We start from the raw sequence: 573,387 nt of genomic DNA, 5'->3' as shown, positions 1-573,387 counted from the left end.
AAGTCTTTTGTGAAAATATTCTAGGTTGTAGGGTTTACTTTACTAGAAGCTACCAAATAACTTTCCAAGTGGTTATACCATTTTATACTTCCATCAACAATGTGTAAGGGTTGCATTTGCTGCACATCTTCATTGACACTTGGTATCGTCTTTTACGTTTTATCCATTCTAGTCGCTATCTATGGAGTAGTTACTCATTGTGGTTTTAAAAAAAATTTTTTTAATGTTTATTTATTTTTGAGAGAGAGAGTGAGACAGAGTGTGAGCAGGGCAGGGCCAGAGACAGGGAGACACAGAATCCGAAGCAGGCTCCAGGCTCTGAGCTGTCAGCACAGAGCCCAGTGCGGGGCTCGAACTACAAACTGAGAACATGACCTGAGCTGAAGTCGGATGCCCAACCTACTGAGCCACCCAGGCGCCCCACTCATTGTGGTTTTAATTTGAATTTCTCTGATTGTAATGATGCTAATCACCTTTTCTTCTTTAATTTTTTTTAAAAAGTTCATTTTTATTTATTTTGGGTGGGGAGAGAGAGGGAGAGAGAGAACGTGTGGGGGAGCGGCAAAGAGAGAGGGAGAGCCAGAGAATCCCAAGCGGGCTTTCTGCTGGCCGCGCAGAACCCAACTTGGGGCTAGAACCCACAAAACCATGAGATCATGACCTGAGCCAAAATCAAGAGTTGGATGCTTAACTGACTAAGCCATCCAGGCACCCCGCTAACCACCATTTTAAGCATTTGCCTGTTTTTAAATTGAGTTGTTTACCTTTTAATTATTGATTACAGAAATTGTATTTTACATCTAGAATTACATATTCTAGATGTAAGTCTTTTGTCAGATATGTGTTGTGAATATCTTCTGCCAGTCTGGCTTGCCTTTTTACTTTATTTATTTTTAAGTATTTATTTATTTTGAGAGAGAGAGAGTGTGCGCACATGAGCAGGGGAGGGGCAGAGAGAGAGTGGGAGACAGAGAATCCCAGGCAGGTTCCACGCTGCCAGCAAAGAGCCCCAGGCAGGGCTCAATCTCACAAATCATGAGATCATGACCTGAGCCGAAATCAAAAGTCAGATACTTAACTGACTGAGCCACCCAGGCACCCCTGCCTTTTTTCTTTCTTAATGGTGTCTCTTCATGACCATAAGTTTTCAATGTTGCTGAAATTCAGATTACTGATTTTTTTTCTTTTGTGGTTAATACAGTTTTTGTGCCCTTTCTAAGAAATCTTTGCCTATCCCAAGCTTGTGAAGATATTCTCTTATGTTTACTTCTAAAAAGTTTAGCTTTTGGGGCGCCTGGGTGGCGCAGTCGGTTGGGCGTCCGACTTCAGCCAGGTCACGATCTCGCGGTCCGTGGGTTCGAGCCCCGCGTCAGGCTCTGGGCTGATGGCTCAGAGCCTGGAGCCTGTTTCCGATTCTGTGTCTCCCTCTCTCTCTGCCCCTCCCCCGTTCATGCTCTGTCTCTCTCTGTCCCAAAAATAAATAAAAACGTTGAAAAAAAAATTTAAAAAAAATAAAAAATAAAAAGTTTAGCTTTTATGGTTGGATATCTACTGCATCTTGATTTGATTTTGTATGTGGTGTGATATAAGGATAAAGGTTCACTTTTTTTCTATATGGATATTTGTTCCAGCACCATTTGTTAAAAAGACTTTACTTTCCCCATGGAATTGCACTGGTGCCTTCACTGAAAATCAACTGACTGTATGTGGCCAATTTCTGTTTTCTCTATTTTGTTTCATTGTCTTTACTTCAATACCACATTGAATAATGTCTTCATTATTTTTTTTATGTTTATTTTTGAGAGAGAGAGACAGACAAACAGAAGGTGAGTGGGGGAGGGGCAGAGAGAGAGAGGAAGACACAGAATCTGAAGCAGGCTCCAGGCTCTGAGCTGTCAGCCCAAAGCCCCACGTGGGGTTCAAACTCAGGAACCGCAAGATCATGACCCGAGCAGAAGTCAGCTGCTCAACCGACTGAGCTACCCAGGCGCCCCTGTCTTCATTATTTTAGATTTATAGTACGAATTGAACTGAATCTATAGATCAGTTTGGGGAGAATTGATATTTTAATATTGATTCTTCTAATCTTGAACATCTATTTATTTAGATTTCCTTTAATTCCTCTCAATAGTGTTTTATAATTTTCAGTGTAGAAGCTTTGAACGTCTCTTGGTAAATTTTTTCCTAGGTAAATGTTTTTAATGATTTTTTTTTTAATGTTTATTTATTTGAGAGAGAGCACACACGTGAGCGAGAAGGGAAGAGATGGAGAGAGAGGGAGACAGAGGATCCAAAATGGGCTCTGTGCTGACAGCAGCAAGCCCAACGTGGGGCTCAGACCCACAAACTGTGAGATAATGACCTGAGCCGAAGTTGGACGCTTAACCAACTGAGCCACCCAGGCGACCCTTAATGATGTTATTATAAATGGTGCTTTTTACTCTATTATCAATTGTTTATTGCTTGTATATAGACATAAAATCATGTTTTCTATACTGACTTTGTTAAATTGTAGATTCTTTAGGATTTTCTATATACATCATCATGTTGATTGTAAATAAAAACAGTATTACCTCTTCTTTTTTCATCTTATGCTTTTTTTTTTTTTTTTTTTTGAACTGTCTTATTGCCCTAGCCAGGATCTCCAGTGCAATATGTAATAGGCATTTTCCATTCACTTGTGGCCTCTCTTTCTGTTTTTCTATGCTTCCATCCAAGTAGGTTTTGGTGTTTCTGACTGGAGTGGAGTTTTCCAATTCCATTATGTTGGGTGTGTTACTTTCTGGAGTGCAGCTGCTTCTTTCCTTAGGGAGAATATGGGGAATTTCACTAGGAAAATGAAATGATAATTCTGTTCTTTCGCAGGAACAGATGCCAAGTTTACCAAGAATCTTAGAGTGTTTAGTGGACTAGCCAGGGGCTCTTTCAGCTACTGTTTAAAAGTTTAGGGTGGAAGTACAATCTCTCTTTGCTCCCTAAGTCTAAATCTTAGGAATATTTGTACCCTTACCTGGAACTGGAGATCCTAGAAGTCTCATGTGAGACCTGTATAACTCTTAGAGGCTTGAGAAGTGGTAATGCCAACTATAAATAGAAGAGTGCATGTGGAGGCGAGTATAGTAACTGCTGATAGAATACTTTACTCTCAAGTTACTGCTCCTTCCTATGGTTTTGATCATTTGATCCTTATTTTAGGGCTCCCCCTTGAACGTAACATAAGAGTCCTCATTAATTCACTCTGCACAATCTCATTTCTTTTCTTCCTTTATCCCTTTGTTTCTACATCACTTACATGACACCTTTTACGTATAATCCTACCTCTGTGCCTTCTTCTCAAGCTGTGACTTTGGCTAGCAAGTCTCTGTTGTCTTTGCTATCTCTACTTGGTTTCTCCTTTACCAATGGCTCCTGAAATCCTGACCACATCAACTTGCATTCCAACCTAGAGCAGAGGCAGCAAAGCTAACCTATGGAGAAACATAGTAGACTACTAAATAGCCATTAAGATCAAAGTAAGACCTGAGCTAAGCCAAAATTTAGAACTGTCTGGTTGGGATCAACACGATCTTGTAGGAAAGGCAATAGAAATACATATAAACAGTTGAAGAAAGTGAAATAGTCTGAGAAGGCAGTTTGTTGGTGTTCACTAAGAGATGGCAAGTACCTCTCTAAAATAGGAAGTTGTACCCCCAGGCTGTGCCATGGTTTAAAAGCATTGCCCTATTGAACCAATTTATTTCTCTTACCCTGTGCCCACAAAGCAGCTTCCTAAACATTTGAGGACTCTTGGTCTGTTTTAAGTAAGATTTTAGGTAAGATAATATTCTCTTTGAGATTTGGGAGTTTATTAGCTTTTAGTTCTTTTATCTTTACCTATTTCCTCCAGATTGAGTTCCCCAAATATTACTGTGAGGTTATCCCACATGGCTTTTCTCAGACCGCAATAGTATGTTAGCTTTATCTGACTTTTTTGTTTAAATTTAATTTATAATTTTTTTCATTTACATTGCATTTGCTAAATATATTTTATATGTGGAAACTTCCATCACATCTGCATATTAGATATTGAAGCTGAACATCATATTTGCTATGTGTTTTTTCAACTAACAGACATATATTTCATTTGGCTTTATTCTTCTGGCACTGTTTTCTACCTCATTTTGCCTTATCTTATGCCACAATTTTTGCTGACTTACTGGCTTCTCGCTTTTTATTTCATCTGCCCACCCTCTTTCTCTGACTTACCAAGAGAGATTATTGGTTCATTCATTCTCCCACGCCATGGGTGAGTGAGCTCCATTCTTTTTTTTTAAATTTTTTTTTTTTTCAACGTTTATTTATTTTTCGGACAGAGAGAGACAGAGCATGAACGGGGGAGGGGCAGAGAGAGAGGGAGACACAGAATCGGAAACAGGCTCCAGGCTCTGAGCCATCAGCCCAGAGCCCGACGCGGGGCTCGAACTCCCGGACCGCGAGATCGTGACCTGGCTGAAGTCGGACGCTTAACCGACTGCGCCACCCAGGCGCCCCTGAGCTCCATTCTTATAGTTGGTGTTGATGACATGAAAATTCATAGATTTAAAAAAAAATTTTTTTAATGTTTATTTATTATTAAGAGACAGAGAGACACAGAGCATGAGCAGGGGAGGGGTAGAGAGAGGGGGAGACAACAGAATCCAAAGCAGGCTTCAGGCTCTGAGCTGTCAGCACAGAGCCCAACGCGGGGCTCGAGCTCACAAACTGTGAGATCATGACCTGAGCTGAAGTTGATCGCCTAACCAACTGAGCCACCCAGGCACCCCCTGAAAATTCTTAGATTTTAAATCTTCTTCACAATAATGTTTCATATTTGTTGATGGATGATTCGGTCTTATCTATGTCTGAACTCATTCAGTTAGCAAATATTTATTGAGAGTCAACTAATACTAATGATTATAATTGCTTAATTTATTAAATACCAATTATGGACCATAGTTTAAAAAATTTATTAGGGAAAACTTCAAATATGTACAAAAATAGAGCATTGTCAATGTATCTATTACATGGTTACATTGTCAATAGTTATTAACCCATGGCAAATCTCATTTCATCTATATCCCCACCTATCTTGCTCCCTCTCATGTTCTTTTAAAACAAATCTCAGACATCATATTATTTCATCTCTAAGCATTTCAGAATATACTACTAAGATGAGATCATTTTTTGAGAGCTCTTTAAAAAATGAAAAAACTAGGGAGCCTGAGTGGCTCAGTCAGCTAAGTGTCCAACTTTGACTCAAGTCATGATCTCATGGTTCATGAGTTCGAGCCCTGCATCGGGCTCTCTGCTGCCAGCGCAGAACCCTCTTCAGATTCTCTGTCCCCCTTTTTCTCTGCCCCTCTCCAGCTTGCATGCTTTCTCTCTCTCAAAAATAAACATTTAAAAATAAAGTAAAATAAGAATAAAACTATAATGCCATTATAATGCCTAAAAAAACAAACTGATAATTCTTTAGTATTGTCAAATATCCAATCAGTGTATGAGTTCTAGTTGCCTTATAAATATAACTTTAAAATATTTTTTAGTGTGTTTATTTAAATCAGGAGGCAAATAAGGCCTGTACATTACAATTGGTTGTAATGTCTCTTTTAATATATAAATTTTACCTCTATCTCTTTTTTCCCATTAATTTATTTGCTGGAGAAATTGGATCTTTTTCTTGTATATTTTCCCTCCCACAGTCTGCATTTTGTTGATTGCAACCATGTGGTGTTGTTTAATAAGTATCTCTATATATATTGGTGTTGGTATTGGTAGTTGGACCTAGAGGCTCCATTAAACTCAGGTTTTGAATTTTGGGGCAAGACTTTCATAGGTGGTGTTGTGTTCTTCTATCTGGAGGCACATATTTGCTGATTCTCTCTCTCTCTTTCTCTCTCTCTCTTTTAAGTAGGCTCCCCACCTAACATGGGGCTCAAATTCACAACCTTGAGATCAAGTTGCATGGTCTACCTACTAAGCTATCCATGCAGCCCAGATTGTCTTTTTGTGATGTGGTAGCGGTTAATGATCACTGCCACCAGGCCGTAGTCCTTGTCTCTCCAGGCATTTGGCTATCTGAAGCTTATTTCTAGTAGATTCCTTAAGAAGTCTTCATGATATCAATGCTTAGCAAATTATCTGCAGCCTTTATATTTCAAAGCTAATTTATATGGATATGAAATCCTTGACTCACATTTTTTTCTTAAATATCTTAAATTCTCTCATGGATTATGTTATATAATGTTGCTGTTCAAAAAAGTACAGGTGAAAAATCTTTCTTTCCCTTATGAGTGAGTTGGTCTTTTTGTCTGGATTTCCAAAAGCGTTTTTATTTATCTAATTTTTTAAAGATTTTATTTATGTATTTGTTTATGTTTATTTATTTATTTTTTGAGAGAGAGAGCAAGCTGGGGAGGGGCAGAAAGAGAGGGAGAGAGAGAGTATCCCAAGCAGGCTCTGCACTAGTGCAGAGTTCAATGCAGGGCTCACACTCAGGAACCATGAGATCATGACCTGAGCCAAAGTCAGATGCTTAACCGACTAAGCCACCCAGGCACCCCATTAAAGATTTTATTTCCCTTCATTTTATTTTTTTAAAGTTCATTTACTTATTTCGAGAGAGACGGAGACAGCACCAGTTGGGCAGGGGCAGAGAGAGAGAGGGAGAGAGAGTATCCCAAGCAGGTTCTGCACTGTCAGTCTAGAGCCTAACATGGGGCTCAGACTCATGAACATGTGAGATCATGACCTGAGCCGAAGTCAGATGCTTAACTGACTGAGCCACCCAGGCTCCCCAAGTGTATTTTTTTTTTTTTTCAAAAAAAAAATTTTTAACATTTATTTATTTTTGAGACAGAGAGAACATGAACAGGGGAGGGTCAGAGAAAGAGGGAGACACAGAATCTGAAACAGGCTCCAGGCTCCGAGCTGTCAGCACAGAGCCCGACGCGGGGCTCGAACCCACAGACCGCAAGATCATGACCTGAGCCGAAGTCGGACGCTTAACTGACTGAGCCACCCAGGCACCCCTCCCCAAGTGTATTTTTAAGATGGAAGCAGCTTGAACATTTTTATAAGAGAGCAAAAGGGCCAGTGGAGAGGTATAGAAGAAAGATAAATGATGAATGAGGTCCCCACAGAGACAAGAAGGAATGAAGGAGCAGCTTTGGGCAAGAGGAAGACTATATCTTCCACTGAAATGAGAAGAGGGGCGCCTGGGTGGCGCAGTCGGTTAAGCGTCCGACTTCAGCCAGGTCACGATCTCGCGGTCCGTGAGTTCGAGCCCCGCGTCGGGCTCTGGGCTGATGGCTCAGAGCCTGGAGCCTGTTTCCGATTCTGTGTCTCCCTCTCTCTCTGCCCCTCCCCCGTTCATGCTCTGTCTCTCTCTGTCCCAAAAATAAATAAACATTCAAAAAAAAAAAAAAAAGGAGAGATAGGAATTTAAAAAATTCACTCCTGAGGCCTCTGTATTCTTGATGAAGTAGGAGGTGCATTTGTCTGTTGAGAATGTGGAGAGAGAAACGTGATGGGATTGGGACCTGTGAGTAGTGAAGCTTTAGAATTGTCACTGGAAAATGGGAGAGAGCTGACTATGGACACTGAGAAGGAGACCTGAGCAGCATCAGGAGTATAGCTGGGGTTGAAGAATATAAATTATAATTACCACAATTAGTACAGTCGTGGTAATTTTTTTTTCTTGTTTTTCTGTCTTTTACTACTGCTCAGGTGTCTAGGTATAGAGGAGAAGACATGTTTGGATTGATCGGGGTTATGGGGAAGGTCAATATTTGTATCCACTGGAGAGGGAAAAATTGAGGCTAGGCAGAATAAGATTTGGCTAAGGACTTGATGGACAAAGGCCTTCCTTCTCTTCTTTCTGGCATGAGCTTAGCAAAAACTTTCCTTGCAGAGGCAGTCTCTCCAAATTGGAACTGAGTCCTGGTTAAGAGTTTTTATTCATTCCTCTTCTTGGGACAGTTAGTTTGCTTTCTTTTCTTGCATCATGTATAGTACTACAACGTCCATCCTTGCACCAGTTTCTTTGTGCTCTTGTTTTGAAGATAGACACCTAGGAGTGATGTGCGGATCATAAGGTATGTGCATTTCCAGCTTTACTAGATACTGGCAAATATGAATGCAGTCATATTAGTCTACATTCCCACCGGTAGTATGAATTAGAGTTCTGATTTCTGCCTGTCCTTATTAACAATTGGTATTCTCAAACTTAAATTTTCATTAATATGATGGGTGTGAAATGGTACCTCATTCTTGGTTTAATTTGCTTTTCCTTGATTATTTGTGAAATTGAGGCTTTGGGGGAGATTTTTTTTTTGCTAGGTATATTGGTCGTTTTCCTTTTCATTGAATTTCTCATATCCTTTGCCCATTTTGTGTTTGGGTTATCTTTCTTTCTTTCTTCTTTCTTTCTTTCTTTCTTTCTTTCTTTCTTTTTCTTTCTTTTCTTTCTTTTTCTTTCTTTCTTTCTTTTCTTTTCTTTCTTTCTTTTTCTTTCTTCTTTCTTTCTCTCTTTCTTTCTTCTTTCTTCTTCTTTCTTTCTTTCTTTTCTTAAATGTCTATTTATTTATTTTTGAGAGAGAGAGCACAAACAGGGAAGGGGTAGAGAGAGAGGGAGATAGAATCCCAAACAGACTCTGTGCTGTCAGCATAGAGGCCCATGCTGGGCTCAAACCCACCAATGACCTGAGCCAAAATCAAGAGTCGGATGCTCAACCAACTGAGCCTCCCAGGCATCCCATCTTTTTCTTACTTACACATATACTCTGTATATTCTGTATACTAATCCTTTAGTTATATGGTTACAAGTTTTCCCCCAGTCTGGAGCGCCTGCGTGGCTCAGTTGGTTAAGCTTTATGCCACTGACTTATCAAAGAAAACAGGTTATTTGTCATGTAGAATCTCTGACATCTGTCGTGTGTCTGGTTGCTCTCTACTGATGTCACTTAACTTGTTTTTCTTTCCCAGTATTTTCTTACAAATTGTAATTTGGATCTAAATGTTAGCTAGATTCAATTTCAACTTTTTTTGTAATAATGTTTCATATGTGTACTTCTTATTGCATTGTATCCAGCTCTGAAATCAGACATTTAAAAAAGTCCTGATTTTCTTATGTACAGCTTTTTACATGTCAATCATACCTCAACAAAGAGGTTTAAAAAAAAAAAAAAAAAGCCCTGGTTTCTTTTTGTGGAGAATGATGTTTATATACTGCAGTCTGAGATCTAGGAGAAATAGAAGATTTTAAATTTTAATGTAATTGATTTTTCATTCTTTTCCTTTATGGTTTGTGATTTCTGTCACAATTTAGAAATTCTTCCCTTTATGAGCTTTTTATATGTATATATAAAGTTCATTTATTTACTTATTTTTGAGAGAGAGAGAGCACAAGCAGGTGAGGGACAGAGAGATGAAACAGAATACCAAGCAGGCTTCATGCCAACAGCGCAGAACCCAGCACGGGGCTTGAACTCAAAAACCATATGATCAAAACTCAGACGCTTAACCACTGAGCCACCCAGGTGGCTTCCCTTCTGAGGTCTTAAAGATACTTTGCTTAAATTTTTAGTTTTGCTTTTCATAGTTTAGGCTCAAATTCACTTAGAATCTCTCCACTTATTTCAGGCTTTTAAAATATATCTCAGTAAAGTTTTATAATTTTCATCATAAAAATCTTACTTATCTTTTGTCAAATTTATTCCTAAATTGTGTTTTCACGTTCTCTCTTTAGTATGTACTTTGTAGATGTACATAATGTATACAACTTAATCAAATAGTTCTGTAAAACTTTGAGTGAAGGATAAAGGTCTCCTGCACTATCCTTCCTCATTCATGATTTTTTTTTTTTTCTAGAATGTTGCCTCATTCATTTCTTTTTTCAGCAAAAATGCTCATTCATGATTTTGCTCTTCAGAAGCAACTACTTTCAGCTCTTTTTCCTTCTGGTAATGTCCTCAGTATTTTTAAGTAACATATTTATACTACTATTTTTTTAGTTTTAGTTCTAGATGATCGATTGAATTTCTACTGTGAAAGATAAGGATTTGGTTCACTTACCAGCCCATCTGCCCTTCCGTGTATACACATACAAACTTCCCCTTTCTTAATCTCACAAATACAGGTATGTCATAATTTTTTATTAAATCAATCATGAGGGCTTATTTAGAGCTTAACCATGCAGTATACTAGTATTATACTTTCTTTTTTTTAAATCAATTTTATTATGATTTATATATGATATAAATATATGCCCATTTTAAATGTACAGTTCTATAATTTTTCTAAATCAGATTTATTGAGGTATAAATTATAGAGAGTAAAAAATTCACCCTTTTCAGTGTACTGAGTTTTGACAAATGTGTTATTGTTGTATAACTACTGCCTGAATCAAGATAAATGGTTCTGTCATCCCTTACAAGTTTTTACTTCTTCTATATGCAATGTTTTGTTTTCTTAGAGTTATCAATTGCCACACTTTCAAAGTTGCTTGGTTTTCTATGTTTCCATCATTAATTCATCCTCAGACTTTTTTTTTTCATCCTCAGTCTTCTAAAAGGAACATAAATGTATCAGTATATTTAAACATACCAATTTTTTGTTTTGTTTTTGTTTTTGTTTCCTTTGAGACAACCCTCTTAGGAGCCATCCATTCTCTCTTCAAATCTCTACTGTTTGCTCTTTAGGCCTGCTGCAGAGCTGTCATCCTGGGACTTTTCACCATCATTCTAGGAATTCCCTTCTCTCTCCTGGGCTGGATACCCTGGTTCCTAGGTCCCATGTTTCCTCTTTGGTTTACTCCCTCATTTCAAAGGAACCCAACCTTTATTGGCTTCTTAAAGAGAGAGCATGGAAGGTAAATATTTTGAGAACTTGAATGTTTGAAAATGTTTTATTCCATTCCGTACTCTTGAATGATACCTTACTTTTGTATAGATTTCTAGGTTAGAGATAATAGACCTTCAGAATTTTTTGTCCCAAGCCCAAGCAGAGACATACAGGTTTCCTTGATAACTCTCTATGCTGTAGGTAGATTCCGCCCCCCCCCCACCCCAAAGTTTACCCTTCCACTGAGTTTCCATTTATGCAGGGTCTCAGTTCAAACTCCCTACTTCATACCAGCATCCAGCCACATCTTTTGGCCCAATGTAGCCCTTAAAAACCCTAGTTAAGGCAGCCAGGGTTCCTGCTCAGTTTTCACTTCCTTCTTCAGTTCTCGCACTTGGTATTTTCCCTTTCTTTCTTGTAAGTTTGAATACACCTGGAATAATTTTTTGTTGAGTCTTCTCCAAAATTTTTAGGTGTTTGTAACACAATTTTGGTGTTCTTAGCTCACAGTTTTCTAATACCAGAAGCCTCCATGCTAAACACTTAATGTGCATTATTTCATTTAATCCTCCAGCTACTTGTGAGGTGGAAAGAAAGACTATGCATTAAGTACTTTAGTCTCAGTAAATGCATTAAGTAATCAGGGATTAATAGGATGATGTCTGCTAGGTATGGTCAAGTGGCACATGCCTCAGTGGATATTGAATGGTTATTTGAGTGCGTTAGTGGAGTGGATTAGGGACATAGTAAAGAAGAGTTAGAAGAGTACTATGTGCCCTCTGTAAGACTATCAACAAACACTGCTTGGATCTACTTATTGAAGAAAGACCACTTCTTGAATGTCACTTTTTAATTGAGTTTTGTAAGAAAAGTAGGAATTTGTGCTAGTGGGGTGATACATAGGGATAGATATTCTTAGTGTGAAGGGGATAGAACAACTCCAAGAAAAGCATAAAAATGTTGGTAGATCCTCTACTTTAACAGTTGAAGGAGTATTACAAAGCTGAGATTATGAGGGAATATTTTAGTTTCATGTTGTATGATTTGATGGCCTCACTCAGTGTAAATATACACCTTTAAAACTTTACCTAGGTCTACATATCTTTGAAATATACTAAAAAAGAAAACATATAAATTAAATAAGTGGTAGTCTTTTTTTCTTTCTGTGTGGCATCCTGAAGTATATACATTTAAGGTTTAATTTGATCTTTTTTTTAGAAATTGGACAACTTGGAAGGGAGGAGAATAGAAGGGCAGATGAAAAGTGAAATGGAGAAGCAGCAGAGACCTGCTTTGCAGTAACAGCTGATTATTCACACAAGATGTCTGTAACCAGTTAAACCCTTTTGAGGCTACTTAAATTTGCTAAAGCTTTATAAATGAGTACATTGGAAAAATTAATTTACTTCAGAACTTTAGTTTCTGTTCTTAGAGACGACCCTAAAGTAGGGAGTTAATTTATTAGCTGATTATGAGGGCGTAAATTTTATTTTCTTTGGAGTTACCCAGAATGTTTGCTCTGAAGATCACAAGGGAGATCTTTCAGGTATACTCTGGATTTCTAATCCCCACAGCCACCTTGAAAGGTAGATTTCTACAGATATCTAATCCCCATACCCACCTTGAAAGGTAGTTGGTATTCTATTTTGCAGTTGAGAAAACTGGTACTCAGAGAGCTTAAATAATCTCCCCCAGATCCCACATCTGGTTAGGTGCTGAGCCAGACTAGAACCCAGCCCTGGGTTTTGAGATACTGTATGTTTGTGCATCTCAAATGTCCATGCTTTTTTCACTCCTATTGCCTCCAAGAGACAAGCATCAGCAGTCCTTATAATCTACTCTAACTCTAGACCCTTGGCTTCAGAATAAATTATTAGGTAAGTGTTTTGAGAACAGGTTAGTGAGGTATCTTTAGGAGACCTCAGCAAACTACGTCTGTAATAGAGTTCTATAGCCTGTGTTTAAAACACTTAACCTTATATTGCAGGTCTCATGGCTTCTCTTAATTTAGAGATTGCAGAGTTGATAATTTTCTATTTAATCTAGACAAGAATCTTTCTTTAGCCTCAGGCAAGCCTCATTTGCCCTCTGCCTCAGTTTCACAACCCAGAAAATAAGGATAATGATACCAACACACTAGTTAGAGGTTTAGTTATGTAAATTCTTTGATGTAGAAAAAGGACTATTGTTACATGTCTTCTGAAACAGCTGACATGTTACAACAAAGAACAAACTATGCCAATGAAATCCCCATCCTAGGGACAGCTTATTAGAAAGATTGAGTATATGTGCTATTTTTAGATGTTCAAAAACTAAGTACAAGTTGTTTTCAGTTGAGTGTTTGATGTCTTTATCGAATTACAAATCTCTGTCATTCTTTTCTGGAACCTTTCATTTTGCCCAAGGATTTGTTTTTGGCAGATTTCTATCTGCTTGAAAAGAATGAGTACAGTTTGGTTAAGGGAAAATCTGAGAACTTGGTCCCAACTTGCTTGAAGTCTTTAAGTGGCAACTTTCCTTCTTGACTGCTTTGGTGGGCTGAGGTTGCATAGGAAGGCCTCAGGATATCCCCAGTGATGCCTTCTTTGAGCCCACTGGTGGAATAATGAAAAGCCCAGGAGCTATGGTGGAAGTAAGTTAAACAAGGACATTTTAAACCTTTTTTTTTTTCCTCTCCCTAGGAAATCTCAGTGGAGCTTTTCTCTTGACTGTACTAACCTAGTATATATATTCACAAGCTTCATGGAATGAACTAAGGACAGAAACATGATAGCTAGGAATTAGGATAGAACACCCAGGCTATCATTACATACTTTCTTTATCTTTGGGTGGTAAGGAGCCATATGGCTTACAATTCTTGGTAGGACCACCTATCCTGCTCTGAATCATAAGGTAACAAAGACTATAGCCTGACTGGTGGAATGGGCTAGTACCATTTGTGGGAAGTCAGTAAGCATTCTGTCCTCATGACCAGGAGTTCATTTGAAGTAGCCTATAGCTACCCATCCTTTTTTCAGCTCTTTTTTTTTTTTTTTAATGTTTTTAAATTTATTTTTGAGACAGAGAGAGACAGAGCATGAACAGGGGAGGGGCAGAGAGAGAAGGAGACACAGAATCCGAAGCAGGCTCCAGGCTCTGAGCTGTCAGCACAGATTTCAGCTCTTAATTTAAGCATTGTCTGCTTCAACAAGCCTTTGTTGGCTTTCTAATACTGAATTATGTTTCATTTTTCTGTACTTGCACAGAGAATTAAAATTACCTGTCATATTGTCATCTCCCTGCACTAGACTATGGGACAAGAACTGTTTCTGGGCCTGTCACAGAGAGGATGCTCAATATGTATTTATTGAATGAATGACAGATGGAGGCAAGCTCTATGTAAACATTTGGAACATGTTCCTTACTCCTTTGATATAGACATAGATGTTTATATGAGCCTAAAGATGAGTTTTAGTGATTGCAGATCAGAGGGATCATGGCATTGACTGGTGTTCATTTTATTTGCATCTGTAAATTTCCATCAAGCCTTAAGTTTGCTGACATGGCTGGTCCTCTACCCCAAGTAGGTTATTCCAGAGGGAGGAATTGTCTTGTCTTGTTTTGTCTTGTCTTGTCTTATCAAAGAAATATAGTGACATAGTGAAAAGAACATAGGCTTTCACAAATATAGGTAGATCTGGATTCTAATTCTAGTGCCACCATTTATTAGCATATGCTCTTCAATGAGGTTACTATCCCTTGTAAGCTTGCATTTAATTCATCTATAAAATAGTCATATTTTTCATTTATTCACAAGTATGTATCGAACACATGCTATATACCAAGCACTATTCTGGATGCTGGAAATACAGTGGTAAACCAGATAAACAAGATCTCTGTCCTCATAGAGCTATTCTATAAGGAGAAATATATAATAGGAAAACAAATAATTTCTGGTGATAAAAATGCTAAGAAGAAAAATAAAGCAGGATAAGGGGATAAAGAGTGGCACTGGAAAGAGAGAGCTCTTTCAGACAGGAGATAACATTTGAGAAGAAACCCTAATGATATGGGTAGTAAGCCTTAAGGAAGATCTTTCCTTGCAGAGAGAATAGCAAGTGCACATGCCCTGAGTTAGGAATGAATTTAACCTGTTTCAGAAGCAGTAAGAAGACCAATATGACTAGAGCACAGTAATTAAGTGGTAGAATGGTAGTATGGAAGGCCTGAGAGTTATGTGAGGACCAGATCATAAAGGATCTTCTAGATCATAGTAAGAATTAAAGTTTATATTTTGTTCTATTTTGGGAAACCTTTGGTGGGTTTTTGAGTGACATCATCTGATTTATGCTTTTAAAAGATCTCTACAGCTGCTGTATGGAAAGTAAAACTATAATGCAACAGGAATGAATCGGGCAGATCAGTTAGGAGATAGTTGCAATAGTCCACATGGAAGATAATGCTAAGATGAGAACAGTAGTGGTAGAAGTAGTTGCATTTAAGACATTTTTTAATTATTTTTTTAATGTTTATTTATTTTTGAGAGAGAGACAGACAGAGCATGAACAAGGGAGGGGCAGAGAGAGGGAGAAACAGAATTCGAAGCAGCTCCAGGCTCCCAGCTGTCAGCATAGAGCCTGACGCGGGGCTTGAACTCACGAATCATGAGATCATGACCTGAGCTGAAGTTGGATGCTTAACCGACTGAGCCACCCAGGCACCCTCATTCAAGACATATTTTGAAGGTAGAGTTAACAGGACTTTTTATGGATTGGATATATAGAATGAAGAAAAGAGAGAAATCAAACAATAGCTTCTGGATTTTTTACTTGAACAACTGGAGTGATAGTGATAGTAGTGTGGGAGACTGGAGGAAAAACAAGTTGGCAGTCAAGATAATTTTTGGATGTTGGGCACTTGGGTGGCTCAGTCGGTTAAGTGTCCACTCTTGACTTCAGCTAGAGTCATGATGTCACAGTTCATGGGTTTGAGCCCTGTGTTGGCTCTGCGCTGAGAGTGTGGGATTTTCTCCCTCCTTTCTCTCTGCCCCTCCCCTGTTCATGCTCTCTGTCTCACACATGCACGCTCTCAATAAATAAATTTAAAAAAAAATTTTTAAGATAATTTTTGGATGTTAATTTGTAACACTGGGTATTAGATGTCTACGTAGAGATATCAAGTAGGCAGTTTTACAATTCAGAATCTCAAAGGAGAGGTCAGGGCTGGACATACAAATCTGGAGATTATCAACAAAGTGAAATCATCTGGGGAGTGTGTGTAGCAGAAGAAGAGAAGAGGGCTAAAGGCTGAGCCTGGTATTTAGAGACCAAGAACCAGAGGAGGAGGAAACAAAGGTGATTAGGAAGGTACAGCCACTGAAGTAAAAAGAAAGATCAGGAAATTAAGGTATCATGGAAGCTGTGTGAGGAAAGTGAATCAAAGAGAGAGTGATCAGTTGTGCCAGATATTGCTATGGAAAGTTGAGTAAGATGAGAACCAAGAATTTATCATTGGATTTGGCAACATGGATTCATTGATGACTTAAACTCTTGCTGGAATAGTAGGGACAAAAACCAGATTAGACAGAAGAGGTGAGGGATTAAGAAATGGGATATGTTAGGGCACCTGGCTGGCTCAGTCAATGGAACATGTGACTCTTGAATGTGGGATTGTGAGTTCCAGCCCCACATTGGGTGTAGAGATTACTTTAAAAATAAACAAAAAAGAAAATGGGAGATGGTAAGACAGCTGGTTTTTTTTTTTACGTTTATTTATTTTTGATTATAACTGATTCTGTTCATGAATTTCTTAGACTGGCTCTCTAATTTTCTTATCTTTTCTTTCATATTTTCAATACGTCTATCTTTTTTCCTCAAGTTTTATATATGGATGGGGCATGTCAACTGTGAGCTTCACTTTATAGGGTGATATGGTGATAGGGTTGGGCTCTTTTTTTTGGTGGATCTCTTATATCTCTATTTTTAGGGTTTTTTCTCTTGGATTACTCAGATTCCCTGGAGAAAACTGTTATCCTGCCTGAAAAGTAAAGACCTGGCTGCTGGCATTCCAGGAAATGAGTTGGGGTCAGGGCTAGGGAGGATGTCTCAGAATCCTGTATGCATTTTTTTTTTTTTAATGTTTATTTTTGAGAGAGAGAGAGAGACAGAGTGCGAGCAGGGGAGGGGCAAAGAGAGAGGGAGACACAGAATCCGAAGCAGGCTCCAGGCTCTGAGCTGTCAGCACAGGGCCTGATGCGGGGCTCAAAACTCATGAACCATGAAATCATGACCTGAGCCGAAATTGGATGCTTGACCAACTGAACCATCCAGCACCCCTGTAGCATTCTTTTTTAAGACACCTTTTTTCAGTAAGATGCATCCTCTCTTCCTATCCCAACTGTGATCGTGCTTTCCCAGTCTAGATATCTTCTATTTACTCTCTTCAGCCCTCTGCCAGTGTGACACATGTGCAGTAGCTGGATTGCACTGAGTGGAAAAGAGAGATCTTTCAACCAGCATTCTTTATTTTAATTCCTCCCCTCCCCAGCTTTTTTATCCATATCAGTTCCTCAGCTTTTGGAGAATCTGCTGTAAGTTGAGTTTGTTCTCAGTTTTCCTATGATTAACATGGTCATTTTTTTTTAATTTTTTTTTTTTTTACATTTATTTATTTTTGATAGAGAGAGACAGAGCACAAGTGGGGGAGGGGCAGAGAGAGAGAGGGAGAGAAAGAATCCGAAGCAGGCTTCAGGCTCCGAGCTGTCAGCACAGAGCCCAACGTGGGGCTTGAACTCACAAACCGTGAGATCATGACCTGAGCCGAAGTCGGATGCTTAACCGACTGAGCCACCCAGGTGCCCCCAACATTGTCATTTTTTTAATGTTGTCTCCTTTCCATGCTTCTTACGTTGTGGGTTTAGGACCATTTTAAAAATCCTTTGTTACTTCAGTGATGTTTTGAGAAGGGCGAAACAGTTGTATGCCTTCAATTTACTGTCTTAAACTTATATAATAACTAAGGAGAAAGGGTGACAGGGAGTTCCGTAGTTGACTGCAACAAGGAGGAGTAGATGATTTCATCTGTTGTCATGCATTTCAAATGAGTATAGGTCATGGAGTGAGAGAAATGGCCTGAACATGATTGAGTGAAGAGTTCAACTTCTTCACCTTCTGGACTCTTTTGATTGGAAGACAGTGTGAAGAACAGAGAAAAATGTCCTGAGCAGTTTTCTTTGATGCTGTTAAAATTTAGAAAACTTAGAAAATATTTACAGGGGCAGCTGGGTGGGCTCGGTCAGTTAAGTATCTCACTTCAGCTCATGTCATGATCTCACGATTTGTGATTCTTTTTTAAATTTTTTTTTTAATGTTTATTTATTTTTGAGACAGAGAGAGACAGAGCATGAACGGGGGAGGGGCAGAGAGAGAGGGAGACACAGAATCCGAAACAGGCTCCAGGCTCTGAGCCATCAGCCCAGAGCCCGACGCGGGGGCTCGAACTCACGGACCGCGAGATCGTGACCTGGCTGAAGTCGGACGCTTAACCGACTGCGCCACCCAGGCGCCCCTCACGGTTTGTGATTTCAAGCCCCGTGTCTTACTCTCTGCTGACAGCTCAGAGCCTAGGGCCTGCTTCGGATTCTAGGTCTCCCTCTCTCTCTGCCCCTCCCCCACTCATTCTCTGTCTCCCTCTTCTCAAAATAAGTAGACATTAAAAAAAAGTAAGAAAAAAATATTATAAAGGGGGCACCTAGGTGGCTCAGTCAGTTAAGCGTCCAACTCAGCTCAGGTCATGATCTTGCAGTTTGTGAGTTCGAGCCCCACATCAGGCTTTGTTTTGACAGCTCAAAGCCTGGAGCCTGCTTTGGATTCTGTGTCTCCCTCTCTCTCTCTGCCTCTCCCTTGCTCGTGCTCTATCTCTCTCTCTCAAAAATAAATAAACATTTTTAAAAAAAGAAAAAAATATTTATAAGAAATATATTCTCGGGGCACCTGGGTGTTTTAGTCGGTTGAGCATCTATCTGACTCTTGATTTCAGCTCAGGTCATGATCTCACTGTTTGTGAGTTCGAACCCTGCATCAGTCTCTGCACTAACAGTGTGGAGCCTGCTTGGGATTCTCCCCCTCCCTCCCTCCCTCCCTTTCTCTCTCTTTCTCTTTTTCTCCCCCTACCCTGTCTACACTCTCTCTCTCAAAATAAATAAATAAACATTAAAAAAACCAAAAAGGCTTGTGGAGGCACCTGGATGGCTCAGTCGGTTAAGCGTCCAACTCTTGATTTTGGCTCTGATATTGATCTCACGGTTCTGAGTTCGAGCCCCACATCAGGCTCTGCGCTGACAGAGCTTCAGATTCTTTCTCTCCCTCTCTCTCTCTGCCCCTCCCCTGCTCATGCTCTGTTTCTCTCTCAAAAGAAATGAATAAAACTTAAAAAAAATATTTTTTAAAAGGCATATGGATAGTAATTATTCTCTTCTAAAAAAAAAAAAAAAAAGAATAGCTTGACCCTTGTAATCATACAATTTTATGCCATAAGGGACTTCAAAGATGGTACAGCCCTCTCATCTAATAGATCAAGAAACTGAGACCCATAGAGGGAGTGGCCCATTCAAAGTCACATTTGAAATTAATAAGAAAAGGGGCGCCTGGGTGGCGCAGTCGGTTAAGCGTCCGACTTCAGCCAGGTCACGATCTCGCGGTCCGTGAGTTCGAGCCCCGCGTCGGGCTCTGTGCTGACTGCTCAGAGCCTGGAGCCTGTTTCCGATTCTGTGTCTCCCCTCTCTCTGCCCCTCCCCCGTTCATGCTCTGTCTCTCTCTGTCCCAAAAATAAATAAACGTTGAAAAAAAAAAAAAAAAGAAATTAATAAGAAAAGAAAACCTGCCTAATGTTGAGAGTTGCTTTTTGAGAATGGTTTTAGTTTCTTTTTTTTTTTTTTTAAATGTTAGTTGTCTTTTTCTCATATTATGATAAACTTCCCTTTATCACAGTCCCTAACTACCCTCTGTGACCCTCTCCCAAGCTTTCTGGCTTCCAAGTAAACCGGACAATATTTCTACATATTTTATACTTCAGGACAAAATTAAAATTCAAGTTGCAGGTAGGAAATATGTAATGTAATTGTTTTGTTTTCAATTTTTTTTTTTAACATTTATTTATTTATGAGAGACAGAGAGAGACAGAGAGAAAGGGAGACACAGAATCCAAAGCAGACTCCAGGCTCTGAGCTGTCAGCACAGAGCCTGATGGGCTCGAACTCATGGACTGCGAGATTATGACCTGAGCCAAAGTCAGAGGCTTAACGGACTGAGCCACCAGGAGCCCTATAGAAAAAATGTAATGTAATTGTTAAGAGCATGTTTCATAGTCTTGAAATGGGGCAATTATATTTTATTCTGTGGACTATTTGTGTCTAACTGAAGAAAAAGAATTGATTTAAAATAAATTCAGAGTAACAAATTCTTTCAAAGTGAAGGTTTGATTTGAGAGAACAAAAAAGCCATGTAATGTCCATGCATTTGGTGATTAAGATTAAATTGCAGATACCAACAATTTCTGCATTTTCATAAACAACCTCTATGTCTTAATGTTACAAACTGAGTGACAATAATAAATATTTTTGCCTCAAAAAAAATTCTGGAAGAGAAGTGATTAACATTTAACTCATTTAATAATTCAGAAATTAACAGATTCTCAGTTACTTCTTAGCTTCACACAGAAAGATGAGTAAAATTCTTCTATTTGTTTGTAACCTGAAGAGGAGAACTTCTTTAGGAAGGTAATGTTGAGTCTCCATCTTAAAATTATAAATCTAGCATATCCCCTCCAGCCATACCCTCCAGGACAGCTGCATCTGGTAAGTTTTCAGACATTTCTGTTTTTTTTTTTCCTTTTTGGGGGGCAACAGGTTATTTCCTACCTTGTTGCTTTAGGGGGCTGCCAAGTTACCATTTTGGCCCCTCTCCTGTGAACGGTCACAGTCTCTTACAAAGGGGGCTCTCAGCTTTGTCAGAAAGTATGCTGTTTCTAAACACCTAAAATTGGATGTTTTCTTCTTTGAGTCAGTTTAACAAGGAGAAGGAGGTAACAGGAAGAGTGCTAATAACATTTACAGATGCTTGTTCCCCAGCACTAGGTTAAACTCTGGTGACACAAAGATAAAAGAGCTCCTTATGAAACTCAAAGTCTAGGGGCACCTGGGTGGCTCAGTCGGTTAAGTGTCTGACTTTGGCTCAGGTCATGATCTGGCAGTTCGTGGGTTCAAGCCCCGCGTTGGGGTTCTGTGCTGACAGCTCAGAGCATGGAGCCTGCTTCAGATTCTGTCTTTCTCTCGAGGAATAAATAAACATTAAATTTTTTTTTTTAAGTGAAGCTAAAATCCATAGATAATTCAATATGGGTGCAGTCATTCAAGAATAAAGGACTCCAGGGGCACCTAGGTGGCTCAGTCAGTTAAGCATCCAACTTCAGCTCAGTTCATGATCTCATGCATTGGGCTCTGTGCTGACAGCTCGGAGCCTGGAGCCTGCTTCAGATTCTGTGTCTCCCTCTCTCTCTGCCCCTCCCCTGCTCACACTCTGTCTCTCTCTATCTCTCTTTCAACATTTTAAAAATTTAAAACAAAAAAAATAGGGGCACTGGGTGGCTCAATCGGTTAAGCATCTGACTTTGGCTCAGGTCATGACCTCATGGTTCATGTGTTGGAGCTTCTGGCTCTGTGCTGACAGCTCAGCAAAGAGCCTGGAGCCTGCTTTGGATTCTGTGTCTCCCTCTCTCTCTCTCTGCCCCTCCCCTGCTCACACTCTGTCTGTCTGTCTCTCTCTCTCTCTCTCTCTCTCAAAATAAATAAACATTTTAAAAAAATTTTTTTAATTAAAAAAAAAAGTCTAGATGGGAAAAACCCGTTAATCCAATTTAGTTATTTTAAGGTCTGTAATGGAAGAGAAAAGACTTTCATTTCTAGCTGAGATATATATTGGGTACTGTCTTTTATAATAACTGTGACAGGACCTGCAACTTGATGGATGAATGTGTGGTGGATGGGAAAAGAGAATGGGGAATGCATTTTTGGCAGTTTACTCCAGCAAGTTAACATTAGCTATGTGGTAGGGGAATTGTGGCAGAGAAGGCTGAATTAGGTAGGTGGAGTCATATTTGAAAGACCTTTAGTGTCATACTAAGGAATTTAAACTCATCTTACAAAGCAGTGATATTCTAAATGGGGTGATCTCAAAGCCGGGAGTGTGTAGGATGGAGTACCAGAGGAAGATATTAGAATAGAATCTCTAGTTCTTTTAATTTTATCTCTTCACTTAAAAAAATATCAATTTTGTATATGTTGTCTGAAGAGCATATTATATCACTTATAGTGATTCGTGTATTTTAAATAAATTTTAAAGTAAGTGGGAATAGGGGCACCTGAGTGGTTCAGTTGGTTAAGTGTCAGGCTTCGGCTCAGGTCATGATCTCACGGTTCATGGGTTCAAGCCCTGTGTCAGGCTCTGTGCTGACAGCTTAGAGCCTGGAGCCTGCTTCAGATTCTGTCTCCCTCTTTTGCCGCCCCTCCCCCACTCACGCTTTGTCTGTCTCTCTCTCAAAAACATTTAAAAAAAATTCTTTTTTGGGCGGCTGGGTGGCTCAGCCATGACCCGACTTCAGCTCAGGTCATGATCTCACAATTCATGAGTTCGAGCCCTGCATCGGGCTCTATGCTGACATCTCAGAGCCTAGAGCCTGCTTCGGATTCTGCTTCTCCCCTCTCTCTTTCTGCCCCTTCCCTGCTCACGCTCTGTCCTCTGTCTCAAAAATAATAAACATTAAAAAAAATAAGAATAATAAAATAGATGAATAAAAATTCTTCTTAAAGTAAGTGGGAATAGTGAATAAATGTTCAACTTTTTTTTTTTTATGTTTGGAGAACATTATTTTAGGCTGTCTTTAAGCAGGGAAATGAAATAAGTAGTGGAAATTGAAGTGTGAATTAGAATAGGGGAAAAACTGGAATGAGAGAGACAGCTAAGAGACTGGAAGAATACTTTGAGACCTAAACTAAGGCAGTGCAGTGGAGACAAAAGAAAAGGACTTGGTGACCAGTAACATGTTGGGGTAGGGGACTGGGCAGAAAGAGAGAGGAATTCATTCTAGATTATGGCCAGATTTCCTCACTTCAGATCCTGGTGGTGGTGACATTATGATTAAGCTAAGGAACACAGGAAGGATGTTTAGCTCTAAGCCTAAGGATTATCACATTTCTTACAGACTGAGTTGGTCATTACTTCCTGCACCTAATGCCCCAGACTCATTAAAAACAAAATGGCAGTTGGCCCTTTGCCTTGCACTTTGGGAGCTGCAGACTGGGAGTGTTTTCCAAACATTTTCAATGGAAATCAAGCATGGTGAGGTCTCCATTGCAGTTGGACATTGGTGTTTATTAAACACCAACTACTCTTGACGGTTGGATTGGGATTGGACCACATAGGAAATGTAAATTGTAACCATTCATAGTAGCACCAAGTAGCTGAATTCATTAGTTCCATATGGGCAGGGGTGGAGTACAGGGTGGTGATTTGGATCATAGCCATTGTTTGTGGAAGTGCTGGGTGGGTAAAAGCGAGGTTACCTTGCCTTTACGGGTTTTCTTCAGTGGAATAAGTGTTTTTCTCTCTCCATGCATAGGAAATTGTTTGCCAGATTTGTGTTATTTATAACAATCTGTCATGGAGCAGCTGCCAGGAAAGAAGAAAGGCTTATTCCCAGTAGCTCTTACCACCTCCCACCATACCGCTACCACCTCACACACATATATACGGTTTTCTGATTTAACTTTTGTTTTTTCTTCTAGTTTTACTCAGTGGTTTTGGCTTGATTGAAAATGTTCTTGTAATGAGAGATTTCTGGGCCTTGCCATGGCTTTGTAATTGGGTTTTCTGAGCTTAATTTGTTTGCTTAGCCAAAACTAACTGGCAGCAGTTGGAATTTTGAATTCCTGGAGGTCTTGAGTTCTCCCCAAACACTAACATGCTGTTTTCACCTTCCCTTAAAGACCTTGTATTTGCCATACAGTTTGTCAAAAACTGGACACATTTGCGATCCTTTAGAGCCGTGCTTTTTGCGCTTGACATTGCCCTAACTCCTCTAAAGGAACAGACTTGGATAAAGGGATACTGAGGACTATTAGAACATGAGAGTAGGAGGTCTGAGGAGATTCCATTTGGTCTCTGCAAAAGAAGAGGCTTACTGTTGGCGTTAGAAAAGAACTGGTTACCTGAAACATGAAGCAGCGGGGGATTGGTGTGTCCAGGGAACTTTTCAAGTTAATTGCATTTCAGATATACAGTTCCTTCACAGTCCAAACAATCTATGTTTATTCATGGCTTGTGGTCACACGTGATCAGAAATGCCTCTGGCTCTTAACAGTTTCTCTGCTTTTTCTCTCTGGGTTCCAGTTAGTAGAAGAATATTTGCATTTCTAGAATGGGCTTTACATTTTTAGAATAAAAATTAAACAACAGTTATTTATTTTCTATTATAGCTTTTATAAAAATGTGAAGAGAAATAGGTGGTAGTATGAAGATACAAGGATGATTGTTTCCCTTTTAGACTTTTGTTTCTTTTCCAGATTTCCAGCTTTGGAAACAACGTACATTGATCAAAGAGCAAAGACTTCCCTTTGGAAGTGGTGGAGTGCAAAGAGGATGGGAATGTGTTTGGTTTGAGTGAGTTTTTAGATGGAGCGTTTTCTGGGGACAGAGGCAGGAGAGGGCCTGACGGAGTAGCACCTCCATCTGTATCCCAAGCCCTGCCCTTTCTGACTGACGCCTCTCTTTTCACACTGAGAGCAGATGGCAACCAAACAGTGGGGGGAGGGGTCTGTTTCTTGTGCTCCTTGGGGATTTTGCATTCAGCTTAGCAAAAAGTCATCTAAAAGCAAAGAGAAAAACGAAGCGGTAGACTGTTCACATTTACCCAGGACTTGTTTGGCATTCACTACACTGACAGATTTATTTTTGGCAAATACTCAATGATAACCGCACTTATTTTCCAAGATGACATTGTCACCACTTCAGAGGCATTTGCATTGGATCATTTCTTCACTTTGGAGTACACTTGATAATTAAATTTATTGTAGAACAGTCAGCTTGCAAAAATCAGCCATCTTATTAGAGAAAGAAAGTTCTTTTTTTCTCAGTAAACTGTCATTTTCATTATAATGAAATGGGACTTCTGTACTGCTGTCCTGACGTCTTTAATAATAGCCCATGTTCCCTGCCTTCCTATGCATTGTTACAAGAAGTAGGGTTCTGTATGCTATCTCTTCCTGAACTTTCATATACATAGGCTGATTTGCTAATATTTGGTGGTTCCTAGATGGTGACGTTAGGATTTTTTTCCTAAAAAAATTTTTTTTTTTTAGCTCCGTTAAAATCCAGAAGGAACTAAGATAGCTTTAAGCAAAAGAGTAGAAAAAATCCAAATTTGAACTTCTTTTTTTTTTTTTTTTTTTTTCAACGTTTATTTATTTTTGGGACAGAGAGAGACAGAGCATGAACGGGGGAGGGGCAGAGAGAGAGGGAGACACAGAATCGGAAACAGGCTCCAGGCTCTGAGCCATCAGCCCAGAGCCCGACGCGGGGCTCGAACTCACAGACCGCGAGATCGTGACCTGGCTGAAGTCGGACGCTTAACCGACTGCGCCACCCAGGCGCCCCCCAAATTTGAACTTCTTAACTTGAAGAGGCTCTCAAAAGGAATTGTTTAGGCTATAAATAATAAGTTATATGTGTAGAAAAAGAAATGATGGTTCTTGTATTTCAAGAAGTAAGCCAAGGCCTCAGTCAGTTAAGTGTCTGACTTCGGCTCAGGTCTTGATCTCAGTTTGTGAGTTCAAGCCCCAAATCGGGCTCTTTGCTGATGGCTCGGAGCCTGGAGCCTGCTTCAGATTCTGTCTCCTTCTCTCTCTGCCCCTCCCCGACTTGTGCTCTGTCTCTCAAAAATAAACAAATGTAAAAAAAAAAAAAAAAATTTAAAAGAAGCAAGCCAAGGCATTCTTATAGTTGAGCCTCAGTTTCTTTTCTTTTTTTAATATGGAATTTATTGTCAAATTAGTTTCCATACAACACCTAGTGCTCATCCCAACAGGTGCCCTCCTCAATACCCATCACCAACCCCTCCCTCCCTCCCACCCCACCCCATCACCCTCAGTTGTTCTCAGTTTTTTAAGAGTCTCTTATGTTTTGCTTCCTCCTGAGCCTCAATGTCTGAGGAAACATGGCTTTTTACTGTAGTAGAATGTGAGTTGAAATCATCCATTTTTCCCACCCAAAGCAGGAATCTTGATTTTAAATTAAAATCTTAGAAGAGCAGGAACCACGTACAAGAATGTCCATGTAGATACTCATTTTATTTATTCTTAAACCAGGAATAATTTAGTTCAGTGTTTTTCAGACTTTTTAAATAGCAAAACCTGTTTTCCAAGCCAAAGCTTGTACAGAAGCCTATCTAAGAAAATAAAATTAATAAAAGAGGAGTTTCCCTGGTTGACTCAGAAAGGGCAGTAGGAATCAGGCTTTACTTCAGGCCCCCCTCAGAAACTGCAGGTGTGCTATTGAGAAACATTTGTGTAGTTAATTTAAATTGCAATTTAAGGAATTCATTTTTCCATTGATTGTTTTGGGACTTCTGTTTTCTGCATTTATGATAAAGTGTAGTAGCAGAATGTATAGGTAGCAATTTGTTAAAAATATATTAAGTAGCCTTTCTTAGCCACTCACTTTAACACTTCCTAGTGCACTCTTTCAGAGTAGGGCCTGGGTGAGCATAGAGTAAGTGCTCAATAAATGTTAGGTAAGTGGGGCGCTGGGTGGCTCAGTCGGTTGAGTGTCCGAACTTTGGCTCAGGTCATGATCTCATGGTTCGTGGTTCGGGTCCCCGCATCGGACTCTGTGCTGACAGCTCAGAGCTTGGAGCCTGCTTCAGATTCTGTCTCTCTCTCTTTCTACCCCTCCCTGTTCACACTTTGTCTCTCTCTCTCAAAAATAAATAAATATTAAAAAATAATAAAAAAATAAACGTTAGGTAAGTGAATTGTTGCAAGTGATAATCCAGTTTCTGCTTGAGCACTTCTAATGATGGGAAATTCATTGCCTTACAAAATTACTCTTTTTGACTAGCTCTGACTGACAGATATAAGTTAATATGGAAACTAAAAATACTTTTCTTCCTGTGTTTCCTCTTTGTTCTTAGTTTTGCTCTTGGGCTATTCAGGTAAAATTCGGTTCTTCCTTAAGACTGCCAGGTATTGGGGTGCCTGGGTGGCTCAGTCGGTTAAGCATCAGACTTCAGCTCAAGTCATGATCTCACAGTTCATGGATTCGAGGCCTCTGTCAGGCTCTGTGCTGACCTCTCAGAGCCTGGAGCCTGCTTCAGATTCTGTGTCTCCCTCTGTCTCTGCCCCTTCCCTGCTTGCACTATCTCTCTCAAAAATAAACATTAAGAAGAAAAAAAAAAGGAGAAAAGACTGCCAGGTATTTAAAGAATGCTTTTAGGGGCACCTGGGTGGCTCAGTTGGTTAAGTGTCAGGCTTCAGCTCAGGTCATGATCTCACGGTTCGTGGGTTCAAGCCCTGCATCAGGCTCATGCTGACAGCTTGGAGCCTGGAGCCTGCTTTGGATTCTGTGTCTCCCTCTCTCTCTCTGCCCCTCCCCCACTCTCTCTCTCAAAACTAAATAAACATTAGAAATAAAGTTTTTAATAAAGAATGCTTTTATCTCTTTCTTTCTTAATCCCACCCCATAATCCTTGTCCTGCCCACTGTCTCCCCTACAGTCTTTTCCCTATTAAACAGCTTCTCTTCTTTCACTATTATGTTTCTAGCTCTTTCACCACCTTGATCATCTTCTTATTGATGCTTTTTTAGTTTATCAAGTATACTCCTAAAATATGATACTCCAGTTGATATCTAGTACCCATAGTGTTGGGTACTAGACAGACCAAAATTTAGAAGTATCTAAGATCTAAGTTTAGGTGTTTTGGGTGCCTAATACTGTGGACTAGAAACTCCCTTAAATTGGTTTTCAAACTACCAAAGCTATGTTTCTTCAAACACTATTCACTAGTACAGATTATTTATTTATATGAATAGTCATTATAAGTTGTTAGATCTTAGTTACCTAACTACTGTAAACCTGTTTCTTTGTCTGTAAAGTACAAATGCTAATAGTGCTTACTACATAGTGTTCTAAAGATTGGGAATGCATGCAAAGTTACCATGATTCCTGGCCAATAGTACACACTCAGTAAACGTTAATTACTATTATTCATTATTATTGTAATTAATCTGAATTACCAGACTTGCAATCAGAATACCCACCACATGAGAAAATCTTTTTTTTTTTTACTTCATTGGTTTATTCATTCATTCATCAAATAATTACTAAGTGCCTATTATGTGCCAGACACTGTGGTAGTTAGTTCTCATATTTCTTATCCATAAAAATGAGAACTAATAATATTAATAATAATCCCACACCATGGTGTTATTATAAGAATTAAATGAGTGCTTTTATACATACCTGAGGTTGTATTGTAATTATTTACTAATTAGATTGGTTTCCTTGAGAGATGGGCCGTATGTTATATTCACCCTTTTATTTTCTAGTACTATAGCAAAGTGACTGTTTCATAGTATTTCATAACCATATGGAATCATCAGACTATGTGAAAATGTTTTTCAAACTGTAAAGGGATATATAAATTTATGATCATTAATTACACATTCATGGAAATAGACAATGTGGTGGTTTTCAGACTCTGTTCCTTAAAGCCCAGGATTCCAGTGGTCCCTCAGATTCAGCAGCAATAAGGCTCACCCAAGGAGAGGCAGATATTCAGTTAGAACAGCCTATTTATGTTACTTATTCTGCTGCTATAAAAAAAGTTTGAAAACAAGTGTCCAGTTTGTGTGTGCTTCTAAGCCATTGTAAGTTTATCCTGTGATGATTTTTGTGATCCATTGCCTTTTGTGATATTGACTTTCCCCTTCTCCATTTGACAGACAGATGTTCTAGTCCTGAGCTGTGATCTCATAACAGATGTTGCCTTACACGAAGTTGTAGACCTGTTCAGAGCTCATGATGCATCCCTTGCGATGTTAATGAGAAAAGGCCAAGATGGCTTAGAACAAGTTCCAGGTCAAAAGGGGAAAAAAAAAACAGGTAAGGAGACTGGAGTTTGGTTTATTTGTATGTTAGGTTTTTATAATTATTATTGTCATTCATGTTTTCACTTAAGAAACATTTATTGAAAATTTAAAGGATGTGTTCAATTTGAGGCATCTGGCAAGCTTTGTTGGTAGAGCATGTGACTCTTGATCTTAGGGTTATGAGTTCAAGCCCCATGTTGGAAGGAAAGAAGGAAGGAAGGAAGGGAGGAAGGAAAAGAAAGGAAAGGAAAGGAAAGAAGGAAAGAAAGAAAAGAAGAAAGAAAGAAAAGAAAGAAAGAAAGAAAGAAAGAAAGAAAGAAAGAAAGAAAGAGAAAAATTGACTCATTTATTGACAGCTGATTGCACTGCAGGCACTGTGCTAGGGGTTGATGACATAAAGTTAGAAAAGACAGTTCCTGACTTGAAGAGGCTTAGAACTATTGATAAGATTCTGTAAAGTCCAGAGGATTTGTGTGCAGAGAGGAGCACTCAGAATTATTTGCATTGTGTTTAAGGCTCAAATAATTGAATGCATATATCTAAGAAACAAAAAATCTAATTTAAGATCAAATATTAAAAATAGTTAAACTAGGGATACCTGGATGACTCGGTTGAGCATCCAACTCTTGATTTTGGCTCAGGTCATGATCCCAGGGTCATGGGATTGAGACCCATGTCAGGCACTGCACTGAGCATGGAACCTGCTTAAGACTGTCTCTCCTTCTCCCTCTCCCTCTCCCCCCTCTCCCCCGCTTGCATTCTCTCTCTCCCTCTCCGTCTCCGTCTCTGTCTCCCTCTCCCTCTCCCTCTCCCTCTCCCTCTCCATCTCAAATAAAAAATAGAATAATTTTAGGGGCACCTGGGTGGTTCAGTCAGTTAAGCATCTGACTTCAGCTCAGGTCATAATCTCACGGTTGGTGAGTTCGAGCCCCATGTCGGGCTCTGTGCTGACAGCTCAGAGCCTGGAGCCTGCTTCAGATTCCGTGTCTCCCTCTCTCTCTGCCCCTCCCCCACTCATACTCTGTCTCTCTCTGCCTCTCAAAAATAAAGAAATGTAATAAGAAAAAAAATTAAAAAAAAAACAATTTTGATGCTTAAATTGTCACACCTGGCCATTGAAAGTTTGTTTAAGCTGACTCCTCTCTTTGAAAACGTATGATGTACACTGGTAACCTGCTTTTTAGCTGAAGTGTAATTACAGAAGACAGGGAAGCAGGGAATAGGACTGGAGAGATTACAGAGATCAGACTAAAGAGTTTGGACTTTATCCTCAAAACAGTGGGGAGTACCTGGGTGGTTCAGTTGGTTGAGCATCCGACTTTGGCTCAGGTCATGATCTCACAGTTCATGAGTTTAAGCCCCATATCGGACTCAGTCTGTTGAACGTCCAACTCTTGATTTCAGCTCAGGTCATGATCCCATGGTTCATGGGTTGCAGCCCCACCTCAGGCTCTACGCTGACAGTGCAGAGCCTGCTTGGATTCTCTTTCTCCCTCTCTCTCTCTCTGCCCCTCTCTGCACATGCTTTCTCTCTCTCTCTCTCTTCAAAATAAATAAACTAATAACAAATTAACATTAAAAAAAAAGAACATCTTAGAAAAAAAACAGTGGGGAGTTGTTGAGGAATTTTATTGTATGTGCTGCTGAAGTGAGCACAAGTTGTTGAGGAATTTTAAACGAGAATGTCTGATCAGATTTGTGTTATAGAAAGATTTTCTATTCTTAATATGAAATTTTGAATTTCTCTGTATCTGTATTTTATTATATTTGAAAGCTGAGTTTCACCTAAATAACTGAGTTTTAAATCCTCCTGTGGAAGGGCCCCTGGCTGGCTCAGTCATTTATGCATTCGACTTTGGCTTGGGTCATGTTCTCATGGTTTGTGGGTTCAAGCCCCACATGGGCTCTCTGCTGTCAGCACAGAGCCCACTTTGGATCTTCTGTCCCTTCTCTCTCTGCCCCTCCCCCACTCGTGCTCACACACACTCTCACGCTCTTCCAAAAATAAATAAACACTAAAAATAATAATACAAAAAATAAATTCCTCCTGTGGAATGCTATGCATTTCAATGATAAGAATTTTTTTTTTAAAGAACCCTAATATTCTCAGATTGTATATTTGGTCTGCCTCTTAGCTGTTATCATGTGCCAGAATAGGCTACAGTCCCCTTTTTCCCAGATATTGTTTAATAGAGTGGATCCGGTAGGTCCAAGTTTCCCAAATGGTGTTCTTACCAACTTAACAAGAAAATGACTAATGGCTAGATGTTTCAGCAGCCATCTTTCCCCCTCTTGCCATTTCTTTCCCAGAAGATTTGTAGATGGTAGATTCTGAGGAGGGCAAGATCAAATTCATGTTTGGATTTTTGGGACTTTTTTTTTCCTTACTCCAGGTCTTTACACATGTTGTTCTCTGCCCAAAATCCTCGCCATCCCCTCTCCCCACAACACACGTACTCTAAATTTAGCTTAGCCTTCAAGTTCTTTTCTGAGAGGGGCCTTTCTTGACCCTCTAATATGAAATCATACTCCTTTGTTTGTCTAAATATGGTAGCCCCGCTGTCTTATTTACTCTCTCCTCTACTCAACTGTAAGCTCTGTAAGAGCTGGGATCATTATATTCTATTTTGTTCATTTTGTCCCCAGCACTTGGCCTAGTTATGGCCCATAGCAGTCAATAGATGTTATCGAATGGTTGAGGAGCCTGCCTGTAAAGGCAATTCTTATTTTCCCCCACCCAGTAAGAGAAATTAGATTCAACTTTTATTTAGTCCATCCAGTTCACTGTAGTATTTCTTAAACTCCTCCCCACTTCTCAGAGTTATATAGCCTTGGTCCAGGCTAGATTCAATAAATATCAGTGTGCTTGAGAATCACACAAATGAAAGCTGTCACTTGGCTGTCACCTCTCAATCAGCTTAGCTCCCTCTGCACTAACAAATGTTGGCAGGCCTTCTGAGCCTGTTTGTTTTTTTGGGTTTTTTTGTTTTGTTTGTTTTTTTGCTTCAGCTTTCTTTATTTCTCAAAGCTGAACTGTTAGAAAACTCTCTGCTTGGGTTTCTGCTTTATCTCTTTTCTCTTCTCAATCCCCAACTCCCCCACTCTTTCTAATTATATTTAACAGAACTGACTTGAAATCCCAGCATATTGAAAATCGAAATTGTTGTGATTGAAGAAACAGCATGCAGAAGTAGGTTCAAATATGCTAGAATTTATAAGTCACAGTGTACAATAATAGGAGCATATGTAAAATACAGGGAGCAATTTAATGCCCCAGTTACAGGGAAATATATTTAAAAACATGGTATTTGAAAAGAAGGAGGAACAACTTACTAATATGCAGACAGGCTACTTGGAATGAGATCCCTGACTTATAAATGCATTAAGTTTTGATATAGTCATTGAATTTAGAACATACTATATGTAAAGTTTAGGCTAAGCCTCATATGGGAAACAAAGATAAGATTTGCTCTCAAACTAAAATCTAGTGAATTGCTGAAACTAATATTACATTATATCTTCACTAACTGGAACTTAAATAAAAACTTGAAACAATGAAATAAAATCCATTGAACGGGGCTAGGTAGTTTTGTTATTTACCAAGTTTTATATCCATGAATGGCCTACCAGCATTTTGTGGATAGTTGCTTAATATCAATCACATCAGTGGTAAGTGGTAGAATCAGAACTTGAACCCATGCTTTCTGACTCCATAGCCTGGACTTTCTTTTTCTTTCTTTTTTGAATTTAGTTTTTGTTTTTATCAAAGTTTTATATGCTCATAATTTAAAGACTGATGGAATTATCCAAGTTATATTATAATAAATAGCAGTCGTTAGCCCTGTCTATTCTCACCTTACTCAGAGGCAGCCACTTTCAACATTTTTAACTAACTTTTTTTCACATTTAATTCCACATCTCCAAATAACGTTGTTTGTTGTTTTTGGGGGGTTTTTTTGCTATGTCTTCGTATTTTTAGTTTTAGGAATTATTTACTTACTTCCTACTATGGAACTTAAAGCTGTAGTTCTGTTTTACCGTACCCTCTACCCCCACCACACACATGTAAACTTCTAGTCTCCCCATTTTTTGCAGTATTTATTAACTGAATATTTAATGTTTACTATAACTGTTTAAATGGCATTCACAGCTGAACCTTGTATATGATTTTCTCCTTCCTCCTTTTATTTTTCTAAAAATTGTCTTGTTTTTTCATTTGCTTATTTTTCTGTGTATTTATTACTAATTCAACATCAGCATCAGTTGTGTGAATTCCTCTCATTACTTTCCAACACATTCAGTGTTCTCTCAGTTTCAGATTCTTGAAGATATCTCTCTTAGAGCTTTTCTGGATTAGTTCTGCTGTGAAACTACCATTTTAGGTTCACCCTTCACTGTCATATTTTGAAAGTCATTATTTTCTTCTTTCCCAGTTTATTTCTTTTATTTATTTATTTTGAGAGAGAGAGAGAACAAGGGGAGAGAAACAGAGGATCTGAAGTGGGCTCTGTGCTGACAGCAGAGAGCCCAATGTGGGGCTCAGTCTCACGAACTGTGAGATCATGGCCTGAGCCAAAGTCAGACACTTAACTGACTGAGCCACCCAGGTGCCCCTTATTTTATTTTTTCCTCTTTTCTTAGTTTATACTCACTCTTTTGTGGAACATATCCTCTTGTAGCCTCCTGAGATGAGGTTTGTGAAAAATAAATTTTTGAGCTTTTGCATGTCTTTATTCTATCCTCATAGTTGTTTGATATTTTGGCTGGGTATAGTCTTCTCTTGGAAATCATGTTTCCTCAAAATGTTGAAGGTATTATTTCACTGTCTTCTAGCTTTTCTATTAAGTCTAACACCATTCTGATTCTTCATTCTCTGCATGAAACCTTCCCACCCACCCACCCCAACCTTTTGGGAAGTTTATACAATCTTTTTGTTTCCAAAATTATAAAATTTCACACTGATTATCCTCAGTATGATCTAATATCATCCCGTGTTAGATGATAACGGGCCTTTCGATCTGAATATTCAAGTCTTCAATTCTGAAAAATTTCTGAAACTAATCTCTTTTTTTTAACACACCACCAAACTCAAAATTTAAAATAACTTCTATCAATGTGATCTCCACGTGTCCCCAACTCATTATTGTCCCTATCTAATGTACCCTTGCTGAATCCTGTGTTTATTATTTTTCTTTTTTTTCTTTCTTTTTCATATAGTTATATCTCAGCTTTTTGTATTCCTAAAAGATATATGTATATATTTTACTTACTCTAATTTTATACAAAAGATAGCATGTATTCATTCAATTTATTCAATGTAATCCCTATCAAAATTGTAGTGTTGGGGCACCTGAGTGGCTCAGTCGATTGTATCCAGCTCTTGGTTTTGGCTCAGATCATGATGTCACAATTCATGAGTTCAAGCCCCACGTTGGGCTCCACGATGACAGTGCAGAACCTGCTTGGGAATCTCTCTCTCCCTCTCTGTCTGCCCCTCCCAGCTCACATGCATGCTCTCTCCTCTCTCAAAATAAATAAATAAACTTAAAATAAATTCCAATAGCATTTTCCTCAGAAACAGAACCAAAAAAAAAAAAAAAAAATCCTAAAATTTGTATGGAGCAGTAAAAGAACCCGAATAACCAAAGCAATCTTGAGAAAAAACAAAGTTGGAGGCATCATGCTCCCTGATTTCAAATATTTTAAAGCTATAACACTTAAAACAGTATTGTGTTGGCATAAAAACAGACACACAGATCAGTGGAACAGAATAAAGAGCACAGAATTAAACCCACACATATATGGTCAAATAGTTTATGACTAAGGAGCCAGTATACCATGGGGAAAGGATAAGCTCTTCAAGAAATGGTGCTAGGAAAATTGTACAGCCACATGCAAAAGAATGAAATGGGATCACTATCTTATACCATACACAAAAATTAACTCAGAATGAATTAAAGCCTTGAATGTAAGACCTGAAACTATACAGCTCCTAGAAGAAAACATAGGCAGTAAGCTTCTTGAGATAAGTCTCCTTGATTTTTGAGTCTGACACCAAAATCAAAAGCAACAAAAGCAAAAATAAACAAGTGGAACTATATCAAACTAGAAGTTTCCATGCAGTAAAGGAAACCATCAACAAAATGAAAAGGCAACCTACTGAATTGGAGAAAATATATGCAAACCATATATCTGATAAGGGGCTAAGAACTCACACAACTTAATTGCAAAAAGAAACAATCCAATTAAAAAATGGGCGGAAGATTTGAATAAACATTTTTCTTTTCTTTTTAAGTTTATTCATTTATTTTGAGAGAGAGAGAGAGCATGAGTATGAGAGGGGCAGAGAGAGAGGGAGGGAAAGAATCCCAAGCAGGTTCCATGCACTTAGCATGGAGCCTGATGCGGGGCTCGATCTCACAAACCATGAGATCATGACCTAAGCCAAAATCAAGTGTCAGATGCTTAAGCGACTGAGCCACCCAGGTGCCTCTGAATAGACATTTTTCTAAAGAAGACATGCAGAGGGCCAATAGGTACATTAAAAGATGCTTTACATCATTAATCATCAGGGAAATACAAACCACAATGTGCTACTACCTCATACCTGTTAGAATGGCTATTACCAAAAAGACTAGAAATAACAAGCGTTGGTGAGGATACGTAGAAAAAGAAACCCTCATGCACTGTTGGTAGGAATGTAAATTGATGCAGCCATTTTGGAAAACAGTATGGAGGTTCCTCAAAAAATTAAAAATAGAACTACAATATGATCCAGTAAGTCTATTTGAGTATTTTTCCAGAGAAAATAAAAACACTAATTCAAAAAGATATATGCACCCCTTGTTCCTTGCAATACTATTTACAGTAACCAAGATATGGAAACAAACCTAAGTGTCCTTCAGTACATGAGTGAATAAAGAAGTTGTAGTATATATACACAATGGAATATTATTCAGCCATAAAAAGAATGAAATTTTGGCATTTGCAACAACATGGATGGACCTCAAGGATATTATGTGAAGTGAAATAAATCAAACAGAAATACAGATACCATATGATCTCTTCTATATGTGGAATCTAAAAAAATAATTTTTTTTAACTAAACTCATAGATACAGAGAACAGATTGGTGCTTTCCAGAGGTAGATGGTAGAAATGGGTGAACTGCTTTTGTTTTGTTTTAGTTTAAATAAATTGAATTTTTTTTTTTTTAATGTAAAGTTAAACACTGCAAAAAAAAAAATGTAGCAAGATGTATGTAATCTGCTCATGATTCTTTAGGTTGGTAGTTTGGCCTGTTATAACTGAGTTGTCTCATCTCTGTTCAAGTGGTATTAGCTAGTGTATCAGTTTTCTGTTGCTGCTAGTGTATGTTATCTATTGCTATATAACAAATTACCATAAACTTAACATCTTGAAACAACAGAGTGGGTCAGGAGTCCAGGCATTTGCTTAGTTGGGTCCTCTGATTCTGAGTCTTTCAGAAAGCTGAAATCAAGTTGTCATTCAGGGTTGAGGTCTCATCTGAAGGCTCAGCTAGGAAAGAATTTGCTTCTAAGCTCTCTTGTTTGTCAGCAGAATTTCAGTTCCCTAAGGACTGTTGGACTGAGAGCCTCAGTTTCTAGCTGGCTGTTGGCCAGAGGCTGCCCTCATTTCTTTATCACTTGGGCCTCTTCAACATAACAATTTGCTTTGCCAAAGCCAGCAAGGAGAGAATCTTCTAACAAGACAGAAATTACAAAGTTATGTAACTGAATCACAGAAATAATATCTCATCACTTTTGCCACATTTTGTTGGTTAGAAGCAAATTGCTAGCCAGCCAGCTGTTCTCAGTGGGAGGGGATACAGAAATTGTGTGATTACCAAGAGGCAATTAACATTCTTAGAGGCTGCCTACCACAGTTGGGTACACTAATATGTCTAGGGCCTAAGCTGTGATAATTTTCTCTTTCATCCAGTCTGTTGCCATACTGGAGGCCCAAGCTGGTTTATATAACAGCAGCAGGTTCTAAAAGAGTAAGAGAAGATACACCTGGTTGGCTCAGTTGGTTGAGCATCTGACTCTTGACTTTGGCTCAGGTTATGATCCCAGGATCGTGGGATTAAACACCCCATCGGGCTCTACACTCAGCGCGGAGCCCGCTTCAGATTCTCTCTCTTCCTCTGCCCCCTCTCCCCCATTCATGTGCTCTCTCTATCTCCTTCTAAAAGAGGAGGAGAGAGTAGAAGAAGCTATACACAAGGTCTCCTGAAGCTAAGCATGGAATTCAGACTGTGTCATTCCATTGCACTCTGTTAAAGCTAGTTGCTAGGCTAGCTTAGATAATAAAGGATGGAGAACTAGATCTTACCTCTTTTTTTCTCCTGTGAGCACTTTTTTCCTTCACTTTTTTTATTGTAAAATACATATAAAATTTACCATCTTTTTTTAAGTGTACAGTCCGGTGGTATTTTTAAAGGGTTTATTTATTTTTAAGTAATCTCTACCCCCAATGTGGGGCTCAAACTCATGATTCTGAGATCAAGAGTTGCAAGCTCTACAAACAGCCATCCAGGTGACCCTACGGTTTAATGGTATTAAATACATGTGTAATGTTGTGCAACCATCACCACCATCTGTGTAACTTTTTTCATCTTGTGAAACTGAAACTCTATACCCATTAAACAATAACTCCCCATTCCCCTCCCCCCCCCCACAATCCCTGGAAACCACCATTATACTTTTTTTTTTTTAATGTTTATGTATTTTTGAGAGAGAGAGTGAGTGTGAGTAGGGGTGGAGGCAGAGAGAGAGACACAGAATCTGAAGCAGGCTCCAGGCTCTGAGCTGTCATGACCTGAGCCGAAGTGAGATGCTTAACCGACTGAGCCACCCACGTGCCCATCTTTTTATTTTTAATGTTTACTTTTTATTTTTAAGAGAGAGAGCACCAGCAGGAGAGGGACAGGGGGCGGGGGTGGACAGAGGGTCTGCAGCAGGCTCCATGCTGACATTAGCAGAGAGTCTGTTGCAGAGCTCAAACTTGTGAACAGTGAGATCATGACCTGAGCCGAAGTCAAACATTCAACCGATTGAGCCACCCAGGTGCCCCATATCCTTTCTGTCTCTATGATTTTTAACTACTTTAAGTACCATATGTAAGTGGAATCATACAGTATTTGTCCTTTTGTCACAGGCTTATTTCATAAAGTATAATGCCCTCAAGGTTCCTCCGTGTTTAGCATGAGGATTTCCTTCATTTTTAAGGCTGAATAATATTCTCTTGTATGTGTATATTACATTTTGCTTATCTATTACTCCATCAGTGGAAATTTGGGTTGTTTTCACATTTTTGCTATTGTGAATAATGCTGTTATGAACAAGGGTATGCACACTATCTCTGTGAGACCCTACTTTCTGTTCTTTTGGGTGGTATACCCAGAAGTGGAATTGCTGAATCATGTGGTAATTCTATTTTTTTAATTTTTTGAGGAACCGCCAAACAATTTTCCATGGTGGCTATACCATTGTACATTCTAGACCTTACCTCTTGAAGAAGTACAACAAATTTGTAACCCTTTTAACTCTACCATATACGTTTTTAGTTTTTATTTGCTAATATTTAAGATCCTTGTATTTATATAACAAATGAATATGCCTGTAATTTTTCTGTCTCATAATGTCTTTGTCTGGTCTTGGTATCAGGATCATGCTAGCCTCATAAAATGAGTTGGAATTCCCTACTATAAATGTAATGCCTATCACAAGGGAGGTGCACAAGTTTATTTATTAGTTGAATGAATGAATGGATAAGTAAATGACAATAGAGGAGACAGAAGTGTCAGATAAATAAAAATCAACTAGAAAAAAATATGAATAGTTGACAGAATTTTTTTAATGGTAATTCATAGTTTCTTTCTTAATCTGCTTGCTTAATCTTATTTTTGTAGCCTTCTTAGGATGGACATTTTGATGTTATCTTCTCTGCTCCCAAAGTAGAATTTACTTTGTTAAAGCAGAACACAAACAAGTTCCTATAATTTGTAGTGTATTCTGAGGTCCTGGTTACTATGGTAGCTTCAAGGAAGCAAATATAAGGAGGGGCCCCTGAGAGTGAGGAATGTGAGTAAAGAGCAACATAGCTGAAACATGGACTTGAAAATCACTGCTCCCAGGACATTCAATAATTTGAGGTTTTGTAGGCTGAAGGACTTGGATAGAGTAAGCACTCCAAATATATCCAAAAATAACATTTCTGTGTTTCTTTTTAAAATATTGGCTCATAATCAGACTGCTGCAAACCTTTATATTCTCAAGTTTCCATGTAATGGATGAACTGATATATGTCATATCTGCTGTGTGGCATTTGAAATTCTCTGCAAAATTTGCTTCAATTGAAATTCCCTGTAAAACTTACCCTCAAATTGGCACTATTTGCCCTTCCTTCTTTGGAGTTCGCTAATCTTGGTCATTGAGAAAAATAACATATAACTTATTTTTTTTAAGTTTATTTATTTATTTAAGTAATCTCTACACCCAACATGGGGCTCAAACTTACAACCCTGAGATCAAGAGTTACATGCTCTTCCAACTGAGCCAGCCAGGCACCCCAACGTAAGATTTTTTTTTTTTTAATTTTTTTTAACATTTATTTTTTGAGAGACTGAGAGGGACAGTGTGAGCAGGGGAGGGGCAGAGAGAGAGAGGGAGACACAGAATCTGAAGCAGGCTCCAGGCTCCGAGCTGTTAGCACAGAGCCTGATGCGGGGCTTGAACCCACAAACCCTGAGATCATGACCTGAGCCGAAGTTGGGCGCTTAACCAACTGAGCCACCCAAGCACCCCCCAGCATATGATTTTTTTATGATAGTTTCTCCCTATTTAGATTCAGACACTGCATGTGATAAGATGACCAGAAACCATCTCAAGGAATGAATGCTTTCAAGCACCTGAGCTAAAACACATTATACACTTGTAATACATTTGGTTCTAAGTATATAGGCAACTGCAGCCAACAGTGAATCACGTTCAGTTATTTGGTAGCTGTTGTCTGTCAGTAGGAGACAGACAAATTCACCTTTAGAAATACTATTTTTCGTGTCTCCCTCTCTCTCTGCCCCTCCCCCGTTCATGCTCTGTCTCTCTCTGTCCCAAGGGTGAATGAACGTTGAAAAAAAAAATTAAAAAAAAAAAAAAAAAAGGGGCGCCTGGGTGGCGCAGTCGGTTAAGCGTCCGACTTCAGCCAGGTCACGATCTCGCGGTCCGTGAGTTCGAGCCCCGCGTCGGGCTCTGGGCTGATGGCTCGGAGCCTGGAGCCTGTTTCCAATTCTGTGTCTCCCTCTCTCTCTGCCCCTCCCCCGTTCATGCTCTGTCTCTCTCTGTCCCAAGGGTGAATGAACGTTGAAAAAAAAAATTTAAAAAAAAAAAAAGAAATACTATTTTTCGGGGCGCCTGGGTGGCTCAGTCAGTTAAGCGTCCAACTTTGGCTCAGGTCATGATCTCGCTGTTTGTGAGTTTGAGCCCCGTGTCGGGTTCTGTGCTGACAGCTCAGAACCTGGAGTCTGCTTTGGATTCTGTGTCTCCTTCTCTCTCTGCCCCTCCCTCACTTGTGCTCCGTCTCTCTCCATCAAAAATAAATAAAATTTTTTTAAAAATTAAAAAAAAAGGAAAAACTATTTTTCTAGAGCTCAACTTTTTTCTTCTTTCAAGAAGGTATTAAATCATTGCTTTATTATTGTGAGGATCAAATGAGAGCATGCATTTTGTTTAATTTTTTTAACAAAACATTTTATTTAATGTTTGATTTAATAGCACTGTTATAAGAACTTTACAAATCTTAACTGATATAGTGCTCATAACAAGCCTGTGAGGTAGGCACTATTATGATACCCATTTTGCAGATGAAGCTGAAGAATAGAGAAGTTTAGTATCTTGTTTAGGACATACAGCTAGTAAGTGGGATTCATACCCAGGTAGTCAGGCCTCAGAGGCTCTCTTCTTAATCATTATGCTATGCTGCCTCTATGTGAAAATGCTTTTGTAAGCTATAGGTACTCCTCAGCTTCTCAGATGTTAGTAGGAGATTTTATTAAGTGCCTAACACTGTACTAGATGTTAAAGGAGATATAAAGGAATCATAAGCTTGCCTTTGAAGAATTTATAATCTGGTTGGCCGAAAGAAATCTAACACAGAAAACAGCAATAATATGACAGCCTGTAAAATCACTGTCTACCAAAGAACCCTCCACATCTAGTAAAAATGCACCTTATTTTCTTTGAATGCTGTGTCATACAGAATAAAATCTAATGCATAATAGACATACAGTTAATGTTGATTGAATGTACATGTCTGTAAATAATATTTTTCTCATTTCCACAGTGCACAGACCTAGGGTATTCTTTGCAGAGAAAGAATTCCTTGTTATACTTTCTGTGCCATGTAGTGAGTTTATGGTTTATCTACATAGTCAGCTTTTTATTATTAATTTTTATTTATTTTTGACAAAGAAAAATTACATGTATTTAAAGTGTACAGTGGTGTTTTGATATATGTAGACATGATTGTGAAATGATTACCACAGTCAGACTAACATATCTTTACTCCTTAACTCTGTTTTTGAGATAATTTCGCATTTACAGAATGATTAGAAGACTAGTACAGAGAACTTATATATCCTTTACCCAAATTCCCCAAATGTTAACATTTGTTCTATCATTTTCTCCCTCTAATGATATATATTCAGTGTATGATATGTATACACAATGTAGTACATACACTATTACTGTTTTTCTGAGCTGTTTGAGAATAAGTTGCAGACATGATTCCCTTTGCTTTTAAATCAGTGTGTATCCTGCCCCCCACCTGTCTAACATTGCTACAATACTTTAATCTATAGGCCTTATTCAAACTTCACTAGTTAACCTAATAATACCCTTTAGAACAATACAAAAATATTTTGACTACCCATGTTTTAAACACTGTGATAAACACTGTGATATAACACAGTATTTAAAACATATATATATATATATATATATATATATATATATATATATATATATATAAAATAATGCTGTATTTAGTTCCAAGAGAATTGTGAGCAGGTGCCCTGTCCCCCTGACTTAGTCATGCAGGCAGGGGCAAATGGCTTTGTTTGATTTTCTTTCTTTTGTATGATTCAGTGGAGCAGCGTGACTTCATTGGAGTGGACAGCACAGGAAAGAGGCTGCTCTTCATGGCTAATGAAGCAGACTTGGATGAAGAGCTGGTCATTAAGGGATCCATCCTGCAAAAGTAAGCCCTAGGGTTTTTCTTTCTGGCAATTCTCCTTGTCTTAAAACAAAATAAAACCACCCAGTGGATGGGAAAGAGGGAATGAAAACGAGATTATACTGTGTGAAATTGACAAAAGTATGTGACTATTTTCCCATGAGACAGGATGAAGGCTTTTCTTCCCCACATAAGCTTAGCTTTTCCCTGTGTTTTTTTCTTGCCAAGGTAGAGTCAAATCCTGCACAGCAGCTGTGGGGAGAACAGAGAACAGGACTGTCTTTCTAACAGTGTTATAGACCTTCTTTTTCTTTTTTTTAATTGTGGTAAACACACATTTTAACCACTTTTAAGCATACGGTTTAGTAATGTTAAACATATTCACATTGTTATGAAACAGATCTCTAAAACTTTTTCATCTTGCAAATCTGAAGTTCCATATCCATTAAACAACAGCTCTTCTCTTTTTCCTGTCCCCCAGCTCCAGGTAATCACCATTTGACTTTCTGTTCCTATGAACTTGACTACTTTAGATACCTCAGATAAGTGGAATTATATAGTACTTGTGTTTTGTCAACTGGCTTATTTCACTTAGTATAATATCCTCAGGGTTCCTTCATGTTGTAAGCATGTGTCAGAATTTCCTTCTTTTTTAAGGCTATATAATATTCCATTGCGTGTATATGCCACATTTTTAAAATGTATTCATTTGTCCATGGGCATTTGGTTTGCTTCCACCTCTTGACTATAGTGAACAATGCTGCAGTGAACATGTGTGCACATATCTCTTTGACATCCTGCTTTGAATTCTTCTGGATATACACCCAGAAGTGGGATTGCTAGATTATATGACAGTTCTAGTTTTAATTTTTAGAGAAACCTCCATACTATTTTCCATAGTGGCTGTACCATTTTACAATTGCACAAAGGTTCCAATTTCTCTGCATCCTCACCAACACTTGTTATTTTCTGTTTTTTGATAGTAGCCATCCTAATGGCTACAAATAAGCAAACCAGGCACATTTTCTTTAAATAGCATTTATTGAGTGCTTACCCAGCATGGACTTTTTCATCAGAAGCCACCATACTCAGAGCTTTACTGCCTCATACCAGTACATAGGAATGTTTAAAAACTGTTTGGAGCCTGGGTTGGACTTGTCTGTAGTTTTGCCATAGCCTGCTTGTCCCAGATTGTAATTCTCTGTTATTCTTGACTAAACCCATTTTTGCTGTTAAAAAACAAAACAAAACAAACAAACAAAAACATGTTTGGACCCTGGACAAAATGAATGTGAGAAGAGTAAATTGGGAAAGAAAAATGTCGTTGATTTTGCTATCCAGGACAACAGAGGTAGGAAACATATTTCAAACTATATATTTTAATGAAAATGAAATTAAATTCTAGCTTCAGCTAGCCCAGTTAACCCAATGTGTTAGAGTTCTATATTAGAGCCTTTGTTGTCTTATCTATAAAAATGTGTTTAATAATAATAGGGCTGCTATGGGGAATAAAACTGGCAGAAATTTCAACAGCGACAAAGTAGGATAATTAAATATAATAAAGTTTAAAAATTGAAGGTCAAAGAAAGAAACAAGATTCTGATGAAGAATAGAAAGGAATAAAGGTGGGTCCCAACTCCACCCTATCACTCCTCCCCGGAAGCCATACTGATGTGTTAATGAAATCCTGCAAATTCCCACTAAAAGCTCCAAAGCTGGAAAGAACCAAACCAAGCACATTTTATCTTCTTTTTTAAGTACTTTTATCTTCTTCTGACCGAGAAGTAGCAGGAACAACTACTTGCAAGTAAATGATGAAGCAGGGAAAATGAACAATGAGGCTGACTCTTTAACAGAAATGAAAGATCAAGGATAAAAATGAATAAGTGAAGTAATATGAAGCTGGAGACTATCCCTCTTTAGGAATGGAATATAACCCTTAATTATGTGGACTGAAAGAAGAATCTTTAACAGAATCTCAGGAAAGAAAAATGTGTTTTTTTAAAGATTATTTTTACTTATTTTGAGAGAGATATAGAGAACAAGGAGAGGAGGGGCAGAGAAAGAGAGCAGGAGACAGAATCCCAAGCAGACTCTGCACTACCATCACAGAGCACAACATGGGGCTCAGACTCACGAACCATGAGATCGTGACCTGTGCCGAAGTCAAGAGTTGGACACTTTATCAACTGAACCACCCAGGCCCCCCAAGAAGAATGTTTTAACAAAAGATTCTGTAGTACCTTAGCTCTGTTCCCTCTGCTCCTTCTATCCCTCTGGCTCCCATCATTCCCTGAAGCCATAGAAAAGTACACAGAATATAAAATAACCAGCACTACTGGGTATTTACCCAAAGAAACCAAAAATAGTAATTTGAAAAGATATATGCATTCGTATGTTTATTACAGCATTATTTACAGTAGCCAAGATATGGAAGCAACCTGTCTCCATCAATACATTGATGGATGAATGAATAAAGAAGATGTGGTAATATATACAATGAAATATTACTCAGCCATAACAAAGAATGAGATCTTGCCATTTGCAACATGAGGATGGACCTAGAAGGTATCATGCTAAGTGAAATAAGTCAGAGAAAGGTAAATAACCATATATATGATTTCACTTATTTTTTTTTTTTTTTAATCAGAAATAGGGGCACCTGGCTGGCTCAGTTGGTGGAGCATGCAACTCTTGATCTGGAGGTTGTGAGTTTGAGCCCCACATTGAGTATAGAGATTACTTCAAAATAAAATATTTTGGGGGCGCCTGGGCGGCTCAGTCAGTTAAGTGTCCAACTTCAGCTCAGGTCATGATCTCATGGTTCATGAGTTCGAGCCCCACATCGGGCTCTCTGCTGTCAGCTCAGAGCCTGCTTCACATCCTCTGTCCCCCCTCTCTGCCCCTCCCCAACTCGCATGTGCTCTCTTTCTCTCTCTCTCTCTCTCTCTCTCAAAAATAAACATTAAAAAAATTCTTTAATAAAATCTTTTTTTTTAAATATGAAAATTAAAATAAAAGCAGAAACAGGCCCATAAATAGAACAAACTGGTGGTTGCCACAGGAGAGGGGAGTAGGGGGTGAGTACAAAGAGGTGAAGGAGAGTAGGAGGTACTGGTTTCTAATTATGGGATGAATAAGTCACAGGAGTGAAAGGTTCGACATAGAGAATATAGCCAATGGTATTATAGTGTTGTATGGTGACAGATGGTAGCTACACTTGAGGTGAGCATTAACAGTATAGAGTTGTCAAATCACTGTATTGTACATATGAAACTAATGTAACGTTGTGTATCAACTATACTTCAGTAAAAAGAAAAAAAAAGAAAGGAAAAAAATAACCGCCACTCACGTAGTAGTTGGTCTCAGGTACAGGAGGATGAAAGATAAGAACTCACCCATATCATACCAAGACAAATAAATCAAGCATGAACAAGACCAAAAGAACTGGTATGTCAACTGGGCAAACATACAGCAAACAAAATAAAAGCAAGAAAAATGTTCTAAAAGAGACAAAAAAAGTACCCTGACAACATAACTCATTGTATAGAATTTCTTACAGCTGTAAAACAATTCATCAAAATGTGAATTTAATAAATAAAAGTTCAGTGATGAGATAGTAAAACAAAATGAGATAAAAGAGGATATTTTAGAACTAAGAAAATAAATTGAAGACAAAATAGCAAAGGACAGAACAGATACCATTGAAAATCAAATTATTGACATAAAGGAAAGGTTTGAGGTATTCAGTAATTTCAACAAAAATGATTAAAAATTATAGAGAATCTGATAGAAATAAAAGATAAAGATGACAATAAACTAATGTCTCTGAAATACAGAACTAAACATGGACCAAAAGATGTATTAAAAAATATAAGGACTTCTTGGTAAAGTAATTTTATTTGAGGATTTTAACATAAAATTAGAAGGGCTGATGACTTCTGAAGCCCCACTAAAACAGCAATACGGGGATTTTAGAGAGATGTAAATTCAGAAGACTAAAGAAGATGGAAAAGGAAAGAGCAACGTCAACAATTTGGAAGCAGGAAAGCAGGACAATTTAACATACCTGAGAAAGCTGAGCTGCAAACTGTTTTACCCTATGAAACTCTTTAAAGAGTCAAGATTCAACAGCACCAAATAGATCTACAAGTAAAGCTACAGGATTACTTGAAAATGTGTCCAAATTGTAGATCGATCCTCAGATTACCTCCTCCAAACCTCACAACCCTAGTAAGAGACTGGAAATTTATTCCCAGAAGAGGGTAAAATAGAAGATCTCTGGATTGGAGCACTAGGCGTAAATGAGGATGGAGATATGTTGCAAAAAAATGAGTAGGAAGTGTATGTCCTGAGGTCTTCAGCTTCTGTCTCCCACTTAGCTTCTAAATACTAGCAGCCAGGATTGCACCTGTCAAGCAAGGGCATTAGAAGATTCTTCTCTATGGTAGCAGACTTTCCAAGAGGAGCCCTAAAAGATGCAGACATCAGGGAATTCCTGACAGAAAACCCACTTCTTGGATCATCCTACATTGAATTTCAAAGTTGACAAAGCCCACCACGTGTTCAGTGCTCACAATGAGATTTTTGTGTGTGTGCCACTCTTAAATTTAGACAAAAAGAAACAGGGATTATGATCTAGAGGCCAGAACAAATAAACAGGGAAAAAAGCACAATAAGTTAGCAGAAAAAAAGACCAACAGAAATCTTCAGAAATGGGGAGCCTTGGTGGCTCAGTCAGCTGAGCGTCTGACTCTTGATTTCTGCTCAGGTCATAATCCCAAGGTTGTGGGCGTGGAGTCTACGTGGGATTCTCTCTCTCCCATTGTTCCTCTCCCCCACTGGTGCTGCTCTCTTGCATGTGCGCTTTCTCTCTCTCTCTCTCTCTCTCTTTCATAAATATATAGAGAGATGGATAGAGAGAGAAAGAGAGAGAGGATGCCTGACTCAGTAGGTTAAGTGTCCGACTCTTGATTTCAGCTCATGTCATGATCTTGCAGTTCATGAGTTTGAGTCCTGCATCGGGCTCTGGGCTAACAGTACAGAGTCTGCTTGGGATTCTCTCTCTCTCTCTCTCTCTCTCTCTCTCTCTCTCTCTCTCCCTCCCTCCCTCCCTCCCTCCCTCCTTCCCCTTTCCCTGCTTGCACTCTCTCTTTCAAAATAAATAAATAAACTTTAAAAAATTAAAATAAATAAACAAATTTTTTAGAGAGAAGAAAACTTCAAAAAAGATAACATTACTCAGAAAGATTTATTAATGTTTGACCATCTGAGTACCACTATTCTGGGAGCTAGGAATACAGCAGTGAACAAAACACACCAAAATCCTTGCCCTCACTGAGAGATAAGAATACTGTATTCATGCCCCCAAAAGCAGAATTCTGTATTAAAAAGTGAGCATTTAGTGGCACAAAAATAGAAACATAGATCAATGGAACAAAATAGCCCAGAAATAAGAACATGGTTTATATGGTCAATTAATCTATGACAGAGGAGGCAAGAATATACAATGGGCAAAAGACCGTCTCTTCAAAAACTGGTGCTAAGAAAACTGGACAGCTGCATACAAAAGAATGAAACTGGACCACTTGCTAACACCATACACAAAAATAAACTCAAAATGGATTAAAGACCTAAATGTGAAACCTGAAACCATAAAATTTCTAGAAGAGAACACAGGTAGTAATTTCTCTGACATTGGCCATAGCACCATTTTTCTATATCTGTCTTCTAAGGCAAGGGAAACAAAAGCAAAAATAAACTATTGGGACTACATTAAAATAAAAAACATTTGCACAACGAAGGAAACTATCAACAAAAAAAAAAGGCAACCCACTGAATTGGAGAAGGTATTTGCAAACAATATCACATAAGAGGTTGATATCCAAAATATATAAAGAACTTATATGACTCAATACCAAAAAAAAAAAAAAAAATCTGATTTGGGGTGCCTGGGTGGCTCAGTCAGTTAAGCCTCAGCTGAGGTCATGATCTCGTGGTTCATGTGTTCGAGCCCCAGATTGGGCTCTGTGCTGATAGCTTATAGACTAGAGCCTGCTTCAGATTCTGTGTCTCCCTCTCTGTCCCTCCCCCACTCGTGCTCGCTCTCTCTCTCTCTCTGAAAAATAAAATAACACATTTATTTACATAGATAGATAGAGGAAGAGGACCCGAATAGACATTTTTCCAAGGAAGACATACAGATAGCCAACAGACACATGAAAAGATGTTCAGCATCACCAGTGATCAGGAAAATACAAATCAAAACCACAGTGAGATACCACTTCATATCTGTGGGAATGGCTAAAATAAAAAAAAGACAAGAAACAAGTGTTGGTGAGGACGTGGAGAAAAAGGAACCCTCTTCCATTATTGGTGGGGATGTAAATTAGTGTAGCCATTGTGGAAAACAGTACAGAAGTTCCTCAAAAAATTAAAAATATCATATGATCCAATAATTCCACTATTGAGTATTTATCCAAAGAACATGAAAACACTAATTTGAAAAGATATATATACCCCTGTGTTTACTGCAGCATTGTTTATAGTAACCAAAATATAGAAGAAACCTAGGTGTCCATCGAGAGATCAATGGATAAAGAAATTCTGTACACACACACACACACACACACACACACACACACACACACACCATGGAATATTACACAGCTATAAAAAAGGCGAGATGTTGCCATTTGTGACATGAATGGACTTAGAGGGTATTATGCTAAGTGAAATAAGTCAGACTGAGAAAGACAAATACCATATGATTTCACTCACGTGTGGAATCAAAAAAACAACAAATGAATAAGCAAACAAAAAGCAGAATCAGACCTATAAATACAGAGAACAAACTGATGGTTGCCAGAGAGAAGAAAAGTGAGGGAATGGGCAAAATGGATGAAAGGGAGTGGGAGATACAGGCTTCCAGTTAATGGACTGAGTAAGTCACAGGAATAAAGGGCATGGCTTGGGGAATATAATCAATGATATTGTAATAGTGTTCTATTGTGACAGATGGTAGCCACACGCTTCTGATGAGAATAGCTTATCATATAGAGATGTTGAATCACTATATTGTGTACATGAAACTAACATAACATTGTGGTCATCTATATTCAAAATGATTTTTTCAAGGGGAACATTTAGGAGCACGTGGGTGGCTCAGTCGGTTAAGCGTCCAACTCTTGATTTCAGCTCAGGTTATGATCTCATATTTGTGAGTTCGAGCCCCACATCAGGCTCTGCGCTGACAGTGTGGAGCCTGCTTGGGATTTTCTCTCTCTGCCCTGCCCTCCCCCCAAAATAAATAAACTTAAAAAAAAAAAAAGAATAAAGGGAGCATTTAGAGAACAAGATGAAAAACTCAATTTTGAAAAATGTTTCACAAAGTAGAATAAAACAACATATTGATGAAAAATAAAGAAATGCTAAGTAAATTAAAGGAGCAACCAAGAACATTTGAATATTTGGAGTTCCAGAAAGAGAAAACAGAAAATGAAGGGGAAAGATTTTATCAATGAAGTAATGTAAAAAACATTTCTCAGAATGAAAGGGGCTGGGTTTCTAGACTAAAAGGAAACAGTGTCCAGCAAAATGCATGAAAAGAAACATACCAAGATTGTCATTATGAAATGCTATAACACTGACATCACAGAAAAGATCCAGCAAGCTTCCAGATAGGAGGGGGGATGTCACATGTAAAGGAATTAAAACAGCTTTGAACTTTTAACAGCAGCACTAGAAACTAAAACAGAGGACGGCTTTCAAAATTCTTAAATCTGTATGTAGTCAAACTATCAATCAGGTGTGAGAGTAGAATAAGAATTTTACAGACATTTGCTTTCCATGTATCTGTTTTCAGAAAGCTGCTAGAGAATATATAACACCAAAACCCTGGCATAAACTAAGAAAAGAGAAAGACATAGGATATAGGAAAAAGAATCCCTAGGATGATGATAAAGGGAGATTCCAGGATAACATCTGAGCCCCCAGTGTAAATGGCAACCAGACCAGATTAGAATAGGTCAGAAAGCTTTGGGAATAATTTCTTCAAGATCATCATATTTCTTCTGATGAAAATGGCAGAAGAGTTGATGTGTCTCAACATTTTGAGATGATTTTGAGTACTTGGTGATTAGGTTGGGGTTGAATTATTGATAAATATCTGGAAAACCAAGAAATGAGAGACAATAATGCCAAGGCAAGCAAAAATATGCAAGAAAAACATTAATCATTAGTTACTGAATGTCTCAGCTGTAACTAATGTTTATATTTGCATAGTAATGTAATCACTAACTTGATCTAACCAAAATTATGATATAATTACTTTGGAATGATGAGAGGGAGGGTTAGCGTGTTGGAGACGAGGGAAGACAAGAGAGATAAACTTCCTTTTTAATAGTTAATAGCTAATACCTAAAGCTGCAGTGGTAATAACTTAAACTTTGATTACTGAACTAACCAAAATTATAAAATTATATTGGGAAGGTAAAAGGTACAGAAGTATGGCTGTATGTTGGTAGGGGCAGAGCTGGTGATGAAAGAAACCTAAATCCTCATCTTCCATACTGGGAAGTCAACAGATGATGTCTGAAATGGGAAATGGGACACCTGGGTGGCTCAGTTAGTTAAGCTTCTGACTTGGGCTCAGGTTAGGAACTCACAGTTCATGAGTTCGAGCCCCGCGTCAGGCTCTGTGCGGACAGCTCAGAGCCTGGAGCCTGCTTCAGATTCTTTGTCTCCCTCTCTCTGTGTTCCTCCTCCACTTACAGTCTGTCTGTCTGTCTCTCTCTCTCTCTCTCTCAAAAATAAAGATTAAAGGGGCACCTGGGTGGCTCAGTCGGTTAAGCGTCCGACTTCGGCTCAGGTCATGATCTCATGGTCCATGAGTTCAAGCCCCGCGTCAGGCTCTGTGCTGACGGCTCAGAGCCTGGAGCCTGTTTCAGATTCTGTGTCTCCCTCTCTCTCTGACCCTCCCCCGTTCATGCTCTGTCTCTGTCTCAAAAATAAATAAACGTTTAAAAAAAATTTTTTTTAAATAGTAAAGATTAAAAAAATGTTTTTAAGAAATCTCAATATTAAAATGTTATTAGAAATACAGATATAAATACTAAATGGATCCACTAAAAGAATTGAAAGTGGGTGCTTCTGGGGAATAGAAAATGGGGTAGAAGAAGGAATAGAGGACTGAAATTTTTCCTTGTAAGCCTTGAGAAACTGCTTACCTCTTTATGTTCATACATAATTTCAATTTTTTAATTAAAAACAAGATAAAATATAATAAAATTTCTTGAATCAAGTAAAAATTTACAAATCTTAATCTGCAAATTTAGGGTGCCTGTGTGGCTCAGTCAGTTAAGCATCTGACTCTTGATTTTGGCTCAGGTCATGATCTCACGGTTTCGTAAGTTTGAGCCCCACATTAGGCTCTGCATTGACTGCATGGAGTCTACTTGGGATTCTCCCTCTCTCTCTCTGCCCCTCTCCCTGCTTGTGCTGTCTATGTCTGTCTCAAAAAAAAAAAAAAAAAAAAAGGAATCTGCAAATTTTAAGAGTGTAGTGTGTTCTAAGAAAATTTGGCCAGATGTATCCTAGTAAACCTGTTAAACTTTAGGGATAAAGAAAAAATTCTTCAAGTATCAAAGACAAAAAGCTTATCACTTACATGAGAGAAAAATTAAGCTTACTTCCAAGTTCATCACAACATTAAATACCAGAGGAACCATATGTGCAGAGTTCTCAGGGAAAGAAAGTGGAACTTGAGAATATTGTAAACAATAAAGATATCTTTTATATTTAAAAGCAATAGGAAGACATTCTCAAACATGAAAGAACTTATAGATACGGCACCTATGGGCCCTTCTTGGGGGATAAAAAAAGTTCTTGACAACTAGCTGCCATGTCATAAGGACATTCAGGCAGGCTATGGAGAAGTCCATGTCATGAGGAACTAAGGTCTGCCAGCAACCACGTTAGTGAGCTTGGAAGAGATACTCTGAGACTTGTCAACAGCCATGTCGAAAGCAGATTCTCCTCCAGTCAGCCTCGAGATGACTGCAGCTCTTGGCCAGCAGTTTGACTGCAACCTCATGAGAGAACCTGAGTCAGAACCACTAACCCACTCCTGGATTCCAAAAACTGTGAGATAATAGTTTGTTTTTTTAAGCCTCTGAGCTTGAAGTAATTTGTTATATAACATAGATGACCAATAAAATTCTAAATCTCTAGGCTTTGTTTTTAAGAAATAATGAAGTGGAAAGACATCTCAAAGCGGGGAAATGTGCTTATATGGCACAGTTCCTTTCCTTTCAGCCTCAGTTTGCTCCCCACATATCCTGGAAGTAGGGAAAGTCATGTGGCTATGTATATGGTATGTATCCTGTCTTAGCTGAATGCCTTTGCTAAGATCTTGGACAAATCATCAGCTCAATCCAAAACATCAAGGAAATGGGCAGTCATCCTATGGTCTTACTAAACTTCAAGGGTTTTTGTTGTTTAAACATTGGCAACAAATAGCCTCATAATTTTTCTTTTTTGTGCTTCCAGGGAGAGAGGCCTAGGTTAGAATGGATTCTTAAGAAAAGGAACCACCTCTTGACCCACAGTGTTCATTGTTACAGTGCCATATGATAGACATACAGGTAAAATGTCTAGGTCCCCCTTCAAGGAAGGACTTGCTGCTCATCTATAGGAAGTGTAATTAGCAGACAGCCTCTAGTCATCACAGACTTCAGGATCTACCTCATCTGTAAAGAGCCACATTGAGGTCATACCCTTGCTGGGGCAGCAAGAGTAAATGAGGGATGGATATAAAGGCCTGGTCACTCTGACAGGAAGTACTTCACAACTCCCTGCTGTGTTGGCTGAGGCTTTGTACAACCTGCATCTTGGTTCAGTTTTTCCTCTGCCCAGTCTTGCTTCCTCCTCTTCCCTTCATGGGTATTGATCCCTAATAAGTATCTTGCACCCCAAATACTGTCTCATCTCACTTCTTAAGAATTCAGCCCTGAACACAGAATAATCGTTTTCCCCATGGTTTGCTACTGCCTGATAAAGCAAACTTTCTCACTCTCGGGGTGATCCTTTTTGCAGTTGTAGAATTAAACTGCCTGGATGATTAAATTGTTTTCTTTCTCAGGAAGCAAGCCCTATGCATTGACGTATGCATGTATAAAAACTATGATGCAGGGTACCTGGGTGGCTCAGTCAGTTAAGTGTCTGACTTCTGCTCAGGTCATGATCTCGCGGCTTGTGGGTTCAAGCCCTGCATCGGGCTCTGCACTGGTGGTGTGGAGCCTACTTGGGATTCTCTCTCTCTCCCTCTCTCAGTGCCTTCCTGACTTGTGCACGTGTGTGCGCTCACTTTCTAAATAAACAAACAAACTTTTAAAAGAAAATAAAAACTATGTTGAATGTTAACTAATGACATGTATGCCTCTTAAAACTCCTGACTGAGCATGTACCAAAAAATATATGCCCATTCAATCAGAGTTTTTCCAGCTTCACTGCTGTAAGCATTGATTTCTTGTCTACCCTTTTCATAAGACCAATAGTTCTCAACTGTGGGGAGTATTTTCTAAATGCTGATGGCTGAGCCCCACTGCTAGTGATTCTTCTTTAATTGGTCTGGCATAGAACGGGCATTTTTAAAAAGCTTGTTGTTTGATTGTAATGTAATGCTGAAAACCTATTCCTGTTTGGCTTACTAGTTTGTGGCCTAATAGTATTGCTCTTTTCTCTATAAATATTTGATAAAGAGACAATCATTTGGTCTGTCAGAGTCTAAAGGAATTTTCCAGCACCCCAGGAGTAAGTGGAAGCATAATGAAAGTAGACCAAACACTAGAAATTGCTGCTTGGAGCTCTGATTCTCATTTTTCAGGGGCTGCAGGCCATGTCCATATCACAAGGAGAGGGCCCCAGCTAGTGTAGGCAGCATCTGTCTAACATTGTAGACATAAAAAAAACAAACAAAACAAAACAAAAAAAGCATTGTAGACCTGTTTACAGAGGCAAATATACCCTAGAGTATTCAAATGGCAGCCCGCTAGATTTGTGGTGTTGCAGTCAGACCCAATGATATGGCTGGCATTTGACCCTCTGGGCCAAGTGATTCTGGAGAATTAAATGACATATTAGGGGCACCAGGCTGGCTCAGTCAGTAGAGCATGCAACTCTTGATCTTGAGATTGTTGGTTCAAGCTCGATGTTAGGGTATAGCGATTACTTAAAAATAAAATCTTAAATAAATAGCACATCAGTTAAAAAGTACTTCGTCGGGGCGCCTGGGTGGCTCAGTTGGTTAAGCATCTGACTTCGGCTCAGGTCATGATCTCACAGTTCGTGAGTTCGAGCCCCTCATCGGGCTCTATGCTGACAGCTCAGAGCCTGGAGCCTGCTTCACATTCTGTGTCTCCCTCTCTCTCTGCCCTTTCCCTGCTCATGCTGTGTCTCTCTCTGTCTCAAAAATAAATAAATAAACATTATAAATAAATAAATAAATAAATAAATAAATAAATAAATAATTTAAAAAAAAAAAAGTACTTCGTCAACTATTTGTCTCCTTCTCATAAAGACCCTTGTAATTACATTGGACCCACCAGGATAATCTACCCATCTCAAGAACCTTAATTGCACCTGCAGAGTCCCTTTTGCCATGTAAGGTAATACTTTCACAGGTTCCCAAGTGGACATCTTTGAGGGCCCATTATCCTATCACACAGTCTTCTTAGTTTTTTAACATGGTTTTCAAGAGCTATATAATTATCTGTCATATGAATATATACCATCATTTATCTAACCATATCCAGTGTTGGGCATTGAGGTTGTTTCTAATTACTTGGCTCTTGATTTTTTTATTTTATTTATTTTTTAGTGTTTATTTTTGAGACAGAGAGACAGAGAATGAGTGGGGAAGGGGCAGAGAGAGAAGGAGACACAGAATCTGTAGCAGGTTCCAGGCTCTGAGGTGTCAGCACAGAGTCTGACATGGGGCTCGAACTCACAAACTGTGAGATCATGACCTGAGCCGAAGTCGGATGCTTAACCGACTGAGCCACCCAGGCACTCCACTTGATTTTTTTTTTTTTTTAAGTTCATTTCATTGAGGCATCATTCAATATGCAGTAAAATTTACTTTTTGCAGTATACAGTTTTGTGTATTTGAGAAAAATAGGTGCAAATACCTTATGTGTCTGTGATTCCTGGGATGATATCCTCTTATGCTAGCTCACATTCAACCTGTAGAAATTTATTGAGAATTTCGCTAAATCCTTCTTACCCACTTACATGGCAGCCCTATAACTTTTATGCTGTACTATAGGTGAGCTGACATTGATGTTTCCTCTCTCCTTGGAGGCTTTTGTCTTTCCTTAGAGTTCTGGCTGCTTAGAGTTCTGCCTGTGATGAGTTCAAGAAAAGTTACAATTTCGTGGATTATTCAATTTTTTCTTGTTAGGATGAGAGCAACTCTCCAGCTCTATAAATCTTAGATGGAAGATGGAAGTCCTAGCATTTGATTTTTCCTTTTAAAAATTTATTTTTTTTTATTTTTATTGAATAAATTTGACATGTAACATATAAGCTAAGGTGTGATTTTTCTTTTTTAAGATATAACAGCTTTGGCCTGCCTAGGTGACTCAGTTGGTTACGCATCCGACTTTAGCTCAGGCCATGATCTCACGGTTCATGAGTTCGAGCCCTGCACCAGGCTCTCTGCTGTCAGCACAGAGCCTGCTTCAGATCCTGTCTCCCTCTCTTTCTGCCCCTCCCCCACTCTCAAAAATAAACATTAAAAAAAATACATAAATAAAAAATAAAATACAACAGTTTTTTTGAGCTATAAATATGCAACATACAATTCACCCATTTAAAGTGAATAATTCAGTGGTTTTTAATATAGTCACAGAGTTGTACAACCATCACCACAATCAATTTTTACAGCATTTTTACTACCCCAGTAGGAAACCCAATACCCATTAAGTGATTCCTTATTTTTCTCTAATCCTCCCCTCCCACCCTAGACAACCAAAACTAATCTACTTTATATCTCTATGTATTTGCCTGTTCTGGACATTTCACATAAATATAATCATATCTTATGTGGCCTTTTACGGCTGGCTTCTTACACTTAGCATAGTGTCTCCAGGGTTTACTTGTCTTACAGCTTATGTCAGTACTTCATTCCTTTTTATTGTTGACCAGTATTCTGTTGTATGGATATATATCACATTTTAGATATCCATTATTTATCAATTGATATTGGCACTTGATTTTAAATCATCTGTTTTTTCCCACCAAAGAATTATTTACATTTCATTATTCAGCATTTTGAAGGATTCCCCCCCCCAAAAAAAAACATAAAACCTACTTGTTTCCTCAGACAACTATTATGCATATTAGAGAGGTATGACCAACACTATAAAAAAGAAAAAAGTAGGCACCCACCATTCACTTGTTGGATTGACTTAGAAAAAACTGTATAGGCTCTTAGGCTTTTTAAAAATTACAATTCTCGGGGCACCTGGGTGACTCAGTTGAGCATCCAACTTTGGCTCAGGTCATGATCTCACAGTTCATGAGTTCAAGCCCCACATTGGGAATGCTGCTGTCAGCACAAAGCCCACTTTGGATCCTCTGTCCCCCTCTCTCTGCCCCTCCCCAGCTCGCTCTCTCTGTCTCTCTCAAAAATAAACATATTTTTAAAAAATTATAGTTCTCAGAAGTGAGAAAATTTGTTACCAAATTTGAATAGATGGTTGATTTAGGAGGTAGTGATAAGTCAGTGGCATCATTTAATTTCACATTGTCTTACAGTGTTGTTGCTTAAGTTTGGGGCTGCAGGCAAGCTCTAATTTATCAAGAGAGGTATTCATAAATTAAAATCGGATTTATTTTCTTGATACACTCTGACAAAGATATTGAGTTCTAGATATATCTGATGTCAGAGGACTTGTGGAGTCAACTGCCATTTTGTATCAAAAGAACATTCCCTGTCTTCTTGTGGTTAATCTGAGTACTATCAAAATAAAGCTCTTCCCCAAGTATGAAGTCAAGAAGTCTAAGGGAGGCTAGAGTTCTCTCCTTTCACTGTTGGTCATGGCCATCAGAGAGAGCCTGCTTTTCTTTCCTAGGACATCGGGAAAGAAGATGGTGGTAGTGGTGGTGGTGATAATGATAATAGCTGCTGTCATTTTTCAGATTTTATGTCAGGCATTGTGTTAAAGGCTTTATGTAATCTTTACAATAACCCTATGAAGTGGACGTTATTATATGCCATTTTACAGATGAGGAAATTGAATGAAGATTTAGTTAGAAATAAGAAATTCCAGGGGCTCCTGGGTGGTTCAGTCAGTTAAGTGTCTGACTCTTGGTTCTGCCTCAGGTCATGATCTCACAGTTCATAGGTTCCAGCCCCACATTGGGCTCTGCACTGATAGCACAGAGTCTCCTTAGGATCCCTCTCTCTCCCTCTCTCTGCAACTCCCCTGCTTGCTTGTTCTCTCTCTCCCTCTCTCTCTCTCTCTCTCTCAAAATAAGAAATAAACATTTTAAAAAAGAAAGAAATCCCAATAAATATTTCTTAATTGAATGGGAAATCACCCAGTGACCAACTGTGATTTAAGTTTCTGTAATCAAGGGCTTTGGTATTTTCTGATGAATGTTGAGGTATAAAACAAGGATTGGCAGACTTTTTCTGTAGAGGGCAAATAGTAAATATTTTAGACTTTGCAGACCATATGGTGTTGCGTTTATTCAACTCTGCTGTTTTAGCACAAAGCATCCTAAGATATAACAAATAAGCATGGCAATGTTCCAATAAAACTTTATCTACAAAAACAAACATCAGGGCCATCCAACTGGCAGGCTGTAGTTTGCCAGCCCCACTGGAACTCTTTTTTTTCTCTACAGAGTAGCTATGATGGTACCTTGTAACACAGCTTGTTTCTTAGGATATAGCTGACTGAATTTGGAATTCTTTATATAAAAAAGAAGGGTTTTGTTATGAATTTTTTTGAGTCCATGTATCAAAATGAAATTTTAGGAAACGGGGGGTTCCTTGTATCTTAGAAAAGTTCACCATAAGATACAATTAAGTAATATCTTTCAATGCTCTGAAAATATGAACTTATTTGTAAGATCCTATCATAGACTGTAGCAGCTAGAATGTCATTTAGTCCAGTCACCTGTATTTCAGATAATGATGCTAAAAGCCAGAGGAAGAAGGATTTGTTCCATATCATTTATCTAATTAGGGACAGAGCTGGACCTTCTCCATTTACTCATCCTTTCTATTTTTCAGGAACACATTGTTCAACTGACAAATGTTTATGAAGTTTCCTTCTCTGGTCAAACCACTATTTTGGTATTTAAGGGTATCCCTGAGGCAGGAGACCATCTGAAAGAATTTATTTGCCTCAGTGGAAGATAAGACTATGCATATAAAAGGCTAACAAACAGTAGCAAACAGTATCAGATACTGAACAATTATGGCCAACAGTGTTCTAAGAATTTAGAGAAGGTAGCAGTCTCTAAGGACTGAGGTGGTCAGGACAATGTAAGAGAATAATTTGGCCTTGAAGGATGGATACAGATCAGGTATGGAAAAGGACATAAGCTGGATCCCGCATACAAAGAAGGCTGTGAACAAATACTTGGAGACAGGGTATGCAAGATTTGTTTAGGGACAGTTTGGCCCAAATTGAGGGTCCCTGTTGGAGAATATTAGGAGATAAGGCTGGAAAGTTAAGTTGGTACAATAACAGAGGGCCTTGAATACTGGGGAATTATTAAAGATTTTTTGAGAAGGGAAATGATTCAAATTCAGGATTCTGGAAAGATAACATGACAGCAGTATGCAAGAGAGATTTAAGGTAAAAGACCTAGAAAGTTAAGCAGTGTTGCACTGCTAAATTCACAAGACTCCAAAGAATAAAGGGATTGTTTCCTTTGGAATGCAGAAAGATCAATTGTGATTATCTATTATGTAAAACAAAGGACCTAGCTCATTTATGCATCCATCAAGTACTGATATTTATGCTTTCCTGTATATTAGAGTTGGCAAGCTTAGACATTAAATTCTTAGCAGCTAGTCATACGTTTCTTAATTACAACTAGAGGGTGGAGACTGTCTCCTGCTTTCTCTTTAACCTCCCTGGGAACTAGCTGATGGCTCCATATGGGGGACTGTTAGTAAATGCCTCGTCCTAGTGGTCTCTGCCAAAGAGAGCAAGGTTTGGGCATGATGGGAGCAAAGAAGAAGGAAATAGCCAGAGGTAAGGTGAAAATGAAAGCAGATGGTGATGTATTTTTCCCTCACAGCTGCTGAGTTTGGGACCTTGGGTCAGCACTGGTGTCATTAACACCATTAACACCAGTTTCTTAGAACTAGATTATATTTTTGGTTGTTGGCAGATTTTTTTCCCCCTCCATTCTTCTAACTTGTAATTACACTCCAATGATTAAGGATCTTTGGTTTATAGTTGTAATAGGGCAGCTGGCTGGATAAATGAGCAGTAAAAATGTTCTTGCCCCCATTCCTATGACTCTCAGGGGTATTGTGCTCCTCCTGGCCTAAGTGAGATGGTGGGTAAAAACTAATTAAATTCAGATTTTCAAGCACTTTTGAATATGAGAATATGATACTTCCTATCTTTTTTTTTTTTTAACTGAATTTCCAAAGATTGGGGCTAGGTCCTATTGGACAAACACCAAAGTTATCTTGGAAAAGGACTTTGTTTATATAGGAGAGCCGGAAACCTCTTGTTTTAAAGTTTTCTAACTTTTCATACTGCTTGTAGGAGAAAGAGATGATGATAGAATGTACATCTCCTTTGTTTTCTCCCTTTCTGAGAAAAGATGAAGTGTTTCCTTGATTGCAAAGAGAGTGTTCTGTTTTGAGGACCTCAGGCATGTTTGGTCCTAGAAAGGGAAATAGTATAAGACATTTGCTGGAGTAGGAGTCCTGCTATCCCTATAGGCAGGTACAGAGGCAGTCTCCCCAGCAAGCTGTTCCGTCACCAGACAGTACTAACTTCGCTCCAGTGGGCCCAGATTCTACAACCTCAGTAGATTTGAAGAAAGCACAACACCTTTCCTACATGTCAAACTGATGCATTAGTGATACAGAGGCATTACATGTGGTGGAAAAGAATGTTGCTGGTAGAAAGAGCATGTACTCGAAATTAAAGTCCAGAGATTTTGGAATTTAGTTTTGAGACAAACCAGCTATATGACCTTGAGCAAATCACTTTATTTCTCTAAACCTCAGTTTCCCTGAATGAAACTGGCTTAGTTGTCCTTTAAAGACACCACCACTGCGCCCCTCCCCCTAAAATTCCTGTTTTACTTCTAAACGACATGTGTTTTTAATAATTCATACGTAAAAGGTGTTTGTGCCAAATATTTAATAAGAAAATCATGTAGCTTTTCTCCAATGTTATGTTGTTTTCTTTTGAGTACTAGTGAAGGTTTTTCACTGTAAGTGTAATGATAATATTAAAACAAACTTCTAAAGGATTTCTTTTAAAATGGGATAAAATGTTTGCACATTCCTCTTGTTTAAGTTTAGACATTTATATCTGATAAGACAAGGACTTAAATCAAAACCTCAAAGATCATGCTTGGCCAAATCTGTGTTTCTGGGACTCCAGATGATGAGAAATAGGTTTATGCCCTTGATTGTTTTCCCAAAGATATGCAAAGTCTTGAAGTACTGTTTATCTAAATTAGTATCCCCAGTGCTACTAACCAACTATACTTCCTAAAGTATTTCTCTAATTTGCAGTATTTTGTGGGAAGGGTTGAGAGGGACTTGTGGACATCAGAATCAACAAACTTTCCCAAGGTATCTTGTCCAGCCTAGGCACTGAGACTTTTTTTTCTTACTCCTCTGTACTTTTAATTCTCACTTCTATAAAGTGATGTAGATAGGTTATTTGTAAAGAAACTCTCATGTTGGTATTCTTAAGCCTTTTCTTTTGGACTGGCTATATAGACTTCAGAGAAAAATCTTCCAATCTCCTTTCGATGTGGGTAAAAGCTGTGCTACCAATTCCTGATCATTTCTGGGCTTCTGCAGTCCAAATAGGTTGCTCCTTAGCTTTCCTTATGCCTGGTCTAGGATTCAGCTTTCTTAAATGTGCTAAATCTTCTACCACCATCCTGCTTTCCAGCTTCCAAAATTTTTTTTAATGTCCTCTCTTCTCCTAATCTTTGTCCTTGGAGTTTATACCCTTTAGAAAAACGATGAGGATAACAACAAAAACCCTTCCCTATCACTTTAATGAGCTTTCAAAAGGAATAGGGCTTAATACCTGTTTTTAATCTGCTGTCTTTACCTAGAAGCCTGTTTCCTTCATTTTAGTCACTCAATTCCCTCCCTCCCTCCCTCTTTCTCTTTTTCTTCTTTCTCTTGATTTCTTTCTTCAGTCTAGACCCTGTGGTCTGTTACTTCAGGCATTTCCCTCCATATCCTCACTCATTGTCCTTTTCCTTTTTCTGCCCTCATAAACCCTCTAATATCTATTTTGTCTGCTCCTACATCCTTTTTATTAAAGTCTTCAGGAAAAATATTATGCAGTGTTGTAAATTGGCACCACTATTAAGTTCATGGTTCCGATTGTAGCTGAACCCTTAGAACCACTCTGCAGCCTTACACTTCTCCTGGACCACCTTTCCACTTCTCTCAGCAGTAATTCTCAACCATCACCACCTCCCTTAGAAAATTACTTGGCCTCTTCCTTCTTAGCTCTTAGCTAAGGCTAAGCGAGAAAATCGGGCTAACGGATACTGATTTGCCCAGCATATACCCATACCCATAATTTATCTTTACTCAGACCCACCTTCAGTTCCTTTTCTCTAGCCTTAGAGGAAGAAGTTTCCTTCCTCCTGTTTAAGACTGATCCCTTCACTTATACCTTTTGCCCCATTTTCCTGTTTCCCTTGGAACCTTACTCTATGAGTTTTTCCAGCACTCTCCCAAATTTTCAACTTTGCTTTCTACTACTTTCCCCTACACCTATAAATACATTGCTTGTGGGGTGCCTATGTGGCTCAGTTGGTTGAGTGTCCAGCTCTTGATTTGGGCTCAGGTCATGATCTCACAGTCCATGCTGAACATGGATTCTGCTTAAGGTTCTCTCTCTCTCTGCCCCTCTCCCTCGCTCGCACTCTCTCTCTCAAATAAAAAGTAAAAAAAAAAAAGAAGAAGAAGAAGAAAAGAACACATTGCTTGTAAGATAAGGCACAAATTCCTAATGGCCCTCAGTCATCTAACCATACGTATTCCTTTCAGCCTAATCTCACCATTCCCCTCACTACAAGCCATACTCAACACTCTACCCTATAAACGATGGAGAGTTGCTTATAGTTCACTGACTTCTGCATTCTTGTTCATGCCTCTCTCCTTTTGTGGTCACCATTCCTAGTACTCCTTCAGCCAGTTACCCTTCTCTACCTGGCTTGTTTTATTATTATTATTTTTTTTTTTTTGACATCCAAACACACCGTGGCTTTATTATTTCAACAAACTCCAAAAGCACATTTCCTGCACCTGCACTAGAGGCAGGCGCCCAGAGGCAGCGAGGAAGGGATGCTCCTTCTTCCAGAGCAGGTGGGGACGCCTCCTCTATGATGGGGAGAGCATACGGGAAGTTTAGGATGACAATAGGGAGGCAGAGGACAGCGATGGTTATGGTGCAGGCGGTGCGAGAGGTATAGGCAAGTCCGCGAGGCCGCGAAGGCTCATTTGAGGTGATAGAGGGCCTTGCCCTGCATACGATGCTGGATTTCGCCCGTCAGAACATGAGCTGCAGGGCCTTGTGGATGGCGTGCTCCATGTATTTCTGCTTGGTGAAGTCCTGGATGATGATGCTGTGCTCTGACTCCCGGGAGCCGATGGTGAAGCAGCACTTGAGAAGCTTCTCAGTGCGACTCAGCATCTCCTGGTCCTCCTGGCTGGTAAAGCCCTCCACCCCTGACAGAGTGCTGGAGAAGGCAGAATCCAGCATGGACACCTGGGAGAGCCACAGAGCCTTCTCCACACTGGCCTCTGTGACAAAGGGCTGCAGCTTCATCTTGCTAAGGACCTCAGGGATACGCGCGATGGCCTCTAGCTGCCACATGGTGATGGGCACAGAGCCCGATGCAGGGCTCGAACTCACGAACTGCAAGATCATGACCTGAGCCGAAGTTGGACGCTTAACCAACTGAGCCACTCAGGTGCCCCGTGTTATTGTAGTTTCATCTTGTGCCTCTCCCCACCTTGGTTTCTGTGCTTTATCAGTGCTGGGCAATGTTAGTTCCTCACACTCACCAGTCTGCGTCAAGGTCTTGACATCTACTGTTTTCTCTGCCAGAGTGCCTGTTTTTCCACCCCTTTCTCCTGGTTAACTCCTGCTCTTCTTTCAAGTCTAAGCTTAAAGGGAAGTTTCCATCACCTTCCAACCTGGGCAAGGTCCCTCAGTATATGCTTCCATAGCATTCTTTGCTTACCATTCAGTTATTGCACACTTATAATAATTCATTTCCATCAAACTGTACACTTCATGCAACTTTCACGTCCATTTTCTTCACTGCTGTGTCCCAAATGTCTGGCACATAGTAGGTATTCAATGAATGTAAGCTAGAGACTGTTGCCTGGAAGAGCGAATTGATTACTTTTAACATGGACTAAAATAATTTATTTTGTTTTTCTGTCAGTACAATGAGGACCAGCACTTAGAACTCTCTGGGTCCCTGGGTGGCTCAGTTGGTTAAGTGTCTGACTTTGACTCAGGTCATGATCTCAAGCCCCGTGTCGGGCTCTGTGCTGACAACGCAGAGCCTGGAACCTGCTTCGGATTCCGTGTCTCCTTCTTTGCCCCTTCTCTCTCTCTCTCTCTCTCTCTCTCTCTCTCTCTCTCTCTCTCAATCTCTCTCTCTCAAATATAAATAAACATTAAAAGTTTAAAACAAAACAAAACAAAACAAAAGAACTCTTCCAACCCTGGAAGTCTCTGATGCACTTGAGTCCAGGGCTTTCACTTCAGTACAACTGCTTTTCTTGGATGGAGCCTGAGTACCAAGAGTGCCGTAGCCCACTCTGCTGCACAGGCAGACCTTTGGTTTGGAACTCCATGTGCACACCTGATGATCATCAGTCTGTCATTCCTGCCACTTACAGTGCCACCAAGATCTGACATTTGGGGTGGTGTGGCAAGTGTGTGCCTTCCTATTAAATAGCTACCAGGTAGCTATGCAACTGAATTCTTGCCCCAAAATCTGTCTCATTAGAATTATAGATAGAATTATAGATAGTTACTTCTAAGCAACCTTGGTCTCTAGTTTCTTTTAAACTCTAATGATTATGTGTGCAGCTGTGGTGGAGCAGCCCCCAGGTCTGTGCCCACTGTCTCCCCCTGCCCCGCTTCCTTCCTGCACTTCCCACTCCTTCCCCCACCCTCCCAGTGCTGCCTACCCCCAGGAGCTCAGGTGGTGAATACTTTTTCTGGGAAACAGAAAAGTACTTCTTGGGCAAAAAGTATGCCTCTTGGGGCGCCTGGGTGGCTCAGTTGGTTGAGTGTCTGACTTCGGCTCAGGTTGTGGTCTCATAATTCATAATGCAGAGTTCGAGCCCTGCACCAGGCTCTGTACTGACAGCTTGCTCAGAGCCTGGAGCCTGCTTCAGATTCTGTGTCTCCTTCTCTCTCTGCCACTCATGTACTGTCTCACTCTGTCTCTCAAAAATAAATAAATGTAAAATAAAAATAAAAAGTATGCCTCCCAAGTTCAAGTGCCACCTAAATGATGATGATGTCACCGGCTCCGTGAAAAGTGAAGGGAGAAATCTTTTGGAAGAGGATTCAGATGAAGAAGAGTACTTTTTTCTAAAGGGACCATCTGAACCAAGATTTAGACCTAGAAGTGATACAATTAAGTATATTCAGAATCAGGTGGCTGAAGTTATTGATGTCATGCAAGAAAATAGTACAAAGATTAAAGAATCCTGTTATATCATTTAATCCCTCTCTCCATCCTCTGTGTGATATAGAAAACTTATCAGGTAATGCAGTTGTTTTTAGCAGCATATCCACACAGTTTCAAAGGCAAATGTGATGGCGTGGATGCAGAATAAAAGCCATCATGGCGTTGGTTGCTGTTATCCTTTTGCTAATGAGTATCATTTTTTTAATGTTTATTTATTTTTGAGAGAGACAGAGTGCAAGCAGGGGTGGGGCAAAGAGAGAGGGAGATAGTCTGAAGCAGGCTCCAGGCTCTGAGCTGTCAGCATAGAGCCCGATGTGGAGCTCAAACCCATGAACCATGAGATCATGACTTGAGCCGAAGTCGGATGCTTAACTGACTGAGCCATCTACATGCCCCTAATTATCATTCTTATAGTCGTGAAATATCATACTTGATTTGGTGACAGAGATTTTCATTAAACAAAATCTGAATAGCAATAATAAAAGATTGCTGCATAATTTAAATGAAACCTATGTATATAACTTTCAAAACTTCTTTTTCAAGAAAATAAGAGGCAAGTATCACTTCAAATTGGATCACTGAGAATGTCCAGTTATCTTCTTCCCTTCTAACAGAAGGGAAGTTTTCAGTAATTATGGTTAAGGCAAAAATAACCAGCCTCTATTTTGCCATGTTTCAAGGATCTAGTTTGAAACTGGATACTTGCCAGTTGATTGTATATGTAATTAAACCATGATATTAATATTTCATCCTGTTATTATAAGGACTTACATTATCACATTGACATGAGGATCAGGCTGGTGGTCCAGAAGCCCCTGTAGAGTACCAGATCATCAGGCTAAAAAACATGTATTGCCATTCCATCAATATTTTCAAGATTCTTCTCACATTACAATTGCTTTGCCATTGCAATTGTAATTGCCACATGTTTATGGGTGTAACAAAAGCTAAATGTTGTTGGGGCACCTGGGTGGCTCCATTGGTTAAGCATCCAACTTTTGGTTTCAGCTCAGGTCATGATCTCATGTTTCCTGAGATTGAGCCCCACATCAGGCTCTGCACTGACAGGGCAGAGCCTGCTTGGGATTCTGTCTCTCACCCCCCCTTCCCCCCCCCCCCGTCTCTCTCTGCCCCTCCCCTGTTCATGCTTTCCCTCTCTCTAAAAATAAATAACTTTAAAAATTTATTTAATAAAAATAAAGCTAAACGTTGTAATGTCATCCACAACTAAAACATTCCAGTAAACATATTTTTTACTTTAAAACCAAAAAACAAAACAAAACAAAAATACGTAATGATTAAACAATAGGGAATTCGTTCTGACTCTTCTAGCCGGAGAAAAGACACTTCTTTATTGGAATATATTTAAGATTACCAAATAAAGTAGAAGGTGATTGTTTGAAGGTCTTTAAATAGAGTGGGAGGTTTTCACAATGTTGCATTGAACACTTAGAGATGGCTAAGTTATCGTAGGAGACTTTTATCCTCATTGGAAGTGTTGCTTCTGGTTCTTATGAGTCATTGTTTCAAGCTTTAGTTCCCCTGGCATCTGAATTCAGGAGCCATCCTTGACATTTCCTTTACCTGTTAACATTCATATTTATGCAAAGAGAAGCATATGTTAGAAATAAGTTTCTCTTGTATTTTAAATTTTTGTTTAACTGAGTCTTCTTCATTCTATTCCCATTCCTTGCTCTTCTCCTATTCGCAAACTTTGGAGTCGGAAAAAAGTCATTCTGTGCAGCCATGTAAACTGTTAGGACATACTCAGTTTAGATTGGTGGAAGCTTTCTTTCTTCACTGGGTCAGTGTGGAGTGTCTCATAGTAGACACCTGTTTTTCCAGTAGGCTGGAAGTCCTTCAGGTCCCATTCACAGCAATTCCGGAAGTCTAATAGTGTATCCACATGGAATGTCAAGATAAATTTCAATTTTTTAACACGCACCAACTATAAACTGCGCCTTTACCTGTCTATCAGCCTTTTTCTACTCTTCTATGTCAGGAAATAGAATGCCCAGTTGGCCTTTGCTAAAACTTAGGCAGTGAGCAAGATAAAAAAACAGCTTCTTTCCTCCTGTACACATAATGGTTCTATGGATGAGGAAGAAGGGAACAGGCCCCAAGAACTTTTGACATTACCCTGAGCCTAAGGACCTTTGCCCTCATTCTGTAGATTTAAAGGAAATGAGTGTTTGAAATCCCTTGAGATCTTTTAGAGGGAAATTACAGATCCTTTTATCAACTAAAGAGACTCGGGCCTTTTTTTAGAGTCATTAGGAGCTTTGGATATTTAAAATCTTAAGTTTATTCTGCTAGGGAGCAAATTGGTATGATTTTAATGACAGTAATTACTTGTTTTGTTAAGTATTTATTTCATCCTTCATGGAGTATTTCCTTCTTTCTGGACTGCCTTTCTGAACAGCTTTTTTATTTCCTAGCTTTTTAGTTCTCCAGATGTTCTGTACAGTGTTGGTGACACACATAGTTCTATGTTCAGTTTTCTTTCAATGAAAGTAAAGCTCAGAAAAATCTTAACCTGCATAATAATGACCAGTGTTTGCGTGGTAGTTTTCCTTAATAGTTTCCTTAGAGATCTTAAAGCTTTGTCCCTGACACACAGTACTTCCAAGTTGTTAATATTAGGAGAAATTTTGGGTAAATAAATATTGAAACACAGGTACACAGCTTGTATCTTCAACTCCTAGACATTTAAAAGTGATCTTACCAGGGGTACCTCGGTGGCTCAGTTGGTTAGGTATCTGACTTCAGCTCAGGTCATGATCTCACGGTTTGTGAGTTTGAGTCCCACGTTGGGCCCTGTGCTGACAGCTCAGAGCCTGGAGCCTGCTTCGGACTCTGTGTCTCCCTCTCTCTGCCTCTCCATTTGCACTCCGTTTTGCTCTCTCTCAAAAATAAATAAACATTAAAAAATAATTTTAAAAAATTAAATAAATATATATATATAATTTATCTTCCCAGATTATATATATATAATCTTCCCAGAGGAGGCAGCTGCTTCTTTGGAAGCATTTCTTAATATATGCTTTCCTGTTCTCCCAGAATGTATGAGAAAACTTGGAAGCAGGATGATAAAGAGGCTTGTCTTAGGTCAATGCTGAGAACCTCATTCCTTAACACATTTATTTTTGAATGGTACTAGTAGCTAATAAACTTCTAAGTAGGATATTCAGCAAGTACAAAAACAGGGATTTTTGATCCTAACAAAGCATTCTGCCTCTTTGCCCCAAATTTAAATGTGAAACTATTTGGAGCAGGACTTCATCTATATAGAATTCCTAGGATTATATATCTAGAAAAGAAAGAAGTTGGTAGACAGATGAGACTTATGAGATAGTACAAAAGTTTTAGAGTCACACATACCTAAGTTTTAATCGCAGTTCTTTTATTATCTACCTCTGTAACCTAGAAAAGTTTCTTTAATATAACATTGTCAACTATACTTTAATTTTTAAAAAGTTGAAGAAATAATACCAATCCTTCACAAAGTCTTCCAGAAACTAAAAGAAGAGGAAACAGTTTCCAACTTACTCTAAAATTTTTTTTTAGGGGCGCCTGAGTGGCTTAGTTGGTTAAGCATCTGACTTTGGCTCAGGTCACCATCTCACAGCTTGTGGGTTCGAGCCCTGCGTTGTTGGGCTCTGTGCTGACACCTCAAAGCCTGGAGCCTACTTCAGATTCTGTGTTCCCTTCCCTCTCTGCCCCTTCCTACTCGTTCTCTCTGTCCCCACCCCCTTTCTCAAAAATAAATCAAAAACATCTTAAAAAATAAAAAACTTTTAAGACCTAAAATTACAACTGTTTCTAAATGTCTTACTCATTTCCATTTATTGTTTTCTTACTTTATGTTATACAAATCCAAAGGATCTTCCTGACCTGGAGCATTCAGTCAATTACCCAGATTTTGCTGGTGCCTCTTTGAGGTTTTTAGCTTTATTTGTTTTGTTTTAAAATATCAATCCTTGGGGCGCCTGGGTGGCTCAGTCGGTTGAGCGTCTGACTTCGGCTCAGGTCACGAGCTCACAGTTCGTGAGTTCAAGCCCCGCGTCGGGCTCTGTACTGACGGCTCGGAGCCTGGAGCCTGGAGCCTGCTTTGGATTCTGTGTCTCCTCTCTCTGCCCCTCCGCCACTCATGCTCTGTCTCTCTCTTAAAAATAAAAAAAATATTAAAAAATTTAAAAAATAAAATATCAATCCTTATTTCTGCTATTATCAAAATAATAAAATGAAGTAAGGAAACCACCTTTTTGACAATTTAAATGTCATTAGTCTCCAAGATTTACATTCATTACAAATTCAATCTAAAAGAAAAATCTCTGCATCACCCATTTCTGTTCTTCATTATAGTCCAAATTTGTAAGTAAATCTCTAGCCTTAAGTATACCAGCTAAATTTTTGGAATTTTTTTTCTAAAAAATGGAAGAATTTTGTTTGTTTTACCTACTTTAAAGGGATGAGAGTAAAAAGCTGACAAACATTTATAAATTATAAAATGCTATATGAAATACTACCATATATGATAGGGATTGATAAGTTTAGATGATGGTTGTTCAGACTTTTATTTATTTGAATTTTTTTTTTTTTTTTTTTGGGACAGAGAGGGACAGAGCACAAACGGGGGAGGGGCAGAGAGAGAGGGAGACACAGAATCGGAAACAGGCTCCAGGCTCTGAGCCATCAGCCCAGAGCCCGACGCGGGGCTCGAACTCACGGACCGCGAGATCGTGACCTGGCTGAAGTCGGACGCTTAACCGACTGCGCCACCCAGGCGCCCCCGAACTTTTAAGTTATTCCTTTCCTGTCTGTATAATACAAGTTGACCTCAGCTATAAAAATGAGAGTAAGGGGCGCCTGGGTGGCTCAGTCGGTTAAGCGTCCGACTTCGGCTCAGGTCATATCTCGCGGTCCGTGAGCGTCGGGCTCTGTGCTGACAGCTCAGAGCCTGGAGCCTGTTTCAGATTCTGTGTCTCCCTCTCTCTCTGACCCTCCCCCGTTCATGCTCTGTCTCTCTCTGTCTCAAAAATAAATAAACATTTAAAAAAAAAAAAAAAAAGCCTCCAGTGGCTTCCCTTTGAAAAAAAAAAAAAATAAAATAAAATAAAAATGAGAGTAATATATCTACCTCATGAGGTGATTATGAGGATTAAATAATATAGATAGAGTGTATTAAATGATTCAAGGAATTTGTAAACCAAGGGACTAAACAGGAGAGTGCAACTTTCCAGATTGGTTAGATCAAGGGAAAGAATTATCAGGGTGTGGACTTCAAATGAAACCCTGGTACCATAAGGTAACCACATTCACATTTGTAAAGTTCTGTTTCCTCAGGAATTTCTTAGAACTCAAGAATCTCAAATTGGAAAGTACCTTCTACTTTCTTCAACCTCATTGTATACATTAATTGGCTTGTGGAGATGGGGAGGCAGGTTATGAGTATGGGGTCCTAAGTCTGACAACTTCTGTTGCTCTTTTAGAAGCATTTTGTTACCGCTTCTCCCAGTCTCCCAAAAGGGTGGAAGCCCGGGGTGGTGCACCTTAACTTATTTGATAAATTGCTTCTAGAGTATCTAGATCCCGTGAGAATAACTTTCCTTAAAAGTATAAGCCAGCTGGGGCACCTAGGTGACTCAGTCGGTTGAGTGTGTCCAACTTCGGCTCAGGTCACGATCTCACAGTGTGAGTTCGAGCCCTGCATCAGGCTCTGTGCTGACAGCTCAGAGCCTGGAGCCTGCTTCAGATTCTGTCTCCTCTCTCTGCCCCTCCCCACTTGTGCCCTGTCTCTCTCTCTCAAAAATAAATAAATGTAAAAAAAAAAAAAAAATTTTTTTTTTTAAGTATAAACCAGTCAAAGCACAGTAACACAATGTAGAAGAAAGGTAATAATCAGGTATCTGTGATTGGAATCTCAATTTTTCTACCCTGCTTCTTCCCTCCTGTCTTTCAGCTGTCTGTTGTTATTAAATAAAATGACCTTGGACATTATAAGCATGGCATTTCTTAAGGCTCAAACCAAAACGTCAAACTAAAATAGACAGCAACTAAACAAATACCTTAATCTGACCTAATTTATTCATTTGTTTATTCAACAGCTGTTTATTAAATACACTGTGTGAGGTACAATGCTAAATGGTAAGGGTATAAAGATAAATCTCTGGAAAAAAAAAAAAAAGATAAATCTCTGCCCTCAGGGAACTTCCAGTCTGTTGGGAGAGAGAGCCAAGTAAGGAAGCTGTTACCTTACTGGATGATAACTTAACTGATAGAGATGGGCACCAAGTGCTGTGGGAGCAGGAACTTGAGTTGTCAGTAAAGGTTTCCTGGAGGAAGTATATCTGGGGAAAGTCCTGATGAATACATAAGAGTAGGGAGTTAGGGAGTATTCACAGAATTTTACTTCATTTTCTGTGGAAATGGAATAATACATACCAGATCATGAAGAAAGCATGGCTGAAATATGGCCTGCAGAAAGTGGGGCAGTTGGAGTAAAAGCAAGAAAATGTTAATCATAAGAATTGTGAGTTGGAATTTGTGATAGAAGAAGGTGACTTGTCAGTGATTTGATAGTTCACCTAAAGGCCTCATAAAGTGTGAGATAGAGTTTCTATAAAGAGAAGACCTTTTCTATGGTAGGAGTAGAGCTAGTATTCACCATGTTGGCCAGAGTAGGGTGTGAGCAGCATGGCTCTGACCCTTATAAACTTTTAAAAATTTTTTTTTATATTTACTTATTTTTGAGAGACAGAGAGAGATAGAGTGTGAGCAGGGGTGGGGCAGAGAGGGAGGGAGACACAGAATCCGAAGCAGGCTCCAGGCTCCGAGCTGTCAGCACAGAGCCTGACGCGGGGCTTGAACCCACAAACTGTGAGATCATGACCTAAGCCAAAGTCGGACGCTTAACCGACTGAGCCACCCAGGTGCCCCTTTAAATTTTTTTTAAATGTTTATTTATTTTTGAGACAGAGAGAGACAGAGCATGAACGGGGGAGGGTCAGAGAGAGAGGGAGACACAGAATCCGAAGCAGGCTCCAGGCTCTGAGCTGTCAGCATAGAGCCCAACGCAGGGCTCGAACTCACGGACCGTGAGATCATGACCTGAGCTTAAGTCGGATGCTCAACAGACTGAGCCACCCAGGTGCCCCACGCTTATAAACTTTTTAATGCCTACTACCTAATAATAGGATAGAACCACGTTACTTGATTGTGAACCCTTTCTCTCTTATTGTTTTTGCAGGCACCCTAGAATACATTTCCACACAGGCCTTGTGGATGCCCATCTCTACTGCTTGAAAAAATACGTTGTGGACTTCCTAATGGAAAATAAGTAAGGAAGAGGGAGGTAGAGTCAAACTCACAGTGTGTAAACTACCTTGATTCTTAGTTAACAGTTTTAAACCCTGATAATGTTAGATAACTTGCTTATATAAATAATAGTTGATTCTCGCCTTTGTTTTAAAAATAAAATTGTGTTATTAGCATACTGTTATTTTTGTCTGTATCACAGAGTCCCTGCTTGTATTTGGGGGGCCAGTGTTACAATAAGCCAACAGAATATTTTTGTAAAACTAATCATAACATATGGTGCCTCTTTCTGCATAGTTCCGGGTTCTTCTTCCTTCTGCAAGATTGAGCTCCCTAGCTCTAGTGCTATTTGTCTCCAAGCAGGTATCCTTCCCCTAGGCAATTATCCTACAGATGGGCCCTCTTAGCAAAGTTTCAGAGACTTAGCTAAGAAGAGTGGAGAAAAAAACAAGTTTCCCTCCAATTTTGGAAAAGTCCATCTCACTGGGTGAATGTTTATGAATGAAGAAAAACCAAATTTGGTACTTTTTCTGATTTTCCTTTGAGTATAGAACTATGGTCCTTAAATACTCTCCACAGACTATATCTGGCAGATCACAGGACTTAGGTTTCCAGGGAAAAAAACTCCTCTGAGGTTGATCTCAAAGATTTTTTATAGTAAATGCACTTAGAGTCCTCAGAGGAACAGGTAGGAAAAGATTTAAGAGGAGGAGAGGAGCAGCTTGTCTCCCTTGATGGCTGCGGGATAAGTTTCTGCCTTGAATAGCACTGGTGGACTGGAAAGCAAGTGGGCTAGTACCACAGCACCAAGTTCCCTCAGACCAGCTGAGGAAGAAAGTCTGAGAACCTGAGTTTAAACACTAGCATGCTTTTGGCTGATAGACTTGGATATATATAGGAATATTAAGGGGAAGGGGAATTGTTCCTCCGTGCCCAGTATATTTCTTGCTTCCTAACCCTTACCCCCACAACACCTGGTAAACCTCTACAGGAATACCCATTTAGAACCAATGGTAAAAGAAATCATTTGGATTCCTAGAAAACTTTGTCAGGGATTGTCGTTTCTCTATTTCCCCACTTAGGACACTGTTGCCTTGCTCCCCTCTAACTTATTATTGTGTTTGATCATTCAATCAACAAATATTTATTAAGCACCTGTTATGAGGCAGGCATTGTGTTAGATCAACTGTGGGACCAATGGTAAATAAGCAGACATAGGCCCTGCCCTCAGGAAATTTACAGCCTAAGCTCCACAGTAGATTGCAGAGCTTTGTTTTTTAAATAGCAAAGAGACTTGGGGCACCTGAGTGGCTCAGTCAGTTAAGTGTCTGGCCCTTGGTTTCGGCTTAGATCATGATCTCACAGTTCATGGGTTTGAGTCCCACATCGGACTCCGCAATGACAGTGTGGACCCTGGTTGGGATTCTCTCTCTCCCTCTCTCTGTCCCTCCCCTGCACATGCTCACGCTCACATGCGCTCTCTCTTTCTCTCTCTCTCAAAATAAATAAAACTTTAAAAATAAATAAAAATAAAAATATTAAATAGCAAGGGACATGCTGCCAAAATTAGTCATTGATTATTGATTCAGGACCTGTTTTCCAGTCACCAGTCTGGGCTATATATATTACAAAAATGAAGTTAACTCTTGGCCTTTAAGGGCTTGGTTGTTTTTTTGGTTTTTTGTTTCTTTAATTTTTTAACCTTTATTTATTTTTGAGAGACAGAGCACAAGCAGGGGGGGTGCAGAGAGAGAGAGGGAAACACAGAATTCGAAGCAGGTTCCAGGCTCAGCTGTCAACACAGAGCCTGACGTGTGGCTCGAACCCACAAACGGTGAGCTCATGACTTGAGCCAAAGTCAGAAGCTTAACTGACTGAGCCACCCAGGCGCCCCTAAGGGCTTGTTTTTTATTCTCAAGTGAAAATGAGGCCCTGTCTTGAAGTAGGCCCTGGCCTTGATATGTTGAAAGAGGATGCACTAGTAGTGGAAATTATGATTTCTTTTTTAAATATTTACTATGGAGGGGCGCCTGGGTGGCGCAGTCGGTTAAGCGTCCGACTTCAGCCAGGTCACGATCTCGCGGTCCGTGAGTTCGAGCCCCGCGTCAGGCTCTGGGCTGATGGCTCGGAGCCTGGAGCCTGTTTCCGATTCTGTGTCTCCCTCTCTCTCTGCCCCTCCCCCGTTCATGCTCTGTCTCTCTCTGTCGCAAAAATAAATAAACGTTGAAAAAAAAATTTAAAAAAAAAAAATAAATATTTACTATGGAAAACTTCACAGGAATGCAGAAGTAGAGACAATAATGAAATGAAATCCCATGTGTCCATCACACAGCTTCAACAATTATCAATTCATGGCCAATGTTGTTTTATATATGTCACCACCCATCTCTCCACTGGCATGCCAGATTATTTTAAAGCAGGTCATTATGATTTTGTAATTTCATCTGTAATTATTTGAATTGTTATTATCTATAAATATCTGAACATGTATATGTAAAATATAAAGTCTTTATCTTTTAAACAAATACCTCAATACCATTATCACACCTTAAAACAATAACAACAACAACAACAAACAGTGCTCCTTAATACTACCAAATGGGATTTTAGCTTTTGATGTCTGGATATGCAGACAGTTTTGCACCAAAGTTAGCTTCACCCTAGCTGCAGTAGCTCCTTTGTAATTCATCTGGCCACCAGTTAGCTGTTCCCACACCTGGCAAGTGTACTCCAGTGGTATGTGCCCTGAGGACAAGCCTTAATTTGGTGATTCTGTGGCTCCTGGCCAGAAGCTCTGCCAAATGGGACTTTCCCAGAGCCCGTTCCAATAGAGCATGATACAGTCTCAGCTCAAACTGCCACCCCCATCTCAAGATCTGTTAAAACACCCTTATCTCTTTATCCCCATCATCTACCCTTCACCTGTCAGATTCGTTGGGATTAAAAGCATTATACTGAAAAGTGATATATTTCAATATATTAGGAAAAGTACAAAGGCACACAGGACAAATTAGAATGGTACTCGAGAGATTCTTTATTCCTGGCTGGAATAGTGGAGGCCTTATCTCAAAGGTGTGGGAGACGGGGTTGAATAGGTTGGTGGAAGCAGCATGTACAAGGCTTTGAAAGCTTAGCAGGGAGTTGGGAATGCAAGCTGGTGCAGCCACTCCGGAAAACAGTATGGAGGTTCCTCAAAAAACTAAAAATAGAACTACCCTACGACCCAGCAATTGCACTACTAGGCATTTATCCACGGGATACAGGTATGCTGTTTCGAGGGGACACATGCACCCCCATGTTTATAGCAGCACTATCAACAATAGCCAAAGTATGGAAAGAGCCCAAATGTCCATCGATGGATGAATGGATAAAGAAAAGTGGTATGTGTATATATATCTACAATGGCGTATTACTCGGCAATCAAAAAGAATGAAATCTTGCCATTTGCAATTACGTGGATGGAACTGGAGGGCATTATGCTAAGTGAAATTAGTCAGAGAAAGACGAAAATCATATGACTTCACTCATATGAGGACTTTAAGAGATAAAACAGTTGAACATAAGGGAAGGGAAACAAAAATAATATAAAAACAGGGAGGGGGACAAAGCAGAAGAGACTCATAAATATGGAGAAGAAACTGAGGGGTTGTAAGAAGGGGGATGGGCTAAATGGGTAAGGGGCACTAAAGAATCTACTCCTGAAATGATTGTTGCACTATATGCTAACTCATTTGGATGTAAATTTTTAAAAATTAAATTAAAAAAAAAAAAAGTTTAGCAGGGAGTTACAAATCTTCAAACAGAATAGTCCCTTTTGGAAGGAGCAACAGTACAACCTGGCAAGGGAACATAGACCGTGCTGGATGGGAAAGAGTCTCCTTCAAGGTAATTAAGAGGCGTTTATAATTATCTGGTTATGAAATGATGACTCCTTTAGGGATGGGAGGGTAGAAGTAAACCAGGTAGACACAACTTTCAGAAAGACACTTTGGCAATCTTCTGTCTTTCACCTATGAAAGTCAACATATTCTGCCCTGTGTTTTTTGTTCAGTTGTGTTTTTTTTAGCTGTTTACATGTTAATGTCTTCAATCCAAATTCTTTGGAGATTAGATACCTACCGGGATTGCTAACACATTCAGTATATGCTTGGTAAATGGGATGAAAAGAGATGTGATGATAGCTCACATCTCACATCATCAGCAGAAGTAATGTGATTTTTCAGTAGTGGAAGCAGAGATGAGGATTTCTATAGCTGACCAAGTAGAAAAGCTATAAGGTAAACTGGGGAGAAAAGAAAACCTGCACTCTCTTTGACAAGAGAAGTTTAGTAACTGAGCTGTGTGATCTTGATACGTGTTTACCTTTCTGAACCTTACTTTTCTCATCTAAAAATTGGGAATAATAGGGGCGCCTGGGTGGCGCAGTCGGTTAAGCGTCCGACTTCAGCCAGGTCACAATCTCGCGGTCCGTGAGTTCGAGCCCCGCGTCAGGCTCTGGGCTGATGGCTCGGAGCCTGGAGCCTGTTTCCGATTCTGTGTCTCCCTCTCTCTCTGCCCCTCTCCCGTTCATGCTCTGTCTCTCTCTGTCCCAAAAATAAATAAACGTTGAAAAAAAAAATTTTTTTTTTAAAATAAAAATTGGGAATAATAATACTTGACGTTTATGATTCTTGTGAAAAATACTTGTAAAGAGCTGAGAGCAATAGTTGGTGCACAGTAAGAACTCAAAAAAAATTTTTTATAGTTTGCATTCTACATTTTATTTACCTTTTTTATGCTATTACATGGTCCTTATACTATCTATTTTTTTCTTCTCAATTTTTATTTAAATTCCAGTCAGTTAACATACAGTGTAATACTGAACTCAGGAATAGAACCCAGTGATTCATCACTTACATACAACACCCAGTGCTAATCACAACAAGTGCCCTCTTTAATACCCATCACCCATTTAGCCCCTCCCCTACTCACCTCCTTCTGTCAACTCTGTTCTCTATTGTTAAGAGTCTCTTACGGTTTGCTTCCCTCTCTGTCTCTCTTTTTGCCTTCCCCTATGTTTTTGTTTCTTAAATTCCACCTATGAATGAAATCACACGGTATTTATCTTTCTCTGACTTATTTCACTTAGCATAATACACTCTGGCTCCATCCATATCATTGCAAATGGCAAGATTTAATTCTTTTTGATGGCTGAGTAACATTCCATTGTGTATATATACCACATCTTCTTTATCCATTCATCAATCCGTGGACACCTGGGCTCTTTCCATAGTTTGGCTACTGTTGATAATGCTGCTATAAACATCAGGGTGCAGGTATCCCTTTGAATCTGTATTTTTGTATCCTTTGGGTAAATATCTAATAGTGCAGTTGCTGAGTCATAGGGTAGTTCTGTTTTTAACTTTTTAAGGAACCTCCACACTGTTTTCCACAGTGGCTACAATCAGTTTGCATTCTCACCAACAGTGCAAGAGGGCTCCCATTTCTCCACATCCTCACCAACAGCTGCTATTTCCTGTGTTGTTAATTTTAGCCATTCTGACAGGTGTGAGGTGGTATCTCATCGTGATTTTGATTTGTATTTCCCTGATGATGAGTGATGTTGAGCATCTTTTCATGAGTCTGTTAGCCCTCTGGACGTCTTCTTTGGAAAAATGTATTCATGTCTTCTGCCTGTTTCTTAACTGGATTACTTGTGTTTGGGGTGTTGAGTTTAATAAGTTCTTTATAGATTTTAGATACTAACCCTTTATCAGCTATGTCATTTACAAATTTCTTCTCCCATTCTGTAGGCTGCCTTTTAGTTTTGTTGATTGTTTCCTTCACTGTGCAGAAGCTTTTTATCTTGATAAAGTCCCAATAGTTATTTTTGTTTTAGTTTCCCTTGCCTCTACCTATGTGTTTAGTAAGAATTCACTATGGCTAAGTCAAAGAGGTTGCTGCCTGTGTTCTACTCAAAGATTTTGATGTTTTCCTGTCTCACATTTAGGTCTTTCATCCATTTTGAGTTTATTTTGGTGCATAATATAAGAAAGTGGTCAGGTTTCATCCGCATGTTGCTGTCCAGTTTTCCCAACACCATTTATTGAGGGGACTATCCTTTCCCATTGGGTATTTTTCCCTGCTTTGTCAAAGATTAGTTGACCGTACAGTTGTGGGTCCATTTCTGGGTTTTCTGTTCTGTTCCATTGATCTATGTGTCTCTTTTTGTGCCAGTACCATACTGTCTTGATGACTATAGCTTTGTAATATACCTTCAAGTCTGGAATTTTTTTAATGTTTTTTTGTTTTCTTTTGTTTTTGAAAGAGAGAGAGCAGGGGAGGGGCAGAGAGAGAAGGAGAGAGAGAATCCCAAGCAGGCTTCATGCTGAGTGGAGCCCTCAACACAGAGCTCAATCTCATGACCGTGAGATTATGACCTGAGCCGAAATCAGGAGTCAGAGGCTTAACCTACTGAGCCACCCAGGTGCCCCCAAAAAGTTGTTTTTAAATTCTGAAACAGTGAGTTAGACTTACCATAATTATTTTTATTTTTTAAATATCTGTTTATTTTCAGATCATGACCTGAGCAAAAATCAAGAGTCAGATGCTTAGCCGACTGAGCCACCGAGGTGCTCCTTATCATAAGTTTTTCTTGAACTCAAACATTTAGTAAATACCCAAATATATTCTTTGAGTGTTTATTGGATTGACATAAGCCTAAACAGTCTTTCCAGCCTGTAGGATGTGAACATGTTTTTCTTTCTCAAGCCATAGCACCAACATTGAAAATTTACTCTCATAGAAGTTTTCAGTATTTTTGTTAAAAAGGAAAAGGGTAGTGGCACCTGGGTGGCTCAGGTCATGATCTCAGTTTGTGTGTTTGAACCCCACGTCGGCCTCTGCTCTGACAACTTGGAGCCTGCTTTGGATTCTCTTCCTCTCTCTCTGCCCCTCCTCTGAGCACTCGCTCGCTCTCTCTCTTTCTCAAAAATAAATCAACATTAAAAAAAAAAAAAGAGGAAAAGGGTATCACAGAATACTGTATGTATACCAAGTGCCTAGCTTTAACTAAAATCAGTACCTTTTAATCCAAAATAATGTCCTGTTTACTATTCCATATATATCTATTTACTTTGAAGGCAAAAAGAAAAAAAGAAAAAGAAGCCTGAGAAGAAAGCATGGGTTAACTTCGCAATCACCTTACCTTCCCAATTATAGCTCCTCTGCAAGAGATGAGAAAAGAGGCAAGAAAACCCAAGCCCTTAATATTCTGCCCTGCAAGGGTGCCTCCGTCGGTTAAGCATCTGACTTAGCTCAGTTCATGGTCTCACAGTTCAGGTGTTCGAGCCCTGCATCAGAGAGCCCCTCCCTCGCTCTCTCTCTCTCTCAAAAATAAATAAAAATATAAAAAAAAAAAAAATTCTGCTCTGCAAACTTGAGTTCCTGGCCCTATAAAAGTACGTTTCCTCTTCTACCTCTTTCCTAATTAATATTTTGAAGGACTGACTTGAGGTGGAGGACGCTTAGAGGATTTTAAGTCTCTTTTGATTTGCTTACAAAAACAAAATGCAAAAGTAGCTAAATATTTCCCTTTGCCATGGACATCATTTTTAGGCCTTCCCTGGAAGCTTGTAGCCACAAGGAGGACCCAATCAGAAATCAAGGCAAAAATGCTAAAAATATCAGACTTCATCAGAACTAATAATTATGTATTTTTTCAAATGTTGGATTTTTTAATTTTTTTTTTAACATTTATTCATTTTTGAGAGAGTGTGAGTAGGGGAGGGGGAGAGAGAGGGAGACACTGAATCCAAAGCAGGCTCCAGGCTCCAAGCTGTCAGCACAGAGCCCAATGTGGAGCCCATGAACTGTGAGATCATGACCTGAGCCAAAGTTGGACACTTAACCAACTGAGCCACTCAGGTGCCCCTCAAATGTTGGATTTTTACTGGTAGTAATATTAGTAATAGAGAAACATATTTAGAGTTTATTACAATTCCAAATCAGGAAAGCTCTACTTTCTATATCCAAAAATTAGAAGAAGAAATTATTCCCAGCTCTCTAGCCTAGGGGGTTGACACTCAGTTGTTTACACATTCATTCAGAAATATTTATTCAAATAAATATTTATTTAGCACTTACTATTTGTAAAGACAATGAGCAAAAAATTATAAATCCTGTGGAAAGTACTATGGTTGCAGGAAACAGAGTACTAGTTAATATAGTATAGTGGAAAGAGTCATGGGCTTTGGGATAGATATGGAGTAAGTTTCGGCTCTGCCAACTATAAAAGCTGTATTAACTTTAAAAAAGATCTTAGTCTTTCTAAGCCCTGATTATCTCACTTATAAAAATAAGGACAATAGTACCTACCATGAGAATTGCTGTAAGAATTTGAGATGATATGTATTAATTTCTTAGTATAACACTCCAAAGTGATAGGGATTTGGGGCGCCTGGGTGGCTCAGTTGGTTAACCATCTGACTCTTTTTTTTTTTTTTTTTTTTTTGAACGTTTTTATTTATTTTTGGGACAGAGAGAGACAGAGCATGAACGGGGGAGGGGCAGAGAGAGAGGGAGACACAGAATCGGAAACAGGCTCCAGGCTCCGAGCCATCAGCCCAGAGCCCGACGCGGGGCTCGAACCCACGGACCGCGAGATCGTGACCTGGCTGAAGTCGGACGCTTAACCGACTGCGCCACCCAGGCGCCCCAAGCATCTGACTCTTGATCTCAGCTCAGGTCATGATCTCACGGTACGTGAGTTTGAGCCCCACATTGGGCACTGTGCTGACAGTGCGGAGCCTGCTTGGGATTCTCTCTCTCTGCCCCCTTGCTCCCCACTTGCACGCACTCTTTCTCTCAAAAAAAAACTTAAAAAAAATTTTTAATGATATGGATTAAAAAATGTTATATAATTGTCTTTGCTGTGAGAGTATAGAAGCCTACAAGTGTTATGAAAGGCTTCCAAGAAGAGAGATTTGAGAGCGATCTTAAGGCTCAATAAATTTTCACAAAGTGAACACACCCTAAGGAGATAAGATCAGATCTGTACTTTAATAAAAACCACAATATCCAGGGGTGGATAGAAGGAAGAAGAGACATGATCAGATTATATTTTAGAGAGAGTATTCTGTCTACAATATGAAGGACAGAGTTCAAAAGGTAAGACCGGAGGGTGTAAGACCAATTAAAAGCATTGAAGGAATCCAAGTGAATAACAGTGGCTTAGGCTAGATGGTGGCAGTAGAGATGGAGAGGAGTTGACAGTTATTGAAAGAGATTTAGGGCATAAAAATCAGCAATGTTTGGTGAATGGTTATGTGAAGAAGGAAGAAGGAAAAGTCTGGTAACTAGATCTCTAGCTTGCGTGGCTAAATGAAGCTTCATGTCACTGAGCAAGATAAGCAGTGTCGGTGAGGGAGGTTTGGGATGATGATGGGTGCAGTTTTAGACATTGAGTTTAAGTTATCTGTGGGTCATCTAAATGGCATGGTCCATCAGACAGCTGGAAATGTGGGACTAAAGTAAAGGAGGGAGGTCTTGGCTATGGGTTCACATTTGGGAATGAGCAACAAAGAAGCCAGTAAGCGATAATCTGCCTCAGGGAGACGAATAGCATGAGAACAATCAGAGGGCAAAAAGAAAAATACCGAGAAACACCAAATATTTTAGGAGAAACCGAGAGAAATGGGAACAGATCAAGAGAGTGATAGCACAGAAAGTAAGGGAAGAAGACATAAGGAATGGCCTATGACTGTGGAATTTGGAAAATTCAAAAAATATAAAAAGAAAATATTACCCATAATTCTACTGTGTAATAACTGACAACATTTTAGTGTATTTCTTTCCATTATTTTGTTTATTTTTATATATACATATACGTACTTGAAATCATGCTGTAAAAATATCTTGTTTTTTCTTTATTCAGTATTATTCATGAGCATTTTCCTTTCATTAAAACATTCTTACAATCAGTTTTGCCTATATGATATTAGATTATTATTCATTTATTCAGCAAATATTTATTGAGCATAATGTGTTTTCCTTGGATAGATTTATAGAAATAGAACTACAGGGTGAAATAATATGAATGAAGTTTTGGGGGTGATGGTGGGTTGGTCTGGAGCCAATAGCCAAGAAAGAATTCTTGAAGACGTCTTTGGTGCAAAAAAGGTGATTTTATGAAAGGACAGGACCCGTGGCAGGAAATGCTGCACTGGGGTTGTGACAGGTAACTGAGTATATACCTCAGATTGGGAGGGGGTTAGGGATAGAGTGAGTCTCTAAGGTATTTTGGAAGCAAGGTTTCCAGGACCTTGAGAAATTAGGTGTTGTTAGGAAAATGCCATTTATTACCGTTTGGTAGAACCTCAGCCATGAGACCCTTCAGATGTATATCACGGGGCCATAAGTTTGGAGTATGATTGCCAGCATATATCTTGTGGTAGCTGAGATAAAGGAAGTTTCCAAAGGAATTTTTATATGTTAAGGTAGACTCAAAGGTTCCTGGGGGGTCAGGATAATGCTAAGCCAAGATTCTCTTTTGCCCCTAGCAAAGTGTCATCATTGAGGCAGCTGAGCTCCTAGAGGGAGGTCACTCTGCCGGTTTCAAGGACTTGTCAGTGGGCTATAGGGAGTAAGGGAATTTAATTTTTCATGTGCCGTAGTTTCCCATATCGCCATGGTAAGCACTTAAACCCCTTTCCTTTGTTCTTGGGTAGCCAGGAGTGTCCAAGGAGTATCACATATATCCCACCTGGGTGCTGTTAGCCTGTACTTTGCCCTCAGCTTGCTCCACACTCCCTCATTATCTTCAATACTTTTTCTATGTATTGCCACTTTTCAGAAAATATTTTACCAATTTATACTCTGATTCCCCTTGTATGAAAGTAACTGTCTCAAAGCACCCTTATCAGTAATGAGAATTATTTTAAATCTGATTTGATTCAGGGAGAAATTGCATCTTGTTTTAATTTTTATCTCTTTAAAAGTATTTTTGAACCCTTCTATCTATCTGTTAAGGATATTAATCTTTTGTCCTATTGGTAGCAACTATTTTTTGTCTTCTTAATTTGGTAGAGTTGTTTGCTTATAGCTAGTCAGAATCTGTTGTTCTCCTTTGTGATTTCTTATTTCTTGGAAGCTTATAATTCATGAGATGAGGCATCCTTCTAGGAAGGCTGTGTATAAGAGGGAATGGGAATTGTGAGGTTGCCCATGCCCAGGGCAGTAGATCCAGCCGCTTATCTTCAGCCCCAAGGACAGGATGTTCACAAAGGTTCACAGTGGCCTATCCCAGTTCTTGGCATAGCATTGAGCTGCCTCTACTTTGAGTAGGAAGCAGGAAGAGTAATTTTGTCCTCTGCAATGCTGCTGAGCTAACTGCATTATGGGGATTGACCTGATGCTGAGCGCCAGCAGAGGCAGGTGGGACCTGGCAGGACTGCTTCATGTCCTCTCTTTAAATCACTGTCTGATCTCCGTAAAGGGCTCTGCCCTAAGGGGCTGTGTGCCAAGGCTTGTTTACTTGCTTCTTGCCATGACGGTTCTGTTTGGCCCATAATGTAAATATCATGGCTCTGAAATCCCCCAGCTGTCCATGCTTTGTCATTTCTTCAAAGGGAACTGACTTGTTTTCCACCAGAGGGGGCCAAGGAACATTTGCTACCCACACTGGTTTGGTGCATTAAAGAGGGAGAAAAAGAGCTAAGAGTAAGTGTTGTTTCATTCTTTGTATTCATATGGAAATTTTTAATCTCCATCAAAGGATCAGGAGAAAAATCACATTGAAATTCAATACAAGAGCTTCCAGCTTACACAGAATTTTTCAAAGATGTCTGACTTGATCCTTTAAAAATGACAAAAACCATGAAGTGTGTAGCTCCAGGGTTCATAATTTTGCTTACCCTCCTCAGCCTCTGCCTCTGTCTTGCCTTCCTATCTGTACTCCATCTGTGTGGTCCCATGTCAGCCTGCAGAGCTTCTTTGAATGGGAGTGGGGGAAGGGCGTGAAGTATACAGCAGCAGTTTATTGGGCTGCTTATACATTAAACCACATTTTCATCTTTCAGAGTCTCCCTGTCTTCAGTCTCCTTATATCAGGCCTATTTCCACTGCTACCAGAATTATCTTACTAAGAAATAAAACTGATTATGTCACTTTCTTGCTTAAAAATCACCAGTAGCTTCTCAGTCCAGACTAGAGACTGCCACAAAAGGCTTCCATGATTTGGCGTCCTTGCCTACCTGATCAACCTCATCTCCCTCTACACTGTTCCTTTTAAATCCATGATCAGGCTGCTGTCCACTGGATTATGAATTCTTTGAAGTCAGAAACAGTATATTTCCAAGGCCTAGCGCAGTAAATGGCATATTAATAGATGCTTGTTAAATCCTAAATAAATCAGTGATTTCAAATTCTGACAAGTTTACCGCATGAGAGAGAAAACTAAAAATCATGTGCTGGTCTCTTACCCTTCTGTGCTCTTAATTCCTTTGCTAAGTATAAATCAAAAGCATACTTATTGTACTAAGGATCAGGTCCCTTCTTCCCTGTTCCAGATTACTGGTCATTTAGACCCAACATTCTGTCTCAGTACCCTCTAGGAATCACCATGTCTCCTGCGACCCAGGAAGGCCAAATAAAGGAGAGCTCCAAAGCTCTTGGCCAAGATTGCTTACTGCTTACAAAAATGTATAAAAATAGTGCTGGAATTTTTTTGGCGTTCTGAAAGTTCTTCTATACATTGATCTGTGATCTGATTTTCCATAAGTGCTGTCCTCGACTGATCTGATTACATGAAAGTAAATTGAAGTTAACTTTGTTGGAGGAATTCCTTGATAGCCATTGGTGAATAAGTACAACTGTCATAAGGAAACCTACTCTTTTTTTTTTTAATTTTTTTAATGTTTATTTATTTTTGAGAGAAAGAGACACAGAGTGTGAGCAGGGGAGAGGCAGAGAGAGGGGAGACACAGAATCTGAAGCAGGCTTCAAGCTCTGAGCTGTCAGCACAGAGCCTGATGCGGGGCTTAAACCCACGAACTGTGAGATCATGACGTGAGCCGAAGTCAGACACTCAACCAGCTGAGCCACCCAGGCGTCCTGAGGAAGCCTACTGTTAAGTAGATGGGAAGATGAAATCTGCATGGGAAGTACCTAGTCATTAAAGTGAATTTTATTTTTTTTTTATTTTTTATTTTTAAAAATTTTTTTTAACATTTATTTATTTTTGAGACAGAGAGAGACAGAGCATGAACAGGAGAGGGGCAGAGAGAGAGGGAGACACAGAATCTGAAACAGGCTCCAGGCTCTGAGCTGTCAGCACAAAGCCCGACGTGGGGCTTGAACTCATAGACCGTGAGATCATGACCTGAGCCGAAGTCGGACGCTTAACCAACCAAGCCACCCAGGCGCCCCTAGAGTGAATTTTAAATTTGCAGAGTCTGAATCCAACCAGGAGAGTAGTACCATAGAAGCTGAGAAAAAAATGAGAGGCAAGAAATTTAGGAATGTCCTAAAAATGTAAAATTTCATAATTTGCACAAATAATGAAAGAATCACCTGTAATTCCTCTACTCTAAGGGAGTACAGAGCAGAAATCATATATATAGTCTTTGAATAATACACCTGTTGATATTAGAAAAGTTTTTTTAAAAACTCATCATGATGGGGCACTTGGGCAGTTGAGAGGCTGACTGTTGATTTCATCTCAGGTCATGATCCCAGGGTCATGGGATGGAGCCCTGTTTTCTCAAAATAAATAAGTAAACTTTAAAAAAAAATTCTCTCTCTGCCTCTCTTCCCTGTTCACATGCTCTCTTTCTAAAATAAAATGAAAAATTAAAAACTCATCATCATAACAGATTAAAAGGGAAAAAATATGTTGAGCTCCATAGACATAAAACAAATTTTTTAAATAAAATTCAATTCCCAGTCATTGATGAAAGCTTTTAGCTAGTTAGAAATAAAAGAGAACTGGGGCGCCTGGGTGGCTCAGTCGGTTAAGCATCCGACTTCGACTCACGTCATGATATCACGGTCCGTGAGTTCAAGCCCCGCATCAGGCTCTGTGCTGACAGCTCAGAGCCTGGAGCCTGTTTCAAATTCTGTGTCTCCCTCTCTCTCTGACCCTCCCCCATTCATGCTGTCTCTCCCTGTCTCAAAAATAAACGTTAAAAAAATTTAAAAAAAAAAAAAAAGAAATAAAAGAGAACTTCCTTAACCTATGTACATAAAAGGTATGTGCAGAAAACCTATGACATGTGTGGACTGTTGGCTATAAAGCATGAAACCCAACATCTACATGCAGAAGACAATCAGTAAATAGTAGCTTTGATAATGAAAAAAAAATCATCAGTCTACATGATAAAATACTAGAATTTCCTTTAAAATCAAGAACAAGTAAAGATTACTACGATCAGTGCTTCCAGTCAGCATTATATTGGAGATTTTAGCTAATATAGTAAGACCATGAAAAATAAATGAAAGATCTACAGATTAGAAAGGAAGAAAAAAAGTGGTGTTCTCATAGTTGGTATGATTGTCAGAATCTACAGATAAATTATTAGAATTAGTAAGATTGTTAGTGAAGCAATTGGCTATAAGATTAAAATACAGAATAAATCAAATTTCTAAAACCAACAAGAAGAAGAAAATAACTGTTTAAAAGTCACCGTTTATAATATGAACCAAAAATATAAGATATTTAGGATTAACAGAAGACATGCAAGGCCTTTATGGAGAAAGTTTTTTAATGTTTTTTAAACAACTTTTTTCAAAAGACAAGAGCATTCTTCCTTCTCAAGGGTTATTGCCAATTAAGAGTCAAGGCCCTATGTTAAAGTACATGCACATACACAAACACATGTGCACACACACCAGGTAGATAGGACTTTGTAAAAGACTATTTTCTGAATAAATCAGGAAAGGGATTCTTAGATTTAGAATACTACCCTCCCCCCCCCCCCCCAGCCTGAAGCTGATAGAGAACTTAGATCTTCTGCTCCTCCAGAACTACCAAATCCAGGTCACTTTTGATCTCTGTCAGTCTCATGGTGGCATGACAGGAAGGAATTTGGCTTTTACTAGCATACACAGAGTTTCTGATCCCATAGGATCCAGACAGTCAGATTTCTCATATTTGACCCCTTTTTCTTCCTAGATCAATCACTTCCATCCGGAGTGAACTGATTCCATACCTAATAAGAAAACAGTTCTCCTCAGCTTCCTCACAGCAAGGACAAGAAGAAAAAGAAGAGGATCTAAAGAAAAAGGAGCTGAAATCCTTAGGTCAGTGTTTGGGTTGGTGCGGTAAGGTAGGGGTAGCAGCACCTTTGGAAAGAATAACTGGGCAGGATGCCTGTCTCAAGGCAACAGTTTCTTGTCTAACCACCAGGGAAGACAGGGTAGCTGACACCCTACCCTAAGGTCTGGGTAGGCTTGCTCAGTCAGACTCTGCCGCTTATGCTCTTCAGGGACAGGCTAATCATGCCTCAAGTCCGTTCTCTGGTTCCTAGCTCTGGTTTGACTATGTTCCTCACTAGACTGTTTTGAGTAAACTCTGCCCCCCACTTCTTAGTTCGTCTGTTCTCTAGGCTCTGGGCAGCCCTACTCCTGACTAAACTCAGTCTCTTCTGTCAAAGAAAGAAAGATGAAAGAGTATACAATTACAGTTCAACAAGAGGCCAACCAGGCTGTCTCCTTTCCAAGATGTAGGGGCAAGGTCTGTCTTGTTTGCTGTCATATCCCTGCCTAGTCCCTGGCCAGTCCTGGGCTCATAGTAAGAGTTCCAAAAACAAATTTATCAAATGAATAAATGGAGACAATATAGCACGATGGTTAAGATATCAGGATCTGGATTTGAAATCTGACTCTCCCTCTTATTAGCTCTATGACCTGAGATGAGCCCCAGTTTTCTTATCATAAAATAAAAGATCTTACATGGTTGTTTTATGAGCTGAAAAACTGGGGCCCAAATAACTCAGGTTCCAAGTCTTGTGCTATTTCTGTCATAGCACAACTACTAGATATGGTAATAGAGGCTAGCAGCACAAAGCCAATATGGCTGATCACTAAAGCCTGGACCCTTGCTTATGTTATGTCATGATTTACAAGAGCCCTCTATTGCATTTTTCCCTAGTAGTACTTGGTTATTGGTCAAACTTGCTTTTAGGACCTCTGTTTTGTTTTGTTTTGTTTTGTTTTAATTTACATCCAAATTAGTTAGCATATAGTGCAACAATGATTTCAGGAGTAGATTCCTTAGTGCCCCTTACCCATTTAGCCCATCCCCCCTCCTACAACCCCGCCAGTAACCCTCAGTTTGTTCTCCATATTTATGAGTCTCTTCTGCTTTGTTCCCCTCCCTGTTTTTACATTATTCTCATTTCCCTTCCCTTATGTTCATCTGTTTTGTCTCTTAAAGTCCTCCTATGAGTGAAGTCATATGATTTTCATCTTTCTCTGACTAATTTCACTTAGCATAATACCCTTCAGTTCCATCCACGTAGTTGCAAACGGCAAGATTTCATTCTTTTTGATTGCTGAGTAATACGCCATTGTAGATATATACCACATTCTCTTTATCCATTCATCCATCAGTAGACATTTGGGCTTTTTCCATACTTTGGCTATTGTTGATAGTGTTGCTATAAACATGGGGGTGCATGTGTCCCTTCGAAACAGCACACCCGTATCCCGTGGATACATGCCTAGTAGTGCAGTTGCTGGGTCGTAGGGTAGTTCTATTTTTAGTTTTTTGAGGAACCTCCATACTGTTTTCCAGAGTGGCTGCACCAGCTTGCATTCCCATTTTAGGATCTCTTTTTAAGGATTTTTGTAATCCTTTTTAAGGGTTTTCAGATGTTCAGGAAAGCATGTTGCCTCTTTTAATTTCACTTAGTCTTTCAGGTTGTAGTGGGACTTCAGGGTCCATGCTGCATAACTGAGTTCCAGGGAGAGAGATGTGAGTTGTATCTCTTTGAAAACATAACTTGAGCCTCTATTTTCTCTGTTTATTCTGAAGATATTTACAGCTTTATAAAAGAAGACAATACACTGACCTTTGCTCCCTATGATGCCTGCTGGAATGTCTGTCAAGGAGACAGGTGGGAAGATATGTCCAAATCACAGGTGCGCTGCTATGTCCACATCATGAAAGAGGGGCTCTGCTCTCGAGTAAGCACTCTGGGACTCTACATGGAAGCGAACAGACAGGTAAGAGGATGGGTTTAGAATAGAAATCATGGGGGGGCGCCTGGGTGGCTCAGTTGGTTAAGTGTCCCGACTTCAGCTCAGGTCATGATCTCATGGTTCGTGGGTTCAAGCCCCATGTCGGGCTCTGTGCAGACAGCTCAGAGCCTGGAGCCTGCTTCAGGTTCTGTGTCTCCCTCTCTCTGATCCTTCCCCAGCTCCCACTCTGACTCTCTCTTTCTCTCTCTCAAAAATAAATAAACATTAAAAAAAAAAAAAAAAAGAATAGAAATCGTGGGTGCCTCACTTCTTCATTAGTCCCAGTGACTTGTTCAGAATCCCTCTCATTCCCAAGGTTGAGCAAGACCTGTCATGTCAGGGGATAGCATTGGGGTACCCAGTTACAGCAAAAGGGGAAGCAGAGAGCCTAGTCCATAGCGGTAGAGCCTCTGGTTCCAAAGGAGGGCTGAGATTCTCAGAAAGGCTAACTTTGGCCTCTGGGTTCAGAAGTTTTCTTTTGTTCTGCTAGGCATGGGATATCTGCAGTACTTCATAAACAAGCTGATAAATACGGTGTAATCAGTACTGTGATGAAGTAAACATAGGCACAGAGAGGAGACGTTCCTAAGAAGGTAAAAGAATAGAATATCGAGTAGTCAGATGGTAGAGCCTCAGAGAAGGAATGTCTATGAGAGGGAAGTGTCTGGAAACAGCATTAGAGAACTAACTCCTCCTTTTAACCCTGAAGTTTGTGATATATGGAGAATGAGCAGCTTCTGTTGCAGAGGAAGCATTGCTTTAAAAGGTTAAAGCAAGGGGTGAAGTCATGAAACAATGAAGAGACCAAAGATGGGGGTGGGGGGTGGGAGACTCTTTGTTGTATACAGGTACAGGAAGAAGGTTTTAGGAGGGAGGGATGATGAGACCATGAAAAGGAAACATGAAAAGGAAAGGGTTGAAATGAGAAGAGGAAAAGATAGATGACTGAGGGAACTATACTGGGGTGGCATTCAAGGACAACGGAGATAAGATGATGAAAAGATTAGCTGTTGATGCAGTTTCTGGTAGAACTCTGTCAAAACTATCAGTGCAGGTATAAGCTGGGGGTGGGGGGAGGGGGGCGTGTCGAGTAGGATAATAAAAGATACTGTTGAAAATTGGGATTAGAATTTAGTCCCTATGGGGTGCCTGGGTGGCTCAGTCAGTTGAGCGTACAACTTCAGCTCTGGTCATGATCTCGCAGTCCGTGAGTTCAAGCCCCGCGTGAGGCCCTGTGCTGACAGCTCAGAGCCTGGAGCCTGCTTCGGATTCTGTGTCTCCCTCTCTCTCTGCCCCTCCCCCACTCATGCTCTGTCTCTCTCACTCTCAAAAATGAATAAATGTTAAAAATTAAAAAAAAAAAAAAAAAAAAAAGAATTTAGTCCCTAAAGAAAACTTGGCTCAGGAATCTTCAGGACCCACACTATATAATGTGTATAGTCCCAGCCCCAGGCCTCAAGCTGGCTTCACCCTGGATTGGTTGTAGATCCAGGAGAATCCAAGCCAGAGAGTTTATGAGAAATCATACCTAGTCCCATGTTTACCCAGGGCAGTCCTCAGTAAAGTCAGCCCCCACTTAGAATCAGAGCTATTAGAAACCTTCCTTAATTTGACTTTTAGTTCTCATTCTTCAGTTCTATGACTAGATTCTGTCAAGCTAGTCTGAAAGCAGGTCCATGGATAGCCTGAGACTAGGGAAGTGTCCTATGAAGTACCAACAGGAGCTGTGCAGTAGACAGGTCTGAACAGCCTTGGTTGAAGTATAATAGAAGAAGGAGATCCCGGGGATAGGGGCTGAGGTATTAGCCTTCACATTGCCGGTGTAGCCAGTCCTGGCAAGGTGTCCTTCAGCCACTGTGGCCACCACACATAGTGCTCTGACCAGCATTCTGCTCATGCCGGAGAATGACAGATAGACACACTACTTGCACGTTCCTAACAGGTCCAGAGTTAAAATTCATATTTGTAGCCTTCTCAGTTTTCTCATATTGAAGAGAGAATAGTGTGAACACCTTCAACATTTTATTTTGGCTGGTGAAGGCCATAGATGCCTTCTCAGGAACTGTCCTGATTATGGAATTGTCTAATATTAACTCTCACTTTATGCATGGCCACACTGGTCTAGGAGGGGAGCAGGAACCTGGGATGACTATGGTCAGGACTCAGAATCCTCCTTGCTCTCAGTAGGCCTCTCCCAAGTGCTTCTTGAAGGCTTGTCTTAGCACCTCCCAGTTGAGGGACATGGCATTACTTTTAAGGAGGAGATTCTCAGCTAGGAAACTAAGAATAAGACCATCTGAAATTTGCTGCATAAACAATCCTTGTCCTAGGGGAAATGAAGCAGCCTCCTGCTCTGCCTCACCCAAACAGGAAAGCTGTGGCTAAAAACTCCCTACATCTCTAACTGGGTGTTGAGTTCTACCTAAGGTGTTCTCAGGTATTTTCTGGTCTGTCTTTAGTAACCAAACCTCTTTCCTCAAGGTGCCCAAATTGCTATCAGTTCTCTGTCCAGAAGAATCACTGGTTCATTCATCAGCCCAGATTGTCAGCAAACACCTGGTAAGTGCTAGCTTGGGCAGGGCAGGTATGGGACAGTCTCTGTGTGTGCTGAATGAAGTATGTCCTTGAGACGATGGATTGGGCTTCTCAAGCCCTGAAACTCATTAGTCCCAGGAAAATCCCAGCTGGGTTCTGGTTCTCAAATATCATCATCTAGCCCAGACAATTCAAGACTACCTGGACAGGTGCTGACCTCAGCCATACAGATTCTGTAAGGAAGGTCCATTATGGGTCTTGGGACTCAGACACAAGAGCCTTCCATCTCTGTCCCTCTTCTTACACTGATTTGAGCACTCTCTTCAAGAGAACACATTTATATACACAAATGCCTGTGTGTAAGTTTGAGTTGATCTCAGAGGTATTATGTGACCTTGTGCCCTAAGAAATACTTACCCCTTGGCTGAGGTGTCTCTGGGGAAAGATTGCATTAGACCCCAACTCAAAGGATCTGAGGAGTTGATTTGCAGTTGGTTGAGATGGATGGACAAGGTTTTATATTTGCCTTTTGCAGGTTGGAGTTGACAGCCTCATTGGGCCAGATACGCAAGTTGGAGAGAAGTCATCCATTAAGCACTCAGTCATTGGTTCATCCTGTGTCCTAAGAGATAGAGTGACTATCACCAATTGCCTTCTCATGAACTCAGTCACTGTGGAGGAAGGGTATGTTTCCACTTGTGCCCACTTAAGGCAAAAGGCTCCTGGTATCCCTGGGAGGTTTTGGGGGCCAGTGCAGCCTAAAAAAGGGCTCAGCTTGAGGAAGGGAAGAAGAGGGAAAAGGCGAAGGAAAGAATAGTGCCTAGGCCCTTTGAGTCATTGCTTTTGGCTCAATAAAGACATGGTCTCTGAAAACGTTTCTGGCGACTTTTCCATACTTATTCCAATTGTGGTCCTGAGAGAGGCTGCCTTCCCTTGCTTTGATGTGCTACTTGATGGGATGGCCACAGTAGTGAGCCTCTGGCAGTACTAGAATGACACTGTACCAATGTGTAATAGTCATCTTCCCTTATCTCAGTGTCTCAGAGCAGCCCTGAAGAAGGCAGGGGACTAGGAGGAGTGGACATTTAAGCCATGCACCATTTTTAAAAGAGAGCTTCTTTGTTACAAGTTATGGAGAGTCTTCCCCCATTTTGAGACCCTTTAAAGTGTTCTAAAATCTTGGTTTACGAACAGCCTGAACTGCAGTAAGAAGACTTGAAATGATATATTTAGTAAGATTCTTCCTCTGTATGGTCCTCAGGTTTTTCCTGTATATAATGCGAACACAGGTGGTGGAAGAGAGGAGGGGTATTACCAAAGCAATGGCTTTCAGACTTTTTAGAAAGGGAATTTTTTGTTAAAATAAATCTTATGCAGGAGTACCTGGGTGGCTCAGTCGGTTAAGTGTCCAACTCTTGATTTTGGTCCAGGTCATGATCTCACGGTTGGTGAGATTGAACCCCATACTGGGCTCTGGGCTGACAACAAGGAGTCTGCTTGGGATGCTCATTCTCTCTCTTTCTCTCTCTCTCTCTCTCTCTCTCTCTCTGCCCACCCCCACTCATGCACGCACTCTCAAAAAAGAAACATTTTAAATAAATAAGTATTATGCAGAAACTCAATATTTATAACTGATAAAATCACAGGTGTTTGTAATACAGTGGGGAAGGTGCACTTGTCCTTCCTAGGGGATGTGAAGCAGATGTATAAAGCAAATTTTGAAAACCACAAGGCTGGATTAACCTAAAAGAGCTGATTCTAAAGCCTTGATTCTAGCTCCGACATCTGTTGATTTCTCTGTCCAGGAACTAATAGGAGAGAAGGATGAGGGAAGACCTCAATTTCAGTGAAAGCTGAAATACCTCTCATAGGTGCCAGTGAGAGGTTGGGGAAAGCATTTTGGAGAGAGAAGCTATGTAGGGACATAGCTAAAGGTTAAGCCTTTACTCTTTAGGAAGAGGGACTAATGGAAGTAATAGGATTGAGGGAGGAAGTACCATAATAAACCAGGAAAATTGGAGACCATAGGGATATTGGCCACTAAGATCTGTTCTCCCCCAAGCCCACTTCCCGACTTGACTCCCAAACCCTGGCAACCAGGCCTAACGCATCAGTCAGGAGTTTTGGAAGAATCTCCTCTGGAGATTCTGACTAGCCCCAAGAAGAAAAACTAAATTTATTTACATCAGGGATTTCTAACAGCCCAGTCAAATCACCCTGCAGTGAAAATTATGGATGACAAATTCCGTTCATGTGCTTAGAGCTTCCAGTCAGCTTTTTTACAATCCTCCCCTAAAGATGAAGAGATAACCAAAGATTACCAGAGATCTAAAGAAAGCCTATCATGAAAGATTCACAAATCAGTTACAAAAAAGCAACTTAGAAGAAACAGATTGCAGGGAGAGAAAAATACTTTCAAACAACCTGTCATTTCAAAGAACAAAAAAAGAACTCTAAGAAATTAAAACTATGATAACAAAAGGAAAACCCCAATAAAAGAATTAGAAGATAAAATTGACATTTCCCAGAAAGTAGAGCAAAAAGATAAAGAGATAGAACATAGAAGAGAAACGATAAGGAAATGAGAGGACCAGTTCAGGATGTTTAACATCTGAATACGAATTCTCTAAAAAAAAAGAGAGACAGAGAGAGAGTTCAGACATCAGAGGAGGAAATTATTTAAGAAATAATATAGGGGGGCGCCTGGGTGGCGCAGTCGGTTAGGCGTCCGACTTCAGCCAGGTCACGATCTCGCGGTCCGTGAGTTCGAGCCCTGCGTCAGGCTCTGGGCTGATGGCTCGGAGCCTGGAGCCTGTTTCCGATTCTGTGTCTCCCTCTCTCTCTGCCCCTCCCCGTTCATGCTCTGTCTCTCTCTGTCCCAAAAATAAATAAACGTTAAAAAAAAAAAAAAAATTTAAAAAAAAAAAAATATATAGGAAAATGCCCCACAGAGAGGTAAATTTACAGAATGAAAAGGCCTACCAAGTGCCCAGCACAATGGGTAAAAATCTAGGTCATTTTGAGTTTTCAAAACACTGGAGACAAAGCATGCTATAAAGTTACAAAGAGAAAGTAATAGGTGCTATATAACCAATCAGGAACCAGAATGGCTTTGGACTTATCCGTAGCAACATTGGAAACTAGAAGAAAATAGAACAATGCCTTCAAAATTCTGAAGGGAAACTAATTTCAACCTAGAATTCTACACCCAAGCAAAATGTTAAATGTGATTTTTCTTTTTTTCCTAGAAAAATTTTTTAATGTTTATTTATTTTTGAGAGAGAGAGAGTGAGTGGGGGAGGGATAGAGAGGGTGACAGAGGATCCCAAGAAGGCTGTGCTGACAGCAGAGGGCCCAGTGCGCTGCTTGAATTCACGAACCGTGAGATCATGACCTGAGCCGAAGTCAGACCCTTAACTGACTGAGCCACCCAGGTGCCCCAAGTGTGTTTTTTCTAGATGTGTTCCACCAAATGAAGAATAAACCAAAGATACAAAATACAAAAGATACAACTCTGAAAAAGCAAAAAGAATACATAGCATGATACTGAAGGCAGATCCAAAAATGACAACTATGCATGAAGCATAAAGGGAGCAGTTAGCCCAGAGTGGAATCCACAAAAAACTTAGGGAGATGAAAATGATAAAATACCAAATACATATAAACATCTTGAAAGATTTAGACAACTGGCTAAAAGTTTGGGTTGAATTAGTAATAGCATAGAAAACTATCTAACAAAAACAAAACAGTTATGAACTCTGTTTAAAAAGTTGTAGGGGGTGGCCACCTGGGTGGTTCAGTCAGTGAAGCATCAGACTTGGTTTCAGCTCAGGTCATGATCTCATGGTTTGTGAGTTCAAGCCCTACGTCAGCTCTGTGCTGACAGTGCAGAGCCTGCTTGAGATTCTCTCTCTCCCTCTCTCTCTGTCCCTCCCCCACTCACACTGTGTCTGTCTCTCTCAAAAATAAATAAATAAACTAAAAAAAAAAAACCGTTGTGGGGCGCCTGGGTGGCGCAGTCGGTTAAGCGTCCGACTTCAGCCAGGTCACGATCTCGCGGTCCGTGAGTTCGAGCCCCGCGTCAGGCTCTGGGCTGATGGCTCAGAGCCTGGAGCCTGTTTCCGATTCTGTGTCTCCCTCTCTCTCTGCCCCTCCCCCGTTCATGCTCTGTCTCTCTCTGTCCCAAAAATTTAAAAAAAAAAAAAAAATGTATATAAAAAAAAAAACCGTTGTACCTGAGGGACACCTGGGTGGCTCAGTCACTCAGTCAGTTAAGCATCCAGCTCTTGATTTCAGCTCAAGTCATGATCTTGAGTTCAAGCCCCGTGTTGGGCTCCATGCTGACAGCACAGAGCCTGCTTGGGATTCTCTCTCTCTCTCTCTCTCTCTCTCTCTGCCCCTCCCCCATTTGTGCACTCTCTCAAAATAAATACATAAACTTTAAAATAAATAAATAAAAATTTGCACATGAAAGGAAATGGCATCACAGCTCACTATGTACACAATATGAAATACAATTTATGTAATCGTAATAAACAGCTATTGACCAAAATCATGCTGTAACAATATAGAAAGGATGAGGGATAGGAAGGAAAAGAGGGAAGAGGGAGAGAAAGGAAAGCTAAATCCTCATCTTCCATTGTGGGAAATCTATTGATAATGACTAAAACTAAAAACTGAAGAAGTAGTAATATGCATGTTATTATGTATACACGGGGAGGTAAATGGCTGAACTACTCAAGGGGGTACCTGGATGGTTCAGTTGGTTGAAAGTCCGACCTGATTTCAGCTCAGGTCATGATCTCAGAGTTGAGAAATTGAGTCCCATGTCGGACTATGCTGGCTATGGAGCCTGCTTGAGATTCTCTCCCTCTACTGCTCATCCAGTCCCTCTTTCTCTCTTTAAAATACAAACAAACAAACAAAAAACTGAAATAACTCAGCAAAAAGACCAAAAGTTGTCTCCAGGAAAAAGGAAATGAGTAGGGGGAACAGAAGCCTGCTGTTTTTCATAGTAAAACCTTCAGAAAGATTTGTTTTAAGATATATACATGCATATATAAATTTAATTGCCAAAAAAAAAAAAAAAGGTCAGAATTTTGTGGTACACTGCTACCAGTGGTGTACTGATAAGTTGTTAACAACTAGCTTTCCAAAGGAAAAAAATAAGTGATCTGATCTGTAACATTTGCCAATTTCCATACTGTACATTCTCCCACTATGGCCAATGATATCAGCAAACACTTGAGTTGGGAAGAGATACCAACAATCAGCTCTCCCAAGCAGAACAGGCTGCCTCCAGCACACCACTGAGAGTAGAAACCTGTCTCAAATATTTTACTCATCAAACAAAAGACCCACTGGATACTGAAGACTGTGCATGAGTGCTGTGGTAGAAATCTGTATAGTCACAAAGGAGAAGAGGGTCAGGAAAGAATTAAGGAAATGACCCATGAGCTGAAAAATGAGTAGAGCTACCCAAGGTAGAGAAAGGAATGTTCTAGATACATCAAGAGTGTTAAGTGTGAGAGGTGCCTGGGTGGCTCAGTCAGTTAAGCATCTGACTCTTAGTTTTGGCTCAGGTCATTGTCCACGGTTTGTGAGTTCGAGCCCCACATCAGGCTCTGCACTGAAGTACAGAGCCTGCTTGGGATTCTCTCTCCCCTCTCTGTTTGCACTTACCCCACTCGCACATTCTCTCTAAGTAAATAAATAAACTTTAAAAAATATATTGTTTTAAAGGAGTGTGAAGTGTGAGAGAGCATGAGCATATCTTATTCCAGAAACATCTCTTCATTTTGATCTTAGCTTGAATTTCATCACTTAAGAAGAGGCTTCACTGACTGACTTACCCTATCAGAAGTAACCTGTCCCAGTACTCTCCATTACGTCAACCTGTTTTATTTCCTTCATAGCATTATTACTATCTGGACTTCTCTTATTTACCTGTCTCTCACAAGTAAATATTAATTTGAGAATGTAAGTACCTTATCTTTCTGTTTCACTATTATATCTTGAAGCAGAAAGCCTGCAGGAACTCAGTAAATACTTGTTATATGGAAGAATGGTAAACAATTCATAATAACCGAAATAACAGAATTCAAAAGAGGAATGGATAGAGAGGAGACAAGGCTATACAGATGGCCAAAGGCCAAATCATGGACTATCCCCTAAGAAGTTTAATAGGTAACAGTAATAATTTAAGAGTTTAAAGGAAAGGAATAACAATTAAATCTACATTTTATGAAGATCATTTTGGCTGCATTATGGAGAGTGATGTGAAGAGGATAAACACGGAGGGAGGAAGACTACTGAAAGAATCCTGGTAAAATAGAAGAGGCCCTAAACTAAAGCAGTAGCAGTAGTGATAGGGAGGAGAAATAGTATGATGATTACAAACTATAAAGCATGATGACTGCCTGGATATATAAGGTAAAAGAGAAATTAGGGAAAACTTCCAGATTTCTTGCTTGAACAATAAGATTTTTGGTGTGCTATTCACTAAGATAGAAATCAGCAGAGGATTTGCAGAGTGGGAGGCAGGGAAAAGGTAAGTTCCATTTGGGATAAGTTGAGTTAATGGCAAGCGGCCTTGACATGCAGGGACTTAATGTGCAGGACTGGAGTACAGGAAAGAAGCCTGTGCTTGAAGTACAGATTTGGGAGTGGTGGGCATAGAAGGGGTAACTGAAGCTGTGGGAGTAGAAGAGACATTCAGGGAGATTATGTGACCTTAAAAGAAAAGAAACCAAGGGGCACCTGGGTGGCTCAGTCGGCTAAGTGTCCAACTCTTGATATCGGCTCAGGTCATGGTCTCACAGTTAGTGAGTTCAAGCCCCATGCACTCCACACTGACACCCCAGAGCCTGCTTGGAATTCTCTCTCCCTCTCTCTCTGCCCTTTCCCCACTTATGGGCACTCACTCTCTCTTTCTCTCAAAATAAATAAATAAACTTAAAAAAAAATTTTAAAGAAAAGAAACCAAGATAAAACCTTGGAGAACATCAGCAATTTTGGACGTAAGAAAAAGAATCTAAAGAGACTGATAAGGAATGGGCAAGGAAGGGATTTAAAGGGTAAGAGAGACGACAGTTGAGGGGCACCTGGGTGGCTCAGTTGGTTAAGCGTCCGACTTTGGCTCAGGTCATGATCTCACAGTTCATGGGTTTGAGCCCCATGTCAGGCTGTGCTGACAGCTCAGCGCTTCAGATTCTGTGTCTTCCTCTCTCTCTGCCCCTTCCCTGCTTGCACTCGCTCACTCTCTCTGTCTCAAAAATGAACATTACGAGAGAGAGAGAGAGAGAGAGGACAGTTGGTAGGTGAAGCCCAGGTTTCTAGGTGGGGAAACAGGGTAGATGATGGTGTGCTCACTGAGATGAGGAAAGGTGAAGGAGGTACAGATTTGTGGGGAGAAAAGGCCTGTGTAGGGCATATGAAATTGTAAGTACCTACAGGACATCCAGTTATGTGAAGGTATCTAGTAGCCAGTTTGTGACTATAGGTTTTTTTTAAGTTTATTTATTTATTTTGAGAGAGAAAGCGAGCAGAGGAGGGGCAGAGAGAGAATCCTCGCTGGAGCGTGGAGCCTGATGCAGGGCTCAAACTCACAAACCACAAGATTATGACCTGACTTGATACCAAGTCGGACCACTTAACTGACTGAGCCACCCAGACGCCCCATGACTAGAGGTCAGAAGAAGAGGTCAGACCCAGAGACCTCTTCCTGAATCATTGTGGTGTTCTCTTATTTTTCTGTCTGTATTTGTCTTATTCTTCCAAATCTGCCTTTCTGTCATTCCTTCTATGGATTTAGAAATTGAACTTTGGAGTCAGACTGCCAGACTGAATCCTGGGTCTGTCACTTACTAGTCCCTTAGGGAATTGGCTTTACGTCTTTGTGCCTGATTTTTTTACTGTCAAATGAGGTAAAAACTCAACTACCTCAGGGCGCTGGGTGGCTCAGTCGGTTAAGCATCTGACTTTGGCTCAGGTCATGGTCTCACAGTTCGTGAGTTCAAGCCCCACATTGGGCTCTGTGTTGACAGCTCAGAGCCTGGAGCTTGTGTGTGGATTCTGTGTCTCCCTCTCTCTCTCTGCCCCTCCCCCACTCATGCTCTGTCTCTGTCTCTCAAAAAATAAATAAACATTAAAAAATAATAATAAAAAAAACTAAACTACCCCATAGATTTATTGGGAGTACTAAGTTAATAGACATAAAGCACTTAGAATAGAACTTGGACATAGAGTGTTAGCTCTCATTTGTTTATCGTCGTCGACATCATCATTACTGTATCTCATTTCAGAGGTGGCATGTTGCCAGTGTTGTCTTCCTTTTTTTTTTAATGTTTATTTATTTTTGAGAGAAAGACAAAGTGAAACTGGGGGCAGAGAGAGAGGGAGACACAGAATCTGAAGTGGGCTCCAGGCTCTGAGCTGTCAGCACAGAGCCTGATGTGGGGCTCGAACTCAGGAGCAGTGAGATCATGACCTGAGCCAAAGTCGGACACTCAACTGACTGAGCCGCTGAGGCACCTCCCCGCCAGTGTTGTCGTCCTAAAGGAGATCTCTGATTATGTCCCTGTTCTGTTCAAAAACTGTTTTTGAGGGGCGCCTGGGTGGCTCAGTTGGTTAAGCGCCAGACTCTTGATTTTGGCCCAAGTCCTGATCCCAGGGTCATGGGATCAGGCCCCATGTCAGGCTCTGCACTGGGCATGGAGCTTGTTTAAGATTCTCTCTCTCTGCTTCTACCCCACTCACACACACACTTTCACACACTCTTTCTCTCAAATAAATAACAATTTTAAAAAACTTTTTTTAAAGACTCCCCGTTACCTTTAGAATAAAGTTTGAATTTCCAGGTTTTTCATGATCTAGCTCCAACACTGAGTCCTGGAATGTTAGTGACATAGGCCCTTAGAAGTCACCCTGCTCAACTCCTGCATTTTTACAGATGGGCAAATTGTGGAATTCTAGATTTTCTTCTCATTGCACTCCTGCTACTCCATGTCTCATTCCAGATTCATGCATGAAACTGACAGGCATCACCATTCTCTCAAAAACGAGAACCACACTTGCCTTTATCCATTTGATCACCTAATTCCAGAGTAGCTCATGAGGCTTTGTAACTTCCACTCTGTCTCATCATGCCTCAGACCTTCCAGGGAAGACAGTGCCATAACTTTCCCATTTGCTCTAATTAGCACCCTCTCCCTCCCCTCCAGTGGGTGGGCAGACAAAGGAGCAGCTCTCTGGCACCTCTTTAAAGTCCAGTGTTGGTGTCCTGAATTGACATTAAGAGACTTGGTGAGGGAACCAAGGTTCCCTAAGAAACTCCAACTTGCATATATGAGAAAAATTCATAGAAAATACCTAGCATAATATCCTAGAGTCAGTTGCTATTTTGGAGGAGGTATCATCTTGAATAGCCTTATAAGCTAGGGAAACAATAAAGGTTTAGATGGTGGTGGCTGCTATTTTTTTTTTCAACTAAAAAAGTTGAGGCAGCCCACATGAAGCTAATGACTAGGGAGACCATTAGAGATTACCCAATCTGGTAAATTAGCTCCTGGTGATAAGATCAGACATCCTGCATCCCATATGAACCTTTTCCCATTATTTTCAGGTCATTTAGTTTTAATTAGTTATAGTAAATTTGGGAAAAGTAACTAAATTGCAGTTGCGTGAGACTGTTACCCTGCTGCTGTTACATCTGGACTGAGTGGCAAAGTAGGAGCATGAATTCGTCCAGAAGGCAGTTTCTGATATTCCTAGCTTGCTTGTCTCTGCCAGCAGTTGTGAGTTGCTGAGGCTTTCTGGACAGTGGCTTAGACATCTGCCCAAGGTCCTCAAGGCTTGAGAGATGCTAATAGGACCACCTTGGCGAAGGTGTAGGTGAGACTATGCAGAGAAGGCTCCTGTCTTTCTCATTTTCAGTTTCTGGTAGAAATTCCAAGTTCTATGACAGCTGATGCCCAGCAACCCAAAGTCGATAGTTAAAACTTCATTGTCCAGGCTTTGGTGTCAGTTCTGTGTTCTGTGTCTTGGCTCTCTGGTCCTGAGCAACATCTCCTGCATTTCCTCCTAGTCCAAGGTGAATGACCCACGCAACAGTGTAAGGTAGTTCCTTCACGTGCAGGCAGGCCAGGGAGCCAAATTTTCACCTAGGTATTCCATGCTTTCTGCAAGCAGCAAGTGCAGCCCTCAGAGCCAAACAATATATTATTGCTTCTCATTGTTACCCTGAGTGTCTTCTTCACCTGTACTCACTGACTACCCTGCTCACTGGGTCCCTTACTTTTCTTTTTTTTCTTTATTCCTGACATTCACTCTGCCTGAATTGCCTCTCTCTGAAGATCTTTACCTGTAGGAAATCCTCCTACTCATCTTTCAAGGTCCAATACATTTTCCAACTCCTCCATGCAGCCTTGAATTGTTCTAGCCAGAAATTGTTTCCTCTGCTTCCGTGTTCCCTGTGCACCCATACACTTCATTTATGTTCGTGTGCTGTTTAGTGCACCTTTCTTTTTTCCTCAACTAGACTGTAAATTCATTGAACACAGAAGTAGTTCTCATATACCTTTGTATCTCTTAATTTCTAATACTGTACTTTATATACCTTGTAAGTATTTACTGAATGAAAAATAGAAGTCCCTGATTTAACCTCCCCTACTATATAATTGGCTGAGTATATGTCCAGAGAGCCATGTCTACTTCTAGAAAAAAAAATGGAGTACTTCACTCCTTGAAATTCAACAAAATAAAAACAAACAAAACCAGAAAAGGAAGCTTCATCCGTAATAAAACTAGATAACACCACATACCTGTACACAGACTAAAGACTATCTGCCAGACACAATGGAATGTAGATCAGATCCAAAGAAAAGACCAAAATTCAACCAGCATAACAAATAGGGGCATGGGCAAACCAGAGGGAAATTGGCAAACACATCTTTTGCAAAATCTCAAGGCATATAGGAGGGAGAAAATCAAGCTGGCCTTGGACTTTTCTGTGACCACATTTAAGACAACATTTAAGTAAGACAACATTTAGAAAATTTGGAGGGAAGCTTTGCGCAGTGGCAGTATCGTAGCCAATGAGGTTTATCCGAGGCACGATTATTGCTAATAGAAAATTTGGAGGGAAACGATTATGACCTAAGAATCCTAGAGTTAGTCAAGTTATGGTTGAAATATAAAATCATCAGAAATACTCCAGGCCTCTGGAGATGTGTCACCCATGAACCCTCTGGAAAACTCTACTTGAAGAAATAATACAGCCAAGTAAGAAATGAAACAAAATATTAACAAATGGGTAGGAGGAGTGTAAAAGTGAACTCACTTAAACATAAAATTAAGTCTGCGGTAATTAGAGTTGCAAAAGGACCGTGACTGTTAGAAGAATTTTTTCCATGTTTCTTCAGTAACAGTCTTGAAAATACCAACTTACGAAACTTTGGGAAGATCCCCTGGACTTAAAGGGGCTCCTTAGGACTTTTGATTTCACTCTTTGCCTTTGGACTAAACCCATCTTCTTAGATCTTCTTAGATGGAGAATACTACAGCTTAATTCTTTGAGGTTGTTACTTTGTTAACCGTGATTCCCCCCCAAACCCTTCTTTTTCTTAGCCTCTGTTTAGGGAATATAAGGACTTAGATTTCTTAGGAGGGAGACATTTCTCACCACTAGACCTTTATATAGTAAAGCGACACACATAGAACTAAAGGGAGGAAATTTTCAGCTTGCTTGCTGGAGCCAATACAGTTTCATTTAGAGGAGCAAAAGCAAGATTGACCAGAGAAAGGAAGAAGGTGAGAGATTTCTTTAAGCATTATGTCTTATTACATGAATTAACCTGGATAAATCTCACAAATGTGATGTTGAAGGGGGAAAAAAGCAAGTTTGGCATTTATAAAAAATTTTAAAACATGAAAAAAATACTATATATTGTCTACTAATACAGACTTTTTTTCTGTGCCTGAAATAGTTCATTAAAAATAACACAGAGGTGCCTGGGTGACTCAGTCGGTTAAGCGTCTGACTTTGGCTCAGGTCACGATCTCACGGTTCATGGATTCAAGCCCCGAGTTAGACTCTGTGCTGACAGCTTGGAGCCTGGAGCCTGTTTCGGATTCTATGTCTCCCTCTCTCTCTACCCCTCCCCCACTCACACTCTGTCTCTCCCAAAAATAAACATTAATTTTTTTTTAAAATACAAAAAATAATTATACAAGATTCTTCATCTAGACAGATTCCTGGATGAGGGCCCCTTGGGCTAAGGTTAGGAGGCTCTTGCCTTTTGGGGGAATATGGGTGACTCAACCATAATCTTTGGACTAAAGTAGTGAACCTTTGGGTTTAGTCACATGCCTAGAAAAACTACATATATCTCCAGTTCCATACTCTTTTCTCACCCAAGGTTATGAGTAAGTTTAGAAAGCCTACCAGCTTATCTCCAGAGCAGAACCTGCCTGTCCTTAAAGTTACTGAAAAATTTCATGGCTTTTTACCAAATACTACCCAGTCACCAGCTGAGTCCGACAATGGAGTCACTTAATCACTGTGTAGGCTTGGGCACATTGCTATTATAACTTCTGTGAGCCTCAAGTTTCTCTGTAAAAATTAGAATAAACACCACTATCCCTGCAGGCTTGCTAAAAAGATTAAGTTACACAATGAACATAAAATGTTTTGTGTAATGACTGAGATATATTAGACAATAGAGTTATGTGTGTTCCCTTTCCTTCTGTAATAAAGTGAAGAAAGTTCTAACTAAAGCCAGAAGAGGAACTAGAATTTGGAGGCCTTCTTGCTTCCCAGACCAGGGCTTCTTCATTATGTCATATGCCACAACATGGTGTGGCACAGTGTACCTGGCCAAGCAGTGATCTACAGGTCTTACAAAGACCTCTGTTTTTCTCATGGTCTCTTTTCCACTGAAGCATTAGCGTTTTCAGGGTAATTTCCCAAAGCCTGCAGTTTTGCTTAAAATTTAACCCCACCAAGTAGAAATGAGAACCAAAACTCCATTAATATTAGCCATCTCTCAACAGCTTCTTAGAAAACACAACCAGGGGCTCCTAGATGGCTCAGTCAGTTGAACATTCGACTCTTGATTTCAGCCCAGGTTCATGAGTTCAAGCCCCACATGAGGCTCTGCACTAACAGCAGAGCCTGCTTGGGATTCTTTCTCCCTCTCTGCCTCTCTCAAAGTAAATACATTGTATTTTTAAAAAAAGATTCTTTCTGCCCCTCTCCCCCTCTCATGTTCTCTCCCTCTCTCTCTCTCTCAGTAGGTAGGTAGATAACCGGTAGGCAGATAGAAAGAGGGAAGGAAGGAAGGAAGGAAGGAAGGAAGGAAGGAAGGAAGGAAGGAAGGGGAAGAGGAGAGGACAGGAAGAAGGAGGGAGGGTGGGAGGGAGGGAGGGAGGGAGGGAGGAAGGAAGGAAGGAAGGAAGGAAGGAAGGAAATTAGACACAACCAGGTATTAGCACAGCAGAGTCTTCAGTACCAAGCTGAGACTTAAAACTAAGTTGCAAAAACTGTTGTTTCCATGTTGGGGCCAGTTCTTTTCTTCAGCTGTAGAGGAAGTCACCTCCACTCCACTTTATGCACCGAGCAGAAAAGGCAAAGCCTTTATTGTGGATTGGCAACATTTGATATAGTAGTATTAGTCCTTCCTCTCTGGCATGAGCACAATTCCAATAAAATCCTTAATCTTGGAATTTCTTTCTAGATGGGTGGAAAAGTCTGTCTGGACAAGCTATATTGGCTTGACATTTTTTTCCAGAGTACCTCAGCCTTGCTAATGGAAGTGACTTGTGACTGCAGCAGTGCTAATAGGAAACAGTTGAAGAAACAAATGACAGAAAAGAACTTTACACTCACCAAGCATTTTGTCACGTGTTCATCTCAAATCATTCCATAGATCCACTGACCAAGAGCTTCAGGAGAGCACCCAACTTCTTTATATAATCATCCCACTTTTCCCATCACATCTGCAGACTCTACAGTGGTAGTTTATGTGTCTCAGAGGGAGTTAAACACAAATTAGATGAGAAACGGTTCCTGAATACCTCAATCATACCTGTTAGACGTAAGGAGAACCCAGGCTATCCATTGCTGTGGAAATCTGACCTCAGTCAATCTAGCCTCTTCCTTCCAGGAATGGTTCCCACTTACATCCCAAATTCCAAAATAGCCATGTAGTAGTCTCTAATTATGGCTGCTTGAATTCCTCTTGGCTTTCTTGTCTGCTGACTATATTTACCCCTTGCCTACCTCCAGAGCATGCCTTCTCAGGATCTTACACTTCTGAGCAGAAGGCATCCGCCTACTCCCATTTTAGAGAAAAAAAAAAAAGACTTTTCAGTGGCAAACTAGTAGCCAATTGTAGCCTGCTTTGTCCCAGCAGCCTGTGTTTCTGAAGCTTTCTATACTTCCTTACTATGCTTTTTGGGGGAATTTTCATCAAGAAGCAGGAACCACCCTAACTGCTAACTGAACTGCTTTACCCAAAGCAGAAGGAAAGTAGGTTTTGGAAGGCCCCTTGATACATACCCACTGAGTGTATCCTGATTTTTTTTTTTTTTTTTTTTTTTAGTGTATCCTGAATTTGAGCCAAAAAAACAAACTAATACTGTCTGCCCATCTTTAGCCCATACCACAGAGGTGCTGTGGCTTTGGCCTTTTGCTGCTTTCTGACAGGCTTTAACCTTCCAAAAAAATAGAGATAAAGAAGACTCTGGAATGCCATAAACTGCTAGAATTCCTTTTTTGCATTTTACTAAAGTTTTGGCATTTGGCAAGAATTTTTTTTTTTTAATTTTTTTTTTTTCAACGTTTATTTATTTTTGGGACAGAGAGAGACAGAGCATGAACGGGGGAGGGGCAGAGAGAGAGGGAGACACAGAATCGGAAACAGGCTCCAGGCTCTGAGCCATCAGCCCAGAGCCCGACGCGGGGCTCGAACTCACGGACCGCGAGATCGTGACCTGGCTGAAGTCGGACGCTTAACCGACTGCGCCACCCAGGCGCCCCAGCAAGAATTTTTTTTAATGGCCTGTGCATTAATAGTTTCAGTCCTTGGAATGTCCTCCTCCCTAGCCTCAATGCTTCTTGGGTTGCGTGAGGATTTTTCCTTAGTTAGTGTTTTGTTTTGTCTTGTTTTGTTTTGTTTAAATAGATGCCCATACCCTTCCTCCTCACCTTCCTTCTCCCCTCCAGTTGCCCACTTCTGACTCTTTAGGGTACTGAATATTCAGTGCCCTGTTAGGGCAGAGCCCCTCCTTCCACAGAGACATTTGGCTCAGAAAAACAACTTGGCAGTTCGAAGCTTCCTCCAGTCTTTGCTCCCCTTAATGTTTTTGTATAGCGTTATGATTAAATGTATGGTTTCTGGAGTCAGGCAGATCTAGATTTGAATCTGCTACTTGGCAATTATGTGGTTTTGGGTAAATGGTTTAACTTCTCTAAATCTGTTACCTCATCTGAAAAATGTGGTTGTTATTTTTACTGCATCAGAGGTAAAAATGATACTCCCAGGATCATCTAGGAAGCTTTTTTTTTCTAATTAAATACATAAAGCCTGTATCCCAGACCTACCAAAAAGATTGATGGAGGCCAGGATGATGAGGGTGTTTTTGTTTGTTATTTTTTATGCTGCCCAGGTGATTAAATGACTAGATCTGTAAGTCACTCCTATAATGTACATAGAGTATTTAACACAGCAGCTAGCGTAGAGTAGGTATGCAACACATGCTAGTGAAGATTTTCAAAAGGACCTCTACTCCCACCCACTAGTCTTTAGGAGCCAGAAAGATGCTCTTTAAATACATTCAAATGCTACGAGCCAGAGGTACTACTCTTGAGAGTGGCTTTAGGATCTGGAGTAGTCTTTGATATGGCATGGAGCTAGTTTAAAAAAACAATGTTTTTTGGGTTCTTTTAAATGAGTATGGTTTTGATTAATCAGAGTCTGTAGTGAGAGCTGTGGGATACCTATTGTTTCCATAGCTGATCTCCTAGGAAGATTCATAGGATTTAAGCCTTAGATGAAATTTGGAATATATTCCCAGATGAGAAGCAAGAGTGATGGGTCAGCCCAGGCACTAGTGCCAGCTTCCACTCCCCAGAACAAATAAGGAGAGATCCGATAAAATTTAGACCTCCAGGTGTGGCATGTCTAAAGAAATCACAGTGTCTTCTGTTTTCAAGCCCTAGTGGGGAAGATCATTACAAGCATATCTGAACTCTGGACTTTGCTAAAGCCAGGTCCTCCCTTTGTCCAGCTGAGCATTCTCTCTTCGATTGACAACTTGAGGCATGTAGCCATTAAGTGAACAAACCGGCCATTCCTAGCCTATGAATGAGCCAGAACCCCCAACCCACAAGGGTAAGGATGGTGATGAGAGCCATGGGCACTCTTTAACTTGGCCGCTCTGTTACAGAAGCAGCATCCAGGGGAGCATCATCTGCAACAATGCTGTGATCGAGAAGGGAACGGACATCAAGAACTGCCTAATTGGAAGTGGCCAGAGGATTGAAGCCAAAGGTAAACCAAATTACAATCATAGATGCTATTTTTTACCTAGTGCTTAGTGCTGGTGACAATAAGGGAACAAGCACATGCATACTCTGCAGGTGAGAACATGAATCGATAAAGCCATCTTTGGAGAGGAATTGACATTGTTGTCAAACGTTTTAACTTTGATTTAACAGTTCTCTTTTTAGGAATTTATCTTACCAATAAGCTCATAAATGTATGCAGCCTTACTATCAAAAATTTTCAAACATACCAAAAAGACCTAATGGCCCAGATTAGCACCAATACTTTATGATGGCTCTTGAGGGACACCTGGATGGTGCAGTCAGTTAAGCATCCAACTCTTGGTTTCAGCTCAGGTCATGATCTCATGGTTCGTGAATTCATGCCCCACATCGGGCTGTATGCTGACAGTGTGGAGAGAGAGAGAGAAAGAAAAGTTGAAATTAACCCAAGGTATGTAGCTAGTAAGTGACAAAATTGGTTCTTCAACCTAAATTATTGCCAGATAGCCTCCAAAAAGACCAGAGAAAGAAGCCACTCCTGGCTTACCCAGCAGAATTTGATCAGTGATACACCTTTTCTCCCTTTAGTCCTTTTTCCATATTGGAAAAATATATTTGGCCTCCATATCCCAGCTCTTTCTGATCTGCAGGAGCCCCAGATCTTGATTTTTTCTCCTGCTCAACATACCAGCTCACTCAGGCCTACCCTTAGGTTACAGAGAAACTTCTTTCTTGAGCAGATGGGGCCTGTTGGTAATTTCTTTAAAATAGGATTCAGGGGAGCCTGGGTGGCTCAGTCGGTTAAGCCTCTGACTCTTAGTTTTGGCTCAGGTCATGATCTCTTGGTTTCAGGAGTTCGAGCTCGTGCGCTGGCAGCACGGAGCCTGCTTGGGATTCTCTCTCCCTCTGTCTCTCTGCCTCTCCCCCACTCGCAGTGTCTCTCTCTCTCAAATAAATTCATTAATTAAAAAATAATAATAATAAGATAAATAAAATAAAACAAGATTCAGAACACCCAGCCTTTTCTCTAACTCCATGGGAAGCCCTTGGAAATGGTCCCCAGAGTTTCAAAAGTGGCTTGTCTGTGGAGCTGCTTTTTTATCCTGTCCTCTCCCTGTCACCTCATTGCATTTCTCTGTGTGCTTTGTTCTGTTCTCTTTGGATTTGTAGCCCTGAACAATGTTTCTTCCACCTCCTTCCTACTTCTTTGTCTTTGTAAATTCTCCCCTGCTCAGCAAAAAGTAGAAGCATCCTCCAGTACTTTCTTCTTTCAGCCCCTCCTGGAGCCAGGAATTGCTTCCTTCTGTGGTTTTTAAGAGTTTAGATTCCATAGGCATATTTGAATGTATGAACTCCATTTGCCACCACCCTAGAGGATCCCTCCCTTCTTGTGTGCTGGAACCTGGAACCTCACAGTTTCTGCTGCTTCTCCTCCCCGTTTCCAACAAAGTAATGGGGCTCCTTTCTTTTACTCTGCAAGGACCCTTTCCATTCTGTGTTCATAATGTGTACATGACAACTGAATGCCAGATACTTAGGCTTTGAGTCATTGCATCTCCCATCAGGAAGCACAAGGCTGGGCTAGCCAAACTCCTAAGATGTCATGGGCTTTAGTGTCCCATGGACTTTTTGGCTCCAACACTGTGTGTTCCCATTTTAGCAAGGAAGCCCCTTAATGGTTGAAAGAGAGGTGGCCAGGGAAGTCATCTGGACTCTAAAATACAGAACCTCAACACTTCCCGCTCTGTTTTCTATGCTGGATGGACTGATGTATCCAGCACAATAGTCAGTGCCTTCCTGCCACAGGTACTCCTGGCCAGTCACCAATTCCCACTGTTACTTTTCTTTGCAGTTGAGCCATGTGGAGAAAGAAAATCCATAACCATTAGTGCAGCACTTGAGACCTGTTACTTTAGATGATGCAGGCAAACATCAACAACTCAGGTCCTCAGCAACAAACAGCTCAGTAGATGGCAGAGTCCCTAAGTCAGTCTTCCTCACCTGGAGGGATTTTAGAATAAAATATTCATCCTCAGAAGTAATGCTATCCTCTCTCCAGATTTCGATTGTTTTCATACCACAGAGTCACTACATCTATAATAGTCTTATACCCCCAAAATGTGACTTTTACAACCAGTATAGCCCTCTTCACTACCAGCAGAACAAGCCCTTTTCTAACAAAACTCTGGCTTTTCTTACCCCCACCCCAGCATACTCAGTTAATGAGATTATCTCTGGCAAAAATCCTGGCAGTCTACTTTGATCTCCTGCTCAAGCCAGTAGAAAAGCCACAGCCAACAAAGTCAAAACCTGGGAGACTAACTGGAGACTTCATCTGAGTCTCTTCTTATTGTCAGTAAGATAACTTGGATCTCTTCCCTGTGATCACAGTGATTTGTCCCCTAGCCATGAAAGTAAAACCTGATGGGTACATAGGTCAAGTCCTGGCTAGTGGGAATCCTTCCCAGCTTCCCAGCAGTGCAGCTTTTCATATTCAACTTGTCATTCCCTTCAGTCCCATTGGTTTCTCCTCAACTTGCCAGCCTTCCTTTGTACTCTCAGGGAAGGATCCTTAGGACCTTAGGATCTTTCCCAACCTGATTCCAGCCCAGAAGTTTTCCAGTGTGTTTACTGAAGTCAGCTTCCAACCCTGGCCAAGCATAACTAGTACTGCTTGTTGCTTCCCTCCAGGTTTCCTCTGCCTTACTGAATCCCTGTGAAAATTCAGCTGCCCCCAAAATGCCAGATCTAGTCTCTCTTCCCTGAATCCCAGTGAGCAAGACTTCTCCCACCCCCCGGCCACGAGCAGACCAAGGGTAGAGCTGAAAGTAGGGAGAGCAGGTCAAAGAAAACTCAGGTGTTTGTTTGGAGCCTGGCAGAGCAGAAGGCGTTGTGTTGTCTGCCCCATCCAGGCACTTCATTTGCCCTTCTTGTGTCAATTATGCTCTCTGCGACAAAGAGGTTGGGGGCCTTGTCCTGTATATGCTCCTTGTCCTACATCTGTACTTTCACATAACCCCCAAAACATACATGCATTCAACAACTACTACTGCCTCCTATATTCTAGGCTATGATAGGCTAGAGGTATAAAGATGAATAAGATTTGCCTCTTGCTGTCCAGCTGCCCCCAGTAGAGAAACAGACAAAGAAATAAGTATAGAAAAGTTTCACAGGTATGATGGTAAGAGACTATAAGGGTTAATTAAAGACATAAAAGAGAAATCGGTCAGTTCTTGACACAAGGAATTAAAACTAAATCTTGAAATTCTGGGCTATTTATCAAATACACAAAAGGGAAGAACCTCTCAAGCAAAGGGGAACCAGGTAGGCAAGCAAGCATTTGAAGGCAAAAAACAATCCAGTGTTGGAAACTGCAACTCATTTGGAAAATCTAGAACATAGGGTACAAGGGAGATATAGCAAGAAACAAAGCTGAAAAGGTGGGTGGATCAGAGGGCATGTCTGAATTCTTAAGGTCTCTAAAGCTCCAGTCAGAAACCCCCTTCAAGGCTCCAGGCTATGGGCAATATGAACAGACCCAAACAGGTCTCTACCAAGCTTAGTCCCATCATCAAGGGTCTTCATTTTGCTGCACCAAAGCCTTCTGAGACTGAAGGAGAGCCTCAGGAAAGCCAGTATTTCTGCCTTACCTATCAGGGTCACATTCAAGCTCCCAAGTGTTACAAGAAACATGTTGGACCTATAGAAGCCATGGGAAGCTTGCCCAGAAATAATCCATTTTCAGCCAACTGGTCAGCCTTTTCTGTCTGAGCCAACAGAGGACTGGAAAACTCCTGTGTCGTGCATCTGCCCCATACCTCTAGGAAATAAGAGATAGCATGACCCTGGTTCCCCTATCCCTTCCAGACTGTTGATTCACTCCCTCTGTTCTATAGCTCTTATTCCTTGAAAACTAACACTTTTCTTCCCTTTCACTCCATCACTGGTCAGCTTCTGTGATGCTCCCCTAAATATATTGAAAGTTCATAGTCTTCCTCTGTGCTCCTTCTCTTCTTCTAAATGTCTTATCTTGGACAACTTAAACTCACCTTTAAAATTCCTTGATCTTCTCTACTCTACTAGCCTTCATCTCCTTTCAATGTTAACTCTCCACTTAATAACAATACCCTATCCTTATCATTACCCAAAGCCTCTGAAATCTTTCCTGTGCAAGCAGCTGTGCTAGACACTGGGGTATGAAAACAAATACTGACCCTACCCTTGAGATTCTTAGAGTGAAGTAGAAAGAATGACATAATGATGTAGAGACAGAGATATGTATCAGGTAGTGTTTTCACAAAACAGGAAAAGGATAGTATGGAAGGGAAAGCATCAAATAGTGGAGGTGCTTGATTAGGGCATTTAGGGTGAGAATGTGATGGGATGAGGGGAAGAAAGGCATTCTAGACAGGGAACAGCCTATGTAGAGGTCTAGCCATACAAAACGTATGGCTTACAGGGATAAGTGGAGAATGGTGGAACATGAAGCTGGAGGGGTAGGCAAGGATCAGGTCATGGGTTTGGACTTTACAAAATAATGGCCACTGCTTAGCAAGCACTTGATGATTCTGTAAGTCATTGAATCTTCATAAAAACTCTATGGTGGTGGGGCATCTGGGTGGCTCAGTCGGTTAAGCATCCAACTTCGGCTCAGGTCATGATCTCACAGTTCGTGAGTTCAAGCCCCACATCAGGCTCTATGCTGACAGCTCGGAACCTGGAGCCTGCTTCAGATTCTATGTCTCTCTCTCTCTGTCTCTCTCTCTCTCTCTCTGCCCCTCCCTGGCTCGCACTGTCTCTGTCTCTCAAAAATAAGTAAACATTTAAAAAAATAATAAAAAAAACAAACTCTGTGGTGGTATTATTTCCATGCTACATGTGACGCGTCTCCCTTTCTCCTTTGGATATCTCCATTTATTTTTATTTATTTATTTTTTCAACATTTATTTTTGAGAGACAAAGACAGAGCACAAGTGGGGGAGGGGCAGAGAGAGAGAGATACAGAATCCGAAGCAGACTCCAGGCTCTGACCTGTCAGCACAGAGTCCGACGTGGGGCTTGAACCCACGAACCATGAGATCATGACCTGAGCCAAAGTCGGATGTTTAACTGACTGAGCCACCCAGGCGCCCCTGGATATCTCCGTTAACCATTCAACGTTATTTCTTCTCACCCTTTTCCCCCACTTCCTATCATCTGGCCACACCACAGGATTTCATATTCCCCTATCTTATATCTTTATACCTTTGCTCATGTTGTTCCAACAGCCTGGAATGCTTTTCCTTTGATACACTGCCTGAAAAAACTATATTCATCCTTTAAAACCCAACTCCAGGGGTACCTGGGTGGCTGTTGGTTAAGCATCCAACTCTTGATTTCAGCTCAGGTCATGGTCTCACAGTTTGTGAGTTCAAGCCCCCCGTGCACTGAAAGTGCAGAGCCTCCATGGGACTCTCTCTCTCCCTCTCTCTCTCTCTACCTCCCCTGCTTGCACTCTCTCTCTCTCTTTCTCTCACGCTCTCAAATAAATAAGCTTTACACACACACACACACACACACACACACAAAATGTTTTAAAAATAAAAAGACCCAACTCCAGTTCCCCTCCTATGTGAGGTCTCCCAGAAGCTAACTGTATAAAGAATCAGCCCCTTCTTCCTGTGTAGGAAGATGCTGCCTCTCCTATAATCCCTTTGGCAAGTTGTACTTCCAAGATCTTCTCAAGAGCAGAGCCACATAGGAGAGGAATACGTGTTTATGAACATAGAAATCAGAAATAATTTGGTTTGGTTTGGGGCGCCTGGGTGGCTTAGTCAGTTAAGCATCCGACTCTTGATCTTGGCTCAAGTCATGATCTCGGTTCATGAGATCAAGCCCTGCATCAGGCTCTACACTGAGTGTGGAGCCTGCTTGGGATTCTCTCTCTCTCTGTCTCTCTCTCTCTCTCTCTCTCTCTGTCTCTCTCTCTCTCTCTCTCTGCTTGCCCCACTCACATGTGCTCCCTCTCTCAAAAAAATAAATAATTTGGTTTGAAATGACACCTTTACTGCAAGTTCTCAAACAACATTTTTCTTTTCTTTTGTAGCCAAACGAATGAACGAAGTGATCGTGGGGAGTGACCAGCTCATGGAGATCTGAGTTCTGAAAAGTTGGACTCCTTTCTCTTGGCCCCCAGAACTACAGATGTTGGCTGGCCCACCTGTTTGACTCTGTATTTATTTCCCAATAAAGAAGTGCTCCCATGGGGCACTTGGCTGGCTTAGTCGGTAGAGCATGAGGCTCTTGTTCTCAAGGTTCCGAGTTTGAGCCCCACATTGGGTGTAGAGTTTACTTAAATAAACTTAAAAAAGAGAGAGAAGGGCCCCCAAAGGCATGGTGGAGACTTGTGGGGTAGTCCCAAGCTCCATATCAGGTGGGCTCCAGGGATACACAGTGTGTGTTCATGAGTCACATGGGAAAAAAAACATCTAGAGCCAGTGTGTGTAGCTAGCTCTTGTGTACTGTGGTTATCAAGGGTAAAGCTCCTAGAAGGACTGCTTTCTGACTGGCTGGCCCAGCCTCATCCATAAAAGTATCTGCTTACTGAAAGGACTTGGGAGTATTTCAGTTCCTGACCCTAATCAGGCTTTCTAGACCCATAGGCATAGCTGCTGACAGTGCCACCTCTGTACATCAAGCTCCTTCTACAGTTGCCGATTTGGGCAGCGTGGCCCCTAGTCCTCAGCCCATGACTTACTGCTGTGTTCCCATACCTGCCACACAGATTCCCAGCCCCTGCCACCACCCCACCCCCAGCCTCACCTGCCATTCACTCCCCACCTCCCAGTCTCTAGGCAGTTTCTCCACGTCAACTGTTACCTTTTGGAGACTCAGAATAAGCAGGAGACAGCCCTGGCCTAGCCGACAAGCCTAACTCCGCTGGTTTTAGTGGATGCAAGAGCAGTAAGAGAAAGCCATGGTCTGTGAAGCCAGACAGACTCCTTCTCACCTTCCCTCAGGAGAAGACTAAAGTCTGTCCAACCTGGAAAATAAGCGCCAGGAACCTATATCATGGTTGAAATTCTTCCTAATTCTTCTCCAGCTACACTCCTTTATATCCTAATTATACTGACTCTCCTGCTTCAGATAATTAAGAAGTGAGATTTCCATACTCACAGCCCTTCTGGAATTCTATCCACCTTCCCTTCACCACCCCCACTCCCAAACACACATACACTCTGCTCTTGCCTCTCCCTGCACTACTTTTACAACCTGCAGGTGTTTGGTGGAAGATAAAAGTGGTTCCTGGGGTGGATTTCACCTCCTAGAATTATCAAAGTAAAGGTTTCCCTTGATGTGCTCACTGTGGGTGGCAGTAATTATAAAGAATGATTTGAAATACTGGTTTCTACATCACTTCAAAAATCTGAAGTCTCTAAAGTTCATTTGAGTAATCTTGCCTGAATCTTAGTGCTGTTCTCATTGAACTTGTGAGAGACTAGATGAGCATTTCTACCCTAAAGGATCTCCACCTCCACCAGCCTTCTTGGGAGCTCTAGAGCTCCACATTCCTACCACTGGCCAGAACAAGGTTCCTGAAAATTTGCCCTAATCAGACAGGAGCTGAAATGGCCCAGTAGAAGTGGTTGAGATGGATAGGACTGTGGGGAGAGGTGGGGGTAAAGAGCTGTGGCAGTGCCCAGCTTCCCCTTTGGAAACGAAATCTGTAGAGTTCAGATGATGCTGGATGGAAGAAGACCTGCCCCCTGAAATGTTGTTTGGCTTTGGCCAAATCTTGCCTCTCCTCTGTCCCTGTGTTTCCACATCTGCAAAATGGGAAAGTGACTGGATAACTTTTAAAGGATCTTTCCATTCCCAGGTTCTGTCCCCTCTCTGAGCTTTCTGACCCTTGGGATCTGGGTGGCCCAAGAGGCCAGAAAACTGCTTCTTCTGAACAGCAAGGGGGTGAAACTAGATAGGTTTGGAAGGAAGGGAAGAGAAGGGATTGATTAAACTGTCCTAGAGCCTTCCCAAACCCCTTCCTCATCTTCCCCCACTGAGCCCTTGGAATCCCTGACAGTAAGGTAGAGGAAAGACTTCTCTGCTTTCCCTTGCACAAACCCATGAGCAGGACTTGGAAAGCGGAGCTGGAGAAAACAGGACAAGATAAGATTTCCCAGGGGAAGGCCTTGCTAACTTTAAGTCCCAGCTGGGAACAGCCCCCAGCCCAGGACAGTGCTGCTATTGTCTCCATCAACTCCAGGATTGGCTGAATGCCCAAGATGCTTTGATTTCTCTTCCCTTTGCTCTGTTTGTCTGCCAGAAGGCTGGGACCATTTTTGTTTCCTTTTGGCAGCAGCTTACAGAGAATTTGTATATATCTAAAATATAGTGAGCAACTGAATTTCCACTGCCAGCCACCTCTCTATGAGACAGAAGCCAGAAGAGGCAGGCAGGTAAGAGAGTTACCTGTTCTGCCTCTCCCAGTGATGCTCCAGGAGGGAAGTGGAAGAGAGAAGGAAGGACGCTTTCAGTGCCAATCAAGGAGGACTCTGGGGAAGTGTTGAGCAACAAGGGTTCTGGGAGCTTGTCAGGTCAGACAAAATCTGATGTCTACTACTCCAGGAACCCCTCCCCCAGTAACACCTCACCCCCACCTGCTGGCAAGAGTTCCTGAGCCTGTAAGGGGACGGACTGTCAGGACTGCCCTCCAAACTTGTTCCCAAGGCCAGAGGCTGAACTTCTTCCCAGTCCTTCATCACATTAATCTTCGTATCCCACTCCCATTTATGGAGGTGGGAGTGGGGGGGGGGTGGGGGGGCTGGGGAGGATATCTTTAGCCGGAGCCCCAAAAACAATCTGGGGGCCCACACAGGCCAGTTTATAAGCTGTTTCTATTTCCAGAGAATTGCAGAGAACATACTTTCTTTATCCACAGCTGTCCCTACCCCTAAAGAGGTAGTAAGCCAGGCCTTTGTATACTGCTTTCTAAATAGTTAAATGTGTCTGAGGAAGGGGGAGTGGGTATGGGAAGGACCACCCAGACACAAGGGCTAGAAAGCTTAGTTCTGATGGAGCTCACAGGGAAGGAAAGAGGCTGAGCAAGAGAACACCTTCTACTTGAAGCCAGGGTGACATCCTCAACCTGAGCCATCTGCCACCACCCAGAAGGATTGTATCAGGCTTTTCTGCCATGGATAAATGGGGAGATTCTGCTTTGATTTTCAGCCTCTCTTCTTACTCCACCTTCCAGGTAAAAGGCCATTCTCTGATCTCAGGTTGCAGCCTCTGACACTAGAGACTTGACAGGTGCTATTGGCCTAAAGCTGCCTACAGGGAAGGTATACATTCCCAAGTTTGGCCACTAAACATAATGGATGGCTGGGGGGGGGGGGGGGGGCACCAGGGATCCCTGCTTCCCTCCTCTACATCTCAGGGTCACTGACCCTGCCCAGCCCAGATAACAAAAGCCAGCCCAAAGCATGAGTGAGAAGCCTGGAAGAATGCCAAGGAAAGAAGGTCTAACCTAGTTCCTCCTACATGGACCCTATCTACACTGCTCATCAGCCACATATATTATTTAATTCTTATGTCAATGTCAGAGATTATGTGACTTGCCCAAGATCTCATAAGCAGTAAATGATAGATCCAGACCTTGAACCATGTCTTCTCCTTTTCAATTTGGTCATCTTCCCACCTCTCCCATCCAATCCAAGTTAAACCTCCCTGAGTATTCCAGCTCACAGTGTTTTCCCCTGTGGTCTCTGTGCTCCCTCTTAGACTATGAACTTCTAAAAAGCAGGTACCCTGCAACCCTAGAACTTAGCAAAGGGGTGGACACATAACAGACCTTAAAGGATGTTGTCTCAGTCAGTAATTAGATTTACTCCTTGGTGATAATGAATTTAATTAAATGGCTTTCCTCTTTTGTTATTCTTTGGGGAATTTCTCTGGTTTTAATCCAAAACACATTTCCAGGCCCAGTGGAAGTGACACTGAACCAGGCTGTTCCACAGTGAAGCAGGCTGCTTGTAGCGTAAAAAAGACGAGTTTCTACTTCCCTTCCTGTTCCCTGGGGTCTATGGCTTTAGGTTGCTCTGATTGAGCTCAGCTGCACTCAGGAAATCACTTTGTTGGGGAAAAGAAAGGTCATCTTGGAGCTTGGAGCAGCCAGAGGGCACTAGGCCCTGAGTTGGAATGGTTAGAACTGCAGACCAGTTTCTCCCCCATTGGTCTTTGGAGTTTGGCAAGAAATTTTCCCAGCAGGCAAGCCCTGCCCTGGAAGCATCCACAGAAATGCTGGACTTCACCACAGTTGTTAGCAATGGTGGGCCTGCGGTGGAAGCAGAGTCCCAAGGCCCAGGCAATTACAAATCTTTCTCTATGGACTTTATGTCTTGCGGAGTCTGGTAAGAAGGAAGGAAGTCTCAAGAGCTACTTACAACAGAGCCTTTCTGCTTGAGTACCCAGCCATACTCAGCTGTTGCCCCAAGAGCAATCCAGGGGCCCATACAGCTAGTTTAGAGACTATTTCTATATCCAGAGAATTCCTGAGGATACATTTTCTTGGATCCTCCTATTCCACCATCTTCCATACACTTTCTTTATCCACAAGAGGATAACAGGGAAGAAGAAAGTGCTATGCACATGTGCTGCTTTTTAATGCGTAGTTACTACTTGGCCAACAGCATCATACATGTATTGATTCCTCCACTGGCATTTTGCTGGAAGAATGGACCAACAGATGTGGCAAACCAGCTAGGTGATTCATCCCCTCAGTCTGAAATTTCCCTTTCCCCAGGACTGAGGCTCTGGAAATAATGTTAATTGACATGTTTTCAAAAAGCAGTTTGGCAATGTGTAGCAAGAGCCATAAAAATGTTCATGCTTTTTGACCCAACACCCTCACTTCTGGGAATCTGTCCTAAGGACATTCTCCAAATAATTGATACAAAGACTATGTAGTAACAATGTAATGTTAATGATGTAATGGTAAACAAGTCTGGAAGAACTGACCAAGAAATTGGCCGGAGAGAGTAGTGGTTGTGTTAGAGTAATGAGTTTATTGGAGATTATTTTTCTCTTTTCCAAACCTTACATGTTAGAATATCGATTTTACCCTCCTCTGCCACTCAGGGTTAAACATTCAGAAACCTGGCAGAAACGGTACTCAGGATAGTTGATGAAAGCTTAATAAAGGAACTATTCCGTTTCCAGTCCTTTCCACCCTGGTTTCTCCAACTCGCAGTGATTTACTCAACAATTGAGCACCTACTTATTGTCTAGTTATAAGGAGCACAATGAAAGAAGCAACTGCATCAGGCGGAAGTGCGAATCAAGGAAGGCTTCAAAGAGAGATGACCGATTCATGTTGTTTTGAAGGTTGTCTGCCAAGACAACAGGGCCACAACACGTACAAAGGCAGAAACGCCTGGAATAGCATGGTGCCTTTAGGAAATTACATGTAACTCTGTAGGGCTGGAAAGAACATCGGGTGGGTGTGAAGGAACTATGAGAGAGGCTTTAGTTAGATCATGCGGGGCTCCGCGCTCCAAAAGGGCTCTGTGTTCTAGAGCAATCATCAAATTTGCATTTTAGAGAGATAACTCTGGCTTCAGTGGAGAGTGGACTGAAAGGGGCAAGTGTGGAGGCAGAAAAGAACGAAAAGGAGTCTTTGGGTCTTGGCGGGTCAGTCAGCAGATACCCTTTCTCAGCACTGGCGTCTCCTAGCTCATACTTGGCCAGCGCCGTGCGTCCTCGGGATCTCCCTCCCTGCTTCTCCCCCAGGGCCCCGCAGGCGGCTGGGGAAGCAAGGCGTGGGGTGGCCCTGCCTGGGTGGTCTCCTGCCCCGCCCCCACCCGCGGCGCCGTTGCCTAGCAGCAGATCCGGCCGCGCGGCTCCGAGTAATTTACGGATCCCTCAGCCAATGGGAGGGCGTCGTCCCGGCCCTCTCCCTTTTTCTGGGGCTAAGGACGCCTCCTCCTCACTGCGTTCTCCACCTCTTACCGCGCAGCTTGTCGCGGGCCGGTAGCTCTGCCTGAACGCGGGACTGACTCCGGCACCCGCATCTCCTTGCGCTCTTCCCCCTCACAGCCGCCGCTGCTCACCAGCATCCCACCCCTCACCCACGCCGCGTCTAAGCGGCCCCACTGAGTCCCGACGCCGGGCCCCGCAGTACAGGGGTACCAGGCCAGCCTATGGAGAATCCCAGATAACGCGAGTTGGGGGCGCCCACGCCCCCCATCCCCGCCAGCATGGCTCGGCCGCCGCCACTCCAGGAGCTGCCCCCTGTCTATACACCCCCAGCTCGAGCCGCATCACCCCAGGTGAGTGGAGTGGAAACGGGTTAGAAAGATTGGGACCAGGTCTAGAGACCCCAGGTCTGTCACTCAGCAAGGTGTGATGCCTCTAAAGTGCAGGGTGTTATTGCCCACCCCTTAAGGGTGTGTGTGCCTTTCTGTGTCTCCTCAACATCTGGCCGGTGAGAGTGTGTCTGGGGTTCACCTCTGTCCACCTGAAAACAGATGTATGTATATGTATTCTACTCTCAGAAAAGGGGTCTGTGCGTTCCTTGGGTGTGTATTGGGTGGGTGGCAGGGAATAGAGTTAAATCTTTTCCAAGTTTGGGCCTGTGTCTCTGTAGGTCCTACCTGTCCTGCATCCAGAAAGCAAGAAGCTAGGGCTTGGGCAGAGGGTGTACATAAGGAGAAAAAGGAAGGATTTCATGCATTGTTGCAGTAATGCCTGGCTGACCCTTCTCTTTCCATCCCAGATCCTAGCTGGGAGCCTAAAGGCTCCACTCTGGCTTCGTGCTTACTTCCAGGGCCTGCTCTTCTCTCTGGGCTGCGGGATCCAGAGACACTGTGGCAAAGTGCTCTTCCTGGGCCTGTTGGCCTTTGGAGCCCTGGCACTGGGTCTCCGTGTGGCCATCATTGAGACAGACCTAGAACAGCTCTGGGTGGAAGGTGAGTTGTGGACACTAGTCATAGCTGCTTGGATATGGTGAGCCTAAGACAAGAACAGCGTGAGGAGCTGACTACTGAGTTCTAGTGGGCTTGGCTCTGGGTCTGGAAGGGGTACCTATCTGCCAAAGCCTGGGCGTCTGGGAGCAGTGCTCCCTCCCACACCTGTAAATGGACATCTGCAGATGATGGAGTCCTGTGGATAGGTATATAGAATAGTTATCTGTGAGCATGTGTGTGTTTATTTAGCAATTATTGCCAACTTTTCATGTGTATTTTTTATGGCATGGCAGGGTTTGTAAAGGCAACCAAACTAAGACCCATCTTTCAGTAGCAAGGAAAGTAAAATATGTGTTAGGATGCAATATAATGTAGAGCAGAATGTGATTACATTGAATAAGAGAAGGCAAGGAGAGATCACACCTAACCAGGAGAATCTGGAAAATTAGAACTGGGCTGGGGAAACCGAGTAAATCATCTGGCAAGCCCAGAGGTCCCATGCACCTAGGCCCCCTGCAATTAGTGGGGAAAAGCGGCACAGGGTCTGCACTTTGAGGCAACAGTGGAGTCAGATGCAACCAAATCCTCACTTCCTAATGGAAGCGTTAAAGATGGTTTCTTATTAATAATTTTGGCATAACTCTTCTTTCCTGAGGCCTGGTTTCATATGTTAGCCCTTCAATAGAGTCAAACTCTTACCTGGTCTTTCCTGGGAAATTTGCATTTGTGGCCTCCCCCAAACCTCCCCCAGCCCTGGCCCACACCCAAAGGCAGGGCCAGGTTAGAGTCTCACACCCTTGAGTTATTTCAAACACTGGCAAGCCCTAGGATGCACAGCAGATGTTTCTTGGAGCCTGCCCGCCTGCCTGTTGGGCTCCCACACCCCATCCCCACCCTGCCCCAGCCCTCTGCAGGCTCACACATACATATCCACTCTAGGCCAGCCCTGGGGTCCAGAGCAGATGTTTCTCTGTGCCTGCCTGCCTGCCCCCAGCCCCAGGACACACATGTGCATACACGCACATACACATACCCCCACCCACACACCACTGCTGCCTGGGTGGTCCCAAATGACTGTTGGATTTCCTGCTACAATAGAAGCTGTCTCTCCCCTCTTCCTCTTTCTCCATTTCCCAGAGCTTTCCCATCTAAACACTGCTTGAACCTCCATGTTTCTGTTCCTTATCTTCTCTCCTATTACTCCAGCACAGGACAAGGTAGATCCCACCAGATTTTTTCTGCTGTTTGTGGAAGGGTGATATTAGAGGGTGGTATCCAATTCCTAGGGCTTTTTCCTTTATTTCAGAATCCTGCTGTGTCCTATATCAGCTAGAGCTGGGGGTGAGGTCAAAGCAATGATCCTGACCTGATCTTGTCTCTGTACATCTATAGTTGAGGCTTCTCCCAGCAATGCCCTAGGCAATGAGGAGCTGATCAAGGTGAGGACTGAAGAGTATTTCTCTATTCCTTTCCTGTTTTGCTAATACAGGAAGCAAAGAAAGAAGCAGGACACTCACTGGCTATCAGAGTTCTGGACCAGAGTTCAGGGTCCCTTACAACTTTGCCATGGTGAGAGACTTGGAAAGTAACTTGTCCTTCCTGATCAACTTTAAAGCTAAAAGGCCCAGAGATAGATTGATCTCTAAAATAAAAAAACACAACACATAGCCCAACCAATACTTACAGGAACAGTGAGAGAGATGGTTTGAAATTGGAGCTATCCCTGAAAAGAAGGAACATGTAGCCATTCTATCTAGAAGGCAGGATGCAACATATCAATTGGTGGAACGACTATCCACTCAAAGACCCAAGGCTGAAACCTTGGGAGTCAGCCTCAGTTCTTCTTGCTTACCTAACTGGTTACTAAGCCAGCAAATTCTTCGTTAACCTTTCTCATAACAGACTCCTCCTTTCCACCCATGTGGCCATTGCTCTAGATGAGGCCTTTCTCAGTCTCTGGTAGTACACTCCTGATTGTATCATTTGATATGCTTTTAGCCACGTGAAAGAGAAAAAAAAGGAAAGGAGGGTGGAGGAAGGAAGGAAGAAGATTGATTTATTATCCCTGTAACAAGAAATCTGGTAGTACACAGTAGAGAAGTTCCAGGATGGTTAATTCAAAACCTAAGGACATCAGTAAGGACACAGGTTCTTCCTGTCTTCTCCTCTGCCTTGTTCAGCATGTTGGCCTTTTGTCCTCAGGCTTACCACCTCCTTGTCCCAAGTGGCTATTGCAGTGTCAGAAAAGGGACGTCATCCCGTCCTGTCTGGGGGAAATTTTGGAAGTGAGGGAAATTTTACCAGAAGCCCCCCAGCCGACTTCCCATTTGGTCACTTTGGCAAGAACTGTGTAGCTTCATATGCCTAAACCCTTCACTTGGCAAAGGCAATGGAATTACTGTGATTAACTAATCAAATTCCACCCCCCTGAGGCTGGGGAGGGATCCAGCTGCCCTGAATCACTGGGCCTTTCAGAGAATGGCCAACAAAATCAAAGTCTGTTAGAGAAGTGACCAATCTTCTGCAAGCCTCACCTTCAACTCTGCCTCTACACTGCCCTCCTGTGGTGTATATAAATCTGGCCAAGTCCATCCCCCGCTTAGAGTCCTTCCACCACTTTCTATTAGGGTCTGGGGAGACTCCAGAATCCAGTTCCTTAGCACACATTCTAGGCCCTCGCAACCTAACTTGATTTCTTCTCTAGCATTGTCTCTCTTTCACTCAGCAATGCTGAGTCTTTGACAGTTCCCTACACATAACTTGGCCCAGAATGCCCTTTCCTGACCTTCTTCCCTGGCCAATTCCTATTCATTCACAGTTTAGCTCCAGAATGTATTGTTCAGTGATGAAAAAGGTCATCTCACTTCTCTGCTCAAAAGCTACCATGGCTCCCAGTTCACTCCAAGAAAGCCTATGTCTTTGCTTATAGGCCCTTGCATGGAGAATTTCTGGACCAAGGATTACGAACATTTCTCAGGGTCTGATACATATTACAATATTGCTTTCCCCCAAATATCATACCAAATTACACTTTGGTGGTAGGAAGAGTCCACTCCTGTAAGCCAGCAATGAGTGCTATCAATTTTTTTTTTATTTTTGCTAGTTTGATAGACAGTAATTTACTGCTGTTTTAATTCACACTTACAGGATTACATATAAGGTGGGTTCTTTTTCCATGCTGGCTAACCAGTTATATTCTCTCTTTTGTAAAGGCACAAAAGCATTCAACAGACTTGATTTTAACATCTCCTTCTCCTTTTCTCCTACTTCCTCCCCATTCAATCTTTGTTACTCCAAGTTCTTTCTCGTTTTTCTGTCCCACAGTCTCTCTCCCAGCAGCTATTAAATAACAATTCTTGTCTGTACCTACTATGTGTTGGGCAGTTAGTGTTTTGCCTGCATTGATTCTAATTCTACCAAGGTAGGCATTGTCCCCACTTGACAGATGAGGAAACTGAGGGTCAGAGAGACTAAGTAATTTTCCCAAAGCACAGACTAAGTGTCAGAGCCAAGGCTCAAACCCAGGTCTGTACAGAGTTTCCAGGCTCTCCCTTCCACCTGCTGTCTCTTCTTGCCCGCACAATACATCCCAGTTCATCTGTCCTCATGTCTATCATCATCATTGTTGTCAGCAGAAGTTTACCTTTTGCTTTTCCTCATTTTTTCTTAGGATTCCTTATTTTCTTTGATGTTATGCTTTACATTGCCAGTATTTCTCTTGCTTTCTTGAGAGAGAGTAAGTGAGCAGGGTAGGGGCAGAGAGAGAGGGAGAGAGAGAGAGAGGGAGAGAGAGAGAATCCCAAGCAGGCTCCACGCTGTCAGCACAGAGTCCGATACAGGGCTAGAACTCACAAACTGTGAGATCATGACCTGGAGCCGAAACCAAAAGTTGGATGGACTGAGCCACCCAGGCACCCCTCTCTTGCTTTCTTGATAGCCCTCTCTGGGTTCCTTCCTTCTCCTGTGCCTCCCTCCCCTCAGCAAACTCACTTACTATGAAGAGCTTATTTTTGTCCCCTCCTGTCCCTCCTTGTAGCAGGTTTGGCCTAAGCCTGGTGAGATAAACACTGTAGTACAGTACAGGCCTGGGGAGGAAGGAGAGTCAGAAAAGGAAGAAAAATATGTGGAAGCAGGCAGCATGGCTATGGGGGGCTACATTCGTGAGAGAGGGCCAGGAATGTGATTTGAGTGGGAAAATGTGAGCAGATGGGCAAATCTGTGTTGGGGGGTTGCTACTAAGGGTTTGGGACTCTCATGAGTAAGGAGATTATATGGGCTTGAAAAAGAGATTGGGAGGGGCACCTGCGTGGCTCAGCGGGTTAAGCATCCAACTCAAATTCAGCTCAGGTCATGATCCCAGGGTGGTGGGATCCGTGCTGACAGGGCGAAGCCTGCTTGGGATTCTTTCTCTCCCTCTGCATGCCCCCACCCTGCCCCAGTGTGAGCACATAGGCACTCTCACACACTCTGTCTAAAATAAAGCAAAAAAAGAAAAAGAGATGGGGGACCACGATGATCACCGATGGGGCTGGAGCCTCAGAGAAGATATACATGTGGGCCCCAGGAATGGCAGTGACCAACAGGCAGAGGTCCTGGACAGGTGGAGGCAGAACTGGGCCTAAGCCCAGACCAAGTCCATAAAGCCTCAGGAGTGATTTGGCACTTGCCCTTGCCCTCCTCCAAACCACAGGCAGGCCATATCCCCTCACAGCACCCCTCCCCTGCTAGGCCCCAGTTAGAGACCATGACTCTGTGGCCAGTACAATGCTGGACTTGAGGGTTGCCAAGATCAAGGAGACTAAGGCAGGCCTGGCGCTGGGTCTCCCTGTTGCCTGGACAGTGAGACTGGTGAAAGGGATCTGGGAACGTTTTCTTCCCCTTGGTCCATGTTGCTGTCACCTCTGCCAGGGTACGTGAGCTGATTCCAGGTACTTCTTGCATGAGTGGAAGCAGTATGTTGACAGCGTCACACTGAAAGACTATCTGATCCTCCCTCTCACCTGTGCCACCACAGGGCCCATTATTACCAGGCACTTCCATCCCCACCCTCTTGGCAGAACAATTTGCAAAAAGATGTATGGCTATAAAGCATTGCCTGGGACAACCTGAACTAAGAACCAGTCCTAGCACTAGATCTGTTCTTTTAGAAGACCCTCCCAATGGCAACCTCTCTATTGGTCCCTTTTGTCCCTCCTTGTCTTCCTTACCAGAGCAGAGAGGGACTGAGTGAGGGCTCCTTTACCAGGATACCTCCAAAACCGCAGCCCCGACCCAACTCATACTGACCTGTCATTTTGAAGTTATTTGCTCCAAACCTAGCCAACCTGATTCATGCTTAAATCTTAGACAACACAAGAATTCTATAGAGCCATACAACTGAGGTCTCTCACTTCCCTGCAAAGCTCCAGATTCCAGCCAGAGGGCCAGGAGCCTGTGGAGTCAGAATGGCCATCAGGGGAAAAGTAGGGGCTCCTTTCAGAGCACTTCTCCCACTTTTCCTGGGAAGCCTCAGCAGGCTAGGGTCCCACATTCCCCAGAGCTCCAATCCACTAAAGCTCTTTTCCCCAGCTTTCTCTCTGTCTCTGGCAGCGGGCAGCCGGGTGAGCCAGGAGTTGCATTACACCAAGGAGAAGCTGGGGGAGGAGGCTGCGTACACCTCCCAGATGTTGATACAGACCCCACACCAGGAGGGGGAGAACATCCTCACGCCTGAGGCACTGGGCCTCCACCTCCAGGCAGCCCTTGCAGCCAGTAAAGTGCAAGTATCACTCTATGGAAAGTGAGTCTGGCTGAGTCCCTGAGCAGCTGGGAGTGAGGCATGCTGTGTGGCAGAGCTGGCATGGGAATCTGCCTCTTCTGCTGATCTCTTGTGCCCTGGCTATTCCAGGTCCTGGGATTTGAATAAAATCTGCTACAAGTCAGGAATTCCCCTAATTGAAAATGGAATGATTGAGCGGGTGAGTACCCTGAGCTGTTCTTTGAGATGGGGTCAAGGTGGAACCTTTTCTGCAGCAGGGGAAGGTTCTCGGAGATGGGGAGGCTAAAAGTCAGGAGGGGAGGGGAGGGGGTTGCAGAGGGCATTCTACAGAGGTTGTGGAGAAAGGAGCCCAGGGACAGGACTGATGTGGCCTGGGATGTCCCTGGCAGATGATTGAGAAGCTGTTTCCGTGCGTGATCCTCACCCCCCTCGACTGCTTCTGGGAGGGAGCCAAACTCCAAGGGGGCTCTGCCTACTTGCCGTGAGTGCCACCACAGCTGCTCCCAGGCCCTGCTTCCTAGGCCGGGACTTTCCCAGCAGAAGAGAGGGTGGGAGTAAAGATGATGATCAAAACCTTACTAAGGGCCTAAACTACCTGTCAGGCCAGGGCCAGACTGCCCCAGGGCTCTCTCCACATCCCCCTTCTCCTTTCCTCTGAAGGAAAGGCAAACTGGCCTTATTTAGACAAAACAGAACAAAGATCTGAATGAAAGAGAAAAAAAGATCCCCAGAAAGAGACTTTGCACGGGAGAGTTAACTAGGTATCAGCTAAGCTGTTGCCAGACTAAAAAGAAAACCTGTTACAGGCAGGTGCCCATATGGTTATGTATTAGAACCAAAGATAGATGCTTGGGAGGGGACTCAGTGGGGCTTTTTCTTGGCCTTGTCCATGTATTAAGTACTATCTGTCCTCCATCTCACTGCAGCAACCTGGTAAGCTGGTGTAGCCTGGGAGCTCTGGGAGGCTCAACATTGCACACCCTTCATATGGAGGGACAAATGAACAGCTAGGAGGAGGGTAGGGTACAGCAGGGGTCCCCTAGCAGCATTTTGGAGGGAGGGAATTGATCCTTTATCCTCACCAACCATGGGCTCTCCCCTCAGTGGTCGTCCTGACATCCAGTGGACCAACCTGGATCCAGAGCAGCTGCTCAAGGAGCTGGGCCCTTTTGCCTCCCTTGAGGGCTTCCGGGAGCTGTTAGACAAGGCACAGGTGGGCCAGGCCTATGTGGGGCGGCCCTGTCTGCACCCTGATGACCTCCACTGCCCACCTACTGCCCCTAACCATCACAGCAAGCAGGTGGGTTCCAGCCGGGTTTGCCAGGGAAAGGCTATTTTTCTTCCCTTTTCCCTCCTCATATGTTCTGAGAGAGCAGATTGTGCTCTGTCTCCCATTTTCTGGACATCGTTACCCTGCCCTCACTGTGCTAGATACCTGAATACCCTTTCTATTCGGTTCTCCTAAGGGACCTGCAAGTGGTATATGAATCCCTTGGTCCTTTTCTAAGCCCAGAAAACCTGGACTTCATCAAAATAGATTTGTACAGAGAAACTGAGGACCAATTAGCTAAGCACAAGTATCATACCTAGTTTCCTGAGTGTCTCTGTGGCCCTGTGAATGTGAACCTTTTTCCAAAACCCACCAAAGTTACTCCAGCGCTTCCCAGAAGCCTATTTCCAGGCCTCTTCTCCCTCTTGTGGCCTCCTCTCTGCAGGATAATAGCTGTTCACTATTAGGCAAGAGACTCAAAGTAGGCAAGAAACTGAGGAGAATACTTATCTACACTTCAGGCTATGGAACCCCATGGCAGGCATGGTTCCAGCCCAGGGACCCCGAGTTAACCCAGAGCCAGAGCCTTGAATAATAAACCCCCCTCCTGTCCCCCTCTAGGCTCCCAATGTGGCTCAGGAGTTGAACGGTGGCTGCCATGGCTTCTCCCACAAGTTCATGCACTGGCAGGAGGAACTGCTGCTGGGGGGCATGGCCAGAGACGCCCAAGGACAGCTGCTAAGGTAAGGCCTTCATGGGGCCTGGTAAGGGGGCCCCAGGCATGGGAATCCACACTCTGATTCTAGGCGGCTCTGGCAAAACCCCCCTGTACAGCTCCTGCTGGGCGTTCAGGCCAGCTCTGCCCCCCAACTCTCCTCTACCCCTCACCAGGGCAGAAGCCCTGCAGAGCACCTTCTTGCTGATGAGTCCCCGCCAGCTGTATGAGCACTTCCGAGGCGACTACCAGACACACGACATTGGCTGGAGCGAGGAGCAGGCTGGCACAGTGCTGAGGGCCTGGCAGCGGCGCTTTGTGCAGGTCAGTGTGCAGAAGGGCAAGGGCGGCGCCCTGAGGCCACTCCCTCCTCCTGCCCCTCAGATCCACCCTGTCTCTCCAGCTGGCCCAGGAGGCCCTGCCTCAGAATTCATCCCAGCAGATCCATGCCTTCTCCTCCACCACCCTGGATGACATCCTGCACGCTTTCTCTGAAGTCAGTGCTGCCCGTGTGGTGGGAGGCTATCTGCTCATGGTGGGTCCTGCTCCCGGCACCTTACCCCACCCTCTGCCCGGTGCTCAGCCAGGAAGCTGCTTTCCAAGACTGTGCCCTCCTTCCCCACAGCTAGCCTATGCCTGTGTGACGATGCTGCGCTGGGACTGTGCCCAGTCCCAGGGTGCTGTAGGCCTTGCAGGGGTGCTGCTGGTAGCCCTGGCAGTGGCCTCGGGCCTCGGGCTCTGTGCCCTGCTTGGCATCGCCTTCAACGCTGCCACTACCCAGGTACACCAGGACTACAGGGCACACTTGGGGTCCACAGTCCAGGCTCCTCAGTTCCTCCAGCTGCCCACCCCTGTGCCCCTCCAGGTGCTGCCCTTCTTGGCACTGGGCATCGGTGTGGATGACATATTCCTGCTGGCACATGCCTTCACAGAGGCTCCACCTGGCACCCCTCTCCAGGTGAGGCCTCGTTCTCCAGCCTGGGCTCATCTGAAGCGGTTTAGCATAGGGTTAAGAGCCTCTTGGCTTAGGTGGCCTTGGGCTGGTAATTAACCTGTCTGTGCCTTAGTTTTCCTCATCTGTAAACAGGGGTAATAATAGTGGTGTCGTGAGGGTTGTTGTAAGAATCGGTGATAACTCAGGTTGAGTGCTTAGAACAATGTGCATGACACGTGTACAGTACTCAATACCTGTTAGCTGCCGCGTGGTTATTGTCCCTCCTCTGCCATCCCAAGCTCCCAAGCTTCCCCTTCGCTCTACCTTGAAGACCCATGGCTCCTCCCCTGTCCTGGCAGGAGCGCACAGGCGAGTGTCTGCGGCGCACAGGTACCAGCGTCGCACTCACATCCATCAACCACATGGTTGCCTTCTTCATGGCTGCCCTAGTTCCCATCCCTGCACTGCGGGCCTTCTCCTTGCAGGTGAGGCCTCAGGAACAGGGCCCAGGCTCAGGGTGAGCATGAAACGGGGGGCATGCTTCATCAGCCTTTGTGTCCCTCTTGTCCATCCCCCAGGCGGCCATAGTGGTTGGCTGCAACTTTGCAGCCGTGATGCTTGTCTTCCCAGCGGTCCTCAGCCTGGACCTGCATCGGCGCCACTGCCAGCGCCTTGACGTGCTCTGCTGTTTCTCCAGGTACCGTCCCTGCATCCCCACCCCACCAGGCCTCATCTCCTCGGGCCCCATCACTTCCTGTCCCCTCACCAGCATTTCCACAGACCTGCCACCCCCACTCTCTGCCTCTTCCAGCCCCTGCTCTGCCCGTGTGATTCAGATTCTGCCCCAGGAACTAGGGGATAGGACAGTACCAGTGGGCATTGCCCACCTGACTGCCACAGTTCAAGCCTTTGCCCACTGTGAAGCCAGCAGCCAGCATGTCGTCACCATCCTGCCTCCCCGGGCCCACTTGGTGCCCCCACCTTCTGACCCACTGGGCTCTGAGCTCTTCAGCCCAGGAGGGTCCACACGGGACCTTCTAGGCCAAGAGGAGGGGACAAGGCAAAAGGCAACGTGCAATTCCCTGCCCTGTGCCCGCTGGAATCTTGCTCATTTCGCCCGCTATCATTTTGCACCCTTGCTGCTCCAGTCACACAGCAAGGTAAGACTCTAGGCCTGGAGAAGTTGGGGTGCACCAGGCAGAGACTTAAGTGTCTCTGGGGCCCAAGAAGGGTAGACGGCCCATGCCACCTCCTGAGGGCTGGGGCATATCCCTGGGCCTCCAGCTTAGTTGCCATTTCCCACAGGCCATGGTGCTGGTGCTCTTTGGGGCTCTTCTGGGCCTGAGCCTCTACGGAGCAACCTTGGTGCAGGATGGGCTGGCCCTGACAGATGTGGTGCCTCGGGGCACCAAGGAGCATGCCTTCCTGAGCGCCCAGCTCAGGTACTTCTCCCTGTACGAGGTGGCCCTGGTGACACAGGGTGGCTTTGACTACGCCCACTCCCAACGCGCCCTCTTTGATCTGCACCAGCACTTCAGTTCTCTCAAGGCCGTGCTGCCCCCGCCTGCCACCCAGGCGCCCCGCACCTGGCTGCACTATTACCGCAACTGGCTACAGGGTAAGAAGCAAGGAAACTGGCAGGGGGGGCTGTTGCGGGCAGAAGCCCCCAGGGCTGCAGGCTGACTGTACCCTACCTTGTTCTCCCCTAGGAATCCAGGCCGCGTTTGACCAGGACTGGGCTTCTGGGCGCATTACCCGCCACTCATGCCGCAATGGCTCTGAGGATGGGGCCCTGGCCTACAAGCTGCTCATCCAGACCGGGGATGCCCAAGAGCCTCTGGATTTCAGCCAGGTTGGAAGGGGGCTGGAAGGGTCAGGAAGCACAGAGAGGCTGTAGGCCTTACGGGCCCAGGCCTTCAGCTCTCTCTGCCTCTGCAGTTGACCACAAGGAAGCTAGTAAATAAGGAGGGGCTGATCCCACCCGAACTCTTCTACGTGGGGCTGACCATGTGGGTAAGCAGTGACCCACTGGGCCTGGCAGCCTCACAGGCCAACTTCTACCCCCCACCTCCCGAGTGGCTGCACGACAAATATGACACTACGGGGGAGAACCTTCGCAGTGAGTCTGGGGGGAAGCCCAACAAGAGCCTCAGCCTGGGCCCACACAGGCCCTATCCTAAGGCCCTGCCCTCTCCTCCTTGTGCTCACTGGCCACCCCTCCTCTCCCTGCTGCTCCCTACCCTCCACAGTCCCGGCGGCCCAGCCCCTGGAATTTGCCCAGTTCCCCTTCCTACTGCATGGCCTCCAGAAGACTGCGGACTTCGTGGAGGCCATTGAGGGGGCCCGAGCAGCGTGCACCGAGGCAGGCCGGGCCGGGGTGCGTGCCTACCCCAGTGGCTCCCCCTTCCTCTTCTGGGAGCAGTATCTGGGCCTGCGGCGCTACTTTTTGCTGGCTATCTGCATCCTGCTGGTATGCACTTTCCTCGTCTGTGCCCTGCTGCTGCTCAATCCCTGGACGGCTGGTCTCATAGTGAGTCCTTGCAGGGATGGGGCAAGAGAGACCCATGGCTCCCCACCCCTGTCCTGCCCAGCCTGTCATCCCTTCTCCCAGGAGCCTGAGTGAGCCCTGCCTTCCCCAGGTACTGGTCCTGGCGATGATGACTGTGGAGCTCTTTGGCATCATGGGTTTCCTGGGCATCAAACTGAGTGCCATCCCCGTGGTGATCCTTGTAGCCTCTGTAGGCATTGGTGTCGAGTTCACAGTCCATGTGGCTCTGGTGAGCACAGGCACTGGGGGATGGGTGGGCCAGCTGATTCAGTGTCAGGCAAATATTTGTCAAGCACCTACTATGTGCTAGGTACTATTTAAGGATTGGTTTCAAAGCCTTGTTTGGACGCAAAAAAAAAAAAAAAATGGGGGATACAGGGGCGCCTGGCTGCCTCAGTCCATACAGCATGGGACTCTTGATCTCAGGGATGTGAGTTTGAACCCCACACTGGGTATAGAGATTACATACATACATACATACATACACACACAAACCAACTTACAACAAGATTTGGGGATATAATACCAGTACAGACAGGCTTTACCTTCAAGGAGCTTATATTCTAGAGGGTAGAGATAAACAATAAACATGTAAACAACGAAATAAGCAGTCATTTCAGCAGAGAGGACGGGACAAAGGCCTGACCAAAGTGGGGACAGAATGGAAAGTGAGAAAACAGGAACCAACAATTCTTTTGGATGGCTTTACCGTGAAGGGATCAGAGAAATGGGGGGTGGTAGCTGGATGGCAATGTGGGGCAAATGAAGGATTCTTCCAAGAAAAAGATGGTAGAAGTGAGGTGGGCTCAGCCTCTCCCACAGCTCTGTGTTCTCTGGCAGAGGAGGAGTGGGAGCAGAGGTGGGGGCCACAGACCAGCTGTGGTTAGACCCCACAGACAGCTCCCTTTTTTCCACCATAATAGCCCTGTTATTATTCTGATTGTAAGAACAATATATAAGAACCTTGAAGGAGGGAAAAGTCAGCACGCAGAGAGGTACAAAGAAAGAATTAGAAATCCTCTGAAATCCCATCCAAACAAGTAACTGTGACCATTTGGTGTCCATCCTTCTGGACCCAGGATCAGCAAACTTTCTGTAAAGAGCCAGACAGGAAATATTTTAGGCTTGGTAGGTCACAGTGTCTCTGTAGAAGTTCTGCAGAGGTAGCACTAAAGCAGCCATAGATATATGTAAATGAGTGGGTGTGGCGGTGTTTCAACTAAACTTTATTTACAAAAACAGGTGACAGGCTCTGTTTGCCAACGATTTTAGACATCTCTGTGTCTCACCAGACATATGTATACAGTGTTACTTAAATAGACTCATGCAAAAATAAATAAATAGACCCATGCATACTTCCTGGATAGTTTCCAGGAGCTCAGTTTACCTGACCTGTGAGCCCTAGGGACAGATGAGAAGTTGAGGGCATGGCTGGCCAATGAGCAGCTATAGGGCCTCCTTTCTCCCCCAGGGCTTCCTGACCACCCAGGGTAGCCGGAACCTGCGGGCTGCCTGTGCCCTAGAGCACACATTTGCTCCGGTGACCGATGGGGCCGTCTCCACATTGCTGGGTCTGCTTATGCTTGCTGGTTCGAACTTTGACTTCATCATAAGGTAGGGGAGGCATGGGGCAAGGAGGTAGGGCCTGCCTGTACTGGCCACAGGGGCTACCCAGGCTGACCACTTACCTCCACACAGGTACTTTTTCGTGGTGCTGACAGTGCTCACACTCCTGGGCCTCCTCCATGGGCTCATGCTGCTGCCTGTGCTGCTGTCCATCCTGGGCCCCCCACCAGAGGTGACCATACCCTCCCCCTGCTTCCAGCCCAGGGGATGGGGTGGGACAGGCAAGGGAAGAGACAGAGCCAGGACAAAATCTCATTGGCCAAAAGACAGGGCTCAATTCACAAGGACCCTCCCCCTGAGGTCAACCGAGGGTGGCAGCCTCTCCCTTTGCCCAAACACCATGCCCCTGTCCCTCAACTTTCCTGGCTTCTTTATGGGACCCACCTTAGTGTTTAGGGTCAAGAGCAACATGCAGAGTTTGTCCCAGGCCTTGACATCCTGTCCCTTGTCAGCTCTTACTTGCTGCTGGAAGCCAACAAGGGCCACAACTTCCCAACAATCAGAGTGATGCACCAGTGAGCTGCTGAAGGGGACTGAGGTCCTGGTACCCCTGGGCTCACTGGGAGTGGTGTCTCCCCCAGGTGGTACAGATATACAAGGAGAGCCCAGAGGTCCTCAGCCCTCCAGCTCCACGGGAAGGAGGACTCAGGTGGGGGTTGTCCCCCACCCTGCCCCAGAGCTTTGCCAGAGTGACTACCTCCATGACAGTGGCCCTCCACCCACCCCCGCTGCCTGGTGCCTACATCCACCCAGCCTCTGATGAACCCACTTGGTCCCCTGTTGCCACACCAGCTGCCAGCGGCTCCAACAACCTCAGTTCTAGGGGACCATGCCCAGCCACTGGGTGATAGAGCACCTGAAGCATGGAGACCCTGCTTGGGTCACATGAAGTCACTGGGAAGCAGTGGGTGGGTTATTGAATGCAGGACAGACACCTGGAGAGCCCTGCTGCTGCTGCTGCTGTCTGCCTGCGTTCCCTTTCCTGCCTCAGCCATCACAGACCTCCCTGATACCCATGCAAAACCAGCACCCTCTGGGCTGGGAGAACAGCCTTGCACACCTGGTTCTGTGTTTGTGCCTTTCTGCGTGGGGGTAGAAGCCAGCACCTCAGGCTGCGGTTCATCCCTTTTCTCCCCGCCCTCCCATGTGCTACTGGCCCCTCGCAGGCCAAGCCTGGGGGATCCTCTAGCACCCTTTGCTAGTCCTGGCCCCCCACTGCTTGGTAACTCCCGAGTAGGCCGTCTGTATCTGCCCTCCTTCTACCACGTAAATTATTTATATGAAGATGTTTATTTTTGTAGTCTGTATAGATTTTAGCTATGCTGAAAGTTTTATTTTTAAAGAGTGAAATATATTCTATATGAACTCATCTCAAATGACTTTGGTGCTTTTCTTTCAAACAAACTTGGGAGTTTGCAACTAGAGGTATCATGGTCTAAGTTCCTGGGGCTACTCTAGTCCTGAAACGGAAGGGCCCCAGGTTCTAAATTTTTGTCACGTAATGTTGGTCTATTTATTCACCTGGCAAGTGAAGGTCATATTCAACAAATATACTGTGGTCATATAGTTGGTAACAGGACCTGGGGTAAGTGCTTAGTATACCAAATGATACAAATGTTTTTGGTGACACTGCTGTGTGGCTTTCAGAGCCATCATAATCCAGCCCTGCACACGTCTCTGTTTCAGCAGCATGGTGGAGGGTGGGGGGTGGGGGTGGGGGGATGGGCAGGGGCAGAGCCATGCAACAGGTAGAAGGTAAAATGGAAGCAGATAGAGAAAGTAGCCAACTGAAACAGATGGGAATAGCAAGATCTGGGGAGACATTTTAGGAGTTTATATCTAGACCATCTTCCAAGGCAAGAGGCCTCTGCAAATCAGCAGCCTGGTGCCCCAGAGGCACCTTTGGCCAGACAGCCAGGGGATCCACAGGGGGAACTGTCCAGAAACTGAGATTGTGCTAGTGGCCAGTGAGGTGCTATAGTTAAGCTATCTGTTCTGTTCTTATACAGAGGGCTAGAAGATTCTGGCCACACTTCTGGGCTAGATTACAGCACCTCGCCCTATGAGGTGAGGGAGGTCTTTTGTTATCTTCCCTCAAACTATTCCAGGTCTCAGTCTCAAGTGATACAAATATGCACAGTGGGTTCTAGCCACTCACTTACCAGGAACAACCACTGCCTTCTTATACCCCACCCACCAGGCTAAAGGCCAGAAAATCATGTTCTGACTAAATATAAAATAAATTCATTTAATTAAATACATGAACAAACCTATAGCAGTTGAATCAACACTAAAATAAATGCCTAAAAAGACCTTGAGTAGTTGGCTTTGAACCTAAAATAGGGGGTGCAAGGGATGGAGGCTGGATTTCAAGCCACTGGTGCCTGGGTGGAGGGGCTTTTGAGTGGAGCAGAAGAGCTCACCAAGCTGGACTAGTGCAAAAGATGTCAGTCTACTGTGCTGCTTAGCAGCAGAGGGACCCAGGAAAGTTAGTTAAACTCACTGTGCTTCAGTGTTTTCATCTGTGAAATGGGAAGATTAGAGCCTATCTCGTAGGGTGCTATTTCTTTTCCTCAGGATTTTCAATGAAATTATTTATGTAAGAAATGACCTGGTATCTCATTAAGTGCTCCCTAGTCTTGTAGTGTGTATAGATATTAACTGTGCTGAAAGTTTTTGCTCTGACTGCTCTGACTGGAAAGGTGTCCTGGTGTGGCAGCAATCAAACTGATTCCAGCCGATTGGAGTTCGACCACCCCAAGAATGCTCAATCCAGGGGTATGAATCACCTCCAGTCTCCGAGACAAGTCCCAGGCCTTGCGGGGCAGCCCACCCTGTGTGGTACCTCACACTACTCAGTCCTCTGACTTAAATTCCCTTTCGTGGCTCCCCATCATGGACAAGACGAAATCTAAGCCCTTCCCAGGCACAACTCACTCTAGCCTCTGCCATCATCCAGCTCTCTCCCAGACAGTGTCTAGCCGGACTCACACCCTCATTCAGACACACCACACTCTAGACAGGCTGAATTACTTTCAGTGTGCACCTTCCACAATTTCACAGACGTCATTCTCTCTGCCAAGGACACTTTTCTTCCTTGATGGAACCATCCTTTAATATTAGTTGGATGCCATCTCTTCCGGGAGGGGTAGTGATGTGCCTCCTACAGGTCCCAAGGGCCCCTGAGGACTCTGCTCAACCGTTTCTGCTTCGGTCCCAGCACTGGGGGCGGGGGGTGGAGGGCGTCCCTGCCGGTAAGGCTGTACTTCAATAACTGGGACTAACAATCCCAACCCCTTGGTAAAGAGCTCGGCACAGGCACCGGCGGGAAACGCCCTTACCTCTCTGGGCAAACGGGGCACGGGTTCTCGTGTGGACCGCAGAGCTACTACGGAGGCATCACCCCAGCGCCACCCCGCCGCCACAGCTGGTGTCTCCCACCCGCCCGGAGACGCCTGTGATTTGCATACCCATGGTGCACCACGAAAAACCAGTTTCACGCTGCTGGAGTTCCAGCCCCACCAAGATTTCTGCGCTGTTTAGGGCATACTACCTGTTAGAAATCTATGGTCTATAGAAATTCCAAGCAGGGAGCATGAACCGTGCAGACACTGAACAACCATAAGTGTGCTAAGTGTTGTCTTGCTCTAGGGAATTCCAAGAGAAGCTGGGAGAGTATGCTCTGGTTTCTCTTCAAATCGCATAAATCTTTCGCCTTTTACTAAAGATTTCCGTGGAGAGAAACAATTATGAGTCTTTACCCAAATTTTTTGAGGCCTCATTTTGAGGCTAGCTTTTATGGTTAAGAAAAGAAGTGATCCGGCCTTCATAGTACGTTGTGACTTTTATTTCTGGTTGGGTATAGTCCCTGCTTCCTAAAGGAAAGTGTGAGGTGCTTTTTAGGTTTTTGTGGGAAGGTATTTCAGAGCCGGTGTGGGTAACACTGTAGTAACTAGCTTGTTCGTTTATAAAGAGCTTCGTTTATTAGTGACGCCAAACGTTGAAAAGGCTGGATAGATAACATAGCCAGATAAGTAATTTATAATCTCAGTGGGGAGAGCCGTGGAGAAATGGATATACGGCTAGCCACCACATGAGTCCTTGGGTTTTAGACTCAGATTCTCCCATTTATCTGTATTTTCTCTGGCTTTTTTTTTTTTTTTTAAACGTTTACTTTTCAGTCAGAGTGTGAATGCGGGAGGGGCAGAGAGAGAAGGAGACAGAATCCCAAGCAGATTCCAGGCTCAGAACTGTCAGGCTCTGACTGGAACTCTTGAGCCACGAGATCATGACCCAAGCCAAAGTCAGATCAGATGTTCAACCTGAGTTCATGACCTGAGCTGAAGTCAGATGTTCAACCGACTGAGCCACCCAGGTACCCCAGCATCTTCTCTGGCTTTAACTACATACCATGTCATGGCTGGTGACCTCCATAAATTTACAGCTGGGATCAGTGATGGCCATATTCAAAGCATAAGCTTCAAGCAACCACATTTTACTCCACCCTGGTCCAAGAAGAGCTCTTGATGGATTCATACAAAACTCTCCTCTGTAACTATTCTTAGACTGTACCTCATTCCCTACCGCCCCTTTGTCCTAATCTTCCATACAACACACACAAATTGTTTTAATGTAAATCTGATCACACACTCCATTCTCCAGCCTGCACAAACCCCTCCAAATGCCTTTCTCCAGGACATGTGGTCTGTGCCCCTCGTCCTTTAGGTCTCCAGTCCTGAGTCTCCAGAGGTCCACCCTCACCACCCTGTATGAAACAACCCCACTCCCACCACATCACTCTTTATCCTTTTAATCTGTTTTATTTTTTTTCAGAGTACAAACTACTTCCTGAAATTATATCATACATTAATTTCTTTACTTGTCTGCTGTATGTTTCTCCTAGAATGTAAGTTCCTCGAGGCAGGGAATTTACCTGACTTATTCTCTGATGGATCCCATGACCCTAAATCAGTGCCTTTCACATGAGCACTCAATACTTCTGGAACAAATGAATGGATTCATATATATATATATATATATACACTAAATATTTTTAGATATTTAATTTATATATTATCTAAATGTTTAATATAGTTCTTAGGAAGGTTAGCACTTTACAAAATTAACCTTCCTAAGAACTCTATTCAATAGATTCTGTTTTTATCTCCATTTCAAAACAAGGAAACTGAGGCATAGAAAGTTTACCCTACTCAAGTCACAAAGCCAGAAAGTGGTGGAGCTAGGATTCAAACCCAGGCAGCCTAGATCCAGAAGAGACATACTCTTAATCACTGCTACTGATGGGGTTCAGGACATGCTACCCCAAAATATAGTATTTTGGCATATTGAATATTTTAAGCAATTTGAGAAATCAGAAGAGTCACTCTTACCGCCTCATCTCACCCTGGCCCCATCTCCCTTCTCCCTTGAAACAGGTCATAAAACCCTCAAGTGAGAGGTGCCCTCCTATACTGGAGGCAAGGAGTCATCCTTATCTCCAGAGTCAAAGGGACTCCAAGAAGAATCCAAACAGGTTTTGCTAAATTTCCCCATTTACTACACTTACCTCATACCCTTTAACCCATTATATCCTCCATCACTATCCACTCTTCATCAAACCCAGCATAAAAATACTCTGGTTTAGGGGTGCCTGGGTGGCTCAGTCGGTTAAGCGGCCGACTTTGGCTCAGGTCATGATTTCACACTCCGTGAGTTCGAGCCCTGTGTTGGGCTCTGTGCTGACAGCTCAGAGCCTGGAGCCTGCTTCAGATTCTGTGTCTCCCTCTCTCTCTGGCCCTCCCTCGTTCATGCTCTGTCTCTCTCTGTCTCAAAAATAAATAAACATTAAAAAAAAATTCTGGGGCGCCTGGGTGGCGCAGTCGGTTGAGCGTCCGACTTCAGCCAGGTCACGATCTCGCGGTCCGTGAGTTCGAGCCCCGCGTCGGGCTCTGTGCTGACAGCTCAGAGCCTGGAGCCTGTTTCCGATTCTGTGTCTCCCTCTCTCTCTGCCCCTCCCCCGTTCATGCTCTGTCTCTCTCTGTCTCAAAAATAAATAAACTTAAGAAAAAAAAAAATTAAAAAAAAAATTCTGGTTTAACCATTTCTTCTAGTCTTCATTTCCTTATGAAGGCTTTTGTATTGCTAAAACTTATATCAGTATATGTGCTGATGAAGTGAGCACACTAAAACCTAATATTGGAGTACCAGTCTGGCTCAGCCGGAGGACCATGTGACTCTTGATCCCAAGGTCGTGTGAGCCCCACGTTAGGTGTAGAGATTACAAACATACATACATACATAAATCATATTAAATAAATTTGTATGCTTTTGTCCTGTTAATCTATGTCAGTTTAATTTTCTTTTTAATTTTTTTAAAATTTATATCCAAATTAGCATATAGTGCAACACTGATTTCAGGAGTAGATTCCTTAGTGCCCCTTATCCATTTGGCCCATCCCCCTCTCCCACAACCCCTCCAGTAACCCTCTGTTCTCCATATTTAAGAGTCTCTTATGTTTTGTCCCCCTCCCTGTTTTTATATTATTTTCATTTCCCTTCCCTTATGTTCGTCTGTTTCGTCTCTTAAAGTCCTCATGAGTGAAGTCATAAGATTTTCATCTTTCTCTGACTAATTTCACTTAGCATAATACCCTCCAGTTCCATCCACGTAGTTGCAAATGGCAAGATTTCATTCTTTTTGATCGCTGAATAATACTCCGTTGTAGATATATACCACATCTTCTTTATCCATTCATCCGTCGATGGACATTTGGGCTCTTTCCATACTTTATTGTTGATAGTGCTGCTATAAACATGGGGGTGCCTGTGTCCCTTCGAAACAGCACACCTGTATCCCGTGGATAAATGCCTGGTAGTACAATTGCTGGGTCCTAGGGCAGTTCTATTTTTAGTTTTTTGAGGAAACTCCATACTCTTTTCCAGAGTGGCTGCACCAGCTTGCATTCCCAAGTTTAATTTTCAAACCCAACCAGGGACCCTAAGAGGGGCAAGGAGAACTTTTTCCTCCCTTACACTACCTTTTCTTTTAGCAAAAGGAATTGTGCTCTACTTGATCTGCACTGAGCTTTTTCCAAAGTCACAGATACCTTTCTATATCACTGTAATATACCATAGTTTAGCCAGTCTTCTAGATTAAACCAGGACATCTAGCTTGTTTTCAATTTTCATTATCCAAACAATGCTGTTATGAAGTGGTACTATGAGTAACCACATTTTCGGTCTTGAGAAGTAATGCCAAATAACTTTCTTTAATTCATGTGCAACATATTTTTGTATAAAATCCCTGAAACAGAAGTTTAACCTTATTTTCTACTAATCAACTGTCCCTCATTTTAGATTGATAGTATCTTGTTTTATAGCTCTTTTAAACTCTTTATGGAATAAAATAGCATTTAAATAAGGAAATAACGTCATCACTGAACATTTGCAGAGCACTGATTATGTGACAGAGACTGGAGAAACAAAAAATGAATAAGGCACCACTCCAATCCCAGGGATCTTTGTCTAGGGAGATTCAGATCCTCAGGAAGACAAAGGGTGTAATGAATGAAAAAGGTAGTGATGTGAGAAACAAAGGCAGAAGGAAATGTAGATAAAATTAAATTTCCTCATAACCTGCAGCCCTTTGACAAATTCTTGAGGCAGGTCAACTCTAACATTCCTCCAGGAACTCCCTACTGTCTTAATGTTAATGTTTTGCTAGAGGGAAAAAAACAACCTTAGCTTGACAAGAGCAAGGCCTCCAGGATCCTGTGTGTCTTCTTTTTTTAAAATTTTTTTTAATGTTTATTTATTTTTGAGACAGAGAGAGAGCATGAACAGGAGAGGGTGAGAGAGAGAGGGAGATACAGAATCCAAAGCAGGCTCCAGGCTCTGAGCTGTCAGCACAGAGCCCGATGCGTGGCTTGAACTCACAGACCATGAGATCATGACCTGAGCCCAAGTGGGAAGTTCAACCAACTGAGCCATCCAGGTGCCCCTGAGTCTTCTTTAGCATATGATTAGCATATGAAAGTCCTTCTGGAAACTTCCCCTGGCCTTTACTTCCCCCAACCCCTAAGTATATAATCAGTCACTCCTCACAACACCCCCCCCCCCCACACACACACACATACAGCTCTTCCTGCCCACTGGTCCTGTCCCCATGCTTTAAAATCACCTTTTTGCACTCAACCATTCTTTCTTGGCCATCGGCTCCAGACCCCACCATCACTCCAAAACTGCATCTGTAGCATGGGGAGTCATCAGTAACCAAGAGAATGACTGTGCAGCCAGAGGACTACTGCCTTCAGAACCAGTGACTTTATGCAAAGGTAGTTGTTGAGAGAAGAGTTGCTAACATTTGGAACCACTAGTAATTCGGAGTGTCCTGAAAGTGAAATAGAGTGTATTTTGTCTGAGCAATGGGGATGTTGGGGGCTTAATAAGGGTAGTACGGCTGATAATCTTAAGTCTGGCTGCAGTGTGGGAAATGGCACGAAGAGGGGCATGGCTGGTGTGGAGGCAGAAAGACCAGCAAGAGCCTGTTGCATTAATTCTTAACATGGTGCTGGGTGAACTAAAGTGAAGAGAACTGAACCAACTGGAAAGATCTCATAGGGGAGAAAAAATAATTTTCCTTCTACTCTATGAAGTCTTGGCTGAGACCCTTGTAATAAGAGACAGATTAACAAAAGAAAAACAAGTTTATTAATATGTATACCTCTTGTGTACATGGCAGATACCCAGGGAAAAATGAGTAACTCCCTGAGGTGGTCTAAAATACCTGCTGAAAGACCATCTTCAGTTAAGGATGAAAGAAAAGTGTAGGGAGGACAGTTAGGAGAATGCTACCAGGAAAAACACAGTACATAAGGTAAGGCTTGTTAAGCAGATTTCAGTGGGTGCCTTCTCCACTAAAATCTTGTGAGTTGATCATCCTTTTCCTGGTACAGAGGAGACGCACTTACTAATGGAGATTCCCTTTTTAATTACAAATTTCCCTTACAAAAGGGTAAATTCTATTCTGTTTCCAGAGCTTCCACTTTTTCTCAAAATAATCAGCTTAAAATAATCCTTAACTCAAAGAGGCGTATTTTGGATTGGCACATTTTACTACCCTTCAGTGTCTTAGAAGGCAGAAGTCACGGGAGGCAGATGTGAGGATGAAGAACAAGGCAAAGCTGAGATGCAGGTTTCTGGCTTAGACACTCACAGAGATGAGAAACACGATGGGGGCAGAACTGGGGAAAGATGAGGCAGCCCAATTTTGGATTGAGTCTGAGGTGTCTGTGGGGCATTTAGAGAGCGCTGTCTAGGAGGTAGCTCTGGAATTAAAGAGGGAGTTGAGCCGAAAAACGTGGGGATTATAAAAGTAAACGCGGCAGGCCTGCGCGGCCAGAGGGCCAGGGTAGAGTTAGGGTAAAGTGTAAGGGAAATCGCTTTTGGGCCCCGCCCAAGCCCACACCCACTCCCCACCCCCAGAGCCCCACCCACAGGGCGCAGAGCCGGGCGACAGTCGCCCTTCCAGCGCCCGGCTCGCAGGGCATGCTGGGGGCGGAAGTCGGCTCCGAGCACTAGGCACGTCGGGAGTTGTAGCTTGGGACAGGCCCAGAATTCCTTGCAAACCGCGGCCTTTGGTCACTTAAAGGGCAGGTCCAGAAAGCAGTGATGCTCCCGGGGCAGGGTTCCCCTCCGGCGGCGGCACGGGGCGCCCCGGGCCGCATCCCCTCTTCGCAGAGCGTGGCATTTCCACGCCTCTACGATCTGCTCCACCTGCAGGGGAAGGCCGGTCACGGCAGTCCTGCAATACCCCCTCACCCGGCAGACCCTGGGCCGAGCCCCCCACCCCCACCCTCGCGCTTTTCCCCCACGCTGCTGAGCGGATCTGAGCTTGGTTCCCCGCGTCCGCACCGGGATGAGCGGCTCCCGCTGGTTCTGCTCTTCCAGGGCACTCAGCTCCGCCGGGGCCAGCAAAGCCAGTCTCAGCTCCCGCACCACCGGGGCCGCCACCTCGGCCACCGGCCGCTCCAGCACAGCCTGCGAACGCCAGCCCTAAGCCTGGACAGGCAGGAGCACCTGCCCTGCCTCCGGCTTGCCGTGTTCCTGCGCCCCAAGCCTCCTTCCGCACGCCAACCCAGGGTCCCTTTAGTACCCCCGCTCACCGCACCCACGCGTGCCCAGCTCCTGGCCGCCAGAACGAGCTCAGCCTCGTCCACGCGGAGCTTGTCGCTGCGCAACAGGGACAGCAACGCTGGCGCCGACAGCTCCAGGAACCCGCGGGTCCGGAGCGCCTCCTGTGGGTCCACGAATGGGTCAGGGAGGAGCAGAATGAGGTCTGAGGGATTGAGACTATGAAGATGGGGAGCGATACCTGGCTGTGGGCCTCTATGAAGGCTATGCAACGCTCCTGCAGCAGTCCCAGGCCAAAGGTTACAGCAACCTAGGCACAGGATGAAGGCCATCAGGTTGGAGGCTGGAGAGACCATTGTAGTCCAGTCCTCCACACCGAGGACTAACTGCAAGCCTGTCTAGAACACCCACCTGCAAGGCCTCACAAACCAGTTCCACATCCAGCACCTTCACCACAAACTCCAGGCACAGCTGGGAACAGAAATGAAAGCGGGTTGTGCCAAGGTGTCTCCCCCTCCAAGACCCCATCCTCAGAAGCAGTGAGCCACCCGAGCTCCTAAGCAGCCACATGCCCAAGGTGACCTCCCAGACCAAGAGAGGCAAGAAATCACCAGGGTCTGAGATTTGGCAAGCCTGAAGGGACTGGACACTAGCAGCCTACTTTGGGTCCAGCAGTCTACCTTCTAGCACATTCCCCACAAATGAAACTAGATGAAAGCCACGTGAAAATCCACTCTCCTTCTCTGAGGACACTTATCTTGTGTCACTCCTGACTCAAAGACCTTTTTGTTTTAACCAGAAACTTGAATTTCACCCATGACCTCTCCTTCTCACTTTCACATCCAGAAAAGCACTGGGTCATGCCAGTTCCACTTCTCTTAAAGTCATGGGCTGCCACTGCTTCTCATCCCCATTGGACTGTGGAGCCCTTCCCATCTCTCCCAATCACTTATCCTCTTAGCTCCAAATCCTCCCTCCCTTACCTGAAACTTCCAATGAGTTTCCATGCCCTCTGAGTAAAAAAAAAGTCCAAATTTTTAAAGGTCCAGTATGATTTAGCCCCCGGCACTGTCTCCAGTCTCATCTGTCTCTCTCCTCTCACACTTAGTCCAGCCACACTAAATGGCTCACTAGCTCCTTTTGTGCCTCTGTGACTAGAATGCCACCTTTTCCACTCCCCCTCTGAGCAAACCTCTACCTATTCTACTTGATCTAACACAAATGTTTCCCCTTCCAAGAAGTCTTCCCTTCCTTTCTCCCCTATGGCAAGACTAGAGAGACCCTCTGTAGAGTCTCAGCACCATATACCCTCATTTATCACACTTCTTATGCCCCTGGGTTAAGAGTTTTCATGTGTCTATCTCTCTTTGAAGAACAAAGATCAAGGCTGATTTATCCTGGCATCTATGGCACCAGCCATAACCCCCGCCATATGCCCCCACAGCACACACAGGGCATGTACATATCCATTGCACATAGGCACACAGAATGCCTATTTACACAGAGAGATATCCATACTTCTGTATTGGAACACGTTCCTCTCCAGGCCAGAGTGTGTGTGAGGCAGGGTGTGATCTGAGCCCATAAGAAGCAAGAGAAATGAGACAAGGGCCTGCCACATAAACCTACCTCTCGCAGTTCCTCCAGCCCATATTCTATAGCCGCGGTCAGCACCTCCAGCACCTGCAAAGTAGAAGGGATGTGGAAGGGAGTGTCTCCTGCCCCTCCCCCTCCCTCTCTCATCCACACCCTTGCCCAACAGGCTCACAGAGTGGCGGTGCAGCCTGACGCTGTTGGTGTACAGGAACTCCAGCACTGCCAGGAAGGCCTCAGCTGGCACAGTGCTTAGCACCACGGGGCTAGGCATGCCAGAGCCCAGCTTCGGACCCAGAAGTCGTTGGAAGAAGTTGCATCTACAGGCCAACAAGCACCGGTGGGCAAACACCTCCTGCCGTTCTTGACCGACCACAAAGCAAACATCACTGTGGGAAGGGAAGGAGAGAGCCAGGGAAGAAGAGGCCAGAGTCTTGGATATAACTCTAGGCTTTGCCTTTGCCCACTCTGAGCTTTCATTTCCTTATCTGTCATATAAGGGACAGGGCTTAGTCCTTCCAGCCAATGGTCTGGAGTATACACACAGGCCTGGATTCTAGTCCTAGCTTCATCCCATGATGGTGCCTCAGGCAAGTGACTTATACCTTTGAATTTCAGGTTTCTCATCCATGAAATGGGATAGTAATCCCAAACCCTCAGGTCTTAGAGGAGGTGGCTATGCTTGATCACTGAGGGGACACTAAGGCTGATGCAAGATTGATCTTACATACCCCTCTTCTCCCCAGCCTGACTCTTGAGGTAAGGGAAGCTCTTCTTGGCTCCACCTCCACAGACTGCAAACTCAGCTTTTTTCAGCCTCCTCCAGGCAGGAGGGGGTGGGGGAGCGGGGGTGCAGAGTGCACTGGCTGCAGATAGACATGGCAGCGACGCACCATCATGAGACCAGACCACATTTTCCATCTTCACAACCACTTCCGGCCCCAGCCTCTGGGCCTCCCAACAGCATAGAGGGTAGGAGGCAGGAAATGAAGCTTGGGCTTCTGGAGCCTCCTAGTCCCAGGTCCAAGGCCAGGGGTTCCCACTACTCAGACCAGACTGTAATCCCCAAAGCAGTAGGGTCATGGGAGTCCTCAACCCTTAGGGAGGCAGTGGGGACAGAAAGCTACATTCTAGTTCTCCTGACCAGCCCTGCCCCCATATTCTATCCCTGGTTTCAGACACCACTAGCATCCTGTGCAGTGAGCCCTAGGCAGCACCCTTGAACTGCTTCCTGCCGGAAACTCTGGCTCAATCCCTTGAGTTTTGTTCCTCTTGTGAATCCCCAGTTCCCAGAACAGGGTCATCTGCTCCTCTGCCTCCCAGGGAGGGACTCAAGTCACATCCCATCTCTCAAGATCCAGGGGGCAAAGGGCTCCTCTCTGCCAGGAACCCAAATCCACAAAAGAAGGCCTTTGCCCAAAGTCATACCAGTTGCTCCGGGCTCCAGCCCCCACTGCCTCCCCCTCTTCTCCCCCCGCCCCCACTTCTGGCTCTCAAGACATCATGGACACTGAGTGTTGTAACCTGTAGCCATTCTCCACACTTGACTTCCCCAGACTGAGTTCACCAGGGAGGAGGGTCATCTCCACCTCTTCTGTACCCAAGGCTTCCTCAGAGTCATGGGACCCAGCAGAGCCAGCTAAGGAAATCCCACAGACAGGGCCCACCCCCTCACCTGTATTGGGGATTGTTGAGAAGGCTTCGGAGTGCTGTGGAAAAGGGTGCAGCCTCCCCGTGCACAACCAGTCCTGGGGTCTCCATGGGTGGGGTGGGGCAGGGGAGCAAGAGGACAGAATAGCCTAGGAGACCTGTTGTCTGTTGGTCTGTGGGAGGTGATAGGTGGGCAGGAGCAGGAGGCCTGGCTAGGCCTGGGAGCTGGTAAGGAGGCTAGAAAGGCCTGAGAGGGAGGGGCAGGAGCTTGGGAAGCCTGTTTGCTGAGAAGCTGAAGTTTAGGGATGGGGCAGGAGAGGCCCAGGTTCCTTAAGAAGGCATTAGAGCCCAATGGAAGAGGCCAGAGGCTGGGCTTGGGGATGGAGAGTCAGGGAAGGGGCCAAGACGGGCTGAGGGTGGAGCAGACTGGACTGGGGAGGAGAGGCTGGCAGAGCATGAGGCCCCAGCTGGGAGCCTGCCCAGGCAGCAGTGGGTGGGAAGCCTGTGGGTTTCCACGGAAACTGGAGCTCAGCTTGAGAGGCCCCACCCATCTTCCACAGGCCCAGGGAAAACTTCAGCCCTCAGAGGGGCAGGAAGCTTAGTAGAGGGTCTTAACACCCAGGCCCCTGCCTGGCTTGGATTCAGAGTTCAAACTCCCTGACCCTCCTACTCCTTCCCTCACATGCGCACAGGGTCAGGATCAGGTTAGCCAGGCCTGGGAAACCCCCCTCAATAGGGAAATTCCTCACCCTCATGGAGCTTTCAGGGCCCAGACTGGCTTGTCTGGGAGGGGGCAGTCCTGTCCCTCCCAGAAGGAGGTCAGGTGAGGAGGTGTCAGCTCTGACAGAGGCGTCATGGCCTCTGGCATCCCTAAAATGCAACCACAGTTAGGGGGTTGGCACTCTAGGCACTAGGGCACAGCAGAGGTGTGGCCAGCTGGAGACAAGCTCCAGAGCACTTGGGTCAGCAGGGGTCAGGAGGCTGGACTCTGGTTCACTGCCAAGTCTAGTCACCACTGTTGCATCAGGTCGGCTCCCACCAGCAGGGCTAATGGGTCTCCCCTCCCCCTGCACACAGCCCTGAGCTGAGGAAGTCATCCAAACCCCACCCCAGCTCTGCACAGAGAGCGGAAATGTTTGTCCTTGTTGAGGCTAATGGGGAGAGGATAGAGCCATGACGTTCTTCTTCCTGTGGGGGAAGATCCTGATTCCTGAACAGCCACCCCTACAGCCTCAAGGTCTCCCCATATACCAGCCTCTGCAACTTGCTCACAGCTTCAGAGCCAGCCTTCAGAAGGGGAGAAATGGACAGTGGCTCAAGAGCCCTGGTGTAGGGGAATACCTTTCTGACCAGAGCCCCTCTCTACATCTGCCCCCTCAGTACAGGGGTTCTAGGCCCCTGTTATCTCCTCTTGCCTGATGACCCAGGCACCCCGCACACAGCATGTACTGTGTAGTAACACTTCCAAGTTAAGCCAGAGCCAGGACTGGAAGGAGGAAACCAAAAAACAGGAGTGCCTTCCCAGTAACCCAGGGCAACTCCACAACACAAGGGGCCATTACCTTCCCGTCTGCCAGTCAGGCCAGCTGGGTGAGGAAGGGCTGTGGAGCTAGGAGAGAGTTTGGAGGCCAAAGGCTGCAGGTGACTCAGTTTCCTGTGGGAGTTTCGGGAGAAGAGGGCATTCATCCCAGAACTAATTCTGGAGGTAGGGCCAGAGGCCAACTGGAGAGGGTGGAAGGAGCTTCCTGAGTCACCTGCCTCCATCCAGCCTGAACCAATTGTAGGAGAGATCTTTGTGCCAGCCACCCTAGAAGCAGGTAGGGGTCGAAGGTGTCTGGATTCTAGACACAGGGCTAGAAGGATCTGTGGGGTTGAAGGAGTTGGTCTGTCTGTGTCTCCCTCTGGTTAGGGGTTTGAGGCACCACTATCTAGGCTGAGGAAAACAAAGGGGAGGTTCATCTCCCTTCTGCTGGAGAAGTCAGGTGGAAGAGAGAAAAGGAGGTGTATTTATTTAGAGCTCACTTAGCTAACCTCCATAGTGCCCAGGGGAAAGTGGAGCTCAAGGGGACAGGGGCAACCTCAAGATGATAGTCTGAGCAGCATCGCTTATGTCCCTAACAGCCCTTAATCCTCTAAGCACCTAGGAATCCACGCAGCTGGGGACAATTTGATTCACCTGTCCCAAAAACACAGGTAAGGAGGGGTTAGGGGGTAAAAACCCTTATCACGGAGTGAAAGACTGGATGTGGTACAGACGGCCAGTTTAGGCCATCCCGTCTATGTGTGGGTCTTCCAGCCGGCAGGTCCATGGCTGGCAGGTCTGTGCCCCCAGGACGCCAGGAGGAGGATACTACCAAAGACCCCGGGCTGAAACTATCACCGGTGAGGCCTCCAGGCCACCTGCCCAGTATTGAAGAGGCCCAACTAGCAAGTCTGGGCCCGGCCTCCCGCCGTGGCTCTGTGCTGGGCCCAGCCTCGTCCTTCTCACGCCGCAACTCGCTGGCCGGACCAGGCGTGGGGCCTGGGGGTCGGCGACCATCTCTGGGCCCAGTTCCTCTTTTGGGCTCAAGGGTTAGCTTCTCTGGGTTGCCCCTAGCGCCCGTGCGTCAGGTGGCACCCTCCTACCGCACAGAGCCAGCGCCAGGGGAGCGCTGGGAAGCCTCGCGCTTACAGTGCGCCCTGGAGGCAGCGCTGGCAGCGAGGCTGCACAATGCGTGCTACTCGGGTGCGGAGGCCGGGCCTCTGGCTCAGGAGCTGTGCGAGTTGGTACGCGTGCGCCTGCGTGAGATCAGTCCCCCGCGCTACAAGCTAGTGTGCAGTGTGGTGCTGGGGCCGCGCGCCGGCCAGGGCGTGCACGTGGTCAGCCGCGCGCTCTGGGACACCGAATGCGATGGTCTGGCCTCCGCCGCCTTCACCAACGCCTCGCTCTTCGCCGTGGCCGTGGTCCATGGGCTCTACTACGAGTGAAGAGGCCTCCAAGTTATGCAAAAACGGTTTATTATCCCAGGAGGAGGCCCTCCCTGGGGCTCAATCCCAATAAATAAATGTCTGTCAATAAATAAAAGTGGTCCATAAATAACGTCCCCTAGCTGGGGACTAAGGCTCAGGCTTTTCTTGGAGAAGGGGTAGGAGGCTGCTGAGACAGGCAGACTCCAACCGCAGTAAAGCTGGTCCCTGATTCCCTGGGGGATTCGGCCCACAGCCCCCAGTGAGGCACCGAAGGGACAGGGAGGCCCACAAAGGCAAAGGCCAGAGCCTTACAGGCACAGGCCTCAGCCCTGAGGCTTTAGGTCAAGGCCTGCTCTGCAGGTTGGGGCCTAGGCTGGGCAGCGGTCCCGGAGCAGACGCAGAGCATAGCGGAGCCGCTGCCGCAGGTCCGGAGAACAGCCCAGCTGCCGAAGGTGGGAAGCGAGGTAAGTGCAAGCACTGCGATTGCGGGCCACAAAAGTCACAAGCAGGGGCTCCCAGCCACTGAGGATCAGTTTGGTGTGGTCGCCATAGAAGTTCACCTATGCACAGAAGGGTAGCACTGATCAGGGCCTAGGCCCCAGGTCCAGTTTCTTTCCCCAGCATAGTGGGCCTCCTAGACCTTGCCCCCAACTCCAGGAGGGGTTCTTACCTGGACAGTACCATCACTAAACAGCATGAGTAGGGCCTGATCAGTCTTGACCCACTGCAGCAAGAGTGGGGGGACAGGCATCTCCACCTCTTCCACACTGGGCAGATCACCACCCTGGGAGCAGGAACAGGTTATTTGTCTGACACTAGTCAGGCCCCTCCCCATTAATGTCTCCCTTAGAGGTCCAGCCTCTAGCTCTTAGTCCCCCAGCCACTCCTGCCAAGGGGAATAGGAAGGGATCAGGTTGTGTTAGTCCTCGATGTGCCCCACTCCAGTCCACACACCTTCATGAGACGCTGCTCCATGTAGGAGGCAAAATATCGTAGGACACCAAGCTGAGGCTGCAGGGCCCGAGGCACAGCACCCACAGAGAAAGAGAAGTGTTTTGTGCTGGTAGGGTTGTAGTGCACAGTCCTAGAAGAGAGGAGACAAGAGGTCAGAGAGAACCCCGCACTGATGCCCCTCCCCGAGAGACCCCAGGACACCCAAGTGCAGAAGCACACAGCTGCTGGGCACAATGGCCTGGATACAAGACACTCCATAACAGCACTTACTTTCTGTTGGCTGAAAGGGCCATATGTGTGCCATTGTTGAAAAGCACAGCCACACGGCGGCTGGACAGTTGATACCCAAAGCCAAATTTGTTGGAGTAGTCAACCCACTTGCTGACCCATACCAGAGGCTCTGGCTGTGCAAGGGGAGCTGGGTTCTGTTCCGCTGTCATGGAAGAGGAAGGAGTGAGGATCTGTTCCCAACATGGCAGCCAAAGAACTCCCACCACCATTCACCCATACCATACCCCAATCTCACCTGGGGGCATGAAGGCCAGGCAGTTTCTCAGAGCACAGAGGGCTGACTCCACCACTGTGGCCACAGTCAGACCTTCTTCAAACCCTAAAGGAAACAGGGCACTGAGAATTAGGCATTAGTTCCCCAGGACACAGGCCATGACCACTGACCTCTGACCACTCCTTCCCTCTGGTCCCTGGTCTCAGCCCCAGAAACTTCTAACACTTCTCATCCTCCTGGCTCCTCACCATCTCCACTGCTTGCCAGTGTCCCACGGGGTGAGCTGTCCTCAGGTGCCGTCTCTACCAAGCTGAGGGGTGCTGGACCAGAAGCTGCTGGAGCCTGGATGGTTGGGTAGGAGAAGGAAGTGAGATAGGCCTCAAAATCCAAATTCTTGAGAGTCCATGGCCCAGCCTTGCCCTGGCAGCCAGGGCACTCCAGGTCAGCCCTGCCTGGCTAATGAGACACAGCCAATTAGGCTACCATGAGGCTAGATGCTTCACTAGCTTCTTTTATCCCAGGCTTCCTGCAGCTGCTAGGGTGAGAGTGAGTCAGGAAACACTACCCACGTGAGTACCTCACCTCAGGCCTGGCATCTTGATGGCCAATGGACGTCCGAGTGAGGCCATTCACCAAACCGGAGACCTCGTCCCGCTCCTCAGGATGGTTCTTACCTGGGTGGGGAAGATATAGCCCTCAGTATCCTGCCCACCCCGCAGGCTTCCTGTAGGGATGATACAAATGGGCACATGCTCTCTCCAGGGGTTCAAAGGCACTCACACTCAGGCCCCCACAATATATGTAACAAGCCCCCCTGCCACTTTATACCCTCAAACCCACTGATATCGCAGACTCACTCTTCTTCTTCCTGCCAAAGAGGCTCTTGGTAACTTTGACAAACAGAATCCTAGCTGGGTTAAGGGGTATCAGGTCTGGGACTGTCACACAGCTGCTGACAGGGAGCCGGTCGGGGGTGTAGCCCTGAGGAGGGAAGTCATGTGAGCAGAGAAGGGAGGTCCTAGGGGCCCTGTCACCTACCCCCCATTGAATCCCCTGGGAATATGCAGACTTGACTTCGGGGAGCCACAGACCTTGGTAAAGAAGTCATGGCGCAGGATCTGGTCAATTGAGGGGCGGTCTTGGGGCGAGGCTCGAAGGATGGCAGCCAGGAGCTGCCGGGCAGGCAGTGAGAGGCTGGCAGGCAGTGTGTAGTGAACCTGTTTGATGCAGCGATAGGTCTCCTTCAAGTCAACTGTCTCAAAGGGGGGACTCCCACATAGCAGTGTGTACCTGTGAGGTAGAGATAAGGGGGTCAGGAGTAAAGTGGAAGGTACACCCCATGCGTGCACCCACCAGTGTGTAGACGACCCTGGGACTCACATGACACAGCCCAGGGACCACACGTCTGCCTCGGGCCCGTGGCCCTGTCTTTGCAGCACTTCTGGAGCCACATAATTGGGGGTGCCACAGATGGTTCTGAAAAGGAGTAGGAAGAGAGGAGAAGGTTCAGACCCAGCCTGGCTAGCCACCCCCCACCCTCATCCCTGCCCCCACTGTGAGTCCAGACAAAGCAGCTGCCTGTCACCAAAGGCCAGAGAACTCCTGCTTGTCCTGGGACAATGGATGCTGGAGATGGCAGCTGAGTCCCCGCCCACCCGCCTGGCCCAGCTGCTCAGCTGCTCTGCAGGATGATGGGGGGCGGCGTGGGGGGCGGGGGGGAAGGCCCTGACCCCCAACCCAGCTCCCTCCTCCAAGGCCAGCAGAGTCCATCACTGATCCTTTCCTCCTTCCCCCACTCCCGTCTGTCAGACACCCACACAGGCTGTCACCCTCTATGGTCTGTGCCACACACACACCAACACCAGCTGTCATATTGCCCCAAAACACTCCTCTGTCACACATGCTATCTGTTGTCACTCACACCCAGTCATCATGGCCACAGCAGGGTCTTCTTACACAGGATGTCATGTCCTGCTATTCCCACACTCGGTCTGTCTCACACACACATTGCTTATGTCACCTTCCACCAGCCACACACAGGATCAAACATCTCCAAGAATCCTTACATCCCCGTCTGTCTCAGGTATTCAAACACCAACAGGACCCTCAGCCTTTCCACCAGTCGTGGCTGCCACCTCCACCTTCCCCCACACACAAACAACCGTCATCCCTCCCCATCTATCACACACACACATCAGTCAGTCATCATGCCTCCCACATACAAACTCACTGTCTGTCACGCACGTCATCTGTATCACACAGACTGTGGCCACCCCTCTCCTCAAACACTCACTTCTTCCTATGTTCCGGGGGTTCCAACCGGGTTGCCAGCCCAAAGTCCCCCATCTTCAGTTCCATGTTCTCAGTGATAAAAAAATTTCCTGAACAGGGGGAAAGAGGCGTGTCAGACTCCTTTCTCTCTGCGTCCTCAAACCCCAATCCTGCTGGCCCAGGATTCTCACCCAGCTTGAGGTCTCGATGCAGGATGCCCCGCTGGTGCAAGTACTTGAGTCCGGAAAGGATCTGGCGCAGGTAGTAGCGCACCTCTGGCTCCAACAGGGTGTGTCGGGCCTTCCAGATGTGGGCCAGGGACTGCAGAGAGCCACTGCTTCAGCCCCTGGCCCGCCCTCTTTGACCCTCCCTCCATCTGTGCTCGCTGAAGGAAGAGACAGGGCTCCAGTTTTGGGTCTCAAGGCCCCTTTCTCTCTCCCACTCCCATTGTCATCATTCACCTTTCGGCTGCAGAGCTCCAGGAAAATGTATATGTTGTCAGCATCCTCAAAGTGGTGTGAGAAACGCACGATGTGGCGGTGCTGCAGGCCGCGGTGCAGCTCAATCTCGTTTAGGATCTGCAATGGGGGCGCGGGGTGGTCATCCTTCAAGGGCTCCCTCACTATTGTCCCCACTCCACCCCTGATCCGCTGGGCCTGGGGCCCACCTTCTCGCGTTGATGCGGCTTGGTGATGCGGCTCTGTGAGATGACTTTGACAGCGTAGGCGTTGCCGGTCTCCGTGTCAGTGGCCTCGTAGCAGCGGGCAAAGCCCCCCTGTTGGGAAGGGGGCATCAGGCAGAGCGCTCCAGGATAGCCAAGTCTGGCCCGCAGACGTCCCCGCACTGAGGGCAAGCGTCCCCGCGCCGAGGACAAGCGTCCCCGCGCTGAGGACAAGCGCCCCCGCCCCAGCAGGCGCCGTCCAGAAGGTCGGCAAGAACCCCCGCCCCTCGCTAGCACTCCACCCCACCAGTTCACCTTGCCCAACAGGCGGCCTTTGAAGTAGGTGCGGCCGCTGCGCGGGTCGGTGATGAGGCGCCCTGAGTCCGGCGCCGGTGGTCCGGCCAGCATCTCCAGATCAGGTCCCGGCGAGGCATTCTCAGGCGGCCCGGGCCCGGCAGGGGGCGCGGGCGGGGCGGCAGCACGCGGGAAGGGACGCGGGGATAGGAAGCCGGCGGCGGGCTCCATGCAGGCGGTGCGTCGCAGCGCGGGCCCGGCTTGTTTCTGTTCCGCCAGGCCCGGGCCGCGCGTGGCACTGCCTGGATTTGCTACGCTGCGCTCGCGCCCGAGGGAGCCCGGCGTTTTTATCAATGAACGCCTGTCTCCTCCCCGGAGTTTCGTCATTAAGAGCCCGCCCCCTTCCAGGCGACGAGTCACTCAGAAGGCACGCCCCTCCTCAGGTCTTACGTCACCAAGAAGCTCGTCCTCCCACCCAACGCAAGTTCAGACCCAGCCTCCTACCCAAGCCTTAAAGAGGCAATTCTGCTGGTAGACACCAAGCATGTAGGGAGCAGCCGTTTCTCCGTACCCCGAGCCCCACGCCCTGGTGACCGAGAGTCCCTTTAATGGAGGTCTCTTTCTTTCCCCATCCTTCGGGGCTTATGCTGAAGTCCGAAGGGGGCTGGGTATCCGGAGTCTCCGCCAGACAACTAGATGGACAAGCAATCCTGGCGGGAAGGGAGAGGCAGGGGCGGCGCTCGTTTTCGCCAGCGGGAGTCACCAAAACTTCCCTTTAAGGGCGCCAGCCCTTCCGCTGGTCCCTTGCCCTCGGCCAGAGCCCGCGGGCGCAGCCCGGTGCCACCCCCTTTAGGGCTTGGGAAGAATTGCACACTCCGAAGCCTGGCTTGGGACGGGGAGGGGTGGGTAGGAGACTGCCACGCCAAGTTTTGTGGTCAAACAGAGACCAGCATTCAAGGTTTTTATTATGTGCCAGGCCGCATCTTCTACAACCCTCTTCCACATTCTTTTTTTTTTTTTTTTTTTTTTTTTAATGTTTAGTTTTGAGAAAGAGAGGGCGCCCGCGCACAAGCTGGGAGGGGCAGAGAGAGAGGGGGACAGAGGATACAATGCGGGCTCTGCGCTGACAGTAGAGAGCCCAATGTGGGGCTGGAACTCATGAACTGTGAGATCATGACCTGAGCCGAAGTCCCACGCTAACCGACTGAGCCAACCAGGCTACCCTCTCTTACACATTCTTGAGGAACAGGTCTCCAGTTCTGGTAGGGTCCCCTATTACCCTTCCCTGAAAACTCCCACTGCCTGGAGTCAGCAGCCAGAGGCCAGAAAGTGAAGAATGAGAATTGGATTTTCTCAAATCTAGCTATGGACAATTGGGCAGGTGGTTCTGGAGCCAACTGGACTGCTGGACCCCTAGTTCATGCCTGCCCTTTCCAGGGCCAGAGACAGAGAGAGGTGGGGTCTTAACCCCTCTCGAGTGTTTGTTCCAGTTTCACAGGCTTCCCCTGGCCTTTCCCTGTCATTTCTCTGCCCTCACTCTGTACTATTCAGTCAATTATTAAGCCATTCAATCCTCAAAGATTTATTGAGAGCAACTGCTAAGTGCCAAGCACTGGATGAATAAGACTGGTCAAGGTTGCAGCCCTCATTTAGTTTACATTCTGCTTGATGGAAACAGACAATTGGCAAGTATGCCAACAAGGTAATCGCAGGCTTTGAAAAGTTATGAAGGAGGTAAACAGAAAAGTAATCAAAGAGCTTGCTTTAGAAAGAGTAGCCAGGAAACTCAATAAATACTTATTGAGTACCCAGTTCCTGTCAGTTTTATCTCCCCAAAGATAAAAATCTCTGAAAAGTACCCACTTCCCATGTTCCCCTCACAGCCTAATCTGAGTTGCAGTCTCTGGTTCGGATTATTGCCACAGCATCTTGCTGGTCTCCTTACCCTTGGTGTCATCTCCATTTTATCCTCCTTCCATGTCACCAGCCCACCCAATCCTTCATCAGGCCCACAAAGTCCTACTTCTCTACCCTTGCCCTTCATGGCCACTGATGGAAGAAACCAAACATCCTGAAATGTGGAGAATTTCTAGTTACTCTCAGGGGGAGTGAGGGGTGAGGGGTGGGCCTTAAGTACCATACTCAGGAGTTTGACTTTTATCCTACAAGTTGACAATTTTCCAGTGGGGAGATGGTAGCAGTGGGCCAGAAAGGACAGATCTGTGGGGAAAATGGAGCTGAAGCATGTGTAGTTTGAAAAGGCATATTTGATTTTGCAATTTTATATTTCGAAAATGAAGTAAAATGTCTTTGTATTAGTTTGGTAGGGTTGCCATAAAAAAATACTACACACTAGGTGGCTTAACCAATAGAAATTTATTTTCTCATAATTCTGGAGGCTGGAGGTCCAAGTTCAAGGTATTGACAGGTTGATTCTGTTAAAAAGAAAACCACAGACCTCAAATGGTGTCACTTGAGCCAGGCAAAGTCGCTAAGCCAGAGCTTAGTACCTAACCTAATTGCAGTTTCAATCTCCCCCAGAAATATAAATTTTAACCTGTCAGGAATTTTCTGATAGGTGCCAATAAATCTTGCATAGGACCCTCTCCATCTCCCAAAGAAAGATGAGGTGATCTGCATGATAAGACCCCCTGCTCTTCCTCCTAAGAGAAAGTGACCTTGCAAGAAACAATTCTTTATTTTCTTTTGCTTCTTTCTTGCCCCACACTGCTTCCTATAACAACTTTCCATGTTGTACAACTCCTCAGAGACCCCTCAACTTCCTAGATGGGATGCTGCCTGATTCATGTTTTGTTTAATAAAGCCAATTAGATCTTCAAATTTACTTAGTTGAATTTTAAAATTTTTATTATTTAAAAAAATTTTTATTTTGAGAGAGAGCAAGAGCACACGGTGGGGGTTGGGGGGGGGGGGCAGAGAGAGAGGTAGAGAGAATCCCAAGCAGACTCTGTGCTGTTAGTGCAGAGCCCAATGTAGGGCTTGATCCCAGGAATTGTGAAATCATAACCTGAGCTGAAATAAGAGTTGTTCACTTAACCGACTGAGCCACGTAGGTGCCCCAGTTGAATTTTGTTTAACAATTTCTTCTGAGGACTCTCTCTTAGTTTGTAGGTGATAGTCTTCTCCCTCTGACTTAATAGTCTTTCTTCTTTTTCTTCTTCCTTTTTTTTTTAGTGGGTTCCATGCCAAGTTGGAGTTTGAACTTACAACCCTGAAATCAAGAGTCACATGCTCTACTGACTGAACCAGCCAGGTACCCCAGTCTTTTTTTTTTTTTTTAACTTAAGTATAATTGACATACATGTTATATTAGTTTCAGGTATACAACATATGGATTTGCCAATTCTACACATTACTCAGTGCTCACCACCATAACTGTAGTCACCATGTGTCACCATACAACATTTTTGTAATATTGACTATTTCCCTATGCTATACTTTTCATTTCTGTGTTACTTACATATTTAATAACTGAAAATGTATACCTCTTAATCCCCTTTATCGACATGATCTTCTTTTCTGTGTGTCCTAATCTCTTCTTCTCATAAAAACACCTAATCTCTTCTTCTTCTCAAATCAGATTAGGGCCCACCTAATAGCCTCCTTTTAATTTAACTTCTTCTTGAAAGGTTCAGTCTCCAAATACAGTCACATTCTAAGGTACTGGGGTTAGGACTTTGTATAGGAGTCAAAATTTTACCTCCATCCATCTTAGTCTTCAGATTAAACTCTCCAACAAAAACATTAACAAAAGAAAAACAAACAGAAGTTTATTAACATGTATAACTTATGCATGCAGGGGAGAATGGGAGATACTGAGGGAAAAATGAGTAAGTCTCTCATGTTGTTTAGAATTAAGGCTTACATACCATCTTTTTTCTTTAATGTTTTTATTTTTTATTTTTTTTATTTTTGAGAGAGACAGAGCATGAGCAGGGGAGGGACAGAGAGAGAGGGAGACACAGAATCCAAAGCAGGCTCCAGGCTCTGAGCTGTCAGCACACAGCCTGACACAGGGCTCGGACTAAGAAACGGTGAGATCACGACCTGAGCTGAAGTCAGATGCTTAAGCAACTGAGCTACCCAGGTGCCCCTTAAATACCATCTTAATAGGGAAAAGGGAAGGGAAATATAGACCTCTTGGGGAAGAGTAAATGATTTCTGGAAAAACTGAATGGGTCCTTAGAAGAATGGTTGGGAGATATCATTTGTGACAAAGTTTGTCTGGATATGGTATACACTTCTAGTCTCCTCTCCTGTGATATAAGAAGAAACTCCCAGGAAGGGGATTCATTCCCATTGAGTCCTTTTAGAGATCCATCTTTAGGCAGATAAGGGGAGTTCAGAGAAAGCTTCTCCCTGCACTTGCTCTTTTGCATGTAGCTACAGTTCAAAATAGTCAATATGCCTAAGTGGCGTATTGGGTGCCACATTCTGTTACTCTTCACCGTCTTCTCCCCCTCAGAGGTTATCAAGGTTTTTGAGCCCTCCTCCAGAGGCCAGCACACAAGGAGGAGATCCTGCTGGATGTTGTAACTGAAAGGCCTGGAAGTTTCCTCTGCCTCCTCCCTCAGTGCAATATATGCTACCATGAATAAATCTTATGCACCTACCATGCACTAGGAACTGGGCTAAGAATTTATGTTACTGACTGCTCACAGTAGCCTTATGATATGCATGTGATTATTACCCCCATTTCCCAGATGAAGAAACTGAGACTCAAGGGGTTAAGCTGCTTACTCAAGGTCATATACAGCTACCAAGGGGTAGAACTAAGATCTGAATCCAAGATGTCTGACTTCACTATTCACCATTGCCTGACTTTTCTGGGGATCATTGGTTCTCTGTCCTTGTACCTGTCCTCCTTCTACACTGCTCCATGTCTCCATGTCCCTCTTATTAGTGCTCTTTCTCCTTCCCCCAAGACTCTCACAATCTCTGCCCAAGCTGAGGTTTTTCTGAATTCTCTGGGTCCTCATCCCCCAGAGGATTCTGTCAGGCTCCTCTGCCCCTAGTTGAGCACATGTCCCACACTCCTTGCTCCCTTGGCAGCTCAGAGTCAGAATCTCTTCACAGTGTCAGGTCACAGAGATCAAGGGAGTCTTTCAAGAATGAGAGCTGCCAAGTAAGGTTAGAACTGGGAGGGGGCTGTTGGAATAAGCAGTAAGATCACAGGTGTCTTTGGTGGGTGCAAAGGTAGAAGTGCTAAAGCCAAACCAGACAGATGCTAATAGCTACAGTAGTGTTTCATACTTACCATGTGCTATTCTGAGCACTTTCTAAATATTAATTCATTTGATATTCACAACTCTATGAGAAAGGTATTATCATCCCTATTTCCCCATGGGGAAATTAAACACAGAAAGGTAAAACAGCTTGCTCAAGGTCACAAAGGTAGTTCACAGTGGAGTTCAGATTTGAAAATCTGGGCAGTCTGGCTCCAAACTCCATGCTGTAAACTGTCAAGCCATATATCCAACTCTGGGCTGTGAAGAGGGGAGAGGGTCATTGGTGGGTAGGACCAGAAGAGGGTGAGAGGCAAGAACTAGAGGAATGATAAAGACAGGTGGAGTAAATGATTTACAGGTGGAATGGTTCCCTCTCCTGGACCATAAACCAAAGGGATTTGTCAGCAGCTGGGAAGGGAGATAAGGTGACTCAGGAGGGAGGGGCTGGGTGGGGATTGGGAACTGCCCCTTCCTGGAGCAAGTCTTCTAGTCCTGTACCTTTATCCATGGCTCTGTGGGAAATTTCACAGCCCAGTGATCCAGAGTGTTGGTAACAGTCAGGAAGGTGAGGGCCACAGAAGTGAATGAGGGCAATGATTGAAATGCAGCTGCCTGGGATGCCCTAAAGGAGTACTGACAGAAGCTCCCAGGACCTCAGAGCCTGAGTTCCTTCAGTCCCAGGGCCTGGGTGCCTAGATAGCAGCCCAGAATGCTCTAGGAAAGCCACAGATCAGAGCTTGGGAAGGGATGCATGGCCATGATGGCTGAGTCCCCAGAGCTGGTATCTCACCCTCCCTGGGAAAGATCCTTGGTATTCCAGACCTCTGGGACACACACACACACACACACACACACACACACACACACACAGCCTGAGTCCAGTTCTTTCCTCATATCTCATATCTCACCTGGCTCACCTGGGCCCTGGAAAGAGAACATAACTCTTCTGGCCATGAGTAGGTTTCCAAACCTTGTTCATCCAGGAAGGTTGTTACAGAAAAAGGAGAAGGAAGGCCAGATGTCTTTCAGGTTAAAAATGAAAAAAAAAAAAAAAAAAAAAAAAAGATAAAGAAAAGAAAAGCCTGCTTGGGCTCAAGGACTCCCCAGCTCTATCGAGATGAATCAAATACAATCCTGTCCTTGGGTGCCTGGGTGCCTCAGTCAGTTAAGTGTCTGACTCTCGATTTTGGCTCAGGTCACGATATCACTGATTATGAGATTGAGCCCCGGGTTGGGCTCTGAGCTGACAGCGCAGAGCCTGCTTGGGATTCTCTCTCTCCCTCTCTCTCTGCCCCTCTCCCTGCTTGCACTCTCTCTCTCTCTCAAAATATATAAACTAAAAAAAAAAAAAAAAAAAAAAAGGTACAATCTTGTCCTCAAGGGCCACACAGGCTGGAAGGAGATGACCCCTGCGGACAGGTCACACAGCCCAGTGTGATTTGCTGCTGACAGAGGAAACCTAGAGTGCGTTGGGGAGTGATCTGGGGAAGATCATGGACAGCTTCCCTGAGGATGCTCTGAGCTGGACCTTGCAGAAGCAGTGAAAAGGAGCTAGACCAGAGGCTGATGATGGGAGCAGAGATGGGGTCATCTCAAAAGGCCTTGTATATCCAGTTTAAAAGCCAGGACCTGGCACTGTTTGGCTTGGGGACAGGCTGGCAGGGCTTCAGGTGAAACGTCTCTGCCTCTTCATCTCTGAAGGATTGCCTGGTTCTGGGACACAACAGAGGACTAATAGGTAGAAACCAAAGAGAACAGATTTGGCTTTTCATGGTAATAGCAGCCCAGGCTCAATGCCTGCAGTGCTCCAGGCTCTGGATATTGTTTTTTTGAATAATCCCAATTGCCCTATGTGGAAGGTGTTATTGATCTTGTTTTATAGAGGAGGAAACAGAAGTTCAGAGAGATTAGGTAACTCTTACAAGGCTACAGAGAACTAGAATTCAAACCCAGGTTTGTCTGACTCCTAAGCTTGTGCTCCTAATCACCTCTCCATGTTCCTCTCTTTCAGAAATGCTTGTAAGAATCAGCTCACAATGTGGGGGAAGGAGCTTCTCAATACAGGTCAGAGTGGGACCACCACTCCTGGGTTTTCGTGGATGACCTCACCACTGGGTGGGTAATCAAATATTATTTCCTTTGTTTAACAGATGAAGAAATTGAGGCCTAGAAGTACAAATGGCCACTCAGGGGGCGCCTGGGTGGCTCAGTCGGTTAAGCGTCCGACTTCGGCTCAGGTCATGATCTCGCGGTCTGTGAGTTCGAGCCCCGCGTCGGGCTCTGTGCTGACAGCCCAGAGCCTGGAGCCTGTTTCAGATTCTGTGTCTCCCTCTCTCTGACCCTCCCCCGTTCATGCTCTCTCTCTGTCTCAAAAATAGATAAATGTTAAAAAAAAAACAAAACAAAACAAAAACAAATGGCCACTCAGGATGCTAGGCACCCTTAGGAGTCAAGATGCTGGACACAGGGCTGAGGGAGGTCTGCATCGCTAGGCGTGAGTCCCAGGCCTGTGGCCTTGTCAACTCTATGGGATAGGGATGGGGGATGGTTAAGCCAAGTCTCAGAGCCTGGACTAGAAGCCTGGCAGTGTGGCCAGTGCACAGGACTATGGTCCTAGGGCTCAAGCCCTTGTTTAGGCCCAAGTAGGCCACTTCCAGCCTTTGAGGTTGTGAAACTGAATACAGGAAAACCATGTAAAATAGAGTCTGGGGGCACCTGAGTGGCTCAGCCAGTTAAGCATCTCTCTCTCTCTCTCTCTCTCTCTCTCTTTTTAATGTTTATTTTGAGAGAGTGTAAGCGGGGCGGTGGCGGGGGGGCAGAGAGAGGGGGACAGAGGATCTGAAATGGACTCTGCACTGACAGCAGTGAGCCTGATGACCTGAGCCAAAGTTGGAAGCTCAACCGACTGAGCCACCCAGGTGCCCCAAGCATCTGACTCTTGATTTCGCTTCAGGTCATGCTCTCACAGTCATGAGATCGAGCCCCAAGCTGGGCTCCGTACTGAGCATAGAGCCTGCTTAAGATTCTCTCTCCCCTTCTTCCCCTGCCCCTCCCCCTTCAAAAATAAAATAAGATAAAAAAAAATAAAATAGTCTGTAGGCCAGAAGGAGGGTAGTTCTCACACCCTACCAATTTGTCCTCAATTGCAGACCCCAAAAGGAAGAAGCATACCTTGCATTTTCCAACAACACAGAACCTACCTTACTACCCCTGCAAGAGGGAGAAAGACTTTTTCTTTGAATAGCAACAGCCCAGCCAATGAGAAGATGCCACAACTCAGCCAGTGAGAAAAAAATCACCAGCCTCCAGTGGACTTTTGTTCAAAGTAGCCCCTCTCAACATCCTCCTTTTTCTCTATGAAATAGCATTCCTTTCCTTTGTTTTCTAGACTTGCCTATGGTTTGCTATAGCTTGCATGCCCTGAATTGCAATTCCTCTATTTTTTAAATAAACCCATTTTGCTGGTAAAATAACTGGATGTTTTATTTTCAAGCTCAACAAAGTCCACCAACTCAGGCTTTGAATCCTGCCTCCAATGCATCCCAGCTATATGACCTTGGGCAAGACATTTACCTCTTGGAGCCTCATCTATAAATGGGGATGAGTCCTGCCTCATGGGGTTGTGATGAGGACTCCACGAGAGGATGATATAGTAGTGCCTTTGGCACAGTGCCTGTCAGTCAGTGCTCTGTGATCAGCAGCTGTTGTAACAATTGATCATCATGCATCTGTCTTCTCACCTGGAGCCTGGGACAGCAATCCCTGTCATCCTGGTTTCAAGGACATGGTGTTATTTGTGGGTGCTGTGGGGTCAGTGCAGATGGCATTTCTGCCACCCAAAGGCCAGCCCAGCCCTGCAGGAGTAGGGGGACAAATCTAGTTCCCAGGACCAGGAGAAGCTGGGTGACAGCCTCAATCCATCAATGATAACCACAGTCCAGTTAAGCTTTATGGGCCTGGCAGATATTTAAGTGTGTTTCATGTGGGGGCTAGCCCAGTTCTCCTTCCTCAACACATGCTGCTGCTCAGAGCAGGTAGGCAGGTGTGGAGTGGGGGGTGACAGTACCTTGGGCCTCGGGAGACCAGCTATCAACAAGACCCCAAGGGATAGTTGTGGGTCTAGGCTAGAGTTGGATCTCCTGTCCTTAGCAGTTTATGATCTGGTTACTTTTAGCCCTGCAAATGGAAGAGGATCCCAGGGAAGCCTCTTGCAGGAGAGGTTATAGATCTCAGCTCCCCTAGGCCCATGCCATCCTGGCTTGACCCACGTACACTGAGTTCTGGAGGGGATGGGGATGTGCTCTGTCTGCTCTGCAGCTTCCTCCCCCATGACTACTGACACAGGGTGAAGGCTGGATGTATGTGACCAGAATTGAAGGGAGGTTGCCCGGGGAACTAAGCTTGGTGATAAGAAGGAAAGCTAAGGAGAAGGTTTGCTGGGAAAGAGGGACACTCTGGGGGCAGCTCTTGTGACCTCCTGCTCAGGCCCCCAGCACCATGACGGTTTCATACACCCTCAAAGTGGCGGAGGCTCGCTTCGGAGGCTTCTCTGGCTTGCTTCTCCGTTGGAGGGGAAGCATCTACAAGCTCCTCTACAAAGAGTTCCTCCTCTTCATCGCCCTGTATGCTCTGCTCAGCATCACTTACCGGTGAGGGTGAGGTCTCAGGGCTGGCCTGTGGGGGACAGGGCTGCCCACTTCCCTCTAACCCAGGCTTACAACTGACCTTACCCAGGTTGCTGCTGACCCAGGAGCAGAGGCATGTATATGCTCAGGTGGCCCGATACTGTAATCGTTCGGCAGATCTCATCCCCTTATCCTTTGTACTGGGTAAGGCTCCCTCTAGTTCTCCCTGGTATCCTTCTTACCATCTTCCCTGACCTTTGGGTTGAGTTGATAGCGCTGAGAGTCAGAATTACCCCAACAGCACAGCCTAGAGGTTAACCAGAGCAGGCTCAGCAGACATGGGAGTTGTATCCTGGGTCCAGGATTTCCAGAGGGCTAGACCCTGCCTATCACTTGCTGGACCCTCACTCCACAAACAAGGGACAAAACACCTGCTGGCTTCAAACCCCCGCTCTGGGGGGAGGGGAGCTGCAGAGAGGTGACATCCCCTTCCCACCTTCATGGGAAGAGGGGCTCAGAGTTAACTACTACTAGTGGCCTTGAGCCACCACTTCTCTACCAGAGGTTTGGACTCCTCCATCCTCCGGGCCTGGCTTAGCAAGGAAGAGGCTTTAGGAAGAGGCACTTCCCCTGACATCAAGGCAGGACACTGGAGCCAGATGTGTCCTTCCCCCTGCTTCAGTTCAACCTAGCCTGAACCAGGCGCTCCAGCTGGGGGGCAGGGCACGCTAACTGCCAGATGCTCCCTCTTCCCTTCCTGTCCCCACTTGTGGGGCGGCTGACCAGGTTTCTACGTGACCCTGGTGGTGAACCGCTGGTGGGCCCAGTATACAAGCATCCCGCTGCCAGACCAGCTGATGTGCGTCATCTCGGCCAGCGTGCACGGCGTAGACCAGCATGGCCGCCTGCTGCGCCGTACCCTCATCCGCTATGCCAACCTGGCGTCTGTGCTGGTGCTGCGCTCAGTCAGCACCCGCGTGCTCAAGCGTTTCCCCACTATGGAGCACGTGGTGGATGCAGGTGCGGACAGGGGCCCCTGGGGCTCGGCCGGGCCGATGCAGGTGCCACGCTGGGGAGCCCTGGCACAGCCCACCAGAGCCCGAAGGTGGGCCTCCTAGGAGGAGAGGTCTGACCCCCAAGGGGCAAGTCCTAGGCACAGGGGCTGAGTCTGCGCCCCACTCACTTTATCCCCTCAGGTTTCATGTCCCAGGAAGAGAGGAAAAAGTTTGAGAGCCTGAAATCCGACTTCAACAAGTACTGGATCCCATGTGTCTGGTTTACTAACCTGGCGGCCCAGGCCCGGAGGGATGGGAGAATCCGTGATGACATTGCTCTCTGCCTGCTCCTGGAAGTGAGTCTGCTCAGACCAGGCCCATTTATCCTCCTCCTCCTAGCTTTGCAAACCAGAACAATAATTTTAGTAATGAGCACTTAGATGGTGCCAACTTTGTACTGCACACTGTTGGAAGCACTGTACGTACATTAACTCATTAGCCATCACAACAACCCTTGAGACATTATCGGCATCCCTCTTTCACAGGTGAGAAAACTGAGGCAGAGCGGAAAAGAAACTTGCCGAAATCACACAGATAGTTAGTGGAGCTGGGACTCATACATTCTGGGGCCATGCTTGGAACTACATTGCTAAACTGCTTCCCATCACAAGCACTCCCACATTGGTAACACCTCCAACAGCCAACTGGGCCTCTAGGCCTGGTTTGTGTTGGGCTCCCAGTTCTTTCCCCATTCTTCCTTCCTCACCTCCACTGACTTCCTCTTCTTGCTCTTCCACCAGGAGCTGAACAAGTACCGGGCCAAGTGCAGCATGCTATTCCACTATGACTGGATCAGCATACCTCTCGTCTACACCCAAGTAACTGCCTCTCACCTCCCCAGTCCCAGTGCCTACTGCATGTCCTGTGCTGTGTGTGACACTGAGAACTAGAGATGGCACCTGCCCTGGGGCAGTTCAGTCCAGTGAGACACCGAACAACTAAGGGCTCATCCTCAAAGCATCCCCGGACCCCCACTAATAGGACCCCATCCCCTCTGATGCTGCCACACCTTGCTACACATTTAGTTCCTTGTCAGAGTCCCTCACTGGCCCTCAGGGGCGGGGAGGGCATTTTTCCCTGTCTTACTCGGCCCGGCTTCCTTCTCCAGGTGGTGACCATAGCCGTATACTCCTACTTTGCCCTCTCCCTGGTCGGCCGCCAGTTTGTGGAGCCAGAGGCAGGGCCTGCCAAACCTCGGGAGCCATTAGAGCCAGGCCAGGAGCCAGCGTCTACTCTGGGGGACCTGGACATGTATGTGCCTCTCACCACTCTGCTGCAGTTCTTCTTCTATGCTGGCTGGCTCAAGGTGGGCACATAGCAGCTTGTTCTGTAGACATGTGGGTCCACCTCAACTTTGGGGATGGAGAATGGGGCTCTGAGCCCTGAAAACACTGTCTTACAACCTGCAGGTGGCTGAACAGATTATCAACCCCTTTGGGGAGGATGATGATGACTTTGAGACTAACCAGCTCATAGACCGCAACTTACAGGTGCGCCCTGTCCCGGGGCAACTCCCTGTGCTCCCCTCCTTGCCAGCTCTCCGCCTAAGTGTGGAGAGGACAGGAGGATCCTTATGACTTGCTGCCTGCCTCAGGTGTCCCTGCTCTCCGTAGACGACATGTACCAGAACCTGCCTCCCGCCGAGAAGGACCTGTACTGGGACGAAGACTCAGCGCAGCCGCCTTACACGGTGGCCACGGCAGCAGAGGCTCTGCGGCCTTCCTTCCTGGGCTCCACCTTCAACCTTCGGTGAGTGACCCAAGCTGGTGGAGGCAGGGGTTGACCTGGCACTCTGGGGCGCCAATGGATCGGTCCTTCCTGTTCCCCGCCTTCTCGGGAGAGTCAGTGCCAGGGCGGCTCGGCGCCAAGATCGCTCAGACCTCCCTCCCGTCCACAGCGTGAGCGACGACCCCGAGCAGAACGTGCAGGTGGACACGTCCCCAGTGTCCGCTAGGCCGCTCCCGGCCGCGCAGACCCCGTTGCTCGGCCACTTGTTTGCCGCAGGAGCACCCTCGCCCGCGATCAGCCTCCGGACCTTTGGCCGCGTACGCGGAGCTCCCCGGACCCCTCATCTACTGCGCTTGCGAGCGGAGGAGGGCGGCGACCCCGAGGCCGCGGACCGCATTGAGGAGGCGTCGGTGGGGTCAGGGGACGAGGCCGGGGAGCCCTGAGAAAAGGCTGCCAGGGCCGGGCCCTCTTGCCTGCCTCCCCCAAGCCTGCCTCTGCTCGCTTTCCGCCCCCCGCTGCCCTCCAGACGGCGCTGGTCCTGCCCTCGGACGCCATAAGAACACTTGCTGTGTGCCCTGAGCCAGAGCGTTTAGGGACGGATCTTGAAAGAGAAAGATGGCGGGGCCAGTGTCAGGGCTGGGAATGCGTCCACTTTGGCGGGAGAAGGTAGGATGGCTTGCTTGGGGACGGTGTAGCTAGAAGGATACACGTGCGAGGCCTAGAGGACAAGAACCCAGGTGCACGGTTAATTTCCCGGGGAGCTGGGCCTGTTCTCAAACTTGGAGCATCAGCGTCACTGACGGGCCTGTTCGGAACAGTTATGGGTGCCCCTTCCAGCATTTCTGATTCATTAGATCTGGGACGGAACCCAAGAAGTTGCATTTCTAGTAAATTCCCAGGTGCTGTTGCTGCTGCTGGTCCAAACATTACAATTTGTGTGAGACATAAAAAGATATTGAGGGTATACCTTATCTTGATAATCTTACTCTGAAGAGGGATCAAAGTGTGTGTGCTGGGGGACTTTTGCTTTTCCTATAATATTCTTTGTTTTTGTTTACAATGAGAATATAATCATTACTTGTGCAGTTATGGTTGCTTAAAACTAAATTGGCCTGCTGTGCAGTGGGATAGTGAGATAAAGATGATATGGAAGGGCTTGGGAATCTGTACTGGAGGCTGATTGAACTCATATGTGAAGGCAGTCTTTTTTTTTTTTTTTTTAAATTTTTTTTAACGTTTATTTATTTTTTGAGACAGAGAGAGACAAAGCATGAACGGGGGAGGGTCAGAGAGAGAGGGAGACACAGAATCCGAAACAGGCTCCAGGCTCCGAGCTGTCGGCACAGAGCCCGACACGGGGCTCAAACCCACAGACCGCGAGATCATGACCTGAGCCAAAGTCGGCTCCTTAACCGACTGAGCCACCCAGGCGCCCCTGAAGGCAGTCTTACGCCACCCAGCCTAGACCTTGGGCATTTGAACTTCTGAGTACCACATCCTTCTCTGTACCCACCAACCAACAGAAGAGACGATGTAAGGGGTGAAGCTGGGGTTCCATCTCTGTGGTGGGCCTACAGTGCTGGGGGGAAACCAGACTCAGACAACACTAGATGGAGTTGCCTGAACTGAGCTCCTCTAAGATTCCTGGCCTATAAATTCAGCCTCCATTAAAGAACTTGGTGAATGCTAAAACTGAATCTTAAGATCAAAGAATTACAGAGGACAGAAGTCAAAGGAGGGCAGACACAAGAGTATAGAGGTTGAGTGCATGCTCTGGCATTGTAGACTGACTAGATAATGCTGGTTTTGCTACTTTCGTACTGCTGGGTGACCATAGGTTACTGGATACCTAAGCATAGGTCTCCAAATGTATGGAAACAATAGCACCCCCAGGACAGCCATTCACCCGTAAGGTATTTAAGTTTTTTTCACAGGGTTAATAGGAAGTAGCCTTGCTCAGAGCAAGAATGGTCATCTGAAGGCTGTGGACATGAATACTGCCTGGATCCAAGACTTTTTAAAAAATATTCTATTCATAAATTATAAGTAGAAGGGGAAGTATAGTTTTTTGGAACTCAAATTAGGAAATAAAGGCAAAGTGTTTAGTGTGGCTTTGCTGACCCATACCAATTCCTGACTCATACCTCTCAGTCAACAATAGCTAAAATTAAGGTGTTGCATGAAGATAATCACTGGATGGAAAGGTGGGGCACAGGCCTCCCCAGAGCAACGGTAAGGTTTCAGAAGGTTGGGTTGATCTGTGTCCTGAAGTTTTTGTACTCAAAAGTGGTGGCTGTCATCTTTCCCTATTGTCTCTTCACAGAAGTCTGCAATTTTGCCAAGCTAATGAACCAGTTGGGTGTTCACTTCTTTAACTTTTAAAAGTTACATACTTACACTTTCCATCAACTTCAACTTCGATAAAATCTTGTTTTTTAAAAAATTAATTTAGGGGCGCCTGGGTGGCGCAGTCGGTTGAGCGTCCGACTTCAGCCAGGTCACGATCTCGCGGTCCGTGAGTTCGAGCCCCGCGTCAGGCTCTGGGCTGATGGCTCGGAGCCTGGAGTCTGTTTCCGATTCTGTGTCTCCCTCTCTCTCTGCCCCTCCCCTGTTCATGCTCTGTCTCTCTCTGTCCCAAAAATAAATAAACGTTGAAAAAAAAAATAAAAAATAAATAAAATAAAAAAAAATAAAAAAATTAATTTAGGGGCACCTGAGTGGCTCAGTCGGTTGAGTCCGACTTCGGCTCAGGTCATGATCTCACGGTTCATGAGTTTGAGCCCTACACCGGGCTCTGGGCTGACAGCTCAGAGCCTGGAGCCTGCTTCGGATTCTGGGTCTCCCTGTCTGCCCCTCCGCTGCTTGCACTAGGGTCTCTCGCATGGTCTCAAAAATAAACATTAAAAAAATTTTTAATAAAAAATTAATTTAGCACACTGGAGTGCTTGCTATGTTGCCCTGTACTTCCAGGTACTGGAGACAGAGCAGGCTACAAACATACTGGTTCCCCGGAATTATATTCTAGTAGGACAAGACAAAATGAGCAAAATTTATGCCCAACTAAGGGATAAGGAGAAAAAGGAGGAAAAGATACAGCATTGAAGGGACTAACTTAAAAAACAGTGATCAGGGGCGCCTGGGTGGCTCAATCAGTTGAGCGGCCAACTTCGGCTCAGGTCATGATCTCGTGGTCCGTGAGTTCGAGCCCTGCGTCGGGCTCTGTGCTGACAGCTTGGAGCCTGGAGCCTGCTTCGGATTCTGTGTCTCCCTCTCTCTGACCCTCCCCCGTTCATGCTGTCTCAAAAATAAACATTAAAAAAAAAAAAAATGTGATCAGAGGGCAAAAACGAGGGTCTAAGTAAGACCTGGAGAGTAAGCCATGTGGGTATTTGAAAGAAATTGTTTCCAACAAAAGAATAGCAAATGAACATACATTATTTACTCAGTAAGGCCAGGATCATAGGCACTATAGAAAAAGGGAGCAGGTCATGTAGAGTTCCATAGTGTTTGGTTAGGCTTTTGAGATGGTAAGTTGTCCTGTCAAAAACCTGATATATTTTTTTAAGTTTGAGAGGGGGTGCCTGGGTGGCTCAGTTGGTTCAGCATCCTACTTAATTTTGGCTCTGGTCAAGATCTCAAGATTCGTTGAGTTTGAGCCCTATGTCGTCAGGCTCCGAGCTAACAGCACAGAGCCTGCTTGGATGCTCTCTCCCTTCCTCTCTGCTCCTCTACTGCTCACATAGTCTTTCTCAAAAGAAATAAAAAGTTCAGACTGCATGCGCGAGGGATGAGCAGAATGAGAATCCTATGCTAGCTCTGCGCAGAGCCCTACATATGTCTTGATCTCATGAACTGACTGAACCACCCAGGTGGCCCCCAAAAACTGATTTTTTTTTAAAGCTTATTTTGAGAGACAGAGAGAGCATGAGTGGGGGAGGGGCAGAGAGAATCCCAAGCAGGGTCTGCACTGCCAGCAAGACCCCAGTGCAGGACTTGAACCCATGAAGCTCCAAGATCATGACCTGAGCTGAAACCAAGAGTCGGGACCCTTAACTGACTGAACCACCCAGATGCCCCAAAAACCTGATCTTAAAACTGATCAACAGGGGCGCCTGGGTGGCTCAGTCCGTTGAGCATCCAACTTCGGCTCAGGTCACGATTTCATGGCTCAGGAGTTCGAGCCCCGCATCGGGCTCTGCACTGATAGGATAGCTCAGAGCCTGGAGCCTGCTTCAGATTCTGTGTCTCCCTCTCTCTGTCCCTCCCCTGCTCGCACTCTCTCTCTCTCTCTCAAAAGTAAATAAACCTTAAAAAATTAAAAAAAAAACAACAACAAAAAAAAACCAAACTTATCAACATTGCTAGGATTGTGTTGGGGACAATAGAAGCATTGAGTGCTACTTATAAAAAAGTGACTGGAAGGTGGATGGTTTTAAAGGTTGAAGCAATTGGGGCGCCTGGGTGGCGTAGTTGGTTAAGCGTCCGACTTCAGCCAGGTCACGATCTCGCGGTCCGGGAGTTCGAGCCCCGTGTCAGGCTCTGGGCTGATGGCTCAGAGCCTGGAGCCTGTTTCCGATTCTGTGTCTCCCTCTCTCTCTGCCCCTCCCCCGTTCATGCTGTCTCTCTCTGTCCCAAAAATATTAAATAAACGTTGAAAAAATAAATAAATAATAAATAAATAAAAATAAAGGTTGAAGCAATTAAGACCTGGGATTATTAGATGTTAGCATATAAGGGTCAGAATGACCCAAGATTTTGATTTAAGCAGCTGTATAAAGACAACTGTTTGCTATAATCAAATAGCTGAGAAACTATTTGAAAAGGAAAAGCTGAAGAATGTTATCCATTTTTAACATGTTCACCTTTGAGAGTCCAATTATGATATACAAATGCAGGTGTTAAGTAGGTTTGGGTTAAAGTTAGAAAAATGCATCATATGGGGCACCTGGGTGGCTTGAGCCAGTTGAGTGCCCAACTCTTGATATAGGCTCAGGTGATCTTGGTGGTCACGAGATGGAGCCCTGAGTCAGGTCCGCACTGAGCATGGAGCCTGCCTAGATTCTCTCTGCCCCTCCTCTGCTCTCAAAATAAACATTAAAAAAAAAATGCATCATAAACCACATTCAATACCTACAACAGACAATGTACAGCCAAGCTGGAGACAAAGAATTGAACTTTGCAGATTTAGCAATGCAGAAACCACTGGTTATCTTGCACACTTTAGTAAGAGGGGAAGGGGGATTAGGTTTCAAAAGAAAATTAACTTCAGAAAGACATTAAAAAACTGAAAGATACAGATACGTAAGTGTGCTCAACTTCCTCAACAATGTACAAAAGAAATTTGGAATACAATTTCCAGGTTTATAGGCTATTCACAAACCCAGGCTGAAAACTTCCAAGCTAAAACCTTAAGACCAAGGTGCACATAGGGAAAGGGTACAGGACCTCTAAAAGAGCCAAATTTACAGAGGCAGCATGGTTTCAGGTACCAGTCATGGTCAACACAGTAATATTGGGGGCCCAGTGCTGAGATACCTCCCTTATACTGTTTCTGCTTGGCCTGCATGCCACATCCCTGTTCCCACTAAACGCTAGCCTTTGGGGGGTGAGAAATGCTCCCCGTTACCGACATAGCCCACACCTAAGGTTGGCCTTCAGGCAGAGTGAGCTGGGGCACTCTACGGTTTCCCAAGCAATCAGATATTCACACATGAATACAGGGCAGAATAAACACCTTTTATTACATGACCGAAGATAGGAAGATTTATTTGCCTTTCCGGGCTTTGATTTTCCTCAGATAGAACTCTAGCTCCTTGCCCTCCAGTACATAGCCATCTGCTCGGCCACACTGGCCTGGTCTTGAAGCGATGCATGCTGCAAGAGAGTATGCATTCATTAGCAAAATGACAATGTGGCCCTATCCAAACCTAGGTATTGCCTTAGAAGTCCATGTTGGTTTAGGTATCCTGGGGGGGTGGGGGGGTGGTGGTGGTGGTGAGGGCAAGCTTGAAGCCCACTGTCTCCTCAGATAAGACTTCATCGTCACTTAAAAGTCAGTAGCAGAACTGGACAAAGTTTTCATCACTGAGACAGCCCCCTCAGCCCACACATGCATGGACTTCTCAAAATACTTCTGGGAGTTAGAGGCAGAGGGCAAACTTAGGCCTATGGACTCCTGCCCACTATTTCCCATTTGAGCTTCATACTAAATGGGATGACCACACGTTCTGAGTTTTGCTTGTATTCTGTTATCATTTAACTCTCCTGGTGAAGCCTCTACCACAAGGCTGGCCAGTAAAAAGAACAAAAGAGGCAAGAATAAAATGCAGAGGATATACAGTTATCCGGACACCCCCTCCCCCGAGGCAACAGCTATCTCACCAAGAAGTTTGCCCTGCTGGAACTGCTCCTCCAGAAGACTGCTTATTTTGGCATTCTTTTTCCTCTCATCATATTTCTTCTGAATTTTCTTTGATCGTTTTTTGTTTAAAATCTCTTCCTCCTCGGGAGTCTAAATAAAGGAGACAGATGACTTAGCTGGAGCTCCCCAAGCACTGGCTCAGGGAAGGAATGTCCTCACAGCTTTGGGCCCAGTACATCCCAATCCCTGCTGCCTTCCTCAGCACTAAAAGCTTTCATCTCTTTCCCTTCAGCAGCAGAACTGGACGCAGTTTTCATCATAAGAAGGCTGCAATGAGGCTGGCCTCCCCCGCCCAACAGGGAAGTTGGCACCCCAAAAACGCACCAGCTTGGCCCCCTTCTTGCGGCCCAGGGGCAGTGCATAGTGGGACTCGTACCACTGCCGGTACGGTGTGCTGTCAATGAGCACGATACAGTTCTTCACCAAGGTCTTGGTGCGGACCAGTTCGTTGTTGGATGCATTGTAGACAACATCAATAATCCTTGTTTTGCGCGTACAACCTGCTCACAGGAGAAATTCAGAATCAAGTCCTGTAAACAATTGGCTTTGTTGTTCCCTGCACATCCTACCCCATAGTGCCTAAGGAAAAGGGAACTCTAAGCCGTTACCCAGCCACAGGGTGTCAGCTCATCTTCCACAAAGCCACCTTTCCAGAGATGGCTGGCAACCACACATAAATAAGGTCTAGATTCAGCCCCAATCCCTGAGGCTATAGGACTTAAGAGACAAAACAGGATAGAGGGAATTCTCCAGCTACCACAACCTTCAGATCTTTCAAACAAAGAGAAACTTCAGTATCTTGATGGAGGCCAAGGACTTCCTGTTAAAAAGTACCTACTGAAGCTTAGGAAATTTTAGGGATTGAGTTCCCACCCAATCCTAGAGGGCCTCACTCACACTCAGAGCCCCAGGAGAAGTTCCCCACGTCCAGCCTCAAGGCACGGTACTTCTTATTGCCTCCCCGAACCCGGACTGTGTGTATACGGCGGGGGCCAATCTGGAAAACACAAGGAGACAGGAACTAGGTTATCCAAGAGAGCAAGACAACAAAGGGAAGGATACCCAGGCTGGACGGAGGCAACACAGTCAGTGTAACTATGACAAGTCCTAGCATTGGCAAGTGGCACACAGGTGACCAAGACGGCCACAACCACGCCTAAGGATACTTTTTCATCACTCTAGTTACCTCCAAGAGGAAAAACCTAACTCCAAACACTGAAAACTAAGTCTCTATTCAACAAAAATACTAGGTTTCTGACTATCATTTGAGGAGCCCATCCCCTCCAAGTGCCCTTTAAGTCCTAGTACACAGCATCTGTCTCCATGCAATCTCTTTAGTCTCAACCAACAGGTAAAGGTGAGGAGGCCGCCCAGTCCCCTAGACAGATCACAGAGCCCTGCAAAGATTCAACCACCACAAGCAGAGGCCAGACCACGCCGGAGACTAGGGGGACGCGAACGCCCCGCACGCACCTTAGTGTTGGCAGCGGGGCGTCCCAGCTCATACTTCCGCTTCTTGTGGTAGGGCTTTCTCTTGCCCCCGGTCTTGCGGCGCTTGTGCCAGTTGTCCCGAGAGATGCCTACATGCCGGAGCGGGGACGGAAGCTTTAGCCATTGGGCCTCGGGCCGGCACCTCGCAAGCCCCAAACCCCCGCGCCGGACGGGCCGCACGCTCAGCTCTCCAAGGTTGGTTCCCCCACTGCGCACTCGGGAGTTTACAGCATTATCAAGGTGTCATCATCCACATGCGGCCCAGCCCGGGCTCCTTCCCATGGCAGCCATGTTGGTATGCCTGCAACCCCAAGCTCCTACAGCCCCTGGAGGGGGCCTCGGCGGCCAGAACCCGAGCACCACCCTCCTCGTGGCTGCTCCGTGCTAGGGGTCGGGGCGCCCGCACTCCTGACTTGACTGCGAGGCAGGATGGCGCCGGATCGAGCTCGTCCCCCTTCCCGGGCCCCGAAGCAGAGCGACACTCACCCATCACTCTCGGCGCTGGCTGAGAAAGGGAAAACGCAAAGCCTCACGGTCCGGTTTGTAAAACGCAGTCCCGCCCCTTTAACGTGGTTTCTGCGCGCCGCTGTGAGGATCCCGGAGTCTGAGTGCGACGTCACTGACGTTTCTGCGACAGTACCGCGGACCTCCCGCTGCGAGAGGGGCCTCTGCGCTCCTAACTCGTGGACAGCGCTGGACCCGCGTTTGCAGCCGCTCGCTAGAGGTTGAGGACTTTAGGGTACATCCGAGGTGGAGTCACCTGGCTTTACGCTTTGAAAAGACTCGTTTTAGAAGCTGGGCGCAGCTGCGATGGGAAAAGGTGGAAGGCAGCAGGGAGGGAAACGAGTGGTGGACTTAGGTTTGATTCTGAAGGGTTTGGTGATACATTGGACTTGGGGGGAGGGGGTTAGGGAAAGGGGTGTGTGTCGAGGATTACTAATTCCTCACTTGATGAGTTGGATGAAAATCGGTGCCTTTTACTGAGATGGGGTAAACTAAGGTAGGAGCGGTTCTGGTCATGTTCATTTTGAGATCTTGGTGACCTCTAAGTGGGAATGACGGGCAGCTGGATGTTCATGTCTTGGTCATCCTTATGGAAGAAATTTGGACAGAAGATGTTACTTTGGGAATCATTACTATGCAAATGTAATTAAAGTTTCCAGAATGAATGGCATCTAGGGAGAGAGCATAAAGCACACTTTTCTTGTAAAATGTACTAAATAAATACTTTAGGCTTGTGAGATACAGAGTCTGTGTCACAACTACTCGACTTCGCTAGTGTGGTGTGAGAGTAATCCTAGACAATAGTAAACAAATGTGTGTGGCAGTGTTCCAAAACTTACGATACTGAGATTCATCTCTCATGAACCATTACGCTTTTGATTTTTTACAAACATTTAAAAACGTAACAACAACTCTTGGCGCACGGGCTCAATCAGCATACTGTGATGTGCCAACCCTTAGCATAAAGAAATACAGGAAAATGTTCTAGGTCCAAGGCTTGAGGAATATGAACATTTAAGGCCAGGTAAAGAAAAACTGGCAGAGGAGACAAGGAGCAGTTAGACTGACAGGAAGAAAGCTAGCATAGTATATCATGGTCTAATGCTACTGTAAAGGGTAGTGAAGGTCTAAAAAGGGATTCTTGGATTTAGTAACTTGAAAACCTTTTTTTTTTAAATTTTTAATGTTTTATTTTTGAGAGAGAGAAAGAGCAAGCGAGCAAGCAGGTGAAGGGCAGAGAGAAAGGGAGAAACAGAATGCAAAGCAGGTTCCAGGCTCTGAGCTGTCAATACAGAGCCCGATGTGGGGCTTGAACTCACAAACCTTGAGATCATGACCTGAGCCGAAGTTGGACACTTAACTGACTGAGCCACCCAGGCATCCCTCCCCACAGCAATGAAATTTTTAAAAAATAATAAGAGAGGAGACTGGCTGGTGGCTGGAGGGGAAACGGATCAAAGGACAGTATTTAAAGGAGTAAATTGCCTAAAGGAGTCCTTTACACTCTGCTCCCAATCCTATCACAGCCCTTTGAAGGGATTCTCTCATTGTCTCTGCTCAAAATCTCACCTCCATGTACAAACACACGTGGGAGGACTTTTCTGAGCCTGCTGCTTTCTAAAGTAACAATGCTTGGGGTGCCTGGCTGGTTCAGTCAGTAGAGCATGTGACTCTTGATCTCTGGGTTATGAGTTCAAGCCCCATGTTGGGGGTAGAGCTTACTTTAAAAAAAACAACAATCAAGGGGTGCCTCGGTGGCTCAGTCAGGTAAAGGTCCTACTTTTTTTTTTTTTTAAATATTTATTTATTTATTTTGAGAGAGAGCAAGGCTGAATGTGGGAGGGGCAGAGAGAGAGAGAGAAAGAATCCCAAGCAGGCTCTGCACTGCCAGCACAGGGCCCAACTTGGGGCCTCTCAGGTCATGAACCCTGAGATCATGACTGGAGCCAAAACCAAGAGTCTGATGCTTAACTGGCTGAGCCACCCATGTGCCCCAAGCACCCTACTTTTGATTTCTGCTCAGGTCGTGATCTCACAATTTGTGAAGTTGCCCCATATTGGGCTATGTGCTGATGGCACTGGGCCTGCTTGGGATTCTGTCTCTCGTTCTCTCTGCCCCTCCCCTGCTTGTGCGTGCTCTCTCTCTCTCAAAATAAATAAATAAACTTAAAAAGTAAATAAAATAAATGGGAAAAAAACATGGTCACTTCAAAACACACAAAAAAAGCATTTGACAAAATCTAATGCCTTTCATGATAAAAATACTTAAACTAGAAACAGAATTGAACTTCCACGTGAGAAAGACTATCTATAAAAACCCATAGGTAGAATCAAACTTAATGATCAGGAACAAGACAAGGACATTAACTCTCACCACCTTTTTTTTTTTTTTTTTTTTTTTAATTTCTGGGAGGAGGGCGCAAGTGAGCGAGGAGCAGAGAGAGAGGGAGGGAGAATTCCAGGAGGGGCAGGGAGAGAAATTATTATTACACTATATGTTACCTAACTTAGATTTAAATTAAAATAAAAAATAAAAAAAGGCGGCACTTGGGTGGCTCAGTTGGTTAAGCATCCGACTTCAGCTCAGGTCATGATCTCATGGTTCATGGGTTCGAGCCCCGCATGGGCTCTCTGCTGACAGCTCAGAGCCTGGAGCCTGCTTCAGATTCTGTGTCTCCCTCTCTCTCTGCCCCTCCCCTGTTCACACTGTCTCTCAAAAATAAATAAATGTAAAAAAATTTTTTTTTAATGTGTTAAAAGTGACAGTGCAAAAATGAAGAGAGAAAGTTATAGAGGACTTGATGAATCTTATTTCATGATTTAATTTTTCCAAGTAATCTGTACACCATACATGGGACTTGAACTCAGGACCCTGCGATCAAGAGTCACATACTCTACCAACTGAGCCAGTCAGGCACCCCAACATGGATCTTAAATGCTAAGACCTCATATTGTATGATTCCATTTATATGAAATGTCCAGAATAGCAAGTCCATAGAGAAAGTAGATTAGTGGTTGCCAGGGGCTGGGGGAAGAGGAGATTGGGGGATGACTGCTAATGCGTATTGGGTTTCTTTTTGGGTGAAAATGTTCTTGAATTGGGGCACCTGGGTGGTTCAGTTGGTTAAGCGTCCAACTTTGGCTCAGGTCATGATCTCACGTTTCTGAGTTTGAGCCCTGCATCGGGCTCTTTGCTGTCAGCGTGGAGCCTGCTTCAGATCCTGTCTCCCTCGCTGTCTGTCCCTCCCCCACTTGTGCACATGCTGCGTGCTCTCTCAAAAAGAAACATTAAAAAAAAAAAAAAAGAAATAATGTTCTGGAATCAGTGGTGATGGTTGCCTGATTAAATCAATATACCAAAACCACTGAATTCATAGTATGTGAATTTTAAAAGGGTGACTTTTATAGTATGTGGATTGTATCTCAATAAAGCTGTTATTTAAAAAAAAAAAGCCCTGGTATATTCAAGAAATAAAGGTCAGTGTAGTTGGAGCGGTAGGAGATGCAGTGTATTCATTCATTTAAAAATATGAATTGTGTGCTTACCATATGTTCCAGACGTTATGGATACAGTATTAAATAAAACAAAAATCTTTGTCCTTATGCGCTTAGCTAGCTAGCACTTATTTTTTTATTTTTTAATTTACATCCAAGTTAGCATATAGTACAAAAATGATTTCAGGAGTAGATTCCAGTGATTCATCCCCTACATTTAACACCCAGTGCTCAGCCCAGCAGGTGTCTTCCTTAATGCCTCTTACCCTTTTAGCCCATCCCCCCTCCCACAGCCCCTCCAGCAACCCTATGTTTGTTCTCTATATTTAAGAGTCTCTTATGTTTTGACCCCTCCCTGTTTTTATATTATTTTTGCCTCCCTTCCCTTATGTTCATCTGTTCCGTGTCTTAAAGTCCTCATATGAGTGAAGTGATATGATATTTGTCTTTCTCTAATTTCGCTTAGCATAATACCCTCTAGTTCCTTCCACATAGTTGCAAATGGCAAGATTTCATTCTTTTTGATTGCCGAGTAATACTCCATTGCGTATATATATACCACGTCTTCTTTATCCATTCATCCGTCAGTGGGCATTTGGGCTCTTTCCATACTTTGGCTATGGTCGATAAGCTAGCTACAACTTATATAGCACTTATTAAATGTTAGACATTGTCCTTACTACCGTGTGTATATTAACACCTCTATACCAGTATTATCCTCATTTCACAAATAGCACAAAGAGGTTAAACAACCCACTTAAGGTGGCCTCAGGAGCCAGGCTTTTAACCTCCTAAGTGTTCTGCCCAAACTGCATTCCAACTGGACCAATAGAGGAAGGAGCTGACCAGGCCACAGCAGGACATTCAGAATTTATCTTTTGTGCGAAGGGACATTATTAAAGGGTTTGAGGGCACGTGGATGGCTCAGTCTGTTAAGCATCTGATTCGTGGTTTTGGCTCAGATCATGATCTCATGGTTTGTGAGATCAGGCCCCATATCGGGCTCTGTGCTGCCAGTGTGGAGCTTGCTTGGGATTCTTTGTCCCTCTCTCTGTACCTCTCAAAGTAAATAAATATTTTAAAAATTTTAAAAAGAAAAGAGTTTGAAGCAGGTGATGACTTATAAGGATTCCCCTGGCTGGTCCCATGAGGGACTCATATGCCATTCCAAGTGAGAAGATGGGTCAGGTCTGGTCAGGTCTTCATTTAACCGACTGAGCCACCTAGGTGCCCCTTCTTCCTGAGGTCTTTCTAAAATGTGCATTCGGTTGTGTGGCACTTAGGCTAAAAATCTTTTAATACCTTATTACTATTTAGATAATTAATGTTATTTTTTATTTTTTTAATGTTTATTTATTTTTTAGAGAGACAGAGACAGAATGCGAGTGGGTTAGGGGCAGAGAGAGAGGGAGACACAGAATCCGAATCAGGCTCCAGGCTCTGAGCTGTCAGCACAGAACCCGAGGCGGGGCTTGAACCCATGAGATCATGACCTGAGCTGAAGTCAGACGCTCAATCGACTGAGCCACCCAGGCGCCCCTGATAATTCATATTCCAGGGCAAGGAATCTGGAATCTTCCAGTTCCCAACTGTCCATGCTCTATGACTGGTTCCTCAGTTCACCTGGCAAACTTCTAATTTTTCAAGACCAAACTGGTATTGCTCATTAGATCCTTTCCCACCTAGCAAGCCAAGTGCTTTCTTGTCAGTGTTGCCACAGAATCCTGTAATGTGTCTTGAGCAAAGACTGTAACTGACAAAGCACCATCTTTCTGCTTATGGCTCCTGTTCCCAGAAGACCTGGGACCTAGTAAGCACAGAACAAGGCAGAGATTGGAAGCTTTACCACATCATTGAAACTGCTGGTATGGATTTGGCCTCCTAGGTAGAGTACAGAATCAGCACTATGGAAAGGTGCAGTAATATCTGTCCTTAGTCCGAGAAGGTTCATACAGGTCTCAGCCCTTCCCACACACCAGTCAACAGGTTGACTTTTTCCTCTTTCTTTATTGTTAGACACAATGTATAAACACGTAAAACAGGAAACAGCAGGGATCCTCTTGGGCCTCAAAAAACAGCAAGGAAGAGATCCCAGAAACTTTTTTAGAGTACAAGACATGGTGCCTGAACCAAGGGCATGGAAGGCAGGCCAGAGCCAGCAGAGAGCTGGACTAAAGGCTCCTTTCCTCTCCCCAGCACCAGGATAACCCCAGGGAGCCCTTTACCAGCAGCCAGTCCTCAGAGGCAGAAGGACACCCAAGGAAACTCTTTACCAGAGAGTCTTCCCCTCCTGGAGAGAAAGGCAACACCCAGAGTAACTAAAAGCTCTATCTTCCCACCCTTGCTCCCTGGAGAGCTGTAACCGAAGAAAAGGAGAGAAGTGTCCCTCGTCACTCTGACCCTCTCCCCAGCTGCCTCCATACTTGGCGTTTACCAAAGCCTTTTCCAGCTCAGACCCTGACTAGACCCACCAGATGCCCAAAGTTTGCTGGGGAGGTTGGGGAGGGGAAGAGGCTGGGTGTGACACCAAACAGATCTTTTATTCGCAGTCGTCAGTGGGGCCGTTTCTTGTTGCTTATTTGTTTGCTGGCCTGCTCTTCCAGCTGCATGGCCAGGCGCAAGGCCTTGATGACATCTGGAGGGAAGGAGTGGTGGTGCACTGGGGGTTAGTGGGTGTCTCAGAAGCCCCGTTCCCTCAGGGCAGAGGCCCCATCCTCCAGCCACACCCACCTCGCAGGGCTGAGAAGTGCTTGGCTTGCTGGACCAGGGCAGACTCTGTCTTGTTCACAAAGGTCTCCAGGTCATAGTCTGGCTGCTCGGTCATCTCGGAGAGCTCAAGCCAGCCTGGCCCTTGCTGCAATGACATGGGGGGGGGGGGGACCTTGTCAGTTCAAAAATGACCAAATAAACTTAGCAAATTATTCCTGGGCCCCTACCATCTGCAATGCAGACAACCTAGGCAAGATGCCCACTCCTTAAGCCATAGCTTGTGCTCTGCTTCTTGACCTGCTCCTGTAGAAATCTTCATCTTGAATTCATCCTCTTCCCTACCCCAAACTTGTCCCTCTCCCCAGGTCAGATGAATGTCACAATCTGTCTTGATGCCAAGCAGGAAATGGGAATAATAACTTTTTCTTTCACCCTGCTGGTCCCTAAATCCTACCAATTCTGCTTCTTAAATGGCACCTGAGTCTCATGTCCTCACTCCAGTCTCATGGTGACCATGACCACACTCTGTCTAGGCTCCAACATCTCTCTTGAACTTTTTTTTTTTTAATGTTTATTTTTGAGACAGAGAGAGACAGAACATGAGTGGGGGAGGAGCAGAGAGAGAGGTGGACACAGAATCTGAGGCAAGTTCCAGGCTCTGAGCTGTCAGCACAGAGTGCAATGTGGGGCTCAAAGCCACAAAGTGTGAGATCATAACCTGAGCCAAAGTCAGGCACTTAACCGACTGAGCCACCCAGGTGTCCAGAACTTTTTTTCTTTTTTTAATGTTTATTTTTGAGAGAGAGAGAGAGAGAGAGAGAGAGAGAGAGAGAGAGAGAGAAGAGTGACAGAGAAAACATGGGGGAGGGGCAAAGAGAGGGAGACACAGGATATGAAGTGGGCTCTGTGCTGACAGCAGCAAACCTGACGCAGGGCTCAAACTCACGAATCATGAGATCACGACCTGAGCCCAAGTCAGACACTTAACTGACTGAACCATCCAGGTACCCCTCTTGAACTCTTTATTACAATCTCCTAATTTCTCGTAACTCCTAAGTGCCTCTACTCATGCTCTCCCTCATTCCCAAACCAGACTCCACATTGCAGCCACAGTGATGTACCTAAAGCTGTGATAAGACCACGTCATCTGATCTGACCATACTCTACTCCCTTCAAAGGTATCCACTGCCCTCATAACCAAGTCCAGGCCTTTGGAGTGAGCCATAGGTCTTTTAGCATCAGGTTACCTGTTGACCTAGACACATATTTAATCAATGTCCCTTGCTTACATCTTTTGCTTTGAGTAGAGTGAACCTCTCATTCTTTCTGAAAATACCATGTCCTTTCACACATTTGTACCCTGAGCACTCCAGGGAGGGAGGACATGCCTAAGCGCTTACTCTTCATGTTCCCTTCTCATTTCTGAGTGGCCCAAGGTCCTTCTTTCTGCACTGCACCATGCCCTGAATACCCCACTGGCAGAGTGCACTCTTGGGCCTCCCCTCCCCTCTCCCTGTTCTCCCACAGCGGGAGTCACAGCAGCACCAGCATCTACCACTTACTATACACTAACCATGTGCTGGGCACTGTTTTAAAAGCATATCTCTTAATCTTCAGATGCAATCATCCTATCTTGCCCACTTCAGAGATGAAGAAACTGAGGCCCAGTGATGCTAAATGACTTTCCTAAAGAAATCAGCTTATAAATAGAAGAGTCAGGGGAGAAAAAAACAACTCAGAAGAGTCAGGATTGAGCAAGTCTTACTTTAGGGCATGCTATCCATACTTGATGTTTTTGGTCCTTGGTTTTAGCACAGGAGTTGGCATATAGAAAGTACTCACCAAACATTCACTGAGTAAACAAGCCAAGATCTCTGCAAAGAAGTCACTCTCCAAAACCTCGATCAGGAACACAGAGGGGAGAGACTAGCTCTGGCTAGGAGGATGGAGGAAAGCCTGTGTAGGCCAGGCTGGAGAAAAGGGTATGGTAATTCATTGTTCTAGAACAGCTAGATGAATAGGTGGACAATTGAGGAATACTAGGTAAAGGTCTGCCTCTTGCCATCCCTACCTGAAGACCTGTGGGAGCAAAGCCCAGGTCATGCTCAAGGAATGGTTCTGAGCACTGCTGAGGGCCTGTGCTGGGGTGGATATCCAGTCCATCCCTAACCAGGACCAGCTCATCACCTGTATTATCTCCTTGAGCTCTTCCATGGCCCTCTCCTCCAACTCCCTGATCTGAGACATGGCTTCATTAAAGCTGGACATCTGCGAAGACAGTTCCTCCTCTTCTTTGGAGAACTGAGGGGCCAAAAGGAGAGGTACAACAGTATGGCCTAGTTTCCCTCGATAGGCCACGTTTCCATCCTGCCTGGCCCCACCCTACACCTTACATTGCTTGTGATCAGGGACCCATGGGAGCTGGCTTCCATCTCTTCTGTTTCCATTTGAGTTGGTTGCTCACCACTGGATCCACTGTGGGGGCTCAGCTCCTTGACCCTGAGGAACAAGAAGGTCTCAGATCCCACAGGAACCTCTTTGGCACTCACAGGACTGCAGCATCACTCAGACCATGAGGCTCGGCAGCTTTTACATTGGCCAAGCTGCCATGCTGGCTTCACATTAAGGCTTGAAGGGGACTGGGACATGTCTGAACTCAGATTCACTGAGTCACAGAAGAATATACAGGAGGCACTGAGGCTCCAGACTTCCTCCCTCTTCCTTTCCCCCCTCCTGCACCCATCTCCCCATCCCACTGGTCATGGGTACTAGTACCTGTCTGCATATCTCAGTGTGTTTAAAGTATATTCGCAGGAGCTTATGCCTGGTGAGATCATGGCAATCTGCAAAACGGGGAAATAGGCAGTTAAGGGTTGAGGATCACAGGGTAGGGTAAAGGCGCTGGACTGCCTAGTACTGGATACTGCCAGGAGTCGTCTCTTTGAGCTGCTGACACCCACACAGTATTGGGGCGGAGAGCTAACTAAGCGCCTAGTCTGTGCCAGGCAATTTGCCCCAGGCACTGAAAACTAAGGCACCTTAAAAATTGGTTCCCTGCCTTTAAAGGTGCATCTGGATACCCCTGTTGTTTTATCTCTTTATGGACTCTTTCACCAAGGTCACATCTCAAGGCTCTGTGGCTTAGTCAGAAATTCCTACCTTCCCTAGTAGACAGGGAAGAGGAAGGAAGGAGGAAGGAATCTCCAGTAGGAAGAGGAGATTCCTTAGAGGGGAAGAAGGCAGATCCTAGCTAGCAGGCTTGTAGATAAAATAAGGAAAGGAACAAAAAGTCATTTGAGGCCATACCCCTTTCCTGTGTACTTAATTAGGAGCCAGTGAACCTGAGGGAAACCATAGAAGGGGAGAATTTTGCTTTCCTGCTTTCCCACAGGCCATCCTTCTGAATTCTGGGGCCCCTTTTCATCAGGTAAGGCCCTTTTGGACCCCAAACCAAGAGCTGCACAGACATATAGTAAAGGGAGCAGATCCTCTCCTTCCCTCTTGAATAGGCAAAGAGGAACCTGGTACTAAAAAGCAGTGGGGGGTGCCCAGTAAAGTTTGAGCCTGGAAACCCAGGTAGCCAAGGGCACCAAGCCTTCTGCCCAGAGACAGGACTCAACGTCTTCCTATACCACCTCCAAAGTGACCCTACTCACCATGCAGGTCCTTGAGTTCTCCCCGATAAAGGAGTCCCTCAGCACCTGTGTCAGCTTGCTCTCTCGAAATGGGGTGTGAGCCTTGTTCTGTCCCAGGGCCCTGATGCACTCCTGTGGGGCAGCAGGAGCCACTGAGGTCCCTTTCTTCCTCTTGAGTTGCCCATTCCCTCCCTCTCTCCCTCCCTCCACCAGCAGTCCTCCAGGCCAACCACCTGTTTAGGCCCTGCTACCTTCAGAGCCAGGAGACTCTTGTTGATTTCTGCACCCTCCATGCGAGTCTGCCGGTCAGCACTGGAAGTGTCCGCACCTCTCTCATTCCCTGCCAGATCCACCAAAGAGAACTTGCCATGCACTCTCCCTTTGGCCCGAAGAAGAATCTGGAAGCAGGCATGGGAGCGGGAAGAGTTGGAGTTGGCAAATGTCTGCCCAGAAGTCCTGTGGCAAAGGAGGGCAAAGAAAGGTTATGAGCCACTGTGGCTCCCCAGAGTTCAAGCCACCCCACTCCACAGCACTGAGTTCTCTGTACAAAGGACACAGGTCAAGACTCTAAGCAGTCCTGTGTTTTCTTATCCCAGATTTCTGTTTTGCCCTTCCTGGGCAGCAGCTTTCCCTCTACCTCCAGATCTGGCAAGTTTTCCTGCAGTGAAAGTACTAGATTCTGTGCTAGGCCTTAGCCAGCCCAGAGGGCCCAAAAGCACATGGGGAAGGGGAGTTGCCTGTGTTGCAGGGCACATGAGGAGGAGGGGTTGTCATGAACCACTTGTGAAAGCTTGAGAGGCTTGGAGAGGGCAACCCCCTCCCTGGGCCTCCATAAGCCACCCAGCATTCCACTGCACCATGCCTGGTGGAAGAGCACTTCCCTACCTCTGTATAGAAGCTATGACCCCATCCCTTCCAGCCCAGACTAGATCCAGAGCTTGTCTCCTACCACAGAGGGAGGGGACAGCAAGAAGAAACCTAGAGAAGTCAGGAAGGATGATTTGGGGTAAGGACCTGGAAATAAAGTCTACCTTGGTTAGATTTAAGACACTTGCTCCTGATGAGCCTCTTGCCCTGGGTCATCTGCCCTATTGAGAGTCCTTACGGCAGAGGCCCTCACAGCCCTCACCAAGCTGCAGAGAGTGGCGCTCTGTGGAAACAGCAATGGGCTCAGAGCGGGGGTCTATCACCTGAACCGGGCATTAGGTGGCCCCTTCCCCTCACCAGAACTCTGACCTGCAGGCACTGCCTATGTCGATCATCTTGATGACATCGTCAGCACAGCTAACCAGATGCTCCTGTAGCCCCACCACCTGCACCTGCTGCTTGCCGTCCTCCAGCACGCGCAGCTTAGCTTTCTTGTTGAGCAGATCAAACAGCTGTGCCAAGCAGGGGAACAAGGATAAGGCCATTAGGTCCTGGACACCCTACCTACACCCCCTCCTTCAGGGCCTGTCCCAGCTTAGATAAGAGCTGGCAGCAGAGAAGGCAGAGAGAAGCTAAGCTGGGTGGCGGGCAGTACACTTGAAAGCTGAATCAGGCTGCCTCAGTTTGATATGACCCTGCTACTTTGCCAGCTATGGGAGCCTCGACCAGTACTTAACTACTCCAGGCTTATTCCTCATCTGCAGAATAATGATGGGAATACCTCCTCATAGGTTATAACGATTGAATGAGTTGAGACAAGTGCTTAGCACATGATACTACACCAATAATCAACATTAGCCATTATTATTATCAAGATCCTGCTCTGAGGAAGGCAACTCTGCAAAAGCAGAGTACAGAGGTAGAGGTAGAAGGTATGGAGTATAAGGGGTAGGGGAGAGAGTGAGAGAAAGAGAGTATGAACATGAAAATGAATGTACACAATCAGGGGAAGAGTAGAAAGGTTATAAGGAGGTGGGTCGAGGGAGGACAGGGCACACACAAGGCAAACCTCCCATGTGAGACATGTGAGAAGGAGCCCCGAGGAGTGTTCCTGCCATACTTGCCGAGCTTGGGCACCATCCCACCATCAGATGAAACCTCCCACAATGATAGGACAGAGCAGCCCATTAAAGGCTTGACAGCCCACAGGCTGCTTGGTTTCTACAATTTCTGGCCAACCTCAAGGTTTTAGAAAGTTCAGTGGCCCCAACAGTAGAGACGGGCTCCCTGCCAGCTAGCTACCTTCCCATTATAGATCTCAAAGAAGGTCACATAGACTTCCAGGCCCAGGTTCCGGTAGCGAGGCTGATTCTTCAGGAGGAAGACATCTCGGGCTATGAGAGAGAGCCTGGATTAAGTAAGCAACCTGCCTTTCTGTGCCCAACCCAAGTGGGGCAGAACACACTACTTACAGGCCATGGCATAGATCCCTTTGGATGCATTCTGGGCTTTCCCAGAGAGGTCTCCGCCCATAGTCTGCAAACGGAAGGGGCAGAAGACTGTGGTAAAGGACCCTGGGCCTAGGCCAGAGCACTAGTGGCTCCATTACCACAGTGGGCCACCACATCAAAGCTGAGAAGCTGTACCTGCTAAGGCATCTGGCACAACAAGAGTGTCTGGTGATAGGGCATCTGTACCAAGGGGACTTTCTGCAAGCAACTTACCTGCTTCCTTTACAGGGACCCAGTGTGACACCATGGGCTGGTTTGCTCCCTGCCCGGGCTGAATACTCACATGTGTCTTGCCACTTCCTGTCTGGCCATATGCAAAACAGGTTGCCTTTCCCCCTTCAAAGATTGTCTGGACCAGTGGCCTTGCTGTGAACCTGGGAGAAAGGACAGGAAAAAGTATACATCTCTCCCCAAAATGTGCTCCCTAGAATGTGGTCCTACTGCCCTTCCACTGCAGAACTACTGCAGTCTTCAATTCCTCCTTCCAAACAATAGCACTCCTCTTCTGCAAAGTGGTCCCACTGGACCCCAGCCCCACTTACAAATCTGAAATTCTCCCAGCCAACTGGGGAGGGCTGGACTGACCTGCCAAGAGTAAGCTGGTGGCCTACACTCTAACTGAGCCATCAGCCCTTTGTCTGACTCTGGAGACCCAAGATGAAACCCTGAGCTTAGTAGCTGACTGCCAGCATAAGAAACACTACAAAGATCAGAGGAAACCCTCTATTTATTTATTTATTTATTTATTTATTTTTTAATTTTTTTTTTCAATGTTTATTTATTTTTGGGACAGAGAGAGACAGAGCATGAACGGGCGAGGGGCAGAGAGAGAGGGAGACACAGAATCGGAAACAGGCTCCAGGCTCCGAGCCATCAGCCCAGAGCCCGACGCGGGGCTTGAACTCACGGACCGCGAGATCGTGACCTGGCTGAAGTCGGACGCTTAACCGACTGCGCCACCCAGGCGCCCCAGAGGAAACCCTCTAAAGTAGGAGTCTAAAACATTTTAGGCCACATAGGTCTCTGTCACCTTTTTTTTTTTAAAGATTTTATTTTTAAGTAATCTCTGCACCCAAATGGGGCTAGAACTCACAACACTGAGATCAAGAGTTGCACCTTCCACTGACTGAGCCAGTCAGGCACCCCACTACCACATTAAAAAAAAAAAAAAAATGTTTATTTATATGCTAACTAAATTGGATGTAAATTTAAAAAATAAATTTAAAAAAAATTTTTGAGAGAGAAAGACAGCAAGCATGCACCCACGTCAGGGAGGGGCAGAGAAAGAGCGGGGACAAAGGATCCAAAGCAGGCTCCACGCTGACAGCAGAGAGCCCAACATGGGGCTTGAACCCAGAAACTGTGAGATCGTGACCTGAGCTGAGCTCAGATGCTTAACTGACTGAGGTATCCAGGTGCCCCTTACTGTCACATGTTTTTAAAAACGATCCTTTAAAAACACAGAAACCATTCATTCTTATTTTGAGAACCATATAAAAAGGAATTGCAGGGGCGCCTGGGTGGCTCAGTCAGTCAGTTAAGTCACTGACTTTGGCTCAAGTCATGATCTCATGGTTCGTGGGTTCGAGCCCAACATCAGGCTCTGTGCTGAACACTTGCTTGGAGCCTGGAGCCTGCTTCAGATTTTGTGTCTCCTTATCTCTCTGCCCCTCCCCAACTTGTGCTCTGTCTCATGCTGTCTCTCAAAAATAAATAAATAAATAGATAGATAGATAAATAAATAAAGGAATTGCAAACCAAATTTGGCCCATGGGCTATAGTTTGTCAACCTCTGGTCTAGAGCAGTGTTGTTTATAGAACTTTCTGTGGTGGTGGACATGTTCTTTACTGTGCTAATAGCAGCCACTACCACAGGTGGCTGTCAAGCTCTTAAAATGTGGCTAGTGTGACTAATGAATTGAATTCTGGGACACCTGGGCAGCTCAGCCAGCTAAGCATCTGATTTCAGCTCAGGTCATGATCTCACTGTGAGTTCAAGCCCTGCGTCGGGCTCTGTGCTGACAGCTCAGAGCCTGGAGCCTGCTTCAGATTCTGTGTTTTCCTCTGTCTCTGCCCCTCTCCTGCTTGTGCACATGCTCTCTCTCTCAAAAATAAATAAACATTAAAAAAAAATTTTTTTAAATGAATTCTGAGACACCTGGCTGGCTCAGTTGGTAGAGAAAGCAATTCTTGATCTCAGAGTTGTGAGTTCAAGCCAAAAAAAAAGGAAAAAAAAAAAAAAAAAAAAGAATTGACTTCTTAATTTTATTTAACTTTCATTTGAATAGCCACATGAGGCTGGTGGTGCTGTATTAGATAGAGCAGTCCTAGTCTTTGCTGAGTCTGCTAAGCTCAGTGGGTAATGGAGTGGCTGTATAAGACACTGGAAGAATCGACCTGCCCAACCCAGCCTCAGAGAGTACAATGGGTAATACCTCACTTGTAATCCATTTGAGGATGCACTGCTAAAGATGCAAAATGGGATGTGACAAGCCCAAACTGGGCCTTCCTGGTGCCAGGAGACAGAGCCAGAACCAGCTCTGTAATGGCTGATCCAAAGAAAATATGAGGAGGCCAAGAAAGGCCTCAGAGATCAGTGTGGCGGTGAATAGTACAATATCCCACATTGACAAGAGGAAGGCTGGGAAAGGGAAATAAAAGAGGCCAAGAAACTAACCTGTAGACAACTTCATTTGAAGCTGTTTCATCAAATGCAAAGTCAAAGCAGAAGGCTTGGTTCTCCAGATACTTTGTTAAGTCCACTTTTAACTTGGGCTCATGGACCAAGAGGAGGCCTTTGCTGGGAACAGAAATCACATCAACTTCTTTCTTGGCCAATTCTGCAGAAGAAGAGTATTTCAGGGGATGATTCCTGGACATGGAGAAGGTCAGTCAGTCAAAAGCCTCCTTCTGACTGATCAGGGCTTACCTTGTTTATTTAGCGGGCGTTTCCTCACACAGACACATATCCTGTGCTCTTCGATCTTCAAAAGGATGAAAGAAGACAACCAACCACCAAAAGGTCAGAGCAATACTGAAAGAACTCCTCCTCTTCCAATCCCATCTCTGGCTCATTCAAGGGCCAAGACCTAATACTGGGACCCCAGCTCCACCATTAGTTACTCTCAAAAACAGTCAGGCAGCTTTGAATTTCCTTCCCAGTTTTCTCACCCTGCTGCCTACAGGTTTCAGTGCTACTTACACGATTATTAGTAAGGATCTAGCCAAACTATGGAAGTGAAGAGGGTGACACTTTATGCAGCTGACTCTCCCATCCAGCCTTGCTAGCTCCAGCCCATTAAAGTTATTAAAAATATCCTCAAGGGTAAGTGGAGATTCTTGCAAGCTCTCACATCCTTAAAGAGGAGATTTGTCTCTCAATTGTACACACACTCAGGAAGGAGAGATAGAAGCCTTTTAGGTTTACTTACAGGATCTGTCATAGTAAGTGGATGACATTCCAAAGTAGCCCGAAATTCTTTAATCATCCGGGCAAATTCCCAGTTTGGAAAGCTGCTGTCATACTCCTGTTTGGGACAAGGGCAAAAAAAGGACTGACTGCTGACATGTAAATGCTCTCAGAGCTTAGTGCTGAAGCATCAGCAACAGCTCTTTATATACACACAGCCCTTCAGTTGACAAAGCCCTCCCACATCTTACCTTCCTCCCACCCTGGCTCTAGGCTGAGAACTCAGAAGCAAAGGCCCTGGGAACAGAGATTGGTGGTGGGGGATGGTAGGTTTTAGGCATGCATTCAACCACTCTAGGAACTAGGGCGAGGGCCACTGTCCCCTTCTTAGGAGACCAGCAGGTTGAGATTCCCTGGAGCAATTAATCCAACTGAGGGGAAGTGCTCCAAACTGGGACTTTATTGCAACCCCAAACCCCTGCCCCATATACACAATTAGGAGGTGGAGGTGGGGGTCGGGGGGAAAACAGGCAACTCTGCCCAGCAGCTCTGTTGGCCACTGCACTGTGATGGGTGTGCCTACTGGATGATCAGCATGAAATATTCCCCACCCAAAGGGCTTCAGAAAAATATCTGATTTATTTTTTCTCTGAATCCAGATGAAAAACCAGTTAAATTTCCTGGATATCAGAACTGGAGGGGCGCCTGGGTGGCTCAGTCGGTTAAGCGTCCGACTTCGGCTCAGGTCACGATCTCGCGGTCCGTGAGTTCGAGCCCCGCGTCGGGCTCTGGGCTGATGGCTCAGAGCCTGGAGCCTGCTTCCGGTTCTGTGTTTCCCTCTCTCTCTCTGCCCCTCCCCCATTCATGCTGTGTCTCTCTCTGTCTCAAAAATAAATAAATAAACGCTAAAAAAAATTTAAAAAAAAAAAAAAAAAAAAAAACAGAACTGGAGCCTCAGAAACGCTGGGGCCCAGCTGTATCTCTGCTGCTGGTGAGGTTGCAATTAAGAATGCCTGTCCAAAAACCCTTGACCTAAGAAAGGTACCTGAGCTCGCTTTATTCTTGTTTCAGAGTTCTGGGCCCTCTTCTCTTCTCGCTTGTTCTTCATTTTTTCCATTTCCTTCACAATACATGATTTCCTCCGAACTGGGGAAGAAGGAAGCCCACTTTTACCTGTCTAGGCCAGCCAGCCTACTCTTTTCCAGCTGTTCTATTGAGTCAAGGGCCATTCCCAGGCCTAGGCCTTCCTTAGACCCTTGCTCTTAAACCACTATATGCAAGGAGAGGAAGCAACGGATATGACTCTACCCGTTGTAGGCTAAGCCTGCAAAGTAAAGACCTGCACAAGCGCTCTAGGCCTAACCCAAGCTCTCTCCGTGTCTCTGTGGCATTTTCTCAACAACCACAAGAGGTGATACCATCCCTGATTGATTTTGATGGGCATTCTGGGCTGTTTTTCAGGTGTTGGCCAAGACTTGAGCTATGGCAACACCTCAACTACATTAGAGGGCTCCTGACAGCTGGTGGGAACAAGGTCACCTCTTGTGAAAGACTGATGCGATGGCCACAGGAAATATGCCCCCACATGATAAACATGGTTTGAAGTCAGGTGCCAAAGCAGGCCAGGTTTGGGAGAGGATATAACAACCTGTCCTGCACTAGGAGCAGGGCAGCAGACAGCTCAGTGTGTCTACCTGAGTTCACAGGGTTTGCAGAAGAGCTGCCTCGGATGGAATGGACTTGCTCTTCCGCCTCCTCACTGACCATCGTCAATGGTATTTCAGCCACTGCAGGGCAGGAGGGCCTAGGGGGTCCAGCTGTGGGGGAACAAGAGTCATTGGAGAAGCAGGCAGGCATACCAGAGCTGTGCTCCTCTGAGCCCTAACAGGTCGTGGGTCAGGAGGAGTGCAACTGACCGCCAGCTCAGCAAAACCTTGGGCTCCCACCGTGTGAGCAGAGCTTGGGCTTTTCCCCTCACTTCAGCCCAAACCCTGAACCCAACCAGTCTCTACAGGGGCTGACTCCTGGGATCAAAAGTCTTAGAGGGTAGGGTGTCTGGCTGGCTCAGTCGGTAGAGCATGCAACTCTTCATCTCAGGGTTGTAAGTTTGGTGTAGAGATTACTTAAAAATAAAATCTTTAAATAAAAAAGAATATATATCTTTGAAGGTATGTGAGTAGCTCAGCATGGACTTCACCACAAAGGGAAAGCCTCTAAAGGCCTAAAGACTTTAGGCTTCATCCAAGCTTGGGTTCTCAGGCCAGGGCGTATTTGGAAGAAAAAGCCAGACTTCTCCAAGTCTTGGAACCTGGGTTAAGAGGGACAAAGACTGAAAAGCCAGGAGTAACAGAAACCTGAGCAACAACATATTGATTCAACCCCAGAAAGCCCATGACAACTTGCTACTTCCCATACCTGGTTGTGACCCTCTTGTTTACATTCATTTTATTAGAGCTGAATTTGATACATGTAAGATGTAATGACTGTCTATCTTACACAATCTGTACCTTCTTTATCTAATAAAAGTTAACAATTAAAAATATTTTTCAAATTCTATTTATATAAAGTCCAAAAAGGGAAAAATCTAATTTATGGTATCAGAAGGCAAGATTATAGGTACTTAATATAGGGGCTTATGAACTGGAAGGGAACTTGAGGGGGATTTTTGGGTTGCTCATAATGCTTTGATTGAGTTATGTGAGTACGTTCGGTTTGTGAACTAAATGATATGGTCGCTTTTCTTTGTGTGTGTGTGTGTGTGATGTTTCAATAAAATTAAAGAGTAAAATTATTAAACGATTTCCAAATAAGGGAGCAGAATAGAACTGAAGACAGGGGAATGTAGAAATCTCAGGGTATTTCAGAACAGGGACAGGGCAATATATGAGCAGCTGCTGCAGAGCCTCAAACAGGAAAAACAAATTCATTACTCACTGGGAACTGAAAACTGCTTGCGGGAATTTGTAGACGCTGGTAGCTCCACCTCCATATCATTCTCCTGAGTGGTAATTCGAACCTCCGAGACAGTGGACATTCGGGTGGAGCGGCCTCGGAGACCTGAAACACCAAGGGCAGCAGCAGCCAATCAGTGGGGCATGATCAGGAGGGCTGATGGGGGCCACTAGGGGGCAACCCTCCAAGATTCTGTATAGGGTGGGATGGGTCCAGATCACCAGGAAAAAGAGCCCAACTTCCCACTCCTTCCACCCAAGGAAAGGAAAAATTAGAAAGGCCAAGTACTAGTGACCCCAAAACTAATCTATTCACATTCTGCCAATCTGAGAGCTCCCAAGGGCAAGGATATCTCCCACAAGAGCAACTGTCCTGAGTAAATGGAGGGACCTACAGCCAATCCGAAATCCTTTCTGAAGAGACAGACCTAATCCCTGGAAAAAAGCATTATTAACCTTAACAGCAGCAACACCTATCATTGTACAATCTTCCCATACTTCAAAACAACATTGTAAGGTAAATATCAGTCTTCCCATCTGATGGAAGGGGACAATAAGGCTCAGAGAAATTAAGGAACTTCCACACTGTAGTAAGTGTTGGAGCCAGGATGTTAACCCAAAACTGTTAGATTCCAAAGTCTGGGATTTGGATTTTGGATTTTTCCACTGCTTCAGGATGCTTTACAGAGCCAGACCTGGGGCACATCATCAGAAACCCATGGGTCAGCTACACTGATTTTCTGGAATCTTATAAGAATGCTTAACTGAGAGAAACAACTGAGTTATATTTGAATTCTTATTAATTTCTACCCATTTATATAGTTTACCTCCATAAGAGAGAAACAATTCATCACCTATAAAGTCAGTCAGAAATTTGGAAATAGAACACATGGTATAGGGGCACGTGAGTGGCTCAGTCAGTTAAGTGTCTGACTTCAGTTCAGGTCATGATCTCACAATTTGAGTTTGAGCCCCCCACATCGAACTCTGCTGTCAGCACAGCACCTGCTTCGGATCCTCTGTCTCCTCCTCTCTCTGCCCCTCCCCCACTCATTCTCTTGCTCATTTTCTTTCTTTCTTCCTTCCTTCCTCTTTCTTTCTTTCTTTCTCTCTCCCCCCTCCCTCCCTCTCTCTGCCCCTCCCCTGCTCACACTCTCTCTCAAAATAAATACACTTAAAAATAAAAAAAAAAAAAAGCACTTCTTGAAGTATGATTGAAATACCAAAAACTGTAGATATCTAATGTGTTTAACTCGATATTTTGGAGATAAATAAACACCCATGAAACTATCATTATAATCAATGCTATAAACTTACCCATCTCTTCCTAAGGTTTGCTCCCACTCTCTTTGCTTTGTATTTTGTTTATTTTTGTTTTGTGGTTAGGGTATTTATTATAAGATCCACCCTCATAGTAAAATTTCAAGTATATAATACAGTGTTGTTAATCACAGGCCAAATGTACATTAGATCTCGAGGACTTATTTCTCATAACTGAAACTTTGTACCTTTTGACCAAAACCTCCCTGTAGGTTCGATTCTTCTTCACTAAGATGCTTAGAAGACAGGGTAGGACTCAGCCCACATAGAGCCACCTGCTAAAGTGGAGCAATGAGTCTATTTCACAGCTTCCTGTGCCCCAGGAATATTATCCTGGGCTCAAACCCCATGACGATAAGCCAGTAAAAATCTATTTACCTTCCTTAGGAGCAGGAATTTTGGAGTTGACTGATCTGCGTTTTTGTTTCTGTAAAATAAAAACAAAAACATCACAATATGTGGTTCCTATCAATTTTCAAGGACTTATCTTAGATCCATGTGTTATGCTGAAGTCCTAGGCAGTTCCAGAAAATCAGCAAAAGCCAGCAAGCCAAGCAAATCATCTGGGGCACTGGTTCAGCCAGATGACAAGCACCTACCTGGACTGTTACATTTTCCTGCAGGGGCAGATTGTCTTTTGGGTGTAAGGGAAGAAGTTGTAAAAGCTCTGGGTTTATTGCGGCCACATCATCAAAATCAATCTGCAAAGAGCAAGTAAAAAATTTCAGTGGAACAACATAGCTTCTTCAACCCAATTGCATCTCTACAACCAATGCTAGTACTCCTAGATTCAGACATTATCAACTTTTAAGTTCCACCAGGTACCAACAACTATAAACAAATAGCCCTTAGTCACGGTTTACCATCTAGATGAATACTGGTTTCTGATTGCCAAGCCAATGGTAGATGTTGGTGATGAGAACGAGGTAAAGAGGAGGGCAGACAGACAGGTAACCAGTCAGGTAGTCCACAGTAGATGTAGGCCACTTGGTTTCCCTACTGTTCTGCTGGGCAGTGAGGTCCTGCTGGGCACAGTCCCCTGAGCACCTCTTGCTAGATGACACGGAGGAGGAAACAAGTTCTAACTGTCCCGGCAATAGTCAAACTGGAGGGCCCTTCAGGATCTTATGGGCGGGGACAAATTCCCAAGAGCTGCTACCTAACCCTAAGTCTACCTACATTTTCTACTGGGCCCAGAAACTTCTTCCCCAATAACAACTTCCTGCACATGCCTGCAGTTGAGGTCACAATTCTAGGTTTACATCACCAGAGCCCTGCCACCCTCCAGGAGCAACTCAAACTTCATCAGCATACTTCACAGCAGTTCAAACACACCAAAATAGTACCAACCAATCTTTTTTTTTTTTTTAAGTTTTTTTTTTTTTAATGTTTTTATTTATTTTTGAGACAGAGAGAGACAGAGCATGAGCAGGGGAGGGGCAGAGAGAGAGGGAGACACAGAATCTGAAGCAGGCTCCAGGCTCTGAGCTGTCAGCACAGAGCCCAACGCGGGGCTCGAACTCACAGACTGTGAGATCATGACCTGAGCTGAAGTTGGATGCTAACCGGCTGAGCCACCCAGGTGCCCCAGTACCAACCAATCTTGAAATGTTTCAGAGCTGAAGCATGTACTCCAGGGTGAAAGCTTTAACTCCTACAATGCAACCTATATTTATTAATTAGCTTATTCAAACATTTATTAGGCACAATTAAGGCAATAGGGGGAAGATATTCAAAGATGAATTAACACATATATTGCCCTGACCTTCAGTTAGCTCCTATTCTTTTTTCTTTTTTAAGTTTATTTATTTAAGAGAGAGAGAGAGAGAGAGAGAGAGAGAGAGAGAGAGAGAGAGAGAGCATGCTCACATAAAGGGCAGAGAGAGAGAATCCCAAGCAGGCTCTGCACCATCAGTGCGGAGCCAGACATGGGGGTTGAACTCATAAACAGTGAGATCATGACCTGAGCTGAAGTTGGATGCTTAAACGACTGAGTCACCCAGGTGCCCCTAATTAGCTCATATTCTAATGGAAAAATCATATGCACAGAAGGCAAGAAACCAAAGCAGCACAGGATAAACAGGGACAGAGTACTGTTTAAAAGCAAAAGCTCACGGGTACTTTAATAACCACACTTTTGTCCCCAATTCTTGGACAGCTATAGACCCTTACTACACATTCCTCCCATTTCCAACACTTAAACCATAGAAAACAGACAATATAGGAGATCAATGTTTTAACCCTAGTTCTGACATTAACTCTCACACTGATGATTCAGGATGAGCATCCCAGGAGGAAGGAGTAAGAGTGACTGTGTGAAGGCAGCAAGGCACTAGGCATGGACACAAAGTGGGGACCTGATGCATTTGACCCTGACACAGCATACTTTGGAAGAGTGTGTGGTACAAAGAAAAAAGTTTTTATCCTGAAAAAGCTTTGAATGCCTCACTAAGAAGTTTAGACCTTATTCCAAAGGCAGTATCTGAGCTGTTGTGAGACCCAACAAGAGGTATATTTCTAAACAAACAACAAAAATAAGCAAACAAAAATCACAAGGAACTTCTAATAGCTGGTTGAAAAGAATTTTAGGAACCTCTTGATTTAAGAGCAGATATTGTAAAGTATTCAATCCTTTTATTTCTAAAATATACCACTAAGTATCTGCTTACCTACCATAAGGCACTATGCTAGACAAGTCCTTTACATGTGTTATCTCATTAAGTTCCATGAAGAGGGTCCAGGTCTGTCTTATTCACTTCAGTATTCCATCTGGCATTTTGGAACCAGTACAAAAGTATCTGTTGAACAAATCCTCACAATAACCTTATTAAGTAGATATTATTATCATCCTCATTTTTTTGGTAAGGAAACTGATTTTCTAAGAGAGGTGGAAGCATGTCTGAGAACACAAAATAGTGGCAGAGCCAGACTAGAATCCAGGTTTCCATACTCCTAGCCCAGTGAAATTTTTACCACACCACAATGCCTCTAAAACATAAATGCCTTAGTCACATCTCTCCTCTTCTCAAAATCTTCCCAAGGCTCCCAAGTCCATACAGAATAAAACCTTAAACATCTTAGTGCCAGAGATGATAACCCTCTGGTCCCCCCTTTCAACTGTCCAGCATCCTGAGCCTTCCCACTGCCTGGAGCAAGCTTCTTCACTAGTCTCGATGAAGGCCATCTATCTCACTATTGTTTCTGCTACACCTTCCCACCACACCCCCACCAGTCAAGCTCATCCTCAGTGAGTTACTACCTCTGAGCTGCTCAAGCAGTATTCATCTGTGCCATTTATCACAAGTTGCCTTCTGTTACTTGGGGTTTCAGAAACATACTTTTGTCTCAACTGGGTTATCAGTTTTGCTCCCCAAACCGATATTGTAGGTAGTTTGCACTCAGAAGCTAGCGTAGGTAAGCAAGGTTTTAGGATTCTGTGCAGTTTGTCTTCTTCAAACACACCAGAAACTGTTGATTGCTTCAATTTAGATCAGGCCCAACTAAATAAAATCCTAATAGGTCCAAAGAGGACCATGTTCAAGATTAGGGAGGACAAGGCAGGATCAGAAATAAGGTTCTCACAAGTTCCATTTCCACAGAAAGCTTTTTGTTTGTCTTTAAAGTAATCTCTCTGTCCAATGCGAAGCTCGAAATCAGGACCCCGAGTCGCATGCACTACCAACTGAGCCAGCCAGATGCCCCTTCACACAGATCTTATAGGGAGTAAGGTGTTAAATGTGGCAGAGGCATTTTCACAGAACTTACCTCTTTGCCCTTTGTGGCACCTCCTTCTGTCCATTCCACTGAAACACAGGATTTCTCCAAGTTCACAGTCCTTACATTAGCACTGTGAATTATGCCTACAGTATAAAAAGTCCAGAATTTACCCATCTTTTTCACTTTTAGGATCCCACAGAGATTCTCAACGTGGAGTTGGCCTGAAGGAAGGAACAGCTGCCTTTTTCTTTCTTTTTAACACTAGGAAACAAATACAACCCCTGGCTTTTAACATTCAACTCCTCACCTTTAGAACATCCCACGGTGAGGTAGGCAGGGAACAGGTCTTAAAACTGAGCTGCAGGGAATAAGGATCCATTCCCACTCAAAAGAGGGCCTACAGTGAATGAAGGTATGTCTGGGCAGGGGAGTCACTCTAGTTCTTGGGTACTGTTCCTCAACTCCCACTGACGCTCTGGCGCCCTCGGGTTGCCCTACGAGACGGTTATGTCTGACCATTCTCCTAATGACAGGGTATTACACCTGCCAGAGATTTGGTAGCTGCTTAACCAAAAAAAAGAGGGCAGAACTTCAAGCTCCTGAAAAGCAGGGATCTTTTCTACTGATTAACCCTGAATCCCAGTGCCTGACATACTGCAAGCGCGGAATATTTAGAGGAGAGTAAAGGGTCCAGGAAGCCGAGGTCCCTACAAGGGCATAGCAATTTCAGCGAAGTCTGGAAGTGAAGTGAATCTAGCAACCCTAATTTTCCTGGGAGGTCCTCTGACAGGGAGGAGCCCCGCCCACTGCCGAGGATGGGAAGGGGACCCACAGCCAGGGCAGAGGCCCCTGCACCTGGGTAGAAGAGACGCAACGCTAGTGCAGAGACCCAGACCGGGTGGAAGCGGGGGAATCCCTAACAGCATCTCGGCCCTGCCGTTTGGGGAGGGGCAGTAATTTCAGCCATCTCACAGCCCACAGGTCCCCTTGGCCTCGCGACCCAGCCCCTCACCATTACTGCGTTGGATCTTGATGGTGAGACCGGGAAACAGGCGAGCCTGAAGCGACGAGTCCATGGGCAGTCGCGGGGAAAAGAAACGCGAAATACAAACAACCACAGCTCCGCTAACCCTACGAAAGCTTAACGCCGCGCAAACCGCCGCAGTTTAAATCCCGCGCGCCAGCGTCCCTGAGAACGTCATCACGCTGTCGCCGGCCTCGCTACCGCCAGTCCGCGGCGCCCTCCGTAGCCTTTTGGGATATGTAGTCTACGGTCGGTTTTCCGGCGCGTAAGACCGCCCATCCGTCTGGTCACACCCCTGCGCGCTGGGGCTCCCGGGAGCTTGGCCCGCACGCCGGGCTGCAGGTAGCCTGTTCCGGGCGTCTTACTGAGAGCCTGCTGCGCGACTGACCTCCCCAAAACTGAGAAACTCCAGTATGGTGTTTGAGACCGAGTGCGATTGGGCCCCTACAGACATGGGTTCCAATCCCGACTTCTTCAGTTACTAGCTCAGTGATTTTGAGCAGGTTAGAAACTGGACTCGGTTTCCTTTGCCCAGTGAGGAGCATGCTTTTTCCCTCACGGAGTTACTGCGAAGTTTAAATGAGGAACTATGTTTCAAGTGCCTGGGAGACACAGATTACCTGGATATTTATTGTCTACCACGTGGTAGGCATGGTACCTGAGTGCTAAAGACAGTAATAGTGAACAAGGCATAATTCTTGCCGTCTTTGACCTAACATTTCTAATATGAACAGGGGATACAAAGAAGTAACAAATTAGCAGTGGTAGGTGCTCTCAGGGAAACTAAGAGCTGAGATAGAAAATAATGGAGGAACTTTAGATAACTTTAGATAAAGTGCCCAGGGAGGAAATCTGTGAAGTGATATTTACCTGGGTCTAGAGAACAAAAAGGAACAAACTGTCAAAATGGAGGGCAGGAAGGGTGGGGAGCCTCCCAGGCTAAGATCTAAGGATGGTGTGTGCAAAGGCCCTGCGGCAGTAAAGAATTTGACCTTGTTTGAAGAACTGAAAGAAGCTAGTGTGGCTGGAAAGCAAGAGAAGAGGGGCAGTGGGGTGAGAACATGTAGCATATTCTAGCCAATAGTAATAATTTTGGCTTTTATTCGGATGAGAAGTCATTGAATAATTTTAAGCAGAGGAGTGACAAGATCTGAGTTACATTTGATTTGATTGATATTATCAGACTTGCTGATGTATGGAGAACTGATCTGATGGGGGAAGATGAAGTGAGACTATTTAGTGGGCAAGGATGATGCTGCCCTAGCCTGGGGTAGCGATAATGGAAATGTAACTAAGAGAATGACTTAAAGTTTGGGAGATGGAATGAATGGGTTTTGCCGGAGAGTTGGAGATGGGGGTGAAGGAAAAGGGGTAATCATGCCTGACTTCTGGTTTCTGGCCAGAGCAATTGGGTAGGTAGATGATGAACTATTTCCTGAAATAGGAGAGTCAGGTTGTGAAAGAAACAGGTGTGTTTATGGGGAGTAAGTCAAGGGTTTCATTTTGGTCATGTTGAGTCTGAGATGTCTGCAAGACTTTAGAGTGTAGGTGTCAAGTGAGCAGTGAATATGCAAGCTAGGAGCTCAGGGAGAGATCAAGGCCAGAGATAGAGATTGGGTAGCCATTTTATGTGGATGTATTTCTGTATATGTATTTGCTGTCCTGGAACTGAATGAGATCTAAAAGAACATAATTAAACCATGGGACACACCAACATTTTGAGGTAGGGCAGAGGAGGAGCAGCAGCAAAGATGAGATTAGGGTGGTTTGAGGGGTGAGGAAAACCAGGGAGTAGAAGCCTAGGAAGGACTGAAGAAGGAGGAAGTATCAGGAGAGCTGTGGAAAGGGTAGGTAAGAAGAGGACGTAGAAATATCTTTTCAGTATCCTTTGAATTTGCTAGCACTTAAGTCATTGGTGACTTTGAACAGTCTTGGTGAAGTAGTGAGGGTGAGAGTCAGACTAGAGAGTAGAAGTGGGATATTGCTTAGGGATACATGCGTATGTAAAAAAAAAAAAAAAGATATATTCAGTGATAAATACTAAGATTTAGGAGAGCATTTGCCTCTGGCAGAGCGGGTAATGCAATTGGAGAGGGTACAGCAACAAATAAAAATTTTTTTTTTTTTACATGAGTCATGCATATACATGAGTGGTCATTATGTTATTTTCTGTACTTCCTGTGTTAGGAAGCTGATGTAAATTTGGACCCATCCCTACCTTTTTTATTTTTCTACATGTGGGTCCAGGTAGTTGCAAACTTCCTGGCTGCTTCTCAAGGCCTATGTGGAACCCTTGGGGCACATGGGTTTTTTCAGGAGGGTTTATTTCCAATTCCTCAACCTTGGGCAGATCCAGTGAATTTTTCCTGGCCTCACATGGGTAATAAAACTCCTCCCCTCCTGTTGTACAAAGGGAAAGTCAAGAAATTAACACGGAGTGGTCCAAAAATAGTAAAACCCACAGGAAACTCAAAGTCCCCAAAGTCAAAAATTTCTTTTGTGCCAAAAAGGAAGAGAGATGTCAGAGCAGCAAGAGCAGCTGACCCTGGAGAGGCCCATGTTCTGAGAATAATGAAACTTCTAGGACCTTAGAAAATACAAAGATTAGGGACACATATGTCAGGGAATCTAGCATATTACCACAGACACATTACTAAGATAGAAAAAAAAAAAAAAGCCCTCCCCTCCTTGAACTAGTAATAAAACAGTCAGAGTCTATAAAATTGGTATGCTTAATATCAAAAAGAAAGAAAATTAACAAATCATTGTGGGGGTGCCGGCTGGCTCAGTTGGTAGGGCACACAACTCTTGGTCTCGGGGTCATGAGTTCCAGCCCCATGTTTGGTGTGGAGATTACTTAAAAAAAAATCTTTTTTTAAAAAAAAAATTTTTTTTTCAACGTTTATTTATTTTTTGGGACAGAGAGAGACAGAGCATGAACGGGGGAGGGGCAGAGAGAGGGAGACACAGAATCGGAAACATGCTCCAGGCTCTGAGCCATCAGCCCAGAGCCCGACGCGGGGCTCGAACTCACGGACCGCGAGATCGTGACCTGGCTGAAGTCGGACGCTTAACCGACTGCGCCACCCAGGCACCCCAAAAAAAATCTTTAAAAAAATAAATAAATCATTGTGAAAGCATAGAGCAATATATAAAAAGAAACAGAACAGAAAACTTTTTAAAATATGGCCACTGAATTAAAAAACAACAACTCTGGAACTATGTTGCAACTCCCAATGAGATAAATGGTTTAGTGGACCATAGGTGAAAGGTTACTGAGTATGTAGGATGTTTGCAGGATGCCAGAGTATTGCTCCACAGATAATTTGAATTAACAGTTTGCAAAGGCAAAGCATACCTTTGAGTGGAAGATGTGACAGTCACTACTGCACCCAAGTGATCAAACTTAGCATCACTAGTCATGGGGTGACCTGACATTATGTGTCTTCTCATTGGATATAATATGAAGTATATAACATTATCCAGGAGACAATAATGCCAAAAATGTGTAACCTAAATCCAGTCTAGCCCCTAGACTTAACTTCCTGCTTCCAGGAAATGCAGGGGATGAGGGAACAGATTGAACAATACCAGGAGGAATAATGAGGCACATTTAGAATGCAGGATATTTTACAAGGTACTTGACCTGGGGGTCTCTTTAAAAAGTTCCTACGGAGAAAAAAAGTACAAAGACTGTTCTAGATTAAAAGATAATCCAAACAACAGCCAAATGTAAAGCATGAATCTTGAGTGCATCATGGTTAAAAAGAAATTGGGAGGGAGCACCTGGTTAGCTCAATAGGTTATGTGTCTGATTCTTGGTTTTGGCTCAGGTCGTGATCTCATGGTTTCATGAGTTCAAGCCCCATGTTGGGGTCTGTACTGACAAGGTGGAGCCTGCTTGGGATTCTCTGTCTCTGTCTCTGTCTCTCTCTCTCTCTGCCCCTCTCCCACTTGTGCTGTCTCTGTCTCTCTCAAAATAAATAAACACACTTAAAAAAAAATTGGGAGTAACTGGGGAAATTTGAATATGGAATAGGTAAGAAAGATTTTAGGGAATTATTTCTAATTTACTTACGCATAATAATGATACCATGATTATGTGCGAGAATGTTCTTATTTGTGGGAGATGCATGCTGAAATACTTAGAGCTAAAGAGTCATGATGTTTGCAACTTTCACAGGGTTCAGAAAAAATAATGAAGAAAACCAGGATATGTCACCTTAAAATATGCCTGTTTGACATAAGAATTCTTTTGAGTTGAAGCCAATTATGAAGCAGCATATACAGGAAAAGTTCTCTACCCTCCCCCTTTCTGCCTACAGGCAGAATATAAATTTTCCTTTACTGGAGAGGACTCTAGACTCTTATCCACCCAGTGATGGCATCAGAGGAATCTGCAAACAAACCTTACCCCATTAATCTGCTCCCATATATTTATCTTCCCACAGTTTCCTGTCCTTGGAGCCCAAAGCCATTTTCCTTTGTCCTATTATTTCTCTACAAATGTATCATTCTTTGCTGAAGATACTATATAAGCCCAAGTTCAGGCCACCTCTTTGAGTTATTCATCCCTACAATCTCCCAGGTATTCAGGAGACACACATGTTAATGAACTTCTGTGTGCTTTTCTCTTGTTAATCTTTTGTTACAGAGCCCCAATTGAGAACCCAGAAGGGTAGAGGGAAAAAAATATTTTTCTTCCCCTACAGTAACATACAAACAAGCTAAAGATGAGATACCACAATGTTAAAAGATGTTGAATCAGGTTGGTGGGTATACAAGTGGTTGCTGTACTAGTCCTTCAACTTTATTGTCTGTATGTAATTTTTCATAATAAAGGTGGGGGAAATTATTAAATGGGGCAGATAAGATGCTGAAATAATCTAGACTGATAGTGGTAGCTCCTTCTGCCAAAACTTGAAGATGCCTCAGAAGTGAAAGTCTGAGATTTGTTTTGAAATAATCCAATAATCCAGCAGGCCAGCAGTGAGGGGTGGAGATGTAGAAAATAATAGTGGCCATGAATTGATGATCATGGGTGCTGGGTGATGGAAATGGTGTCCTTGCACTTAACTTGTGTTTGCTCAAAAATTTCTATTTAACAGCAACAAAGAAGAAGAAGAAGATACAGAAGTGAAAAGGGGTTGAGTATTTGAGAAACTAAGGTAAAAACTGAGAAATTCAGGGTGCCTGGGTGGCTCACTTGGTTAAGTGTCCAACTTTGGCTCGGTTCATGATCTCACAATCATGAGTTCCAGCCCTGCGTTGGGCTCTCTGCTGTCAGCCCAGAGCCCACTTTGGATCCTCTGTCCACCCCCCTCTGCTCCCCCCTCAAAAATAAATAAATAAAAACATTAAAAACAATAGCAACAACAACTGAGAAAGCATCCATGAGGAGACAGAGGGTGGTTGGGGCCAGTTGTGGAGAGATTGTGACTGGCAGCCAGAGTGGAAGAGGGTCAGGTGCTTTGAGATGAGGGTGCAGCCAAGGGAGAGTTTTCAGTTGTGCTCTCCACTGCCCTTCCCTCTGTGCCCCACTCTCCAGGGCCCTGAGTGAATCTTTACCTGCCTCATTACTGTGCATGAGGCAGGAAGCCAGCAGCCCTATCAACTACTCCATCCTGGCTAGGGCTAGACCAGTGAACCTGAAATATTACTTCTCCCCTTCTTCTTCATATCCTACAGTCTGGACGTTGGCCTTCCCCTGCCAAGTTCACTGACATACCCAAAGTAATAGGAACTCAAAGGGGAACACATTTGCAATAAAAGAAAAACAAACTGAGAAACTAATAATAGATGAGGCCGACTTACTAGACCTGATTGAGTTTAAAATAAGCTTAATAAATATCCTCAAAAGATAAGAGAGGATATTATTAACCTAAGGCAGGAACTAACAGGAAGAATCAGATGGAAATACTGGTTATGAAAACTTTAATAGCTGAAATCCATACATGGATTGAAGAGCAGAATGGTTATAGCCAAAATGAAACAATGAGCAACAACATCAGGGTGAGGATTCACCCCAAAGGCATCAGGAAGGGTTAAAGAAAACAAGGAAGACTGAAAACAGATGAGCCAGTTGTTTGTGACACACACACTCTTGGTGGCTAATCCAACAGCTATTCCCAGCTTCCTTATTCATGTCTACATTAGAGCCTGGAAAATACCTGCTTTCCTAGATTCCCAGGCAATTGGAACTGGCCATGTGACACGGTCCTGGCCAATGAGATATAAGCAGGCATGTTCTGGGGGCTTCTGGGCAGGAAATGTTGTTTTCTAATAGAAAGGAATGAGATGACATGAAGGATGCTTTGCTTGTAACATCTCATCCCCCTTTTTCTTGCCTTTGACATTGATACTCTGTCTGGAGTTGTGACAGTTGCCTTGTGATCATGAAGTAGTTTGACAGTCATGAGATCAAAAATCCAACACAGGGTAGCCAGGTAGGAAAGAGACAAGAGCCCAAACCCATGTTCCTGATGGCTGAGCTGTTGAATCAAAGCCAGCCACCACCTACACCAAGACTCCTTGTGTAAATACAAAACAAAACAAAGCCTACTTGTTTGTTTAAGCCATCTTTATTCACGTTCTTTAACCTGCAGCTGAAAACATTCCTAACAAATACTTTGTTCAATAATTTGGGAAAGAGTTGCAAAGTTGAGATTCAAAGAAATAAGAGATGGAGGAAAAAGGCAGAAATCTGTGAAAAAGAGATTTAAAAAAGAAATTTATTCATTCAGAGATAAGTTGTTATATGTAAGCCCTCCCCCAGCCTCCCCTTTTATAAACAGTTTTAAAAATGTGTATTTATTTTTCAGAGACAGAGACAGAGCATGAGCAGGGGAAGGGCAGAGACAGAGGGAGACACAGAATCTGAAGCAGGCTCCAGGCTCCAAGCTGTCAGCACAGAGCCCTACACAGAGCTTGAACCCATGAACCTTGAGATGATCTGAGCCGAAGTGGGACTTTTAATCCACTGAGCCACCCAGGCACCCCTCCTCTTGCTCTTTTTAAATACAGGAGAACAGATCCACACTTTACTTGTCAATAAGTTAAAAAAAATTTTGTTTAATGTTTATTTTTGAGAGAGAGAGAGAGGACAGAGTGTGAGTGGGGGAGGGGCAGAGAGAGAGGGAGACAGAATCCGAAGCAGGCTCCAGGCTCTGAGCTGTCAGCACAGAGCCCGATGCGGGGCTCGAACTCATGAACTGTGAGATCATGACCTGAGCCAAAGTCGGCCGCTTAACCGACTGAGCCACCCAGGCCCCCCCCCCCATTTTTTTAAATGTTTATTTATTTTTGAGAGTGAGAGAGAGACAGAGTGTGAGATGGGGAGGGGCAGAGAGAGAGGGAGACATAGAATCTGGAGCAGGCTGCAGGCTCTGTCAGCACAGAGCCCGATGCAGGGCTTGAACTCACGGACCATGAGATCATGACCTGAGCTGAAGACGGACGACCAACTGACTGAGCAACCTAGGCACCCCGCTTCTCAATAAGTTTAAATCCTTAAAGAGTAAAGCATCACCTGGATTCTGTGTCCAATGGCCATAGCAGGAATATTGCTTTGGAATTTGGCATGAACTATGCCACTGTTTCCACAGGCGCAAATTATCCTTTCCCTAGATTATTCAGATTTTGTTTTGTTTGCCACCAGGAGTCACTGTGTCCTTCTTTGCTTTGTACACATAATCTTGCCCAGATAGAATTTAATTTTGTCTCTAGCATAAATGCTTTTGATTTTCAGAAGAGCTGTGTGCTCACTCAGTTCCAGAGACCCTACTTATAGCCAGCAAAAAATGGCCCTGGCCCACAGCCTTCCAGACATAGTTGTCATTTTAGAAGTCCTGTCCACAGCAGGCCTCCACGGGCTCCAACATGGAGGAAAGAAATTAAGGTTTTCCTTTTCAAGCATATCTAAAGCACATATGAAGAAATGTTTTATCTATTAAATTGGAGTATCAAGTGTGGGTTTTTTTTTTTTTGTCTTCTATACTTTTCTGTGGAGTTAGAAATAATTTAAGACAAACTTAAAAAGAAAATTTTCTTTTACCTTTATTTATTTTTGAGAGAGCATGAGCCGGGAACAGGCAGAGAGAGAGGGAGACATAGAATCAGAAGCAGGCTCCAGGCTCCGAGCTGTCAGCATAGAGCCCAACATGGGGCTCGAACCCATGAATCCGTGAGATCATGACCTGAGCCAAAGTCGGACTCTTAACTGACTGAGCCACCTAGGCGCCCCTAAGACAAACTTTTTAAATTATTTATTTATTCACTTATTTAGAGTGTGTACACATGCATGTGTGCACATGAGCCCCCGTGAGTGGGGGGAGGGGCAAAGAGAGAGGAGAGAGAGAGAGAGTCCCAAGCAGGCTCCATACTGTCAATGCAGAGCTGGAAGCCGGGCTTGAATTCATGAACCATGAGATAATGTCCTGAACCAAAATCAGGAGTCTGAGGCTTAACCAACTGAGCCATCCAGGCACACCCCCATGATAAATTTTTAAAATAAAAATGAGAAATGAGGAAGTAGAGACAAGGAGAAAACTAAGAACTCTGTTTTACTGTAGAAATTACTTCACCTAGTAAAAACTTGATGTTTGAATCAATTTCAAGATTTGTGAAGCATTATTTAGGTAATTACATGAGTCATTTAAACAAGTCTAGTGTGAAGGGGTGCCTGGGGCTCAGTCCATTAAGTGTGGGCTCTTGGTTCCTGCTCAGGTCATGATCTCAGGGTTCATGGGTTCAAGCCCCACATCTGGCTCTGCATTGACCCTGTGGAGCCTGCTTGGAATTCTCCCTCTCTGCCTCTCCCACACTTGTGCTCTCTCTCTTTCTAAGTAAACAAACTTAAAAAGTCTAGCGTGAAAATTAATTCAAAATTGTACCAGTTGATGTAAATGCATCCATAGTGGAAGTTCTTTAAAGTGAAAATCAATGGAAACTAGTCCCATATGTTCTCTTGTGGCTGCAGGAACTTTTTTTAAAAAATTAAAGAAAAAAAAAGTTTAAGTAATCTCTACACCCAATGTGGGGCTGGAATATACCACCCCAAGAACAAGAGTTTCATGCTCCTCCAACTGAGCCAGCCAGGCACCTGTTTTTTTACTCTTCCAATGCAATTTTATTACATATATATTTTTACATTATTTTCAGTGCATTGTTTAACAAATTTTTTAGGGGTGCCTGGGTGGCTAGTAGGTAAAGTGTCTAATTTCAGCTCAGATCATGATCCTGAGTTGGAGCCCCATGTTGGGCTCTGTGCTGACAGCTCAGAGCCCAGAGCCTGGAGCCTGCTTCTGATTCTGTATCTCCCCCCACCCCTCTCTGCCCCTCACTGCTCACGCTTTGTCTCTCAAAAATAAATATGCATTTAAAAAAATTAAAAAAAAATTTTTTCTGAAACAAAACACAAGATAAATTAAAAAAAGATTTTTTTAAAGCGTATTTAAGAGAGACAGAGACAGCGTGAGTACAGGAGGGGCAGAGAGAGAGAGAGAGGAGAGAAAGAGAGAGAGAGAGAAAGCGAGCCCCAAGCAGGCCCCACACCGGCAGCTCAGAGCCCAATGCCGCGGGGCTCGAACTCACCAAAACTGTGAGATCATGACCCGAACCGAAACTGAGAGTCGTGCACTTTTAACGGACTGAGCCACCCAGGCGCCCCGGAATAAATTTGTTTTGTTGTGGTTCTCACTACATTCCAAAAGGAGAATGCGGTTGGAGGGTGATGTAGGTCTACCTCCCTCTCTCCCTCCTTCTCCCTTTCTTTTTCAGCTGAGAGAAAATGGAACCTACTGGATCTGCACGGAGGACCCGGGAGAGAGGAGAGACGTCTGTCCGCTAACGGGCTGGTGGAGGTCCCGCAGTCCTCGCAGTCCTCGCAGTCCTCGTGGGTTTGGAGGAGGGCCCCAAGCCCTGGTGGAGGATGGGCCTTTGGTAGGAGGAGGGGCTGATGCCAGGGGAGAGATGCTCGGTTGGGGGGTGGGGGGACGGAGAGAAGGCAAAAGGCTTCTTTCTGCCTTCTCAGGGAGTTCTTTTGTGAGGTTGTCTCCTGAGAGAGATTGGGGGAAAGTGTGGGACGGTTCCCATGAGAGAAGAGGGTATAAAGTGGGGGCCTCGGGCTTGGGGAAACCGAGCCAAGAGACCTGGCAAGTAGGAGTGGGGCCTTCATCAGGGCTGTGGCTCAGTTGTCTGATTTTCCCAGCCGCTCCAGGGGAGATGCTGAGCGGTGGAAGGTTGGGGCTGGACCAGATGCCAAAAGGTGGAAGAAGGTGGAGAGCAAGAGCAGAGGAGAAGCGCTGGGGAGCACTCGGCTCCAGGGACCTTAGTCATTGTGGTGTTTACCTGCATGCCTCCTCCCCCCTGCCGCTGGGGTGACACAGTCAGGGGTCCGGGTCCTTCCTCTCACTTAAGGGGGACCACCATCCTCACCCCTCCCCACAATGTTTAATTCCAGTCTTCTGGACAGGCACTCTGTCCCTGTACCGGCGCCTTCAGCGAGGAAATGTGTTCAACACGGTGCTCACCTTCCCGAGGGAGGCTGAGAGCTAGCCTTCGATCTGCTGCCCTTCCAGAAACAGCCTCTCTTTAATTTTTCAGGGTCAATCTTCTCAGTAGAGTTGCCTGTACCATCTGCCCTGTCTGCCCGTATCCTCCACCTCCACCTCCACCTCCCCACCCCTCACCACCTCCCCGCAGTCCTGCTGCCACTGTGCCCCACTCCCTGGAAATAGCTCTGGCCAGGTCACCAGCAAGTGCCCTGACTGTTGAAGCCCATGGAGTTTGCAGCCCCCATCTCACTCACTGGACAGAACTGACCACTCCCTTCCTGAAACTTCTTTCCTGCCCTTGGTTTCTGTGCTGTCTCACTCCTGGTTTTCAGCCAACCTTCCTAATTGCGCCAGCTGCTCCGCTCCTCTAGGCCACTGTTCTCCAGGGTCCTCTCCCGGTTGTTTTCTTCTCCTCACCGGAGGCTCATCCCTTGGGTACTCTGGGCCATCATTTATTTATCTCCGCTTTACTGCTCAACGTCCTAAATTGGCTCTTAACTTTTTTTAAAATTTAATTTTTTAGTTTACTTATTTTGAGTGAGAGAGGGGGAGAGAGAGAATCCCAAGTAGGCTCTGTACTGTCAGTGTAGCACCCGATACAGGGCTCAAACCCATAAACCTGGAGATCATGACCTGAGCTGAAATCAAGAGTTGGACCCTTAACCAACTTACCCACCCAGGCACCCTATCTCTCAACTTCTTGCTCACTATAATCTCCAAACTTTAGAGAGCTGCTGTCCCGTGTTTCTCAATTTAGCCTGCATCAAAATCATCCTTAGATTGTTAAGCTCAGACGTCTGGGTCCCACCCCTAGTTTCTGACTTGGTAGGTCTGGGGTGGGGGCCTGATCTTTTGTGGTTCTAATAGGGACACAGGTGTTTCTAGAGTTCCATAACAAAGCACCACAGACTGGGTATCTTAACAGAAATTATTGTCTCAGTTCTGGAAGCTTCATCTTAACTAATTATGCCTGGGATGACCCTATTTCCAAATAAAGTCACATTCTGAGATACTGGGGGTTAAGACTTCAACAAATGAATTTGGGGAGGCACAATTCAACTAATAAACACCAATAACACCAGGTGATGCTGATGCTCCTTCAAACACTCATCTGATCCTATTCTCTTTTAAAGAGTTTAAGTTGCTCCCTTTGCCCTCAAAGGTAAGTCCAAGCTCTTAGCTTGGCATTGAAGACCCATCAAAATCTGGCCCTGGCTACTTAGCCACTTGCCCTTTCCAGGCTCTTAGAGCTTATGGTACTGCCTAGAATGCCCTCACCACCCTACTTTGATGAATCCTTTTATGATCCGCCCATGTGTCACTGAACATTCTGTTATCAGTACTCACCACACATACTTGTCTCCTAAGGCCCAGAACAGGGTTTGACACAATGTTTAATACATTTTTGTTCAATGAATGTATTGAAGACACTCCTTTTCAAGACAAAAAAATTCAATTTTAATTTTTAAAAATTTTTTAAAAAAATATTTATTTTTGATAGAAAGAGAGAGACAGAGACAGAGAGAGAGAGAGACAGAGCATGAGTGGGGGAGGGTCAGAGAGAGAGGGAGACACAGAATCTGAAACAGGCTCCAGGCTCTGAGCTGTCAGCACAGAGCCGGATGTGGGGCTCGAACTCACACACCGCGAGATCATGACCTGAGCCGATGTCGGACGCTCAACCGACTCAACCACCCAGGCGCCCCTCAATTTTAATTTTAATTCAAGAGAAATTCTACCTTGGCGTGCCAATTCTAAAACAAAATGAAAAAAAAAGAGAGAGAGAGAGGGGGGGGGGAGAGAGAGAGAGAGAGGGAGAGAGAGGGGGAGAGAGAGAGAGAGAGAGAGAGAGAGAGAGAGACTTTCTGGCTAAACCTGGAACCTATTTTCTTGACAATCTGGCTTCCCCCTGGTGGTGGCTGTAGGCTTAGCAGGTAAAAGAACTAAAAGAATTTCCGGAAACTGGAGACTGGTGACTAAGCTTATTTACATACCCACAATGCACTGCACCCGGGGCATCTCTTATTTTAAAACGGCTAGATTTTTTTTTTTCTTTCAACTTTTTTTTCCTCCTAAAAATGAGACCGCCTTCACAGGATTGACTGAGATAGAGTTAGAAGCCACTAGATCTTTTGGATAAATAACTACCATTGCTGTTCTAGGAGTTACAGTTACCCGAGAACTGTGTGAACAGTATCTGGAGTATACTCTGGTTTCTCTTCAGATCGTATAAATCTTTCGCCTTTTACTAAAGATTTCCGTGGAGAGGAACAATTCTGAGTGTTTACCCAATTTTTTGAGGCCTTGCGCTTGCAGGGCTTACTAATACGTGTTAAAAAATAGAGCTGACATGAGGACACGATTCTGTTATTTTCTTCAGAAGTTTAGTTTTGCAGTTTTTTTTTCTCCTTTTGCTGCTTCACGGTCGTGGAAACCTTTTTTTGTGGTTATTGGTGTTCTTTTATGTTGGTTTTAATTCAGAGAGTGAAGTTAAAGTTTTCCTGTCATTGGTCACTTTTGTTACCAAGCTGAACTATCCATCGTATGTTAGTTAACGTAAAACTTGGACTGTTTTGTATTAGCTGCACTTGAAGTATGTTCCTCATCAAATTTTCTATCTGGACTTAGGAGAGACCAAGTTCTAAAGGCAGCGTGGGACCATCTGAGCTAGTCACTCTTGCACCTGTGCAGTAACCCAGTTTCACGTGGTTCTGTGAAATCTCCACTTTTTCCTGCAGGGTTTCTCACCCGTACGCATTTTGAGGAAATTGCCATTTTCACCTGCTCCACTAGCGCGACCGATTTCTTCACTTGGGTAAACTGAAGAACGAGTTGGGTGTATGGATCTACCTCCGCTGTTCAAAGGGTCAATCTAGGCATAAGGAAGGTCACTCCCATGGTGGGTTGTGTTACTACTCTGCCTGCTAGGTTCTCTTTAGAAAAATGTTTATGTCTCAGGCGTGGCTTGGATGGTGCAGCTGGTTCTCACGGAGTTGTGTGGCGTTTACGTTGTAGAGGCAATGCTGACCGCCCATGGAGGAAGGAGAGGATGAAAGCCTTAACCCGGTAGAACCGGGAAGGAAGGGGCCATCTTGGGTGGGGTGGTGCCAAGGGCAGCCTAACCCTCTAGCAGGGGTGGGGCCAAGGGCAGCCTAACCCTCTAGCAATGGCAGTGCTAAGAACCTCAAGTACATTAGCAGAGATGGCTGATACACTTCATCCCTAAGGCTTTGAATTTGCAATGTTTACAGGTTGGAGACCACCAAGCTTTACCTTGAACTGCCTTCTGTGCCTAGGGTCTGGCACAGAGCAGTCGTCCAATAGATGTTTGCTATCTATAGAATAAACCTTTAAAGTTCAAGCTTGGGCGTAACTGTTCAACATTTTTCAAGGCAACACTTTTGTACCTCAGGCAAGGCTCGTCTCTCTGGGGCTCTCACTCTAAGTGTTGCACTTACATAAATTTGGTTTCAAGAAACATTTTAAAAATTAAAGTATAATTAGTTCAAGCTTTTTGTGTGACATTTATACTTTTTTCCCCGATGAGTTAATTTAGCCTCTTCAGAAGTGGGTCATTTGAAATTGTAAGGAAATTCTCAGTTTTGTAAGTGATTTCAAATTTTTATGTAGATCAAGACAGCAAGTAAGTGTTAAAATTTGTACTTAAAAATTTTATACTATAGGGGCGCCTGGGTGGCTCAGTCGGTTAAACGACTGACTTCTCAAGTCACGATCTCACGCTTGTTGAGTTGGAGCCCTGCATGGGGCTGTCTGCTGTGATCACTGAGCACACTGAGCTCTGAGCACTGTCTGCTGTGATCACTCTATCCCTGCCCCTCCCCCGCTGGGTTCCATGCTCTCTCAAAATCAAACATTAAAAAATTTATACTACAATGACAATCAAATGCAACATACAACATTAACTGAATGCTAAACAAAAAACAACAAACAAAAACAAAAAAAGGAAAGAAGAAAACAGAAGGTACATTTTGGGGACAATTGTGGAAATTTTAGTATGTATTCTATTTTAGATATTATTGAATTAATACCTGTACAGGTTTTCTTGTTGCTGCTGTACCGAGTAACTACAAACTGTGACTTAACACAAACGTTTTCTCTTATACTTCTGGAGGCCAGCAGTCCAAAATCAGGGTGTTGGCAGGGCTGCCTTTTTTCTAGAGGCTGTTAGGGGAGAATGTTTCCTTGCCTCTTCCAGGTTCTTTTTTTTTTTTTTTTTAACGTTTATTTATTTTTGAGACAGAGAATGAACGGGGGAGGGTCAGAGAGAGGGAGACACAGAATCTGAAACAGGCTCCAGGCTCTGAGCTGTCAGCACAGAGCCCGACGCAGGGCTCGAACTCACGGACCGCAAGATCGTGACCTGAGCTGAACTCGGACGCTTAACCGACTGAGCCACCCAGGCGCCCTGCCTCTTCCAGGTTCTAGAAGTTGCTTGTATTGCTTGGCTTGTGACCCCTTCACTGCATCACTCCAACTCTCTTGCTTCTGTCCTGTCATCTCCTAGTTCTAACTCTGGATCCTCCTGCCTCCTTCTTATAAGGACTCTTGTGATTACCTCAGGCCCACCTGGCTAATCCAGAATAACCTCCCCAGAATAACCTCCCAACATATTCACAGGAATTAGGATGTGGACATATTTGGGGGCCATTACTAAGACCAACAAAATAATAATTATGTAGGAGACTGTCCTTATTCGTAGTAGAAACATCATGTGAAGTATTTAATGGTGAAATGTCATGATACCTGAAACTTTATTGTTTTTTGAAACTTTATTTTTTGGGGGGAACCTGGCTGGCTCAGTTGGTTGGGGATCCTGACTTGATTTTGGCTCAGGTCATGATCTCACAGTTCTGAGTTCCAGCCCCTCATCAGGCTCTGTGGTGACAGCCTTGGGATTCTCTGTCTCCCTCTCTGCCCCTCCCCTGTTAGCTCTCTCTCTCTCTTTCTCTCTCAAAATAAATAAACATTAAAAAAAAAAAACTTTATTATTATTTTTTAAAGAAATCTCTACCTCCAACGTGGGACTTGAACTTATGACCCTGAAATCAAGAGTTGCATGCTCTACCAACTGAGCCAGTCAGGCGCCCCAATAACTGAAACTTTCAAATGGGTCAGTAAACACAGAGAGAGAAAGCAAACGTGTCTAAGAGTGATAGATATATAGGTATTAATTGTATTTTTCTTTCAACTTTTCTTATAGCTTTTAACTTATAAAAATAAGAAGGGAAATATGTATTAATGTATTGATGTATGTATTAATAAATTCCATGTAATGTGTATGTTTTAGATATTTGTCTTATACTTAAGATTCAATTTTATTTATTAAAAAAAATTTTTTTTACATTTATTTATTTTTGAGAGACAGAGACACAGAGCACAACTAGGGGAGGGGCAGAGATAGAAGGAGGCACAGAATCCGAAGCAGGCTCCAGGCTCTGAGCTGTCAGCACAGAGCCCGATGCGCGGCTTGAACTCACAGAGTGTGAGATCATGACCTGAGCCGAAGTCGGACGCTCAACCGACTGAGCCACCCAGGCGCCCCAAGATTCATTTTAAAAGTTCCATTGCTTTTGGAGTGCCTGGTGGCTCAGTCGGTTAAGCCTCTGACTTTTTTTTTAATGTTTATTTATTTTTGAGAGAGAGAGAGAGAGTGAGCAGGGGAGGGGTAGAGAGAGAGGGAGGCAGAATCTGAAGCAGGCTCCAGGCTCTGTGCTGTCAGCACAGAGCCCAATGTGGGGTTCGAACTCACGAACCACGAGATCATGACCTGAGCCCAAGTCGGACGCTCAACCAACTGAGCCACCCAGGCACCCCATCCTGATTTTGGCTCAGGTCATGATCCCGGAGTTGGTGAGTTCAAGCCCCTGGTCAGGCTCTGCACTGACAGTGTGGAGCCTGCTTGGGACTTTTTCTTCCCCCGCTCCTCAAAATAAATAAACTTAAAAAAAAGTTCCATAGTTTTTATCAAACTATGGTCACCTTAGACCAGTGGCTTTCAGAGTTTTGGATTTTCTGACTATTAAAATTTCCAGGGATGCCTGGCTGGCTCAGTCAGTAGAGCATGTGACTGGATCTGAGTTGTAAATTCGACCCCACATTGGGTATAGTGAACACTTAAAAATAAAACTCTTTTGGGCACCTGGGTGGCTCAGTCAGTTAAGCGTCCGACTTTGGCTCAGGTCATGATCTCAGTTCATGAGTTCAAGCCCTGCATCAGGCTCTGTGCTTACAGCTCAGAGCCTGGAGCCTGCTTTGGATTCTGTGTCTCCTTCTCTCTCTGACCCTGCCCTGCTCCTGCTCTCTCTCAAAAAAACAAAACAAAACAAAACAAAAAAACCACCAAAAACTTAAAAAAATTTTTTTTCCAAAAGATTTTTGAAGTACTTTTTTACCATCATTCTACAAAACAAAGGGCATTTCAAGACTAAGAACAGGGGCACCTGGGTGGCTCAGTCAGTTCCGCGTCTGACTTCAGCTCATGTCATGATCTCATGGTTAGTGAGTTCAAGCCCCCTGCATCAGATCCTCTGTCCTCTCTCTGCACCCCCCCACCCCCCCACACATGCTCTCTCTCAAAAATAAAGATAAAACAAAACAAAACAGAACTAAGAACAGACACTTCTTTAAAACAGGAAATCCATTTAGCTTTATGGACAGCATAACTATATTTTGTTAACTTTTCTTTCCTCCTTCAACCCAAATGGAGGAAAGCTGAAACTCAGTTTGAGGGAAGGCTGGGCCGCTTCAGACTGACAATATCAGAGCTGGTGATGCCCTCTTGTGGCCGCCTGGAGAGTTACTGCCATCTGACTTCATTTCCTCTGATTTGATGGACAATTTCCTCCCAATACTTAAGTCATTAATTCTTGTATGCCAGACATTGTTTGGGAAATATTAGTAAAGAACAAAAACACCCCTGACCTAGTTGAATTTATATTCAGGGGGAGAGACAGACAATACACAAAGTATTAAGTGTCGTGGAAAAAAATAGAGGCCTAAGGGGCTTGAGGGCCAGAGTATAGGGGGTAGTAACATAGTGACAACTTTAAGAGTAGCCCTCATTGAGAAGGTGACTTTTGGAGAGTTGCAAGGAGGTGAGGGAGTTCGCCTATGTAGCTACATATCTGAGGTGAAAGGTTCTAAGACAGAACCTCTCTCACTGTTCAGCAGAAAAGTCAGTACAAAACCCTAAGGCAAGAGTTTGTCCATTTCAAGAAACACAGAACCAGTGTGGATCCAGTAAAGGAGAAAGAGAGGAGGAGACAGTTTAGAGGTAATAGGAGACTAGGTTGCCTACGGTCCTCCCTGCAGGCCATTATAAGGGCTTTAGCTTTACTTAAGTGGAGAGCCCTGCAAGAAGATAGAAACTGAAGTTTAAAAGGACTACGCTGGCTGCTGTATTTAAATGGGAATGGAAGGGCAGAAAGCCCTCTAGAGTAAATCAGAGGGAAGAGGATGGTGGATTGGACTTGGACCATTAGCAACAGAGGTAATGAGATATGGTTGGATTCTGGATATATTTGTAAGGTAGAATCAACAGAAAGAATGGATACAGATGTTGAAGAGAGACATTAAGGAGAACACTTTTGTTCTGAGTGACAAAAAGGATGAACTGCTATCACTTGAGTTGGGGGAGGTGACACAGGATCAGGAGTCCAGTTTTGGACACAAAGAGGTGGAAATGTTTAGCCAGAGATATAAATGTGTGAATCAATGGAATATGAACAGCATTTAAAGTTCTGAGACTGGATGAGATCACCAGGGTGAAAAAGTAGATGGAGAAGAGGCTCAAGGTCACTCTAGTTAGAAAGAAGCTGGTTTGGGCGCCTGCATGGCTCGGTCAGTTGAGCGTCCGACTTCAGCTCACAGTTTGTGAGATCAAGCCCCACACTGAGCTCTGCGCTGAGCCAGCTTGGGTCCTCTCTCTCTTCCTGTCTCTGCCTCTCCCCTGCTTGTGTTCCCCCACCCTTTCTCTAAAAAATAAACATTTAAAAAAGAAATAAAGAAGCTGGATTGAAGAGGACAAATCAGCAAAAGAGTAAACGAGGAAGCAACCAGAGAGATAGGAGAAAACCAGGTGAGTGTGGTCTCCTGGAGGAGGGAGTGCAGGGGCCAGTAAGGAGCTGAAGTGAGGGTCTCTCCTCAGGCTATGCTCTTGAACCTTAAAGGATGTTGATGTTCCTTCACTCAGAACCAGCTTTTCTCTGGCGAGCAGAGGCACCCCAACCCACCATGGAAGCTCTCATTTAATCCTCCCTCCCCCTTGCAGAGAGAACAAACAGACAGCAAGACTATTTATTGAAATTTCCCAGACAGCAGCCCTTCCTCTCCCCTACTGGCATGAACCCCGCAGCCTCCCACCTAGGGCTAACGGAGGGAGTCACCCTGAGCTTGACCCTAGGCTCCTTCTGCCAGGTAAAACACAGCCTTGGCCTTTCCGGGTTGCCTCAGAGGCTCCGTTACTCCTTTCCTTCCGAACCCTCCTTCTGGAAGTATGTGGTGTAAGCCAGTTGATCCTCACCACAAGGGCCAAGGTAAAAGCTCATGTTGCTGTAGGAGACGCCACTGATGGATAACGCTGGAAGCAGGGGAGGCGAGCCTGAGTCTGGGTGCCCATTGCACCTCTGCTCCAGGTCCCCTCACTCCCCACTCACCTTTGGAAACATTGACTTTGTTGGCCGCCAAGATGTCCGCCTGAATGCTATCTATTTTCATGTACAAGTCCTCGGCATTGCTCTGAGGACAGGAGCAAGGGGAACCCGCTGAGGTGCAAGGGCAGTCTGCACTTGGAGGTGGGCTCGGGCAGAGGACTGTCGCAGGATCCAGTGCTTGACCGGAAGGGCAGTAAAGAGAACGGAAGGACACGGGGCGGGGAAGGGGAGGGGAGAGGGGGAGAGCGCAAGCCAGGGCAGTCCTTCCTGCAGCGGGCCACCAGGTCCAATCTGTGTAGGGGGTGTGTCCCAGGGGAGGGACGCTGTGGAGGCGGCACCGTACTGTCGGGGTCACTGCTTTTTGGGGCGGGGCGGGGCGGGAGCACTCACGAGGAAGAGCTCGTAGAGTTCCTCTCCCATGGACCTGCGCACGTGCTCCTCCACCACTGGGAACATCTGCACGAAGTACTGCGGCGGCGGACGGGGCGGCGGCGGGGTGACCGCGGTGGAGTCGCCCGGGGCCCGCCGCGCCGCTCGCCAGCCCTTCCGCCGCTCACCTCCAGCGTGAGGCTGGCCTGCCGTTGGCTGTTGCTGTGGTCCGTGTTGCCCATGGCGGCCATCAGGCTGTGTACCACGCGCAGGTGCAGCATCTCCTCGGCGATGCTCGTGTTGCTGCGCGCCAGGACCCTGCGCCAGGAGTTCCGGCTGCGGCGACCCCTTGGAACCCCCCAGGCGGCGCGAGCGCTCCGGGGCCTGCAGGCAGCGCCAGCCCGTTTTGCGGCCCCCCCCCCCCAACTACCCCTGCCCGCTTACCCGATGGCCTTGGCCGCCGCGGCCTGCTGCAAGAACACCGGCAGGTTGGCGGTGAGCTGGAGAACCGCGGAGTCTGGAGGAGGGGCGGCCGTGAGGCGGAAGGCCCTGCTTCGCAAGCCCAGGAGCCCCTCCCGCAGCCCCAGTCTGAGCGGCTCCCTACCGTTGAGGATCTTGGGCTGCAGTTTGCTGGTCTCCTTGACTGATGGTATCAGCAGCGCCACGAGGCCCTTGAGCAGCGCCTGACACACGTCATAGTTGACCAGGTCCTTGATCAGCTCGATGGCTGGAGAAGGGCAGAGGCTCTGGGGAGGCCTGACCTCCAACACTACCCATCCCCATCCAACAAGCAAAGATCCCCCCTTGAACCAAGTCGCTTCCCTTTACCCTCATCCCCTTCATGGACCTCTCCTAGCACCTTTTACTCGTCAGCACTGTGCAAGGTGTGTGTGGGGCAAGCTGGGCAGGCAAAACCTCACTCCTGTCCTTTCTGGATCTGTGGTTAAAGAGGAGGAGGGGGCTGAGCCTCATCTCCCAACCTCACCCCTCACCCCTCACATAACTAGCCATAGAGGGAAGAGGAGGGTTGGATGGTGAGCCTATCCATCAAGGAGGCTTAGATGCTGTCAGGGCTGGAGGCCCCACAGAGGTGGGTCCACCTTGGGCTTGGAGGAATCCGGGTGTCCGTGTGGGAGGGGCTAGGGCTTGAAAGGGAGACAAAGATGGACAAAGACAAGGGGTGAGAGGGAGACAGAGCAAGTGGGTGGAGGATATGTGGCAGAAAGTGAGAAGGGTGGAAGCAAGGTAGATTGTGGTTTGGGGAAACTTTAGTTTCTGACAACCCATTTATGGAGCCCTTCTTTGCCTAGGCTTTCCACACAGTATTGCGCTGAAGCAAGCTTACCATAACCAAATGAGATTTGCTTTGCAATATTTTACATTTGCCCATTTTACATTTCAGGGAATGAGGCCCAGGGGTAAAGCACTCTGCCTAAGGTACCATAGCTAGGAAGTGGTAGAAGCAAAAGGAAAGACTTGGCTAGGAAGAAAGAAGGAACTAGAATTTATTGAGGGGTTTTCCTGTAGATACTTTCCAGCCACCCATTCATTCCAGCATTCACTCAGCCCTTGGGCACATCTGCACTAAACACCTGGCACAGGTGCACTGTATGGTGACAAGTGCTTTAAAAGGGGTTCATAGGCCATGGCGTGCCTGGGAGTGCACTGGGGAAAACTGAATCTTTTTGTAAAGGGAAAGGAACCACGGAGAGGCAGAGCTGGAAGGGGGCACGGTGAGATGGTAATGTGACAGAACACTGGGGTAAATGTTATTTGAAACACATATACTTGCCACACAGAAGACAGAGCGCATGGTCCCCCAGCATAGGAGTCAGGTCCCCCCTATTTCTCCACTTACTCCTAGGGGAGCCAAGATTTGGGAAACCACCCATCCCTGGCTAGCTCATTTGCATACCAGGCTGCATTTATATACATGGGAACTATTATCAGTGTTATCTCTTTGAATAACGGAAGTTAACCCTTTATTTCCTTGAGAGGAAATTTTTACCTAGTAAGGATATACTTGAGATAATTCTCTGCACTGGAAGAAAAACTTTTGTCTGCAAATGCAAAGGCACCACAAGTGCAGGGGCATCAGCCAGTATCCAGGATGATGGGCACAGAAAGAGCACCAATATTTCGTTTCTCTCCTTCTTAAGTGAATCTTTGGCTTAGATGCTAAAGGTTTTGTGGGATGAAACATTAGAAAATTGGTAGTGAAACTTTCAGAGGCCTTGCTTAGGAAAGGATAAATGTTGAGCATGTCAAAGATAGTCCCTTGACATTGTACGGGCCTGAATGGGCTCTTAACTTAGTAATAAGAAACTAAGACTAAGTTATATTGCTAAAGATTATTTTAGTGAGCTTCTTTTTGTCCTGGGGCGTGTACTCCTTCACAAGGTTGAGAACTTAAGATTGTTAAGATTGGGTCGCTGGGTTTCCACGCTCCCCCTACCCCCCATCATAGCTACAAGTGAGACTCCAGTTTGGTCCTATCCCGTCGCCACCTGCGCTCCTTAGGGCCCCAAGGCCTAGGCTTGGGCAACATCTCAACAAATGTTTTGGGTGCCTTCCCTTCCCCTGAGCCATGGGTGGTGGGGCAGGTTGCAGACTCGTGCTCTACTTTGTGCCAACCCTGGCATCTCACCCAGAGGACTCATTTGCATATACCCATTGGTGCTGCCCTTAGTACTACAGGTCGGTTTAAAACTGGGCGTTTCTCTGTTTGCATGGATCAATTTATGTCTTTTCTAAAAATCCCCTTCACAAATTTTTCTAGCAGAGTGACTGCAGCACAGGAATAGACCTCAGGCTTGGAGAATTGCAATCAGTTACAGAAAGAGGGGCAAACATAGCTACATATACTCTAGTTTCTCTTCAGATTGCTCACCTTTTGCTAACGATTTCCGTGGAGAGAAACGTTTGCAAGTTTGCCTTATTTCTGAGCTCAAAGGAAAAGTTTCCAGCGTTTCATCTGTTAGGTATATGGTATTTGCTATAGTTTCTTGTAGATGCCTCTTATTGAACAGAGATTTTTTCAAACTTTTTTTCCTGTTAAAATGATATATGTGCATTCCTGGATTGATATATTATCCTTGGCATATTCTGCTAGATTCAATTTGCTAATATTTTACGTAGTTTTTGAGTTATGTTCATGAATAAGAGTGGTGTATGATTTCTCTTTTGCATGCTGTTATTCATGGATTTTGATACTAAGATCAGGCTAACCTTACAAGATGAGTTGGGGGTATATGTACTTTATTTTTCTAATCTTGGGAAGAGTTTGTGTAAGACTAGAATTTTATCTTCAATGTTTGTTAGAATTCTCTTAAGCTGATTTTATAGGGAAAAAATTACTGATTCATTTTCTTTAATGGTTAGGGGACTATTTGTGTTTTCTATTTCTTCCCAAGTCTATTTCAGTAGGTTATCTTTTCTAGCAGTTTTCATTTACATTTTCAAACATATTGAAAAACGTTCATTTTATCATCTTTTAAAAAATCATTTTAGGGGCGCCTGGGTGGCTCAGTCGGTTGGGCATCCGACTTCAGCTCAGGTCATGATCTTGCGGTCTGTGGGTTCGGGCCCCGCGTCAGGCTCTGTGCTGACAGCTCAGAGCCTGGAGCCTGTTTCGGATTCTGTGTCTCCCTCTTCCTCTGACCCTCCCCTGTTCATGCTCTCTCTCTCTCTCTCTGTCTCAAAAATAAATAAATGTTAAAATTAAAAAAAATCATTTTAATGAGTGTAGCATCCATAGTGATGTATCCTTTTATATTCTCCATATTAATTACATGACTTTTCTCTTTTTGCATCAGTTCCCTTTGCCCCTAGGTCCCATGGGTGTAATGCCATGGATACTTGCTTATGCAGGAGTGTGCACTACAAAGAGAAACCCTGATCTCAGAGAACCTGAATGTTATAGTCAGTAAGCATGCCTGGCTTTTGCTTGAAACGGAGAAATATATTTTCCAAAGCTTGTTTGCTAACCAACATCCTTGAAAAGATAGTCTGGAACAAAGAGCAATTAGCATCTCACTTAAAAGACCTGCAGAGGGAGCTTGGGTGGCTCAGTCAGTTAAGCATCTGACTTCAGCTCAGGTCGTGATTTCACAGTCTGTGAGTTCAAGCCCCACGTTGGGCTCTGTGCTGACAGCTCCGAGCCTAGAGCCTGCTTCTGGATTTTGTGTTTCCCCCTTTCTCTGCTCCTCCCCTGCTCATGCTCTCTCTCTCAAAAATAAATAAACATTAAAAAAAAAATTAAAAAGACCTGCAGAAATGTGACAGACCTGTAGAGAATTGTCTCCTAGGATTATTTTTCTTTTGCTAGAAGTAATCCTTCAGCAGACATCCTTGCCTTGCTCCTGAACTTAGGGGCAAAGCATTCAGTGTTTCACTATTAAGTATGTTAGCTGTAGATTTTTTTCTTTTTAATTAAGTTGGGGAAGTTCTTCTCTAGTCTTATTTTCCTGAGAGTTTTTATCATGGGTGCTGACTTTGTCAAATGCACATTCTGTACTGATTGATATAATAATGTGATTTTTCTTCTTTAAAGAGCCTATTTATTTGGAATATAAAATTGATTGATTTTTGGATACTGAACCAGCCTTGCATTCCTGGAATTAACCCTAATTGGTCATGGCGTATAATTCTTTTTACATGTTGCTGAATCCTAACTGGTAATATGTTGTTAAGGATTTTTGCATCTATATTGATGGATGGATATTGATCTGTACTTTTCTTGTACTGCCACTGTGTGTTTTGGTATTAGGGTAATACTAACCTCATAAAATCAATTAGGACTTACTCCCTCCCTTTCTGTGTTCTAGGAATACAGAACTGTGTTCTATAAATATCAGTATACACTGATGGTTTTCTTTTTTCTTTTTTTTAATTTTTATTTATTTTTGAGAGAGAGACAGAGCGTGAGCAGGGGAGGGGAGGGGAGAGAGGGAGACACAGAATCTGAAGCAGGCTTTAGGCTCTAGGCCTGATGTGGGGCTCGAATTCATGAATAGTGAGATCATGACCTGAGCTGAAGTTGGACGCTTAACCGACTGAGCCACCCAGGCGCCCCTATACACTGCTGGTTGATGGTGTTATTGAGTTCTTTATACTTGCTGATTTTTCTAGTTATTCTATACATTGTTGAGAGGGGGGTGTTGAGGTCTCCAACTATGATTGTAGAGCTCTCTTTTCAATGCTATCATTTTGCTTTACATATTTTGGTAGGTCTCTTTTTCAGTGCATATACATAAATGTATACGTCCATATACTATGTTTATGGATTACTATGCCTTCTTCGTGGATTTACCCTTTCGTCATTATATAATATCCCTCTCCATCTCTGGTAACTTTCTTTGCTCTGAACTCTACTTCATCTGATATTAATAGAGCTATTCCTGCTTTCCTTTGATTAGTACTTTCATGAAGTATCTTTTTCTTTTTCTTTTCGACCTGCTTATACTGTTTTATTTGAAGTGAAGGTCTTGGAGACAGTACATAGTTGAGTCATAGTGTATGGATTTATTTTTATTTAACCTGTTTAGCTTTTATTGTGGATTGGAGTCTTTCATCATTTCTTGACAATTCTCAGTCATTGTCTCTTTAATGGTGCTGCCCTGTTCTTTCTCTTTTCTCTTTGCCCCTATTAGATAATCTCGCTCTATCCTTAGTCTTACTCTTCTTCCCCTCTTCCAGGTTACTAATTTTCTCTTCTAACTAATTTTCTAACTAATTCTAACTAATTTTCTCTGTCTGAGTTAGACACTCATCTCTGTGTCTACTCTACTGTTAAATGTGTACATTGAGTAATTACTTTTAGCTATTGTATTTTTTAAAAAATATTTATTTATTTTGTGGAGACCACAAACAGGGGAGGGACAAAGAGAGGGGGACAGAGGATCCGAAGCAGGCTCTGTGCTGACAGGCTGAGAGTAGTGAGCCCGATATGGGGCTCAAACTCACAAATCATGAGATCATGACCTAAGCGGGAGTCGGCTCTCAACCAAGTGAGCCACCGAGGTGCCCCAGCTATTGTATTTTTAAATTTGAGAAATTCCATCTGGTTGTTTCTCAAATCTATTATGTCACTTTTTATAACTTCCTGTACCCTAAAGTTATTTGACAGATTTTTTTAACTGAGTTTTTGATAGGCTGAAGTCTTTGTGAGTCATTTTCTAGTCTACTCATCACTTATAGTGACTTCTTTGTGTGTATGGTTGTCTTATAGTTTGGGTTGGTCTTGTATTTGCAAAATTAATTGTAGGAAAAAAACTTCAGAGCTAGGAAGGAGATACTTTTTCCAGAGAGCATTTTCCTTTCTTTCTATCAGCCACCTGGGCACTAACAATTCTGAACCATCTTTATACAAGTTCAAGACTTGAGGGTTTCTGGACCACACAGGTGGTTGCACAATCTATGCAAGGTCATTTGAAGGCTGACTTACCTCTGGCTCATCCTTATCTTGAACACATTGTCTTCTGGGGTCCTGGCTTAATGTATTTATACTTGAGGTATCATATTCCTACTGGGGGAAGGCCTTGAGTGCCTTTTCTCTCTCTTGCCATCTGATATTGCTTAGTTTCTTCAGGATCATAAAATGGCCTCAGTTTTGATTGCTGGTCTTATCTTTCTGGGTTCTCACCTTCCCCTAGGTTTTGGTCTGGTAATTGCTCATTGTACTGCTCTTCATTGTTGTTTGGTTTTTTTGAGTAGACTCCATGCCCAATGTGGGACTTGAACTTACAACCCTGAGATCAAGAGTCACATGCTCTACTGACTGAGCCAACCAGGCTCCCTGCTCTTCATTGTTATTAAGAAGATTACAATTTTTTTTTCCTTTTGATATTTACGGTATGATGGGAAATAGATATTTGATTTTTGCCCCTGGTTACTAGCCCACAGCTTGTAAAATCCTTGGAATCTCCAGAGTGTACTTTATGTGTTAAATGAAATAATTGGTGACTGAGAGCCTCTAGATGGCATCAGGATGGGGGCTGATCAGTAGAAAGGCCAAGGCATGACTACAGGATTGGAATTTTCAGCTCAATCCCCTGACCTCTGGGGAGGGGAGAGGGCCTGGAAAGTGAGTTAATCACCAAGAACCAATCTAGTAACCGTGCCTATGTAATGAAACTTCCATAAGAACCCTAAGTGATAGGTTCAGAGAACTTCTGAATTGGTGAATGCGTTGAGGTGTGTGGGGGTGTGTAACCGGAGCAGTCCCCCAACCCATACTTTGCCCTATACCTCTCTTCCATTCTCCTGTTCCTGAATTGTATCTTTTATAATACACTACTGGGGTGCCTGGGTGGCTCAGTTGGTTGGGCGTCCAACTCTTAATTTCGGCTCAGGTCATGATTTCATGGTCATGAGATGGAGCCCTGCCTTGAGCCCCGTGTCGAGCCCTGCATCGGGTTCTGCACTGGGCATGCAGCTTGCTTAAGATTCTCTCTCTCCCTCTCCCTCTGCTGCTACCCCATTTGCATGCACTCTCTCTCTCTCTCTCTCTGTCTCTCAAAAAAAAAAAAAAAGAAAAAAAAAGAAAAAAGAATATAATAGACTGCTAATAGTAAGCAAAATGCTTTCCTGAGTTTTGTGAATTGTTCCAGCAAATGATTGAACCTGCAAAGGAGGAAGGGTGTGGGAGCCCCCTGGCTTTATAGCCAAGTTGGACAGAAGTATGGATAACCTGGGACCTAATACTTGTGACTGGCATTTGAAGTGAGGGCAATCTTGTGGGGCTGAGCCCTTAAACCTGGGGAGTCTGAAGCTAACTCTACTCCAGATAGTTAACTACTCCAGATAGTGTCAGAATGGAATTGAATTGAAATGTAGGGTACCCAATTGATGTCTGCAGAGGACAGGAGAATTGCTTAATGTGGAAACTCCCGTCCCCCCATTTGGTATCAGAAGTGTTGTAGTAAAAACAACTCAACATCAATCCCCCCAGAAGGGGAATTGATCCACATTTCCTAGCCTACAATTATCAGAAAAAAAGAGTCTTCTTCATCTGACTACTGCTACTTATTCTTCCAGACTCACCTCAGAAATTAGCTTTCAAGTATCTTTCTCTGGCCTGTTCTCCCCCTGCCTCCACCCTGGACCACTCAGGAGTAGATGTCCTGTGTCTCTGGTCCTACAGCACCATTTTCTCACTGTGGAATACTGGCGTCATCCAGTAACAGTCTTTCCACTACTGTGAACTCCAGTGAACATATCTGAGGCATCTCTGCCTACCCAGAACCTCAAACCCATCCAGTCCGTGAATGTTGAAAAGAATTGACTGGATCCTGCATTCCTATGGCCTAATGACCACTCAGGTAATGGCAGCCTAGGACTGTGCTGGGAAACTGCCATTACCTGGTGGGAGATGGCCTCAGAGGAGGCTCTGCACTGGTCACTATGGCCCTTGTCCACCCTGAGCCATGGAAGTGTTCTTCGCTCTGCTTCTTCGTAGGCTGGAGAGCCATGGAGCCATCCACCACGGCACCATCCCTCTACCCCCATGGCCAACCAAGAGAGCTCTTTGAAGCCAGGACCTTATACTTGCTGGTGAGCCCAGAACTGAGCCACACATGCCATGAACACTCACTTCATACGAGACAGGTGTATGGAAAGGTGAAGGGATTGCGGCCCCTCCCACATAGTGGGGGACGAGGGGCAGCAGGTGAAGTAGCCAGGGACAGGGACTGCATGGATCTGCAGAGCACACAGAGTGGGTGTCTACACAGGCTGCTTGCAGCTCTTGGAAGCTTTATTTGCTTAACTCCAAACATATGTTGCCTAACCATGAGCATGTGCTGGTGATTTATAATCTTGTCAGAAAACTCTCAGGGAGTCACCAACAGCACAGTGGCCTATTTACCCAGAAGCAGAGGCTGGGGAGGCAGCCAGCAGTCCCATGCTGTGTTTCATATGCCACACACTCTACTCTCCTGCCTGGTGCTGAGCATTTTCAGCTGCCAGTACCCCCAGAAGGAGGGGGCTGACCCCTGCACTCCAGGCCTCAGAGTGTCCTTGGGCAGGAAGGAGAACCAGTTTTGGCTGGTGGGTTAATCTAAAGAAAGGCATCAGTAAGGCATCTTCCACGCTGCCCTCATCTCAGATCCTGGGGGGGCCTCCCATCCATTTACATTGCAGAGCCGTGGGGCACACAGAGGCCCAGTCCTGAAGCCCCACGCAAAGCCAGTGTTGTCTTGGCCTGTTTTTCCCAATCACAGAACCAACGATTCACTCGCTAGCAGAAGACCTCTTAAGAACATCCCTGCTACCCCTTCTAGTGCAAAGCATTCTGAGGACAGACCTTCTGCAGTAGCCCCTTCTCTCTGGACCAGCCTGACTCAGAAATAGCTGCTTCATTCAGAAACACTTCCAAGGACTGTCTAGCTTCTGCTTGCTTCTGGGCTTTCTCCTTCCTCCAGGTCTTCCAGGGTAGCCCTCACAATCCCATGGGCCCCCACTCTAGCCTCTGGTACTCAGATATGGTTCTAATTCAAAATCACAGAGACAGCAACACTATAGAGGGAGCGGGACCAGCGCACTGACCCTCCCTGGCTTCCCCCACCCCACTCTCCCACTTGGACAAAAAATGTAGCCTGGGATGCCTCAGGCTGCTTGGCTAGTGCCTGAACACACCACCCCCCAAGTAGTTTTTACTTGTTCTCTTAGGGTTTGGTCCTGAAACGTTCTTCCTTCTTTTTGAATCAGTGGGGTTTGGGATCTGCATGGTTGGCTCCCCCCATACCTGACTCTGCTGGGCTCTGTCAGCCGCAGCACACCTTGCCTTAGTAGCTGTGCTCTTTCCAGGCCCATGTGGGCAGCATCTTAGTGCCAGGACACCTGGGCAGAACACTTGCCTGTGTCTGAGAGAGTTCTACGTGCAGCAAGAAATGACTTGGCGAACATTCAGGGTGGCAATGAATGGATGAACATATTTTTATGAAATGTTTCTGCCCACGCAGGACCAAGTGCTCCAGGAGATAAATATCTGGTTCTGCCTATTCACTTTACCCTGAATTCTGAATCCTTCATTGCCAGTATATCTGCAATACTTGGAACTCTTTTGGAAAAAGGAAGATTTATTCACTGAATCATTTTTGATTGAGTTTTAAAATTCACAGCTGTCAATGTTTACACCTAAAGCAAAAGCGCCAGTCTCTGCCCAAATGTCTTCACAAGAACCACAGCCAGTTACAATTCTTTACACATGGGGCTAGTTCCTAAGCATGGCAGAGTCATTCAGAAAGCAAAGGGCAACAGGGGATTACTGTCTTTGGCAGCTTTGCCTGAAGCCTGTGGTTCTGACAACATTCAACTGTCCTAAATTGGCTCAGTCACTGATTTATTGATTCATTCATTCATCTAACAAAATATTCATTGAGCATCTTCTGTGTGCCAGCCCCCCTGTGCTAGGGCTAAGAGGAGGACTAAGACAGCATCCTTGCCCTCAGAGATGACACAGTCTAAGGTTGGGGGGCGGGGGGGATACCAGTAAGGAAACTGGCATGTATGATGTAGTTTTTTAAAAAAAAAATTTAATGTTTATTTATTTATGAGAGAGAGAGAGAGACAGAGCATGAGCAGGGGAGGGGTAGAGAAAGAATATGAAGCAGGTTCCAGACTCTGAGCTGTCAGCACAGAGCCTAACGTGGGACTTGAACTCACGAACCGTGAGATCATGACCTGAGCTGAAGTCAGATGCTTAACCCACTGAGCCACCCAGGCGCCCCTATGATGTAGTTTTATAAGAGCCATGGGAACACAAAGGAAGCCAGGTTGGTGTGAGGGTATGTTGAGGAACTGGGGGCTAGAGAATCGGGAAAAGGCTTTCTTGGAGAAGGTGACATGTGAGCTGACAAAGTCTTGGGGTGAAGGGAGGGACTAGAATTATGAACGTGGCAAAGCGCATGCCCCTATTGTGGCCAGGCAAGCAGGGAGGTCTGCCTGACATGAAATGACGGCCCATGGAGTGAGAGCTAAGCCTGAGGAGGCAGGCTGGATTCCGAGGGCTTTGCATGGGCCAACCGCCCTATAGGACAAGTATTTTCTTGTCTTTCATGTCAGAGGAAACTGACTTAAAAAGATTGAGTAGCTTGCCCAAGGCCCAACAGCTAATAAGTAGCAGAATGACTCTTTCGGATTCCAAAGCTCATATTCTTCACCACTAAGCTCCGCTACCTTGGCTCGGTGGAGGACTAGGAGAAAAGACTGTGTAGACACTGTGCTGGAAAGATGGAGATTGGTTTAGAGGTGAGACATATAAAGATATGAGTTACACCAGTGGAGACAGAATGAAGAAGAGGGAGATTTGAACAATATTAAGGAGTTAAGAGTTGACTGGTCTTGTTAGAAGTTGGTTACAGGTGGGAAGCAGGAAGAAATGTTGATGACCTACATTTCCAGCCTTGGGTGCTTTTCACTGAGATTGAGGCCTTGGAGCTGGAATCTCAGGAGTCCAATTCTGAACTTGGTCAGTGACATCCAAGGGGAGATGTTCAGAAGGCAAATGGGAACAATGGGGTGGAGCTCAGGAGAGCAGTGTGAGCTGGAGAGAGGTCACTCAACTGCTCTGCCCGTCTGCCACAAAATGGGAATAATAATTGTGTCTACCTCATCAGCTTGTTGTGAGGATTAATGAGTAGAGAGCTGGAGCAGTACCTAACACGGAGTAAATACCTTGTAAAGGCTAGCCATTAGTGCGTCTATCATTATAGGCAGTAATTAAAACTGTGGGAGTAGATGAGGTACCGCAGACAGAAAGAGAAGAGCAGGGGACCTGGGACTGAATCCTGAGAGAAATAGAAGGGAAGTTGCACCTAAGGGACTGGTGGAGGGATAGGAATATGCAAAGGAAGGACTGAGCAGCAGTCCCAGAAAGATAGGAGGGAACCAGGAGAGTGTTGGGAGGGCGGGTGTCAGGGAAGGAAGAGATCAGAGTTTTCCGGGAGGAGGGTGGTGATCAGGAGCCATTGAGAGGTCATGCCCAGTGAGGCTGAGAAGCAGCTCTGCAGGGCCCAAGCTTTCATTTGACAAACCGGTTGGGTACACGTCAGCTACAGTGCTAGTGCTGACTGGAACAGCAGGAAACAAAACAGATGCAAGGGCCGGCCCACTGACACTCAAAGGAGACTTCAGTGCAAAACGAGGGATTCCTCCAATCCAAGGAAGAACCACAGAACCCACGGCCTGTCAGCCCAGGAAGAAAGTTCCTGGATCACCTGTCTGATAGCTGAAGGAAGCCGGAACAAAATGACTTGCCCTGGAAGTCACAATGAGTAGGAGACAAGGTTGTAGCAGCGGGCTCAGTATTCTTTGGGCAGACGGAACCTTAGAAATGAATGGCATTGCACCTGGGAGCTGTGGAGATGGTGCGCAACTACTTCTAAGGCACTCAGCACTGAGGAAGTTTGTTTTACAATCCTTTGCTCCTAGAGCCCTGGGAAACCCAGGTCTCAGTTCTTTGTTTTCACTTTCATACGAGACTGCCACCTACTGGCCACATATGAGAAGTGTGCTTCAGTGGGCGTCCGAAAACAAGTAGGCTTCATTTCCCAGGAAGTAAGTGTGAATACATTCGGCAAGTTGCTGTTGTGAGGAACTTATAACTCATAAGAAGCCACTGTCAGGCATCTTCCTGACCAACCGCATTCTATCTCTTACTCCTATACATCTCACCACCTCTTTCACCACATCTTGTTCAAAACCCATTGTTGAAACACAGAAAACATATTTTACACACTATTTTCTTTTAAAAAACTCAGGCGAGGGCACCTGGGTGGCTCAGTCGGTTGAGAGACTGACTACGGGACTCTGGTTTCAGGTCAGGTCATGATCTGGCAGTTTGTGGGATTGAGACCCTCGTCAGGCTCTGTGCTGCCAGTGCGGCCTGCTTGGGATTCTCTCTTTTTCCCTCTCTCTGCCACCCCCAGCCCCCTGCGTACGTACGCTCTCTCTCAAAAATAAATAAACATTAAAAAAATGAAAAAGTCAGGCGAGAAAGCAGTTAATGTCATGTACTCTGGTGGTGTATGTACTGCCAAATTAAGAATTACTGTAGTGTGTCTTCTTTAGGCATCTGCTATTCTGGGAAAGGCTCACCAAGTCCAACCAGCCCATGCGCTGGTGCTTTGAACTGGCCCTGACACCCGAGTGGAGCACCACTGCCCGAGGTGCACAAGGGGAGACAGCGCCAGGCCAGGGCAGACACAGAGGCTTTGAGGGCTAGGCAAATCGGGCAAGTAGAAACAAGTTTTCCCAAGAACTTATTAAAAACAACAACAACAACAACAAACTATGGGAAACTATATAATAAAACTTAGGAACACTGAATAAAGTGTGGCAGTTGAAGTGCTCATATAATTTGGGGGAAATAATGCATCTTTTAAGAATATTCAGCAGATTTTTATGGTAAACTATCCATTAGTGTCAGAGCCTTGTGACTGTTCAGTGAAGCTGCACAGGACGGGTGGCCTCTTACACAGCAGGAAAGGGTGAAACTCCTGCTACTGTGGGTTAGCTCAGAAAAGGAGAACAAAGGCACAAGGTTCTATGGGGCAAAAAGTGTAGTTTTAAAAATGAGACCTTATAGTATTTGCATGACCCTGTGAAGGGCATGAAGCTAAGAAAACATAATTATGTTTTATGGTAGTAATAATATTGTCTGTCCTCAGGTTTTTGACTATTTCTCAAAGTGGTAAAAATTTTACAAGTCTTTTTTCATAACACTGGAAGGACAGCATAGTGTGGTGGTGAGGATTTGGGCTCAGGGGTCATTCTGCCTGGGTGTGACCCACAACCTTCCCACTTATTATCTCTGAGACTTTGGGTGGGTTATTCAGTTGCTCTGTGCCTCAGTTTCTTCATGTAAATGGGGGATGATAATAGTACCTACTTCTCAGAATTGTTCTGAGGACTGTGTGACTTGATTGAAGAGCTTAAAACAGTGCCTGGCACACAGTCCTCACCAGTCCCTGGTAGCAATTACTAGTTACTATTATTGTTGTTATTACTCTTGTATCAGAGCTCTACCAGGGCAGGGACTTTGTTTCGTTGGTCACTAAACACTCAGTACCCAGCCTAGTGCCTGCTCTTTTGAATAAGTAAATGATTGAACAAAAAACTTAAATAATTTAAAAGTAAACCAACAAGGGGTAACTGGGTGGCTCAGTTGATTGAGCATACACCTCTTGATTTTGGCTCAAGTCAAGATCCCAGGGTCCTGGTATCGAGCCCCGTGTTGGGATCTGCACTGAGCATGGAGCCTGCTTGAGATCTCTCTCTCTCTCTCTCTCTCTCTCTCTGCCCCTTTCTCCCTGATTCCCATCTCTAAAATAAAATAAAATAAAATAAAATAAAATAAAATAAAATAAAAGTGAATCAATAAAGGACACTATCAAAAAAATGATAAGACAGCCATTCTAGTGGGAGAAACCATTCTAGTATCCAGAATATATAAAGAACTCTTACAACTCAACAGCAAAAAGACAAACAACCCGATTTTAAAAATGGGCAAAAGACTTGAGTAGATATTTCTCCAAGGAAGAAATATAAATGGCCAACAGGCACTTGAAAAGATGTTCAATATCTTTAGTCATTAGGAAACTGCGAACCCAAACCACAAACCCAAACCACTCCACATGCACTAGGTTGACTATTAAAAAAAAAAAAAAAAAAAGGAAAATGACAAGTGTTGGCAAAGATGTGGAGAAATTGGAACCTTCATACGTTGATGGTGGGAATTTAAACTGGTCTAGCTGCTGTGGAGAACAGTTTGACAGTTTCTTAAAAGGTTCAACAGAATTACCATATGACTTAGCAATTCTACCAGATATACACCCCAAAGAATTGAAAACAGGCACCAAAAACGTACATGTACATGCATGTTCATGGCAGCAGTATTCACAATAGCCAAAAGGGGGAGACAGCCCAGATGTCCATCAGTGGATGACTGGATAGACAAACTGTGGTATATACACACAATGGAATATCATTCAGCCATAAGAAAGAATGAAGTACTGATACATGTTTCCACATAGATGAGTCTTGAAAACATTATGCTAAGTGAAAGTAGCCAGATGCAAAAAGTCCCATGTTACATGATTCTGTTTATATGAAATATCTAGAACAGGCAAATCCATGGAGACAGAATGAAGAGTGGTGGTTTCCAGGGGCTGAGGGGAAGGATTGGGGAGCAAATACCTAATGGTACAGAGTGTCCTTTTGGGGGGATGAAAATATCTCAGAGCTAAATAGAGGTGGTGGTCACACAACAATGTGAATATACTAAAGACTCCTGAATTGTTCATTTTAAATCGGTTAATTTTATGTTATGGGAATCTTACCTCAATTTTAAAAATGCCTTTATGGGGACACCTGGGTGGCTCAGTATGTTAAGCGTTTGACTCTTGATTTCAGCTTAGGTCATGATCTCCTGGTCATGAGATCAAGCCCTGCATCAGGCCCCATGCTGATTGTGAAACTTGCTTGGGATTCTCTCTCTCCCTCTATGCTCCTCCCCACCCCACCTCAAATAAATAAACATTTAAAAAAATGTCTTAATGAAGAAAAATGAAGTAAACCAAATCTGTGATTGATTTCTTTCTTTAAAAAAAAATTTTTTTTTAATGTTTATTTATTTTTGAAGGAAAAAGAGACAGAGCATGAGCAGGGGAGGGGCAGAGAGAGAGAAGAGGGAGACACAGAATCCGAAACGGGCTCCAGGCTCCGAGCTGTCAGCACAGTCTGGTGCAGGGCCTGAACTCACAAACCGTGAGATCATGACCTGACCCAAAGTCAGTCACTCAACTGACTGAGCCACCCAAGTGCCCCTGTGATTGATTTCTAAATAAACCATTCTCCTTAGTATTAGGAATCTTTGTAACTTCACAAAACCTAAGAAAAATTAACAATGAAGTTCTTGTCCACTGCCAGTCTTTCTCCAGGTCTCTGAGGGGCAGGGAAAGAGATTCAAAGACTTGTCTATGTCTGTCCTTTCACTTAGGCACTGTTTCTCTGAACTACATTTCTAGAAGATTCTACTTTGTTAGTGCAGTACAGTTTGCTCAGCCATTAACCCTGCTTTTGCATTTTGTGGCTGATAAGCTACACTTTAAACTTCACTACATGAAATACTATCATTTATTAGAAAGTCAAATTAATCCTAGGTTCTAGGTCAATTAGGCAAAAATGTTATTCCCCAAGTAACCATTTTTCCAAATTCACAAACATTTCCATTTTACCATGAACTTGTTTCTTATGCCTGTGTTTGTTTTTCAGCAATTTTTACGAGATGGTATAGTGGTTTTAAAATATGTCCACAAAAGTTTTAGTACGTTTCCTCTCAAGGGGTGGAGCCCATTTCTCCTCCCCAGCTTCTAGTGAACAGGGTGAAACAGAAGGGACGGTGTACGACTTCTGAGGTTAGATTATAAAAGGTAGTGGGGCCTCCTCCTTGCACGCCCTCAGATCACTCACTCTGGGAGAAGCCAGCTGCCATGCTGTGAGGACATTAAAGCAGCTCAATGGAGAGGCCCACATGGCGAAGACTTGAGGCTTCCTGTCAACAACCAGCTTTAACTTGCCAGGTCTGTGAGTGAGCCATGACGGAAGGGGGTCCTCTAGGCCCCGTGGCGCCTTTGGATGACCATGGTTCCAGCTAACTGCTTGACTGCAACCTCATGAGATACCTGGAGCCAAAACCACTCAGTTCAGCTGTTCCCAGATTCCTGACCCACAAAAACTGTGTGAGATAATAAATGTTTTTTTTATTTTTTATTTTTTTTTCAACGTTTTATTTATTTTTGGGACAGAGAGAGACAGAGCATGAACGGGGGAGGGGCAGAGAGAGAGGGAGACACAGAATCGGAAACAGGCTCCAGGCTCTGAGCCATCAGCCCAGAGCCCGACGCGGGGCTCGAACTCCCGGACCGCGAGATCGTGACCTGGCTGAAGTCAGACGCTTAACCGACTGCGCCACCCAGGCGCCCCTATAAATGTTTATTTTTTAGCCACTAAGTTTTGAGATAATTTGTTATATAGCAATGGGTAATGGATAGAGATGGATGGATTTAGCAGTTTTCATAGATTTCTGCAAAGTGTGAATATAATGGCTTTCATTTTGTCTTCATAGTGGCATTTTATGGAATTCTCATTTGTCTCTGCCCAAGCTCTGTAGCTGCAGTGGCAGGGAGCGGGGGCAGGGAAGGGGGACCCGGTGGAGGAGCCTGCTGGAGGTCACCATACCGCATAGCCTACACTGCCCACCCTTGAGAAGAGAGGATGGGGAGAGGTGGGACAAAGAAAGGGAGACCAAGGGCCAACAAAGGGCAGATGGGGGAACTGAGGGACAGAGAGAGTGTAAAATCTCTGAGAACTCTGAAGTTCCGGCCTCTCTCAGCTCTCTTAGGTCCCATTAATACAACCAATGCTCTAAACTTCACAAATATTTAAAGGAAACATGTCAGTAAATTGGGAATTTGGTGAACTGGGCACTCAGCAAATTGGTCATTCGGCCAATTGATTTTTGGCAAGCATATATTTGGCAAATTAATTTACAATGAATGGTCTGCTTCTAATTAAGTCATACATAGTGATGTTCCTAAGGTAATAATTTATTTGTAAAAGATGCTAATATATTTACACATACATATATTTCAAATTCCCAACAGAACTCATTAATTTATTCTTCTGCAAAACTTTCTATGACTTTGAAATTTCTCTTCTCTAGGAAGAGAGGCCAGTGAGAGAGTACTTCTGTGGCTTTAGACTGCTCGTCATGATTAAGTCCCTGCCTGCCACCAATTCCTGGAATAGCAATCCTCCCTGGGAGGAAACTGCCATTTTTCACTTCACAGAAGTCATAAATGGAGATAAATTCCAGGCAGGACCACTTTGAAGAAGGCCTCCCTTAATTTTAATTTTGGCTCTCTAATGTTAAATGGGATCATCATTAAAAGAAATTCTAAAATCTTAATTCTAGGAAAAAAAACCTTCAGAAATTAGTGGTCACCAGTACCCTTGCCATGGTTATTTCTACTTCAAAGTGAAGAACAGACAAGAATGGACAACCAGAATCCCCTGCAGTGAGGACTAGGAAACCATTCTTTGATGCACACATTTCCTCTGGCACTCTTTTGGGAGAAAAAGGTGCCATTGTGGAACCATACTAGACCCTGAGAGAAAAGGAGAAATCAGTAATACTAATCCGCACTAGCCTTTAGTTCCAGCTGTGCCCCCAGCTGTCTTCCAGGTGAGGCCCCAGATAACACGGAGCAGAGATAATCCATCTCTGCTGTGTCCTGTTGTAATCTTTGACTTATGTAGTGTGGGAGTAAAACAGTGATAGTTTTGTGACATGAAATTTGGGGTGGTTTGTTACAAGCAACAGGTAACCAGGGCATCCATGCCCTGCTCCTGTGGCCTTACTATCTCCTACCTTCCTCCAAGTACCACTTCTTTTTTCTCTCTCTCCAAACCTTCTTCCTTGGCCCTAGGAATTCTCAGGAAATAAAGGGTAATTTACTACACACAGCCTCCACTTAGCCACGTGGGCTGAAAAAACTAGGTATTTCATTCTATTTCCAATGTGATGCCTGTTCAGTATAAATTAGGTTATACACGATTCACCCCGTCTCCATTCATTCATTCAACAAATATTTAAGAGTCTACTTTTGCCAGTACTGTTCAGGCCCTAGGGATACAATGGTAAACAAAGAAGAGGAACTCTCAGCTCTTTTGGAGCTGATTTTCTTACAGAGCACAGACATTAAACATGTAAACAAACAAACAAGGTGATTTCTAAAGGAGATAAGTGCAATGATGTGCTATGATGGAGAGAGCCTGACGTGGGTGGCAGGAGGAAATGGGGAAACTTTAGAGAGAGTGGGCAGAGGTGACATCTGAGCTGAAGTTTGAGAAGCTGTCCATCAATCCAAGGTCTGGGGGAAGAGCCTTCCAGAAGCTTTGCTGGCCATGACAATGTGTAGATTTTAGTGTAGGTGCAGTGGGAAGCTATTTTGAAATGATTGTTCTGGCTGCACTGGGAGGATGGGTTACAGGAGGCTGGAATGGAAGCAGACGTTAGCAAACAGGATGGTGGGTTAGCCTTGGGTGATCATGGGGTGGGGTTGGGGCGGACAAAGAGGGTAAGTAGGGAGAGAGCCAGATAGAACTTGGTTAAGGGTGGGATGGGGTGGGAGGTGAGAGAAAGTGCGGATCATGGTACTGGTCTTACACTTTTTACCTGAACAGTTGGGTTGGTAGTGGCACCTTTTATTGAAAATAGGAGAAAGAAAAGGATTTGGGAAGAAAATCAAGCGTTCTGTTTTGGATATAAATTTCAGATGTCTGGGGGAGGTTTCAGGGGAGAGATCAGGCCAAAGATACAGTCTGGTATCTGCATGTATAACATATTTGTGGTGTGTAAAGCCAGGGGACTAGACAAAATCACGCGAGCAGGAGGTGTTGGTAAAGAGATGAGAAGTAGGCTGACCTAACAGAGTGGTAGAGAAATTAGGAGAAAGTAGAAAAGCAAGCAGAGCAAACATGGCAGACCCAGCTGGCAGGAGAACAACGAGAAGTGGTATCACAGAAACCCAGAGAAGAAAGCCAGATGCTTTGGGCCAATTGGGTCAATGGAAAAATGGGTAGCTGGAGGGGAACTTGGGGTCAAGGAGGGATATGCATCCTTAAACGCTATCATTTAATTTAATTTTGGGGGGCAAGTCTTTTAAATCTCTTTTAGTCCATAGATTACCAAGGAGGGGCTCTCTTTTATTTATTTATTTATTTATTTTTATTTTTTTGGGGGGACAGAGAGAGACAGAGCATGAACGGGGGAGGGGCAGAGAGAGAGGGAGACACAGAATCGGAAACAGGCTCCAGGCTCCGAGCCATCAGCCCAGAGCCCGACGCGGGGCTCGAACTCACGGACCGCGAGATCGTGACCTGGCTGAAGTCGGACGCTTAACCGACTGCGCCACCCAGGCGCCCCTGGAGGGGCTCTCTTTTAAAGATGAGAGATACAGGGGGTGCCTGAATGGCTCAGCTGGTTAAGTGTCCAACTCTTGATTTCAGCTTGGGTCATGATTGTGCGGTTCATGGGATCAAGCCCCACATCAGGCTCTCTGCGCTGACAACAAGGAGCCTGCTTGGGATTTCTCTCTCCCTTCCCCACTTGTACTCTCTCTCTCAAAATAAATAAATAAACATTAAAAAAAAAAAAGATGGGGGATACAGATCATATTTGCATGTCAATGGAGATGATCCACCAGACAGAAAGAGAGAGGCTGTTGTGAGAAGGCTTTATGAATGTGCTTCAGAGAATAAGCAGAAGCAGAAGATGGGATGCTTGGGTGGCTTAGTCGGTTAAGTGACCAACTCTTGGCTTCAGTGCAGGTCATGATCTTATGGTGACATCCACGGTGTGGAGCCTGCTTGGGATTCTCTCTCCTTCCCTCTCTGCCCTTTCCCTGCTTGTGCTGTCTGTCTCTCAAATAAGTAAATAAATAAACTTAAAAAAATTAAACTTAAAAAAATAAACTTAAGTAAAAATAAACTTAAAAAAACTTAAAAAATAAACTTAAAAAAAAAGAAGCAGCAGAAGAGCTGGCCTGTGGTAGGAGCAGGGACATTTGGTAGTAATGGGAAAGAGAACAGAGAATGAGTAACGGGCCAGGCAGACTGGCAGATTTGGAGGTGGTGGGGGTGGAGTTCTCAATGAAAAAAGAGGTGAAGGTCTCACCTGGCTCCTGCACCACTGACAAGGGGAAAGAGTCACCAGGTCTCCTAAGCCTCTCCACCCTGTTTTCACTGGACTCTCCCTGAGAACTCCACTTTCCTTGTAGCCTTCTCAGGGGAAGGATGTTAACTACCCCTCCCATCATGGAAGGTAGAGTGAACATCCTCCTTAACCTCCTCCTTCCTTCTGAACCACTCATTTTTGTTTTTTTGTTTTTGTTTTTTGTTTTGTCTGTTTGTTGAGAGAGAGAGAGAGAGAGAGAGAGTCAGGGAGGGGCAGAGGGAGGATCTTAAGCAGTCTCCACAGCCAGAACAGAGCTCGACATGGGGCTTGATCCCACGACCCAGAGATCATGACCTGAGCCAAAATCAAGAGTGGGACACTTAACAAACTGAGCCACTCAGTCGCCCCCCTGACTAAGCCACCCAGATGCCTTATGACCCATTAACTTTTCTCCTCAATACAAACACAAGCAACCCCCAGTACTTGGCATAGTACCTGGCACACCACGGATGTTCAGTTAATATTTGTTTCTAAAAAACAAACGAACTCTGGCCCTTTTAAGGTTAGTCCATTCAACTATATCGCTTATACCTCCTGGTTACTGGGTTCTGTAACCATGACTGTTGCCATCATCCTGGTCTTGTAATTTAGTGTTGTCCAACTCAGAGAAATTAATCTATGATCCTCTCCAGTTGTCACTGTTAGGACCACATCTAAGACCTGTCAGACCTTCCCTCCCCCTGCCGTTGGAGGAGTCTCAGCGGGAGCTAACACTGTGTTCTCTTCCAGAACTTCCACTCCACCGATCGTGTGGCATAGCTCCCCCTTGTGGACAACGCATATACATGCATATACATGCTCTACGTTCCCAGTTCCACCAAGACTATTTTGAAGTTCCTGGTAAAAAAGAATGATTCATTCATTCAACAGACATCTTGGGCACCTGTTATGAGTTTGGCATATTTGAAATTATCTTGAGGCTCACGGTTTTACTGTTATCACAGGAGCAGACATCAAACCAAAAAGGCAGTGAGAAAATCTCATGTTTCTCCTGCCTCTGCCTCAGTGTGTATGTGCAGTCCTCCCTCCCTCCCTCCCTCAACAGACATGCAACAAGGATCTACCCTATGCCAGAGACTGCACTGAGGAGATAACGACAAAAGTGGTAAGAAGTGCACTGAAACTGTACACAGTGCATTCTAGAGATGACTGCTCTAGGGAAGGGGTGTACTGGAGGGCAGGAGGTGCAGGGTGGTACAAAGGAAGGAGGGCTGACATCTGGGCAGGCGTTGAAGGCAGGTGAGGGAAGGCCTTGGGAAAGACATGCTTAAGCTAAGAAGTGATGATGAGTAGGAGTGGTCACGTGAGTCAAGTGAAGGTGGTGGCGGGGAGGGAGGCTCAGTGCCACCCAGTCTAGTCCCCTTGGGCTGCTTGATTATGCTTCCTAACATGATTCAACTGCCAGGTTACCCCCTTGCTCCAGTGCAGAAACAACTCTCTGCTGCTGGGTTTGACCTTTACTCGGTTCCCTCCACTACCCCACACTTCACTGGCAACTCCTGCCAAGCTAGGAGACTCTCCTCCAGCTGGTAATGGATTTCAACATAGCATTACTTCTCAATTTACAAGGTCCATTTTTCCAGGCACACCTGCAGGGGTCAAACAAATATGAAATTGACAGTGCTGCTGAAGGAAAAACTGACTGACATTTAGTTTCAACACGGCCTTCCCAAAATAAATGATACTGGAAGTCAGCGTCTGGACCTTTGTTGGTCTTCCCCAGGATCTCACATGCATAGTTGAACCCTGGTACATGCCTGCTCCTTCTGTCCCTCCCAGACTTCCTGGGTCTGGGGCTCCACCTGCCGAATCCTGATATGTCCAGATGTCCAGATCTTTCCTGCTTAATAGGTCTCTCTGTCCTGGCCTCCACAGCCCTGTTCATTCCCCCTTCCATATGCCATCTCATTCTCCATACTGAGGCAGTTCCCAGTCCTGTCCATTCTCTCTTCCCAGGGCCTGTATATTTGGCTAGACCAAGTACATTTTTTTAAAACTTTTTTAAAGATTTAAAAAAATTTTTAAAGTAATCTCTACACCCAACATGGGGCTTGAACCCACAACCTCAAGATCAAGAGTCACATGCTCCACTGACTGAGCCAGCCAGGCACCCCCAGACCAGCACATTCTTACTTTGTTATCTGAACAACCTGAAAGGCCTCCCAACTGGCCTCGAGCCTCGAGAGCCTTCTGTGGCTCTGACCTACTGAGCACACCACCACTCAGGTAACATTCCTGAGACAGTGCTTTCCCTCTGCCACTCCCCTGTTCACGGCTCACTTTTCAATGGCTCTGTGCTGCCTACTGGAGAGAGTACCTGCTACTCTTCCATCTGGCTTTCAAGGTGCTCGTCAATCTGGTCCTAGCCTACTTTTCTAGATCTTTCTGGACTGAGACCTCTATCAAATTTCCACTAAATGATCTGTCACTCCTCAGATACATCTTGTATATCCCTACGTTTGGGACTTCTTTTATACCATTCCCCTTTCCAGAATGCCCTCCTCTTCTCCTTTCTACCTTCCCAGATCCTTCCCATTCTCCAAGGCTCAGCTCAAATACGACCTTCTCAGCAAACCCTTCTTTGATCCCTCCTGTTGAAAACAGAATTTTCTTTCTTTGAACCACTCTAGGAACAGGGAAGGAAACAACATCCTGTAAACACCTACTATGGGCTCATGTTAAAAGCATACATTTTAGGGGCACCTAGGTGGCTCAGTCAGTTAAGTGTCTGACGTCGGCTCAGGTCATGATCTTGTGGTCCATGGGTTCGAGCCCCACATTTGGCTCTGTGCTGACAGCTCAGAGCCTGGAACCCGCTTTGGATTCTGTGTCTCCATCTCTAGCTGCCTCTCCCCCACTCACTCTCTCTTTCTCTCTCTCTCTCAAAAATAAATTAACCTTAAAAAAATTAAAAAGCATACACTTTGCAGTCAGATCTGGTTTGAATCTAGTTAGTTGCATAACCTTGGGAAGCATACTTAATATCTCTGTGCTTTGATGCTTTAGCTTGAAAAACATAAAAATACTTACCTCCACCATTTATTCATTCGAACATTTGAAACCTAATATGTGCCAGGCTCTGTACTCTTGTGGTTCTTTTGAGAATTAAATGAAATGATGCATGGAAAGTGGCTAGCACATAGGTGTACTGAATACATGAAAACTTAATACTACCACCATCCAGTTTAGTTTCTTAGGAGAGGGACAGTCCCCCAGGTGACTTCTATTTAGTGGGGAAGTACTACATAAGACTGAGAACCAGAGCCAGCTCTTCACCCAGGCAGGTCCTAGCAAATGTTAAAGCATCATGTGGCTGATTCAAAGTATAGAAAGTGGCTGTCATTTTCTGGCTGATCAGATCGAACGAGCATCTTCCATCTGCTGAGGTTACCCAGGATACTTAACATGGTTCCTGTGACTAAGAGAAAACTCTATGTATGTATGTATGTATTTGAGTGAGAGCAGGGGAGGGGCAGACAGAGGGGGACAGAGGATCCAAAGCAGGCTCTGCACTGACAGGCTGACTGCAAAGAGCCCGATGTGGGGCTCAAACTCAAGAACCGTAAGATCATGACCTGAGCAAATGCTCAACCAGACTGAACTATCCAGGTGCCCCATGACTAAGAGAAAACTCTCAAGAGTGAATCTGTCTGGGGGCGCCTGCGTGGCTCAGTCAGTTGGGCATCCGACTTCAGCTCAGGTCAGGTCATGATCCACGTTGGGCTCTGTGCTGACAGCTCGGAGCCTGGAGCCAGCTTCGGATTCTGTGTCTCCGCTCTCTGCCCCGCCCCCACTCACACTCTATCTCTCAAAAATGAATAAATATTAAAAGAAAATTTGAAGAGCAAACCTGTCTAGCTCTCACAGTGACTATAATCTGTGAGTGGGAGCAGACCCGGCCGCCTCCCCTACCTTCATACTGCACTTCCAGGTGCATCGTGCGCAGTACCTTCAGCACGCAGTCCACAATGCTGGGGTGTGTGGTCCCAACGATCGACTGACAAGATAGACAACAGGACAAACTAGTTACTCTTTAGATCTAGTACTCTTTAGATCTAGACTTCCTAGACAGCTAGGCAGCCTGGCTGAGTGGGGAGAGGGAGGGGAGTGGTGAGTCAGTGGGCCTTGGCCCCCGCACCATCAAGTACATTTCTTTTCCAGGGGAGGGACAGATGGGCATCCAAGAATCAGACTGAAGCGTCTGCTGAGGTGACCACTGACCCCTCTAGCTCAGGAGGTGTTCAGTGGGGTTAGCTGGCCACCTGCTAGAGGTGTGGGGACAAGCCTCCCCCCTTGCTGGGGGGAGGGTGGGCACAGGCTGGGGAGAGTGGCACTGATCCAGGATCCTATATCTTCTCTCCCTCATGAACCTCACCCAACAGGGGAACTGCTCCTTTCTACCTCTTCAACCTTTATCTGTGCATCACTTCCTGTCCATTAGCATGAAACACCCTCAAGTTCACCCAGATTGCACAAAATTATCCTTCGGCTCAATCTTCTCTTGCTACTGCTCTTTTCCCCCTTGACACCTAAGCTTTGCAGGAGCCCAGGGGAAACTACTTCATCCTCCATGCATCCCCCTTTGACAGGCTGCTGCAATTTAAATTTTCCTGCCATGGGACCAAGATTCATCCAAACTTTTCTTCTGGGGGACCATCTTTCGGTTCTACCCACATTTAATCTCTCTGTTGTACTTGACCCAGCTGGTCATGTTCTCCTTATTGAAACTCTTTTCCCTGCATTTTCACAGTCCTATTTTTTCCCTGTTTTCATTTTATGCCTTCCATTGCTTTTTTCCAAAGAGGTTGAGTGGTATATGGAAAGACTAAGAACTCTCAGGGGGGCCTGGGTGGTTCCATCAGTTAAGGATCTGACTCTTGATTTTGGCTCAGGTCATGATCTCACAGTTTGTGAGATGGAGTCCTGTGTGGGACTCTGCGCTGACAGCATGGAGCCTGCTTGGGATTCTCTCTCTCCCCCTTTCTCTGTTCTCCCCTGCTCGTGCTTTCTCTTTCTCTCTCGCAATAAACATTTAAAACAAGTTTTAGAAAAACTAAGAACTCTGTGGAGTTAAAGTTGGATTTATTTATTTATTTATTTATTTATTTTTAATGTTTTAATGTTTATTTATGACAAAGAGACAGAGAGACAGAGCATGAGTGGGGGAGGGGCAGAGAGAGAGGGAGACACAGAATCAGAAGCAGGCTCCAGGCCCTGAGCTGTCAGCACAGAGCGTGACGCAGGGCTCGAACTCACAAGCTGTGAGATCATGACCTGAGCTGAAGTTGCACGCTTAACCGACTGAGCCTCCCAGGTGCCCAATTTAGTTTTTAATTAAAAAAAAAAAAGGTTATTTATTCATTTTGAGAGAGAGAGAGAGTGAGTAGGGGAAGGGCAGAGAGAGAGGAAGAGAGAGAACCTTAAGCAAGCTCCACTCTGTCAGCCCAGAGCCTGACATGGGCCTGATGTGGGCCCCAAACTGACAACAGTGAGATCATGACCTGAGCTGAAATCAAGAGCTAGACACTCAGCCGACTGAGCCACCCAGGGGCCCCAAGAGAGTTGGATTTAAATGCCCACTTAGTACATACCTCTTACTTAGTGTGTGGCCTTGAATAAGTCACCAAACACCCCTCAAGGCTCAGTTACATCATCTTTAAAATGGGGATAATAATGTCTGCCTCCATAAGCTATTGTAAAGACTAAAGTAAGCCCCTGGCACAGTGCCTGGCAGGTAGGAGGCATTTAAAAAATGAAAACGGGAAATAATAATAATAATAATCCAGCTCTTTTGTTGGACCTTTCTCCTCCGCTCATCTCTTAAATGCTGGCAATGTCCCTTCTCCTTACTTGGTTCACTTTACCCGGCTGATCTTATTCACTTCTGTTGTTTTAGTTACCACTTCTCTGCTCATGAAACCCAGTGGGCCTCTCTACTAGATGTCCTCAACAGTAATTCCTCAATTAAGCTAGGAGTCAGAATTACTTGGGGAGCTTAACAAGAAAAAGCATTACCAAAGGCTGCCTGAAAACTGTCAGATTCTATGGGAGGGATGCCCAGGATTTGGTATTTAAAAAAATTGTTTTTGAATTTTATTTATTTTTGAAAGAGAGAGAGAGAGAGAGAGAGAGAGAGAGAGAGAACAAGAGGGTGAGGGGCAGAGAGTAGGGGACACAGAATCCCAAGCAGACTCCGTGCCATCAGCACCCAGCCCAACTTGGGGCTCAAACTCAAGATAATGACCTGAGCTGAGATCAAGAGTCGGTGGCTCAACTCACTGTGCCACCCAGATGCCCCCAGGATTTGGTATTTTTTCCATAAATGACCTATTTATATCTTTTTTTTTTTTTTTGGCCTATTTATATCTTCTGCAGCTGGCTGGGCCTGCTCCTTAAATGGTACTTGGGAGCCACCAAGGCTCATCAAGTCAAAACCTAACTCCTCCCAAATCAGATGGGTTTTTCCTGCTCTCTCCTGCTGGTACCCAACTCTGCCTGATGCTAAGTCCAAAGCTGGATGTCATTTTTGACTGCTTTTCTTTTACTGCCCCACTTGCCACTCACTCCGTCTCAGAAATGTCTGTCTGACCCTGTCCTCTCTGTTCCCACTGCCACAGTTCAGACCTTACCCTTCCTTTGACCTCTTGTCTCCCTGCCTCCACTGAGCCTGGAGCTGTTTTGAGAGCTTTTAATAATTTACCTCAAGACCAATCTTGGAGCCTCTCTTCCCTCCTTATTAGCACAGGGTCTTCATGTGGCCACCATGTCCCAAATCTGCTTTCACTAGCATTCAAGGGCACTGAGAGGAAGGTAGAGCCCGCAAGAGAAAAGGAGCTTTCCCAAGCCCTGGCGATCTGGCCTCTCACTTCCGTGCTGTCAACAAATGTGCCCATGATGCCTTCCCTACTAAATTGACTCCTGTAAGCTTTTCTACAGTCTTTTCATCATCCTTGTTGCTTGTCTCAACCACTTTTAAGTCTGCCAACATCTTTCTGATCCTTAAGTAAACAGGACAAATCACTCTGCTGGGAGACATGAACTCTTTGTCCCGCCTTGGCCTTCTGGAAGTAACGCTGATTGAACAGCAGACGTGCAGTGGGAGGCTGAGCTCGGTTTCTTATGCCTGAGTGAAGTGCAACTGTGGAAGGTAATTTTCAGGTTAGTGTGTTGAATCGGAACCACAGGAGCATGTGGGCTGCCTCACCTGTGCAGTCCTGAGAGTCTGCAGGGAGAGCTGCTGAGCTTTTGGGGACGCACAAGGCAGCAAAGCTATTAGACCTTTGTACACTTGATTCTGGTACTTGGGATTACCGTGGACCAAAGAATCCAATAGAATCTGCACTTCTTCTTGGGTCTCTTCTGATTTAGACTTTGCCAAAAATTCTGCTATGGATCTTACACCTGAACAAAGAAAAGAGGAAATGCCCAATTGGAAGGGATTTATGAGAAAGAGCCTCACTTGAGATTACATAATACGGGGTAAGGACTGAAATGTGTTAACCAAGCCTGTTCAAGCGAAGCAAAAATCAAGGCTCTTGTGTTGCCTCACTGCCTTGTTTGCCTCATGGCTCTGTGGCTAGAGGATTTTGTTTCAACACAGGGCATGTCCGCTTGTCAAAATCTGTTGTAAAGTTGAAAATGGCTCTGCAAAATGCACAATTAAACACGTGTTTGGGATTGCTATGTGATAATGAACACATATGCAGCATTCAGCAGTTTACTAAATGTTCTGACACATGCTGCCTCATTTAATCACTATACTGAGAGGGAGGTGTTAGTCCCATTTTATGGATAAATACACTAAGGCTCAGAGAGGCCATGGGGAGACATAGAGGAGAACCATGATGAAAAGTGCAGTGAGGGAAATACTTTGAAAAAGGGGTGTGGGGGGGATGGCATCATCTTTATCCACCTTGATCAGGACACTTGATGGAACATACGGAAATTACAGGGTTATTTACACTTCTCACTATACTGTAAGCTCTTTGAGGACAAGGACTGTATTTTATTCATCTTTGTACTCCCAGCACCTTAGTGTATATATGTGTGTGTGTGTGTGTATACTTAGCACACATTCAATGACTTTATTTCCTTTTTATTTCTAGAGTTATTCATAACTCACTTAATTTCACAAAGGATTTTAGGCAATGGCTCAATAAATCTTTGTTGAATGGGTGCATAAAAGAGGATATATTTAAAATGGAGAAGTATTTCCAAAACTACCATGGAAAGATTTGAGCAAACGACAAATCAAGAAAATCATAAATCTGACTCTTCTGGCAGTGACGTGGACAGGGGCTAATTGACTCCACTGTACAAAGTGCTTCTGTGCAACCAGTTCCATGATGTGTTTTCCTAGAGCAGTGCTGGGTGCTGCCACCATTTTGCCCAGGCCCCTGGGAAGACATGGAATCGCCACCCTGTTATACACAGTACCCACCATAGCTTTCACAAATGAGCTCCTTGTACTTCCTGCCAGAGTTCGCAATGACCTGAAGTAGCCTGATGGATTCCTTCTTGTCCTCCTCCTTGATCTTCTCCAGCCCAAGTATTTCCAAGAGTGTTAGGACGCCTCCAACCTCGAGAAATTCTATAAGGTACCGATTACTGTCCAGAGAAATACAAGAGTAGAAATCAGACACCTGAGTGTCAGGTTCCTTGGCACTCACCTTTCTGAGGGATCTCAAGGGCCTTTCTTCACATACTTTGCCCTCCTATCTAGGAAGTGCTCATGGGCAAAGTGACACAATAATTTAGAAGTTCTTCCTTCTAGCAGCAAATGAAAAAGTTAAATACAATGGACATATCTTGTGTTTGGTTTTTCAGCATCTGTTTCTCTTCTTGAAATGGCACCTCAATGACCCTTGGGGAATCACCCCTCTGCCACTCAAGGGCCATGTGGTTTGGCAGGATGAGCAGGTGACAGGGAACACCATCATTCTGACTGCAGTAATCGGTTGGGACCAGCCATGTGACCTCAGTTGGTTCAAGGAGGTTCAAAACTGGGGACTTTCTTAGGAATCCCTGGGAAAGATAAGTGCTCTTTTGGGTGGACTGAGCTAGAAAGATGCATGTCTGCAGTTTCTGAGAGCCATAGCGCTCAGAACAGAGCTGAGAAATAGAGAAAAAGAGAGGTGGGGACCAAGTACTGATGACATTTTTTAAGCCCTTGAATCTAGTCAGGCCGAAAATCTGCATTTCTACCCAGATGGTGAAATGTGGTGGTCCCATGTGGTGTGAATGCCAAGGCCACCATGAGCCCAACATACAACTGAGATCCCAGGATCTCTCTAGAATAGAACTCACCTGCTTACAGCTGACAAGAAGATGCCAATTGACTTTAGAAGCTTATCTAAACACGAGCCAGTCATATAGCTGTATGACAAGTTAAAGAGTGAATTTCAGGATGGTTTTTCACACAGAAACCAGATCCTGTGACTGATTCCTGGTCATCATCTATGATGATCATGGCCCATTCCTGGGCCCATTCCTGGGTCTACATCTATGGCCCAGGATGACCGATAGTTGAATTGTATCCTTTATCTGAGAAGGGTCCCAGGGTGAAGGGGAAGTGGAAACAAACACGGGGTGGGGGAATGCTGGCAGGCATGTTCACAGTTCCCCAGGAAGCTTTTCACCGGTAGTTCAGCAACCTTGACTCTGACAGGCCCCCTAGACAGCAAGGAGGCTCTGATGAATATAAGGTGCATGGAGAAAGCATAGTCAATTTTCCAAGCCTCTCTATGCTATGACCATTGCACCCTTGGGTCTCTGCACAGTTCATTACTTTGTGCCTCGTTTTTAGACTTCTCTAAAAATAATCAGCTTCATCATTAATTCTCAATTTTGTACTTGCTCAGAGCTTTACACTGGAGGTCACTATCTTTATGAAGAATTGCGTGTCTTCCTAATAAGAACAACGGGAGATGGTGGAAAAATTAAACTCTGATTTAAAACAACCTCAGTATTTAATGTTATTTTTTAATGTGAGCCTTGCAAAAAGCCTCATTGTAATAAAGCACCCAGAGCACGCATCAGCTCAGATACAAGGTATGAAATCAACCCACAACAGAAAAGAAACCAGTCAACAATTACTAGGCTCATAACACATCACAGGCTCTTAGAACACTTAAGAAATTAGCTGAAATTATTGCAGCTCATGGAGGATGACTGAGAGCTTCCAAGACTGATAAAGGCTAATGTAATGGGTTGGAGGTAATGGTGCTTTGTTGGGGGGGGGGGGCGGAGGGCGCGTGAGGCAAATTATCTCTGCTGCACCCTGGTTCCCAGGATGCCAATAGAAGTGGAGACAGATTGGCTCATTAGGAAAGGCTCTTTGCTGCAAAAACAGTGTTTGCTCTAGAGCCAGGCTCCCCTGCCTGTTGCCACTCCAGCTGGGGGCCAGGATATCAGCCCACAGGGTAGTCTCTGTATTCCTCCATTGTCTCCCACCCAGCTCCCCAGGAGCCCCAGCCCCGCCCCCCCTTCCTACCTCACTGCCTTCTCCCTCTTCTCCTCAGTTACTAGCTAGGCTCACCAACTTTTGTCACCTCTTTTTCCTCTGCCCCAGGCTAGTCTTGCTTTCACAGTCACTCATTATGCATATTTCTGATCCCTTATTTTCAGCAATTAGTTCCAGAAGTCTGTCACCATATCAGCAGGTGCTAACCAGTACTAAGCATTCATTGTGTGCCAGGCACTATGTTGCTTTGCTTGCATTGTCATACTGAATCCTCACCACACCCCATGGGGGCTGCTATTATAACATGTCCATGTACGTCATGAGGATGTAATCTCAGCCAGGTTAATGACTTCTCTAAATCCCAAAGGTAACTGATGGAACTGGGATTTGAACCTAGGAGTCTAATTCAGAGTCTGAGTTTTTCCTGTCAGGCCTCTCTGCCTGTAGACAGATGGAGGGAGTGGGGCTATTTATGGATTATTTCCTTGGATGGTGTTGGAGGTGGAATCATGGGTCTGCCCTCTCACTGGGGAGGGAGACAGTGAAGTAGAGTGGATGATACACGGGCATTGGGCCAGATAGACCCTTTGCAAACCTTATCTCTGCCGTTTACTAGTAAATTACTCAAACTTTTCAGGTAATGACAATCACCTATTAGGCTTGGTGTTAGGCTCACAGGAGATAATATTTGTACATCACATAGCTAGAGCATAAAAAGACTCAATAAATGGCAACTAATAATTTTGTCATTATAATATATAAATCCTTGTTTTTTAAAAAAAATTTTTATGTTTATTTATGTTTGAGAGAGAGAGAGAGAGAGAGTTGAGCAGGGGAGGGGCAGAAAGAGAGGGAGATACAGAATCCAAAGCAGGCTCCAGGCTCTGAGCTGTCAACACAGAGCCTGACACAGGGCTCAAATCCATGGACCGTGAGATTATGACCCGAGCTAAAGTCAGACGCTGAACCAACTGAGCCACCTAGGTGCCCCTGTAAATCCTTAATTCTACTGGTCTATTCTGGAAGTTCAAGGTTTAAATTTTTTTTTTTTTTCCAACGTTTATTTATTTTTGGGACAGAGAGAGACAGAGCATGAACGGGGGAGGGGCAGAGAGAGAGGGAGACACAGAATCGGAAACAGGCTCCAGGCTCTGAGCCATCAGCCCAGAGCCTGACGCAGGGCTCGAACTCCCGGACCGCGAGATCGTGACCTGGCTGAAGTCGGACGCTTAACCGACTGCGCCACCCAGGCGCCCCGGGAAGTTCAAGGTTTAAAAAGGGGTTTGAGGCTTCTATGAGATTAGGCGGTAGTCGATTTTGTAAAACATAATGATGCTATGTTGATTTGTTTTCCTTCAAAATCCACCATAACTAGAGGACTGGGGAGGAGGAGTGAAGTCACTGATTTAAAACACGGTATCACTTCGGCTGGTCTATTTTCTCTGTTGTATGACAAGGTCACAGCAAGTTAGGAAATTATGGATAATTTCAGGTATAGACACTGAACATACAACTGTATATTAAAAGCATGATTTGAATCATTCAGTAAGTGCTGAGTGAGCATCTACTAAATGTTAGGCATTCTGATTGGCACTTGGGATATGGGGAAGAATGATACCAGGCCTAGAGTAATAAGGGCAGTGACTGAGTAAGAAAAGAACATTATCATTTAAGGGGTGGGTGTAGGAAAGATCCTGCAAAAGAGACTGAGAAATGGCCTTGGGAGAAGGTGGAGGAGAGGAGAGCATAGATAGGGGCAGTGGACAAGCCGGATGGGGGCTAGGGTGAGGTGAGTGAGGCACTTGCTTTCGATTGTGAAATTTCAGGGGGCATCAAACAACCCAGTAATCAAATAATATTCCAATGTGCTATTTAAAAAAATAAAAATGAACACAAAAAAAGTCAATGATGAATAAAATATTAAAGTTTTAAATGAAGATGGGGTCTGACCCTGTGCTTGTACAACCCTGACTCCCTCCCCTCCTCCTGTCATGTGGAAAGTGCTGCCAAGTGAGATGAGGAGGAAAAAAGGTAGTCTAGACTCAGTGACAAAGGGGTTGCAGATAACCTTGGTGAGGTCAGTGTCACAAATTGTGAGGTCGAAGCCAGATTATAGGTGATGATGTTTCTCAAAGTATCATCTTTGGATCACATGAGAGTCACCAAAGGGTGCTTGTGAGAAACAAAGAGGCCAGGGAGTCTCCCTCAATCTACTAAATCAGAACAGTGGGGTGGGGGTGGGGAGGTAGACTCATAATCTGCATCTTAAACCTCTTTTATGCACACTAATGTCTGAGGACACTGGGGTCAACCTAGAGATATATTCAGTGGTTTTCCCCTTGGCTTGTTCTAGGCCTGAGTCTGATTAGTAAGTAATTTTATCAATGATTTAACTGTAAGAAGAAGAGAGCTGTAATTACTTAAGCCTTTAGTTTTGCCCAGGTGCAGACTCTGGTTCACTCATTCCTTTGTTCAGTAAACACATAGGAAGTATCCCTAATGTGCCAGGCATGGTCCTGCGTGTTAGGGTTGTAGAGATGAGGAGAACAGATGTGGTTCCTGCCCTCACAGAGTCTACGATCCAGTGGGGAAGAGAGATACTGAGCAGGTATGAACAGTACAATATTATGACAATGAAGACAGAGGGAATGTCATGAGCTACATATGTAACAGGCTAGGTATGTGCGTAGGCTAGTCTGGGGCTCAGAAAAGGGCTTTTTGAGGAAGGGATGTTTTAGATTGAGATCTGAATACTGGAGTAGGAATTAGTCAAATTAAGAGGAGGTTTAGAGAAGAGGGGAGGGTTCAGGCAAGGAGAAAAATATATAAAAGGATCTGAGATGATCCTCGGAATGCTGTGGGCACCCAGCAGGAATATCCACAAACTCATCCCTAACTCAAACTATCAAATCTGTCTTCAACCTTTATCTGTCTCCGGGGCTCCTGAGCAAGGTACCTCAAACACAACATGTCCCAAACCAGATTTATCAACTCCAGCTCCCTCGTTTCTTGGATTCTCTTCCCACATGATGGCACCCCATTCGCCCAGTTTCCCAAGCCAGAAACATGAGAGTCATTCTGTGGAATAGAAGTGGAGATGGTAGTTGGATTAATAGGTATGGAACTCAGATTCCAGAGGGAAACGTGGGCAGGGATACACAACTGAGAGCCCTTTAACAGTAGTGGGGTTGACATCACAATGATGGGTTAGGTCACTCAGGGAGAATCTATGAGTGAGCAGAGAAGAGGGACATGGATGGAGTCCCAAGAAACATCCACATTTCAGGGATGGCTGAAGAAAATTTGGAACATAGAGAAATAAAGGAGGAAACCAAGAGAATTGGTGTCACAGAAACCAAGGGAAGAGTATATAGTTTTTTGTTTGTTTGTGATGATCTATATGTGCATTCTTTCTTCTTTTTTTTTCTTTTTTCTTTTCTTTTTTCTTTCTTTCTTTCTTTCTTTCTTTCTTTCTTTCTTTCTTTCTTTCTTTCTTTCTTTCAGTATAATTGACATATAACATTATATTAGTTTCAGGGAAGCGTGTTTTGAGAAGTGGTAATGGTTGATTGACAAATGCCACTGAGAGGTCATGTATAATGACTGAGGATGTAGTCACTGGGTTTTGCAATTAGAACAACATTGGTGACCTTGGCAAGACCTGCATCGGTGAAGGGGACAGAAGTCAGACTGCTGTGGGTGAGGGAGAAAAGGGAGGTAAAGAAGTATAGACAGGGAAAGTCAATAACCTTTTCAAGAAGCTTCACCATGAAGGGCAGGAACTAGGTGGAATACTGGTTTGAGATGCGGATTTAATTTAATGTTTTAAGGTAGAAGGGATTTGAGCATATATAAATGCCAATGAAAAAGCTGGTAGGGAGGCAAAAGTGAAGACCACCAGAGAGAAAGAATAAGGTTCCTGAGGACAGAGAGAGGACAACCCCAGATGGAAGGAATACCCATGTCAAATCTTATGGGAGTGGAAGGGGTTAGGGGTGAGAATGAGGATATAAGTTGGGAAGACAGGAAAGGAGAGAGTTCTTGACTTTGGGGACACTACTTTGATCACCAGATGTCCTGATCTAAAATCTTAGACTCAAGAGAAGAGCTCCCTCAATAATCTTCATTCCTTTTCTCCTTTGAAGATTGCCCAATTTATTTCTGTTCAGCAAAGGATACATGAGTCTAAGCCAGGTGGTCAGGCGTACTAGGAACAAGCTGGCTCCCTGAGAAAACTCCTGCTCCAGTTCAGGGGCGGTCTTGCCTTGGTTGGTCTCGATGAAAGTGTTGAGGATGTGACTCCTTGCAACTTTGCCAGCATTGTCCCAATCCTGTAAAAAACTCAAGAGCCGGCTGATGGCTGCCTGCTCCTTTATAGAAGTCATGGTCAGTCAGTCCTGAAGTTGGCTACAGAGGGAGGGAAAACAGGTTACCAAAATAGTTAGAACCATGCAAGTCCCATGGGCTACTCTATGGGTTTTGCTTTTCCAGCAATCGGCGGGAGGCAGGGGGAGTCTCTGTCACCCACATGGATGTTGAAACATTCAAAATATACCTCTAGAACAGGTCACCTCCTACTTGAACAGGCAGGATCTAGCTGTGTTATAATGGCATGAGGAATATCAAGGTGGCAAACATCTGCTTCACATTTAAGAGCTAAGATTTTAGCTCCTTGGATCCTCTGCTGATGCCAGCTGAGATGAGGGTGCTTGCTAAAAACCTGGGTCTCTTTCATCCCTCATTTCACACAGTGTCAGAGATTTGGGGTCTTTAGAGACCTGGCCCTTCTCATACCAATCGGCCAAGGAAAAATGCTCTTAACCTTGTGCCTTGGGCTCTTATACTACTCTTTTAAAAACAACTTTAAAAAAAGTTAGTAAGAATAAAAAGTTCCCATTCCATAGTTGGATTAATGGGCTGTGGTTTGTAGGAGTCTGTGTCCTTGGGAGAGTGTTTTCAGTGGGGGAGGGAAGGTTTAAAATCAACCCGTTTTCCAAAAATAGTTGTGATTGAAAGTGTTATTATCCATAACAAATGTTAGTGCTGATGGGAGAGAGGCATGTGTGATTCTTTTGTCTAACAGACAAGTGAAAGTCATATTTCACATTATCACGGGGTTTTCTGTGATTTACAGAATATTTGTGAAACATTACTTGCAGGGGCCATGATTGATATGGAGAGAACAGCTTGTGTGTAGGGGAGATGTGTATTTCACGAAGACTGTTCAACATGAAATTTACAGTCCCATAAAGTGCTTCTACATCTTCGCCAGAGATCTAGTTAAAAGGACTTTACAGTCTGAAACATCCTAAAATTGATTCTAAATTAACGTTTCCTCACATGTATTTGAGATATTGATGGGGCCCAGCTATCAGAATTTTATTAGGAAGCAATAATCTGAGGCACACTGAGACAGACATACATACACACCAACCTCCACTACTCCCCAGAGGACACTGGATATGTGCTCTCAGGAAGGGCGTCCACGTAGCCTCAGGGATGGAGACAACCACGAAATCCTGTCAGCCTTAACAGCCAGGTGAGTAACTGTGGATCACCCTAAACACAAAAATGACCAAAATCCCTCATAGGATCAGGAATCAATCACTGTTAATGACATTACAGCCCTAAGTCTGGGAATAACTTTCAGAGGCCGCGGCCACCTTCAGCATCCAAACAGGCCTCAAGAAAATGGGGATGAATGGCCGTTCTGGACCTCAGGGAAGAGGAGTTGAAACACCACCATTAGGTTTAAGAAGCAGAAAAGCACCCTGTGCCCACCCCACTGCCCCCTGCTGCCGTGGGTGGACTCTCTCCAGGATTAAAATTTAAAGTGCCATCTGAGATGCACCCAGCAATTCTAGGCCAGGGAGGGTGGGACACTTGCAGCTGGGCTCTCCCCACTTTGGATCCTGAGGTTTCCTTGGATCTTCCCTTTCTTAATCTTTTCTTAACAGGAAAGGAAAACCAACAAATGGCAGCTTTAAAGGTCACAGTGATTCAGCTGTCCATCAGTGAGTATGTGGGGCAGGCCCATCACGCGGCACTGTGTGAGGCGCTGCGGGACATGCGGGGTGGAATACAGCACTGCCAGGGCCCTTGAGGAGCCCCAGATCTTGTGACAGTGGAAGAACATGAGACTTGGAGTCAGACTGGGAGCCAAGGAGAGAGGCCTCAGGAGAAACCAGTCCTGCAACCCCTTGATCTCAGACACCTTGATCAGAACCTCCAGACTGTGAGATAACCAATATCCATTGTTTAAGCCACCCAGCCTATTGTGCTTTGTGATGGCAGCCCCAGCAAACTCCTACATCACCCTCACTTAATTTATCTGTTTTAGGCAGTATTTATTTCTTACTCTGACAGTTGAGGAATTAGCTTTCTCGTACCATGCTAACTTCCATTTTTTCTTCTCCCCTTATCCTCATAATATAGTTTTCCACAATTTATAGTTAAATCAATAGTTAGTGTTTACATTATTGATTAGGTAAATAAATACTGTCCACTCAAGCCGTAAACTACTATTACATTTTCTTTCCTTACAAGTTGGTTTAACCTGGAGCTAACAATTGTTTCTTTTTTTTTAATTGTTTAGACTTCTGAGTACCTAGGGCTATTTTCTTCCCAATGTTCCAAACACATGGCAATTTTTCCAAATGTTCAATCCCTAACAGATCAGTTCCATCTTTTCCTTGGCGACTTTTTTTTTTTTAATGTTTATTTATTTTTGAGAGGGAGAGAGAGTGAGCAAGCTGGGAAGGGGCAGAGAGAGAGAAGGGGACAGAAAAGCAGGCTCTGCACTGTGGGGCTCAAACTCATGACCTGAGCTGAAGTCAGACGCTCAACTGACTGAGTCACCCAGGAGCCCCTTCTCTGGCGACTTCTTTCCCACAGACCTCTGTCTTTCTGCTCCAGTTTAGACTGGTTGCTTGCTAAGCTTGGCACACAAATGTTGTCCTAGGATTTCCTTTTTGCCAGTTTTCTGTTGACTGTTCCATTTCCTGGATCTACCTCTTCCTCCTTTGTGGTTTGCTCTCTTGTTTTCCCAAAGTATATTCTTCAGTAGTTTCCTAAGAAATGAAAATCACTTTGTGTGTGTGTGTCCTTGAAAGTCTGAAAGTATATTGACCTCGTGTTAGATTGGTTGGGTATATAATTCCGTGTTAGAAATAAACTTCTCTCAGATTGAGCCTCCCTTGTTGCTGTTGAGAAGTCTGATGTTCTGATTTATGTGCCATTGCCTGTGGCTTGCTTTTTCATTCTCGATGCTTTTGAACACTTTTCTGAAATTGTATGACCGTATGCCTTGGTGCAGGTCTTTTTCACTTAGTATTCTAGGCCCTTGGTGGGCTCTCTTGATCAGGTGCTATGTTCCTTCGGGTTTTGGAAATTTCTTTATCAGGCAATAACCAGTCTTTTCATTGAAGAACACATAAATGTCAGTGGAGGGTTTTTTTTTGTTTTCTTTGTTTGCTTGTTTTTTTACCCCTTCTGGGTGTCTTCAGGACTTTTCTACTTTACAGGTCGTGAGAGGCTGGAGGGTGCTAGATGCCTGGGACGAGGTGAGGGGCTCGGGCTGCCCCAATGCAGTGTGTAGGTTTTCCCTCCGACACTCAGTTTTCCACCCTATATCTCATCCCAGCCCTTCAGACTATGCCTGAGGTCTCTTTGAGTATGGGGGCCTCCAGGGTTCAATTTCCTGCCTTCTGATGCTGCAAGAGAGTTTAGAGTGGCCATGTGGCTTTTGAGGAAGGAGCTTGGGGTGGGGGCAAAGTGCTCTGCATACAGATTTCAGCCAGTTCCCCTCTGTTAGCCCCATACCTCATTCTGACATGTGCTAATTCGTGCCTTCAAGGCACTAAGCTTTTTGGAAGTTAAACTAGGTGAACTGACTTGCTTCTTGTTGGTAATCTCCCCCTGCTGGCACTTTGTTTGTGATTTCTTAGGGTGTTTCAAGCCAGGTAACATTTCCCTACCTGCTTTCTAAATATTTATCGAGCTTTCATCTGCTGTAATACCTTTTTGTATTTCTTTAGTGTTATGTTAGGGAGGTATGGAGAAGTAGGGGAGGTACAGGATGGCAGTCATGTTGAATCAAGAGCCTCCAGCCACTTATTTATTTTTATCTCAGCTTTTCTTCAAAATAGGACTTGATGAGGATTACAAACAAAACAAAACAAAACAAAAAGCCCAAAACCCCAAACCAAATAACCAGTAAGTACAATTTTAAAAAGAATTAAAAAGAAGAAAACAGTGGGAAAAGGAGAGAAATGTGCCACGTTCGGGAGAGAGTGGCTGGGATAAATTCTGTATCTGAGCTTCTTCTTGACTACCAAATATACGCGGATACATTCTGTATCTTTCATGGTGAAGGGAGGAGAGATGGAATGATGGTGGGGAGAAGAAACTAATGTTTTTTAGTGTTTATAAGAGCTAGTCACATATATTTTATGGACATTGTTTTAATCCTCTTAAGATCCTGAGGAAGTATTTATTATTATCTCTAGTTTCTAGATGGGAAAAACTAAGGTTTAGAAAGTTTGCTCATTTATTGACGGCCTCACAGCTAAGCAGGGGTGGAAACGGAAACTGCACTCAGGTTTGTGTGTAACTCCAGAGTCCATCTTCTCTCCGTTAAACCAAAAGCACTGATTCTGCTCTCCCTTGTGTTCCAAAATGTCACCAAACACCTCTTATTGTCAAATTCGGTGGCTAACTTGCAGTCCCATCTTGCTTGACCTCTGATGGATTGTGGGTGACTCCCTTTTCAACATTTCTTTCCTGACCTCACTCTCCCTGGTTCTACCCCTCACTGGATCCTCCTCAGGTTCCTGTGCAGCTCTGTTCTGTTCTCAGTTGTCTTCTCACGCTTTGTAATCTCCCGGCTGGCCTCCTCCACTTAATCACTTCGTATTACATCTGCAGGCTTTAGGTCTCCCAAAGCTACACTGTCAGCCTGGGCCTCCCTTCTGAGGTCCAGATGCCTGTATCTAAATGACCAGTGGACGTCCTCATCAGTATGTTTCACACACTCTTCAAATCCTAAATCCACGGCTGAGCTTGCCAAACCCTCACACTTGCTCCTTCCCCTGTGTTGCCCTAGTTCAGTAACTAGCTCACCACTCTCCTAGTCACCCAAGAGATATATATATTTTTTATGTTTATTTTTATTAAAAAAATTTTTTTTAATGTTTATTTTTGAGACAGAGAGAGACAGAGCATGAACGGGGGAGGGTCAGACAGGGAGGGAGACACAGAATCTGAAACAGGCTCCAGGCTCTGAGCTGTCAGCACAGAGCCCAACGCGGGGCTCGAACTCATGGACTGCGAGATCATGACCTGAGCCGATGTCGGACACTTAACCGACTGAGCGACCCAGGCACCCCTGTTTATTTTTATTTTTGAGAGAGCGAGTAAGTGGGGAGGGGCAGAGAGAGAGGGAGAGAGAGGATCCCAAGCAGGCTCTGTGCTGTCTGTGCAGAGCCCAATGCAGGGCTTGAACTCACGAATTGTGAGATCATGACCCTAGCTAAAATCAAGAGTGGGACATTTAACCTTAACCGACTGAGCCACCCAAGGCACTCCCCCAAGAGCTATCTTTGACACATTCCTCTCCCTTACCCTCCTTGTCTGAGCTGTTGCCAGGTTCTGCCAGTTGGCCTTCCTAAATCTCCATCAGTTTATTTATCTTCATCTCCGCTGCCACTACTTCCATTGACCCCATCATCCCTCACGTGGATTGTTGCAATGGCCTCCACCCGATCTTCAGGTTTACCTCATCCTAATCTTCAGTCACCTGAGATTTAAAAAAAATGCAAATCCGACAGATTTCCCTGCTTCAAACTCTTCAGTTGTTCCTCATTAGTCTCAAGATAAAGTTTCAAACATCTCAGCCCAAAGAACTTCTAAATTCTGCCACAACTGAAATCTGACCTCCTCCGCCCCTGCCCCAAGTCACGGCTTCCAGTGGGAGTTGAGAGGAGGCTGCCCTCTTTCCCATGCTTCAAACCCTTCTCTAAATTCCCCATATTAAATCATTTCTTTTCGGGGTGCCTGGATGGCTCAGCTGGTTGAGCACTGGACTCTTGGTTTTGGCTCGGGTCATGATCCCAGGGGTGTGGGATCGAGCCCCATGTTGGGCTCTGTGCTGGGTGTGGAGCCTGCTTGAGATTCTCTCTCTCTCTGTCCCTCTTCCTTGCTTGTGCGCTCTCCCTCTCTCAAATAAAATAAAAAGGGGCACCTGGGTGACTCAATCAGTTAAGCATCCAACTCTTTTTTTTTTTAATGTTCATTTATTTTTAAGAGAGAGAGAGAGAGAGAGAGAGAGAAAGAGAGCAGGGGAGGGGCAGAGAGACAGTGGAAGACACAGAATCCAAAGCAGGCTCCAGGCTCTGAGCTGTCAGCACAGAGACTGACATGGGGCTCAAACTTGTGAACCACAAAATAATGACCTGAGCTGAAGTTGGATGCTTAACCAACTGAGCCACCCAGGCGCCCCAGCATCCAACTCTTGATCTCGTATCAGGTCATGATCTCACAGTTCGTGAGATTGAGCTTCACACTGGGCTCTGTGCTGACAGCGCAGAGCCTGCTTGGGACTCTCTCTCTCTCCACCCCCCTCTCTGTCCCTCCCCTGCTCCTGTGCTCTCTCTCTCTCAAAATAAATAAATAAACTTAAAAAAAAAGTCAGCAGTTAAAAAAAAATAAAATAAAAATAAATTTAAAAAATTACTTCTTTTCCTCTGAGGTCCAGCCTCTTGTCCTTCCCCCTCTTCTATGCTTCGGTGCTCATTTATGGACCACTCCCTGATGCTCATGATGGTTTGGGCACCTGTCTTCCTGTTTACCCAAGCACGGCTGGGCAGTTTCAACATCAACATGCTCTATCTTTGAAATCTGGGTGGCTGGTATCATCCCTGGCACATAATGGGTGCTCAACAAGGGTTATTTTAATTGACATCTGACATAATGTGCTCATAATGAGCATTTAATTTCCTTAACTTCACACAGTAATTAATTAAACAGATGTCCTGGGTGTTGATTCCCAGCCAAGTACTGGGATTGGGCCTGGTTAACATGACAAATCTAGTCTTTGCCTTCACGATGCTTAGAGATTGGTGGGTGGAGAGAAAGGCAACCTGGTGATTTTAATGAAAAGTGAAAAGTGCTCTTGGGCGCCTTGAGCATCCCATTCTTGATTTCGGCTCAGGTCATGATCTCATGGTTCATGGAATTGAAACCCACATTGGGTTCTGCACTGACAGGTGGAGTCTGCTTGGGATTCTCTCTTTCCCTTTCTCTGCCCACCCCCAACCCTGCACTTGTACACACGTGCTCATGCTCTCTCTCTCTCTCAAAATAAATAAATAAATAAACTAAAAAAAAAATCACGACTTAAAAAGTAAGTGAAAAATGCTCTGATGGAGTAAATCCCAGGATCTGTTGAAGCAGGTAGGAGAGGCACAGAATCTAGATTCCAATGACCCTGAACCTGCACCTCTAACCAACCCCGCATTCATACTCACGATGAGCCGCCTGTGACGTCTGCAAGCTCCTTGCCCTCCCACCTCCTCCATCTGTTCTCAGGACATCTACTCCTGGGTTAACAAAAAGCCATGAGGCAAGAATGTCCTCACAGTCTTCTTCACTCTTCCCATTTGACCTGTACCCACACCTGTCCTTTTTTCCTTCTCCCTCTCCCAGAACTCTCCATCTGTCCTGCCTTCTTAAGGCCCTCACTCCACCCACTGCCCCCTTCTCCCCTGTATCCTCAACTGCACTCTTTATTTAGGCATTTTTCTTGTTAACTTAATTATTGCCTAGCCTAAAACAAAATTAAGCAAAAATGAAAACAAAACCCACTACCTCAACCCCATGTCTCCCTCCAGTCCCCTCTCTGGTTTTCTTACTTCACAGGAGAGCTTCTTTTTTTTTTTTTTTTTTTTTTTTAAATGTTTATTTTTGAGAGACAGAGCACAGGCGGGGGAGGGCAGAGAGAGAGAGAGAGGGACACACAGAATCCGAAGCAGGCTCCACGCTCTGAGTTGTCAACACAGAACCCAATACGGGGCTCGAACCCATGAGCCGTGAGGTCATGACCTGAGCTGAAGTTGGACGCTCAACTGACCGAGCCACCCAGGCGCTCCACAGGAGAGCTTCTTAAAAGCACTCTACAGTATTACTCCAGGCTGAAAGGCTATGACAGATGCCCAGCCAGGTGAAGAGGTGATGAAATTGTATTTCAGGTAGAGGAAATAAAATATGCAAAGGTTTAGAGGTGAGAGAGTGTGAGGCATATTTAAAGAATTCCAGGTGGGAGGCAGTACAGGGCTGTTGTTAGGAACATAGACACTAGAGCGCCATGATCTCCCGCCTCCAGGCTGTGTGACCTTATGCAAAGTATTTAACGTCTCTCTAGGCTTCAGCTCTCTTACCTGAGAAAAGGTGACGATACCTCAAAGGGCCAACATAAAACTTAGCTCCTATTTTCATTGCTGAGACCATTTCAGAATGTCTGGCCACAGTATGAGGATGGAAGTGGTGAGGGATAAAACTGTGAAAATAGGCAGAGGCCAGAGAATGAAGAGCTGTGTGTGCTGTGCTACAGGGTCTGCCCTCGATCCCTAGGGCCACATGAAGGTACTAAAGGGTATTAAGTCAAGAGTGACAAGAAAAGAGTTTGTTCTAGAAATCTCTTGACTGCAGTGTGGAAAGATGATTGTAAGGGGGCAAGACTGGACATGGGGCACCAGTTAGGAGGCTGTTCCCCTAATCTTGGCAAAAGATTCTGGTGACAGTAGGGCTGGAGAGGAGCAGGAATGCCACATAGGTAAAATCGACAGGACCTGGTGACTGGCACTGAAGGATAAAAGTGGGGGAGGAATCAAGGATGCCCAGCTGACCTTGCTTCCTACTTAACAGAGAAAATAGGGCCCTTCTCTCCTGTCCATTCTCAACACTACCATGTCAGCACCTAGCCCTTCCACGGGTGCTAGAGTCTGCCCTTCTACCTTCAATCTTTCCATCTTTCTGACTCCTCTTTTTTAAAAAAAAATTTTAACGTTTATTTATTTTTGAGAGACTGAGAGAGATAGAGCACACGCAGGGGAGGGGCAGAGAGAGAGGGAGACACAGAATCTGAAGCAGGCTCCAGGCTCTAAGCTGTCAGTACAGAGCCCGATGCTGGGATTGAACCCACGAACTGAAAGATCATGACCTGGGCCGAACTCAGAGGCTTAACCGACTGAGCCGCCCAGGCACCCCATTTCTGACTCCTTGTAAATACCTACTCAATCTTCACCAACCAAAATCAATGGGTAAATAACGTTTTTTTTGATGATCTTTCCTTCAAGCTTCTACCCTTCCTCCATTCTTCACCCCCAAATTTCTCTAAACAACACGTGGCATACAAGGCCCTTCAAACTTGGCCCCGGGCTAACCTCATCTCACCTTTCAACTTCCCAGACCCTTCCAGGCCCTCTTTATTTCAATGATGCTCTGCCATGGGGAATGGCCAGCCTCCTTTTTGCCCTTTGACTAATTCCCCAAGACAACTAGGGGCTCTTGGTTCTGTGGTCCCACCTATGCCACCTCTTCCCCTACTATGCTGTAAAACTAACCATCCATCCCAGTAGAGTGTGAGTTCCTCAAAGGCAGGGGTTGGTCTTCCCTATCTCTGTGTCCCCAGGGCCTGGCATAATGCTTGGCACAAAATAGATGTTTAATAAATGCTTGCTGGGTGAATGAGTGAAGAAATCAGCCTGCTCCTGTTTTAGATGGTTATATCTGAGGGTCCATGATATGTAGGTCCATAAACTACCAACTTCGCAAAGCTACCATGTGCAGGGTGGCAGAATCTCCATCCAAGAAGGCCAGTGCAAAGTCTATGAGGCATTTTACAGCTATGACAGGAAATAGCAATGTCAGCAACGGTGTCATCTCTGGACACTAAGGACAGGGATTCAGTGCCATGAACGGTCAGTTAAATTGTAATTGGAGTGAACTGTTCCTCTGCAAACCATAATGTTCTTTAGCTGCACAGCCAAATGGCATTCAAGAAGGGGAGATTTTTTTTTGAAATGTCAAAGAAATTATTTCCAATTTGGTGCTCACAAGCAGAGACTCTAATGATCAGTGGAAATGAGAAGCAAACAAATTAGCACTAATGGAAATGGCTTTTGGAAAAGAGGATTTAATTTATAGTCAACTGATCATGGCATGCAGCATGCAGTAAAAGTCAGCCTCACCAGCTTGATCATAGGAACCGGAGCACACATGGAATGCCAGAGAAAAATATATGTATGCCATCATGCTTATTGGAATCTCTCTGTAAGTGGCAGCCAATTAAAATTGTCATTATTTTACCTTGGAGAGAAAATGGCCTGAAAAAATCAAAGCACATGAAATTAAAATCCGGATTAGGAACCATGGTCCAAATTGGTTTGTTTGTGGCCTTTTAACCTTGGCAAAGTCTTCTGCAAGGATGACAAACCTATTTTGTCTTCAGCCCAGAGTGGACTCTTTGTTTTTAATTTCCTCTCCATTTTCAGAGGTGATTAATAAATCTGGACTCCCCCATAAATCATATCTATAGCAGACAAATGGTTCTTCACGCAGGGAAACTAAGATCACAAAATCTCAAAAACCCCAGCTATTGTACTAAGTCAAAAGTCCTTAGTGACAAACGAGCAGAGGTAATAAAAACCAAAAGGTCACCTGGTCTTGTTTCTAAATAAAATTTCTCAGAGGGCTTTCTTTCCCTAAATCAAAGACACGTTTCTAAAAGCAAGAAGCCTCTGGAGCATGGGCTGCCAGCCTGGCTCCCTGTCCCCAGATGGCCTTGGAGACAAGGCAGTCAGTGTCCCCTGTTCCTGCAGGCTCCATCTGCAGAATGGGATAGAGATCTTCTCCTTGGGCTCCCATCCTAACTCCTCACTCTTAGCTCCCCATGCAGAAAGAGAGAGGGAGGGAGAAGAGAGACAGAGAAAGAAACACTCTCCTTCTGACCTCAGGCCTAGCCAGAGGGTGTCCTGGCCTTTACTTCTCCCTCAGGGCAGATGTACTACAGTTTGTCACTTTTTTCTCTCAGTCCCTTCCTTCTGCTCCCCATTCATAACTTCTTCACAGATCCCTCCTGCCACCCATCACTTCCCTACAGACTCCATGTGCCCCATCTTTCCCCCAGTTTATTTTCCCTCCATCCTCTCCCCAGAGACCACCTTTCTCCCATTTCCCTCCTGTGAAACCCTCTGCCTTCATCCTCTTGCCAGACCTACCCTCATTCTCTACCCAGACCCCAATTTTCCTCTCCTAGATCACTTCTGCTTCCGACCTCCACTCCACAGACCTGCCCTCATGCTCTCCCCACAAAACATTAACTCTCTAGGCCAACCATCATCTTTCTACCCATGGTCTCCTCACCCCTGCACTGCTCGGTGCTTCATCTTCCCTGACCTGATTTCCTACCCCTCCTTCCTTCCCAGCCTCTTTACTCTGTCCTCAAAGGCCTTTGTTCCCAATCAGCAGTCTTCTCCACCCTTAGCTTCTCCACACTTGCTCTGCCTCCCCTCAGCCTGCCCCCAAAGTTGGCTCTACTCCAGGTGCCACTTCTGCAGAGCCCTCCCTGGTGGAGGCTGTTTATATTTTTATACCCCAAAAGTCACAGGATTGGCAGGGGGGCCGGGGTCTCCTCACCAAAGCCCAACCCAGTTCCTTATTCCGCCTCTTTCTTGTAAAAACCCTTGCTACTTTGAGGGTCATGCCACTCTAATGTATTGACCATTATCCCTCCTCATATTCACAGCATCACCTTAAGCATCAGACTCAAGAACAATTTTCTTAATCCATCAAGGACTTTGGTACCTAGCTCACAAGCATCCTTTTCCCTCCTCAAGTCCTGCCATCAACCGGTGGGGCTGGCCATGTCAACATCTTGACTGTCTTCTATATTCCACTCCAGCTACCCACTCCCATGGCTACATCCTGGACCTTGCCATCAGCTGGACCTAGTCAAGCTTCATTACTCCACTTTCTGATCACACCTCTCTCATTCAACTATTTCCAAGATAAGGGATCTCTGACTTCACTGGGACCCCCAGTCTATAACACTTTTACACTCTTTCATGCAGTTTAGGTGCTAAACTCTATCATCTCGACCCATTGCAGGATCATCCACCTCTTTGTCCTTCCATTTCACCACCTGATGAAACCCAAACCTGGACCGATTGAACTAACCTCTCTGCACCCCCCACTAGATGGCTGAATACTGTTGGGGAAAAATGCTTATCACACAACCATGCAGACTGCTGCTGCTACAATGAATGGTCACTGACCTCAAGAGGCCTCATAACTGCCCAGAAATCTGTATGCTGCCTCAGTCATCTTGCTGCCATTGTTCACTCACTGAGGCTAGTTCAATCTTTCTCTGCTCTTCTCAGACCTTGCATACCATCTCCCATCCCACTCTCACTGGCTGATATCATGTCCCCATTTCACAGAGAAACTAGACACCACCAAACAACAATTTCCTCAAATTCCTGCCACGAAACCTACTAATGTACTAATCTCTCATGCTTCCTTCTTGTCACAGTGCAAATGTCCCTCTGCTTTTCCAAGTGAATTTCTCCACCAATGCTTTGGATTCCCTCCTATTCCTTTTCTGGGGTTGCTACTTTCTCACTTATCTCTGTAAATTTGCCTTTTTTTTCCTTTTGCTGGATCCACGCCAAAAGCATTTTCTCATCTGAATAAAAATCTTTGCCTCCTTCCTATTGCCTTCTCTCTTTCTTCTTGGAAAGAGCCAAATGTCTTGAAAATGTATTGTACAGTCTTCACTGCCGCACCTTCACACCCACTTCTCGACTCACGGTAATTTGACCTCTCTTCCTATCACTTCCACTGAAACTGCAAAGGCCACCAACGACTTCCTTGTTTCTAAATCCAGTGGATTTTTTCAGACTTTATTTTACTTGATTAGTCATCAGCCTTCAACACTTTCCTGCCTTGGCTTCTCAAACAGCACGTTCTACCACTGATTATCTTACCATTTAGGGTACTTCATCTCCATTGACTTTGCAAGTTCATCCTCCCTTGAAGACCCTCAGACTCAGGGGCTTCTCAGGACTATGTCCTAGGCCTTCTTCTCTTCTTACTCCTGTATATACTGTCTGGAAAGCCCAACAAATCCATCCACCGTGTGGCTGATGTCTACAAGGCACTACAGACCACCGCATTTCGATTTCTAGTTTAGACTTATCTCGCAAGCTCCAGTCAGGCATATTTCACTGCTGCCTCAACACTTCCACTTGGATGTCCCACTGGACTCATCAGTCCCAAAACTTACCCTCTCCTAAAAACTTTGCTATCTCTTCTTTCTGTGTGCTCCAGCCAGGAATTTAGAAGTCATTCTTCACTTCTCCTACTTGCCCCACCAAGCACCAAGTCTGGTTCTTTTTAGCTCACAAGTGTCTAAGGAATCCATCCCCTCCTCTTCATTCTTTAGGCCACCATAATATTTTCCCATTACTGAAACAACTTCCTAACTGGTCTCCCTCCTTCTCCCAATCCCCAATTCATTCTCTGCATTGATCTTTCTAAAACACAAATCTGATTGTTACTCTGTTGTTTAAAACCCTTCAATGACTCCCCACTGTCCTCAGGATAAAGTCTGAACTCTTGTGCTTGTAGCTATAAAACACACTGGAAAATTTTTACCATCTACCTATAAGCTCAGAGCTGAGTGTGGCATCAAAGACCCTCCAGGATTGGGACCTAACTGTTCTTCCAAGGTTATTTTCACATTAGTATCTCCTCTGGCCAGAAGATGCTCAAGATTTCTGGCACTCACCCCTCAGTTTCCTCTCTTTGAGGAAGGAGTCTTTTGTCTTCCCTATCTCCACAGTCTTTCAAGGCCCAGCTCAAGAGACATCCCCATTGCCATAAATGTCCCTTCAATACTTTCTGAGCCCCTAAAATCCTTAGGGCCTACCCTTCTGTAGTATTTATCCCTCACACAGAATTACAGTTGGTTCATGCGTGGTTTTTTTCCCTCTCCTTTTAAGATGTATGGAAGTCAGGGCCAAAAGCTTAATCCTCCCTAGAGCCCACCTACATAACAGGTGCTCAATAAATATTTGTTAAATGCATGGATAAATGCAAGAAAACTGTACTCGCTAGCTCCTTTGTGCCCCCATGAACAGAGCATTCTCTAGAGTCTCCCCCTTAAGACACCACTCCCCTGCCTACCACTCACCCCACCAACCAGAATATGCCTGAACCCACTGGGTAGAGGATGGCCGGCACGCGTCCTAGGCCGTTTTATACGGTTTTCTACCTCCAGCCCTCGGAGCTGCGTCTGGTAAAGGATGGTAGAGGTAGGAGATGATGTAAGTCAAAGGGCACTGCCGTCCACCTCGTAGGACAAGACACGACCGGGAAGGGAAACCTTCCCATTTCCAGAATACCGCAAATCTCCCGCAGACCCTCTTACCTACACTGGCGGGTGGGACCTCTTTCCGACTGGCGTCCCGGCTGACCAATAGCGGACCCAGATCAGGAGATCCAGCCAATGGCTGAGAAGCAGAGATAGATGGGGCGGGGCATGGTTGCTAGGGCCTACTGGTGGGGTGCGGCGAGAGGCTCCGAGAGAGACTCGGCGGTTGCTAGGACGGGAGGTCACAGAGCGCGGCTCAGGGATTGGGCAGCGACGGGAGAGGTGGGTGGTGATTGGGCGGTGCCCGAGAGGCTGCGGGTGAGGCGCGGGCGCGCAAGCGGGAGTTCCGGCGGAGGCCCGTGCTGAGTGCTGGCGCCTTCACCATGGCCTCGTCTGAGCTGGACTACACCATCGAGATCCCGGATCAGCCCTGCTGGAGCCAGGGTATGGAACGACGGTTGGGTCCAATCGTGGGGAGGTAACCGAGCGAGTCTGTGGGTCGCAAGCATAGCTGTGGCTCCTCCCCTCTCGCGGCCCCGCCCTCTCGCGACCCGCCCCCTCACGGGGTCCCGCAGGTCCTAGACTTTGTCGGGCCCACAGAGCCCCGCCCCTGTACAATCCCCGCCCCCGGAGTCGTCTCCGGGTCCGAGCCCCGCCCCTTCCCTGCGGCCTGGGCTTTGTTGAGGGATTTTTCTGTCTTTTCAGTTGGAGATCTCCGTTCTGTGCCCTCTTTTCTCTCGCAGCTGAGAGCTGCCTAGGACAGGGGTTGTCCTGATTCGTTTGTTTGGGGTCAGGCTTCCCACTTCCAGCCTCTCTTCGGTGGTTGTGGCTGGAGGACCCACCCATTATTTTCCACCCACTGTTTTCCCCGGGGGTCCTTGCAGAAGCCCGGGACACAGGACTCATCCCTCCCACTGTCCTTCACAGTGGCTAACCGAGCAGTCTCTGCTGTCAGGTAGAAGTCGGTTCAGATCCTCCCTTTAGTAGTTGGGTGACCTTTGGCAGTTTCCTCATGTACAAAACGAGGCTACCGATAGTAACCTCCCTCCCAGGGCTGTTAGTTACACAACTGAGGTAATTTGTGTAAAGGACCCAGCATAGTGTCTGGCATGAAGTAAGTATAGTGATTAGCATTACTCCTCCCTAGAGTCATATCATTAAAGAGTGGTGTGTGGGAGGCTCCACAAAATGAGTAGCCTGTAGAGCAGGCCTGGATCCTTGCAGTGAGAGTTGAATTGGGGGCCCAGAGAATGGAAAGTCTGGCCTCGATTGGGAATTTTAAGAGAGGAGGCTTGAAGTACTGAGCCCAGCATGTCTCTCCCTGCATTAGTTCACATGGCCTTTCCGCCCTCCAGTCTCACTGCCAGCAGCTCAGCCTCTTGTATGGTTACCACAGTGATCTTTCTTAATGTAGAGGTTTGCTTTTATCACTGGTCTGCCTAAAACCCTTCAGCGGCTCCTTATTGCCCTCAGGATAAATCAAGTCCAGGTTCCTTAACGTGGCATTCAGAGTCCTTCGTAGTTTATCAGCCCCTGCTTATCACTTAGATCACTGTGTCCTTCCACTGTTCAATTTAAGTTTTATGTTCTGGCAACACAAACTGCTTGTGATTCTCCACACACTTCTTGCTTCTCTGCCTTTGCTTCTGCTGTTTCCTCTGTCTGGAATGCCCTTTCCCCTCTGCTGCCCCACACCACCCCTCCCTTGTCCTTGTCCGTTTCATCATTGAAGGCTTAGCTCAGATGTTGCTCTCCTTCAGGAGAGCCTTCCCATCCCCTCCCATAGCATCTGTTTTACTTGGTTGGGGTCTAGGAGGAGAGGGCAGCCGCTAGGCTCCCACAGGACAGATGGCTCTAGACCAGATGTATTTCCTTAGAGCTGGGTATGTTGGCATAGGGCTCTTGAGCTTACAGATGTAAAAATGCTTTTGAAAGGTGTTGGCATCAGGAGGAGGTGAAGCCAGTTAATATTATTGCCCTTGGAGAGCCACCAGCCACGAGAAGGGGTAGAGCTGCCGTGGTAGGGCAGGTGTTCTCCCTCAGCCCAGGTGGGCAGCCTGCTGGTCTTGGTTCACAGTTCACTTCTACCTCCTGCTGGTTCTATGGCTTTGGCAAGTGACTGAGCCTTCCTTGGCCTCAGATTCCTCCACTGTAAAATGGGAATTGTAATAGTGTCTGCATCATGAAATTGTGAGGGTTTACAAGATAGGGACTGGGTGTGTGTGCCTGGCATGTCTGTGTGTTTCCTCTATTTGTGGCTCCCCTCACTGCTTGAGGAAGCTGGGTCCAAGGGGGCCATTTAGTACTGCGTCCTTCTACTAGCATGAGGGTGTTCTGTTGCTTCAAGACCCTTCCCTGATAGGATGCTTCCTCTCAAACATCCTGGACTGCTGTAGGTAACTGGGATTGTTAGAAAGCACTTCCCTTTCTTGAGCCACAACAGGCCTTCCTGTCATTTCTGCTTTCAGTTCAGCATTTGTTGTGTCCTGGCCACGGGTTAGTTATTGGTGCCTCAGAAGTGACTCAGGCACAGGCTCCATTCAGGGAGCTGTGGTTTGGGGGAGGAGTGAGGGTTTATAAGCAGGTGGTTTCACAATGATGTGATAACTGCAGGGCTAGAGGGTCGTGGTGGGTGCAGCACAGCAAGGTAGTCTCTCTTCCTCTGTCTTCAAGAGGTCAGCTCAGGGGTTGCTTGGGTGGCTTAATCGACTGAGCATCCGACTTTGGCTCAGGTCATGATCTCATGGTTTGTGAGTTTGAACCCCACATCAGGCTCTCTTGCTGTCGGTGCAGGGCCTGCTTCAAATCCTCTGTCCCCCTCTCTCTCTGACCCTGCCCCACTCAGGCGCTCTCTCTCTCCCTCTCTCTCTCAAAAATAAACACTTAAAAAACAAAAAAGAGGTCAGCTCATGCCTTCCTCACCTCTCTCTTCTCCTAGAGAAATACCTGTAGGGCCTTCAGCTGTCACTCCTCTGATGTGGTCCTAAGAACCTCCTCCTTCTGATGGCCCCTCTGGATTGGCTTCAGTTCATCATGCCTTTCCCTCTTAGAGTGCGTGCCCTAGAGCTGAGCTGGATTGTGGGACCGCAGAAGGAGGTCACAGCACCATGATCCCCTGAATCTGTCTGCAGAGAGCTCTTTCCAGGCCGACATGGCTTCACACAGGGATACTCTGTGGGGATCCTGGAGATTGTCTTTCTTTTGCATTTATTGTTTAATGGTGGAGAAGTGTATAGGACAGTTATATTTGGTTTCCAGAATATCTTTTCCCTGTATTTAAACATCAAAACTGCAGTGCCTGGCACTGCGGTGAGTGACAGGCGAGCAGCTGCTACTGGCATATCAGTTAGCTAGAAGGCAGCTGCACACCTGCAGTTGTTCAGAGCCCAGGCTGGGCAGCCCAGGATCCTTCAGCCGGGAATCCCACCAGCCAGTGTCTGTGGTTGCCCATGCTGGGAGGATAGTCTGCCCGGTCCTTTGCTGAAGCTGCTTCCTTGCCCTGGTGTCTCCCTGCATCCTGGTTCTCTGACCAGTGATCCCCTCCCCCTCCTAATACTCTGCTCCTATCTCATTTCCTTGGAGAAGGTTCTGTTCTCTGGTTCTCGTAGCAGGGATCCCTGTCAGTGCTTTTGACGGTTTTGCTCACTGTTGTTAGGGGCTGGCAAGGATGAGGTGCCAACTAGGCTGAATGGAGTCACTTGGCAGCTCTGTGGGCCTGAGCCAGAGATGCTCTGACATTCCAGGCCGAGGCTATGCTGCCCCTCCTCCCAGCCAGAGAATGGTCAGCCAAGTCCTGCCCCAGGGCCCCCCCTCGGCTTGCTGGGAGCACTATATTGCTCTCATGTTCAGTAAACATTTTCAGAAATGATTGGTTCACAGGGTCTGGACAAGGGCTCATCTTAGAGTACAAGGAAGGCCTTCGGAGGTCACAGAGAGGGGAAGTGACGGGTGTATTGTAAGCCTAGGCTTTACTGTGAACCTGCTAGTGTCAGCACTAGCAAAAAAAAAAAAAAAAAAAAAGTGGGTCCCAAAAATGGCCAATTAACCCTCAGGAAGCTTTCACTGGCCCTGGGAAACAGTCCAGAGTGGTTTTGAACACCATGGTGGGCTCCAGGCATTGAGGTGGCTTCCTGGAGAACAGTGGCCCAAGGTGACCGAAAGCTTCACAGAGCCGATGGTGAGCAAAGGGAGTGCGGAAGTAAGGGCGCTGGAGAGGCCTGAGGTGGCCTGAGCTGTCACACCAGAGAGGCCTCGGAGGCCCAGGTGAAGACTGAGTTGGGACTTGATCCTCTCCTTGCCTGCGGGCCTCCTAAAGGCATTTTTTTTTTTTTTTTTTGAACAGGGGAGTTTATTTACAGACATACCCTGTCTTATTTATTATTGCTTTGCTTTATTACCCTTCGCAGATGTGGGTTTTTTTTTTTTTTTTTACAGATTGAAGTTTTGCGGCAACCTTGCATCAAGCAAGTCTCTGGGTTCCATTTTGCCAACAGCATTTGCTCACTTCGTGTCTGTGTTGCATTTTGGCATTTCCCATAATATTTCAAAAAATTTTTTAAACGTTTATTTATTATTGAGAGACAGAGATACAGAGTGTGAGCAGGGGAGGGACAGAGAGAGGGGGAGACACAGAATTCAAAGCAGGCTCCAGGCTCTGCGCTGTCAGCACAGAGCCTGACACGGGGCTTGAACCCACACACCATGAGATCATGACCTGAGCTGAAGTCAAATGCTTAACTGACTGAGCCACCCGGGTGCCCCAATTCTCATAATATTTCAAAATTTTCATCATTATTATATATATTTTTGGTGATCTGTGATCAGTGATCTTTGATGTTACTATTGTAATTGTTTTGGGGCTCCACAGACCCCACCTATGTAAGATGAATGTTGTGTGTGTTCAACTGCTCTACTGACCACCATTCCACCTTCTCTCTCCCTCCCTTTGGGCCTCCTTATTCCCTGAGACACATTATTGAAATTAAGCCAGTTAATAACCCTATAGTGGCCTCTAAGTGTTCAAGTGAAAGGAAGAGTTACGAGACTCTCACTTTAAATCAAAAGCTAGAAATTATTAAGCTTATTAAGGAAGGACAATGTGGAAAGCTGGGATAGGCCGAACACTATGTTTGGCATAAGCCAAACAACCAAGTTATGAATGCAAAGGAAAAGTTCTTGAAGGAAATGAAACGCGCTACTCCAGTGAGCACACGAATGATAAGAAAACAGCCTTCTTGTGGATACAGAGAAAGTTTGAGTGGTCTGAATAGAAGATGAAACCAGCCACAACACTCCCTTAAGCCAAAGCCTAATCCAGAGCAAGATACTAACTCTCTTCAATTCCGTGAAGGCTGAGAGAGGTGAGAAAGCTGCAGAAGAAAAGTTTGAAGCTAGCAGAGGCAGGTTCATGAGGTTTGAGGAAAGAATCCATCCCCATAACATCAAAGTGTAAGGGGAAGCAGCAAGTACTGATGTAGAAGCCACAGCAAAGTCATCCAGAAGACTTGGCTAAGATAATTAATGAAGGTGGCTACACTAAACAACAGGTTTTCAATGTAGATGAAACAGCCTTATATTGGAAGAAGATACCATTTTGGACTTCCATAGCTGCAGAGAAGTCAGTGCCTAGCCTCAAAGCTTCCAAGGACAGGCTGACTTTTGTTGGAGGCTAAGGCGGCCGGTGACTTTAGGTTGAAGCCAATGCTCATTCACCATTCCAAAAATTCTAGGACCCTTAAGAATTATGATGAGTCTACTCTTCCTGTGCTTTGTAAATTCAACAAAGCCTGGATGACAGCACATCTGTTTACAACATGGTTTACTGATAGTCTAAGCTCACTGTAGAGACCTGCTGCTCAGAAAAAAAGATTCTTTTCAAAATATTACTGCTCATTGACAATGTACCTGGTTACCCAAGAGCTCTGATGGAGATGTACAATGAGATTGATATTGTTTTCATGACTTGATAGCACAACATCTATTCTGTAGCTCATAGATCAAGGAGTAATTTCAACTTTCACCTACCATTATTTAAGAAATGCAGTTAGTAAGTTTATAGTTGCCACAGACAGTGATTCCTCTGATGGATCTGGGCAAAGTAAATTGAAAATCTTCTAGAAAGGATTCACCATTCTAGATGCCATTAAGAATATTTGTGATTTGTGGGAAGAGGTCAAAATAGCAACATTAACAGGACTTTGGAAGAAGTTGATTCCAACCCTCATGGATGACTTTGAGGGGTTCAAGACTTCAGTGGAGGAAGTAACTGCACATGGGGTAGAAAGAGCAAGAGAACTAGAATTACAAGTGGAGCCTGAAGGTGTGACTGAATGGCTGCAATCTCACTGATAAAACCTGAACAGATGAGGAGTTGCTTGTTATGGAAGAGCAAAGAAAGTGGTTTCTTGGGATGGAATCTCCTCCTGGTGAAGATGCTGTGAAGATTGTTGAAATGACAACAAAGGATTTAGGATATCACATAAACTGAGTTGGTAAAGCAGTGTCAGGGGATGAGAGGATTGGCTTCAATTCTGAAAGAAGTTCTCTTGTGGGGTAAAATGCCATCAAACAGCATTGCATGCTACAGAGAAATCTTTCGTGAAAGGAAGCATCAACAGATGCAGCAAACTTCCTTGTCTTATTTTAGGAAATTGCCACAGCCACCTCAGCCTTCGGCAACCACCACCCTGACCAGTCAGCAGCCATCAACTCTGAGGCAAGACCCTCCACCATCGAAAAGATTATGATTCACTGAAAGCTCAGATTTCAGATGAAGGTTAGCATTTTTTAGCAATAATGTATTCTTAAAGATTTTATTTATTTTTTAAAAGTAACCTGTACCCCCAGTGTGGGGCTCGAACCCACGACCCTGAGATCAAGGGTCACATGCTCTACAACTGAGCCAGCCAGGTGCCCCAGCAATAAAGTATTTTTAAATTAAGGTATGCACATTGTTTTTTTTTAGACATAATGTTAGTGCACACTTACTAGACTACAGTATAGTATAAACACAACTTTTGTATGGACTGAGAAACCAAAAAATTCACTTGACTCACTTAATTGTGACATTTGCTTTATTGGGGTTGTCTGGAAATGAGCCTGCAATATCTCCAAAGTATGCCTATATTTGTTGACTCATAGTGTCTTTCACACATTAATAAAAACCCTTTCTAATTTGTCTGCTCTAACCAGGTGCTGTGCTAGGCTCTGGATTTGAACTCCAGACCTGGTGGACCCTTTACAGGCTTCCCTTCTCTGAGGTCTCCAGGGTTGCTGTTGTACTTACACTGTTGACCATGTCCTGCTCACGTGCCAGGCCTGCCAGGAGCACTTCTCATGATTTTATTAATCACAACCACCTTGTGAAGCAGGGGGCGCTCTTACGCCGATTTACAAATGAGGAACAGAAACCTGGGGGAACTCCAGTATCTTACCCCAAGTTATCCCAGCTTTCAACTCTGGAGCTCCACTCCTGAGCTAGTGCATGCAGATTTCAGTTGCCATTAGTAAGTGTTGTTTGAATACAGTTCCATTTCTAGAAGACAATTAAGGACACACACACACAAAGAAAGAGGTGTCCAATAAAGTCTTTTTATAACAGCAAAAATTGGAAATATCATGTCCAATAATGGGAGATTGTTCACCACAAATTATGAAATATTCTACAGCCGCTCTGTAGCCACTAAAAAGAGTGGTGTAGAAAAATATAAACTGACAGGGAGAGATGTTCACAATATATTGCTAAATGGAAGAAAGCAGGTTACAAAACTGATTCCATTTTTATTAGATATTCAGTTTCTCCTTTTCTACAGTAAGCATGTGCTCCTCGTGAAGGGATAGTATCTTTGATTTATTGAACTCTTTCTTTGTGCCAGCTACCATGCTAAGCCCTCTATCGTCATTATTATACTTAATCTTTGTATTATTAGCCCCATTTCACAGATAAGGAAATTGAAGTTTAGAGAACTTGCTGAAGGTCTGTTTCACAGTTATTTGTGGCAGAGGCACAGATTTGAACGCAGATAAGGTTTTATTTTTATTTTTTTAAAGTTTTTATTTTAATTCTAGTTAGTTAACATACAGTGTTATATTAGTTTCAGGTGTACAATATAGTGATTCAGCAATTCCATACAACACCTGGTGCTCATCAGGACATGTGCCCTCCTTAATCCCCATCACCTAGTTCCCCCATCCCCCCAGCCACCTCCCCTCTGGCAACCATCGGTTAGTTCTCTATAGTTAAGAGTTTGTTTCTTGGTTTGTCTTTCTCTCTTGAATTCAGATATGATTTTATATAGTAAGTACTCTTTTTTTAAAAATTAATTATTATTATTATTTTTTTTGGAGAGAGAGAACACATGCAAATGGGGAGGGGGCAGAGGAAGCAAGAGAGACTCTCAAGCAGGCTCTGAGCTGTCAGTGCAGAGCCCTATGTGGGCCTCGATCCCACAAACCGTGAGATCATGACTTGAGCTGAAATCAAGAGTTGGATGCTTAACTGACTGAGCCACCCAGGCACCCCTGTTAATGTGATTCTTGATCTTGGGGTCATGAGTTCGAGTCCCATGTTGGGGTACGGTTTCTTTAAAAAATATATATCAGGACTGTGAGAATTTAGAAGGTATTTCTGGGGAAGCAGAAGAAACTGAGGATCTTTTGTTCTTTGCATTTTAAAAAGAAAACAGGTTCTTTGCCTTTTGATTCTGGCTTACAGAGAAAAAGCACATATTGTGTCACAGACCCTTGTGCCTCATCAGCCTTTCCTTTGTCTTCTCCACATGCCCCTGGGATAGACACGATCTAATTTATGCTTTAATTTTATCACTTGGACTGTTGTACAATATATATATTTGTAATTCTTGTATTATTGGTGTCAGTGTTGTTTTGTTGAGTTCTAGAGGACAGGGAGCCTGTGAGATTAAATTGTTTTGTGGGTGCTCAAGAAGTGCCAGGGTTGAAAAGAATACTTCTGCCTTTGCCAAGAGGCTAAAGTAACATTTTTTTAGTGGTCATTTATTTATTTTTGAGAGAGAGAGCACAAGCAGGGGAGGGACAGAGAGAGAGGGAGACACAGAATTTGAAGCAGGCCAGAGCCTGATGTGGGGCTTGAGCCCACAAACCGTGAGATCATGACCTGAGCTGAAGTCAGAGACGCTTAACTGACTGAGCCACCCAGGGGCCCCTGGGCTAAAGTAACATTTTAACTCTCATTGCAAAATTGATACATACTGATTTTAGAAAATGGGTAAAAAATATCAGGAAAAACCAATTGCCTCTAATCCCAGAAATAATTGCTATTAATATTTGATGTGTTTTTTCTGTTTTCTTTAAAATTTTTTTAAATATTTATTTATTTTTTGAGAGGGAGAGAGAGTGAGAGAGAGAGCGCGAGCGAGCATGAGCTGGGGAGGGGCAGAGAGAGGAGACAAAGAATCTGAAGCAGGCTCCAGGCTCTGAGCTGTCAGCACAGAGCCTGACACAGGGCTCAAACTCCTGAACCATGAGATCATGACCTGAGCTGAAGTTGGTCACTTAACCAATTGAGCCACCCAGGCACCCCTTGATGTGTTTTTTTCTATGCATAAATATGTGTGTGTGTGTGTGTGTGTGTGTGTGTGTGTATTCTGTTGTATATGCTGCTTTTCAACTTGCTTTTTCACTTAATGTACTATTAATTAAAAAAAATTTTTTTTCAAGTAATCTCTACACCCAATGTGAGGCTCAAACTTACAACCTTAAGATCAAGAATTGCATGGTCTACTGACTGAGCCAGTCAGGCATCCCTATTACTATTAATTTTTAAAAATAATAGCATTATTGAGATATAATTCACATACCATAAAACTCACCCTTTGAAAATGTACAATTCATTGGGTTTGAGTATATTCACAGAATTGTGCAGCCATCACCACTAACTCCAGAACATTTTCATCACCTCAAAAGACACCCTATACCTATTAGTAGTCCCTCCTCATCCCCCCCTTCCTTTAGCTCCTGGCAACTACTAATTTACTTCTCTATGGATTTACCTATTCTGGACATTTCATATAAATGGAATCATACAATATATAGTCTTTCATGTCTGGCTTCTTTGACTTAGCATATATTTTCAAGGTTCATCCGTGACTTGTAGCCTGTATCAATACTTCATTGCTTTTTATGACCAAATAGTATTTCATTGTATGGATATACCAAATTATTTAATTATTTACCTTGAGAGAGAGAGAAAGAGAGAGAGGGAGAATGTGCACACGTGCATGCATATATGAGTGGGGCAGGGGCAGAGGGAGAGGGAGAGAGAATCTTAAGCAGACTCCACGCCCAGTGGGGAGCCGGACAGGGGACTTGATCTTAACAACTGTGAGATCGTGACCTGAGCTGAAATCAAGAGTCGGTTGCTTAACCAATTGAGCCACACAGGCACCCTGCAAATCCTTTGCCCATCTTAATTGGGTTGTCTTTTTATTGTTGAGTTGTAAGAGTTTTCTTGTATATGCCGGATACAAGTCCCCTATCAGATATATGATTTGCAAATATTTTCTCCCATTCTGGGGCTTTGATTTTCACTTAAGAATGTTGATTTATTATTTCTTGAGAGAGTGAGAGTGAGTAGGGGTGGGGCAGTGAGAGAGGGAGAGAGAATCCCAAGCAGGCCCTGCACTGTCAGCGCAGAGCCCGCTGTGGGGCTGAATTCATGAACTGTGAGATTATGACCTGAGCCGAAATCAAGAGTTAGATGCTTAACCGACTGGGCCACCCAAGCATCCCTTGTTATTTTCACTTCTTTGATAGTGCCCTTTGAAGTACACATGTTTTTAATTTGGATGAAGTCCCAATTTATCTATTTTTTTCTTTTATTCCTTGTACTTTTGTACACGTCCGAGAAACCATTGCCTAGCGCAAGGCCACAAAAATTGACTCCTGTGTTTTCTATAGTTTTAGCTCCTACGTTAATGTTTCTGATTTTCTTAAGGTATTATTGAGTATTTTCATATGATTAAACACTTTTCTTTCTTAGAAGTGGAGTTGCTATGTCAAAGATCGAATGTTTTTGGGACTTTTGATACATGTTCCAAAATTGCTCTTGTCCCTGTCATTTCCCTCTGCCCTCCCACCTGGCTTCCGCTGTTCTGGTTCAGGCCTCTGCCATCTCTTGCCTTGCACGTTACAGCAGGCTTCTGTCTGTTCCAAATGGGCACTGCCCATGCAGTGTGATAAGTGTGGTGGCATGGTGATGACAGGTGCTGTGACAGAACAGAAGAGGGGCATCTAACCAGTCTGGTGATTTGGGGTGGAGGATGAAAAGGGGTTGAGGAAGACATCAAGGGAGACTTCCTGGAAGCAAACAGTGAGCTGACTCAGCAAGGGGAGTGGGCATTAGCAAAGCATGAACATGGAGCATCAGCATCCTGGGCTGGGGAATGAGGAGCATGTGCAAGGTCCTGGAGCGGGGTGGGACAGGGTGGCATGGTGGTCCAGAGAGATGGACATTGACTCTGCCACTTGTTGGCTGCATGTTCTTGGGGAGAGGGACTTGCTCTTCTGTGTTTTAGTTTTCCCATCTGTAAAATGGGGACATTAGTAACTAACTCCTAGGATGATTGCAGGACCAAATGAAGCCCCATATGTTGGGGTTCTGGTTGGGGTAGCCAGTCCCTGAGGAGAAGCAGGTGGAAGAGGTCAGCATTGCTGTTGATGTACAGAGGGAGCTATGTGTACACGTTTGGAGCTGAGGTAATAGAGATTTGGTTAAGGCTAGGGGATTGGGGGTCACCTGAGTGGCTCAGTCAGTTGACCGTCTGACTTTGGCTCAGGTCATGATCTCGCGGTTTGTGAGTTCAAGCCCCACATCAGGCTTACTGCTGTCAGCGCCGAGCCCGCTTTGGATCCTCTGTCCCCCTTTCTCTGCCCCTTCCCTGCTTGTGTTCCCTCAAACATAAAGAACCAAATAAATAAATACAGACAGACAAACAGACTGGGGGCTTGGATTTTGTTACCCAGGGTGCCGGCTGGGATAGTGGTGACAAGCTGGTCTCTAGACCACTTGGGTTTGGATTCTAGTTTCACTGATTTTTGTGTAACCCTGAGCAAGTCATTTATTATCTTTGTGGCTTAGTTTTCCATCAGTAAAATGAGAATAGTAACAGTACATTGTTCATGGGATTGTTGTAAAGATTAAATGAGTTGATAATAAAGTGCTTAGAGAGTGCTTGACATATAATGCTCTTTTCCTGTTATCATTATTGTTTTTCTTTGTGATGGGAAAGAGGGGGAGGTAGGGGCTGGAGGGAGATGTGGAATTCAGAGAGATCTGTGATGGTTTAGGAACAAGGTGGATTTGATTGCCTCTGCAGGGTCATGGGAAGTCCTGGAGTATAAATGAGAGATGGAGCCAGTGCTTGAGTCTTGGCCCTGGGGGCAGCAGCCACGGCGGGGAGAGGGTGATACGGCCAGTGGAATGAGCATAAAAGGAACAGGGGCTTTTATAGGAGGATGGAGGAATCATGATCTGGATGTGGCAATAAATAACAATAGCCATAACAATTACTTTTATTACTCTGGAAAGGGCAATGGGTAACAAGAAGAATGCCAGCTCTTTCTCCTTGGATCCATCCTTCACTTTGCAGCCACATGTTCATTCCAGCATGTGTCTCCCGAGTGCCTGAATGGGCCAGCTACAGGGCTGGGCACTGGGGGATGTGGGGATAAACACGACACACTCAGTGCCCCCCTTCACAGAGCCTGCCAGCTAAAGGGAGAGATAGACATTATATAATTGTGCGAGTTATTAATACAGATTGGATTGTGCCACTTCCCTAATTCCAGGATCATCATTTGTTCTCTACTGCTATGGAATAAAATCCCAACTCGTGTGCATGGCTTGAAAGGCCTTGCACGATTGGGCCCCCAGACCTGCTCCAGGCAGCTCTCCCAACCACTGCTTCTCCTCACCCAGGCTTCTAGCCCTCCCCCCCCCCCCAACCCCCCAGGACTGCTTGCTGGGCCTCAGACCAACTGCAGCATCTCCAAAGCCTCATGCCCTCTCTCCACCCGGCAGCTCCTAACGGGCCTCAGGGCCAGCACAACAAATGTGTCTTCCTTCGGGAGATCTTTCCCAGTCTCTGTCACTCTCAGCCATGTTGCCAAAGCACCTTGGACCTCTCTGGGTTGTAGCGCTTGAAATATAGAATCAGAAGGGGCAGCATGGCTCTGGTGGGAGGAGGTCAGGGTGAAGGCTCCAGTTAGGAATGGGTCACAGGAGGAGATTGTGCCGGGGGAGTGGGCATGCCTGCAGACAGGAAGGGCACCTGTGGCTCAGGGGCAGCCTCGAGGGCCTGGCTTGAGTGGAGGGGCCAGTTGCCTCCCATTAGGAGTAGTACGGAAAGGCTGGGCTCTGGCAGTAGGCAGTGTGTTCAGGGTGTCCGTATTCTGAGAGTTTCTTCATGGAAATGCCTATCTAGGGGAAGGGTCATCCCTACCTGAGTTGGTGAAGCCAAGGGAACCTGTAAAACCTGGTGGAGCAGAATGGGGTTTCACATCCAGCTTTGGGAGAGGGCAGGTCAGAGGCCCAGGAGAGGCTGTTTGAACCTTGTCCAACTGGGAATGCACCAGTGCCACTGGTGGGGGCTGGCCTTAACTTCAGGAGGCCACCAGGGGGTGTGGCCACCAGGGGGCTGCCCTCTCTGTATTTGAGGTAAATGCCAAGGCCCTTTGCTGGTGTCTTGGTGGTGGCCTAGGAGGGGACCGCTATAGGCTGGGGGAGGGGAGCCTATGCTCAGACAGTTGCACAGAGGTAAGGGGGCCTCCCTGGGGCAGGTCTCAGACATCTAGTTCCTGGGTCTCAGAGATTCAAAGGCATATCCAAATGGGTGGCTGTTGATTGCTACCCCTGAGACTGCTGTAGCCTGAGCTTCATGGGGAGTCATCCCCAGGAAGTCCTCCCCAGATATGGCTTCTCCACCAGAAGGGCCAGGGCAGTCGAAGAGCTGCCCTGGCAGGGGGTGGGGACACCAGGCTGGGAAAGGTGGTGAGAATTTCTGGAGTGGCCCGGTGTAGGACCTTCTCCCTTATCAGAGGTCAGGCCAGCATCAGGGGAGCCTGGGAGCGCTGGCAGGCATCAGAAGGGACTGAGGCGCTGGCAGCTCCTGCTCCAGGCTGAGTTGCGACCCAGCCTGGGATCCCCATGGGGGCGGGTAGTTAATCTCTGAAGGCCAGAGTCACCACTGCTGGAGAGCAGGCACATTGAACTTTTCAATCACATTAATTTCCACAGGAAATTGTTGTCTTCCTTTTGTCCAAAGGTTAGTGATTTATATTTACCATCCTCTTAACTAGCCTTGAAATTTACTGTTGCCAGGTCACCGCTGGCATCCATAAATCTCGAGGTGGCAGCTGAGTATTGCCAAGCGGCTTGATACTTGGAAGGGCACACCCTGGCCCTTTTGGGAGGGCAGATAACTAGGAACAGACAGTCCCCGCATGAAAGTCCCCCTGACTGGGTGGGTGCTGGCTTGGCAGGGGGAATGAGATGAGGTCAGACCAACAAGGTTGCAGGGAGGCCTCTTTGAAAGCAGCCGTAGAAGAAACAGCTGGCTTTGTGCCTTAGCATATCACCGAAGGAGACATGCTTCTAGTTGTGGGTGGTGCTCGTGGCACAGGAGGTCTCAAGTGGCTTAGTTAGGATGGGGAGCAAGGGCCAAATTGCCAGCTGTGTACTTCCAGGGTGACCTTAGACCAGTAACGTAAGCACTCTGTGCCTCAGTTTCCTCATCTGCAATAATATTCCTCCTAGTGTTGTTAGGAGGGTTACATCTCAATAAATATTGGCGGTTATTATTCTCTGGCAGGACAGGATGGGTGGATTGGCATGGGCCCTCAGAGTCAGTCTGCTTCACCTCCCTGTTGGTGCTGTCCTAGCCATTTCTCCTTTTAAGATCCTCTTCTTCCTGGGGCTCCTGGGTGGCTCAGTCGGTTAAATGTTTGACTCTTGATCTTAGCTCAGGTCTTGAGCTCAAGAGGTTGTGAGTTCAAGCTCCGCGTTGGGCGTGAACTGTACTTAAAAAATCCTCTTCTTCCATGTGCTCGTGAAATTAGAACAGGGCTGACAAACTTTTTCTGTAAAGGGCCAGTAAGTATTTTAGGCTTTGTGAACCACACGATCTCTGTTGCAACTACTCAGCTCTGCTGTTTTAGCAAGAAAGCAGCTACATACACTAAGTAAATGAGTATGGCTGTGTTCCAATAAAATTTTATTGTGGACAGTCAAATTTGAATTTCATAGAAGTCATATGTCACAAAATACGATTCTCTTTTTATTTTTTAAACTATTTAAAAATATAACAACAATCATTTTTAGCCTGCGGTTCATATAAAAACAGACCACGTGTCACAATTGGCCCATGACTTGTAATTTGCTGACATCTGGATTAGAAGGTGAAATTGCATGGAGAAAGTCCTCACTTACTTTTCTCACCTGGGCTATGTCTTTGAGTTACTAAAGAAAGGTGCCCTCTTGTGGGTTTTTCCAGTGACCCTGTAGTGCCTCCTAAGAGGCTTAAATGCCACTTGAGGCAGGACAGAGGAGCGAGCCCCGTGGGAATCAGAGGCCCAGGGGCTGGCAGGATGCCTAGGTCTGGCACCTGTTGGTTCCCTGCCTACAGCTAGAGTGGTGCTGGCTCCGGACTGGCCAGTCACCCTCACCCCACATGACAGCTCTGGTGCTGACAGTCCCACTGTGTCTGTGTTTCAGAGAACAGCCCCAACCAAGGCGGGAAGGAGGTGGGGACACGACAGCCTTTGGTGATTCTCTTGGGCTGGGGTGGCTGCACCGACAAGAACCTTGCCAAGTACAGCGCCATCTACCACAAAAGGGTGAGTACTGCAGGCTTGAGGACACCCAGCTCATTGGGGCGCTGTCCCCTGTGGCCCCTCTGTGGGGAACTCAGCCTTGGCCGCCCTCATCCCTGGGCTGCAGTGTGGCAGGCCTGGGAATGGCACGAAGAACAGCCTGTGAGGAAGATGTTGGGGTCATGGGCATTTTGGCAGGATTATCCCTTCTTGATGCTGCTGGCTGTGTTGCCTGGTCTGTCTCCCTCAGCCCCCTGACCTGCTTCCCCTTCCTCCTCCTCAAACCCCACAGCAGCCCAGCCCTGATGTGCTCCCAGCTGTGGAGTCAGCCCAGACCTCAAGTCTGTTGTTGCCCTGATGGGCAGCAAAAGCCTGGGCCAAGTGTGCTGGGAATTTTCTCCTTTTCTGACCAGGTGAGTTTCTGTCTTAGGTTGACCATGGACCTTCACATTCCCATAGTAGAAGGGCCTCTTGGAAAAGTGATTCAGGCTGGAGGTTCTTGCTTCTTCTTAAGCTACCCCAAGAGTTGGATATAGAGCTTCTGGTAATTGGAGAGAGGCTTAGGAGGGCTGGGTTATGTTTTGGAAGCCCCTTTCACATCTTTGGCTTCTGGCCTGGCCCTGTCTTCCTCGGCCCAGACCTCCCAAAGCAGGGAGACACCAGTGCGGACAGCCCTAGGTGCCACCTGGAAGCCCTGGGCTGAGGAGCGGGGAATCTCCTGGGAGAAAGGCCAGGCAGTACCCTCTGCCCCCTGCCTCAGCCTCTCTCCACTGACCTTTGTCTGCACTGTGCATGAAGTAGATGGTGGCCCTGGAATGGGAGAAGGGTTGGGGGAAACATGTAGTTCTGAGCTTGAGGCCTTCCCCCACCAACAAGGCTGGTCCTCAGGCATTGCTGTTTATGAATGGCCTTGCTCTGTGGGTAGTTTTAGCTACTTCTGAATTCCACTCACTGGGCCAGGCTGGTTTGTCTGGCTTCTCCAGTGGACTGAGATCCCTGAGGGCAGGTGGAAGAATAGGAATAGGTGAGCGTGGCCAGAACAGAGAATGAAAGAAAGGGCAGGTGTCAAGAGACAGGCTGGGAGGGTCCTGGGGGGATTTAAGCAGAGGGGTGATGTTAGATCCCAGGGAAGGCAGTGGGGTTGAGTTGGCAAGCTGGTGGAGGGGTTGTCTGGGAAAGGAAGGGGGTCAGGACAGGATGGGTATGGAGAAAAAGATTTTCCAAACCCATACTTCTAATACTTTATTATTTAAAAGAAAAGAAAAATACTGCATCTACACACAGAGATGACCTTTATCTGCTCGTTAGTGCCCATCCTTTCAGCTTTTCTCTGTATCTGTTCTTTACCTAAACCGCATCTGTTGACTACACTATTTTGCATCTTGCCTTTTTTCAGATCATGATCCCCACCTTCCCATGTTAATCTGTTTTTATCTCTTCTAGTTCCCAGTCTGTATTCAGGTTCTTCCGCAGTCCCCAGAATGTCTTTTATAGCTGATTTGCCCAAACCAGGATCCAATCCAGGGTCACCCATGGCATCTAGTTATTTTGTTCCTTAAGGCTCTTTTATTTTTTTAAAGGTCTTATTTAATTAATTAACTTTTTTAGAGAGAGAGAGCACGAGTAGGGGAGAGGGGCAGAGGGAGGGGGAGAGAGAGAGAGAGAGAGAGAGAGAGAGAGAGAGAGAGAGAGAGAAAGAGAGAATCCTAAGCAGGCTCCATGCTGAGCATGGAGCACCATGTGGGGCTTGATCTCATGATCCTGGCATCATGATCTGAGCTGAAATCAAGAGCTGGACACTCAACTGACTGATCCACCCAAGCGCTCCTTATTTTATTTTTTAAGATTTTATTTTTAAGTAATTTCTACACCTACTGTGGGGCGAGTGCGTGATCCCGAAGGTGCTGGAAGGAAAGTACGATGGGCGCTAAAAGCTATCATGGGGTTTGACCATTTGGGAAAGCATGGGTGACCTTCGTGAGAGTAGTGTAGGGGAGCCAGTGGGAAGGGGTGAAGCGGAGAGGGAAGGTGTCAAAGACCATCTAGGAAGGTGGAGAGAGAGGGTGGGATAGAGTTAGAGGGGGACACAATGAAACTGCAGAGGATTTTTTTTTTTTTAATGAGGTTGGTTTGCTAGGAATCTAGAGAGAAGAGACTGAAAACACAGGCGAGGGAGGCAGGGACCCTCAGCAAGGCCCTGGGGCCGAGTGTGCACAGAGATGGAGAAATGCTTGGTTGGAGGGGCGGGGGGACACTGGGATCTGATGTGCAGGGACTTCTAGGAGCATCTGATTGGGGAGTTGGCAGCAGAGATGCCAGGCACCTGGGAAGCCTCGAAGTGAGGCCCAGACCCACGAGTGGGGAAGCTTGGCATGTCATGCCCTTCACGGGGGGTGGAGGTTGTGTGCGCTGTGTGTGTGCTCACAGGTGACACGCAGTTGGAGGGCACATGCCGTGCGTGTCCTCATAGATGGCGTGTTCACAGGAGTTGCTGTTTGTTTCTGCACCACCAGGTGGTTCTGCATGTGAAGCCTCCAGCAGGGGAGTGTGTGTGTGTGTGTGTGTGTGTGTGTGTGTATACTCTTGAAGGGAGTGCAGCAGGCAAGTGTGTCCCCGCCAGTGGTGTGGGTGCTTGTGGGTGTGTACAGCTGGCTATTGCTTTTTTGTGCACTCACAGATGGTATGGTAGGTGCACGTGAGTGAGTGGTGGGTGCCGCGTGTGTCTGCCTCTGTGGGATGGCGATGTGGGTGGGCTTTGTTTAGTCCTAGGAGTTGCACGTGTGTGGTGGTGTGATGTGGGAGTGTGTTTGCATTTGTGGGCAATGCTGTGTGTCGCATAGGGGGGAAGACGTTTCACATCCCACTGGGAAGTCAGAACAGAGCACTTTGTGAAGTTTCCCAGAGCCTGAGGGGGCAGGTGGCATTGGTGACCCCCTCTGCAGAGTCTCAGGAAGGGGGCTTAGGCATGCCAGGGCCTTGGTAAGAACAGTGCCAGGAGGAGTTGGGGCAGATGTCAGATTGGAGTCAGCGGGAGGGGTGAAGTTAGGGGGCTAATGGCAGGATTATTTCAGCCGACCATTGCGTTGAGCTATAGGTCATTCAAGTACTGTGGCCGTATGATGTTCTCATGATCACTCCTACCATTACTGATTGCTGCTACTGTTTACTTTGTGCCAGGTGCTGTTTTGGGCACTTGAGATGCATTTTGTCATTCAATCTTCATAGCCCTGTGAGATGGATGTCATCCTAGTTTACAGTTGGAAACACAGACTTGGGAAGATGAAGGAGACTTCTTTTTGCTCGTGCTGTTAAGAAGTGGTGCCAGGAATTGAACCCAGACCTGTATGACCCCAGAGCCCACCTAACAGATTCCCCTGACAAAGGGCCCTTTGTCTCTGGAACAGGACAACGAGAGGGGATTAGGACGCAGGCTCATGGCTTTGGCTGCCTTTTCTAACTGACCTAGAAGAGGATCTATCTGGAGGTTTTGAGGCATACTTGACCCAGGCGTTGCGAGGTACAGAAGCCTAAGAGTTTGGCTCAGATTTTAGAATTTGAGGAACAACAGTGTTTACTATATTTGGAATTTCAGGGCGAGTGGGAGGAGTGATTCCGGGCCTTGGAACCAGATAGATTTGGGTGCCAGGCTCCTGTGCCAGAGAGTATGGACTCTGCTCTCAAGGCCCTGCTGGAAGGTGGCAGTGGCCAGAGACTGACACGATGCGGGGTCTAGCTCACGAGTGGCCTCTGGTGGTCAAGACTGGGGCCTGCAGGCTATAGCTCCTGTGTTGGGTCTTTATGGGGTGGGGTGTCGGATGGTCCTCCTTGGGCCTGGGAGCCTGGGGATAGTGCTGAGCTGAGTCACTGCAGCAAGGTGTAGCCAAGCAGTGAGGCCGTAAATATGTCAGAGTTGAGCAGATGAGGGTGTAAGGGGGAGGTTGGGAGGGAGACAGGGTGTGGGCCGGAGTAAGACTTTCTTCTGGTCAGCTTAGATATCTCCAAAGCGAGCTCCAAGCCTCACGTACCGTGCCAGGCTGAGTGGCCTTGGCCAGCATGAAGTGATTATTCCATAAATGGGCCTTGAGTGTACCTTCCACTCTGGAAGGCACCCGCACCTGTGAATGGTGAGCTGGTGCCTGGACACTGCTAGGCCTGTGGGCCTCTGGCATTTGGAGCTTCTGGACATCTCTGACCTAGCGGTACTCCCCTACCCCTACCCCTACCCCCATCCCCGAGGACCGACCAGGCCTCTCTCCTCTCCCCAGGGCTGCATCGTGATCCGATACACAGCCCCATGGCACATGGTCTTCTTCTCCGAGTCCCTGGGCATCCCTTCACTTCGTGTTTTGGCCCAGAAGCTACTTGAGCTACTCTTTGATTACGAGATTGAGAAGGAGCCCCTGCTCTTCCATGTCTTCAGCAATGCTGGTGCCATGCTGTACCGATACGTGCTGGAGCTCCTGCAGACCCATCGGCGCTTCTGCCACCTGCGTGTGGTGGGCACCATCTTTGACAGCGGTCCTGGTGATAGCAACCTGGTGGGGGCTCTGCGGGCCCTGGCAGCCATCCTGGAGCACCGGCCTGCTGTGCTGCGCCTGCTGCTCCTGGTGGCCTTCGCCCTGGTGGCAATCCTGTTCCATGTCCTGCTCGCTCCACTCACTGCCCTCTTCCACACCCACTTCTATGACAGGCTACTCGATGCAGCCTCTCGCTGGCCTGAGCTCTACCTCTACTCGCGGGCCGACGAGGTGGTCCTGGCCAGGGATGTGGAACGCATGGTGGAGGCACGCCTGGCACACCGGGTCCTGGTGCGCTCTGTGGACTTTGTGTCATCTGCACATGTCAGCCACCTCCGCGACTACCCTGCTTACTACACAAGCCTCTGTGTCAACTTCATGCGCAGCTGTGTCCACTGCTGAGCTCCTTCCCCACCCAACACCCACCCAACTTACCCCTACTCCAGAAATAAATGCCTGACACCTCCCCACAACCTATATCCACGAGTGGGGTCCTCTTCTGCTTCACCTCCCTTACAGCCCTCTGGGACTTTGTGGTCCTGCAAATAGAGAATTCCCATTGAATTTTAGCAGCCTCTACCCCAGGGACTGTGGTGGTCTGTTTATCCCAGGATCCTGGTGGGTGGGAGCGCCTGGACAGGTCTCTGTAGGAGTCTTGCAGCGGCTGTGTTTGGACAAGTGCAAGTGAGGCTGCTAATTTCTGTGGCAGTTAGGCTGTGTAGGGTTAACAAAGTGGGGAGGGTGGGATTGCTGATGAACCCCAGGGTTGATCTTTAACTTCTTGAAGGGAAGGTGAGCTTTGTGGGAGGTGCCGGAAAGGAGGGTCAGGCTGGGGCAGGGGCTATGATTTCTGCCCCAAGGCCCCAGAAGGGCAAAGTCCTGCAGCATGAAGCACCATCCGCCTAGATCCCACTTAATAGTTCACCAAGAGAGGCTTCTCTGTGCTCACTGCCGGGGAGCCTGAGCCAGATGGGGAGCTGAGGATGCAGAGGTGGCAGGCCTGCCTGGGTCCGTCACACTGCCAGGAAGCCACTGGTTCAGGAAAGCTGCAAGGTGTGTAACAGGCAGGTGGAGTGGGGAGCAGGAAGACAGTATAGCGCCATACAGGAGCTGGGACAAACTCAGTAGCCCTGAAGATCAGAACCAGGGCTGGGGGCCATTTGACTAAAACAATCAACTCCATCTTCTTGAGAGATGCACTTGGATCATCTCCAGGCAGGAGAGGGGGCTTCAGCCTTAGAGTTCTGTATCATCTCTCATTCTATAAGTCACTGCTGCACAATGCTGGCACGTAGTAGGTACTCAGTAAATATCTGTTGATTGGATGAGCTTGCTGTGGTATTCAAGGGACTTGGTGGGGCAGGAATGGGCTTTGATAATTTGACAGTGAAGGAGATGGCTGGCCAAGTTCTGGGTGGCAGCTAACCCTTGATATTCTCAGGGCTGATGGACTCTGTCTCAAGAGCTGAGCTCAATCTGCATCTGTCAGCCCTCTGGGACCTCTGGGACCTCTGGGACAGTTGCCACCAATCCCGGTGCTGTGTGGTTGCATTCCTAGCCATGGCCAACAGGTGGCAGTGCTGCCTGGGCCATGAGAACAAGCTTAAGGATCCCGTGGCAGAGTGGGCTTCGTGCCCTCGTGCAGGGTTAACGTCCCCTATTTGAGAGCATATGGCCCCTAGGGTGAGAGTAACCAGCCATCAGGGACCTGCTGAGTCCAAGACAAGGAGAGGGGAGAGTTGAGACCTGAAAGCAGCCAGCCCGATGTGAACTGGACATTATCCACCTCTCTTCCAAAAGCAGCCATTACTGGGGCTGCCCTGCTTTGGCAGGACACCTACATTCCCCGGAATCTTGGGCCCCAGGTTTCTCTTATTTAGGATACTCGATGCCATCAAGCTGGGCACGGGTCTTTGCAGGGCCTTCACTAGGCTCTAACCAAGAGGCAGGAGCTGCCAACTGGATCCTATTCTGTAGTATATGCATCGCAGGCACCCAGAGATCGGTGTCTAAGGTGGAGAATTTGGAAAGGTGGACGATGGGCCTGGTGTGTGAGAATGTGTAAAGGAAAGGACTCATCTGCAGTTGTGAGCACCTGCCAGAGCCCAGGATGTGGATTACTCACTGGCAGCGGGTAGCCTTGGGGATGATTTGATAGAGTGCAATCTCCGGTGCTAGCTGGCCAGCTTCAGTTCCCTGACATGAGGGTCCACCTTGGATAACTGGGGTTTCTACGGTAGCTATTTGAGAATCTAGGGAGTAGCTATACTGGGGTGTTGGTCACTAGAAAAAAGGTCGCAGAGACCAAGATGCTTGTTCCATTTGGTCCCTGGCTCATTTCTGGGCATTAGAAAGGTATAGAGGCTTGAGGCTTGTCTTTACCCAAGCTTATAGCTGCTTCTGCTCTAGATTGGGGGATAGAGCTTGCATCCCCTCTGTACCCCCAAGCTCTGACCCCTTCTGTGATTAATGAGCTGACGATTCTGCATCGATAAGGAATTAACCTGGAGCCCCTACCCATCAATAGTCAGGAGTCCAGGTCCCCAGCTCCACCCCCACCCCTGATGGGAGTGCTTCAGGCCCCCCACCCCCAGTGGACCAACCCTGCACTGCTTCTGCTTCACAGGGACATCCAAGTCTTCTTCCCCACACTGCTGCCAGGAATTAACTCCTTAACTGCCTCTGTCCATACCACCCCATCACCTACCCCTTCCTGCACACATACACACAGGCAGCAGCTGTTTATATTGGTTTAATCCATGTCAAATGTAGTTTACAAAGGGAAAGGACAAGTACCTTTGTATAGAATATACAGACACAGCATCACACCGTGGGGCCCACGGGAGGGGCGGGGGAGACCACTTTCCCTGGGAACAGCAGTTCTAATCCCAGGAATGGTTCTTGGTAGAAGGCTGGGCAGCCAGGAGCATACTCATCCAGCCCCAATCTCAGCCCCTGCTTCAGCTCGGTTCCCATTTCCTGTGTCTCCCCTCTCCCCCAACTCCTTATAAAGAGCCCCAGGAGCTAAGACTAAGGAGAGGATCGTGTCCCTTGAGGCATGTGCCCCATGTCTGGGGGAAGAAATATACACCACTGAACACCGAGCATGTGGGAGAGGGAAGGGATACCATGGGAGAGAGAGAGGCAGGCACCCTGAGAGGTGGATGGGCCGAGCCCCCAGCCAGCCCTGAAGGGGGCACTGCTTCCAGGTGTTCTTAAAAAAAGAAGAAAATCATACAACCAAAGGGGTGAGGGTGGAGTGGGGGGCGAGGGGTTGTCCCATTTATACACAACATTGTAAACATACACAGTCTATATTACATGTGCTTCAGTCTGGTGTTTGCATGTCTGTCTGTCCGTCTGTCAGTCCGGGGGCTGTATCTCAGGAGCCTTGCCCAACTATTCCCCCTCACTCCCACCTCCTTGCCCCACCTTGGGAACAAAACCCCAAACAGGTATGGTCCTTAGTTTTGGTGGGAACCAGCAGGCAAGGCCTGGGTCTCAGCCTCCACTCTGGCTCCAGAGTCGTGTGTGTGTGTGTGTGTGTGTGTGTGTGTGTGTGTGTGTATGTGTGTGCACGCACACGAATGTGCACGTGTGTGTGCGCATGTATGTACATGGGGAACCTGTGTGCAAATATGTACAAGGGGGAGGGTCACGTCACAGAGGCGGGCAGGTGGGGCTGCTCCAGGCAAGGCCTGCTGGGGGTGGCTAGCTCACAAGTAGATTCTCCGCAGGTCTCCAGGCGCTGTGATGGTGTTGCACTGAGGGCAGAGCTTCTTGGCACCCTGCAGGGAGAACAGGGAGGGCTCTGGTTATGCACACTATGCTGCATACTTGCTCATGAGAGCACCTGGGCCCACAGCCATGTCCCCCTGCACCAGTTGTATGCTGGCACCTTGGTCCTGTCAGCCCAGGCTGGGGATGCATGGGCAGCCTCTGCAAGCAGGCAGGCATACTCCTGTGTTGGGGGGACGCCAGGATCAAACCGCCTGGCCAGCCCCGCAGCGGGAGCCCCGGTAATGAGAACAAGGCTGGGTCCAGCTGTGGCTGCCTCGGCCCTAACGAGATTACATGCGGCCTTTGATCAGGACACAGAGCCCACGTCCGGGCCTTTTATTGCTGTCTCCGGGCGACATTTTAATGGCTGCTCCCGAGCGAAGAACAGGGGCAGGAGCAGAAGGAGCTTAGTAATGGCAGGGGGAGGGGCTGAGGCCCTAGTCCTGCTTATCCACACCCAGCCTCCTCCTGACCTGGGATCACACCAATACGTGTGATACAGTGGGCCTTGGGGGTGGGCAGAGCAGGCAGTGAACCCATGGAGGGAGAGAATTTAATAAAGCTGGTGGTGGAGACAAGAATGGAGGGAGTTTGGGGGGGGGGGTGAACATCCTGGTTTCCCGCTGCTGTGTTTGATGCTCGTGCTCTCCCCTGCCCTTGCACCTCCCTCCCCTCAAGCAGGCTCAAGCATAAGCATGGACATGTGGGTAGCACCGGAAGTAGCCACCCACTCCCCAACCCCCATGCCACCTCACCAGGGTCCGCAGCCAGCACTCCTCGCAGTGCACATGCCAACACTGGATGGACGTTAGGGGCATCGAGTATGAGTCCTAGGGAGGAGGTGGGCAGAGAAGGGGGGGGTCACTCTGAGGCTGGTCTACCCTCTAAAGAGCTCAGATCACAGTGCAGAGGCCCTTTCCAACCCCCAGAGGGCACTGAAGCCTGACCAAAGGCATCCCAGCTTCCCTTTCTCTCACCATACAGATGAGGCATTTGTAACGGTCCCCACGGGATAGCTGCCGTTCAAGTTCCCTGACCCGAGCCTTCAGGGCCTCAAACGTGGTCACAGCTGAATCTTCGGTGATTCTGTGAAGAGGACAGCATGGTTGGGCAGGCAGCAGGCTGACATCTCTAATCTGAACCTCCAGCCCACACCGCCCTTAAATTCTAGAACTGCATATATAAATGTCTCCCGGATATCCCCGCCCCCCACCTGCCCATATCCTGTATTTGTAAACTCCATCTTCTGGAATTGAACTCCTCATCCTCCTTGTTCTTCCACCTCCATCCTGGTCAATTCCCAAACCAGATACATAGGAACCATTCTCAAACCATTGCTTCCCAGTCACCCTCGGCGCCCGCAATCTGTCATCTAGCTCCTAGCATCTGTAGTCTCTCCACCGCTACCACTAGTCCAGGCCCTCATGATTTCTCCTACGATCCCTCCACTGACCTGAATGGCCCCTCTGCCTCCAGATTCCTCATTCCATTCTCCCAGCACCTAGAATTTTGCAAATTTGACTGTTTCTACTTCTAACATCTCAATGTTTCCCTCAGAATAAAGCTCTACTAAACTCCTCATAAACTGAGACCGGGGACTCCTTGGTCTAGCCCCAGCCTGCATCCTTCAGCACTGTGCCACACTTGATGCTCTATCCACACCAAACTATAAAGCCTCTCCACACGCTCCACCATTTTTCACTCCCTTGGCTTCCTGCAGCACTTTCTGCCTTCTCTGGGCCACCCTACCTCCGAACTCACCAGAAGCCTTTTCCAACCCTCCTGACAGCACCACTGCTGGTGGCTGCTCTTCTGTACTCTCTAGCACCCTGCACCGGACTCCACCACAGCAACACAACTGCAAACGTCCTTGTCTCCTGTACGAGGCGTAGTTTTCCAAGGGCAAGCTGCCCATGCCACCAATACTATGAACATCAGCCCCCTGGCAGGCACGTGAGTATGAGTAAATGTTTGTTGACCGAAAAGCCAGTCTCACTCCTGGAACAGTCAGAGATGTGGGGACTGCGTGAGTCCCACAGAATCCAGTCCTGGGCCACAGGCCTGCCTACCTCAAGGGCTCCTTGTTGTTTCTTCCTGGGCAGGCACATCAGATGGCCTGAGAGTCCTCGCCTGCTGTTCAAGTCCTGCCCATGAAGGTCCCCTGTAACTTCTTGAAGACTCTTTGGGCTGCAGTACTGAACTAGCTAGTGAATAGCTAGGACTATCCTGAGGACTGATCCCTCCTACCCCTCCTAAAACAAGTGGACAGAACCCAGAGGAGCTCACCGAGGGAGAAGAATGCTTCTTGGAGAAGACGCTACTAGAGATGGGCGTTAGGGAATAACAATGATGGTAATGCAAATAAAAGAGCCAACATTTATTAAGTGCTTACTAAATGCCAGGGCCTGTACTGAGGGATTGAAAATTATTATTTTATTTACACCTCACAAAACCCCATGAGGAGATTCGAATATTCCCATTTTACATATGAAGAAACTAAAGCAGCAAAGGAACATTAAATAGCTTGCTTATGGTTCACACAGAATGGGGGAGGTGGGATTCAAACCCCAAAGACAGATGCTGTGATCAACCAAGAACTACATGACTAACATTACAACACTGGAAATACCCAAGAGGAGCTGGGTCTCCAGGTCTACGGACCAGTAGGAACACAGGCTAAGAGGCCCAAGAGACCCACGTGGCTGTTTAAGGCTCACCTGTGGGTAAGTAGACAATGCTAAAGTGGGCAAGGAGATTCTATCAGAAAAGACTTCAGAGGCACAATCAGAAAGTGAAGTTTATCTCACAGGCAATGGGAAGTTGCTGGGGGTGTTGGAGGAGGGCTGTGACAGGGTAAGAGCTGAAGAGCTGAGGCTACAAGATGTATTCAATCAGGAGAAAGAGCGGACTGAGGGGGAATTGTAAGTGTGGTGCAGTATGGCAGAGATGTTCTCCTAGGGTGACCTGTTCTGCTAGCTTGGAGCAGATCATCGGTTCAGAAAGCCTGAAAGCTTACAGGTGGTCTTTCCCTGCTGGGCATAAGTGGTACTGGGGGGCACAGGGAGGATGGTGGGTAACATTCCACGGGCAACAACAAACTTTGATCTCTTACCTTTCTCTCTTAGGGCAGAAACACAGAATTTGAATTCGAATTTCTTAGCAGAAACACAGAATATGACTTCTCGATAGCTGTGTCCCTATACCAGAGATGCCCTAGATCTATTATCCATAGGTCTGTGACTCCCTCTCTGCCCTACGTCTCTCCAGGGAAGCTGCAAAGGGCTTGACTCCATTTCCTCTGGCATTGGCTGATTCTCTGGAAGTGTCCATTCAGCTTTCCAGATCTGGAAGCCTTCACCACCCCCTCCACCCTTACTATCACCAGCACAGCTGGCTCTTCCCCTGGCATTTTGCCCAATGCCATATGTGCCACCCCATCTGCTGGTAAATTCTTGACAAGGAGACAAGGATGGGTAGCTGTGCTCTCTTTCCCAACGACCATGCTGGGCATTTGCCTGGTCCTATGTAGTTATTTTGAAAATAGGGAAACAAAGGCCTGGAGTTGGGGGCACAGGGCTACCCCAGAGCTGAGCACTCTCAAACCCCAAATCAGAGGAGTTAGATATAGAAAGCAAACAGGATGGGGCCAAGAGAGAATGAAGCCATCTCCCCCTTTATATCCAAAAGCTCCAAGGCCACATCCAACTCCAGAGCCCACCTTATTGTGGATGTGCTCAGCATACACCTGACCTCTAATCTCTGCTCTGGTGTAATACCCAATTCTCTAGCTCCTGATCCAGGCTGCTTCTGAGTTATTCCTGAGACCCTCCAAGGCATGGAGTGGAGAATTTCCTGGAAGAAACTATGGCATCCTACCTTCCTGCTTCCCCTAGGTGGTGAATAAGATCTAGGACAGGAACCTATGTTGTATACGAGGAAGAGAGAAGCCATAGGGACTGAAGGGTCCCAATCTGGGCAGATCCAGACCCAGTGGAGATCTCTGCATATGACTGAGTGTCTATGATGCATCCCAGAGAACCCTGCCTACTGGTTCCTGTGCTCACACAGGTGGGACAGAAGTCTCAACTTTCTCCAGCCTTGGGTGGGTAGTACCTTCATGGATGGCCACTAGCTCTGGCCCCCACCTCCCCCTCAGGCGCCATCCCTGATTAATGATCTTGTCTTTCTGATTTATGAGCAGCCCCTCCAGACGAGGGTGGGCGCCCCTTATGGCCCCGCCCGCCCCGCTCAGCTGGAGTAGGAGAGAATTATTAAATAAACATCCATACGTCATTCCTCCCCCCCCCCCGGCCCCCCTATGCTGGTTGCGCCGAACCCGTGCGGCCCGCTCCAGCACTGACACGGAGCAGCTGCGGTGATTCATGGGCAGCCGGGCCCCGAGCCGCGGCCCATACATCATGCCAGCAGCACTCGCGGCCCCGGCCGAGATAAACTGATCAACCACAACGGGCTGGAATGAATTTATGACAACACAAAATGGAGGGAAACAAATGGGAGGTGACCCTGGGCCACCGACCCAGCCCTGCACCGGCCTGCAATCCACTCTCCTGGCAGGAGGCAAGATGGAACACTGGCCCTGGAATGAAGAGGCTGCCTTTTAACCCCAGGCAACCTAGCCTCCAGCAGAGAGAGGGGTGGGGTGCGGGGAGTTAAGCAATGGCCAACAGCAGCAACTCCAGGCAGCCAGAGCTGGACAATACCACCTCTTGGGGCCAGAACTGGCCTTGCATGGGCTTCTGGAAAGACAGTAAGATGCCCAACTGATTTGCTTGTGGCTCCTGGGGATCCAGGCCAGGGGCTTCCCAGCCCCATGTGAAGTGCTAACAGATCCCCTTTTCCCCTGCCAGAGAACCCAGGCCAAAAATTCCTACCAGAAGTGATGAGACCCAATGCTCCTGCCTAAAACCCACTGCAAGCGCCACCCGGGACAAGAAAAATGAAACCAATTTAGCTCCCGATTAAGAAACAGAAACTGGAGATGAATCAAGTGTGCCGGCTGGGCTGGGCGGCCATACATCACATTCCCGGGCGGAGGCCGCCGCAGCGGGCAGGCAGGCAGGCGGACTACTCCTCCCTCCGCCAAGACTCCCAGGGCCGTGGCCCAGTGATCAATTCACAGAGTCATGCTTAGCACCAGCTGGGCCCCAATGCCCGTCGTGTGCCCAGGGCTGCAGGATTAAGTCACGTTCTGGAGGCCAGGAGCCCTAGCAGCAGGCCTTCCTGCTAGCAAAGAGCCCCTCTCTCCCCCCTCCCTCTGAACTGCCATTCCAGAGGCCCCCCTCCTGGCCAGACACTCACTTCTCGATGTCACTATTCTTGCAGGTCTTCTGCATGGCTTCCTGCTTGCTGCTCTCACCGTTGCTGGTAGATGGCATCTCTGCTGGGACAGAGGGGCAACTCATACTCTGGCCAGACTGGGCAGCACAGGTGAGGGGCTGGGCTTGAGTCAGTCACCACCACCCAAAGAGGTCTCCTCTACCCATTAATTACTCCTGTGGTGGGTCAGGACTTACCGTCACTGGCCCATTTAGAGAACTCGGGCGTGATGCGTGTGCTGGGAGGGCCGCCACTAGGGAAAGGAGAAGAAAAGAACAAAGTGAGCTCTAAAGGCAGGTGGGGGAGCCCTGAGAGTGGGTACTAGGCTGACCCCTGCCTCAGGACTTCCCACCCCTCTATCCCACCCACCCAAGCCTGTGCCCACACTTGCTTTAGGACTGCACCCCGGAGTGCCTCTCTCTCCTTGGCTTCACCAGGCTCCTCGCCTGTGCAGGGGATGACGTCAGCTTCTGTGTATCTGGCATGGTGGTCAAGGACAACAGATCCTAGTTTACAGTAGGCCATGAAGGTTGAATCCTAGTTAAAGCTCAGACACTGACCCCAAAGGGGGGGGGGTGGATAGTATGGGCAAGTACCAGAGGTGCTGGCTACTTTTTAAATTCCGTTTGACCTGTCCCACCAGCCCCACCTTGTCCCACAGTGCCCCAAGGATACTGTGGCTTCCCATACTCCAGAGTGTCATCCCCATCCACATCCAGGTCAGCATCACTGTCCGGATTCTCCTTGCCGCTGCACATGACGAAGCCAGAGCCTGTGGGAAGCAGGACGTGAGGAGGGCCAGGGGCCAGCAAGACTAGGCCAAGAGTGCCCTTTCTGTTCTCCCTAGGTAGGGGTCAGGTTTTGGGCCAGGTAAGGCTCAGAAATTTGGGCCTGGAGCATAGAAAGCCAATTACTTAGGTACTCGTGGCTCTGACATTCCAATCCCTTTCACTCTGTGTACCTCATCCTTCTCTGCCACTTCCTGCTGCTCCTAGTGGTCTCTGCTCATAAACTAGACCATTCATACACTATGTTAGGTCCTCAGGAGACACCCAAGCTAGCCCTGCTGCCCACCTGTCTTCTAGGTCTAGGAAGAGCAGGAAGAAGACACAGAAATTCAGGTCTACAAGGCTATCCCCAACCAGGACCTGGGCATCCCCCTGTGTCCCATGGTCCAGCCTGACAGTCCATCAGAGGGAAGAGCAAACTGGCTAGGGCCAGTCAGAGGCACACAGCAAGACCCCCAGCCAATGTCCTGATTTTGGCCGCCAGGTCCTTGCCAGCAAAAACACCAGGCAGCTGTTCAAATATTTGGTGTCTGAAGCGCCTGACATTAATTATTCATCTCCACCTCACTCAGCCCAGATTCCTGGACAAGTGCAGTTATAAAGGGATTAGGAAGGGACAGACGAGGGAGGAAGGCACGCACACCTGCTTCTGAAAGCAATCCATGAAGACAAGCAGGCTGGGTGGACACAGGGCCGTTGGCCAGGCAGGTGGCTGTCCCTACCAAGGTGTGCTTGGCCTAGCCACTGGTAGACCCCTGGCCAATGGGGAGGGGGAGAGCTGCTGAAGTCACATTAGGCCCCCTTACCTGCTATGTGCTCTGACACCCAGGACCACCCTTCCTGATGGTCAGGGGCCACAAAGCCGATTGCTTCTCCCTCCCTGCCTCTGACTCCTCTCAGTGGACTGAGACCATACCCTATTGGCCAGCATAGCAACCATGCCAGGACAGAGAGAGATGAAAACGATGGAATCTGTGGCAAGTAGAAGCAGCAAGGAAATCATCAAAGAGATGAGGAAGCATCTCAGGGTTCTGTCTGATAATCTCATAAATTTCTTCTTATCCATTCTTTCCACTCTCATCAGGATGACAATCTTATAACGGGTCCTCTAGCCTCTTGTCTATTCCTTTATCCTGTTTACCATATGGCTCTGACCATTCCTTTCCCAGCTCCAAAACCAGCTATGGCTTCCCACTGCATACAAAATCTTCTCAGCCAGATCCGTCAAGATGTGGATGCACCTACTTCTCCACCTTTGCTCTTTTTCTCATTTTACTCCATAAGCCAGATGCCTACAGACAGGCTATTTACTGCTCTTCAGAAAACCCTGTATATCCTGTTCTTGAGACTTTAGCTTATGCTATTCACTCCATGTGGAACGTTCTCCATCTTTCAAGTCCATTTCCAAAGCATTTTCTTCCTGATCTTTCTTCTCCCATCTACACCTCTGGTCTCTGGTCTCACAAAGGCTCCATCCATCCCAAAGGCAAACAGCACAAGGGAAAGAGAGAAGCTAGGCACTGCCTAGGCTCCACCCCTCCCCGACAATCCTCATTTCCCCCTCTACACGGAGGCATCAACAAACTCGAGGCAGCAGGCAGGTCAGCAGCAGGGCCATTAAGCTGAGAAAACACCAAGTTACAGCTCTGTCTCCTGTTCACAGCCAGGTGTCCTGACAAGCAATTCCCTCCTTGTGGGTGAGTGGCACCTCTATAAACCCTCTGACAGTTTGGGAGACAAACTCTGCCATCAATCAGAATGTAGCTATCAGGTTCACTTACAGCCTGTGCCCCCGAACCCTGCCAACGCCCCCGCCCCCACGTACATGCAGCTCAGCAGTCAGCCTCCCATCTTTGCCTCAGCCTGGCCCTGCCCAGCCCTGCCTGGTAAGTGGACAAAAAGGAAAGCAAAGAATCCATGGCAAAGCTGATAAAACAGGGTACCCCAAAGATGCCAGGAAAGGTCCCAGTTTCTCAACACAGAAAGTAGCCCTATGGCCTGAAGTCCTCTCCTCTGACAGGCCTAGAACAGGACTCATACTCCAGCAGACCATAGTTACTGTGCTTTCCCCAACCCTACGTGTTTGCTCGTGTTCCTGTGCTTTTGTACATCTTATTACCTCTTCTCCCTCCTGGTCTACAAAACAAATGCTTGCTTGTTCTGCAAGTCTGACCTAGCTCAACCACGCTTCCTGCTAGGAACTCACAGTGCCTATATGCATAGCTGCTCCAGAAATACTTCCGCAATGAACTCACCTCAGGAATATTCTTTCAGCCTTTACTGAGCTCATCCTCTGCCTGGGTTGGCATTGGAGACAAAGAATTTCAAGATGTGATCCCCACCCTCAAGGTGCTCAGTGTGGAGACTTCCCCAGGTATTTCTATACAGATAGGTGTCCTTTCCTTGGTGTCCACATGGACTCCTATGGAACTCCAAAGTCATTACATGTATTGTCATGGTCCCTCACCGACTGAAAGCCCAGGTCTGACTCACTACTGTGATCTCAGCACCATCCAGCAGAGCTGGCCAGGCCCAGAGCAGGTGCTATACAAGACACCTCAGCAGAAATGACTAACCACTGATGATACTGTTCTACTAAGTGCTGAGAGCCCTGCGTCAGAAAGGAGGCTGAGGTGTGAAGCCACTCAGGATACAACCTTCCCTATCAGCTTCCCCCAGCTGGGTGGTAACCTCCTGCTCGTCTGACCAGCCAGGCAGGACAGAGAGCATGGCACATCTTATCTGCCAAGGAAAAGGCCTTTCTCTGGTCTGAGCAGTTCATTCTGACCCTGACCCCATCCTGCAGTGGAGACAGATGTTGGGAACTTCTTCCTACCCCCACAGGTGTTCAGAACGGGCTGCCACTGCCAATTTCCCTCTTATGCTGCCCCAGCCTGCTCCAACCTCCTTCCCAGCACATTAAACTTTATTTTCTTAATGAAATGTCACTTGCTGACTTCTGGCAGAATCATAATAAAAAGAAACAGCCATAAAGCCATTTTACGCAGACAGCGCCCCCACCAGCTTGCCCCCCCCTTCCCTGGTTTGAGAGGAAAGCTCCACAGTCATTTTATGTTCTCAGCTGCTGGCACATCCCAAGCCAGTACTCAGAGGCAAGATGGCACACAGAGCTCCTTTCCAAGCCTCTGGCTCCTGTTCTGTATAGCTCTGGGGATAACAAGCAAGCTGCCACTCCTGCTGCTGCTATCCAGGGAAGAGACTCAGCTCCCTGGACCTCCAAGATGACCTGGAGTACCCTTTAATCAGCAGGGGAGGCCCCTTGCTATGGCTCAGCCCCACCTAAAGTAGCACAATGTGTTGGGCTGCTGTCTATAAGCAAACTGAGCCTGATGGTCAATGACACTCAGCAGAGTGGGTTCTGGGAGGGTGGGCAGTGTGAAAAAAATCCCTTCCCTGCAAATGAATACTTAGCAACAGAGAAAAAGAGGATTCGGTACAGAAATGATAAGCAAGTCTAAATTTTATAAAAATGACCCCTCTCCCATAAACTCATTTCTTCCTGGCTCATTGAGGAGAAGAAAAAAAAAAAATCAGTGTTAATTTAATCAATTGATTAGGTGATCGACTGAGAAACTGGAGATGCCCGTTTACTGGGGGCACTAACGTCCTGGAACCTGAAACCACAAAAAAAAGGAGCCATCAATTTCCTCACCTGCTGCTCCTAACAAAACCAGAGCCCAGGGAGAAAGGAAAGTCTTGGGGCCCTCCAGAGGCTGTGCTCTTGTGGCGGGGGCGGGGGGGTTGTGTGTGTGGGAAGGAGACAGGGGCAGCAGCTTCCGGAGAGTTTTACACTGGAATTAGTTACAGATGCAGTTACGGTGTCTTGTGTAAACGCCATCGATTGGGGAGCTGACAGTCTGGGGAGCTGCGATGCGGGACAATCAATCGGCCTGCAGTGTCACCTGCCACCTCGCTGAACAGTTGACAATGCAATTATCCAGTGTGGAGGCAGGGAGTTGGCGTGTGTCAAACGCACTTAGCCACTTTCCGGGCCTCCTCAATAACGCGTTTCACTGCCTCACGTCAGGAGAGACGCAGAGAGACAGACGCCGTTTAAAACCATTGATACTTGCTCCTTCTGCTTGCACTCCCTCTGTCCCAGCTTAACAATTGTGTTCCAAAAGGCGATTAAATCCCCGTCAGTTGCCACAGGGGACAGAGGTGCCCTGCTCTTTGCCACCTCTTCTCTCCCCTCCCACCAGGCGACAGTTATAACTAAAGGTGGTAGGGAGCTGGAAGGCAGCAGCCCTAACCCTCTCCATATCAAGACTGCCTCCAGCAGTCGGCTGTTCCAACACCTGTCACTGACCAGACAAGGCAGCACGGCTGCAATGGGGAACATTTTTAGCAGCTGGGGCTCCCACTTTCTGGGAACTAACATGCCAAAGGGAGCAGGGGCTAGGGGAAGGCCTACTTCTCTGTGCCCTTGGACTCACAAAACCTCTCATTCCCTGACTCAGAATCTCGTGAAGTTTTAGCAAGCAACAGCCAGTTAAAAAATCTGTGCCACAGCTACCCTGCCTGTCCTCTCCATGAGATCTCATCCCAGACTACTTGGAAGCAGCCTAAATCCAAGACAGGAACCTGAGAAAGATGTAGTCCCAAGGCTACGATCTGGGCAGGGCAGAGGCCTGAAGAGCAGTTCTCTTAGTCCCCATAGTCTCCCTCCCCTCCACCTGTTTGCTTCAAAGGGGCTCAGTGCTGGATTCTAGTAATGTGTTTCCCTGCCAGGGCTCAGAGAGACAGCTGCAGCACCTTCTATTTCCTGTGCAGCCTCCTGGGAAATTTTTCCATCTTGCCACTCTTGTGCCTGCCACATCACTGTCACCTTATCTGAAATCAACCATTCCTATGTCCTCTCTCCAGCCTGTCCACTCCAGATATGATGGGCTCCAGGCTCCCCAAATCCAGCTGGGTGAACTTTCACTGGCAACCAATCCAGGGGAGGGATCAAAGCTCAACATGAGTCTCTTCTCTAGGACCCAGGACTGGAGATAGAAAATAAGGAAAGGTGTGGTTCGTCTGTCACATACCTTCTTGACTACAGATTGGAGTACGTTTGTCCTCAAGGGCTGTATAATTAGGTTTTCCCTGGGGCCTGCTACTCTAGCCCAGAGGCTTCTTGCTCTGCTCAGGGCTGGCATGGTGCCCCAGAAGAGTATCTTTTACTCCTAGCTGCTGAACTCTCTCAGGGGAATGTTGGTGAAGCACTAGGCCCTGTGCCACCCTCTATGCAACTATAATGCTGGGTGGGAGGAAACAGCAGTAGCAGGTTAGCAAACCTAAGGTACTGAGAGGTCCAACAGCTTAGGCACACAGTCCAGAATTTCTGAGAACTAAGAAGGCCACAGTATTTCCTAGACACTGAAAGTTTTAGGTCTTCCAACCTACTCTCTTGAAGTCTTTATTTTCTTTAGCCTCTTAAAGATCTATGTCCAGCTGGACCTATCTTGGTGCTTACCTGTTCTGTCTGGTCCTTCATTTTGTTCTAAAGTCCCAATGCCAAACACTCCTGGGCCTGAGCTATCCGGTCTTGCCCTCAATAGCCATAGGTCCAACTGCAAGGCCCGTTCCCCTCAGTCAAGTGTCTCCACCAAAACTCTCGCTTGTTCACTGGCTCCACAGCAGATTATGTTCAAGGTAACAGATCTGCTCCATCAAACCAGTTCCCAGTGGGCCTGGTGGGAAGCTTTGCTGAGGATGACGAAGGGGCCCTGGTCTGGGGGAAGGAATAGGGGATGATCGGATACAGGAACTTATCTGCAATTCTTCAATTCTTTCATATCTAACAAGGACAGCAATCTCTGTTCTGTCAGCACGCACAGCGCAGCTTAAATGGGCCTCACTGCTCGCCCGCTCATCCTGCCTCTGCTCCCTCTCTCTGAAGTCGGCTGGGCAGCTTCTTCAGCCGGCGTTATCACTCCCTCTAACCGGTCTTGGCAGGCAATCTAATTCCTCCTGAAAAGGTCACCGCCATTTTAACTGCCTTTCAATCACATTAAGCACGCGCTGCCCGGCTTGCGGCCCGGCCCGCCCGGCGGGCGATCAATGCACCACACTGACACCAGCCCGCCTGGCGGGGCCACACCCAACCCCCCAAGAGTTGGGGCCTACCAGTCCTGGCCAGGGAGTGTAGACTGACAGATGGCCAGTTTCTGCAGACAGGGTTTCAGGGGGCAGAGGCAGTCGGGATCAACCAGGGCCTCCTTTGATGCCCCCCCCACTGAGGAGCCTCAGCCTCCTCTGCTCCGCTGTGCCCCGCTCTCTGCCTCGTGGCCCCCGCTGATCTTGCTGTAAAACAGCCTTTCAAGTCTGCCTGTCTTTTGACTGCACTAAGCTGTTTAAGAGGCAGCAGCGGCTTCTATCAGGCAAGCTGGAACCATTCTCTGCAGATAAAGGCACCTCCGGCCCTGCTCCCTCTTCAAGCCTCACTCTCATTCTCGCTCTCCAAATCGCTCAAAGAAAAGCCCCCTTTGAACTCCCCTCAGGAATTCTTGAAAGGAACAACCTCATAGTGTAAACACTCAGGGAAAACTGACACCCGCCCAGGGCCTAAGAGCACCGCACACCGGCTCTGCAAGTGCATCCCAGCGCGGGGAAATACTGTCAAATCAGCAGGCCTTATGCAGCTTTATCCCCCGTAAGCCTTGTCTGGTGCCCAGAAACCATCAGGTCCAGATCTGTGCCAAGAAACCTAAGAAGTTGCCACAGTAATAGAAGGCGTGAGTATTTCCAGCTGCCAACAGAGCGAACCCAGAGCAGCATCCTGCAACTGACCCTGCATGGGCTGTCACCAGACACCTGCGTGTACCATTCCCAGGATCCTGGTCTTTGCTGCTCATCTTCTCAGGGCCTCAGGCACTCTAAAACTCTGGGACAGGACAACAGCGAAGTGGCAAATGAACTCTCCACTCAGGCTCGGGCAATGGTTTGGGCTGATTTACCTTCCTGATTTACACTCTGGCTTGCCCCAAACGCTTGGAGAATGAGAGAGACCCAGAAGCATAATGCCCCACCTGGGCTTGCCGCCCCTTCACGTATCCAGTCTGCACTGCACGGCACTATGGAGACCACTCCTCAAAACCAGCCCATGCAACAAAGCCCCCATAAGTCAGACACCCTCTTCCCAGCTGCTGTGATTCCCCAGGGACCAAACACACCAGGACTCCCAAGGGTGTTGCCCAGAGAATTGGAGGCAGATGGGAAGCAGATTGGTTCACTTAATGATTGTAAGGTGCAGAGCCAGCTGTGCTTGTGCACAGAGAGCCGGAGGCCAGGAGGCAAACTGCTTCCCTTTCCTCCTGCCCAAAGCAGAGGAGTCTGACAAGAGGACACGACCCTGGGCATCCAACCTGTGTACTGTTTGACCTGGTGAGGGGTGGGAGACTTCCACTGAGCGAAGTCATATCCCTCCAAGGAGCTGGGAGGGTAATGGAGCTGTGCAAAGCCCTGTAGACCCCTCTGCAGCAACTGGGGAGCCCAAGGGAAGCAAGGAGCAGCTGGGCCCAGGCCCCTCTTGCTTCAGGGCAGAGGGCACCCAGGGAGAAGGGATGGGATCAGAGCTAAAATTAGATTCACCAATGAAGCTCAGGGGAGGTCAAATTTTGCCATAACTCACTCTCTCCTCTGTAACTGATTTCCCTGACGTGGGGTTGAGGAGGAGGAGGAAAATCCAATGTGTTTGCCTGGAAGCCCTGAGGGCCCCCAGTGCTGGAGGTGTACAGCAGGTTGCTGGATTCTCATTTATCAGCCTTAAGAGGGATGGAGTGATAAATGCATAACCGTCCCTTTAATATTTTATGCAGGTGCTAACGCGGCTTGGCTGTCACCTTCAATGCATCACCCGAGGCTGAGAGCCCCCCTCGTCATTCCTAGCTTGCAGCCTCACAATTCCATTTCCCCACCCAAATACATCCATTTTAATATGCACATCACAGGCAGGCAGCACGGTCACAAAGGAGCCCCGCCAGCAGCAGTTCCCACGTGGTGGAACGGATGACCAGCCACCAACCCTGGCCTCTTGGCTCCCAACAGATGGATACCCAGCAGAGGCCTGGCCACCAGAATGCCACTGCTTATGTGTCAGATGCTTGTACCTCGGAAACCACCTTCCAGGAGAGTGGTGGCCCGTATCCGCTTCTGCCCACACCACTCATATTCCTCAAAGCGGTTGCTATTCTCGTGCTCGATGTCCACAGCATCGTCCTCGGCCACACAGGAGCCTTCCCTCTGTGAAGAGCAGAGTAGGATCATGTGGGTCCCAGGCCACCACTACCTGCTCCCCAGGGTCTACGAGGAGGGCATAGCCCTAACCTCCAGCTTTGGTGAGCCAGATGGGCCTCCAGATCTAGGGTCCCTTTCACATAAACCAATCTGGAGGTCGAAGACCTGGGCCTCTTCCCAATTATTTTCCATTGGAGCCCCAGGGGAGGAGCGGAAGAGTGAAAGCAAAGGAAGAGGGCAAAGAACAGAGAGGAAAAAGCTGCTGAGACCACATGGAGACCCCAACACAGCCCATAAATCTGGGGGTAGTCAGCAGCTAGTGTAGGGGAAGGGAGGGAGGAAGGGGTGAAGAGGTAGGTAGTGATGGCCCCTCTACCTTAGAAAGGCAATGCTCCACATGCCTACTCATCTCCTGCTCCGATCCTGCCAGGGGGCGGTTGCACAGGGGACATACCTGCCCTTCATCTTGCTTCCTCCGTTTCATTTTCCCAATCCGAGCTGCATGGAGAAACCGAAAACAAAGCACAGAACAGGCGAACGGTCACTGTAGCTCCCCTGGTCCCAGTGGAGCTGACACATCCTGACCCCTTGCCAGCCATTAGCCCTTTTGTTCAGTGCCTGATCTGGCCCTCATTATGTAGCGCCTTCTGCTCCTTTGGGGACCGAGCCTTGCCAAGAGCACCTGGGGAGGAGGCTGGTGGTAGGCCAGTGAAGTGTCCACTCTGGCCACAGCTGGCTCAGGTTCAATCCATACTTCCCTACCTGCAGCCTTCAGTAAGTCCAGTGAGCAAAGACATTCCAAGTTGCTAGATATCTGCCCAGAAACCCAAGACCATGGGCTCTCTTAAAGAACTTCTCTTGGCTAGAACCCAAGGTCCCTCCAGGGGCCTGATTTGGCCTGCTGTTCACTCATCACCCTTTTTTTTGTTCCAGGGCCAAGGGCCCTGAGGTACAGCCCTTAGTTTCCTACCTAGAATCCCTCAGGAAGATTTTCTCTCATGTCCAGATACCATTAAAAAAAAAAAAAATATATATATATATATATATATTATATATATAGAGAGAGAGAGGATGCTTTATGAATTTGCATATCATCTTTGTGCAGGAGTCATACTAATCTTCTCTGTATCATTCCAATTTTAGTATATGTGCTGCTGAAATAAGCACTCCACTGGTCCCATTTTACAGAAGAGGAGACTGAGGCCTAGTCATACAGGTATAGAGGATCTGAATCAGAGAGCCCACAGTACTTTGAGAGGGCAGCCTTTACTGTGCCTACCCAAACCTGTTCTATCATTTCTAATCAGTGCAGGGGGCTGGCAGGCCCCTGAGGCAGACAGCTGCTTGCCACGCTGTCCCGCAGGGGGCTCAATTCCAAAGTGCACACTGCAAGCCCACAGCACTGCTAATTAATGCTGAGAGATGCAATCATTTCTAATTAGCTCACTAATCCCTCTCTGCAGCCCTCCTGTCACTGAAGCAGGAAGGGGTCAAAACAAGGGACTGCCCCCCTCCCCCTGCAATAGCAGAAGTAGAGCTAGCCACTCTGAGACCAGAGTGATTGGAGTGGCAAGACAATCGGGGAGAAAAATGTTCCCCATTGCAGGGCCAGGAAAAACTTTCTCATGGATATTGATCCTGGTGGGAAACTCATGAATGCAGTTTAGGTAGGGGGGGACACAGGTGGAAGGTGATGTTACAATTTAGAGCTTCAGCTGTGTATCAGGCTCAGCATCAAATATCTTCCACAAAGTAGCTCATTTAATTCTACATTCAACCTGAAGCAAGGCTGTATTATCCATTTTAACAGAAGAAACTCAAGGCTCAGCGAGAACTAGATACTTGTCCAAGTAGCTAAAAAGTGGCAAAGGCAGGATAAGAAATCAGGCCTGACTCCATAGGTCAGAATGCTCTCCTGTCCTAAGAATCTCCCCACTGACTGATAGCAGCAACAAAGACTGATCCGTGAGTGTGCCAGGGCAGCAAGAACATGCACTTGGGGACCTAGCTCTTGCCTATTGAGAGTCTGAGGCAGGGAGCTATTCCAACTCCAAACGAGTAACTCTAGAAAGACCTAAACCAACAGGAAAGCCATCATCCCACCAGGGTTGGCATGAAGTTTGAGACATCTTGGTCAGTAGCCTGGCCCTTATCTTCAACTTCCTGTGCTCTTACCCAGGAGAGGTGACTATGTTCCAGAGTCGTCCTTGATTTTGTGGACAAAGATCTAGATCCCCTCACCCTGACTGTCCTAACGCTTGGAATTTCAGACTCGAGTGACCTTGGCACCCTACAGCCATGGCTGGGATGGAGAAGGAATTCTAGGTATCAGAAAGGCAAGGGGCCCTGGTGGTTCTTGAAGCATGTATTGAGCAGTGTGCCAATACAAAGGGCCTATCATAGACACTGATGACTGAATAAAGAAATGAATCTTACAGAATTGCCAAGGAGAGCGTGATACTGGACACTGTTCTTGCCCAAGCCACCCAGGACAGAAGATCCCTTGTAATCCCAGGAAAGCACCCTGTTGGGGTTAGACAACACCTGAAAATTCTCAAGGCATTGCCTTGCTGATGAAGGAACTCACCATTCACCTTCTAAATCCTGAACTAAGCTTACTAAAATGTAGGTAGGGAAAGGTCTGTATTTGCTTAAGGAGGTAACACGGCACGGTCACAGAAGCACAAGCTTTGAAGGTAAACTTCAGTTTAAATCATGGTTCAGTTACATCCCAGCTGTGTGTTTTTAAACAAATCACCTTCCCCTCTCCCAGCCTCAGTTTCCTTATCTACAAAATGTGTTACCACTTTCCTGTCAGAAGTGTTGTGATAGTGATGCTTAACATGGGGTCAGCCCATAATGAATGCTTTCCCGTTCCCAGATTGGAGTTCAGCCAGGGAGCAGAAACCAAGTGGCAGGAGCTGGCCAGAGACCCTAAAGCCCCTTACAGCTAACACCCAGATATACCACACCCATGTCAGCACAAAAAGCTAGGATCATCCAATTGTGTTCAGCAAACAGCAATGCTCCAGAGGTTTGAATCCAAAAGGGGGGGCGCCAGGTAGTGCATACACGACGTGCTTTCAGAGAAGGCCTCTAAGAGCTGTCGAGCCCACGCTGATCACCTTTGTGAAATGTGGGCCGACTGATAACTCAAAGAGCCCTGGGATGAGTTAGTTCCTGTTGCCGTGGGAACTCCAGATCTCACTGCATTGTCAAGTCTCAGCAGAGAGGCTGTATTCACACTACTGGGCACTGATTAAAAACTGGAAGAAAAACATTCTCAGCGCCCTGCCGGCTTGTACAGTGAGGTCCCAGCAGTTTGCAAATTCAAAGCTGAGCTCCCGAGTGGAATTGTGTAGCTTGTTCCTCATTCTCTGGTACTTATTGCCCGCCAGGGTTCTTGAAGGCCTTCAGAGAGGCGTGGGCAAGAGCTGGAACCATAACCTCCATTAGACAGACGGGGAAACTGAGGGCGGCCACCTTGGTTAGCACATTCTCAGGCGCTGTGACTGCGACGAAGCCAAATGGCCCCAAAGTCGAAGAGACCCAGGCAAGCCCGGAGCTTCAGGCAGTGAGGGAGGGAGGAGGCCGGGGGTGGGGCGGAGGGAGGGGCCGGGCAAGACTCACCATTCAGTCGGGTCTGCCGGTTGGCTCGCACTCGCAGGAAGGTCTGGGAGAAGATCCCGGGCAGAAGCAAGAAAAGAGAGCGTCAGGCGCGGCCTGGAGCCCTGACCCCCGCCCCAGCACTGGACCCCGGTCCCGGGCTGCCCCGCCCCAAACAGCCCGTAAACAAACCTACTTCCTCCCTCCCGCCGGCCCCCCTGCTCCGCCGGCCGTTCCGGGCCCTCGGCATAGCCGCCGGGGGATGCTCTAACGGGACCCCGTGGCCGCCGCACGGTGCCGCCCCAACCCCGGTCTCCGGCGCTCCGGGCCCTGCGGCCGCCCGGCCGGCGAGGGCGGCGATGCGGGCGGATTCCCCCCGGCTGCCCGGCGGCGGCGGCACCTCAGCTCCCACCGGCGGCGGCGGCCATGTTGGCCCTGATCACGTGACCCGCTGCCGTCGCGCGCCGGGGTGAAAGTTCACGATGGGGGGGGGGGGGCGGCCGGACCAGGACCAGGAAACAGCTGCTCTTACTCCGGTAGTAACCGGCTGGGGCCGCTCTGGGGTCCCTCCCACCGTACCCAAAGCCTACCAGCCCCAGTTTTAGACACTGCCGGGTCCTCCCACCCCGCTCCACGCGCCCTGCCCGCGCGGAGCTCCTTCAGTCCCAGAGCCTCAGCCCGGACCCCGGCCCTGCTGCTGGCGCTTTGCTGGGGAGGAGGCGTTTGGATTCCGGGTCGTCTCTGGGCGGTCCCACCGAATGTCCCAAATTGTCCCGCCCCAACCCCTAGCCTTTCTGTAGTCCCGTTGTTAGAGTATTCCCATTTCTGCTGTCTGCTGGACAGCCCCTGGAGCTTTCACGGGTACCTCACACCCACACAGCCAACGTGGAACTCAACATCCCGCAAGCAGCCGCTTTTCTCCTGGGTGCTCAGTTTGTAAGGGGATACTACCATCCACTCAGGTGTGCCCACACCGGAAACTTTAGAGGTGTCGTTGGCCCCACCCTCCTTCATTCCTCATACTCAGTCCAACTTTAGATTCCAGGAAGTCTGTCTTTAAAGGTCTCTTAAATGTTCTCATCTCCACTTCTGCGCATTTCCTACTCATCTTTCCAGACCTAAGCAAAAATACCTTTCTTTTCCTCCCGTTAGAGTGCTTCCATCTCTACCCTCATTATAGCTCATACAAATTTGTACGGTGGGCTGACCACTCTAGGGTTGGGGTCATGTCTGAGTCATACAGGTGAACCCAGAGTCCCCGCATAGCGCTTGGCATAGGCAAGACATCCCTGAGTGTTTCTTCTATGACTACACCTGTCTTGGATGTCACTGCTCTGGTTCATAATCGTGTGAGCTTTCAAAATTTGTCTCTCACCTGGCCTTCTGGTCTTCAGTTTCTCTCCCTGACCATACTTCAGACAACAGACAGTGTAATCTTTGTATCATGCAAAATCGACCCTCTCTCCCTCTCCCCCACTTCTTTAAATCCTTCAGTGGTTCTCCACCTAGAAGATCTGTAGCATGGCACACAGGCCTTATTTGACCTGTTTTTGTCTTCAGACTCTTCTACCACTCTTGCGCTCTCCCTTTGCCATCTCCACACTCAGCTCTATAGAGCTAACTATATATAGTTCTTTGAGCACTTCATGCTCTGGACTCTGGGCTAGATTATCCTGCTGCTTCCATATCCCCTGCTTGGTTAACGGTTGTTCCTCCCTTCAGGACTCTGAGAAAGCTTCCCCCCCCCCCCCCCCCCCAAGGTTGGGTTTGTTGCCTCCTCTGAGTTTTCACCATCCCTTGGCTTCCCTCTGATCTTGCATATGGTGATTACCTATGTGTCCCTTCTACGGTGGGGGCTGGTGGGGGCTGGTGGTGGTGGTGGTGATGATATCTCTCCAGTATCCAGTCACCCAGCCCAGGGCGTAGCATGCAGGAGATATCAGTGGTAATGGGAGAAGGATATTTACAATGGAACTCCCTGAGCCCAGTGCAGGGCTGGGAAACAGTTTAGGATTCAGGGCCAGACAGATCCTAGTTCAAATTCTGACTCTGTTCCTCATAATTTATGTGTTCCCCAAAAAGTCACACCCCCTCTCCAGGCCTGTTTCCTTAGCAGTAAATGGGGGACAATGAATCCTAGCCTTCACAGTTGCTATGAGGATAAAATGAGGAATGGTTAAGAGGGCTAACCCAGCAGGGGCTAAGTAAATGGGAATCCAAACCAGAAACCAACACTCCCTGCTTTCAAGACCTACACTGATGTTTTTTTTTTTTTAAAAAATCCAACATAACCAACCAACTAGTACATGCCAGGCATTGTGTAAAGATCAGGGGATGGGATATCCAGCTAGTCCCTGGGGTTTCCAGCTTCACCTCCTGCTAATTCCCCTTGGGTTTTACATGCTAACAAAAGTGAACTGCTAGCAAGTCCCCAAATACATCATTCTGTGTTACACCTCTATGCTCTTTACACAGTGTTGCCTTGAAATGGCAAACGAAGAATCTTCCTTGTTCATCAAAGTGAACTACTTGTGTTCTGAAACCGTGTTCATTCGTTACCTCTCTGTGAAACTTGCTCTGATAAACCCCCTCTTTACACTGCACTATCCCAGAAACTTATTTATAACTGTTACAGCACTTAAACACCAGGCTATAATTATTTATTTGCAAATCTAACCCCTTGAAGGCAAGGACACTGGGCCGGGCGTGTGTGAGTACAGGAAGGGAGTATAGAAGGATGGGACAACGTCCTTGCCTTGGAGGAGCTCCCAGTTTAGTGAAACAGTCATGCTCATTGTGATAGATTAAATGCAGCCATAATTCTTTGCAGCTCCTTCTGTCAAGAGGACAGAATCCTCATCCCTCGATTATGGGGTAGCTTTGGGACTTGCTTTGTCAAGTGATGTGTGAGTTCCAGATTCTAGGCCTCAAGAGGCTTTGCACTTTTGGCCTTCGTCCCCTTGGTGTGACACTGCCCTGAGGCTGCCAAGTAAGGAAGCCGGTCTAACCTACCAGAGGCCACATGGAAGAGAACCAAGGCACCCTGATCTCCCAGAATGTGAGGCTTTCCAGCCTAGTCAGTCATCTAGCTGAATGAGCTGCATAAATGAGGAAAGGCCCAGTCAACTGAAAAAAATCATGAGAAATAACAAATTGTGTTAAGCCACTAAGTTTTGGGATGGCTGGTTATATGTCAGTAAATAATGGAAACATAGATAAACAGGTGATCACAATATAGGATGATAAGAGTAATCATAGGGACATATAGGGTTTGTGAGAAGAGATAGCTAATCCAGAAAGGCTTCCTGGAGATGGTATTTGGGCAGGTTGTTGAAATATAAATAGAAATGTGATGGGATGGGGTAAAATAGTCCCATTAAAAGAAAACAGCATGCGTAAAAGTGTGCAGGCAAGAAAGGAATGGCACAGTCAGGGAGTAGTGAGCATTAATTCTGTGAGGATAGCTCATAGGATTCCTGGAGGGCAGTATTAGGAATGGAAGTATTAGCAATGGAAATACGGGTTGAACCTAAATCACAGAAGACCTTGGTGCCATGTCTTAGCAGGCTTTGCCTGTGCCTGATGGTAGTTCTTAGCTCAGCAGGTGCTGAGGCTGAATGCTGTGACTGAAGTAGAGAGGGTGGCAGGATGCACCCTAAGGGCAGGGCTCTGTCCATCCCTTTGGAGTGGAACTTTCTGTTACAGAGCCTTGTCTCCCTATCAGACCAGAATTCCCTGAGGTTGGGTCATTTCTCCACCTATGTTAGGGTTGTCTGGGTAATAGCAGTGTTTTTCAGGGGCCGGACTGGGCTGCCTGTCTTGAACCAGGGTTTATGAGAGGGGCATCCCTCCCTGGGGCTCACACTTAGGGCTATGCAGTTTGAGTCCCAGTACCGAAGCACCCAGCAGAGGAGGTGCCAGTGGAGGCTGGTGTCCACTCCCTTCTCTGAGCTCGCACCCTGATGCCGGGCTGTGTCAGTTGGGAGGAAAGGGGGCCCAAGGGGAACATCTCTAATTCCAACAAAGAGTTCCTGTATGCCGGGGCAATGACCCAGGCTCTCCAACCAGAATTGTAGGTCCCTGCTGCCTGTCTTTCCATATCAGATCAGGGCTTCTGAGTCAGGGCTGTTTTCTCCTTTCGTACTGGGCTCCCCAAGAAGCCCTTTTGCCATTGAGACCAATGTTTCTTAGAGCAGGGCCCTGTCTTTTCCATCTGACTGGGGCTCCCAAGGGCAGGGCTCTGTCTCTCCTCAGACAGAAGTTTCTGGGGGAGTTCTTTCTCTTTCTACCATAAAGGAGACCCATTTAGAGCTAGGATGTTACCCTTAGGCCCCCCTCTTGCTGTGATCTTTTAGGACTGTGTGATTACAACTTTCCTGTTTGCTCAAGGCACTCAGGCAGTGTCTTCTTGTCTCATTCTGGGTCTGATATGAAGGTTTGGCAGGATTGAATAGTTATTTGCTCAAGGGATCCTGGTTTGGAAGTCTGAAGTCTTCAGGGGATTTGGGGCTATGCCTCTGGGTCCCTCATGAAACCAAACCACATGGGATACCTCTTGATGGCTTCAGAAGTGCTTACAGCCCACCAGAACCCAGGTGACCTTGCATTGCTCCTTAAAACCTATCTGTTTAAGGCCCATTCCCTGACACGTGTGCCTTCTGGTTTCAGTTAGGGGCACTAGACACAGAGGGAACCAAATACAGTTCTGGCTTCTCTTCTCACCTCCCAGGAGGGGAGGAATCAGCACCAGCATGCCCCTCTAAGCTTTCACCACGGGAGCTTCCATCTCATGCTCACACACTCCCTCCTCACCTGGTATCTGTCTGAATGGTGCAGGTCATCAGTGGCAGAGGAGTGTGGTGATGCTGTTGGAGACTCTCCTTCCCTCTTGATGGAAGCAGACAACAGGAGGGACTGGAAGAAGAAAAAGGACATGTCGCCTCAGGCCAAATGAGACCTCCAGTCGGTCAGTCCCCTAGGGTTCCCAGGCCAACAGAGGTTTTGGGAGAGGGCCATGGAGGGAGGCAGAGGGATAGAGGAACCACTCTTGAGATCCGGAAGGCAGGCTTTGAGGCCCTGAGGGTGTGGTTGTGGGAGAGGATGGCTTGATTTCAGGGATGGGTAGAGACCTCTGAGAGGGTCCAAACCTCATGGACCCCAGGTAATCTCTGTCCCAGTGGGGTAGGACTCCCTGCCCACTCCCAGTTGGATGAGATAATACATGCTTTGTTCTCCCTTCACAAGCAGAGACTCTGGGACTGTTCTGAAGGATTGGGGGTAAAGCCGCATACCTGCTGCCCTGCCTGCCCCTAATACGGGCTGAAGGCAGCCCTGCTATGGAGACAGTAAATTAAATAGTATGTATGAGTTTCCTGCATGCAGCTAGGGATGTACGCTGGGTCCATTTATCCCTGCGCTGCGGCAATGACCCCAGCGAGAACCCTAGGAGAACTAACCCCCCCACGTCAGTCCCGCATGGCCTCTCCTACGTGCGCCTGCAGTGTAGATTAATAAACTGTCCGCTTTACATTGTGTGTGAGCGCCACAATCCTAAATACCACATGGCACGTTCAGCCTGCTCTTGCTGGCTCTTGCCAAGGCCTGTTCAGCTGCAACCTGGGGGCCTGGAGACCTGAAAGCAATCCCTACTTCCTTCTCCCACCCTTTCCTGTTTGCACAGCTCTGAGCCGGAAGCATACAAGCCCCTAGGAGGCCTCCCCAGCCGAGAAACCATGCCAAATCGCCAGTGACAGCCCAAAGAAAGCAATTTGGGAAAGATGGAGCAGCCATTTATCCTTCATCTCCGACTGAGCCTTAGGATGTGACCCGCATGCGGTGGCCATGCTGCACATCCTCAGGCAAGGGCCCTGGGAAGGGAGGGGCAGCTGCTGGTCTGGCAGGGCTCCCTGACTCAGCCTGGCCCCCCAGAGCTGGTGGAGGAAAGAGGCTGGGAAGGGCCTGCAACTCAGAGCCCCTTTTTTCACCCAGCCAGGCCCAGGGGGAGGCCTAGTGGGTGACTAAGCCCCCACTCCAGATTGAGGTGGTCTTTCAGGCAATGTCCTTTGCCTTCTCTGGTCCCAGGGAAGATGCTGAGGAGGGGAAACAAAGTGGGGTCCCTGTCCCCCACCATGAGAAAGCTTGCTCTTGTATGCTTGCTTTCTGTCTCTCTCTCTGTCTCTCTCTCTCATTCTCTCTGGGTTAGAAGCCCTGAGAGGCCCCAGCATTACACCTGGGGCAAGCAGAATAAAAAAAGGTCACTGGCGCTTTTTAAACATGGACCAAAAAGCAGTAAAATGTGTTTTGAAAAAAAAAATCCCGGCATTAAATCATGACTTTTTGCCTGGCTCTTCGCCTCATTAAAAGTGGCCTTTTGGAAGGTAAAATTATCATTGTAAGCGATAAGATCTTTAAGAAAATAATTCACGGCTTCTTCACCCTTTAATATGATAGCCGCCACCGGCTAATTTTTTTCTTAATGGCAATGAGGCCATCAATCTTGTCTAAGGCCCCCTCGCCCTCTCCTCTCCCTCCCTCCCTCCTTCTCCCTGTCCTCTCAGTTTCTTGCTTGAACCTTCTACCTCATGCCTCTTCCACCCGTGACCTGCTCCCCTAAAGCCTCAGCCACAGGCAGGGGATGGTCAGCTTTGGGGGTTGAAATGGTCCACTTTGGGAGCATAAGTGTGAGTCTGGAATTGGGCGAGCAGGGGTCCTTGCCTAATTATCAATATGCCTGTGTCGGCAGTTGGAGAATCTGCATGTGTTTTAGGACTTCCTGTGTGAGTATTCTGACCTCGGTGTGTGTGCATCTGCGTATGCGGGGGACTAGGTATGGGTGTGGATTGTATCTGTGTTTATCCTTAGAGCGCTGACCTCACTGTGGTCCAATCCCCAGCCCTGACAGCCACACTCAGGTGTCGGGTGTCTGTGGTTGTGGCGGTGGCTGACCTGGCAGCTTGTCCATGGCCTACCTTCCTTAACCACAACCACTGAATGCTGCAGGCCGGGCCAAGCTCTGTGAGTGTGGCTCCCTACCTGTATGATCCACGGCTGCCTGGCAACCCCCACCTTTTCTCTTTAGGCAGGAGGGCTTTGCTACCTTGGTCAGGGCCTGCACCCATCTAAGACTGGACCAGCCTCCCTGGCCCTCCTCTGTCCAACTTTCTGTGTTGAGTGATTTCCTGAGCGAAGGTGCAAAATCCACTCCCACCCTTTTTAAAGGCCTGCAGGGGAGTTGGGCCAACCCCTGGAGGTAATATTATCACTCTGGCTCCTTTTCTCCAAACTGCCCCCTCAGAGGTCACCAGTGGCTTTAAGATTTCTCAACACAATGGCCCCCTTCTCCAGACTTTCTCTCTTTGACTGCTGACCACCCCATATGTTTTGGAACTTTTCTCCCCTAGGAGTCTGGGATACCATGCTTTCCTGTACCCATCCCGATGCATGACTGTTCCTCCTCTGGCCCCTTCCTGGTGCCTGTACCTTATCTTGACCCCCCCACAGAGGTCCCCAGATACTCTTCCTGGCTTTTGCTTTGATTTCTCTGTGCAGTCCTCCTGACTGATTCCATCCATTTCGGAAGCTTCAACACTCATTCCTCACTCCCTATAAAAAGGGCCAGGGATTCCTGCCTTTAAGAGTCATTGTGAGAACTTTTAACAAAAGATGTTGCCTTGCCGAGGGTGAGGAAGGGTTTAGTGAGTAGGGTTTAGTTCTCCTCCCCAGGTCCCCACTTCCTCAAAATCATCACCTTTGGGAAAGCAGTACCATCTGCCTCTGTGGCCATCTATGGGAGTTCTTGATACAAATCACATCATTGTGCTGAGGCCTCTCTGGCCCCTCCTTTGAGCCAGCTACTTGCCCTTCATTTTTCCTTTCTCCATCTGATGCTCCCAAACCTCTCTCCCATGGTATCTGTTTAGAGGGGCAGACTGTCTCCCCAGATGAGTCCAACATCCTCCCTGGCTCCCTGCTGCCCTCAGGACAAAGTATACACATACTCATGCATACACACACACACACACACACACACACACACACACCCCATGGTGTGTCTTCTAAGGCCTGTGTACTATCTGTCTTGACCAGCACTTCTATATTTTTATTTACCTGCTACAGCTCACCTTCCTTCTTGGAGTCTCCCAGCCTTAGTGTCTGGGTCCCCCATGCCCCCATGTCATTCTTAGCTTTGATTCCTGTTCTGACTGGAAAAGGAAGAAGTCAGATGAGCATATTCTGGCTCATACTCAGACTACATACTCTCTCTCTCTCTCTCTCTCTCTCTCTCTCTCTCTCTCTCTCTCCCTCTCAAGCACACAGGGAAGCCCTAGGCCTCAGACTGACGATCAAACCCTGGAGACAGTTGGGGATCCAGGAAGAGCTCCTTTTCCTCAAGAGGAATCAGTTATGGGGAAGCCTAGGTTAGGATGGGTAGGAGGAAAACATACAATTGTCCACCTACCTTGGGGGTGCCTGGAGCCATGGCATCCTTCAGAAGGGAATTCTTGCTGCCAAGAAAGAAGAGAACAGGGTGACTATCCCACTTGCTGCCCAGGGCATGCAAGAGAATAGCAAGAAAACCCCAAAAAGAGAAGGCATAGCCAGCTTAGCCCAGCCCTGTTCAGCCAAGCTCTACCAAGGCCATTCAACCTCAGCTGGCCCTGACTAGCTCAGCCTCCATCAGGGGCCAGTGGCAACAGCTGGCTCCTGGGAGGGGGACAGAGACAGTAGGCATGGTAGGCTCCCTCATGAATCTGAGGAAAGGGGCTTTACCTGACTCCTGGTATCAGCCCTGAGGGTTCTGCTTGTCCTGGATGCCCCCTTCCCTCCACCTCCTGTCCCCAGCCTGCTCTTAGCTCCTATGGGATTGGGGGTGATGGAGCTGACATGGCTCTTGTCAATTCTCCCTCCAACACGCTGCAAACTGCGTTAGGCCAGGAATGATCTCCCCCTGATTCAATTTGTCAGCCCCAGGCCCTCCGGCATCGGGCGCGGCAGGCGGGCGGGAGCTGGGCCCTGAAATATGGTGGGCGGCTCGGAGCAGGCGGGGGCGGGGGTGGGAGGTGATGGATGGGCTGTGGGGGAGGCGAGGACTGTGTTTAATAACAAAATTGGTATGCAAGGCCACATCCTGCGCTAAGCATGAGTGATCCAGAGCCACAAAGTATTACAAATCCCTGCTAAACAGATGCTGACAATGGAACAAGACGTATCAAATCAGATCCACTTCAGAAACATTAATATCCCTGTTCCTGTCCCTCCCTCCCTGCTGCCCCCACTGTGCTCACCACATCTGTGCTCACACATTCACGCACGTGCACTCACACACACATACAAATACATGCACGCAGAGGCGCTGGCTGATATGTGCAGGAGGCAGACACAGCCCATTCACATAGGGTCCCTGCACAGACACCCATACAAGCTATTCAGGTAGAGCATGCCCACAGAGATGTCCATAAAGCACAAAAGACACATACTCAAGGCACAGTGCATAGGACACGCACGGACTCAGGGCATATACACAGGAATCACCCATAGGGTCAGACATAGGTACCCCAATATGTGAGCAAAGACATAGATTCAGATAAAGTAGCAGCTGTCCTTCGGGGCACATTTGGCAATGTCTGGGGACCTTTCTGGTCATCACAGATGGGGGTAGGGAGTTTGCTACTGGCATCTGGTGGGTAGAGGATATTAACCAACATACAGTGTATGGGATAGCCCCTCACAACAAAGAATTATCTGGCCCAAAATGTCAATAGTGCTGAGGTTGAGAAACCCTGGTATAAAGGCAGATACACACATATCCACTGTCCATAATTCTGTCAACAGTCACTCAGACACATGTGGTCACACCCAGTGGCTCAAACATGTTGTAAATACAGACACATTCACAACAGTCACCCAGACTGTGAAGAGCTGCTCGGGCACCAACATCTACATAAACACATGCACAGGTACACCCACATGCACCAACACACACCCAGATACTTACACATCCACAAATGCAGACACACGTGGACACACACCCACATAGATACACACATCACAGATCTGAATGTAAACACGGAACTGTTTGCCTGGCTGATTACAGAGTGTGGGCATCACAGACTGGGAAGGACAACCAGACCAGGTTCCATTCAGTTACATTTGGTTCTTAAACAGTCCCTGTATTCCTGCTCCCTGTCAGGCCCTGATCTAGGCAATGGGGATACAGAGAGGAAACTGAGCTGCTCTTGAGGAGCAACTAGTTTGAGTTCATTACTTTTAGCATTCCTTCACTCAGTCAACAAGTACTGACGTCCCATTGTGCCCGGCACTGTGCCTGGACAGGTACAGAAATGAGGCATCTACTGTGCGACAGCGTTCTTGCTGGCCTGAGGTTTGAGCTTTATCTGAGCAGGATCAGGTTGGGACAGAAAAGGAAAGAGTGAACAATGATTGTGCATCAACCACATGTGACAGGTATGGGTCGGGTACTTTATATGTGTTCTCTCTTTAATCTTCACAAAAACTTTACAAAGTTGACCAATGGAGGTTGAGTGACACCTCTACGTTCACACAGCCCATGTAGGGTTTGAGTTCATGTCTGACCGAGTCCAAAGTGCTGCTTTTCAGTTGCCCACACTGATTTCCTAAAGCTACTCAGGGGTTAGGATGGAGGACAGAGCTTGGAGTTCTTTTTCTCTCTCCACTTTGGGGAGCATCCTACTGACTCTGGGCTTTAGTTTCCTCGGCTGGTGAATAGAAAATGAGGACATCTAGGGTGAGAATGTCCAGGCTCTCCCTTTGCCAGTACTCTTACCTTTCCCTTAAGTCAGACTGGTACTACCTCAAGCTCCCGCCCTCTCTCTGAGCAAGTGTTCCCACCCTACCCCACCTTTCTTCCGACAACCTGATCACCACCAAGTGTGCTTGGTCCCCCAGAGATAGGAGTCTGGTGAAAAGCCTGCCTCCAAAAGGAGAGGTCTGAGCCTCAGAGCTACAGGCAGACTGGATCCTGCCCAGCCCATCGGCTCCTCTGCCTTCCGTCCCTCCCTGTTTCCACAGCCCACCCCCAACGATTTCCTCCCTTCTCAGTCACTCGCTGCCTAGTGATCCATGGGTTTTAAATTATAACTGGGACCCAGGAAACGCGTTCCTAAGTACAATATTCATGGGCTGGGCTGACACTTTTAATTAAGGTGATTTACACTGAATTATCCTTGGAAATAAAGAAATGGTGTGCTGCCCGGGAATAAACCATCATCACCAGCCGCCTTTGTAAGTTACACTTCGTTTTAATCTATTTGGGGAATTGTTTATCTAGTTCATTACCCAACCAAACACCGAGGCCGGCCTTAAATAAGGCTTAAGTGGGGGTGGGGGCACTGCCATCTCCATACCCCGCCTCTCTAGAGTCACCCAGCCTCCCCGTGGCTCCTTCCAGCCCTTTGAAAGCACTGACCACAGAGCTGGCTTCCTATCCTACAGGCCATATCTAAAAGTGGCTTTGGAAGTCTCCCAGAAAAGGTCTCTGGGCTCAGGCCTCACCAAGCTAAGCCTCACAAGTCTGGGGGCTGCTCTCCACCACCCTCCAATCTTCAGCCTCCATCTATGTTGCTGCTTGTCTGTACACATCCAGTTTCCACCCCATCACCATCCCAGAGACATTTTAGGCTTAGTGTGCCCAGAGCGCCATCCATTATTTCCTCCTTTCCTCAGAAATTTGCTTCCTCGCCATCATCACCTTTCCCATCACCCAGGTCAGAAAGCTCTTCCTAGTAAGTACCCTGCTCCCGTCTTGCTTCTTCCTCCACCAGTCTCTCATCATTCCCTCTTCTCCATTCCCACTGCCACTGTCCCAGGTCAGCCTCATCATCTGTCCCTTGGACCCTGCCCAACCTCCTCACCTGCCCCCCTTCAACCCCCAATTCATGCTCCGCACTGGCCTCCAGAGTGATTCTCCTACAGTTCTGCAATGTGATCAAGCTTCCTGAGACCCACCAATGTTCTAGCTCCCCCACCACAGCTAGGACAACCTTTCAGCCCTGAAAGCCCCCTCCAACCTGTCCTCAATCTAACTTTACCCTCCTTATTCGAACTAGCTTAGTCCTGGGGTCTACTGATGCTCCAGTGCAGGACTGAGAAAGGGAAAGATAGAGGGCGGGGTGAAGGAGGGTATATGGCCATAGCCTCTGATCCCAAATGTAAAAGTACTTTGAAAAGTATAAACGCTTTGCCAACAGGAGTTCTGACTCTTCTTCCTGTAGGTGTCTGTGTGCCCATGTACCTGTGGGAATGAGCATGTGTTGGAAGTGGTTCTTTCAGGGTGTGTGTGTGTGGTGAGCACATCTATGTGTGTTGGAATGTGGGGGTGTGCGTGTGCCTGTATGTTATGTATGCATGTTTGCCTGTGTCTCTGAAAAGCAGCCAGCCCTAGTTTGGGAGCTGGGAGCTCCCCCCCCTCCTCCCCCGGCCCTGTTTCTCTGTGTGAGTCCTTAGGTGTGTCTGAAATAGCAGCCTGAGCCCAGGGAGGCCTGTTCTGTGCTGTTGGGCAAAGGGAGACAGAAGGCACAAGGGAGGCAGATGGGCCCTTAAACGCAGGCCCATCCTGAAGAACTTCTGGGGAAGCAGCCGTGTGGGAGGAAGGGAGGCCCCCCAGGCGATGGAGAGCCACCCTGCAGCAGCATCTACAGGCTCCAGAGCTGGCTAAGCTGGGGTGGGGGGGGGGGGGGGGAGAGCAAAAGAGGCAAAGGCAGGGTAAGAGAGGGAGGGAGAAAACTGGAGAGAAGAGAGAAGAAGGCAGGGAAGCAGGGAGAAGGGAGAAGAGAGAGGGAGCGTGAAGTGGAAGGGAAAGGGGAAGACTGGAGAGCTGTGGAGAAAGGCTCTGGCCACAGGTCATGGATGGGGGAATGCCCTCCTTTGGGTTGTGCCCAGGCACACACAGGATTAGTGTCCTCCTGCAGGATTCAGTTTCCCCATCTGTGAAATGGCTGGTCAAAGGTTCCGTTCAGCTCCTGGAGCTGCGGGCGGCGGGAGAGAGGAGGGAGGAGTCTCAGGGGTGTCAGGAGTCCAGGTGCCACATCTTTTCCCAACTTCCTCTGCTCTCCTCAGGTCTCCCAGACAGCGGGCAGGGGCGGGGCAAGGGCAGCCAAGGCTGGGGCCCTCCCCGAGCGCTACCCGGGCTCTGCGGCGCCCTCAGCCCGGAGGGAGCTGACACGCTCCTTGGGAATTTATCACGCACCCAATTACAATGTTAATTGGCAAGTTCCTGAAATCAATTAATTCGCAAATTTTTTCCAATTAAAAATCCAGATAAATCACGAGGGCGGCAGGGGCCGGTCCAGCCTGCAGTCCGGTGGGCGCAGCGGCCGCAGGGAGGGGAGGGCGAGAGAGGGGAGGGGAGGGCGAGAGAGGGGAGGGGAGGGGGCGGCGGGCGCGGCTGCCCTTGAACGCCTTTGCCGGCCGGTCGGACTGTCAGCGCGCCGGGCGCGGCGGGGCCGAGACAGATAAAACCATCGACCCGTCGCCGCCAGCGCTTCGGCTTTATCGATCCGACGGGAATTTCACTTGCTGTGCAGATCCCGCTGTCCGGCTGTCAGACACCGGGTGGGGGGGGCATGCCAGGGGTTAGGGGGTGCTGGGCGGGGCCTGGACGTGAGGGGCACAGAAGTGGGGGACGCAAGACACAGCCGTGAGGAGCGGAGCAGATGTGGGGGCTCTGGGTGGGGAAATGGACATGGGGATTAGGGTGTGGAAGCAGGGGGTGCCCCGAGAAAATATGCGGGCGGGGGATTGGTGCAGAATCATGGCTGGGGTGGGGGGCACTTCTGTGGCTAGATGTGGATGCCCTGGGCAGTGCAGGTTTGGGGCCAAGAAGATGAGGCTCTAGTGTGGCCCCCACTGAGGAGGCAGAAGGAGAGCTTGGGCCCCCATTTTCCAGACCCTTAGGGGTACACTGCTTTTACAGGGCCCTGCGGGGCCCTCCACACACATCTCTGCCTCTATTCCTCTTCTTGTTGAGGGAAGTCCTCTATTACCCAGACACTCTCCCAGACAGCTAAGGTATAGAACTCATCTGCGGAAGGATATTTCTTTCATGCTCTGCCCCTTCTAGGCTAGTCCCAGGTGTGTGTGTGTGTGTGTGTGTGTGTGTGTGTGTGCGCGCCCGGGGGCGGGGGGTGGGGGGTGGGTTAAGAGCATGGCACCACAGACTGCTTGGATTTGAATCTTATCTTTACCACTTTACAGGCTGTGCAACCTTAGAAAAGTCACTTAACCCCTCTGTACCTCAGTTTCCTAATCTGTAAAATGGACTTAATAATTATTGCCTACCTAGATGGTTGTGAAGAGTAAATAAATTAATGCAATGTAAAGTGCTTGGCATATAGCGAAGGTTCATACAGATTATTATTTTTATCATTTGTATAGTCTTCTGTGGTAGTTTTAAGTATTTTCACAAATTCTTTGATATTCTTCCTGTCAAGAAGTAGAGTTTATAGAATTTAATTCTCCTCTCTTGGTGTGGGCTAGACTTGGTGACTTGCTTCTAATGAAGAGAATAGAATATGCTAGAAGCAACAGTGTATGACGTCGGAGACTAGATCATAAAAGGCATTGTGGCTTCCCACTTAGTTTCTCTCTTGGCTCACTTCGTCTGTGGGAAGTCAGCCACCATGTCATAGGGAAACTCAAGCTGTCTTATGGAGAGACCCATGTGTGGAGAAGCCATCTTGGGAATGGCTCCCATAGTCCCAGTCAGACCTTCAGATGACTGTCTTGGCTGACATCTTGACTGCAGCCTCATGAGAGACTGAGCCGAAAGCCACAACTACCCACAACTGCCCAACTAAGTTGTTCCTGAACTGATGGTCCATAGACACTGTGGGTAATAAATGTTTGTTGTTTCAAGCCACTAGGTTTGAGGATAATTTGTAACACAGTGGTAGATAATACTTCTTCCTTCAAAATTCAGCTCAGGCCTCACCTCCCTTAGGAGGTCTTTGCTCTGTGCTGGGTTGGTGCTTTTTCCATGCCCCACAGTTCTTCCCATAGAGCAGCCTCTATCCCTTGGGGTTTCATGGCTCAGCTCTCCTTACTGTCATGTAGTGAGCTTCTGGGAGTGGGACCAGTTCTGGTTTACCTTTGGGTCACCTGCACCCTGCATGGGGGATTAGGTGTGGGTAGATGGAAGGAGATCAGTCAAGTCTGGTGACTTGGACTGAACAAGGGGTAGGGTGGGGTTGGGAGAGGTGGGACAGGCTATTCCCCTGTAGCAGACCATATTTTCCAGAGATGGTGCAACCACCCATGTCTCCCATCCCACGTGCTCTTCTATGATATGACCCTGCCACTCTCCCATCAAAAAGTGGGGTGTATATCTTCTCCCCTTCAATCTGGCTGGGCTGACACTGCCTCGACCAATAGAGTACAGCAGAACTGATATTAAGTGACTTCTGAGGCTAGGTTGTAAAAGGTGATCCAGCTCCCATCTCTTTGGCTGGGACATTTGCTTTAGTACCCTAAGCTGCCACATAAAAAGTCCAGCTACCTGGAGGCTGCCATGCTATAAGAAGGCCCAGACCACGTGGAGAAGCCAAGTGGAGGTGCTTTGGTCACAGCTCCAGCTGAGGTCCCAGCTGATAGCCAGAATCAGCCACCAGACATGTGAGTGAAGGGGGCTCCAGATGATCCCAGCTCCCAGCCAGCGAGTCTTCCCAGCTGGGGCCCCAGACATCCTGGAGCAGACACAGGCCATCCCTCTGTGCTCTGTCTGGATTCCTGAAGCCACAGATGCCATGAGTATAATGAAGTGGCTACTTTGAATTGCTAAGGTTTGGGGTGATTTGTTATACCTCTCCTCTGTCCCTTTGATAACCTGGCTCCTCCATAAGGCCCTCAAGGAGACTCCACCTGGTCCTTCAGGCAGGGAGAAGGGAAGTAGGGTAGAGCAGCAGGGCATGGCTAAGCTTGATTGTCACCTTTCAGACCCTGAGACTGATAGAGAAGGTAGTGCTTACTCTCCTGGATGGCAGCACGAAGCTGCACTTCTGGTTAGGCTGGCAGGCCCAGTCCCTGCTTCCGGTACCCTAACCCTGAGGCTTAGCATGGCAGTACAGGCCTGTGGCAGTGGCTCATCCCCTTTCCAGCTCCTCTTGTGCCCTTTTGAGGCTGAGGCCTGAAGAGGGGGTCACTCTCCTCCCATCTCTGAAAATACAGCAAGAAGGGAAATGCATCACCATTTAGCTGCAGGATCTGAGGATTGAAAGCAGAGTAGAGGAGAACAACAGTAGGGCCTTACTTCTACCTAGAGGATGGAGTGTGGGCCACGTGGCTGTTCCTGGGACCTGGTGTCCAGAACACTGAGTGGAACCCTCTGGCAGGCAGGCTCCCCCAGCTGGTGGCTTACCTGGCGGGCAGCTGGGCCAGCTGTTCCAGTTCTTGCTCCATATGCTCCTGCAACTCACTGGGCCTTAGCAGGACCTGGCAGATAGGGCAAATAGGGGCCTGGCTGTCAAACAATGCTGCTGCCTTTTTCTTACCTGGAGAGGGAAGAAGAAGAGACAGACAGATAAGCTGGGCTTGTCTGTGGACATATAGAAACCCAGTGTCCCAATCCTCCAATGCAAGCGTGCTGCTGCCTCCTAGGGCTTACTGGCCTAGAGAGGGGTTGAGCCCAAGGGTCTCAGAGCCCATGACCATTCACTCTTCTCTGTGGCTCCAGGGGCCATGAACGGTGCCTCCTTAGCCGGCCGCCCCTGTGGGAAATCTATTGGGACACAGTCAATGCTCTGTGTAATCAAACCTGGATCACTTCATTTCATACAGGTTAGGGAAGGTCTTGGTTTAATCATACTGTCACTCAGAATATCCAGTGACCCCTCTGTCTCTCCTTTCCTTACTGTTTTTATATTCTCCAAATCTGGAGAAGGAAGAAAAGAGGGAGAAAGAGGACTCATTCCTGCATTCCTGTTGTCATTCAACAAACATCGTCTGAGGTCTACTCTGAACTAGCCCTAGTGCAGAGCAGTGGGGCCACAGCATATAATCAGATCTAGTCCCTGCCTTTGAGGCCCTCACAGTTGAGTGGGAAAGACCAAAAAGGATCTGCATGACTTCTGGGGTAGTGTTTTCTTCCAGTTCCTCACCTTCCCAGGGTTCTTCCCGTAGCTTCTTCTCTCCCTATTCTGTATGCTGGATCATCTTCTTCCTTCTTAAGGCCCTAATTCCCACCTGTGCTTTGTAGACTCCCAGAATCTGTATCTCTGCTCCAGATCGCTCCCTGGTTCTCTCGGCCCCTCTATCCAAGCACCTAATGGATATCAATGCCTGGGTGTCCCCCAAGAATCTGAAACTCAATGATCCAAAAACAAGTTCTTCAGCGTCTTCACCCCTGCTCCCTGTTCAGCAGTGCCCTCTTAGTTAATGACACCAATGTTCACCTGGTTACCCCAGCCTATGCCTCCCCCGAGGCCCCTTCTCGTGCCTTACTGTCCCTCCCACATTCATTTAACCACCAAGTCCTGTTCGTTCTGCTTCTACAGGATTCCTGGAATCTATATTCTTCCTGTTTGGGTCTCACCACCTCTCACTTGGATAACATTATTGGCCTCTTGTGAATCTAACAGAGTCTGGGTTTCCCCCTCCAAAATATCCTTCAAATTGTATGGGAGCCCAAGTGGGTATTTTGCTCGCTCCGTTGGTTTGGGGGCCAGCTGGGAACCTGAACTCTGTTCCCACTCTGTCCCAGCTCTGTCGCTGTCTCTGTTGCTGATGGTAACCAGAGCACACTATGCTAGGAAGGAGCCTGAAGGTTGCTTAATGCACGCCTTTTGAGGAGCCTAAACCCCTTCCCTTGCCACTCTCTTCACCCAGTGCTCTTCTGGCCTCTGCTTAAGGTGTGGAATTGAGGAGGCCTGTTTATCCAGACATATCCTTGCCTATCTATGTAAACTCTGTAGAGAGACTTTTTTTTTTAGTTTTTAAAATTTTTATTTCATTTTTTGAGAGACAGAGAGAGACAGAGCACAAGCAGGGGAGGGGCAGAGAGAGGGGGAGACACAGAATCCAAAGCAGGCTCCAGTCTCCGAGCTGTCAGTGCAGAGCCCAATGCGGGGCTCAAGCCTACGAATGTGAGATCATAACCTGAGCTGCAGTTGGACACTCAACCAACTGAGCCACCAAGGCACGCCTGTAGAAAGACTTCTTTAGCTTAAGCCAAGATCTTCCTCCCTGCTTCTTCTTCCCACTTTTGTCCTGAGAGAGTCAAAATTAGCTTTCAGAGAGATAAAGGCCATGCTAGTGATGACCAAGGTGGTTGTGTTGGGTTACCAAATTAAATATAAGATGCTCAGGTAAAACTGAATTCCAGGCAAATAATGAATACTTTTTTAGTGTAAGTATGTCCCAAATATTGCATGGCACATACTTATGCTAAAAGTTACTCACTGTTTTTCTGAAAGTCAAATTTACTTGGGTATCATATATTTTCATTTGCTAACTCTAGCGCCCCATGCCTGAAGGAGCTTCCAGTTCAGGCTGAGCACAAGAACCCACCTCCCTTTGACACAAGATTGAGGATGGTCACAGCTCTCCTGGATGTCCAGACTGAGTCATCTGAGAGCTCAAAGGAGGGAGTAGTTCATTCTGGCTGCATGTTTAGGGGAGTGAAAATAGAGAAGTCTTAACCAAAGAAATGAAATTTAAGTTGCATCTTAGAAGTATTCCAGGCAGAGAACAGGAGTAAATGAATGAGCTGTGAGTTTCTTGTGGGCAGGGGCCATTTCCTACCTAACTTTATATTTATAGACAATTGAAAACAGACCTGGCATTGACTTGATGGGCAATAATGAAGCAATAATGAATAACGGGAGGAGAAAAGAGGAAAGGGAAAGGGGATAGGAATGAAGATCGGATTGTCCTAGAAGCCAGATGATCTTTGCAGAGCTGGGATGTCCACTGTGGAGGCTTTGTGTGTGACAGGGTGGGGTGGGTGTGGCTCTAGTCTGTGCGGTCAGGTGTCTGAGGAGGCAAAGGGGCCCTGCTGATCATGTGCCTTGGTGGCTATGCCTTAGATGCTTGGAGGACAGCTGGAAGCTGTGAGTAAAAGAAGCAGGTGTGGCCCGGTCTGGAAGATGGGAGCTGAGGATTCTAGTCTCAGCTCTGACTCTAACTTCATTCAGTCAGAGAATCACCCAGGTGAGGGAGACCCTAGAAATTCTGTAGGCCATTACCTTGTTTTAAGGATGGGGAAAGTAAGGCTCAGAACTGGATAGTGACCCCTGTACTCAGCTCATGATCTCATCACTTCATTTACTTATTCACTCAGCAAAAACATTTATTAAACAATTCTTTTACGTCAGGCATTATTCTAGGAGAAACTGGAGTTCAGAGATAAATAAAACACATTCTTGGCCGGAAGGAGATCACAAACTAATAGGAAAGCCAAAGAAGAGTCAGTGGATCCAGTCCGTACAGCCCTGACCAGGGCTGAGGGAGGCACGAATGGCCACCCCAGGATCGAGGCAGGAGTGGCCCGAAGATGGTTGGTAGATGGTTGGTAGGGTTCAGGGGAAGGCAATACTTGATGGAAGGCATGAAGGATGAATAAGGGAGAGTTGACAAGGCTGTTGAAATGGGTCATTGAGGCAGGGCCTGGGGCATAGCGGGGAAATGGTAAGAGAGGAGACCTATGAAAGGGGAGGATTCAGGGCATGGGGTCTATGCTGAGGTGGAAATATCAGGGTTTCTGCCCGGTAGCCTGGGATACCAACTCTGGCTCTTAGGGATTCCTGGAGCCCAGAGTCTTCCCTTCAAGGCTGGGACCAGGAATCAGCATTCCCACATGCTTGTTCTCAGTCTGTTCGCTTTGCTGCCACAGAGATCTACTTTTCTGAGCTTGGCCTCAGTTTCTCTACTGGGACAATGGGTCCTCTTCCTGACTCCCAGCTTTAGGTACAGCACTGACAGGGATCAGCAGAGGGCCCCTGCAGCCTATGCCCTCCATCCCACCCCCATTTTCTCAGGGGTTAGAGTGGCAGGTGTCAGCCTGGCCATGGGCCCCCTGCTTCCCCTCCCCCGCTGTGTTCCCTATAATTTTATATTGAGACCTGTGGTCATGACGTGGGTTTTACTGCACTAACGACATGGCCTGCCCAGGTTTAATGACAAAATCCATACTCTGGCCCTGGGCCTGCTCCTCGTTTGCATAATTCCCAGAATACAGCTCCCTGAAGCTTTTGACCTGGGCCATTACAGTGGCCATAAAACGGGCCATAAAACCACTGGGAATGGCCAAGAGGAGGGGGTTGTGGTCTTGTGGGGGTGGGAACGAAGTCCTCAACCCCCAACTCTTCCTAAGCCTGGGAGTAGACATCCTCTGGCTCTTCTCTGCCACAGTTCCGAGAATCTAAGAGTCCTTCTCAGGCTGGAGAGACCTCTGGAAATCCCTAGTCCAGCTGCCCCTCTGATGTAGGAGTTCCTTCTCCAATGCCAAAGCCGGCATCACAGGTAGGCTGACGGAGCCCCCCAGAGGCAGGCTGTCAGGAAGCATCTTCTCGTTGAGCACTCCTCACTCCTGCCCCTGTGCCCCACCCCACGGCTGGCCAGGCCCTTTGCCACAGGTGGGTCCAGGTCATGTGGGCCTAGGTTGAATCTTGTACTTCTTCAGGAGGCCTAGCTCCCCAGGGAGGTCAGGAGGCAGGCTGAGCAGCACAGTGGGGAGACGTGGGAAGCATGAGGGACTGGGGACAGGGACTGGGACGGGCTGTCAGTGCTAAAGATGATGAATGGGGGAGGTGAGGCGGGAGGCCTGGTGTTATCGGCGGTGGATGGCGGTGCCGGCGCTCGCCGCTCCTGTTAATCCCCGGGCGCTGCCTCAGCCCTTGCACTGATAACGAGGAAATGGGACTGACAACAATTTTTAGCTGAGAGATTCTTCACCAAAATGCCAGGCGGCCGGAGGTCTGACAGCGCCTGATTGAGTGTGTGAGTGTGTGGGGGGAACGCCTGCGGCCCCCTCCCCTCCCATGCAAAGATGGATCGCTCATTCCGCCTCCCGTCCACATTCATTACCGCACCTCCCTCCCGCCACCGCCACCACAGCGCCTGCCACCTCCACGTTTCTGCCTGCTGCAGGTATCCCCTGAAGCAGGAGAGCAGGGAGCTGAGGGGCCTGACCCTGTCCTCAGCCTTACGCGGGGCACCTCGAGCTCAAAGAGCCAGAGGTGATTGCGGGGTCAGGCTCCCTAGCTGTGTGGCCTCCAGAAGGCCCCTTTCCCTTTCTGAGCTGCTTAGAATACTCCACACCCAGAACAGCCACGCTCCACCACAAGTGACTACAGGCTGTGAGGACTGATAGGCAGGCCGAGGAGAGAGGAGCAGTTAAGCCAAGTAGCCTTTGCCTTGCCTGGGCCAGGCTCCAACCAGTGCAGCCATCAGGCCTTGGAACTGGGCCTCAGGCACCTGGGGTCCCAGATCAGCCCTCTGCTGCCCCCCTCTGTTGGGAAGTGCTGACCATCGGGGGCGGGTGACTCAAAGGCCCACCAAGCTGCTCCATCTCTGCCATCTCCGGGAGTGAAGACAGGTGCAGACTTGGACACTGGAGGATGGGGACTCTTTCAAAGGGAAAGCCTTCCCTTCTTGGATCACTAACTCACGTCTGACCCTGCCACACGCCTGCTGTGGGATTGCTTCTCGGGCTTGGTCTGTTTGGTTGTGTCCTAGTTCTGTTGCCTGTGGCTTCCATTCTTGCCTCTCTGTTCAAATCCCATCTTGATGATCTTTGTCTCTGCAGACCACAAAAGGCAGGGCTTGACTGCCTGGTGTCTGATTTAAGAAGGAGCAGGGTTTAAGTGAGGGTGAGGGTACCGCTAATGACAAATGGCAAAAGAGGTGGGGCCTTTTAAGAGAATGTGTGTGTGTGTGTGTGTGTGTGTGTGTGTGTACACACATATGTGCCCCACCCTTCCCTTCCCCGACCCCCGAGTAGAACGGCTTCCATTTCCTGGTGACCAAGGCACAGAGGAGGCTTCAAGCAGAATTCAACAGAGTTGTCTCTTATTAGCTGTGAGACCTTGGGCAAATCACTTAACACTTCTGAGCTTTAGTTTTTCCTCTTGTTAAACAGGTATGATAATATCTAACTTCCAGGACTTTTGTGAGGATTCCATTAAACCAGGGCTCTCTACAAAGTGATGGCTCATTATCATCTCTAGTAGGACACTAGCACAGTTTGTTGTTTGTGCCTGTATCCATCCCCTTCTGACAGGGCCTGGCCTTGCCCTGTGTCCGGCCTTCTTCTCTGCTATGGTCAAGATTGTATCCCATTCAGTAGGTACTCTGGTCCTGGCCCTTCTGGCCTCCATGGAGTTCCTTCTTCCTATCCATCCACATGCATGTATCTATTGATTGGTTTGTATGCCACTATATCCATCTGTCCATCCATCTAACCATTTATCCACTATCTGTCTATTAATAATAATAACTGTTTATTGAGTGTTATTATATGTTAGGCTGTAGGTTTAATGTTGCACATAGTTTATCTCATTTAATCTTTACAACAGTCCTGTGAGGTAAGTATTATTATTGCAATCACACTGATGAAAAAAATGGGGTTCAGAACAATGAAATGACACAGCTAGAAGGTTCAGAACAGGATTTAAATTCAGGTCTGCCTGACTCCACTAGTGCTAGTGCTCTTAACTACTGAATAATACCCAGCTACTTACCTCCTTATCCACTCAGGCAATAATTTGATAGTATCCAACCAATGGCAGCTGGATAGTGATGATGGGTCTGCTACCGTATGGATGCCACGCAATAATGAACAAGACAGGTACATTCTCTGCCCTCGAGGAGCTTAGGAACTGGTTGCAGATAGAGACATTAAACAAATGTCCCCAGAGTGGTTTTAAAAAAGGTAAGTGCACGGAACTGTGGGAGTATATCAGCTGGCCTGGGAGGTGAAGGAAGTGACATCCAAACAAAGCTGTGAAGGATCAGAGGGAACTGGTCAGGCAATGATTGTGGAGAAGTGGTGTTCTAGGTACAAAATAGCATGTTTGAAGGTACAGAGGGAAGACAGCCCAACAGAAGAAGTGAAGAGTGTCCAGTGTGGCTGCAACAGAAAGGGTGATGGACAGAGTATGAGAATGACAGAGAGGCCAGATCCTGGAGGACTTTTTAATTACGTTAATGATTTTTTTTTTTAATGTATATTTAGTTTTTTTTTTTTTTTTTTCAGAGAGCAAGCAAGCAAGAGAGAGTTAGAGAGTATGTGTGAGCTGGGGAGGGGCAGAGAGAGAGGGAGACAGAGAATTGAAAGCAGGCTCCTCCCTATCAGTGCAGAGCCAGAAGCTGGGCTCGATTTCACAAACTGAGATCATGACCTGAGCTGAAATCAAGAGCTGGATGCTTAACTGACTGAGCCACTCAGGCACCCCTGTTGTTGTTGTTGTTTTTAACATACAGTGAGAAGTCATCGAAGAGTTTTAAGCAGGAGAGAGACATATCAGACTTGCATTTAAAAAAGATCATGCTGGGGCTCCTGGTGGATCCGTTGGCTAAGCGTCTGACTTCGGCTCAGGTCATGATCTCATGGTTCATGAGTTCGAGCCCCGTATCGGGCTCTGTGCTGACAATTCAGAGCCTGAAGCCTGCTTCAGATTCTGTCTCTGTCTCTCTTTGCTGCTCCCCTGCTCACACACTGTCTCTTTCTCTCTCAAGTATAAATACATATTAAAAAAAATTAAAAAAAAATTTTTTTTAACGTTTTATTTATTTTTGAGACAGAGAGAGACAGAGCATGAATGGGGGAGGGGCAGAGAGAGAGGGAGACACAGAATCGGAAGCAGGCTCCAGGCTCTGAGCCATCAGCCCAGAGCCCGACGCGGGGCTCGAACTCACGGACCGCGAGATCGTGACCTGAGCTGAAGTCGGACGCTTAACTGAATGAGCCACCCAGGCGCCCCTAAAAATTTTTTTAAAAATTTTTCTGCAAAGTACAGAACGGTCTGAGGGGGCAAAGTAGAGAATGCAGAAAGGCTCTTTAGAAGGTGATCTCACTAATTCAGGGGAGGCATGATGGTGCCTTGCTGGAGCATAATGATGATGATGATGATGATGATGATGACGATGATGATGGAGGTGAACTGAAAGGGACAGGTTGGATCTGGGGGTTAAGGGACTGAAGGGAGCCAACAGTGATTCCGTGGTTTCTGGCTTGAGCAACTGCTGGGTGGTAGACCATTTACTGCCTTGTACAATAGGAGGAGGGGCAGCAGGCTTGGTGAGGAAAAAAATGGGTTCAGTTTGGATGTAGTACTTACTCTGAGGAACTGTTAAGACATCCACATGAAAATGCTTTCTGGGCACTCTATGGGAACTGGAGTCAGAATTATGGAGTTGGAGACATTGACATATAGGTAAGAGCTAAAGTTCACTAAGGCTTCCTCTGTGCCTGGCACAATGTCTGGCATATAGTAAATACCCAACAAACATTCACTGAATGAATAAATCAGTGACTGAAGTTAAGAGTAGGTGAGATCATCTAGGGAGCGAGTATACAGTAAGAAGAGGCTGGAACAGAACCCTGAATAACTCCAACAGGTAGAAGAAGTTTAAGTCATCAAAGACTAAGAAAGAACAGTCAACAGGAGGATGAAAATAAGCATGGTATCGTCAAAGCCAGGAAGGGAAGAGTTTCAAGGAGGGGGCTGTCACTGATAGGGTCACATGCTACTGAGAGGTCAAGAACATAAGGCATGAAAATGTCCCCTCCACCTATTGTATCCACAGTACAGCCATATACCCCAACTTCATCCATCCATCACCATCCAGACCACCTACATACTCATCCTCCCCCCTCTCACTCATCCCCTTTCTCCTTCTCTTCCCTCCAGAAAACCATGATTGGTGCCTCTGCTGAGTGTGGGACAGGAAGAGTTAACATGCTGACAGATGGCATTTTTTACCTTCAGTCAATATGAACAAGGCCCCAAGACTATGATTCCAAACATCTGGATTTCATCAATATGTGATCTGTCATCGTATATTGGCATTCCCCAGTCCCTGCGCCAGAGCAATGCGGCTGGTTTTATTAATACGTCAAATACATTATCCGTGTAATACACTTGTCTGGCTGGGGCCTCCCGCTGGGGCGGGGCGGCGGATTTGAATGTATGATGAATCAGTTTGCATTACATGTTCGTAAGTCATCATTTGTCAGGATTAATAGGCATCCCTGGTCGAGGAGGTGGGGGTGGGGCAGGCAGAGGAGAGATGTGTATTTAGCTACGGCCCATATTTATCTGCCAGTACCCAGATGCCCTGAAAACCACTGTATACCCTCCTGCCCAGACTCCAGGGCAATGGCTGGTGCTCGGGGGGCAGAGGTGACATTTTCAGCAGTTCCTGAGTCACCTGGAACCAAATAGGCCTATTTGTCTTTGCTTTGGGCTTGCCAAACAACCAAAAAGGTTATGGCAGGGGCCACTTGCTCAAGCTGGCTCTTACTCTCACTCTTAAGGACTCAGAACTCCTTCCTCTGGGGAGCTTTCCCCGACTCCTCCAGACTATACTAGGTGCCTTCTCTGTGTTCCCAAAGCCTCTTGTGCCACCTCTAGTGACACCATGTTACAATCGCCTATTCTGTGTCTGTCACCCTCTTTAGACTGTAAATTTCTTTTAAAAAATTGTTTTTAATGTCCATTTATTTTTGAGAGAGAGACAGAGAGAGAGAGAGACAGAGAGAGAGAGACAGAGAGACAGAGAGACAGAGTGCGAGCAGAGTAGGGGCAGAGAGAGAGGGAGACACAGAATCTGAAGCAGGCTCTAGGTTCCGAACTGTTAGCACAGAGCCCCATGTGGGGCTCAAACTCATGAACTGTGGAGCTGAAGTTGGACGCTTAACCAACTGAGCCACCCAGGCACCCCTAGACTGTGGCATCTGGCAGAGGACATAGCCCAAAGTAAGAAAATCATAATAGTAATAGTAGAAATCAATAAATATTCTTTGAATGAACAAATGAATAAATGACCATTGACCTTGCCAAACTCCCCCAAAAGATGCAGAGGTTAGCTGAGGGACGTCGTGGGAGTTTTCTCTGATTCCTTGCCTCCACTCTGACCCTTATTTAGGGTCTGGTCTGGTCATCTCTCCTATATATGCTTTTTCCTTCATTTTCTCCTCTTCCTTCCTTAAGAAGTACAGACTCCTCACAGCACCAGGTTCCGTACATGTGACATTTATACACAGATATAATACACAGGGTGACATATTTATGCCCGCATGCCATCTTCCCTTTTCCCATCTCAGCCTGAAAAAGCTCAGAGAGGCACTGCCCACTCTCTGTGGCCTCCTGCCAGCTCCAGGTTCTTGCGAAACAAGAGCCTGGCTGGTGCCCTGACCTACTGTGATGCTATTTGCTGTCTCTAGCAGTAGAGGGGGTCTGGTTTGAGCCCAGGCATGTCTCCTGGGTGGCCAAAGGCAAACATATGCAGGACGCCCAGGTGGAGGTCAGTCACCCTGTGGACAGGTTTAGGCCCAGACTTGGGCTCAAACCGGAGCCAAGGGCTCTGGGCCAAGTCACGATCAAGCTCACTGAGCCTGGGGCATAGAACCCCAACTGTTGGCCCCACCGGCCTTTGCTCCACCGAGTACACCAGCCAACCTGTTTAGAGACTGGTGGAGCTTCAGGGGTCACAGCTATTTCATATCCCTGATCTTGGCTATCCCAAATGTAACTGCAGCCTCTCTCCCCTTCTAGAGGTACACAATTCAGCTCCCCGCCTCCCTTAGCTAATAACTTCCAGACAGTGCCCTGTGCTGGGCCGGGCCAATGGTAGGCGGGGCAGGTGGAGCCTCGCAGAGTTCTCTGGGATTAGCCATTACTGACTGTGGCAAAGGGCCCGATTCAGGAAAATATCCACATATGGACATGCACACATATCCTCTCAAATGTCTGGACACACGCGGGCACGTGAGGGCACTGGCACACACAGGTGCTCACACAAGTGTGGGCATTTTTTCACATCTAGACAAACACACCTGAGCACGTATGCGTACATATCTGCGAGTATAGACTGAGTATACCTATATACTCTCCCCAGCATGCCCACACACTTCACTCTCCCCCAGTGCCTTCCTTGCCATGGAGCCAAAATGCTAGGACTGTACTGTTTAAAGTAAAGTAAATCCAAGTGTGCTTTACCCCCTGCTGGCTCTGACTATGGGCTTATAAAAATGAAGTGGGAACCTCTACAGCTGCGGGCAATAAATCCTGAACCACCGAGGAGGGCATGTTACCTGCCTTCTGGGCTCATGGCTGGGACTCGGGGCACTGATTACAAGTGCCTGCGGGGCTGGGTGGGCACCCGGCCAGCTGCTCGGCCTCAGGCCCTGCCTGCTAGCTCTGCCCAGGCCAGCTGTCTTCCACAGACCTGCGGGGTCAAGAGACCCAGAGCCCTAGGCGGTGAGGGAGGACCGAGAGAGGAGTAGAGACAAGTAGGGGAGGAGAGGACTGGGGTGGGGAGAGTGAGCAAGACAGGCACGTGCTGCTGAGGCTGAGGGGAGCCCTCGCATCTGGAGATCAATTAGCATCAATTACTGACTTCATTTAATTGTCGTCCAAGATGAATTTGTCATTTTTAGCTGGGAATTAATGGGAGACCTTCACCTCTCCCTGGCAGCAGCCGCGGAGCCAACAGCGGTCACCTCAGCCTCCTAGGAGCCCTGAATCCTGCTCGAGGCCGGGGCGGGGCCGGGGCAGGCAGTTAGCGGGGCTTCTGTTCCCTGGGCAAGCTCCTGCCTGCCCCGGGCCCAGCCAGCCTGGCCCACTAGCCCAAGGCCAAGGTGGGGGCCGTGGGTCCTGCATCGCAGTCCTTCGCAGCCTCTGGCTTCAGCCAGAAATTAATTTGCTGGGCTGAGCATGTTTACCTTTTCCCAGCAAAGGCGAGACAGTAAACAGCGGACCGGCGGCTGAAATTGAATTGATAACTGCATCAACGTGCCAGATAACGCCTAAAATAATACGCCGATAAGGAAATTCGATTTGATTTGCTGCTGCGCATCAGATTGGCCCCATCTGTAGCTGCCTGTAATCATTTTCAATTGCGTTGGGAAACCTTATTTGTCCTTAAATATTTCTGTCATTTTTCATTGCTGGCGACAGATCCTTGGGCAGGTGGCAGGGGTGCGCTGCCTCTGTGGGCGCGGGGCAGCGGCCCGAGGAGGAGGGGTAGTGAGGACTCGCAGGAAAGGAGGCAAGGAGCAGGCAGCCGGGCGGTGACAGCTGTTCCTCCAATCAATCACGCTGTCGACAGGGAGGGACGACTGGCTGGCAGAAATTGAGTTTGCCTCACAGGGGACGATTGAGCAAATTAATAGCCCATTAGCCAAGCAGTGACCTGAGAAATGAAGGTGCAGGGGTTCCTGCTCGCTCAGGCCGGCTGGGGTGGGGCAGGGCAGGGGGAGGGCCCGGGGAGGAGGTGGGGGAACATGGGGAACATACGTGTGGGAGGTGGGGTGCGGAGTAGACGGTGCAGGAGGAGATGTCAAGTTGGGGGAAGGGGGCTGGAGAGGCCGACAGTCCTGGGAGAGATGCCGGGGAGTGAGGGGGTGGAGGTGGCTCCACTGATGTCTCTTTACCATCTTCCCATCATGCCCTCTGGGACAGAGTACCATGCCAATAAACTCTCCTTCCTTGGTCCCTAGATACTTCCTTTACTTTCTCTCATTACTTTCCTGGAAACCGGCACCTCCCCTGCAGACACCACTCCCTGAAATCCTCTCCAGTGCAGGCTGTTTATTCTCCCAACTCCAGGTTCCTCAGGCCAGGAGGTGAGGTCAGTGTCTTCCTTGTGCTCACTGCCACTTCCAGACCACCGTTTCTCCCATCCGATGGGCTCTGCGGTCAAGTGCTACCCTGCATCTCTCATCACTGTCATCCCCCATTCTCCATAGTCATGGAGGACTTCGACTCTCACTTGTATACCCCAAGCCCCATCACTGACCTCCTCAGCAACTGTTATCTTTTCCTGTACTCACTTCCTCCTGGAGGCCCTTGTCAACAACTTGAATTCCTCTCTGATAGAACTCCCTCTCACCCAACCCTCCTACAGCCTTGCACCCATCATACTTGCTTCCTGCTCTGTCCTTCCATCTCCTGAGACACCACTTACTCATGGATTCTAGCCCGAATCCTAGGGCACATCGCTTCAACACCCTCCTGCTTCCTTTGCCTTCTCCACAATCCAACTGTTCTCCTTTTTGTTTCAGACACACAGACAGCTAAAAGCAGCTGGGGGAAAATCACAAAACCACGCAGATATGTGCCAATAAAAATTCACAGTTTCCGATCTCAGCACTACTAAGCAATCCTTTAACATGCCCTTGGTCAGCTCTGTCTCCCTTTTCCCACAGAGACAATCCATATTTTACTATCTGGAGTCCCCCACCCCATCTTCTGTCCCCCTCTGTCTTACTGGGTGGCCTTGCTTCCCACTTCGCTCAGAAAACTGAAGTCCTTAGGTATGAATTCCCTCAACTTCCAGATCCACACCTGCCTCGTTTTTTCTTCTTCCAGTTTTAGTGGAAGATGTATTCATCCTCCTGTTCTAGATGGGTTTAGAATCTTTCTCCTGGATTTAGAATCCCATTCCTGCCTATGTTCCCTACATGGGCCCCCTCTCTCTTGTGCCTTCTCCTTTCCCTCCTCATGCTTCCCGCCATCAGAATCTACGTGCTTGGAGTCGGCTCCATTGCAAACATTTCAACAACTCATCTCTGCCTTGTAGCTAACGCCTTCTCCTTCTTCCCTTTTTATCCTAAGATGCTCCAGAGTTGTGCTTGCTTGCTGTCCATACTCCTTTGTCTCCTAAGCACTTCTTACCTCGCCGCAGTCTGCCTCCCCATCACCCCACTGTCAGTCAGACTGTGCTCAGTCAGATCCTGGATGGTCATCATTCACCAAACATAATGTATACTCCAGCTGTATTCATTTATTCATTAACTCTGTAAATATGTATTGAGGGTCTTCCATGTGCTAGGCACGGCACCAAGGTCTAAGGATACAATAAACTCCAAGTCTTTACGGAGCTTACAAAGTAGTGAGGAAACAGATACAATAAGAGCATACAAACAACTGTAAAATTGCAGTCGTGCCAAAGAGAGGCGAACAGTGCTGTGGGAACCTATAAATGCAGAGTTGCCCTGCCCAGAGGAATCCAGAAAGGCCTCCCTGAGGACGAGACACAAGCTGAGATGTGAGGGATAAGTACGAGTTGAATAGATGAGGAGGAAGGGAAGGGATAACACTGACCAAATACTTCCTCTGTGCCAAGCACTTCCCTATTTCATAAGTGAGGAAACAGGCATGGAGAAGCTCTGTAACTTGCCCAGGTAAGTGGTGGTGCTGGACTTTCAACCCCGGCAGGGCAATACCAGAGCCCCTGCTCTTAATCCTTCCGCTCTGCCCCCTCGGATGTCAGCCATTACCTTGTCTTCAGCCACTCCTCTCTCTGCACACTCTCTTCCTCAATTCTCACCTCCAGTCCTGTATCACTGCGTACCGGATCCTCCGCTCGGATGTTTCGCAGGCTCTTCAAGCTCAGTGTGCCTAAATGGGACTTACCTTTCTCTAGACCTGCCCTTGTCCTGCTTTTTCTAGTTCAGCGAGTGCCACCACCATCCGCAGACTTCCCTCCATCAGCAATCGGGACGCTTACTCTTTGCTCTGGCCCCTACATCCAGTAAGTTTACATCTTAGCTGTTTATACCTCTTTTCTCCATTGCTTTAGTTCAGACATCATCTCCAGTCTTTACTGTCAAGTCTCCTAACACATCTCTGTCCCCCTCTAATCCATTTCTATCTCTACAGCCAGCAGGGTCTTCCTAAAACACAAATGGGATCCTATCATTTGGCCACTTAAGACCTTTCCTTGGCTCTCAAAGCCCACAGCATAAATTCCGAATTCCTTATCGTGCAAGTCCCTCTCCAGCCTCTTACCCCTCCAGCAATGCTGTATGCTATGGCTGGACGAGTCCCAGCTCTTCACGTGTTCTCACTGCCAACGGTGCCTGTGACATCCATCTTCCCATGGGCAACCTATACCTCCTATTTATTCTTTAAGACCACACTCCGACAGTATTTCCTCTTTGAAGCTTTCCCTGATATTAAGTACTCTGTCATGCTATTTCTTATGTCTATACCTCTAATACTGCAATTATCTGTTTATACATCGGTCTCCCCTGGTAGACTCTGAGCTCCTTGAGGGCTGGGAGGTTCTCTGATTCGCCTGGTACACAGAGGACCCCACACGGGGTCTGGCACACAGTGGCTGGTAGTGACTGTTGAATGATACAGTGGCCAAGTCAATGGGAGGGGAACTTGATGGGACTGCAGGAGAACATCTGAAAAGACAGTGAATGGTGGAGTAGGTAGGTGGTGGAGGGGTGGGGGTGAAGGAAGAGGGGAAGGAAGCAATCGAGGTAATGTTGTCAAGCCTATAGTTTAAATAGAGCCTGGTTTCATGGTCAGTGAGAGGGAGAAGCCCCAAGGACTTCAAAAGGTAGAAGCCCTTGAAAGACGAATGCTCTAGCTGTCCTAGAAAAATGCCAGTGTCCACAGACCTGGTGAGAAGAAGGTGGGCAGTGACCACGTGAACACAGCTGGACAGTAAAATCCCATGCCTAAAAAACACTGACAGACATACCCACCAGGATGGACAGATACCCACGTGCTCATAGAGGGTCTTCAGTAGCCTCCCCCATCACAGAGCCCTCTGCGGGCCCGCTAGCCCACCACCCCACGTGGAACCCCTAAGCTGCTCTCTCTCTCAGCAATTTCCCTACCCAAGAAAGCTCTAAGGGTTTCAATTACCGGCGCATGGGATTTAGTGCCCTGGGCTTCTCTGACTGGAGGAGATTTATTTGAAGGTTTAGTGTCGTGGAGAATTCACGTCTTCACTCCCAGGAGCCCAGCTTCCGTCCTGAGCCCCTAAATCAGGAACCAAGATGGGCTATTGTCACTTACCGCATTAGCCTCGTTAGCGGACCAGGAGGGGTGATTAATAGCAATGCACACACAGCCATCCTGCTCGCTGGCCGCTCTGCTGCTGCGTGTGACCCGGGGAGGGGGTGGGGAGTGGCTGAGCCTGATCTAGGGTAACTAAGGGGTCTGGGCTAGAGGCCCCCCCCCCAACCCCCCCCCCCCCCCCCCGCCGGGGAGGGAAGTCCCTGTGGTTCTTCCAGATCTGGGGACAGTCCAGAGATGAGCAGGCCCAGACTGGGACAGCCCAGCTAGAGGCCTCTGGGGCCTGACTCCTGGAGGGGTGAGATAGCAGGAGTGCATGATGGGGGCTGGTTCTAGGATAAGGCCCAAAGTGTATGCCTGTGTGTATGAGAGATGTGTGCATGGTGTGGGGTAGAGGTGGACAGAGAGAGTGGGGGGAGTGTGTGTAGGAGGGAGAGAGCAGTGGGTGTGTTTATTTCATTTCCCAAACACTCTTTGAGTGCTTACTATGGGCCAAGTGATATTCTAAGAGTTGGAAATACAGCATAGAAGAGGACAGACAGGGCCCCGAGAAAGAGGTGGGGTGTGTGTGTGAGAGAAAGAGGAAGAAGCATGTGAGAGAGAAATGAAAGCGAGCGGTTGGCGGTGAGAGAGAGAAAGAGAGGTGTGAACACAGGAGTGGAGAGGGAGAGGTTCAGAGGAAAGGCAGAGGGAAGTCTGTGTGTGAGCAGGGAGAGAGAGACAGGCAAGTGTAAGGGAGCATCTAGGGGACACTTGTGTGAAGCGGGTGTGTGTGACAGAGTGGGTGTGTAGATGGGGTTGAGAGGACACACTGTGCATGAATAGGGCCCTCGGTAAGGGGAGCACAGAGGACATCTGTGTGTCAGGTGCTAGAGAGGGGAGTGAGTGTGCAAGAGGGAGAGTGTATAAAAGGAGATGAGGCGACAGAGAAGGGTTGGTGTGTATTTTCTCTGTTTTTCTTTGTCTCTGCAATTTCTCCCATCTTTCTCCTCCCAGAGTTTCTGGAGTCAGGCTACCCTGGGTTTGAATTTCAGTTTTGGGTACTGCATTCATTTACTTATCCATTCATTCATCCAACTGTTACTGAGCATTTACTGGCTTTTCCTTTCTGTGCCTCATTTTTCTAACCTGGAAAGCGGAGACTAATGGGGCAAGTATGAGAATTCAGTGATGGAATGTATTAAAATGTCTTGTGAGCACATAGAATTAGGAGCTGGGGTCACTCTGGCACAGCCCCTGGCGTGTGGGTCAAGAAATGGTAGCTAGACAACTAGGGCTTCCCTACCAATCCTGTTTGCCTTTCTCTCTTCTTTTTCTGTCTTGCCTCTCACTCTCTCAGTCACAGCTGAGCCATAGTATTAATTATTAGAACCAATTGACTGTTTAGACTCTGATGTTTTAACTAATTACCACTAATGGCAGACACTGGTGGGCAATCACAATCATTTCGTTCCCAGGCAAACCCCTTCTCATAGTTGAGAGCAGACAGCAGGGGGCGGGGTGTGTGTCAACAATAACTGGGATTTGGGAATTCCTTTTGACTTAGAATTCTGTCACGGGAATTCAGTCTCCAGCAACTACCACCCTGGACCAGAAATACCCTAGCTGTTCCCCTTCCCTGAGTTGCTTCTCAACTGTAGTTCTTAAAAGTCCGCTTTCAGGAAGAGTTGTTTAGACATAGGTTCAAACGCCACCTCCTCGAGGAGCGTCTGATACATGCTGGTTGGGACGGGAAGCTGCACTCTGTCCGTCTTGGCTGAAGCCCTCAGTGAAGAGAGCAGACAAACATGTGCTCCGTGCTGCTGTGTGGCGAGAACACCAGGGACAGGGATGTGTCCTGAACTCTGTGCTGAGAGGACACCTGCTTACTTGTCTTGCTTTCTTCACATTGAGGCCTCAGAGCGCTAGACTGCACGCAGCCTTGCCCCCACTCTGAGGCCCTGGGCCATCCTACACCTGCTCCAGCCTAGCTGGGGAAGCCAGAGATCCAGAACTCAGGAATGCCAGCTTCCGGGTAGAGGCCAGGCAGGGCAGGACGGTAGGGTCCAGATGTCCTGGAGGGGGTGATCTAGGCACCCATGGCCAGTAGGTGTCGCTGTGGCTCCAGCACTGGGAGGGGGTGTAAGGCAGGGGGCCCTGGAGTAGGCCCAGGGGCTGGATGCCCTTTGGCCTCCCTGCCCTCACCTCAGGCTTTTCTGCCAGGAAATCCTCCCCAGTGCTTCTCAAACTTCAAGTGTCCAGAGCCCTTAGAAGTTCGTGTTAAAATGTAGATTCTGATTTAGTAGCTCTGGGTTGGGTCCCAAAGATTTTGCATTTCTACAGAGTTCAGAGGTGAAGCTAATGCTGCTGTTCTGTGGACCACTCTTTGAGGTGGGAACGGCTCCCTGGCTGGGGGACGTTGACTGCACTCCCTTCCAGAGCCAACACTCACCTTCACTCCTAGTTCCTCAGTAAAGCTTCCAGACCAGAGGCCATGGGTAACTGTCATGGAACCCCCTCTTTTTGGACACCAGCATGAAGCAGGCAGTTTCTAGGGAAGCTCTGAAGCAAAACCTACCTCCGGTCCTCTGAGCCAACTCAGCCCTACCACCTAGCTCAGATTCTAAATTTAAATCTAAACCTGAATCCAATCCCAATTTCCCCAAATAACCTCAGTTCCCACCCTCAGAGCTACATCCCGATACCAACCTCAGCCCAACTCTTGTGCCCCCTTAAGTCCAACAGTTGTAGTATCCATTGCTTCAGTCCTGCTCAATAAATGCTCCCTTAGCTTCTCTGATAATCTTTCTGGTCCTCTGCCATACTTTCTTCTCAATACCAGTTTGAGTCAGGACAATGGGGCAGTAGGATCTGAGAACATTTGCCTCATCAAGCTGGTCCAGGCCTTAGCAGCAGAATTTAGGCATTTGCCCCAGGCAGAGGGGAAAAAGCAATTTGGCAGTCTAGCTGAGACTAGGCATTCCCACACGCTTTCTGGAAGGCCCCTTTCTGCTGGGGAAAGGGGTGAGTCTTGTCCTTATTCTGTGTTCTCCTCTGTCCTAAAGGTTCCATTTTTAAGGATGTGCAGAAGGCAGGGAGGAAGCATATCTATTAGCTCAGCCCTGATTGCAGGTGAAAAAGGAGGGTGTGTGTGTGTGTGTGTGTGTGTGTGTATGTGAGTGTGTGAGTTTTGGGGGGTGAAGTAAGCAAAGCACCCTCAATGGCCTTTTCCCCCCCAAATAAAGGTTTTTCTGAGGGACCCTCTTCTTTTCCTAGCCCTGTCTACTATCTGGCCCTCCTGGGCATGACAGAAGCTGATTCTTGCAGGGGTGATAAGTTAGAAGAATTTGCCCCTTCCTAGTCTGACATTTTGTGATTTTAAAGAAGGAATGCAATTTTAAATAGGAATAATTTGTTTTTGCCCTGGTGAGCTATGTACTGTGACAACTCCCCAGCTCTGGAAGGCAGAAGATGGGTCCAATCAGAGAACCATCTCTCACACTGTGAGGCACCGTGTAATAAAAAATGCCCTTGCGTGTGCCAAACACTTCTGCCTTTAAAAAGCACTCCCCTTCTCCATTTATAAATAGCTCCATTTAGGAAAACTACCTTTGCCTTTAGAGAGCACCTCCATATTTACAAAATAGCTGTCTAGTTTTACAAATCACTTCTCAGCAACCATTTAAATAAAAAGATCCTCTTGAATACCTTGGAAAAGTTACTTTACTTCCCTGTGCCTCAATCTTCTCATCTGTAAAATGGAAAGAATAGAAGCAGCTACTTCACAGGATTATACATAAGGTTATTTGAATAATACCTGGCACATATAAGTCCTTTATGTCAAGTAGTTGCTATTATTATTGCTGTTGTTGTTATTACTAATATCCTGGGATATTTAGCACCTTAGGGAAAGTTTCTTTAAAAATTTTTTAATGTTTATTTATTTTTGAGAGAGAGAGAGTGAGAGAGCTGGGGAGAGGCAGAGAGGGAGAGAGAATCCAAAGCAGGCTCCAGGCTCTGAGCTGTCAGGACAGAGCCTGATGCGGGGCTCGAATCCATGAACCATGAGATCATGACCTGAGCTGAAGTCGGGTGCTTAACTGACTGAGTCACCCAGGCGCCCCAGGGTAGTTTCTTTAGATAGGGGTAGGTAAAAGTATTTGTCCCAAGTCTGTTGCTAGTAAGTTTAAAAATGAAACTCTTGGCATCTACAGTCCAGTGCTGTGTTCTGTCTACCACACTAAAAACATCTGGCCAGAGCAATCTGTATCAGGAAGTAAAGACTGACTGGGTAGGAGGGTAGGTCCAAGAGTCCCCTGCCCTCTGCTGGGTCTAGGGCATGGGAAGGAACAGAGGAGGAAGGCTCACCTCCCCCTTGTTGAGCTGTGGGAACTGATGGGGGGTCTGAATGGGGGCAGGAGACTGGGTGGGCTCTGCTCCTGGATCTGTTCTGTGGCTGCCGGCTGGGCTTCCATGACCTGGAGAGACAGCTAGAGTGATGACGCTTAACCATGGCAGATCTGAACCCAATCCCCTGACCAGAAACAGAGCCTTTCCCCTCCAGGCTCTTTTTCATTTTGGCACTGGTACACTCCCTCCACCCACACTCCCTGCGTTCTGTCCTGGTGGCTCAGTCATAGGCCAGGTCTCCCAGGGCCAGGGCTGGGCTGAAGGTACGGAAGAGGAGTAAGGAAGGTGGAACATGAGTTTTGGAGTCAGAGAGATCTGTCTTGAAACCTACCTTAGCATTACTAGCCATGCATCCTTTGGGCAAGTGCCTTGCTCTATGTGAGTCTTCATTTCCTCAAACCCAGAGACTGAGGACAATAATACTGACCTCCCAGGTTGCTTTAACAAACAAATGAGTGTGCATCGCCTGAAGCACAAAGGCTTGCACTGAGTAGGAGTCAGCATGTCTTCCTGCCCTGCTGGGAAATGGGGGTGGTGGGGTTGCTGGAGGCCTGGGAGTGCAGGGGGACCAGGCTGACAGCCTGGGAGGCTTGGGGAGGTTTGCCCACAGGCTCTAGAGTTCTTCTTTCCACGCAGGCCTAGCCCTCCCCCAGGACAGAGTGGTCAGTGGTCATCGGGACAACACAGGCCTGTGTCATGAGGAAGGCAGCTGTGTGGGGGGTTGGGCTGAAGGTTATGTGGAAAGAGGACCTGAGGCAGGGGCAGCTGGGAGGCCTGGCCAGGCACAGCCTGTTACCAGCTGCACCCTGGGGCTCTAAGTCCTGCCACCACCAGCACCCCCTAGCTGAAAGTCACCAGCCCTGGGCTCCTGAGTCTTAGTTTTCAGTTCTAATTGTGGAGTGGGAAAGGAAAAGGAATCCAGCGAAGTCTACCATAGCTCAGGCTGGGTTGGCTCAAGGGAGAGCCTGCCCTCTGCTCTCTCTCCCTCTGTCCACTGGTCCGTCTGTCCCTTTCTCCCTTTTCTTTCAATTTTATCACAAGCTATTCCAAACTTCCTGGAATACCCTCAAAGTTTGGGGCACCAATACTTAGGGGGGTGGAAAGAAGAGCAGCCCAGGCTCCAGGGCCGGGCACAGAAGATCCTACTGCAAGGCTGATGTGGGAAGATAGAGGAGGAGAATGGGTTTGGAACTCAGAGGAGGAGAGTGCTTCCTGGAGGAGGGAGCACCAGAAGTCTGGAGTGTACGATGGATGGCAAGAGAAGGAAGGGTGGAACAATAACCAAGACAGAGGTGGGGAGACAGCCCAGCAGAGCCAGAGAGTATGCTGGAGTAGGGGAAGGTGGAGGGGGTAATGGGCCTGGGTGATACAGGCTGGGGTGGGGGGACTCCCTTGGGCCTTCATTCTGTAGGCATCAGGAGCCAGGGAAGAACATGGCCTTGGCATTTCAGAGCTGGGAAGACTTACATGTCTGTAACTCTCACAAGGCAAGCCCTGACCCAGCATGAAGCAGTTTGATCCTTGCACATGGTGGACGTAGCTGGGGTTATTATCCCCATTTTATTGATGAGGGAGTGAGAGGAGTCAGGGGAGATACCTGAAGCACATAATGGAGCTGGGACTTGCAAGGTTGGCTTCCTTAGCAAGGCCTGCATGGGCATTTATGTATACACCACTGTTTGCCAGCCAGCCTTGTCCCTTCCCACTTCCTGCCGTGTACACCATGCTTCTGGCCACACCGAATTCTTTCAGTTTCTCAAATGGGCCATATTCTCTCACCTTGGGGCCTTTACATATGTCGTTCCCTCTGCCTAGATGGTGAACTTCAAGGTGAACTCTTCTGGTAAGTGGGACGACTCGAATCTTTAGGCTAGAATATGTGTCCCCAAAGCCTCCAAGCCTTACCCATCACATTGTAATTACACTTTTCTTGTCTATTTTCTCAGCAGGGCCTGACACAGTGAGTGATGCCAAATGAACGGACGGGTAGAGAGGTGAGCTTCTGCCCGTCCCAGCCTTCCTATGCTGGCTGCGGTCTCAGCAGCGTTGCTTCACATGGAGGGTGGGTACCTGGGCTCAAGGAACACAGGAGGTGCTGAGGATGGCCCTGGGCCTACCAGGAACAAAGCACTGGAGAAAGCAGAGACTTACTTGAATTTAAGTTAGTGCAAGACCTCGCCTGAAGCAGGCCCTTGTGAACCTTCAAGGAAACACGGGGCTCCTGAAGGCTGGAAAGGTGCTTTTGAGCAGAGAGCCCTTGAAGAATGGGGAATGCCATACTTCATGGAGAGCAAGAGTAAGGCACTTGCCCAAAGGATGCATGGCTAGTAATGCTCAGGCAGGTTTCAAGACCAGATTTCTCTGGCGCCAGAACGCATGTTCTACCCTCCTTACTCCTATTCCATATCTTGAGCCCAGCCCTGGCCCTGGGAGACCTGGCCTACGACTGAGCCACCAGGACAGAACACAGGGACTGTAAGCCTAGGAGCAGGCAGATGAGTGGGAGCAGAGACGGGCAGAGGAAGGAATTCAGCCCCCTACCTAGATTCTCCTTGCCCAGCAGGGCCCAGACTGCCCACCTCACCAAAGGGCACCATGTGGGTGATTGCCCAGGACACTGGTCCTTCTAATGTGCTGAGTGGATGAACTGGGATGTTATAAATTATACCTGTGAATCCTGACACCAGGTGCCTGCTCCTCAGCTCAGGGCTTACCACAGATAATACATTCTCTGAGGACCAGACTGTGGCCATGGTCACAGAGCCACACACACCAGTCCCAGTGTGCCCTGTCCCAGTCCCTCTGTCCTCACACCTGGCTTTGCCCCCTCCCAACTAGAAGCTTCCTGAATGCAGGGGCTCTGCTTTAGAATCATCTCGTTCCCAGCCTATGTGTTGTTTATAAATATATGTTAAATTTAACTACTGGGAGAGCCAGAAGTATAAGAAACAGGGATGGGGGTTTTGCCTCCCTTAAGCCTGTTTTGTTACATGTAAAATGGAGACAGTAATCTCCATCACCTGGGATGCTTGGGAAGTGTAAGATTGGCATTAGTCCACCTTTAGGGGGTGGATATTCTTATCTCTATTATTTCTATTAAGCACAGTGGGGCTCAGAGAAGCTTGGGGACTTGTGCAAGGTCACACAGCAGGAAAGTGGAGGGGCTGGGATTCAAAGGAATCCTCTCCTCCTCTCTGCTACTCTCCAGCTTCCTGGGGGTGGGAATGTGAAGTTTGGTTGCAGGTATGGATATATAAGTCAAGTAGGGGAGTCAGATAAGGTTCTTATCTGACCAGTGGGGTGTGGAGTTCAGCCTGAAGCACACAGCCTCGCAGGGTAAATCCGAAAGGAGAAATAATGGGGAGAAGCATGCCTGAAGCCAGGGTGGTTCCTCAGGGAGAAGACATGGCCTTGTCTTCTGAGAGCCTGATAAATTCTGGGAGAGGAGGCAGGCCGCAGGCACAAGGAAAGGCAGCAGGTGGGCTGGGTAGAAGGGCATGATGGTAAAGGAGGTTTGAGACACAGGGTCTGAAGGCAGGAGAGCCACAAGAGACGGATGGTAGAGACGAGTCGGCCCAGGCTTGGTACTCTTCATAACCTGGTTCCACAACCTGGTTCCACAGGCAGGAGTGGGGACTGGCCACCTGCCACCCTCCTCACACCTGGGCTGGGGCCCAGCCCATGGGCAGCCCTGGGCTCCAGCTACCTCTGCCCCCTGGCCCAGCAGCAGGCCCAGCTGGCTCACCTTCTCAATCAATACTGCGCTCTTAATGGGCCCAGCCACCAGCACCAACCAGGGGCATTAAATGTTAATTATATCTATTTGGATTTGAAAAATTTTATTACTCAAGTTAATTATGGCTGGAGTCATAAAAAGGTTTCAGAGTGAAAGGGCTGCCTTATTGGGGCCACTTTCCCCAAGACAGATTGGAAAGGAAAAGAAGAAATAAAAGCATCTGGCTCAAAGGGCTGGGTGCTCCCCATCCACTAAGCTGAGAGCCCAGGTCTCAGGACCCGCATCCCCCAAAGCCTGAAGTATAGCTCACCACCCCCCGCAAAGCTGCTGCCCAGAAGACAGAAGAGGCCTGTCCTGGGAAGGCAGGACTTCAGCTCATAGTCCCAATTTGGGTGGTGCCATCTAGAGAAGGGCCCCCTGACAGTGGAGGGTCCAGGGAAACTGCTGGGGACCTCTGGGCTCCCAGAGATCTGGGATTGAAGGATATGCTCAGGCCTTTCTCCAAGTGGTCTTGATACTGGGAATTCCTCCAGCCCAGCTCCCCACCCTGGCCCGGCCCCACCCAGCCTGGTCTGATTGCTTCCTGCCAGCCCCACTTATGATTCATGGGCCTGACCTTCGGCTATAAAGTGTTCACTGTAGCCGGCATTGAGGCAGGATTTACAGCTCTGGGGTCAGCTGTAGGCAATGACACACACAATAGCTGACTCACAAGGGTGCCCCATTTCCAGCCCACACATAACTCTCTTTTGCACACACAGGTACACATGCACACATCTCGACAGCGACACAAACGCACATTCATGCCCAGGAGCTATCCTGCTCAGGCCTTTGGCAATGGGAGTTCTGTTTGTGGAACAAGTACTGTGTATTAGGTGCTTTACAGGCATCTGTCTAATCCTTAACACCAATCCTGTAAGGTTGAAGCAGTGTTATTCATTTTATAGGAGAGGAAGCAAACTAAGGCTCAGGCAGGTTAAATTATTTGAGCTCTACAGAGAGCCCCAGTGCCCGGCTCTTGGCCAGGGAAACACTAAATCTATCAGAGAATTGGTGCTCCAGAAGCCTGGGGGGCATGGGTAAGAGAGGCCATCCCACCCTCTTCCCTCTTCCCCATCAGAGCAGCTTGAGGCTGGTTCAGAGTGGGAGGGAATGTTTCAGAGGCAGACCTGTCCCTTGGGCCCCCTGCAAAGTGATAGAAGGGAGACTAAAAACCAAGAGAGGAATGTCTTAACTAGATATGAGATTGGGATTGAAAACTACCCAAACGTTTAAAAATCAGAAGTCATTGGGAATTAGGGAGGAATCTGCCCATGTTGTTAAGGGATCAACTACCCATCCGAGAAAGGGTATTTGAGAAGGTATAGTTGGTAGAGAGGGAAAAGATTTGTGCCTCCCAAGTTGAGCTACTCAATAAACTGGCTAATGTATTATCATCGTTGTCATTCTTGTTCTTATTGCTGTACTTTGGGAAGACCAAGTACAAGGAGTTTGCCACTTCTCTTTTCGGCTCATGTACCATTTGCCTCTAGTTGGTTCCTCCCATTTTGTCAAGCCTCAGAATTTCTGCCTTTTCTCCAAAGCTGGTGCCTACTGTCTTTTAGGGCCAGTTCTCTCAGTCCTCAGCATGGAGTTCATCCTCATGTCCATTCCTCTCACTCTTGTGCTTTTGCCCCTAGATTAGTCCTTTCTCCTCTGTCTTCCAACGTGTGTGTAACTTCTCTCTTAGCATGGCCAGCCCTTCCCTTGACCTTGTTAATTCTTATATCTCTTTCCTAAGTTTTTTCTGTCTTCTAATCTGCCTCCTGAAGGAAAGGCCTTCACCCTCTGGGATGGAGTGCCCATCATTGCTGGTGTCACTGCCATGGCCTCACCCTCAGCCACTCACTGGAGCCCCATGGAATCCATGACCCTAGGTCCTCTGTGGGCTCCTTCTCACAGCACCTGTAGCTTTTCCTCATGCCCCTGCTCTGCCACCTCACCTCACCTCTGTGGTCCCTCCCCTCCCTGTCACTCCCTCCTCCTCAGCTGATCTCAGGCCAGTATCGTGTCTCCTCCTCCCACTCCTCCTGACTCAAGGCTCACTCCTGTGCTCTTTCCTCTTAGAGAATTTGTCTTTTTACCCTCAGGGACTTCAACTTTCCCCCTCTTCTATGTGACTCCCAAAGCTGCCTCTAATTTGATGTTTTTTCTGAACTCCCACCCTGAGCTGTCAACTGTCCAAAGGACAGAACAGTTTATTTATTTTTTTTCTTTTTTTTTAAAAAAAAATTTTTTTTTTCAACGTTTATTTATTTTTGGGACAGAGAGAGACAGAGCATGAACGGGGGAGGGGCAGAGAGAGAGGGAGACACAGAATCGGAAACAGGCTCCAGGCTAGGAGCCATCAGCCCAGAGCCTGACGCGGGGCTCGAACTCACGGACCGCGAGATCGTGACCTGGCTGAAGTCGGACGCTTAACCGACTGCGCCACCCAGGCGCCCCAAGGACAGAACAGTTTAGATGCTCTACTTTCATTTCAGATGAAACACGCAAATTGGACATCATCACCTTTTCTTCAAAACGGCTCATTTTCCTCCACCTCATTTCTATCCATAAAATAGCTATTGTTCTGGTTGCCTAGCCTCCCCAAACACCAGATCCACTGATTAAATTAATATGTTGAGCAAATATTTTCCAGGTGACTATCATGTGCAAAGCCCAAATAGCCCAGGGTGGTGGAGGTGGAGATGGGAGGCAGGACAAACATGGAGTAGTGTGGTGCCACCAGGAATGAAGGCTCTGGAATCAGGTAGATTCAGGCTCAAAGTCTGGCCCCATCACTGCTTGCTGACCATGTGATATTAGGCAAATTACTTAATTTTTTTTTTTTTGTTCATTTATTTTTGAGAGAGAGAGAGAGAGAGAGAGGAAGACAGAGAGGGGGACAGAATCTGAAGCAGGCTCCAGGCTCTGAGCTATCAGCACAGAGCCTGACGTGGGGCTCAAAGTCACGAGCTGTTGAGATCATGACCTGAGCCGAAGTTGGACACATAACCGACTGAGCCACCCAGGTGTCCCGTGCTCCTAGGCAAGTTAAAGTGAACACAGAGCACTTCCTATTTGCCTTGCACTGACTTAGAGGCCTTACCTTTATAATCCACTTTATCTGCACAACCACCACAGTATTACTACAATTATGCCATTTTAGAGATCGGAGAAACAGACACAGAGAGGTTAAGAAATTTGCCCAAGGTCACATAGGTCAGTAAGTGGCAGAGCCAAAGAATGAACCCAGGCAGGAAGGCAGTCTGTACTTAAAGCCACTTTGCTATATTTAACCTCTTAGGGTCTTAGTTTTACTCTGTTTTGCTTCCTATTGTCACCAGCATCTAGGAAACCATAAAATATCCACTGAGTAAAGGAGTACAAATAAATGGCTAAAATGCACCTGCTGGATTTGACAGAGTAGTTGCTGACCTTGGCAAAAGCAGGGTCCAGGAAGAGGCCATAGGGAAAGCTGCAGTGGTCTAAGGAGTGAACGGGAGAGAAGGAGGCTAGATAGGTGTCAGGTGTGGACAACCCATTCAAGAACTTGAAGGGAGGAGAGAGAGGGCACAGAGTCTGGATAACGACTAATGTGTGTTTTGTTTTAGTGCATGGAAAAGGGTTGGGACTCCAGGAGGGAGCACCATTGCTGAAGCCAGGCCTCAGAGAGGACAGGAGGAAATAGGATCCAAAGCCCCAGGAGAGGGGACAATTCCTGGCCAGGAAGGACATTACTCTGTTGGAGAGAGATCTGAGTTAAACAGATAATGGCAGCCTCACTAGGGCAGGGCTGAGCTGGAGGAAACCCCAGGGGTTGGAGAGCTGGGAGGAGATGCCTCCTTAATACCATCTTTGCTGGGACAGCCAGTGACCTGGAGGGTGGGCATTTGAGCTTCTTTCCTGAGCTTTCCCTCAGAATGCTTAGGGCCAGCTCCATAAAGAGGGGCTTGGGTGGCTGGATTAGAAATAGCCACTTCTGGCTGTACCAAGACAAGCCAGAGGCGGGGGAGGGCAACTCTTGGGCTACACATACCTGAGCCCTAAGTCCGAGTCTTGCCTTGCTGGGTACCAGCAACTAGTAAGGGACAGCCAGCTGGCATTTCCCCAGCATCCTACACCCTGACCGGGGGAGCCAACCCCTATTTCCAGAGCTGGGGCCAGCTATGCTTTCCTTGAGTGAAGCAATAAAAGGGGAAAATCAACATCCCAATGATCTTGTTTATGGTGCTAAGTAAGCTGTACAGCTTAATCCGTTCGAGGTTAATGAATTTACGACTTGCTTTGGAGTTTGACAAGGGTTGTAAAAGAGGAATGAATACTCTGGGCAGCTCCTTCCCTAGCGGCTGCTTAGGGTTAGACTAGCCTGGCCTGGCCTGCCCTGGTGAAGGAGGGGAGAAGATTTAAGTGGTGGGTTCATGGCCAGTTGTCTGGGCTCTGAATTGAGAGGACCGGAGGAGGGACAATCCAGGGGCCAAAGGACCCTTTCTGTAACCCCCCATTAGGTTGGAGTGAGCCGAAGTCCCCAGGCTCTCAGGATCTTTGTGTCTTGGGCAAGTCATTTAATATCTTGCAGCCTCATCTGTAAGAGAGGGAGGATATCATCTACCCTTTAGTGTAGCTGTGAAAAAGATGTGAGGTAACACATGTGAAGAAATCAGCATTAGTCCTCAATAAGTGATAGCTACAGTAATTATCATTTTCTTCTGTCTTACATCATAATTTGCTGTTTATTCGTCTATGTCCTTTCGCCATTTGTCCATTCATTCAGAAATCCAATAAATCGTCATTGAGAAATTACACTGTGTGCCAGGCCCTGTGTCACACACAATTTGGTGTGAGAGGCACAGACCTTCACACACACTGAAAATGCAGGAAGACCAGTGCTGGGAAGGAGGGATGTGCGCGTTACTCTGGAAGCACAAAGAAAGGAGTGGCCAGGCCTGCCTGTCTAGTCTAAGCCACTTTGAATAATGCCTTGTCCTGACATAGCACTCGGCAGGTCACAGAATACTGCCATGTGATTCATTCGTTTGATCCTCACGACAATCCCATAATGACCACATTTTCTAAATAAAAAATTAGAACCCAGTGTGACCACCTGGTGTGACAGCAGGTCAAAACATTTCGAATTCGGGCTGTTTAAAAAGTCTGTGACATGCCAAGTTCCGTAAGCAGAGAGGGCAGGGATTTCAGTATCTCTATTTGAACAGTTAGGAAAATGAAGCTAAAATCATCAGTGAGAGAACCGAGGCTTCATCTCGTCTGTTCACGCGTGACTCTGTGAGGTTGCCAAGGTCAAGGGTTGTGCTGCTTCCATCTGGGTACATAGGGCCTAGTATGGAAGCTCATAGAAATTAGGGCCTCAATAAATGTTTCTCAGATGAATAAATGATTCTTTGTGTACATGTATATATCTGCTTGTGGGAGCACAACTCCTCAAAAGAGTCGTCCATATTTATCATTTTCTCTTCCTTCTCTCCCATCCTCTCTCGAATGTGCTCTTCCCAGGATGGCCAGTGTCATCCCATTTTCCAGTTCACACGGTTAGGTCTCAGTCACCCTCGCCTTCTTCTGGCAGCAACTTTAGCACAGTAGCTCACTCCTTCCTCCCTGAAGGCTTATTTTACTTGATTTCTGCCACAACATGCTCTCCTGTTTTCTTCTTGCCTCCCCTGGACATTCCTCCTTAGTCTCTTTGCTGGAGGTCCCACCTTTTCCCATCCTCTAAATACTGCAGTGCAAGGATGGATACTTAAGAAGGTGCACATGAGTGTGTGAGTGAACCGACACAAAGTCCAGGCTCCAACCCCCTCTGCTTATGCTAGGGTGCTAGTTTCTCAGGCTTTCTGTCAGGGAGTATCTCCTTCCAGTTCCCCTGATCCTAGCTCACTGGCCCCCAGTTCCAGTGTTTTCAAAGTTGTCTCTCTGACTGTCCTCATGCTTCTACTCTGAAACTAGAGTTCCTCCTCTGTGATCTGTTGGTAGCTCCCTACAAACAAACCACCCCAGAGACCAGGGATCAGGCAGCTCTCATTAGCTTAGGTAAGGAGATGGCCTCCCAAGGTGAGTGCTGGGTGTTTCATGCAGATGCAGCACCGGCAGGGGTCAAGTGCAGGGAGCAGAGGAGGCACAAACGCTGGTGCCAACTGGCTTATCCCTTGGTCCCACCAATGCCAGCACTGATGGATACTGCCTGCTCCCATGCACCTGCCCATTGGGCCCAGCTGTTTCATTCTAGAGATGAAATCCAAGAACATAAAGAATACAAGCGTGATATAAGGAGACCAGTCTTGGGCCCCAGCTTTGTCAAAGGGGAATGGATGAATACCAGGAGATCCCAGGTTTGATCCAGACCCTCAAAGCAAGGCCCAGGATCCTGCTCACTGTGGCCTCCCAGGCTTCTTTCTTCCCCCACATTTCCTCAGAGCATCCACTCTATATCCCCAGCTCTCTCTCTCTGCAGAGCTCCTTGAGTTTCCTTCCCTCTGCCCAAAGGATGATACATTGGAAATGTATACATTAGGAATGATACATTAGGAAAACATTGAGGCTTTGGTTCTGTCTTTCCCCTCTCCATGCACTCCAGACCTGGAAGTCATGGTTGCCTGGCCAGAGACTTCATTTTCTCTGGATATGACCCCTCCCTCCTCCTCAGGCATGTGTGGGAAAGAGCTAGGCCAAAGCAAGGATTCCTTGGCTAGCACCCTGGGGAGTCCTTTTGCTCTCCAAGGAGGGTCCCTGTGGGCTCCACCTGTCCAGCTGGCCCTACTGCAGGGGACAGGCAGCTGGGACCCGTCCTGCAGGCGTAGAGGCTGAAACAGGCTAATGAATCCTGATGGGAGAAGTGACCTTTTCCAAATGCCACATGTCATTGGATTTTATATCACACAAGGACAATGTGCCATGGGTATTAAAATCGTTTTTCCAATAGTTATATATGTGTGTGAGTGTGGTGCAGAGTCGGTATGACGAGAGGAAAATCCTAATGAAGATGTCATCAAATGAGCCTTTCCTCCTCAGCCCTAGATAGGCAGTCCTTTAGGACACTCCCTCTCTCGGCCAGGGTTTGGCCCCAGACCTTAGCTCTTGAACACAGATGAACTTTTCTGTCACAAAGTTTCCCTGGCTCAGACCCTGACTCTGGACCTGGCCTTGGCTCCACTTCCTGGTCTAGGAAGTTCTACCCAGCATCAGAGGAAAAGCAAGACCTGGAGGAGGCAGCCATCCAGAAGTTGATGTCCTGTAGACACAGGCCCTAGGCATACTGGTCTCTTCCCCTTTGTCTCCTCCCTTTGGACTCTGCTTCTTCCCCTTGGAAGAAGCCAGAGGACACTTCGGGAAGGAAGGACACATAACCAGAGAGAGCAGGCCAGGTGGCAAGTGTGATGCTCAGAGGCCTCCAGAGCTCTGAAGGCCAGGAGAGGCTGGACTTGGAGCCAAGAACCCCAGACTCTTCTGTTTAAATCCTCATAGTTCCCATGGTCTAGCTTATCTCTACAATATTCCTGACAGGTGGCCTGCCTAAACACCTCCAAGGCCAGGAGACTCCAGACATCCCCAGGAAGCATTTCTGCTCTGGAGAGCTTTGGCTATTTAGAAAGTTCACACACAGCTTGAACTAAAATCTGTTTCCCTGAAAGTTCCACCTACTGGTCTGTGTTTAACCCCTTGGCCTCAGACAGAAGAGGTTTGATCTCTGTTTTACACAATAGCCTTTTGGGAATCTGAAAACACTAACAATGTTCCCTGGAGTCTTCTTTTCTCCAGGCTGAGCATTTCTAGTCCATTTGATGATTCCCAGTGTGACCCAACTTCATGTATAATGACCCATAGGCACTCCAGTTCTGTTCCACTAAGGACGTTATGCCCATTTTCTATTGTCATCATGGGCAAAGGGAATCTGTGTGATAAAGGGGAAAAGGGCAAGCATCCCGAGTCGGAGCCCAAGGTTCAAAATCCTGGCCTCATTATTTAATAGTGACATGAATTTGGATAAGGTACTTCACCTTTTTGAGATTCAGTTTCTTTATCATAACACTAGATGAAGCAACAACTTCCTCATTGGAACAGCTTCTTCAGGATGTGGTCCAAGGATAGGCCAGGACCTCAGTGGAGACCTGCTCAGTCAGAGGAGATCAGCAGAGGTTGTAGGATGAAGGGCAGAAAAAGTATATACTGTCCACAAATAGCTCCTCGTCCCAGATGAGTGCCCAGAACTAAGTGCCCCAAATCCTAGTAAAAAGCTTCAAGCATGCAGTCTACCTCCATTTTTGCCCTTCATGCTCCGACAAACAAGCCCACATGTAAGAGGCTGCTTGTCTCAGTGAGGGAGCCACCCCCTTCTTTTTTTTTTTTTATGTTTATTTTTTGAGAGAGAGAGGGAGACAGAGTGTGAGTGGGGGAGGGAGAGAGAGACAGAATCTGAAGCAGGCTCCAGGCTCTGAGCTGTCAGCACAGAGCCCGACATGGGGCTCGAACTCAGGGACTGTGAGATCATGACCTGAGCCGAGGTTGGACCCTTAACTGACTGAGCCACCCAGGTGCCCCAAGAGCCATCCCCTTCTTAGGCCCCACAGCATCAGAACTCAAGTATCTCGGCTCAGAGTGGGGCTCCCCAAGTCTAGACAGATAAGACCCAGCCTTGCACTGCCTGCATGGCAACTAGTGCTGATTCCCAGAGAGTCTCTTTGGCTTGCTCAGACTCTTCTGTTACCTGGGTTTGAATCTTGGTCTAATGGCTCACTAATTGTGTGACCTTGGCCAAGTTACTTAACCCTCTGTACCTGTTTCTTCATCTGAAATATGCAGATAATTTACCTACTTCAGAGTTGTTGCAAGTATTATGTGATGTTATAATGTAAAACAGAACAAAGAAAGTTGAGCACACTGTGAGCACTCAATAAATATTGGCTATTATTATTATCCCACTCCTAGGACAGTTGTGAAGGTCATGGGTGCTAAATAATAGAAACATATCATTCTTGGCAAACAATCAAGCTCTGTGTCCTATGGGGGTGATTCAAATTATCAACTGCCTATTTTCCTGCATTGGGCATAGGCCTCCAGGTTGGTCTGATCAGTGCGAAGTGGAGCATAACTGTCCCCTCAATTGGTATGGGATCCAAATGATACCAGATACTTAGGGGTAAGGTATAGCACTTGCTGGATTCTTCTGAATTTACTATCAGAGATTCCCCAGAGCTTCTCTAGCTTTGCCTCCCTTCCCTCTGCATGTACTCAAAATCAAATATTTATCCTGGTTGCACTTCATCTGGCTGGAAGTTGCTACCCATTATTCGAGCCAATCAAGATCACTTGATACACTGATTCAGTCATTTTTCCTCCTAGAGTTGTGTCTTGTGCAGGTCTCATCAATATGGTTTTAGGTCTTTTGTGAAATTCCATAGTTCAGAGCCAGAAGAGAGAAAACATCCCCTCTGCCTGGCAGCCAGCTGTCTCAAGTCCTCCTAGTTTACCTGGTAAATTCATTCTCGCCCTTTGGGACCTAACTCCAGTGTCAACCTTCCTTAAGAACCCTGGACTAATATTTAGCTTAAAAAATATTTGTCAGAATACTTTATACTCACTAAGAAGGCTACAACCAAAGAGGCTATACCAAGTGTTGGTGAGAATGCAGAGGGACTAGAGCCCTCATTATTTGCTGGTGGGAATGTAAAATGGTGCAGTTGCTTTGAAAGACAGTTTGGCAGTTTCTAAAAAATATTAAATATGGAGTTACCATAAGAGAGAGCAATTCCACTCTGAGGTATATACACAAGAGAATAGAAGACATCCTTCCACACAAAAACATTTATGTGGATGTTCATAGCAGCATTATTCATCAGAGCCAAAAAGTGGAAACAACCCAAATGCCTTCAACTGATGAACCAGTAAATAAAATGTGTTAGATCCATACAACGGAATATAATTTGGTCATAAAAAGGAAGGAAGTACTGACACATGCTACAGCATGGATAAACTGAAAACATGCTAAATGAAAGAAGCCAGTCACAAAAAAAAGCCTATATATTATTAAAGAATTCCATTGATACGAATAGGCAAATTTATAGAGACAGTAGTTTAGTGGTTGCTTAGGGTTGGGGTTGGGGAGGACGGAGATTGCCTACTAATGGAGTTTCTTTTAGGAGGGACAAAGTGTTCTAAAATTAGACTCTGGTGACAGTTGCACAGCCCTGTGAATACACTTAAAAAACCCAATTAAATTAAACTGTACACTTTAAATTATATGGTATGTGAATTATAACTGAATAATGCTGTTTTTAAAAAATTTATCAGGCATCTACTACATGCTAAGTATTGGTAGCGTAGAACTAGAGGGCTGGGAGAAAGATTGGGGAAGGATGGTAAAGGAACATTCCCTGGAGCAAATCATTCTTGAGCTTAGTCTTCATGGATGAGTAGAAATTAGGCAAAGAAGTAGAGGCAAATAGTGTGCTCAGCAGAAAAATATTAGAGCAGAAAGCATGAACTCTGTAGTCAGACTGTCCAGATTTGAATCCTAAATCTACCATGTACTGGCTATGTGACTTTGGTAAGTTACTGAGCCTCTCTGTGCCTCAATTTCTTCATCTGCAAAATGAGGAGAGTTATAGCATAGTATTCATAGTACAGTGCTTTAGAGTAGAGAGTAATACAGTGTAATATGGTCATGGTGATAATGACATGAGTTAACACATCAAGTGCTTAGCACTGAAACAGATATGGAATTAGGTCTCAATAAACATTAGCTATGTTGGCTACTGGGTATAGCATGGTTTGGTGTTAAAGGAGAAGGCATAGAAAGAAGGGAGATGAGAAGGGAAAGGTAGAAATCAGATCACAGGGGGACTTGGATGCAGGCAGAGAAGCTTGGTTTGAAACAAGAGGTAGCCAGCCTCTGGAAGAGAGTAGGGGAGAAGAAGGGGTTTGAGTGGAGTTGAAGGGAGAGGCTCAAAGTTGCCCTCAACTTTGGGGGCATGTATCCCTGTTTTCTAGGTAAAATAGGAAGCGAGAGTGGTAGAAGGATAGAAGAGAGTCAATACCGACACACAGATGGTGCAGAGGTGTGTCATTTTGTTTACCAGCTCTCAGCCATGGGTGTAGAGATAGACTGTAGAAATGATCTAGAGTTAGGGTTTTGCTAAGTAGTGTCCTAGGACAGGTGCACAGGACTTGAGGAGTATTGGTGAGAAAAGAGGGCAGGGGTTGAGTCAGAGTAAAGAAATAATGAGCAGGGTGTGCTGATACACTGGGAGAAAATGTTAGAATTGGGTATGGGACGTCTTGATGAGGTCAAAGGGGAGATATTCAACTGTAATTTATTTGATTATTCACTCCCTTATGCAGACAACACTTATTGGGAACCAACCATGGGCCAGGGATACAGGGGTGGAACCTGGTGGATGCTGTCTTTGCCCCTCCAGTGGGAGGAGGGTAGGAAGTGAAGTCGGAGTCTGGGTGTGAGAGACAGGGAATTATAGGTGGCTGTAGTGGACATTTTCAGAGGTAATGCAGTTTTATCCATTGACTTAACATTCAAATAGCTTCCCACTGTACTTAGAGTATACCCAAACTTCTTGCCACAGGCTACAAGGCTCTACATATCCTGGCCCTTTCCTGCCTCTCTGACTTCTTCTTGTATCCCCCCTAATACATTCTAGCTACTCTGGCCTCCTTATCAGGTCCTTGATTACTCCCACTTCTTTCCTTTCTTGGGACCCTTCTTTGCATGTCTGACTCCATTTCATCCATCGGTTCTGAGCTTAAATGTGGAGGAATCCTTTCCCTGACCATTCTATATAGAGGAGTCCCTCCCACTATGACTCCCCATCTTAGCATGCTGTTTATTTCCTTCATGGTATTGATCACTCTAATTACTTGGTATTTTTTCATTGTTTGTTTCCTACCTCAAAAACCAAAGCTTTCTGATAACAACAGGGTTTTGTACAGTACTCTATCTGTAGTGTTGAGAACACAGAGTAGGCACTTAATAAACACATGTTGAATGAATGACATGGAATCAGGGATGGACAAATAAAGTGGTGGTAAAAACCACTGAAGCTGAGGTGGCAAGCCCCAAGAACTGAGGGGGTGGCTGGGTAATTCATCATTTCATGGGTCCTGAGATCCCCTAAGATGAGGGAAGGAAGTAGGGGAGAGAAGACTGATACAGGTATACATGTAGGGAACAACAAAGAAGCCAGTAGATGACAAAGGTAGCAAAGGTAAGTGGTCTGATGAAATGTCAAGAGCTTGAAGGGGATTTTCTCTTTGCATGGAGGTAGAGTAGAGACAGCCTGGAAATGGCACAGAAGAGGAGCATGAAGCTGGAATCTGGGAGAGTGGGTGGCCTCTGCTGACAAGAGCTGTAGACCCATAGATGAGGCCTTTGCAGAGAGCTGCATTTCAGGCAGGGTGGAAAGTAGAGGGAATATTCAGAAGTGTGGGTTGTGTAGAATTTATTGGTGGCTTCAGGTGGCAGGGAAAAGCTGGAAGGAGGGGTGGCAGTGGGTAAGGAGAGGGGTGTATAGTAATTTGGCATGAAAACACTGGGGAGAAGACTGTAGGGGCTTGTACTTGGGCAGTGACTGGGGATGGCTGGGATGTGACACCTGATAGGAAGGACAGTTCTAGGGTTCCAAATGGAACCTTGGGATCAAGATCACTGCAAGGTTAGGGTGATCTTGCTTTGCAGAGCCAGAGTGGGGGTGTCCAAGACAATGTGGTTGAAGCTGTCTTGACTGGTTGGATCCCTGCTTTATGCTCTTGCAGCACCTTGGACACACCCCCATGGATGCTAGGAAACTTGGCAAATGCCCAATTCCTTACCCTCCCATCAGCTCCTGGAGCCTGCCTTCACTGGTTTGCAGTCTCCATCTTTAGCCCCTTTCCTGGAAATGAGCCTAGAGTAGAGAAGGCAGAGTGAGATGAGGTGAGGGAGAAGAGAGGAGATGTGGTGAGGAAGATTACTCAGACTTTAGGTCGGCCCAGCCCAGCCGAGCCTCACAGTCAGCACAGCCACTGTCCGGCTGAAATAACAAGTCAGAGACTGAAAAACTGGCCAGCCCTCTTTGTTTACTCAGCTTTTTCCCCACCTTTTTCTTTGGACAATGCCCTGCTGGGCTGGGGCTGTCCTGCTGGGTTGTTGCTGGGGCTCCCCCGCCAAGATGGAGCCCAGCTGCTCAGCTGTTTACAAGGCGAATCCGGTTTACACTGGGGCCCATCCTGTCCTGGCTGGGCTGGGAGCTCAAGTCAGAGCCCAGCCAGTGGCCTCTCCTAGCCCAGACCCTCTCAGTCTCTTTCTCAGGCTGGGGAGCAATAGGTCTGGGGGATCCTACATGCCCAATGGCCAGGGAGGGCACTGACCTCAAGATGGAGTAAGAATGGAGTAAGACTTGGCCCCACAGCCAAACTTCTGCCCCTTAGGAATCCCAGAGAAGGAAGACCTGGAATCCCATGGCCTCTGTCTCTGTTCTTTCAGGTGGTGAACTTGTGACAACAAAGATGGCAGCCCCCTCCCCCCCACCCCCATTCTTCCTGGTAGCTAAGGTCTGGGAACTAATCTCTGCCTTATCTGCCACCTCCCTCAAGGCTGCTCTGAGGATCAAAGGAAATTATGTGTATGCCAAGACTTAAAAAGCACTTGTTACTATGATGAAATGATCTATGGTAATTCATTGAAATGAAACAGATGATCTCCAGTCCTAGATTGGCAGCTGTTCAAGGTAGGGCCTTTATCCTCATCAACTTGGTAGCCCCAGGGCCCATTGTGGAGCATGACACACAGTGGGGGCACAATTATTTCATTTATTAAACAAATATTTCTCAAGAAACTCTCAGACTAGTGGGAGAGACAGGTAATAAAAACATAGCGTGAGCAATGATAGGACAGGAATGAGCACAGGATCCGAGCAAGCACACAGGACACATCTTTCCCAGCCTGGAGGTCAGGGAAGGCTTCTCTGAGGTAACGCCATCTAAGATACAGTGGACAAATGTGCTTATTAAATGAAGAAAGAATGAACGTGCAGAAGCCCTAATGCTAGTGCAGGGGCAGGGTGACTTGCGTGATCTCTCTTTACCCCTTTGTCCTCCCAAAATAGTACTGAAAGGACCTGGTTTGAGGCTTTTAGGCCCTGAGGCCAGAGAACTGTCTGGATCTGGCTTGCCTAAGTAAATTTATTAAAGAATCACGTGAAGCCTTGGCAAGCTTTTGTCCCTGTTATCCAATCTTCTTCAACTGGAGCAGGAAGAGGAAAGTGATGGTGTACCTGTGGGCTGCAGGAAGCACAGGATAGCCATATGTTCTCCTGGATTTAGTGCATCAACCTTCTCAACAGCAAGTATTTAAAGCTTGATCTTTAAATATGATCTGACAGACAAGTAGGAGTTAGCCAAGTGGAAGAAGGTAAGGAAGAGACAGTTCTAAACTAGAACTAGTGGGGAGAGCCCAAGAAACGGCCTGCAGGTGGGCCAGCAAGATCTAGCTGAGGAGATCCAAGAATTACAGTATGGCCAGAGGGGAGACTAACTCTGGGGGAACACTGAGGGATGATTCCTGAGAGGTAAGCAAGGGCTGGCTGATGAAGGGCCTAGTAAACCCAGATCTTTGTCCTGAATGGGAATACATTTCCATGGAATCAACTGCCATCTACATTCTGTTGATTTTAAATTTGTATCTTTACCCTGGAGCTCTCCTGGGACTATCAGATTCTCATATCCAACTATCAGTGGATGTAAACGCCTGAAAATCAAACTATCCAATAGAAACTCCTCCTGGTCTCCTTCCAAACTTATTCTTTTTAAAAAAAAATTTTAATGTTTATTTAATTTTGAGAGACAGAGAGACACAGAGCATGAGCAGGAGAGGGGTAGACACAGAATCCGAAGTAGGCTCCAGGCTCTGAGCTGTCAGCACAGAGCCCGACGTGGGGCTCAAACTCATAAACTTCGAGATCATGACCTGAGCAGAAGTCAGTTGCCTAACCAACTGAGTCACCCAAGCGCCCCCCAAACTTATTCTTAATCCTAGCTCAGGCCTCTGCCCTGGTTCAGGTCTGCTTTCCATGATGCCTGTCTTTAACTTCCTTCCATAGATTCTGGCCTCCTCTCTTCTTTCTGGCCTTGTGTCCCATGGACTGATAGGTCAGTACCCACCCATGGTTTTCCTGATTCCGTCATCTCCCTTTTTTGTATGCAGCATTCCACATGCAGGCCCTACACAAATCTGACCATGCAACTCCCCTCCTTCAAAGTCTTCAATGGATCCCCATGCCCTCAGGGTAAACAAGATGAAAGTTCAAACTCCTTGACACCTAACTCACAGACTTCTAGTGAAGGATAAATGAGATAATGCACGTAAAGCATTTGGCACACCACCTGGGACATTTGGGGAATTCAATTAATAGCTATTATTACTAACATAATAATTTAATAATACATCATGTTGTAATCATATTCTAAGCTCCCTCCAACCTACATTCTGCTGCCCATCTTCCTCTTCATTCTCCTTTTGTGCCATTCTCCTCCACGCATTCTTCCATGTGCTCTGAGAGAACTCCTCTTTCAAGCCTTTATGTCCTCATCCATTTCATCCAAACTCATTTCATCCTGGAAGACCCTAGGCTTGTTTATTGTTTACTTGATCAACTCCCCATCATCCTTCCTCATGAGCATCTATCCACAAGTAGAGCAGCAGAGCAAAATTCTACAGACACACATTTCTCTTAGCAATAGTTACGTGGTATTGTAGAGAGAAGGGGTGACAATGACCCCAATCCTTAGTGGCAGTAGCTGATGGTAGAGATCAAAAAGCTACCCTGAGGCAGTGAGTCACAGACACCCAGAGAGCTGAGAAGTGGCTGAGCCAGAGAAAATGAGCCCCACAGAATGGCTGGCCTTTCTGCTGTGAAGGCTGGCTGGTCAGGAGGAGTAGAAGAACCAGTAAATAGGATGCTGCAAGGTACTGGGGAGAGACTCAATCTGTTGTTTAGTTAGCAAATATTATTGGGCACCCACTTTGTGCAGAAGATTTGGCTATGAAAGGGGGCTCATTGTTTAGTAAGGAATCAGACAAGTAAACAGAAATTACAGTACAATGTAATAAGTATCATAATAGCAGTGGGGGGGGGTGCCACTGAGACTTGGATTTAAAAAAGAGTCCCTTAATGAATTTCAGGGTGACAATTACATGTAATGAATATTCATGAGCACCTGCTCTGTGTCAGGCACTGTGCTGGGTGCTGAGGACACAGAAGACACAGAGATGAATGAGATGATCTCTGCCACCTAGTGGGAGGAGACAACCAAGCTAAAAAAATGCCACAAAGGCAGTCAAATGTCACATGTCTCCAGACTGCCTCCTCTTCCATTTAATGTGATAGGACTCATTATCATTTAATTCCTCAAGCTAGAAGCCTGGACATTATCTCTGACTCCAAGATTTATGTTTTAGATAAAACATAAAACATCCTGTAGAGGATGGATTAGAGGGAAAGGAAACTGAAGGCAGGGAGACTGGCTGAAGGCTGATGCAGTAATTCAGGGGAGAGGTAATGTCGCTGGCCTAGATTAGGCAAGGAGCCTTGGAGATTGGGAGAGGTGGCTAGAGCTGAGAGATATTTAAGAGTAGGATTAACAGAATTTGAACTGATGATTCAATGGGAGACTGAATGGATATACCAGTGAGAAAGAAGGAGGACTCCAAAATGATCCCAGGGCTGGGTGCCTGGCTGGCTCAGTTGGTAGAGCATGTGACTCTTGAGCTCTGGGTTGTGAGTTCAAGCCCCATGTTGGGTGTAGAGATTACTTAAAAAGAAAATCTTTTTAAAAAATGATCCCAGGTTTCTGGATTGGACATCTAAGATTGTGGTGTCATTTAATGAGATGGGAATGAAAAGAGGGAGAAAAATGATATGTATTGTACTTTAGGTATCTTCATGGAGAGATGTCCAGTGGATGACTGGAAAGTGATTTGGGAGCTCAGAAGGTTGACCCGGATTGAAGTTGAGATGTGGAAGCCACTGGCATACTGGAGTAGCATTTACATGCAAGTGGATTAGGTCACCCAGACAGGCTGTGTGCAGAGAAAAACAGAACAAAATTTCATTCATTCATTCATTCATTCATTCATTCAATAAATTTAGTGAGCACTTACCATGTTCCAGGTACTGTTCCAGGTGCTGGAAATACACCAGTGAACATGGAACTTACCTTCTACTGGTGGAAGCAGACAATGGACAACTACAAATAGGAAGTCAGAAAGGGATAGTTGCAATGAAGAAAAATAAAGCAGGCTACGGAGGTGCAGACTGATGGTAGGCGGTGAGGGAAAGGCTCTCTGAAGAAGTGACATTTGAGCAAATGTCTGAATGAAGTGAGCAAGAGACTCATGGAAATCTGTGGGAAGAGTGTTTCGGTCAGAGGAAACAAGGTCAAAGGCCCTGATGCAAGATACAGTTGGTGTATTAAGGAGCAGCAGGGCTGATGTGGCTGGAGTGCAGAGAGCATGTGGGAGAGGAGCAGGAAATGAGGGTGGAAAGAAGCCAGGGGCCAGACCGTGGGGTCCTGTAGGCCAGGATGAGGACACTGGATTTTCTTCTATGTGTGACAGGAAGGCCTGGAAAACTTTGCAGCAGGGAGTAATATAATCTGACTTATGTCGTAAAGGATTACTGTGGCTGCTAGGGTGGAGGACAGATTGTTGGAAGACAAGAAAGGAGGCAGGAGACTATTGCACTAGTAGAGTGAGAAATGGTGCCCTGCATTACCATATAAGCAATGAAGATGGTGAGAAGTAGTCTGAACACATTCCCATTGGCTGATACATTGGATAAAGAAAGTAAGAAGAGGTGCCAAGAATCATAGTAGAATTTGAAAGGAGACTTCAGATTTAGTTTCTACTCTGCTCTAACTCTGTGGTCTCAGGTATATACTTCACTATCCTATACTTCACTTTCCTATACTTTTCCATCCTATACTTCACTTTCATTAGTCCAACAAATATGTACGGAGTGCCTATGGTATGTAGCCCCTGTTCTAGGTGCTGGGCCTAACAGCTTAAATTCCAGTAGGAAAGAAAATAAGCAATTTAGGAAGTAATAAACATTACCAAATAATCAGTCAGCGTATGTCAGAGAAAGTGACAAGGAAAGGGGAGATGTGTAAGAAAATCCCCTGTGGAGGTGACATTGGACCTGAGTCATGAGTGGGAACTGCACCCCTCGCTGGGTCTGCCTCCCAGCTTTGTTGGGTGTTCACTAGGACAATGAATGGAAAAGCACGCTGACGAAAGCAGTTAAAAATGATTGTCTTAACTTGGCTCAGGTCTCCACCCAAAATATACACCCATCATTTCTGTTTAGACCTGAAAAAACAAACAAACCCACAACTCCTTCCTGTGTGCTGGGATGGTGCTTAGGGGCACCACCTTCTCCAGCACCTGTCTCTAGGATTCACAGGATTCACAGGATTATTCCAAAGATGCCAGATCTTTCAGGAGCTCTAGGTATCTAGAACCACCACCAAGTGCCATCCCACAAATCATCATTATGGGGCTGAGCTCCCCTTGGGGTCCAGGACAGAAAGCAGAAGGCATCTAAGTAAATGACTTTTGAAGGAATGGTCTAGAAAGGAATGCCCCTTTCATCTTCTTTTCTTCTCTCATGTCCCCATGGCCTCCCTTCTCCCTTTCTCTTGCTGTCTCTCAGCAGCCCCTCACACCTTCCCATAGGGTCCTGGCCAGCTGCTGCCCCTGGAGGTAGTGCAAAGATCCTGGGCTCTGCCCGGGTGAGGTCTAGGCTAGCCAGCCTAACTCAGCAGGCTTCGCCCACAGCCCCACCCTGACAGGCGGTGCCTCTGGCAGCAAAGTCATGGCCCTGACTCCTCTGTCTCCACGTTTAAGAACATCTCTAACTGCTCCTTGGATAGCTCAATTAGTAAAGTGAATATATTATATAAAGTCTAAAAGATTAAACTATCATTGTCAGCCCATAATTTCATGAAGAAGTCAGGGGACCGTATCCCTCTTATTAACTCTATAACAAATGTGATGAAAATGTTCAAATAGAATGTTAATGCAATGTTACGTGTAATTTTCCCAGGCGATTTTCTGCTGAAATATTTCTTTATTAATAGTAATTGAGGGTATAAATTATGAATGAGGCGATTTTCTCCTTTCAGTAGGAAAGACGTACTAATGGCAATAATTCTTTATAATAATTTTTGGGGAGAGTGTGGCGGGGAGAGAGGCTAGTCTAAAAACAGACAAAAGCCCCCTTCCCAAGTCTCCCTGGGGGGACAACACCTTTGCCACAGCCACCTCTCTTTAGCTCCACGTGCCCCAGACCGCCTGCAAGTGAAGTCTTTGTTCTTCATTAATTTTCCAAAAACCTCAAGGTCTGTTTGGAGGGCAGGAAGGAAGTTTTGCTTCTGGTCCTCAAATGGACCAAGTTCTGAAGACAAACTTTTCTGCCTAGAAACCGTTCTGATGACAAGACCGAAGCCAGACTCCTCTGCTGAGCTTCCAGGTCCAATCAGCCTGGACCCAAACCATTTTTGTAGCACCCTAGAATATTCAAGAAGGAATGGCCCTCAGAAGTCTTTCCATCTAATTCACCCATCCCTGTTTATCAATGAAAGGGAAAAAAGGGTAGAGAGTGGGGATGGGTTATTCTATGCTACACAGTGAGTTTTCAGGAAAGCAGGGGCTCAGCCCAAGGGACCTTCCACATGCCTCTGCATGTGGACAGCCTCCAAGCCTCTCCTGTCTTCAGCTTCATGCTTGTGGGGCCCCAGCCTGGGCATCCTCCTCATCTGTCAAGACCCAGCTCAAATGTGGAGCACCTACAATGAGTAGGTGGTCTCATGTGCTTTGGTCTTAGTCATGTGGCCTTGACTTCTGTTTAGGATTGTCACGGGTCTGGACAGAGCTCCAGGAAGGCAAGGGCTGTAGAGAAACACTTCCAAGTTCTGCAGAGTGGTTAGACCAGTGCATTTCTTCAAGATCTCTCTCCATTCAGGGATATCCCACTATACATTTTCCCATTCATTCATTAAACATCTACCATGTGCCAGGCACTGTGCCAGGTACCAGGGTTACAAAGATGAGTTTATCCAACAAGAATTAAGATAAATTTGGTGTCCTCACCAAAGATAGTAACAGGTACACAAACACCTATGTGAGATAACACATGCTTATTTCATAGCAAGTGTTTAATTATTACTGAATGTTTGAGGAACTGCCAGGCAGCCAGTGTGGCTGGAGTAGAGTGAGGGGAGGAGAGGTAGATCCTGCAGGACCTTGTGACCACAGTAAGGATTTCATCCTGAGCGAGAAGAACAGTCACTGGAGGATTCTCAGCAAAGGAGTGGCACAGTGTTACCTGTTAAAAAGAACACCCTAATGGATCACTAGTTGGATGTGGAGGTTGAGGGTGAGGAGGGAATCTAGGATGATTTGGAATTTTGGCTACAGTGACTCAGTGCCTGTTCACTGTGGTGTCATTCACTGAGTTAGAGACACTGAAGGGGGAGCCAACTAGGGGACAGAAGATAAGCTCAATTTTGGACAAGCTGAATCTGAGGAGTATGAGGGTCAAACAAGTGGGCATGTCCAGGGGCCTAGGTGGAATCTGGAGTGACAGGGTGAGGTTGGGCTCTATAGGCTGGTTTCAGTCAGTGGCCTCTGGGCTCACACAGTTCCTTGCACATTGGATTTCATCATCTGTGTTTACAAGTTTATTTCTCTCTACTAGACTTAAGCTCCTTGGGGCAAGAACTGGGACTGGTTAATTTTTCCTCCTTTGGTCACCAGCACAGGGCAGGGTATGCAGTTGCTGATGGCAAGAGTGCACTGAATGAGCAAATGAATGAATGAATGAATGAATGAATGAAGGATGGAAGGAAGGGAGGGAGGAAGGGAGGGAGGGGAGGCAATGCTTATGCTCTGTGAGGCATGACCTGTGGTCTTGGGGGCACCATAGAATCTTTCTGGATTGCTCTAAACCCCCCACCCCCATCTCCACCCAAGAAAGGGCAGGCTCTCTCCCAGTGTCCTGAAAGATCACGTGAGAAATGCTATTGATGACCTTAACAATTGCCATGATGTTGGGCATTCCTGATGTCATTCATAGGGCTCAGTCTGTCACTGCTATGAGTGCTTGGCCCTTCCTTGGAGCAGGAGAAAAGGTCCCCTTCAGGTTCCAAACTCTGGCTGGGGGCTATATGGTCAACTTGTGTTGACTCAACTGCCCCAGGATTCCACCCAGCTGGAAATCTCATCATATGCCCTTCCCTTCACCTTCTTGCTATGTCTAAATCCCCAGTGACTGGACAGAAATGGGGCCACTATAATGGGAAAACCTTGTTTTGTTCAAAATAATATTTTTCTAAGCCTTCTGTTTGGACTCTTCCTGGTTCCATAACCAGAGTCCATAGCAGGAACATCCAACCTCGTGCACCCTGATAAAGAACACAAACCCATTCCCAAGAACCCAGATTTCAAGAAAGAACCCTGATAAATGCTCTATGGACATATTCCAGGATAATTCCCCACCAGTTCTTCCCTGCCCTTTACCATCTCTGATTTTTCCTCTTTAGACACAAAAACCTTAGGAATATTCTAGTAGTCCTTAGCAGGGGCAAGGGCTGAGGCCTATATAACTGGGATGGCTTAGCTCTCTCCTCCGAAAACAGTGAGGATAGGGTGGGAAACAGAGCTATGTTAGTGATGTTCTCTGACTGACATAGTGACCTCTTGACCAGAGGCTACCAGGGTGACCTCCAAGGGCACCTCTATGTCTCCCCAAGCAGGGCCCTGGGGCCAGGAGGCCAGCAGAGTTCCAGAGGTCTTTTCTCCTCCCCCAGGGAAATCTGTCCATTAGTAGTTGCCCTCCAAATTAGGGTAATGTATGTGCTCCTGCACAGACCCCCTACAGTATAACAGTCAGCCCTGAGGCTTCTCCAGCTCTGTTTCAGATCCATACCACTTGTCCAGAGAGACCCCTTCCTCTATTCAATACCGGGTCACTTCTAGACAAGGAAAGCTCAAGACTAGCTCAAAGCAGGCTTAATGGGGAGGGGGAGACCGATCTGCAATCAGAGTGTTAAGTCCCCAACTCTAAAGCCTATCTTCTGGTCCCTTCCATGCCCTACAGGCCAGAGTCTGGGAAACAGGCAGGTTTAGCTAGAGAGTGGTTAGGACTTGATCCACACCCCACCCCCCAACACTTAGTCTTGGCTCCCCTGGGCACCCTCCTCCCATTTTGGCCCACTTCCTTGTTGGACCAACAGCTCGATCTTGATCTCTTGAACAGGAAGGTTGACTCCAGAGGGGCCTTCTCTGAAAGCCAATGCTAATCGGGTTAGGGGCCAGGCTAGGGCGCTGCACTCCCTCTGTAGGACCAAGTGCAAGTGAAAAAACGCCAATTACCAGATGACAAAAAGGGTCCCTGCCCCTGGGGAAGGGCAAGCTGGGGGGAGGGACGGGAGGGGCACAGTAACTGAACACCTTGCCGGAAATAGCTCCCATCAGTCCACTTAGGGAGCCATCAGCCCCGGCAGATTTATGGGCAGCGTGTGCCCCTCTGATAGATCGGACTATTTAAAGGCAGCCGAAGCCTCCATTTATATCAATGTGGAGCAGAGAGGGAGGGTGAGAGGCTGTGGCGGGGGAGTGAGGAGCAGCATTGGGGGCAAACCCCGAGGTGGCATAGTGGCTTCAGAGAAGAGGTAAGGCTGCTGGCCGTGAGGACTGGATAGGAGTCTCCAGATCAAGTCCCAGTGGTGCCCAGGGAGGGCCTGGAATGAAGGTTTCAAAGGCTTCCCAGTAGCGTCTCTGCCCCAGCTCCAACCCAGACTCTTTGCCAGCCCCACCAGCTGAATCGGGTAGCACAGACTGATGCAGAAGTGGAACTCCTGATTGGATTTCTAGCAGTGCCCCCACCCTCCCAGCTGCGGGGCATGCTTGCCCTCCATGCAACCTCCCCCTTGCCTGGGCTAAGAGAGAAGGAATTGGGTTAGGCTGGGGGCATTAGCCGCTGAGGAATGGCCTGCTGCCTCCTGCCTGTTTGTCCCCAGCCTGCACTTCCTGGGGGCAGATTAAGCTGCGCCCATCGCTCTCCCTGGCTCTGCCTGGGCCTTCCTCCCCTAACTCCATTACTCCCAGGCTGAGGTGCTTACCCGACCCATGGTGGTCCCACTGATAATTCACCTCTCAGGAAACTCTGCCTTTCTGACCTCTCATCACCTCCTCCCGCATTCCCGCTCCCACCCCACCTCCCACCTCCTCCCCAGGCTTCCAGATCTGTACCCAACTGGCCTTATTCTCCTGGCTCAGTAATAAACTGCTATCATTCACCAACATATTACTAGGAACAGAACCAACAGCTATCAGTTTGTTGGTTACTGATTCATTAATTCGTTCACTCATCCACTGTGCTGACTGAACACTCTACTGAGGGCCCTAGGCTGGGTACTGGGGATACTGAGCTAATTCAGGTACATTCCCTGTCCTGGAGGAACTTAAGATTGAAGGGCAGGTAAGCAAGGGAGCAGCACAACCAGACTTGTCCCTACAGGGTGGAGAATGGATGAATGGGGATGGGAGCAGAGATGGGAAAGCAGCATGGTGGTTCTCAACCCTGGCTGTACAATAGAATTAACTGGGGAGCTTAAAAATGATGATGCTCAGGGGCGCCTGGGTGGCTCAGTCGGTTAAGCGTCCGACTTCAGCTCAGGTCGTGATCTCACGGTCCGTGAGTTCAAGCCCCGCGTCGGGCTCTGTGCTGACAGCTCAGAGCCTGGAGCCTGTTTCAGATTCTGTGTCTCCCTCTCTCTGACCATCCCCCGTTCATGCTCTGTCTCTCTCTGTCTCAAAAATAAATAAAGGTTAAAAAAAATGATGATGCTCAGGCCACACAGAGATCAATTAAATACGAATCTCCAGGGAGAGATCCAGGCATAAGATTTAAAAAAGCCCTACCCCATCAGGAGATTCCAATGTCCTGGAGCCAAGGTTGAAAACCAGTGAATTAGATGTCTACTGCAATAGTCCAGGCAGGAAAAGATAGTGATCCACACAAGGGTAGCAATAATGTAGATGGAAGGGACAGGAAATTTGAGAACTGTTTCTCTTGCAGCTGTTTCTAACTGGTCACACTATCTGGTCTCCCATTTAACCAATACTCCCACCATTCGTCTCATATGACCTCAATCATGACTTCACAGAAGAAACTGAGGCCATCAGGTAAAACTCTGCAGGACTGGAAGTCCTTACAGGCAGGCAGCAGTTCTGAATTCACAGGGGTCTGTGGAGCTCTCACAGGATAGACACCTAATAGATGCTGAACTGAACTGACTAGTGGGCACCTAGAAGTGTGGGTCCCCAGCTGAGGAGACAGATGTGAGGAGAAAACACAGACTGGGGGGACACTAGCCCTGGGGAAGACCAAGGGGCTTGTGGAAGAAAAGAAGTGCAGAAAAGAGACAGAAGGACAACCAGAGAGGCAGAGAAAGGTGTTGTGGAGGAAGGAATAAACCAAGTAGCCAACTTTCCCTGCGATGCTGTCCTGGGTGTCCAGCCATTATCACTGAATTTGGACTTCACAGCCTTTTGAAGGAGGTGCTCTGTCTCTATTTTACAGATGGAGATCCAGGGTCCGAGAGTGTAACTCAGCTCAGGTGTTGTGAGGGGACCCAAATTTAGGAGCTAAGATGTGAAACCAGGTCTGTCCAATCTAAGGCATCTTTGCACTATGGCATACTATAGGACACACAAGGGTCACAGAGCCCAGTGACAGGGAATTTCAAGGATGAGGAAGGAGCCAACAGTATCAAATGCAGCAGCCTCCCCTCTTCCTGTTTACCTGGCCCCACTTCCCTGGATGGCCTTGGAACAGGTGCCATCAGGGCTGGGAGGAAAGCAAGGCACCCCTCAAGTCCTCAGCTTTTTTGGATAGAACCCCTTTGTCCACAATCAACTGTGCCACTTCAGCCGCCTCCCACAGCAGGCGGCCAACAGGCAGATCGGTTGGGGGTGGGGGCTGTGCCTGAGCTTCAGCTCAGCCCAGTTAGAGCATGCTCGGCTTGGAGGGGCCCAGCCTGGCCTTACCCCTGTGTCCCTAGGACGGTGCTGGGAGAGAAGGGGCTGCCTCCCTCCTCCCCAGTTCACAAAACCCTTCTAATTTGGTAAGGCCCTGGCCCATTGTCCCCTTCTTGGTGAAATATCCTGAAGCTATTCCCCATGGCCCTGGCCTCACGAAGCGCTCTCTTCTCTGGATTCCCACCATAGCTCTTTACTCAGGCCTGTGAGAACTTGATCACGGTATATTTCAGTTACCTGGTAGGTGTCTGTTATTCTCAGCCCCACTCAGGTCATCAGCAGCCCAAGGGCAGGGGGGGGAGTATGATTCTTGACTGGATCCCCGACATCCTTCTGTGGTGGTGTTGGATAAATACACATTGATGGAATGAATCAAGAAACTCTAGGACAAGGCTGGAAGGAGACATGTGGGGTGGAGGAGGGGAAGGTAGGAGAAATGAGGCCCTTTTTGATTCATAACGGCCCAAGCAGTGCACATGGCCCCAGGCTTTCTAGCAACAGTTTCCAGTCCTTAGGAAGAAACTTTTGGGGGCATATAGGGAGCTTGTGCCTGCCTTTTAGGGTTTCCTTGAGCTGAGCATGTTCCAGTTCCCTCCAGACACCCACTTAGCCCCTGTGGTTGTCTGGGACCTGCTGAGTCTGAGGCGGAGATTGAAACAGTGGCAGCAACGACATGGCCGGGAGAGGCTGAAGGCGCTCCTATATCTTTCCTCAGGAAATGGCCTCATAAAAGTGACAGGGAGACGCACCTATGGATGCTTGTTAAAGTTTTATTACTAATCACCTCCAAAGTCAGCGAGGCAGAGGGGGGGTTGGAGCTGGGAAATGGAGTCATCAGGGCCTGGGAGCAGGTGTCAGCTGCCTCAGCATCAGAGGCAGAGATGGCCCGGTGGGCTGAGGTGGCCCCAGCTCCCTGCAGCATCCTGGACTCCTCACCCTGCTCTGGGTCCACCTGGATGGGGCACTACCCCAGCGTTCTCCCACCTTGTGAAACGGAAACTGCCTCATTCATTCCCGTATCTAGTAGGTCACTATGCTGAGTTCAAACCTCCTCTGAAGCTACAGACCCATCCCTGCTCCTCCCTCCCAGTGCCACTGCTCTGGTCAGATGCATCATCTCTTACTTGGTCCATCTAGATGGCCTCCCAAAGGCCCTGCCTTTGGTCGGCCCCTCTAGACAACCTCTCCCACTGCTCCTGGGGTGATCCTCCCTCTTCAGTGACCTCTAGTTGCCTCCAGAATGGGTCTAATTCCTTGACAGAGCATGGGCATTCCTTCAAGGCTTGCACCCTTCCTTGATCTTTAACACAATTTTCCACTATTTCCCACCATGGCTGAACAATTAGAGTCTCCCCCCAAATCCATGTACTGTCTGCCAAGAAATTCCTTCTCCCCAAATGCTTGGTAAACATATGCTCTTTTTTAAGGACACAGCTCAGACATCTTCAGGAAGGCTTCCCTGACCTCTCAATGCATTCATCAATCACACTGTTTGATAATCGTGATTCTTTGTACAAGTGCTTCATAGAGTATAAACTTCTCTAGGGCAGGATTCATGTCTGATTCATTTCTCCATCCCCAGGAGTCTAGCTTGGTATCATGGTTTGCTGAGTGAAAGAATGAATGGAGAAGTGTTATGAAGTTTGCATTCTGCAGAGCCACTCGCTACACAAGGGTAGGGGCAGTGGCACAAGGGTAGGGGCAAGGCAGTGACGCCGGATCCCTGGGCTGAGCGAGAGATGGTGTGTCTGACCAGGGCAGTGGCACTGGGAAGGAGGGGCAGGGATGGATCAGATGGCTTCAGAGGAGGTTTGAACACAGCTTGCTGACTTGCTAGGTACAGGAGTTGAATAGGACTTCAATTATTAATTGAATAAGTCAATGAGGATTAAATGAGATAATGTGTGTGAAAACACCCAGACTCTAAAGACACTGTTTTCATTGTTCTGTTCCCACACATATCCTGCCAGTGTCCTTTTTCTTATCCTTTTGGTTACCACCACCTTTGTTCTCTGGGACCCAAACTGATGAAGGCAAGAAAGGAATCTGAGGATGCTGGAAAATCTTGAGGCTATTTTTCCTGTTTAGAAACTGCACCTGCTCCTCTAGTCACATTATGGTTCTTCCCTCTTCTGGTATCTGAGAGGTGAGAGAGGGGCGCAGAATTTTCACTCACTCAATTGGCCCTCAACTCAACCTTATATGGAAGATGCCCTTCTCTGGCCCTGGGCTCTGTGCTAGTGCTGGGGATGTAGAACCATCGGACAAGTTCTTGCTCACCACAGGTTCTCACCATGTCTCAGGAGGTGATACAGTTAGCAAGTGGCTACAGCCTTTTTAAAGGCCGCCCCACTCCGGAGCCCTGAGCTCTGCTGGTGGTATCTGGGTGGGCACTAAAGAGGACAGAAGCCAGGGAGTGTGGAGGGTCCTAAATGAGCTATGACTCAGCCTGGTCCGAGGGGGCCCAGCAAGCCTCAGCTCCCACCCCAGGAACAGCCCTTCCTGGAGGGAGCTCAGGGCTGATGGAGCAGTAGGTGGGGAAGGGGGGGCTCTGCCAGAGAGGAGGCGCCCTCAGAGGAGGCAGTATGGGGCCACTTCACCACACTTCTCTGTATAGGCCCATTCTCCCTCACAAAGCACAGGTCACCCTCTTGCCTCCAAAGCAGGCAAGTGAACAGGGTCAGGGGTCTTTGGAAATTATCTGCCCAGGGCAAAGGGAATGGCATTTGATGCAGAGAAGCGAGCATCCTCAAAAGTGGGCCAAGATGCCTTGATGCCCTAGAGCCAAGTCCCTCCATCCACCACCCTGGATTGAGAGCAGTTTCAGTGGGCACAGCTCTCCCCAACTTTGCTCTGCTTTCCATGAGTCAGAGCTGTGGCTCCTCTGCCTCCCAGGCACCACCCACCCACTCCAGCCCCAACTCCTTTTCCTTCTGGGCTAGACGGAGGTCTCCCCTGAGGTGCCCCCTGCCTCACCTACATGAGCTTGGTCTGATCCTGTGGTGCTGCCTGCCCCCCCTTCCTCCTTTTCATCTCTATATATCTGTCTAATGAACATTTCAATAAGCCGAGCACAGCTTTTTCCACTTAATAAGCAGAGTGCTGACTTCATTGCGGCTTTGCTCTTCACTTATCTGTTCAGGGCCTTAAATCACTCCTAGGAAAAAGCTTAGCAAAGGGAAACCTGGTATCCTGGCTATTGGCTGCTCCTGTCAGCACCCTTCCCTGCTGGGGCTGAGGGGATGCCCTGCTTCCACAGAAAAGCATGAAAATGCAAATAAACTCATGGTAGCCAAGAGACAGGAAGGCTAAGGCCAGAGGCCAGGGGTGTCAGAGCCACCACCTTTGAAGGAAGTTCTAGAGGCAAGTGGATATGGCACAGCACAACCAGCCGGGGGTATCCTGCTCCAAACTGGGGATGAAGTGGGGTTGCAAACCAGTGAAGCTCTGTAAGGGAGACATTCTGAGAAAGGTATGTTTAATGAACATCTACTATATGCTAGGAACTATGCTAGGTGCTAAGGACAGAATGGGGAACAAAATTATCATAGGCCCTGCCCTCATGGACTTGCTTTCCAGCAGGAAACAAAAACATTCAACAAATAATTTCCTAAATAAGGTCCGTGAGGGACAATGACAGGTGTTATGGTAATAAACAATGGGGACTGGGGAAAGCTTCCCTTAGGAAATGAGGTTTAAGCTAAGGTCTGAAAAAGACTGGTTGAGACAGGTGACAGGTAACTCAGGAGAGACCGGAATAGCCCAATAACTGCTCACTTTCACCAGTTACATGTTGTGTAATTGTTATGTGTTGAGACCACATAATGTAGTGGCAAAGGACACAGACTTTGGAGTAAGACACACCTATGTATGAATTCTAGCTGTGAATTTACTAGTTGTGTGATTTTGGGGAAGTTAGTTAACCTTTCTATGCTGTCGTGTCTTCATCTGTAAAATGGGGTTAAAGCACCCACCTTGCAGGACTCTTGTAAAAGGTTAAACTTGATCCTCATTGTAAAGAATGTATACAGTACCTGGCATGTAGGACATGCTCAATAAGCAGTAGATGCTACTACTAATAGTATTATCATATGCATCTATTTTCCCCCCTTAGTCTACCATGAGGTCCTTGAAAGCTTAGACAAAGTCTTACAGGTTTTGTGTCTGATTAGACAGAAGAGATAGCTATTTCACATGGTGCAAGGACTCTCCCAGAAAAGAGCACCAGGCATCCAGCCAAAGAAAGGCATGACCCTTGGAGTATATGAGCATATATGGTGGGGGATGGGCCATGGGATGCTGTGTTCCAGGATCCTTCTGGATCTAGTTGGCAGGAAGACTTCAGGGCAAAAGGGCACAGACTCAATTAAATGTGAGCAAGTGCAAGGCAGCGCCTTTTGTGATAAACACATCAAAATTCCCTCTCCAGTGTTCAACTCTGCATGGTCAGCCACGGTTCTGGCAAAGGACCTGGAAATCCTTCTTCATTTAGACAGTTCCCCGAGGCTGTTGGCTAAAAGACTAACAGAGCCGTGAATAAGATATTAAAGAAGAAGGAGAACATACTTCTCGAGGTGTCCAGCTGGAGCAGTCCTATCTGCAGGGCTCTGCTGTGTCAATCTGTCCTGTCCTAGAGAAGATCCAGGAGGTGCGAAACTTCCTTACTAGGAAAGGTTAAATGACTTACTCTCAAGTCTGCAAAGCTGAAGGCTGCTGGGGGATGTACAGGAAATCACAAACAGTGTAGAGAAGGTGATTAAAGACTTACTCATGAAATCCTGAAACCCTAGGCAAGTGGGTTTGCTTTGGAAGCTTGAGCACATTTGAGTTGAACAAAGGTGATTGCTATTTAACACAGTGGCCAGTAAACTTAAATTCATTAGCCCAAGTGGTGGGTCTAGCGGAAAACATAAATGAATCAAAAAGTATTTGGACAAATTTATGAAAGACAGTCATATATGCCTGTTTAATCAGGGTTTGTTCAGTGAATGAACCAATGAATATGAATGATCCTGGTTTTCAAGGTATTTCAATTCAATACAATAAATATTCATGGAGTACCTACTATGACAAAGCATTGTGCAGGATGTAAACCTGAACAGTTTCTATCTAGAAGCTTACACTTTTATAAGAGGATTAGAAAGAACAGTGTCAACACAGGGAGAACGCAGTGAGTGCTGTAAGAAAAATGCATGAGACCATGGGTACTCACAGAAGGGAGAAATTCTGTAAGGTTTAGAAAAGGGATCAAAAAAGATTTTATGGAGAAGGTGATAAGGAAATAAAGGTATCCCAGAACAAGGAAATGACAAGTTCCAAGATTTGGAGGTGAAAAAATAAAAGAATATGTTTAAGTACTAATAATAAGCATAGTAAGAAGGGGTGGGGAGGAGGGAAATAGGGAGTGAGAGAGATACTTAGAACAGAATAGTGTCAGTCCAATAGCAAAGGAAAGTCTGTGCTGCCCTATAGGGAGTAAAAAAGCAGAGTCAGAATTCCCAAGGCAAGATCTTCCAGATCCTATGACAATCAGGCCCTGAGATGGAAAGGAGCAGACAGAGATTAGGGTAGTTCTTAAATTTAAGACTCAAAATAACCGGTAGATTTCAGAGCTAAGCAGAAAGAAGCTCCTTCAGCTCAGCCCCCAGAGAGATGCAGAATGAGGTCCCATGGTTCCCCATTAACACAGAGATTGTCTTTGCCATTTCTGGCCTCCTGGGGTTCTTAGTGAGCAAGAACATTGAGCCCAGTTGCATTGTGAGCTCCCTGGGTACTCCCTCCCTGTCCAGCAACATTTGTACAGAGGGGAACTTTGATTAAAAATGAACATTAGGAGGAGCCAGGAAGAGATAAGAGAGGAAAGGAGATATCCTAAATAGGTCCACCAGTGTGTGTGTGTGTGGGGGGGGGGTGGGTTGCAATAAAAAGAAGGTAGGTTTACCAGAGGACAGTGGCCAAATCTTAGGACACAGAAGGGAGTCATTTGTTCACTCAGGCTGTTATTAACTAGCAATTTATGGGGCATGTTTTATGTGCCAGGCACTGTGCTAGATCCAAGGAAATACAGTACCTGTCTTTAAGAAGCTAAAAGTCTGGTATGGAAGAAAAACATATGGACAGATCATTAGAAAATGGTGTGGTTAGAAAAGTAAGTTCTGGGTAGGTACAAAGGGGGGAATGGTCAGCAACATTAAGGAAGGCTTTAAGGAAGATATGTCACTTGAGCTGCATCTTGGAACATGAGTAGGAGTTCAACAGGTGGATGAAGGGATAGAGCTCATTCATGGGAGAGGGAAGGGTATGTGTAGTCAAGGGGGTAAAAATAAATTGGTATTTGCAAAGGAAGTACTTCAATATGGCTGGAATTTAGGGTATGCATGGAGGCGCCATAAGGGCTGAGACTGGGGAGATGGGTGGGGTCAGCTCATAAAGGGCTTTAAATGCTGTACTAACGAGTCTGGACTTGATCCTGTAGGCAAAAAGGAGCCATTGAGGGAGTTAAGGAAGAGGTGAGGCATGATTGGATTTGCAGTATAGAAATATCACTCTCAGGCGCCTGGGTGGCTCAGGTCATGATCTCATAGTTTGTGAGTTCCAGCCCCGCTTTGGGCTGCGTTGGGTTCTGTGCTGATAGCTCCGAGCCTGGAGCCTGCTTCAGATGCTGTGTCTCCCTCTCTCTTTGCCCCTCCCCTGCTGATGCTGCTGTCTCTCAAAAAATGAATAAATGTTAAAAAAAAAAAAAAGAAATATCACTCTTGAAACAGTGTGGAGAAATTAAAGAATCAGAATTATTGGCAGGGAGACTGCGAAGGAGCTATGGCAAAAATCCAGGAGAAAGGATGAGAGGTCTCAGCTAGAACAATGGAACAGGGAAACAGTGGGAATAAAGAGGAAGAGATCAAACAGAGTGAAGAGGTGAGTGGGGAAGGTGAGCCGGGAAGGCCACTGCCTTCTACCTGCTTGCTGTGAAATTCCAGCCAGGACCTAGACTGGTTCTCCACCTGGCTGCATGCAAGGACCTGTTCCGTTATGGAGCATTGGGTGGCCTGGCCCCACAGGTTTGCCTCAGATGATTTCTGGGCAAAAGATAGATCTTTTTGCCATTCCATTCTCCTGTCATTTGATTCTGGGCCCCTGATCAATGCCCCACTCCTATCCCAGCCTGTTTCCTGTTCTTGAATCTAACATCAAAGCTCTTCCTTCTGCACACTGAAGAAGCTATCAGGATGGCTCTTGGCTCTACAGGACAGACAGCTTTGTTGAGCATGGATAGACCAGGGAGTGTAATCTTGAGACACATGTCAGGATTCCTACTCTGCTTAGCTTGGGGCCCGATACTGTACTCAGGGAGTGAATCAGCAGAGGAGTAGGGCGAGGGAGAAGGACACTCCCTATGCAGTGATAAGAGGTTTTCACTTTTTGGCCTGTCTCTTCTCAGTGCCCACCAGGCTGTCAGCTCCCTACATTCTAGGCTTTGCCTCTTCAGAGACTCTTGCTCTTTGTTCTGGTAAGCCTGAGTGGACAAGGAGATCCAGCCTTCCTCATCTCCATCCTGCCTCCATTTTAGGAGTAGGGGCTGGCAGAATCTGTTTGCCCCTCCAGTTCTACGTACCACCCTTCTCCATCCTATCCTATGCCCAGGAAGCTGACCACAATGGACTGCCTCAAACAAGCTCCCTTGCCTTCAGGATTCTTACTGGGTTTGACACATAGAGGACATTAGTGAACAGGAGGAGAGAGGCAGTTGGGATAATATTATCCTGGCTCCTTCTTCCTCTACTGAAGGTCACAGCTCCTAAGCACAGCCATAGTTGTAGCCACAGCTCTGTCTGGGATTTGGCACATGCTCCCTCAGGCCAAGGAGTGGTAACAGCTCCCCTGCTGCACTTTACCTTCTCTTTGCAAATAGTCCTTTCCTCAGATGTTCCTCAGTTACGCCATTTGTGGATCTCTGTTTTCCCCTAGAATTCTAATACTGCAGGCATCCTCAGATGTATCACACTAGCTAGACATATTTGTTCTAACAAGTTCTTTTCAGTTCCATCCTACTTTGTCTACCATGGACTTTTTGGGATTGTATTAGTAAATGCCACTCCTTTCTGGGCTGATGGGCAAACTGTAGAGAAACCAAACAAATTTTATTCCATGCTCTTGGCCTGGGCAGCTTCTCATATAACTTTACTTAGATGTTCATTCCTATAGCTTTGCAGAGTACAATGGCTAAAAAGAAGCTGGGGCACCTGGGTGGCTCAGTTGGTTGAGCATCCAACTTTTGATTTCAGATCAGGTCATGATCCAAGGGTCATGGGATCAAACCCCACCTCGGGCTGAGCTCCATGGTGAGCTGAGCATGGAGCTGAGCATGGAGCCTGCTTAAGATTCTCTCTCTCTCTCTCTCTCTCTCTCTCTCTCTCTCTCTCTCTCTCTCTCTCCCCCTCTCTCTGCCTCGCCCTTTTCCCCTGCTCACTCTCTTAAAAAAAATAAATAAAAATAGAAGTTAAACTGAGACACAGAAAATGTCAGAACTGGGAAGGTGGGTGGTTTGAAGCATTCATTCATTCTTATAGTTAGCAAATAGTTGTAGAGCACTTACCATGTTCTAGACACCATGCTACGTACCATGGATTCAACAAACAATAAACAAAATACAATCTTGGTCTCACTGTGCATGTGATTTTGTTGGAGAAACAAAGGAGTAATTAGGCAATTATAATAAGATAACCTTATTAGAGGGGTGTGTATGGGGTGAAGTGGAAATACACAAATGTGGCACTTATCCTAATCTTCGGAGGTGGGACACAGAAGGCTTTCCAGAGGAAGTGAGTCCAAGCTATGATCTGAAGGAAATCTTGGGAGTTGACAGGAGTGAAGAGTTGGGGGGAAGGAGGGAACAGCATGTACAAAGGTGAGGAGTTGGAACCTGGTGTGTTGGAAGGCTGAGAGTCAGTCAGTATGAATGGAGTTGAAGGTCAGGGGTAGAGTGGTGAGAGATTAGTCTGGAAAGGTGGTAGACCAGATCATATATAGCCTTCTAGACTGTATTAAAGAGTTTGGACTTTGTTCTGAGAGCAATGGGGAGCCACTGGTGGTTTTTAAGTAGAGAATGAACACGATCAATTTTGTATTGAAGTAGCTGGTTGTACTGTGGTTGGAAGAGGCAAGATAGGACCAGGGGGCCATCTTGGAGGCTGGGACAGGGACAGGAACAGGAACAGAGACAGTGAGACTTCATAGAATATGGACTGGTTAGTGATTGCATGGGGAGAGGGAGGAAGACAGAAGAGTCAGGGACTGCTCCCATTTCTGACTTAGTGTCTGTGGAGAGGGGACATAAATAAGGAAGAGGAGAGGAGCAGGTCTGACAGGAGGTTGAAGGTGTGTTTCATTTCCATTCTTGAAGAGATGTTGAGATGGCATGTCCGAGTATAGCCTAAAGGAAGCCAGTTACAGGGATCTGGAGTTTCCATGTTCACAAGTTTTAAGTCTGCTACTGAGCTCCTTTCTCTGAGTACCCCAAAATTGTCTTGGATGAGGTTTATCAGAACCACCAAGCAGCTTCCATACTTCCTGTTTCAATAGCCTGCTGCCTGTTCTTTGATGGCATCTCCCATCACTGGAGGGGCACTAGCTTCTGCTTGCATACATCAAACCAGTTCCAACTCTGGGTCAGGGCCCCACAGGGCTCCCATCCATCTCCCATAAGGAGGTAAGATGGAGGTGCATGTCAGGAGGAAACAAAATATATGGCTTGGCTTGGTTTGTGGAATGTCAGCCTGAGGAGCTCTGCATTATGGAGTAGGCAAGTCTGGGAGCAGGAATGAGGATTCTGAGCAGAGAAGGACCATGGTGAAATTGTAGCCTTACGATGTGTAACCTGGTGGTGATGTGTAAGGTGAATCGGAGGTAAGGGGACCAATGGGGAGGTTGTTATAATAATGTAGAAAGTGGCTTTTTTTTTCTGTATGGGGGTTTTCTAATGCTAACCAAATTACTAAAGATTTAAAAATTGATAATGTGGGTGATGGTTTAAGAAAATGGGTATAGTCATTCACTATATGAGGAGATTGTGAATTGGTATAACATTTTTGGAAAGCTGTCTATCACTATGTATCAACAACTTTTTAAAAGTTCATACCATCTGACACAATAATTTCTTTGCTAGGAATATAACCTAAGGTAATTATCAGAAATTCAAAAATATGTATGCTCAAAGATGTTCATCAGTGTGTTATTAATAATAGCAAAAGAAAGAAAGGAAGGAAGAAAAAAAGACAGAAAGAAAGACAGAAAGAAAGAAAGAATCATCTAAGAATTCATCAAAGGGAGAAGGGTTCAATAAATTAAAATGCAAGGAAATAAAGAAAATAAATGTTTTAACATCACTGGAAAAAAAGGGGTTGGCAGCATATTTAAATAGAATTAGAAAATGCTTGCAATAGAGTGATAAGTGGTAAAATCATGATACAAATGAAATTTAGTATCCTGGATTGAATCCTGGAACAGAAAAAGATATTGGTGGAAAAACTATGGAAATCCAAATATAGTCTGTAGTTATAGCTTAATAGTTTAGTTAATAATAACATTGTACCAATATTAACTAATTCTTAGTTCCAACAAATATAAGATGGTGATCTAAGATGTTAACATTGGGGAAGCTGGATGAGGGGTATATAGGAACAATTTATATGATTTTTGTAATTTTTCTGTAAATCTGTAGCTAACTTTTTTTAATGTTTATTTTTGTGTGTGTGAGAGAGAAAGAGACAAAGCATGAATGGGAGAGGGACAGAGAGAGAGAGAGACACAGAATCTGAAGCAGGCTCCAGGCTCTGAGCTGTCAGCACAGAGCCCAACGTGGGGCTCAAACCCATGGACCGTGAGATCACGACCTGAGCCAAAGTCAGATGCATACCCAACTGAAATACCAGGTGTGCAGTAGCTAACATTTTTTGAAGCTTACTACACATCAGGCATTGTATAAACTACCTACCTTCCTTATAATATTCCCTTTAATCCTCATTACTATCTTAATGAGGTAGGTACTATTAAAGCCCATTTTACAGATGAGGAACCAGAGGCTCAAAGTCATACAGTTTTTAAGTAATATGGCCAGGATTCAAATTCAGATATTCTTGACTCTAAGGTCTGTGCTATTTCAATTCTTCATTGAAAAAAAGAAATGCAGTACCAAATGGTTAATCGTGGCTATCTCTGGAAGGTCGAATCACGTTTCCTTTTTTCCCCCATGGGGGCTGTTGTGGGAAGAAAAAGGATAGGGGAAAGAAAGGATAGGACTTCCCATCTGATGGTGCATGGGTGATAAAGTCAAGAATTGAAGACGGTAGCACATTTTGGTGTTACTTCCAGAGAAGGGGCCAGTTTTGGTGGGCACTGGGGAAAACAATGACTTTGGCTTCTGCTCTGCTGGCATAAAGGTACTATGGGATATCCAAAGTTCCATGAACAACCTGAGTGGGAGGTCAAGGCCTGCCTCAGGGTCCTCATGGTTCTGGGAACCATGGGTTAAGTATGCTATGTAACACTAGGAGGAGGCACACATTCAGGGGTGGAGGGTGGGGATGACATGAATGGGACCAACCCAACCAGGGAAGCATTGCAGGGAGGGTCAAGAATTTCCTGAGTGTCTCCGATAAGTTGCCACCGAAGCTGATCACAGGCTTATATTATGCTTATGATCCATACAATACAAGCTTATGATATACTTTGGTACATCTCCTGCAGCCTAATCTTGGGGCTGGGCCAAGGCGGAGCACCTATCTTGGGCAAATCCTCAGCGGATACAATTTGGCTTTCTGGAGAGGTTCCTGCTCCTAAAGGTGGAAAAGCGATTTTTCTGCATCTGTTTAGAATCTCAGGCTCTCCTGATTTCCTCATTTCTTTTTCCTCCCATTAGCTCATCATTAATGACAAGCCCTCAGATTCTCCCTAGGCACCGAGGGAGGAGCTTTACCCTTGTTTTCCGTGAGTTTGGGGACACAAATGCTGCCAGAATGCTGCAAAATCAAGGGCAGCTGTTGGCACTCAATGGCTTTCCCAGCTAATGCACCCCGAGACTGGCACAGAGTGGGTTCCCCCCAGGGGATGTCTATCTAATCCTAAATACCTCCACCTGCCTCCACATCACACCTGCCTCACACAGCAGCAGGTAGGAGAGGTCAGACCCGGGCCCTCTGGGTTTTTTCTCTGGGTCAGCCTTTAGCCACCTTTCTAAAACCCCGTGGACTTCCTGGCCTTGATAAGGGGACCACAGAGGACACCAGTCAGCAGTCAGAAAGGTTCAGGTGTGCACTTAGGCTCTCTATGCTCTCTCCTTGATCAATTTGCTCTCTTTTTGGGCAATAGGCCCTTAGGGCCTGAAAGCCTCCCTGGCTTTTGCCCTGCAGAGGACTAACTCCAAACTTCTCAGCTGGCTCCAAGTCCCTGCAGAGCTATAGGCTGAGGACAGGGCTCCTATGGTGGCTTGGAGCCCTTGCTGCTTCTCTTTTTGGAGGTTGGACAGATGGAGCCCAGGCATAGGATAAATAAACCAATTAAATCTGAGAAAACAATGTCCTGCTACTTCTCTCCAGAACCACTGCTCACCCCCTGAGTCAGACTGAGGTTGGGTCTGTCTGAGAGCTAAGAAACTGGTGTGGGGACTCTCCTTGTCCCTGGCTAGAGACCCCCTCCTTTAGGCTGGCCCCCGTAGTGTGGTGTGTTTTCTTAACGTGGTGAACACATGTCTCTGGAGGATCATTGTTTTCTCTCTGAGGTCCTTCAGTCAGAATGGGAGAGGCCAGGTGTTCCCCAGCTAAGAGGTGGGGAGAGGAAGAGGAAGGGGGTTGTGAGACTGGGGAGGCAGAACTGGGAGGGATGACAGATCAGGCTGGTTGAAGCTGGGGGAGAGGGAGGTCGTTCCTAGACTTTAGAGACTTGAGGCTGGTGAATGCCTCCTGAACACACCAGGATCAGCCTGGGAACAATGTGATGCAAGAGAGAGATTATCCCTTTTGGAATCTGCCCCTTTTGAGAATGACAGAAAAGTTGGAGAGAAAAAAAAAATCCCACCATAGATAAAGATGCTGTGCCTCTTTTACTTAAATTTGACCTGTCTTTAGCAATGATTCACAGAGATCCTCCTAGATTGTAAGGTGCTGTGCTAGCCGCTGGGGCTAGAAACTAACAAGATATGGCCTAGCTAGAGAAGACAGCCATACACATATACTAAGCATGATAAAGCTACATTGTGTCTGTTCTGATGGTGGCAGTGAACCAAGTGCATATTGGGAAGAAGGGCTCATTTATGCCTAGAAGGGTTGGAAGACTTCACAGAGGAGAGGACCTCTGAGCTAGGTCTTAAAGAATGATCAGGAGTGTACTGATGGAGGCCGAATAAAGGAGTTGGCGGTGGGGGGTGGGGAGGCGCTTGGGTAGACGACACCCAGGTAAAGGGTGTGTGAGAATGCTTGGAGACTTGGAGGGCTTGGAGATTATCCTGGAGCAATGAGGAGCACTTGGAGGGCTTTAGGCAGGTATTAGAGTGGGATTCTAGCAGCATTGTGCTACCAGCAGGGTAGAGGATTGGTGGGGGAAAGAAAGACTGAATGGTGAACAACCAAGTTGGGAGGATTTTTAGATAATATAAGTGAGACATACTGAAGACCCCATACTGAGCTAAGTTGGTAGCAGGGGCTAGAGATGAGGAGGCATACATAAGGGATGATAAGGAATCCATAAGATTTAGTGACTGATGGAACATGGGAGATATAAGGCCAAGAGAGAAGACAGTGAGGATGCCTAGGTTTCTGGCTTACATTCCCTGGGAGGTGTGTGGTGCTGTTCATGCTGAGAGAGACATAAAGGATAGAGAACAAGTTGTGTGTGTATGTGTGTGCATGTTGAGGTGTCATAATGCTGAGTGGAGATTGAGCTTTGGTCTAAGTGGGGATATTCAGTATGCAGTGGGTTTATGGATCTACAGCCTCTGTACCAAATATCACTCCAGGATTTCATGACTGGGTAATTGAAAGGATGATAATGTCATCAACAGAAATAAGGACCACTGAAGGTGAATTATGATGGGGGTGGGGCTAGATGATGGATTGAATTCTGCAATGTCTATGGGACATGGCACTGAAGATATTCACCAGGCAGTTGGAAAAAATGGGATCAGAGCAGCTAGAGGTCAGATCTGGAGCTTTATATTCAGAAGTCCTCTAAATAAAGATGATGGCTGCAGCTGCAGAGCGGATGAGATCATCAGATTCAAGTGTATACGGAGAGCAGAGGGTCAAAGACAGAACACTGGAAAACACCTACTTTTATTTAGGGCGGGAGGAGGGCAAAAAGCCAGAGAAGGAGCTGTCTGCAAGAATCAGGAGTATGGTACTAGAGAGAAGAGTTTCCAAAAGGTGGCCAGCAGGTTAGCTGAAGAGGTGCTGAGAAAGGCAAGGACTAAGATAGACTTAGGGATTCAGATGCATGACCTTTAAGAGAACAGATCCAATGAAGAAAGACGAAGGGATGATGGCAGAAATGAGCCAGTGCTGAGAAGTGAAGATGGTTAAGTTATAAACAACCCTTTGAGCCATGAGATAGTGAAGGGTACAGATATTTTAAATGCGGAAGACATGGGGCACCTGGGTGGCTCATTCAGTTGAGTGTCTGACTCTTGATTTTGGCTCAGGTCATGATCTCACAGTCATGAGATGGAGCCCTACAACAGCTCTGTATTGGGCATGGAGCCTTCATGGGATTCTTTCTCTCTGCCCCTCCTCTGCTTTCCCGCTGTGTTCTCTCTCTCTCATAAAATAACATAACATAAAATAAAATAAAATAAAATAAAATAAAATAAAATAGGGGAAGACTTGGCCCAGTTGCATTTTTGTGATGCACACAAGGACACATCTCCACTTTAGTTGTCTCATGGGGCTGTTGCAATGCCCTTCCCCTGTCCTGGGACCTCTTGTGTTCATAGATCCCTAGGGCCAGTGTGCCAGTGATCCCTGGAGGAAGGGTCCCCTTCCACCTGTGACACTCATGAACACCTTGATGCATTCCTCCCTTCTTTCTGCCCCGACTCCTCCTCTTCCTTTGTGAAACAAACATTTACTGAACACCTATTCCATGTCATCTGCGTTAGGGGGCACAATAAGGCTGAGAGGGGAAGCATGGCAGGGGGGCAGGCCAGGCCGCAGCAGTAAGCCGTCTGAAGTAGGCAGGAGCAGGTGTGGGAGAGGGAGGGTGGCTCTAAGGACTGTGTTTGAGACAGAGACTCCAGGCCTTTGAGACTGACTGGAAGAGGGCTGAGGGGAAAAAAGGGACAGATGTCGCCTCAGAAGTTGCAGCACTGGGGTGCCAGTGTGGCAGGGTCAGGAGTGAGCCCCAAGGCCTCTCTTGCCTGCTCACAGCCAGAGCTGAAGCAGGCACTCCATCTCGGGGTAACATGATCCTGTAACGCAGGGCTCCTCTGATGTGGGCTGCTTGCCTTTTACAGCATTAGGGGAGCAACATTTCATGGAAAATTCAATAAATCCCCCTGTACAGCCAGACGTCTGTAAACAATGGCTTCCAAATTCAATCAGGCTGGGGACCCGCAGCAGCATTTATGAGCTCTAACGTGGAATATTATATAGGGGAGTGAGTAGCGGGGGCTGGGGGAAGGGCTTCCTGGAAGATGAGCACTCCTGTGTGGCTCCTGGACTCAGATCCTGGCAGCGGAAGTGATTCTCCAGGTAGAAAGCCTGACCCTTGGGACTCTTGGGCTGGGCCCAGGGGTCCCTGAACCAAGGCTCTGGGCTTGGGGAGGAGGACAAGGGATTCAGCCTTTGGTACTGGCTGTAAGGAGGCTGAATGGTCAGAACAACCAAGGCTGGGAGTGAGTTCCCCCAAGCCTCCCACAAGTCGCCCACCTGACGATGTGCAAGAGCCACCAAGGTGTACTTCCTATTTTTGCAACACGTGAAGGCCCTACAGCTTTTTTTTTTTTTTTTTTTTTTTTAATTTTTTTTTTTCAACGTTTATTTATTTTTGGGACAGAGAGAGACAGAGCATGAACGGGCGAGGGGCAGAGAGAGAGGGAGACACAGAATCGGAAACAGGCTCCAGGCTCTGAGCCATCAGCCCAGAGCCCGACGCGGGGCTCGAACTCGTGGACCGCGAGATCGTGACCTGGCTGAAGTCGGACGCTTAACCGACTGCGCCACCCAGGCGCCCCAAGGCCCTACAGCTTTCAAATCTCCTTCCTGTTAGATTTCCACCCCTTTTGTTCTATGGTCTGTCAGTGATCTTTAGAGAGCTTGTCCCTCTCTCTTGCTCAGGTTCAGATTGTTCCTCACCCAGTACAGAAAGATTTGCAGTAGGGTCAGGGCATAGGGACTGTAACTTTGAAAGGATAAAGGGGCTGATGTTTTAGGGAGGCTGAGGTCTCCTCTGCTCTTGAGGTCCCCCTAGGCTTCTCCTCTCCTTTGCCCTTTTAACACTCGAAACTCTGGCTCTCCCGACCTCTTTCTCTTCCACAGTTGTTGCCTTTGAACCCTCTGACAGGCTCTCTCCTGCAAACCAATGTGGGGCATTACGGGGCAGAGGAAAGAACCACAAGTCTGGATTCAAATCCAGTTCTTGTCGCGTACCAGCTTTAGGTCTTGGACAAGTCACATTCTCCTCTGACTCTCAGTGTCCTTACCTGGGGTGGGGGAGGGGGAGAATAATATTAACTGCCTTGCAGAGGGGCTATGAGGTGAGATCGGACAATGTACGTGAAGTGCCTGATGTTCCGGCATGGAATAAGTTCACAATATGCTCTAGTTTCCTTTTCCACGGTTCTCCCCCTCCTCTGAAACCTCCCTTCGATAAAGCTTCTGCTAATTGTCAGAAACTGCCCTCCGTGCAACCAAAGGTGCCAGATGTTCCATCAGCTCTTTGCTCACGTCCTGCACATCTCCCAGGCTCCTTTGTGACTGGCTTTCCTGTGGGCCTGAATCCAACAGGAAGAGCATCAAAGACCACAATAGGCCAAGGCCACACTGGAAAGCCCATATAAGGGGTGGAAGCAACTCTGAGGTGTCCCAACACCGAGGTGCCTTTCTTAGAGACTTGGGAGGTAAACCTCCCGAGGGCAGAGATTTTTGCCTACTTTGTCTCTGGCTCTATTCCCAGTGTCCAGAGCAGCGCTTGACACTTGGTAAGTGTTCAATAAGTATTTTCTTAAAGGAATCAATTGCTTCAGTTTCTCTTACCATTTCCCTGCAGTTTTTCTCTGGTTCTAGAAAGAGAATGGATGTTTGCCCTCTAGAAAAACAAACTGCAAACCCTCCTGAAAGTCAGGAACGTTCTCTTCCCTTGAAATGTCCTTGAAATGTTGGCCAGGCTTCCCCCATGGAGTGGGCAGGGAGCATAGCATAATCACTGCCAGCAAGGATTCTCCTTGCAACCCACTACTAGAAACGTGAGTTTTGGAAGGATGAAGGGAAAGGGGTGATTCTTGCAGGCAAGGCTCTAGACTAATCCACACCCGGCCTTTGAAGATAGTGGAGATGTAACTTTTGTGGATGTGGACTGGATATGCACTTCCTGCCCTCTCTAGAAGACAGTTCCATTGAGCTCCCACCCCCTGGTCAATCTTAAACTATAGGGCAAAAGGGAGAAAAAGATTGGCCAGCCCCAGAATAGTACTAGGTAGCGTCTATAAAGAATTTGTCGTATGCCATACTCTACACTCAACACTTCATGCATTAACCCACTTAAACTTTGCATCTTCCTATTTGGAAGGTCTAGTATTATCCCCATTTTACCTATAAGGAAACCAAGGCTTAGAAAGGTTAAATAACATGTGAACATCACAGGGCCAAGAAGAAAAGGAATAGCATGGGACACCAGATCTGTCTGGCTTAAGAACAAGCTATTAACCAACACATCTCTGCTGCCTCAGAAAAAGGTGGAGACCAGTCCTTGGCTTGAATAGTTCCGAGGCCCTGGCAGAGATCAAGCATTCTCCATCTGCTTCTGTTCTGCTCTGCTTCTTCCCCTCCCCACACCCCACCCCGGCTTCCATTTACAGTGGGCAACTGAGATGGTCTGAGAGAGGTAGTCGCCTCTGGGTCTCCAGCCCTCCTGCTGGGCACTCCTAGGGGAAGAGAAAGAAGGTGGATTGGGGCCAGGGGAGAGCTGCTGCTCCCTGACCCCAGCTACAGGTACAAGTGGGATGCTCTGCTGCCCAGCTGGGACCAGTTCCAGCCAACTGGGTACACCTCTGCACTCTCAGGCTTGGAAGATAGGCTCCACCATTGTCAACATTCCACCCATCTGGAGGGAGGAGATCCTTTAGTATTGGAGCCAAGGTTGACCTTTTGGTTTTCCATTTGGCAGGATTGGGGAGAGGGTCCAAGGAGACAGATCCCAGAACTATCTCCCCCCACAGCCAGATACCCAGCCTCTGGGGCTCTGGGATTCACTCCTGAGGCAGTCATGCAAGATGCTTGTGTATGCTTTTTTCCAAATGTCCAAAATATGATGCCATGTTCACGTACCCCTGTCCATGCACATGCGGCTTCAACGTTGACTTCGGTAACTAGCTGGGTCTGTGCTCCGGCTTTCTCTCTCTCTCTCTCTCTCTCTCTCTCTCTCTCAACTCCCCCTCCCTCTCTCTCTCTCATTCTCCCTGCTAGCTGCTGTAAGGATCAGTCCCCAAAGAAAAATGCCCAATTTGTCATGTCATGTCCAGCTGTTAACCTCCCGTCGGTAAGCCATGGGGAAGACTTACTTTCTCCTATTTATTTATTTGCCACTTGGACAATAGAAGGCCCCAGGCCTGCTGAGTTCTCCATAATAAAGCCACCAACGATCTCCCCCATCACCCCTCCCCTCCCCCCACCCCCATGTCAACAACACTAGCCAACCTGCAGGTGTCACTGGGCATTAACCCCGGGCTTAACTCTGGCTCTGCTGAACCGGAGGGAAGGGGGAGGGGGTAGTGCACGAAGGTGGGGGGTCTGACGGGGAGGTCTCTGCACAAAGAGGAAGGCCTGGGGATGGGCTGGCTCATAACCATCCCTCCGGAAAGCTCACTGTGCTGAGGCTGGGGGAGGGAGGGAGGGATCAACCAAATAATGCAGCTCCTTCTTCCCAGCCTCCCCAGTGGTCTCCAGGCAGAGCCTTGGCCAGCCGGTGGCAGGCGCCGGGGCTCACCGCACCTAGCAACACTGCTGAGAGACGGGGCCCTGCAGGAATGAGGCCCCGTGTGGCTGGCCCTAGAGCAGGCCCGGGAAGGGCCGGGACAGGGCGGGGAGGCTCAGACCCTCCAGACTCCAAGCTGCTCTGTCACCCCTACTTTCTCTAACACTCTTATGCTCCCATCTCTAGGCTTCTTTGGCCCAACCCAATTTGCCAAAGGAGAACTTGGTGCTTGGGAGGAACTGCTAGCAATGTCCCAGCTGGGCTGCCAGTTCTCCTGGGGATTAAAAGAAAGCTGGTGGTGGTGGGGGAGGGAGGGTAGGGGGATGGGCTGCTTCTCAGTCAGTGGCCCTTCCTTCTGTTCGGATGTCAGAGTGAGTTACAGATCACACTGAAGTGCAGCCCCCATGGCCTTTCATCTGGGGCTCCCAGGCCCGTGGTGCCAATACCACTGTCCTCTCTCTTAGGACCCTAGCTTCCCCTGTGACAAACTGAGGAGGGGAGAGCACAGATTAGGATTAGCTGGGTTGTACTCCCAAACCAACTCTCCAGTAGTTCCCTACTTCCTGTTGACCACTTCTCCAGAGACCACTTCAGAGACAATCTGAAGCACAGAGGCATTAGCAGGGCATTTCCCAAGGCTAGTCACTGGGGGCTCAGTCTGTAACCCACCACTCACTGTCCTTAGACCACGACCTTGGAATAGCAGCACCCACATACAAATGAAAGACTTGGTCAGCTTCTCCCTGCTGAGATTTCTTAGTTAACTGTTTCAGGATAAAAGCTCACTATTTGCTGCATCAGAATGAAAATAACTAGGAAAAGAAAAAATGGTGGTTAACTGTAAACATATCTTGAGGGCCCACAGGGGTCTGTGCTGGTACTCACGCTGTTCTTGGCCCAGTGCTGCCATCATTTATATGAGAAGCAGCTAGAGAGACTCTAGGGCCTTAGAAAACCAGAGTGCAAAGACAGAGGTCAAAGGTCATGACAGCCAGGCAGATCAGCTTTAGTTACATCAAGCCCAGACTCTCCTGTAGCACAGGTCCTGGTTGCCACAGTGAGAAAAACAAGGACTACCTTCCACCTGGGGACTTTCAAATGCTAAAATTTTTCTCAAGAGGAATTTCTCAATATTTCATCTTGTAAATTTAACTATAGCCAAGAGATGCATGGTAAGAAGGATTTAACAGTTGCCCTGTTCCAGAGTGAAGTGACCAGAATGGGGAAGCAATGGACCAAACTGGAGATGTTCAGATCACTGTTTAGTGTGAGGAGCACTTGGGGTCACCTAGAACTGTTCCACAATGCCCTGGGCTGGCTTGAAAAACAACACCCTCGGGGCGCCTGGGTGGCGCAGTCGGTTAAGCGTCCGACTTCAGCCAGGTCACGATCTCGCGGTCTGGGAGTTCGAGCCCCGCGTCAGGCTCTGGGCTGATGGCTCAGAGCCTGGAGCCTGTTTCCGATTCTGTGTCTCCCTCTCTCTCTGCCCCTCCCCCGTTCATGCTCTGTCTCTCTCTGTCCCAAAAATAAATAAACGTTGAAAAAAAATATTAAAAAAAAAAAAAAAAGAAAAACAACACCCTCCAGCAGGGGCTTGGTGACACCTATCCAGGACAGAAAAGGGGAAGATTCTATGGCAGACAAAGGATGGGACTATGAAATAGGTCTCTGAGGAATCTTCCAATTAGTGCTCAGAAGTTACGTTCCTAGAGATTTCATGATTCAATCTAGGAGACAATGTGTACAGAGGAAAAAATCCAGACAATGGTATGAGATGGACCTGGATTGGAATCCCAGCTCAGTTGATTACTAGCCATGTGACTTTGGATAAGTTAGTTGACTTTTTTGAGGTTCAGTTTCCTCTTCCATAAAATAGGCATAAGGATCCTTAACTCCTGGTTGTTAGGAAGATTAAGTGAAACAATCTAAGTAAAAACACCTAGAATAATGCCTGGTTTATAGCAAATACTACAATAACTGTTAATTACTGTCTCTTTTCCTTGTCTGAAACTTCCCTGGTTTGGTCTCTACCTCAACAAGGAAACCCAGTTTGTTGTACCTCGTGGTCACCATGCAAGGGGGAGATGTCTTAAGTGCCCCATTCATGGCACCTGGCTTGCCCTCTCAAAGAGTTTGATCTTTCTCCCTCCCCACTTCAGCATCACCCTTGATTCTGGGCAGAGACGTTGTAGTGGCTGGTTTGTGTGTGAGGCATATACACATTTCTTATCTGGCCTGAATAGCAGGCATTAAAATGCATTTTGGTTCACCCAGGACAATAAAGAAAAAAAAGGAAGCTTTAAGTCACTAATAAAAATCAAATGTAGGCAGTTTGCAGGAGTGATCAGCTCAGAGCTTTGCTGTTCTCTTGTTAAGGGTCTGGAGCCATAAATAACTTCCCCATAAGAAGGCAGAGGCGAGGGGGAGTGAGTGAGAGGGAACGCAACAACACAAAATTTTTCATTTTTCTCCATAAATCATTTCAGCGTGCGATAATATTTGTTTTTTCTAATGAGTCTCTTGTGATCCATTCCAGGAGCTAACATCAGGGCCTGTCAGGGGGTGATGTGTGGTACAGTTCAACGCTTTACAAAAACTGCCTGCTACACAGATTTTTTTTCCCTCTCTTCCTTATGCTAAGTATTCATGAAGCCCATTATTCTGTGCTCCTGCTTTACAGATTCTTCCTTTCTGTCTTTCTCCTTTGGCCAGCAATGCCCTGTTCTCTCCTCCTGCTTATACTGAAGGGCTCTGCTGCAGCCTGGGAAAGAGAGGTGGGCAGTGGGAGAGGAAGGTGGCTCAGAGATATCTGTGGGGGGTCTTCAGGAGTAGACTTTGAGCTTGGGTGGGTGGAGGAGGATTCTTCAAAGTTCAACTGAAGCTATGTGAGAGAATGCCTTTTATAGGCTGGATTTCTCATGGCCAACTGTGATGGAACCTATCAGAGCAGGCAAGACACTTGCCAAACAAAAAGCACCCAAAGAGAGTTGACATGTTAACAGAGGCTAGATTTGTAAGAGAGATTGTGCATACTATGGTGAAGAGTTTGGAGTTTATCTTATAGGCAAAGGGAGTCGATAAAGTCTTTTACAAAGAATCAGATTTACATTTTAGAGTCTCATGATGAGTGTGGAGAATAGACTGGGGACTCATGCAGGTGGAAGGGAGAGAGGAATGAGATGGGAATCAGGAAATTATGGAAGAGTGTTGCAGTGATATGATGAAACAGAATAAAGTAGTGGATTCAGAAATGAGGGATTTTTAGGACAGCTTAGTAACCCCCTACTCATTCTTTAAGACTTATTTTAGTATTACCTTTGCTGTGAAATCATTTCCACCCTCTCCAGATTGGCTCACCCATTCCTCTTGGCTCCTATAGTAGCTTTCTCATACCTCTCCTCCCTTCAAACACTCATCACATTGTATTATAACTATTATCTTGAGCTCCTTGAGGGTAGGACCTGTGCTGTAAGAATCCTTGAATCTTACCATCTAATACGTGCCTGGCACATAGACTTACTCAGGGGTACTTATTTTGAATAAGCAAACAAATGAACAAATAAAAAGAAGGGGGAAAACATAACTAGAGGTAGAGAGCTGAGGGGCTTAGGGGCAGGTAAAAAGGAGCCACCCAAGGAGACTGAGAAGGAGTGCTCAGAGTTAGGATAAATCTATGAGAGTCATGTCATGGCAAGTCATGGGAATAGAGAGCTTTTTAAAAAGAAGGTAGTGATTTTTGGTGCCACATGCAAAAGTGAAATTAAATAAGTCAAAGAGAGAAAAGTGTCCATAAGATCTGGAAATTCAGGGGTTGTTAGTGATCTTTGTGAGAGCAGTTTAATTGGAGTGAGTAGGGGCAGAAGCCAGACCAGTCAGTTCACTTCTGGATGGGAAGTGAGAAAGTGTGGACTCCTCTTTTAAGAATATAGCTCAGAAGGGAATGTGAAAAATAGGTGTACTTCAGGAGAAGTACAGGATCAAGGGAGATATTTTCAGGAAGGGGGAGGGTTTCAAAAACTTTTGTAGGGTAAAACCAAACAAAAAAGAGGGTAAAAAAGAAGTGACACACATATAGGAGAAAGGAAGATCCAGAGCTCACTGGATAACCATGCCCAAAGAATATCGATCAGTCTTCAGTGACATACAGCAGGATTATGTCCTTTGCTCTATTCAGCATTTTTATCAACAACTTGAATCACAAACAATAAGGCTAAATAAACGTATAAGTGAGACAAGGCTAAAGACAGCTAACAAGATGGAGTACAGAATCAGGATTCAAAAGTCACTTCTGCAAGTTTGAACACAAGTGAAATTTAATAGAAAAAAGCAAGCATTCTACATGTAAGCTAAAAAAACATATAAAATCTGAGAAAGTGTAGGTTGGAGGAGTTATGCCTTGAGAATAATTCATGGGAAGAAGACCTGGAAGTTCTAGGTGAATTTACATTTGCCAAAAGACTTCTGAAGACTTTGGCCACATTAGTGAGGTACAGTGGACAGAACAAAGGAAGGCTGGCCACATCACTGCACAGTGGAGACATTCTGCTCCAATTTGGGCTTCATACAGCTAGTGGGCCCTGGATCACCAGGGCACATTTGGTCAGGGTGGAAAGATGTCTTGAAACTGTGATTTGTGATCAATGGTTTAGGAAGTTGGGGAAAGAAGAATTTGAGAAATGTGATAGGAATTCTTAAACACTTGCCAGTTTGTCATATGGTAAAGAAGAGATTTCTTCCGAAGTGATTCAAAGGGCAGAACTTTAATCCCAGGGTGAGAATTAAATAAAGGCAAACAAATTTTTGCTTAATATGAGGTAAGGAGTCTATAGCTCCCCCTTCACGCATGGGTTTTAGGACTCCTAAACTTGAATATAAAGTGTTGTGTATATGTGAATATGTACGGGGTCCATGACTTTCAACAAATTTTTAAAGGGGTCTGTGACACACACACACACACACACACACACACACACACACACACACTAACAACCATAAAAAAAGGGAGAATTGTCTCTCAAATATGACAACTGGAATGGAACTATGGCTTCCAGAAGGAGCAGGCTTCCCATTACTAGATGGAGGGAGAAATAGAGGCAGAAAGACCTAGTTAAGCCTCTATCAAGTTTGGAGCTCTATTTCAGGAAGAGGTTGATTGTAGACCATGCAAAGCAAGGTGTGTGTGTGTGTGTGTGTGTGTGTGTGCGCGCGCGCGCGCGCGCAGAAGGGTAGAGAAAGAGAGAGAGATAAAGGAGAAGGCAAGACAGAGGTACTGAGATAAACACTGTCATGGGCCGTTTCCATCATGTACTCACAAGAGCATAATAAAGCCCTTGTAATATACTAGAACTTGTGTGGTCCCGGGGCCTAATTTGCATACTAATTACTGAGTGCAAATGGGACTGAGGGGTAAGGAGGGAGGGTGGGGGAGGCATGCAGGGAGCGAGGGGCCTGGACTGTTTGCTCTGCCATTTCATATCATGCTAACAAGCTAATCCGGCGTGCAGTTAGCTCCTGATATATAACTGCTCATTAGTATTATAATAAAGTACATGAAACAACCATAAAACGTTATATACTGCACAAGTGTTGTTTTCTTGCCAATTATCTGCAGGCGGATTTATCACCACAGTTGTTTCGAATTCCCCTTGGTGAGGTTTGGGCGGAATAAAGAAAGGTGTTGGTGGCGGCGGCAGCAGAGGGGGGCCTTTTCGAGGGGCAGACCATGTGTTTTCTTAAGTAGCACTTACTGATGCGCCATTTCATGAGAGTGAAGCAACGAGATCCCATCCTTCCCCACCTCAGCAGCTCAGGGGGAAAGCAAGGAGGGTGAGCACTGAAGAAGGCTGCAGGGCCACAGTTCCGGATCCAGAGGCACAGTGCGCATAGCCCTTTGGACAGCACAGAACCTCCAAGGACAGAGTCCTGTATCAGTCTCACAGGCTGTTTAATGAGACCTTGTAAATCTGTACCACTTACTTTCCAACCTTCCAGAGTGGTGGCTCCAGTAACTCAGTTCAAAGCAACACTTCGCCCCCATTGCCTTACCCCAAAGTGCTGCTTATTGAATGACTTCTAGCCAAAGCAGCCTTGTTTGGGGAAGATGTTCCAGAGATCAGTGGTTCTTGTGAAGAGTTGCTTTCTGCCTCAGTGCCCTCAAGGCACTCTTAAAACCCAGTTCCCCGCTCCATAGGAGAAGCTAAGAGCAAGTGAGGGAACCCCCAACTTTTCCAGCCAGTCCACTGGGCCCAAGCCACACCTCTTAGGGTCACTCTACTCCATCATCACCAGCAGACACAGGAGAGGCCCATAGTGGCGCTGGGATTGGGAAACAGAGAGGCCCTCTTCTCAGTTTTTCTGTTAGATTTTAAGCGCTCCCTTATTTAGTGATGAAGCAGGAGGAGGCTCTGGGGCTCTGCCACCCCTTCCCACTTCTCCCCAGGCTGCAAGAGGATTGCAGGGCTCTCACTTGCTTTCCTATCAAGGTCTCCTGTGAACTGTCTGCACCCACAGCACATAGCCAGCTCCTGCCAGCCTCACTGTCAGGAATGGGCCACAGGATCAAAGAAGCTAGTTTTTAAAAGGGAGCCTTCTGACCAGAAGTCTTAACTAGGCTCTGTGTGTCCTCCCAGACCTGCAAGGGGACATCAGCTTTAGTAGTTCCCCAGGAGCTATAGCAGAACTATGAGTCAGTTCTGTCTTGCACATGCTGTCTTGAAGTACCAAAGGATGCATATAGGTTCCAGGAAATGGATGTCAACTTCAAAAGCTGGGGATGTACCCCAAGCAGCCATACTCCTTTTCTTGATCCATGGTAGATCTCCTAATTCACATATTAAATTCAAACTTTGAACATATCTGTCCTAGACTCTGGGCTCCTTCCAAAGAACCCCAGTGGTAGGGGCGCCTGGTGGCTCAGTCGGTTAGGTGTCCAACTTTGGCTCAGGTCATGATCTCACAGTTTGTGAGTTCGAGCCCCGTGTCAGGCTCTGTGCTGACAGCTCAGAACCTGGAGACTGCTTTGGATTCTGTGTCTCCCTTTCTCTGCCCCTCTCCTGCTCATGCTCTGTCTCTCTCTTTCAAAAATAAATAAACATTAAAAAAAAAAGGAAAAAAACCCCAAAGAACCCCAATGGTAAACAAGACAAGGCAATACCAGTAGGAGTTCCACTAAATTCTCAGAAGAAGCAGCCTCCTGAAGGGAGGGGATTTTGGAAGCCCCTCCCCACGAGGATGAAAGGAATGGAATGAAGCTATTCAGTCTACTCGGCCACCACCCTCATGAAACCAGAAGGTTTTACTCCTCCTAACAAGAGGCCATGCTGTAACTACTTTCCTGGTCATATACATGCCATATGTGCTGTATTTGTATATGTACATACATGCTGTAAATACCCTGTGGACAACTCAATAGTTCACCTTCTCCACTATGACTAACATCTCCACTTGAAGAGCTTTATAATGTCAAAACTTTCTGTTCTAGATATGTCCTTTGTTGTCTTAATTCTCTATACCCTTTAAATGTTTGCATCAACCAGACTACAAATGGCCAGAGAAGTGACCATTTGACTATTTTCTTCTTTTTTTCCATTTGACTCTTTTCTAGTGCCAGAGGCATGCTTTCATGTAACATAGACTTTAGGTTGATGAAGTAGAGGATCACAATTCTCTCTCATATGCAATTCCACTTTATTATTCAGTTATTATGATAACCACAATAATGATGATGGCAATGATGATAAAGAAATGACCACCTCATTCTGACATCTGACAGTCCCCATATCCAAGGGGAGAACAGTGGGCTGAAGGGTGATTCGTGTCTCTAGAATAGACTACATACCATACTCTGTTCTGGCAGAGTCTGACAGTGAATAAATGGTATTTGGGATATGGGCAATTGTTATGTGAATTCAAGTTCTGCAGCAGAGGCTGCAAGGTCTTCTGTGAACTGGTACCTGCCTCCCTCTTCAACCCATCTTCTGTGCTCTGCCCCTCACCCAATGCCCCTGAAATGCTGAATTGGGTCTAGTTCCCCCTAACAAAGGAGGTTTTCTTGTATCTCTCTGCTTTTGCTCATTCTGATCCCTCTGCTTGGAATGCCCATCTACTTTTTTTCACTGCCAACTCTTCATACCTTGGGTTGGGTATTATCTCTTACAGAAGTTTTTTGTAATACTCCATCTCTAGTCTGATCTAGGTGACCCTTTATGTGCCCTTATGTGCCTGTACTTACCTTTGTCTCAGTGTCAATCTCTACAGGGCAGGTGTCTTTCTTTACAGTCCCAGCACCTAGCATAGAGGCTGGCCCAGACCAAGCACTTAGTACATGTTTTTACTTATCGTAGTTTGAGCAAACCAACTTTGCCTGGAGCTTTAAACTCACACCGGCATCCCAAACCAGACAGAGCCTTCAGTGGCCTTTTGTTTACTTTCTAGGTAACAACCATGAATCCAGCATGCATTAGGCACTCAGAGCCCGGCAATCCCCTCCAAAACCAGAGAGAAGGGCGAACCCCTGCTTCCGTGGTAATGAAAGCCCTTTACTTCATTGTCATCTACTTTCTCCTTCCTTTGAATTCAGTCCTTAAAGGCACAGGGAGTGACTGACCAGCTGTCCCTGGACAGCTCCACTGTGGCTCAGTCCTATTGTGCCAGGTAGACCACCACTCCCACTCCCTGAGGACTCTGGAAGCTCCCTGTTCCTCCCATGCAGTAGTCAGTGGGTCTTCAGGGGCTGTCCGACAGAAAGCCCCAGGAGCCCCCTCTGCTTTGGGCTCCATTTGCAGGAGCCTTAGGTGTACAGGAAGCAGGCAACTGATGCCTTTCCCAGAATCGTTATGGAGATTAACTGAGATCATTGATGCAGCGCTCCCAACACTGTGTCAGTCACACAACGAACACTGAAGTCATACTGTCCTGGTCCTTCTTCCCCTTTGAAAGGCACACTGTTATAATCAGAAGCAGAAGAAGGGGGGGGGGGGAAGAACACGGGCTTTGAAGTCCGAAAACACTTCTGTCTCTTCTAAGCTATTCATGCAACCTTGGGAAAACTGTGTAGCTTTCTCAGCTCCCGTTTTCCTACCTATAAGATGGAAATAATAAAGCCCACCTATAATTTTAATAAGGAACGAAACATATGACAAAAGATATCATATATGCATATATCTGAAGTGTCTACCCCTGGTATACAGTAGGGACTCAATAAACAGTACAAGATGATGATGATGATAATGATAATAATAACACTAATAATAATAAAGGTAAAGGCCTGAATTTGGATCTAAAAATCCAACAGCATAGAATAGGGTGAAAGAGATGGGACTCAGCAATGAAGATATTGGGGTTTGGATTGGTAACCAGCTCAAGCAGAGTCAACAGCTAATGAGAGATCCTGCTGCATTCACAAAGCAATGACAGGCTCACCCTGCTTTACCCTGCGTCAGCTGCCTTGGGTAGGGCAGGTCTGGGCACAGTTCTCTAAGAGCCCCAGCCAACCATATATGTGAAAGCCTACTGTAAACCATAGAGCTTTTACACATAGAAAGCACTATCATGAACCATCAGCTGCATATTAATGAGTGAGGTAGAGATAATCTGTAGTGACTTCAGAGGGGAGCAAACAGTACTACAAGGCAGGGTAGGGGACTCAACACCATAGAAAGAAAGGGGAAACATCAGTTTGTAAAAAGGAGGCTGATAAAGGCAGAGGAAGCTGATTCCTGTATGTCCCCTGTGAGGAAACTGAAAGCTGATTTAGACTCCTCAGATTCAGGCTCTTTTTAAGAAAAGTATTTTCTAACAATCTAAGATATCCAGACAAGGACTGCTTTGAAAAGTGATGAGCTCCCTCTCATAAGAGGTACTCAAGCAGAGGTTGGTTGATGTTAGTTGGTCCTAATAGAGGGAATTCAAACAGAGAAGTTGGGACCAGAGCTCTCCTGGCCCTGAAATATCATGGCTACAGGGGCTCTCTTCCTCCTGTTCTCTATCACCAAGTTCAGGGGTGCAGGGGGGAGAGTCAGAAATCTTCAAATTGATCACAATTCTGATATTCATTAATGTCTATTACATGCCAGGCATTGTGCTAGATTGCTGAGAAAATACACAAAAATAAGGAAAAGACTTTGGCCTCAGAGCTCTTGCAGTCTAATAAGGCTAAATGCTGTGTGTGACTGAAGTCTGGTAGAGTGCTTGGGCTCACGCCAAAGAATAACTAAGTACTGGGAGTCCTTGTGCTGAGTTTTGAAGAAAGACGCTTATCAGATGGAAAAGGGAAGTTAAGAGTACAACAGGTAGAAGGGACAAGATATGCAAAGCCATGGAACTGTGGACAAGCAGAACACGTTTAGGGAAGATGAGGTATGTGGGAACAAATAGATTGGGGTAAACTGTGAAGCACTTAGTATAACGTACTGAGGACTTCAAATGTACCTTAAGGGTTACAGGAAGCATGGGAGGGATCTAAAAACGGTGACACAGTCCCCCTGTGTTTAAAGATGTTTTTTCAAGGTTTGTTTCATTTATTTATTTTGGGGGAAGGAAGGGGAAGAGAGAGATGCAGAAAGAGAATCCCAAGTATGCTCCACACTGTCAGCACAGAGCCCGATGCAGGGCTCGAACTCAGAAACCATGAGATCATGACCTGAACCGAAATCAAGAGTCAGACACTGAGCCACCCTGGCGCTCCCCCCCTCCAACCACCTGTGTTTAAAAATGATCACTGTCATGGGCTGTAAGGAAGGACTGAAATGGAAGAAGGCTACAGAAAGGGAAGCACAAGCATGGATGACTGGTGACTAGATGCTCAGAAATTTTTAAGAATTTTTTTCTAATTGTAAATGTAACACATGCCCACTATAGAAAACTTAGAAAATCAAGAAAACTCTAAAGAAGGAAACTCAGTGACCTATAATCCCGCCACCCAGTATAAAGGTTGGTGTAATTCCTTTTATTTTTTTCTATGCATAGTTTTAACATTATTTTAGGATCTCTGCTGAAATATTCTTCAAGAACTTGATTTTTTTAAATAGCTGCACAATATTCCATCATATGATTTCACTATAATTTATGTAACCATTCCTTTGTTGTTGAATACTTAGGTTATTTTCATATATTCCCTGCTATAAATAATACTGAAATAGTTATTCTTATGCATAAATTGTTGAGCACATTTCCAGTTATTTTCTTAGAATAGATTCCAAAAAGAGAATTACTAAAATAAAGGACATGAATATTTTAAGGCTTTTGCTACACATTACAAAATTGCTTCCAGACAGGTTATACAAATATGTGCTTTTAGTAATAGTATGTAAAAATGCCTATCTAACTCCACCCTTATTAACACTGAACTTTATAATTTTAAAAGTTGTCAGTTTGTATAGGCAAAATGTTTTCTTAATTTATGCTAGCTATATTAATTTGAAGATTTTCATATTTCTTTTGCAAACTTTTTGTTCATGCCTTAGTTCGTTTTATATTGAGCTAGTAATATTTTTTATTGATTTGTAAGAGCTCTTTATATATTAGGAACATCAAATATTCTGCCATGTTTACAGGAAATCTTTATTTTTCAGGTGGCATTTTGGTATCTGCTTTTTACTTTTGTTTGTGGTGGGGATTTCTTTGTTGTTGTATAGAAATCTAAAAGCTTTGGTGACTTCTTCCATTGTGTTTATGCTAAGAAGGTTCTTCTGTAACCAGATACATATCCACATTTGAAACAGATCTAGCTATGGCTTTATCCTCTGTATTTAACTATATATATATTTTTATAGATCTTTTTAAAAAGTTTATTTATTTTGAGAGAGAGTGCGCATGTGTGCTCACAAGGGGCAGAAAGAGAGGGAGAGAACGAATCCCAAGTAGGCTCCGTTCTGTCAGCGTGGAACCTGGGGGCTCCATCCCATGAAATGTGAGATCATGACCTGAGCCAAAACCAAAAGTCAGAAGCTCAACCAACTGAGCCATCCAGGCGCCCCCTCTGTGTTAACTTTTTAATTCATCTGGAACTTGTTTTAATATGAGGTACAAGGCAAGGAGTAGCTCCTTTGCTACTTTCCAATATTTCTTTTCTTTTTAGGTGACGGAGGACACATAAAGGGCAGGGAAAGAGGGAAGAACCTAGATTGAACCAAGTTTTCCTTGTGTGTTTGGTTGGATGGTGCTTTAGGATCATTTAAGTTGCCGGATGGAAAAAAATATAATGATGTCACTTTTGAATATGTTGAATATGAGGTGTCCTGCAAGGGTTCAAGGGGAGATAGTGAGTTGGCAGTTGGAATATGGGCATGAAACTCAGGAGAGAGGTTGAGGCTGAAGTTGTAGACATGGAGTCGTCAGTATTTAGACAGCAAGTGGCACCACAGCATGGATGATGAACTCACCCAGGGCAGATGTGTAAACAGAGACGAGTGAAGGTATTCTGGGCAGCAACCATGTTGAAGAGGCATACAAAGGAGGAGAGGCTAGGGAATGAGAACAAGAAGGAGTAGATAAAATCCAAAGAAATGGGTTGGAGAAGCTAAGGAAAAAGAGAATTTGAGGATGGAAAAGGTGACCAGAATAACCATAAAGTATGAGATAGAACACAGTCTGCAATGAGCTGAGGGAGATGGGGACATGGACACACACGAGTTAAGACTGCTTTTGAACAAGTTTATCAGTAAAGAGAAAGAGGCAGATGGGGCAGTAACATGCTTGAATGAGAGCATTAGAACAAGGTTTAAAGGGGAGACATGAGGGCTCTCGAAGGTAGAGGGACAGGCACTGGTAGGAAGAGGGACAGTGAAGAAGACATGGTGGTGTGAGGTCTCAAGGAGCAGCGGTGATGGGCACCAGGGCACAGGTAGAGGATTAGTACTGAGTCAGGATGTCAGGCTGTGAAGATGACCCCCAGGGTTAAGGGTAAGGTTAGGAGGGGAGAAAAGTTGAACTTATTGGCCTCAAGTCTCTCTGTACAGCAGGAAATGAAGTCATCCAGGGAGAATGTGGTAAATAGAGGCAAGGAAGGAAATTTTTTGAGAGAAGGAAAGGCTTAAAGCAACTGCTGTGGGAAATGGAAAAGGGAATTGATGACAGGCCAAGCTGGAGGAGCAGTGAGAACCATTCAGGGCCCGGCTAAAGTTCATAGCAGGCAGAATGGTTGTGTGATTTTTCTTAGTCAAGCATTGCAGGGCAGAGGTAGAGGACAAAGCAAATGCTTCTATGGAGTTGGACTTGAGATAGGCAGAAAGGCAAAGGGGTAAGGAAACTGAACCAAGAGATTCTTTAAAGAGATTGATCAAAGGGTCAAGGTTGAGTAAGAAAGAAAGTGAAGCTTGGAGGGGATGATGGGCTTGTTAAATTAGGAATGGTCCAAGGATCAAGGGTCTAAGTAAGGTCAAAAACCAGTCTCAGTGGGAGTGAGGAAGTAGCACAGGTGTAAAGGGTCTGGTCAGAACGTGGGATTTCTCCGGCAAAGAAATTCTGGGGATGGTCAGACAGAGGGCGGGGCCGCGTTCCTCTGGACTTCTGCTGTAGGAGTGAAGGAGACTGGAGTAGAGAATCCAGGATTTGGATGGTCCCTGTGGGTGTTGAAATTCCCAGGATGAAGGCAGGAACAGAGGCCAGGGAGATACTGAGCCAAGAGCCAAAGTTCACCGTGAATAGAGGGGATATGTCATCAGCAGATGGCGGTGACAGGAAGGTGAAGAAGCTGGCAGAGCCTCAGAGAGCAGGGCTGGTTGTAGGAGGGGGGAAAGAGCACCTCAGTGGACACAGAGGTATCACTGCTGACAGTACTAGGGGCCAACATGTTTGGGGCACAGTTAAGCCAGCCAAAGGAGGGGCAGCAGCTTCAAGGCTCTGTTTATTTTGTTGGCTAGTTCAATCACCCATTCATTCAAAAGGGATTTGATGAGATGTGTCTGATGAGGGCTGAGCACTGCACTAGCTGTTGCGCTGAGGCTACCTCTGCCAGAGGAATGCACTAGAACCGGCAGCCTTTCCTCCTTTTGCCAAAGGTGGCCCCACTCTCTCTCAGCAAGCCCCCCACACCAAAGTCCTGCCACCAAAGCCAGGCAGGCCCTGACACGGCTGATGGCCAGTAGGGGATCTTCTTGTTACAGCTTTTTCCCCAGAGATAAATAGGCCACAGTAAAAAAGATTGCTACATCCTTTCAATAAAGATTTTTTTTTTTTCTTTTCCAGACAGCTTGAGAAATGTTTTAAAAGCTTCTCACATTTCCAGTGAAACCCACAGAGAAGAATTTTGCTTGTTATCAGCCCTGGAAGCCTCTGATAGACGGGTGACATTTTTTTTCTTTCTCTTTCTCTTTTTCTCTTTTCCTTTTTTTCACCAGCTGAAGAGAGAGTCACAGTGTGTTTTATAACTGGCTCTCTGCATTTCAAAAGCTCAACGAGAGCTCTCTGCTAACCCCGATAAGCCTTGGGCTCTTAGCGTCTTAAATACCTCTGACAAGCTATACATTACAGCGCTAATAATTTGCCAAATTTGCGCCCATAATATGATATCTGTAAAACGTCAAGGGCAGTAATGCGATTAGCGGTCTCAAATGAAATATCGAACATTCAGCGTTTAGGTCCTGAATAGGGGGAGAAAGGAAAGGAAATCAATTTCAAAAGCAGGAGGGAAAAAGGCGATAAGCGTGTAATAAAAATAGAGAGAGACAGAGAAGAGATGCAGAGGAAGAGAGACAGGCAGAGCAAGACTCGGGACGAGATATACCCGTCTTGTATTCATGTTTTCGGCAGGTAAGAGATGTAGAAAAACTTTTACAAATTAGTTTGAATACGAAGCTGGGAAATAACCTTTGGTCACCACAGCAACTGGGTTTGGGTGGAAGGAGAGAGGTGGGGGCTGGGAGCTGAGCAAGGGGTTGGCCAAGCCTAGGGAGGGCCTTTCACTCTCTGCCCCCAACAGCCCGCTTCCATAAAACACAGGAAGTTGAATTACAAGGAGTCTGAGGGTGGGCTCTCGCCCTGCCCCCACCCACCCGAGGTGGGAGAGTCGTAATGGACTAATTATCTGGCCAGCAGAGGCGGTGGCGGGGGCAGTCACAGGAGAGAGGGCCCGGGCTGTCACATACCAGGCTCTAGACTAAATAACAACATCTCACACCTGCAGCTTTACGAGCCCTTGCCGAGAGGAGCGCAAACCCTCCCCTCTCCTCTGCCCCTTCCAGCTTCTCCCCATACACTGTGGGCTCCCACTTGAGCCAGGCTGCTGTGTGGGCACCACGGTGTGTGTGTGGGGGGGTCCTCACCCTTGCTGAAGCCATGGCCCATTACCCAATCCTTGCAACCTGCAGGTATCTCTGCAGGCAATGCTCATTCTCTGGGGTCTTCCAGGTAATTCTCCAGGGCTGGCAGCAAGGCAAGGAGGCTGTGCCATTAAACTATGCCATCCCAGAGTTCTCTGGTGAGCAGCTTTGTCTACACCTGCAGTTATCTGTTTCAGGCTGAGGGACTGTCTATAGGATGGGGCTGCACTGGAGCATGAGGGCAGAAATTACTAGGGGGTCCTCTTAAGACCTTAGGGGACAGCAGAGGCAGGAGCCCTCAGCACATCTCTCTGCTTTGCTCTTTTCATTTCTCTCCCTAATACCATGCTTCACAGAAAGAAGCACTTCTTTCAAAATGTGCTGTGCCTGCCCTTTCTGCACCACTTGGTCTTGGAAGTGACCCCATAACCCTGAACCTCCCTCTTTTGCAAAGAGATGAGACAGAGCTGCATCAAAAGAAGAAAGCAAGCCGTGATGGATGTAGGAGCCAGTGCCTCATCAAGGGGATGGCAGTCCAGGAGGGCAGGGCCAAGTCCTTTCCCCATTCTTGAATGCCAAAGTCCTCTTGTTCCACAGTCACCCTGCAGGCAGTTGGAGGATCCCAACCAGGATGCAGGCCAGCTCACCTGGGCAAAAAGGGGCTGAAAGGTGGTAGATGGGTTGGGGTGGGAGAAAAGCAAACAGGCTGCCTGGGGCCTGCCCCAGACCCTTCCCCAGGGTGACCTGGAATGGCCATTCCAGGGCCACTTCTTGCGGCACCACGAGCCATTAAAATAGGAGTGCTCGGGGAGCCATCAGCCCAGCACAGATGACTTTCCCAGATGTGGCAGTGGGGCAGGATGTGGAAGCCCCCAACCCCAACTGTACAGACAAAACATTCCCGCACTAACCATCCTCGGAAACCCCACAGCCCAGAGCCCCTCTTACAGATGCTTTCTAGACCATTTAGCAGGAGGCAGTGTTTATTTTTGAACATATGTTCTTTCCCATCTCTCGCCTCCCTTCTCCCTCACTAGTCCTTCCATACCCAAAGCTACCCTCTAGATGGGCTGCTGTTGGTTATTACGGCCAAGCTCCGGTGTGAGTAGTCTGTTTTGTTTTGGCTTGGCTTCATACTTTGGTGTGTGCATGTGCATGTGCGCACACACACCTGCACACATACATGCACACACTTACTCAAAGCTCCATCAGTGGAGTGCATGTACTACATAAGCTCAAAGAGTACATGTTCTCAGAGGTTCTGCCTGAGTTTGGGAGCAAACCCTGAACCAGACTGTAGGTTCCCTACTTTCCAAAACTGTGTACACTAGTCAGAAATGTTTCTGGGGCATTATCTTCCTGTTGGGAAGGTGAGCTGAAGGATAGAAGGTCGCTGCCCAGAAGGGAAATTCTTGGTCTGGAGCTTGGAATGGGCTCTACTTGGTTCTCTGTCCATGCACAGAGCCTAGCATAGTGCCATGTTTAGTAATCGCCCACCCCCTCAACAAGGTCTGTCTGTTTTCTTTAATAAAATAGAATCCCCCAGTGTTTAAGTGACCTGCTCAGATTTTGCCCCCTTGAAGAAGCTTTCCTTAACTGAAATAGCCCAGAGTTCTTCTAATAGATGTGGGGGCTCACATTTATTAGGTGCCTCTTGGGTGCCAGGTACCATGTTAGGCATTTTACATGTTATTTTATTCAGGTTTCAGAGCTCTGGATATTATTATTTCTATTTTATAGACAAGAAAAAAGGCTCTGGGAAGTTAAGTGATTCATCCAATCCAGCGAGCAAATGGGAGAGCTGGAATTCAAACTCAGGTCTGTCTGAATCAGAAATCCCATGATCTTTCCAGTATGTGATGGAGCTTCCCACATGGAAATGTTTTGCAAATATTTGTCACAGTCCTTTCTGAAGTGTGGCCCCCCAGGAAAGAAAGTAACACCCTAGGTTTAGTCTAGCCAGGGCAGAGTAGAGAGATTTTTCTTATGAAGCCTAAGTTTGCAGCCATCTATCTTACTTTGTTGTTTCATGTATAGCTGACAGTCAACTAAACCCTCAGATTTTCTCAGACTCTCGGTCTCCCCCTCACTATATTCCTAGACACATTGGTCTTTGGTGTTTGTTCCCTCTGCCTGGAACACCCACCTCCTCATTCATTCTCTCGCTAATTCCTTCATTTACTCTTTCATTCTTTCAATAAACGTCAGTTGAGAGCCTACTATATGCCAGGTATGGTAGTCACTAGGAATACACTGGTGAACAAAAAGAGATAAGTCTCTTCACTGTGCATACAGTCTAGGGGGGTGATGGGCATTCTTTCACTAATGACAGAAATACACATGAGTCTGTGACAGAGATAAGTTCTGCAAGAGCAATCCATGTTGCTGCAGGAGGTGTGACCTTGTCAAGAAGGTCAGGGAAAGCTGACCTATAGAAGTAATAATAAGAGCTGAGATCTGCTGAGAACCACATTTCCTACCCCAAACCCCACTGCCAGGCTCTACCAATCCTTGATTTTGTCTAGAAAGCTCCAGCAGTCTTTCAGGTCAGCTTATATAGCACCTCCTCCTAGAGTCTTCCTTGATCCTCCAGACGAGGTGAGGTCTCCATTGCTCGCCATATTCTTCTCTATAGTGTTTCACTTACATTAATTGCTTCTTTAAAATCTGTCCTCCCAATAGACTGTAAACTCCATGAGGGCAAAGAATGTGTCTCCCTGGTTGCCTGCTTTATGTCCAGTGTCAAACACAGTCCCTTGATATTCAATAGATATTTGCTAAATGAAACATCATTTCTTTCCCGTCCTATACTGGTGCAGATGGTTTTGGATCCAAGCACAGGAATTTGCATTTATTAAGTTTCACATTAGACCACCCCAGTTATTAGTATTCCATTACGTTTCAATCCATCTCATATTTAGAGTATCTACTGTTTACCCTGAATGCACTTGATGTTGGGGATACAAAGAAACTCTCACAGTCTTAACCCTTGAGGAGCTGATAGTCTAGTTTGGGAGACAGATAAGAAAACCAGTAGTTCTAGAGCAGTTGTTATGTCCAGAGAATGGAACTGTTAAATCAGACTTGGAGAGGAATGGTAGGGAAGGCTTGAACTAGAGACTTACAGTTTTAGTTTAAGATGGATAAGGGGCGCCTGGGTGGCGCAGTCGGTTAAGTGTCCGACTTCAGCCAGGTCACGATCTCGCGGTCCGTGAGTTCGAGCCCCGCGTCAGGCTCTGGGCTGATGGCTCAGAGCCTGGAGCCTGTTTCCGATTCTGTGTCTCCCTCTCTCTCTGCCCCTCCCCTGTTCATGCTCTGTCTCTCTCTGTCCCAAAAATAAATAAACGTTGAAAAAAAAAATTAAAAAAAAAAAAAAAGATGGATAAGAGGCAGGGAGGACCTTTCAAGAAGAGGAGGCAAAATGTGTTTGGGCATGGAGGCAAACCCAGGATATGTGAGACAAATAAATAAGTAGTGTAGATGACTTGTGAGGGTCAGAACAGGGCTCCTGCAGATAGCTTCTTACAATCACCCACACACACACACACACACACACACACACATAGACACACCCCACACCCCACCCCACATTATCTTGGACTTCGTTATTTTCTTTTTTTAAGTTTATTTGTTTTGAGAAAGAGAGCAAGCAGGGGAGAGGCAGAGAGAGGGGGAGAGAGAGAATCCCAACTAGGCTCTGTGCTGTCAGCAGAGAGCCAGACACCTGGCTCGATTTCACGAATGGTGAGATCATGACCTGATCAGAGTCAGACTCTCAACTAACTGAGCCACCCAGGTGCCCCTGGACTTTGGTATTTTCTTACCATTCCTTTTTTTTTCAATCTGAAGAATGTCTTCTTGACAGAAAATATGATGGAAAGTGGCTTCTGGGTTATATCTCTGTTAATCCATTTTTCACACTAGTTATGAGTTATCTTTCTAAGGTATGTATCAGATTAGATCACTACCACTCCCTTCTTGATTTAAAACTTTCAATTACCAATTGCCCCTAGAAGTCATACTCTTTATTATGGCACATAAGGCTCTTATCAGTTTGGTCCAAGCTAATGATGCCAACCCCACTTTCTCCTCACTTTCCCCTCACACACATCACTGTGAGCCACAGTGACTTACTAACATCTGCACTTGACTTTCAGCATTATCTAATCTCTCTGAATGGGGAGACAGAAAGGAGGGATGTTGAAGAGGTCCACAGCTTGGATCTCTTAACTACTTTCCATGGAGCACCCTGCTCCCAACACCATGATTCCCACTTGCTGAATTATTTATAGTTCCCTGAATGCTTTTTTTTCTTTTGCCACTGGGCTTTTGCACATGCTACTTCCTTTGCTTTGAACACCATTTCTCTGGCTTTTAGTCAGGCTGGCACCTACTTCCTCCAGTTTTCAGGATGCAAGCAAGGTGTTACTTTCTCCAGAAAGTCTTTTTGCCTCCACTTCTGAAGTTCCACAGAACTATGTGCTCATTTTTATAATGGCATAACCACTCTACATTTTAATCTGTTTTCTTATCCATTTCCCTTGTTTGCCTTTATCTGATTTATTGTCTTATGTTAAGCACGTAGCATTTGTCTATTCAATGAATGACCAATCAAATGAGTAAATTTTTCATTGTTCCTGAAACACATGCTTATCAATGACTGTGCCTTCTCTGTATGTCATTCCAAAACTAAACTCTTCATTTTTCCCTACTCCTCCCCACCCACCAGTAAATCTCTTCCTTCTCCTCTCCTGTATCCACCTCAGTAAATGGTACCTCTGCCCACTGGCTCCTACTAGAAACTTGAGAGTTTCTCATGGTTCATTTGTTCATTCATCATTCATTGAGCACCTGCTCTGTGCCAGGCACTTTGCTGAACAGTGAGGACATGGCCCCTGGTTTCATAGAGTTCACTGTCCAATCAGGATTAACTTTCTGGTGGCTCTTCATCCCATCTCTGAAAAGAACTGTAGGAAGACCACACGCTGTCTGCCCATCTATGCTGGATCTCACCCACAGGAGGGCAGGATGGTGGAGAGGAAAGTGCCAAGGCTTTGGTGTCAGGAAGAGGTGGGCTTAAATCCAAGCTCTTCTTTATGCTGAACCAGTTTCATTTAATGTTCCTCCTTAACAAAATATATAATATTTTAAAATATAACATGAAATGCCTACTCAGTGCTTGGTGTTGCACAAGGTGTCAATGACTCAGTGTTGAACAAATGAGACATCGTACTACCTTCACAGAACCTATGCTTAGTGGAGGAGCAGACATTAAACAAACACACAAGATAAACATATCACTACAATTCATCATAAACACTTAAAGACAAAGATAATAAATAGAAAAATAGGGGCCATTTTTATTAGACTGGGAAGGGTTCTCTGGGGAAATGGCATTTAAGCTAAGATCTGAAGCATAAGGACATAGCCATGTGAAGAGGTGGGTGGGATGCAAAGACCTCAAAGTGAGTGGAGAGTCAGAGCAGACAGGGAGCAAATCTTGCTGGGTTAAGGATTATGAGCTTGACTCTAGGGACCATGCATCTTAAAGAGATTTCTGGGTTGCTTGGCAGAGAGGCTGAATTGGGAGGTGGAAAGAATGGAAGAGAGAAATCAAATAAGACTATTTCAGCAGTAACAGAGGATAGGTGCTGACGGCCTAGTTGGCGGAGGTGCCAGAGAAGCAGGGTAGAAGTGCATGTATTTGAGATAAGTTTTAGAGATAGCATGGTTGGGATTGAGTGATGTGTCAAATATGGGGCTGAGCAAGAGGGAAAGGTCAAGAATGTTTCTGGTTTCCTGTGCAAGCAAGTAGATGGGGAGATGGCATGGGAATAGTGGAGAAGGAGCCGATTTGGGAGTAGGGGAGGTGAATTATTGGCAGAATTCTGAACAGGTAGGTCAGAGTGTCTGTCAGAGAGCCAAGTGGCAGGTGAGGGCTTCAAAGAAGGGTCTGAGGTAGACTTGCAGTGGGAGGGGCGGGGGGACAGCGGGGAGGGGGGGTGGGAGAGGACTGAGGAGTAAAGGGAGGGTGAAGGAATTCATTCATCTCTCTGAACAACATTTTCTCCTCTTCTAAAGTGGGAGCAGTCACATGAAATGAGACAATGTAAAAACCACCTGGCCCATAATAGGCACTCAATAAATACTGGTTTCTTTCCTTTCTCTTCTTCTTTCCCTCTAATTTATTCCCACTTTTCCTCTTAGTGGCTCATCAAGCCCTTTCCCTTTCTCACTGTCCCTATACATTGCACACAATTGTCACAAAGGTGAGGAGAGTGAACTTCTTAGAAACTGCGAAGGAACTTAGGGCCAGGATTAGTCGACTTAAAATTCACGCTTCCAACAATTATGCTCTGCCATCTGCTTGGAACACCCTTCCCTTTGCTCTTCCGCTGCTTAGCAAACTTCTGTTCTCCCTAACGAACCATTTCCAGTTTTGCCAACTCTGTGACGTCTTTCCGAGGTCTCTAGCTGATTTGGGTGCTTGCTTCTTCTAGGTGGTGTTGCAACTTGTGCTCATACATCCATTTTGGCACTTACCATAGTGGAGTGAAATGGTCTCTTTAGCTCTTTAGCTGTGCTATCTCCTCTGTGGACTATGAATTCCTTTAAGCAGAAACTTTTTTAAAAAAATATTTATTTATTTTTGGGAGAGCACAAGCAGGGGACAGGCAGAGGGAGGGGAAAGAGGATTTGAAGTGGGCTCTGTGCTGACAAGCTGACAGCAGTGAGCCCAATGTGGGGCTCGAACTCACACACTGCGAGATCATGACCTGACCCAAAGTCAGACACTCAACCAACTAAGCCACTCAGGTGCCCCAGGCAGGAACTGTTTTTAAACCTCTGGATCTCTAGCATTTAACTTAGAGTAGGCAGTCTATTAAAAAATGTTGCATGACCTCGAAGGCTCTGAGATTCCATAATTTTAAGCAAAAAGTTTAGATGAGTGAAAAAGCAAGCACCACCCACAGCTCCTTTGCTATCCTTTTAGGAGGGTATGCTGTAACAGCTAAGATCACGTCCAAGGGAATCAGGCTAGTAGGTTTTGGCATCTCATCTTTAGATCAACGTGCTGCGTTGACTGGCAAGCCGAGTGGTACTGAGAGGCACCTGCAGCCAAGTCATTATTCCTGATCCTAGTGAAAGGACTCTATTTTAGGAAAATGCATGTAATTTATAATTTTAGTAGTCCTACACAGAGGTAATATAGGAGGACAAGGTTATCATCTCTGTGCTAAATGTCAAAGAAGGAAAATTCTGTAAGCTGCAACTATTTCCCTGGACTCTTGGAGGATCTACACAGCTTGGAGAACCCTGAGGTTGCCAAGAGAGACTTCTCATATTTTGTGATTTTTCCTTGATGGATGCCAGCCATTTTTTCCTTTACTAACAATCTCAACTCAGCATACAAAGGGAAAATAAAAGGGGAATGACTTAAATAGTTATGTCTGAAAGGATTTGACCAAACAGGATGCCTGGAGTAGAGTAGCCATTCCATAAATATTGGTACAAATAAATGGTTCTAAAACCCCAAATGCCTCAGTTTTTCTTTTAGAACCTGTACTCTGACCATAAATAATCACTTCATCCTCTCTGCTCCTAGAGCACATGAATCTTATGAATAATTTACATCACTTGCTATTATTACTGTACTGAGCACATGTACCATACCCTATATTATTCAAGAACTGTCCACTGAATTGTATTGACTAATCATCAGTTGGCATCTCAGTGACTGCCACAGCTCTAGATTCTAGCCTCTGCTGCCTTTCTCCTACCCCACTGCAATGCCCAGATTCCCCTTCTGGTCTTGGAACCTCTACTTTGCCTGGGTTGAAATTTTCTTCAATTAATTAAGGTAAAATGGAAAGGACATAGAATATTGCCTGGTCTCTGTTGCTGGTACCTATACATCCCCCCTCTATCCCAGTCTTCTGGACTCTCCTTTCAGAATTGGCTCCCACCTCCACAGCAACTCCCCAGCACAGTCCTTGCTAGGTCTTCCCTTTCTAACTTTGTTTCCACGACTGACCCATTCCCAAGGACAGGTTCTTGCCCAGCACATTTCCTAGATCCTTCATTTCTTGACTCTTGTTGGACATGCCAATCTTTGCCTCTGGAGCTTGAGAGGTTATTGTAGAGGTCGTGCATACAACCAGCAAAAATGATGGACTTCAGAACCTCTAATGCTGTTCCCCAGTCTGAGATTCTGAGATTCTGGTACTTCACCTTGAGCTCACCTGAAGAAAACATTTGATTTAGCTTCATTCGTGCATCTCATTACTACTTTAGCCGAAGGGTATATATTTTTTGAAAATCTAAAAAGTAGACAGCTGACTAGTTCTCAGCTTAGCCCATACATTATGCTTAAACAGGGAGCTGCAGTCTATCTTGCAAGCCCCAACTGGACCAGTCTACACTGGAAATGGTCATTAGCATTAAAGAGTTGATTGGAGTTTGACTATAGAGTTTCTAGTACAGTTCCCAATGGAGAAAGTCTTAACTACTCCAAATAAGGGATGAACACCTAATGTTCTAGTTTCATTGCCACCTCAGAAGTCTTCCTGTCAGGCCACATTTCCAATGAGCAATGAAGAATCAATTACCTGAATGTTTTAGTACCCAAGACAAAAGTCTTATTTCTCAGCATTTTGTACTCAGGAAGGTGTGGTCTTCCAACACAGCTACTGTCTCAATATAATTCTGTGATTCTGGGCCACCCATTGAACAAATACTGAAAGACCGCTGTATGCTGGGCACTGTGCTGGGTGCTGGGATTATGGCACTGAACAAGATAAACAAAGTCCTTCATTCAAAGGGCTCACAGTCTGGAGGAGTGGGAGTCAGACACTAAACAAATATAATTACCCAATCTATTACTTGGTTATATTTAGGATGAAGTGCTACAAGGATAAATACAAGATGCTAGCTGACTATATATTGGGTCTGAACAAGCAATGCTAAGGCAAAATTGTTAAGGGTGGCCGAATGGCTCCCTTTTCCTGCCTTCTTGTAGGTTCCTTCTACTTCTGAAAGAGAAACTTCCAAAGCTAACCAGTGCCTCTAAATGAGTAAGGGAGAAAATAGAAGGCATTGACAATGCAGGTATAAAATGCACATGTACCTGTACAGACAGATGCATGGCCATGTGTGCATACACATGTACACACACACACCCAGCAAAAGAAAACCCATGAAACATGCCCTGAGGGGGAGGAAGAGGAAGAAAAAAAATGAAATCCAAACAGTCTTTTTCACCCCGAAAACATATAATTTTGTGTAAATTTTTACTTTAAACATCTCTCTTTTCCTGAGCTGTGATATGGGCCCTGTCAAAGCCAGGGCCAATTACTGCCATTAGGTTCCCATCATGTCACTGCTTCTTCCCCGTCAGGAAGGCCCTCGCCTCACAGGCCTATAATCTGCACTCACTTTCGCTCCATCACTTTCAGAAGGAACAAAATTGTTTTGTGTGTTTTTTTTAAAAGGGCCTTTATTTGGCCCCTGTCAACTCTGAAAAGAAGAGAGAAAGAGAGAGAGGGGGAGAGAGAGAAGAGGAGAAAGAAAGATTGTTTAAGTGTTTAACCATGAGACTGCCAACAGGAAGCATGGTGAGAGGCAGCTCAGCACTCCTAAGGGTCCAGGCTTGGGGACCACTGGGCCTTGTCCCCCTTTTTGGAGTTCTTTCTACTCCCAGAAGAGCTCTTCTCACAGGTGCTGATCTCACAGCTTGAAGACTCCATCTGAAGACATCCTGAGAGACTGACCTGACTATATGAACTACCAGAACGCTACTAAGGTCACAGGCAAGGAAGAGGGGTAATCTTTTTGGGCTCCAACCCTCCTATGTCACTGGCTGTGGTGGGGACAATGGGCCAGAGAGGACCCTCAGGAACACTGAAGAAGCTGTTAGCAGAAAGTAACATGAAAGCTCGTCCATTGGGACAGTCCTGCTAAGAATGTCCTTCCCTTAGCTCAGCGGGGACATTCTGCACACACTCTTCTCCTCGGGTCAACTGACTACTCCAGGAGCATCATACTCACTATTGGGAAACTGTCTCTTCATCTCCCTCCATGGGAAGAAGCCAAGGCCCACGCACCACCTGAGACAGCTGTTCCTCCTGCACAGGAATATTCCACCTTTCCGAAATCTGCAGACAGTTATCACACCCCCAGCCTGGCCAGGCAGGCCCAGCACGCCACTCCACTCCCGCCGCCTCCGTCGTCACTTAGCCAAGCTAAACAGATTTAGCTCCTTTAATCTTTCCTCATTAGCTGGCAATCTGGAAAGGAAACAAATGCTCACCCCATACAGGTTCAAGCTGTTGCTTTAACCTTGTAAAAGCGTGCAGGGCGCTGGGGCTGTGGAGTCAGTTAGGATCATTACCATGAGAGGCCACTCCCTCTCAGCCGCCTGGTAGGGGCCTTCCCCACTCTTTCTGAAGCCACACCAGACTGTCACCTCCCCTCTAGGCCTGAGAGCTCTGCACCCAAACTATGTGCAGGTAGCCCCCAAAGCTAGGTAGCTTCCAGCGCCTTCCTATGACTCTCTTGGAAGAGGAGGGGTAGTTTCCCCCGGAAATTCATTTGTTGGAGTCGATCTGGTCCCCACCATACACACATACGTAGGTGCTCACACTGATGACTTCTTCAGGTTCCTGTGTTATCCTCAGCCACATCTACCTAGAAGTTTCTTCAGTGCACACAGTTTCCCCACCACCCTCCTGGGTCCAAAGTGAGACCTTGTCAATGGGTTCAGAATCCTCTGTTCATTGGGAGGGTATCCTTCTCCCTGAATGGATTCTCTGCCTCCAATTTTTCCTTTCTGTGCAGACTTTACCGACATGACTACACCCCTGGCAAAAACCTGAACCTGTTTTAACAACAGCCACTTGTGATACACCCGTTACAACACATCTGTTGTTCTGTTTCCAATTTGATCACTTAGTATTATTCTGTTTGGTGTGGTTTGGCCCTTAGGCACACTTACACACACACACACACACACACACACACACACACACACACGTACGCACGTACTGCTCTTAGTTCTATTTTCCTCCCGAAGATGACAGATTCTCTCCCCTTTTCACTGTATCTAGCTCCAAACTAACTGGATGAACATTGTGAGTACTGTTGTACCATTTTTTAGAAGTCACATCCGTTTCACTTCCCCAGGCTCCTGATGGCCCCTTTTACTTTCTATGATTTTCCAGACATAATTATAAGTGGTTCAATCAGCTCCCCGCTTAGCATGTTCCCAGAACACTAGCCTTAATACCTCATGATGGATGTCATCCTGGCTTGCTGATTTGTGAAACCTTTACATTTTCTGAGTATTCTCCTACCTGCTTTCTATCAGTAACGATTTTTGCACAGTCTGCATTTACTTCCTAATTATCCAAATTCCTTTTTGTCATTTTTCTTTTTAAAGACTGATCTAAAAAATGAGCTGAGTATCTCTGCCCTGTAGGAGGTAAGATGAATCTCCCACTTCTCCTCATTTATTAAGGGTCTATATGCTCACTGGTCTTTCCCCCACCTTTCCCTTCCCCTCACCCTCAATATATTGCAAAACATGTTTACTTGCTTTAACTCTTCATTAGTTCAAGTTTCTCTCCACCTCTTCTGGTTTGTTCTCTTGCCTACAGTCCCCAGGATCTCTCCTCTGCTGTCTACCAAAGACAACCCTTTTATTTTGCTGAATGCTAGGGTGACCTCACCCAAAGCTATTCTAGCAGGCAAAACCTTTCTTTTTCTCTTATTCGGTGTCAGAACTGGCTGCAGTTCTTAGCATTCTTCCAGCCTTCTCCTTCTCAGGGCTCCAAAACTGGACTGGCATCTTGGAATATAGGGGAAAATCAGAAGTTGGCTACCTGCTTTCCCTGCCTCACCTAAAAGACCTCAACCGTCATTCCCATTTTCTCCTATCCTTTCCCTGAAAGCGTTCTCTGCACCATTCAGCCTCTCTGGCTTCCATTATGGGGTTCTGAAGAGATTTTCTAGATGTCAAAGCAATACTCAGTCCTCACTTTTACCTTTGGAAAGACTTGGCTTTCATTTTGCTCATTTTGTCTATGAGTTGTGACCTTTCCCCTTTCTCCTTTCATTCAGTCATTTGTTCATTCATTCAACATGTATTAAGTCCTTGAGTGCCTACCACAAGCACTGGGGATGGAGTAATGAACAAAATGGCAGGATACCTGCTCTCACAGTTCTTAAGGTCCAGTGGAGGAGAGACATTAAATACTCTCTGAATGCTATGAGAAAGTAAGACTGGAGGACAAAACTTACATTGGGAGGACAAGAAAGGCTACGTTAAGCAGTAAAATTCACAGAGATGGGAAGGATGGGTAAGAGCTGGATGAAGTATAGGCTAAGATGCTGAAAAGGAAAGTTGGAGTGTTTGATGAGCCAAAGGAAAAGTAGTTGACTGCCTACAGGGTAGGGGAGAACGCCCTGAGCTGAGGCCAGAGAATAGTGTCCTAAACTGAGCATGAAATTCAAGACAAGGAACAGGCTCAGGAAAGAAAATTATGCTCCACTGTGCCCTAGAAGAGTTGAAGGACAACTCATTTCCAAAATTTTGAAATATTCTAATATCATGTACCCTGTTGCTCTGATGAAAACCAGGGCTGGGAAAAAAATAAAATGAAACCATTGGATTTATTCTCTCTTTTGCCTTAGCTAACTCAAGTGACCTTCCTGATTTTCTCACTTATAAGTGGGACTCTATACTTAAAGAAAATTGCAAAAGATACAATTTCATGAAATAATTCTACTCTGGAGAGAAGGTAAGGGTAGGAGGAATGAAAGTTTTGGGATCTTTGGAGATGGATGGGCAATTTGTAAGAGCCCCCTAGGTGATGCTGATGTACCATCCAAGGGTTAATTTTTCAAAATTAACCTCTCTTGATTCCCAGTTTCCTCATCACATAAAAGGGATTAACCTTATCCACCTATCCCCACAGACTAAAAGAAGACTCACATGAGTCTTGAAAACTACAGAGTGGTCTTCAGGTACTAGTAGTCAGAATGGTGAGAGAAGTCTTCACTAGGCAGACCTAGGAAGAGCTGGGGGTCCTATAGTTGCTATGTGGCCTAGAGGGAGGAAGAGAATGGCAAAGCCTGAGGAAGATCTGTTCCCAGAGCCTCAGGAAGATGGACGAAGGCACAGGACATGGGATGCAGCATTGGGGATGTGAGAATGGTACAACTTGAACTCTTGGACTATGACTTCCAGCCATGTTATAGTCTAGATATAATGTATAGTCTTACGTTGCCACCGGAACAGGCTTGAAAAGGCCTTTGAGCACATCTAGGTCAAACACCACATGAACAGAATCCCTTCTACAAGTGCTCTTCCATGTTCTGGGGCACCTGTCCCAAGAGCTGAAACTAAAAAAGCAAGACTTCTTGAGGAAAAGAAGGGGAGATGTGTAGAGAAACAGGGATAGCCATTAAGAGGGCAATTAAAGGGTAAAAAAGTTTCTCACTGCCCAGCAGTGAGTCTGTACTCCACCTGCTGACCCCATGCAGTTCCCCCCATCTCTCCTTAGTGTGTGCCCTCTGGGGATACATGCACAAACCCAATCTACACAGGTGGGGCCTCAGGCCAAGGATACCAAGAGCTTCTCAGCATATTCGCCAGAGGAGAGGGTCCCTGCCTGGCCTAAGGAAACAATCTCACTGCTCTCCACCCCCGCCCAACCCTGCCTCAGGAAGAAAGGTCACTCCCTCCTCCTCGGTCTCCACAGCAGCTTTTCAAAGGTTAAATTCAACCAGCCTGCTCCACCACCCCCCTCACGCCCACCCCCAAACAAGAGAGGAAAAGTTAATTGAAAATGCTGTTTAATTTTTCAGCTCCAGTGGATCCTACCCCAGCACAGATGGCTCCCCCAGGACTGTCTGTCCCGAGCCCATCTCCACCACTCCATTGCTTCCCCCCTCCCAAGCATGGGGGCAGAGGCGCAGCCAGCAGTGGCTCAAAGGGAGAAAAAAAGAAGGGGGAGTGTGTGGTGGGGGGGCACCTCCACACAAAAGAGCATTCTGAGCCCTTGGTTCCCTGGCCTAGGGAACAATGCTCCTGACTTGATCCTTTCATAAAGAGAGTTTCTGGTGTCAGGAGACAGCCGCCCAGCGCCCAAGCCGCCCCGCACAGGCCACTTCACTGCCCACCACCAACTGCTGTGCTGGCTGGGCTTCATTCCGCACCCCCCTCTGCGTCCAGCTGGAAATGAGTGCGGTACCAACCCCCACCCCTCTCCCCCACTCCGCTACTTGTTGCCCCCTAAAGGCTCTGACAGGGCCCCAGAGAGGCCAGCCAGCTGAGATGAAAGGCGAGGACTCTAACTGGATTACCCCAACCAGCCCCAGGACTAAAGAGGCCAAGAAGCCCTAATTAAAGCCATCCCCCTGCCCCCTTCCCCCCCACCCCAATCACCGCAGCATTTCTCCTTTCATCCCAGGTTCTCCACTTTGTTCAAATTTCCGCTATTGATGAGTTACTAGGCTCTGGAGAGGTGGGGTGAGTGGAGAGAAGTACAAATCTCCTCAGCCTCCTGTAGCTTAAAGTGCTGGCTGTCAACATGCTTGGACGCTGTTGTCCCTTATAGCCAAGAGGGAGAAACCCTAGGAGGGAGGAAAAGGAGCTTGAGGCAAGGGAGCCAAAGAAGGAGAAGGGAGTGGGCCTGAGGGTGAGACACTATCCTGGCTGCTGGTTGAATGGTGTCCTGCTATGCCAGGCGCAGCCCTGTGGTCTGCTCTGATGACCAGCTATGTGGAGAAGAGCGACAGTGATTTCCTTCCCCAAGGGGAGCCTTGGGAGCTGGATGAGGGGGCTCTGCCTCGCTCATCTCCCCCTCTTTGTATCACCCCAAATCTCCCCCACTCCCACCTTCTCTTCCTTGCCCAGAATTAGCCACTTGCCTTTGGCTAGAGAGCATGATGAGGCATTGGAGCCTCCATGATAAACCCACAACACTGGTTCTGGGGTTTGCGGTAATCTGTTATCTCCTTTTTGATCTTCAAAAGCTCACAAGGCAGATATTTTTGCCTTCACTTTACAGATGAAATTGAGATGGAAAGATTCCAAGGAACTTCCATCATCACACGTTTACTACTATTGGGCAAGTCGGTAGGAAAACTAAGACAAGAACCCAGGCCTCCTGACTCCTACTCCAGTGTTTTCCCCCAGCCAAACACCAGGAATGTCAGAGAGGCCCAAAGTTAAGCTGCAGCACCCTTTCCAGGGATTCTGGGCTTGCTCTTTGGGGAGAGGGGGTGGAGGTTTTACTTGGGCCATCCCAGCTCGTGGGGCATTGCCAGAGGCTGAGTGATAACCCTGGGGGCCAACAGATGAAGGCTGGGAGCACCCACCTCTGGGAAAGCAAAAGTCTGACCCAAACTAAGGGCCCCATGGCACTTGCCCTCCTTCTCCATTCCCTTGCCTATGATGACAGTATTCCTGGGAGGACCAGGGAAATATGGGTAGTACAATGCCCTCAGCCTGCCTGCCTTGGTGTATGGCATGAGGAGAAGAGGAAGAGTCCCAGTGGCCACTGGAGACCATCCCCTATCCCACTATCAGGAAGTCGCTGGCAGACCCGGTCTTCCTGCACACCTGCCCTCTCTGACCACTGCAATGTCGGGCAGGACTGTCAAGTTGGTGAGGTGGGCCTTAAGGAGCCGAGTGTCCTGGTTGGTGCCAGTCCCTTGCCTCCATGTAAGAAATGAAGGGACAACCACCTCTGGGCTCTGATGCCCAGGCATTGCTTGGGCACTGGGTCCATGCAGAAGAAGCCTTGGTGTTTGTGTCTATTCTTTTGTTCTGTCTTGTTTGCTGCCCAGAGAAGAGGTAAGGGATAAGAGTGCTCTTTTCTCCTAATTTTCAAAATAAGGGGGTAATATGGGATACCTTCCTGAGGTGTCAAGGGTGGGGGAAAATGATTCTACCAACCAGAGTAGGGCGGAGACTGGGCAGGGCATGGGGGGAGGGGAGCGGAGAGGATTGGAGGGAGGTCAAGGGAGAAACGAAGAAAGAGGAAAAAAGAAAAACCCAGCAGTGCGCCATGTCGCATTGTTCATGCTCAGCCCTTCAATTTGCTCTCTGCATTCTCCTGCCGTGGGGAGAATGTTACGCTGGCTTAAGGGACAAATCAGACACAAAATAAAGACCAACACTCAGCAGTAAAGCAATTATCGCAACATTTTATGCCAGGACTGTTCCTTTTGAAGGCAGCCTGGTGCTACCCGCATGTACCTTAACCCGTTCCTAATAACCATAAAGTTACCATTATTTACGGTACAAGACATTAAATAAATAATGCAAACTCAGGCAGGCGAGCAGTCTGTGCAGAGCCGGGCAAGGAGGCTTCCCTGCTGTGGGCCAGCCGCAGGGGTTAACAGACGATGGAAGGGACACTCACAGCAACCTGTCTAGGCCTCACTCTGCCCTCTCCCCCAGGAGCCCATGAAGAGTCAAGAGGGCACACGGCACAGCAAGCCAGAAGGGAAGGAGAGAAATTAGGTAAAGCCTGACACTGAGCCTAACCAAGAGGGAATCCAGCCAGAACTGATGTGGCTCATGGACTTGGCCAGAGTCCCGTTTCCTTGATGTTTGCCTGGGAGGGATCCAGCACCTAGAGGAACTCCCTTGAAATGGTGTGGTAAAGAGGAACGAACATGAGCTCTGAGGCCAGTCAGATCTGGGTTCAAATCCTGCTGTTACTCAAAAGCTAGTGGACCCTGCACAAACTCCGGTTTCCTTAGAGATAAAACGGGGGAAATAACATGTAGTTTCAGGGGTTGCCTTGAAAATAAAGGAAATGAATGTAAAGCAGGGAGCACGGTGCTTTGCCTTAACATCTACTTACTGTTGATTTTTCTTTCCCTTTGAAAGGAATTCTTAGCTTCACTTTTATAAATTAAGACTGGTCATGGGATTACAGCAATCTGAAATGGTCCTGAGGACGCCAAAAGTTTCTAGCTCAAGGTAAAAGGGAAAGCTGGGAGTGGGTAAAGAGGCCAAAGAGACAGATTGGATAAAAGGCTAGATGCTAACCTTCTTGAGGCAGCAATGGTCACGTGGCCTCCAAAGAGAAACTGTCAATCTATGCTGAGAAAGATACTGACACCAAAGAGATGCAGGCACCAGGGGCTCTTAAGCCTCATTCCTGAGATGTCACAGACTATCTGCAAAATCAAATATGGAAGAGGGGAGTTTGCCCTTTCCCCTGTCCCATTCTAACCAGCTCTTCATAACCCATGTCCATCCAGAACCCCAGAGAATCAAACTGCATTAGGTGTTATTACAGCCTGGATTCCTGACAGGAATCTCAAAGGAACCAGCCACACTGAGTCGCCACTCTGCGCTTCTGCCAGCTCCTCCTCCTTCTGCCAGGCCCTATTCTCCGAATGTGAGCACAGGAGGCCAGTGAGGATCAGAAGGGCCTGGGCCCCAGGTAGTCACAATTACGTGGTCCTTAGAGCGTCTGTATGACAGCCATTCATGTTCATACCCTTGGGCAGATGAGCCCATGACCTAACCCAAAGACAGGTGCTGGGCTGGACTGGCCCACTGTCTTGGCTTCTACTCAGAGGGGGTTATTTTTGAGGCACATCAGGATTATCTAAGAGAAACAATGTTGATCAGCGCTTAGAATGTTAGGGAGCATCAGAATCAGTTGGAGAGCTTGTCAAAACACAGATTGTGGGCCCAAACCCAGAGTTTCTGCTTTAGTAGGTCTGGAGTGGGGCCTGAGGATTCGCATTTCTAAATTCCCAGGTGATGGCTGACACTCCTGGTCCAGGGACCAGGCTTTGAGAATACTGGCTTAGAAATCTGCCTCTGCTTAACTTTCCCAGTGCCCTCTCTTCACCTCAGGCCTGGTCCTGACAGATGGTGGAGGTGGGGATGGAGGTTGGTGCTGAGGGGTCTGGGATTATTTTTTGGCTGCAAACCAGATGGAGAATTAAATCAGAAAAATACTTTTCTGTGTGTCATCAGATGAAGAGCAGCACAGTTATGGCCATCTTTTAACACGCAAATTTGTGTGCATACAAAAAATGGGTACATTCCTCTTTTATTTTCTTGAGTCAGGATTTGGAGTCCAAGCCTCTTCTTGTTCCCCGGGGTGAGTTTTCATCTCTGGAATGCTTTTCCTTTGTAAACATTTCAAATGTGCCAGAATCAAAGACAAAAACGTGAATGTAATCTTAAAAAAAACCTAATTCACACATAGTTCTGTAGTATTCTTCTGTTACGTGAAATTAGATGTGATTTATGTTACAATGTGTTGTATGGTGCGGTGATATTATCTCATTGGATTATAATTATTTTGTTAATGTTTTTCTGTTCTAGAAGGTGAGCTCCTTGAGGGCAAGGGACAGTTCTTATTCCCTCCTGTCTCCAAGGGGTTGGTATAATGTTTAACACAGGAATGTTTAACAGATATTTAATGAAGCAATATCTGTTCCATGAAGAAGAGGCCTAATACCGTGTACATGTTTATTAAATGTAAAAATGAGAATAAGTCCATTGACCCAATTCTCCTTCTTTCTTCCTCAGGCCCTTTTCCTCTCAAATATTTCCAGGCTGGAGCTCAGGGATTAGTCTGGGGTATCATTGGCAGGTCCGTAACCTGTGGAGCTCAGAGCACAGAGTGGTACCATTTGGAGAACTGACCATCCCGTTAGATTTCTCCACAAGGATTCCCAGAACACCAGATCATGCTGCAACCTTAGCCAAGAGCCTTATAAAGTGTGTGTGTGTGTGTGTGTGTGTGTGTGTGTGTGTGTGTGTGTATGTACTTCTGCCACAAATTCAGGGAAGGGGAAGACCTGAGGACCTTGCCTGTCTGTCTTCCCCAAGGTGCTGAGCTGGGGAATGGCTGGCCCCCACACCCTACTCTGAGCTGCAGCCTGTTTTGTGGCCAGGGCTCCCTCATTCTTTCTCTTTTCTTGCTGTTCCAAAGACCACTACAGTTCCATGTTTTTATGTTTTATTTTTGGAGGAGTTAGGATGCCAGGGAGGGTCAAGGGAGGCCCAGAGCAGGGAAAACAGCTGATTCTTGACCACCAGGAGGTCCTAAACCACCCTCCCCCTTAACCTAAGCTTGCACAAGTCACAGAGTCAGTCCTAGCAAAGGCGCTGCCTCAGGGTGATTGGGGGAGGGGGAGGGGGAGAGGGAGGGAACTTCATTCTTTGGTGGCTTAAAATAAGTCAAAGGCTCCATAAGGCTTGCAAAAGGAATGAGATGTCACAGACTGCCCTGCCCTGCCCTGCAGTGCTTCCCTGCCGACCAGGTTCTTCTGCTTCTTCCCAGTCAATAGCCCTGATTCTTCTCTGCCCTGTACTCCTCAATCCGCTTCCAATGGAGGGAGATGGGACTCCTGCGCTTTTCTGCTCTCCTATCCCAGCCTTTCTGCCAGCCTGGGTGTCCCACAGCTGACTGGCCTGCAAGCAGGACTTCATCTTCAGAACCCACCCCCTCCCCCTCGACTTTAGCATTAACCTTTCTCTCTCCTATAACAAAAGCCAAACTCTTTCAAAGCCAATCTGATTGAAATTCAAAAACTTTCCAGGGCCTCAGCACTACTCTCTACTCCTCCCCATATTGACAGCCGGTCACCAGCCCCCCCCCCATCCCAACCTTCCAACCCTTCACCCCCCCAGCAATGCATAAAATAGAGAGACAAAGGGCTCTCCCACCCCCTTTCCCCAAGCACAAGACTCTCCCTTTGTATCATTGTATCACTTGAGGCTGGTGGAAAAGGAGAGCTGGCTCTGGGCTCTCCATTGTCTCTGGCCACCCCCACCCCCACCCCCACTGCCTTCTGCAGCTTGGAGGCCTAACGCTGGCCCAGTTTAGTTGACCAAACCAAGAGAAGTTGGGGCCTCTATGGAGGCTCAAGGCCCACCCTCTGACGAAAGGAAAAAGAGCCAAGAGCAAGTCTAGGCCAAAAGGGGGCCTGGCCCCATAGCTCCCTAGCCACATGTCCTAGGCTTGAGGGTGAACCTAGAACAGCAGACCCAAGCTTGCTCCCTTGTTTTCCTGGACACCAGATGGAGATCCTCCCTCCCTCCTTCCTCTTTAGAGACTTACTCCCTCCCTCTGCTGCAAGAGCGATTAGAATGGTCTGGCAGGCTCTGGAGAGGGGAGGGGGCCCAGGTGGTAGCCAGGAGGCTATTAGAGAATGGAGAAAGGCAGCCTGGGGACACCTCCCTGAGCAGGGTGGCAGCCAAGGGGGTGGGGGAGGAAAAACCTAAACAATTTTCATTTAATTAATTACTTCAACAAGTATTTATTGAGCATCTATCATATAATCATATGCTCATTGGGGAAATGGCAGTGAACAAAATAAAGTCCCTCCTTGCAGAGCTTACTACATTCTAGTGGGAGAGAGACAATCAACAAATCGAATCAATACATAATATTCAGATATAAGTCTATATAGAAAAATAGAGCAAGAAAAAGGGCTAGAGAATGCCAGGTGGGAGTTACATTACATGAGGGGAGGGGAGAGTGTGTAATAAAGGCAGGCCTCCTGATACAGTCAGAATTCAGCCAGAGACCTACCTGGAGGAAGTGTCTGGGAAAGGAGGATCCCAGCCTCAGGGAACAGCAAGAGCAAAGGCCCTAAATTATTGATTAAGGAAGAGAAAGGCTGAAGCCATGAGATCAAAGGAAGACTGTAAGCATGAGATTAGAGGGGAACAGGGAGGCCAGATAATGTAGGGTCTCTTAAGCCTTGATAAGGGGTTTGGATTTTACTCTGAATGAGTGGGAAGCCAGAGGGGTCAGATAATTTGATTTATGTTTTAAAAGTTCCCAGGGCGAACCCAGAAGTGGGGAGACCTTATCAGGAGACTGTTGCAATTACCTGGGTGAGAGATGATGGTGGCTTGGACCAGGGACTGTGGTAGAAATGGAGAGAAGTGGCCAGATTTCGGATATATCCTGATGGTAGAGCCAACAGGATTTGCTGGTTGGTTTAATGCAAGGTGTCAGAGGATGGAATCAAGGATGACTTCAGAGTTTGGGGCCTGATCCAAATGGGAGACTGAAGTCACCATTTACTGATATGGCAGAGATAAAGGGGATACTTGTTTGGGTCTGTGCAGTTGGAAGCATGAGTTAAGTTCTGGGCTTATAAATCTGAGCTGCCTATTAGACATTTAACTGGAGATGTTCAGTAAGCAACTGGGTACATGGATTTGAAGTTCAGGGGAGAGGTCTGGGCTACAGATCTACATCTAAGAGTCACCAGCACAAATCTGGTATTAAAGTCATGAGACTGGATGACACTGCCTGGGATGGGAGTGTAGATAGAAAAGAGAAGATATCTGTGGGCCAAGTCCCAAAGTTTAGAGATCAGAGAGAGGAGGAGGAACAAGCAAAAGAGGAGCAAGCAGTGAGGTAGGAGAACTAAGGGAAAGCGGTGTCCCAAAAGCTAAGTGAAGAAAGGCTGGGAGCAGGGAATGGTAGGTTGAGTGTGTTGTGGACTGAGGATTGGTCCATTGGATTTGGCAATAGGAGAAGTCACTAGTGACCCTGACAAAAAGTCATTTCAGAGGAAAGACTGGGGAAAATCTGACTAGACAGGGTTTGAGTGAAAATGAAAGGAGAGAAGGGTGACAACAAGTGTAGACATAAAGGGGAATGGGACCAATGGAAGGGTTCTTTAGGCAGTGGTCAATATTACCACATGTTTATATGTTGACAGGAATGATCCAGCAGAGAGAGAAAATCTGATGATGAGATGGAGAGTGGACAACTGCTGGGACAGCGAACATCCTTAAGTGGAGGGACTGGGATCCAGAGCATAAGTGTAGGAGTTCTTCTAGAGAAGCATGACAAGTCACCCATAGGAACAGGAGAGAAAGCTACAAAATGGGTGCAGACACCAATGAGATGTGGTACATGAGATGGTTGTAACAGGTTGTAACAGGTAGAAATTATCTTCCAATTGCTCCATTTTCAATTAAGCAAGAGGCATTAATTAAATGAGAGGCAAGAATTAAGCAGAGAGAAGGCAAGAAGTGGACTCGGCCAGGGTTGGAGGTTAGCTAGGAGAGTATAATGAAAGAGAGAGGGGTAAGGGAATTGGTTGAGGGTACATACAAGGCAGTAAAAATGACAGTGGGCCATGAAATCTAAGCTAGGTTCGGAGAGAAGTTAGGGCATGATGTGGTGAGGGACAGTGAAAAGCTGTCCTATGGGACCTATGTAGTATTGTCCCACTGGGGTGAGTATTGGGGCATTTAGAAGGAGTGAATTAGTGGCTTGTGGGAAGGATGCTTAAAATGGATATTACAAAGGGGTACAGTTATTGGTAATGACAAGGTTTTGGGATGAACTTCAGAGTCCCTGATTGAGGTAGGATGGAAGACAAGACTATTGGAAGAAAGAAGGTGTAAGATCTGAGGTAGCATTAAATTGGAAATGGTTCTCAAAGTGGGGTCCTTGGACCAGCAGCACCAGTACTACTTGTGAACTTGTTAGAAACACAAATCTTTGGGCTGTACTCAAGACCTACATGATTAGAAACTTGGAGGGTATGGCCCAGCCCTCCAGCCCTCCTGGATGATTTGATGATATTAAAGTTTGAGAATTACTGGTATAGTGGATTTTGATGGATTGTGGGAGTTGAAGGGGGGTGGTGAGAGTAGGGTCAGATTAGGGGAGTAGTTCTCAACCACGGTCACACAACATTAGAATCACCAGGGGAGCTCTAAAAATCCCAGTACCCAGGCTGTATTTTAGAGTTAATGAAATTATAATCTGTCAGGGATGGGGACCTTGAAGATATCAGTATTATTTATTTATTTATTTATTTATTTATTTATTTATTTATTTATTTATTTATTTTTGAGAGACAGAGAGCAGGGGAGGGACAGAGAGGGAGAGAAAGGGAGAGAGAAGGTTCTGCACTGTCAGCGTGGAGCCTGATGTGGGGCTCAAACTCACCGATCGTGAGATCACGACCTGAGCCGAAATCAAGAGCGGGACACTTAACTGACAAGTCACCCAGGTGCCTGAGGATACCAGTATTTTAAAAAGTTTGTCTTGTGATTCCAATATGCAGGTAAGGTTGAGAACCACTAGATTATGGGACATATAGTCCCATATAGTCCATGTGATGAAGGTGTCCTGGGAGCCAGGGGGCTTTTGTGGTGAGTGAAGTAAACAGAAAGCATGATGACATTGGTTCAGGTAGACTCTGGGGCAGAATGTGGTGGTGAGACTGGTTGTGCTGGCCCTGAAGTTGTGACAGTATTATCAGGAGCATGTGGACCTCCAGAATTTCTACTTTATACCTGCCAATATGTCTTTCTCTTCTGGAAACCCAGAAGAAATGTTGGGAGGACAGATCTATAAATGAAAGAAATAGGGATGTTCACTGCCTACCAAATACACTCCATGGTAAATGCTGGCTTTCTTTGGGCATGCCCAGATCTAGAGAAGCAAGCACTGTCTGACCCAAGTTATGGCAAGGTCTCTGCTGATTCACTAATTCCAACCAGTGAGCTCCTGGCACGCCAAGATTTACTCAGCTGGTTTCTGTTCTCATGGAACCACAAGAAACTTTTCATGTGTCAGGCATCTTGGCCTCCAGGTCCAGTCCAGATGCCTTGGGAGTTCAGATAAGAGAAGGAACATCATTAGTTTTGGAGAAAGATGTACCCTAAGAATTTAGGAGGCAACTTTTAACAGAAAAAAGGGGGACATGGAAAGGGGGGGGGTCTTGACAGCAGTATAATATGTGCTTAATAGAAAGATAATAAACTCAGGAATGAGGAGAAATACTGAATGTGGGGGAGTGGGGAGATTATCGTGTACTGGGGAAAGGGAGTAAGGATGATCATATATTCATGAAGTCTGGCCTTTATGCAGGAAGACTTGACTGTTGGAGATTATCTCATATAATGAAACAACACTAAGGCCAAAGAGAAGGATTATCACATGGTGGTGATGGGACAATAAGGGATTATCATACACAGGTGAGGAATTGCCATGCACTGGAGTCTGATCATACCCTGGGGAGGGAGACCTGATGTTCACTCAAGATTTTACATTATCCCACACAGGTGTGTTAGGGCCCAAGGGTATAAAGGGCAGGTGATTTTATATAGCAAGAGCTTGGTCTCTAAGCATAGGGTAGAATACTGGTGATGTGGGGGGTGGGGACAGAAGGAATTATCAAGTACATACGTGCCCAGAACCAATAAGACACTTGAGAACATAACCCAGACTGTGGATAAGGTGGACACAACCAGAAAGGAGGAAAGAGACACATGCAATATGTTGGTCATAACAGCACTGTTTTTAAAGGAACCTCCAGAGGTACTTCAGGAATTCTGAACTATAAGACTTGGAATTTATTTGAAAAGTGACACTAATGTAACTCTTGTTCTGCATCCAAGGAAAGGGCAGAAGTGGCCAGAGGAGAAATTGTCCTGAAGATCCTGCCCTCCCTCCTCAGGCCAGGAGACGTTACTGGCCAGGACTCGTCACCTTTGAAGCAACAGGCAAGTGGGCAGGAGGCAGGTGCATTGTCTTTCTGTTCATCAGGAGTTTGGAGGGGGGACCACAGGAAAGTGGAGGCACCTTTTGTGGCTGTCATGCTATAATTCTCAGCCCTAGCAGTTCCTTATGCTCTAGGGCTGGCTACAAACTTATTCAGCATTCCAAAGTGAATATGCTTGATTAAGTTTTAATTTTAGCAACCTGCTAGGTGAACAGGGGACACTGTTTCATTGTTGGGGATGGGGTGTGGAGAAGGAAGAGCTATAATAATAGCTGGGCTCTGGACCATCAGCCCACATCATACAAATCTATTACACAGCAGCACCGCATGGCGTTAGGGAGGTGACAAAAGGCAAGGGTGAAAAGCAGGAGCTGCTGATGTGGCAAATCACCCTTGCCTCCTCCATGGTGCACACCTTTCTTCTCTTACGCCAGCTCTGCAGCATGGGGTTGGGAGGGGGCATTGATTCATTCATTTACACCTTCCCTTCTTCCCACAGCATTCCTCATCCTGCAGGTTTTTAGCTAAAGCTGTTCAGAGCAGGTTTTTGCATTTCATTCATTCATTCATTCATTCATTCACTCATTCATTCTCATGCCATTCCATCTCTCTTCCAGTGATAACTCATCTACTTCCACAGCTTTAGTGACTCTAACTCTATCACCTGCCCAGACCCTTCTTCTGAATTCCATCTTGGTAAAACTGCCTGCATCCCCAACATCACCAGGATTCCCCACAGGCACCTGAAATTCAATATGTCAAAAGCTGAACTCATATTCTCTCCCCTTCACATTAATTTGTCCTTCCATCTCAATGGATGGCCTTCTGTTCACCTAATCTATCCCGGAGTTACTCTTTATTCTCCACTCATAGCCATACTATTCTTTTTAAAGTACAAATCTGCCATGTTTCCTAAAACTTAAAACTCTTCAATGGTTTCCCATTGTCTTTAGGATTTGGTCCACCCCACATGGATGGCTCTTGCCTATCTCTCCAGCATAATCTCTTGTCACTGTTTCATTTATCCATTCATTCAGTGAACATTTACTGAGGGCTTACTATGTGCCAGACAGTATTCTAACTGCTGGAATACAGCAGGGAAAAAAATGGATCTCCATCCTGGAGCGCTGGCTATCCTAATTTACTTTCTGTTCCCCTCTCACCTCTGGGCCAGTATATACAAAGCATACACTGCCTAGAAAGCTCATTGTCTTCCTTCTACCAGAAATCTCCCTGTTCCAGTTCCTCCTTGCTTAGCTAACCCCTACTCATCATTTAGGTCTCTCTCATTCTCCAGACTAGGTTAGGTTCCCCTAACTACACGGTTCTAAAGCAACTTGTACCAGCCCTATCAAAGCACTCACCACGTTTTATTTTAACTGCTTTTTAAGTTGTTTGTATTGCCATAAGACTATACATTCTTTGAAGGCAATTTTCGACATTATCTTGTATCCTTAGTGCCTAACATTGTTGAGTTAATTAAGTAGATATTTAATTATCACCTGTTCCATGCCAAGCATTGTGGGGAAGTCTGAGAATATTTATCTTGCCATCCAAACATACTCTCCTTTATTTTCTAAATCATATATATATATATATATATATATATATATTTTTTTTTTTTTTTTTTTTTTTTTTTTTAAAGTAGGCTCCATGCCCAACATGGGGTTTGAACTCACAACTCTTGAGGTTAAGAGTCGCATGCTGTATTGGCTGAGCCAGCCAGGAGCCCCCAAACATAGTCCTCTTTAAAAATATTTTATATTCTGTTCTTATTAATGGTGTTACCCATTGTGCCCAGGCACCCAACTTAGAAACTTGATCATGAATGTATTTCTTCTCACTTGTCCATAAATCAAAATCTTAGTTAAATCCAATAGATCCTGTAGCTCTGTAATCTGTCTTTAGTTTATCTCCCTCTTTTTTATTCTATTACTGTTCCAGTTCAAATCCTCAGATTTCTTGTCTTTTGAAAAAAATTTTAAATGTTTTCATTTTTTGAAAAATGTTTATTTATTTTTGAAAGAGAGAGAGAGACAGAGAGAGAATGAGCGGGGGATGGGCAGAGAGAGACAGGGATAGGATCTGAAGAGGGCTCTGGCTGACAGCAGACAGCCTAATGCAGGGCTCCAACTAGTAAACTTTGACATCATGACCTGAACCAAAGTCAGATGCTCAACTAACTGAGCCACCTGGATGTCCCTTTTTTTTTTTAAAAAAAAATGTTTATTTTATTTATTTTTGAGAGAGAGAGTGAGAGAATGAGAGAGAGGACAAGTGGGGGAGGGGCAGAGAGGGGGGACAGAGAATCCAAAATGGGTTCGGTGCTGACGGCAGAGAGCCTTATGTGGGACTCGAACTCAGGAACTGTGAGATCATGACCTGAGCGGAAGTCAGATGCTTAATAGACTGAGCCATCCAGGCGCCCCTCTTGTCTTTTTTTATATGTCTTTATTGAGGTGTAACTTACATAGCACATAATAGACTCATTTAAAGTGTAAAATGCAATGATTTGGGTATATTCAGAGAGAGTTGTGCAGCTATCACCACAGTGAATTTTAGAACATTTTTGTCACCCACCCCTTATGCCCCACAGCCCTACTACTAATCTACTTTCTGTCTCTACAGGTTTGCCTATTCTGGACCTTTCATATAAATGGAATCAAATAATACATGCCTCTTGTGTCTGGTTTCTTTTACTTAGCATGGTGTATTCAAGGTTCATCCATGTTATAGCATGTATCAGTAATCCATCCCTGTTTTTTTCCATCTTTATTGAGATATAATTGACACAGAACATTGCATAAATTTAAGATGCACATTGTGTTAATTTGATACACACATATTACAAAATAATTACCACAGCAGGGTTAGTTAACATTTCCATCACCTCACATAATTACCATTTCTTTTTCTGTGGTGAGAACACTTAAGACTTACTCCCTTAGCAACTTTCAAGCATATAATAGAGTATTGTTAACTATAATCACCGTGCTGTACATTAGATCCCCAGAATTTATTCATCTTTTAAAAAAATGTTTATTTATTTTTGAGAGAGAAAGAGAGGCAGAGAGGGGGTGACATAGGATCTGAAGCAGGCTCTGTGCTTTCAGCATAGAGCCCAGTTAGGGACTTGAACTCATGAACCACGAGTTCACAACCTGAGCTGAAGCCAGCACTTAACCAACTGAGCCACCCAGGCACCCCAATTTATTCATCTTATAACTGGATGTTTGCACCTTTTGACCAATATCTCTCCATTTCCCCTACCTAGCAGCCCCTGGAAACCACAATTCTACTGTCTTGTTTCTGAGTTTTGCTTTTTAATTATTTTTATTTTTATTTCTGTTTAAGTCACCTCTACCCACAACCTGGGGCTTGAACTCATGACCCCAAGATCAAGAGTCGCATACTCTACTGACTGAACAGCCAGGCGCCCCTGAGTTTGGCTTTTTAGATTCCACATATAAATGATATCATACAGTATTTATCTTTCTCTGTCTGACTTATTTCACTTAGCATCATGCTCTCAAAGTCCATCCATGTTATTGCAAATGACAGGATTTCCTTCCTTTTTTATGGTTGAATACTATTGCATTGTATATATATTCAGCACATTTTGTTTATCCATTCATCTGTTGATGGACAGGTTGTTTCTATGTCTTGGCTATTATGAACAATGCTGTAATAAACATGAGAGTGCAGATATCTCTTTGAGATCCTGATTTCATTTCCTTTGGCTATATACCCCAAAGTGGAATTGCTGGATCATATGGCAGTTGTATTTTTAATTTTTTGAGGAACCTCCAAACTGTTTTCTGTAGTAGCTGTACCAATTCACATTCTCACCAACAGTGCCAAAGGGTTCGTTTTTCTCTACATCCTCACCAACACTTGTTATCTCCTGTCTTTTTGATGATAGTCATTCTAATAGGTGTGAGATGATATCTCATTGTGGTTTTAATTTGCATTTCCCTGATGATTAGTAATGTTGAGTACATTTCATGAACTTATGGGACATTTCTATGTTTTCTTTGGAAAAATGTTCAGATCCTCTGCTCAACTGAAAAACAATTTTTTAATGCTTATTTATTTTTGAGAGAGAGAGTGACAGAATGTGAGTGGGGGAGGGGGAAAGAGAGAGGGAATCTGAAAAAGAGAATCTAAAGCAGGCTCCAGGTTCCAAGCTGTCAGGACAGAGCTGGACAGGGGCTCAAACCCACGAGCAGCAAGATCATGACCTGAACCAAAGTCAGATACTTAACCTACTGAACTACTCAGGCGCTCCTCCTCTGTTCAATTTTTAATCAGACTTTTTTTTGGCTATTAAGTTGTAAGAGTTCTTTATGTATTTTGGATGTTAACCCCTTAACAATATACGATTTGCAAATATCTTCTCCTATTCAGTATGTTGCCTTTTCATTTTGTTGATTGTTTCTTTTGCTGTGCAGTAACTTTTAGTTTGATGTAGTCCTACTTACTTATTTTTGCTTTTGTTGCTTGTGTTTTTGGTGTCATACCTAAAAAATTGTTGTCAAGACCAATGTCAAGCAGTCTTTTTCTTTTTTTAAATTTATTTACTTATTTTGAGAGAAACAGAGACAGCACAAGTGGAGGGAGAGGTAGAAAGAGAGGGAGAGAGAGAGAATCCCAAGTAGGCTCTGTGCTGCCAGTGCAGAGCCCAATATGGGGCTCAACCCACAAAGTCACGAGATCATGACCTGAGCCAAAACCAAGAGTCAGATGCTTAACAGACTGAGCCACCCAGGTGCCCCTGAAGGAGCTTTTTCTGTTTTCTCCCTGGAGTTTTATGGTTTCAGATCTTATATTTAAGTCTTTAATCCATTTATAGTTAAAATTTGTGAGTGGTGTTAAGATAGGGGTTCAATTTCATTTTTTTTTTTTTTTGCATGTGATTCTCCAGTTTCCCCACCACTGTTTATTTTAGAGACTTTCTCCATTGAGGATTCTGAGCTCCCTTGTCAAATATTAGTTGACTGTATATGTGAGGGTTTATTTCTGGGCTCTCAGTTCTGTTTCATTGCTCTTTGTGTCTATTTTCATACCAGTACCATACAGTTTGGATTGTTATAGCTTTGTAGATAGTTTGAAATCAGGAAGTGTGATGCCTCCAGCTCTGTTCTTTCTCAAGATTGCTTTGACTATTCAGTGTCTTTGGTGGTTTAATACAAATTTTAGGATTATTTGTTCTATTTCTCTGAAAAATGTCATTGGAATTTTGATGAGGATTGCACTGAATGTCTAGGTGGCTTTGTGTAGTATGGACATTCTAACATATTAATTCTTATGATCCATAAACATGGGATATCTTTCCATTTATTTGTGTCTTCTTCAATTTCTTTCATCAAAGTCTTAGAGTTCTCAGTGTACAGCTCTTTCACCTCCTTGGTTAAAGTTATTCTTAAGTATTTTATTGTTTTTGATGCTATTGTGAATGGAATTATTTTCTTTATTTCTTTTTCATATATTTCATTGTGAGTGTATAGAAACACAAATGATTTCTGTATGTTGATTTTGTATCTTATAACCTTACTGAATTTTTTGATTTGTTCAATTTTTTTTTTTTTGGTGGAGTCTTCAGGATTTTCTCTAAGATCATATCATCTAAAAACAGACAATTTTATTCTTCCTTTCTGAGTTGGATGTTTTTTATTTCTTTTTCTTGCCTGAATGTTCTAGCTAAGACTTTCAGTATGATATTGAATAGAGGGGTGAGGGTGGGCACCCTGTCTCATTCCTGATCTTAGAGAAGCTTTGAATCTTTCACCATTGAGTATGATGTTAGCTGTGAGCTTGTCATATGGCCTTTATTATGTTGAGGTATATTTCTGTTATACTCAATTTGTTGACAATTTTTATCATTAAAGAATACTGTATGTTGTCAAATGCTTTTCTGAATCAATTGAGATGATTATATGATTTTTAATCTATTAATATAGTGTATCAGATTTATTGATTTGCATATGTTGAACCATCCTCATATCCCAGGGATAAATTCCACTTGATCATGGTGTATCATCCTTTTTTCAAATGTGCTGTTGAATTCAGTTTGCGAATATTTTGTTGAGAATTTTTGCATCTATATTCATCAAGGATATTGGCTTATAGTTTTCTTTTCTTATAGTATCCTTATCTGGCTTTGGCATCAAGGTAGTGCTGACTTTGTGAAATGAGTTTGAGAGTGTTTCTCCTCTTTGAGTTTTTGGGAGGAGTTTGAGAAAGACTGGTATTAATGTTTCTTTAAATGTTTGGTACTTCATGTACCAGCCATTTTTTGGCTGAATACTATTTCACTGTGTGGATAAATCACATTTTGTTTATCCATTAATCACTTGATGAATATTTGGGTTGTTTCCACCTTTTGGCTACTATGAATAATGCTTCTATGAACATTTGTGTACACATTTTTGTGTGGACATATGTTTTCAATTCTTTGGGGTATACATTTAGGAGTTAGAATTGCTGAGTCAAATGGTAACTCTATGTTTAACTTTTTGGGGAACTGCCAGACTGTTTTCCAAAGTGGTTGCACCATTTTACATTCCCCTGCATGGGGGCCAGGATAATCTTCTCTGTATTGCTCCAATTTTAGTATATGTGCTGCCAAAGTGAGCACATTTTACATTCCCAACAGGAGTTTATAAATGTTCTAATTCTCCACATCCTCACCAACACTTGTTATCTGACTTTTTGATTATAGCCACCCTACTGGATGTAAAGTAGAATCTCACTGTGGTTTCGATTTGCATTTCCCTGATAACTAATGATATTGAGCATCTTTTCATGTGTTTATTGAGTTTTCATATATCTTTAGAGAAATAGCTATTCAAATCCTTTGTCCATTTTAATATTGAGTTATTCTTTTTATTATTGAGTTTACTTCTTTCTTTCCAATCTGGATGCCTTTTATTTTATTTTCTTGCCCAATTCCTCTGGCTAGACTCTTGAGTACAATGTTGAACATAAGTAGTGACACTAGACTTCTTGTCTTGTTCTTGATACTCCCAATCTTTCATCTTTGAGGAAGTTCCCTTCTATTCCTAGTTTGTTGAGTGTTTTTATAGTGAAGTGCTGATGAATTTGTCAAATACTTTTTTTTTTTGCATCTATTGAGATGATTGTATGGCTTCTGTCCTCTATTAATATGGTGTATTACACTGATTTATTTCAAATGTTAAACCAACTCTGCATTCCTGTTTGAGTATGGTGCATAATCGTTTTTAGATGTTGCTGGATTTTGCTTATTATAATTTTATTGGGGATTTTTGCACATATGTTCATAAGGGATCTGTAGTTTTATTTTCTGGTGGTACATTTGCCTGGTTTTGGTATTACAGTAATATTATCTTCACAGAATGACTTGGAAAGGGTTCCCTCCTCTTCTATGTTTTGGAAGAGTTTGTGAAGGATTGGTATTAATTGTTCTTTAAGTTTGGTAGAATTCACCAGTCAAGCCATCTGGATTTGGGCTTTTCTTTGTGGGAAGTTTTAAAATTACTACTTCAATTTTTTTCCTTGTTATAAGTCTACTCAGAATTTCTTTCTTTTTGAGTCACTTTTGGTAGTTCGTACTTTTCCAAAAACTTGTCTATTTTATCTAAGTTATCTATCTTTTTTGTCATACAGTTATTTACTGTATTCCCTCATAAAGCTTTTTTATTTCTGCAAGGCTGGTAGGGATGTCTCTCTTTCATTCCTAGATTTTGGTAACTTGAATATTCTCTATTTTTTTCTTATTCAGTCTAGCTAAAGGTTTGTTCATTTGTTGATCTTTCCAAAGAATCAATTTTTGGTTTTATTGATATTCTCCTTTGTTTTTTATTCCATATTTCATTTATTTTATTCTCTAATATTTATTATTTCCTTCTTTCTGTTTCCTTTGGGTTTAGTTTGCTTTCTTTTTTCTAGTTTAAGTTGAAAGGTTAGGATATCAATCTGAGATATTTCTTCTTTTTAAAATAGAGGTGTTTAAAGCTATAAATTTTCCTCTGAGCACTGCTTTAGCTGCATCTCTTAAGTTTTGGTGTGCTGTGTTTTCATTTTCATTCATCTCAATTTCTAATCTCCCTTTTGATTTCTTCTTTGATATCTCATTATTTATCTTTAACTGTCCCTAGGAAACATACCCAGTATCTCCCTTTCTAGTTGATATTACACTTTGTTGCCCAAATAGTCTCATGAAGAACAATCTAGTTTAATACACATTTGTTGCATACCTACTATGTTCAAGCTCAGGTTTGGGAATATAAAAATGTTTAAGACAGTTTCTGAACTGAAGTAATTCACAGTACAGTGGGAGAGATGATCCTGAAACAGACAATTGTAGGCTGATAAATTCAATGACAGACTTACTTTCAAAGTACAAAAGAACATAGAAAAGAAAGTCATTAGCTCTTTTTAGCAAAGTAAGTCTTACAATAGAGATAATTACTGAGCAGGGTTTTTTAAGGACATATAATAACTCATTAGTTAGGCAAAATTATGAAAGACCATTTCCCAGGATGTGGAAACAGTAAGTGTAGACTTAGAGTTTCACAACTCTAAATATGGCATTCAAGACCATCCTTTCCCCCATCCTCAGTCTATGAGATTCTGGTGAAGCACATTCTTACCCTTCACTCCACGATGATGGGTATGAACAGGCATAAGATAATCAGAGCATTATGTTGCCCTGGCCAAGGTGATTGGTTCAAGATGGCACAAGTCAAAGCTAAAAGCAGGCACTGGGACTTCAACTGGGATTTTGAGAAAAATGATTTGCCTTTCCATGCTGGAAAATGCCTAATGAATAGCTAAAAACCCAAGTTATCCTCACGTAGTTGAAACTAGGGAGATGGATGAGAGCCAACGGGGAGTGTCTGGCACATGACTCAAAAAACATTCATTGAACAAACGAAAGAATGAACAATGTGTAGAACAGAATTCTGAGGAGTACCAGGAATCCCAGCTGAAAGCCATCTCATCTTCCTCTGAATTCCCACAACTTCTCAGAATTGTTCTTATGGTTTACCATGTTTGTTTCATAGTATAGGTATCTATAAATCTGCATTATCTGTTCTCTTAGTATCTAATGTTTTTCTGATCCTAACTACTTAAGATATCTATCTATCTATCTATCTATCTATCTATCTATCTGATTTTATATTATCTAGCCATTGACTACCCCTTCAGCATCAACTTTTATCACTTCAGCAATATTTTAAAACTTTAAAGTGTCATGCACACTTGTTTCTGTCCTCATATTCTAACCCCCTTTCCAGAATACTTCAGCTCAATTCAACGAGCACTTTTTGAGAATTAACCAAGTGCCCACCACTTACAAAGTGAGAACTGTTAGTGGAGGTTAATATCAACTTAATAGTGATCATGAGCACTTTTAAATGAAATACAATAGAATAGAGTAAGATAATGTTGTAGAGTGCATCACATAAAGGATAGTACTATCTTTGTGAAATTTTTGTTTCAGTTGGTGAGTGTGTGTACTGAGTTGCACTGTAAAACATTTTTTTAATGTAAATCATAGTGTGCAAAGTTTGAAGGCCACTACTCTAAGAAACCCATATTACAAGGTGAGCAGGTCTTTGGTTTATTATTCAAACAACTAAGAACGCCCATGAACTTCTCTCCCTGTATCTCTAGCCCAGATTTTGAGACTTTGTCCCCAAGCCCAAACTCTGAAGAAGGATCACAAATCAGGTTAGAGTCCTTAATTCTGTTGCAGCAACAACATTATAAAACAAAACAGAACAAAACTATCCTTTCATATCTAACATACAACCTGGCTCATAGCAGTTTGCTGCTGTTAGTTGTGTTACTACTTATAATAATAGTTAGCACTTATTTGGCACCTGGTGTTTGTCAGGCATCTAAGCTCTTTACATGTATTATCATATTTACTCCTTATAATTACCCTAGAGGTAGGTAATATTATTGTCAATTTCATTTTGTAGATTGGGAAGATTGAGGCACCGATGTATTAACTCAACTTTCCCAAGGCCACGTAGCTAGAAGTGGTGGAGCTAAAGTTTGGACCTGTGTAGTCTAGAGTTCCAGACCATGCTGTTAACCATAAGATCTATGGCTTCTCAAGTGGGCTTCACTGTTGGACAGACACATGCATGTCTCAAGGAACAACTCTTCTGGGATGGGCTTCAGTAGCTATTTCCTGAAGAATATTTTCTATCCTGTAGCTCCTCTTTCCTAACCATCCATTTTGATAAAGAATAGCCTAATTTATTTGGCCCTGGGTCTGAAGTTCAGTGTTAATCTGCAGGTTGGTTTAGACTCTCACTAGTTCCCTTGTACAGAGAGAAAAGAAGGAAAATGAGGCCAAAAATGCATTTCCATTTTTAAAGTTATTTTTAAAAAGCAAGATGATGGGGGAAGACAGCATATATCTGTCTCTTGAAAGGAACGAGCCTCTGTCTCTTGCCCGTGGTTTTCTCTGACTTTGAAGCTCTGCTTCCTGCTGGAGCCTCCGAGCTCTCTCTGCTCTGGGCGCTCTCACAGCCCACGTGCTCCTGTTGAAGGTGATGAGGACAAAATTGGGCCAGGTCACCAAAAAGACCCCTATCCTTTGTTCTCAGTGAATGCTCTCTTTTTCTGAAAATCCTCAGCTTTATTTAAGAAAGGGAAAGGGCAGACCCTATTTCATTAGAAGAAAGGAAGAGGTTCTGGGAGACTGTTCCTTCCCCAAGTATTCGGTGAGTTGCTAAATAACAGGGAGAAGAGTCAGAGAAAGGACAAAAAAATAAAAAAAATAAAAATAAATAAAAAATAAAATGACACAGCACAGCTCTGAGTCTCTCTCCTATCAGGTTTTACAGAGGGGCAATAGATTTTCTTCATTGCCAGTCCTGACTTATCACAGCCTTGTTTTTAATGAGGTATAATAAGGGGAACATTTTGTAACAACACGGTTCCCCTATTTTATCCCGCAAACAGCTGTGTCATGCTTGTGGCTGGAAGAATGAATCATATCTCTGCCTGCATATGCTAACTCCCATGTAATTACCCCAGCATCTTAAATAAAGCAGGTCCTAAACCTGTCGCTCACATTACAAGCAAACGGTGCAGACCTCGTAACTGGGGCCTCTATCATTACAATTAATTTATCACAGAAGCAACTGAGATTAGAGGCTAGAATTAAAACCCAGAGCATGGAGAGTCACCGTAGTGACACTGAAAAACAGGCTCTTGAGAGGCGGCTGGCTCCAACGGCTGCCTGACTAATGCCTTTCCTGGGGAAAAGCAGCCTTAGTTGGATTTTGTTTTCTTTACATTTTTCCCACTCCAAGATTTTACTAAAGTGATTTCACTGCCTCTCTTGATTCAGAATGATGTTGGAAAAATTCTACCTGATACTTAACCAGAACTCTGAGCAGGAGTCACCATTTTCTCATTCTTAAACGACCACTGTCTCTCCATACGGACAATCCCCTGAGACCTCCCATTTGTTTTTGTTATTAGAAAGGAATTTCTCATGACATCATTTTGTTTCCTTTCAGGGGGCAGGAGATTGGGGGAAGGGGGAAAGGAGTCCAGAGCATTTGCTTCAAATACAAAATGCTGTCTTCATCTTCAGAGGCTATGGTTCTCAACCAGGGTCCCTCATCTGAACCTTGGGGACAGAAAAATTACTTGAGTAATTCTTTTCTTAGTTCTCCCAAGGATGGTACAATTAGTGCATCTAAACAGTATATTCTAAATGCGTATGAGAGAAGTTAATTGGGTTGAAGGGATGGCTTAGGGCATTTGTGCTTACCCTGACTGAAAAGGCTTACAGACAGACTCAGTTACAGCATTACTCAGAGAGCCCACTAGAGAACCCTCTTCCAGGCCACATGAGTCAGCCGCCATCCCATTCAAAGCAGGTCTCACTCATCCCCTCATGCAGAGATCCTTTTACTAATACAGTGGATAGTACCTCTGCCTGCCATCCCATCTAAAACCTGAACTAGAATATTTTTGGTCTCTAGACATGGACACTGGGGTATTCTGTTGCTGCTTCACTGTCAACATCATTACCAGAGCTCAGCAGTCTACTCTCTCTGTCAGTTCTACCTATTGTGTGGCAGAGTCTACTGTGTGCCCACTGAAACCCGTTTCTTCTTCCTGGGCACACAGCTAGATGGCCTTTGCTAGCTTCCCTTGCAGTTAGAGATGTCTGAATACCAGTCATTGGGTTGTAGGCGAAGGTAGCATATGCTATGCTATTTTCCTGGACCAATAAAGATCTCCTACTTGATCCTTTATGCTTTCTTTTCTCATACAGCAGCTAGAAGATCCAGCAGACGATTCTGAACTCTAGGGGTTGACAAACCTCAATTCCAAAATCACCATTATGAAGCTGCCTTCTGAACAGGGTTTGCTTGGTGTAGTAATTACCTTATCCTGACTAATAAACTCTGAAAGTGAGATGACCAAGCCCCTTCCTCAGACAGCATGTGAAGGATGAGTAAGAAAGGGGAATATGGAGTCCAAGGCTGGGAAAACAGATTTTGAAGATAGTTCAGTGCTTGGATAGGATACGTGTTTTAGGAGAACAGAGGCCAGCTATGGGCACAGACTCCTGACCTGAAAAAGGGAATTCACAGCTTTGGGGGTTTCTTGGTCTCTCACATACCTGACAATTTCATTCTGATGAGGCTTTGGAAGGCTCAAGGGAGAAAAGGTAATGAGGGGAAGTCTGAAAATCTGATTCAAACAGAATAATAAACATGTATATGAAAGCAAACTAAAAATCATAATCTTAAATCAGATCAAGCTGCATCACTGCTTACACTACACCTTTTGGTCCTCTCTGGATCTGGTTCCTTGTCTATTGCTGGTTCTCACAGCTCCTTGGACGTATCTTCATCAAACACCTTCTCAAAGTAATCTGCTTGTCCACAAGCTTGGTAGCTTTTCAAGGTCAGAAGACCCTCATTTCCCTCTACACCCCTTTAGCCAGCACAAAGCCTGCAACCCAGGACCAGCTCAATATCTGCTGAATGAATGGGTACAAAACATTGCACCCAATGTGATGAGTATATTTTCTGATACAGGCATGGCACTCCTCCCTCTCCTTTACTCTACACATGGAGGTGTTTTCTAACGTAGTGCTGTGACACTGGAGATAGTTCCTCCCCCATACTTCCTTTCAGGTTTCTTTCTGATGGAGAGCAAGTATCTGCAAGCTGGGCTGTGGCATTGAGCAGCGTGGAGCACAGCTAACTGGCCCACAAGGAGATGGAACTCATCTACTTCAAAGGTGTATGTTAGTGAACACTGTGGTTGAATTAGCCACAGGCTATGCCAACGGCTAGCAATGTGAAATGTGAAGAATCCCATTTCAGATCCCCTAGTACTCAAGTACCTCATGGCCACCAGAAAAGATCTCCTTTGCTTTCTACAGAAAGACTGTAGGCTCCATATAAGCTAGTCATTACACACTGAGAGAAGGAATACAAAAATGCTTTGAAAAAATATGCAGTGTATAAAAGGGGAACACATCAGGATAAGCATGAGTCTTATCTCCCTCCTTCCTTCAAATGTCTTTACTGCGCCCCTCTCTCCCTCCTCCACCCTCCTCATGCCACCCACTTGAGAAGGGAGACTGCAGAGATCTTGTCTAGACCAGCTCTGGTCTGGCTTGGTTTTATCTCATTTAAAAAATATTATCCCTTTATGGAAAAATGATTTGATTCAGTTTGGAATAGAAGAGTGTGGGTTCAGAGTCAGATTGATTGGGTTCAAGTCTAGTTCTGCCACTTATTACATGGAGAAATCTTAGGAAAACTACTTAACCTCTTTAAACCTCTGTTTTCTTGTCTGTAAAATGGGGGTGAAAAAAACTCAAGTTCACAGGACTTTGTATTGCATGCAAAACATTTGGCACAATGCCTGACAAATAACAGGCATCCAGGACATGTTAGCTATCATTGTTTTGGCTTCCGATCTCTGGAGTAGCACCCGTTTTCCCGATGAGAACAAAAATCCTCTTTCTATTAAAGTCTAGTCCTTTACATGTGCTTCTTGCTTTTTAAAAACCATGTCATTAATCATCATCTATTTTTCTTACATTATCAGTCTTTTTCTTTGTCTGAATCATTTCCATCAGCAGCCACATATGTACTAGTCTCCTCTACTAAAAAAAATCCCTCACTTAACCTCACATCTCTGTGCTTGCCATCATATTTTCATGCTCTTCTTTATAGCCAAACATCCCCAGTGTTGTCTACATATGTTGTGTACCTTTTCTCACCTCTCATTAACTCTTCAATTCATGACAATTTGAATTTGCCCTGTCACTCCACTGAAATGGCTCTCAAGGCTACCAATCACCCTCCGTATTGCCAAATCCTGCAGACACATCCCTTTACTTGATCACTCAGTAGCACCTAACATAGCTCCCCATTTACTCTTTTCCTAAAACACTTCCCCTTCTGTTCTTGGTTTTACCATCCTTTTCAGTCTCCTTTCTTCTTCTCTTTCTCCTTCTACTACTACTACTACTACTACTACTACTACTACTACTAAATCTTTAAATGTTATTCTCAGGGGGTTGGATCTGTGCCCTTTTATTTTCTTTTAACATGATTTGCCTTGGTGATTTCATCTTTTCCAATCACTTTAAATATTGAGATGATGTTCTAACAAAACAACAAAACATCTGCAATATGGGACACTGGCTTTGGAACTAGACAGAGCTGCAAGGAAGTGGATATAAAAGACCAGAATAGTAGCAACTTGTATTATATAGAGGTAAACATTTGGCTCAACAATAATAATCTGGAAGACAGGAAATGTATCTAATGAAATAGTCCAGTTGGAGGAGACCTTCTGGCAAAATATTGAGATCATGAGCTGGTTCCTTTTAGCTGCCTTTGATAAGGCACTAACAAGAAAGAGGTAACTTAGAAAAGAACTGGCTAGTCTGGAAGCAGAGCTCAGTGGAAATATAAAGAACTCAAAACTTCATGAGTTGAAACATAAAACATTCTAAATTCCAGCCTCTCCAGTAAAAGATTTTCAAATTCAGATCCATCCTGGGGCTAAAGATCAAATTCAGGATGCTTCCAGAAGAGATCATTTCAAGGTGAAGTCAAAATCAAGGGTTTTCAGTAAGCTCTGAGGGCTATAAGGTAGCATCTAGTAGGTTCTTTCAGCTGGGAATAAAAGCTCTTAGAAAGCTTATGGGTGTGGTTCTCCAGCAGCATGGCATGCTCAGACTGCCAGTAATTAAGTCTGTATAGATCATGTCTTGTAAAAATTTGAGGTGTAGCTTGTGGCACATAGAGTAGACCAGTATCAAATACATAGAAAACCCATAACGTTTGTGAAAGAGTTGTATTGGCAAAAGCACTGCCAGCTCCAACCGAAAAAGACTGAGAGTGTTCAAGATGTAAAAAGATCTCTGAGTTCCCAAATTTCTACAGGCAGGCAGTAGACAGAAAAAGTTGCTCAGCTACCAAAAAGGCATTATTATTTAATGCCTTCTTTAGAAGCATCCCAGGCTGATGGAAAAGGAAGGACTTCTAGAGGATGAGAACAAAGAGCCATAGAGAACAATGGATTGGAGATCCACTCCCATAAAACAGAACCAAGGACTAACCAAAGAATTCCCAACTACCAGGATGGTGGGACCTGCCAATACTTGCCTAGTAGAATTTCAGAATTTATATGGATTGTGGTTTCTATATGCATCTAATTCTTCCCTTTTTTTTTTTTTTTTTTTTTTTTAAAATTTTTTTTTTTTTTTTTCAACGTTTATTTATTTTTGGGACAGAGAGAGACAGAGCATGAACGGGGGAGGGGCAGAGAGAGAGGGAGACACAGAATCGGAAACAGGCTCCAGGCTCTGAGCCATCAGCCCAGAGCCCGACGCGGGGCTCGAACTCACGGACTGCGAGATCGTGACCTGGCTGAAGTCGGACGCTTAACCGACTGCGCCACCCAGGCGCCCCTCTTCCCTTTTTTTTTAATGGAGTAGTTTATTGCTGTTATCTTGTACCTATTCCACCACTGTATATTAAGTGGTGGCAGTGGGAGGGGAGATAATGGTTTAACTTTTTTTTAGTTTTTTAAACATTTACTTATTGTTGAGAGACAGAGAGAGACAGAGCACGAGCAGGGGAGGGACACAGAGAGAGGGAGACACAGAATCTGAAGCAGGCTCCAGGCTCTGAGCTGTCAGCACAGAGCCTGATGTGGGGCTCAAACTCACTAGCCATGAGATCATGACCTGAGCCTAAGTCAGAAGCTTAACTGACTGAGCCTGCCAGGCACCCCTGGTTTATTTTTTTTATTTTGGTTTTTAGATCTCCAGATCAAGAGAAATCATATTTAGTCCTGATATAGAGATGATATGATCTTGGGAGTTTACCACCAGGTGCCATGATTTAGATAAAATTTGGGGGAGACTTGGGATTGTAGGTGAGTGTATTTTGTAGGTGAGAGGAAGTGAATTCATGAACAACAGGTAGACTGTGCTAGATTAGATTATCACCCAAGAACGGTTACTCCCCTGCTACCTCCATGGAGAACTTTTGGCTTTTGGCTTAATTATGTGATTGTTTTGGCTAATAATACATGGAGTCAGATATGTCCCAAGCATGGGTTGAAATGTACTTATGTGGTTGGCCCTCTTGAAGAGAAATCCTCCCGTGGTAGCTGCTACTCTTCAGCCCAAGCTGCAGAATGAATATCAAGGGATCAGACTAGAGCTCAACCCACTTTCAAGGAGCAAAGATGTCTGGCCACGCTGAAGCTAGATTAGCTGATTTATAGATGCACAAGAAGTAAGTGCTACTGTTGTATGCAACTGAGATTTTTGTGGTTGCTTGTTACATAGCAATTGCTAACTGCTTCTTTCTCAGTCTTCAAATGCAATGAGCACTTTCCTGCTTCAAGACTATTGAAATAACCTGTTCTTTCTTTTTGAACATGCCCTTGCTCATTGAAGGCCTTCACTTCAGGTCTTTATAGACCTGAAGCATTTCTTCAGAAATTACCCAATTATTCTATATTATTGTGCCATTTATTTCGTAGCATTCATCCCCATGTGTAATAATAAATATTTAGGTTTGTTTGCTTTCCCCACTGGACTATAGGCCTTGTAAGGGGAAGGACCATATCCACTTATTCATTAATGCATTTTCAAAGTCTAGGATTAATACTAGTGCATAATAGGCTTACCAGTAAATATTTGCTGAATAAAGGGAACTTTTATTTTTTTATTTTTTAAAATGTTTATTTCTTTTTGAGAGAGAGGGAGTGAGAGAATGCAAGCAGGGGAGGGGCAGAAAGTGAAGGAGACAGAGGATCTGAAGCAGGCTCTGCACTGACAACAGAGAGCCCGAGGTGGGGCTCAAACTCACAAACCATGAGATCATGACCTGAGCCAAAGCTGGATGCTTAACTGACTGAGCCACCCAGGCGCCCTGAATAAAGGAATTTTTAAAGTGAGGGAATGAACCTAAAGTGGGAAACACTTGGAATGTTCTTTGGGCTACTCAGAAGACAGATTTAGAAAGTGTAATTCAATTTATTTCCATGCTTCTTCATATTTTTAAGAGTAACTGCTTTTTCCCCTTCTTAATGAGCTATACTTCCCAAGGAATTAGGTTGTCTTTTTGGTAACCAAACCAACAAACCCAGCTAAAATACATAACTAATGGGCTCCTTCTTTACACTATACCTGATTGCTTTAGGACAAATATTAGGACTTGGGGGTCAAAGAGGCAGATCAGGCCATCTGCTGTTCTGCCAAAGTCAGAGCAAATTTTTTCACCAAGCTTGGTTGGTGTATTCCATCCACTCTAAAAACATAAGTATACCCACAAAAAACACATGCAGACACACAGAGCTTGGTTCAAGACTATGGTAGAAACCTGAAGTCCAAAGATATCTTCTACCTTCAGCCTGATGACTTCAAGCCCATAGCCTGGCAACTCTAACATATACTTTCCCCAAGCTACCAATAGCTTCCTCCCTGTAGCATTTGCTGTCCCTGCTGCAAGGTCCCAATGTCAGTCTCAACAACGTTTCTGAAGCCCTAGACCACATAGTGTGGAGAAACACAGGGGTTCCAGAGCATGAAGACCCTCCTATAAGGGAGGGGTAGAAATTAAAAACAGGGCCTGGATCCTGGTACAAGCTAGACGAATTGTTTCTGGGAGTCTGGCTTTCTAGCTTTTCTAACCCTACCTCTCCAAGTCAAGGATTTTGACTTTTTTTTTAAAAGTTTATTTATTTTTGGGGCGCCTGGGTGGCGCAGTCGGTTAAGCGTCCGACTTCAGCCAGGTCACGATCTCGCAGTCCGGGAGTTCGAGCCCCGCGTCAGGCTCTGGGCTGATGGCTCGGAGCCTGGAGCCTGTTTCCAATTCTGTGTCTCCCTCTCTCTCTGCCCCTCCCCCGTTCATGCTCTGTCTCTCTCTGTCCCAAAAATAAATAAACGTTGAAAAAAAAAATTTTAAAAAAAAGTTTATTTATTTTTGAGAGACAGAGTGCAAGCTGGGGAGAAGCAGAGAGAGAGGGACATACAGAATCTGAAGCATGCTCCAGGCTCTGAGCTGTCAGCACAGAGCCCCACACAGGACTCGAACCCATGAGCGGTGAGATCATGACCTGAGCCAAAGTAGGACACTTAACCGACTGAGCCACCCAGGTGCCCCAACCTTTTTTTTTTTTTTTTGAAGTAAGCTCTATGCCCAATGTGGGGCTTGAACTCACAACCAGGAGATCTAGAGTCATATGTTCTACTGACTGAACCAGCCAGGTGCTCCAAGATCTTTGACTTTAATCTCTATACTTTTCTACTTTCTTTTCCTTCTTCAAGGCACTAACATTTTATTAAATATTGTATGAGGTATATGATATGAAAATATCTTATATGATACAAAGATATGACATAAAGACATGAAATTATGAATGCATATGAACATTATATTTATTATTTATAATAATAAAACAAACATGTGAGCCATCTTCCAAACTTAAGAAATAGAACATAATTGCTAATAGTTATGTGCTCCTTCTTGATCCCATCTCCCTACCTCCCTCATCCTTCCCCAAACTTTTTCTCCCCTCAGTCCATACTCACACTGTGTGTATTCTTTTGCAACTGGCTTTTTGTCCTTTCAATATTATATTTCTAAGAGTTCCTTGCGTTGATTCATACGATTATAGCGTTTTCATTTTCACCTGTATAATATTCAGCTATATGCATATACCACAATCTGTTAATCCATTCTCCTGTTAATGGACATAGAGGTTATTTACAGGCTTTGTTTTGTTGCTATTATGAACAATTCTGCCACGAACGTTCTTTGATACACATCTCTTGGGGTATATGAACAAGAGTTTCTCTAGGGATTATACCAAAGAATGGAAGTGCTAAGGCATATGATATATACATGTTCAGCTCTACAAGAATGTAAGCTACACTGCATAGGGTCTGTGTTTTTTGTCTATTTTGTTTATTGCCATGTCCCTAAAGTCTACAACAGTGCTTGGCACAGGGTAGGTGACTCAATAGTTATTGAATGAATAAATGAAGATAATGCTATGTTTTCCAAAGTGTTGATACCAGTTGATATTCCCAGCAGCCTATGAAGTGCTGGGAACATTTATTATTATTATTATTATTATTATTATTGTTATTATTATTAATTAATGTTTTGATCAAACACAAACACCTCTTTCCTTGTCCATTTGCTCATGTATTCCACATTAGACTTTTCATTTTCTTCTTCTTGGCTCTATAGCTAACAGACCTCGAATGGTCACCCTCTCTGTGTGAACTAGCACAAGTTGAACTATTCTAAGCCTCAGTTTCCTCACTTATAAAATGGGGATAGCAATGCCTTTCTCTGCAAAGATTTAACACACTCAATCATGACACCAATAAATGATGAATCCTATTACAGAGAAACCCTCTCACCCAATGTACTGGTTGATTATCTAAAAAGTCCTGTAAAGCAAAATATCATTTAAAAAGACATATACTTACCTCAAACATTTTGTTTTAACTTAAAATATACAAATGTAGATTCATCCTCCAATTTTTTGATGTAAGTCCAAGGAATGTGTCTGCTAACTGGCTTTCCAGATCTTTCCTGCATAAATCACACCAGTAATACGTTGTCTACCATTCTTGGTTTTAGTTTTTTTTTTTTTTAATTGTAGAAAAATAAATTAAAGAAATTAGAGTGCAGATTCCTAGATTGTTGTAATGTTTCCCCTCAATCAGTATTACAGCTCTTTTGGCAACCATTATTTTAAGAACTCATCTGAGTTTTCAACTTGGCTTTCATAAAACAACAAAAAACATCTCTCCTTCTGATTTTATTGTTGAGTTTATAAAATATTTAATGAAATCAGGCAGTTGTAATAGCAACTACCTCTGGCATGAACAGGCTTCGGGACAAGTATAGCTGAATCCTGGTAAGCATATAGGTCAGCTGGTGGGAGTAGCAGTGACAGGACATACTGTATAACAGCAAAATGAAGAGCAACCATCACCTGAGAGTATGTTGTAGGCATCAGTACATTTTACACAGGGTATAGAGAGTGTTGTTAGCCAGGCAAGTAAGTTAAATGAAAGTTGGTTAAGAGAACTACTCTCATTATTCTCTTTGTTTCTACTGTTGACAGAGTTACAAGGCCCACCTATCTCCTCAGCTGATCCCCCTGATAATCATGTTAGGCTTGGTTCATTGTCTAGGTTTGCCCCTTGGCCAATAAGGGACAAAGAAGAAAGGGACTCCCCAAGGAATGAAGCCTGGAAGGTTGGAGGAGATTTTAAAATACTCGGTTATTAAAGGGTTACTCTTGATTTCTAAGAGTTCCTTGTCCCTAATAAATTAAATTGAGATAGGAACAGAAGTAGAGAGAAAGTTCCACCTTTCTACATTGTCCTCTGACAGGGCAGAGCACTGCGGCAAAGAAGAAGGTCTGACTTTAATTAGTCAGACCATCACCCTACTAAACTCCACTGAAACCAAAACAAACCAGGCAGTCCCATATGTCATAAGAATTAAAGGCATGGTTCCCACTTCCTAACGATGCTTTTACAGAAACCGTTCCACTGTAAAACTTTATGATTTGAATCTTTATAGCCGCCAGCAGAGCACATGTTCACTGCCTTAAATTATAACTTAATCACAATAGAAGCTGAGTTTCCAGCCCTTTGCAGTCAAGACAAGAGAGGGAAGGGGTCTACAGAACAAATTGCCACTATCCTCTGCCCACCTGCCTCCTCCTGGGTTGAAGAGTTCCAGGATGTGTAGGGACATGAAGAAACACACACCGTGTTGCCCAGGAAGACCTAAGCTAGAGCCTTTCAGTAAGGTCTAGAGACATGAATATAGTCCTGTCCAGCACTTACATGGCCTGGTGAGGGCAAAGTGAGTGCTGCCAAGAGAAAAAGAGTAAGAAAGAAAACACCAGCAGGCTTGCAGATATCCTAAACCCACCTCATCACCTCACTGCTCAGATGACTCTTCCTTAACTCTGGTTGAGCATCCTGTATCATTAGCGACTGAGTTGGCAAAAAGGGAAACAAAAGTACAACCCTCCTTCTTCTCCTCAGTTCAACAGGGTTAAAAACATCAAGTCGGAGGAGGAGAGTACTAGAAGATGTTGAGCAAATGGCTGAGGCCAGATCTTGAAGGGCCTTGAATGACACACTGAGAAATTTTGTTTTTATTATTTAGACAATAGGGAGTGATTAAAGTTTTTCAGTACTGAAGTACCATGATGAAATTGCTTAAAAAAAAAAAAAGACTCTCTGCATCCAAAGAAAATATACAAATGGCCAAAAAATGAAAAGATGCTCAACATCATCAGTCATTAGAGAGATGCAAATCAAAACCACAATTAGATGCCACTCCACGCCCAGGAAGATGGTTATGAAAAACAGATAAGCCAACTAACCAACCAGAAAATAGGAAGTGTTGGCCAGGATGTGGAGAACCTGGAACCCTCATACACTACCAATGGGAATGGTGGCTGTCAACTGTGCAGCCATAATGGAAAACTGTGTGGCAGTTCTTCAAAATGTTAAACACAGAGTGAATATATGACCCTGCAATTCCACTCCTAGGTATATACCCAAGAGAAATGAAAATACATGTCCACATAAAAAACTACACTGATGCTCACAGCAGCATTATTCAAAATAGCCAAAAAACGGACACAACTCAAATGTCCATTAACTGATGAATGGATAAGCAAAATGTGATGTAGCTATCCGTGTGGTGGAATATTATTCAGCCATAAAAAAGAACGAAGTCCTGATAAATGCTATAATGTGAATGCACTTCAAAAATGTTATGCTAAGTGAAAAAAGCCAAACACAAAAAGCCACATATTGTATGATTCCATTTAGGTACATTGTCCAGAATGCAAAAATCCACAAATTCAGAAAGTAGATTAGTGGTTGCCAAGAGATGGGGGCAGGGAGGAGTTGGGAAGCACAAGGCTTCTTTTTTGGGGTGATGGGAAAATTCTGGAATTAGATAATGGTGATGGCTGCACAACATTGTTAATATATTGAAAACCACCAAGTTGTACACTTACAAATGATTAAAATGATGAATTTTATCTTTAATTTAAAAAAAAAGACTGGAAAGAAGCAAGATAAAGGCCAGAGAGACTAGTTTAGATACCTATTCAAATAATCTAGGTGAGTTATAATAATAAGAAAGGAAAAACCAGTAGGGATGTGATGAGGGACTGGACTAAGATAGCAGTAGTGGGGGTAGAGGAAGATACAGATTTAAACATATTAGGGGTAAAATAATCAGATCTTAATGCTTAATGTGAGGAGTTGGGATGGCTAGATGGGCATTGCTACCATTAACCAGAATAGGAAATAAAAAAAGAGGAGGAGTGGGTTGGAAGGAAAAGATGATTCCTTTTTTAGACATGGTAATTGTGAAGTGCTTATGGGAGCTTATAGGTGCTTCATTCATTCAACCAGTATTTAATGAATACCTACTAGGTGTCTGGTGAGAATATCCAGTAGGCAGGTAGAAACACATTTTCGGAGTTTGATAGAGAGTTCTGAGCTGGACGTAGTTTGGGATTCACAACATAAGAGAATGGATAGGATCGTTTAGGCAAAATGGGTAGGTTGAGGCATGAAGAAGGCTGAAGACAATCCTTGAGGGTTAGAATTTCTCAAAAGAGGCAAATAAAAAGCAGCCAGAGAGGCAAAAAATACATAATTCAAGGAAATGTAGAGTGTGAAAAGGAAGGCAACAATGCCAGCAACAATGAGGGGCATCTGATAAAATCAAGGCTGAAAAGTACCCACTGGATTTGGTAATTAGGAAGCCCTACTGGCCTACTAATGCAGTGATGGAGGTCAACACTGAACTACAAGTGGTTGGTTAAGGAAGTGGAGACAATCATTCTCTCAACAAATATTTACTGAATGTCTATTATGTGTCAGGTTATGATAGGGAGGAGATCTTTTTGGGAGGTTTGGAAATAATGGGAAGGAAAGAAACAGGACAGCAAATGGAGGAGGACATGGACACAGAGTGGAAACAGCCGGAAGGACAGGAGAGCTCTGTTAGTGCAAGAAGTTTAAGGTTGATGAGTTCTGAATGATAAGGTTCACAGTGTGGCCATGGGACTAGACAGTGACGGGAGTGGTGATAAAGGTCTTTAGAAGTTAATAGGCCAAGAAACTATAAATGTAAGGTATTGGATCATTCCATCCAGCAAATAAGGAGGAGAGAAGAGAGCCAGAAAACAGGCAAATGACAGAAGAAGGAATAGACAACAGAAGAGTGGAACAGAAGGGGCCTCAAAGGGGGTATTGTGTTTATCCCTTTGTCCCCTTTATTACAAATAAACAAACCCATATATTCCACTGCCAGCTGCACAGTGCACACTCCACAAATGAATGCTGCTGACTGACTGATGTGTCCTCTCAAAAGCATCTCATATTTCTAAACTGATCTCTGACATTTCCTCCTAAACTTTGTTCTCTCCCATTATTTTCTGTCTGTGAATGGTACCATCATCTATCCAGTCAGGAAGCATTATAGACATTTGTCCTTCCTTTCTGTCACTCTTCAGATCCAATCCATCAGAGAGTCTTGTCAATTTTACATCCTAGGACTCTTTTACATTGGTCCAGATTGCTCCACCTGCACTCCAGCACTGTAACCTGAGCAACCAACCAGCCTCTCGCCCTCCTACCTCACCTGGGCAATCTGCTCTTGGTTCCTTCCAATTCTCTCTCCCCTCTGTAGTCAGAGTAATAGTTTAAAAATGTGAATCTGATCTAGACCCTGGTCCCCTTCTTCCTCATACCCAAGCCCTCTGAAGGGTTTCCATTGCTCTTGGGTTCTGAATGAGCTCCTTAAGGGTCAGACACATATCTCCTCAGCCCTGCCTCATACCACATGGTCATCGCCATTTCCAATTTTTTCCCTCCTAGACCTTGTTGTGAGCCCTCCTGATGGGGCCTTTGCACATGCTACTGCCTCCGCCTAACACGTTTCCCTTCTCCTTGTCGCCTCGTTAAACTCCTGTTCAACTTTCCTAAAATCCCTTTCTGGGTCACAGCCTACCCTTAGACTTACAGAGTCTGTCACAGTTGCAATTTTACATTTGTTTGAATACATATTTGATTAATGTCTGTCTCCATGAGGACAGGTGCTATGCCTGACACACATAAGGAACTGAGTAAATATTTATTGAAGCAATGATGTAGTAATAAACTCACCCAATGTTCTTAAGTGGCAAATCTAGGACTGTGTCCCAAGAGACGAAGTATTAGGTAGGAGGTTCCCTTCCATTTCTGAGATTTTGTGCTTTCTAGGTGACTTTTCATTATTTTCCTTTTCCTTCTCTTAACATAGGCCTTGTGAACACCCCTCCACTGGGTACCATAAGGAATTAAGGCCTCTAGGGATTGGAATGAATTCACTCCTTCAAATGCCAGAAATCTTTGCTTTGCTTTTTCCTTTCCTTTTCTTAAAAGAAACTCAACGACAACCTTAATAACCAATCACTTAGTCTCTACTTGAACACATCTAATGATAAAGCTCACAATTCTTCTCTGAAGGATTCCTTCTGATTTTTCCTTTATTTTCTTTAATAATGTATGAATTAAGCATCTTTTTCATGTAATTATTGGCCTTTTGTATTTCTTTCTAAAACTAGTGCTTATATCCCTTACCCGCTTCTCCCTCTGTCTTAATTTAACTGATTTATAAACTCTATAGATTAAGGAAATTAGCCCTTTGCCATATTATGTTGCAACTGTTTTCCAGTTTGTTGATCTTCTGATATAGTTTATGCCATCTAAACAATTCTATTCTAAATGGAACAAAATGTAAAAGATACAAAAGAATACACAAAGAAAAAGAAATTTTCCTCTCACCCTTGTTCTCCAGCTCAATTCCCCTCCCAAAGGCAAGTGCTATTAAGAGTGTCTTAGATATTTTCCAGAGCTTGCCTGAACAATAACAACATACAGGTACATCTGTTTTTTTCCCCAAACACACGGAAGGTAGCCATGTACCCCGTGTTCTTCAACTTCCTTTTTTACTTACAACACAGGGTGTGTTAGAGACCTCCCTGTATCAGTACATAAAGAGCTGATAGACATTGCCCAATTGCTCTCTGTAGAGGGTGAACCGATTTATACCCCATTCGCAACACATGTGAATGCCTCTTTCCACACCCTTCACCAATACAATGTTAACATTTTTTTGATCCCTGCCAACCTGATAGGTAAAAAAATGGCATCTATATTTCTCTAAGAGTGAAGGTGAGCATCTTTTCATATATTTAAAGTGCTGATGGCCATTAAAAATTTTTTTATGGCTTCAAGACCTTTCCACTTCCCAAGAGTTAGGATTAGGAAGGATAACTGGGATTATTGGAGAAAGGATTTTAGTTAATCTAGATCTAGTACCTACTTTTCCACTGGTATAGCAGTGGGAGAGTTTGAGCTTTATCCTTATTTTTATCAGTAACACATCTGTGACTAAGGCTACTTTATGGTAGAGTAGAAACAGTTTAGGCTTTAAGGTCATACAGACTTAAATTGGAATACCATCTTCCTTCTTTCCTTATTTACTTATTGAAGTTTTACAAGGTGGAAGGCCCAGTGCAGGATGCTGGAGATGCAAAGATATGTAAAACACAGTTCTTGCCATCCAGAAGCTCTCAATATGATGAAGGAGCAAGGCACATAAACCAGTAAGTGTAATGCAAACCACACAACAATAATGATGCTGCTGATCCTGATGAGATAGTGATGATAGCTGGCAGCTCTGTGGATGATGAATTGGGGAAGGACAAGATGAGAGACGAAGAGAGCAGCTAGCAGGCTGTAGCAGCAACCTAGGCAAGCAATTCAGTGAGAATGAAGAAGAACCAGATTGTATATAATGAGACAAAATAAGTAAGACTTAGTGATTTTGGTAAAAGCAGGGAATGTGAATAGACTGTAGTGCATTGAAGACTGAGAGGTGAGGAAATCTGCTCTTTCTTGGATATGACAGCTCTTGAGGCATATCAGAAGGTTGTTCATCAAAATGTTCATTCCTTCCATTCCTCCACTTCCATCTTCCCTGCTCCACTCATGTTGCCTTGCCCATACGGCTTGCTTTGTCTTCAAAGCAGGGTGGAGTGATTTTTCTATCCTTGAATTTGGACTTGGCTATTGATGTGCTTCATCCAGTGGAATGTTAACAGATATTATGCAAGCAGAGGCTTGAAATGTGCTTGCAAAGTTGGGCTTGGTCTCTTGGTCTCCTGCCTTTCACCATGAGAAAAATCATGCCTCTGGTAGCTGCTGGTTGAAGGAAGATAAAGGACACATGCAGCAGATTTGGACCTTACCCACAGTGGTGCCAAGCCTGGCTGAGCCCAGCCTAGATCAGCTGAACTTCAGCTGATCCAAATACCTGTGCATTCAAGAAATGAATATCCACCACCTTCTAGCACCGAGTTTTGAGTGGTTTGTTATGCAATGTGGCAAGAGCTGTGAATATAGCTGTCCAACAGAGATATCTCTTCTCTAGGCTAAATATCTTTACTTCCTTCCACTGGTCATTCATATGCCTTCTCCTTTCTCAGCAAGATATACCAACTGGGACCAATTAGGAGGCATTCTCCAAAAGTCACCAAATTAGAATTCCACATGACTGAGGCCCTCTTCTCCCTCCTCCCTTCAACTCTGCTTCCATTCAGACAAATGGCAAAGGAAGAAGAAAGCTGTCCTTAGGGCCTGGGCTCAAAGAGACTTTAGGATTAAGAGGTTCAAACTCAAACTCCATGAATGAATCAGAAGGGAGTAGTCCTCAACTCCTGGTTAATTCTAGAAACTCAACTTATTCTATAAACCAAAAAAGAAGGCCAGGAGCCATCTAAAATGTCTGCATGGAAACTAGTCATACACCAATTATCTGCAGCTGGGACTCTAAAGATGATACTGCTTTTTATCCAAAACCACCTAATGCCAGGAAGATAAAGGAGGATTAGGGGCAGATTAATGTTTTGTGGCATCCGAAGCTTAGCATATACAACTTTGAGGGCACTCTTAAAAAAAAAAAAGAAAAAGAAACAAAATTACAAGTATAAATTTAGGTTCAATGTGAGTATTTATTAAGCATGACAAATGGTAATACAACAGATTACAAAAATTTTAAAATTGACCATAAACATCACAAAAATTTTTTAATATAATTTTGAAATTAATTGTCTGATACACCCCTAAGTGATTATTTGCTACAATTTTTGGGCTGCAGGTTTTTTGACTGACTCTTCAAATGAACAATATTGTCACTTTCTATGGAGAAATAGAAATATAATTCAGTCTTCTACCATTGTTGATCAAACTTTATTACTTATAATTTAGCTGCAAAACTCCCTATTGTTATATAAATCATTTAGGATTATTGTGAAATTTGGGAAACATCTACCAAGTTTCTTTCATATAGGAATTGTAAGGTTTCAGTGCATTTCAAATTTTTCTGAATACTCTTTATTGACATTCTTTTACCAGTTTATTATTGATGTCCTAGCTATAATAGCATACTAGGAATTTCATGTTGCTTTTGGTGATGTCAATATTCTGGAGATAAGTAAAATATATAACTTCACATAAGAATGCACTCATTATTAATAGTATTGCTATACGTTTATGCCCTATAAACATAAACAATTATTAAAAATTATGCCCTATAATTTTTTAAAGTTTATTTATTTATTTTGAGAGAGACAGAGCACACAAGTGGGGTAGGGGCAGAGAGAGAGGGAGACGGAGAGAGAAGGAGAGAGAGAGAGAGAAGGGGAGAGAGGGGGGGGGGGGAGAGAGAGAGAGAGAGAGAGAGAGAGAGAGAGAGAATATCCCAAGCAGGTCCCACACTGTCAGTGCAGAGCCTGACGTGGGGCTCAAACTCACACACTGTGAGATTATGACTTCAGCTAAGATCAAGAGTCAGACGCTCAACCAACTGAGCCACCAAGGCACCCCTAAACAGAAATTTTAACAAATACTATCTTATTAAGTGCTTCCCATTAAAAAAATCCTACACACACACACACACACACACACACACACACACACACACTTTATCACTGTATATCATTGTAGATACTGCATTAAGAAGTATATTTCCAATGGGTGAAAGGTTCTGTTTTGACCAGGCATCACTAAAAATAAAAATGTCCAGTTACCGTTTTACATATGTGATGACTACTTTATGGATCCATGCATTTTAAGCCTTGTTTCTTTTCTATTACAGGGAGCCATGGGGCACATTCATGTTCCCTACAAGCTCTGGCCATGCGCCTTCATGTCCTGACACCCAGTGAGTTAGCATAGTGGGCAGGAGCGGTACTCCTGACAGCCATACACTGGGACACCCGGTAGTAAGTTGACTCAGCACAGAAGAGACTGCAAACCACATAAATAGATCCCATTGAATCCAAATAAACTAAATATATTCCCAATTCAACTTCCCTTCACCAGGTCCCCCAAATACCCACAACCACTCCAAAGCCACTCCACAGGAAGGGATGTGTGAAGTCTGAACAGAAACAGTGATCTAACTTAACTTTAAGCTATTTTATTTTTGTAAATTTGAAAAATGTGACCATGTAAAAATATTGCTAAGGCCTCTCCCAGGGTCTTGAAAGGAGCTCTACAAGTCAGGGGCCCTTGTAAGTTTAAATTTCATTAGCTTCATAGAAAATCTACTTCTAGGGAGATAAAAATCTCAGCTTTTTCTTGGTCTAGGCACCATCAATAGACAGCAGTATTTGTGGGTTTTTTCCCCATTAAGCAAATATTTATTGAATACTGACTATGTGCCAGGCACTAGGGGTAGGATGTGGCTAAAACGAATACAATCCCTCATGAACTTATGCTTTAGCTAAGAGATAGACATCAATCAAATAAAGAGCCATTCTTCAGATCAATGTCACAAGAATATTTCTTTCAACATTATGCCTGTTATGCCCCAACGAAACCACTTATTGCGATTTATGGACATGAGAGGGGAAGGCCAGGAAAGCAAAAAGCAAGGAGCTACTTAGTGGAAGACCCCTCAGGAGCAGCTCTCCTCTGACCTTGTAGTTCTCTGTGGACTCCCAGTCTGGCCACTGGCCAGGGATCCACACCTGCCACAATCAGCTTGGCACTACAGTCAGTCTCTTCCTCTGGGACCTTGAGGCTAGAAAAGGCTAGTTCAGCAGGGCTTCTCCAGCAGGGGAACACAGGTCCCAAAGCCCAGCAGAGAAAACTCTGGATGCAGGTCCGAGGAAGCTGAAGAAGGACCCTGAGGCGAGTAGTAGTTAGTGCAGCTAAGTATGTCTCATCCTAACTAAAAATGGGAAAATGTGGTGAATTTCTTCAGTGAACATCACGAGGAGGTTCTGATCTTCCATTATACCCTGCCCTTCTTTCCTCCTCTCTGCAGAGTCAACCTGCTGAGATATCTTTTACCTTCGTTTTTCAGCTAAGCCTCTTAAAATAGATATCTACACTCCTTATCTCCACTTCTCACCTCCAATCTACTACCAATCCCCAAAATCCAGCTTCTACTACTGAAACTGCAGATCTGAAGAGTTACAGGTGCTCTTGCTGCCCTGTCCATATTCCTGCACTTATTACTAGAGTGCACACCAGACTTCCAACTGCCAGTATCTGCATTCACTTGCTTCCTTGTACAACCAAGGTCTGTTTTGTTGCCCAAGCAGCAGGCTGGAAATGTCAATAAATCAATGCCTTCTCTGATCAGCTCTCAACCAATAACCTGTAGGAATTGGTATATAAATACTCCAGATCCCTCATCCCTTGAGAGGGATAACTGGGTGTTCTGCACTGACTTCCAGAGCTTTCCCTGTGAGATTAAACTCTAACTGCTTGAAGTGGTTGCTGGCTTGATAACTCATCCTTTACTGGCTGTACCCCAGGCTTGTTTCACTTTCTTCCACCTCCTACTAGTGTTCCTTCATCTTCCAAATACACTAATCCTTATCTCAGAGGCTGCTTCTAGGGAAACCCAAACCTAGCACCAAGATCACCACCAACATCCTAATTATTTTAGTCCTAATTAATTAGTCAGTTAACAAGTATGCAATGAGTACCTACTACGTGTTGGGCACTGTCTAATCTTACCTCACCTCTTTGTTACATTTGATATTGGTAACCATTCCTTCTTGAAGCCCTCTTTCTTTGGATTCAGGCTTCCCCCTTTCATCAGCAGCTCCTGTTCCACTTACCCCTTACACAATGATATTCCCTTGAGCTCTCTGCTCAGCCACTGCTCTTCCCACTTGACATCCCCATTTTTAGTGATGTGACATATTCACATAGGGTCATATCCCATTTATTTACTCAAGATTTCCAAATCTCTTTATCTATTTTTACTATCTCCTGCATTCTAGACTTTTATGTTCAATTGCCCATTGGACATTTTTACCCAGAAGCTGCAAAGTCACTTCAAATTCAATATATCCAGTATTTGAGGGGTTATTGGATGGGTTCTGTGCAAAGATAAGTATGTAAGGAAATGGGGTAGAAGACACTGGCAAGAAAGTCAAGTGACTGACCAGGGGCACCTGGGTGGCTCAGTCGATTAAGCATCTGACTCTTGATTTTGGCTCAGGTCATGATCTCATGGTTCGTGAGATCAAGTCCTTTTGGGGCTCCATGCTGATGGCATGGAGCCTGCTGGGGATTCTCCCTCTCCTCTCTCTGCCCCTCCCAACTTGTGCTCTCTCTCTTTCTCAAAATAAATAAATCAACTCTTAAAAAAAAGTGATGGGGTGCCTAGGTGGCTCATTTGGTTAAGTGTGTGACTTCGGCTCAGGTCAAGATCTTATAGGCTGTGGGTTCAAGCCCCACATCGGGCTCTGTACTGACAGCTCAGAGCCTGGAGCCTGCTTTGGATTGTGTGTCTCCCTCTCCCTCTGCCCTTCCTCTGCTTGCATTCTGTCTCTCTCTTTCTCTCAAAAATAAACATTAATTTTTTTTTTTTAAGTGATGGACCACAGGATCTAGGCTCAAAAAGGAGAGAAGTGATTCTGGGGGGAGGCTGAGAGATTGGCAAAAAAATTGGAAGAGCCAAAGGCAGTGCTGAATTACCCAACAGATACACATATTCTCAGGGCACCAGCAAAGCAAAGGGACCACCTACAACATTTTTTGGGAAAGAATTTGAAATTAAAAAAAAAAAAAAGAAAGCACTGAAATAATCACCAGGGGAAAAGTCAGAACTTTATTGGACTTCCTTATGCTTATTTTACAAGTTAGTATTGTTTTTATTTTAAATTCCATAGGGGAGCATTCTCTTTTCTGGTGCTTAGGAAGATTAAAGGTCTGGCCTGGGTCTAGGAAGTTGATGAAATTAAAATATAGATAAAACAGGATCAAGGGAGAGAGGATGCTGGAAGGATAGAGGTTGCCATCCAAGATTAGATGCTCTCTTAACTGACCTCGTCTTTAATGACCTACTGGGTTTGCTATAATTTTTCATTCTCACTGTAACACGCACTACTTAATGGTCACTGCACCTTGAATGCTCCTGGTGAGTAAGCTACTCTCTGGCACATCCATGTCTGCTTCTACCAGTTGAGTGTAAGTCATTGTGATTGTTCCAAAATTTGTTTATGCCAGTGGTAATGGTTACTGAATTCATATAATTTAATTAAATATTACGTAAACCAGCAGTGCAAAAAGAAAGAATTGTTGCTTCTAAGAAACACAAACCAAATGCTTTGTAATGTCTCAATAAAGGTAACTTCCTTTTTAAAATGCTATTGAATTGGGTATGGGTAGGACAACTGGAAAATAGTTAATATCTATCAAATGTTTACTATGTGTCAGGCACCACAGAAAGGCTTTATATAAAATATCTGTATGATCTTCATAATGACTCTCTGAAGTGAGTATTGAGGAAACTGAAGCACAAAGAAACTAAGCAATCTGCCTGAGTTAGGAAGCAGTACATTCAGGATTTGTTACCCAGGCAGTCTGGCTTGAGAGACTGTGCTCTTAATCATTATGATGCTATCATGTAAAAAACCAGAAAAATCATAGCAACAGAATCTCAGGTTATTTTACAAGAAATATTTAAGTTTCTTGTTCTGCTTTAAGGAAGTTGAAGCTGGGGCGCCTGGGTGACTCAGTCAGTTAACCATCTGACTTTTGCTCAGGTCATGATCTCCCGGTTCCTGGGCTGGAGCCCTGCGTCGGGCTCTGTGCTAACAGCTCAGAGCCTGGAACCTGCTGCAGATTCTGTGTCTCCCTCTCTCTCTGCCCTTCCCTTGCTCCTCTGTCTCTGTCTCTCTCAAAAATAAATAACATTAAAAAAATTTAAAGAAGTTGAAGGTAAAATCCATAGATGATTCAGTATGGGTGCAGTCATTCAAGAATAAAGGACTCCAGGGGTGCCTGGGTGGCTCAGTTGGTTAAGCATCCAACTTTGGCTTAGGTCATGATCTCACCTCGGAGTGAGTTTGAGTCCCATATCGGACTCTGTGCTGACAGCTCAGAGCCTGGTACCTGCTTCAGGTTCTGTGTCTCCTCTTTCTGCCCCTCTCCCATTTGTGCTCTGTCTCTCTCTCTTATCTCTCTCAAAGGTAAATAATAAACGTTAAAAAAAAAAAGAATAAAGGACTCTATACTACCTGAAGATTAGGTGGTGGATGTACATTTATACATTCTAAATTAGAATAAAATGTTGAACATATATATGTGGTACTTTTTTTTTTTTTTAATTTTTTTTTTTCAACGTTTATTTATTTTTGGGACAGAGAGGACAGAGCATGAACGGGGGAGGGGCAGAGAGAGAGGGAGACACAGAATCGGAAACAGGCTCCAGGCTCTGAGCCATCAGCCCAGAGCCTGACGCGGGGCTCGAACTCACGGACTGCGAGATCGTGACCTGGCTGAAGTCGGACGCTTAACCGACTGCGCCACCCAGGCGCCCCTATATGTGGTACTTTTTATGATTTCCTACTTTAGCTGATTTTGCTTAATGAACCTAGTAATGCTAAATGAGTAGGACTTCTCTGTTTTGGAATCTAAAATTTCGGAGATGGAATAGCAATAGATGAAGAATCAGTTAACTTCTGAAAACACAGATATGAATATAATACTCCCTTGCTTAAAATTAAAAGCCTTTGATTTCCAACCAGCTCCGCCCACTCCCAGCTGGGAAAAAATCCAAAGATACAACAGGATCTTCCTTACCTTATGATTTTATCTTCAGCCAATACCCTTACTCATATTTCTAGTCATTGCCAATTACAGGCATACCTCATTTTACTGTGCTTCAGAGATACCACGTTTTTTACAAATTGAAGGTTTGTGGCAACCCTGTTGTTGCAAGTCTATTTGTGCCATTTTTCCAACAGCATTTGCTTGCTTTGTGTCTCTGAGTCATATTTTGGTAATTCATGCAATATTTCAAACTTTTTCATTATTATATTTATTACGGCGATCTGTGATCAATGATTTTTGACGTTACTATTGCAATTATTTTGGGGTGCCATGAACCCCACCCACATAAGACAGTGAACCTAATAGATAAATGTTGTGTGTATTCTGACTGTTCCACTAACCAGAAGTTCCTTTGGTGTCTCTCCCTCTCCTCAGGCCTCTCAGTTCTGTGGAGACGCAATAGTGAAATTAAGCCAATGAATAACCTTACAATGGCCTCTAAGTGTTCGAGTGAAGAGTTGCTCATCTTTCACTTTAAATCAAAAGCTAGAAATGATTAAGTTTAGCAAGGAAGAAATGTGGAAGGCCAAGACAGGCCAGAAGCTAGGCTTCTTGTGCCAAACAGCCACATTGCAAATGCAGAGGAAAAGTTCTTTTTAAAATTTTTTTTAAATGTTTATTTATTTTGAGAGAGAGAGAGAGAGAGAGCTCGCAAGCAGGGGAGAGGCAGAGAGGGAGACACAGAATCCAAAACAGGTTCCAGGCTCCAAGCTGTTAACACAGAGTCTGACATGGGGCTCAAACCCACAAACCAGGAGATCATGACCTGAGCAGAAAGTCTGATACTTAACTGACTGAGCCACCAGGCACCCACAAAGTTCTTAAGGGAGATTAAAAGTGCTACTCCAGTGAATGCATGAATGATAAGAAAGCAAAAAAACTTTATTGATGATATGGAGAAAGTTTGAGTGGTCTGGATAGAAGATCAAACCAGCCACAACACTCCTTTAAGCCAAAGCTTAATTAATCCAGAGTAAGACCCTGACTCTCTTTCAATATATGAAGACTGAAAGAGGTAAGGAAGCTGCAGAAGAAAAAGTTGGAAGCTAGCAGAGGTAGTGCACGAGGTTGGATGAGGAAGTCATCTCTGTAACATACAAGTCTAAAGTAAGCAAGTGCTGATATAGAGGCTCCAGCAAATTATCCAGATCTAGCTAGGATCATTAATGAAAGTGGCTACACTAAACGACAGATTTTTCGAAACACCCTTATATTGGAAAAAGATGCCATCTAGGATTTTCATACTAGAGAGAAGTCAATGCCTGGTTTTCACAACTTCAAAGGACAGCCTGACTCTCTTGCTGGAGGCTAATAATGCAGCTGGTGATTTTAAGTTGAAGCCAATGCTCATTTACCATTCTATTTACAACATAGTTTACTGAATATTTTAAGCCCACTATTGAGACATACTGCTCAGAAAAAAGATTCCTTTCAAAATATTGCCGCTCATTGGCAATGCACCTGGTCACCCAAGAGCTCTAATGGAGATATACAATGGAATTAATGTTGTTTACAGGCCTGCTAATACATTATCCATTCTGCAGCCCATGGATCAAAGAGTAATTTCGACTGTCAAGTCTTGTTATTTAAGAAATACATTTTGTAAGGTTATAGGCTGCCATAGAGAGTGATTCCTCTGATGAATCTGGGCAAAGTATATTGAAAATCTTCTGCAAAAGATTCACCATTCTAGATGCCATTAAGAACATTTATGATTCACGGGAAGAAGTCAAAAATAGCAACATGAACAGGAGTTTGGAGGAAGTTGATTCTAATCCTTATGGGTGACTTTGAGGGGTTCAGGACTTCAGTGGAAGAAGTAAGTACAGATGGGGTAGAAAGAGCAAGAGAACTAGGTTTAAAAGTGGAGCCCGAAGATGGGACTGAATTGCTACAATCTCATGATAACACTTGAATGGGGTTACTTCTTACGGATGAGCAAAGAAAGTGGTTTCTTGAGATAGAATCTACTGCTGGTGAAGATGCTATGAAGATTATTGAAATGACAACAAAGGATTTAGAATATTGCATAAACTTAGTCGATAAAGCAGCAGCAGGGTTTGAGAGGATTAACTCCAATTTTGAAATAAATTCCGCTGTGAGCAAAATGCTATCAAACAGTATTGCATGCTACAGAGAAATTGTTTGTGAAAGGAAGAGTCAATCAATGAGACAAACTGCACTGTTGTCTTATTTTAGGAAATTGCCACAGCCACCCTTGCCTTCAGCAACCACCACCCTGACCAGTCAGCAGCCATCAACATCAAGGCAAGACCCTCCAACAGCAAAAAGATTATGACTTGCTGAAAGCTCAGATGATGTTTAGCATTTTTTAGCAATAAAGTATTAAAAAAATTTTTTTTAACATTTATTCATTTTTGAGAGACAGAGACAGAGCACAAGTGAGGGAGGGGCAGAGAGAGAGGGAGACACAGAATCTAAAGCAGGCTCCAGGCTCTGAGCTGTCAGCAGAGCCCGACTCGGGGCTCAAATTCACTAACCGCGAGATCATGACCTGAGCCCAAGTCGGACGCTTAACTGACTGAGCCACCCAGGTGCCCCCAACAGTAAAGTATTTTTTAAAAATTTCACTTATTTATTATCTAGCTAGCTAGCTAGCTATCTGTTTGTTTATTTTAAGTAAACTCCACACCCAATGTAAAGCTTGAACTCATGAGCCCGAGATCAAGAGTCACATGCTTTACCAACTGAGCCAGCCAGGAGCCCCAGCAATAAAGTAGTTTTACTTTTTAAAAATTAACCAATTAATTTTTTTTTTTGAGACAGAGACCATAAATGCACGTGTGCACATGGGGGAGGGGCAAAGTGAGGGAGAAGGAGAGAATCTTAAGCAGGTTCCATGCTCAGCATGTGGCACTCTATCTCATGAAATGTGAGATCATGACCTGAGCCGAAATTAAGAGTTGGAAGTTTAACTGACTGAGCCACCCAGGTGCCCCTAAAGTATTTTTAAATTAAGGTATGTACATTGATTTTTTATACACAATGCTATTGTATACTTAATAGAATACAGTATAGTGTAAACATAACTTTTATATGCCTGGGAAACCAAGAAATTTATCTGACTCACTTTAGTGCCATATTTGCTTTTTTTTTGGTGTAGTCTGGAACCGAACCCACTACATCTCCAAGTCGTGCCTATACTTCATGCCCATTCATGCTTCTGTACCTTTTCAGATGTTACACTTTTTAAAAAAATGTTTATTTTTATTTATTTTGAGAGAGAGAGAGAGCATAAGCAGGGGAGGGGCAGAGAAGGAGGGGGAGAGAGAATCCCAAGCAGGCTCCACGCTCAGCACAGAGCCTGATGCAAGGCTTGATCTCATGAACTGTGAGATCATGACCTGAGCAGAAATTAAAAGTCCGACACTTAACCAAATGTGCCATCCAGGCAACCTCACATGCCATACTATTTACCTGGAATTCTCTTATTATATTTTCCAACTTGAGATATCTTATTCAAAATTGATCTTCATTCATTTATTCAACAAATAATTCTGGACATCTATTTGTGTGAATAATGAATTAATATATGTAATATATATTTATATATCCTTCCTGAAATGTATGATAAGCTGTTTTTTTCCTTCAAAGCATTTATCAAAATTTCCCATTTTCTATTTATTTTTGTGTTCATTTGTTTGATACCTGAGGGAAGGAGAAGAGGAGAAGGAAAACAGAGGAAAGCAGGGTGGGCACAAGTTGGGTATATGTGGCTTACAGGAAAAGGGGACTGGTCAGGAAAACTGAGGAATTCACTTTGGAGCTGAGATCTGAGGGATAGGTAGGACTAACTGGGCAAAGTGGGTTGGAGGCAGGGGTGCATAGGGGCAAAGAGGTGGTGTAGGAGGATCCAGATTCAAGGGAACAGCAGGTGCCAAGACCCAGAGGCAGAGGGTGGGACAAGGTGAGGATGCAGGATTGCCAGAGCATAAGGGAGACTACAGGAGGATGAGGCCAGGTCCTCAGGGCCCTAAAGGCCTTGCTAACATGACGTGGATCTTTCTCAGAAAAGCAAAGAGAAGCCATTGGTGAGACTCAGCAAGGGAATAGTGTTTTCAGGCTTGCGATTTTTAAAAGTTCTTTCTGACTGCCATGTAGAGAACAGATTGGGAGTATGGCCAGTTAAGTGGACTTAATGCTTTCTCCCATGTGTTCCCACCAAAACTGAGAAGCTTCTTGAGGGCAAGGCCTTGGTCTGTTTCTTCACTGTTGTATCCTCAGTGCCTAAAACAGCACCCAGCCCTTAGTAGGCTCCTAATAAATGTTATCTAAATAACGCCACTTTATGATGTCATTTCTCATACTACACTGTAATGATTTTTGTACACAGGAAGGATCTCATCTCCACGGAGCTTTTCCAGTGCTCCGAAAGGTAAATGACCTTTCCTGTAAAAGGGAAACTAAAGTCCTACTTAATGCATGGTTAAAGCTGTGGAAAAAAAAATCATATAATCTGAAGGGAGAAGATATTTGTCACCTGTTTTTTTTTTCCTTCTCTTACAATATGGAGTAACCATGTCTCATCATGGAAGCACTGGACAAAAACACTCCACAGATTCTGCAGTACAAAAGAGCTTCCTTCTTTCCTAAGTTAAACACCTCTAGAGATGAATGATAATTGGCTTGGTTTGGATTACCCAATAGCTTTTATTTGTTCTTTCCCCCTGAAGGTCTTAGGGCCTTGTCTCCAAGTCAAGAGAGTTCTTATTCTGGGACTATGATATTTGAGTAGTATTTTCACTACAATCACAAGACCCTAAGGCTAGTAAAGTTCTTCAGAGTCATGTCATCTATCCTTCACCCCCACCCCAAAGCTTAAACCCCTTCAGTAACATTCCTTCTCATCACTTGGCTGCCTGACCTCAGGGTATCCTCAGACAAGCTCAGGCATCAACCAAGGACAGGTGGCAGGTGCTAGAGCCAGAGAACTCAGAAAGTCATCCTTGATCTTCACTATGTTTCCATGTTTATTCAGAAAGTCTGTGTAATATTCACAGCTTTAAGTATCTGTTGCCAACTCCTTCCCATACCCTAGACCATTAAATTAGTTATCAGAATTCTTTCCCCTCTCAACTTACTCATCTTTTCATACTGTTCTTAATGCTTTCACCTCTCCAGTTCATTCATTTGCAGTTCTAAAAAACCTTTATTTCCTGCAACCAACTTAAAATAACAAGTTTTTTAATTAGTTAATTAAACAAGTATTTGTTGAATACCTACCACATTTTCCATCCCACAAATTTCTCATTCCTTTGATAGCACCATGACTCCCCCCCCCCTACCCCCGGCTAAGACTCTTAAAGTAGCCTCACTGCTGGCCCCATCTTCAGCCTCTCTCCTTTTCCCAAACCCCAACCCCTTCACAACAGTCACTGGGATCAGAACATTCCCCTTTTCCAAAGCCTGCAGTGGCTTACCTCTCTACTCAGATCGAACCTTGGAACTACAGACTTTCAGGATCTGCATTTGTGGCTCCTGGCCTATCTCCCCTATTCTACTGCCCTCAAGGCCAGTGCTCTAGTCTGCCATGACACATTGATGTAACATTAAGGTATTACAAGGTAGCACTTTTATTTTCATTTCTTTCCTTCCCTTTCTTTTGCTCTCCTTTTTCATCTTTCCCATTTTCTTCCTCTCCCTCCTATGACCTCATGGGTGGTCTCACTTGGGAAAACTTAATATCATCTTGCTCAACCACTTCCCAAGTCTTGCCACTGAGGTGTCCTCCCTCATGTTTTATCCTTGAGGCACTGTGGTTACCCTGTGCCCTTGCTAAGGTGAATCAGCATGAGGAGATCAAACTCACATTCTAAAAAGACAGATTTGACAGAAGCAAAAGAAAGAACAAAACAAATACAAATCCAGTAAACAGAGAATGACAGGAAAACGATTTGGCATTTTTTATAAAGTCAAACATATACTTATCATATGACCTAGAAATTCCACTTCTAGGTTATTTATTCCAGAAAAACAAAAACCAAAATTTATACAAAAACATATCCACAAATGTTTATAGTGGCTTTATTCATAATTGCCCCAAACTGGAAACAACCCATATATCCTTCAACTGGTGAATGGATAAAACTATGATGCATCCATATAATGGAATATCACTCGGAAGAAAAAAAAAAAAGAATAATTACTAAAACAGGAAATGTGATGCCAGAAACTGAGGATCAAGGGGAAGCTGACTGCAAAGGAGAATGAAGGAATTTTTGAGGATAGCAGAACTTTTCTGTATCCTGATTGGGCTAGTGGTTACTGGATTGTACGCATTTGTCAAAACACTTAGAACTATACACCATAAAGAGTGAATTTATAGTATAAATTCACATTACTATGTGTAAATTAGATCTCAATAAATATGACTTTAAAAAATAAATCCACCAAAATAAAAGAAAAGAATTAATAAAGAGAGATGCAGAAATAAGCAAAAAATAAACCTGATAAACAATACAAAAAACAGGTTCTTTAAAATACACCAACACACAGCAATAAAATAGAAAACATTTTAGCAAACCCAAATGAGAATAAAAGAGAAAACACACAGGCAAACAATATTGGAAATAAAAAAGTGGATTTAATTTTCATACAAAGAAAATCTAAAAATTGTAATTTAAGTATAACTTATATATAAAAAATAAAAATCTACATGAAATTGCATATTTTTCTAGGTAAATATGAATGTATATACTGACTCAAGGAGGGGTATAGAACCTGAGTAGGCCAATAATCATATGAAAAATTAAAATAGTAGACAAAGCTATAACATTCCAAAAACCATCAGTTCCAAATAATTTACAGATGAGTTCTACTTCAAGAAACAAATAATTTCTATGTTATTTATATAGTATAGGAAAAAAAATTGGAAATTTTGCAACTCATTCTGCTATCCAACAGTTCCCAAAGTGTGGACTAGGGATCCCTCAAGAGCCCTGGGGCTTTTTCCGGGAGTCCATATGGTCTAAAATATTTTGATAACAATAGCAAGATGTTTTGACTTCTTCATTTTCATTCTTTCACGCAAGTGTAGGTGGCATTTTCTAGAGACTAATGGAAAACTGTGTAATGATGTCATTGTTCTGACAATTAATGAAAAGTGTGCTCGTACATTCTTGTGTTTTAAAATTTGCTCCATTTTGGGGCGCCTGGGTGGCTCAGTCGGTTAAGCGGCCGACTTCGGCTCAGGTCACGATCTCACGGTCGGTGAGTTCGAGCCCCGCGTCGGGCTCTGTGCTGACAGCTCAGAGCCTGGAGCCTGTTTCGGATTCTGTGTCTCCCTCTCTCTCTGCCCCTCCCGTGTTCATGCTCTGTCTCTCTCTGTCTCAAAAATAAATAAACGTTAAAAAAATTTTTTTTTTAATTTGCTCCATTTTAATTTCTAATATTGACAAGAAACACACAACCAAAAGTTCTTTGAGGTTCCTCAATCATTTTTAAGAGTGTAAATGGGTCCTGAGACAGAAAAATTTGAGAAACATTGTACTAAATTAATATTACTCCAACATGAAAAACAGACAAGAAAACTATCTGCTTACTTAAGAAGATCAATACAAGTATCTTAAACTTAATTGTTCTAAAAAACTTTTTTCATGACTAATAGATAAGATTTACCCAGAAGTATAAGGGCTGATTCTCTATTAGGGAATCTACTAATATAATCCATTACATCAATAGATTCAAGAAGAAAAATGCTGTGATCACCACACAAAAAGATACTTTAAAAAGTGATATATTTTAATTTCCATTTCTGATTTAAGAGGCAAGCAAAACAAACAAATGAAAAACAAAACAAAAATTTTAAAAACTCTTGACAAGCCAGTAATAGAAGGAAACTTCTTTCATTTGATAAAGGGCATTTACTATTCCCATTAAAGTCAGGAACAAGAAAAAGATGCCTGCTTTCACTGCTATCATTGTAACTACTAAACATGGCCCAGAAGATCCTAGCTGCTCCAATAAGACAGGAAAAAGAAATAGGAGTATTACAAAGTCATACATAAAACAGTCACAATTCATAAGTGATTTAATTTTCAACTTAGAAAATCTAAAAATTCACTGTAAAAATTCAAAACAAATATTAGATTTCAGTAAAAGCATGATAAAAGATAATCAACAACTCCTTTTCCTACACACCAACTAAAACCAAATAGAAACATATATTGGAAAATACCTTATTTATAATAGCAAGCAAATTATAAGATACATGTGACTAAACTCACCAGTGTGTCGAAGATTTATATGAAGAAACTGTAAACTTTATTGAAAGACACTAAAAGAAGACAAAAATAAATGAAGAATACATCATGTTCTTGGATGAAACTCAAATTAAACTATAAATTTAATGAAATTCCAATCAAAATACTTATAGGATATTTTATGGAACTTGGCAAATTGATTCCAAAGTTCACTTGGTAGAGGAAATGTACAAAAGCAGTCAAGAAAATTATGAGAAAAAAAAAACCTATGTGACAAAAAAAAGAGAAACATAATAAAAAGGTAGAATACGCAGTTTTGGGTCCCCTAAGGCATAAAAATGTCCTATAATGCTACAATAATCGAAAGTGAGCGGTGAGGGCACAAAAATGGACCACAAAAAAAAAAAAAATCAAGAAAACAGGATAGAATCCAGAAGCAGACCTGTGTACAACTTGGCATCTCAAATCAGTGGGGGAAAGGTAGAGTATTTAATTAATTATGTTGGGACAATTGGAAATTACTTTAGAAAAACCAAAATTATAATCTAATTCATACTATCGATAAAGATTTATTTTTATTGTATTGAAGATCTAATTTGACAAAAAAAAACTGTGAAAGTATTAAAAAGAAAAAGATTATATATATGTATAAAATCTCCTGAAAGTAGGAATAGCATTCTAAGCCAAACACAAAACTCAGAAGCCATAACAGAAAAAGACTGGCAGGGTTTACTACATAAGAAAACCTTTTGTGTCATGTAAGACAGTGTATACAAAGACAGCCAAAAAAAAGACAAGCAATAGACTTGGAAAAAAATATCTGTAACGTATATAACAGAGAAAGAATTAATATCAAACGTAATGATGCATGCCTTCAAATCAATAAGAAAAAGACAACAATCTAATAGAGAATAGGCATATAATATAGACAGGCAATTCACAGAAGAAATACATATGATCGATAAATATATGGAAGCATGCTCTATTCATTAGTAACCACAGAAATACAAATCTGTAAAAGTTTATAATACAGCTTTTTTACTCAATAGATTTGCATAAACTGAAGGACTGATGATAGCCAGTGTGGGAGTATGTGAATGAGTATTCTCATTCACTGTGGGATGGGAGCACACTCAAACAAAAATTTAATTCTCACATCTTTTATCTCAGCCCTTCCACTACTAGAAACTCACGTGCAGAAACAATTGCGTATGTCCATAAAACATATGTGTAAAAAGTTCACTGCTGCTTGCTTGTAATAGTGAAAAATGAAGCAACTAAAAGGCTTCGAATAGGGAAACAACTAAATAAATTATAATAGTTACAAAATATGGAATAGCTTAGGGGTTAGAAGAATAGGTGATTCTATTATGTACTGACATGAAAAAAGATTAGGATATATAAGTTAAAAAGCAAGGAAATATGTTTACGGTATGACACATTTTGTGTAACAAAATATTTTTACCTACATTTAAGTATATATCTATATAAGCATATATGTCTATAAAGAGGAGAAGGTCTAGAGGGTAACAAACTAAACTGTAAATAGTGTTTCCCCCTTATGGATGGAAGAGGATTACAGAATGGAGTACAAGAGACGACTTTACTTTGTACATTATTCTGCAACTTATTTTTTTCAATGAGCAGATTTCTGTTTTTACCTGTATGTTTTCAAAATCATAGAAGGGAGGAGAAGGGGAGGAAAAGGGGAGGAAGAGGGGAAGCGGAGAGGAGGGAGCGGAGGGAGGAAGGAGGAGGAGAGGGAAGAAAGAACAGAAGGAGAGGAGGGGAAGGAAGAGATGAGGGAAAAGGGGGAGAGGTAGGAAGAAGGAGGAGTGAAGAGGCCAGGAGGCAGAGGAGGAGGAGAAGGAGAAGAGGAAGAGGAGGAGGAGGGGAGGAGGAAGAATTATTCCTGAAATATCCAGAGTTAAGAGGTGATACAGGCTTTAATGAGAGCATTGGTTTTGAAAGGAGGAAGGAGTATCTCTCCCAGGCTCTTTTTAACTCACTTTGTGCATTTCCATTAAAGGGATCACTTAAAGACTGCAACTATGTATGTATCTGCCTTTGCAAACACAAACTGATAAGTATTCATCTCTGTGTCTTTGGTGCCTAACAATGGGTTTGGCATTCAGCAGATATTGAGTAAATGTATGTAGAATGAATCATAATCTGGAAGATAACAAAAAGGTAGAACATACAGTTTTGACTAAGTAAGTAGATGAGATGGGGTAAAGGAAAGGATTGGAGTGGGTAATGTTGTCATTACCAAGTTAAAAAAAAATGGGAAGTTTGGGGGAAATTATGACAATAGCTAAATTTAATGATCACTGACTATGTGCAGATATTGTGCTAAATGCTTTGTAACCATTATCATTATCTCATTGACTCCTAAGAACAACCTCACATAAGAAAAGAAGGGTTAAGAGACTTTCCCAAGGTCATGCAGCCATTAAGTACAGGAGCTGCAATTCAAACCAATATCCGAGATTCCATGCTCTTAATCCTGAGGTTATACTGCCTCTCTAAAGATGGAAAGTTAATAAAATCAATTTTGACATGTTGTGATTGAGATGCTAATGGGATATTCATTGAGGTGGAGCAGTCCAGGGAGCGGTTGGATATCACAAGTCTGCAGCTTTGTAAAGAGGTCAGAGCTAGAGATATGGATTGGAACTTGTCTATGGGAGAGTGGTATCTGGGAGGTCAACATTCAATAATCATTCAATAAATATTTACTGAGCTGCCATATTAGTTCCAGGAGCATATGATATCAAACATTCACTTCAAACCCATTTGATTCATAGGATGCTTACTATGTGAAAGTGGTATGATCTGGTATTTTTAAAAATGTTGTATTTATTTTGAGAGAGAGAGAGAGACAGAGAGAGAGCACACGTGAGTTGAGGAGGGGCAGAGAGAGAGGGAGAGAGAGAATCCCAAACAGGCTCCATGCTCAGTGCGGAGATCATGATCTGAGCTGAAGTCAAGAGTTGGATGCTTAATCAAAAGAGCCACCCAGGCACCCAGATCTGGTATTTTTAATTGTTGGTCATTTCTTTTTTCATGTCTAATGCTCCCAATTGCACCAGGAAGTGTCTTAAAATATTAAATTTCTTGTATTCTCCTTGTTATAAGGCTCAAAACATGTATGTCAATAAAAACCAAAACATGTTTGTCGACTGAATGCTTGAGAAAACATTAAGAAATAAGCAGCCATTCACGAAGGCTAGCCTAAGTCTTGGCAAACCAAGCGTAGAGAGTCTCCATCTCTGTTACTATCTAAAAGTCTATAGAGGCAGTCAGGTTTCAAACCAAATAAAAGATTTTTCATCAATGTCATCAAGGTTAATGATAGGCATCAGAAAATTGTAGCTTGGAACAGTAGGCTGGTTGCCAGAAGACTCATACCAAGGGGTATTTCCCTTTGCAAATTTATCCAAGTCCAGAATCTGGCCTTTGGCCTTGCTGGTCCAGAAATATAATCTTGTTGGTTGAGAGAACACAGGGAGGCACATGCACATTCACTAAGTCATAAAAATCTGACACAGAAAACTAGAGTGTCAGTTTATTAATATACGGCCAGATATTTGCATCCATCATCATACCCCTATAGCCAAGTGATGTGCAAAGCCAAATTATTAGAAGACCCTATGGTAAACTCAGAATCAGCACACAGGGAGTTAGTAATAGGATCAGGATGTTTAAAAGCACCAGTCGCTGATAACCCAATGCAGAGGCAGCATGAAACAGGGTCAGAACATAAACTCTGGAACCAGATTAACCTGGAACACACAGAGCTCCTCACTTCCTAGCAAAGTGGCTGTGGGCAAGTCACTCAATCTCTCCAGCCTTGTTTTTAAAAGGTGAATGATGATACCTACTTCTCAGGCTTATTTTATTTTGAGAATTAAGTGAGATCATGCATAAAATGCTAGACCATCCTCTCATGTGATAGGCACTCAATAAATGGCAGCTACATCCATCTCCACACCAGGGACATACATGTTAAGGGTTCAAGTCAGCCTTTCAGAATATTTGCTTTGAACAAAACAGAGCAAGTAAGAGTGGGGGCAAAAGACTAGTAAGAAGGCTTCTGCAGAAATCCAGAACACAGATACTCGTGGCTCAAAACAAGGATACAGCTGGTGTGGGGTAGGGACTGGGGAGAGATATGTATACAGATTTGAAAGACATTTAGGAGGTAGGCACTATGCTGGGTGTTTTACATAATTATTTATAGTCCTGACAGCAATTTACAAAGTAGCCCATTTTTCAGATGGAAGTCAGAGATATTAAGCAACTAGCTCAGGATCCCATGGCAGTGACTGCACTGCAAAATGAATCACAATTGGTACGACTCCAAAGTCTCATCTTTCTACAAATAAAATATACCACTGTTCCTATCTTGGTTCTCAACCAAGATGTCAACTGTGAGGAATATACTAATTTCTTACCACTAATAATTAAAGTATTGAAGTTTAGGGAAATGATTGAGTTTTTGGAAAATATAACTTGGAGCAGATCAAGGTTATCACTATAATAAATAATGTCATGATTGTACACTTCCATTATGATATGCCTTCTTGAGGGGGAGACAAAGAGGAGGAGGCAGAGCTCATGGAGCAGAAATTACACATCACTACAGATTTGTCTATGACAGATTACCATGCACGTGAACTTCATCCACTGTGTGGAGACGAAAATAGTTTAAGAATAGTTACTCTGGGGAAGAGGCATTCTTTCTGAGCAAAGAAAGTCTTAGCTGGGCCATCTATGAGACTTCACTGTAACAGTGACAAGTTCTTTAGACAGTAGGCATAGGTGCTAACCAAAGGATACTCTTCCGGTCACACTCACATACAAATCATAATCTGTTGCAAAACTTAATCTTTCTAGATGGAGGATAATATCATATAATAGATTTCAGCTCCTTTTCCACAGGAACTGACAAGTTAGGCTTTTCCCACTTTTGCAGCTTAAATTTTTAACCCAAGCATAAACTTTTACATTTGTTCTTATAAAATTTTGCTTTGAATTTGAGAAATTTCAACCTTGTGAAATGAATGTAAATCAAATTTCTTTCTCTGCATATTTAATACACATGGCTTCTATATTCCTACTCCAAATACCACTTTAAAGCAATCGTTGTTTTCAGAAGTTTTTAAAGGTACTCATTCATTCAACAAATGTCATTGCATGCCACCCCAGTGCCAGGCCTTCAAGCAATTCACAATCTTATAAGGAAACAGGTGGATATGTACTCACAATAACACTAATAACACTAATGACAATTTCTACCATTTACCACTACCTGCTCTGTGCCAGACACTGTGGTAGGCCCCAAAACTAAAGAGAGAAATAAGAAAAATGCCTCCATTCAAGGGGCTTCCCATGTCTTTGGAGGGCTTATGTACAGTCTAGTGGGAAAGACAGGTATATTAACCAGTATATGCAGTAGAATAACCAGGTGTCCTGCTAGAAATAATAATAGTGTATTTAGTAGAAGGACAATAGATGGTGATGTTAATGAGGGATGAGAAGGAGCATTGGAAAGGTCTTATAGGAGTGACCTTGAAACTGAGTTTAAAAAAGATGAGTAGGTATTCTCCAAATTAAAGACAAAGGGGAAAAAAAGGGTAACTCTGGCAAAGGCAGGTATAAAACAGTTTTATGTGTTTAAGGAACTGCAAGCAGTTTGGTAGAGATGGATGTTACAGTAAATAAAGATGAAGGAGGGGGCTGAGAGGATCCAGCAAAAGCTGAGGCTTTTCAGGCAGATGGATGCCTTACATGCTATGTTGTCCATGAGGCCATGGGGAGACACTGAAGGGCTCCAGGCACGGGAATGACGAGAACAAGGTTTGTCTTAGAAACAGAACTCTAGTGGCTACAAAGAAGATGGAATGAAAGGGTCTGAGTTTAGAAATAATGAGATCAATAAGAATATATAGGCTTAAAAAAAGGAATATATAGGCTATAGTTATAGGTGATATTCAAAAGGAGCAATGGTTGAATAGACCCTGATTTCCCTGAAGAAATAAGGGAAGAAACAACCCAGTAGAAAAATGGACAAAACTCTGAACAGGCACTTCACAAAGAGAAAATTAAATGGCCAATAAATATGAAAAGGTGTTCTATCTTATCAGAAATCAAAGAAATGTAAGTAAGAACCACACTAAGAAATCATTATATATCCACAAGGCTGGCAAAATTTAAAAGGTCTCATAATACCAAGTATTGGGGAGAATGTGGAGGAATAAAAATTCCCATGCACTGCTGGCAGTAGAACAAATCAGTAGAAGCTCTTTAAAAAAACGATGTTAGCCAGGCCACCTGGGTGGCTCAGTTGGTTAAGTGTCCAACTTTGGCTCAGGTCATGATCTCACAGTCGTGAGTTGGAGCCCCTCATTGGGGCTCTGTGCTGACGGCTCAGAGTCTGGAGCCTACTTCGGATTCTGTGTCTCCCTCTCTCTCTCTGCCCCTCCCCTGCTCACACTCTGTCTCTCTCTCTCTCTCTCTCTCTAAAAATAAACAAACATTAAAAAAATTTTTTTTTAAATAGTAAAATTGAAGAAGCCCTTACTCCTGGACCTGGCAATTCTACTTCTGGATCTCTACCCTAAAGAAATTTATGCCCTATATACGAGGATACATATAAAGCATTCTTCATAAGAACCAAAAATTGGAAATAACTCAAATGTGTATCACTATTAGAATGGAAATACGGGGCTCCTGGGTGGCTCAGTCGGTTAACCGTCCAGCTTCAGCTCAGGTCATGATCTCTCAGTTCATGAGTTCGAGCCCTGCGTGGGGCTCTGTGCTGACAGCTCACAGCCTGGAGCCTGCTTCAGACTCTGTGTCTCCCTCTCTCTCTCCCCCACTCTCTCTCTCTCTCAAAAATAAGCAAACATTAAAAAAAAATTTTTTTTAAAAGAATGGAAATACAAATCAGGGTATAGTCATATAATGGACTATTATAACACAGCAATAAAAATGAATGAACTCTAGGGGTGCCTGGGTGGCTCAGTCGGTTAAGCGTCGGACTCTTGATTTCTGCTCAGGTCATGATCTCGTGGTTGTTATGATCTTGTGGTTTGTTGAGTTGGAGACCCGCATCAGTGCCGAGCCTGCTTGGGATTCTCTGTCTCCTCTCTCTCTGCCCCTCCCCCACTCATTCTCTCCTTCCCTCTCTTTTCCCCCCTACTCAGAAATAAATAAATTAAAAAAAAAATGAACTCTAGCTACATGCAATAATATGGTTGAATCCTACAAACGTAGTGATGAACAGAAGAAACAAAATACGAACAGTACAAAAAAGTTATTTCACCTAGGTAAACATCCAAACATGCTAACTATACTGTTCAGGGATGCATACATAGGTGATACAATTATAAAGAAAATCAGGAAAATAATCATGGTAAAAGTCAAGACAGTAATTACTCAAGTAAGGGAGGGACAGGCTGTGATCAAGGAGAAGCACACAAGGGGGTCTAGGGTGCTGGAAATGTTCTGTGTCTTGAGCTGATGTGGTTTTATGAATGTTCACCATATAATTATTTAACCATACAATATGTTTTGTGTACCATTCTCTTTATGTGTGTTATATTTGAGAATAAAAAGATAAAAAATGAATGTACTTGGGGAGAAAACAAAAAGCACATTAACAGCTGTGTACTGCTAGATGTTTTTATAAATGAAAAACTATTTTTGTTGAAAATAAAAAACAAATCAGAGAAGACTTCACATAGAAGATACATGTGAGTTGAAACATAAAGGACTGGCTGGAATTTGCCCAGCCAATAAAGGAAAAAAAGGGATTCCATGGAGGGAAAATAGTATGTCCAAAAATCCATGGAAGTATGACAGAACAGAGCATAACAAGGGAAATGGCAATACTTTATACGACTAAGATAGAAGTTAAGACAAGGAGAATGCGGGGCGCCTGGGTGGCTCAGTCAGTTAAACATCCGACTCGTTTTCAGCTCAGGTCATGATCTCATGGTCATGAGATTGAGCCCTGTGTTGGGCTCTGTGCTGACAGTGTGGAGCCTGCTTGGGATTCTCTCTCTGCCCCGCCTCCGCACGTGCACTTTCTTTCTCTCTCTCAAAATAAATAAATAAACATTCAAAAAAGAGAGAGAGAAGGAGAACCGTTAAGAAAAAGCCTGGAAAGGGAGGATGAAGAGTCTTGGATTCTTTGTGATAGGAATGAGTATTAGGGATGAGGACAACACAAAGGGCTTGCTTGTTAGATCCTCGTTGGCAGTCTATGGGAATGGATTGGAAGAGAGAGAACACTAAAGCCAGAGAATGTTGAGAGCCTGTTGGAATAGTTTGGTAAGACATTGTGAGAGCATGGACTAGGGAGAAGGAAGAACGGACAGACAGAGGTATTTAATAAGTAGAGTTTTTAGGCCATGGAGATTGATTACATGTAAAGGGTGAAGCAATAAAGAGATCCTAAGTTTCTAGTTTGAATAACTGTTAGCATGATAAATCAAGATAGGTAATGCAGGGGGAGAAGTAGGTTTGGTGCAAGAAGATGGTTAAGTTCAGTTTGGTCTTAATGAGCTGGAAGTGCTGTTGGACACCCAAGCACAAAAGCCTACAAGGCAGCTAGATATACACATATGAAGCCCAGAGATACTTGGTCTCAAAATTGTTAAATACTTCAATGTAATTTGAGCCACCATCAATTTGAGATGCCTTGCTTTCACTGAGCAAAGAGTAGAGTAAGAGCATACTTGGGTGTGATGGTAGAGAGGAAACAGGGATGATTCGTAACTCTCTGGCCAGAGCAACTGGTTAATGGTGATGTCATCACCTGAGATGGGAAAAACTAGTGAAGAAGCAAGGGTATTTTAAAAAAAAATTTTTTTTTAACCTTTATTTATTTTTGAGACAGAGAGAGACAGAGCATGAACGGGGGAGGGTCAGAGAGAGGGAGACACAGAATCTGAAACAGGCTCCAGGCTCTGAGCTGTTAGCACAGAGCCCGACGCAGGGCTCGAACTCACGGACCGCGAGATCATGACCTGAGCCGAAGTCAGCCGCTTAACCGACTGAGCCACCCAGGCGCCAAGGGTATTTTTTTAATGTTTATTTATTTCTGAGAGACAGGGAAACAGAGCATGAGCGGGGGAGGAGCAGAGAGAGAGGGAGACACAGAATCTGAAGCAGGCTACAGGTTCTGAGCTGTCAGCACAGTGCCTGATGCAGGGCTCAAACTGCAAGATCATTACCTGAGCCGAAGTCAGACGCTTAACTGACTGAGCCACCTAGACACCCCACAAGGGTATTTTAAATTGTTCTTGTTTTTAGAGAGGGAAAGAGAATCAAGAGCTCTCCTTTAGTCTTTTTTAGACATTATGCTTGAAATATCTCTTAGTCCTCCAATTGAAGACAGACATCAGGTAGGCAATTATGTAGACCAGTGTGAAGTTTAGAGGACAAGGTCACAGTTGGAGTTATAATTTTTTGGTTCCATTTGTATAAAGACAGTATTTAAGGATTCCCTGCTTTCCAACCTGGGTCCAGCAGAATGGTTCCCGCAAGTAAAGATGGTAAGAAGAAGGGCTAATCTGCCATCAATGAATTGGTGGCCTAGGAGCATACCATCAATATTTACAAGTGCATCCATGGAGTGGGCTTCAAGAAGTATACCCCTCAGGCACTCAAAGAGATCCAGAAATTGCCGTGAAGAAGATGGGAAGTCCAGATGTTAACCAGGCTCAACAAAGCTGTCTGGGCCAAAGGGATAAGGAATATCTGTTCCTGTGTGCAGTCGTCCAGAAAATGTAATGAGGATAAAGATTCACCGAACAAGCTCTATATGTTCGTTACCTACGTACCTCTCACCACTTTCAAAATTCTACAATGTGAATGAGAACTGACAAAGTTATAAAACTGAGAGAGAGACAGAGAGGGAGACAGAGAAAGAGAGACAGAGAGAGAGAGAGAGATTCCCTAACCTAATTCTGGGCTGAGTGTTATTACTGTGAACTACACTATGTACTTATCTCTTCTAAAATACTTACCTTAATGTAATGTATTGAGCTGTTTATATATCTGTGTTCCCCACAAGAACTATAAGCTACTTGAAGGAAGAACCTGATCTTGTTTACACTGGATTCTTTTTTTTTTTTAATATTTATTTTATTTTACAGACAGCACAAGTGGGGGAAGAGCAGAGAGAGGGGGACAGAGGATCCAAAGAGGGCTCTGCACTGACAGGTTACAGCAGCAAGCCCAATGTGGAGCTTGAACTCACAAACCATGAAATCATGACCTGAGCCAAAGTTGGACGCTCAACTGACTGAGCCACCCAGGTGTCCCTACACTGGATTATGATGGCTTAATGGCTCATGGCATATAGCAGGTACTCAATATATGTGTGTAATGAATGAATGATGACATGCTACTCACTCCTCTTACTAGTCTCGAGTAATCTCTGCACGACATTCGACAGAGATCAGAAACCTCTACATACTATGTTTCTAACTGCTACTCCATCCTTTCCTCCACGGTTCTTCACAAAGTATCCTGCTTCCTACTTTAAAGGTAGAGGCCATGGCATCTTCCTCCTCATCCATTTTGAATTTTCTCTTCTATCACTCTTCTTAGATTTCCTGTTCATCTCCAAAGCTAACCCTTTTATCTATCACCTTAACTGTATCTCTTGCACTTCTCGGATTTGCATCTTTCATTATTCCCGATCTGTATGATCACATATTTTATCTTCCCCTTCATTCACTCATACAAGCTCAGGCAATGTGAAGGTAACATACTCACCCTAGAAAATACTAGACTTAGGAAACAGACTAATGTAGAGTTCACATTCTGTTAGTAATATTCTCTTTAATATATCCTGCCAGGCATGACTTTCATTGGCTCAGAAAATTTTTGGTGCTATGCAAATTAAAAGCAAATTAAAAGCATCAGTCCCTATGACTGCTTAGGACTGGAGCAGACATGGCCTGTGCTCCTCTCAACTGTTGACTAGATGGGCTTTGTACTAAGGCAAGGACTTCTCTCTTTAGCTAGCAATCACTCTTCCTTTCCAAAGATAATAGACTTGGAAGTGGTCACCTCAGTCGATTCTAGGTCAGGGATGAACCAAGTCGTATATTCTGATACCCAAGAGTGCCTCTGACAGGTTTCAGATGGGGTCCTTCAAGCCAGTTGCTCTTTTTGGCAATGTAGTCTTGGTTCTAAGAGTCAGGCCCTGGCCAGAGCTCCCCCCTGAATTTGGCTAATGTCACAGTCTCCACGGTAACGTCTGCCCCTCCTGGGCAGGTGAAGGAATTTCTCTTGGGAGACTCAGGGATCCAAAGGAAGCTCTGCCTCTAAACTCTCTCTCTTGGACTTCTAGTCTGGGTCCCAAACTCACCCATGAGTAATACTCCCACAGTAGAGTATCAAATTGAGAAGGGATCTGTTCCAAAAGAGAATCTCTTCCATTCTGATCCAACAGACCACTCAGTAGAGCTTTCCTTAGTCAACTGAAGTGACAGAAAGAGTACAGGTTTTTGGCATCAGACAGGTCTGTCTTGGAATCCCAGCTCTGCCACTAACTAGGTATGCATTGGTCAAATGTCTCAAGTTCTCTCAGTCTCTGCTGCATTGTCTGTAAAATGGAGATGAAATCTACCATTTTATGAGAGATTGACATATAATAAAACTTAAATTTATCCTCCTGTTTCCCTTCCACTTCCTCTCTAACAGGCTAGGAACATTGGTCCCAATATCAGGGTCAGCTTTGACTAAGTCCCTCCACTCTTTCCCATGTACTCTTCATCTTTTGCCACCCTCTCCTTTGCACACTATGTACCTGCTAGAGAGAACTCTTTTCAGTTCTCTGAATACATAAAGCTCTTTCTCCACAGTGCTGTTCAATACAACTTTCTAAATAATGAAAAAGTTCTGTACCTGAGCTGTTCACCATAAAAGCCACTAGTCACATGTGGGTAGTCAAGCACTTGAATTGTAGCTAAGTGGGACTGAGAAAAAATATTTAATTAAATTTAAACAACCCCCATACCTGGTGGCTAACAATTTACAGTTTTAGACTATAGGTCTTTGAGTTTGCCATTTCCCTGCATGAAACATATTTCCCCACTCTTTATCTAGCTAACTTCTACTCAGGCTTAAAATCTCAACTTGAACATCTATTCTTCCAGGATGTGTGTCCTGGGACTCTGGACCCTGTTAGGTTTCCCCTTTGTTACCTTCCAAGCATCCTCTATACTTCTATTATATCACTTATCATATTTTACTTTAATTATTGCCTGTATTTTCCATTAGGTTGTGAACTTCTTCAGTTATCTTATCTATGGACTACCTCATGGATCTGGGTGCCTCTTATCTTCCCTTTTAGTGGACATCCACAGGAGCTTAGGATTTAGACTTTTTCCAAGTCGGGAACCATTACCTTTGAGATAACTACTGCATGTTTGAATAGCTTTAGGGATTGATTAGAAATGGCTTTGTACCTTTCTAAGGATAAGCCCAAGTCAGAAACTAAAAAGGAAAGGAACTATAAAATAACATTAAAAATGAAAAACTTCTGTATGCAATATAGACAACAAAACTCCACCATCTTAATATGTCAAGATAAATGATAACTGGGAAAAAATGTGCAACATATATGATAGATTTGAAAAAAAGGATGAATATCCTTCTTATAAAAAGAGCTCTTGGGGTGGCTCAGTCAGTTAAGCGTTTGACTTCGGCTCAGGTCATGCTCTTGTGGTTCATGAGTTCAAGCCCCACGTTGGGCTTTGTGTGGACAGCTTTAGAGCTTGAAGCCTGCTTCAGATTCTGTCTCTCTCTCTTTCTCTGCCCTTCCTCTGCTTACACTCTTGTCTCTCTCTCTCAAAAATAAACATTAAAAAAATTAAAAATAGATAAATAAAAAGAGCTCTTAAAATCGATAAGAGAAAGATGGATAAGGGATATGAACAGGCAATTCAAAAAAGACAAACTAATGTCAATAAACACTTTTAAAATGATTAATGTCATTAGTACCTAAAGAATGCAGATAAAATAAACAAAATACCATTTTTTGTCTATTAAATTGACAAAAATGAAAATGTTTTATAATATATTGATAAAAGTATAAAGAAATAGGTAATCTGGCAATAAGCATAAAAATTTAAATATGTATACTTTTTATTAAACAATTCTACTTTTAGGAATATATCCTAAGAAAATACTCAGATACCTGTCAAAGGTGAATTTACAAGGATGTTCTCTGCAACATTGTTTATAATACTGGGAAAACCTGAGTAGACAACCAGATACTTTTTAAATAAAATATATCTCTGCGATGGAACACTAAATAGCTGTTTAAGGGTGGTGATATAGATCTGTATTTATTAACATGAAGCATTATCTATAATAAATGAAAAAGTGAAAAAGCAAGCATGTTAGCATGATCCTACGTACATAAAAATATTTGTCAGCTTTCTTATCTATCAACTCATAAAAAGGAATGTGGAAGGACATACACCAAAATATTAATGATTCTCTTTCCCCACTTAAACTTATGGCAGTTAGCCAGTGTGAGGTCCTCCCCAGGATTCTCAGGTGTGGGCTTTGGTATCCCCTCAGATGAGTCACAGGGAACCTAAGAAACATCCAATACTAGGTTTCCTGGTTGATGCAGCTGTGAGTCACTGGGAGCATGGACCCTACCAATCTTATTCACTGCGGTATCCCTGGTGTCTTGAATTGCTTGGCACATAGTAGGCATTCAACAAATATGCATTTAAATTAATGAAATGTATCAAAGCCCCAATTATACCTAATGATAAGCATAAGTAAACATTGTTTTGATAAATTAAACCCAGAATATAAAATCCACAAAAATTTAAGATAATACAAGACTCCCAAATATGTTATATTTCTTACACACCATTATAATGCTGTGGGCTAGAAGTTCATTTTATTTTATCATTTGTGTGCTTTCCCAGAAGAGTTTGAGAAACAGTGAATAATGTCTCTGTGCAAGGCCTCTCCTACCTGCTTATGAGACTACGTATTACAACCTCTAACTCACAGATGAGAAAATGAAGGTTTGGTGATTGCTCAAGGTCACACAGTTAAAAAGCAGGGGAATCGGGATCCAAATCCAGGCCTGCTTGTCTCTGAAAAACTCATCTGTGGCTTGAAAGGTGCAAAGTATGACAATGAAAAGGACATTGCAGTTCTGTGACAGCTAACGTCTGTGCTTCCTAACGAGTCACTACCACTTAGCCTGGAGCTCCCACGTCTAAGAGGTGCTTTTTCTTAACCCTTGGAGAATCCTGAGGACGATTTGTCACCAGGGTTATTAGCATTTTTCCCTGGATATCGACAGCTTGTCTTTCCTCCCTCCAACCAGTGACTGATTTCTTCAAATGCTCGCCAAATACAGCCCAAGTCACCATGGTAAACGTATTGACAGAATCATATTAACAGCTACTGAGCATTTACAGGGTTGTAAGTTATGCAGGGGGAAAAAAGATAAGAAAAAACACAGGAAAATAAAACAAGTTCAATCAGCAGTGACAATTATTTATTTAGAAACTGTTGGTTGGAACAGTTTTTAAAATATATTTTAATTGCTAAATATGGTTTCTTCAAGAGCGTGGCCTCAGTCAGAGTTGCTCCTCCTCAAAGCTAATCATTAATATTTTAGCTGCTCAGCTCACAAACTGCTCTTCGCAGCTGACCCACCCACAGCTGTGTCTACGCAGTCAACTTTCGCTCCAGGGGCTTGCTTACTAACAGAAATCCGACTGCGCTGGTTGGTTTGCTACACCAATCCTCAAGTCTGCTAGTGCATTTACCATAAGGCAGCAGACATTTAGGTCCTTATTTCTCTAAAGATTGAGGCTGGTTCAATAAGCAAAATTCTGCTCTAAGCCACCAAGACAACTGACAATTTTTCAAAGGAATGACCTATCTTTTCTAAGTTAATTTACACCTTTTATTGGGGAACATAAGTGTTGCCTTAGGCAACATAGAGAATACAGAAGAGTTTGTTTTCAGTTTCTAATTCCCTGGGTACTCCTGTGTGAACCTTATAACAAATAAGGTCAGCCCCCTAGGCTGAGGGAGGGACTGTGGGTAAACAGGCGTGAGGGCACTCTGGGGTCCCGCGTGTGAGTGTGTTTGGGCACAGCCTCGGCTCCCGTGTTTCCAACTTTGCATGCTTCTTAAGGAGAATCTAATCCTCACGGGAGAATTTAATCTGTTCATTTGCAGGCATCTCATCAGCACCCTGCTTTGTTGAGGACTGTTTGATGTCCCAAGGAAAAGACTTCGAAGTCTTTTAAAGCCTTTTTGATGTGAACCAGAAAATCACGTTTTGTCAAGAGTGCACTCAACTTGAACCTCAAAAGGTTCAGGACTCAGAAACCACACGGTTCAAGTGGGATTTAAACTGGGCAAAATCACTTCCTTGTCTTCCCCTGCAAGTCCCTCCCCTGGCCTTTGTGCTAACAGTTTCTGTGCACTGTTGGGCCTTTTTTTCTCTTTCTTTTTATTCTCTCTCTCTCTCTTTCTCTCTCTCTCACACACACACACACACACACACACACACACACACACACACATCTTGGCAAGAAAATCTTAAGAAAAAGAAAACTATATCACCCCCAAAGAAGTGGCTATCTCTCCACTAAGGATAAAAGACGTCTCCAGCTCCACCCTGTCCTCACAGATTCAGAATGATCACTGCTGCGGCCCCAGAGGCCTGGGCTGCTTTAGGTGAGGGTCAAATGATATACAGAGCCAAACAGCTATGATTGCATCCTTAATTGAGGTATTTAACTAGGTACAAGACTCAAGCTTCCTGTGCCCCAGGCAGCTTTTGCAGAGAAAACTGGAAACTTGTTTCAGAGGATAGCTATTTTGTGTGTAAAGGAAGCACATATCTTAGGACTTCACTGTTCAACTTGGAAATGAAGGGACAGGAGATCTGACTCCTCCCCAAATCAGGAGCTGACAGAAAATATGCCAACCCTGTCTCTTTCCAAAGGTCTCTTCTTATATTTTTTCCTCTTAAGACTCACAAACAGTTACTCAAAGGCCAGCAAAAGTTTAGATTTAGGAGGCAGAATCTCAATTGTCAAAAGGTCCCAAGTGTTCCTGATATCCCAAGGAACATCAGATGCCCTTTCCCTATGGCTGTAAACATACCAAAGCTTCACTGACCACTGTCTCATGTCCTGCTAACCATAACAGTCACCATTTACTGAGTGGCCACTGTGGATCAGGCACTAGGCTAAAAACAAATATAATATTTCAATAAAACAAAAAGATGAGTCAGCTCATTCCTATTTTGCAGACAAGGAAACTGAGGCTCAGAGAGCTTAAATTACCTGCCTCAAAGCAGCACATCTAGTAAGTGCCTGAGCTGCAGCTAAAGCCCAATCTGTTGAACTCCAAAGTCAGTGTTCTTGGCTTAACACCACGCTGTTCAGCACCTGCTTTGTTGCAGTTTTGGGTTTTTTAAAAAAGCATTTAGTGTTCTATAAATTTATTTACTTAGTATTTATTGAGTACCTACTTAATGGGAATTGTGAATATTTCAAAAAGTGTAAGACACTATTCCTTCCCCCTCTCTCACTGTGACTACTGCAATAGCCTTTTTACAATGATCTTCTTTTACTAACACTGACCCTATTTCAATCCGTTATTCACAAAGCAGCCATTGTCATCTTTTAAATGATAAATCACAACATGGTATTTCTCCATTTAAAACACTCTGTAGCTTCCCATTGTCTAGAGAATAAAATCCAAACTCTCTATGATCTAAAAGATTCATGGAGATCTGGCTGCTCTTTCTTTCATCTTCTGCTGTATTCGCCCAAGTTCACCCCACCCTAGCCCTCAGACCTGTCTATCCCTCAAATGTACCAGGACACCCTTCTCCCAAACCCATATGTGCTTCCTCACCATTCATATTTTAATCCAAACATCACCTCCCGGGGCATACCCGGCACATTGGACACAGCGGATCATTTTTTATGACAAATAAATAATCATGTCACAATCAATCATGACAATTATTTTCCTGATTGATTCTCCAGTTTAACATAAGTGATTAATAATTTAAAAATAATGGTTTTAGGGGCACCTGGGTGGTTCAGTGGGTTAAGCGTCCAACTTCAGCTCAGGTCATGATCTCACGGTTCGTGAGTTTGACTGCATCAGACTCTCTGCTGTCAGCACAGAGCCCACTTCAGATCCTCTGTTCCCCTCTCTCTCTGCTTCTACCCTGCTCTGGTGTTCCTTGGGATATCAGGAACACTTGGGACCTTTTGACAATTGAGATTCTCAAACATAAATAAACATTAAAAAAATAAAAATAATAGTTTATTTTTTATTTTATAATTTTTTTTAAGTTTCTTTATTTCTGAGAGAGACAGAGAGAGAGAGAGAGAGAGCGAGAGAGCGAGCATGAGCAGGAGAGGAGCAGAGAGAGGGAGACACAGAATCCAAAGCAGGCTCCAGGCTCTGAGCCATCAGCACAGAGCCTGACGCGGGGCTCGAACTCACGAACTGCGAGATCATGACCTGAGCCAAAGCCGGATGCTCAATTGACTAAGCCACCCAGGTGCCCCAAAAATAATACTTTATTTTTAAAGATAATCTAATTTGGAGCACCTGGGTGGCTTAGTCAGTTAAGCGTCCAACTTTGGCTCAGGTCATGATATCACAGTTTGTGGGTTTGAGTCCCGCATCGGGCTCTGTGCTGACAGCTCAGAGCCTGGAGCCTGCTTCGGATTCTGTATCTCCCCCTCTCTCTGCCCCTCCCCCACTTGTGCTCTGTCTCTCTCTCTCAAAGACAAATAATAAACATTAAAAAAATTTTTTTAAAGATATTCTAATTTAGTAAACTTTTATTAGATGAACTAAAATGTGCAAATACTAAACAAAAATGTCACACCCCATTTCACAGTTTGTTTCACTGTTTCAAAATTTAAATGCAAATAAGAACTCCAAGAGGTCAAAAAGAATGGCAGACTGAAATAACTCAATTTATGTTTCTTTATCTTTATAATTAATGTGCTCTCGCTGTTTATTTTGAATCTACCATTTACATGCAGGCGTGTGCAATATCACAGGAGCTGGAGTCCTAAGTGAGCCCAACTGCTTCTGAACTGCTAGACACTTGCTCTCAAAGCAAACCAAGTCTGCAGGTGTCATGGGTCCACAAAATAACTAAAAGTTCTCTCAGTTCTTCCTTATAGAATATAATGCTTATTAAAGAATAAAATTTAAAATGTGCTACTTTAAAACTTTACACATATATTAGTAAAACTCAAGAGTAACCACAGCAAATTTTTAGAACTTAGACCAACAAAAGATATTTTCGGGGAGAAATATTTTAAAACTGATGTTGTATAAAACTGCTAGCACATGATGACATTAAAAAGCAAACCAACTTTAGTTGACTTTTGTTTTAAAATTCCTCTACAGACTAACATAGCACTCTACTCCCCTCACCAATGCACACTACACTATCACAGTAAAAAAGTTGTAAGTGCTGTTATATGGGGAAACACAGGTATTGTGAGAACAGAACAGGGTCAAAGGAGTAGGAGAAGAACAATGAAAGTATAATGTCCCAGAAGCCAAGGGAATGGGAAATCCAAGAAGGATGAAGTCAACGGTTGTATCCAATACTACAAAGGATCCCTCCTCTGAATTGGGTATCAGGGCCAACTGGGAGCAAGGCTTAGAGATCTCCCTTTACTACGTGAAAGGTAAAATCAACTCTACCTTCCTCTGGCTGGCATGTAAATTAATTCAAAGGGAAAACTTCTTATATTTGCTCTTAACCAGTTTTTAGCATCAAAGGCAGAAAGATAGAAGAGCACGTATCATATTGAGCCAATGGCAGATCTGTGTTCTCCAGACTCGAATCCTACCAAGACCTCAGCCAATGGCCACCACCAACCCTGACCAGTGCATGAGGAAGGAAGAGAGCCCACTGAGAGGATGGCTTAGGGATAGTCTTCTGCCCTGCATCTACTTGGTCATAGTACCAACTTGTGGGGAAAATCTCATACAATTGGGTACAAACAGAGCTGGTTAAGTGGGACACCATTAGTCCTCACATCTGTTCTCTGTTTACCCCCATCTTGCTCACTTGAAGAAAGTAGCAAGTATGTGACCACCTTTAAGTGTCTTTTCATTTTTAAACTCTCTTCACTGTATACCTCCTGGATCAGTCTGTACTTTTTGGATGGTGAAACAAAAACAACCATCAGTCAATTTAGCCTTTTTATAAACTAATTCAGAAAATTAATTTTGTAAACAACAACAACACCAACAAAATCAGACACTTTCACAGCAGTTGTGACTACACATACCATCACACTGTGCCATTTGGAAGACATGGAACCAATCAGTAATTAGTTCTAGAACTAGAGAAATGCCCCAGTTTTATCCAATCATCTAAGATTCAATCTTTATTATTTATTTATTTACTTATTTAATTTAAATATTTATTTTTGAGAGAAAAAGAGAGAGACAGAGCATGAGCAGGGAGGGGCAGAGAGAGAGGAAGACACAGAATCTGGAGCAGGCTCCAGGCTCTGAGCTGTCACCACAGAGCTTGACGCGGGGCTTGAACTCATGGACCGCGAGATCATGACCTGAGCTGAAGTCGGACACTTAACCGACTGAGCCACCCAGGTGCCCCTCTGAACCTTGTTTTTTTTTTTTTTTTTAATGTTTACTTATTTATTTTGAGGGAAAGAGAGAGAGAGTGGACAGAGTGACAGAAAGATTGGGTGAGAGAGGATCCCAAGCAGACTCCATGCTCTGGTCAGCACAGAGCCTGATGTGGGGCTTGATTTCACAAACCGTGAGATCATGACCTGAGCCAAAATCAACAGTTGAATGCTTAACCGACTGAGCCACCCAGGTGCCCTTCTCTGTAGCTTGTTTTACATATAAGCACATAGGGCCCTAACTTACTTTTAAAACCACTACATAGTATTCTACTATAGAGATGTGTCATAATTTACTAATTTCCTATTAGTGTACATTTAGGCTGCTTCTGGTTTTTCAAATTACAAATCATACTATAAAGTACATACATCTTTATGTACTTGACCAAATACATGTAGGATAAATGCCTACAGTTGAATTGCATCAAAGGATATTCGCATTTAAAATTTTCATAGACGGGAGCTGTCAGCACAGAGCCCAACACAGGGCTTGAACTCATGAACTGCGAGATCATGACCTGAGCCAAAGTTGGACACTTAACCAACTAAGCCACCCAGGCGCCCCTGTTCTGTACTTTAAAAAAAAAAAAAATTATTACTGAAGTATAGTTGACATACAATATTATATTAGTTTCAGATGTACAACATAATGATTCAACAATTCTCTACATTACACAGGTTCATCATGATAAATGTAGCCACCGCCTTATTACATGTTACTTATTACACATTACATATAATCTTATTACAATATTACTATCTTCCCTATGTTTCACTTTTCACCCCCATGACTTATTTATTGTATAACTAGAAGTCTGTACCTCTTAACCCCCTTCATTTGTCTCACTGTACTTTTTTTCTACACTTACACTCTTAATTTCCTTTCCTCACTTCTCCAGCAACCTTGTTTTTCCTGCTCACAAATTCCCCTTATAGTTTTTATGCAGCTCAACAGGATTCAACAACAACCAAAAAACCCCACTCCTGCCCTGTTCTCCCAATCTGCTGGCACTCCTAAACCAAGAGAGAATGTTAATAGGGAAACCTGAAGATCTTTAATCGGGGCCAAAATATCAGAAGGAATGAATCCATCTTGGTGTAACTCTAAAGAAAAAGAACATTGAGAAGAATTCTGAATTGTTTCCTTTGTTAAAATTGAATCTGTTACTTTTCCCCCTACATTCCACTCCTGGATTTCCTCTCTTTGAATCAATAGTTCATAATTTTTATTAATTACTCTTTGTTTTTGTAGCTAGAATTGGAGAGGAGGCAAAAGTAAGGGTGGAAGGAAAGAAAGGAAAAATCCAAAAGTGGCTGATTGAGGAAGAGGAACAAATGGGCAGGAAGGGTAGAGGTAAAGAGGCAAAACACAACTAAAAAAAAAAAAAAAAAAAAAAAAGCCAACTTAAGTCCTTAAAGAAAAGTTCTTTACTTTGGCTCCATCACCACCCCTTTCATTCCTGAGCTCTGAAAACAGGATCCTAGTGCAGGAATGGGTTGGAGGGTGGGGAACAGTGAAAGAGGGAGTGAAAGTATCCTATTCCTCAAACTACAACCCCCTCCTCACCCCCAACTTCTTATCCAGCAAAGCTCCACCACCAAGAATCAGCTTAATAGAATAAACCACTTAGGGCTGAGGCTCAGAGAAAGTCAAAGACCCCACAATCTCCTTGCCTATTAAGCTTCTTAGAAGTTAGAATGCTGCTAAAGAAAGTGATATTATGGCCAAGCTACTTAGAGAGAACACAAGGATGCTAAGTTGCGAAGAGGGAGGCCAGTGTGGGGGTTTATGAGCATTTATCATTAGCGAAAGATGATGGGGCAGGGGGTGGATACTAGAGTGGGAGCAAAAGCAGCCAGCGTGAGAACAGGTGCTCTTGTAGGTCTTCAAGCTGAGACAGAGGAGAAGGGTATCTGCAGAATCTACAAATGGGATGAGAATCTGGATAGAGAAGAAATAATTGTTTTCTTAGGATAAAGGGGAAAACATGGCTTCACGTAAGCTCCATGTAAGTAATCAGAGAGTAAGACAAATAAAGCAACCAGCAACAGTTCCTTCCTAGGTCAAATTTCCCAAAGATTTCTGGCATTCTGCCACTTCCTTGTCCTCTCCCCAGTATAGCTGGCAGAGTCCACAGGCTCGCTATCTGAAAGGTTGGCAGTGTAGAGGGCAGGAACAAAACTAACCAAACCCTTTATCCCAAAATAAAGTCATGATGGCTCACTGGCCTTCCCCAGGTAGGAGTTTAGTATGGAATTCTGCTTATTTCCACCCTATGCTTTTTAGGATAAAGGTGGGGGCGGGGGGTGGAGATCATCAGGTGAGCTCTAGTCCTCCTTGCTCCAGCCCTCATTTAACTGGAGCCAAGAAGAAAAGACAACATTATAGGTACCAACCCCTTAATGTCAACTGGGAATTTTTTTCAGCTATAGAAAGACCTGTCACAAACTGCACAAACCCATAAGAGATCAGGGCTCACCGGTCACTGCCCCCATAATGTAATCAAGAATGGAGGCTAAGGGGGAAAGAATCTGGTTCAAGAGACTTCAGATCTGTCCCTGGGCCCTTGTAATAGTGATTATATCTAACATGTATTAAAGGCCTACTTTGCGCCAGGCACTATTCTTGGGACTTTATTTGTATTTTATGTGAACTCAATCCTTAGAACAACCCTAGGAGACTAGTACTAGTACCAGTCCCACTTTACCCTGAGGAAACTGAGGCACAGAAAGACTAGACCCATCTGTCCTGTCTCAGAGTTAGCTCTTCTCGAACTGCTCTGGCTGTGAAGTGCAGAGCATGCCAAAGGCGGGCTCTGCACCACAAAGAGCATTAGGAGTTAGCAGATGCCAAACCATCTCCCCCTCTCTCCCATCAGGGGTATGTTTGACAAACTGGTTTTTGTTTTGTTTTGGATCATAACTAGTAAGCTCCAGGCAACACATTAGGTACTGAGAACAGAGGTGAGTAAGACAGTCCCTACCAAGGAACTCACAGTTGCAGGTAGGGTGGCGAAGGCCTGTGAGTGGGCCAAAATAAATTGTGCCCAAGGGCTGCCTCACTACAAAGGACTCCTACAATTTTTTCCAGTATGGACACAACCTGGCATACAGACGTGAGGTTCTGAGAAGTGTCTGGCACACAGAGAGTAGACACAAGCATTATTCTTATTAACTCAGGAATCTGACCCATAGGCTTCCCTCCCCTGGGGGTTTTCCTTCTTCCCATTGGCTCTGGAGCCAGACTGCCTGCGTTTGAATCTCATCTCTGCTATCCCTTTCTTTCGTGACAGTGGGTGTATTTCTTAAATGCTCTGGGCCTCAGTGTCCTCATCTGTAAAATGGAGATGATAACCATACCTATCAGGGAATTTATGAGGATTAAACACATGATTACTTGTAAAGCATGCAGAATAGTGTCTGACTGGTAGAAAGCACTCAAAGGTGTTAGCTCTTCTTATGAGGAGTAGTGCTCTGTGCCTGCCTTTGCCTGCAGTCATTTTACTTGCAATAAAAAGACTGAATTTAAATGCATCTGGTTTGGTTAGTTTAAGGAGGATAGGAAGTCTCTGGGACTAAATAGGAGGAGAACAGTTCCCCTGGGAAGTTGGAGGAATAACCCTGGAACTTGTTAATTAAGATCTTGTTAATGAATCTGCTTGTTAATGGTCTATTAAATAATCACACAATGAAGTTTACCGCACAAGTAAAGCCTTTTTCAAATGCTTGCTCTTTCCAATCCTTCTGGCCCAGCTCAGACTTCTAAAGATCTTGCCTAAAGGGCAAGTCCTACCAAATCCTTCCAAATCTGATGACCCTCTTCATCTTATCACACTCGCCTGTAAAGCATGGCTATTCTTGCAGCCTAGGCAAGGTCTCTGGGACAGAAAGCCTCATCACCTCAATTCTGCCTATCATTCCTTGGGTAAAGCCATTACGCCTGTAAGCCAAAATATTTCCGTCCACAGAGTAGGAACAGAGTCATGGGCCCTGGGAACTGAAAAAATAAAGGTGCTCTGAACTTTGCTGAGAAGAAAGGCAGAAGGTGAATTTGTTTCAGTGGGAATCTGGCAAAATAATATTTCAGCTCAGATGTCACAGATCTGTGTAGGAAGTGGCCTACCAACCTCCACTCACAAAGAGTCTACAAAACTTTTGTCCCAAACCACCTAGGAAAATAATGCTGCAGCCAGCGGCAGGGAATGCATTTCTTCTAGAGTCCAACTTCAAGGATGAAACTGCATGTAGGAGGGCTCCCTCTAGGTTGAACACTCAGGTATTTCATAAACTACGTTAGCCTCCCAAGACCATGCTGCTCCTTTAGACAGATGTTCTCAGAAGGGGATAAATAGATTATACAGTGTATGTGTATGTGCTATCTGTGGTCTATGTGTGTGTGTGTGCCATTTAGGTTACTTTTAGATTACAAAACACATCTGTGTTATCTTTTCTGATTCAACAGCCCTGTAAGGTAGGGCAAGGATTTTTTTTGCCACCTTTCATTTTATATATGAGGCTCTGGGGCTCAAAGAGACAGTGATTTACCCAAAGGTACACAGCTAGTAAATGAGAAGCCGGAGCTTCTGGCTCTGTGAGTTTGCCCTGTCACTGAGCTGTTTCCAAAGCTTCTATTTCTAGTCATCACTTCCCACTTGTAAATGTGCCAGGGGGTGCCCAGCCCTGCGGTGGATCCTGTGTGGTCCTTCAGACTATGTCAGAGTGGGTAGAGCCAGCTGGCAACACTCAGCATAACAGAGCCGAGGAAACAGTGACCCTGGGTTCACTTATTCTCACAACAAATATTTATTGAGCCAGGTGCTACATGGGGAGAAACACTGGATAGAATCACACAAGGAGATAGACATGGGCCCATGGAGGAGGGATAATTAGGCAAATAATTACATTACAATGTGACGGATATTTTAAAAGGGGAGGGTATGTTGGGAAAAGGATACCACCCCCCAAGTCCATGAGCAAAGTTGATGAGAGTATCCACTAATGTACAGGTGTCTGAACCACCTGAACCTTAAACCAAGCCCCTACTCACGGTTCATTTAACCTTCTTTCCACTGGCAGCTGTCCCCAGCAGTGTTAAAGCTTGAAGCAGAGAGCCAATCTGCAGGTGTTGGTGACTAATTCAGCCTCTGAGAGATTTCTCTAACCCTCCAACCCTCCACTAACCCTTATTTCTTTACAAATGAGCATTTTAGCATAAGAAGAAAGCTTAAGGGCTGGGGAAGGGGAGAGAGGAGGCTGGCAAAACCCCCCTCTAGCCCCAACTCGGCAGTATAACAGCAGTGAGAAGCCAAGCTGGCTGGAGCCCAAGAAGCACCAAAGTGCACACTGGCTCCCTCACATCTGGCTAAGCACTGTGAGCCCCTCCACTGGGCCACCTTATAACTACAATATTACACCAAGAAAGGGGCTGTCTGAGCGTGTACAATCAGCTGGTGGGCAATAAGGGAGGAAAAGGGAAACAACCTGAGGAGGAGCAAAGGCCAAGGGGGCAACTAGAGGCAGTTGGACAGATCGTACCCACAACAGAAGAAGAACTGTCAGGAGCAGAGCCTGAATCTTCACTGCTACCAGTCCAGGCTTCTGGGCCGAATCCCAGCCTCTTCCTCCTCTCTACTTGCCTAAGCTGAGTTCCCTTCCTTCAAAGCTGTACTCCTTTGTGAAAGCTTCCCCCTGAGACTCTCACCCTTGGTGAGTGATGCATATACTTTAAGGAGTCTAAGAATCACCTGCTTGCTAAATATACACATTGCCAGGCCACATTCCCTGTGATTCTGAGTAGGAGGTCTGGAGTGGGCCTAGGGAATCTGCATTATAAATAATATTTCCACCCCAACCCCAAGCCACCCCCTCTTCCACCACCACCACAAATGGTAGGGAAGCTCATGGTTCTTAGATCACACTTTAAGAAACCTAGCCTTGGGAATGACTCCTCCTGAAATCCCAGAGCCCTTGTTGTCTGTTATCTCATATTATCATTTTTTTCATATATACATCTTAACCACTCACCTTAACCATAAGGCTCTCAAGAAGAGGAAGTATCATCTACTTTTTTGACTCCTCTGCAAACAGCCCTGAGCACAGCACTCTACAGGAAACACTGTGGATGTTGAGCAGTGACAATGATAAGAGGCCAAGGGAAGGAAAACCACAGCAGGGATGGCAGAGCACCGAGGCCCCTGCTGAAGGGAACTGTTGTTAGTATGCTGATGCGGGCCAGGCTGGGACAACGGTTTGCCTTGCCTTCTTTTTTCCTTTCTTCAATAGTCTTGGCACTACACACCTAACCTCCCTCATGAAAGTCACGCCTGAGCAAAGCACCTCCCATAGGAAACTTTGCCAAGAAATCTTGCCAAGAATCCTGGGTGCTATGTGGCTTAGTTTAAACGGTCAGGGACTATTCTAGATCTTGAGACCTATCAGGTCTCTGTGCAAGCAAAGTATACAGCTAAGCATGAACTTGAGTAAAAAGACGAGGACCTATGATCTATCCCCCTAAAGATCATCAGGGTAATAATAATGGTCTTCCATATTCAACAAATATTTCCAGAGTACTTTGGGCCAAGCATGGTTCTGGGTGCTTGTGGGTCTTAAGATGTCATATGTCAGCAGAAAGTATTCTATAGTGACTTATCTTTAGAAAGTTCCTTGTTTTTGTTTTTGTTTGCACAGCAAAGGAAACCACCAACAAAACAGCAATCTGCTGAATGGGAGAAGATATTTGCAAATGATATATCTGATGAAGGGTTAATATCCAAAATATATAGAGCACTTATACAAGTCGATACAAAAAAAACAAAAAACACAACAACAAATGATCTGATGAAAAGTGGGCAAAGGACCTGAATAGACATTTTTCCAAAGAGGACATACAGATGGGTGACAGACACATGAAAACATGCTCAACACCGCAAATCATCAGGGAAATGCAAATAAAAACTACAGTGAGATATTACCTTATACCTGTCAGAATGGCTAGAATCAAAAACACAAAAAATAACAAGTGTTGGCTAGGATGTGGAGGAAAAGTGCATTGTTGGTAAGAATACGAATTGGTGCAGCCACTGTGGAAAATAGTATGGATTATTCTCAAAAAATTAAAACTAGAATTACCATATGAACCCATAATTCCACTACTGTGTATTTACCCAAAGAAAATAAAAACACTAATTTGAAAAGATACATGCACCCCTATGTTTATTATAGCATTATTTACAATAGCCAAGATATGCAAGCAACTCAAGTGCATATCTGTAGATGAATGGACAAAGAAAATATTGATATATGTATCTATATATGTATTGATATATGTATGTATTGTGTGTGTATATATGTACATATATATAATGGAATATTATTCAGCCATAAAAAAGAGAATGAGATCTTGCCATTTGCAACAACATGTAGGGTGCTAGAGGGTAAAATGTTAAGTCAGTGAGAGAAAGATAAATACCATACGATTTTACTCATATGTGGAGTTAAAGAAACAAAACAAACAAAGAAAAAAAGAGACAAAAAACCAGACTCTCAAATACAGAGAATAAACTGGTGGTTACCAGAGGGGAAGTGAGTGGGGGTCTGGGTGAAATAGGTGAAGGGCATTAAGAGGACACTTTTCTTGATGAGCACTGAGTAATGTATAGAATTTTGAATTATTATATTGTATGCCTGATACTAATGTAATACTGTTATGTTAATTATGCTTCAATAAAGCAAACAAACAAACACAACAAAACAAAGTTACTTTAAAAGCAAGCCCCTATATGATGTTGGGCTTCAGAACCACATAAGCACCAAATGTACCTTCTCAAGAATGACTGGCTATAGGATGAAGTACTGTAGACATCTGAGGTCATGTCTCAGGTCCTGGCAGACAAAAATTCTATTTTTACCTTATTGTGAGCAATCCTTGGCAGCTCTGGAGTTCTTTCTTCCACTCTTAGATGCTATACTTTGTCCAGAAAAGCAAACTGCCACACCTAGCCCCTTTGAATAAGTAACTCCTTTTTGATTTCCAGATATCAGCTAAAGGTCACTTGCTCCAGAAAGTTATCCTGACTCATAGACAAGATTAGGTGCTCCTGCTTCTAATCCATGGCATTTTATACTTCCCTCATGATAATACTTTTCACTACATCTTGCAATTGCTTGCTAAACCTTAAGCTCTAGTAAGGCTGGTACTATAATCTGTTTTGCTCATTATTGTATCCCCAGCACCTAGCATAGTGCCTGGAACAAGGCAGGTACTTAGTAAATACTGATTGAATAATTATGTGAATAAATGAATGCATCATACTAGCAAGATGGAAACTGAATCATGCCTCACGTACTCTGCCAGTTTTATCCATAATGCACCAATAAACACCTAAGATAAGCAGCATTATTCCTTCTACGCTGCCAGACTGTATGGAGGTGGAACTGTGGCTCACAGGATCCCCCCGATACAGACTCCAGGAGGCACTTTCCATGACCAAAGATGGATTCAATGCTCCAAAGTTAATATAATGTCACCTAGAGCCTGACAGTTAAACCGGCCATAAACCACAATGCCAGCCCTGTCATGACTTGATGGTAAGATCTCTTTCAAGTCATTCAACTTCTCATAGATCCAGCTTTCTCATGAAGAGGGTATTTGGCCCTTCAGGAGCAGGTACTTTCTTTAAATAAAGAACAAATGACAGTGAAAAGCTACCCACACCATGATGGGAAGTTGGGAGAAGAGGGAAGTATTTGCAGTGAGGCATCTCTGCAGTTAGGAAAGGGTTAAGCTCAAACGTCTGTCTGGGATCTCTTACCAGTAAATCAGCCTTGACTGCTGCTCAGGCTGAATGAAGCCCCACCAGGTTGGCCTGTCAGGAAGGAAGCCCATGCGTCCAGACTTTTGTTGTTCTAAGGATTTTTTTTTTTTTAATTTTACTGCTCAGGAAGGAAGCCAAAGCCTAGGCCCTAACTGCAGTCCTGCTGATTACTTGCCCTAGCATGCGCTACGCCTCTACCTCTCCATCCACCTCTTGGATCCAACTCTTCTCTTTTCTGGAATTCCTTCCTTACAATGACTTTGGCATTTGGGCCTAAATCTCAGACCTCCCCCCTTCTTTAACAACTGAAAATTAAGAATGTTGAGCATTTCCCTTCCTACCTCCCGTATTCTTTTGTCTCTATGTGGAAAGGACTGAGGATAGGGAGAGAGGAGAAGTGGGTGCTCTTCACCACCAACAGTGATCTGAATCCCTTCTCTTCAATGGAGCCATGAAGGAACTGATAAGGATTGAGGTGTCAGTCTCCACTGGTCTCCAGTGGCTACTCCTGCTACATACATAAGTGAACAGAAGACTTCAAATACAAGCAACTATATTTAAATAACAGACTCAAATCCAAGGTCCTCAGGCAGAAGGTCAGTCTTGCCCACTCCCATCCCCCTACTCCCCACCTCTCCCACTGACATGCAGAATCATTCTCTGATATTCCCAAGCCCCATGGGGCTTTCTTTCTACAAAGAAGAAAACATTGAGTTTATTTGTGCACTCAGAGTAATGGACAGCCCTCTTTTAGTCCTAGGAAAATGCACACAGACACCATGGAAGAGGCCTATCCCCGCCCAACCCTGCCCTCCCCTTCCCCTGCTAATCCCTCCCCAGCAGCTCCCCCAGCTCAGTCCTGCTGCTGTATTTCTCTCCTGACCTACAAGGCCCCTTCAAGCCCCGTCCTAAGCCTCCCCCAAGCAGAGACAATCCATCATGCTGTGGGACTGTGACACACACAGATGGGGGAAGGTTCACAGATTTCTCTCACACAGGCAAGAGGGTAAAAGTGCCTGTATAACTTAAAATCTAGCGACATACTAGAAACTCTGGTACTTTGAATTCTAATACTAGTCAAATACCATTACAGAAAATCTGATTACATATAGTCCAAATTTCTACCACAAACAAATTCTAATGGCCCATTTATTTCAAGCAATATCTGATAATACCAAGTTCCAGAATAAGAAAATATGATGAGATCTAGATACCCTGACCTGGGCCACTGCCTAGATACCTAACCCTGGTCAAGTCCCTTCCTTACTCAGACTTGGTTTCTTTAACTCTAATATTGTCTCGCTTCTAAATAAAATGGATGGAGAAAGAGGTCAGAGGGCCACCAGGGCTAATCCTGGTGGGTGGGTAATAATGAAGGGAGGTGAAGCAGCTGGCTATCATAGAAAAGGGCTCTGAGACTCTCCCTTTTTCCACACTGCCATAAGGCATGAGTGTGTGAAAGGATCCTGCATATATGCTGGTTGTTAATGACCATGTGTTTGGCTATATTGGTGCTTCTGACAATGAAGATTATGCCACCAGATTATCCTTGAAATAAGTCATTACGTATGGAAGGCTTATTATGTATGAGGAACTGTTCTAAGCATTATCTATGTACTTAATCTCATTCAGTCCTTCACAACAATCCTTTAAGGTTATAATTCCCATTTTACAGGTGAGAATACCAAGGCCCAGGGAGGCCAAGTAATGTGCCCAGGGACACAGAGTAAGTAAGCTAAAAGGTCAGGATCTTACTCCAGAGGCTGAACTCATAACTACTATGTTATATTGTCTCCCCACCTTTGACTTGAAACACCTCCAGGGTGAGGCTCAAAGGGGTCACCACAACATTTATTCCTCTAACAGGTATTTATTATGCTAGGCCACTCTGACTTGGTATAAATCACACCCCAAAAAGCAAGGCCAAATGAGAGCACTATAGGATTAGCTGGCACCTAAATGGGAATCATATACCTGAAAATAAACCAAAGGTCTCTCCAGGGCTGGCCCTTGCCCCCTCCCTACAGCTTTCCCACTGTCTGCTGCTCTAAGATGGATGCAAAGCCATAAGTCTCAGCCTGCAAATGAATTTCAGTGGAAAAAGACAACCCTCATCTGGTGAGTCACACTCGGGCTTACTGGGCTTGATTTCTCTTGAGACTGTACCAAAGGTTCCTTCTTCACACATACAGCTCTAGACTTCCCTAAAGCTCTATGTCTGCTGAACAGAATGTCCGGGACGCAGCACCATGTCTTTCCCCCAAAACACAACTTTCATTTCCTCTAGGTCATCTTCAATCAGAACACATTCCATGGAGAAAATTGACGGTCAAATGTCTGAATTGCCAGATGGTTATATGTGTCTACAAAACCCCCACACCACTTGTCTGCTTCCAGCTTCAACCAGGACCTGGGTAGGAACTTGTTTTTCTAAAATACACATCAAAAGCAGATCAGCATTTGTGGACTCCATGATAGGGGATGTAATGCTGTGAGAAAACATTTGGGAAGGGGATAGCCTCTGATCCTAGGTTTCTAGAGAGTTAGGTGAGAAAAGCAAATTTTAAATTATTTGTTAAGCTATGAAAGATTTTTGTGGCACCCCAAATAATCAACACAATAGGTCTATATTTGAGAAAGGTAATTTCACATATCTCTTAAAAAACTCCCTACCTACTTTGGTCATTATGATACCCCAAGGCATAAATAAATTCTTCCTTTCTTTCCTCAAACCTCTACACCTTTGGGATAGCACAGTCTTATAGATATTATCCAGAGCAATGCTGAAGAGTGGCAAACTGAGGAAAACTTGGAGCAAACATTAGATTATAGTTACCACCATTAATTTATTCAATACTCAACTAACACTTACTGAACCCTTCAATGTGATTAGCAACAATGCCAAAAAAAAAATTTTTTTTTAGCACTAAAACTAAACTGTAGTTAAGATAATAGAAAAGTCAAATCCATTGGGTAAAAATGGAAGTGAATGAATTCCTCCCATTTATGTAAGCATCTACCAGGTTAACTGATTCATACCACAGCCTATCATTTCTCCAGGCCTAAACCCATAGTCCCAAATCAGGATCTTTTCCTGGAAAAGGCATAAGAAAGAGACTAAGTAGGTGAAAGTTCTTTTGCAGAAAAATCTCCTCCTTGCCCATAAAGAAATATTTACAAATTCGCACCTGCAGCACACACTTTTAGGCTATACAGGATAAAAATAGACTCTGTTCAGCCACAAATGCCACAATTTAAATGGTATTTTTTAAAATGTGAAGGCATTTTAGTTGCTATACAGCAATAAGTTATCCTTAAGTCTGCAGTTCATCTGTCTTTAAGAGGAGTAAAATGGCACTGGGAAATGCTGTTAAACTGTTGGAAGAGAAAATTCAAATCCATAAATTATTGTAGCTTTGGTGTTCAAATCCTGCGGATTTTACACTTAAAATGTATCATCACCCCAAATCCCAAGTGTTTATAAGGAGTACATTCCAGATGTGGTTAATAAGAGTTAAAAATATGAAAAACCATTATGAAAATATAACTCTATTAAATGTATTGTCACTCTAAATGCCGAGTATTTACAAAGAATACATTTCAATGTGTGCTAATATTTATTGACCAGATGGATGTAGTTAACAAGGGTTAAAAATAACAAAAACTAATATAAAAATATAATTCTATTTTTTCAGTTTCCTCTTCCCTAATGAGGAAAGGGGATGGGGAAGGAGAGCAACTTTTGTTATTAGGACACAATGTGTGTTTTTTGTTTTCAAACAAAAAAGGGCCACCAAATAATCAAACCTAGGGCCGCTGACCGGAAGGCAGCCCCGGAAAACTTCCCGTGGGAAGAGTTCCAGAAACTGCCCGGACTTTAACAAGCCCCGCTGTGCTGGCTGCGAGACTCAGACGGTCAGAGGCGACCAAGACTCGCCTCGCCCGAATACCAGCTATCCTGCGGATTCACGAACCCCTGTACTTTGGGAAACATTCCCTGGAACGTTTTACAGATTTGAAAAGCAAGACGGAAAAAACATTTCGAATCTACAGGAGAAACCTCAAAGTCCTCGGGTGCCGAGAGAAATGCTAGCTCCTGATGCGCGTGTACACACGTCCCTCCTCATCGACGCGCCCCGGCGCCCTCTCCACGCCCTCCTCCCACTCCCACTCCCCCCGCTCCAGTCCCCCAGCCCCCCTCCCCGCACGCAGGGCACCCAACGACCGCGCGGGGTCCCCTCGCCTCTTCACTCCGCCACCCGCCCACGTGCACCTCCCGCCCTGTCCCGTGTCAGCCTGACACCCGCGTGGGCGTGCCCCTCTCCCCGGTCACACTCGCTCAGTGTCCCCTCACCCCGTCTCCACACTCTGCGGCTCAGACCGCTGTACAGGAAACCGACCGAGGGTTCGGTTCCTAGTGCGACCTGGGGACGCGCGACGTGGAGGGCGGGGCGGGGGTGGGGGACCAGACCGGCCTGCGGGGTCCGGGCCGCAGCCTGCGGCTGCGGTGGTAGCGCGGGGATCGCCCGGCCCTGGGGCAGGGCCGGGAGTTCTTCCGCAGTCTCCGAGTCCGGCCGAGCGACGGCGAGGTCACCAACATTTCTCAAACCACTTAAAAGCCATCTCAGTGGCGGAGGCTAGGGAGTCCTTTCCAAGTGAGCCAACGGTGCCCGCTCTGTGGTCCTTCCAGCCCCCTGGCCGGGCCTCGCGCCTCTCCGCGCCCCCTCCCCCAAACGATCAATTACCAGCCACCCTTCTGCCGGGAGCGGCGAGGGGCTGGCTGGCGGCCGCGAGGAAACGGCAGCCCGGATCACTTCTGCATGACAATTGATGGGAGGGAGGGCGCGAGGCGAGGAGGGAGGACGGCTGCGGTGTCCGTTTTCTCACCATGGTGATTAGGCATTCCGGCCGCGCGAGGAGGCAGCCGCCGACCAGAGCGGCGCGGTGTGTAGCGAGGACAGGGGAAGAGAGCGGGAGCGGGAGCGAGCCCAGCCGCCGGGCGGGCGGCGGGCGAGCGGCGCGCTGAGCCAAGCCAAGCCAGGCCAGATGGCTCTGCAGCCATCAGGGACTGCTCCCGTCCAGCCCGGCCCCACTTTAGCTGTGCAAACATTTCTTTATCCCAACAAGACAATTAAACCCAGCGCATGAAAAGGAGTCTCCATGACTGTGCTGGGAGTGAACAACCAGAAACAACCACACATCACAGGGAGTTCTTGCCCTCCACCCCCAGAGGGAGGAGAAAAGGGGCTCAGGGAGAAACTGGGGAGCAGCTGAGCAACAACGGGGCTAGGTCTGGGCAACTCAGTACGGACGGAACCATCTGACCCACCTCCTCTGGTGATTTGCTGGCCCTTTCACAGTGGTCATCTGCTCCAGCTACAGTCCAGAAGTTGAGCCTGGTGACAACTGCCCCAGCAAGAACAATCCTCCTAAAAGCCCAGTTTAGGGTCCCTGGCCACCCCAATCCCAGAGCCTTGGGAAGTATCCCCCTTAATCCTACCCCCACAATGTAGCCAGGACTCCTCATTCCAGGCTGCCCTTGGGCCTACACGGGCTCAGCTGAGTGATTCTTAGGACACAGGGTCTTCAATGATACATGCCTTCATAAAGACACATTCTCAGGGTACAAAATACCATCTACTATTCAGGGCTTTTGGGGCCCAAGAATGACTTTTCAAATACATCAAAGATGAGAGCAAAGCAGAACATCCAAGAACTGCTGTGAGCCACCAGGTTTCCTACCTACCTGTGAAATCTGCCTGACACAGGGAAGGGCCAGGGAAGCAGGGACACTTTAGGGTCATTGCCCATTGCATGTCCCTGAGGTAAATCAGAAGGCAGGGCCAGTCACTGCTCCAACTGGTGCAGTTCTGGTTCCTCTCAGCTCTCTGGTGAGCGTGCATACTAGCCAACTCCAATTTGGGCTGAGTGGAATGACTGGCAGGCTGGCCAAAAAAACCTGTGTCACCCAGGCAAGAATCTGGGCATGAGGGGGGGTGGCTACAGAGAACAATCGGGAAATGCACATGATAAGAGCCAGGGCACTGAGGGGGTAATAAATGTATAGATTCTAGCACAAGACAGCAGACAATACTTATCTTCCCTTTTGTTGTAAAGTTTCCTTAATGAGGAAATGTTTATTTTAAAAGCCCTGGGAAACATATCTGTAGACACTTCATATGTAAGACACACGTGGACTATTCGTAATTGGTCCATAAATTTTAGCATCATTTCCCTGGACAAGAAGCCTTGGAGACTGGTTCAGGGAGTGACAATAAACAGGAGTTACCTCAGTTCCCTTCCTGGGGAATTACGCATCCTCCATGAATAGCTTCTCACAAAACACGTCTCCCTTTTTCCAGGGCAAATAAGTTAGTCCTGTCGAGTCAAGGCTTCCTTTCTCCATAGACCCCAACACCTACCTCATGAATCACCTGTGATGCCAGGTAGATGAACAGGCAAGCAAACCGGAATCATCTACTAAGAGAAACAATACTTTACCCAAATAGCTACATTTCAGTACAAAAATGCATATTTAGTCACAAAAGAAATCCTGCCTATCAGTACCCAGATTTAAGGCAAGCACACGTGTGCATTACACCATGTCTGCAGGCCCCTCTTTCAAATGCTCTCACATGTGGACATATCTGCATATGGATGCAGTGTGTGAGCAGGGGGTGGCTGCGACAGTAAAAACTGTCAGTGTTTCCACTGTAAAACTGATTTTTCATTGACCTAAAACTCAGTCATAAAACTTCTACTCTAAGTAAAGGACACACACACACACATCCCCATACTGAAAAAAAAACCCCGCCCCTGAAAAAAACCCCTAAAGCTAAGTGCCTATTTAGGAGGTTTACTGTTGTATTTAATTAAAACATTTTTTTTTTTTACATTTTATGAGAAAATTTATTTATATGAAGAGAACTGAAAAATAAGTCACCACATCAGAAATTAACTCTAAGTTTTAAGAATAAAAAACCAGAATATACATGGTTAATTTTGGCAATCTGACCAAAAGCCACTGCATCCTATTACTTTGCTCTTTCCAACACTTTCTATCCTCTCTTCTTGCCTTCCCATCCCCCTCACTGCCCCATCTGCCCCTTAAGCTCTCCTTTTGGAAGCAGTCTTGTACACTGTCACTCGATTATCTGAGAAATATTACTTATTTCAAAACGGTTCTGTAGGGAGGACCTGAAAGGCATCTAGTGGGAATAATCAGGCCTTCTAACGGCCCTTAAATATGTATTTACATAAAACAGACCATAAATATTCTGACACACGTCGGCATATGACAGGAACCAAGAAAGCTGCTGCAGACTTTGTCCCAGTGCCTCTTCAGCCCTTCCCTACAGAAAACTGTTTCTCCCACCTTCCCAAAACTCAAAATCAAAAGCACAAATGCTACCCAGTACAACCCTGGGAGGGCTGCTATGCCACCTAAGGGAAGAAAAGGAGGAAGGAGCCCTGGATCACAGGCTAAGAGGCTCCTGTTCATTTTGCACCTTTGTTTCTTGTTGAAGATTGGTCACGAATGCAACTCTCAATAATAAGGTGGGTGTGCAAACGCCCTACACTCACAGACACGCCTAGAGGTTTTACGTTTGTGTGATAGAGAAAAGAGAACACAAAGTACTCTCTAAAGGAAGAATATTTTAAACAAATAAAAGGGGAAAGGGCTCCAATTTATATAATACTACAGTTTCAAATAAAGAAGTTTCCCCACCCTTCTGATCAGAATCTCATTAATTTCAAGGTCAGAATTCCATTTCACTTTGGGAGATAGACTCATTTAATTTTTCTCCACCCAGGCGTATTCCTGTGTGAGGGATCCATCTCCATGGGGGATGGCACCACCACACAATGCAAACCAGGCAAACAGAAGAGTTATGGCTTTGACACTCGGAAAGGGAATGGATAGCCACATCTATGAGTTCTGACTTGACTAACAAGCTTCCTCCTGCTCTGGGGGTCTGACACAGGTTTGGGCTAAAAAGAGAGAAAAATGGAGACAAGCTGGATTTGTTAGGAGAGAAGAAAGGAATCTTGATCTCCAGATGTTACTTTGTAGCATATTAGTTTTGAGAGGATTTCATTTTCAACTTGTATTTGGAGAAAAAGGGGGCAGAATCTGTCACAACCTCACCCAGGGCAGCTTTAGCCAGAGGTCAGATTACAGCTAGCCTTGATCACTTGCACATTGACAAATGAAAACTGCGCTGAAGTAAAACAAAACAGAGCAACACAAAGCCAGCACGTTCGGGAGGTATACCCAAAAAGCAAGATGGTAACACACACGTCAGCTGTCCAGAAGGGGAGCCGGTGGAAGGAGCTGAAGGGAAGTGAGAACACACGGGCACTTGTGCTGGCATACAGCAGCTTCTCCCTTAAGTGGGGAGGTCTCGGGCTTACAGACGCTGACATAAAAGACACACTTGCAACATATTTCAAAACCAAAGGGCGATGGATTTACAAGGCAGGTTGATTTTATGATGACTTTTATTGAAAAGGTACGCTGGGTTTAGGCAGATGCCTTTTAGCGCAGGAAAGTTAACACAGTGCCTAATTCAAGGAGACAGCCTGAGGAAGCAGTGCCGACAGGGGAGAGAGCTGCAATGTCTCTATTACTCTCCTCGGCATCATAAAGAGAAGAGAAGAAAAAATGGTATTCGTGGTGGTGGTTATAGAGAGGACAGGAGCACAAAAAATACAGAAGAGGGGAAAGCAAACCTCAGATGTAGTTTTCTTAAGAAAATAAAATGAAGCAAATCTCAGAACAAAGGGTTGGGTGGGAAAACACCCTCAGTTCATAAATTCTCACCAGGCTTGAAGAAAACTGCTCTGCCTACCCACAGCCCAAAAGCATCAGAACACAATTATTTTCTGATTCTATTAGAGGAGAAGATTGTAGGGTTCAGCACTCCTGGTCTACAAGTTCCAAATAAAGGTTTAGTTCTAACTATTACCAAGGGTAGCCAAAGCTCAACAAGGCACTTGGAGAACACAAGAAAGCTGTTCCATAAGCAGAAATTAATAATAGTTGTGAACATCAAATATGGAGCAGTCACACAGGTCAACCGTGTCTAGTCCTAAAAGTGAGCCCAAGGATAAGCATCCAGCAAACCTGTTAAATCCCAAGAGAAGTCGGCTTTCTAGCCTTGCGATCACAAGGAAAACACAGCTGTTTGAAATGCTTTATGGTGATTGACGACACCTTTGTCCTTCTCTGAAAAAAAAAGCCTAATGTGGAGCAGGGCTGAGAGTTGGGAAAATAAAATCACGTGGAGTCCACTAGAGATGTGATACAATGGAAAAGCTAAAAAATAATATACCAAGATCGGAGAAACAAAACAAGGACAGCAAAGAGAGGAGGGATGGATGAATTTGTTCAGGTCCCCCAAATTTCGTAGAAACCTACGCTTTCTAGTAAAATGATAGTCACTCCAGTATGTATATGGCACCCCTCTTCACTCCAGAGTCCCCTGGAGAGAGGCAGCGTGGAGGCCAACTTGCCTCTGGCTACCTTCAGAAAAACATTTCCTACCAGAACTGTCAATGCTCATTGACAACAGACAAGTAAATGTTCACACTCCACAGCCATTGAGTGGGAAGTAGTTGGCCCTTCCCATTACTAGGAGCATGAAAACTGCCACCGACCTGTTGAACACTACTGTAAGGCAGGGCTTGGTGGGGGTTGGGAGGGCTTGCACCAAAGTACTTACATCTGTCATTCCGATCCTCTGGGCTAGATGAAGCTTCCCGATCCGAAATGAGGCCAGAGACAGCAAAAATCTTCTTCCCAGTATCATCAACCTTAAGTGAACCGGGGGAGCTAGATGGCAGCTGTGTCCCAAAGTCATATTCCTTGCCATCTGCATCTGAGAAGCGCAAGTGGGGAGACTCTGTGTCATGGCAGTTCTTAAGTCGTTTGGCTGGCGTAAAGGCTGACTGATAACTCTCCCGGTCCTCAGTGGAAGCGAAGGGACGGAAAGCCCCCACCCCACTATGATTCAGCATACTGATTGGGGTGCAATCTAGATTTGGGGGAGCAAACTGAGGGTGGAGGTGTAGTAAAGAAGGGGGAAAATCACGATTGGCAAAAGTGCCCGGCACCCCACCTTGCCGATGGTACATAGAGGCAAAGGTGTAGGAACCGTTGGTGAATGGAATATGCACGTCCTTGTCTACTGAGACAGGTACACCAAAGGGTCGTGGCTGCTGACAAGGGATGGAAGCATCGCGGCTGGCCTCAGCCGTGGACGCCAGGACCATCAGTGCTGGGGATGCCAGTGGGTTGGGGAGGTAGGATGAGTTCTCCATCTTGAAGGCTGCCCGGTGTAAGTCCATCGGAGTCTCTTTCTATGGCTGGTGTCACACAAGAAGCAGTCTTCCCTGGGAGGGAGGCCAAGCGGCACCTTGGATCAAGGGCAGGGAATATTACTGGGGAATCATCCCCTTCTAAGACCTGTGGAAACAGCAAAGAGAAAAAAAGAAGGGAGAGGAAGGTCAGGGGGAGAAAAAAAAAAGGGAAACCCCAAGTGATCGAAACACCATCCTTCTGGCTTACAGATGCTCGGGCAAGAGACACCACAGGCTTTAGGAGCCAGTGGGCAGCAGCATCAGACCATTTTCATTCAGGAAAATCAATAGACAACTTACTGTGATGTACGCGTAGCTGACTTTGGTCCCTACACGTTCCGGGTGAAATGCGCCTGAGCCCAGCAAAGGAAAAAAAAATCATAAAACCACCAAATACAATATTCCCTGAGCAAATGAGCTTTGGAAGGCCAAGTCACCCAGTAGATTGGGTGGGGTCTATATTTTAAAGGGCTTCCCCCTGCATACACCACCCATGGCTGGCCTGATGTTCAAAGAGAGGCGAGGTTCTACCTAGACGACCCCCCTCCAAAAAAACACATCCTCTCTTCATCTCCCCTAACAATGCCCTGGTGCTGGAAAATTCTTAAATCAAGCACATCTAGACCATCTGTACGTGTTAGCTGTTACAAATTGTACATGTGGATAAATCACACACATTGGCACATACATAAACACACATCTTCATGTATCATCTAAGACTGTTTCCAGAAAGATGTGCTATGTGAAGAAACAACAGCAATATTATTTTTGATGCACACCCCTTCTCTAATGATACAGGTTTTCTCTTTTCTGAGAAGGAACAAAACCTTCATCAATAAAATGCCTGGCATCTCTGACAATATTTAAAACCATAATGGGTGCCTTTGGCGTATGTTCTCTAGAAGCGGCTGTCTTCCAGGGGCAGCAAAGAGCGGATCGGTAATTTTAGTTACTAATGCACTTGCTCTTAAGTAGATTTGTAAACAGCCTTGAATTTGCCATTAACATTTGGAGCAAAATGTTAACAAAATTTCTGACTTATTTTGCTCAGCTTATTGGCCCCGTCAGAGTTGATGCCTGATAAAGGTCCCTGGAACAAATTGGAGTTCGGAGAGACTTCTTTCAATTTCCCTTTTAAATTTAGGTTATGCATTTCTATAGCCACTGATTCCATTTCAAAATTTATTTTGAGTAGGGGGCTGAGGCATGGGTCGAGAAGGGCTATACGTCAGAAGTCAGAACAACATAAGACGAATACTATTATTTATTAGCTTCAAAAATATACACTAGATAGAAACTTAATGAAACTCAAAGTATAAACCAAAAGCCACCATCTGCTACTACTTAAAACCTTTAAATTGAGAATCATGTCTCAAATAAGAATTTACCCCCTCCCCTAAGACACACACACACACACACACACACACACACACACACACACACCTAAATAATGGAGTATCTTTGGTATTCCCTCAAATAGAGAAGCCTCAGTGAAACTGCAGATGAATCCCCTTGGCTTAATGCAGTGCAAAGAGAGTATTTCCTTCTCTCATCCTGTAGCAGACGTGTCAATGACTGTTATTAATTGGGAAGATGAGTGCACACCATCAGACTGCTTCCTCATTTGGCATCTCTCCTTATAGACATCATTGCTAAATTACCAGATTATGTATCTCACATTAACGGATTTTTCTCTCTTCCAAATTTTAAATAACTTTCCTGTCAAGTTATAGCAGTGCAGGGAATGATCTGCCAAGGATAGCCAGTTAGCCTGACGAGTCTGGTCTGGGAATCCTGTTCTTGGCTGTTTTCGAGTCAGATTAATGGTCACACAACATGGATGCTCTAAAAGTGGGTCTAGGGCTGTTCCAAGGGTTCTAAGCAGCTCTTCGTAACAGAAATAACTAACTACTTCTCTCTCAACAAGCAGTACTACATGAGGCAAGCAGGAGAAGAGGACGAACATAATACACTGGAGTGAGGGGACAAATGTTTTCCCCCCAAATAACCAATTGCCCAGAGAATTCACTTTCTATTTTTACTTCCTGGATCACCTCATTATGTTAAATGAGTTTCATAAATTAGTAATCTGGCGACAGCACCGGACACTTCAACAGAACACGGTGAATCACTCAAACCTGGTTATTCATTTGAAACTTCATTATACTGAAAATAAATCAACAATATTTTTCCAGGCCACATCTCTTTTACTCCACTGTGTGGGCGTTGGTCTCTGTGGGGGAAGGAGGAGTGGTTTTTTTTCTTTTTCCTTTTCTTTCTTACCCCCTCCTCACATTAACAACTTGTATAGATGAGGCTTCAGCAGACCACAGTCATTATGAAAATCTATAGTTAATACACTCCCAATGTCAAAATGTCATGGGTTTAAACACAGAACCCAAAATAAGAAAACTAACTGACCCTCTTAATTAAAAAAATATGGATTGTAAGATAATCAGCTTGATGGAGCATTTGGGTGACTGTAAAGAACCAGGCAAAGGGAAAGTAAGTAACTGTTACTTTTCTGCCTCTATGCTGATTTTTTTTAATTTAGCACTTCGTGCAAATCCAGATTAAAATAACTCCAGCTATTGATCCGAGCAGTGGAATTGACATTAATTTTAGTTCACTTCTCACTTTGCAAAGGGATCAATAGGAAGTAATAACAGCTGACATCCCCGCTGAAAGGAGGAGAAAGAAGGGCTGAAGACAGAAATCGAAAAGCAACCAAATAAATCATCAGCTACTTTTCCACGGCATCAGACAAACTCCAAACAGATTGCAAAAAGTCTTTGTTGAATTAACTAAACAAGGAGGAGGGATCAATTCACGAAGCTAAATAAATTGTCTGGCAGGCAGTGAGGTTGGACGGAGGGACCAACAAATATTGAGTTTTAAAAATTTCAAATCCTTGACGTGATGGGTTTGGTTCAGGTCTGTATGCGTGGGAGTTTGTTTGTTTGTTAAATCACACACCCGACCCTGGTTTAAAGTGATTGCACAACGCCAGCTAACTGAATAATTAGTGAGATTACTAATTGCGTGGTTAAACATGCCAGAACCAAGACAAATGAAACGAAGAAGCTGGCGATCGGAACGTGAAAATGTCTGAAGCTGGGCTGAAGCGCAGCGCTCCGCGCTCTCCGGCGCGAACTAGCCACTTTCGCACTGAAAAATCGAAAGCCAGAAAGAAAGTCTCAGAGAGTCGGCAATCTCCCACCCCAGCCTCTGACCATCCCTGTCCAGGGTCTGGGCTTCCTGACCCGCGCCGGGATCGGCGTAGAAGGAAGCGGCGCTGCTGCCGCTGCTGGGAGCCAAACCCACTTGCAAATGACTGCCACAAAGAAAAGCTGCAAAGCCTCTTTCCCGGAGCCCTAGCTCTGAACGCCCACCAAACTACGACTCTGCTGGCAATTAAAACGCACACACAACACTCCCCTGCTTATTACAACAGGTGACATTTTTGTGGTCTCTGAACCGTTTCCAAAAGCCAGGAATTAAAATAATAGAACAAATTAAACGATATTTTTCCTTTGCATAAATAAACTTTTAAAAAATTAACAGGCAACTTAAAAAGCAAAGAACAATGGGAAATGGGGCCAGGGTAGTGGGGGGTTGTGAAGAACTCAGGAAAGAATTTTTTTTTTTTTAAGTTCACAGACTTCTCCGCTTGAAGAGAATTCCCGCACACCAAATGCCCAGGGGGTATTTGGAAACACCGCTCTAACAGAAATTTTACCACCATATGCAAGAGCTCAGGAAGCATAAGCTTAACACGATTCCACCGGCTGGGGCCAACGCCTGCGATTCAGACGTGGCCGGGTATCGGTCCCAGATTTGGACCCCGACCCAGGCCCGGCTTGGCCAACGGGCGAGAATCCGAAACAACCCGGCCTGTGGAAGAGTGCGGGGCTACGAGGCTGCCAGCTCAGTTGAGCGGGTGCAGAATTCAGCCGGTAGGAGTCTTAACCGGGGAAAACCAACTCTTTTAGGGAAAACGGAAGAAGAAGAGGTGAAGGCGAAACCTACAAAAACTTGGGGCCAACACAGAGCGGAGCCCACCACTCCTTGGCCAGACCTCTCCCTCCAGCTCTCGGCTGCCATTGCACAAAGAATACTTTAGGTCCCAAGAACCTCTGCACGGAACAAGCTGCTTGTAACTTTGGGGAACGAGGGCGCCGGCCAGGGAAGAACGGACAAGTGCGAGGGGCCCTGGTCCACAGCCCGGCAAGGCCCGCGGGACAGGAGCTGGGGGCAGGCTGCCTTCGATCAAAGTCCAAGGACCTCGTGCCCCAGAACAACCCCGCCCCGCGGTCACCCGGGTCTCATCGCCGCGCGCCACCGCTTCGGCGGACAGCCACCGGGCTCATGGATTCTGGCGCTCCAGTAAATGCGGGGCAGCCAGGCCCTCCCGGTTCCGGGACTGCAGGCCTGGGGCGAGGGAGGGAGGGTTCTGCCTTTCGCGCCGCTGCCGTCCGGCCGCCACACACGACGCAGCTCGCAGAACAGGTGTGTGTCCCCGTTCGCTGGGCGCCCGGCCCCGGCCCCGTAGGTCACCAGCGGGGCGGCGCCGCCCAGTCCTCGGCCTTCCCCCACCTCGTCCCGGATCGCAGCGAGTGAACTCACGCCACTTCTGCCGGGTTTCCGCGGGCCAGGAGGGATGGGAACGGAAGACGCCCGCATCTCTTACTCGACGCTCTTTCTGCCTTCCCCCCACGGCTCATTTTGCATTTTCGGCAAGAACCCCCGAGACCCGCAGAGAAGGAGGCCGGGCACCCCTGGTCGGTCTGCTCCCTCCAGCCTGCCCCGCGGCTTCCTCACTGCCCGCCCTTTTTTCTCTTTATTTTTCCTTTCTTTCCCCTTTGCCCCTCAAGCCGAGTCCAGAGCGAAGGCTAGAGGCGAGACATGGCTGGTGGGCATCGCGGGCAGAGAGCGCCAGAGTCCTCCCTCTCTGCTGCTCCCAGGGCAGGGAGGCGGCGCAGGCCACAGACCCCGGACGGCCCGGCCACGCCAGGCAGGGCTGGGCCCCACACTGAGCGCCCCCGCCCCAAGCACCCATCCGGTGCGACGCGCGCCCGGCTCGGGGCCCGGGCCCTGGCCCTCCGCTGGAGCCGCGGCCAGGGCCCAAAAAAGCAGCGCGTTCTGAACGGGAAACGAGAGCTCTTCCTCTGCCTCCGGGCAGCCGGAGTCCCCGCTCCTTCGGGGCTCCCGCGCGACCTCGCCGGCCTGGGTCCACCTGGGCCTCGAGCTCTTGGAGGGGCTCGTGGAGCAGAGGACGGACCGGGCATCCCCTCGGATAGTCTCACCACCGTGGGCGGCCTCGCCCGGGGGGCCACACGGAAGCTCTCCGCCCAAGTTTGTTGTGCCCTGGAAGAAAAGGCTTTCCCTTACAAAGCACAAAGGCGAAACGCCCAGGCCGAGCCCTGAAAAGCCCGAGGCTGGGGAGGGGGGCCGGCCGGAGGCTCAGGAGCGTGGTGGCGGGGCCCGGCTACGGGCGGAGAAGGTCGCTCCGCGGGGGCCGACGAGCACCGCGGTGGTGGCCGCAGGACTGCAGCGACCTGCGTGCTCGCTGAAAAGTTTTGTTCTCAAGTCGGAGGAAGAGAAATTGTTACTCAGTTTAAGGTAGGTCTAAAATAAAAATAAAACCTCAAAAAGAGCCACGCGCCGCTGTCTGTAAGGTTGTCCTCCCGCCCCGCTCCATAGAACCGCCGGGCGAGAGTCCCGACCCCGAAAATCCCGGGAGACCCCCCACGGGTCGGGTTGCTCTAAGGCCAGGCCGGTCCAGCCGGGCGGAGCAGGGAGTTTACCGGTTGCGTTTCGAACGGTCCACCTCAGTGCCAGCACCTGCCTCCTTCCTGCGCGCCGCGACTCCCCCCACCCCACCCCCACCTCCCTCCACGCCCTTCACACCCGCCCCCGCTGGGAAAAAGTGAGCCGAGCACCCGCGGGCCCGACGCTCCCAGCCGTGCGCGGGTACCCCACGGGGCTGGTTGTATGCTGTGTGGGGGCGGTGGGGACCCTAGGATCTCTCCTTCTCCATCCTGCCCGCCGCCTCAGGCTCCCCACTGAGCACCGCCCGGGCCGGGCCCTGCCGGAAATCACCACGGGGTACATGGGGGAGCCCGGCGACTGGGCATTCTCCCCATCGACCCAAACAAAGTGCGAACGGGGCTTATTAAAAGATAGAGAAAAGAAGTCCTGCTCCCTTCCCTGGCTGTCCCCTCACCCTCCCTACTTGTTCAATTCCCGCGTCTGGTCCCTCCCCCTCACACCCCCCAAATAAAACACATTAAGGAAAACTCTAGACGGAAAGTTTGAGCGAGGCAGCGCGCACAGAGTGCGCAGGGCACCGGTGCCGGGAGGCACCGTCGCGAAGATCTGAGACGCGCCAGCCCAGGTCCCAGCCCCTGCCCCTGTCGGGGGGAGCCGCCCGAATCCCTAGGAAACGGACCCGGAAAGTTAGGTTCCCGAGCAACCCGCGGCTCTCACACCCACCCCTCTGTGTATGCGCACACACCCACACCCCATTCTGGTCTCCATACTTGCCGTAGAAATTCCTTGGGAGAACGGTCGCACTTTTCAGGACACGGAGGGAAGGAGGCGGTGAGTGTGGTGCATGAAAAGTCCCGGGTGCGCAGAGCCGGCGGAGGCAGCGGTGGCGGCGGCGGCGGCAGCGGCAGCAGCAGCAGTAGGCGGCTGGCCCCGGGTTTGTGTTCGCGAGCTGCCTGGGATTGCATGTACAGATCAAGAGACTCGGTTGGTGTGAGAGAAGGAGCAGTGCTGCCTCTCAGCGCTGGCTCTAATCAGTGAATGAGCCTCCACTCTCCCAGGGACTCGGAGACACACACACACACACACACACACACGCACGCACACACACGCACACATTCTCTCACACTCACACACATACAGGCACTCTGAGCACTGAATACATTAGGGCACTAAGGGACTCTGGGAAATGGAGTCCAGACCCAGGGCACTCCTGGAGAACAGACCTGCTGGCCCTCAAGAAAGAGCTCGAAAGTCTTGGGGTCGCCGGACATTGTGGAAACTGAAGAGAGCTGTTGCTTTTGTTCACATTTCCCCCTCATCCTGCCCCGAGAGACCTCAATGAATGGTTTGGTGCTCTTCTTCCTTTCTTGAACCAAAAGTGACCAAGAATAAGTGGGTAAATCTTTAACGCTGACACCCACTGCAGCTAAATGATCCCCAAATCCTGGGTCCCTCATAAACTCTGCTTTTCCAGAAAAATCTTACCTACTGCTTTGCTCCTGGAATGCTTCTCAGGGTCTTTGCCTATAATAATAAGATAACAAATGAATACAAATAAAACTGCAACTTTTAGAGATGGTGGAGAGGGCCTAGTTCAGCACCCAGAATCAAAAATTGAAAATTTTATCCGTATTTATATTACAGTTTTTTTCAAATCATTTTATATCATTTTTTAAATATGAAGGACAGAAAGATAAATAGGGGGAAATGGATGGAGAACTAACATTCCCTGAGTGCCTTCTAAGAGCCAGGTTACGGGACTAAATGTCTTTACATAACCTCATTTAATCCTTAGATTAATTCTGGAAATAACACTGTCATTATTTTATATATAAAATAGGAAACTGAGGTTGAAAGCATTTTACAGTTTGCCCATGGAACATGGTTAACAAGTCCAGGATAAGAGGTAGTCCTAGCTCTGAAAGCAAAGCCCAACCAAAGTCTAATCCTGGTTTAAAAAAATCATTCCTTTGTTTGTGGCTCAGTTTCTGAAACCTCAGATTTCTCATCTGAAAAAAAAAAAGTAGGGGGGGCAGGTAGGGTACATACTGATAATCCACTCAAGCAAAGAACCACATGGGGTTCTCTCTAAAACCACTGTCTCTCTAAAAACACAGACCCCTCAAAAGTCTCATTCTTGCTACTTTTCCATGGTCATTTTTTATGTTTAACATTAAGGCAGCATCTAAATGTCATGTGTGTTTAGGTGTACATGTGTGGCTTGTATTTCAAAATTTTAATTAGCAACTCTATAACGGTTGGTTTGATCAACCTAGAGTTCTATGGTTATGACTATTATTTCTGTATCTGTAATTCATGGGATTAGGGTTGTTTGTTTAGGAACCTCTAAATCTTAATCTACAGTTAGTCATTCATTCACAGCAGCATTTATTGTATTAAGTGCTATTCTTCCCATTTAGATTATTCTTTCCGGCTGGATTGTAAGCTTCCTGAGGGCAAGAACCATTTTTGTTTTATTCAACATTATATCCTCAGTATCTAACAGTGGCAGTCTCTTAGTTGAATGAATAAATGAAGATAGAGAAGTAAAATGAACAAACAAAATTTCTGTCCCCACAGAGCTCACCATCTGGTAGAGGAGACTAGAGGTAGAAAACAATTCAATGCCTGCTATAATTAGGATGACCATGTCATTTATTGGTCTGAGACAGGTCTGATAGTGAAAAGGGGCACTATTAATAATTATGCTGAGATAGGTGGTGTGAACAGAGACCATCCTGAGCCAAGCAGGTTGAATGGTCACCCCAGTTATATGAGGTGTTTCATCCATTCATTTAACGAGCATTTGTTGAGAATTCTCTTGTGTGATATGTTCAAGGAACTATATAAGTCACTTGATTTCCTTAGAACTTGAAGTATGAGGCATTGAGCAGCAAGAGATAATCAGGACAAGTGGGGCAGATCACAAAAGACTATGTGTACTAAGTTAAGGAAAGTGGACTTCATCCTAAAGCTGATGAGAAACTCATAGAGGGTTTTTCAGGGATGTGACATGGTAAGATTTCTCTTAAAAAGAGCACTAGTTAGTTACTGGATGAGCACGGTGGAGGTTAGACAAGAGGCAAGAAGACCAATTAAGAAGTTTATTACAGGTAATTCAGTTGGTGTCTAGTAGGGCCTGAACCAAGTGACTGAAGCAGTGAATGGAGAAGAGGGAACATATTACAGTGAGATCTAAAAGGTGGAATCGAAAGGATTTAGGGGCACCTGGCTGGCTCAGTCGGTAGAACATGCAACTCTTGATCTTGGTGTTGTAAGTTTGAGCCCCACATTGGGTATAGAGATTACTAAAGAAAGAAAGAAAGAAAGAAAGAAAGAAAGAAAGAAAGAAAACAGGATTTAGCCACTTTCTATGGTAGATATAGTAGAAGGAAGAACTTACAGATATACAAAATAGGATTTTATTATTTTTAGGAAGATGCTATCAGTACTTTAATGTTCATTAGTAGTAAAAGGCTTCCTCAGATCAGCTTCTAGAGTTCTCATAAATCCAGTGGACATTCTCACAGGTAGATGATATGATAAAAAGCCCAATGTCAATCATCAAGCCAACCATTTTTTAACTGCTACCATATTCAATGCTCTGCACTATGATGTAAGTACTAAATAATTAGATGGAATAATGAAAAAATTTAGTGCACAAAATCATAGCAAAATTATATAATGCAATATTGAATATGTAATACCTCACTAATTCACAGGTCATTGTCCAGCAACCTCAGCTATCCAAAACACAATGGACCAGGAAATAAGCAAAAAGGGTCCCAGAATAGCCAAAATAAACATTACAAAGTCCTTGTACTAAAGTTAACACATTTTACCCCTAGGAGAATTCCTCAAGCCTTCACTCAGAGCCGATTTACTCTTTCTTAGGTACAATTCTAATAAGCTTGATTATTTGGCTTTCCCATTCACAGCTGATTAAGATTGTCAAATTAAAAGGGGGCAGCCATTAAAAAGGATGAGATAGACTTGGATATACTGACATGCAAAGATACCTATTGTATGTTGTCGAGTGGGAAGAAAAGCAAGTCATATAACAGCGTACAATAAGACTGGATCTTTGTATGTCCCCGAGTATACACACATATTGACAGAAATGGCCTGTAGGGACCTACATTAAACTGCCAACAATGGTTATGCCAGAGAGTGGGAGTGTGGATGTGGGTGAGTGCTGGGGTGGGGGGGAAGGGGGGAGCCAGAAATGAAGAAGGGACTTTTTACTTCAAATGCTTCTGTTTGTTTGTGTTTCAGTGACCATATATTAGTTTTGTAATTTTAATATCCATTAAAAAGCATATAAAAAGAGCAAAGGGCAATGTGGTTAGAGCAAGCATGCTCACAGCCAGAAGTGGTGACCAATATAAAAGAAGCAAGCACAAGAACTCAAAAACCAGAAGGGAATGGAGTTCTACGGTGTGGAGGCAAAACGCCCTATCCCATCAGTGGCCCCAGAGGATGTCACAAATTCCAAACCAGCATAACCCTAATGCTTTCAGGGGTAGTCATCAGGGAACACATTATGCTTAGTATATTTTACTTATGAGAGCAAGCAAGTATGTAAAAACTTAGAAAAATAAATTCCCACCAAAAGCAGATTCTAATACCTTAGGAAGTAAATTTCAGTTGTCTGGAAAATATACTTTCATGGAACACATCATTCCCTGAAAATGAGAAGTAAAGGAGATATTACTTTAAGTAAGAGCAGAGGTGATGCAGAATAAGGAATGGTCCATAAATACAACATTCAACAGACATTTATTGTGCCAGATACTAAGGACACAAAGATAAATTTTAAAATAGTCCATCCCTGCCCTAGAGAAGCTTACAGTTCAGCAGCAGAGACAGATGCAGAAGCAGATAGTGGGCCATGCTGTACAATGTGAGCAGTGCTGTAATGGAAATTCTGAGTAAAGGGTGGTGGGAACACAAAAGAGGGAGGTGCTAACTCTGCCTGGAGCTACCAGGAAAGGAGGCAGAGACAGGAGTGGGTGTTCAAAAAAATAACTATTATATGGGATGACATTGAAATTATATTAAGAATAACTATTATGGGGGCTACCTGGGGGGCTTAGTCAGTTAAGCATCCGACTTTGGCTCAGGTCATGATCTCGCAGTTTGTGAGTTCGAGCCCCGCAATCCAGCTCTGCACTGACAGTGCAGACCCTGCTTGGGATTCTTTCTCTCTCCCTCTTTTCTCTGCCTCTCCTCCCCACCCTCTCAAAATAAATAAACTTAACAACAACAACAACAAAAAAGAATGACTATTATGGGTTGACATTTAAGTTGGGCTTTGAAGCATGAAATTGCCTAGGGAGAAAAGTAGGATGAGCACTCTAGGATGAGGGAACAGCATATGCTAAGGCACAGAGACATGAAAGTTCCTGGCACATTCAGATAGTACATTTCAAACTTTCCACAAGAAAGGGGTGATGGTGGAGGGTGGTGTCTAAGGGCAAGCCTGAAATGGCTTGCCACTAGCTTGGAATTTATGTATCCTGTTTTATCTTGAAAAAATTCATGGGAATTTTGCCTTCAACCCACAAATATATTATGTTTGAATATAAAACAATGTTCTCAATTATTTATCAGCTGATAAAACTGATGCTCCAGAAAGATGCACCACATTTATCCAGTACTTTCTCATATCCCATGTGTAACACTAAATAACTCAGGGGTTCTTGTTTCTAATTTGAAAAACAAAGGTATAGAAGATAAAAGGGTGCATTGGAAAAGTAGATCAATGGATTGTGAAGGGTTTTGTTTGTCTGTTATGGATACGGATGATCTAATATGTAGACAACTTGTATTCATACTTCAAGACCCTGCTTAGGCCTTAGACTTCTCTCTTAGGCTCAACCAGTCCTCTTTTCCTCAACCACTGTTGTCCTAGCATCCAATGCATTTATCTATCCACTTACCACATTGTGCTGGAATTATCGATTAAGTTTACAGGCACCTCCACTAGACTAAGATCTGCTTAAAAGCAGTTGTTTTGCATAGGACTTAGCACAACAGATACTAGTATCTGTTAGAAGATTGAATTGATTTAAATCTGAGCACAAGATTCAGGAAGCACTACCCGGCTTCCCAAGATAGGACAGGTGCTCCTCTATATACTCCCACAGAATTGTGTGCTTACCCTGTCAAAGCTAGTATGAAACTATGAAACTGTATGAACTGTCTGCTTACTTGGTCTAGGCTATAAGCTTCTTGAAGAAGAACTGTTTGCTTACCATTGCATCCCAAATACTTAACAACACAGTAGGTGATTGATGATTATATAGAATGAATGAATGAGTAGCCATTAAAAATTCTCCTGACAGGGGCACCTGGGTGACTCAGTTGGTTAAGCGTCCAACTCTTTTGGACTCTTGATTTCAGCTGAGGTCATGATCTCATGGTTCATGAGTTTGAGCCCCATGGGCTGATGGTGCAGAGCCTGCTTAGCCTCTCTCCCTCTCTCTGCCCCTCCCCCCCCAAATAAAATAAATAAACTTTTAAAAAAATTCTCAAGACAGGAATGACATGATCAGATCAAGGTTTAGAAAAATAACTTTGGAGGCAATTTTAAATGCAGGCTGGATAGGGATAAGACTGGAGACAAAGATATTAGGAAAAAAATTGAAAAAGAAATAGGACATACTGGTAAAAGACTGTCCTTTCTTAATAAATGTCTTTCTAATTGGCTAATTTGATTAGATGTTTATATGTATTTTACAAGGCTGACCTCTTTAGTCTGTTAGGATTCCCTAAGGGAAGATATTCAGTTACCTCATTTAGGAAGCCTTCCCTGACCCCAACCCCCACCAAGTTGGTGCCTTCATGTACATCTGGAGGTCATTGAGGGCAGTGACTACATCTTATTCATCTTAGTATCTCCAATGTCTAGGACATGCCTGCTCAATAAATGTTTGCTGAATGAATGAACACATAAATTGATCTATTAGTATACTGTACTGAAGCTCTGACCAAGACACAGAGGACCTAATGATCCCTAGTGTGCAGGTTTCTGGATACAGGAAACAGAACAAATAAAACAAGACTAGATACGGAGGTACACCTATTCCACAGGTAACACAGGGTAAATTTCTCTCTCTGACCCCTCCATCCTCATTCTGAAGAATAACTCTCATTGAGTGAAAATCAATAAAAGTCATTTTAAGGGAAGTAGGTTTAGAAAAAGGCTCTGAAGAAGGAGAAAGGAGGAGGGGAACTTCAAGTTCAACCAATTTGGACTTTTTTTTATGAGAACTTGTAAGCTGCAAAAAAAACCTTGACAAAATAAAAGGCCTGCTTTTCTACAGTCCCTTTCAAAAAGAACCCCCTCCCAATACACACATACACATACAAACCAATAATCTTTTTGAGATTCCCAGTTTTGTAACCAAAAAATAAAAATTAAATCTACAGCAGAAATAGTAATAAATCCTCCATTTCTCAGATTGACATCATCAAGAAACTTTCTGAAGTAGTTGCAGACAGTTCTCAGAGACATTCAACCAATATCAATGATTAGATTGACCCAGAAATCCCATTTCATCTCATTAGCAACAAAAACTGACTACAAACTATATGGACAAGGTATTAGGAAGAAGTTTTAAAAGATGTCAAGAAAGAAAGAAAGAAAGAAAGAAAGAAAGAAAGAAAGAAAGAAAGAAAGAAAGAAAGAAAGAAAGAAAGAGGAAGAAGGGAAGGAAGGAGCAAAGAAAGAAAGGAAAAAGAAAAAAAAGAACATAAGATGCACTTCCTACTTCCTAAGAAGTTTGTGGAATTGTGGTGTTAAGTCATAACTATAAGAAAATTCTAAGAAAGGTTAAATATTCTTAACTACAGTGCAGAAAAGACTCATCAAATGAGTAACACAGGCAAACCGCTGTAGAATTTCAAAGCACCGAGAAACCATCAGGGTTTGAGGTGTCCTGAAGTGTTTTGGGAGAAAGTAGGATTTAAGTAGGGCATTAGAGGAGATAGGATTTGAATCTTGATGAATGGGAAATATCACAAGAATAAAGCATGTCGGGGAACATTTTATTCATAACGGCACCGCAAAGAGTGTCTATAGTGGTAAGAGTTAAAATCTGAGATGGACTTGGGGCACCTGGGTGGCTCAGTCAGTTACGTGTCTGACTTCAGCTCAGGTCATGATCTCACAGTCTGTGGGTTCAAGCCCCGTTTCAGGCTCTGTGCTCAGAGCCTGGAGCTTGCTTCAGATTCTGTGTCTCCCTCTCTCTCTGCCCCTCCCCGACTCATGCTCTGTCTCTGTCTCTCTCTCTCAAAAATAAATAAACATTAAAAAAAAATCTGAGATGGACCTACAGCACCATAGTTAAGAACAACTGAAGGCATATTTGGGTATGAATCCTGTTTCTACCACTTAATGGTTGAGTGGCCTTGTCATATTTATCCTCTCTGAAGCTGTTTCCACCATATTAAAATGGAGACAGTATTAATTACACCTACCTCATAAAGTCAGTACAAAAGTAAAATGAAAGTTACTCTCCAGAGTTCTTGACAAATAAGTGCTCAGTAGGTGACAGTTCCATGATCTCCCCTTAGAGTCTGAGTTTGTGGCCTGAAACTTCTAGGGATTGAAAAATTTTTTTAACTAAAAGTATAGAACAAAACAAATCTGTATAGAACAGATAGGCAGCTTTTTACTTTCAATTCATCCAATATAGCAGTGTTTTCCTTCTGAAAGGTGCTCTTTCCAAAAATACTCTTTAAAAAAAAAACCAAACTTTTTTTAACATTTATTTATTTTTGAGAGACAGAGACAGAGTGTGAGCAGGAGAGGGGCAGACGCAGGTCTGAAGCAGGCTCCAGGCTCTGAGCTGTCAGCACAGAGCCTGATGTGGGGCTTGAACTCACAGACCGCGAGGTCATGACCTGAGCCGAAGTTGGACGCTTAACCAACTGAGCCACCCAGGCACTCCCCAAAAATACTCTTAATCCCGCTCACCTCCACTATCATCTCCATGCTTTTTTAGACAACAGAATGCTTCTGGATGAAAAGAAGAAACTGTGTGATTTCAGATTTGTGTTACTTGCATTTATTCATTGATTTAATAAATATTTATTGAGTACCTGTTCTTGAAAGATGAAAAGCCATCAAGGGGAAACTACTTCACTTCCTACCTCCTACTTGCACCTGTAATTCCCTTTCCTTGTTCTCTCCTGTTGCAGAGAGGGAAGAAGAGCCCCTCCTCCTTTTTTTTTTTAAGTTCATTTATTTATTTTGAGAGAGAGAGAGCATGCACACTGAAGGGGCAGAGAGAGAGGGAGACAGAGAATCACAAGCAGGGTCTGCACCATCAATGTGCAGCCCAGTGCGGGGTTCGAACTCACCAACCATGAGATCATGACCAGGGCTGAAATTGAGTTGGATGCCTAACTGACTGAGCCACTAAGGCTCCCTGCCCCTCCTCTTTTTAAAGACTGGACTCTCCACCTGTGCTTTGGAGCCCTGGCTTTCATTGGGGGTCTTTGCACTAGTATTGTCTCTTTCCTGTTTCCAACCTCTTCCTCTTTAATGGTTCCTTTCTGTTCAACATTTAAACATACTCAAGTATCTCTCATTAAAAGAAAAAAAAGGGGGTGCCTGGGTGGCTCAGTCGGTTAAGCATCCGACTTCAGCTCAGGACATGATCGCACAGTTAATGAGTTCAAGCCGCGCATCGGGCTCTGTGCTGACAGTTCAGAGCCTGGAGGCTGCTGTGGATTCTGTGTCTCCCTCTCTCTCTGCCCCCTGCCTTGCTCACATTCTGTCTCTGTCTCTCAAAAAGTGAATAAACATTAAAAAAAAAAAAAAAAGATAAATCCTCCTTAGTCCTTCATCCACATCCTTTTCCAGCTCTTATGCTCTTTCTCCCTCCCCTCCTTCCCAAACTTGTGGAAAGGGTTACCCACAGACTCTGCCTTTATTTTATTACCTACCTCTTACTCCTCAACCCCATCAAGCTAGAATTTGTGCCTGCCATTCTTCAAAAAACTGCCTCAGTAAGATCATCAATTTTTATTTCTCATTTTACTTGACCATTCCCTGTTTGAAATGCTTTCTTCCTCTAACTTCTGTGATATCACACATTTCTGATTTTCTTCTTTCTTCTCTCGATGTTCCTTTTTGACCATCTTTGACAAATCTTCCTTTGTGTGACCACTGAATGTTTTTCCCATTCTGTTCTAATGCACAGGTCTCTTCCTACTTTGGCTTTTTCCTAAGGTAAATGGATCCATTCCCACAGCTTTATGACCATTGATATACCTGCAACTCACAAATCTATAGCTCCAGACCCACATATCCAACTGCCTACATAAGCCCTCTACCTGAGTGTTTCACTAGCACCTCACTTAGCATCTTCATTCCCACACCTGGTCCTCTGTGTTTCTCAACTCAGTAAATGATAGTATCAGCTGCTTTGAGTGTCATCCCCGACCATTCCTTCTTCACCATTCATTACAAATCAATTACTAATTTTGTCGTTATACTTTCTAGATATTCTGAAAACCATCTTTTTCTCCATTTTTACCATCTCTTATCTAAGCCACTGCAACAGCTCCTTTTAAAAAGGGCAAATCTGTTTATATCACTGTCAATGCTTATATTATGGCTGTCCCAAGGATAAAGTCAAAATCCTTAATATGGTCTCTAAGGTCTTATACGTTCTTACCCCTCCCTGCCTGTGCTTCCACCTTCACTCTATGTGCCCTTCCCCACTTCTATCTCCTCTGCAGACATGCTAGGCTCCCATCAGTGCTTCAATGCATCATACTCTCTCCTCTTCCACACCTTTCTCTTTTCCCCTCTCCTATCAATCTCTACCCTTCACCTAACTACCCCTATTCATCTTTTCAGGTTTCAGCTTACCTGAAAGCAGAGTTGGTTAGTTCTCCCTTTATACATTCATATTATGCCCATTCTTCTCCTTTCTAACATTTCTCACTTTTATACAAGAGGACAGGGGCCATACCCAGCATGCTTATCAATGTATTCCTAGTGCATAGCATAGTGTCTAGCAAATTTAGGTAATAAAATATATATTAGTTCATTCACATAGTAAGTGGCAGATTGGCTTCACCTTTATTTTCTGCAAAGTCTTCCTTAAATCAGTCAAGCATATTTGATAACTTCCATGTTAATATCACCACTATACCAAGATATTATCTATCTTATTTCTCTTTGTATCCCTAGCACTTCACTTGGTGTCTGGAACAAAGTGCATGCTCAATATAGGCTTACAGATTTGAACTAGCAGGGACACCTGGGTGGCTCAGTTGATTAAGCATCCGACTCTTGGTTTCAGCTCAGGTGATGATCTCACAGTTTCGTGAGTTCAAGCCCCGCGTTGGGCTCTGCCTGGGGAGTGCAGAACCTGCTTGGGATTCTCTCTCTTTCTCTCTCTCTCTCTCTCTGCCCCTCCCCCACTCACACTGTCTGTCTCTCTCAGAATAAATAAATAAACTTTAAAAAATTGAACTAATGAACTTTGTCGAGTGGCTGGATATGAGCTCTGAAGGAATATAGAAAGTCAAAGATAAACTCCGAAGTATAGACTAGCTTTTAACAGAAATAGAAAAGTTAGTAAAGGAGGGTGGTTTAGAAAGTAAATACATGCAGTTCTGATAGCAGTAGTGACAGAGGGAAGAATTTATACAGGTCAGTAAAGCAATGAAGTCCTGAAATGGCAACATGAAGATAATTCCCAGGGTAGGAAGCAGTCTTCTATAGCCAGGAGAGGGTTAATGTGTTTACACCTATTGTCCTAGCATAATTATTGATGGGGCTGCCCCCTTGTACTCTCAAAAGTGTCCAAGTAAATCAGGGGTGCTTGGCTGGCTTAGTTGGTAGAGCATGCAACTCTCAATCTTGGGGTCTTGAATTCAACCCCCATGTTAAAAAAAGTGTCTAAATAAATTATATGACCAGCCTACCAGAAGACCACATGAATTTGGAGAAGTTAAGTGAGTTAAGGGCAAGAAAATTTAGGACAAGAGCATAGCAAGCAATTAGAATGATTTCAAGTTGCAGATAGTGAAGGAATGTACTGAACTGAATGACATTTTATAAAGAGCTATGAAATGAACCACCTAGCCACTTTTAGATGAGCGATGTCACAAAAACCCTGATTGGTAGGCATTTTCATCCATATTTTATAGACAAAATAATTTAAGCTTAGATTAAATAACCCACTCAAAAAGTTAGCTAAAACATAGCTTAAAAAGTAAGACATAGCACCTTTTTCTCACTCCTGTCCATCTTGGTGGCTACTCTTGGTTGGGGCCAGCCTGCACCTAAGGTGGGAAGATGGTGGCTGCAATGAAGATGAAAAAGCTGCTGTAGTCAATCTACTCTGGGCTCCAACTCATTATGAAAAGGGGAAAGTGGGGGCACCTGGGTGGCTCAATCAGTTAAGCCTCCAACTTCAGCTCAGGTCATGATCTCATGGTTCATGAATTTGAGCCCCCGCGTCGGGCTCTGTGCTGACAACTCAGAATCTGGAGCCTGCTTCAGATTCTGTGTCTCCCTCTCTCTCTGCCCCTCCCTGCCTCAAAAATAAACATTCAAAAAAAATTTTAAAAAAAGAAAGAAAGAAAAGGGGAAAGTACCAAGTGGACTTGGAAAATGATCAGACATGGCAAAGCGAAACTGGTCATCCTGACCAACAACTGCCCAGCCTTGAAGAAACCTGAAATAGAGTATTATGTCATGTTAGCCAAAACTGGTGTCTATCACTACAGGGGCAATAGTATTGAATTGGGCATAGAACGTGGAAAATACTGTGGAGTATGCATACTGGCTATCATTGATCCAGGTGATTCTGATATCATTAGAAGCATGCCAGAACAGACTGGTGAAAAGTAAAACATGCAAAATTTTTCATTAATAAAATTGATCAGAGCTTGTTTAAAAAAAATAAGTAAAACATAGCTAGAAAGCAAAACTAACTAAATATAAACAAATAATTGAAAAAAGAAATCAAAGGGCGAAATATCTGGAAGTCATGAGAGGTCCCTTCTCTGATACTTTGGAAGCACTCTGAGTAGGAAGGGAGAAATAAGGCATCAATATGATGCCATCCCCATAAGGGAGGGCAACCACTACTATCAAGATCCCTCACTGTAACTTGCAAAATCAGTGCTCGCTATTTTCTGGAGTTGTGAGCTTCACTGAAAGCCACCCTTCGTTTCCCAAGAGAGAAGTAATTCCAGGAAGCAACTTCAATGAAATGGAAAACGGACACTTCTACACTGGGACACACCTGGCTTCAAACAAGCTTGTAGGTGAAGAAAAATCATATATTCCGGGGCAAAGAAAGTTAATCTTGGCTAAAATGAATGTCAGATAAGATAGCATTGCAATGAAAGCAAAAGCAAGAAAGGGATAACCTAAGGAGTGCCTGGAAATTTCTGTTTAGAAGAGAAAATAACTCCGAAAGTCAAATCAAAGCTAAGCAATGGAGTGATGCCATGGAGGCATGTGCAGAAAAGGTAAGACAAAGGAATACAAACATTTCATGAGAATGACTTAAAGGTTCTAAGTTAGAAAAAGAGTTGACAGTTGTGATGATTCCTTCAAAGTGAGTGAAAATTGCATTTTAGCAGTAAATATCCTTCAATCTTTCCCAAGAGCTAAATAAGGTGTTCTTTACTATGTAATAACAGGAGTTTCACTTTTTACTGCCTCTCTCATTGAACGGTGCCTACTAGGCAATTATACTTCAGCTCTGCTGCTTCTTTTCCCTTTCCCCTTTATCCCTGCTTTTTAAGGCTAGAAAGAAATGGATGCAACAGCACATATTCAGTTAGAATTTCACTTCAAGGCCATCAGTTTTAAGAAGCACTTTGCAAAAATGCACTGCATTTAAGAATAGTTTTGGTACATCTGTCTTTCCATGGAATGACTCAGCCCATCGTAAAGAACAAGTACTACAAACCAAGAAACCAAGACTGCTTAGTTGTGGAACTTAGGTAAATGACATACTTTCTCTATTTTTATTTATTTATTTAAGTAATCTCTACACCTGAGGCTCAAACTTACAACACTGAGTCAGCCAGGTGCCCCACCAAGTGAATGGTCTTTTTTTTTTTTTTTTAAGTAATCTCTACGCCCAACATGGGACTCAAACTCACGACCCTGAGACCAAGTCACATGCTTTATGGACTAAGCCAGACAGGTGCCGCTCTCTGATTCTAATAGTCATTTTTTTCTATCAATACTACATGTTGTTTTTTTTGGGGGGGAGGTGACAAATTCTACACAAAAGTAAAATAGGGGGGGCTTCCTGGGTGGCTCAGTTGGTTAAGTGTCCTTCTCTTGATTTTGGCTTAGGTCATGATCTCACAGTTGTAACATTGAGCTCCATGTTGGGAGTGGAGCCTGCTTGGGATTCTCTTTCCTCCTCTTTGTGCCCCTCCCCCCATTTCAAAATAAATAAATGAACATTAAAAAAAAAAGTAAGGTAGGTATTGTTAAGGAATGCTTTATTAAGGAATTATTATTATTGTCAAGGAATGCTTATTAAATCCATTTTAAAATCATTATAAAAGCAGGTAAATTATTACACCTTCTTTATTCCTTTCCTCTATTTTTGTAATAACCTAACATTTTATTGAATAAAGACTTATGAAACTTAAGAGTTTGAATAAATGCTGGAAGTCAAGTCAAAGTTGGTATTTAAGAAATAATTCAACTTGGAGTACCTGGCTGGCTCAGTCAGTGGAGCTTGTGACTCTTCATTTTGGAGCTGTGAGTTCGAGTCCCATGTTGGGTATAGAGATTGCTTAAAAATAAAATCTTTTTAAATTTATTTTTTAAATGTTTTTATTTATTTTTGAGACATAGAGAGAGAACAGGGGAGGGGCAGAGGGAGGGGGAGACAGAGGATCCAAAGTGGGCTCTGTGCTGAGAGCAGACAGCCCATGTGGCGCTCAAACTCATGAACTGTAAGATCATGACCCAAGCTGAAGTAGGATGCTTCACCAACTGAGCCACCAAGGAGCCCTCAAAATAAAATCTTTTAAGAAAGGAAGGAAAGAAGGAAGGAAGGAAGGAAGGAAGGAAGGAAGGAAGGAAGGAAGGAAGGAAGGAAGAATTCAACTTGTACAGCCTCTTCTTAACTTACATATTAGTCAATCAATAAGCAAGCAAACATTTGTTCAGTGCTTCCTGTGTATTAGAAATTATGTTAGGCTGTGGGGAGGGAGTGACACAAAGTACTAGATTTCATCAAATCAAAGACAGTTTGGGTTATAAGAAGTATCTCAATTTCTGAGCTGTTAAAACATGGAAAAATATGCATCTAAGAGGTGATTATAAAAAAAACAAAAAATAAAGGGAAGCCTGGGTGGATCATTTGGTTAAGTGTTCAACTCTTGTTGGTAATGACCTTGGGGTTCATGAGAAAAAGCCCCACATTGGGCTGTCAGCACAGAGCCTGCTTGGGATTCTCTCTCTCTCTGCCCCCTTCCTGCTCATGAGAGCACTCTCTCTCTCTCTCTCTCAAAAATAAATTGGGACGCCTGGGTGGCTCACTTTGGCTCAGGTCATGATCTCATAGCTCGTGAGTTCGAGCCCCACACTGGGTTCTGGGCAGACAGCTCAGAGCCTGGAGCCTGCTTTGGATTCTGTGTCTCAGTCTCTTTTTGCCCCTCCCCCGCTCATGCTCATGCTTGCTCGCTCTCTCTCTCTCAAAAATAAATCTACATTTTAAAAATTCAAAAAAAACTTTAAAAATAACAAAAATAACTGCTTATATGTGGGTAAAAAACAAAGAGCTTCTGCAGTGAAAAAATAGAATATATCCATAACAGTACCAACAGAGGGTTAGAGATGAAAAAGCATCTCAGAAGTTTAGTGCAACAAGAAGTCACAAGGAGCTGAGGGGGGTGAGGAAGATGTACTGTGTATGACACTGACCTAGTTCTGCTAATGTATTTTCTATCAGTTTTATAAAGGTTGGCAAGAAAATAACAAATTGAAAACTAACATTTATATTTCCCGTCCTTAGATGTGACTTCAAGTTTTGTTAAGACCTGAATTCTGTAGTCCTACCAACCTGAAACCATGATCTCTCTTGTGTTGGAAAATTTAACTTACCAACAGTTATGTAAATTACGAATTAAGCAAAGACAAACTTTGCTAAAATAAGAAGGAAACGGGGGAAATGTCCCAAATCATTTAAAATTTGAGCCTGTAATGACAAGTGAAAGTACTTGGAAATAATAGTTTTGGCATCATTTCCATACTCAGAGAGTGAAAATAAAAAATTTGTTCTCCAGTGGAAGTTCTTTAAATGTTTTTTTTTTTAACGTTTATTTATTTTTGAGAGAGAGAGGATGCACACGAGGGGGAAGGGCAGAGAAAAAGGGGGACAGAGGATCTGAAATGGGCTCTGTGCTGACAGCAGAGAGCCCAACGCAGGGCTCAAATTCACAAACCATGAAAGCATGTCAAGCGAAGTCAGACACTTAACCTACTTGAGGCACCCAGGTGCCCCTCTCCAGTGGAAGTGCTAAACTGTATCTGCATCTGTAGTTCGAGGCTCGATTCCTGGACTACTACTAAGTCCCTTTTTCCCCACACCCCACCCGGAGCTGTAAGTACCACGACCTCCAAACCCTGATTAAAGAGGATACCAGTTGATGCTGCAACCTAAATTTAATCTTAGGACCACTGTTCCTTCCTCCCCTCAAAGAATCTTGAACTTCATGCTTTTTAGCTCCCACTACTGTCCTCTGCTGCATCTACTGTGACTAATCACACTTCTGCATGAAAACAAATACTTGCAGGACCTTCCAGACCACAGCTGACTTTTATTAAGCCTTTATGTCCACTGTTCTCCAAGAGTCAGCTGTGACTAAACCTGCCAAGCTTCATTCCAATTTTCATAGGTCAAAGCCCCACACACAATTACCTGCTCTCCTCCCAGATTTGTCCTCTACAGAACTGTCATTCCTAAAATGCTCTGTATTTCCTTAAGCCTAATGAAATCCCCTTTTCTCCCTGTGCACACCTTCCAATTGCCCTCTGGAAACCAGCTCCTCAACACACCCAATCATTTCCTTGAATGTTCCTTCCACTTCTGTACTTATTTAAACCTGGCCTTCTCAGGGCACCTGGATGGCTCAGTTGGTTAAGCAATCCAACTTTGGCTCAGGTCATAACTTCATGGCTTGTGAGTATGAGCCCCCCGTCGGGCTCTGTGCTGACAGCTCAGAGCCTGGATCCTGCTTCAGATTCTATGTCTCCCTCTCCTCTCTGCCCCTACCCAGCTCACACTCTCTCTCTTTCTCTCAAAAATAAATAAACGTTTAAAAAAAAAAAAAAAGACAATTTAAACCTGGCCTTCTCTAGGCCACTTTCCCTGCTACTCTCTCCAGTGAGGTCTGCTCATATTTTCACACCTATTTAGTATCAGGAGACCAGGATACTCCTCAGTGCTAGTCAGAGTCCACTTCTTCCCCACCCTTTTGTAAAACCCCTGCTATCCTCTCCCTGATTGGTCACTGTAATCTACCTGCCTCCTGTGTGCGCATTGTTCACAGAAGATACTGGTACTTGGTTACTGTGTTTCTTATACTGCAAGTCCTGCCATCGTCCTAAGTGAGTTTAAAGTCCTCGTGAAAGACCCACCTAATCTCCAATGTTCTTCTCCAAAGCTACTTGACACTTGCCCCCTACAGTCACTACCTGGACCTGGTCATCATCACCTAAAGCTCCTCTACTTTCTCTATTTCTAAAATCACTAATTCTAGGGCTCCTGGGTGGCTCAGTTGGTTGAGCGTCGGACTCCTGATTTTTGGCTTTGTCATGATACCAGCCAGGGTCGTGGGATAGAGCCCTGTGTTGGGCTCCATGCTGAGTGTGGAGGCTACTTAAGATTCTCTCTCTCTCCCTACCTCTATTCCTCTCCCCCACTCATGCATAAAATAAAATAAAATAAAATAAAATAAAATAAAATAAAATAAAATAAAATAATTCTAATAGTCCACTTTCTGACCACAATCACCTATCTTTCCAACTCACTTATTAAACCAGCCTGACTGCAACTGTACTCCCTTTGTTTGAAAAGATTATTGATCACTTCACTTCCTTTCTATTACCCCCTTCCTGTCTTTACTTCTCTGTTTATATAGCTTAGCGTTCATGGTCCATCATTTCACTCGCTCTTAGAATTACCCTGAACTCTCTCCTTGAACACACTCTTTCCTTGTCTTCAAAGACATCACTCTCCCAGTTTCTCTTATTTGTCTGGCAGCCCTTCACAGACATTTTTACTGGCTCCTCCCTCTTCTATTACTAAACCTTTAAATATCAGAGTGTTTCAGGGATCTGTCCTAGGGGATTTTCTCTTTTCATTCAATACCCTTTCCTTAAGTAATCGTAACTCTTCCCATGGGTTCAATTACCATCAGTGTGCATATGCTCCTCAAATTCATACCCGAGTTCAGTTTGTTGTTTGAGCTCCGGATTGATATACCTAACTGCTTACCTGACATCTTCAAATGAATATCTCCAAGGTACCTCCAGCTCAGCGTGTTCAAAAGTAAACTCATCACTTTCCAATTAAATCTATTCCTTCCAGAAACCTGAGTCACTTTTGACTCCCTCTCTTACATCTCGCCATATTTAAATAATCTCCCCATATTTAAATACAATTTGTTAATTCTATCTCCAAAGTATTTCTCAAAATTTGTCCACTTTTCTCCATCTCTACTGCCACCTCTTTGGTCCAAGTCACTATCATTTTTTGTTCAATAGGTATTTACTCAATATCTACCATGTGCCATGACCTGTAAGTGCTAGAATATACAGCTGCAAAGGAGCCTTTTGCCTGGATCACTTAAATAACTGGTTACATTGAATTCCTTTTCTCCCCTTCTAGTCTATCTTCCACATTGGAAACAATGTTCTTGTTTTGTTTTGTTTAAACGTAAATCTGATTTTCTCTTCCCGTGAGTGGCCTGAGGTGATCTCTGAAAATGGTTTGCTATTCATTTGACCCAGAAAACCCGACAAAATCATGCAAATTAAGAGGTTCAGATATTCGTGTTCACTTTAAGAATACACGTGAAATTTCCCAGGCCATCAAGGGTATGTATATCTGAAAATGTAACTTTGTAGAAGCAGTGTGTGCCATTTTGTCACCACAAGGGTGGAGTTGGTAGGTGTGGGTGTGACCAGGCCAAACGGTGGGGCTGGACACAGAGTCGGTGGTCCAAAAAGAGTGCCGAATTTTTACTGCATATGCCTAAAAATGCAGAGAGTAATGCTGAACTTAAGAGTTTAGATGTAAATTCTCTAGGCATTAGGCACATCCAGGTGAACAAAGACCCCAAAATGCGGCATAGAATTTACAGGGCTCATGGTCAGATTAATCCATACGTGAGTTCTCCCTGCCACATTGAGATGATCCTTACTGAAAAAGAGCAGATTGTTCCTAAACCAGAAGAGGAAGCTGCACAGAAAAAAAAGATATCCCAGAAGAAACTGAAGAAACAAAAACTTATGGCCTGGGAATAAATTCTGCATAAAATAAATGCAAGTAAAAATAAAAACAAACAAACAAAATGTAAAACTGATTTTGTCATCTCTTGATGAAAAGATTACACTAGATTATGTATGTAAAGGACTTAGGGTCTGGCACATGATAGTTGATAAATGCTAATCAGTGGATATATGTTGAATAATTCAGTAAATGATTTTGGAGTAACTGGCCAGCCATTTAGAAAAAATACAATTTTATCCCAACCTCACTCCTTAGAGCCAAAATATATGGGGGGAATGAAACCATAAAAATACTTGAAGAAAACATGGGAAAATATTTGTATAATCTTAGAGTTGAAGAAAGTCTTTCAAAACATGTCCCAAAAGTTAGAAGCCACAAAGAGAAAATAGTAACCACATACAAATGTAAACATTCTGCATAGCAAGAAAGGCCATATATAAGACCAGAAGACAAATAACAAATAGTGAGAATATTTATAATACTTAATTAAAAAGAGTTAATAACAAATACCTAACTAGCTCCTATATCAACAAGAAAATATTAACAACACTAGAAACAGGTCAAGCTGCATAAATAGAAAATTCACAGTCTAAGGTCTGCAAGTGTCTAATAGCCTAAAGAAAATAGAAATAAAACAATAAGCTATTAAGTTTTACCTATAGGTTGGCAGAGATTGGAAAAATAGACTACATTTTGTGAAACGGGCACTCACCTGCACTTTTGGTAGAGCATATATTTGAACAATCTTTCTGGAAATAGTTTGGCAATGGGGAACATAATATTAAATGTGCTTACCTCTTCATATAGTAATCCCACTTCCAGAAATTTACTTTAAGGAGATCACTTAAATGGTTCAAAAAGATCTATGCTGAGAAAGTTCACTGCATACTTTGTAAAATCGAAAATAAATATTTATTGAAAGAGCAATGATCTTCTTTGGCCCTGTTCATGATACTGGGGCTACAGAAATTACAACAGAGAGATAAAGTTCCTTTTCTCATGGAGTTTACATTTTGTGGGTTAGAAAGACATTAAACTAATAAACAAGATACCTTCAAATATTGAAAAATGCTTTGAAAACATAAAACCAGGTGTAAGAATGCAACAAATTAAAAAGAAAAGGTGTTTTAATATATAACAGAAGAAATTTTTCCTCATGTGAAGAGCTATGGAGGACTGAATCTACACATTAAAAGGACATACTATGTTGCAAGAAAAACCAAGAAGGAACAGTTGAAATAAAGATATATCCTGATTAAGTTCTTCAGCTCTCAGGATGAAGAGGGAATTCTTTAGTCATACAGGCAGAAAAAGCAGATCACTTACAAGAAGGAAGAATCAGGCTGGTCTCAGACTTCTCCATGGCAGCATTCGGTGGCTGCAAAGTTTCTAGGGAAATAAAGTGAGCCCAAGAATATAATACCTGGTCAGGTTTTCATTTAGGTAAACAAGCCAACAACACACATTCTCAAACAAGAACTTGGGGAGTAAATAACATGCAATCCCTTCTTGAAAAAACAACTTGGGGTGAAATCAAACTAAACCAAGAGATGGATGGAAATGCAGGGGTAAGAGTAAAGCAACATTCAACATCAGAAAAACAATGAGCATACCTCATTTTACTGCACTTCGTTTTACTGCACTTCATAGTTTTTTAAATAAATTGTAGTAACCCCGCATCAAGCAAGTCTATTGCGCCATTTTTCCAACAGCATTTGCTCATTTTGTGTGTCAGTGTCACATTTTGGTAGTTCTTGCAATATTTCAAACTTTTTCATTATTATTATATTTGTTATGGTGATCTGTGACCAGTGGTCTTTGATGTTACTTTGTAATCGCTTTGGGGCACCATGAACTGTGCCCATACAAGATGGCAAACTTAATCCATAAATGTTTTATGTGTTCTAACTCTCCACCAATTGGCAGTTACCCTGGTCTCTCTCCCTCTCCTTGGGCCCCTGCTGTTCCCTGAGACACAACAATATTGAAATTAGGCCAGTTAATAACCCTACACTGGCCTCTAAGTGTTTGATCAAAAGGAAGAGCTGCACATCTCTCTTTAAATCAAAAGCTCGAAATTATTAAACATAGTGAGGAAGGCATGTCAAAAGCTGAGACAGACCAAAAGCTAGCCTTCTTAAGCCAAATAGTCAAGTTGAGAATGCAAAGGAAAAGTTCTTGAAGGAAATTAAGAGTGCTACTCCAGTGAGCACATGAATAAGGTGAAAACACCACCTTCAGGTTGGCTCAGGCAGAAAACAAAACAGCCTTATTGCTGATATGGGAAAAGTTTGAGTGGTCTGGATAGAAGATCAAACCAGCAACAACACTCCCTTAAGCCAAACCTAATCCAGAGCAAGGCCCCAAGTCTGTTCAATTCTATGAAGGTTGAGAGAGGCAAGGAAGCTACAGAAGAAAAATCGGAAGCTAGTGGAGAGGGGTTCATGAGGTTTGAGGAAAGGATCCATCTTCATAACAAAAAGGTACAAGGTGAAGCAGCAAGTGGCAATGTAGAAGCTGCAGCAAGTTACCCAGAAGATCTGAGATCATTAATGAAGGTGGCTACATGAAACAACAGATTTTCAACATAGAGCAGCCTTATATTGGAAGAAGATGCCATCTAAAACTTGCATAGCTAGAGAGGAGAAGTCAATGCCTGGCTTCAAATCATCAAAGGACAGGCAGACTCTCTTGTTGGAGGTTAATGCAGCTGGCGATTTGAAGCTGAAGTCAATGCTCATTGACCATTCTGTTTACAACATGGTTCACTGAATATTTTAAGCCCACTATTGAGAACTACTGCTCAGGAAAATAGATTCCTTTCAAAATATTGTTGCTCATTGACAATGCACCTGGTCACCCAAAGCTCTGATGGCGATATACCATGAGATGGATGTTATTTTCTTGCCTACTAACACAGCATCCATTCTGCAGCCTGTGGATCAAGGAGTAATTTCAGCTTTCAAGTCTTATGATTTAAGAAATGCATTTTGTAAGGTTATAGATGCCACAGATAGTGATTCCTCTGACAATCTGGGCAAAGTACATTGAAAACCTTCTGGAAAGGATTCACCATTCTAGATGCCATTAAAAACATTTGTGATTCATGAGAAGAGGTTAACAGGAGTTTGGAGGAAGTTGATTCCAGCCCTCATGGATGGCTTTGAGGGGTTCAAGATGTTAGTGGAGGAAGTAACTGCACCTGGGGTAGAAAGAGCAAGAGAAGTAGAATTACAAGTGGAACCTCAAATGTGGCTGAATTGCTTCAATCTCATGATAACTCTGGAACAGATGAGGAGTTGCTTCTCAGGGATGAACAAAGAAAGTGGTTTCTTGGGATGGAATCTCCTCCTGGTGAAGATGCTGTTAAGACTATTGAAATGACAACAAAGGATTTAGGATATCACATAAACTGAGTTGATGAAGTTTGGAAGGATTAACTCCAATTTTGAAAGGAGTTTTACTGTGGGTAAAATGTTATCAAGCAGCATTGCATGCTACAGAGAAATCTTGTGTGAAAGGAAGAGTCAATCAATGAGACACACGGCACTGTTGTCTTATTTTAGGAAATTGCTACAGCCAGCCCCGCCTTCAACCACCACCCTGACCAGTCAGCTAGCCATCAACATCAAGGCAAGACCCTTCAACAGCAAAAAGATTATGACTCACTGAGAGTTCAGTTGATGGTTACCATTTTTTGGCAATAAAGTATTTTTAAACTAAGGTATGTGGTTTTTTTTAGACATAATGTTATTGCACACGTAATAGACTACAGTGTAGTGTAAATGTAACTTTTGTATGCACTGGGAAATCAAAAAATTCATTTGACTGGCTTTATGGCGACATTCGCTTTATTGTGATATTTGCTTTATTGGGGTGGCCTGGAACCTAACCTGCAATATCTCTAAGGTGTGCCTGTATAATAGCAATAGTCAGATTTTGATAGAAACTTCCAAGTGATCCTCCAAAAGAAACTGTACCAACATATATCCCATTAATATTTGAAACATCTGTTTTCCCACACCCTCATCAGTTATATTAAAGACACTATCAATTTTTCAATGTATCTCATGTATCTTTTAAAAACTATAGCAATCTTATGGAAGGGGTATATCACTGTTATTTTAATTTCATTTCCTTAGTTAAAAGTGAACTTGAACCATTTTCAAATGTTTGTGAGACATTATTATTAGACATATTTTCTGTAACTTTCCTAATTCATATTCTTTACCCATTTTTCTGTTGGGTTGTCTTTTCCTTACTCATTATTAGGTTCTCTTCATATAGTGTCGATATCAATCCTTTATTTATTATGTAACTTGCAAATATGTGATCCTAGTCCATCATGTCTTTCAAGTTTGCTTATAGTGTTTTTCTTTGTATTGAGGTTAAGTTTTTTACTTAGTTAAATCTTTTCTTTTGTAGGTTCTAGATGGTATGTCTTACTTAAAAGGAGCATTTCAACCACATGATTAAAAAAAAAAAAAAACATTCTGCTGTATTTCTCCTGCCTCATAAGTTTCATCTTTTTCACTTAGATCTTTACTTAATTATCAGATTCACATAAGCTAAGATTGTCAGACTCATATAAACAATAGAGATATAATTTTTCAATTGACCAGAATGCTTGACACCCTGTAAGAGGTTCCCCATCTCATTCTGTAAATACCTGAGAAGTAGAATTAGTAAATCAGTACCCTGATAGTATTTCCAGACCTAGTAATTAAAAAGGGGGAATATTTCATCCGGGAGATCAAAGATGACAAGAATGCTGAGTATCTTTACCAGAGAAGTATAATGTACAATGGAGGAAGATCTCTCCTGGCCAGAGGCAATAAATAGCCTTGAAGACTCATGATTGAAATGTTCAGGTTCTCCTATTTCCAGTATCTTTGTCCCATGGGCAGTGCTGGATGCATTCAGCTAAAGTTTATCTCTGTGGCTTTCCTCTATTTTGAGTTGTACTGCAGACCACACTGAAGCTCTCTTTCCTTAGATGTGTTAATACCACTGATTAGTAGTCAAGTAACCGTTCCCAAGGGCCTAGGAGACTTTGGGTTCCTTTCATCACCTGCTGATTAAGTTAAATTCTCTCAGGGGCAACCTTATCTTCCTTATTTGTAAGTTCTAAGTCCTAACTACAACAGGTTTATCTGGGAAGAGAAGTCTGAATTGAAGAAAAATTACTGAACAATTCAAGACTGTATACAACAGAGAATTGTGTACTACAAGGGAGTTATTGAAGGTCTTTGCACATGGGAGTGAGTGATGAAAGTGATGGGGAGGACTGGTTTGCCAGTCACGTGAAGGTGAAAGCTAGAGCGGGGGGAACAGCGGGGGACAATGAAGGCAGGGAAGGCAGGGGCACCAGTCAGGAGGCTGTTGTAGGGATCTAGACAATGTCAGCTCCGAATTCTAAACTACAGAGTCTCCACCAAATCCACCTCTGTATCCTCAGCCCTTAGCCCAAAGTGAACTGGAACCCTTCAGGTACTTTAAAAATGTTGCACAAAAATAGTTTATCCTACTAATTTATGAATCCTCTTAATTTGGCTTAACAATACCTTTCTTTGTAATAATATCAACCATTTATCAAGGGTCCACAGTGTGGCAGACATATAAACATTTTTATATAATCCTATAACAATGCTGTAATGACTTACAGATAAACAAAGCAAGGTTCAGAGAGTTTTAAGACACCTGTACAAGGTTTCACAGATAGAAAATGAGAGTCCAGACACCAAATAGCATATCATATGTTAAGATAAGTGAAATTTTATCTTACCACTTTTCTGGAAAACAATAATTGTTTTTGTTTTAATTTTTTGACGTTTATTTATTTTTGAGACAGAGGGAGACAGAGCATGAGGGGGGAGAGGTAGAGAGAGAGGGAGACACATAATGTGAAGCTGGCTCCAGGCTCTGAGCTGTCAGCACAGAGCCCAATGCGGGGCTCAAACTCCCGAACTGCGAGATTATGACCTGAGCCAGTCAGCCGCCCAACTGACTGAGCCACACAGGTGCCCCAATAATTATTTTTGACAAAACTTGAGCCACAGAGAAACTAACACAGTGGTCTCCAAATTTCTTGACCATGCACACTTATCAGTAAAAAAGTACACACTCTTGGAGCGCCTGGGTGGCTCAGTCGGTTAAGCGTCCAACTTCAGCTCAGGTCATGATCTCATCGTTTGTGAGTTTGAGCCCCACATCAGGCTCTGTGCTGACAGCTCAGAGCCTGGAGCCTGCTTCAAATTCTGTGTCTCCCTCTTTCTCTGCCCCTCCTCTGCTCACACTCTGTCTCTCTCTCTCAAAAAATAAATAAACATTTAAAAAACAAAAAGTACACACTCTTCCAACATAGGTATACTTATTTCTAAATTACTACCATCGGCTAATATCTAAAGGTACAATATATACTTAGGGCAGAATTAATTAAAATGCATGTAAATCCATATTTCAAATACACTTCTTAATAATTTCAAAAAGTTTTTGCTGACTTCTTGTCAGATATGATTAGCTTACAATTGTTTCTATCTGATAATCTGTCTAAAAGCTCCCACTAGGAGTAGAAGCAATTGATTGTGCTTGCATTTTTGGGTATTATTTAAAAGTCATGTTGTCTTTGTAGGAATCTTTTAAACTATCTGTCCATTCTATGAAGATGTTTAGCTAAAACTAGTTAATATAACCAGTAAATCCCTCAACTGGATACACATTATCTGCAACATGTTGTAAGAACCACTGTCAATCCTCCAATGTTGTCCAATTCCCAGATTCCCTTCAGGATCCATCATGTCCCTTCATGACAAGTGACCAGGTGACTTACCAAGTAGGGTGCCTGTCCCAATGTGTATGCCAAATATCAGTAAAACCCAATTTATTTCTTTCTTACATTAAAAATACATATACATTCTGATATTTTCCTCCTGACCTAAGGAATCACCTTTGAAGATCCCTAGACTAGAGGACCCCCTCAAGTTAACAAGGTCAGAAGTTTTCTAGCTGTCTCTCTAATTCTTTTTTTTTTTAATTTTTTAATGTTTACTTATTTTTGAGACACACACACACACACACACACACACACACACACACACAGAGTGTGAGCGGGGGAAGCGCAGAGAGAGACAGGGAAACACAGAATCCGAAGCAGGCTCCAGGCTCTGAACTGACAGCATAAAGCCCAACACGGGGCTCGAACTCATGAGCCATGAGATTCATGACCTGAGCTGAAGTCGGATGCTTAACCGACTAAGCCACCCAGGTGCCCCATGGCTCTCTAATTCTTTTAAAAAAAATTTTTTTTTAACGTTTATTTATTTTTGAGGCAGAGAGAGACAGAGCATGAACAGGGGAGGGTCAGAGAGAGGGAGACACAGAATCTGAAACAGGCTCCAGGCTCTGAGCTGTCAGCACAGAGCCCGACGCGGGGCTCGAACTCACGGACCACGAAATCATGACCTGAGCAGAAGTCATCCGCTTAACCGACTGAGCCACCCAGGCACCCCGGCTCTCTAATTCTTAATCCAGAGTCTTCCTGAGAATGCTTTTCCAAGGAAAAAACATGGACATGTGGGTCTTTTTGTTCACTGGTGTGGTGGGTGAACCTACTCTGTCTCTGGAGCGTGGGGCAGGACCAGGGGTTTGGCCTGTTCATCTCAGCTTTAAGGTTCCAGAGCTCAGAAGACCATAGAACTCAGGTCTGCTCCCTCACTTTCCTGTTCGCAACCACAAGAAGAGACAGAATCTCAGATAGGCTTGTTGATGAAACAGGCTCTTAGGGGAAGCTTGTCAGAGTCCCTTGTTTCACTTTAGAGGGAGATGTGAGGTGAGGTACACAAGGCCCCCAACTGGGGGGCTTTTCAGGACCCAGCCAGAGGCCAGGTTTTCTCACCTGCTGAGCTCCTCTCTATCCCATTACCTCTTTGGGTCAGGGCCAGGAAACAGGATGTCCCCCATTCCCTGGAATGGTCACTGCCCCTCCATTCCCCTTGAGTTTCTAGGAGGTTCAGAGCCTGGAGGCAGCGGGGAGGGCAGGAGGAGACCAGCTAATTAGCCAGTCACTGTGATTATCCATGAGAAACACTCTCCCTCCAAGGCCCGGACAGTCAGGCAGGGGCAAGGCAGGGGTTTGGAGCCACCTGCCCACCCCTCCCACTCCCCTGCAACCCCACTCCTCCCACTCCCCTGGCTCAGCCTGTACCCTCCTCCCTCCCATTCTGTACTCCCTTCCACAGGTTTCCCAAACTGCTCAGAAGGGCAAGAGAATACATCATTTCCCCCACCACTCGTAGGTGTAACATCTAGTTTTGTCAAAGAGGGTGCCAGGCAGCCCCCGCTACTTAGTGCACACTGAAAAGCTGTGGGTCTTCAATGACTTGAAACCCAGCCCTTCCCCTTCCATGACCCCTATGGAGACGGAATTGTCTTGACTTTACCAGGAGTCTCTTCGGCACCCCACCGTACACACCATACATACCATACGCACTCCTCGCCTAAATCTTGAGTCCCTCTTCTCACCTCCACTCCACTTTGAATGACTTAGCAATTGACTTCCAAAAACCCAGTTTGAGCACCATAGCCACCCCTATGCCCTCTTGAGTCTCTTCCTGATGAGTAACAGTAGCAAACCCTTAAAGAGGACTTACTATGTGTTAAACACTTTATATGAATTAACTCATTCAATCTTCATAAGTCTGTGAGGTAGTTACTATAGTTATCCATATTTTATAGATGAGGAAATTAGGTCACAGAGAAGCTAAAGCCCTTGCCTGAGATCACCTCGATGGTTAATGGTGAAGCTAAAGTTTGAACCCAAGCAATACAGATCCAGAGTTACTTAACCTCTATACTATGCACCAAGATAAACTTTACATAGAAAACTCATATTTTCTCCACTTTTGTAACGTATGACTAAAAACATGTTAGGAAATATTATTGATCTGCATTGTATAAGCTACACAAATTCATCTTCAAGTTAAGTCCTCCAGCAGCCTTCCAATCAAATTGCTGCTTCCCCAAAGACCTTCCTATCCAGAAATTCTGGAACTGCTGCTGCAAATGTCCTTCATTTTGTTCCTTCTTGAGACCCTTCATATCCTGTGGACACTGTCATTGGTGGTCTTGTCTGCTCTCAATGATATTCCTTTCCACTCCTCAAGGGAACACCTGCAGTGCTCACTAGCTGAATGTTTACTCCTCTTTCTGGAAGGAAGATGAAAGCAAGCAAGGAGAGCTGGGTACACAGACATCCATCAACTGAGCTTTTGATCTCTCTGCCTGGGGAAGCAGATTTCACACCCAAGCCAACTGCAACAAGTTTGACTAGTAAAGTTTCCTGTAATATCCCGTCCAGTCTGGAACTGAATCTGTACAGTAGTGAGTCCCCTCAATGCCATGCCCCCCAACGGCCTAGCGCTTGCTCTGGTGTGGGTACAGTGAACACTTGGCAAATGATAGGACAGGACATGTGGTCAATTTCTGGGGAGTCTGAGCAACATCAGGCCCCAAACTCAGAGTTCCCACTAGGGCAGAACCCATCAGGTGTCCATATTTGCTGCTATAGCCAGGACAAGAGAGACAATTGCTGGACACCAAGGCCAGCCCTACCCAGGGCTGTTGCCCTTGGGCCCTTTAATTCTGATGCAGGATCAGGTAGGTAACCTGAGCACAAGTGAAGAAACTGTCTCATGGCTCTATGAAAAAAGGGATTCAGTGAACAGATGAGGGGGCTGCCAGGAGGAGATGCCAGGTGGCAGCTGGAGAAGAAGAGAAGCAGTCAGTGCAGGCAAGAAAGGCAGGAGACCAGCTGTGGTAGAGGCCAGACAGCTGGCTGGCCAGAAGAAACCCTTTAGGATGTCGTTCAGGGCCTGAAATGCACCCTCAGCAGGGTAAGTTATTGCAACGCCCTTGCAAATATAAAGTGCTGTACAAACACTAAATCTAAAATGGCTAATAATTTTGTTATGTTAAAGCATTCGTGTCAGGTAATTAATGTACTCATTGTGATCATTTAATTTTATGGCAGGTAGTGTAGGGCTGGACAGAAATAGGGCTCTTTGGCCCAGTCCTCTCGTTTCACGTTAGATAAGCCAGCAACACAGTCTCCCTGATCGACTACATCAAGGTCCTGCTGGAGGGGGCTGCTGCAGGGGCTCAGCAGCTGGACCTGGGCCTCCACACTTCAGGGATTTTATCTTCCTTGGCCCCTGGTGCCTAGAGGCCCTAGTGCCCCCTGGTGGTGTCTGAGTTACCACCATTTCCTCAAAGGAAATTCATAGCTGAATTTGTGGGGAAAAGAGAAAATTGATCTCCTAATAGAGACTTCTCCCTTGGCAAGTGTGTCTCAAGGCCATCGGGTGCTATGCACAGTAAAAGGGGAGTTGGCGTTGCTGTGTGGTGCTCCTTGGGGGCCAGCACAGCAGGTTTTGTAGCAGTTGGAGCACCTAGAGCGAACCAAGAGGCCCATCCATATTGCCCCAGAAAGCTCCAAAGGGAGACTGTGCAGGCTTCCGCCCTCAGTGCTGGCCACTGTGGAGCTCTGTGGAGAGAGGAACTCTCGTTGCTCTTTGCCCAGTCTACCGAGGCCAGCTTGCAGCAGTGTCTCCATCTTCCCTCTGCTCTCTATATTCCTTCTCCCTGCCTACCACCCTCTGCCTCCTCAACACACCCTGAGCCAAGGCAACTACTCTCACTCCTTTCCCCAAACCTTCTTATAATCTCTTCCATGGGGAGCCCTTCGTGGTTAAGTAGGTTCCAAAGCAGAACCTCATCTTCTATCAGCTCTCAGTCCCAGTCTATATGCCAGCCTGACGCAGGGCTCAAGAGGGTCTTGTTAAGGCTGGCCTTACCTTGCCCTGAATGAGCCCTCAATCTCAAACATGTCCACCGTCACATATATGCACAGACTGCTATCTCCATCTTGACCACCTCATTGATTTCTGTGTGCCTAGAGGTGATGACCAGAAGGCTTCTCCATACTGGAAATATTAAGACTGGCTTGGTGAGATACTGAGTGAGAATACAGAATCCTTGAATCCTTGACTTTGGTCAGTGCACACTCTTGTTTCTCTCTCTCTTTTTCTCTCTCTTCTCTCCCCCTGTTTTCTGCTAGACATACCTGTCACTTCAAGAGACTGAGGGTATAGCAACATGCTTGCCCAGTAACTAATATATTTATTACAGGGGCACCTGGGTGGCTCAGTCGGTTAAGCGTCCGACTTCGGCTCAGGTCATGATCTCACAGTCCATGGGTTCGAGCCCCGTGTAGGGCTCTGTGTTGACAGCTCAGAGCCTGGAGCCTGCTTTGGATTCTGTGTCTCCCTCTCTCTCTGCCCCTCCCCTGCTCATCCTCTGTCTCTCTCTGTCTCAAAAATAAATAAAAACATTAAAATATATATACATTTATTACAGACCCAGAAAAGTTTGGAATATATCCTTCATAGTGGCTTTCTTTGCTAAAATCAGCAATAGCTGCCCAGATGACCCATAAACACCAGGTTTCTTGTAACCTGGTGGGTGGGGGCACAGGGAAGGCAGTGAGTCCAGCCAGCTGACCACAGCCTTGCCAGTCTCAGAATCAGTGTGTGCTTAGGCAGCTCTCTGTGTGGTAGGACCCTGTCCCACTCAGTTGAGGGAAGGATATGACTACTACCTTCCAGACCTGTATTTAGCCTAGAGCTCCATGCTCATTAGCATGAGTCTCACAAAAGAAAATAACAACATCACTATTATTGAGGCATCACCATGTGCTAGGGTCTATAGAAAAGTACTTTATGTACATTGTCTCCTTCAATTCACCCAATTCTCCTATGTCATTGGTGCCATTTGTGGCTTCATTTTACAGATGCAAGAATTAATTTATAGAGAGGTTAAGTAGTTTGCTTAAAGTCATATGGTTGCTGGGTAGCAGATCTGGGATCTGAACTCAAGCAGTCAGTCTATGGCAAGAGTCCACATGCAAAACCACTATGTACTGCCTCTTTCTGGGCTGTGCTGTCTGCATGCACTGGCCTTCCATTCCAAAATAATTATTATTATCCATTCGGTGCCGGGCACTGTGCTGGGCCCTTGGGAGGGATGGACACTATATAAGAATGATTGATTGATGTTTCCTATTTACCAGTCACTGTTCTAAGTTTTACTGGAGAGTCATTTGTACTGGAGAGTGAATAACTGCTACATCTATAGCTCCGTGCTAGGAAAGGAGGCTCTGGGTGTTTCCTTATGCACAGATGACCATGCCCTGTATCAAGTGACTTTACTACTCTGGCCACACCTAACTGGATCAGGGATAGACATGTGACCCAAGACAGCCAATCTATTCAGTGGCCAGGAGTCCATGAAGTGGCCTAGCAAGAAATTTGCCCAACAGAGTTACTGACTGGGATGTGGCCAAGTCAGTTAGATCCTTTTTCTTGGAAAATATAAACTCATGTTAATTATGAGTGTTAGGTGCTGCTGAAGCAAGGGCAGAGTACTAAGTGACTATACTGGTGAAATTCAAGAGTGGAGATCAATGAATGCTCACTCAGAGGCAGTAATGAAAACACCTAATTTCTAGCACTACACTGCGTCCTGAACAACAGAGTTCTCAGAGTTTCAATAGGCTCTGTGAAGTCCCATGGTGTGGCTATGTCTTGACTTCCTTATTTCTTTCTATATCCTCACAATGATCCCCTATTACCAACATGATTAAGTGGGTAACACAGACAGACAATAAGGCAATTACAACAGAGTGTGATAAACACAACTACAGCAGAAGCCCAGGAGGCTATGAGAGCACAGAGGAGGCGCCAGAAAGAGTACATCTAGCCAGAGACAGTCAGGGAGGGCTTCTTGGAGGAAGATGAGTCAGATACTGTTCTCATTTTATTCACAGCAAAAATCATCACCCTTAAGATCACCCTACATAATCTGACCCTCTATTCTCACATTGTCTTCCTAAATTCTATTCCTGTCATTGTATTCCCCTATTGCTCACCCTACTCTACCTCCGTTGGCTTTCTGTGTGCTCCTGAAACACATTGGTCCTGCCTTAGGATCTTTGCTCTTGCTCTTTTCTTTATCTAGAATGTCTCCAGATATCCACTTGTTCAACTCTCTTACCTCCTTTAAATTTTGCTGAAATCTCATCTTGTCAATGAGGCCTGCTGTGGCATCTCATTTAATACTGCATCCTGTCTGCCAACTCCTATAGCCAGGCACTACTGATCTCCTTACTCTGCTCTACTTATTCTTTATTCCTTAGAACTTATCACAATTATCATCTTCCAACATACTTAATGATAACTTACTTATTTGCTTATGGTTTTTTGCCTGCTTCCTCCCCCCCACCCCAGAATGTAACCTCAATATGAATAGAGGTCTTATTTTGCTTTTGACTGTCATGTGTTGTGTTCCCTAGAAAGCAGATTCCGGGACAAAGATTAGCATACAAGATGTTTAATAGACTGCTCTTGGGATCAACACCAATAGAAGGAAGCCTGATTAGGCAGAGGGAGAAGCTGAATTGTGAAGCAGTCCCAACAAAGTCCTCAGCTAATCCTATAGGAAGCCCTGGAGCTGGGATGGTCTTTCAGAGTCATCCATAGTTGGGACAAGCGGGCTGGATCTTTATGTCTCAGTATTGATCAGTCATTGATGCGAATTGTCCTTAGAAGGAGATAGGACCTTGAACAAAGAAATTTTCTTCAGCAGCCATCCCCCAACAAGGCTAACAGTTGAAGGCTGCTAGCAGCACTCCCAGCAACTGGAGGAACTGGTCCTTCATTCCTAAAGGCAGCAGATCACTGCATTCACTGTAATCTACCCTGGTACCACTTGGATTCACTTTTTCATATTAGTTCTGAGAGCACATCCTCCAGGATTTCAGTGGGTCTCTCTTCCCAGGGGAAACTTACAGAAGAGGAAGGTTTGAAGAATGACTACAGACCCCACTATTGGAGCTGATCTCAGGGTCACAGCTTTTATCCATTTCACTCCTTCTCTGTTCACAATGCCAGATTCCTTTCACCTTCAGCTAGCACATCTGTTGGTCATGGTAGTTTGGTTTGTGGCATGATGAAGATTCACATCCTTGAGGGATCTCAGACTGGTTACCATGCCCTTCTCAGGCTGGGGTTGTTGCACTTGTCCCTATACCATTAAATTAGGAGAAGGGAGTACTAACAGATCACGTGTCACATGAATCACCTGGCTACTCCCATTGTGTAACAGCAGCCCTACTGCCTCCTGATGATCTAAGCCAATTACCTCTGCCAAGATACAGTGACTTTTCTTCTTGCCTGTGTCCTTGGCATGAAGAACCTGAAAAAGCCAGGACGCAGCCATCTCATATAGTTTAGTGGGACTCTTGCTGTGTCTTCTAACAGAAATGCTCCCCTTTGGGAATCAGCTATTCTAAATTTGCAAAGCCCAGCATAACATATTCCACAAGTGGATCACTGGGAGTAATTATAATGAGACCTTGGTTTCTGGACCCCAATGGGGACACATCTACATATAAAGGTCTTTGATTTAAAATGTATGCTGTGTCCCACAAGAGTTTCTCAATCTTAGCACTATTGACATTTGGGGCTGGATGATTCTTTATTTGGAGGTGGGGAGGAGAGGGACAGGACTGTCCTATGCACTGTAGGATGCACACCTCTGACTTCTACCTACTGTATACCAACCAGTAGCACTACCTCTCCTTCTCCTCTCCAGTGGAGAAAATGAAAAATGTCTCCAGACATTACCCAATTGCCCTAGGAGGCAAAACTGTCCCCAGTTGAGAGTCAGTATCCAAAAAGATGGTGCCCCATTCTCATAAAGTATCATCTCCTAGCTGGTGGTTCAGCTGTGCCTTCAATAGGTCATTGCATCGTTCAATTAGGTTAGCAGCTTCCAGGTGCTGTAGCATGTGACACAACCAATGGACCTTATGTTATGGGCTCACTCTTGCACCTCCATTGCTATAAAGTAGATCCATTGGTATGATATGGTAGGTAGCATATAAGATTGTAGGCTGATGGATCAAGCACTTTATAAGCTTTCTTTTGATGGCACTGGCTATAGCCCTGTAGGCAGGAAACACAAACTCATAACCAGAATATAGATCTATTCCTGAGTGAATTTCCGCTTCTTCCAAAATGGAAAGGGCCCAAAATAATCAACTTGCCATCAACTGGCTGATTGATCTCCTCAATGGATGGTGCCATCCTGGGGACTTTGCATTGGTCTCTGTGACTAGCAGATTGAACATTCCACAGTGGCAGTAGCTAGGCCAGCCCTGGTAAGTGGGAACTCATGCTCTTGGGCCTGTGCATAACTTCCAAAATCCCTGCCATCATAGTTACTTTATCCATGCATTCATCATGCTGAGACTGGGGTAGCCAATGATAGAAGCTGACTGGTATCAGTGGGATGAGTCATTTTATTTACTTAATGGTTTAATTCCCCTCCTATGGTGGATACTCACTAGTGGGCACTAACATGTAATACAAAGATCTTCACACTTTGTGCCCATTCTCATATATCTGTTCACTGGCTACGACCCCAGGCCTCCTTGTCTGTGACCTTCCAGTCTTGCCCCTTCCAGTTAGCACAGTCATTACCACTGCCCATGAGTCCATAAATATTCTATCCTTGAATCCCTTTGCTTTTTACATAAAGTAAACGACTAGGGGCCCTGCCCATTGGGAGGATCTTCCCTCTCCACTGTCTTTCAGTATAGCCACTGTCCATTTCAGCTTGTACTCACATACTGCATCAACCCGCCCATGAACTAAGGTGGGGCTTTTCCCTCCTATTTTCTGGTCATAAGGAAGCCCTCTGTACAAGTTAGATGTGCAGATGAGAGGCACTGGCTGCACCAGTGGTAGATGACATGGGAGCCTGTGATACTGCGCTGCAGCTTGCTTGTGCCCTCCAGTTCTACCCATACTCGACCTCACATGTAGTTCTTCTATCTTAGGATGGACTGTCACTGGGCCTGAGTAACCTCATGACTCAGCAGATCTCAGAATTCAGTTTTAGTGAGAGGATGAAGTTATAAGACCTGCCTGAAAAACCATGCAGCAGCAGAGGGAGTACAGGCACCCAGAGAAGATCTGAAGGGATAAAGTGGAGGTGAAGGGGAATTAAGATGTTTTCTCTTTCCACGTTTTTTTTTATTTATTTTTGGGACAGAGAGAGACAGAGCATGAACGGGAGAGGGTCAGAGAGAGAGGGAGACACAGAATCGGAAACAGGCTCCAGGCTCTGAGCCATCAGCCCAGAGCCTGACGCGGGGCTCGAACTCACGGACCGCGAGATCGTGACCTGGCTGAAGTCGGACGCTTAACCGACTGCGCCACCCAGGCGCCCCAGATGTTTTCTCTACTACTGTTTTAATTTGATTAAATCCTATTCCATCTGTGTAAGTTACTTTTTCTGTTCCAGTTTTTCTGTACTAAGTTCTTCACACAAACTGTTATGAATTATTAATTTAATCTATACTACATATATTAATTTAATCTATACTACATATGAAGTAGGCACTATTATTATTATTCCCATTTTACAGAAGAAGCTGAGATGTAGGGAGGTTAAGTAACTTCTTAAGGAGCACAGAGTTGGTGCTCCTTAAGAACAAAGTCTGAATTCCAGGACTGTCTGACTCCAAGGCCTAATCTTTAAATAGCCACACTATCAGCCAATCTCTTCATGCCAGCTGCCATGAGATAGAATGAGGAATGAGGAAAGAGTTGTGTGTGTGTGTGTGTGTGTGTGTGTGTGTGTGTGTGTGGTGGGCAGGGGGAGGTTTTTCACTATGGCTGTGCTGTGCTCTGCTGAAGAGCTTCAAGATTTTTACGAGCTCACCCATTCCTTCATCCAACAAATATTCAGTGAATACCTAATTACTATAGGATAAAAATGAGTGAACCAGATGTCTTGCTGCTATACCCCTGCCACTTCTCTTAGGGGAGGTTCTTCTATAAGGGCAGGGTTGCTGCTCAGGACAAGGGTAGGAAAGGGAGGGCATCAATAGAAAAGGCTGCCCAGGTAGCTCATTTGCCCAGGTAGCTCTGTGGGCTGAAGGAGGAATAAGATGGCTTGGCTATTTGGCTCTAAGATGCAAACTGCTCTCCTCTGCTTCCCAAAGCTGCCCCTCTTGGGTCTGGACGGAAGTGTTGATGGTCTGGTCCTCAGAGTTCCTTTAGTTATAGCCTATGTGTCATCTTCCCCTTCTTGGGGATCTCAGTCTTGATGTCTGCAGTACTCTGTCCCACTGTATCATTAAAGTGATTGATTACTTTCTGCCCCGTGGGCCTAAGTTTTACCTATTAAGTAACCACGTCTCTGCCTGTCCCCTGGGTGCATTTTGGAGCTGCAGTCCTACACTAACCCAGTTTTGTTTTTGGTTTTTTGTTTTTGTTTTTAGTTCAGCCTGGTAATATTAACTACCAAAATAATAATTTACATTTAGTAAGCATGTACTGTGTGCCAGGCCTGTGCCAAAAGCTCTATGGATGACTTTATTTAATTCTGTGTCAGCCCTAGAATGGAGGTCCAGGCTTACTGTTGGAGACAGAGCATGAGGTCAGCATGCAGAAGGGGCTCTTTTGGCCAGGATTGTGCTGCTCCTGTGTCTGTCCTGTGCATTCAGACCACTACAGGACCACCATAGGATCTGGACCCGCTGGCCTTACAACACCCAGCGCCCCCAGCTGAGAGCCCTGTGGTAGAACACACAGGCCTTTTGGTAGCATTCCCCTTGCCCCTTCCCTTCCCTGAACAGGCATCTCTGCCAGGTCAGCTCCCTTTCCCTTGGCTTCCTTTGTGCTTTTCCTGAACTTGGCTCATGCTGTTCCTTCTGTCCAGAATCCCACTTTTCCTTTTTCTGCCTGGTAAAACCCTTATTTTTCAAGCCTTGCTTTAATGTCATCCTGACCTCCCTGCCCTCCCCTGTCAGAATTAATTGCTCCCTCCTTTTGTGTTGCTCAACTGCACTTATCACAGCGAACTGTAGTTACTTGTTTCACCAATCAGCCTGGGGGAAAGAGAGGCAGAGACCTGTTCTGATTCACCTCCTGGTCTCAGGGGCTCAGGGGCCGCCCAGTAAGTGTTTGCTGAAGCCCACTGGGACTGGAGCAGGGGGCTGTGAAGCTTGACTGAGGATGTCCCTGGGATGGGACCTGGGTTCTCCCTGAATCCCTGCTGTCTGTCTAACCTCTTTCGCTCTGGCTGGCCCAAACTGGATTTCAGAGACTATGACAGGATCCCCCTCAGCGGGAACATGTCTATCTTCTCTCCCCTCCAGATGAATCCCCTCTTCAGTGGCCAGCCTGCCTGCCTCCCTCCTGGACCCCTTCTAGCCTGGTGCTCCCCGCTCTCCCCGTTTAGCGGCATCTGTGGATTTCATTAACTTGCTACTTAACCCCTCTCGCTCAGATCAGCTCTGAAGATGATAAATCAGGCCCAGGGCTCATCCCTGCAGCGGCCAGCCTCTCCACACCCCCCTCTAACGAGGCTCTGGCTGCCCCTATTCATCACTGGCTGCCCTCTCCTTCTCCTGCAGTTTCATTGCTCCTACCCCCTATGCCCCCATGCAGACGGTGTCAGTGTTGTTATAGCCCAGCCACTTTGGGTTGAATTCCGGATGCAGATTCAGGACAGATTCTGGAGCTGGTAAGCTTCCTAGACCAGACCACATCTGTCCCTGGGGAGCTGTGGGTCTTGGCTTCCCTGGGTGGGGGTGGAGGGAGGTTAGTCCAAAGGTAGGATCCAGCAGCTACAGGAGAGGGAGTCTCTGGCCTGGAAAAGGATGCGAGGGCTAAGGGAGCAGAGGGCTCCCTTCCTAGCTATAGGACTGCCTTTATTTCTGTGTAGGAGAGGGGAAGGGTGGCTAGAGTAGATGGATCTGTATTCCCCTTCCTTCCTTCCTTCCTTCCTTCCTTCCTTCCTCCCTCCCTCCCTCCCTCCCTCCCTCCCTCCCTCCCTCCCTTCCTTCCTTCCTTCCTTCCTTCCTTCCTTCCTTCCTTCCTGGCCTTGCACTCCCTCCCTGCCTAGATCTTCCCAAGAGCGTTCCTTTAAATGGCCTTCTCTGTGGCACTGCTGGTCTCATAGGCACCCATCCTTTCTTACCTCCTCATAGAGTGTGGCTAGGATGAGGACTGCTACAGCAGTGACCCTGGGTGGTTTCCTGGATATCTCTGTAAAAGCCTGCCTGGCTCATGCAGCCCCTGGGACCAGTGCTAACTCACTCTGACTTTGTGCTGCCCTCACACTCCTTCCCCCAAAAGCTCCCCCACAGTGGTAAAGTTGCTCTGAGACTCCTTTCTCACCCTCATCTTTCTAGCTTCCCCTTCCCTTACTTCTTGAGCTCCCCTGCTTAAGTAAACTCAACCTGTGAGCCCTCTATCCTTTTGCCACCTGTCACAGAGGCTGCCATTCTGCTCCCTGGGTGGATCACCTACACCTCAGTGGAGGGCTAGAACTGGCTAGCAATGTGGTTTTCCTCGACTTAGCAAAAGGGCCCCTTTTCCTCCCACCCTCCACCCCAGCTGCTTCTCTAAGCCCTGCCCAAGCACCATCTTTAATCTTCCTTTCTCTGTGCAGTTACCTTTCCCTCTCTCTCTCAGGCCCCCCTGACTTCTCTTTCCTTCCCTCCCATGCCCCCTCTCCTCTTCCCTTCTTCCATTTATAGGCATAGACTTCCTAAAAGGGACCTAGCTCTTTTATAGTTCTAATCAGGGTCCTTCTGGTTTTCTCTGCCCTTAGAGATCTCTCCTCTCTGGGCCCCCTCTTATTACCTCCATCTGTCCCCTCCACCCCCCATTCTCACCTTCATTCCAGCCTCCTCAGGAGACAGTATCCTGCCCCCACCCCTAGTTTCCTCCCTACCCCTTCCCAGGCCCTGCAGTGATCGGCTGTCCCTGCCCCCCCCCCTTCTCTGGCATTCTCCTTTTGAAGGGAGCAGGGTCAAAGCCATTGGATATTCACCCAGCAACACCCCCACCACCACGTGTGCTTTTGTCAGGTGCTATTTCTACAATGTCTTCATTACCTCCTAATTGGCCAAATCTCTTTTCTTTATTTTTCTTGTTAAAGACAGATTTAAAGAACGAGTTCAGTAGCTCAGCCATTTTCAGACCATCATTAATTTCCCACCTTCTTATTTATTAATGGGGCAACTTCCTTGCTGGTATTTCTTGTTCCCTGGATATCTCTGTAAAAGCCTGCCTGGCTCATGCAGCCCCTGGGACCAGCGCTAACTCACTCTGACTTTGTGCTGCCCTCAGCTGCTCTGGCATTCCCTCCACAGCCCCCCTGCTCTTGCAGCCCTCCTTAGTCAAGACCCCTTTACCCACACACCCTGAGTGAGACTCCCAGTTCTCTCTTCCATCCCTTCTCCCTTTCCACGGTGTTCCTGGTTCTACACTAAGCCAAACAAATGCATGCATGCTGTCTCATTGACTCCTCAAAATCTTAAGAACAAAAGAGCAGACTAAAGCTCAGGGAGCAGTGCTGACTTGCACAGGGTCACAAGGTAGGGCCAGGATGTGAACGCGTTTTTACCTGGCCCCACACTAGGGTGTTTCGTCTTTGCCAGCCCACCTCAGGGAAGGCCAATTCAGGGAAGCTCACAGAGAAAGGTCACATTTAGGGTAAGTAGTGATAGAGAGGGAAATTCCAGGACCAGTGAGAAGGCAGCAGCACAGTGGGAAATAGAAGTCAGTGGCCTGAGGATTAGGAGGGCTGTGGTCAGCAAGGAGTGTTGCTGAGAAGGACCTGTCTCCTTCTTTGGTACCTGACCTCTCTGTGTTCTACTTTCTTACCCTCCAGCACCGGTTAGCTAAAGGACTTGTGTTCTAACGGGGACATTACTAACTATGGGAGTAGTTATCTGGGGACTCTTTCTATGCCTCTGAAGGCTGGATCTGTGCACATGCTCTTTTTGAGGCCTTTTGATTCTAGTTCTCTAGGAGACTCAGCCCTTCTTCCCAGGTGAGGGGGTTGATCCTGCTGTTGCTCACAAATCCCTGCCTGTGCATGGGTGTAGGTAAGAATCAGTAAGCGTGGGGCTCCTCAGGAGGACAGCTACTGCCCTAGAACCCAGGCCCCAGGTCCCAGCATATGCTGACTCTACCAGTAGCTCCTAAACCTCTAATATGAGTAATGGGGACTTATGGTATGGTCTTTTTAAGATCTTTCCATAATCAGGAATACTCCTGTTATCCCCAAGGCTCTGAGCCCAGACTCCAGGTGAGGCCCTGTTGTGCCCAGGGCCTAGTGGCTAAGGCTGTAACTGCTTCCACATTGCTGGCAAGAGATGAGAAGGTGATGAGAATAGTGATCCCAAGTCTGGGTGCAGGCCTAAACAGATAGCTTCAAGACCCTCGTGGCTGCCTCTAAACGCCAAGTCATCGTTCTTCTCTTTGGAAAAGAAAACTCTGGGCAGCCCCATAGAAGGATCCAGGAAGGAAAGGGAGAAAGAGAACTCAGGGCAGAATCATTTTGTTCAATCTGGGGCCTCAACTGGCCCTCCAGCAGTGGTATCTGGGAGCAGCAGCAGTGCAGGGGAGGAGTCCCCTGAGGCCAAGCCCTGGGAGCCATGTTTTTACACTAAAAGACCTTGTTTCTTGTCTCGTCCTGGTCATAACCCTGCTTAATAGAGACATTAAGATGAATGATTGAAGCTGCCTCTTTCCTTGCAGCCAGAAGGAGGGGCAGCCTGGGTGACCCCGGACAGAGGGGACACTGCGGGGATGGGGTTGAGGTAGGAGGGGATCCACAAAGGATCCCTCTCCAACACAGAGCCTCAGTTTTCATAGGCTGAAGCCTCCTGTCCCAAAAGTGGCCCCAAGGACTGCTTCCTCCCAAGGGCAAGGCTTCTCTGCACTGACCTCCAAGGCTGCCTCTGGCTCCCCAGCATTAGAGAGGGGCTAATGGCAGCAGGAAAAGCCATCATAGGTAGATAAGGGATGACAGGGACTTTTGTTTATACAGGCTTCCAAAAGGGCTTTGATAAGCTTCTACACACACAAGTTTTCATATTTATGAAAATAATACCTAGCAGTTATTGGGTGTTCTCTGCATGTTTCAGAGGCTATGCTTTATATGCATTGACATACTGATTCTCACAACAGCCTCATGATGCAGAAATAATTATTATCCCCAATTTACAGGTGAGAAGACTGAAGCTTAGAGAAGTTAAGCCACTTGCCCAAGGTCACCCAGCTAATGTGTAGTATAGCTGGGCTATGAATCCAGGCAGTTTTACTTCAGAGCCTGGGCTGGGAATGGCTGTCATCATATACCACCTCCAGTCTTAAAAACTGTCAGAGTCGAGGATTGGGAGGCTGGTTGGGAGGATTGGAGTTTTTGTATCAGATAGGGAATTGATTTAGAGGTCAGAGACAACCGTTAGGGATAAACAGGCTCATTTCTGGATGGGGCTGCAGAAGTGGTGGGGGCCCCAGGGAGTACCACTGAGACAGGCCTCATTTACCATGTTTATGACAGGTCTGGCAGAGGGCAGCTCAGGGAAAGCTGCCTCTTCGGAGATGATACCAAATACTTTTGGGCAGGAAAATGTCTTGCTTTTTGTTTTCTCTCAGCCCCCCAGCCCTGCCCCTGGTTCTCTGCTAGACGGACATATAGCAAATACATATTCAATAAACAGCTTCTAAAAGATAGGCACTTCTTAAAAGCGAAGAGCCACAGCAGCCTTGGACCATTTTCAGCAGAAAGAATGCTCTGTGCTTGCAGATGTAAGTGGATGCATTTAGGGAAGATGGGCCAGAGGGATTGCTACTCCATGTGAGGCCTGGGGACCAGCAGCATCAACATCACTAAGGAATCTGTTAGAAATGCAGAATCTAGGCCTTTCCCAGACCCCATAATCAGTTTGCATTTTAACAAGATTCCCAGGTGACTGGAATGCACACTCAAGTTTGAGAAGCACTGCTCTAATACAGAACAGACCTAGTCACTGCTCTGCTTCAAACCTGTCAGTGGCTTTCTAACGCCCTCAAGCTCAAGTCCAAACCCATTAAGAAGGTTTACTTTAAAACCAGGCATGATCTTGGGCTCCTGGGTGGCTTGGTTGGTTAAGCGCCGACTTTGGGTCAGGTCTTATGGTTCTTGAGTTCAAGCCCTACGTAGGGCTCTGTGCTGATAGCTCAGAGCCTGGAGCCTGCTTCGGATTCTGTGTCTCCCTCTCTCTGACCCTTCTCCTCTCATGCTCTGTCCCCCTCTCTCTCAAGAATAAATAAACACCTTAAAAATTTTTTTTTAAAAAAGACTAGGGATGATCTAACCCTTGCCTACTTCAAACTCCTCTTTCACCACTGGCTCTGTCACACATTCTGCTCCAATAGTACTGAGTTTCTTCCCATCCACATGTAGGCCATTTCTTTGCCTCATGACTTTGCTCATGTTATTCCCATTGCCTGGAATGCCCTGTCTTCTTGTCTTCCCCCCACTCCTTGGTCTGGGAAATTACTACTCAAAACACACTGGACTTCAATGTTAAACCTTTCCAGCTGTGATTAGTGTCTCCTCTTCAAACTTTCATTGTAAGTGGTCTGTCTCTATGATCACAGTTATCACTCTGAAGTGACACATTTCTTTACCAGTGTCTCCGTCATTATAGTGTAAGCTTTACGAGAGCAGGAACTGTGTCTATTGCTCATGCTTTTGTCCCATGCTTTCAAGGAGCCTAGCACAAAGCAGGTATTCAAAGAATGTTGTTGAATCTTGAAAAATTACACACTTTAAGAAGAGTGGGCTCAAGCTCTTAGTTTAGCTGAGGTTGTTGGAGGAGATCCCCCTGAAGGCTTCAGATGCCTCCTAAAAGCCCCATAGCATCTTTCAGGTCCTGAGGGGTGTGGTCAGACACTGCCTATAGATTAAAAATGCCAAGGGGCTCCTGGCTGGCTCAGTCAGTATAGCACATGATTCTCCATCTCAGGGTTGTGAGTTCAAGCCCCATGTTGGATGTGGAGTCAACTAAAAAAAAAAAACAAAAAAAAAACAACACTGAGCAAGACCCTGGTCCTGTGGATGCCATGCTGCACAGGACACACAGATGGGGTTTGGGGCTCAGAGAGGGGAAGGAACAATCACTTGAGGATCAGGAAATGCTTCCTGGGGCAGAGCACATTTCTCTGGGGGTTCAGTGGTAGAGTTGAAAATGGGGAGGTTACTCCTAGTTGAGAGAGCACCACCAGCAAATAAAGTCTTGGAGGTAAGGAAATACAAAGCACCTTGATGAGTAATAGTCCTTTTGTCCTGGAAGAGAGGGGGAGGTAAAGAACTACTAGGAAATAAGGCTGGAAATGTAGGTTGGAGCCTGAGTTGTAAAGCACTTGAAGGCCAAGTCAAGACCAGGAAGGAAGAACTATGAAATCACAAGGGGTCCAGTGGAAGAACAAGGCTGTATTAGTCTAGGAAGATCAAGGAAAGTAGCAGGCAGTACAAGTTTATTCACTAAATCTTGGGGGAAATATGCAGTGTAATGGGGGTCCTAGTGGGTTGGGGATGATACTGGGCTACATCCACTGTGAGGAGTTAGGCAATATCCCCTGACCTAAACATCTATTTGAATCTACTGTTTTACATGGGGGTACAAAGCCTCTCAGAGAAAAATAAATTTGAACCAAACCTGGCCAGTATACACCAACATGATTAGGGTACAAAGCCTCTCAGAGAAAAATAAATTTGAACCAAACCTGGCCAGTATACACCAACATGATTAGAGTAGGGGTATGTGAACAACACAATGAACACCAGATTGCTAGAAGGGCCAGCAGAGCTTGGGAGAGAGAGGTTTAATGATAGAGGAGGGAGGAGTCTGGAAGATGAGCCAATTTCCACAGTAAGACTGATGGTTGAAGAGGACCATGGCTCTGGTTCTTTGTGATGGTTCTTACATAAACTCACCCTATCCCAGCTACTCTCATGGTTGTAGGCATGCAGAATGAGTTAAATAAGTGGAAAGAGCTGTCTCTGAAACACTTAAGAGCTCAAACATTCTGCTGTAGGGCTTCACATCCTCTTAGCTAAATGAAATATGGAGGGATTCTTCTTACTTTGTGAGAGAGTGCTGTGCTCTCACATGGTCATGATACCATGAGAATTCAGCATATCAGGCAGAGGCATTCAAGGCCAGCATCCATGGTGCACTTAGTGACAGAAACCAGTGGAGCACAGTAGCTTTGACTGATCCATGGGCACAACTGAAGCTTTTTAAAGAAACATTGCTAGGGATTGTTATTTCTATAGGAGCAGGTAGAGGTCTAGAATTAGCAAGACTGGTGTATTAATGTTAACATAAACTCCTTGATGCTACTAGCTGCAATAGATGGTAGGGAATATCTGCAATGCTACAGACAAACTACAAGGCAGTCTATGGAATAGAAACAGAGCCACCAGGAGGCAGCAGTTCATGAGTGTGTTTGGAAAAATTGAGGGAGCCTGGTTTGGTGGAGAAGAGACATCAGCACCACTCCAAAGGGTCCAGGGTGAATGCAGACATCTGATCAGTGATAGGAAGCTCTAACAGGCAGTAGGAGAGAGTTGAACTTGAAGCTGTGATGGGAACAGGCAAAAGGTGGGAGCACTGGTGGCTGATGACCAACCTCAGGAGAAGGGTGGGTACTGTGGTAGATGCTTTCTTCACTTTTTTGGCTATGCAGATATTATCTCCACTTCATAGTGGAGGAAACAGGCCAAGATAAGGTGACTGCTTATTCATCAAATATACTCACTTGGAATATAAAGATGATTAAAACACAGTCCTCTTCTTTGAGGACCACAGAATATTGTAGGTGAAAGATACAGAGGCAGACAAGGGCAGGCATAAGCACAAGGTGCAATGACACCACAAAGATGTTTCCCAAGTCACAGAGTCAGTAAATGTCAGAGCCAGGAATCAATTCCTGGATTGTCTGGATTCAAACCTTAGCACCTTCCACCACTCTAGCCACACAGCAATAGTTGTCAGAGTCCAAGTTCTGAGGAAGGGCAGTAGCCCTTGATGCTGGCAGGAAATTTTTAAGAGCAAGAAGAGGACAATGGGAATTGAGATGTGGCCTGTACAGGTGACCCAGCAGCAGCTCAGGTCCAGAAGAGATGATGGTGCCCTCAAGGTTACCAGGTCATGGAGGCCCTCCCCTAGGGTAGGACTGATTCCAGAGCCTAGAGGTGGCAGTGTGTGGTTTTAGTTATAGAAGGCAATGGAGGCAATAAACCAGGCTGGTTCTTAGAGAGGCACATTGGGACCAAAGAACGGAGGGTCTCAAAAATCAAGTTGTGATTGAGAGGAGAGGCTATATTGGGAGTGGCAGTGGGGAAATGGGAATGAAATCAGACAATTTTGGGGCTGGAAGGAAAACTTGCCCAGTCTCTAGGATCATCATCTCCTTTTTGCTTCTGTTGAGTTCAATAGATCCTGACAGGATTGTCTGCCTTTTTAAAAACAACTTTCTTCCTTCCTTCCTTCCTTCCTTCCTTCCTTCCTTCCTTTCTTCCTTCCTTCCTTCCTTCTTGTTTTATTTATTTAAGTAATCTCTACAGTCAACATGGGGCTCAAACCCATGACCCTGCAATCAAAAGTCATACTCTTTTCTGACAGCCAGGTGCCCCAAACAACTCTTTTGCTTTAAAACCTTGTCTTTTTTTCTCCCCTCTGAGCACCAGATCTAGAAGAGGCCTGGGGCCCCAATCTTTTCTAATGCTTTGCCTCTGCTGACTAGAGTGGCTAGATAGCCCAAGCCAACCTTCCATAGTTGGGGTAGGACTGTGAGCCACATCTCTGGGGCATGTGAATCACCACACTCTCTGAACAGTGGGCAAGGCAGGGAGAAATCAGAGAATGAGAGCTGAAGAGGCTAGGACAGAGAAGGCAAAGTGGAACAGCTTGGGCAAGAGAGCCTCCCTGGGCAGGTGGCTCCATTTGATTTCCGATTTAAAGGGGAGGCTTAGATGGCCAAGAAGAAAAAGGCTAATAAGAAAAATATTAAACTGCAGTGTGTGTGTCCCCAGGGACTTCCTGTTGCCATGACTGACCTCCCGGAGAGCGCCATTCGTTCCCGAGCATGGCAGCTTTATAGGCACTTGTAGGCCTGCAAAGAACACCAATTTGCTGCTGCAGTTTGTTTTGATAACTGAAACTTTCAATAAATCTATATTAAAATCAAAGGGAAAATTAACTAGGCCCCAGTGAGGGGCATAGAGATAAGGGAGCACATTACCACCCTGGCCTCAGCCACCCCACATCCATCTCTTAGTTCAGATTCAGGTCACCAGGGAGATGAATGGCTCAGGCTCATGGGGAACAGCCCTGGGGAAAAGCAGGGTGAAGAAGGCATGACCAGGTCCAGCTCCCACAGCTTCTGCAGCAGAGACTGTGGGCAGTAGTGGGGGGGGGGTGAGAAGGTGGGGTGGTGGTGGTGGTCATGGTGGGAAGAAGAGTTGGAGAGAGGTGTGGAGGAGGGGCGAGAATAATAGTAATAAGAGCCAATATTTACTGAACTCTTTATGCTTTATGCTGGATGCCATGCTAAGCATGTTTGTATTTAATTCTACTAAGTAGGTACTAGTATTATCTCCACTCTAGAGATGAAGAAATGGAGCCTCAGAGAGGTAGTGGCTTGCTACAGATGGAGCCAGGACTCAAACCTGAACAGGTTTTCTCTGAGCTCATACTCCTTGTAACCACACTATGCTGTCTTATGCAGCTTACAGGGACTGTGAACAGCAGAAGCAGCTTTCCCGGTTCTTAGATAAAATAGTTTCAGACCCAGTCTGGGTTGTCTCAGCTGTGCCAAGTTTGGGAGCTGTCATGCACTGTTCTTGGGTCCTTGGGTTCTCTGCCCTTCCATTGCTTGGTAAGCCCTACAATTGTTGGCCACCCTTGTGGTTTCAAAGGGCAGCAGAAGAACCAACTTGGTCTCTTTAGCTCCTGCTCTCAGTGTTCACTTTAGCTCAGTCGCTTAATCCAGAAGCCCGGAGGCTGCCCAAGGTATATCTGTGTCTGTGTATTGGACTCAGTTCATCTGCCTCCAAAAATTCACTTGCCCCATCTATACCCCCACACCAGGGCTTTGGCCACTTGGTTTTTTGGGCAGCCCAGCTGCCATTACGGTCACCTCATTTACTAACACATCTGGTTGTCTTAGCCTCCTCAGGGATAAGGGTTAGGTTTGGACAGAGCCTCCAATGTGCCTACAGTGATGGGACTGCAGTGGGCCTAATTTGGCCAAACCAGGGGCTATGACTCCTCTCATCATTTCTAGTCTGTTGAACCACTGTGCTTTAGGGTGTGGGATCTGGTGTCCCCTGTGGCTACCGGAGTAGTGGGGTAACACAACTCTCCCTTTCTCCCTGATAAGTGATGGTTTTATGTGGCCTAAATAAGAGAGCAACTAGTCGTGTTTCTTTTGAAGCTCTGGTCAACTTTATAATACACAATCTTATATTTTCTTTCTTTTCTTCTCTGCCTCACTTCCCTTTGCCTCCTCAACTCTTGCTGCCCAGGGCTTGTATTTCCCAATGAAGTTTTACCACAATAAGCTTTACTCAGGCTGTTTTCTGGGAAACCATAAAACAGAGGGAATCACAACAGAGCCAAAGGCTTGAGGGAGCCAAATGCTAGGTTGGCAGCGGTGTAAGGCACCACGTATATATTTAGCTCTTAAACTGTTGTATTATTTGAATACATTTTGCCTGGTCTTTGTTCAAAAAGAGCTTATAGTCTGGTAAAGTTCTGGAAGCTGTAAAGGTGAGCTCTAGAGTACCAAGTAGGAAAGAGCACATTCTGGAGAAGTTAAGGGGACCATGGATGGCTCCTTGGAGGATACTGGTGCTGGGCCTTAAAAGAAGCCTCCAATCTATAGACAGTAGGTGTACTTCATTCTTACAGCCAAGAAGGTTGGCTGTGCCCTATTCTTAGGCCAGACTCAGGACATAACAAAGCCAAGGACAGGAGAGACCATCTCAGGGCCTCTCATTTGTCTATTTACTTATCTGTTTGTTTGTTCTGCCTCTCTTTTCTCCTCCCCAATATAAAGGCTTCTCAAGGATACAGGTTTTATGTGTCTTATTCACCAATGAATCCTTAGCAACAGAAACAGTGCCTGACACTTAACAGAGACACTATAAATATATATTGACTGACTAATCAACTGGGATTAATGTCTCGATGACATCAACGGGAGGAAGAAGACTCAATTCCAGCTCTAAGAATCAAAGGTTAGGAAGATGTGCATCCACTTTACCGACCTTGGGTTAAGTGACATCTGTCCCTGCTGATGTTTGTTTCCTCATTTGTCCACAAACATTTACCAGATTCCTGCTTTATATTTGGAACTGTGCTGGGTATTACTGATAAACAATATAGAAATAATGCTTACCTTAAGTGAATTTACAGGCCTGGGGGAGAGACAGGGAAATAGACAATTATAAAACAATGCAATAAATTCTGTAAGTGCAGAGTAGAATCACTTAACCTATTATGCAGGATTAAGGAAGACATTCCCTTATAGGGGTATTACTAGGCATTCCCAGTTCAGGCAGGAACCATTATGTTAAAGGTCAGATTTCACAGAGGTAGTAGGGCCCAGAAATTACATCATTTTCTTAAGTGAAAATATGCAAATGGCAGACAGAGGGCTTGGTGACCAAGCTGGTCCCAGAAGATGGTTCCTGGCTGATGGGGAGGCTATCAAAGCCATCGTTGGTCAAGGCCCAGGTTTCCCACTTCAGAACCTGTTACCCGTGGCTTCCCAAAGAGCCATAACCAAGATGAAGAAACACGTCTCGGTCTTTGGCCACACTTCCCTCCAGATGACAGAAGAGACTCTCTGTGGTAGCTCCCTATAGTTGAGGCCAGAACTCTTTTAACTCTGATGTTCCACGGGAACCAACCTGAACAAGTCAGTTCCCTCTTCCGTAGGAGGCCCTTCAAAAATCTAAGAATTTTCTTCTTAGCCTAAATTCTCCCTCCTCTCAGCTCTCCCCAGACCCACCTCAGAATATGGATGATAATAATGACTTGTTGAATGAACTAATCACGAGCAGCCATCTAAATACAACACGTCATTTTATGAGCCTATACTCACCTCATGAGTATATTGGGAGGTGGGAAAACGGAAATGGGGGACCTGGGTCGCTCTAGGTCTTAGAAAGTTTTTGTTATTTAAAAAA

The 573,387-nt window shown here is 45.2% G+C and overlaps 12 protein-coding genes, 8 non-coding genes and 3 pseudogenes across 29 annotated transcripts in view; 11 read left to right on the top strand and 12 right to left on the bottom strand.

Annotated features, from left to right (window-relative positions):
- Positions 1 to 115,133, top strand: part of EIF2B3 (eukaryotic translation initiation factor 2B subunit gamma) — a 123,448-nt gene extending 8,315 nt beyond the window's left edge. Inside the window, exons 4-12 of one of the 2 annotated variants that reach the window (XM_030325747.1) lie at positions 28,889 to 29,048; positions 42,201 to 42,312; positions 72,506 to 72,595; positions 87,722 to 87,849; positions 89,585 to 89,775; positions 92,272 to 92,349; positions 92,861 to 93,009; positions 108,772 to 108,875; positions 114,957 to 115,133. In XM_030325747.1, coding sequence (XP_030181607.1) covers positions 28,889 to 29,048; positions 42,201 to 42,312; positions 72,506 to 72,595; positions 87,722 to 87,849; positions 89,585 to 89,775; positions 92,272 to 92,349; positions 92,861 to 93,009; positions 108,772 to 108,875; positions 114,957 to 115,009 — 1,065 coding nt within the window. In that variant the 3' untranslated portion in view covers positions 115,010 to 115,133. The remainder of the gene's footprint in view (positions 1 to 28,888; positions 29,049 to 42,200; positions 42,313 to 72,505; positions 72,596 to 87,721; positions 87,850 to 89,584; positions 89,776 to 92,271; positions 92,350 to 92,860; positions 93,010 to 108,771; positions 108,876 to 114,956) is intronic. The other variant, XM_030325748.1, reaches the window with a different exon arrangement.
- Positions 65,002 to 70,813, top strand: LOC115521334 (annotated as a pseudogene).
- LOC115522474 lies at positions 103,390 to 103,524 on the top strand. Its single transcript, XR_003971393.1, has one exon. It is a non-coding gene; the product is annotated as a U4 spliceosomal RNA (small nuclear RNA).
- Positions 115,134 to 120,912: 5,779 nt separating the features above from the next.
- Positions 120,913 to 136,045, top strand: PTCH2 (patched 2). 2 transcript variants are annotated; one of them, XM_030327586.1, is made up of 22 exons: positions 120,913 to 121,176; positions 121,623 to 121,815; positions 127,402 to 127,591; positions 127,700 to 127,769; positions 127,960 to 128,051; positions 128,675 to 128,870; positions 129,462 to 129,583; positions 129,732 to 129,879; positions 129,959 to 130,090; positions 130,181 to 130,336; positions 130,421 to 130,513; positions 130,849 to 130,974; positions 131,068 to 131,186; positions 131,301 to 131,649; positions 131,795 to 132,107; positions 132,199 to 132,341; positions 132,428 to 132,608; positions 132,739 to 133,019; positions 133,129 to 133,266; positions 134,509 to 134,651; positions 134,736 to 134,835; positions 135,245 to 136,045. In XM_030327586.1, exons 1-22 carry the CDS (start codon positions 121,105 to 121,107, stop codon positions 135,509 to 135,511), a joined length of 3,624 nt encoding a protein of 1,207 aa, XP_030183446.1. In that variant the 5' UTR covers positions 120,913 to 121,104; the 3' UTR covers positions 135,512 to 136,045. The 2 variants fall into 2 exon arrangements, with proteins under 2 accessions (XP_030183446.1, XP_030183445.1); XM_030327585.1 differs by having other exon boundaries at positions 131,068 to 131,649.
- Positions 136,046 to 138,340: 2,295 nt separating this feature from the next.
- LOC115522494 lies at positions 138,341 to 138,454 on the top strand. Its single transcript, XR_003971400.1, has one exon. It is a non-coding gene; the product is annotated as a U5 spliceosomal RNA (small nuclear RNA).
- Positions 138,455 to 143,349: 4,895 nt separating this feature from the next.
- Positions 143,350 to 148,565, bottom strand: BTBD19 (BTB domain containing 19). Of its 2 annotated transcripts, none has more exons than XM_030326735.1 (8): positions 148,063 to 148,565; positions 146,563 to 146,776; positions 146,424 to 146,477; positions 145,206 to 145,265; positions 145,036 to 145,104; positions 144,827 to 144,958; positions 144,576 to 144,701; positions 143,350 to 144,437 (listed from the first exon to the last, which is right to left on the bottom strand). In XM_030326735.1, the coding sequence occupies exons 1-8, from the start codon at positions 148,146 to 148,148 to the stop codon at positions 144,303 to 144,305; spliced, it is 876 nt and encodes a 291-aa protein (XP_030182595.1). In that variant the 5' UTR covers positions 148,149 to 148,565; the 3' UTR covers positions 143,350 to 144,302. The 2 variants fall into 2 exon arrangements, with proteins under 2 accessions (XP_030182595.1, XP_032450178.1); XM_032594287.1 differs by lacking the exon at positions 148,063 to 148,565 and adding an exon at positions 146,993 to 147,640.
- Positions 148,566 to 149,787: 1,222 nt separating this feature from the next.
- TCTEX1D4 (Tctex1 domain containing 4) lies at positions 149,788 to 151,004 on the top strand. The gene is made up of 3 exons (XM_030326737.1): positions 149,788 to 149,854; positions 150,175 to 150,230; positions 150,334 to 151,004. The coding sequence occupies exon 3, from the start codon at positions 150,345 to 150,347 to the stop codon at positions 151,002 to 151,004; it is 660 nt and encodes a 219-aa protein (XP_030182597.1). The 5' UTR covers positions 149,788 to 149,854; positions 150,175 to 150,230; positions 150,334 to 150,344.
- Positions 150,773 to 155,990, bottom strand: PLK3 (polo like kinase 3). Its single transcript, XM_030326733.1, has 15 exons — positions 155,693 to 155,990; positions 155,384 to 155,491; positions 155,178 to 155,294; positions 154,908 to 155,037; positions 154,739 to 154,826; positions 153,826 to 153,921; positions 153,537 to 153,735; positions 153,303 to 153,426; positions 153,028 to 153,119; positions 152,694 to 152,787; positions 152,467 to 152,550; positions 152,211 to 152,373; positions 151,941 to 152,070; positions 151,657 to 151,770; positions 150,773 to 151,546 (listed from the first exon to the last, which is right to left on the bottom strand). Exons 1-15 carry the CDS (start codon positions 155,900 to 155,902, stop codon positions 151,355 to 151,357), a joined length of 1,941 nt encoding a protein of 646 aa, XP_030182593.1. The 5' UTR covers positions 155,903 to 155,990; the 3' UTR covers positions 150,773 to 151,354.
- A 9,427-nt stretch (positions 155,991 to 165,417) lies between these two features.
- BEST4 (bestrophin 4) lies at positions 165,418 to 168,771 on the top strand. Its single transcript, XM_030326734.1, has 9 exons — positions 165,418 to 165,569; positions 165,655 to 165,749; positions 166,332 to 166,565; positions 166,742 to 166,896; positions 167,341 to 167,418; positions 167,709 to 167,906; positions 168,010 to 168,090; positions 168,195 to 168,349; positions 168,498 to 168,771. The coding sequence occupies exons 1-9, from the start codon at positions 165,418 to 165,420 to the stop codon at positions 168,769 to 168,771; spliced, it is 1,422 nt and encodes a 473-aa protein (XP_030182594.1).
- Positions 168,772 to 174,050: 5,279 nt separating this feature from the next.
- RPS8 (ribosomal protein S8) lies at positions 174,051 to 176,802 on the bottom strand. Its single transcript, XM_030326161.2, has 6 exons — positions 176,727 to 176,802; positions 176,223 to 176,329; positions 175,647 to 175,746; positions 175,074 to 175,249; positions 174,710 to 174,839; positions 174,051 to 174,202 (listed from the first exon to the last, which is right to left on the bottom strand). Exons 1-6 carry the CDS (start codon positions 176,728 to 176,730, stop codon positions 174,093 to 174,095), a joined length of 627 nt encoding a protein of 208 aa, XP_030182021.1. The 5' UTR covers positions 176,731 to 176,802; the 3' UTR covers positions 174,051 to 174,092.
- LOC115522634 lies at positions 174,348 to 174,418 on the bottom strand. The gene has a single exon (XR_003971520.1). It is a non-coding gene; the product is annotated as a small nucleolar RNA SNORD38 (small nucleolar RNA).
- Positions 174,944 to 175,013, bottom strand: LOC115522635. Its single transcript, XR_003971521.1, has one exon. It is a non-coding gene; the product is annotated as a small nucleolar RNA SNORD38 (small nucleolar RNA).
- On the bottom strand, positions 175,830 to 175,933 carry LOC115522638. The gene has a single exon (XR_003971523.1). It is a non-coding gene; the product is annotated as a small nucleolar RNA SNORD46 (small nucleolar RNA).
- LOC115522627 lies at positions 176,416 to 176,495 on the bottom strand. The gene has a single exon (XR_003971513.1). It is a non-coding gene; the product is annotated as a small nucleolar RNA SNORD55/SNORD39 (small nucleolar RNA).
- A 5,424-nt stretch (positions 176,803 to 182,226) lies between the features above and the next one.
- KIF2C (kinesin family member 2C) lies at positions 182,227 to 201,549 on the bottom strand. Its single transcript, XM_030326160.2, has 21 exons — positions 201,371 to 201,549; positions 200,407 to 200,501; positions 197,241 to 197,342; positions 197,020 to 197,068; positions 195,305 to 195,427; positions 194,065 to 194,187; positions 193,416 to 193,516; positions 192,393 to 192,488; positions 191,891 to 191,945; positions 191,639 to 191,801; positions 189,245 to 189,335; positions 188,923 to 188,986; positions 188,753 to 188,844; positions 187,820 to 187,962; positions 186,835 to 187,039; positions 186,605 to 186,715; positions 185,724 to 185,791; positions 185,342 to 185,447; positions 185,136 to 185,249; positions 182,970 to 183,093; positions 182,227 to 182,874 (listed from the first exon to the last, which is right to left on the bottom strand). Exons 1-21 carry the CDS (start codon positions 201,432 to 201,434, stop codon positions 182,792 to 182,794), a joined length of 2,172 nt encoding a protein of 723 aa, XP_030182020.1. The 5' UTR covers positions 201,435 to 201,549; the 3' UTR covers positions 182,227 to 182,791.
- A 12,590-nt stretch (positions 201,550 to 214,139) lies between these two features.
- On the top strand, positions 214,140 to 214,255 carry LOC115522493. The gene has a single exon (XR_003971399.1). It is a non-coding gene; the product is annotated as a U5 spliceosomal RNA (small nuclear RNA).
- A 5,982-nt stretch (positions 214,256 to 220,237) lies between these two features.
- On the bottom strand, positions 220,238 to 270,784 carry ARMH1 (armadillo like helical domain containing 1). Of its 2 annotated transcripts, none has more exons than XM_030323965.1 (13): positions 270,726 to 270,784; positions 257,673 to 257,797; positions 256,418 to 256,645; positions 251,083 to 251,151; positions 250,217 to 250,383; positions 248,981 to 249,177; positions 245,689 to 245,773; positions 221,581 to 221,703; positions 221,421 to 221,493; positions 221,165 to 221,294; positions 220,998 to 221,075; positions 220,611 to 220,692; positions 220,238 to 220,534 (listed from the first exon to the last, which is right to left on the bottom strand). In XM_030323965.1, exons 3-13 carry the CDS (start codon positions 256,621 to 256,623, stop codon positions 220,416 to 220,418), a joined length of 1,329 nt encoding a protein of 442 aa, XP_030179825.1. In that variant the 5' UTR covers positions 256,624 to 256,645; positions 257,673 to 257,797; positions 270,726 to 270,784; the 3' UTR covers positions 220,238 to 220,415. The 2 variants fall into 2 exon arrangements, with proteins under 2 accessions (XP_030179825.1, XP_032450172.1); XM_032594281.1 differs by lacking the exon at positions 270,726 to 270,784 and adding an exon at positions 261,860 to 262,028.
- A 170-nt stretch (positions 270,785 to 270,954) lies between these two features.
- TMEM53 (transmembrane protein 53) lies at positions 270,955 to 293,222 on the top strand. 2 transcript variants are annotated; one of them, XM_030323968.1, is made up of 3 exons: positions 270,955 to 271,112; positions 286,417 to 286,538; positions 290,780 to 293,222. In XM_030323968.1, exons 1-3 carry the CDS (start codon positions 271,052 to 271,054, stop codon positions 291,431 to 291,433), a joined length of 837 nt encoding a protein of 278 aa, XP_030179828.1. In that variant the 5' UTR covers positions 270,955 to 271,051; the 3' UTR covers positions 291,434 to 293,222. The 2 variants fall into 2 exon arrangements, with proteins under 2 accessions (XP_030179828.1, XP_030179829.1); XM_030323969.1 differs by lacking the exon at positions 270,955 to 271,112 and adding an exon at positions 286,807 to 286,927 and having other exon boundaries at positions 286,479 to 286,538.
- Positions 293,223 to 293,767: 545 nt separating this feature from the next.
- On the bottom strand, positions 293,768 to 313,192 carry LOC115520024 (E3 ubiquitin-protein ligase RNF220). 5 transcript variants are annotated; one of them, XM_030323966.1, is made up of 11 exons: positions 312,983 to 313,187; positions 312,811 to 312,853; positions 309,557 to 309,678; positions 309,054 to 309,186; positions 300,824 to 300,920; positions 300,540 to 300,626; positions 300,346 to 300,401; positions 300,131 to 300,209; positions 295,789 to 295,897; positions 295,567 to 295,641; positions 293,768 to 294,819 (listed from the first exon to the last, which is right to left on the bottom strand). In XM_030323966.1, the coding sequence occupies exons 1-11, from the start codon at positions 313,034 to 313,036 to the stop codon at positions 294,748 to 294,750; spliced, it is 927 nt and encodes a 308-aa protein (XP_030179826.1). In that variant the 5' UTR covers positions 313,037 to 313,187; the 3' UTR covers positions 293,768 to 294,747. The 5 variants fall into 5 exon arrangements, with proteins under 5 accessions (XP_030179826.1, XP_032450174.1, XP_030179827.1 ...); XM_032594283.1 differs by having other exon boundaries at positions 293,769 to 294,819; positions 300,540 to 300,654; positions 300,798 to 300,920; positions 312,983 to 313,192; XM_030323967.1 differs by having other exon boundaries at positions 293,769 to 294,819; positions 300,540 to 300,654; positions 300,798 to 300,920; positions 312,979 to 313,190.
- Positions 310,241 to 310,347, bottom strand: LOC115522532. The gene has a single exon (XR_003971437.1). It is a non-coding gene; the product is annotated as a U6 spliceosomal RNA (small nuclear RNA).
- A 3,465-nt stretch (positions 313,193 to 316,657) lies between the features above and the next one.
- LOC115519706 (E3 ubiquitin-protein ligase RNF220) lies at positions 316,658 to 518,021 on the bottom strand. Its single transcript, XM_032594077.1, has 5 exons — positions 517,276 to 518,021; positions 329,177 to 329,309; positions 321,245 to 321,290; positions 317,599 to 317,700; positions 316,658 to 316,756 (listed from the first exon to the last, which is right to left on the bottom strand). Exons 1-5 carry the CDS (start codon positions 517,898 to 517,900, stop codon positions 316,658 to 316,660), a joined length of 1,005 nt encoding a protein of 334 aa, XP_032449968.1. The 5' UTR covers positions 517,901 to 518,021.
- Positions 518,022 to 536,009: 17,988 nt separating this feature from the next.
- Positions 536,010 to 536,567, top strand: LOC115521044 (annotated as a pseudogene).
- A 6,095-nt stretch (positions 536,568 to 542,662) lies between these two features.
- LOC115521043 lies at positions 542,663 to 543,227 on the top strand (annotated as a pseudogene).
- Positions 543,228 to 573,387: the final 30,160 nt, after the last annotated feature.

Source organism: Lynx canadensis, chromosome C1 (genome assembly GCF_007474595.2).
Source record: "Lynx canadensis isolate LIC74 chromosome C1, mLynCan4.pri.v2, whole genome shotgun sequence".
Taxonomy (NCBI): domain Eukaryota; kingdom Metazoa; phylum Chordata; class Mammalia; order Carnivora; family Felidae; genus Lynx; species Lynx canadensis.
This window is presented reverse-complemented; position numbering and strand designations above follow the sequence as displayed.

Bases quoted from the DNA above. Each gene is read 5' to 3' on its own strand.
- BEST4 (XM_030326734.1), top strand. From the start codon at position 165,418: ATGACGGTTTCATACACCCTCAAAGTGGCGGAGGCTCGCTTCGGAGGC. The intron at 166,897-167,340 runs GTGAGTCTGCTC...CTCTTCCACCAG, and splicing joins CTCTCTGCCTGCTCCTGGAA to GAGCTGAACAAGTACCGGGC. The intron at 167,907-168,009 runs GTGGGCACATAG...TACAACCTGCAG, and splicing joins TCTATGCTGGCTGGCTCAAG to GTGGCTGAACAGATTATCAA.
- KIF2C (XM_030326160.2), bottom strand. From the start codon at position 201,434: ATGGACTCGTCGCTTCAGGCTCGCCTGTTTCCCGGTCTCACCATCAAG. The intron at 188,987-189,244 runs GTGAGTATTCAG...TTCCGTTTGCAG, and splicing joins CAGGAAGTGGCAAGACACAT to ACTATGGGCGGAGACCTCTC. The intron at 187,963-188,752 runs GTAGCTAGCTGG...TGCTTGGCACAG, and splicing joins TTGAGATCTATAATGGGAAG to CTGTTTGATCTGCTCAACAA.
- PLK3 (XM_030326733.1), bottom strand. From the start codon at position 155,902: ATGGAGCCCGCCGCCGGCTTCCTATCCCCGCGTCCCTTCCCGCGTGCT. The intron at 153,427-153,536 runs GTCTGTGGCTCC...TTCCCTCCTCAG, and splicing joins GCCATGACTTCTTTACCAAG to GGCTACACCCCCGACCGGCT. The intron at 152,551-152,693 runs GTGAGGAGCCAG...TGTTTCCTTTAG, and splicing joins ACTGGCAAGCAGTGGAGATG to GGTTTGAAGAAGGTCTGACT.
- LOC115520024 (XM_032594283.1), bottom strand. From the start codon at position 313,036: ATGCCGAGGGCCCGGAACGGCCGGCGGAGCAGGGGGGCCGGCGGGAGG. The intron at 312,854-312,982 runs GTAGGTTTGTTT...ATCTTCTCCCAG, and splicing joins GGGCCGGCGGGAGGGAGGAA to ACCTTCCTGCGAGTGCGAGC. The intron at 295,642-295,788 runs GTGAGAGAAAGG...CCTCCTCCCTAG, and splicing joins ACAAATGCCTCATCTGTATG to GACTCATACTCGATGCCCCT.
- LOC115519706 (XM_032594077.1), bottom strand. From the start codon at position 517,900: ATGGACTTACACCGGGCAGCCTTCAAGATGGAGAACTCATCCTACCTC. The intron at 329,310-517,275 runs GTAAGTACTTTG...TTCCCTCTCCAG, and splicing joins AGAGGATCGGAATGACAGAT to GTAAGAAAAAGGCAGCAGCA. The intron at 321,291-329,176 runs GTAAGCCACCAG...CTTTCTTGGCAG, and splicing joins CTGGCCCAGCTGCCCGCCAG to CAAGAATTCCCTTCTGAAGG.
- RPS8 (XM_030326161.2), bottom strand. The intron at 175,747-176,222 runs GTGCGTGCGGGG...TGTGTTTTCCAG, and splicing joins GCCCCGCTGCCAACACTAAG to ATTGGCCCCCGCCGTATACA. The intron at 174,840-175,073 runs GTGCGTTTTTGG...TCCTTTATTTAG, and splicing joins GCAAGAAGGGGGCCAAGCTG to ACTCCCGAGGAGGAAGAGAT.
- BTBD19 (XM_030326735.1), bottom strand. From the start codon at position 148,148: ATGGAGACCCCAGGACTGGTTGTGCACGGGGAGGCTGCACCCTTTTCC. The intron at 145,105-145,205 runs GTGGGTGTTCTA...TCCTGTGCCTAG, and splicing joins TGGTTTGTGAGGCCTTGCAG to GTTGCTGTAACCTTTGGCCT. The intron at 144,959-145,035 runs GTATCGCTCCCC...GTGGACCCACAG, and splicing joins TCATAGAGGCCCACAGCCAG to GAGGCGCTCCGGACCCGCGG.
- PTCH2 (XM_030327585.1), top strand. From the start codon at position 121,105: ATGGCTCGGCCGCCGCCACTCCAGGAGCTGCCCCCTGTCTATACACCC. The intron at 129,584-129,731 runs GTAAGGCCTTCA...ACCCCTCACCAG, and splicing joins GCCCAAGGACAGCTGCTAAG to GGCAGAAGCCCTGCAGAGCA. The intron at 129,880-129,958 runs GTCAGTGTGCAG...CTGTCTCTCCAG, and splicing joins GGCAGCGGCGCTTTGTGCAG to CTGGCCCAGGAGGCCCTGCC.
- TCTEX1D4 (XM_030326737.1), top strand. From the start codon at position 150,345: ATGGCTGGCAGGTCTGTGCCCCCAGGACGCCAGGAGGAGGATACTACC.
- ARMH1 (XM_030323965.1), bottom strand. From the start codon at position 256,623: ATGACTTCTATAAAGGAGCAGGCAGCCATCAGCCGGCTCTTGAGTTTT. The intron at 221,494-221,580 runs GTAGGGAGCCGC...CCCCTCCTCCAG, and splicing joins GCAGCCCAAGATCCTCAACG to ACTCCGCGGTTCTCCAGCTC. The intron at 220,535-220,610 runs GTGAGTGGGGAG...CCCTGCTTCCAG, and splicing joins CAAAGTCAATGTTTCCAAAG to CGTTATCCATCAGTGGCGTC.
- TMEM53 (XM_030323968.1), top strand. From the start codon at position 271,052: ATGGCCTCGTCTGAGCTGGACTACACCATCGAGATCCCGGATCAGCCC. The intron at 271,113-286,416 runs GTATGGAACGAC...TCTGTGTTTCAG, and splicing joins TCAGCCCTGCTGGAGCCAGG to AGAACAGCCCCAACCAAGGC. The intron at 286,539-290,779 runs GTGAGTACTGCA...TCCTCTCCCCAG, and splicing joins GCGCCATCTACCACAAAAGG to GGCTGCATCGTGATCCGATA.